The sequence below is a fragment of the Lissotriton vulgaris genome, chromosome 2_1, assembly GCF_964263255.1.
Source record: "Lissotriton vulgaris chromosome 2_1, aLisVul1.2, whole genome shotgun sequence".
Classification (NCBI taxonomy): domain Eukaryota; kingdom Metazoa; phylum Chordata; class Amphibia; order Caudata; family Salamandridae; genus Lissotriton; species Lissotriton vulgaris.
Genome location: NC_141687.1, coordinates 532133906 through 532710621, shown reverse-complemented (window position 1 = coordinate 532710621; position 576716 = coordinate 532133906). Strand labels below are relative to the sequence as shown.

At 44.1% G+C, this 576716-nt stretch overlaps 1 protein-coding gene across 1 annotated transcript; it reads left to right on the top strand.

Annotated features, from left to right (window-relative positions):
* Positions 1 to 136372: 136372 nt before the first annotated feature.
* SATB2 (SATB homeobox 2) lies at positions 136373 to 476580 on the top strand. Its single transcript, XM_086958615.1, has 12 exons — positions 136373 to 136573; positions 138515 to 138757; positions 229138 to 229314; positions 297556 to 297682; positions 299511 to 299634; positions 306585 to 306687; positions 307372 to 307482; positions 336755 to 337218; positions 360187 to 360399; positions 374246 to 374401; positions 410248 to 410445; positions 475620 to 476580. The coding sequence occupies exons 2-12, from the start codon at positions 138577 to 138579 to the stop codon at positions 476079 to 476081; spliced, it is 2316 nt and encodes a 771-aa protein (XP_086814741.1). The 5' UTR covers positions 136373 to 136573; positions 138515 to 138576; the 3' UTR covers positions 476082 to 476580.
* The last annotated feature ends 100136 nt before the right edge of the window (positions 476581 to 576716 follow it).

Below are 576716 nucleotides of genomic sequence, written 5' to 3'. Positions count from 1 at the left end.
TCAGAGACGATACTCAACTTTGATTGACCTCTATTACCTTCGCCTCTACACTAGACTTCAGCCCTGCCAGTAGAAACTACTCAGTTGCAGACTTTCCTGGTCTTGGTGTTGTTGATGGTGATCCTGTCATTGGTTTTGGCTGCTGTGAGCCAACAGCACTGCCCTCAGGCTCTAAACTCCACAGATTTTGTGTTTCTGACCACTGCCTTGCTCAGCTATCCATGTTCTGGTTTTTTTAACATCCCCATCCAAAAAAGGAATGTAAGTGGACAGTAATGGCCTGTGCCCTGAATCAAGGATTGTGGCACAATTGTAACGTTTGGAGGGCACAATGTCTTTTTGTACCCTTGTATTAACAGACAAAAGATTAAGTTCTCCTCCAAGTCATAGGCATCTTTTTTCCTCCACACCTGCGTACATTGCAGACACCTCCTTTAGCTGTTCCTGTAGCATGTATAACAATGGGATAGCTTGGCCCCTGGTACTGTAGTCTCAATGCTGACTTCCTGTGTGAACAACTCAAAAAGAAGCAGAATCTCTGTCCAGTATTTGACTAGGCCCCATTGCTCCATCTCAATCTTGCCTTTTACAGTTGCATCTCATCTTTGTATAACATATTCATTGATAAGTCAGTACTACTCAAGCAGGCATGTAAGCATCTAATAAGTGGCATTCCAGCATGCTGGCACCTCCTATATGAATACCTAAACAGGTATCCTATTATCACGCTGAATGACCATCAGCTGTTTAAGGGCTTTAAATGAATGGCTCTTTCGAAAACAATGGAATACATTCCTGTTCCCCTAGTTCTTTCTGCCTCTCTCGTGTCTGACTTAGCGTTGGGATACTCCTGAGTAGCCATGCCCTTTATAAATGTCTCTTTCATTTCTTTTCATGGCTGAGACAAGACAAGAACCCTGACGATTACTTCAGGTTCCAGGTTGCTCTCGCTACTGCAATTGACCGCAATTTCACTGTGCTTAATGTTTTTTAACCTGTAACACGCTGTGTAGCTATCACAGTGCCTGCTGCTATTATTGCTATTTTGCACTCGCTTTCTAAAAAAGTTGTTGATTACAAACGTACAATTTTAAACATGCACTAGCTTTTAAACTGTAGCTTTCACAGTTCGCTTTTACCTCTGAAACTTGCAGTGCCCCCTGTTCCGCCGCGGCTTGTGCCGTTTGAGCGGAGGGGTCTACACCATCTTGGTAGCGTCACTCTCCCCTGGAACTAGCAGGGTTAGCGCTCCAAGCTCCAAGCCCATTAACGGCCCCGCCCACTGTCCCTACTTAACACAGCACGCAGAGCGGACGCGCGCAGACAAGAACCCTGACGATTACTTCAGGTTCCAGGTTGCTCTCGCTACTGCAATTGACCGCAATTTCAGTGTGCTTAATGTTTTTTAACCTGTAAACCGCTGTGTAGCTATCACAGTGCCTGCTGCTATTATTGCTATTTTGCACTCGCTTTCTAAAAAAGTCGTTGATTACAAACGTACAATTTTAAACATGCACTAGCTTTTAAACTGTAGCTTTCACAGTTCGCTTTTACCTCTGAAACTTGCGGTGCCCCCTGTTCCGCCACGGCTTGTGCCGTTTGAGCGGAGGGGTCTACACCATCTTGGTAGCGTCACTCTCCCCTGGAACTAGCAGGGTTAGCGCTCCAAGCTCCAAGCCCATTAACGGCCCCGCCCACTGGCCCTACTTAACACAGCACGCAGAGCGGACGCGCGCAGCGGCGCGCCGGCGGCGCGCCCGTCTGCGCCCGTCCGCTCCCGGCCGACTCCAGACGCCAGAGACCCTGCCCGTGACTCTGGTGCCTGCCACGACTCCCCTCGCATGCTGTACCGAGGAAATGGGCATTATCAGGTATACAACTACTGAACTTCACAACCTAAACCCAGCCAAATCATCGGTCTCTAACCCCCACCCTCCCAGCTCTCAGTCCAACCCTGACCCTAACAAACCACCTAAACCTCGTAAAACCATTTGCACTCCAAAGACTCCACCTAACCTAGTATGTCTCTACTGCAACGCAAGGTCATTGGCCAAACACGCACTACAAATTTGGGCACTCTTAGACTCTGTGAAACCGGACATATTGTTTGTCACAGAAACTTGGCTCCAGGAATCGTCCGCACCAGACATTGCCATAGCCCTTCCCCCGGCCTATAAAATGCATAGACTTGACCGTCCTGGAAACAAAAAAGGGGGGGGAACGGCAATAATTTATAATGCGGCTATAAAAATCCATATAAATGACTCTCACCTCGAATGCTGGGGAGAGTTGCTCATTGCCACGGTAACTGTGAACAACAAAGAAGCATGGAAGGTGGCCCTTATTTACAGACCTCCCGGCTCTAAGACAAATTTCTCTGAGAAACTAGTAGAAGCCATAGCACCTTATGCTCTAACCACAGAGAATTTCATCCTCCTGGGAGATGTAAATTACCACCTCGAACTCACCACTGATCCTTGCACTATAGACCTAACCACCAGTCTAGAAGCCTTACAACTCTGTCAACTCCCCACAGGTCCAACTCACATAGCTGGACACACTCTCGACCTCATTTGTACTATTTCCCCTAAAGTCACGATCACACAAAGTGACTTAGTCTTTTGGACGGACCATTTCATCATAGAATTCGCTATAAACGGATCTCAGATCCCGGCGACCCGCCCAAATAGGATGAAAAAAAGCAGACCATGGAATGAAATCACCATGCCAGCCTTTAGTAAATCCTTTTCCCCGCCCTCAATCGCCCAAAGCACCAATCTTAGCCTAACCGCCATGGAATTTGAATCAGCCATCACCATTGCGCTCGATGATATAGCACCTATGCGCACCTCCAAGCCTCCAAGAAATAATTCTCCATGGTTTACGCCAGAACTTAAACAAATAAAATGCTCTACTAGGCTGGCAGAGCAAAAATGGAGACAGACAAAAAGCGCCCAAGACAGGTACTTATACAAAGTGGCTCATAGACAGTATATGCAGGACATTGCTGAGGCCAAAAAAGTTTACCTGGTAAACAGGATCGCCCTAGCAGCCAATTCCCAACGAGAATTGTTTAATATTGTGAAGGAGTTCACCACACCCCCGGGTACGCAACAGGCGCCCCCTGACTCTAAAAACTGGGTGGAATCCGTAGCCTCATCCTTCCATGAAAAAATAACCGAAATTCACAAATGGTTTCCCCAACCAACAACTGAGGATGAGGCCAGCACTCCTCCTATTACAAGGCAAAACTCCTACAGCATCCACGACAACACGCTGAAACTGTTCTCACCCCTGACCGAGCAGGATGTTAATCACGCGCTGCTGAAAATGAAATCTGGAGCACCGGGTGACCCTACCTCGCCACAAGTCATACACAAAATCTCCCCAGTTTTGATCCCCACCCTGACCAATATTTTTAACCAATCAATACAACATTGTGTTGTCCCTGACCATTGGAAGGAAGCAATAATTAGGCCCATTCCGAAGAAACCTAATGCTGACCCAGATCAATATGTAAATTATAGGCCCATCTCCCTTTTGCCACTCTTTGGGAAAGTCATGGAGACCCTAATCAATAAACAGCTTGTTGCCCACCTGGAGTCAAATAAACTCCTCGACCCATCCCAATCCGGCTTCAGGGCATTCCAAACAACGAAACGGCCTTGTTGGAGGTTGTGGACAATATAAGGCTATCCCTAGACTCAAAAAAATCAGCCATTCTGATACTACTGGACCTATCTGCGGCATTCGACACTATCTCGCATCGCATTCTGCTAGAGCGCCTTGTTGAGATTGGTGTCGAAGGAAACGCTCTTAAATGGATATCAAGCTACCTTGGAAACAGACGATCAAGGGTCCAAATAGGCAACCACACCTCTATCTCCTATAAAAATGATAAAGGTGTCCCACAGGGATCTATTTTAAGCCCGACCCTTTTTAATATTTATGTTTCCCCTTTGGCCAAAATCATTAGAGAAAGCGGTTTTGGGACAATATCCTATGCTGACGACACACAAATCCTCGTCACCATCAGCCAAAACCATGAGGACGTTAAAAATAGGTTCAAAAACTGTATGACCAATATACAAGAGTGGATGACCAGAAATTACTTAATGATGAACGCAGGGAAGACCGAAGTCATGCTCTTTGGCAAAGCTGACCAAATCTGGTCACCAGACTGGTGGCCTGACGCTCTTGGTGCCTGCCCTGCCCCTAAACCATACGTCAGGAATCTGGGAGTAATCCTAGACAACAAGCTCACCATGTCTGAACATATAAAAAAAACTGTGGGAAGTAGCTACGGCCAGATACGTAGCCTGAGGAAGATCTTTAAATGGATCCCACTCTCAGCACGCATGCCCCTAGTCCAGGGACTGGTTGTAAACAGGATGGACTATGGGAACGCCCTGTTTTTGGCCATCAACCAATCGCTACTTAACCAACTACAGGTCCTTCAAAATACTGCTGCGAGGTTGGTATTAGATCTACCTCCTCGCACCCCGTCAGCAGCATGTCTCAGAACACTGCACTGGCTCCCCGTTAAAAAACGTATAAAGTTCAAGCTCTGCTGCCTGGTCCATAAGGCAGTAAATGGACATGGACCTGCTTATCTGGAACGGAAACTCAAAGCTCATATCCCAAACAGGACCCTACGCTGTTCCAGTAAAGCCTTTCTCTCCGTTCCCAGAGTTCGAACGGTCAGAAACGGGGACAGAGCTTTCAGCAAAACCGCCCCAGAAGCATGGAATTCCCTCCCCACCTTACTGAGAGAAGAGCCAGATCACGCCAAATTCCGGAAACTACTAAAAACCTGCCTTTTTAATCCCTAGCATACTGAACCCTTAACCCCCTGAATCTGTTGAAATTTTAAGGATCCTTGTCTACTCCCAGCGCTCTGAGACCTTCGGGTGATTTATGCGCTTTACAAGTGAAATAAATGTAATGTAAATGTAAATAAAATGAGTGTAGATTCTTCAGTAGGTGGACATTTAGTTGCTTACTTGGTATTCTTTTTTGAGAAAGTTCAGCACAATGATGTTGATGCAGTGTGCCAAACACATGACCCTGAAAAAAACCACCATCGGCCATGGCCTTAACTATAGTACTCACAAAAAGAGAGAATTCCCTCTTCAAAGAGATCAAAATGTAAACGAGATGAAATTACAAGTGGTTGTTCAAACCTACCTTAAACATAGATCATGTGGTATAGGTACTCATAATAACACAAACAGAAAACTCCCAGTATTATAACAATAAGGAAACAATAGAGAGAAAATAGAGAAAGAACACACCAAATTAATCTACACATTTCGAGATGTGTCGCAATAATAGCTCAAACAAACAATAATAAAGTACTCACATTCAAATTATCTATTTAAAACCATTGCACGTCCATGTAAAAAGATACACATCAAATATGAATGTATAAAGTGCAAATTCATATGTTACCAGTATATTTAGAAAGAGTAATTTCCTGATTACATGAATATCATTTATATTCACTTCATTATTACAAAAACAAATGACATATACAAATTTTAAAATATCACATTTGAAAATAGAAAGATTGTTGACGCGGCGTTTCGGCAAAATGTTTCTTCGCCTTCTTCAGGACGGACTTTATTTCAATGTTATCTAAACAGCAATAAAAACACTATGAGTATATCAAAACATTCAATGTAAAAAAAATTTACAGCACAATCTTTATTTCCAGCAACATAAAGTATATTTTTGGCTATCACATATTTTTCAAAACTCATTGTTGAATTAGTCATACATTATGCCCTCCAAATCATATATTAAACATTTTTTTCAGGAAAAAAAATTCTGTTAATATGTCACAAGGTCCTTGTTCTTGTATATTCGCTTGTTTACCCCTGAGTACTCTTGAAGTAGGGAAACTATCAGAGTAGGCCTTACCAGATAAAATAAATATTCAGAGACCCAGGAGAAAGTCGTCTCATGCTAAAATCACAGTTGTGAGTGGAAGGGAACTGTTTACTTCTCCCGTAATCCACTGAACATGGGAATCTACCGGAAAGATAGAAAGCCATCAACATTTTGGCCAAAATGCTTCACATACTGTTACAGAATCATAAACTTACACCTATGTGGTCGTCTCTAGGTTTTATTTAACACATTTTTTTGACGTTGTTGATAAATGTCCCCTGATATAGAGGTGTATGATAGAGCATGGAGAATATCTACGAGGTAAGGTCACAAAATACAAATATTTACCCAACACTAAAGGACATGCTATTCACATATAACGCAAGCTCCTTGTACAAAAATCCAGACTCACCCTGGATAAAGGGGTCGCAGAAACTTGTATTATTGTGGTGTTGCCTGCAATAAGGATGCTGATGTTTTCTTTGAAAATTCCCACCCTATTATGAATAAAAATGGGGTTTTAACCATATAAAAACCTAAACTCATTCAAAATACATATCTGTCTGTCGAAGCGGTTCCTTACCTGGCAATCCATTGGGTATTGCCTAACTGTCACTTTGCTTTTTTGTATTGCTATCAGGATCAGTTATAGTGGCCCAAGTTGAACAATCACTGGATTCTGTTTATTCTGAAGGTAAACATTTCTTTACATTTATACCTATACAGCAATACAGCAACAGCATACTTCAATGTATATGCTGTTAAGGACCTCATTTGATAATAAGATATTATCAGCATTCTAGTTGATTTTATTGCAGAAACAACAAAGATCCCATCCTAAGATGTGTGATGAAGTTATTTTCAGTACAAAATCAATTACACTGTTCAAAGTTGGTTGTTTTGAAAATTAAACAAATACAATATTAAAAATGAAAAAAGCCATTGATCTAGTTGAGAAAAGTCTAAGATTCACGTGGGAGCTAACTGAATATTAGTATATTAGATTAGTTACAACTCACCAAATCCCAGCTCTACCAGCCTTACGTTTCTCTTCTCAATCCCAAGCTTACAAACACAAACTGCTAAAAGCTGCTTCCTTTTATAACTGGAAGACGGCAAGTTGACTGGACATGAACCATTTCCTTCTTCTACAATACATATGAATGGCAAAGTACAGCTACCATTTTGGAAGTATTCCTGGAACCAGATTGGCCATTTTGAGATGGGTTTAGTTATCACTACTCTCCTGTAACTGGAACCCAAAAGTTCACTACTGTTAAAAAATACCAAGTATCGGTGATGGTGATCTATGGGGATATGTTCTTTTAATTTTTCCGATACAAACTTACCAATTATATTGTATATATGTACGATATAAAGAGGACCGAACACAATGCTGCCCATTTTAAAATAGTAATACCTCCTATTATCTCGATAGATCGAATATAGTACTAAAGTTAAACATTTGGTGAATGATTCACAATGTCTATATACCTTTTATAGAACATAAAGCAACAAAGATCGTAAATGCTTGTGTTAAAAACATTTCTTTATGCTAATATCAAAAGGAAGAGAGTCTCCTAAATTGACTGGCAGCCATATTGAAATAGTAATATAACCTGCTGTCTAATTAGACCGAATATGATGTTTAAGTTAAATGCATGTAATTTCTTCATATGGCATCGGCTAACTGATTCATCATGTCTCTACAGCTGTCATATTCCATTGAACAAATACAAATACAAAGATGTTAGTTGCCTATGTTAAAAACATTTAATTGTATTGATGTCAAAAGACAGAGGATCTTCTAAGTAAAATAATTATAAAAGACTGAGATAGGATCCTTAGATGTCAATGTTTTCATATGAGCCTTTTCCATTTTTCTTTACTGTTTAATCCATTCATATAGGTGATAAATCGAGACATGAAATATTGTTCTCTCCTTTTTCTTTTAATGAACAGGATACCCCTCTTGGGTTCTTTTTTACTCGTTCCACAATACACCATTTTAAATCATTAATCGTGTGGCATTTTTCTATCCAGTGTTCCATAATGGGGCCCTTTTCTTTTTTGTACGAATGGCAGATTTGTGCTCATTCAATCTTATTCTTATTTCAAGGGGCGTCTCACCCATATAACATTTGTTGCAGGGGCATACAAATAGGTAAATTGAATTTTTAGTCTGGCAATTCACCAAATTTTTCAAATGGTGTGTAGTACCACTATGTACTATTACTGTCCTTTTTATTATATTTACACAGTTGTTACAGGTACTGCATGGAAAATTACCCTTGAGCACCGTACCATTTGTTATGCTAGGTTGTTTGTTCTCAGTGTTTGTTCTGTATGTATGAACTAAACAATTTCTAACTGTACGGTTTCTTCAATATGAAAAAATAGGATTGTTTAAAGAAGCTACAATGTTACCATTTAGAAGGTGCCAGTTTCTATTTATAAAATTCTTTAATGTGTTGCTTCTGTTGCTAAAATTAGTGACAAATGTAATTTGTGAATTCCTAGTTTCTCTATTTTGTGTTTTAGGTTCAAAAAATGAACCTATATTATGGCATTTGGCTCTTTTTTACGCTCTTTTGACCAATTTGCAGGGGTAGCACCTATCGGCAAAAATTTTTGATCAACTTAGCAGCATTGAACTCATAGTCTCTGAGGCTCGTACAATTACGACAGACTGATTTGTGTTATAAAAATTGTACATTGGAATGTTTTTATGTAGTGTTTAATTGCTGTTAGATAACATTGAAATAATTTCTGTCCTGAAGAAAGCAAATAAACTTTTTGCCGAAACGCCGTTTCGACAATCTTTCTGTTTTCAAACGTGATATTTAAAAAATTGTATTTGCCATTTGTTTTTGTAATAATGAAGTGAATATAAATGATATTCATGTAATCAATCAGGAAATTACTGTTCCTAAATACACTGGTAACATATGAATTTTGCACTTTATACATTCATATTTGATGTGTATGTTGTATATGGATGTACAATGGTTTTACATTAATAATTTGAATGTGAGTACTTTATTATTGTTTTTTTAGCTATTATTGCAACATATCTCAGTAACGTGTAGATTAATTTGGTGTGTTCTTTCTCTAGTTTCTCTCTATTTTTCTTTATTGTTATAATACTGGGAGTTTTTCGTTTGTGTTATTATGAGTACCTATGCCACATGATCTAAGTTTAAGGTAAGTTTGAACAACCACTTGTATTTTCGTTTCATTTATATTTTGATCTCTTTGTAAAGGGAATTCTCTCTTTTTGTGTTTCACTTACCCGTCCATTTTCTAAACATTAGGGTATCTCCCTTATTATGTTGATTTATTTATAGTACTGCCATTGTCCGCGGCAACAAATGCAATCTTATGCCCACTTAGTTGCAGCCATTCAAAGACCTTGTTGTTAAAATCTTCCAAAATGTTTTCAGCTGTATGGGATTTCTCCATTGCGAACATTGCTACTGTCGCATGCTTGTGAGCAGCAATAAAATTCTCAGCTGGTCAACACCTGCAGATATTTTTTCGCTATCTCTCACAAAAGAGATCCAGTGTGCAATGATGCACATGTAATCAGTCACTTGGCAACTGGTCCACGTGTCTGTTGTCAGGTTGATACTGTGGACAGTACTCTGCTGCAAAACTTGTCCAAACAATTCGAGCACAGCATGAGGTAGCACTGGAACAGCAACTCTGGCAAAATAGTATCGGCTGGGACCTTCCATTTAGGGCAGATGGCTACCACAAATTCAAGAAATCCCCCCTTCAACAAAAGAAAAAGGAAGGAGGTCCAGCGCTAACATTTTAGCAAGCTTGTTGTACAAACGTGCCATTGGGAGTGTGCGCTCATACTGCCCCTCTGGCCTAAACATGGCAGGAATAGTAGCTTGAATTTTTTTCTTTCCTGATGCCACTGATGTAGGTGAATTTTTGAAAGCAGGCAGTGGTTGGCTCAATTCTCTTTTCAGTGGGGCAGTCACTGTCCTCTGTTACATGGGTGTCTCGACCTGAGTCTTGTGCCATTGCGATGTTGCTCATTTGGGCAATACTGCTGCACTGCTGGGGAGAGGGCCGCGTTGTGTAATGACAATATCATCCTCTATTTCTACGTCTACCGTGATCGGATTCGGATTCCCTGCTCAGCAGGCTTTCACCCCCTTCTCCATCAACATTTGCATTTTTTTGCGTGCTCAGGTATGCCTCCCAACGTATCTTATGGTGCTTTCTCAAATGGGTTGTTTGGCCCCCGGTACCATAGTTTGAACTAAACTTACCCTGATTAACACTTGCTCCAGGAATGGAGCATATGGCAATGTTCACCTCCTTCTGTCTAACTGAAAAGAAATCCCAAGCGAGGGCGCTCAACTCTCTGATGCCACTTCCAGTCTTGGATGAACTGGCAGCAGGTAGGCGTTTGGACGTTTGACTCTCTGCAATACCTATTTCTACTGAGGTGGTTGGGGATGTAGGTCACTACTGGGACTTTGTAAATATGGCAGCTGTGAGTGGGTGGATCTATGGTGCCAATGCCACACCCCACGGGAAGTTGGGATGGGGTATTGTCAGTCTCCATTGGGGCTGGGATAACATCCATGATGACTGGCTCATCAGCATCCTCTTCTTCTACATCTGCCTCCATAACTCTAAGGCTTTTTGGAACCTCCCTTTTCCCTAGCCTCGTCTGAGTCATCTTGTGGTGTGTCTCATTCTCAGACTGATGCGGGATCCAAGTGATGTCTAGATCATCAGAGGGGGCCTTGAAGAAGAAGATGATGCACCACTAACCCTCCTTTTCTAGCTGGAGATCTGAAACACAATGAATCTTCCTAAGCAGATTGCTCTACTTTCTCAGCATGAAGCTCAATCTCTTGAACTGTGCCTACTGCGGGAGGAACTACTAATTGCAGTTGGGGCTGTTGTTCTTATCCATTTCTCTGAGTTTCCTGCAACGATTGGGTACTACTTTGCGATAGAGATAAGTTGCTGTGATTAGTCTGGCTGCCTCTGTGAGGTGATGGACTTGGGCCTAGATTGGGGTGGGTCCACCTATTTGGGGGTGATGCTCCCAGCTTGCTTCCTAGAGACTAGTGCAGCAGGCACATTTTTTTTGTTCTCCAAAAGACATCTGGGGCGACATACCAGTGGTGGTGGTGGTGGTAAGTTCCTTCCTCCCGCAGGCTACTTTCTTGGTAGCAGTTTAAGCACTTTTCATTGGGGCCACCTTGAAGCTGTCAGTTAGCAGTGGCACATAGCTTTACAGGTTGAAGAGATGTCTAATGATGTGTGAGTCACTCACGCATCACGCTCACGCCATGCACAAACCTTCTTACTGGAAGTGCTGTGGTTGATGTCATGTGTTGTTGTATCTTGTTGTAGTCTTCTTGTGCACCTAAAAAGAAAGAAACAAGAAGGACATCAGTGAAATGTGGCATTGTTGCTTTTGAATTAATAGCATAAACAACCAAAAAAAATATTTAGTGTGGTCAGTCACTGCTGTTACTCCCTTAATTAACAATAATGTGTATATCTACTCATCTGTAAAAAAGGAAAACCACACCAGCATATACTTTCATGGTGACTGACTATTCAGGAAGGATAAGAGAGAGCAAAAACAGCAACAACAACATACAGATTAAACTGTTTGGTTTATGTGCGGCATGTGACATCACGTCACTCATGTGTGATGTGGCACTGAGGGAGGTGCACCTGACAAATGACAATGGAAGGATTAATCCCTAGACAATTAATTCTGTTATGCACCTATAGCAGACATGGGGTTGACTGATGCAAGATGATGTGGGAAACTGTATAAACAAAACTAAAAAGCATTTTAAATTATACCAAAAAAATGAACCTTGAAAAAATAATTTACCAATTACTTACAAAATTGAAAAAATTAAATAATTAAACATAGGTGAAGTTATCCTCAAAGATATAATAATAATAAGTTATTATTTTTTTTAGTCCTCATTTGCCTTAACCCTCTTATAGAAAACCCCGACCACCTTGCGTATCTTTTCTGAACAAGTTCAGAGGTCTTAGTATATCTCGACCCGAGACACGATTGGTTAATTGGCGGCAGGAGCATCCATAGTTAGAGGGTAGACTAATTCACTCCACCAAGGTAGTTTCCAACCTGTCGGACCATGTTGTTTGCCTGGGAGACTGATCCATGGAGCAGAAAAGGCATAATCATAGGACCCAGGAAAAAAAAAACCTGGGCATCCTATTTCCACTGTAGCAATAGATCCCAAAATGCAAGCTTTTTCTTACTGCAGGGTCTAGCCAGGTCCACCCTAGATATTTCATACAGCGAAGTCAGCCATCCTGAGTGTGTTGGGGCGGCAGAGTCTACCCAGAACTTACAAATGTGTCTTCTGGCCATGAGGATTGCATAAAAGAGGTGAGATCTAGCATGACCTAAGATGTTATCATTGAGGCCAAATATGATCAGAGGGAGGCTAAAAGTCAATGAGACCTTCAAAATAGAGTCCAAAGACTTCTTCAATTCATCCCAAAAAGACTGTTTAGAGGGGCAGTCTTTAAACATGTGCACATCAGGTGCTTCTGGAAAGCCACATTTATTGCATACTTTCCCTGGCGGGAATTTCGATAACTTTAAGGAAGAAAGATATGCCAGACGAACTGTAAAAAAGGTGGTTTCGCTTCAGCCAAGCAGGCTTCACAATTTTGTGTAGCAAAGTAAATGAGGCCATCCAAACATAGCATAGCATAGCATCCAAACCTGCGCCCACTGGATATTTAATTGGTCTACCCATAGCTCGTCAGCGAGTTTGAAATCGCCATCTACCTCCTCCTCAATTGCCCAGTACCAGAGTGAGACCTCCTTGCTACCCCCAGGCCTCTCCACTAACAGTTCTTCCAGATTGCTATCCTTCCCCAACGGGGTGCCCTGTCTAGACTGAGCCTGGGCCCAACTATTCAACTGGATGTACTTGAACCTAGATAGGCCAGGGCCTACTTTCCCCCATAGATCTTCCCAGGACAACAAGGAACCCTCTACCAACAAATCTCCCCACTTTGAAAAAACCCGAGTCCCTCAGGGGGATAATCAAATTATCCTAAAAGCAGGGTGGTGTACATGGCAATTCCCACAGTGGTGCAACATTTGAAAAATAGCTAAGTCCGACTTTCCTTCTTATGATTGCCCAACTTCTGGCTAATGATTGAAGAGTTTTTAATTAAATTTTTTTAAAGAATTTTTGGTCCCCAAACTTGAACATAAAACCTTCCACTGACAGGTCAGCTCCCTTTAACATAGCCCGAAACATTTCTCCTCCCGGTGCAGTAGTGGGAGATTTTAGCAGCATTCTCGAGTGCGAGAGCTGAAAAGCCCATGCATAATATTGCAAGTCTGGTAATGTCAACCCTCCTTTTTCCCTCCTCCGCCTAAGCTTTTTCCAGGCCAATCTAGTGGCTTTATATTTCCATCTGAAGGAGTTTAGTTCCCATTGGCATTTGTCTTTTTGCTTAGTGTCGAACGCCAAAGGGATGGAGTTAAAGAGGAATGTGAGTTTGGGCAGGATGGACATCTTTACTAGATTGATCCTCCCTAAGATGGATAGGGGGAGGTGAGCCCAAGACTTCAGGTGCTTTTGGTACTCTTTGAACACCTGGTCTAGATTATATTCAGGGATTCTCCCTACCTCCTGTGTAATTCTAATCTCCAAGTAACGCAGGGTGGAACCAAGATTAAATTGTGAATTACTTTTGTTCCAGTCCATGATTTCGGTCTTGTTGGCATTCATTTCATAGCCCGAAACCTTGCCAAACTCCTCCGCCCTCTTGATAACCGTTGGAAAAGCTAGGTCAAGATCAGCTGTCAATATGAGGATGTCATCTGCATGTAGGGCCACCCGCCTTTCCCATCCTCCAAATTTAAAAGAAGGGATGTTAAGATCTTCTCTTAGACCTGAGCAAAGGGTTCGATATAAAGGTTGAAAAGGAGGGGGGAAAGCGGGCAGCCCTGTCTTGTACCCCTTGTGATCTTGAAAATCTCAGTCAGAGTGGAATTCACTAACAGTCTAGCTGTCGGAGCCTTATATAGGAGTTCTATCGCTCTACAAAATCTGTCTCCTAGATTGAATTTTTTCATTACAGCAGCCAGATATGCCCAATTTACCCTATCAAAGGCTTTGGTGGCGTCAAGGGTTAGGACGGCCAAGGGGAGGGAGAAGGTGGATGCGATGTCGATAGCACCAACCAGATCGTACGTGAGGGCAAAAAATTGGCACCCTTTAACAAAACCCTTTTGATCTGGGTGAATGATGGTATCAACTACACCCCCCAACCTGTTTGACAGGATGGCAGCAAAGATTTTATAATCTATGTTGAGGAGTGAGATTGGGCGGTAGGACCCACACTCAGTCGGATCTTTCCCCGGTTTAAGAATCAGCACTACCGTTGCCTCACTCCATGAGTCTTGTGGGTCATCTCCCTTCAGGAGGATGTTATTAAAGTCTTTCACCAAGAACGCTCACTCAATGAGGTCATCACTCTAATCTTGGTGAAAGTCTTTAATAATAATAAGTTATTATTAAACTGCTATCTCATTACTCAACCATCCATGCAGCATATGCAGATAGGGCTGAATTTGCTTGGATGCACAAAATGGCCGCCAACCAGTGCCACATTGTCATCAACAACAGCAATAAACAGGAAGGCATTCATTGGAAACAAGGAGAAGAAGACCTGCAGACGTACAGAGAAAGCGCGCTAGCTGGATCCACAAAATGATGGACACCCACATGATCACAACAACAAGAGGCCTAGAACAAAGAACGCATGCAGGACTAAGGCAAAAGCGCATTGGCTGCCTACACAAAATGGCTGCCAGTCACATGGTCACACAACAAGAATCAGGAGGCCTAGAACAATGAACTGTTACAGGCCTGTTAAAAAAGCACACTGGCTGCCTACACAAAATGACAACCAACTACATGGTCGCAACAAGAAGCTGGAGGCCTAGAACAAAGAACGCATGCAGGCCTATGGCATAAGCACACTGGCTGTCAACACAAAATGGCCGCCGCCACAAGGTCACAACAAAAAGCCGGAGGCCTAGAACAAAGAACGCTTGCAGGTCTATTGAAAAAGCACACTTGCTGCCTATACAAAATGGCCACCAGCCACATGGTCGCGACAAAAAGCAGTAGGCCTAGAACAAAGAACACATGCAGGCCTATGGCAAAAGCACACTGACTGCCTACATAAAATGACCAACAGCCACATAGTCACAACAAGACATTAGAGACCTAGAATAAAGAACGCATGCAAGCCTATGGCAAAAGCACACTGGCTGCCTACACAAAAAGGCCAACAGTCACTTGGTGACAAGAAGCTGGAGGCCTAGAACAAAGAACACATGCAGGCCTATGGCAAAAGCACACTGGGTGCATACACTAAATGGCCGCCAGTCACATGTTCACTCACAACAAGTCACAAGCAACAAGAGGCAGGAGACCTGTAAAACAAACAGCACATGCAGTCCGAGGGGCAGTTCACTGACTATACAAAATGGTCCCTGGTCAGTGGCCACATGGCATCTGGAGCAAAGGCAAATGTTGGCCTATGGCAAACACACAAAAACACACACTGGCCAGACAATGGAGGCATGGAAAAACAGAGAAAACATCATTAATTCAGCAATGCCAAAAACAAAAAATGATTGGGCTAAAACATGTTTACTACAAGACACATCCTTCAAAGGCATTACTCCACCTAGTCCTAACACTGTTTGCATGACATACCACAAAAAGCACATTTTGTATTTCAATCCAAATCCATTCATGGCTTAAATGCTGTAAACACCACAGAAACTGTTGTTTTTAAGTACCCATGACTAGTGCTGGGTCTGCTGGCTGGAAGGTCAATTGGCAGACTAAGCCACATAGTGAATTCAATCAAAATTTCAAATGTATTAAAAACATGTAGAAAATGTATTCAACAGTGAAAGGTTTTTCCTTTACAAAAGAAGAAAAATGAAATACATAGAAATCACTATGACCCTACTGAAACAACAGGCCACTCACCACAATGCATTTTAATAATCGATTAAAAGTGTTAAAAAATCCAGGTGCTTGGTACTAATCAAAAAAACAACACCAATTTTTCAGCTTACTTGTGAAAACTCAAATTCAAAGTTCCTAAATTCACTGGGATATGCAGCAGACACAAAGAGTGATCCATCCATCTCCAAATCCAAATGAAAGAGACCAGAGATGGACAAAGAACTGGGAATAGCCTGCTGGACAAGAACTGGAAGTTAGAGACTCTGGGGTACTTCCTTCCAGTTGAAAAATATGCTTTAAAAACTGTAAATAAAAAGACTCCTCATATTAAAAAAACCACTGCCAAATGTCAATTTGAGGAGGTTTTTACCTCCAAATCATCAGTTTGGGAAGATTTTGATGCTGCACGAGGAGAGAATCTTCCCCAGATTGCAACCGCTGTAGATCCTGCACATTTGGGATTGCGTACAGCAGAAAACATCTTTCGGAAGTCGCTGGCTCACCCGAATGATGTGTTGGCGACTGCAAAATCTCTCTGGAGCATGCGGCCGACTTGAAAATCTTTTTTACACAACAAATTTTATTCGGTTTCGAAGGTACAAAGTGGGCTATGCCCGTCAAATACATTACAAATGATGCAGAGATTATACAGTACCGGGTTTTATCATTCCATAACAAGTTGGCCTATAGAACACCATTCCGAATTAGCAACAAACAACACCAAACCCATCTAAATATACATAAATGCGTGCTGCTAAAAAACGATTCTGTTGGTAAACCATTTTGTCTTACAACAGTATGAGGAAGGGGCCTGTGAATCATCCGTAGGGATTATGCAAGTCTGAGTGTGGTATAGGAGGGAATGCATGACGTTCCAACGCATAAATTTACAATGCGTGCGTTTACAATGCAGTTTTTACATCACAATATCCTTTCCAATGCATTCTTTTACATAGCATGCCTATACATCGCATTTTCAGAAACTACCTTTACAACGCATTCCATTACATGGCGTTATACCTTTAAAATGCATACCATTACAATGCATACCATTGCATTGCATTTAAGGTAAGTGTTGGATAGTAAAGGGGTAATAAACACTATTCTAACACTAGTGAGTGCAACAGTAGGGTAAGTGTCGGATAGTGTAGGGGTAATAATTACTATTCTAACTCCAGTAAGTGCAACAGTAGGGTAAGTGTCGGATAGTGTAGGGGTAAAAGGTGCTATTCTAACTCCAGTGAGTGCAACAGTAGGGTAAGTGTTGGATAGTGTAGGGGTACTATGCGTTGTAATGGTATGCGTTGTAATGATTTGGGATGTAATGCACGCATTTTAGTGACATGCATTGTAATGACATGTGTTGTAGTGACATGCAATGTAATGAATGGCTGGGTTGTAATGGCATGCGATGTAAAGGATGTTGCGATGTAATATCTGCTATGTAAAGTTAGTGTGATGTAATGACTGCGTTGTAAAGGTTGTTTCCCATAGGAGGTAGGTCGATGCCCCTATATGTCGCCCAGCGAGACCAGATTTTCCTGTGCTTCTGCGGCCATCCCTACGCTTGAAAGATCACTATTTCTGCACACATGCACCTGTCCATTGCCCTCTTCCAACCCCCTACACTTTGTGAAGAACTCACCTTCCAGTTCTGTGCTATGTCTCTCTTAGCTGGGGTTAGGCCCAAAAACAGGAGGGGCTCCTTTTAGCGGTTCCCTCCTATCTCGTCCGTGCTATGAAGAAGAAGCAGCCTAGGGTCGAGGGGAATTGTCCAAGCTAACACTCAGCCCAGACAGGACGTCACCATCTCCTGGAATGGCTGTAACACGACACAACTCCATACTGTGTGGAGAAAAGGGCCCTCTTCTGTGTTGCAATGAAGGCATTGAGGAGACTGAATAATTCTCATCTGCCTCAGCCAGTATTGTGTGTAATATATCCAGTGAAGGTACTTAAACTGAATGAGGCAGTAGCGCAAGGACAGCGCAGCATATCAGGGACTGGCTAGGGCCTCTGCCCAGTCGCCGTCCGTCAGAGTCGGCAAATGGACTTCCCATGCTGCCCTCGTCTTATGTAACGTGTTGCGTGTGTGGGTACTTAACGTCTGATAGATTTTTTAATTTTGTGTGCACAGCTTGCAAATCTTGTGGCGCGTGCCAATGGCCCTGAAAATCTCATCTGTGGTTGCGAGCGCTCAGTAAGCCGCTTCCGCGCGTGTGAAATTACATTTTGAGCGTGCGGACCAAACAAATCCTCAGTTGTGGACTGCGGAGTTTGATGGTAACTTCGCGTTCCACTGAATTCCGCAAACTCCATGAACGCAGCAGAGTTTTATTCCCAGGCTTACTAGTGACTGTAGGAAGCGCTTTCTGATGCCCCCTGAGGTTGATTCAAGATACGGTTGGGCTGTTTTCAACAAGACTGAGCTCTAATTTTGCAGGGAAATTAGAATACATAATTATAAGACACAATAATTATAAGACATAATGGCATCATGAGTATATCTCTATGATATGAGTTGAATATAAGATTAATTATCAGAATTTATGATGCTAAATATGAAGTATATGGTATCTGATTATCCAGCCAGGATTCAATATGCCTGCCATTACTTACTGTATTGTAATACAACTATATGTGTTTTTTGCATTTTCTTCGATGACCAACTCTGTCTTGATCAAAAATAGGGATTGCCTTATTTTTTTCTATTTCAATGTATTTGGTTAAGGGGTGGCCGGCATGGCTCGCAGGTTGCGGAGCGGGTGCAGGGGGATTGATCCGGGGGATCACGTGGTGGCAGGACTATGGGGGGGTCGTGCATGGATCAATTAATAGTTAATAAACTCACCTTGCCACTGGCCAGGTCACGCATCTGTGTTCCTGCTCTCCTCGAGCACATCGAGGAACAGGAAGCAGGTCCCACTAACCACTCACAATGCTGCAATGCAGAGTTGTGATTAGTTAGCACCGAGGCTACCCTTGCCAATCACAACACTGCAATGCAGTGTTGTGAATGGTTTGAGCATCCTGGTTTGATGCTCAACCAGGGAATGGGGGCCTGGGCATGTTCTTCATGTAGACTTTAATGCAGCTTGCATGGAGAACAGGGAAAGTATGCATGCATGACTGGTTTGGGTAGTGTGAGAGGGCCCACCAAACAGTTATTGCGCACTTAGAAATGGCAAACCACTCCTCCCCTTCCCTGCTCCAAGAGCAGAGCAGACCTGCCCACTCCCCCACCCACAAAGCAGCAGGAAGCAGGTTAAAATTATAATAACGCAAAGTTATTATCATTTTAGGTTTCTGCTTCCCACTGATTAAAAGTAGTGGGGTGACACTCTTCCGTCATAGTAGAGGAGCCACCCGCGATTTGGTTGCTCTAAATGGTGCGAGTTACAAAACACAGTAACCCATGATCAAGGTGCATATGCAGAAACATGTTTCCTTTTGGCATGTACGCACTGGATAAAAAATGCTTAAACTGTGAAACTGTGTCAGATTGTTTAATGCACCACAGTCCATATTTCCTAGTTGCCGCTGTAGCTGGGAGTGTCATATATGTATGTGGCATGAGGGGGGATGAGAATGAGGGATGCAGACATTGTCAGTTTGCCTACAATTTAGGAAAGGAGACTGACAGTGAGCACACCAAGCTGTCTTGTGGTCTGCTCAATGTTTGCTCTTTGCGTAGGCATAAACTGGATGTCTATGATCTGATCACTGAGTGGCAGTGGGATCTACTGTTTCTCTCTGAAACTTGGTTGGATGGGGATTCTGCACCAGATGTAATTGAGGCTCTACCTGAAGGATACACTATGGTCAGGCAAGATAGACCTATCGGTAGAGGTGGGGGTATAGCTATTGTATAAGCATGGCCGAATTTTGCGAATTCGCGATTCGAGAATTTGCGTATTCATGAATTCGCAATCTGCAAAATCCGCGAACTCTTGCGAATTTGCGGATTTTTTACTTTTTTTTGTGTTCGCAAGGGTTTCTGCCAGTTTGCAAGGGTTTTGTACCAGTTCGCAATTGTGAACTTACTTGTCGGCTCGCAACGGTCGCGACTATGTTGTTTCTACATCTGGTTCATCATCACAGGTTCACAGCACCCTCTGTTTCACCACTGCCACCCTCTGGTTCACCCATGCCACCCTCTGGTACATCACTGCCACCCTCTGGTTCATCACTGTAGATTATGGGGAGAAAAAGCAAGCACACCTGCCCTGCTTCAACTGACATGAATTAATTTGGGGTTGATTAATGTGTCAACGAATTTAAACTTCCAGTCTGGCACCTGCTTCCTTATCTGTAATTTGCTTTCTGTTGCAGTGCAATTTTTTTTCACAGGACCTTTGTGGCCTACTTGTAGCTGTTCTATGAGCCTGCTGTGAGGGTCAGAGCAGGGTCATAGAATAGTTGCAAGTAGGCAACTGAACTCTGGAGGGGCCCCTCAGGAAGCACTACAGGGAATGGTTACTAATGATGAGTTTGAACTTTTGCACCTGCTGAGTGCTTTCAGTTTTGCAAAACTCGGTTTTCTGCAATTTTGCCGGATTCGCGGGGCGCAAATTTGCGCGAGATCGAATTCGGAAGCTGCGAATTCGTGCGAATATGCGATTTGTTTTTTGCTGCGTGTTAGTTCGCAAGGTTTTGTGCGTTTTAGCGAGCCGCTTGTAGCGCAACGGCGTGAAGTTACCCTCATGGTCGTTCACGGGCGCGGCCATCTTGTTTGCATGACGTATTTCCGTTTCCGGGCATGATGTGTAATCTCGCAAAGTGGGCGGCTCGCTAGTACAAGTTCGCGTGTGATCGCGAGGGAAATCTTACCCACGCGGTCGTGAACGGGAGCGGCCATCTTGTTTCTCATACATTGCTATGGTTCTGGGCATGCTTTCTGTATCCTCTCTGAATCTCTGCCATCCTTTGCTTGTTTGAAGTTTTTTTAAATCTATTTTACTTATTATCTATCCCTCTATTTTTCTAGCTCTATATTTTTGTGTTTTCTGCTACTTTTGGTTAATTTTAAACTACTTTTTTAAACTCTTTTCTTTTCTTCTTCCCTATTCTATTTCTTATTTATTATTTACCTTCCTTTCTGCCCATACCATGGTAAAGGGAGCCGGGAAGCATCCTGAGAAGGGGAAGGGTCCCGCACCCTGTGCCCGGCTCCCGTGCGGGCGTTTGAGGGGGAAGCAGGTCACAGCCCAGGAGATCTTTAGCGCGGAGGAGGTGGCCGCACTAGTTTTTTATGTTCCGCACCGCCTCCCCAGGACCATCATAGCAGGCGGCAAGATCGCTAGCAGGTACGGGATCCGGGAGCGCCAGAAGCGGTGGGAGAAGGTGTGCCGGGCCATGTACCAACACTCTCGGGTCCGGCGCACCTACAACCAGGTCACCCACCGTTGGATGGATCTCCTGGACCGGGAACGCGACTTGATCGACCTGCTCGGCCTCGAGATCCCCGGGCTTGGTGAGTAGTAGTAGCTATTTCTTCACTACTCTGTTTTCTCCTGCTCTGTGTGTTATTATATTGCAAATTTTTGTTTTTTACCAAGAGCAATAATGCTGCTGATTACATTGTAGGTAAATTATATTTTAAAATCTTCTGTGCATTTCAGGTGCACTGCTCTCCTTCTCAGTAGCGTTGCAACTATGCTTATTTGTTTTCGATTTTGTGTTCATTTCATTGGCCTGAGAAATTATGTATGAGTGTAGTTTAAAGAACTGCGTAATGCTAGACACTAAGGATCAGATTTTTAATTACTGGCGCATCCCTGCAAAGTAGCAGGGATGCGCCAGTAATTGTGCGCCACGCCACCACCACCCATGGTGCTCCGTATTTACAATGCGGCGCACCATGGGCCCAAAACGTCACCGAAGCGTTACGCATCTGTGCCATAAAGGCGGCGCATTGCTGGAGTTGCGTCGCAACGATGGCGCAGCTCCAGTAATGCTCTGGGGTGCCCTATCTCCCCAACGCTGCGTCAAGCTGTACGTCTGCTTCAAGCAGGCGCAGGGTTTGAGTCACGCATCATTGTCCTAAAAGTGACTGATTGAAATCTTGTAGATTTCCCTCAGCCACTTTTAGGATGTGTTCCTGCGCAGGAACGCCCTCCCTTGCGCCGGAACACCCCCTGATGGCGCAGGGCTTTACAACGTGATGCATCTCCCATATGCGTCACGTTGTTAATATACTCCACACCATGGCGCCTCTTTTGTTCTGCCGCTGCGTCACAAAAGTCACGCAACAATGGAGCAAAAGAGCCGCAAGGGGCTTCTAAATCTGCCCCTACAGACTCAAGTCCAATCCTTCCTTTGTACACCTGGCAATAAGAAGAAATAGTGGTGGTGGATTGATAGTTTGAGTATTTTAATGACTGGTTAATGTAGTTGGAAACTTTTTAGTGTTATCGCTGATCTGCAATCACGATGGACTTTGTCTGTCACTTCGCGTGCTGCGGACTGCTGCCTGCCAGTCCTAGGCAAACCTTTGGTAGTTTGTTTAGTGAGTTACATAACTTTCCAAGTCGACGGTCCGCAAATCAAGCAATACTAATATTGTAGTAAAACCACATGAGATAGATCAATATATCCCGTGGAATAGTTGTCAATTTGCTATTTGCCAAAATATTTTGTTATTGTTCTTTTGAAATGTTTGATTTGGTTGACAAATATCATCCATGTTTTCTGGTCTTTCTTTCTTTCATGTTGTACATCAGCCCCCCCCAGGGGCAAGAGGACATTGGAGGAGGCTGCTGCTGCTGCTGAACAAGGCCAGGATCGGTCATGCGAGGGCTCATTTGCTGGCCCCGGTAAGTTTTAATTTTATTATAGAGTACCTATTTTTTCCTAGCGTTCCTCATTCGATTTTTTCTGAATCGTCTTTGATCTTCTTGTAGACTGTATCTAAATTCTTATCCTGCCCCGACTATGACTCCCTGTGGTATTACTAGATTATTCTTATTAGTCTGTCTGTGTAGCTAACTAAGATTACACATTTGGCAAAAGGTGTCAAACGAAACTCCCATTCTAGTCAGCAATAGCTCTATGCACTGAGTGTAGTCCTCTGGGATTGTCCATAATGTCTTTTCAAGTCTTCTAAATGTTTATGCTTTGACAATTACCAACAATAAAAAGGTGAATGACCACCAAGAAAGAATTAGATACTACTTTACTTTTGGTTTGGATAGGAGGACAATCCATACTACTACTGTTGCAGGGACAAATCTACACAAACAGAACTATGGACACTAAATAGTGCATTGTTTATCAATTATAATAGGCGCAGGTAGACTTTCCACATACCTCAGTGATATCAGACTTTGAAGAACTCCCAATCTCCTTACTGACTAGATAGTGTGGCAGAGTCATTTAGCTCCTGAATTCATTGATAATTGATCCCCAATAATGATTATCCAACGCAGAACAAGAGTACAGAGTCAGAGTCCAGAAGTGTCAGAGGCACGGACTCATGCTTGCAAATTGCAAAACTTTTTGCTCATTCACTCATGACCAAAAACCACAGAGTCTATTTAAGTTTTAAAGCTTTATTAAAAGTAAAAATATTTATTAAAATCAAGCTTGTCATAAAACATAAACGGTTGATTAAAAATGGAAAAGTGCTTATAGTGATTTATTTCACACATTTATTGTGGGCGAGCCGAGCCCTCACCTGGTTTGAACTTTCATTTTTCTTTATGGTGCTGAATCATTGGTCCCTTTGTCCTACTTATGATGATTTGTTCTTAGAAGTGAAGCTTCTGTCTGTTCTTCATATAGATGCTCCTTCCAAACCAACACCGAAGGAGCTGGCTAGACGAGCCCGGCAACGGAGGCTGGAGGCCACTGTCGCCGAATATCGGCGGCTGGTGGCCCAGGAGGAGGAGGACACGCAGAGTACGTCTACAACATCTACGGCGACACCTGCATCCTCCTCCGCGCTCCCTGGGTCAGCCAGTCAAAGCAGCAGGTCTCCAGCGGCACGGAGCCGGGGTACCGCAGCCACCCGCCACCGCCGAGCAGCAAAGAAATCAGCTGCCCCCCACAGCAATTTCAAAAAAAGGATGCACCGCCTTTCCCTGAGGGTGTCCTACCTCGAGCAGGAGCTCCTCAACACCAAAACCCTGCTCGAGACCCTCCGCAAGGAGCATGCCGACCTGGCCCGGAAAGTCAAGAGCAGCAGCCAGCAGTAGTAGGAGACTGTCCCTTGCCCCTTTTTTAAAGACTTCTGGGGGGTGGGAATTGGGAGTTGGGTTTTTGGGTCTTTTCATGGACATTCGTTGGGGTTAGGGAGTGGGGGTGGGTTGGGTCTTGCGGGAGATTATTTTTGTTAGGGATATAAATATACTTTAAACTTTATCTTAGCATACGTGTTTTTTTTACTGCTTTTGAGGCTGGTGGGTGGACCTTATCCTCCCCAACAAGTGTGTGGAATTATTGCTGTCATTTAGTCACACATCAATCAAAACCACACAGCCCGGGGGAAGAGGGTTAGGGTTTGGAAAATGGATGGGAATGGGGGATTTTGGGAAAGTTTTGTTGAGATAAGAAAAACAAAAGCAGAGCATGGACAAACAATAATTGAAGATAAATAAATCTTTGGGTACAAAGCTAACCATAAATCTTTTAAGTGACATAAAGGAAGTGCATGCACTACTGCATGCATGGTTACTGAAAAGTAAGTAGTACTTTCGACAACCGTGAATGAAAGAATGAGACATTACAGGGCTGCAGTACTAATTATGCGTTTTCACTTGCCTATCTCTGCACTCAGAGAAACAATTCTTACATTAAATTAGGTTTAAAAAATAGCACAAGTAAAACCTATACAATGGCTGTAATGATGAATTTAGAAGCAGAGATCATAGAAATGCAGAGTCACACTCATAGAAGTTCACAGCAATAACATTACTTAAAAGATAATTAGAAAAGAACGGATACTGTATCTGTATGTTGTTGTAGTTGTCCTGTTGAATTTGGTAAGTTGCATGCATCAAACCATTCCTCTTATTAGCAGGACTCCTCCATTCCAGCTGACGCTCCGTCCATCAATGTTGGTGACCAGAAGACACCCTGTCCACTGCTTGCCTGGAGGATGCTGAATTGCGGCTCGCTAATGTGAAGCCTGACTTCATCCTTTTTTTCCCATTGCACAGACTGAAACCCGGCCTGTAATTATTGATGGAAAAACAGGAAGTGATATTAGAACACCACTGACAAATGAATATAAGGTATGTACGCTGTGTAGTGCAAAAAGTCACACTTTGAGTTTCCTAATAGACAGTACAATATTTTTGAAAGTGCGTACTCTGTCTGAGTCTCCTTTTGAAGGATAAATAAGTATGGGTGAATTAATTTAGCGGATCTTTCCCCTCAAGCTAGGTGTACTGTAAACTGTGTTTTAGAACAAAATTAGACCTTCCCAGCAGTGCTCCCAGACCCTTACTAAACCAAATCGCAAAAATGTAGAAGACCCCCAATCAGATCTCAAAAAACGAGGCCTAGTAGAAAAATGGTGACAAATTTGAAAGTAAAGTAGGCCCAAATCCCCCCTTACCTACCGTGGATTGTATTCAAACGACTTGCAAGCGAGCTAAAGTATCCGTACCCAGCATCGCTCCAAGACTCGCAAACCCCCCCCACAAACAGCTCCCCGCCCAAACACATGCAATACAATACTGCTAACCCTAACGAGCCCTAAGTTAAGAATAGTGGCAAACGCTTTCCTTAACTAGGCCAAATCCCCCCTTCCCCACCATGGATTTTCTTCATATCACTTGCAACCAAAATTACACATTCCCACGAGTGCTGTAAGACCCCAGAACCCAGTTGCAAAAATCTAGAACACCCCCAAACACATGGAATACTGCTGCTAGTGCTAACCCTAACGAACCCTAAGTTACAAAAGGTGCCAAAAGGCTTTTCAGCATGGATTTTCTCCAAACCACTTTTATCCGGTATTAGACCTTCCCAGCAATGCCCCAAGACCTGCCAACCCACCCGCAAAAAAGCACAACACCCCCAAACAGGCAAAAAGCAAAAATGGAAAATCTCATACTTACAATATTTTTCGGCCTTCTGTCCAAACGCGCTGTGCAGCTAGGCCCCTAACTCCCCTTTTCCACCATGGATTTCCTGAAAAACAAATGCAATCAAAATTAGACTGTGCCAGCAGTGCTCCCAGACCCCGAAACCCACCCACAAACACCAGGAAGCCCCCCAAACAGGCCCCCGAAAACGCTAAATTGAGCGAAATGTCAGAAAATGTAAAAACTTTTTCCTCTTGGATTTTGTCCAAACCACTTTTATCCGGTATTAGACCTTCCCAGCAATGGCTCAGAGCCGTCAACCCAGGAAGAAACTAGTAGAAGACCCCCAAACAGCCAAAAAGCAAAAGTACAAAAATGGGGACTTAGTAATTTTCAGGCCAATTTCCAAAATCACTCCGCGCGCGCTCTGCAGCTAGGCCCTAACTCCCCTTTGCCACAATGGATTTTCTTCAAACCACGTTCAATCAAAAGTATCCATACCCAGCAGTGCTCCCGGACCCCGAAACCCACCCACAAACACCAGGAAGCCCCCCAAACAGGCCCCCGAAAACATGATAGTGAGCAAAAAGGCAAAAACTTTTTCAAGTCTGATTTTCGCCAAACCACTTTTATCCGGTATTAGACCTTCCCAGCAATGCCCCAAGACCCGCCAACCCTCCCACAAAAAAGCACAACACCCCCAAACAGGCAAAAAGCAAAAATGGAAAATCTCATACTTACAATATTTTTTGGCCTTCTTTCAATTCTGTCCAAACGCGCTGCGCAGCTAGGCCCTAACTCCCCTTTTCCACCATGGATTTCCTGAAAAACAAATGCAATCAAAATTAGACTGTGCCAGTAGTGCTCCCAGACCCCCAAACCCACCCACAAACACCCGGAACCCCCCAAACAGCACCTCAAAGACAAGCAAGTCAGCCAAAACGCAAAAAAAAACGCCTCCGATTTTGTCCAAACCACTTTTATCCGGTATTAGACCTTCCCAGCAATGGCCCCAGAGCCGTCAACCCAGCCGGAAACTAGTAGGAGACCCCCAAACAGCCAAAAAGCAAAACTTCAAAAATGGGCACTTAAAAATTTTCAGGCAAATTTCTAGAATCAATCCGCGTGCGCTCTGCAGCAAAGGCCCTAACTCCACTTTGCCACCATGGATTTGATTCCAACCTCTTGCAATCAAAAGTATCCATACCCAGCAATGCTCCCAGACCCCGAAACCCACCCACAAGCACCAGGAAGCCCTCCAAACAGGCCCCCGAAAACGCTAAATTGAGCGAAATGTCAGAAAATGCAAAAACTTTTTCCTCATGGATTTGGTCCAATCCACTTTTATCCGGTATTAGACCTTCCCAGCAATGGCCCCAGAGCCGTCAACCCAGGCGGAAACTAGTAGAAGACCCCCAAACAGCCAAAAAGCAAAAGTACAAAAATGGGGACTTAGTAATTTTCAGGCCAATTACCAAAATCACTCCGCGCGCGCTCTGCAGCTAGATCCTAACTCCCCTTTGCCACCATGGATTTTCTTCAAACCACTTGCAATCAAAAGTATCCATACCCAGCAGTGCTCCCAGACCCCGAAACCCACCCACAAACACCAGGAAAACCCCCAAACTGGCCCCCCAAAAACATGATAGTGAACAAAAAGGCAAAAACTTTTTCAAGTCTGATTTTCGCCAAACCACTTTTATCCGGTATTAGACCTTCCCAGCAATGGCCCCAGAGCCGTCAACCCAGGCAGAAACTAGTAGAAGACCCCCAAACAGCCAAAAAGCAAAACTTCAAAAATGGACACATAAATTTTCAGGCAAATTTCCAGAATCACTCTGCGCGCGCTCTGCAGCTAGGCCCTAACTCCCCTTTGCCACCATGGAATTGCTTCAATCCTCTTGCAATCAAAAGTACCCATAACCAGCAGTGCTCCCAGACCGTGAAACCCACCCACAAACACCAGGAAGGCCCCCAAACAGGCCCACGAAGACATGATAGTGAGCAAAAAGGCAAAAACTGTTTCAAGTCTGATTTTTGACAAGCCACTTTTATCCGGTATTAGACCTTCCCAGCAATGCCCCAAGACCCGCCAACCCATCCGCAAAAAAAGCACAACACCTCCAAACAGGCAAAAAGCAAAAATGGAAAATCTCATACTTACAATATTTTTCAGCCTTCTGTCCAAACGCGATGTGCAGCTAGGTCAAAACTCCACTTTTCCACCATGGATGTCCTAGAAAACAAATGCAATCAACATTAGACTGTGCCAGCAGTGCTCCCAGACCCCAAACCCACCCCCAAACACCAGGAACCCACCCAAAAAGGCCCCCAAAAACATGATAGTGAGCAAAAAGGCAAAAACTTTTTCAACTCTGATTTTCTCCAAACCACTTTTATCCGGTATTAGACCTTCCCAGCAATGGCCCCAGAGCCGTCAACTCCCCCGTAAATAAGTAGAACACCCCCACAAGTGCAGAGTCTTTTTTCATTGGGCGTAATCCAGCCATCTGCTTTGAGGGAAATAGGAGTCTGGACGAGGAGGATAGAGGAGCATGTTCTTGTGAACTTGTGAACCTGAGGAATGCATACTGCGGCACCTTCAAATCAATAAGCAAATAAGTAAAGACAGTTCTGCAGATGGGCTTGTTTTTGTGATTAGGTGATTAAAGTTTTTATTTATATTGACTTTGCAAAACAAAGTAAGACAGACACACAGGAATAAAAGTGAATAAGGACGAAAAAGAAAGGTATTGATTCATTGGCTCATTTTCAGGGCTCAGTGTCAGGGAAGAAGAGTTCGTCCTCATACTCAGCGAATTCAGGCGGGAGTAGGTCACATAACAGAGAAGAAATTCCCTTATCTAAGTTGGTGTCCTCCTCGTCTTCTTTCGGCGTGTATTCTCGTACTTTGTAATCTGGTGGTATGAGGTGCTGATTCATCGTGATCATTGTTAACCTCTCCACATTTTTGGGCGAGAGGCGGGTCCTTTTGCAAGTTACAATGCCACCAGCAGCACTGAAAACACGTTCAGAAGACACGCTTGCGAGTGGGCAAGACAAGTAGTTTATAGCCAGGTTGGAGATCTCTGGCCACAATTCTTTTTTCCCATGCCAATACGCCAATGGGTCATCATGAACATAGACCTCTGTTGAGTCATTCAGATAGTCCTGCACCATCGACTCAAGGTTCTCCACGGTTACTCCACTTTGCTTACTTTTTGCTGGGACCTTTTTTAGAAGCAAACCCAAGCTGAGTTAGCCAATCCTCTTCTTCACACAATGTTACTCTTGTGTCTGGTGCAGATGATCCGGTTGCTGGTGTCTTTAACGGCTGAGAGGGAAAATCACTCACTTCTGCCACAGCCACAGGTGCCGAAGTGGATTCTTTTGACTCCGGATGGCCTGCTGATGCTGATTTACTGCCTTTTCCTTCAATTTCCTGCCGTTCTCTTTCAAACCTCATGGCTGACAGAGCTAGCCAACGTTTGTACTTTGAAACTTCTGCGTCACCAAAAGGAAAGAATGCTCTGCCTGCCACTGCCTTTTTGTAGCGTGGATCCAGAATAGTAGCACAAATGTAATGCTGTTCTGTGTGGATCTTTTGAAGACGTTCATCGCAAAGTAGGCGCTGTAATAATTTCTCCTCCAAATCAAAACCTTCTTGCTTTTCTTCATCTTTTTGAAACGTAGAAGACACCGCCTTCAGTTGGTGCTCTAGCATGCGCAACAATGGGATAGCTTTTCCCAAATTACAGTCCTCCCTGCTGACTGCATGCGTGAAGACCTCAAAAGGACGAAGCATGTCTGTCATGCTTTTAACTAGCTTCCATTGCTCCGCATGTATCCTCAGGTCCTTCATAGCTGTACCCTGTGTAAAGAAATACTGATCGACTACCGTACACTGCTCATACAGACGCTCAAGCATGTAGAAGGTTGAGTTCCAACGTGTTGCCACCTCCTGCATGAGTGCTTTCACTGGCAGTCGACGTTCATGTAGCAGGCCCCTCAGATGCTTCCGGGCCTTAAAAGAATGGCTGAAATGAGTGCACATTCTTTGGCAGGTGGTCAGTAACTCGCACACTGCACTATCTTCACTCAAGAATTTTTTAACAACCAGGTTTATACTGTGCGCCAAACACGGCACTCTGAAATAGTTACCCATATCCATGGCCTTAACTACATTGGCGCCATTATCCGTGGAAACATAACCAACCTTGATTTTTTTGGGGACAGCCATTGAAAGACCTTTGTGTTAAACTCCTGCAAAATGTTTTCTCCTGTATGACTTGTCTCCATGCCAAACATGGCTAGTGTTGCATGTTTCCGAGCAGCTTTAAAAACGTTGTCTGGGTCAACACCTGCCCTTAGCTTTGCTGTAACTCCTGAAAAAGAGACCCAGTGTGCAGTGATGCACATGTAATCAGTGCCTGCGCCAATGGTCCACATGTCTGTTGTCAGATGTATAGTGTGAACAGCACTCTTCTGCAAAGCTGCCCCAATCACCTCCAGCACATCTTCATGTAGTGCTGGAACCGCAACTCTGGCAAAATAGAACCGGCTAGGAACCTTCCATTTAGGGCAGAGCGTTTCCACTATTTCAAGAAAACCAACCCCTTCCACAAAAGAAAAAGGGAGAAGGTCCAGAGCTAGCATTTTAGCCAGCTTAGTGTTATACAGACGCGACATTGGGTGGTTGCGTTCAAATGGCGCATCTGAACACAACATGCTTCTAATGGTGGGCTGGACCATGATTTTACGGGATGATGATGATGATGACTTCTTTGACCCAGTTACGCTCGGTGATGATGAACTTTTTCGCATTGGTGTCTCACTCTCTCCCACACTCTTAGTGTGGCTCACAGGGGGTGTGCTGCTGACAGGGGTACTGGGTGTAAGTGAAATGTTTGACGCTTCTTCCTCCTTGTCATCATCAGATGAAACATCAACGGATAGAGTTTGTTGACTTACAATTCGGGCTTCCTTGATCTCCTTTAGGTGCGCATGCCATTGGACAGTGTGCTGTCTCTCAAGATGACCTCTCTGGCCTCCGGTACCATAGTTGGTACCAAGCTTGCCACGACTGACTGCAAGCTTACAAATGCTACAAATGGCTATGTTTTCCCTTGTTGTGCAAACACTAAAGAAGTCCCAAACTGCGGACTTCAAATGTCTGTGGGGGGGCAAGGAGGCGATACTGTTCATGCTGCTAATGCCAGATTAAGTGGAGGATGTGTGTTGCCGAACTTTACTACGTTGTGCACTTGCAGCACCACTAGTTGAGGAAATGGAGGTCGAGGTGGATGGAGGTCCCTTCTGGCGAGAAACAAATATGGAAGCGGTAGGTGGTGGTGTACTAGTTAACTCCAATGATGGTGGTCCCATTGCCTCCTCGTCGACAACATCATGCTCAGCAGCTTTTCGGGCTAGGGTAAAAATGTCTGTTTGCTGCATGCCCGCTGAGGCTGGAGTGGCGTGTATGATGACTGCGTCGTCGTCGTGAGAGTCTTCATCAGCAGGAGTAGTATACGCCACTTCTTCAGCGTCATCATCACACCCATAACTATGAGACTTTCGGGGACTTTTGGTATCAAAGGGGAGGAGTGATGGGCTATTACTGCTCTAAAAGAGTAGAAGGTCCAGTCACGACGTGCCCAAATAATATGTCTATACAAAAATTTGTCGTGCTGTTCCTAAGGGAGGAAAGAAAATTATACAGTCTATGATGCAGATGATTGGGTAACCAGGAGGTAACCCTGGGAATCCATTTTGTTGGATTTAATGCCCTCACACACCCTTTCAGGTGTCATGCTTCATCATTTGGGCCTTCTCCTCGTTGGGTCGGCGGTGCAATACCCAACGGGCAACACCTCTTAGAGGGGCTCATTGGCGGAGATCTTTTTCCAACAGCCGTATGGATGAAGTGCGGGTATGGGGCCAGAACTAAAGGGTAGATGTGATGTAGTGAGTTAAAATAAAGCTAGTGGTACCGGGAATACTTTATTCAGGAGGGCCACTGCTTTAGTTAAAAAACGATTTTTCTAGAGGAGAGTGATGGAAAATAATGTTTCCAGCTATCATCTAGAATTTTTTTAGTCCGGTCAACATGTTTCTCGCTACTGTGAACTTTGACTAGCGATTCTTCAGGACCCAGATGACTAATTAGCAAGTGTCTAATGGTGCAAGCAACTGTCCACACTGATACCCTAGAGTGTGGTGTATGTATGCTCATATGGCTACCACACTAATGGGTGAAGGGAAAAGCAATACTATATTACCCTTCTTCTAGTTGTGATTGTCAGTACCTAAAGTTAAAAACAATCAGACAACGACAGTGTCCAGCGGGTAAAGCTTCAGGGAGATCTTCTACCACAAGGTTGGTAATGCCTGAGCTTCGCTGTAAGCACCTACCCTTCGCCGCTGGAACCGGGTGGACCTTCCTTTTACGCTTAGCTACCTTTGTCAGATCAGGGTGTGCCTCACTCTCAGACTACAGTGGTGGTTCCCAAGTTGGATCCATATCATCAGAAGGAAGGGGGCTTGAAGAAGATGTAGACACCATCCTTGATCTTTTCCTTGCTAGGGATGTGGAAGACAATGAATGATCAGGAGGAGGGGCTTCCTCAAATGATACCTCGGCTTGAATGTCGATTTCCTGATGTGCCCTTACTTCGGGAGGAACAACTATTGTGGGCACTTGTGCCCCTCCATGCTTCTCTGTTTGCGCATCTCCTTGCGCTGCCTCTCCTTCCACATGTACTTGGGCTTGTGCTTGCACATGTGGTTGTTGTTGCGGCTGTGGTTGTTGAACACTCGTCAGATGCGTTACAACAATCTGTGTTGATTGAGGGACATTGCTGCTACTTTCTTGCGTTGAGCCAACATCACTGGTCGATGGTGATTGAACAATTAGACTAACTGCCTCTGCAGCACTCAAGGGCTTGAACTTAAGTTGGCGTGGTGGTGGTGGCACTGAGCCCAATGGAGCGGGGGTGCTGCTCCCAGCTTGGTCCCAGCAGATCCCGCTGCTGCTGCCGGCGTACTTTTGTTTTTATTCCCCAAAAATGTGGCGGGTGGCACACCAGTCTCCTTGGTAAGTGGCGCCACTTGCTTCTTCTGCTCCTTACTGGCAACTTTCTTGCTAGAGGAGCTACGGGGAACTTTTTTTGGGGCCATCTTCTTCAGATGTCAGAACAGCAGGCCGCAGTTGCACGACTTGCAATTTTGTCTTGTCTGTGGTCACATGTGATGTCGCGTGACGTTATGCTGCACACACCGCTGCAGGACTTCTTCCTGGCACTGGTGGTTCTCTTGTGCACCTAAAAGCAATGGAAGACAGAGGAACATCAGTTATAGACCCCAAAAAGTCAAAAAACACACACAAATCAGCACAATCCCATGCATCCATGCCCTCAATGATGTTTAAATTCAAGACACCCCACAGAAAGACTAGGCCCATGTACCTTCAAAATGGCCAAAGTTCATAGGTCGCACGCTACTCCACCATTACAGCGTGTGTACCCCTGATAACACTTTGGCAGCCTGCACAGCAACCCCTGAAACTCATCCTACACTCTGCTGATGACGGACAATAATCCAGAAACACCGGTGTCCAGAGTTGGCCTGCAACTGTGCATCACACTTCGGAACTTTTGATAAGCGCACCCGCTTTGAGAAAACTACATCTACCGTGATGCTCCTGGGGTACACGCGCTGGAATGGTGGAGTAGCGTGCGACCTATGAACTTTGTACTTAATTACGGCTCCCTTGAGCCTTCGAGCTGACGAGCTCAGGTAACGCCCTACGCGCCCGGAGAGGTACCATACCTGATAACACTTTGGCAGCCTGCACAGCAACCCCTGAAACTCATCCTACACTCTGCTGATGACGGACAATAATCCAGAAACACCGGTGTCCAGAGTTGGCCTGCAACTGTGCATCACACTTCGGAACTTTTGATAAGCGCACCCGCTTTGAGAAAACTACATCTACCGTGATGCTCCTGGGGTACACACGCTGGAATGGTGGAGTAGCGTGCGACCTATGAACTTTGTACCTTCAAAATGGCCCCTTGCCACCCGGCACGTGGCCAGAGCCTGCCTGTACCAGCACTCAAAATGGCCCCCACCCACATGGCCAGTCTTTAACAGCAGCCAAAAAAATAAAAAAACACACAAACATCAGCACAATCCCATGCCATCCATGCCCTCTATGATGTTTACATTAAAGATACCCCACAGAAAGACTCAGTCCATGCACCACTCACTACCCCTGGGCAAAAGGCCCCAACAGCAGCCAAACAAATCGAAAAACACACACAAATCAGCACAATCCCATGCCACCCATGCCCTCAATGATGTTTAAATTCAAGACACCCCACAGAAAGACTAGGCCCATGCACCACTCACTACCCCTGGGCATAAAGGATGAAAGCTAGGCAAAATGGGTGCAGGCCTGAGAACACTGCCTGCCTTCAAAATGGCCCCTTGCCCCCCAGCACATGGCCGGGCCTGCCTGTACCAGCACTCAAAATGGCCCCCACCCACATGGTGAGTCCCCAACAGCAGCCAAAAAAATCGAAAAAAACACAAAAGTCAGCACAATCCCATGCCATCCATGCCCTCCATGATGTTTACATTAAAGAGACCCCACAGAAAGACTCAGTCCATGCACCACTCACTACCCCTGGGCAAAAGGCCCTAACAGCAGCCCAAAAAATCAAAAAACACACAAAAATCAGCACAATCCCATGCCATCCATGCCCTCCATGATGTTTACATTAAAGAGACCCCACAGAAAGACTCAGTCCATGCACCACTCACTACCCCTGGGCAAAAGGCCCCAACAGCAGCCAAAAAAATAGAAAAACACAAAAATCAGCACAATCCCATGCCATCCATGCCCTCAATGATGTTTAAATTCAAGACACCCCACAGAAAGACTAGGCCCATGCACCACTCACTACCCCTGGGCATAAAGGATGAAAGCTAGGCAAAATGGGTGCAGGCCTGAGAACACTGCCTGCCTTCAAAATGGCCCCTTGCCCCCCAGCACATGGCCGGGCCTGCCTGTACCAGCACTCAAAATGGCCCCCACCCACATGGTGAGTCCCCAACAGCAGCCAACAAAATCGAAAAAAACACAAAAGTCAGCACAATCCCATGCCATCCATGCCCTCCATGATGTTTACATTAAAGAGACCCCACAGAAAGACTCAGTCCATGCACCACTCACTACCCCTGGGCAAAAGGCCCTAACAGCAGCCAAAAAAATCAAAAAACACACAAAAATCAGCACAATCCCATGCCATCCATGCCCTCCATGATGTTTACATTAAAGAGACCCCACAGAAAGACTCAGTCAATGCACCACTCACTACCCCTGGGCAAAAGGCCCCAACAGCAGCCAAAAAAATAGAAAAACACAAAAATCAGCACAATCCCATGCCATCCATGCCCTCAATGATGTTTAAATTCAAGACACCCCACAGAAAGACTAGGCCCATGCACCACTCACTACCCCTGGGCATAAAGGATGAAAGCTAGGCAAAATGGGTGCAGGCCTGAGAACACTGCCTGCCTTCAAAATAGCCCCTTGCCCCCAGCACATGGCCAGGGCCTGCCTGTACCAGCACTCAAAATGGCCCCCACCCACATGGTGAGTCCCCAACAGCAGCCAAAAAAATAAAAAAAAACACAAAAATCAGCACAATCCCATGCCATCCATGCCCTCCATGATGTTTACATTAAAGAGACCCCACGGAAAGACTCAGTCCATGCACCACTTACTACCCCTGGGCAAAAGGCCCTAACAGCAGCCAATAAAATCGAAAAACACTCAAAAATCAGCACAATCCCATGCCATCCATGCCCTCCATGATGTTTACATTAAAGAGACCCAACAGAAAGATGCAGTCCATGCACCACTCACTACCCCTGGGCAAAAGGCCCCAACAGCAAGCAAAAAAATCGAAAAATACACAGAAATCAGCACAATCCCATGCCATCCATGCCCTCAAATGATGTTTACATTAAAGAGACCCCACAGAAAGACTCAGTCCATGCACCACTCACTACCCCTGGGCAACAGGCCCCAACAGCAGCCAATAAATTCGAAAAACACACAAACATCCGCACAATCCCATGCCATCCATGCCCTCCATGATGTTTACATTAAAGAGACTCCACAGAAAGACTCATTCCATGCACCACTCACTACCCCTGGGCAAAAGGCCCCAACAGCAGCCAAAGAAATCAAAAAGCACACAAAAATCAGCACAATCCCATGCCATTTATGCCCTCCATGATGTTTACATTAAAGAGACCCCACAGAAAGATTCAGTCCATGCACCACTCACTACCCCTGCGCAAAGGGCCCCAACAGCAGCCAAAAAAATCGAAAAACACACAAAAATCAGCACAATCCCATGCCACCCATGCCCTCAATGATGTTTAAATTCAAGACACCCCACAGAAAGACTAGGCCCATGCACCACTCACTACCTCTGGGCATAAAGGATGAAAGTTAGGCAAAATGGGTGCAGGCCTGAGAACACTGCCTGCCTTCAAAATGGCCCCTTGCCCCCCAGCACATGGCCTGTCCTGCCTGTACCAGCACTCAAAATGGCCCCCACCCACATGGCGAGTCCTCAACAGCAGCCAAAAAAAATAAAAAAACACAAAAATCAGCACAATCCCATGCCATCCATGCCCTCCATGATGTTTACATAAAGAGACCCCACAGAAAGACTCAGTCCATGCACCACTCACTACCCCTGGGCAAAAGGCCCTAACAGCAGCCAAAAAAATCGAACAACACACAAAAATCAGCACAATCCCATGCCATCCATGCCCTCCATGATGTTTACATTAAAGAGACCCCACAGAAAGACTCAGTCCATGCACCACTCACTACCCCTGGGCAAAAGGCCCTAACAGCAGCCAAAAAAATCGAACAACACACAAAAATCAGCACAATCCCATGCCATCCATGCCCTCCATGATGTTTACATTAAAGAGACCCCACAGAAAGACTCAGTCCATGCACCACTCACTACCCCTGCGCAAAGGGCCCCAACAGCAGCCAAAAAAATCGAAAAACACACAAAAATCAGCACAATCCCATGCCACCCATGCCCTCAATGATGTTTAAATTCAAGACACCCCACAGAAAGACTAGGCCCATGCACCACTCACTACCTCTGGGCATAAAGGATGAAAGTTAGGCAAAATGGGTGCAGGCCTGAGAACACTGCCTGCCTTCAAAATGGCCCCTTGCCCCCCAGCACATGGCCTGTCCTGCCTGTACCAGCACTCAAAATGGCCCCCACCCACATGGCGAGTCCTCAACAGCAGCCAAAAAAAATAAAAAAACACAAAAATCAGCACAATCCCATGCCATCCATGCCCTCCATGATGTTTACATAAAGAGACCCCACAGAAAGACTCAGTCCATGCACCACTCACTACCCCTGGGCGAAAGGCCCTAACAGCAGCCAAAAAAATCGAACAACACACAAAAATCAGCACAATCCCATGCCATCCATGCCCTCAATGATGTTTACATTAAAGAGACCCCACAGAAAGACTCAGTCCATGCACCACTCACTACCCCTGGGCAACAGGCCCCAACAGCAGCCAATAAATTCGAAAAACACACAAACATCCGCACAATCCCATGCCATCCATGTCCTCCATGATGTTTACATTAAAGAGACTCCACAGAAAGACTCATTCCATGCACCACTCACTACCCCTGGGCAAAAGGCCCCAACAGCAGCCAAAGAAATCAAAAAGCACACAAAAATCAGCACAATCCCATGCCATCCATGCCCTCCATGATGTTTACATTAAAGAGACCCCACAGAAAGACTCAGTCCATGCACCACTCACTACCCCTGCGCAAAGGGCCCCAACAGCAGCCAAAAAAATCGAAAAACACACAAAAATCAGCACAATCCCATGCCACCCATGCCCTCAATGATGTTTAAATTCAAGACACCCCACAGAAAGACTAGGCCCATGCACCACTCACTACCTCTGGGCATAAAGGATGAAAGTTAGGCAAAATGGGTGCAGGCCTGAGAACACTGCCTGCCTTCAAAATGGCCCCTTGCCCCCCAGCACATGGCCTGTCCTGCCTGTACCAGCACTCAAAATGGCCCCCACCCACATGGCGAGTCCTCAACAGCAGCCCAAAAAAATAAAAAAACACAAAAATCAGCACAATCCCATGCCATCCATGCCCTCCATGATGTTTACATAAAGAGACCCCACAGAAAGACTCAGTCCATGCACCACTCACTACCCCTGGGCAAAAGGCCCTAACAGCAGCCAAAAAAATCGAACAACACACAAAAATCAGCACAATCCCATGCCATCCATGCCCTCCATGATGTTTACATTAAAGAGACCCCACAGAAAGACTCAGTCCATGCACCACTCACTACCCCTGGGCAAAAGGCCCCAACAGCAGCCAAAAAATAGAAATACACACAAAAATCAGCACAATCCCATGCCATCCATGCCCTCAATGATATTTAAATTCAAGACACCCCACAGAAAGACTAGGCCCATGCACCACTCACTATCCCTGGGCATAAAAAATGAAAGCTAGGCAAAATGGGTGCAGGCCTGTGAATACTGCCTGCCTTCAAAATGGCCCCTTGCCCCCCAGCACATGGCCAGGGCCTGCCTGTACCAGCACTCAAAATGGCCCCCATCCACATGGCCAGTCCCCAACAGCAGCCAAAAAAATCGAAAAACACACAAAAATCAGTACAATCCCATGCCATCCATGCCCTCCATGATGTTTACATTAAAGAGACCCCACAGAAAGACTCAGTCCATGCACCACTTACTACCCCTGGGCAAAAGGCCCTAACAGCAGCCAATAAAATCGAAAAACACTCAAAGATCAGCACAATCCCATGCCATCCATGCCCTTCATGATGTTTCCATTAAAGAGACCCCACAGAAAGACTCAGTCCATGCACCACTCACTACCCCTGGGCAAAAGACCCTAACAGCAGCCACAAAATCGAAAAACACACAAAAATCAGCACAATCCCATGCCATCTATGCCCTCCATGATGTTTACATTAAAGAGACCCCACAGAAAGACTCAGTCCATGCACCACTCACTACCCCTGGGCAAAAGGCCCCAACAGCAGCCAAAAAAATCGAAAAACACACAAAAATCAGCACAATCCCATGCCATCCATGCCCTCAATGATGTTTAAATTCAGGCCACTCCACAGAAAGACTAGGCCTATGCACCACTCACTGCCCCTGGACATAAAGGATGAAAGCTAGGCAAAATGGGTGCAGGCATGAGAACACTGCATGCCTTCAAAATGGCCCCTTGCCCCCCAGCCCATGGCCAGGGCCTGCCTGTACCAGCACTCAAAATGGCCCCCACCCACATGGCCAGTCCCCAACAGGAGCCAAAAAAATCGAAAAACACACACAAATCAGCACAATCCCATGCCATCCATGCCCTCCATGATGTTTACATTAAAGAGACCCCACAGAAAGTCTCAGTCCATGCACCACTCACTACCCCTGGGCAAAAGGCCCCAACAGCAGCCAAAAAAATCGAAAAACACAAAAATCAGCACAATCCCATGCCATCCATGCCCTCTATGATGTTTACATTAAAGAAACCCCACAGAAAGTCTCAGTCCATGCACCACTCACTACCCCTGGGCAAAAGGCCCCAACAGCCAACAGCAGCCCAAAAATTGAAAATTCCAAAATTGTAGTTGCAGCAACTGTAATGCCCCAAACAAACTTACTTGTGAAATTTCTAATCCAAAAGTGATCCAAAGAAAGTCAAAAAGGCCTCAAATCCAAATATCCAGCAGCATCCACAAAAAGTAATCCTTCCAGGTCAATATCCAAATGAAAGTGACCAGCACATGAAGAAAGCACTGGGAGGAGCACTGGGAGGAGCCTGCTGGACAGGAACAGGAAGTTGGAGACTGTGGGGCACTTCCTTCCTCCCCCCCACCCCCAAAATGGACTCCTTGCAAAAAAAAGTGCTGGCAAATTCAGATAAAAATCATCATTTTCAGAAGGTTTATGCTGCTTGCTGGTGGATTTCTTGTGCAGAATTGCAAATTTTGCAATTTCGATAGTGCAAGATTGTTGCTGCCCGCCGCATCTACGTGTTCGCAATTGCGAACTCTCGCGATGCGTGCTGTGCAAGGTGGCAAGCCGCGATGACGTAATCGCGGTTGCCAAACTCCCGCGGGATCCCGCAGCAAGATCCAAAATGGCGCAGCTCACGCAAAATATGGAGAAAAACAACTCTGAAAACGCTGAATGACGGTAAGTGACCGCCGCGCGCCGCAATATTGTATCACCAAGCAAAAAAATCTGCTGCGTGCGAATTTGTGGATTTTCGGCAAATTTGCGAGAGTTCGCGGATTGCAAATTTGCTGAAAATCCGCAAATTCCGCGAACGGAACGGATTTTACGTCCATGCTTACTATTGTAGTTAAGCAATGGCTGTGCTGCCATTTAGAGCAAACAGTAATCATGGATAGTGAGGCAGGTGCTTTTACCATCAAGGTGAATGGAGGGTGCACATTGAAGGGCTTTCTTATCTATAGACCACCTGGCCCTCATGCCAGGTTTGGGGATAGCCTGGTAGAGGGTATTACAGAGGCGGCTTTGCGCAGAGATAAGTTCCTGGTACTAGGGGATCTAAATCTGCATCTGGAGGATCCTACGGATACAGCAGCCATGGATCTCTGTCAAGAGCTGCATGCCCTTCAGTTGGATCGAAAAGTAAAAGATCCTACCCACCAGCGAGGCCACTTATTGGACTCCATATTTGCCAACTTGGGGGGAGTGGATGCCCTAACTCCGATCCCAGTCCCCTGGTTGGACCATCACCTAGTGCCCTTCTTGGTGCGGATTCCAGGCGTTAGACGGCCGGAACAGGCACCACTTAACTACCCTAGCTGGAAATGGGCCACCTTTTCTCAAGCAAACTTTAGTGAAGCACTTATCAGAGGGGGGGATCCAGGGGGGGCTGATGTGGACACAGCTAACATGAATCTGGACAAGCGCATTACTGAGGCGCTAGATTGTACCGCCCCACTCTCTCCGATAAAAGCGTGCCGTTGTATTCAGAAAACGGCCCGTGGTATAGCGATGTACTCCGGGCAGCAAAGGCAGATTGTAAACGCTCAGAAAGGCAGTGGCGGGTGACTTTCAGCAATCAGGCTAAACAGGCATATGTAGTAAGGAGACGGTTTTACCATGGACTAATTAGGAAGGCTAAGGCAGCTTACTATGCCAATAGGATCAGGGAGGCGGAGAACTCCACAAAGGCATTGTTTTCTATCTACAAAACTCTTTCAGTTGGGAAGTCCTCTGCGGTACCAGTTGATTGCTCGGTGCACTTTTGCAATCGTATTGCGGACTTCTTCGCAAAAAAAGTAGAAAAAATCTACTCTTCCTTCCCAAGCCAACCTATAACGGGGCCTGTGTTTAGGGAGAATTTGAGGGGAAGGGGGGAGCAACATATGCTGACTAATTTTGTCATCCCACCCCCTGAGGAGCTCATAAAGATCTGTGGCTCAGTAAAATCAGGCTCCCCCAAGGATCCTACAATGCCTAAACGGCTATTTGGCAGCCTGGCGGCTTTGGAGCCCTATATTAGGCATGTTCTGGAAGTTTCCTTTAGGTCCAATACGGTACCAAGAGATTGGAAACAGGCTGTGGTTCTCCCCCTCCAAAAGAAGCCGAACATCAGCTTCGAGAAATTAGAGAACCTCCGGCCTATCTCTTTGTTACCGTACATGGCTAAGGTGGCGGAGAAAACCGTGAACATCCAGCTGATGGATTTCGTGGAGGAGACCAGCCTCCTACACTATTGCCAGTTTGGATTCCGGCCACGCCACTCTACCGAGTCGGTGCTACTCATGGCGGTTAAGACCATCCGCTAGGGAATGGCGAGGGCCAGACCATGGCCTTGATCCTCCTGGGCCTTAGCGCAGCATTCGACACTGTAGCTCATACCACCTTGCTGCAGTGTCTGAATGATGGTGGGATCTCAGGGGCTGCGCTAAAATGGATCCAGTCCTTTCTGACAGGTAGAGGCTTTCAGGTCAGACTGGGAGACTGCTACTCAAGGGAGATTAGTTTGGCTCAGGGCGTACCACAGGGCTCGTCCCTAAGCACAACCTTATTCAATCTGTATGTCTCCACGGTGACAGCCATTGTCCAAAGCTATGGGTTGCACATAGTGTCTTTTGTCTCCCTCTCACGCGCGCCTAGTCCTGCTGCGGACAGCTTCAGAGCCTGCATGCAGGAGTTGGCTACCTGGATGTCTTCCAACTGCCTGAGGTTGATCAGCAGCAAGACGGGGGTGCTCGTGGTGGGGGGGGCTCGTCGCTGTTGTCATCGGCATGGTGGCCATCCTGCCTGGGGGAGACTCCCACACCCTGCCAGGAAGCTAGAAACCTTGGAGTATGGCTGGATGCGGACCTAGCATTCGGACCTCAGATAGGCCGGGTGGTGGGGGTATGCTTCGGTGTCCTGAAAAGCCTTCCGAAAGTTCTCGATCTACTTCCTACGGCAGCTCGGAAGACGCTGGTACATGCCCTTGTAACATCACGTTTAGATTATGGCAACCTGCTCTATCTGGGGGCAACGGGCAAGGTCATCAGCCGTCTTCAAGTGCTGCAAAATGCAGTGGCTTATCTGGTCTTGAGGCTTCCGAAGAGATCGCCTTCAAAGACAGCCCTCCAAGCACTCCACTGGCTTCCAGTAAAAAGTTGGGTTGACTTTAAGGCTCTTTGCACATGCAACCGCATTTTGTGCGGGAAGGCACCTGCACCGCTACAGGACCTGGTTACTCGGTATGAGCCTGCGCCGCCCTGCGATCTTCTGGCTCAGTGCTACTGAAGGTCCCCAAAGTAAAAAAAGCGCGTATGGGGGTAGGTCCTTCAGGTACTTGGTTGCCAAGAGCTGGAATGCTCTGCCAAAGGAACTACGCCTGGAGCTCTCTGAGCTCAGATTCAGGAAGAAACTTAAAACATATCTGTACACCCGGTAGGAAGCGTCCGCTGCCGGTTGGGGTAACTCTGCCACCACCACTCACCATAGCGCAGGGACACGCCGGTGCGCGTAACCAGGCGCTTTATCAATTTGCCTTATTATGTAACATATATATTAAGTATATATATTAATATGTATGTAATATGTGAGGTCATAAGCAATGCATTGCAGATGAGGCAACAAAATGCCTGACGCATTTTGGAGATCTAGTCTCCTTGATCACTTGTGGTTGGAGTCTCCGTCACCATGCCTAAATAAATATATATATATATATATATATACATACATACATACACTGCATTGCGGGGGCACAAGTTAAAGTTAGCTCAACTAACTATAACGGCCACATTTCTCTGGTATTGAATGAGTGAAATGTCCAACTAACTGTAACGTTCCTGAAACCTATGTTTTTTTCAGTGAATTTCTAAGGTTTTTTAAATACTGACTATAACCTCCCTGAAGCCTATGGTTTTTCCAGCAAATTTCGAAGGTTTTTTAAATGCTAATTTCTAACTATGCCTCCAAAGGTAGGACATGTGAAGAAAGAGGAAGAAAAGTGCAGAAAGAAGCAAGACAGATGCAGACAGAGGCAACAGAAGTCCAGAAAGACAAAGAAAAGTGCAGGAAGAATTAGAGATGTGCAGACAGAACCAACAGAGGAGCAGAAAGTCCTCCTGTGCCCCCAACTTTTTGCTGATGGGTACGGGTGGTAACTGACTCTGACTAACCAGGCCTAGAGCCAGTGCTATGCTAAAAGACACTTAGAATAAAGTGAAAACACCTACATGCACTAGGGAACACTATGCATTGGGGTACCCCTGTGATTAGCATGAGCTTCTCTGTATTTGCCATGAGTTAATGCCTGGGTCATTGCATGAGTACATAAGTAGTAACTGGATGATTAGAATGTTAGAAGGAAGGTGCATGGTGATTTGATATGTGCTTGGGTTTTGGTGCAGTGATTGGATAAGCACATATGATTGACTGGGAGATTGGAGGACAGCTTAGGTAGTCCTCAAGGTATTGCAGCTGTGCATGTGTTAGTGACTGGGTCATTGCATAAGTACTCCGCTATCCTTTTCAATCGAAATTAACAGACTAACATCTTCACATCTCAAATTCCATATTAAACTATACTATTATACTACCCAAATAACTGAATAACATATCCACTACTCAAATAGCTTCATATTTTTTTACTATACTAATTTTCAATAGTAATCCTTTATGGGTTCCGGAGTGGTGTGCTACTTGCCAGAAAAGCGCTTAAACACCCATCAGGGGTAACAAGTGCTATATGAATGCAAATCTTTCTTCCCCTTTTATCCCTCCGCTATCCTTCTAACTCCAAGTAACTGACTAATATCCACCACTGAAATTACTTCACATTTCACCATATTAATTCACCACTAATCCTTTGTAGGCTTCCTGAATAGCGTGCTTCAACAAGCGCTATATAAATGCAAACTTTTTGTCCTCCTCTATCCTTCTGCTATCATTCCAAATCCAAATAACTGACTAACCTATCCACCACTTAAAATGTACTTGCATGTTTCACTATACTAATTCAACACTAATCCTCTATGGGTCCCGTAGTAGCATGCTACTCGCCGAAAAAGCACTTTGACGCCTAGTCAGGGGTAGGGAGCGCAATACAAATGCAATTACAATACAATACAAGACATGGGTAGTGAGTGGATACTGAGAGTACTGCAGGGAGAGTGTGTGGTGAATTTATAAGTGCTTGGGTATTAGAGGAGTGTTTGGATTAGTGCATGGTAGTGGCTGGGTGACTGGAGGAGTGCACAGGGAGTGACAGTGTGATTGTTAGACTGCATGGGTACTACCTGGTGAATTGAAGGAGCAAATGAGAAGTGTGTAAGTGGGTACAGGACTGTATGGGTAGGGCATATGGGATTGTAACAGTGATCAGTTAGTGCCTGAATCATTGCATGAGTACATAGCTACTGACTGAAAGATTAGAATACTGCAAGGAGAGTGCCTGAGTGAATTTATAAGTGCTTGGGTATTGGCAGAGTGTTTGGATTGGTACATGGTTGTGGCTAGGTGGTCGAAGGCCATGCCCCTTTTTGCACCTCTCTGCAACATAGCTCTGTGACGCTTACTGGAGGTACCTGGTGGGCTAGTTGGACCCAAGGGACCCTTAGGATTCAAGGGTACTTAATCACCCAACTTACAATGTGCCAGAGGACCTGTTTGCACAGTGGTGAAGGGAAGGGATGGGGCCTGATGTGACAAGTGTGCAAACGCACCCCGTGGCGTGTTTTAAGTTGAGTGGGTGTGTAAGTATGGGTATGGGTCTGTGAATGGATTTGTGAATGGTTGTGTGAGAATGGGTGTATGAGAGGTTCTATGGGGTGTGAGTGGGTGTGTCAGTGATTCTGTGGATGATATCATGAGTGAGCTCATCAGTAATATCATTTGAGTTGACATCAGTGATGTCACTGACAATGTCATGAGTGTTTTAATATGTGAGGTCATCAGCAATGCATTTGGGGAGTGCGAGTTATAGTTAGCTCACCTAACTATAGCTGCTGAATTTCATTAGTTTTGAATGAGGAAAACCTGAGCCTATCTATAATATCCCTGTAACGTTCTTTCTCAGGTTTGTTTAATTCAATTTCTTAACTATAGCATCCCCGTAACCTTTGTTTTTTTCAGTGAATTTCTAAGATAGTTTAAATGCTAATTCCTAACTATAAAGTCCCTGTGTGAATTTCTATGCTTTCTTAAGTAGTGGTCGCGTTTTCAGAGTGGTGGAGAAAGGGGGCGGGCCTCTGACCACTTCTCAGGAATCCCACTGTGTAGGATATACTGGAGGTACCAGGACAGCGTCTTGGCCACCAAGGTTCCTCAGCCTCCAAGAGGACTCCATCCCCCAACCAGTAGTGTGCCAGGAGGTGAGTTTGCAGAGTGGTGGAGAAATGGGGTGAGGCCTCTGAAGACCTCTTAGCAATCCTGCTGTGTGGGACTTAATGGAGGTAACAGAAGAGGTTCTTGGCCACTAAGGACCCTCAGCATCCAAGGGCACTTCATTTTGCAACCAATAGGGCACCAGGAGGCGCATTCGCAGAGTGGTGGAGAAAGGGTGTGTGGCTTCTGACAACCTCTCAGTACTCCATTTGTGTAGAATTTACTGGAGGTAACAGGAGGGGTATTTGGCCCCCGAGGACCATATGGAGTAAAGTGGAGTTCATCCCCCAACTAGTAGTGCACCATGAGGTGCTTTGCACAGTGATAGAGAAAGGGGGAGTGGCCTCTTACAACCTCTCAGCAGTCCCACTGTGCCGTCCTTATTGGAGGTAATAGAAGGGGTTTCCTGGCCTTAAAGGATCCTCAGCATCCAAGAGCACTTCATCCCCCAAAAAGCAGTGCACCCGGAATCCATTATTCCTTTTCACCTTTCCCGCTGCCTCTTGGTGATAGGCACAATGGAATGCTGGCCTATTCCTAGAGCCCTTGCAAACTGCCTGCATACGGCTGCCGCATAGTGTTTGCTATGGTCACTACCAATTCATCTTGGCACCACAAACCTAGAAATACAATATCTGAGTAACTGCTGAGCTACAGTAATGACATCTGTATACACAGGTGTGCTTCCACCAAAACACTTGCGCCATTACAAGTTATTTGCACTTTTAGGTAGCTGCAAAAAGTCAAATTGGATGTGCACAAAGGGTTCCCAAAGGGGATGGTGAGTAGTGCTGGTGGCCTTAAAACCTTTTCTGGTATTGAATGAAAGGCATGTGGTACAGAATTGGCAATAACATTGGGCTGTGGAAGAAAGGAATTCTGCATAGCAGTGTATTACAGCAGCATGTATCATGCCATGTCAGCCAACTTAGACTGTTCCATTATACAACCTGGTGGGATTAGGGAGTATGAATATTGTTGCAACCACGCGCCCAATGCTGTCTCCCCTCCCCTCTTAGGGTCTCTTCCATATTGTTGTTTGCTTCAGGACTGTTTTTCGTTTTGGGAGATTTTCTCCTGCAAATAAGAAAAATCTTTATTCTAAGTACAGAAAATAGACTGGTTCTCTCAACATACATGGCAAGACAGACAAAGCAGCATTTTAGCAACTGAATTGGGTAGGTCATTGATTCTTGTAACATCATCACGAAGGTACTGATGAACAGAGCATATACCACTCCCAAGTAGTTTGGCAACTGCAAGGCATTTAAAAGATGCAGAATATATTGCCCATTTTTGGCAGGTGTACCTGCTAGGGACGGTAAACCTCTTTGCATCTAAAGGAGCACAAAGTCATATATCAATCCAAATGAATAATAGCAGTATGTTTAAACAGTAACAGTGTTTTCTTTGGCTACGCCGTAAACCCTAATGAGAGGAATGGGCTCTACAACCTTAGCTAATTTCACTTTGGGTAAATTACAGCTTTCCACAACTTGGCCTCAACAAGATTTGTGGCAGCACCACAAATCATAAACAAGTTGAGAGTCCAGCCACGACTGGTCCAAAACTAAGGAGTAACATGCTATGTGTTTTTTCTGATTCCCGTGGCTCTGTACCAACACTCCAGTGATAATCCATTTTGTTCTTGACACTGTAGTGTTAAAGGTTTGGCATAATCAGGAGCCCTATGGCAGGCATGGAAATAAATACCTGCTTTATCCTTCTAAATGCATTTTCTACTTCATTAGACTACTGCAAGGGGTCACAAGCATCGTTTTCAATAAATTCTTGTAAACGCTTTGCCATTGCGGCAGAACTCAAAATCCATTGTGAGCAGTACCCCACCATTCTTAAAGAGGTGTGCACCTGGGAAACAGTTATAAGGTGGGGCAACTTACTGATGGTTGCAACTGTTTCAGAGGGCAGGTGGCACTTGCCTGAAAATATCTAGAGGCCAAGGTGTCACACTTGGGGGCAGCAAAACTGCAATTTTGGCTTGATAGCCTAACGCCCCTGCTTATCCTAATCAGCAAGGAGACAGACTGAATCCTTTTTGTACTGATCTAGAGAAACAGATGTCAATTGTGAATCATCAAGATATTGGATTAGAGGAGACACCTGGGGGAAAACGATGGTGTCCAAAGTTTTCTTGCGAAAAATTTGAAGGAGAGTCTGTTGTTCTTTGAGTGAGACTAGTCCATGAATGTGGGGATTCTGGGAATCTGTACAAGAGGAGATGTTGACTTTACTTATTTACGGGAATGGAAAAGAAAGTATAAAAAGGTGAACCTTAGTGATACAGTGGGCATTGGCATGAATGCAGGAGAGATAGTGGTGGGGTTAGGAACCACAGGAAAATTTATGATCATCATACTATTACTGGCCCTGAGGACTTGTACGAACCTATACACTTGGGCTTTCCCCATCTTGCATCTCTGGAGACTGTAGGCACTACAATGCCTTGCCTATCCAAATAAACTATTAAAGGATGTATTCCTTTCTCTGTCTTATATTTTAATGGTACTTGATGAATTAGGGTAACTTTTCTGTGGATCAACATACAACCTTACTGGGCCCATCGAGAAGATAAATCCCACATCCTTGTCCGCTGTTGACCACAATGTGGGCGGGACTCTCGCATACAGAGAGCGAGAGACTACAAACCCAGTTGTATTCTCCCAAATAATCACTATTCTCACAGTAGAACAGCTGGGTGGAAAGAAAGGAAAAGAAGACGGATGAAATCCAAAGGGGGTGTTACTTCTCAGGCCTGCCAAAGTATCTAAAGATATTGAAATAGACACCTCACTCACTTTTTCGTGACATGCTTCATCATTGGATCCTACTCACACCCTGATAGGATGATACCACTAGGGAGGACTCAACCAAAAAGACAGGAATTCTTAGATAATGGCCTGCTGGATAAGCAGGGATCCAGATAAAGAAAGAACGTTTAAAATACCTCGAGGTATACCCAAACAAATTCTTTATTTGCAGGGTACTTGGGGGTATAGATAAAAAGTGTTGTAGGGCTTTTAGTTTTCTAAGTTAACCCTAATATGTCAAAGCCATCATGTTTTGGCCCACACCAAGAACCCAACCAGGTCTGGGGCCTTTGTGAGGGCTAAGTTATGTATCCCTGCCTTACTATGCATGCATTCCATGCACATTCATGAGGCCTAAGGGTCACACCTGAATAAATATTCCATCAATGGAGGATACCTAAGAAACAAAAAAAGGCATGTCAACAAGGAAGAAGATGGATTCATTTACAATGCTTGAATATGCATGTGTCCCACTCTAAATTCAGGGGAAATATTGATACTCCAATTTCCCTAAGGGTTTTAAGGAGTTGGGTAGTACCTGTCCTGGTTGTGGACACATTCCCTAACCTTATTTGTGCAAATGATCAAAATACTAGGTGAGATTGCCATCCCATATGAATCTCTCTAGTCTTTATCAATTATCTATCACTCTGTGTGTGGGTGGTAGGCCAGAATACTGTGTCAATAATTAATAAAACAGATTCAATGTTGTAAAAATGAAATCCTCTCATGTGTAATCCATGCATGGTGGTTATATGTTCAGTAGACCATTCACACACACAGAGTTTGTACTCTGTTTATGGGTTTGTCATGGGTCATGCATGCTTGTCATGTGGTACCGTCCTGTAGTCACACTCTTACTGGGGGGACAAACCATATAAGTCATATCATTACGTTTTAAAAGGTACATATTTCTACTTGGTTCATATTTGTGGAGCTCCTTTATTTCCAAATCCTATTGTATTAATTCAGAAGTCACCTGGAGGGATTCATCTGGAGTGTTTGATTTGGGTTCATCATTCTGGAGAAGGCTAAGAGTTGAAAAATAGGTCTGAGCATTCCGTATAGCTTGCTGGCTTTGGGACTACACAGAATTTCACTTACTGTGGATATTTCTTATGAGTAGCTCGTATTTTATGTCAAGCTGCATGCTCATAAATCACTGCATGCGATTCACTGCATGAATTTATTGAAGCCCCGCTGGAGGATTCATTGTGCATTCCTATGCTTGATCTGTGCATGTTGTGACCATCCACACCATTCAAATGTAGTGATAGTTGAAGCTCCCACCAAGGGTAGACACAACATACACATACAAGGTTTTCCAGTTATTTCCATCATCACATCCATTTTACTGTGTTCTCAGTGTGGTTCACAGCTCCCGTCAAGGGCCCATTCACACATTATGGTGTTAGGTTACCCCAATGTTACCCGATATTGGAAAGAGCCCATTTCTTGGTGTCTCTCTGCCTAGGTTGCCGAGCTGAGGCCTCAGGCGGTTTGTGCTGCAGCCCGTTTAGTTCTTACTACATAACAGATCACCTTCACTCCCATGTTCGTTGTGAGCTTTGTATAGTTAAAGGCTTCCGTCATTGATACACTCATACCTTTATACATATTATAAGGATAAGGCACCTGACAGTTTGCATGCTACAACACGTGTAGTGTAGTTCCTATATTCCCAATAGGCTCTGTGCATTGGAATAATATATCCTATAGATGTGACATAGGACTAAGATCAGTATGTCTCTATCGAATATACTAAACTTAATTGTGAGTGCCAGCTAGCTCAGAGGTCACTAGAAACTTTCTTGAATACACAAGAAGGGATTAGTTTCTGACAATCGCATAAACATGACAACTTTGTTTCCCTAGAACTGGAACAAACATCTTCAGAGTCATGGAAACAATAGATAACTATTTTACTCAGTCAATAGTGCATGCTTCGTTTCTACAGAGTTGCAGAGAAAATAGAGAGATGGTGTTTCAATAAAAGGGGTTTATTGAACAGTCTTCTTTCTCATGCAAGAGAGGTGAACTGCTACAATTGTTAGCCAGAATGCAAACTATAATGCATACAGCGTAAACAGTAGTATAAAATAATACTGTAATAGCATTGTCTAGTGCTATGACATATAAAAATACATACATAAATAACACAGGCTAAAATACTCAACTGGTGCTTGTAAAAAACACCTACCCCAATGTACCTAACCTAGGTCTAGTACGAGAGAAGAAGTAAGTGTGGTCTTTAGCATAGGATTAGTTTTTGCCAGGAATTGCCAAAGGTTTCTCTAGGTTCTAATCTGCTCCATACCTTAGAATGAGAGAGATTGGTATCTCTTTTCACTGACTCGATTTCCCAACACCCCACAAAGGGAGTCAGAAACACTGGAGCTGGATTCTCGGCAGAGGAGGACAGCTTCTGATCTGTGCATCAGCTGGAGAGTTGGTTTCCTTCGGCACTTGCTGTAGCGAGCTGCGTCGTGCAAGTAGGTAGTCGAACTGTACCGAACCACACCATGCTTTGCCGTAGCAAGTGAAGGTATACTTATACCTTGAAGGTGTTTAGGAATCCCAGCTTTCTTGTAAAGTAGGGCATATGAACATCAGGGATGAACCCCTAAGGAATAGTTGTTAATGCATAATAATGAGTTTCTTGGAGAAATCAATATTCAGTCTAGGGGAAGTCCCTTCTGCTTAAGAGACTGGTTTTCCAAGAAACCTTTGTTACGTTTGATGAATGGATGGAAGTAGCCATGCCTGTATTTGGGCTGTATGGACTATGCCTAAATAAGGACAGGAGTTTTATGCCTATATAAGGGCAATGTTAATTGTACTTATATAAGGGCATGAACTGGGAAAATGCATAGGGAATCTAAATCACCACACAACACCCACTCCACGTTCTTATGTATGACATTACTAAGTTCTAACCATGTTAAACATATCTAATCTTGAAGTTTTAAAACCCACCCAAAATACAAAAAAAAATTTAAAACAATGTTTCATTCTAAGCATATAGTTGACATTCGTAAATGCTGTCTGAATGAATCAAGAAAAATATATATTTATAAAATGGCTCGTAAATACAGAAGAAAAAAGCCGAAACCATTTCATGTCAGAATACATAAAATTGTTTGTATATGTGGACAAGGTCAAATATTGTCTTTAGAAATTTTTTCAAAGAATTCTTGTTCTTTATGAATAGTTCTACTTTAAGCAGATTACTTGTGACAAAAGGGAAAAAATACAAATTTGGAGAAAAAAAATTAATCATAGGAAAAACAGTCTCAAAGTTAGAACTTTTTTAAAAAAATGAAGGTCGAATTCAAAGTCTATCAGAACACTGTGTGCCAAATCAAAAGTCAGTGTTAGTGTTTGGAGAAAACATTAAATCTTCTAAATCTGTAAAGAAGTTGTCTACCATTGGAAGTGAAAGTTGGATTACCTCGTTTAGAAGATTAACCACACATAGATGTGAAGCATCACCGTCAGCATTGGTTGCATTAGCAATGTACGTAATGGATGGTACCTGTGTGCCTGAAGTTTCCTCTCTTACCTCACCATCAGCAATTTGCATCTGTGAGATCTCAATAAATGCCGTCATCAGAATTGGTAGCCGCTGGGGACAACACAGTGCATGGGCCATTACTGGTTCAAGCAAAGTATCAACATCCTTTGGCATGACTGATGGGAGTGTGAGACATGAGTCTAACACGCATTCTTCTCCGCATAGCAGGCAGCGTAGAACAGTAAAGATGCAATCATGCCAGATTGGTCTGAATGACAGAAACCATGTGGTATTTAATTCTCGTAGATGAGGTAGTCCCAAAAATTTGGACGATGCGCTCTCAACACTTCATCGCCAGTAGAGTTGTCTCCATGGAGAACTGGGTGTCGCTGGTGTATTGGCTTGTCATATTGCAGCAGTAGGAGCAAAAATAGAATCGCTTCAGCGAGTCCCAAAATGAGAGGCAGTCCGCCAAACACAAAGTGCACGACGTTTGGAAATATTCCTAGGACTGCTTCAAAAGTTGCTAACAGTCCAGAAAATACGGTCTTAAATACATGTACAATACTGCTCGTATCAGACATGTTGAAGATACGACTTAACATTTCTCAGAAATGTACATGGCAGTTTGTAGTTAAGAGGGCATGTATCTCGGCAGAAGTTCTTGCGACTTGCAGATAATAGGCCTCTTTGGCCGAGGTCAGTGGCACGGTTTTTTGCAAAAGAATGGCTTTCATTCTACTTAAAGTATCAATTCATATAGCAGAGATGTACAGTGAAGGCCATAAAGGTGACTCCTTGTCTGTCTTGGTTTTTGGAAAAAATACTTGCTGACAGCAAGTGACCCTAGCTGACACAGTTACTAGATATGGTATACCTGGCAACATGCCACAGCAGCTGTGATCGTTCAACATGAGGTAACTTCCATTTGAAAGTTGTCCAAAAATTGGATCAATCCCTACCGCCAGAGAACCTTGCTGGTGGCAGGATAAGTTGTTAGAGGAACCATCGCAGGCCCTGTGTAAATTAATAACCTGACAAAGGAGAGAACCGCTTAGTGCGTTTTCACAGTTATTTCCTCTAAGAAACACTTCACGTCCCCCACTCCAACATCTTTGTGTGTACGGTAATTCACTGGATGTCTTGATGTATTCTCTACCCAACCTTTCATATGTACCTCCTGGTATGTGTTTTAGGCAATACTGAAAATGGAAAATTGTAATAGGCAGAGTGATTGTTCCATGTATAATCCATTCAGTAGCCGGCTTTTCTGCTACCGTAAATGGCAATCTTTCCAGTTTTTCAATGCTCTGCACCGTATAGTCAACTCCCCTTTGTTCCAATTTGATCTGTTTATCAGTGATATTGAATTCTGAAAGCAGTGACGTAGTATTGATTTAACGCCAAGGCACATAGCCTGAATGTAGGTTTTGTAATGTCCAGCCTAATAGCATGATAGAACGTAATTGCGACTGACCATATTGCAACATGACCAAGTCCTGTTCCATAATTGTCTATGGCAAAAGACACTATGCTGTCCAATGAATATATTCTGGACGACAGAGTCGTTAACCCATTTTCAACCACATAGAGAGTTTTCTCTAGATTAATACGATCAATTTATTGTATTTGTTCTGCAGTCTCTGCTAGCGTAATCTTCCATGCTTCATTATAAGCAGCATAGATACCGGTATATATAAAACGTTTTTGACACGGTTTTCTTTGTCCTAACAAAAATTCCCTAAGATCAGTGCCATCTTTAAGTAAAGATAAGTGTTGCTTTACATCCTTGAGTGTAGATCTATGTAACCATTCAAGGCACATTTTCCCTACACTGTATTTTGTTACTATTCCTGGATGCTGTCTTTGAACATATCTTGGATCTGGCCTTGTGAATGTGAAACCCTTTGTTTAGTTCAGGAATCTATCTTGACAGTTGTTTGTGTCTGTGGGCCAGATCAACCATTTTTTTCCAATCTGTATCTGTTCTGTTATGATGCAAAATAATAGGATGTACATCGACCTCCCCCTCTGAAGTGTTATTCCTCTCAGGTGTAGGTGCAGGTGTGGACGGATGGTTCAGGTCCTTTATTTTGGCTAACCCAAGACAAGACGTCTGTTGGACAGTGTTATTCAAAAACATAATTTTCTCAGGCTCTAAACATAGCTTCTATCCCCTGTATCTGCCAATCTTTTGTGCCCCAGACAGTTTTCGTCTTTATGTTGTCTCTTACAAAAGTCGAAACCTAGTTCAGACATTTGAGCATAAAAGGCTGCAGAAAAAATTTGTTTGGTATTTGTTAACATACTTTTTATGCCTGTTTTGTTTACATTTCTAAAGTAAAATGATTCAGCATTGGATACATTGAACCCTGAAAAGTACGGAAATTTTCTTGCAAATGTTTTGAGCTAAATTTTGGCGGCATAGGATAATGTTCCCATTGGTTATATATTAATAAATTTCTAGGATTTGCAGATTTGTGCATGAAATGATGACCATAGTGATTATAACAGTACATTTGTTCATAGTCTGCTGAACCTTCTAAATATTCATGATTTGTGAATACTGCAGACATTTCTAAGTCTGACATCATATTATTAACAGTCTCGAAGTCCTAATCATCAGAAAAGGTACTAGATGAAACAAAGTCACTTAATGAAATCTTGAATAAGTGTGGAATCTTCAACAGCTCCGACGGACCAAAAATGTCACAGTCAGTTCTGTCCCAAGCTACACCACCAGGTATAGGAACGGCTGTGATGTTCACTGATGACAAGTCTCTTTGTTCACGATGGGAAGATTTGTGTGGCTTGAGGAGTAAGTTGATGTTCTTACTTGCTGTGTCTATTTTGGCATATCTTCCATTTATCAGCATTCCCAAAGTTATTACCAGAGTCAACCAACACAATCCAAAGTTTAATCCATGGTGAAACCAGATAAGTCTTTTCAAGGTGATGAAAAAGGTCTGTTGCTTGATCTTTCAAAGTTCTTTTTACTGGTGTGGTTTCAGGTTCACTGGGATCCTTGGGGAACGTATCAAAGTTAATGAAATAGGCAGTTCTGTCAATTGTTGAAATTGCATCAGGATTCGTTAAAATCGCTGGAACCACTTGATCACTTGTTACATTCGTGTAGTCAGATGCTACTTCATTTTAGAAAGTACAAAGTGGCAAAGTACATACAAAAGAGGTTTTCCCGATACCATCCATCACGCACCCTTAGATCCTCCAATGCCAATCTGTTGGCCATTCCGACTTTTAGACTAATTTCAAGGGGTGCAAAATCCCTGCCAGTCCTAGGATCCAAAGCATGGAATAAACTCCCCCCACATCTCCGTGCTATGGAACGGGAATCTGAGTTCAGAAAAGCACTGAAGACCTGGATTTTCAGCCTCCCTGACACGTGCGCTAGAACCCTAATATGAGTACCCTGGGCATACTACTGAAAGCAGCCGGACCAGACTCCACATCAGCTCTGGTCTGTGCAGGCACCAAGATATGACAGTCGTGCGGTATAAAAACCAACTTACATTACATTACATTACATTGTAGACAGGCGTTTCTTGACGAACTGTTATTTGGGTCTCAAGAGGCACGAGTTCCATAGCTTTGTTGCTTAGTCCTTTATTTATCACTGCAGATTCTTCAAAGGTGTTGAGTCTCGCAGTTTGAACCTCTTGGATAGGAGCTAGATTAGGGTGTCTGCTATATTGGCGGAGTTCACTTGGCCTATTGCTTATTATCAAACACATGATGTGGTTTAACCAGGTCGATTGACACAAACCTGTACTCCTTTTTACCAGCAAGGGGCGGCAGTAATACTGTTCCTGATCCGTGGATTGCTAGGACAGTTACTGGTTGTCTATAAGAAGGCCCAAATTCCTTCTTGTCCGCAATCTTCTCTCTGACTAGATGTTATGTTATGTTAAGGTGAGCTTATAAAGCGCTCTGTCACCGTGGGTTTCCTGGCGCTGATCTGGTGCTGGGGGTGGGCGGGGGGGAGTTAGCCAGATTGTGGGAAGAGCCATGTTTTCAGAGATCTGCGGAATTGGAAGAGCGAATTGGAGGATTTAAGTGAGGGTGGGAGAGAATTCCAGAATTTGGGGGCCAAATGTGCAAATCTCCGACCTCCGATTCTGCAGAGTTTGAAAGAGGGGACAACCAGGAGGCGGAGGTGAGAGGATCTGAGGTTGCGTGAGGGACAATAGGGACTGATGAGGGATTTCAGGAATGCGGGGCAGGGACCAGTTAGAGATGTAAATGCAAGGCAGCCGATCTTAAAGGCTACCCTCGAAATGACAGGAAGCCAATGCAAGTTGGTAAGAAGAGGTTAAGCGGATTGCCATTTCGGGATCCCGAAGGCCAATCTCGCCGCTTGGTTCTGGACGATCTGCAGCCTAGAAAGAAGGGCCTTGGGCAGACCGTGATAGAGGGAATTCGAGAAATCCAAGCGGGAGAGGACAAGAGCCATGATGACTTGAATCAGAACTTCGGGAGTCAGGAGATAGGCCACCTTCCTGATCTTGCGCAGTTGGTACATGCAGGAGGAAACCACCGCCCCTATCTGGGGCTTAAGGGATAGCTCGAAGTCAATAATGACCCCAAGACTCTTCACCGAGGCCACGGGGGTGGGAGGAGGGCCTAGCTCTACCGGCCAGAAGTGCGGGCCCCAGTGTATAGAGCTCTTACCAGGGAGAAGGAGCTCCGTCTTCCCGGGATTCAATTTGAGTTGATTCTGGCTCATCCACTGGAGAGTGTGGGACATAACCGCCTGAAAATTAGTGATAGCAGAAGAAGAATTGAGAGGAAAGATGAGTTGCAGGTCGTCAGCGTAGTTAAAGACGGTGACGTCCCACTGCCTCAGAGAAAAGAGAAGAGGTCGAAGATACAAGTTAAAAAGAAGGGGAGATAAAGAGGAGCCCTGGGGAACCCCGCAATGTGATCGTTCCTTAGGTGCCCTGAAGGTGCCCAGACTAACTGTCTGAGACCTCCCGGTCAGGAAGGATTCGACCCATGCCAACGCCAGGCCCTGGATGCCGGCCTGCTCGACACGATGGAGAAGGATGTCATGGTCCACCGTGTCGAAAGCGGCCGACAGATCTAAGAGAACCAGGGCCTGGGGGGTACCCCTGTCAGGGCCGCCTCTCAGAGCATCCAACACGGCCAAGATCACTGCCTCCGTGGAGTGGCCGGGTCTGAAGCCAGCCTGGTTGGCTTCAAGAAAGTTGGAGCTCTCGATGAACTGTGAGAGGCAAGCGGTGACGTGGGTTTCCAGAATTTTAGAGAGATAGGGCAGAAGAGAGATAGGCTGGTAGTTCGCCAAAACTGCGAGGTCAGCTCCTGGCTTCTTCAGTAGAGGCCTCAAAACGGCCTCCTTGAAGGAGCTGGGCACCGTGCCAGAAGAAAGAGAAGAATTCAACAGAGGGAGAATGCACTCAGGTAAGGTAAGGCAGATGTCCCGTAGTATAGATGGTGGACAACAGTCGTCAGGTGAGCCAGACTTGACACGAGCGGCCAGTCTGGCCAAAGATTCTGGATCAAGAGGAGGGAAATGTGTGAAAGAGAGTGCATTATGAGGGGGACAGAGAGTGTCAGTGCCAGGAAAGGTGACCGGAATAGTATCCTTAATCATAACAATTTTTTCTAGGAAGAACGTACTGAGAGCATTGCATGATTCCTGAGTAGGAGCCTGGTTCGGGAGCGTCCTAGAGTCAGAGGTAAATTAATCGAGGACTTTAAAAATCTCCTTCGACTTACAAGGGGCTGACAGAATTCTCTTGGAGACATATGCTGTTTTGGCCGCAATGATGGCTTTTTTATATTTATTACGAGCGGCCACGTAAATGTCTCTGCCTGTGGTGCAGTAATCTCTCCTCCACTTACGCTCCAGTTGGCGTAGCTCCAGATGTTGGGTTTTTAATTGGGAGTCACACCACTTATGGGAGTTGCTATGCCGAGAGCGGGGAAACTTGGTTAGAGGGGCAAAAATATTGCTAGCTGACGTAAGCCAGTGAGAGATGTTAGCGTCTAGCTCGTTGATGCAGATGTCGTTGGAGAGGGAGGGGCGGGTCTCTGACAGATGGGAGAGCAAGTTATGAGAGTCGGCAGCCCTCCACTTGCGGGCGGCACCGCCCTCTAGTGGCGGGGCCCTGATATGACCATCGACAGAGATTACAGTCTCGATCAGAGAATGGTCAGACCACACACAGGGAGTGATCAGCGGGCAAGAGGCCTTAACCCCGTGAGTCCAAATGTGGTCGAGAATATGGCCTCCGCTGTGGGTGGGGGACTTGACAAGTTGTGTGAGATTTAAACAGGAGAGGGATTCAAATAGCTCAGTGGCATGAGGCCCGGCATCCAATAGTTAAAATCGCCGAAAGTGGCGACACGAGAGGAGGATGTAGTAAGATTGGCAAGCTGCTCAGTAAAGGAAGAGGGGAATGAAGGAATAGGGTGGGGGGGCGGTAGAGTATTATAAAAGTGACTGCACCCACCTCAGTTCCCAGGCTGAGAACCAAGTTATCAACTTCAGGAAGAGTCATGGATGAGGTAGCTATAGTTTTTAATTCCTTGCGTATTACCGCTGCCACCCCACCACCAGGACGGCCCCCGGGGCGATTAGCATTCAACAGATAGTAGTCTGGGGGTAATGCCGCCAGGATATCAGGAAGGGAGTCGTCAGTGAGCCATGTTTCCGATAGCAAAAGAATGTCAGGGCTCTCAGCCATGAGTAAGAGAAAGATGTCAGTTTGATGTCTAATAAGAGAGCGGGTGTTTAGGTATAATATTCGGATGTGTGACTCAGTAGGAGTTGGTGGAGCATGTGACGCATCCGGCCCCGAATGGAGGGGGATATTCCCTGCGATTACAAGTGCAGAGATGCGAGCCCTGGTGGCAGGGGTAAGGGAACAGGGGAAGGGCTGTAGGCTCTTAAGAACAGAGGGAGTATAGGAGATAACAGAGACGGCGTCGCTGGCCCCTGGACCCGTCCGGCCGCGGACGGGCGCAGACGGGCTGGACTTAGGCGCGACTTTGGCGCGAAGACGGCACGCCCGCTGCGCTCCCTGAAAGGGGGAACCATTTTATAGGGCCGAGGGCGGGAGGGGCCGAGCGCTAGTCCGCTCGCCTGCTCCCTCACCCAAGATGGAGGCACACTAGGTCACGACCCAGGCAGAACCTATCTCGTCTGCGATGGGCGGGCCAGGAGGCGGGGCAGAGAAGTCCCGAGCTGGAGTGCAGCGCGACCAGGAAGGGTCCCAGCGCGCACTCAGAAGCGAGGTGGGGACGAGCAGGGTAAGTAAGTAAAATAAAATCAAGTGTCAACAGCTCCGGGACCTGCACAACAAAAAAGTTAAAAGCATACACAAAATACAAATACAGGCGGGTGAGCGCAACAATGCTGCCGGCTGTATAAATGAGAAGCAAAGTAGCGTGCCCCAGTCCAGCTAGCGCCTGAGACCACCCGCTAGCACCTAATCACCGGTGAAGTGACTGGCTCGGGTTTTTGTAGGGCCGAGGGCGGGAGGGGCCGAGCGCTAGTCCGCTCGCCTGCTCCCTCACCCAAGATGGAGGCACACTAGGTCACGACCCAGGCAGAACCTATCTCGTCTGCGATGGGCGGGCCAGGAGGCGGGGCAGAAAAGTCCCGAACTGGAGTGCAGCGCGACCAGGAAGGGTCCCAGCGCGCACTCAGAAGCGAGGTGGGGACGAGCATGGTAAGTAAGTAAAATAAAATCAAGATCCCCAAGCTTAGGATTCCAGACAGGCCTTGCTGGGGTGGTCTGTTTTTCTTCAGTGGTGGTTGGCTTCAGGAACACGTTGCTTTGTTTCGTTCTTATTTCATTTAAGTCCTGTAAAACGGCCAAACAGTCTTTGATATCAAAAGGTTTTTGGTCTACCACTGAAGTCTGATAATCGAGGTCCGCAATCAGCATCCTAGTCCCAAAAAAGGACCTCATATGGAGTGATTTCCCCTAGAGAACTTCTTGACAAAAATAATAAGACCACGTTGGACACTTATTAGATGTTTGACCCACCCGTCACCCTAACCTAATACCCTAGCTGTTATAGATTGCTTTATGTAACGTTTTTTTCTCTCCACAACCGAATTTCCTTCAGGATGTAATGGACTAGAGTACCGCAATGCAACGGACAATTTAGCCATGGCCTCCTTGTAAGCTCGAGAGCTAAACGCAGCACCCTGGTCAGAATTTAGCGTGCCGACTGCGTATGTGCCGATAAAGATTCCGCCCATGATATATTTGTAGTTACCATCCCTTTGTAAGGGACCGCAGTGATCCAGGTAAACACAAGCTAATGGTTTATCTGAAATTAACAGGGGTGTCTGCGCAGCACGTTTCACAGTAGAGACTTTGATCTTTTGGCATATTTCACATTCCAAAACATAGTTTCTGGTTTGTTTACTCTTGTGTGGCCACCAGTATTGCTGTTTTAATAATGACACTGTGGGGGAAACACCTGCATGTGCAGAGGCAAGCCCTTCAGGTGCTACTAGGATTAGTCCTAATGTATGTTCTATGTTTGGAATTACCCTATCCCCCACTCCAGGGATTTGAGCAAACGGAACATTGTTCGCATCAGTTACATACAAGTATTTGAGTGGAAACCCTTTCGATAATGTTTTACCACTGTCTTTGCTTGAAGGATTGACAGCTAGCATTATTTTGCCATCTTTTTTCACTTTTGAACAAGTGATTGCAGCTACGGAAGCCGTTTGCACAGCTGCCTTTGCGGCTTCATCAGCCAATGAATTCCCTTCAACGTGAACGCCATCACGTTGATGACTCGGTGTATGTATCTCGTGAGTCTTTTGTGGTCCTTGACGTAACTGAAATACTTGTTCCCAAAGCAGTTTATGTTTGATTGTGCCACCTTTTGCATCTTTGTAACCGTTTTGAATCCAGTTTTGCAAGTATTCATTGTAAGATTGAATATAATAATATGGATCGCACACTATGAGTGTGGGGAATTTGCGGTCCGTATTCTTTAGTGCCATCTTGAATGCCTGTAGTTCAGCTCGCTGAGCTGTAAAATCTCCTAAGGATTGAGTTTTAGTGACCATTGGTCGGAATTTGCCATTGCACCAACGACCTTTAACGATCGCGCGCACTGCACTATAAGCTTGTTTACCCCACTTAGCAGGTTGAGCTGAACCATCAGTATAAATGATACATTCATACTGCTCTAGAGGCAGAATTTCAGTAGGCAGAGGACATTCTTGTTCGTATTGTAGAAATGCTTGTGTTTTCAAGTATGGGTCAAAAACGTATTCAACGTCTGTTGCAGCAAGAGAATTAACCCATTGTATCCATCTCAGATGTAAAGCTTTTGCATTTGGAATGCTCGCTTTTGTCACTGCCTCTAAGGCAGGTACAGGTGTAACGACCATAATGCGCTTACCCTGTGCGAGGGCTCTATCTTTTGCTACAGCAGTCTGAACAGCTGTCAAAAGATTTTCTGTTGAAGTGAATTTCATTTCTGCTTGTGTGTACAAGTGTGATTTGTAAGCTATAGATACTTTTTCACCTTCTTTAAAAGTTAAGTACCTGAATCCGCATGGTCCTGGAATGATTCGGATCACTAAGTTGGGTACGTTTTACGCGTGTTTGCAAATGGTTAGTTGCTAACATGTCTGTTTGCAAAGAACGCAAAATTTCTGTGTGTTTTCGTGTCCAATTAACTGATTTGAAATCAGGTTTGATTAATTCGTAGAGAAGTTTAACCCTTTCTGCTTCATCTAGTATGTAAGTTTGCGTTTTGGAGGTTGGAGCAGCGCACATTTCTCTAGAAAGTTTGCTGCCAGGCTTTTGCTTTCACTTGATAATTGATAATCTAGAAAAGAACGTTGAGATGGGCAATTCTGGATTTTTTGTAAAATGAATTTGTACCGTTTAATGGTGTTCACCCTGTTCAAGTGCCTATCCAAGTCATAGTCTGTCAGATAGATGTCATTGACATATGAGAATGCTTCGTCATCATAAGTTTGTAGTAACTCTGTTACTCTTGCTGAAAATAACCCAGGACTGTTCTTGAATCCCTGTGGGAGATGACAGAAGTGACGCTGTGTCCCCATAATTAGAAAGCGGTCAAATACCTGCTTTCAGGTGCCATATTTTGACAAAAGAAACCGCTAGAAATATTTAATGTGGTTTTATATTTTTTACACACAATGTTATTCATTAGTGCTGTTCTGTGTGCATTTTGCACTGCAAATGTTTTGCAACAAGAGTTTAGATGTCTGTAATGCAATACTAGACGATATGTATTATCTGGTTTGGATACAGGAAACAAAGGATTGTTCATTGACGAGGTGCATGTTTCAATCACTCTCTGGTATTCAAGTTGATCTAATATCTCCGTAAACTGTTTTCTAGCTTCTTGCTTAACTGGATACTGCCTTTGTGCAGTTGGTTGATTTTTTAACTGGATTTTATAGTGAGGAAAATCCTCATCCCATCCTAAATGATTTTTGTATAACTGGGGTGGCAGAGTGGGCTAAAGAACGTGATGGATTAAACCCAGATCTTTTGACTGGGTGTGAGTGTTTGATTGATTCAGATGCTCCGTCCATCACCACCCCCTTTTGTACCGCTTTTGGCCGCCATAAGTGTGGCAGGGTGTGCTCAGACGTGAGTCCCTTGCTCACTTTGCCACTCCGGATCACCGACCGACCCCTGCCCTCACCACATCTTCAACAAGGCCGACGCTGTCATCGCACCCCACCTGCGAGACATCATCAACACATCCTTCAACACCGCCACCTTCCCTGAGAGCTGGAAGCACGCCGAACTCAGCGCTCTTCTCAAGAAACCCACAGCGGACCCCACCGAACTCAAGAACTACCGCCCCATCTCGCTCCTCCCGTTTCCAGCCAAAGTCATCGAGAAGACCGTCAACAAGCAGATGGCCGCCTTCCTCGAGACGAGTGGATCCCTCGACCCCTCACAGTCCGGCTTCCGAGCCAATCACAGCACCGAGACCGCCCTCATCGCCGCCACCGATGACATCCGAGCCCTGATGGACAACGGAGAAACAGCGGCCCTCATCCTCCTAGACCTCTCCGCGGCTTTCGACACTGTCTGCCACCGCACCCTAGTACAGCGCCTCAGCAATATCGGAATCCAGGACAAGGCACTGGAATGGATCATCTCCTTCCTCGACGGAAGAACACAGAGAGTCCGTCTATCACCGTACAAGTCAGAGGCCACCGAAGTCATCTGCGGCGTCCCTCAAGGATCCTCGCTGAGCCCCACCCTCTTCAACGTCTACATGAGCCCCCTCGCGGCCATCGCACGCCAGCACAACCTCAACATAATCTCCTACGCCGACGACACCCAGCTGATCCTTTCCCTGACCAACGACCCCGCCGCCGCCAGAGCCAACCTGCACGAAGGGATGAAAGAGGTAGCCGAGTGGATGACGACCAGCCGCCTGAAACTGAACTCGGACAAGACGGAGGTCCTCATCCTGGGCTCCTCACCCTCCGCCTGGGACGACTCCTGGTGGCCTCCCGCCCTGGGCACCGCACCCAAACCGACAGACCATGCACGCAACCTGGGCTTCATCCTAGACTCCTCCCTCTCCATGACCAGGCAAGTCAACAACGTCTCATCGGCATGCTTCAACATCCTCCGCATGCTACGGAAGATCTTCTGGTGGATCCCCACCGAGACCAGGAAGACCGTCACCCAGGCCCTCGTCACCAGCCGACTGGACTACGGCAACGCCCTCTACGCCGGTACCACCGCCAAGCTCCAAAAGAGACTCCAGCGGATCCAGAACGCCTCAGCCAGACTCATCCTCGACATCCCACGAACCAGCCACATCTCCGGACATCTGAGAGACCTCCACTGGCTCCCCGTCAACAAAAGAATCACCTTCCGCCTCCTCACCCACGCACACAAAGCCCTACACGACCAAGGCCCGAGCTACCTCAACAGCCGAGTCAACTTCTATGCTCCCAAACGCCTCCTCCGATCAGCCAACCACGTCCTCGCCGACGTCCCCAGCATCCGAAGAGCGACTACAGGAGGAAGGTCCTTCTCCTACCTGGCCGCCAAGACCTGGAACTCCCTCCCTCCCGACCTGCGCCTGACACAAGACCACCTCTTCTTCAGGAAGAAGCTGAAGACCTGGCTGTTCGAGCAGTAGCGGCACCCCCCCCACCCCCCAGCGCCTTGAGACCCCACGGGTATGTAGCGCGCTCTATAAATGTCTTTGATTGATTGATTGATTGGATTCAAGCAAGCCGGGCTGTGGACGGCTGGAATGCCAGAAACCGGTCCTCGGAAGCTTGTTTCCGGTCCAGGGAAGACATGACATGGCTTGGCAGTTCGGGCTGGACTGTTCCCACGAGGCACAGGGTCAGACTGATTTGCATATAGCCATGTCTGAACTGGGGTGGCAGAGTGGGCTAAAGAACGGTGATGGATTAAACCCAGATCTTTTGACTGGGTGTGAGTGTTTGATTGATTCAGATACTCGGTCCATCACCACACCCTTTTGTACCGCTTTTGGCCGCCATAAGTGTGGCAGGGTATGCTCAGACGTGAGTCCCTTGCTCACTTTGCCACTGGATTCAAGCAAGCCGGGCTGTAGACGGCTGGAATGCCAGAAACCGGTCCTCGGAGGCTTGTTTCCGGTCCAGGGAAGACATGGCTTGGCAGTTCGGGCTGGACTGTTCCCATGAGGCACAGGGTCAGACTGATTTGCATATAGCCATGTCTGAACTGGGGTGGCAGAGTGGGCTAAAGAACGGTGATGGATTAAACCCAGATCTTTTGACTGGGTTTGAGTGTTTGATTGATTCAGATGCTCTGTCCATCACCACCCCCTTTTGTACCGCTTTTGGCCACCATAAGTGTGGCAGGGTATGCTCAGACGTGAGTCCCTTGCTCACTTTGCCACTGGATTCAAGCAAGCCGGGCTGAAGACGGCTGGAATGCCAGAAACCGGTTCTCTGAAGCTTGTTTCCGGTCCAGGGAAGACATGGCTTGGCAGTTCGGGCTGGACTGTTCCCATGAGGCACAGGGTCAGACTGATTTGCATATAGCCATGTCTGAACTGGGGTGGCAGAGTGGGCTAAAGAACGGTGATGGATTAAACCCAGATCTTTTGACTGGGTTTGAGTGTTTGATTGATTCAGATGCTCTGTCCATCACCACCCCCTTTTGTACCGCTTTTGGCCGCCATAAGTGTGTCAGGGTATACTCAGACGTGAGTCCCTTGCTCACTTTGCCACTGGATTCAAGCAAGCCGGGCTGAAGAGGGCTGGAATGCCAGAAACCGGTTCTTGGAAGCTTGTTTCCGGTCCAGGGAAGACATGGCTTGGCAGTTCGGGCTGGACTGTTCCCATGAGGCACAGGGTCAGACTGATTTGCATATGGCCATGTCTGAACTGGGGTGGCAGAATGGGCTAAAGAACGGTGATGGATTAAACCCAGATCTTTTGACTGGGTGTGAATGTTTGATTTATTCAGATGCTCCGTCCATCACCACCCCCTTCTGTACCACCTGGCAACTGCCCATTTCCTGGCATACGTATATTTTAAATAAATTGGAATGTGGTTGGAGAAGGCTGGCATAATGATGTCTTCGCCATGTGGGCACTCCCTGATAAATTGTGGTGGCCAGTCTTGTTCAACTAGAAGAATGTCATAACCCTTAGAGAGTCGCTCCCAAATGAGTGTTCTTATCTTTCTTGGTATGTCTCCCTCCATCCGGAGTGTTATTTCATATAACCTATGTGGGGAACTAACCCTGGTATCTGCAGTTTCAACTTGAATAAATGTATTCAAACCCACTGTCTCCAGATGATCCTTCAAGTTCTTGCGAGCTATGGTGACTTCTGCTGCGCTGTCCAACATTGTCTGAGCCCATTCTCCGCTCTTGAATTGTGTCCTCAAGATCCTCTGCATGTCTGATGTTTAGAACTGCTACCTTCCTTTTGGTAAATTGAGGTTTCTTGTTTTTCTGGACGTGTTGATCGTCTTTGGACTTCACGCGTACTTGTTTTCTACCCATCCTCTTCTTTCCTATTTCTGCGACAAAGTCTGAAAGGTACAAGAGGAACATGTATCGGTGTCTTGATATCTATCAAGTTTTCTCAAATTATCCCTATTCCTGAGTTTATACCTCCTTTCAGAGGGCTCCTTTTGAGGAGAACTACCTCTGGATTGAGAACGCTTCTCTTTAGAAGTTTGTTTGCTATTTTCCCACTTCTTTTTAGAAGAGGTAGGAGTGTTTTTAGAAAATACCTTTTCAGGACTTTCAGACAGTTGTGGTTTCACTGGTTTCCCACCCAGACTGTGTCTGCCTAATTCTTCATAGGATTTTCGATTATTCTGGCCAGTTCTTGTGGTTGCTCAGTTACATCAAATTCCCTTAATTTATGGCTGATCACCACTGATGCTGCTTCTCCTTTAATATTAGCTAATATTATTGCTGAGACCTGTTTGAAATCTTTCAGTAGTTTCATGCCTAAATTTAAAGCAGGCTCTGCCCCATATTCATTTTGAATCTGTTTCAGGACATCAGGTATTGACGCCATAGACGGAACACCGTGTGTTTTAGTGTAGATTGCAGCGAAGACTGTACCCCAAGTGTTGCAGTCCTCCAGATGTGGTGTGATCCCCATTGGTAGACAGATTGTTAGAATTCTGTGTTTCTCATGAGGGTTAGTATTGGGAAATACTGCTTTGATTTGAGTAATTTTTGGAGCTATCCAGAATGGAATTTGCTCCCGTTTTGCAGGTAATTTACCAATGACTGAGTGTAAAGTCTGTGGTGTCATTTTTAGTGTATTCCCCTGGTGAGGGGTATATTGTGGAATCATTATTGCAGGTTGAACTGTAAGAGTCTGCATGATATATTGAACCAAATGTCTGTTTATTTTGAATAACTCTTTAAGTTGACTTTGTAATTCCGCATCTGACATTTCTTCAATGCCAGGATGTGGTGTATAGCTGGCTAAGACCGGCCATTTTGCTCCTGGTCTACTTAGTGGACCGAGCCTGGTGATGTGATTAAAATGTTTTAGGGCGCCTTTAAACAGAGCTCATGCTCCTGGTAAGTTAGTGGAATTTCTGTATCCTCGAAAGGAATATATACCTCTGGTGGTTCATCTTCTTTGTAGAAGTGAAATATCTGTGTTACTGGATTTGCTTCGGGGAAGACTACCCACAAATAGAATACCTCTGTCTGGTGATATTCATGTGCCTCTATCACAAAAACTAACCTTCCACCTCTCGATGTTAGGCCATTTTTAATAAGTTTTATAGTGATGGCTTTCCTTAAATTCATAGGAATGCATATAGCATCCTCGTCGGTTTCGTTAAACCCTGTTTGAATAAAAGCTAGTACGGCGTTGTCTCCTATAGCTCCGCTGGCCACAGGATTATCTTTGTCAGCTATTTTGTTGACTGAAAGTTTGCAGAGCAAATTTCAAGGAAACAAAGGAAAGTTGCACAATTTTTTGGAACACTGTATCGTTCAACATTGAACAAACCAAAAAGCTAACACATGGGATTTTTCGTCCTACTCAGCTTCGGCGGATATTATCCCTTTACCCCCTCCAGATGTCTATTGGAGTATTTATGGAAAAAAGGGTCTCTGAGAAAAGCTCAACTGAGTTACTTTAGTATCTAGTGTTAAATTAGTGCCTTACCAAACGTTGGGCGCCATGTAGTGTAGTTCCTATATTCCCAATAGGTTCTGCGCATTGGAATAATATATCCTATAGATGTGACATAGGACTGAGGTCAGTATGTCTCTATCGAATATACTAAACTTAATTGTGTGTGCCAGCTAGCTCAGAGGTCACTAGAAACTTTCTTGAATACACAAGAAGGGATACGTTCTGAAAACCGCATAAACATGACAACTTTGTTTCCCTAGAACAGGAACAAATATCTTCAGAGTCGTGGAAACAATAGGTAACTATTTTACTCATTCAATCATGCATACTTTGTTTCCACAGAGTTGATGAGAAAATAAAGAGAGATGGGTGTTTCAATAAAAGGGGCTTATTGAAGAGTCTTCTTTCTCATGCAAGAGGGGTAAACTGCTACAGCCGTTAGACAGAATGCAAAGTATAATACGTACAGTGTAAACAGTAGTATAAATAATATTGCAATAGCATTGTCTAGTGCTATGACATATAAAAATACATACATAAATTACACAGGCTAAAATGCTCAACTGGTCCTTCTAAAAAATGCCTATCCCAATGTACCTAACCTAGGTCTAGTATGAGGGAAGACGTAAGTGTGGTCTTTAGCATAGGTTTAGTTTTTGCCAAGAATTGCCAAAGGTTTCTCTAGGTTCTAATCAGATCCATACCTTAGAATTCGAGAGGTTGGAATCTCTTTTCAGGGACTCTATTTCCCAACACCCCGCATGGGGAGTCAGAAACACTGAAACTGGATTCTCGGCAGAGGAGGACAGCTTCTGATCAATGTGTCAGCTGGAGAGTTGGCTTCCTTCAGCACTTGCTGTAGCGAGCTGCGTCATGAAAGTAGGTAGTAGAACTGCACCGAACCACACCGTGCTTTGCCATAGCAAGTGAAGGTATATTTATACCTTGAAGGTGTTTAGGAATGGCCAGCATTGACATAAAGTCGGGCATATGAACGTCATGGATGAACTCCTAAGGAATAGTTGTTCATGCATAATAATGAGTTTCTTGGAGAAATCAATATCCAGGCTAGAGGAAGTCCCTTCTGCTTAAGAGTCTGGTCTTCCAAGAAATCGTTGTTACGTTTGATGAATGGATGGAAGTAGCCATGCCTGTATTTGGGCTGTATGGACTATGCCTAAATAAGGACTGGAGTTCCATGCCTATATAAGGGCAATGTGAATTGTACCTATATAAGGGCATGAATCGGGAAAATGCATACGGAATCTAAATCGCCGCACAACACATGTTTAGATTTCACTGCATGATAAGCCACCTTCACCCCAAGTTTAAAGTTCCCACCCAGGATACATGCGTACATTCAACCCTTAATCAGTCTCTGGACCACTCATGTTTTGCAGCATGCTTTTTATACTCACTGCGTCAAGGATGAAGCACCGCCTGTGCATCTATGTGTCACCACATTCTCAGACTGCCGCCGAACACCGCTGTGATCAATCAGGGTGTTGTTTTGAAGATGTCTGAGTCGCTCAAGGGTGGCACTCCTCATGATGAGCCGACTATGCAGCCTTTGGGATTATGGGAGTTGGAGTTCCAACTCACTTCCATGTAACACTTTATAGATTACTCAAGTGTTTTTCTTTGCTTTACTCGTCCAGAGTGTGTCTACTGAACTACTTCTATTTCTTCCTCATCAAGACAGTTTTTTTGTTTTGATGCACTCTTCCTGCTCCTATTATTCTCAGATTTCCAAGGTTTTTCTACTGTCGATCATAAGTCACAGTTTAACCTGTTACATGCAATACAATATGTATAAAGGTTGCTTCTCTTGTGGGCAGCTTTCCCAAGCCGATTTGGGTATTTTCTTGGTTTAGTGATGTATTTTATTTTGATTTATTGTGTTACCTATAATATAATGGGCAGTGAGACCGTGGTTTTGATAGAAGCTGTATGAGACGTGTTAAATCTGCTGCTGCTGTTTTCTTTTTAATAAATTAATATTTAACCATTTGGACTGCTGCATATGGCCTGCACAGGGATTGTTTTAGCTAGTGGCAGTTTCTAGTTGTTATTACCATGCCTCAGTTTTGGGGAGATCTCCCTGAACCGGCTGAATGCATGTCCTTTAGTGTATGGCACATGATAAGGCATGGATGCATTACTATGAACTGCCCTATCGTTGTGTTTGTTCTGTCCATGGGATAGCTTCGTTTCGTCCCATTGATGTACTTGACAACCTGCAAACCAATCTCTGCTCATATCGCAGTAGCTGTTGCTCTGAGGCAGTTTTTCAATGACAAACCAAGTGAAGTCATTTTTAGAGTGATTCGTGGACAAAAAGTGTTGCATCAATTTCACGAATGTTCCCTTGCACCGGAAGGTGCTTCTTTGCACATTGATTCATGTCTTAACTTTTCTGGTAGTCATACCTACTTATTTTAGGCCACATTTGCATATCAATATCTATATCATAACGGAGTGGATTATTGACACTTGTTGGTTCATAATATACCTCAGTTTTGAGATGATTAGTTTCTGGCCAAATTCTGGGATTCAGGAAAGTGATTCTGTGCTGGTTGTCATTGTGAATCTCAGGAAGGTGTCTCTGAAATTTAGCCACTCTGCGAAGTTGAGAGTTTCTCTTACTGCCCCTCTTTAGATGACCAGAACATCATCAATGAATCATTTCCATAATTTGATGTTGATGATGAAGGGATTTGTGTTCTTATAGATGTATTTTTGTTTAAAATCATAGACATAGAGGCAGGCTATACTTGGGGCAAATGTGTTGCCCACTGATGTTCCACGTGTCTGCAAATCAAAACCCTCTTCAAACTGGAAATAGTTTCTAGTAAGTGCTATGTGTGCACAGTCTAGGACGAAACTCTTAGATGTTATGAAGTTCCATTCTGTTTCACCTAGTAAAGTCTCCTAAACCTTAAGTGAGGCCTCTTGAGGTATACTTGTGCACAGGGCCTCTACGTCCAAAGTGACAAACAATCTATTCAAGGAACGTTGCAACTGGGCTTCCTTTCTCTGAGCAACTCAAACATTCAGATAATAATGTAAGTACCTTCTTTATGTCTTTGAAATGTATTCCAGAATCTGAGAAACGAGACAAAATACAATGGGGCATATTATCAAGAAAGGGCCTTACATTATCGCTGCTTTTATCGGCAGGAAACTGCCGATAAAGCGGCGATAATGGGCTTGATAATATGCTCTATGAATTCCAATCGAAGCCAATGTTAGATGTGAAGACATGTAACATGGGCTTCGATTGGAATTCCATAGAGCATATTATCAAGCCCATTATCGCCGCTTTATCAGCAGTTTCCTGCCGATAAAAGCGGCGATAATGTAACGCCCTATCTTTATAATATGCCCCAATGTTATTTGCAGAAGAACTCCTTAACCAGCAAGTTTGTCAGAGAAGTGGGACAAAGCAAAAATAAGTCTTGAACAATAACACTGTATGTGTGAAATTTGCTGAATTAGTGCTTCCGTAATTAGGTAACATTTCAATAAAGTCTGTATAATAACATTTTATTATCTGAAATGCATCGCCAGTGCCTTGCATTAAACAATGATACCAGAGAAATATTTTACGTTAAAAAATAGCAGAAAATGGCAAATTATTTTGTGTAAGCTCGTTGCCAATTTGTTTACTCCAGCCTACTCTTGCTCAGCTATACCTCATGTTTCCCTGTTTCCCTTATAACTAGCCCATAAACTTCAATTGACCCATTCCTATCCAACTCCACCCTTTTTTCAACTTTATTCTCACTTTTTGTTACTTTTTGACTGCCCTTTTGTGTTTATTTTTCATGTTTTGTTCTTTTTGTATATTTTAGTTATTATCTTCCCTTTTCATTTACTTATTCTTCTTCCCAGCTATGCCAGACTCAAGCAGCACTGCCTGCCCTCCTGCACACCCTGTGGTCGACAATGGCATGAGGGGCAATATTGGCAATTATAATGTTTTTATGCAGGGCCAACTTCCATTAGTGCTGGCAGTAGGCAGCAGGCCCGGAAAAGGGTACAAACTGGCAGAGCGCAAGCTATGTATATGTGTGGATATATAACTAACATTTTCACCTGACAATAGCATCACACACAATTTCCCTTTGCAATTTCCATATGGAATTTTAGATATTATGCCCAAAATGTCTGAGCAGAATTACCCCAAATTTGGCAGAAAACTATCTTTACCCAGAAAGCATGCTTTTTATGATTTGGTGTAAATCAGTGCAGTACTTTTTTAGAAATTAAGGCTCTAGGGGGTAGATGCATCAACGTTGCCATTTGCGATTCCTTATTTGCGAAAAATAAGGAATAGCAAATAAGGAATCGCAAATGGCAATGCATCATTTGTTTCGCAATTTTATTGAGATTCGGTAAAAATCGCAATTTTTACCGAATCGCCATAAAATTGCGAGTTTCAAATAGCGAATTCGCAAATCCCATTCATTCCGATGGGCTGAAATGCCCATAGGAATGAATGGGAATTGCGAATTCGCAATTTGAAAATCGGAATTCAACAAAGCATTTCAAGGGTGGAGAGGGGGGTCCAAAGGACCCCCCCCCCCTGCACCCATGAAATGCACTTTTACATGTAAGTTACATACACACATGTCCTAAGGACATGTGTGTCTGTAACTTAACAGTTTAAAAAATGCATTTTTGTGCTTTTTTAAACAATTGTGCAAATTACCACGAGGTTCAAACTCGTGGTAATTTGCACTTGCAATTTTAAAATTCGCTAATTTTTTAACAATGATGCATTCCATTTAAGGAATCGCACAATTGCGATTCCTTAAATGCAATCGCATTTAAGAAATTCGCAAAATTAGCGAATTTTAACAAAAACTAATGATGCATATCAAAAAGCATTTTTGGAGTCGCAAACGGCCGATTTTAAGGAATCGCACCGTTTGCGACTCCAAAAATGCTTGATGCATCTGGGCAAAAGTGTATTAGTTTCTGGACTGCCTGCATAAGTGAGAATCTCAAAGGATTCCTATGTTTCCTAAGTGCACACAACTTCAAATTATGGAGCAATCTGATCGGCTATGAGTGCATTTTTTCCTGACACTCATATCACTCTCGTGGGAGCAAGATTCTCCTGTGACTCCTGCATGAGTACTCACTCTGACTTGCTTACCACAATACAAACAGAAATGTTGTGGCTGCCATTACAAAACTGAGGAACTCAATGCGCCTATCCTGAAAATTTAAAATAATTAATGTATATTCAGGGCTGTATAGGGATACCCTGACTCCCTAGCCCTTGTAGGGAAGGTCCATCAGGGATGCCCGCAGGGGTCACATTTTGAAAAATTCACTTTTTTGAGTGTTGCAATCTCACAGGAGTCTTTTGGGAGCCAGCATGGACTCACTGCTCCCGAGAGAGTCTTTCAATCGGGTGCGCTGCGTTCTGAGAGACTCTTGAGAGAGTCACACAGGTTTGAAAAAATTGTTTAAACAAAAGAACCATGTACTGTGGGGGGGGAGCCCATGGGGGAGTTGGGCAAAGGCATAGCCAAAAGTTGGCCAAATGTAGGGGGGTTAGGTGCAGGGCCAGCCTGCATGTCACGATCTATGGTCAACTCCACACCACATGCAGGGGCAAAGGCCGTCTGCGACTGGGTGGTTGGCATAGTTACGTATCGTAATAAAATCTGACTATATATATATATATATATATATATATATATATATATATATATATATATATATATATATATATAAATTACCTACTGGCGGTCGCCAGTAGGTATATATAGTTAGGATTTTTTCTCTATGGGATTTTTGAAAATTCTATGTCTAATAACTTTGGCGTTTGTGGACGGAAGTGGCTGAAATCTTCAGGAAAATGGAACATATTGTTTCTGAGCAGCCCCTGACAATTTGGGGGGGTTTCATCAAGGGGGGGCCGAGAAAAAAGGGGGGTCCCAAAACGCGTTTTTCCCATGTTAATTTCCATAGGGCGGTTGGCCTCACTTTTAGCTCGAACGGCTGAATGGATTTGCACGAAACTTGGCAAAATTGTAGGGACGGTTAGCCCGATGTGCCTTTGCTAGGTCTCAATATATGTGCTCCAGTGAATTTTGAGTAATTTAGGTTAAAAAAAAGATATATATCTGGGCGGAGCCTAACCACACATCTGATCTGATTGGCTGTCAGCACTTCATCCAAGAAGTGTTGGCAGCCATCTTGGGACCAATATACATGATAGCACCTCATTAAAAAGCATTGTAGTTAATAGAGGGTTTTAGGACTTTAGTTACATTATAAATCATTTGTTGATGGTACCATACTCGTTTTAGGAATTGTGGTGGGTTCTAAGGTGATTTTACCATGTGAAAAAACCTTCTGCTGTGATATCATGAATATTGTTTGAAAGAAAACTAATATCTCATGATTTTCCCACAGTGGTTTGGAAGGGGATCTATAAGCTAAACTGAAAGCATATTTTCTGTAAATTCACATTATCTTTCTCAGTCATGTGAAAATGAAGTCTGACATTCTCAGTAAAACATGTACATCCAACAAGGACAGAGACTGTCAGTTGATTCCTTTGTGTTCTACTGCAGCCTCCTAGAGTGTTCTAAAGAACAACTAGAGCGCTAACAGTCCTACTTATTACAAAGGTATGGCACACCTGAAGCCATCTTGATTGGAATAAAGTGGTAACTCTTAAAACATTTAATTTAAAAAGAAACAACATGAGGGGGTATATTTTGCCATAGAAAGTATGATTAGTGCTGCAGAATGAAAAATTAGGGCACATTTTGAGTAACTTCTCAAATCCTTTTCTATTTCATTAAAACATTCTGACATGCAGTCTCCCAAAATGGCCACCAGAGACAAAAGAGCCCAAATGTAGCCCAAATATCACCCAGATGTAGCCCAAGTATAGCCCAATGACAGAATGTCCCAGAGTGTTCTAGAGAACAACTAGAGCGCTAACAGTCCTACTTATTACAAAGGTATGGCACACCTGAAGCCATCTTGATTGGAATAAAGTGGTAACTCTTAAAACATTTAATTTAAAAAGAAACAACATGAGGGGGTATATTTTGCCATAGAAAGTATGATTAGTGCTGCAGAATGAAAAATTAGGGCACATTTTGAGTGACTTCTCAAATCCTTTTCTATTTCATTAAGACATTCTGACATGCAGTCTCCCAAAATGGCCACCAGAGACAAAAGAGCACAAATGTAGCCCAAATATCACCCAGATGTAGCCCAAGTATAGCCCAATGACAGAATGTCCCAGAGTGTTCTAAAGAACAACTAGAGCGCTAACAGTCCTACTTATTACAAAGGTATAGCACACCTGGAGCCATCGTGATGGGAATAAAGTGGTAACTCTTAAAACATTTAATTTAAAAAGGAACAAAATGAGGGGGTATATTATGCAATAGAAGGTATTATTAGTGCTGCAGAAAGAAAAATTAGGGCACATTTTGAGTGACTTTTCAAATCCTCTTCTATTTCATTAAAAAAGTCTGACATGCAGTCTCCCAAAATGGCCACCAGAGACAAAAGAGCCCAAATGTAGCCCTAATATCACCCAGATGTAGCCCAAGTATAGCCCAATGACAGAATGTCCCAGAGTGTTCTAAAGAACAACTAGAGCGCTAACAGTCCTACTTATTACAAAGGTATGGCACACCTGAAGCCATCTTGATTGGAATAAAGTGGTAACTCTTAAAACATTTAATTTAAAAAGGAACAAAATGAGGGGGTATATTTTGCCATATGAATTATGATTAGTGCTGCAGAAAGAAAAATTAGGGCACATTTTGAGTGACTTCTCAAACCCTCTTCAATTTCATTAAAAAATTCTGACATACAGTCTCCCAAGATGGCCACCAGAGACAAAAGAGCCTAAATGTAGCCCAAATATCACCCAGATGTACCCCAAGTATAGCCCAATGACAGAATGTCCCAGAGTGTTCTAAAGAACAACTAGAGCGCTAACAGTCTTACTTATGACAAAAGTATGGCACACCAGAAGCCATCTTGATTGGAATGAAGTGGTAAGTCTGAAAACACTCAATTTAAAAAGGAACAACATGAGGGGGTTAATTTTGCCATAGAAAGTATGATTAGTGCTTCAGAAAGAAAAATTAGGGATCATTTTGAGTGACTTCTCAAATCCTCTTCTATTTCATTAAAAAAATTCTGACATGCAGACTGAAACATGCACTTTGAATACCAGCAGCAGACGTCCCTGGTGAGCAGTAGCTTTACTACAGTGATCTAATGTGCAACTAGAGTGCTAACATTCAGAATTTATGGCAAATGTGTGACACATCTGAATGCCTTCTTGATGGAACCAAAGTAAACAAGCATTGAAAATGCAATAGATCTCGCCCTCGTTTAAGTTAAAGCCATTCTGTTTGTAATGAGGTGGCTTTTTAGCTTTGCTTTTATTAGTGTTTTTTCAACTTTCATGTAAATAACATGCATCTGTATGCATATAAGTATATGTATGCATGCATTTATGTTTGTATTTATATAGATATACAGATGATATATGTTTATATATGTATGTAGATATATATATTCACTGAAAAAACCATAGGTTATAGACCATATATAGTTAGGAATTAGCATTTACAAAACCTTGAAAATTCACTGAAAAAACCATAGGTTATAGACCATATATAGTTAGGAATTAGCATTTACAAAACCTTGAAAATTCACTGAAAAAACCATAGGTTATAGACCATATATAGTTAGGAATTCGCATTTACAAAACCTTATTTTACTCACACAAAACCATTGAAATTCCATATATAGTTAGTTGTTAGTTGCACTAACTATATATCGCGCACCCGCAATCCACTGCTGATGATGTCACATATTACATCATTCATGACATGGTCAGTGACATCACTGATGACATCACTGATGACATCTCAAATGACATCACTGATGACAACATCCAGTGACTGTATGTTTCTGTAAAGTTAAAATATGTCTTACATATTAAAGAATGAGTGGATGTATAAGTGTCTGGATGAAGGATTTAGTAGGTGCATGACTGACTGTATGAGTGAGTGATTAAATGTGTCTCACTGAGTGCATGGGTTAGTGACTAAACTGTCTTGATTTGTGCATCATTATGTCTGTTGTTCTGTAAACTGTTGCATGTGTTGATAAGTAGCTATATGAGTAACTATATGGGTTATTGATTGGTTGCCCAAGTATTTGTATGGGAGACTGAGTGTGTGTGTGGGTGGCTGGGAGGTGTATGACTCTGTGCATAGATGTGTGAGCAGTTGATTCACTAGATGTATGGTTTCATACATAAGAGCCAGTGAATGTGTGAGTGGCTGTATGGATCATTGTGAACTTGTAACAGGGATTGTATAAGAGAGTAAATATGTGTTAGTATATGTTTGAATAAGTAAAGTTTGTATAACTGTATAGTTGAGGAAATGGAGGTGTGATTGATTCTTTGCATGACTGACTAGGTGTGTGAGTAACTCCATTGATGAGTGACAGTCTGTGAGTGTCTGTTTACACTGATTGTATCTAAGGTTATATTAGAGTCTGAAGAGGTTCATCGTATTATCACATGAATGATATCATCAGTGATGTGATCAGTAATGTCAAATGAGATGTCATCAGTGATGTCATTTGAGATGTCATCAGTGATGTCATTTGAGATGTCATCAGTGATGTCATCAGTGATGTCACTGACCATGTCATGAATGATGTAATATGTGACATCATCAGCAGTGGATTGCGGGTGCGCGATATATAGTTAGTGCAACTAACTATATATGGAATTTCAATGGTTTTGTGTGAGTAAAATAAGGTTTTGTAAATGCGAATTCCTAACTATATATGGCCTATAACCTATGGTTTTTTCAGTGAATATATATATATATATATATATATTGCCAGTAGTTAGCTATAATTAGAACCTACTTTCCATAGGAAAAGCATTTTTGTTTCGCTAATAACTATGGCGGCGTTTGATGAATCTTCACAAACTTCCTAAAATCAGTCTGCCAGTCACTTTCGCTGCTGCCTAGAAAGTTTCCGGTGTTTTTTTGAGCAGGGGTAAAGAAAAACGGGAGTTTCCAAAATACATTTTCCTCAAGCAATTGGGATTTTAGACATGACTACAGCCCAAACTGCTGAATGGAATTAAACCAAATGTGTCAGAAAGCTAGATCTTGTTCCAGAAAGATCTCTTTTTGTAATTTGGTGTAAATCTATTCAGTAGTTTTGGAATTCATAAAGAAAAAAGATGTATGTATATCATGAGATGGTGGTTTACTGCATATCCACCATAGAGGATCCGCGGATCAAAACACCAACAGCAATGCTGTGATTGGCTGGCTGTAACCTGACAGAAAAGTTGTGGCTGCCTTTTTTATGAATTAGGATATGGTTCTCAGTCTGGGAATATAAAGTAGAAATATAATATAAGGGGTCAGGATAGTGGTATCCTGACCCCATGGGACTGGTGGAGGGGCCCGTAAGGGACCACTCATGGGGCAGTAATTGTTGAAATATTTTTTGGGGCATGCGAGGATCTGCGGGTCCACCGTGGCACTCAACATGGCCCACCTGTGTGAATCCACATGGATCTGACAATCCACACCAAGAAAAAACACATACACCGACTCATACACTCTCTCACACACCCACCCAACCACTCATTCACCCACTCATGCATCCATACACCTCCTCACACACCCATACAGTAACTCACACATCCACTCACAGACCCAGAGAAACACTCACACACTCACTCATAGACCCACACAGGCATTCACACACCTACTCACACAGCCATGTACATACTAATACAGCCACTTACAAACCAATTCACAGACTCACACAGCCACATACACACCCACTCACACATCCATATAGCAAAACCACTGTGTGAGAAAGTGGCTTTATATATACTGGACTAGAATGAAGTACGGTGTGTATAGAGTCCACCAACCCCAGAGGTATAACAGTGGTTAAAGTCAGAACTGACCTTACTCTCCAAAGTGGTAGCTTGGTCGAGCAGTAAGGCAGCACCAGAGGACAGTGTAAAGCACTTGTTGTACAGACTCAGTCAGCAAAAGGTTTCACACACTCAAGAACTGAACTCCAGGCCAATTGGAAATATATCCTCAGATATAGTTGTTTTATTTTTAGAACCAACAGTTATAAAAATATACTTTTCAAGTTATGAGTACTCTCATATAAATACTTTGCAGAGAAGCAATGAAGTTTGTGCACACAAAAATTACAGGACAGATAGTAAGCCACACAGTCCTGAAACACACTCTAGCATTGAGCTCAATGGGTTTTTCACAGGTAAATACAGTAGATTACTTTACGGATTACTTTGGTAGTTCCAGGACTAGATCAAAGATTCAGTCCTGGGGTCTAAGCTGAAACCAGATTAGCAAAAAAGTTTTAGTTACTGTGATGAATTTTCATGAATATAATACTGTTTTAAAAGTTCACACTTAGAAACTTTTCAAGGTAAATCTGACAATGTTATTCAATGGGAGGAAATTCAGGTTGCAGGTAAAGTACGATCGCGTTACTTTTGTAAGCCAGCACTAGTCTCATAGGGACAGCACTGGGGGTTTAACTCAAAACAGGTAGGTAATTACGTTTCAGTATTTCGTACGATTTTTAAAGAATATTTGCAGTTTTTGAAAGTAGACAGAAGAAATTTCATAGAAAAGACAATGGATTCCTATGGAGAAAATACAGATTACTAGTAAACCAGCTAGGGATTACTTTTGCGGTTCAGTAATGGGCTGAAAGGTACAGTACTGGCTTCTCCCCTGTTCACATGTGAGTACTTTCGAATTCTGACTTTGGCTGATTTTATAGGCATATTTTCAGTATTCAAATCTTCACACTGAAAATTTTCGAGTCAAAATGGGCCAATGTTATCCAATGGCAGGTAAGTGAATTACCGGTTTCCAGGTGTGTATTTGGTTGGTGAAGGTATGGCTCTGGGTATAGACTCAGGGGTCCTCCAGGGTCAGGTGAGTACAGTTAGTTCAATTCCAGCGGCACAGGGGCGGCCAGTAACAGAGGTAGTTAGGCCCAATGATATCCAATGAGGGAAAGGGGGCCTTCGGTTGGTAGCGACTGGCTAGCAGGCCACGCGGCTCTGGGAGCTGGGCTCCTGGTCACTTGCTCAGGGCAAGGGGGAAGTAGGATAGGACAAAGAGGTCACAGCCAGCGGCACTCGAGCGGCTGGGTGCAGGGTGCTTTTTAGCCGTCGGGCGCTCAATGTTATCCAACGAGGATATTGAAAAGGGAACAAAGGCTGCAGGCTCGGGGACGGAGACTCTCCAGGGGCGACCAGCACTTCGAGAGGTAAGTTGGGATCTTGGAGCACAGGTAGGTACCCCAAAGGGATGCACAGGGGGCTGTAGTGCGCCGGTTGCAGGGGTGTCTTTGGGTGTCGGACAAGCTTACCCTCAGCTGGTCGCGATTGGGGGTGCCCCTTGTTCTGAGTCTGCACGCGTCGGCTGGTTCGTCGAGGAGGGTCTTTGGGCACTGGACTTCAGGTCCCAGTCACCGGGGGGACATCCTCATGGTCGTGGTTCGGGTTGGCACGGTCTGGGCACGGCTGATGCAGAGTGGGCTGGTCCAGAGCTTCCTGGTGGCCACAAGGTGGGTTGTTGCAGCAGAGCCTCAGTTGATGGGAGTCCCAATCTTCGAGAGGGTCAAGGCAGGCAGGTCTTCTGGGTGTCCCAAGGTTGCTGTCCGTGGAGGTCGCCGGGATTAGGCAGGAGCAGGTTCCAGGATCAACAGGCCGGTAGGGCTGGGGCCAAGTCAGTTGTTGCTGTCCTGTTGTTATCAGCTGCACAGCGGGTCTTCTTCTTCTTGATCTTCTTTCTTTTGGATATCAGGATCTGAGGAAGGAAGGTTCAGGGAGACCCTAAATACTAAATTTAGGGGCGTTACAGGTAGGGCAAGGGCAGGGACCAATGGGTCCCTGTCCTGGGGTGAGTACACCCCCTAGCCTGCTCCTCTCCTGTGGGAGGAGGGCAGCAGCCTAGCTGGGATTGGGCAGGGCTCCCCATCTTTCAGGGGCCGTGCTTCACCTCGCCTCCTCCACCTGAGGGGTGGAGTTGGCACAGGTTGGGACACACCCCTTCCTGAAATAGTTTTTCCTGCCAGTCTTCCCACCAGAGTGGGGGTAGGACTGGTGGGGGGCTGGTTGCTGGGTACAGCAAATGGTCTGGAGAAGCTCTCAGAGGCGGTATGCCTTTGAAGCTTCCCCCTGTCCATCCTGGGGGAGGAGAAATAGCACCTCGCCCAGGATGTGCTTTGTTGCAGACCCAGGAGAGTGAGGGGCTCTCCACCCAGGGGTCCAGCAACATGTCTGCTGTGTGGCAGCTTTTGCAGCCAATCCTCCAAGATGTGGATTGCAGGTTCGGGTTTTGGAGGGCATCTCTAAGATGTCCTCTCGTGCATGTTACATTAAATCCCACACTGGCATCAGTGCGGGTTTAATGTGCTGAGAAGTTTGGTACCAAACTTGTCAGTCTTCAGTGTAGCCATTATGGTGCTGTGGAGTTCGTAATGACAACCTCCCAGCACCATATACTCTTAAATGGCATCACTGTACTTACAGTGCCCAGGAATGGCCCTGGGAACTGTAGGGGCATTGGGCTCATACACCCGTGCCCTCACCTCTGGCATAGGGCACCCAGCTAGAGGGGTGACTGAGGTATGCCAGGGCAGTGGGTTCTGTTGGCATGGCACACAGGGATGTGTGCCATGTCGACTCTCGTTTTAATTCTGTACTTGGGCACTTAGCCTGCAAAGGCAGTGTGTGGGTGCCAGGGTACAGTGCCCCTGAGGGTGGCACAATCAGTGCTGCAGCCCTCAGGGGTCTTCTCTGGTCACCATGCCCCGGGTACCTAGGGTACCATTTACTAGGGGCTGACAGGTGACCAGAGATGCCAATTGGGTATTTTGTTTCAGCTTTAGTTTCTTGGGAAGGAACACGGGCCCTGGGTACCTGATTTGCAGGGACCCAGGGCACACTCAGTCAAAGCACATCAGCAGTTCAGAAAAACGTGGGGGCATACCAAGGCTAGAAAGATGGCACTTTCTCACACACTGACACTCACTTACACGCCCATACCACCACTCACACAGCCACTTACACAACCAGTCGTATGCCTACCACATACTCACATACCCACTTACACAGCCACACAACCACTTATACACCAACTCACACACCCACACAGATGCTCACACTCCGAGTTACACAATAATAGAGTAACTCACACACCCATACAGTCACTGATACCGCCACTCATAGATCCAGAGAATAACTCACACACCCACACAGGCATTCACACACCCAGAGACCCAGAACACCACTCACACCTATTTACACATTCATACAGCCACTCAAACACCCAGTGACACATCCATACAGCCATTCTCGCAACCATACAGTCACTGGTACATCCACTCTGAGACCCAAAGAATCAATCACACACACACATACACACCCATACAATCACTCACAAAGCCCACTCAGAGACCAAAACAATAACTCACACGTCCACTCTGTTACCCATACATTCCCTTACAGGCCCAGTTAGAGACCCAGAAACCACTCACACATCCTTTTACACGGTCATACAGCCACTTACTGACCCAGAGAACCACTCATACATCTACTCACAGACCCACAAAGGCACTCACACATTCACTCAAACACTCACACACCCATGTTCACACACATACAGCTAGTCACACACCCATTCACAGACCCACACACACATCTACCCATCCAGTGGCCGAGGGGTGGCTGCCTTTGGGGTGATGGCCACAGGAAAGCCCTTGTGGCCAACTCCCTACTCTATACAGCCAAAACCTGTGTGCAGTGTGGGGTTGGTTGCACGAGGGGGTTGGTCACAGGGCCTGACCAAATGCCAGGCTTTGTAGATAGCTCCTCATTGCACACAGCCAAAGGCTGTGCACAGAAGGGGGTTGGCTGCATGTGGGGGTTGCTTGCAAGAACTGGTCATAGTTGCAGCCAACCCCAAGCCATAGCGGCAGTTGGATTAATGTATAGTAATTAAATATTACTTTACTTTAAAAAATCCATAGAAATTCGGGTTAGGATTATTACTTTCATGGATAAGCTTCAGCCAGAATTGATCCGAGGCCGCTAGTTTTTCCTTTTGTGTGGCGATTCTAAAAGCTGCTTGGGCTTGCGTGTAGTTATTAAAATAGATTTTATTGCTGGGGATCTTTCTTGATTGACGGAGTGCTCGGTTCCTCTCGGTTCTTAATTTCCTTGTGGCTTTTGAGATGTGAAATTGAGAAATTTGATTTCTCGGGCCCCTCCTAATAGGAAGTTCATTGAGAAGAAGATTTGTAAGAGAGGTCCAGCCACTTAGCTTAGCTCTAGAGATTGATGTAATAGGGCTCTGCTTTTTTCCGTCAGGAATAGGGCCGTGGAATCTGACCACTTTATCCGCTTTAGGTCCTTTGTATGGCTGCCTTAGTGGGTGTGGGTCAGGTCTTGATGGTGTTGAGTGCCGGTGGATAGTGTTATTATTTGTGCCGGGTAATCACTCTCTCCTTGCAGAGCAATTTGATAGCTCTTGATCCAGGGCAGTATTTCTCTACTCCTTAGAGTAAAGTCCAAAAACAAGAGGGATCTGCCATCTGACTGGGTCCATGCGTGCGGGATGTCGGTGGGGGAGCGCCCATTCAATAAGGTATATCCTAAGCTTCTAAACTGCATTACTACATATTCACCCAATGTTGAAAATTTGTTCCCAACAGGAATTGACTGGGATACAAAATGTGGAGGGATTCTTGGGGGGTCCGGGCCTGTGTCATCAGCAAGATTGCAGTAAAGATTAGTATTGAAGTCACCTGAAATGATTCTTGGTGTACTGCCATACTTGCTAATTAGGTCACAAATTGAGTTAATCAGGCTGTCCATTTTGTATTTTTTCTTGGTAGTGCAGGGGGAGATATAGGCATTAAGTATGAGCAGCTGAGGGTCTGTAAGCGAACTTCCCAGAATTATTTCGGAGAGCCAATCCTCCTCAAATTTAATCTGTTTGATGCATTTGGATAATTTTGTCGATACATAGATCGTGAGACCGCCACTTGGTCTGCCGAACTTGGACTGCCTGGTGGCAGGTGTCATAAACTCCAGGAAGCCCACTATTGGGATACTTTCTCCTGCCCATGTCTCCTGTAAAAGGAAGATGTCATATTCTCTTAAAAAGTCCAGGATGGCGGGAGATTTTTTTTCCGTGCCAAATCCATTGATATTCCAGGAGCATATTGTCAGACTGTGGTTAATGGTGGTTCAATCCGTCTGGTTTCTGGATAGAACCCCCGGCAGCCATAACCAATCTGTTTTACCAAGGTTTCTCTGGTCAGTTGCGGGCTCTGGGATTGCAGTTGGTGAGCTGCCTCTTGGGGACCTCAGTACTGAATAGGGGGCTAAGGAGTAGCTAGAAGTACGCGCCTGGTTGTTTTCCAGTATTGAGTGGTAACAAGGGGCACTTGGTATTATTGCTGTTATGCCCCAGGTTTTAAATTGGTCGGTGTTCATCAAGACCAAATCCCGGGTTGCGGGTATTACCAGTGTTACTTGCATAGCTTCGCCCATATTAGATCTGGTAGATGGAATACATTTGACAGCGATTATGTCTCTTGATTGTAGGTGGTTTAGATCTGGTAATAATTTGAAAAGTTTTAGTATATTCCCTCGTTGAGAATGTCGTAAGGGCCCCTCGAAGTAAATTTTGGGATGAGCAGCAGTTTGGTATTTTGGGGGCTGCTTCGGGACTCACAGGGCTCGTTGGCCATTACTGGCTGTTTTTGTTTTGGTTTTTCTTCGGAGGGCTTTCTTGATAATGGAGATATAGTGAATGCTAAAAGGGGCAATTCCTTATGGTTCGTATTTGAGAATTGTGGAAGATGATTTTTATTTGTGAGCGCCAGCTTGCGACAGCTTACTGAGTTTGTATGATTCTTACGACCAGGTTCTATAGCAACACTCTGTGTACATGATTTGTTGTCCTCGACGGTAAGAAGACGAGGGAAACTAGTTTCCTGAGCTGGCGTTTGAAGAGTTACAGGACACTGTTGCTCTACTTCCAATGCTGGGTGCTTGGATGGTGGTCGTTTAGAACCAGGTTTTGCTTGTATTGATGGCTGGAGGGGATGTCCCAGAACTTGAGGTAGCCCTGACTGCTGACTGGTCCGGATTGAAGGTTTTGTCTGTGGGGGCAACTGGTTCGATAATAGTTGCGGGCTTGTCAGTTCTCCTTTCGAAAGTAATGCCGATAGGGCCGATGGGGCATTTCCTGGAGGTGCTGCGTCGCTCCTAGGGGAGTTACTCATATTAGAAGTTGTTGTGCCAATTTTTTGTTTATTCCAGCTTTTTCGTTGTCTTTTCTTTTCCCTTTTCAACAACTGGTGTAAATTATGGCTTTTAGATGGTTCGATGGAGAATAGTTTAATGACTGCTGTCTCTGTAAGGTTCGGGACAGTTGAACTGGTATGTACTTTCGGGCGAGGTGGATCCTGTGCCTGGCTTAGAGCTTGGATTGAGGGGTGTGGGGACTCGGACTCCGAGGGTTTTTTTATTTCCGTTAGGACGGCTGAAAGGAATTGAGGCAGAGATGATAGGGAGTCGATTATAGGGGAGCAGGAGTACACTGATTGCACCAGTTGCGTTTGGGCTTGGGCTTTTTTGATAAGAGCGTTGAGGGCCTACAATTTTTGGTTGATCCCGGCAGTGTACACCGCGAGTGTGTTTAGCAGGTGCACCTGCATATCCATCTTCTCTGAATGATTTGTTAGTGCAGCTGACGTTGTTTGAAAGGTTTGTAATAATTGGGACCATAGGTTATTATGGTCGGCCGAATGAAAACTGTCCTGCCCTTCAGGTTCTTTGGGTTCAGTATTAAAGAACGATAGGTCCAGAGAATTGTTAATTACGTTATTATTTGCCCCTTCTCGGATAACCGTTTGGTCGGCTTCTTCCCCTAGATTCACCTTGACCAGAAATTGATCCGATTCTGGTTGGACTGGGATGCTAAAAAACGCTTGTGGATCGGCCCAGGCCTGTAATATTGAGGCTTTTGGACTCTTTTGTAGCTTGTCAGATATAGGATTGGTTGAGGAGTAAAATACAGATGGAGAAAACGGGCTTAAATTTAAAAATGGTTGAAAAGTTGGCTGGTCAACATCGCTATAGGTTGTTAACTGGGTGAAGATTGTTCTAGATGAGTTGTATATTGGGCTGAGGGTTGGAGGGGAGCCTGTTGTAGTTGACTGACGTCCAGGCCTTCTAGGATGCTTTTGCAGGGAGATTCAATTGTTGATAAAGCGCTTGATTGCATCAAGTTGATGGTCCCTCCATCAACCCTGTGGATCAGTGGCAGAACCGTAATTTGATGTGGCAATAGCTCAGAGACTACCGAGGCGAGTACCTGCGGGCGGGGGTACCTGTTGTTTGTCCTGGGTGCTTGTAGTTTTCTTCTGTGCTATAGCTGGGACTGTGGTCCTAAAGTAGTCCCTTAGTGAGGGTTTGATTTTTGTTGGTTTAGATTGTTCTTTAGAGCCAGGTGTTTGTTCCTCGGCGGTTGGATGGGCATGTACAGGCCCTAGATCAGAAGCTGTCCTTAGGTTTGCTGATGTTTGGTGAGGCGGGGATGTCATTGAGGGCTGTTGGACCGGGCCCTTTTGGCAGGTTCACCACAAAACGTTTTGCTTTTTCCTAGCCTGTTTCTGTGACCTGGTGTTGGTGATTTTAGGCCTCTGCGCACTTTTTCACTGTGGTACAGTGTAAAGTGTGTGAGCTCTCTGTGTATGTGTGGTGAGTGACCTGCCCTCCCATAGGAATGAATGGGGAATATGTGTGACCATGGTAGTTGCTGATGTGTGGGGAGTGCAGGGCCGAGTTTGGTATGTGCGAACTTGTGAGATTGAATGCTGCGCAATGATATATGCAGCATGATTGAGTCTAGTGTAGAAGTGCCACTTTTAGAAGTTGGCATATTTGTGTAATTTGTGTCTGGTGTGTGATTGGCTGGTGAGCCTGGCTCCAAGAGTCTGAGAGGGTCTGCCCCAGTGGTGAATGGAGTGTTTAGAATGCTGATGTGAGGGGAGGGGTGCACCTGGGCCTGAATAGGGCTGGGCTTTCCCCCCACAATGCTGGCTCCACCCCCTGTGGTGCGTCTGATGTCCCTAGCCTGGCCTGTGAAAGGAGTTCCCTGTAACCAGTTGTAGCTGGTTCTCACATTGCCTGTACCCTGCTAGACAAAGGATTTTATGGTATAAAAAGGGGCTGTGTCCCCTTACAAAATGTTCTTGTTTCTGACTTGAATCCTGCCAGGGGCGTGCTGCTGCTTGGGCCCAGGGGAAGGCTTGTCTCCCTGGGCCCTGCCCAGCCCCTGGATACCTAATGGACTTGTCCTGGACCCCTGAAGGACTTTTTGCTGGACCTTTGTTGCCCTAAGGGGTCTGCCTGATGTCACAGCGCTTGGAAGCGCTTTATTTATACTTCTAGTGCTTGGGAGCGCTTCATGTGCTGCCTGTGCCCCTATAGCGCTTGAGAGCACTGTATTTTACTTATAGAGCTGAGAGCGTATTATTTTGCCCCAAGCGCTTAGTATAGCTTTTATTTTTATTCTCGAGGGTGCCCACCCCTCGTTTTGCACCTCGAAGAGTCACCGCCATCGGCCCGGGCCGCGATCAGCCTCGGAGCAGCCGCGCTGTGATTGGTTCGCTCTGGGGGCTCGACGAAGAAGCAGCACAGTCATTGGCTGACTGTGGGAGGCTTGCGCTAGGATTGGCCCAGCCGGGAGCAGTGCTGCGTCAGGAGGGGCTCGTCCAGAGAGCCGCGCTGAGATTGGCTCAGCGCTCACACCTTTCTGGAGATGACGCTGCCGCATGGTGGAAGAGCGGAGGCATTGCGGGGCTCCCGTGTGCTGGAAGGAGCCCCGGCAGAGAAATCCCTCGATGAGGAGAAGCCGCCACCCGAGGTCCGGTGAGTGAGGGCTGGGCAGGGTAATGCCGGGGAAGTTCTGTTCCCGCTCCACGAGGGAGCCACTGGATTATTGTGGTGCCGGTGCGAGGCACTATGCCAGAGCAGCCCCGTGTGTCAAAGGGCCGCTGCAACGTGGAGAATTGTGTCCTGGGCTAGAAGGCCCGTGATGTGTTCAGTTAGGGGCCTGGTCCTGGTGGTGCATTTAGGCCGGCCCCGGTTGGCAGTGGGTTGCCCCAACGTTGTCTAGAGCCCACAAGGCTCCATTTTAGAGCCTGTGTGGCTCCAATGTGGCACAGTTTCAGAGCCTGTGTGGCTCCAACGTTTGGGGGCATGTGTTATGTCAGAGCCTGTGTGGCTCCAACTTGTGCAGAGTGTCAGAGCCTGTGGGGCTCCAACAGATGGCGCAGATTTGTTCTAGGGGCTAGAGAGAGCCCCTGTCGCCGTTTGTCTCAGCTGCCCAGCAATTAGTGGGCAGCTGCACCGTTTAGGCGCAAGAGAGAGAGTTCCTGTGTGGGACAAAGATAGCACAGAGGTGCCAGGCCTTCTACAGCTGTGCAGCACTTAGTGCCAACTGCAACGTTTAGGTCCTGTTTTTGGGGGGTGTCTCACCAACGTTCTAGCGTTCACCGAGGCCGGGCTTTGCTCCGCCGCAGCACCAGCAGCAGAGGGCCGGGCTTTGCTCCACCTGCTCCCCGGTTGGGCTTGGCTCCGCCGGGTCCCTCCCACCACCAGTGACGCCCTGAGCAGTGCCAGGAGGTGCAGAAAGGCAACACCGGTGCAGAGTGCAGTGGGGTTGTCTCACCAACGTTCCAGCGTTCACTGAGGCCGGGCTTTGCTCCGCCGCAGCACCAGCAGCAGAGGGCCGGGCTTTGCTCCGCCTGCTACCCGGCCGGGCTTGGCTCCGCCGGGTCCCTCCCACCACCAGTGTCGCCCTGAGCAGTGCCAAGAGGCGCATAAAGGCAACGCCGGTGCAGAGTGCAGTGGGGTTGTCTCACCAACGTTCCAGCGTTCACCGAGGCCGGGCTTTGCTCCGCCACAGCACCAGCAGCAGAGGGCCGGGCTTTGCTCCGCCTGCTCCCCGGCCGGGCTTGGCTCCGCCGGGTCAGACCCACCACCAGTGACGCCCTGAGCAGCGCCAGGAGGCCAATAAAGGCAACGTCGGTCCCTCAGCCCGCGGGATGAGCGCGGGTGCGTGCCGGGAGAAGCCCAGGACAAGGGCGGGCTGTCAGAGGCTAGAAGAGGCCGGGCTGGGCCACAGACTTTGGCTCCTTTTCCCCTGGACCCTTCCAAACTGTGAGATTTATACCTTAAAAAATTTTGGGGCATATTATCAAGGGGGTTTATCTCTGCTTTTTTTGCTTTAAAAGCCAAGGAAGCGGAGATAAAATGATCTCCCTATTACCTAGCTGTCGCTAACACCAGTCAGCGACAGCTAGTAGGAGATAGTGACTATCTTGGGCCCCACTTTGCATGTCAGTGATATTTATCACTAATGACATGCAAAGTGAACGTGCCAAGATGTTAGCGACTGGAAACAGTCGTTAACATCGCTATCTCCTATTACCAACTTTTGGAGATATTTGCGCGAATATCTCCAAAAGCTAACACCTGCCCTGAGCAGTTCTTAGCCATGTTATCCAATGGGAGGTGGATAACATGGCTAAGAGCATTAGCTCGGTAATGCATGAATATCGCGGACTTTTCAGCGATATTCATGCATTGCGGACGATTTTTATCGCCATTGCGATAAACCTTGGTAATACCAAGGTTTATCTGCGATAAAAATCGCCACAGCTCAGCTGTAAATTTTTGTCTCTAACCAAGCAATAGCGATAATTATTGCTATTGCTTGGTAATATGCCCCTATATCTTTATGCATTGTGGACCTTTTATGATGCACTTGAACTAGAAATAGATTCGGGGTGACCTTTTCTTGTTACAACAGTACTCGTGTTATAAATCTTGAAGTGCCCCAGGCTCCTTAAAATGTCGAAACTTAGATCGGCAAAAACATCGACTGAGACCAGGACAATGGATAACTACTTAGTTAAGGTGGTTAGTAATGTCTATGGACTTATTTTCCATGAAAACTGTGACCTAAACGTGACCGTTAAAGATAAAGGACGTGGGCTAAAATGGACAAATATAGTCCCTGAAACCTTTCTGCTAGAGGTAATGAATAAAGTCGAGGATGAGGTGGCCGTATGCTTAGCAAATCGGGTGCAAAATAAAGAAGTGGTTCTTGCCTTTGATAAAATCTGTAGTGAAATTAACCATAGCTTACTTGCCGGTCCAAGACAGAAGCCGCTTCATGGCAAGAGATGGTTTAATAAAATATGCTTCAAGGCACACGGAGAACTACTTAGAGCCCTAAAGGCCACTCCAAAAGACCGAGCCCAAATAGCTAGTTTAAGAATTGCGTATAAAAAAGCCATCTTAGAAAGAAAAAAAGAGTTGAAAGATGATGTTTGGGCCCAATTACTTGACCCAGATACCCTAAAAAATAGTGGATTATTCTGGAAAATTGTAAACCAACCATTATTCTTGGGTGAGGAGAATTCCCCACTTGAGGCTAATATTCCAGATGAGGGTTGGATAAAACACTTTGGTAAAATATATTCTGACCCTAGTAATGAATTTCAAATGGGGGACACCACTTTCATCATCGAGGGTTCTGCTGTATCCTTCGAGGTCGCAGAAGTGGAAAGGGCAATAGACTTGACCCTGAAAAACAAGGCTCCAGGACCTGATGGGGTCCCTGCAGATGTTTTTAAATGTGCTCCAAAATTTTGGTCAAAGATCTTGTTTAACGTTTTTTTAATGTTCTAACCCATGTCAACATACCGGCCTCATGGAAACAATCAATTATCATTCCAGTTTACAAGAAGGGTAACAGGCAGGACCCCTCCTGTTACAGACCCATCTCTCTAATTGACTCTTCTGTCAAAATACTGGGACGGGTCATTTTATTTAAATTGAATGAATGGGTGAACAAGAGAGGGGTCCTATCAAACGTGCAATATGGGTTTAGACCAAAGAGGAGCACACTAGATCAAGGTCTTAACTTGCATCTGCTAGTGGATAAATATACCAAGGCCAAGGAGGGGTCCATGTACTTGGGGTTCATGGACCTCTCGTCAGCTTTTGACCTTGTAAACCGGTCAAAGTTGTGGAAAATCCTACTCAATATGGGTCTTGACAGGGCTTTAGTCAATCTTCTGGCGAACTTACATTCTGGGCTATTAGCTTCCGTCAGGGTCACTTCGGAGGGCCGCTGTACCAGTTATTTTAACTCAGAAAGGGGGGTAAGGCAAGGGTGCATCCTGGCTCCCCTTCTATTTACGATTTACATAAATGCCCTAGAACCTGCACTAAAGGAGGCCTCCATTGACATTCCGCGTGTAGGAGAACTTGGTATTCCAGTTCTCCTATACGCGGATGATGCTGTCCTTCTTTTGCGGACTGGGGTTGGTCTACAACGCCTCCTGGACGTTTTTGAGAACTTTATGGGTTCCCTGGACCTTAAAATAAATGTTAAGAAGTCCCAAATTATAATAATGGGTAGGTGCTCTGAGAAGAAGTATTCTAAGACCTTTACCTGTGGAAAAGAAGAACTTTGTAGAGTACCCACTTTACCATATCTGGGAATTACTTTCGATGAGAGAGGGAACTGGGGACAGCAGTTAAAAAACAGAAACATTTCCCTGGCAAGAACCTCCTCTACGCTCCAGGGTTTCTCGAAAAAACTGGGGGCCAGGCCAATAGTAGCACTAATGAAAATTTATAAAGCAAAATGCCTCGCTGTGGCTACTTACGGTAGTTCAATCTGGGGATATAGCTCCCCGGATTGTTTACAGATTACCGAAAACAAATTCTTGAGATCTGTTCTTTCTGTGCCACAGTCTACCCCGTCATGTACAATTCATACTGAACTTGGGGTAGGTTTTATCTCAGATATGATAAAAATGGCCCCTCTATTAGCATGGATAAAGACCTGGTTAAATCAGGAAATTCCCCTAAACCACATCATTTTGAAAGACTGTTTACAGTTAGATAGAAATAATAAAATTCAGTGGTTGACATATATCAATAATAGCTTTGTCAAGTTAGGGAGACCAGAGCTTTTTTCCTCACCAGAGTCGATAACATCAAAGGACATTGCACTAATCAAGGGTGCAATGGGAGAAATGCTAAGTCTGGAGAGAGAACAAATGGAATAAAAAAACTACTGTGAGGGCTAACCTCATTATATCCACCCAAGAAGGACCTGAAATGTATTTAAATATTGTGAATTGACCGTATCACAGGTTCCTCCTAACTCGATTCGGGTTTAATTTGATTCATTTGAACCTTGGATATTTCCCCAATTGGAGTACCCCTGAAAATGCAATGACGTGTTTTTGTGATAATTTTTCCACTCAGAACACAATGCAGTTTTTGATGTTCTGTGGTCATTACACGGCATTAAGGGCAAAATTCCTGATCCCCATTTTAAAGGAGGCTGGGTTTATTCAAGTTAAGCCAGCTCTTTTGTATTTGCAATTATTGCAGACCCCTAGGATCATGATTCATGTTCCACGTTGCCAGTTTCTTAGTGGGTGCTGTTAGGATTAAGAATATGAATATGAATGATAACTCCTAAATGTTGAATTGAATTGGGATGAAATCGAGTATTATGTTTACACAATGAAAATAAAATGAGGGTATTTATAATGTATGATGTTTTGTATCCTTTTTAGCATGACCTCATTTTTATGAATTATTAAAGACAATTTTTTAAAACTTTTGATATATTTTTTACTGTGTATAATTAATTCTGATTTTAACATGTATATTAAATGTATTGAAGCATATGTAAATTTTGTATAGTACTATTGTCTTTTTATGATATCGATTTATCGAAATAAAGTATTTGGACTGACTGACTGTTTAGGTCCTGTTACTGTTCTCAGCTGCCCAGCAATTAGTGGGCAGCTGCAACGTTTAGGTTAGCGCCGGTGGCGCACCCCTGACTGGCTCTGCATTGGCAGCGCGCCCTGACATTCTGGACACAGGGCTTTTTGAGCCCCCTTGTTGGATGGCCAGTTGGCCATGGGGCTGGTATGTGATTTTACTATATTTTGATAGTAATTGCCTAAGGTGATGTTTGCGCAATGTGATTATGAGGTTATTTGACCTATGTAGGTTTGTGCTAGTGAGAGTTTATTTCACTATGTGAGTTACGCCCCTAAATGTGAGTTATGCTTAGGGGGAGAGTCCAATGTGTTTAGACTAGTGAGAGATTGCCTACTCTAGTTTTTACTGGTTAGGCCCAAATGTGAGTTATGCGTAATGTGCTATGCCATTATGCCTGTGACACCTCTGAATCTGTTTTATGCATTATGTGTCTTACCTACACCTCTGAATGTTTTTATGCATCATGTGTTTTCCTGTGCTGCACCTCTGAATGTGTTTGGATGCGCCATGTGCCTTGTTCTTACACCGCTGAATGTATGTTTATACATCATGTGTCTTTCCTATACCTCTGAATGTTCTTTGCATCATATGTGAAACTTCTGATTGTTATATGTTCAAAAGTGCTATTTCTAACAGTATTTCTAGTTCTAAAAGTGTTGATTCTGACAGTGGCCCATGTGGCCCTGTCCTGTAAATAATCCCTTGTCAATATTGCCCGTGCCAGTTGGCACAATGTATATTGTGTGATTACTATCTTATGTGTTTTGACAATACAAAAGTTATTTTTATATAACCTTGTGTGGAGTTCCTTTTGTGGTGTGCCTAGGATGTTGTTGCTGTTCTGCACGTGCGCAAATGCTTTACACATTGCCTCTGGGATAAGCCTATCTGCTCATGCCAAGCTACCAAGGGGTGAGCAGGGGTTATCTTGGCGTGTGACTCCCTTGCCCTGACTAGAATTGTTGTTTCTGCCTAGCTTTGGCGTCAGCCTTAGCCAACCAGAAATAGCCAGTTCTAACAAGTGCTATACCAGAAGATCGCAGAGGTCCATTTTCTTTGCACCTTTTTTGGAGAGTTTTGATGGAGCTTTCCTTACTTGTCCTGACCTCATCCGGGGAACCTTTTTGCTTTTTTCATTTGTTTATTTATTTATTTTTTGTTTAAGGGTCTGCAGGGCTTCCAGATCGATCCTAGAGATTCCTGTCGGTTGGTTTGGGTAATGGTCCAGGTTGGTTGATTAAAGAGGTCAGGTGAATGGAATTAATTAGGCGATTACTTAATCGATTGGTTGGCTTAATATGGGCCCTTGATTTTTTGCTGTAGTTTTATTGTGTTGTAATCAGATGTTATTGATTATTTGCTTGTTTTTACAGCTTATTATTTTTTTTTCCTCTTGTGAAGTTATTGGTTGCTGAGTTGTTGGTTTGATGGTCGGGATGACTAATATTTCCTGTTTTTTCCTAGTTTTTACTTGACCTTTCCTTGCACTTGTCCTTTTATTGTTTTTGTCCTTCCAGCGCCTCCTGTGTATTTGTGCAGTGTTAAAACTGGTGCTGATGTAGCTGAAAACCGTTAATATTGATTTTGATTTGCAAGAGGTGTTGTTTTTTTCTCCAATCTTTATTTAAGTGATTTATGAAAGGTGGTAGACGGTGGTAGAAGAGCTGGAGTGGGCATGGGGGGCTAGCTAGACGCTCTGGCAGAGTTGCCGGCAATGCTTATTCTGGGCGGACCGCCTCTGCGGGAACTCATACTGGACTGCCGACAGCCGGACTCGCTCCACCAAATTTCACTGGCTCTCACTTAATATTTCGTCATTGTTGTTTCCCCAATGTCTTGAATCTGCCGCTCCTCTGTATGTCTGCACGTCTGCACGTCTGCAGCCTCTGCAGTCTCTGATGTCTCTGAGATCCAGAGGTCCCGCAGTCTCTCCCCTCATCTGCCGGATCTTGAATTCCGGGACACAACTGCAGCACCTCGGCCCACCACACCTCACTGTCACCTTGCCCCTCCTCGCCCCACCTGCCCTCCTCTGCCACCGCCCTGCTCACAGCCTTGCAGTGGCTGCTACTGGGAGCATGGGGTGAGAGACTGGGGTGGTGAATAAAGGGCAGAGGGCTGGGGTCGAGAAGAGATGGTGATGGACGGCCACCGTGCCCCCACAGGCCACAGGAGGGGCTCAGGAGTCACAAGGGGGGTCAAAAAGGGGGCCCAAGAAAGGACTGTGGCACGGACCACCGCAACCCCGCAGTCTGCTTTGCAGTCCCCTGCAGTCTCTGCAGTCCTGGACCACGGCAGCCGCTAATGAAGGTGGGAATAAGGACAGTGGGAGCAGGTTAAGGAGCGGGTTCAAGAGCGAGAGCAGGAGTGGCAGAAGCAAAGCGTCTCCTCGCCGTGGCCGGAGCAGAGCAGCGCAGATGGTACTGCCGGCTGCGAGGAGGGACTGGGTGGGGGTTCAGGATCAAGACCGAGACCACTGCAGCCACTCACTGGCCCCCTGCAGTCTTCTGCGACTTCCCGCAGCTCCACAACACCCTCTATGCGCCTCTATGCGACTCCATGCGCCTCCTGCTGTGATCCCGCTGCAATTCGCGGATTACGCGACTCCTGGCTTCTCGCAGCACAACTGCAGAGCTGCGATTCAATTCAATTCAAACACTGCTTCAGCTGCTCTCGCTGCGGTTCATTACTTCTAACGCGGCTCTTGGTGGGAGGCTCGAGGCTCTTAGCTCGCATTATCAAAGGTAGCCCTCCCACTGCCCGCTACCTCTTCACCGCCGCTGCTGCTCAGCTCGGGAAGTGGGGCTGGGGAGGGCTGCAGCCGGGACAGCACCTCGCTTCACCTGCCGCCGCCTCTCTGCCTCGGCTCGACTCAACTGCTAAATGCTGAATGCACAGGACACAGGATGCAGGCGAAAACACAGACTGGATGCAGCCCGACAGCTTGATTACTCCTATTCTACCAATTAAGAGTTAAGTGTGTGAAAAAATCCTACTGCAAGAGCACTTTTAGCGAGCACCTCCTTGTGCTTACTAAAGATGTTCTGCTGCAGATAGTGGTATTTCTTAGGTCAAAATGCATTCCTGCATCCATTTTAGGTACAAAGGTGCATTTTGTGTGAGAAAATATGCACTAAATGCTGGGAGTAATTTGGAGGAAAATCCTACTCCAAGAGCACATTTAGCGAGCGAGCTGTTCATTTGCTATTTATGTTCTGTTGCATTTTGCGCTATATCTTAGTGAAAAATGAATCCTTGTGTCCATTTTGGACATTAGGGAGCTTTGTTGCTCTAAGAAATAGTACTTAAACGCAGAATTAATCTTCTTTTGGACATCTTGCAACACGGCTTTAGTAGTGCACATAGCACAGAATCCGCCCCCACTGTCGTTGCTAATAACATTCGGACTAAAGTTGACATGGGCCATACCACTCTTCTGGTCCTTCTCGACCTCATGGCGGCCTTTGACACCCTGTCCCCTTCGGTCTTGGTTTCCAGGCTGGCAGAGATAGGAGTTGGAGGCTCGGCACTCAGTCTCCTGACTTCCTTTCCCTATCAAAGGGAGCAACGATTCAAGTTGGGCGAATTTTTGTCCCTTCCAATGCCTGTGCAATGTGGGGTACCTCAGGGGTCTGCTTTAAGTCCCCTATTGTTTAACATTTATGTGACCCCCCTTTCCTCGGTTGTGAGATCATTTGGCTTTGAGGTGTTGTCATACGCTAACGACACCCAAATACTGGTCTCTCTCACCCAATCGGTGGCTGAGTCTGCCTCTACGTTTAGACCATGTATGGAAGCAGTCTCCCAGTGGATGATCCGGAATTTTCTCAAACTTAATGGAGATAAAACAGAGGTCCTGATCTACGGGGGGGAGTCAGGACATCTGGTCTAGCGACTGGTGGCTGCCTTCCTTCGGGGACTGTCCTGTCCCCTCTCATTCTGCCAGAAATCTGGGGGTCCTGATAGATGCCACTCTCTCCTTTGACCTTCAAGTCAGTAGGACTGTGTCTAATTGCTGTGGTATCATCAGGATCCTCAGACAGATTGCCTCCTATCTTTCTCCGGATGCCCGGAAGCAAGCTGCGGTGGCTCTGGTTTCTTCGAGACTATACTATTGTAACGCGCTTTATGGGGGTATGAACAAATCCGCTGTGCATCGCCTTCAAATGGTACAGAACGCTGCGGCTAGGATGGTCTTGGATCTCCCTCGGCTTGCTTCAATATCTCAGGCCCGGAAAGATCTCCACTGGCTTCCTGTCCAGGCTAGGATATCCTTTAAACTTCTTTTTCTTGCCCATGGGGCCTTCTTTGGCTCTGGCTCTGAAGGTATCAGCTCCCTGCTTCAGCCTTACCGTCCTAACAGAGTGCTTCGCTCCTCCTCTAAAAACCTCCTTATTGCTCCGAGATTTGCAAAAGCTAGATGAGGAGGCAGAGCCTTATCCACTCTGGCACCCAAACTCTGGAATTCTCTTCCTCCAGAACTGGCCTCCCAACCTCTGCCTGGGCTTTTCTGCAAACAACTGAAAACCTGGCTTTTCCGGGCGGCCTATCCGTAGATCCTGGACTTGGTGCTGAAAGACTTCTGTGTCTGTCTGTTTTGTCCACTTTGTTGTGGCTGGCGCCTTGATGCCCTTGGGCTAAGTTGCGCCTTATAAGATCCACTTCATTCATTCATTCATAGCATAATTCTGCATAATTTTGTGAAATTCTTAGGTAATTCCATGTGATTATGCTACCCTGAATTATGGAAGTTATGCTCAGCCCTACTAACAGCATATCCCAGTATCCATCAGTCCAACATAGTGTAAGGTGTCCATCTTTCCTTTATCCAAGCTGATTTATTCTTTTGTACTTTACACAGTTATCCTATGCTGATGGCCCTCAGATTCTCATTAACACCCCAGAAAAATCTAATATTGCCTCAGTGCTGTGGCAAGATTAATGAGAACCAACTGCCTCCAACTCAAAAATGCAAATACTGAAACTAGGTACCCCTTTTGCACCACTGACGTGCACCATCTCTAGATATAACGATTAACCACGAGTTATCTTTTGAGAGCCAAATTAATCAGGTAGCCAAAGTTTGTTGCATCCTCTTAAAGATGCAATGGAAATAAATTGCATTTTCTCCCATGAAGGTCACGCAACACTATTGAGTATATCATGATCATCCCCCGGATCTGGATTTTGGCAACTCAATCTATCTTGGCCTCCAGGAATACCTGTTGAAATGACTACAGGTAGCTTAAAACAGAACTGCAGTTTAATCTGAGGCATGAGGCATCCTAGCCGGGCCCTCCAGATCGACTGCCCTCAGAACTCTTCAATGGAGGTCAGTGGGGAAAAAAAGTGTTCAGTTTAAGGGCACTTATCTGGTCTGCAGCACAGTGAATAACCCTGCTCGACTTATTGGTGATTCAAAATGAACCCTTGCGCTCCAAGTTGGAGCCTGTGCTCGTTGAGTATATGCTAGCTGAGACTTCCTGCATGGACAAGATCCAGTGAAGGGGGTGAACATTTACACACTGTGGGGTGAGGGTCTGCTGAACTCAAGGCCATCTCATCTGCCTCCCTGTTCAGAAAAAAACTCTAAACCTATATATTATGAGGGATGGTTTACATTCACTGATGTCTCCCGGGGCGTTTTAGCATCAGGACACCTCTTTGTTTAGGGCATTTGTCCCACTCCTTACAATCCCAATAAATTACATTGGTTTTGCCAAAACGCATTTATCCAAAACCAAGATTCAAGGGGGTTGCATTTGTGAAATGAGGTAAAATCACATTGCAGAGGCCATGAGCAGAGTTGTTTTACTGGGAATCAGTTGCATGCAAGCTGTGAGGCAGCAATCTGGGGTTTTATAATGCCAGTGTTGCTGTGCGCGTGTGCGCCTGCGCGTCTTCATGCTTCCTGGTGTATTGCTACATTTATTAACATTATTGAGTGTGGCTGGGGCATCGCTTACAAGAGGTGGAGTCCAGATCATGCCACCCTCCCCCTCCTTCAATTATGGTATTAATCAGCATATTACACTCGTCATATCTGTATACGCCATGTATGCCGTGCAGTTTCGCCAAGTGTGGCAGGTATAAACAGAGAGATGTTAACCAGATACAGCGAACATACGTGTATATATTTTTTTTTATTTTTTTTTTGCTGCCTCTCCGACAATGAGCAGTATTTGCCATGTCAGTTGTGTTGCTGTGCTGCAATGAAAAGTTGCATTGCAGTTGTCTTAGTACCTTCATGAACATATCTTATTGGAGCGCGCGTGTCTGTGTGTGAGTACCGTGTGTGCGTGTGTGAGTGACGCGCAGGTTTCTATGTGCACTATTTATTGACACACTGAGCACAGGAAGGGCGCCCTTTTCTTTGTCACATCACAGTGTGTCAGCACGTACACACCTAGTCTTGTCACATAAATCTGACATGGGTTTGACGCTGTCACGCTAGCAGTGAATCAAAGCCTGGCACTGGAAGGCACGGTGTTGCACTTTTGCCGGGTTCCAGAACAAGCACTTCTCCTTGCACTGCTCAGGCGGGTCCTTCGGAAACACGCGCACTGGCACTTTGTGACTTTCCGAGGCTTAAATTCACGGGCAGCGCGAGGCTTCCCTAGGAGACACAGCGGCGCTGCTTTTCCCACAGCGAACACGGGCACACGAAAGGGGCACGGCTCAGGCACCCGAAGAAAGATCTTTAAAAAGGGAGTGCAGGGAGAAGATGGTCAGGGCATTGAAAACTGAAGGGCAGCTAGAGATGCCCAGACCTGAGGCAGGCCACCGTGTGCACAGAATAACAATGCAACACATTTAAAATACAAATAATACTGTAGCACGACGCACATTAATTACACGAGACTTATGTTAAAGTTATTTACAAATACAGCTACCGCTGAATATATATCATATAGGTGTATGTAATATATATATATATATATATATATATATATATATATATATATATATATATATATATATATATATATATATATATATATGTGTGTGTGTGTGTGTGTGTGTGTATGAGTGTGTGTGCGTGTGTTTGTGCATAGATAGATAGATAGATAGATAGATAGATAGATAGATAGATAGATAGATAGATTGCGTTTGATACCCGAGCATGTCATACTGTTCTTTAACTTTAATGCATATCGCCTCATCTTGGAACGCATCGAATTTAACCCTTCGTTTCACAAGTGAGTCATTTGGCAACGTTCACGTTTTCGTCACGTGGTGGAGAGGAAACATGTGTGGACGTGTAATGTACCATCAGGCTGCTTACGTATATTATTATTTGCCACGTACATGTGCTAATGACTGTTTTGATCACCATGGCGACAAATATTGACGACCCTCGCATGGAAACTCTCCATACCTGTATGCACGAGTCTTTGTTTATTTTAAAAGTGAGGAAAATGACAGAGATTGACTCATTGCAAAATGCCGTCGTTTCTTCCAAAATTAAGACACACAACTACATAGTCGAGGAGGTAATTAAGGAAAGCGTGTGTTTTGCAGACATGTAGTATAGACAAAGTTACGCGCGCTTGCATATCTACAAACGCGCACATTCAATCACCCAAACTGACATATATATATGGGTGTAAATCCCCCGCAGACACACAAAACAACTCAAAAACACGCTTAGGAAAACAGGCGCATATTGATAAACGTATTCTCTCCCTTCACACACGTACACAGACACACACTGGTATACAATTATTGCACGTGAAGTATTGCATGCAAGACTTACCATAAATAGCGCCAAGAATTACAAAAATGTTACAAAACATTGTTCAGAAAAAATAGTTCCTCGAAAGGGCTACCCATGAGCTCTGTTTTGGAATTAACATACACTTTTCTCTAGGGATTCAGGTAATATGTTTCCTCAAGTATAGGAGACTAGTAGATGTCAGCTTTAAATTACTTTTTCACAAACTCGTGAAATTAAACTGGAGCGCGTTAGTTTCTGGCATAGCCCTGTGTTTGAGGTGTTTGTCATCGGTATGACCCGGATCACAGTTTGTATTTTTTGTGTGAATTCGTTTGCAAGATGTAAAGTGAATTTCCCTAAAAGGCCCGCGCGTGCCTGCAGGGAAAGCCGTGGTGTGAATGTGGTCTGGGCCGGTCTGCACGGACTTGTCACCCTCTCCCTGCGGGGTGAAGCCGCCGGCATTGAACGCGCACAAGGACTTGGTGGCAAACCCCGACCTGCGGCACGAGCTGATGCCGGTTTCATGGCATGGGGGACAAGTCCTGATCAGTTTATTTGTGACTGCTGCGTTTACACCCATTACCCCAGTGTTCTGTGTGCGTGAGGGCTGCTTGTGTTTTTTTTTGGTTTTGTTTTTTGCATATTTATATAGCGCGAACTCGACCCTAAGGTATTGGAGCGCCTTACGAGAGCACCGTATTTAAATTACACATTCAGGCACGGGGAGAATAAGAGATTTGCCCAGAATCACATGTTGTTGACGCGACCTCAAGTCTCGAACCCTGATTTCCTGCACCAAAGTCGGCAGTCTATGTCTGCATGTGTGTGTGCCAATGATCGTGTGTGTCTAGTTGTGGAATATGTCTGTGTCCCTCTTCAGCTGGGTGTAAGGGTGTACCGTTGTATCTGAATCGGTGCGTGTCTGTGTAGGTGTCTGTGTATGGGTCTGTGTTTGGTGCTGTGCGCTGTATGTGTCCATCTGTCCCGCTCTGGGATGTTGGAACCGTGACAGTCCACACAGCCCCGGACCCACAGACTCCCCAGGGCCCGGCCCTTCCACGGCGGGTTCCTTCTTCTCCAGCACCAATCATTTGACGCTACTGTGATGCCCCAAATTATTGGTTCTGGGATGCAAGAAATATGTGGGGCGCGCGCCCTTCACAGAGCACGCTACAGTGTAAATCGATCATCCCGCGCATTTATATGAGCTATTTCAAATTAAACACCTACTAATTACAGTCATAATAATAGTAATAATTTTAGTGTTCGTATTATCACTATCAATAATAATATTTTAGAGTCCTTGTTATTCCTATTATTATTATTGCGAAAAATGTTCTTGTTAATATTATTCGATAGGTAGTTCTCGCTCGGTGCCGTTTTATTAATCCTGTTGCTTTGCGTCTCGGCCCTTCCAGTAATGCCCGCGTCCCCTCCCTCCGCGCAGACGGTGCTTCTCGCCCCCTCTGGCTGCCCGGGGCCTGCGCTTCCGCGGTCCCCCCGGCCTCGCTTCAGTTCTGCGGCGCTCGCTGTGGGCGCAGTAGAGTCACCTCCGGCCCGGAGAGCGGACCCTGTTTCCCGGTCGCTGCCGAGGCCGCTGCTCGGAGCTGCGCACTGCGGAGCAGGCGACCCCACTCTGAGGGGAACACGGCGCAGTCCGCGAGACAGCCACACGCCAGAGGAAGCGGCCAGCAAAAATGTGTGGAGCCGGGGAATACAGCCCAAGAACACCTGCTGCGCACAGCGCCTCGAAGCCCCACTCGAGTCATACTGAGAGCTGTGGAAACAGAGTGTCTGTCTCCACCAACCTTATTTATTATTGTTAATTATATTATTATCCCCAGAAACCCATCTATGCCACTAGAAGTCGTCTGCGGCTGCTTAAAAAGTCGCTCGCGGTCTCCGGACTGATGTTCTTGGCCCCGGGTCCTGTGGGTGAAGCCACGGACCCCGTGGGGCGCAGCGCACGGGCAGGGTTCAACTGTCACTTCAGTTCCGAGTGGTGACGCAGAAAAGACAGCTGAAGAGTGGGCGCTTGTAAGGCCCGATGTTTACATTATCCTAAAGCGTGGGGTTCGCCTGTTTCTGAGCTATACCTTTGTTGACGGATAAGGTAACCCCGGCAAGGAGAAATGTGTCCAGGATCACACAGTGAGCATTGCAAGGGTACAGTTCTCAATTAGAACTCAGCCTGCTTGTTCATTTCTCAATGTGTGAGAAGTTTGAAAGGTGTGCAGTGATTGGCCCGGTGCAGTCGGTTAATCAAGATAAACCATTACCTGAATTCAATAAACGAGCCCCCTCCCCCCCAACCCCCCTTACCACGGTGCAGATTCCGGTGCAAACTTGTCAGGACAGATATTTGCGCAGTGGGCTTTGTGCTCGATTTACCCCTGTGCGTGCACAAATGGTATGATTATGCGAAAGCCAATTTTCTTCCGTTGTACAGTTTTAATATTTAAGCGGACAGCTTCCAAGAAAGTGCCCGCGCTACACTGGATCTAACACAGTTTCCATTCAGCCCCTGGCTGTCACTAGTGCAAACATGGACACAATCACCATCCCACTGACCCCAGAAGGGTTCTTCCCAGGATGCATTTCTCATGGGTATTCCTCGGAAACTGAGGCATGATTACGGCTCTTTTTATATTTAGGACTACCTGACTTCTGAATGTCAGTGTTGCTAGACAGCGCATCGGTGGGGGCTGAGGGGACGAGGCCCCTCCCTCTCGCATCCTGTCCAGGGAGCACAGCTTTTATTGTTCATCAGAAGGACCCAAGAGCCGGTTCGTTTTACTGACTTGCACTGTTGGCATTTGACAACAATTGACTTTATTTTTTATTGTGTTGACAGTCGCAGGGGTTCACAGGAGGGGGTGGGCACGAGTGCACATTTCAAGGTTGTTTCTAGCTCAATAACCCTGTCTCGGCCCCCGAGACAATGAGTGCCTCGAGGAAGAGCCTTCTTGACCCGGAAGCAATCTCTGCGCAGGTTGTCTTAAGTATCTACTGACAGTCTTTTTTTCTGTATACTCTGCAGACTTACAGCCTTATCAACGTCCTACTTCCTGCCTGAAACACACGCCCCTTTCCTAATCAATGTATGACATTTTATATATAGCGCCCTGTTGCCTCGAGGCATCAATGGGCCGAACGGGCCACACAGGCACCTCATAACAGGACTGCTATACAGGGAAGCGATAGTTACGTTTCTAACACTGCACCTCCGGGAGTGGCCTTCGAGTCAGGGGGCCCGTGGATGTTTTACTCAAAAGCCGTGTTTTTCTGTTTTCCTGAGCACCAGCAGAGTGGGGGTAGTTGTAGTTTCTCCCAGAGGGAATTCCGGAAGCAAGCAGCGGCACCACCAAATATGTGGTTCATCGTTTGACCGTATTTTAATTTAGGGGTTAAAGGTTAAAAGATGCCTCCTCGGGTAGTGTGGTTCTATCCCAAGTTAATTCTCTTTTTTTTGTCCACGCTGATTTTCAGTTTTCAATTTCCTCTTCCCTTCTAATTTAAATTCTTGCACCCCTTAAGCAACACTATTCTCCCGAGAGGATTCCATTTTATTATCGACTTTGACCTTTGAACTCTGCAACAGTATTGTTGTTCAGCTGCCATGTCATGGCTGCCTCTAACAGGAAAGGCATTGTACAGAAGTCCTTCACAGGAACAATGTATTATTAACAATTGTCATCCGTACTGTAATACCAGATGATGAAGGCGTTTTGTTCGTTATTTTACTTCTTGCAAGTTGGGCCTGCGGGCCTGTGTGTTTTTGAGACACTGCACGTGCACGCAGGGCGCGCTGCACACAGTTTGCAAGGCTGTAAAAAAAAATAGGGTGTGAAAGTAGCAAGTAGCTAAGCCCTGTGTACATAGCCCCTCCCCTCATGATCATATGTGCATTGCAAAGCCCCCAATGAGGTGCACGTCGAAACGTCACATCTGGAGGTTCACAAACACTGCCTAAAGGCAACAGGCCTGGTCCCTGCTTGTTCAGCACACCTGCGTGTAATTTTGCTGTGCAGAAAAGCCATTTTCCATGTAAAATTCCACATTCTGATTCTCAAAATGAGCTTAAGGGGAATTTCGAACTTGTAAAGTGTGCTCAGGGGGGTGGACATTGCAGCATTAATGGAGATGTTCCACTGCTGCAAATTAAGACCCAAGGTGGGAATAGGAATGCTGTCAGGAAGAGGAGCAACACGGTCGACCTTAAAAACTTACTCGCTGAAATGCAATACATTTGGCATTGGCTTCAGAGTTACTTTCTCCTACTGTAAATCCTATCTACCCTTTTCACAAATGCCGAAAAACTGGGGGGCATATTACTAACAAGTAGCAATATTTATCGCTAAATAGGCTTAGTGACACATTTTTTATCGCTGCCTATCACTGGATATGTTAGCGGAGAAAACATTCTATTAGCAACGTTTTTCTCCATTGTGCTAAAATATCGGCGGCGAAATGCGTAAATATCGCTGAGAATACAGCGATATTCACGCATTAGTGACGAAATGCTCTGAGGCATGTTATCCACCTCCCATTGGATAACATGGCTAAGAACTGGTCTGGGCAGGTGTTAGTATTTGGAGATATTTGCGCTTAGCGCAAATATTTCCAATGCTACGCCTGCCTTGCTAATAGTCGATAGCGATGTTAGCGACTGCTTTCAGTCGCTAACTGGTTGGGTACGCCCACTTTGCATGTCATTAGCGACATGCAAAGTGGGCACCAAACCGCTCGCTATCGCCTAAAAGCTGTCGCTAACATCAGTTAGAGACAGCTTGCTAATAGGGCCGAAAACGGCAGCTAAATCGTCAATAATTGCCTATCGACCCCCCCTTGGTAATATGCCCCTGGGTTCGGTAATTCCATCAAAGTGAAAACATTGACAAATTAGAAAGAATGCCTTAAATCGCCATGTAAATGAGTATTTACACTGCCACAGAGTAAAAACAATGAACTGTTTGTATGTTTTTATGAAGCGTTAGTGGCCTGGTGTGTTAAGGGGGTGTGGGGTTGACAACAAACAGTAATAACAGGGTTTCAGCCCCCTTAACTTTTGCAGCCCTGGGCAAATTGACGAGAATGCCTGGTTGTAGGGTCACATTTAATTCTGTGGGAATGGTTCTCAGACACCCCCACTTTTTGAGCTTCTGTGCTGCCTATAAAAGAAAACAAACTAGTCTAAGGTCCAAATCACATTTCTGCCTGCCTTACTGATGGTGATTTTTCACTTAGTTGAATCAGACCTCATGGATTTTCCCACCTAGATAGTTAATATTGGTCAGCAGGGATCCTCCTGTGAACTTACAGATGTCCCTGATTTATGGAGATGCCGGTGAATCCCTAGAAAGCAACAAGCATTTGCAATGCAATAGGTCTCGCATTAGGAAAGTTTGAGCTATTGGTCTTGTAAATGACACATTTTTTATTTATGTGTTGGTTTTGAAAATAGCTAAATTAATAGCTTTGTCATTTACAATGCCAATAGTTATAACTTTCGCAAATGTGACACCTATAGCATTTGTAATGCAACATGTTTTGTATTTACGTGACTTAGATGTATTGATATTACAAATTCCAATAGCTTTTAATTTTTTAAAATAATTAATACTTAAATAAAAGTGATTGTAATTTATAATGGCAATATCTTAAACTTTTGTAAATAACTTTTGTGAAGATTATGTTCAGTGTATTTTATTGTGACGAAAATCCAAGAACAGAAGTGAAATATTAACATCTTTTTGTGACATTTGTAATAAAGCTTGAAACATTGAGAGAACAAATTTGAAGTTGTTGAATGGTGGGCCTGACTGATGCTGTGGTGGCGCTGAGTGATGCTGTGGTGGTGCTGAGTGGTAATGTGGTGGTGCTAAGTGGTACTGTGGTGGTGCAGAGTGGTGCTGTGGTGATGCATAGTGGTGCTGTGGTGGTGCTGAGTGATGCTGGGGTGGTGCTGAGTGGTGCTGAGGTGGTGCTGAGTGATAATGTGGTGGTGCTTAGTGGTGCTGTGGTGGTGCTGAGGGATAATGTGGTGGTGCTGAGTGATGCTGTGGTGGTGCTGAGTGAGGCTGTGGTGGCGCGGAGTGATGCTGTGGTGGTGCTGAGTGATGCTGTGGTTGATGTGGCATGTAATTGTGTGGCACTCAATGGTATTTGGAGTGTATGTTGCATTGAGGGCAGTGTAATTATGTGGTGTGTAATTATGTGGCACTGAGTGGTATTTGGAGTGTATGTTGCATTGAGTGCAGTGTAATTATGTGGCGTGTAAATATGTGACACTGAGAGGTGCAAGATGTATGAAGCTATTTTGTGGCAGAGCTTGCGATCTACAAAATCACATACATAATGGCGCAAAACAGTGCATTGCAATGCACCCAGATACTTTGAGAGTCATAAATGTCTTTATGACTTGAAAAATATTCTTTGGACCCAGACCGAATCACAATGGGGGCTGTTTTGCTTCCTTTGTGAGCCAATACACAATGTATCAATGTTTAAATTGAGATCACAAACCACTGATCTGTTACTGAGACCCAAAAGGGACTGGTAACAGATTTGCAAAGTGGGAGCTCTCCCTTATGAACATCTTTTACCATCTAAATCACAGCTGCAAGTATCGGCGCGCAAACAGTGGTCTACGGAGCACGGAGTATAGGGTATATTTTGAAAGCAGCCCCAGTAACTTTAAATCACGTGGGGTGCTTTTTTAAAAAAAAAGTTGATGTGCACTGAATTTGAATGCAGGGATGGAGGTCTGGTTTGGCGTGCAGGCTTCATTGCCTGCATTCACAGACATTCAGAGGGACTCGTAAAAGAGCTCCAGCCTCATAAATATTAACAAAACTGGAGTTTTTGAGCTTAATGCAAATGGGCATTTTGTGATTCGACCCATTAGTACATCAGTCGCACTGAAAAAGAAAGGTGGGTTTGCAAAATTGTTGTGTACAAAAAACACTGCCTGGTTTGTGGCCCTACCTTTGTAGAAGAAGTCCCTGGTGTCTTGAATTTTGTTTGTTAGCAGGGCGGTGCAAAAGATAGTGACTCACAATCTCTACTTCTACTAGGTCACTCTGTTGTGGTCTATTTAATCAGGGTCTGTTTTCTGCAGTTCCTCACTCTGCATGTGGTCACAGCAAACAATAACATGTAACATCTGACATTAGACAGCAGTTCGTAGATTATGGACTTCAGTGGATAGTGAGTTAAATGACCACCGTGGACAGGGAGAGGGTGGCAAATGATGAGAAATTTCGCGGCTGCTTTGATGTCCTCAGTGGCCCGCGGCTCACTTAGAACATCAAAGCGGCTGCGAAATTGCTCCCAAAGACTGCAGGCGGACAAATGGTGCGCGTGCATTGCGGACACACTGTGCCCGATCCGCCTGCAGACTTTGGGAGCATTTTTAAAAGCCTCTTTACTTAAGTCTCGCAGACAACGCATGCGCGTTTGCTCACACGACCTAAAAACATAACTAAGATTCAGTGTCAGTTGCAACGCCAATAACTAACTTTCACTAATGCAAGACCAATTGCATTGCAAATGCTTGTTTAATTGGTATTTACCTGTGGGAATACTACAATTAAAGTGTTTACTGTATAGCTCTTTGTACCACGCTCCTACCGTTTTATAACAGCTCCTCCGTTGGACCTGCTTGGAGGGAGCAGAAGGCTGTAAACTGAGTTTATGAGCTGCAGAACAACTCATAGCTCTGCAGCAATCACTTAACTCCGAGCTATCTTGCCAGCTGTGTTCATTAGCCCCTGTGTGCAGCCGCCTCCAGACTTAGGGGTTATTTAAGAAGTATTTTGTAGGCGCTCGAGTGTAGTAAAGCTACAAAAATCATTGTTTCAATTTACTTACCATTGAAATGGTGAACCGCTAGAGGGCAATGTTGCAAAAAGCCACATGCTCAACCGTGCAACCCATAGTAAATCAAGGCACTAGCCTTTGATGCATGTGTGATCCTGATCCCCCTTAATAAAATTATCATTCATCCTTCAAATTTATGCGCACAGAAAAAAAATCAATCATGTTGTTTTCAGGCAAATTTATGCAGCTTGCCAGCATGCTTTAAAAGTTGCAATAACACATTTTTGCATTAAGTAATTGTAGGTTAAAGAAATAAATGTAGTCGTGCGTGCAATAAATTAAATGTCATAACATGTGAATTATAAACAACACAAAGATTTTTTAAAGGAAGCAGAGGCCCAAAACAGTTTAAAGGTATATACCTTAGAAGCACATTACAAACAGTAAAAAAATAATACAACTATAAATGTGGCTTCAAAATTATGCGCACAGAATGGCATGTGATAGACAAAATTATGCAGCTTGCCACGACGCTTCAAATGTAATGTAATGTAAGACTGAGGGCGTCTTGGCACTGCTGAAAACTGACACAAGTGGGGCAGAGGGAAACTGCTGCTATAGACCGAACTAAAAAAACAAGCTCTTGGCATTGCTGTGGGGAGGGGAAGGAGAAATGCGAGTCACGGCTGCCAGGCCGTGAAGTGTGAAGCAGTGGGCGGGGAAGCAGATCCCTTTGAAGCTGCTGCCTGCTTGTGGGGACTGGGAGGAAGGGTGACGAGATGCAGGCCCTGCAGTGAATAATTATAGGAGGAGAGATGCTGGCCTGAGGCAGAGCGCACCATATGGAGAGGGAGGGGGGTGGGCCGAGTGCAGGAGAAATGCTGCTGGCAGGGGGAAGGCTCGGGCAAGCTCGTGCATGAGGAGCTTGTCACGTGATTCTATTCTCGTGAACTGTTTAAATCCGCCTGTTAGGAATAGTCTGGTTTAGCAGTAATAGGTTCGAGTAAACTCGACCTAAAAAGGCACCCTACGGTGAGAAGAAACTAGTGGAAGTAGATTATTCACTTTTATAAAGGAGGCCTTTGTGAATCAGGCCATACAAAATGGGTGCCTTCTTGCTTAGAGCCGGTTTGGATGTTTTGCGCCAAAAATAAAATACTTTAAATGCACAGCCTTTGCTTGTACCTTGATTATGGGTATTATAGAAGGTGAATGGCAGGGGAAATTCACCACAAAGTGTTATTTTAATTATATATTAAACAAAAATATCACGTTATGGAGAAAGAGGGAAACGGAAATGACACTGAGGCCTTGTCTGAGTGACACCTGAGGTAGGTAGAATGTCATGGACCTGGGACCTCCTGCACGTGGCCACGTGTTACTGGCCCTCCTCCCCCAGCCCCCTCACTTGTCTCTGCTCAGAGCAGCCAGTGGGTAGTTGCTGATGAGTTTAAGTTAGTCTCACACTCCAAGGGACAGAGACACATAGAGTTTTCCTGGTCCTAGTGTGACTGACACTTTGAAGAATATGTAACACATATATGCGTAAAGTATGCATGATGAAGAAATGTACAATGCACAGGCAGAAGGTCAGCCTATAGCTGCGTATTGTGCACTACTCATGCACATATGGCTAACATGTCACCAGTGGGGTGTCAGAGGAGTGGCCTGGAAATGCAATGCATATGAAGAGATTAGCAGTCATTACTTTATGGCAATCATATTTTGAAAAAAATTTGCCACGCACATCTACTTTACATCTGAATGGTTCAGGTAAAGCCTGTGTAGAAAGTATTCGAAAGACTACCGCAGAGGAAACCTAAAACGAAACATATTTCTATGATTTGGAAAAATACAGTTTCAAAAAGACAAACTCAGCAATATACATATATGCAAAATATATTTCCATGTAAATTCAACTATTTTCGCTATTCCATAAGGCTGTAAACTGGTCAGACAATCATTCATTTCAAAGAGACATTGACAATTCTCTGTCAAACAAAGTAGGGACTGGGGGCTAGTTTACCGAGGTCCAGCGTACATGCCCCAGCGAGGCTGTGTTCAAAGAGAGTACGGAGTACCTTGTGATGGTCGGTAGGGAAGTCTGAGGACGGTAGAGGCAGGTGGCTCACTGGGGACCACTATTGTGTATGTGTAGGAGAGGGAATTGTCCTTGTGGGAACTAGGGCTCTCAAACACACAGCAGCTAGGTGTCATGCTTTATCATTTGAGCCTGCCCCTCGTCAGGTCCGCGCTGCAATACCTGACCAACATTTTATTCTGAAGGTAAACTGCCTAATGTAAAAGAAGAGAGGGGCAAAAAACTAGTCATGTTGTGTCTAGTGGTGTATGCCCTGCTCTCAGTTGATCACCATGTTTCGTGTCTCTAATGTCATTACGATCAGGACACTTCCTCAGGATCAAGGAACACTATCTAGTCTAAAAAGGTAAGTGGAATCTACATACCCAGTTCTCTGGTTATTGACCTATACTGTCAGCAAGTCATTGCTTGCAACAGTAGCCAGCGGTACTAAAGGGCACCGATTGGGTCCGGCGTGTGTAACGCTGATGGCGTTCGACCAACCCTGCAGCCGAAACCGGGATGATGACATTAGGCAGTTTACCTTCAGAATAAAATGTTGGTCAGGTATTGCAGCGCCAACCTGACAATGGGCAGGCTCAAATGATAAAGCATGACACCTAGCTGCTGTGTGTTTGAGAGCCCTAGTTCCTACATATACACAATAGTGGTCCCCAGTGATCCACTTGCCTCTACCATCCTCAGCCTTCCCTATCGACCACCACAGAGGAACTCTGTACTCTCTTTGTACACATTGACAATTCTACCTCTTGTTTACTTTTCTACTTGATCTTCAATCGGACGTTTTTAAACGCTCTTAGGACTTGCTCTTTTTCTGAGAATTTTTGGTGGGAAGGGCTCATGCTATGGATCTTACTTGGCAGTATAACGTTGGCAGTCACTACTGCTAATGCTGTAGTCCCCAGACATTTCTTTGGGTTTTTCTAACTTTAATATTTGAAGATGTTTTGTGATAATTTCAGGAGAGCCAAGAAAATCCAGCAATCGTAAATCTGTCTCGGCCAATGCATGGTCCATATTGAAGCATATTTAAATTACATGTGAAATCCACATAATTTTGGACATTTTGTGTTACGCTTGTAAAGCAAAATTGTTGAAATTACGCCATTGTGCCGCTTTGTGTGATTATATGCCATTTACTGTGAATGTGCAATTCACAGCAAAAATGTACTGCAAACAGACAGGAGCACCAAAACGCGAGTGGCTGTTTTTGTGATGCTTTTGTTTAAATGGGGTTGCTAATTCAAAAATTGACAAAAAGAGACACATTTCATGCTAAAATATAGCTAAGAAATGCGTATGTCGCATAATTGTGTGTAATTCTGCTGTAATTTGGCCTAATAATGTGAAAGCAAATTGCAAGGACACTTACACAAAATGCCTTCTGTCTTCCCGCACAGCTTTAACAGTGGCACCTGGGCATCTTCTGTGGCACTTAGCTGGGTTGGTCATCTCTTCTACAGAAAGCCTTTTTCCAGTAGATTCTAGTTCGTTTTACCAGTTTCTAGAATCCATAAAGGGAAGTGCGACTAAGACAATTATTATGAGCTTCTAGGCACTAATCACTGGTTCACATTTCTGCTGTGTCAACGAACAGGACTAGAAAGAAACAGATGAAAAACAAGTAGGAAAACACTCCTGATGGCTGTTATATAACATTTTCAACGTGGTCTTAAACAAAGAGACATGTGAAGTGGAGAAGAGGAAGGGAGTGTTGATGACTAAACGCTTTTATAAAGTGCACTAAACATGAGAGGCTTATTGGCACCAATTGCTAAGAAAGAGGTGGGATTCTGACCCTCGTGGTCCAGTAAGAAAACTTTTGCCCACAAAATGCAAGCAAGGTCTGGAAACCCACACACAAACTAGTCTTCATCTAATACCAAATAAATAAGAAAATTGATGTATCTTTTGATCTGTGAGACAGAGCCTGAGGGAACTCACAACATCTGCATTAATAAGATGAACCAAAACAGCTTATGAAATTCTCCGTTTTCGCCATCCAGATTTAGCAAGGAGGCATAAGATGACCTAAAAAGGGGATCATTGTATTTCATCAGTCATCAATGAGCCACCCACTCTCTCCCTCGCTCTCTTTTCTCCCTCTCTTGTTGCATCCTCTCTACCTTCCTCTTCCCTCCCTCTCTTTTTTTCTCTTGTGTAGCCTCTCATGGCTGCAATTAACCTCGAGGAGCTAGGGAAAGTGACAGAGGCCTTCAAGGGCTCCAGCCACTTGGAAAATGCCTGGTGGGATAAAAGGTCAGTCCCACTGCTCATCTGTCAACAAATAAGGCTACGTTTCACAGTTATGCTCCTTTTATTCCCTTGAGCCATCACGCACCTAAGTCACCAGTGTCTGGAAGAGGGTGGGACAGGCATCCTTGGGTCCAAAGGCACTGCCTTTAAACTGGAAGTGCCCCTCTTGATGGAGCAAAGGTGAGAGTCGAAGTCCACTCCACTGCATCTGACAGGGCAATCTGCCAATACCTGCAAGTGTGGCCAAAGGTTCCCAAGGAATTGTCAGTTCATTCTTTGTAACTGAATGCTTATCCTTGGAAAGTTTGTTCTCAATTCTCCTTGCGATGCAGTTCAATCCCCAAAATTCAGTGCTTTGAGTAGACATATAGAAATGCAGGTGCTTACTAGAGCAGAGTACCTGTTTGCTGCTGAGAAGTGGCAGTATCCACCATTAGAAGTACTGCACCAGTAATGGAAGTGCTGAAACTCACCTTTCACGTTAAAGGAGTGCTAGAGCCCAGTAGCTGATAGTACCTGCCTATTTAAAGCACTGACAAAAGCCAAAGAGAAGTTAAGCTATGGCTTTCATTTTGTGAGCACCAGCGGCATTGGGTACTCCTGGGGCATGAGGCTGTGCCCTACCACCCATAACTTGCATCCTCTCAACCTCAAATCTGGTACCCTCCCCCACACCCGCCCCCGACTCACCCTCTCTGACATCAAATGTCACTTGGGCCTCACTGGCGCTATCTCCAGCGTCTCCAGGATAGGCCAGGCCTCGAGTACCGATTCAGTAAATCTAAGTACCCATTCTGCTGTCAAGATATTAGAGAGGGAACAAGGCCAGCAACACCCACTGGGACATCTCTTTATTCACCTCTCAGCAGATCACTGCAGCTGAACCACACTTAACTTTAGAATATTAGGTACCATTTTGGTATTTGAGTTAAAACCTTTTCAGTTACATTTCTTTTGAAATTAAAGTCTAAAGTGGCTGATAACGTGTTTCCTTGATAATCGTGTAAGTCTCTCCACCTGTTATCCAGGACTCTGGGCTTTAGTGCGTAATGTACACTACTTGTCGTGGGTTGCCCTCTGTCAAGGGCATGCTAGTTTTGTCATTGTGTCAGCAGCCTGAAGATTCTGTTGTGGCTTCCTCGTGCACTCGGACATCTAGTTTCTAAGACCAAAACATCGCCTCATGGGAAAACAGAAGGAAACTTGACCGGATGCCCAAGCAGTCGCCTACTAGCGATAAAGCCACCTCTTTAGTGGCACTTACCTGTAAACAACCAGATGACCTGGCAGAAGCATACGTCACTTCCTCCTGCCGGAAGATGACTACCTCGGCCAAGTCACATCCTCTCTCATCTCCCTCCCTCCCTCCCGATTGTGCGCTGCTGTTCCAAGCTCTTTCACAACAGAAAAGTGAGTTCCATTAAAAGTGATGCATTGCCTTTGGGTAAGGGGCTGCAAGCAGTGTGTGTTTGTGGCAATACTGCCACGTGCTCTTCACATCCGTTCACAACGTAACAAACCATTGCCTTAGCCAGATGACCCTTTTACATGGACCCTCCGCCAAAAGGTGAGGCCGGTCTTCTTTTTCATGGCAATAAAGAAAGAAAACGTAAAATACCATAGGCAGCAGAGTGGGTGACATTCTCACTGCGTGTGGGTGGCTGTCCAACACACACAGTGTTACCCCCACACCGGCGTATGAAGCCCACCCTACAGGAAGAGGGCCCCGTTCCGTCTCTGGGCAGGGTATGGGCCTGTTATTCATCTATAACATCTTGTGTTTAGTTGTTCTTGGGTTTGATTGATTTGAAGGGTAAAGATGGCGGGCGGCCAGCTCACTCGTTCGCACCATAGGAGCGGTCCCGTGGCTTCATCGTTTTCATGGGTGTTCGTCGTGTTTAATAAACAATGGGCTTCTCGCTCAGACCTTCGGGTGTCAGATCAGAAGTCGCCGCTTTGCTTGCACCAGATGTTGTCTCAAACTGCATTTTGTGTTTATATATTTCAGTTTATGATTAATTTCTAGTATTTGAGGGCGTTATAAAGAGATTATCTGCACTGTGCGCGCGCACACACTCAAATACAATACACGGATGAAGGTAAACAGTAAGCACAAATTAGGCAGGCAACAAAAAAATGTTTGCAATATTGTATGACTGACTTGTGAGCGAGCGCTGATTGTTAATGAGACTGTGACCGAGTGGAATATCGAAAGAGTGACAGGCGAGGGTAGATAGAGGGGTGAGGGTGAGGGGAGAGGAGGAAATAGTTCTACAGATGGAAAGAAAACGAAAGGAAGGGAGCGCGAAAGAGACAGGTGAGTGTGTGGAAGGTGGGTAAGTGATTGGAAAAAATGTGGACTTACTGCACGAGGGAGACAGAATGAATGGGGCAACATGAACACCTATTCTTTGCAATCCTACACTTCGAGTGAGACTTCAGCGCTGCATTGTATTATTCTCGTCAGTAGCGGTATTACAGCCGCAGTAGAGTTAGCTGTCGCCGTAATAGGCCATCGCCTTCCTCCATATCCCCATTATTTCGGGGGCGTCGCTCAAGTGGTGACCGGGTGTCTTCTGCCCCAGTGACCAGGGCACCAGTGCTGGGAAGGGGGGCGGGGGGTGGGGCTCTCCGAGCTACGAGGTGGGCCTTCCCGCAACAGGGGGGCCTGCGGCAGTGTGGGTCTTACCACAAACACCCCACGTCTAAATCAGCCTGCGGCACACGGCTCTGTGGAGGCATAGCGAGCTCCGAGGGTGCTACAGCGCCCCCTGTGTCAAAGGCGCCCAACCTACGGTGCGACGGAGCCGCGTCTTACTTACAAAATGCGTCAGCATATTTAATGAAACTTACAATTCCATTTTTCCATAAAGTATACCTCTAAGTGGTTTTACACCGCTACGTCAATCCGCCGCCCTACGTTTTCTGGTGAATTAAAAGCATGAATGGGCTCCCGTGCTTGTGCCCCCCCCCCCCCCCCCCCCCCCAATGCGTAAGGGTTTCCATGTGTTCTGAACTTACAACCATTACAATGTGCTGTTGCTGAGTGACGTAGCAGTGTTCAGGCTTGACGTCCTTGTGGAGGAGAGCAGCCCCTCCCCCACCCTTCTAGTCTGGGCGAGGTTTACTGCTGCATGTGCTTGAGTTCGTGGCAAAAGCACATTCTTGGCACTGCCTGCAGTTCCGATTGACACCGCACGATCGCGCCCTTTGAATTCAAACGCTGAAAATGTATGGGTTGTGCAGCTTTAAAACACGAGCCGTCGTCACAGGCCACACATCCAGACACGGGGCACCGAGGCTGCTAGAGGGAACCCCTGCACCCCCCCCCCCCCCCTTACTCGGAGGGACTGGTGGTGGTGTGCTGTAAAACATGCCCCGTCCGGCCCTGCTCCGTCAGCGAGTGTTAAGGGGCACCGTGCGGATTTCAAGGCACCCTCTGAACTGCACCGTCACAGGAAGCCTCGAGGAATCCATTCGACGGGACACCCCCTTTTCACCGCGGTCCGGGGGTCACCACAGCCGTCTCTGCTTAACTGTGTCTTCTTTCAGACACACACTGAGAAAAACGAGATACCCGCGATCACGCCTGTTTCGGATAATGGCTTATTCGTCAATGTTTTTGGTAGTCTATTCAAGTGGGGTTGGGAGCGGAAAACCAAGTATTATTGCGAAAGCACTTTAATATGTTAATTTGTATATTTCGCATTAAAAATATGTTCACCTATGCAACGCTGAGTGTCGCCCCCTCATCCATTCACTACAATACAACTCCGACAACCGGGTCTCGAAGTTAGAGCGACTGGTGTGAAGAGACCGAAAGCGGGCCGCGTGAATGCATATTCGTATATGTGTGTGGTGTGGTATGAGCGCTCGTTCGTGCGCGTTCTTTCTAAGTTTTTTTCCGATTGCACTCAGGGGGCACCCGCGAATACCTTGTCAATTTCGACTAATGCGATTTTGTTCTCTTTTGTTTTATAAACAAGGAAAGCATCTGTTAAAAGGCAAAGAGCAGGAGTAATTAAACGAAAAGCGTGCCTCCCTTTGAGGCAGAGTAAACATTGATGCAATGCACATTCAATTGTGTCGCAGATAAATTTAATACAAATTATCTCGCTACCACAGTTTCGTCTTTCAAACTCTAGCACCCCCACTCTCTACACATGCTTTAAAAATAGTGTGTCTGATTCATATTTATATACAGCACACATTTAATAATTATAAAGGGTCTTTGTTTTTATCTGACTATTTTTGAAACACGTGTAAACAAGAAACGCCATTTTAAATTCGTTGTAATGTAACAATAAATAAACGGTACTAACCATTCTTTTGTATAACTGTGCCTTATTTGTCTAAAAGGAACATACAACTAAAAGAATAACTTTGGAAAAGCCGAGCCACTTCATGTCCGCTAAAGACCCGATTTAATACACGCGCTTTTTAAAATTTAAACACGGCTCGGCGAGGCGTCAGGCGCGCGATTTATAGGATATTTAATAACACTAGGAATGGTGAAAAAACAATCGTAGATTCTCGATGAGGTGACTTCCAACCCGTGCATTTAAAGAGCAGGAAAGCCGCTCTCGTGGGTCTGTGAGTGCCTGGCCTGTGCTCGGAAGGTCTGTGGATGTGTGGAGTGAGCCCAGATTCAAACCCTTCAACAGTACAATGTATTGACCAAGATAATTAAGTAATTATAAATTCTAAAACTGCAGTGCCTGCGGTGTGATTTGTTGTACAAAACAATAACCTGCAATGTCACTATTTCAAGGAGGGCAGAGAAAGCAACTAAACAAAAATATGGACACGGGACAATGAAATGAGAGTAAAAATCTAAAAATGCACAAACTACAAAATAATGATAAAAGAGGAAAAAAACAACGCTGAAGCTGTTCCTACGTAATGACAATGTACACAAAAAAGAAATACGTTTACCTAAACATGTGGAAGCTCACCTTGAGACGTGGAGTCCAATTAGACAACTTTTTTTTCTAGTCAAATCCATTTACCAAGCAAGGATACTAGTGAGTCGGGCGAAAGAACAACGAGCGCTCTCTCAAATGGAACAATTCTCAGAGATGAAAAATGACAAACGCTTTGAAAACGCAAGATTCATTCTGATTAAATACGTTTATTTTAAAGTGATATTTACAAATATTTAGGTCCATTTCTTGTCACATGTATAGGCATTCAGTGTTCATTTGGGCACATCACGGTGCAGGGAAAGAAAGGAGTATATATAGAGAAAAAGAAGTCTCCCTCAATATAAATGCAGATATATATATATATATATATATATATATATATATATATATATATATATATATATATATATATATATATATATATATATATATATATATAGCGGACTATTGAGAAAATAAACGCTACTGCTTGCACTTACTCTGGGCTCGTGTCTGCTTCTTCGGTGCATGCTGGAAACCTCTTGTTGCACCTGATTCCTTCAAGCGGCCTCTGTGATATATATATCTATATATATATATATATATATATATATATATATATATATATATATATATATATATATATATATATATATATATATATATATATATAAAAAAATATATATATGCATATATATATATACACACACAATACGAAATTGTGCGTGTGTACATATATGCGCATATATATATATATCATTTCGCATTCAGTACATCACAACGAATTGTAGAAGTTGTAAAAATATATATATATGTGCATATATATGTACACACGCACAATTTCGTATATATATATATATATACACACACACACACTCATTTCGGCGAATAAAGCCTTCGTCGGATTCCCAGAACCTTTTCATAAACCTTTCTATTTCCACGTAGGAAATATGAAAATACGAAATGATAAAATGTAACTTTTCTTACTCTCGATGGTATATTAATAAATAACTATTAAACAGTTTGCGCAAAATGCACTTTCCTTGGGGGATGTCATATTTTTCCTACTGAATATTGTTGTATTTTAATGAATTAGTTGTCACCGCCACGTTACGTGCTTTCGTTCACATGGGGCAGAAGGTTTGCCAGAAGCATTCTTCTGGGAAGATCGTGTGTTCTCTGTTTCCGATCGGACAGTTTGATAGGTCTGGGTAATTGTCCACAAAACGAATACCTAGGTGTGTAGTTGCATGTGGCGTTCGCATCCGGACAGTGTGCCTACCCCCTGTGTATAGCATTCGGACTCAGTACCAGGACAGTGTATGTGCCATACACTTCCTTGTTGTCACGGCACGTCAAAACTCGTGTGCATTTTCAGTGTGGCCTCTGTACACGGCCGGTTTGTGCACACACTGTCCCTGAACTGTGTGTGGCTTTCGAACCAGGACAATGCGCGTCACCAGTGGGTGATTTCCTACCCTGGATAGTTTGTGTGACTTGCAGGAACGATAGCGGGAACTGTGTGTGTGTGTGACATCCGAACCAGAGCGGGTTGTGTGTTCAGTGTTTGCCACCCGAACTTAGACTGTGTGTGCGCTGTAGCACAACCAGCGCTGTCTGTGTGTCCTCCGTGTGTAACATTCAAACTCAAAGCAATTCATGCACTCTTTGTGTATGGCATCTGAACTTAGATGGTGTGCGTGCCCTCCGTGTGGGGCATCCAAGCTTCAGGAAGTTAGCGTGCGTTGTGTGTGGCCTAGAGAGTTTACACGCTCTTGCCGTGGCACCCGAACCAGAAAAGTATGTGCACTGTCTGTGCGTGGCATCCGAGCTGGTACAGAGTGCGTGCCCACTCTTTGTGGCACCGACCCTAGAGACTGTGTGTGCTTCTCTGTGCCACCCGACCTGGGCACTGTGTATGCTTTCTGTGTGTGGCAGGGGCATTCGAATAGCAGGCAGCTTGTGTGTTCTGTGTGTGGCATGCGAGCGCCAGGTAGTATGTGTGTTCTGTGTGCGTGTGGCACCCGACCCTGTATAGTTTGTGAGTTGTGAACCTGGAGAGCGTTTGTACTCTGTGTTTAGTATTGGAGTTTAGACCGTTTTTTGTGCAGTGTGTTTGTCGCATCCGACCTTAGACTAGGTGTGTGCTTTGTATGCGGTACCGAAGCTGAACTGTGTGTGGGAGTGTTTTATGTGTGGCATTCAGACCTCTGGAAGTGGTGTGCTTTCTATGTGTGGCATTCAGACCTCAGAGAGTCGGTGTACTTTCTATGTGTGGCATTCAAAACCCAGAGAGTGGTGTGATTTCTATGTGTGGCATTCAAAACCCAGAGAGTCGTGTGCTTTCGGTGTGTGGCATTCAAACCTCAGAGAGGCGTTTGCTTTCTATGTGTGGCATTCAAACCTCAGAGAGTCGTGTGCTTTCGGTGTGAGGCATTCAAACCCAAGAGAGTCGTGTGCTTTCGGTGTGTGGCATTCAAACCTCAGAGAGTCGTGTGCTTTCGATGTGTGGCATTCAAACCCCAGAGAGTGGTGTGCTTTCTATGTGTGGCATTCAAACCCCAGAGAGTGGTGTGATTTCTGTGTGTGGCATTCAAACTTCAGAGAGGCGTGTGCTTTCTATGTGTGGCATTCAAACCTCAGAGAGTCGTGTGCTTTCGGTGTGTGGCATTCAAACCTCAGAGAGGCGTGTGCTTTCTATGTGTGGCATTCAAACCTCAGAGAGTCGTGTGCTTTCGGTGTGTGGCATTCAAACCTCAGAGAGGCGTGTGCTTTCGGTGTGTGGCATTCAAACCCCAGAGAGTGGTGTGCTTTCTGTGTGTGGCATTCAAACCCCAGAGAATGGTGTTATTTCTGTGTGTGGCATTCAAACCCTAGAGAGTGGTGTGATTTCCGTGTGTGGCACTCAAACCTCGGAGAGTGGTGTGCTTTCTGTGTGGCATTCAAACCCCAGAGAGTGGTGTTATTTCTGTGTGTGGCATTCAAACCCTAGAGAGTGGTGTGATTTCCGTGTGTGGCATTCAAACCCCAGAGAGTGGTGTGCTTTCTGTGTGGCATTCAAACCCCAGAGAGTGGTGTGCTTTCTGTGTGTAGCATTCAAACCCCAGAGAGTGGTGTGCTTTCAGTGTGTGGCATTCATAACTCAGAGAGTGGTGTGCTTTCAGTGTGTGGCATTCAAACCCCAGAGAGTGGTGTTATTTCTGTGTGTGGCATTCAAACCCTAGAGAGTGGTGTGATTTCCGTGTGTGGCACTCAAACCTCGGAGAGTGGTGTGCTTTCTGTGTGGCATTCAAACCCCAGATAGTGGTGTGCTTTCCGTGTGTGGCATTCAAACCCCAGAGAGTGGTGTGCTTTCTGTGTGGCATTCAAACCCCAGAGAGTGGTGTGCTTTCTGTGTGTAGCATTCAAACCCCAGAGAGTGGTGTGCTTTCAGTGTGTGGCATTCATAACTCAGAGAGTGGTGTGCTTTCGGTGTGTGGCATTCAAACCCCAGAGAGTGGTGTGCTTTCCGTATTTGTGGCATTCAAACCTCGGGGAGTCGCTATCCTTTCTGTGTGTGGCATCTGCCCTCAGACCGTCTCTGAGCTCTCCGGTTAGGGCACCTGCACCCATACAGTGTGTCTGCTCTGTGTTTGTAGCCGTCCAGCTTGGGCAGTTTAAGTCCGCTCTGTTTGTGGCTCCTGACGCCGACTGTTCTCGAGCGTCGTCTTGCTTCGTGTCCCGAACACGGTGAGTAGTTCTGGGCTCCCCATGTGTAGCCGCTGAACTCAACTCGGTTGTGTGTTTTGTTTGTGGTCCCCTCCACTGCACAAGCCCAGGCTTGCTTCCTGACGCCCCTACGCGCGTTCAATGGCAGACAGTCCCAGTGCTCTGTATCCGACGCCCTACTGGCGCCAGTTCGCGACCTCACTGTTTCTCCCCCGAACTTTACTGTTTCTGTGCTGCCTGAGGTCCGCGAACCCCCGCGGTCCGCGTGCAGTCAGCTTCAGGACACTTTTAGCAGCTCGGTGTGCCTTGCACGTTTCTAGCGCTCGGCGTGAATTAAACACCAGGCTGGGTCGAACTAGCCACAGCCTGGCAGTCTGTACCCGCGGGAAGGAAGCTGAGCAGCTACCGGTGACTGTTCGCACACAGAAGGCTTGAGCACGAGCATACAACAGGCGTGTGCGGGGGAAACATATAACCTGTGCGGTTCACAAGAAGACAGTAACGTGTTCAAAAAAAAAAAAAAAAAACACACACAGAGAGCGCTGGATAAATCCGGGGTAACATGCTCTGTGGGTAGTCGCGGTTTCCTCTAAACCGCGCTTCTCTGTCACCAGCGGGCTGGCGGGAGCCTGATGAGGGCATGATGACATTCTTCCACAGATGTGAATAATATATGGAATTAAACACATCTGGGCGGCCCCCGCAGAGCGGCCTCAATAATTTACAGCCAATTGTTTCCTTTAAGAAGCCTATCAAATATTGATGTGGATAAAATATTAAATGGATTAACAGTTTGCGTCTGTGTTTTCTTTATTGGTCAGGCTGTTGACACACGTTTGTGTTCCTGATGTTCTAAGAAGTACAGAGAAAAAAACGAGTTACATTTTAGAAGCTGCTCTATAAAGAGAAGGCACAGTTATCTATCTATCTATCTATCTATCTATCTATCTATCTATCTATCTATCTATCTATCTATCTATCTGTCTGTCTGTCTGTCTGTCTGTCTGTCTGTCTGTCTGTCTGTCTGTCTATCCCCTCCCACCCTCCCCTTCTTCCCTCTCTCCTCACATCCTCCCTTTCCCTCCTTCCCCTGCTAGGCCCATCATCGCCTGAAGTAAGACGTCAGAGTCCAAACAGGAAGTCCTGCCCCACGGACGGACACGTTCGGCGTCAGAAGCTCGAGCTCTGAGCCGGTGGGTGCAGTTTCTGGACTTTGGCCTCGGGGAGGAAGGCGCAGATCACACGCCGAGGCGAGAGGACGTTTCCACAACAGCTAGTTGCTCAGGACGCCGACATTTTAAGGTGCGCAGGGCGCGAAGGCCGACCTCACTGGACATCACTCTGTTCTTTCTGTCACGCGTGTGAGGCCTGCTGCTCCACGGTGACATGCCTGCCTACAGCCGGTCCTTCACCCGAGGACGCCAGGCCTCCGGTGTGTGCAGCACACCTGCTCTGACTGCAGGCCGGTGCAGTGTGTGTGACGCAAGTCAAGGCGCCGTGCTCTGCGTGGTTTACTTTCAGACCTCTGCACTCCAGGAATAACACGCAGTGAGAGCCAGGGCTGCTTCACAACCCTGCCCCACGTGTAGGGTTAAAGGTCATGCACGGGGGGGGGGGGGGGGGGTAGGGGAGGGGCATGGTGCACACTCCGGGCTCAGGCGCGTGCACTCACGTGCCAGTAGTTCGGATTATACTGGGCAACAATGAGTCTGCAGCCTGGAGTTTAATGCGATGAAATTACCTCCGAGTTGACCCCGGCCCCTCCCCCGCCAGGGCCGCCCTGGGGGGGTTACACCGGGACCGTTCCTTGGCGGCCTCCTCCAGGGCCACGCGCCAGGGGTGAAGGAGGGAGGAAACAACCGACCACTGACAAGCGCGCAGCACCTCAGAGCGAAGCAAATACGGGCTTACACGACGAAGGTTCTTCCATTCCTGTCACGAATGACACGAAGTTTACAAATCTATGTGATGAATGGCACTTGATTAAACGTATTATAACCATTGTTGTTATTATTTTTTATAATTATTATTATTATTTTTATTATCATTATTATTATTATTTGGTAATTGAGAAATTTAATAATTACAAATTATAAGGCTGATAAAAACGATAATAATATGTTTAGCAATAACAGTAACACGAAGAAAGTGATACTGCTAGCAATAGAATTGTAAGAGCGCTCTCACAACAGACTTGGGGCCCTTTCCATTTCCTGTCTGCTAGCTCTGGCAGTGACGCTCCTTCCGCCGCCCTGGAGTGGGCCTTTGGGGGGGGGGGGTCTGCAGCTGAAGCTCCGCCGGGGCACTGGAAGCGCGCGCTCCCACTCTCACCTTCCTCCTCCTGTAATCGAGGCTGTGAGCGCTGACCACGCCCATTCCGACGTTATCAGGGTTTGGGTGGAAGCTAATTGGGGGAGGTCACCGTCTGACAGGCGAGGCCCAGGCTAAGACCCCCTGGATGTCTTCACAGCGCTGTCCTCCCTGCAGCCCAAGCTCGCCGCTGCTGTCGGGGGTAAGCAGCACAACCCCTTCTAGCAGCTCAGCAACGGAAAGAAACGCAGCTTTATACAAGTTTGTTGACAAGGTGCCACCCAGTGCCGCAGAGAACACGGCTCGGCAGGGAGAAGGCCGGGCCCGCGCATGAAATATTCAAGACAACAGCTTTCCCTGGCCGCGTTCAAGCGGCCCATGCATTATTGAACGCCAAGGCAGCTGCCTGGCAGGCGGCTCTGTACAGAGGAGATGCTCTGAGCATACCTGGGATAGCGCCCCCTTTCAGCCCCGGGGTGAACCCCCTCCTTGGGAAGCACACGATCAAACAACCGAGAGAGCGGGTGAAGGCGCGCCGAGAGCAGCAAGGATCAATGACACAGCAGGGCCGAAAATCTGCAAAAACCTGACGTGTCGACAGTGTTTCCCCCGGCTTCAGAGAAAATGAACGACCTATCCCCACCTACCGCACCAGCAGGAAGAAACGAGGCTCTACAGTGCTGTCTAAACACCCACAACATATCCCATACTTTAAAACAGGAAGCAGTAGCGTCCTCGTCGGAGAAGAACCGCCGAAGGTAGAAGAGCACGAGCAACACAGCTCCCGCGTGCAGTACCCAGGGCCGTGCAGTGGATGCGAGGCAGACACCGGGCTCAAGCAGTGAGCTGAACTGAGATGAAACCCTCGAAGTAAGAGAGGCGTGGGGTGGACAGAAACTGACAGGAGGCAGACTTCGAAAAGACAGGGTGGTCCCATTAATAGGCAGACGGATAGATGGATGGATCGACAGACACACACAGGTTGAAACGAAGATAGTTAAATGGACACAAAGGTTGAGGTATAGATAGACAGGAAGACAGACAGATAGTGCCAGACCGGTTTAAACATTTTAAGTCATATATTAAATAACCGTTGACTAAGGCACGGGCAGACGAGAGAAGGGGAGAGGGGTAGGAAGGGGCGCAGTTATCAGAAAACATATGGATGGAGTAGTCTCAGTCAGAGGTAAACACAGGGGCTCTCAGGGTGACAAGCGTCCCAGAGTTTTCGTGACAGTGCCACCAACAGTCTCACACCGACGTGTAAAGGAATTGACATAGAGTGAAGGTCCCTGTGACCCGCGCGCAGCCGGAAGTGTCAGTAAAGGACGTGTTACCTGTGGACGGGGTCCTGTCAGCTGCTCCTGGAAGGCAGTGGGTGCAGGGCGCCTGTCACCAAGGATGGATGAACGTCAAGTCAGGGAGCCCCCACCCAGCCGCCTCCGCGGGGCTCCCTGCTCCTCTGTTATATTTACCGCTTCTTCTACGTCTCTTTCAAACCCCCCACCCCTAAAACAGACGCCCTCCTCCCGGTCCCAACCATTAAACATGTCCTCCAAGCAATGGCGCGGGTTCCTTCGGCTGCTTCCAGGGGTGAACCCCCATGTTCCGGTGCTCCCGCAGGCCCATGTGGCATTTCCCGGCACCCGGGCGTGTGCTGCATTTCATTTATCTAAGGGAAAAAACAAAATATTCGCTGTTAAGGAGGGGAAGACCGCTGGGGCGCCATGAGCTACTGCTGCCCGGGCGCCGAGCTCCAGGACTGGACACTCGTTTTCACTCAAAAATCCCTGACTTCTTCCCACTCTCATTCGCTCACACCCTGTCTCACTCTGCACCTCTCCGAACACGTCCCACTCCCCATCTCGCTCTTTACCTCCTTGCCACTGTCTGTCTCTGCTTCGCTCTAAACCTTTCTCCTTCTGCAACTCACCCTCCATCTTTCTAATCCTGTCTCGCCCATCATCTCTCTGGTTCCATTTCAGTCTACAACTATCTAACCCTGTCTGTCTCTGCATCTCTCTGATTCCATCTCAGTCTGCAATTCTCTATCACTGTCTCACTCTGCCACTCTCTGACCCTACCTCACCGTGCATCTCCCTGACAATGTCTCAATCTGCAACTCCCTGGCCATGTCTCACTCTGCAACGCCCCGACCCGTCTCACTATGCAGCACTCTAACCCAGCCCTACTCTTCCTCTCCCTGACCATTTCTTACTCTGCAACTCTCCAGCCCTGTCTCACTCTGCAGTACTCTAACCCTACCTTAATGTAGATCTCCCTGGCCACGTCTCACTCTGCAACTTTCGAATCTTGTGTCACTCTACAATACTCTAACTCTGCCTTACTCTGCACCCCCTGACCACGTCGTACTCTATAACTCTCTAACCCTGTCTCACTCTGCAGCACTCTAACCCTACCATACTTTTACTTTGCCTTTATCTGACCATGTTTTACTATGCCACTCTCCAGCCCTGTCTCACTCTCCAGCCCTGTCTCACTCTCCAGCACTCTAACCCTACCCTACTCTGCATCTCCCTGACCATGTTACATTCTCCAACTCTCTAAGCACTCCAACACCGCCTCACTCTGCAGCACTCTAAACCTGCCTTACTCTGGATCTCTCTGATACCATCTCACTCTGCAACTCCCTAACACTGTCTCACTCTCTAGCTCACTAACCCTGTCTCACTCAGCAACCTCCTAACCCCATCTCACTCTACAAATTCCTTTAACTGTCTCACTCTGATACCCTCTCACTCTGCAATTCCCTGGCCCTGCCTCACTCTGCCACTCCCTGGCCGTGTCTTTCTCTGTCACTCCCTATCCTTGTCTCACTCAGCCACTCTCTGTCCCTGTCTCACTCTGCAGCTGGTTGGTGTTGTTTCTTACTGAAGCTCTCTGATCTTGTCTCCATCGACAGTCGACCTATTGGACAGAGAGCCCCTCCGCCCTTTGGTGGGGGGAGCACGGCGCTTCCACCAGCTGCCGCCCCGATGGCCATGAGGGTATAAGGATTGATTTCCCCTTGCAGCTATGGCCCATGCAGGAAAGAGCAGTGGGGTGGTGGGGGCAATTTCGATGGACGATGATGAGGAAAAATTAAAAATAACTAAATTTCCATCATCATCGTCCGTCGAAATCCCCCCCCCCCCCCCCGCCCACCCGGTCCCTCTGCTCTTACCTGCACGGGCCGCGGCTGGCCCCTTGCCTCTGCCTCTATTTGGAACTGACCAGTGCGATGGCAGTGTGCGGACATGTGACACTTTGTCACCTCTATCAGCAGCATTTTTCTAACGTGCCTTTCCACAGGATCAGGCTTTGGCCGCACGTACAGGGTGTCATGCCCTTGGTGGACTATTGAACCCACTCTCTGCTCCTTCGCCCCTGCAACTCCAATCGGGTGTCCGAGGCATGGCCCCCTTTGTATTTCCCGAGGGGGCAGTTCGGACCTTCTCCATTCCTTTCGCCTCCCAAAACCCTGATCGGGAGCACGAGGCACTGGCTTTATTGTATTTCCTGGACAGCTGCAGGCTGTGCAGGTAAGAGAGGTGGACAGGTGGGCCAGTGGGGGGGGCATTTTGACAGACGACCACAAGGGAAAATCAGTTATTCATTTAATTTTTCTCCCCGGTCGTCTGTCGAATCCCCCCCACCCCGGCCCCACGACTCTTACCGGCACAGGCCTTGGTTGTTCCCGGATGCAGTCATTAGCCGACTGGAAGCCAGAGGTGCCCCCCCCATCTCTTCCGCATCAGCGTCGCTGGGCGGTCCTTGGCGGCATTCGTAGCCCCCTCTTAATCAGTAGGGGTGGGCGGAATTTGCATAGTCGTGCTATGCAAAGCTCAGCAAAATGGTAAAAAATCTCTGTGAACAGGCAAAAGTTCTGCGAACACGCAGAATTGCTTATTCTGCACGTTGGGGATGCTTTTTTCCTGTTCGCGAACACTGTTTGCATGCTCGGGGAGAAATATCTTGCGAACACGCATTTTGAAACCGAGAACAAGCAAAAAATTCTGCAAAAGCGCGGATCGTGGTATTTTTGGCAATTCTGCGTTCTCCACAGAACGCAAAATTACCCAATTTCGCAAATTCCGCAAGTGGAATAGAATTTACCACCCAGGCCTATTAATCAGGGCTACTGCATCAGCGCAGTTTAGAGCATCCACCCATGTCTGCCTTGCCCCGCTTCCCTGACCCAGTGTGGCTGAACCGTCCCTGTCCTGTGTTGCCTTCATAAGTGAAATGCCCAGCCTTGGGGGCCAGGAATGCGGACCAGGTGCACTGACCCTGGTGTTGATGGTGCTGCACATAATCCAATTTTGTGTGATGTATCTCACCTGCCCTTAACACTTTGATTTATGTATGTTGTTTTACATGAGTGTAGTTTGACAATTTTTAAGCCTGTTTGTTACCTAATAAAATCTGCTCCACCAAATCCACATTTCTCTCTGTAAGTTCTGTTGGTACCTCGTTTGGGTTGGTCCTATGTTAATTCAAAGGCAGTACCTCAGTCTCCTCTCCCTTGGACTAGCTACTCTGCAGATCCATGCCACTGTCTCACTCTCTATATATTTGGTCATGTCTCACTCTGCATCCTGCTAATGCTGTCTTACTCAGCACCTCTTCACACCTGTCTCAATTTGCATCTCATTGGACAGTCTCTAGTCTCACGGCCACTATGTGGTTCTGTCTCACGCTGCCCCCCACCTGTCTTAGTCAGTGCCATTTTGCAAATCTGTATTTCTGCACCTCTCAGATAGGCTTCATGCTTGGCCTCTAACTGACCACTAGAATCTCACTCTGCACCACTTTGGTCCTGCCCACTACACACCTTCCTCAACCAGTCTCACTCTACACCTCTATCCCACTTTCCTCACTTTTCACATATCTATTCCTGTCCCGCACTGCACTTGTCTGGTCCTCCTGCCTCTCTCTGCACCCCTCTGGTCCTGCCTCACTCTGCACCCCTCTGGTCCTGCCTCACTCTGCACTCTTCTGCTCCTGCCTCACTCTGCACTCAAATGGGTCTGTCTCATACTATACTCCTCTAGTCCTCCCTCACTCTACACCCCTCTGGTCCTACCCAATTCTGCACCCATATGGCCCTGTCTCACTCTGTAGCCCAGTTATCCTGCCTCACTCTGCACCCCTGTGTCACTCTACACCTCTTTAGTTCCATCATCTCACTCTGTGCCTTCATAACTCTGACTCCCTCTGGTCCTGTCTTACTTTGAACACTCTTGTCTTGCCTTCCCCTGCAGCCCTCTGGCCCTGTCTACACCCATCTGGTCCCCTCTCACTCTGCACCCATCTTGCTGTGCTTCACACTGTACCCCACTTATCCTGCCTCACTCTGCACCCCTCTGGTCCTGTCTCTCTATGCACCCCTCTAGTCCTGTCTCACTCTGCACCCCTCTGGTCCTCTCTCACTCTTCACCTCTATGGTCCTCCTGCCTCACTTTGCACCCATCTGCTCCTGCCTCACCCTGAACCCCTCTGATCCCCCCTCACTCTGCACCCTTCTGGCCATGCCTCACTCTGCACCCCTCTGCTCCTGCCTCACTCTACAGTCCTCTGGCCCTATTTCACTCTGCACCCCTGTGGTCCTGCCTCACTGGGCACACCTCTGGCTGAGTTTCACTTTGCACCCCTCTGGTCCTGCCTCACTCTGCACACCTCTGGCTAGGTTTAACTCTGCACCCCTCTGATTGTGTTTCATGATGTACCCCACTTATCCTGCCTCACTTTGCACCCCTCTGGTCCTGTTTCTCTCTGCACTTCATTGTTCCTCCCTCACTCTTCGTCCCTTCGGTCCTGTCTCACTCTGCACCCCTCTGGTCCTTCCTCACTCTGCAGCCCTTTGTTCCTGTCTCACTCTGCACCCTTTGTTCCTGCCTCATTCTGCACCCCTCTGGTCTGGCCTCACATTGGAACCCTGTGTTCCTGTGTCGCTCAGCACCCTTTGTTCCTGCCTCACTCTGCACCCCTCTGGCCCTGCCTCACTCTGCACCCCTCTGGCCCTGCCTCACTCTGCACCCCTCTGGTCCGTCCTCACTCTCCAACCCTCTGGTCCTGTCTCATAATGCACCCGTCCCCTTCTGTTTCATTCTGTACCTCCCCGGTCCAGTCTCTTTCTGCATCTCTCTGGTTCTGTCTCACTCTGCATCTCCTGGGTCCTCACTCACCCTGTACCTCACTGATCCTCTCTCGCTTTGCACCCCACTGGTCCCGTCTCATGTGCACCCCTCAGATCATGTCTCATTTTGTATTTCTCTGGTTCTGACTCACTCTGTACTTCACTGTTCCTCTCTCACTCTGCACCCCTCTGGTTCTGTCCCATTCTGCACTCCTCTGGTCCTGTCTCATTTGCATCTCTCTCGTTCTGTCTCACCCTGCACTTCACAGGTCTTTTCTCACTCTGCACCTCTGGTCCTATCTCATTCTGCACGTCTCTGGGTCTGTCTCACGCCACGCCTCTCTTATCCAGTGTCACACCCTCTTTCCTGTTGCTCTCTGCAACTCTCTGGTCTTGTCTGACTCTACAGCTGTATCCTTGTGCCTCACACTCCACTCCGGTTCTACCCCCCCGCGGATCTGCTCTCATTCTGTGTCACTTTCTCACCCCGCAGCTGTAATTCTGCCCCTCTCGGGTTCTGTCTCTCCATGCATGTCTGCCACTTACCCTGTCTCGTGTTCAGCTCTCTTGCACCGTATTGGTCCATTCTCACTGTACTCTCCAACGGCCCCGTCAGATTCTACTCCACGTTCCCATTGTAACTCCCCGAGCCCCGCATCTGCCTGGCCTTTTCTCCCCACAGGCTTTGTGGTAGTGTCTCAAACGCCACCCTCAGTCTCGGCGTCACTCTGCTTCTATCTGATCCTCGGCACTTCTCCCCTGTTTGATCCCTACTCTGAACCTCAGGGTCTGTCTCTCTCAGCATCGACAGTCCTCTGTCTCAATCTGCACATCTCCTCTGCCTCAGTCTGCAGCTCTAGTCTTGTGTGAATCTGTCTCTTTCTGGTCGTGGGCCACGTGCCAGCCCAGTCTCTTCTGCTCCAGGCCGTCTCACACCGCATTCCTTTGCTGGTTTTTACCCTGCACAACTCGTTGTCTCAATCACTCATCTTGTTTCACTCAGCCTGTAAACCTGGTGCTGCCTGTCCGTGCACCAGTCTCACCAGTGTGCACCAGTGCTCTGCATCTCTCTGACCCCGTCTCACTCTGCTCTCCCCTGAGCCTCTCTCATTCTCATCTCCCACTCCGCAGCTCTAGGACCATGTCTCACTCCGCTGCCGCTGTGCAGTCGACCCTGTGCAAGTAAAGAGCCCTTTCCTTTCCTCTCCCCTCCCCATCATTACGTTGTTGCAGTCTCTTCCTATCAGACTCAGCCCTCTCTTCATTGCTAAAGTTGCTACAATGTCAGTCTCAGGCCTGTCAACATCGTTACCGTCTCTGCAGTGTGAGTCTAAGACTCCCCTCTCCTCAGTGCTACAGTCTCTGCAGTGTAAGTCTCTGCCCCCTCCTCAGTACTACAGTCTCTTCAGTATCGGACTCAGCCCCCCTCCTCAGTGCTACAGTCTCTATGGTGTCAGTCTCAGCCCTCTCCTCAGTGATACAGTCTCTGCAGTGTCAGTCTCAGCCCCCTCCTCAGTACTACTGTCTCTTCAGTATCAGACTCAGCCCCCCTCCTCAGTGCTACAGTCTCTACGGTGTCAGTCTCAGTCCTCTCCTCAGTGATACAGTCTCTGCAGTGTCAGTCCTCTCCTCAGTGCTACAGTCTCTGCAGTGTCAGTCTCAGCCCCTTCCTCAGCACTACAGTCTCTTCAGTATCAGACTCAGCCCCCCTCCTCAGTGCTACAGTCTCTACAGTGTCAGTCTCAGTCCTCTCCTCAGTGATACAGTCTCTGCAGTGTAAGTCTCAGCCCCCCTCCTCAGTACTACAGTCTCTTCAGTATCAGACTCAGCCCCCCTCCTCAGTGCTACATTCTCTAGGGTGTCAGTCTCAGACCTCTCCTCAGTGCATCAGTCTCTGCAGTGTCAGTCTCAGCCCCCCTCCTCAGTACTACAGTTTCTTCAGTATCAGACTCAGCCCCCCTCCTCAGTGCTACAGTCTCTACGGTGTCAGTCTCAGTCCTCTCCTCAGTGCTACAGTCTCTGCAGTGTCAGTCTCAGACCTCTCCTCAGTGCTACAGTCTCTGCAGTGTAAGTCTCAGCCCCCCTCCTCAGTAATACAGTCTCTTCAGTATCAGGCTCAGCCCCCCTCCTCAGTGCTACATTCTCTACGGTGTCAGTCTCAGTCCTCTCCTCAGTGATACAGTCTCTGCAGTGTAAGTCTCAGCCCCCCTCCTCAGTACTACAGTCTCTTCAGTATCAGACTCAGCCCCCCTCCTCAGTGCTACAGTCTCTAGGGTGTCAGTCTCAGCCCTCTCCTCCGTGCATCAGTCTCTGCAGTGTCAGTCTCAGCCCCCCTCCTCAGTACTACAGTTTCTTCAGTATCAGACTCAGCCCCCCTCCTCAGTGCTACAGTCTCTACGGTGTCAGTCTCAGTCCTCTCCTCAATGCTACAGTCTCTGCAGTGTCAGTCTCAGACCTCTCCTCAGTGCTACAGTCTCTGCAGTGTAAGTCTCAGCCCCCCTCCTCAGTAATACAGTCTCTTCAGTATCAGACTCAGCCCCCCTCCTCAGTGCTACAGTCTCTACGGTGTCAGTCTCAGTCCTCTCCTCAGTGCTACAGTCTCTGCAGTGTCAGTCTCAGCCCCCTCCTCAGTACTACAGTCTCTTCAGTATCAGACTCAGCCCCCCTCCTCAGTGCTACAGTCTCTACGGTGTCAGTCTCAGTCCTCTCCTCAGTGCTACAGTCTCTGCAGTGTCAGTCTCAGCCCCCTCCTCAGTACTACTGTCTCTGCAGTGACAGTCTCAGCCCCCCTCCTCGGTGCTACTGTCTCTGCAGTGTAAGTCTCAGCCCCCCTCCTCAGAACTACAGTCTCTTCAGTATCAGTCTCAGCCCCCCTCCTCAGTACTACAGTCTCTTCAGTATCAGACTCAGCCCCCCTCCTCAGTGCTACAGTCTCTACGGTGTCAGTCGCAGTCCTCTCCTCAGTGCTACAGTCTCTGCGTTGTCAGTCTCAGCCCCCTCCTCAGTGCTACAGTCTCTGCAGTGTCAGTCTCAGCCCCCTCCTCAGTACTACTGTCTCTGCAGTGACAGTCTCAGCCCCCCTCCTCGGTGCTACTGTCTCTGCAGTGTAAGTCTCAGCCCCCCTCCTCAGTACTACAGTCTCTTCAGTATCAGACTCAGCCCCCCTCCTCAGTGCTACAGTCTCTACGGTGTCACTCGCAGTCCTCTCCTCAGTGCTACAGTCTCTGCGTTGTCAGTCTCAGCCCCCTCCTCAGTGCTACAGTCTCTGCAGTGTCAGTCTCAGCTACCCTCCTAAGGGCTACAGTCTCTGCGTTGTCAGTCTCAGCCCTCTCCTCGGTACTACTGTCTCCACAGTGTCAGTCTCAGTCCCCCTCCTCAGTGCTACAGTCTCTGCATTTTCCCTCTCAGCCCCCCTCCTCAGTGCTACAGTCTCTGCAGTGTAAGTCTCAGCACCCCTCCTCAGTTCTACAGTCCCTGTATTGTCAGTCTCAGCCCCCTCCTCAGTTCTACAGTCTCTGCGTTGTCAGTCTCAGCCCCCCTCCTCAGTGCTACAGTCTCTGCAGTGTAAGTCTCAGCCCCCCTCCTCAGTTCTACAGTCTCTGCAGTGTAAGTCTCAGCCCCCTCCTCAGTGCTACAGTCTCTAGGGTGTCAGTCTCAGCCCCCCTCCTCAGTGCTACAGTCTCTGCAGGGTAAGTCTCAGCCCCCCTCCTCAGTTCTACAGTCCCTGTATTGTCAGTCTCAGCCCCCTCCTCAGTTCTACAGCCTCTGCGTTGTCAGTCTCAGCCCCCTCCTCAGTTCTACAGTCTCTGCGTTGTCAGTCTCAGCCCCCCTCCTCAGTGCTACAGTCTCTGCAGTGTCAGTCTCAGCCCTCTCCTCAGTGCTACAGTCTCTAGGGTGTCAGTCTCAGCCCCCCTCCTCGGTGCTACAGTCTCTGCAGTGTAAGTCTCAGCCCCCCTCCTCAGTTCTACAGTCCCTGTATTGTCAGTCTCAGCCCCCTCCTCAGTTCTACAGTCTCTGCGTTGTCAGTCTCAGCCCCCTCCTCAGTTCTACAGTCTCTGCGTTGTCAGTCTCAGCCCCCCTCCTCAGTGCTACAGTCTCTGCAGTGTCAGTCTCAGCCCTCTCCTCGGTGCTACAGTCTCTGCAGTGTCAGTCTCAGCCCTCTCCTCAGTACTACAGTCTCTGCAGTGTCAGTCTCAGCCCTCTCCTCAGTGCTACTGTCTCTGCAGTGTCAGTCTCTGCTACCCTTCTCAGTGCTACAGTCTCTTCAGTATCAGACTCAGCCCCGATCCTCAGTGCTACAGTCTCTGCAGTGTCATTCTAAGCCCCCCTCTCCTCAGTGCTACAGTCTCTGCATTTTCCCTCTCAGCCCCCCTCCCCAGTGCTACAGTCTCTGCAGTGTAAGTCTCAGCCCCCCTCCTCAGTTCTACAGTCCCTGTATTGTCAGTCTCAGCCCCCTCCTCAGTGCTACAGTCTCTGCAGTGTCAGTCTCAGCCCCCCTCCTCAGTTCTACAGTCCCTGTATTGTCACTCTCAGCCCCCTCCTCAGTGCTACAGTCTCTGCAGTGTCAGTCTCAGCCCCCCTCTTCAGTGCTACAGTCTCTGCAGTGTCAGTCTCAGCCCCCCTCCTCAGTGCTACAGTCTCTGCAGTGTCAGTCTCAGCCCCCCTCCTCAGTTCTACAGTCCCTGTATTGTCAGTCTCAGCCCCCCTCCTCAGTTCTACAGTCTCTGCAGTGTCAGTCTCAGCCCCCCTCCTCAGTGCTACAGTCTCTACGGTGTCAGTTTCAGCCTCTCTTCGTTGCAACAGTCTCTACAGTGTCAGCTCTCTTCTACACACTCCAGTCTCCCCTCTATCAGTCTCAGATGCCCTCTGTGTTGAAGTCTCACCTGGGTCATTGGCATGTCTCTCCTCTTTTTTGTGGTCTCTCCTCTTTTTTGTGGTCTCTCCTACGGCAGCCTCGGCTCTCGCCTCTCTGTTGCTGGCTCGCCTTTGTCAGTCGCTGTTCTCTCCCGTGTGAAGCAGTTTTTCTGCCCGAACTTAGATGAATGACACTCTGCGGCAGTCTCTCACAAGTCAGTCTCGGCCTCGCTCTTGCTCCTGCGCCATGTCCCGCCTTGTCAGAGTATTCGAGCGGCTGCACTCTCTTTCAGCCTGTCCCTGTGGGTCTTCTCGTGCTTCCAGCAGATAGCTAGCTACTCTTGCAAGGCCCTTGTCGGCAGCGGCGCCTCTGCTCTCAGAGTCAGCTGCACTCTCTCCTCAGTGCTGCCTCTCTCCGGTCTGCGCCTCTTCATGTGGAGTGAACCCCGCCTGGCGGTCCTCTCTCTCTCACCCACTCTCAAATGTTTCTCTGTTTTTACTCTGTGTCTCCTTGCCTATTGCTGCACTCTAATGGCCACCCTTTCCTTCTCATACCTGTCTCCTGTGGAGCACGCCAACTCTCCTCGTGCTGCCTCGTCGCTTCCGGTCAGCCCCATTTTCCCCCTGAGTGTAAGCCTTCACTCAGGTATGTATTTCTTCTGCCAACCAGTCCCCGTAGGAGCCCAACACGCCCCCCCCTCCCCTTCCAAACCATCTCCATCGAGTCCATCCTCTGTCGCCCCCTCGATCTTTTGACCACACTCTCTTCCCAGTCTTGCCCCTTTCTGTTTCGCTTTCGCTCTCTCCCCTCCTGCCTATTCCCTCCTATCTCCTGTCACCGCCGTTCTCACCCTTCTGGTCTCCCCCGCCCCTTTCCCTCTGCCTGACCCCCGTCTGCTTCCCTTTCTTTCTTCGACTCTATGTCCCATCCCTCTCTTCTGCCCCGTCAGCCTGTCCTCCCCAAGTCCTTTCTCTCTTCCCGTTCGCCTTCTGCCCCCCCCCCCCTGCCTAAAACATCCTTCTGCGCCCCCCCCCCCCGCCCCTTTCTCTCCACCCCTTTCTGGCCCCTCCCTTTCTGCTCCTTTCTCTCACCTCTCTCACTCCTTGCCTCTCACCCTCCCGTACTCCCCCCCCCTCCCCTCCTGTGCTTCTACCCTCCCTCCTCCCCGGTCCCTCTGTTTCTATCTCTCTGCCTGTCTTCGCCTCTTCTCTCTCTCTCTCCTCTCGCTCCCTCCCTCCCTCCGCCCGCTCTCCCCGGCTCCCTCTCAGCCGCGGATCCTCCTGCTGGCACACACAGAGCGGCATTGCGAGGGACTGACACATGCATACCGCTCCCAGCGCTCGTGGGCACCGCACCATCCCGCACTGCCCTCTGTGCCACCCTGTCCAGTGTCCTGCCCTCTTGCTCTCGGCGTGTCTCGCTGTGGTGTCCCTGTGAGGTGTGAGGGAACCCCCGCCCCCTCAGTAGGTGCTGCTGACCTGGATCCCTCCTGACGCCTCCCTCTTTTCTGCCAGTTTGGCCAGCTGAAGCCCTCCATCATCTTCGCCATCTCCGTGCCAGTAGTCAAAGCACCAGCTTGCAGGGGCAGGGCGAGCTCGGCGGGCATCCTTGGAGAGGCGAGCGCGGAGCCTGGAGCCGGAGCCGAGGAGGAAGGAGCCGGCCAGCCTCGGAGAGGGACAGCGGGCGGGGGCCGATAAAGTTCTAGCCCTGGATTCAATACTCGTGACCCATGGACAGAGCCTCGCGCCCTCGCAGCCAGTCTTCAGACAGACCGTGAGAAGTAAGTGGCTCCCGCACCTTCTCGTTGCAGGCGCTGTGCTCTCAGCCTGTCCACCCAGAAAGCCGACGCTTTCCTTTTAGTTACGACTTCCCATCAGATTCACCTTGACACAAGTTCTATGTAGTCATCTATCCATTTATGCATGCACTGAAAATGTGTCCGACAGCGCCTGCAGGCAACCCTGAGCTATTCAGGGCGCTTCAGACGCTGTTAACCTACAATAGCAAAGTACTATTCTTTTGTTGGGAGAGAACGCGTATTGCCCCATCGTTACTCGGGTGTGAGGGTGAGCTGCCTGTGAAACGGTAGATGGTCTTATGCGTGGATCTGCAGAGCACCCAAAAGTGCTTTTAGACTGCATGTGAGCGCTTCGCTTTCAGCAAATAAGGGAACCGTGTCAACGTGTGATATGGCAATGTGCCCAAGATCACAGTGTGTGCAAATATGCCTCCACCTCATGTGTTCGACATTAGGTATCCCACCCGCAGGCCCACCTCTGTGGAGTCTGACGCGTCGGTGCAGTGCACACAGCCAAGTGCACTGGAAGTTCGGGTCGGCGCGGAACACGTGCTCGGAGCAGGGCTGTGTTCAGGTGAATGAAACCGGACGCCCTGGTGGACTCCGCGTCCAGTGCAGCCAGTGACAGCGCGACGCCTCTTTTTGTAACAACAAACACTTGCACCAAGGCCAAGGAAGGGGCTTCTGAGAGCCCCGGGAGTCGGCTGGGTTATTGGTGCTTATCTGTCGGGGTGCAGGCAGCTATGGCCGGTGAGGGGTTATTGAGAAACCGGGCTGTCTGCCCATCTCTTCTCTATGGCTTTGAGGGGACTTCGCACATATGTCTCTTGTCTATGACTTTGAGGGGACTTCGCACATAAAGCCCGGCAGGTTTCTGCTCTTCGGCAGCTGGCGGGCGGCGTTTCATGCCCCCCCCCCCCCCCCCCCCGGTCTATATCCAATGAAAACAAGAGCCCACGCTGCGCCTCAGCCGGCTCTGAAGGTGGTTGTGACGCAGACCTGGGAAGTGTCACCTAACCTCCCTGGGGGGCCATGAGACTGCGGGAGAGCTTTCTCTGTGCAGCCGGCATCTCCACCTGCGCAGAGATTGTGGTGATTCACATGAGGTAGTGTGTAGTTCCCCAGCAGTCCCGCACACATCCTTTCTATGTATCCGGGCTTCTTGTCCTAAACATTCACCCGTTGAACTGCTTCCGAGGTCGACTTCTATTTAGCGTACTCAGACTAGAGTACGTTTTCTATTTCTAGTTCTTTGAGTTTCGCACCAGTGCTTAAACCAAACTCACGTTACCAAGCGCTAGACCCGCCTCTGGCGTTTTCTCAGGTGCCTCTGCTCGCTCGTGCACGGGGCCGGCGCTGTGCGGGTCTAGGTGGAACGGCAGCTCAGTGGGTTAATGATCCTTGGTGCTGCTGCAGAAATCTGCGTGCAACCTCCAGGTCGTAGGCTTCATCTTCTGCAAAATCTGCTGTTCATGACCCCGAAGACAGGTCATCAATTCCCACATACACAATCTCTCGCACGTACGCACACACACACATATGTTTATTTCACTGAAAACAAAGTTCAAGGTTATTGTTCAGTAAATTTAGACCCCACCCCCTCCCACTAAATTCGCCAGTTATAGTTTGTAGTGCACTCCATAACTCATACCATCCGCCGTGCTTTATTTATGTTTACATCAGGCAAAGTGATGAAGCGGTATAAACAACACACGCATTAATATTGTAATAGTAATTACCAAAATTACTACTAATATATTTATCAACATTAGTATTATTACGGCTACTGATTTAATTAAAAAAATTGGTCCAAGTATTAATGATGGCGCTGCTGAAGTTATTTTATTATTAATATTATTATTCTGCTGCTGGCTGGCTGGGCGAGCGTGCGTGCGCTGACTTCCTCCTCCTCTTCCTCACTAGGCCCCTGCTCCTTCTACTGTGACCTGCCGGGGGCGAAGGTGCCGCCTCTGAGGAGCCCCACCATGGAGCGGAGAAGCGACAGCCAGAGCCCCTGCCTGAGGGAGAGCCCGGAGCGGCGGAGCAGCAGCAGCCCCGAGGGCCGCGGGGGCCCGCCCCCGCTCAAGGCGCCCCGGCTGGAGCAGAACGGCAGCCCCACCGGGGCCCGGGGCCGGCCCAACGGCTCCATCAACAAGTCCCTGGCAGGTAAGTCTCTCGAGGCGCCTTGAGGCCCAGCGAAGAGTGTTCCTTGCAAAGCGCCACCCAAAAAAAACAAAGAGCAGCCGGCTCTGCCGGGCGGACTGAGGTGCCAAGGTCCAGGTTTGTGTGTCTGCAGGGCTGCACTACAGGAAGTGCGACGCAGGCTGGTACTCTCCCCACCCCCAGCCTCCGGCGCCCAGCGGAGTGGGTGGCATTGTGTGGGCACCTGTCACTGCCCCAAGCACGGGGTTGGCAGGTCCAGGCTGTTTCTATAGACTGTGCCTCTCTTTAACTGCTTCCCTGTCTCAAATACGATGCGAGGTGGTTTGTTTTCTTTCGGTTTGTCTTATCCTCTGATGTTCTGTTAATTGTCTACTCGCATAGGGCTTGGTTAGACCCGAGGCCCTGCCAAGCGCTCAGAGTGCCCAGAGCTCTCATGCTTGTAACAACCATTGCGTTTTTTGAGAACTGCTATACAAACAACGCGCTGCTTGTGTGATGTGTGAATTAATCTGCATGCTTGTTTTTAACCGAGCAGCTATGGGCGTTCGCCTGATTCTAAGCGCTTGCTTCTAAGCGCTATTAAATTTGTCTTCTTCGCTAATGGAGACACAGGGAGATTGCAATGGCCAGAAGTCAGTCAATAGAGTCAAGTGGGAAATCCAGTGCTAGATTTCAGATGTGTTTGTCTCACAGCCGCGACCCCCCTTCGGATGGTCTGGGAGACGAGCCGAGTATTATCAACGGTGTCCGAGAGTCTACGAAAACCGAGATCCCGGTTTCCGTAGACTCTCGAGAGGGGAGCGTCACTCTTCCCTTAACCCCTGTTAAAGACATTCTGTCGGCGGTGACTCGGGTGTCGGCGAGTGCTGTTCGAAACATACACGCAAGCAGACAAACTATATGTATTTTAAAAGTTCAAAACTCCACCAAACAAATACAATTTTCATTTAGGGAACATCATTTTAAAGGACGCGTTCATATCAGCGCATAAACTTTAATATTACTTCGGTGCTTTTTTTCGCAGTCACAGTAACGGGAGCTCTGTGATTAAAGTTATTATTAGCAGTGGTGAGTAACTTCAATTCTGAGTTCTCGCTATACGTTTGTACAAAGCTTAAAATAAGTCCGCAGCTGGTTTTTTATACCACAATCAGCTGCAATCTGCGCCGAATATAAAACTGTACAACATGTCCAAAACCTGCATTTTTTTTCTGGCGTGCACAATGGTTTTGCGAAGTTAATACATAAAATAAACTGTGCATCGCATTGTGTTTTTTAGAATAGTTGGGTCCTTTTCTGGTAAAGGCTGTTAATTAGGCGCGATAGAGAGATTTGGCAAAAAAAAGACCCTCTGCGTTGTGCAGTAGCGGGCCGGCCCGTCTCCAGAAGCTGTTATTCCGCACGCGCACCACTCTTGGCCTGGATGGCTCAACAAGGGCAGGCCGACAGGGTCCGCCGAGATTCTGTAGCACCGCCAGGACGGCGTCCTGCTACCTTAACCATCAAGGGAACGGTGATCCAGACGCGGAGCCGCCAGGACTCCCATGTGTCTGGCTTATACCACAGAAGAGGGGGGGGGGGGGCTATTGTATCAAACCCTCAATAGGGGGGTCTCACATATGTTCATGATTGTTGAGCTTAAGTCAGGGTTCTACGAGCTCCTCATAAATTACATTTACACGCCCAGTCACTGGTTACTTAACAGGGGTTCCTCCCTCCAGGACCTATGTTGGTCACCATTACATGAAGCTACCAGGTCTGCCGGGGGGTCATAACACTGCTCTATGCCGCACTTTGAAATGATTAGTTTGAGCCAGTGGCACTAAGGCTCATTACAGGGTTAACATGTCCGCCACAGAGGTCTGTGTGCATCCTGCAGCTCACAGGTTCAATGCTGGCCAGTTCAAGCTGTTCTAAACCCGAGGTAGAGGAAATACACCGCAATGAAGGATCACCGCTTCTTTACAGCTCCCAGAAGCTGCCAGGCCCCGGCGCTAAGACGATTGGTATTCGTAGCATCTAGCGTGTTCGGAGCTTTATACGTGTCAAATGGGAGCGCTCTGTTAGAAAGCGCAGGTAGGCATATTTTTAGATTACAACGGACACTTTTTCCACTTTCGTCAGTCAGATTTTTTCTATCAATTAACTGCTGTGGTTTGTTTTTTCCTTTTGAAAAGTTATCGACGGAGCATTTTGTTTTTTTATTCAGAATTTAAATATTATAGCTCACTCCTGGTTTTCGAATTCTATGTCAAACACACCTCGATCATCCGTAAAGGCAAAGACAGGAATCCAGGGGTAGAAAGAGCGGGTGTGTATGTGTCTGTTGGGTGCGTGTTTATGTGTATGTTATTGTGTATGTGTGTGTGTATATGTGTCTGTTTGAGTGTGTGTGTTTGCGTGTACATGCGTGTGCTATTGTGCGTGTGTTTATTTGTGTGTGTTTGAGTGCGTGTGTGTGTGTCTGAGAAAGAGAGACAGAGAAAGAGAGAGCGAGGGGGCCTAGACAATGATTTAATTCTTGCAGTCTAGGGTCATTCACCCCTAAGAAGATTTTTTGCTCCCTTGAGTGTATTAATGAAAGCTGGAGGATCATAATAAAAATAATAAAATCATATGGTATACAGAAACCTGCACAAATGCATAATTAAACACACCGCTAAAAGCAGGATCATGTAAGATACCATACTCTAGACAAAATTAACATTTGAACTAAAACTCCAGACAGAAGATCAGGCTAACTGAACAGAAGTCGTCCCCTATCGGACGATTGCTGCCTGAACTGCAAATAAACACATCGCTCTCTCCACTGAAATGCTAGTAAATCGCAGCACGACGTTGGGTGATTTTATACAGGGCACTTGTAAATGCCTAATAGTTTACTCAAGTTTTTAATATTGGGGGGTAGCCTTCTTATAAGAGGTGTCCGTTTTTACAAAGAAGGTACTAAAACATATGGATGCCAAGAGATTTTCTTGGAATCATTCAGTGGGCTATCGTTAATTCCAGGGTTACAATGAGTGTCTGTGGAATCCATAATACACAGCTTAGCCAGTGGGCCACATGCTATTGGTGAGGCTGATTTGCAGTGTTTCCAACTCATCAAGGCTTTTCTGTAAGTTATTTTATCTTAATAACTTAGGGGTGATTTACTCAGTTTTCAGTAGTAGGATAAACTTAGTTATGGAAAAATGACCTGCACTCAATTTAGTTTATCTGAATGTGAAAGACTGTAGGTCATAATTGTTATGAAGACATACTCCTATAGATGATACATAAAGCCTCAAAATATATCCCAATATAATCCTTAAGGCAACTAACTTCCAGAGTAAAAAAAAAAACACATGCAGTATGACTTATCATCAAAACAAGCTGTCTGTTTGTCATTGTGAGTCCCAGATTATGGAACTCTCTTTGGATATCACCTGCTTGGAGATCAAGTACTCAAAGTTTCAAAGTTTCAAAATGCTTTATTCGGTTTGTACAGGTACAACCATATAGCAACATTCATAGATACGATTGAAGTCACTTTTGAAAAGGATTAAAGAATGATGAAACATGCTAAAACAAATTACATTAATACATTAGTACAGCCAATCAAGATAAAACCTAAGGAAGAAAGTAATCACTGAGTATAACGTCAATAAAAACATTTGGTGCAGGGCATGCCAAGTGGGACAGTACTAGACAAGAGGCCTATACAGGACATAAAGTGCGGTAAATTTAATACTAACCAAGAGAATCAATGTTTTAAAATTATGAACCAGGGAGTCTGCCTTGAGAAAAGAAGGCAGCGGTCTAATAGTCTGATGAGTTTTACTCTTCAATTGATGATACTAAGAAATCTGAGGAAATGCAATTAACAATTTTTGTGTCACACTTTTTTCTTTGTCATTAATATGTACTTCATCTTGTTATGAAAGTTGAGAGTCATTAAATATTCTCCATTTAATATTCAATAAAGAGTAAATTAAAGGCATGTTTTATAAAAAAAAACATGATCATGGTAAATAAAGAAATATTTCCATCTGTTGTTTTACTCTGTGTCTCTGTGGTCACAAAACTTCAGCCACCAGAGATGGGACATTTCATTTATTTTATTTTTTTATATGAAAAAGTGTGTGCACAGCTTTGTGTGTCTGACTTACATCTTCGAGACCTAGATATGTTACGTCAGAAAATATGCCCGGGTCTCTGTTACTAGTAATGTATTAAGAACAGGACTCATGTTTGTCAATCTCAGTGCTAGATTTTTAAATAGTGTGGCAGTATTAAAAACATGTACTATAACAGACGTACGCAGAACCGCCAAAATCTTAATTCTAGATTTTGTCCCAAAACTTAAAATTGCACAAACACATGGAGACATTACATTTCATTTAATCTTATTGCATTTATTATGTATTTTTATGTTTATGATTAAACCATTTTTGTTGGGTTTTATCAACTTTAGACATTAACAGTTGTAGCAGGATGAGAACAAAAAGAGGTAGCAATCTTCGGATACATTTCAATTTATACATTTTCCTGTTTTTTACCACACATACATTTTCATTTATATATGAATGGAGACATGATATGTTTAAAATCGCAGAAGAATTCAGTCACTTTGTCGTCTGCTTGCCCTCCCGGGGAAAATAAGACATTCATATGAATTGGAAATCCACTTGAGAGGCAAAGATTACTTCTTTGGTCACTTTGACCAAAATAGTTATTGACAGTAGCAAAGGCATACGATAGCTGCAGGTTATGCGATTGAATGCATTGTGTTGAAAAAACTAGGCCTACATTGTAATTCAACTTTCATAAAGTATATGAATGATTTACATATTGCTATTACAAATAAAGTACTTGCAACTACATTGCAATATAATTATGTTTAGTCCATATGAGCCAGAAACATAATTTGTTTGATGAATATTACATTTAATGACATCATTGTCAAATCAAGATTCATATGTTCATATTAGACTTAAGCGAATAATTTTCAAATAAATATTTTATCTTATTAGAGGTCACACTCCCAGCACCATACACTTGCTTATAAAATACATAGATCTAGAGAATAGCATGAAAGTATGATATGTAATGGAAATACACATGAATAAACCATGTGCATAAACTGTAAGTAAAGACAGCCAAGACAATGCAGTTGCTTAGTGGCTACTATATTTCTGGGAGAGCAGTCAAGATTTTAACTATTTGATTAAGTATTGAAAACATGAAACATTGGGCTTCTGGGGTTCTCTGAGGGTATAGAGCTATGTTGGAATTTTGCACAAATGAATGTAGATTGTTGATTCTTTGTAGGGCACCCCTTCCAACCTAATAAATATGTCAAACCCAGTAGTCTCCAAAGCACAGCATGTGTTATAAAATATAAAAATGTGATGGTGGAGGAGAACTGTAATGCCCTCTGGGTTTGGTTTCGCCAATGTGTATAGCTCAAAGTGGTTATTCTGTTCCCTATGCAGAGGAACTACATTGGTGGTCTCATAGCAGTTTCCATTAGGCAGGTGACGGGTTTACCCTAAACGTAATGCTGCCATCGTGGTGGGCAGATCTCCTTTAGCAGAGATGGCAACGATCATACAAAACATGCTATATTTTAATCACACTACGGAGGTTCAATAGGGCTTTAATTTCAAGAGGAGTTCTCTACTGCATGGGATGGATAAGGTATAATGGGTTTGATGTTTCTGGAGAATAGTCACTAAAAGAGCCTACAACAAGATTCTGCCAGAGCGCGCAAGAACTTTATTCAAGCCCAGATCATAATTTAGGGCTCCACTTTCCTTGACCTGGTCATGTGTGATCCATTCTCACAAGAGAAGCAACAGCTTTAACAACATGAAAATTATCTCCTAAAATGTCCATAAGTTTGACATTGGGTGCCCACGTCCAGCTCTGGGGCAAGCCTCACAAGACCATCTTTTGCATTATACGTGTCACAGGCGTGTTCATTAGACACCAAGAGTGAGCAGTCCGAGCTCTTGCTATGCTATCAACATGTAAAGTCATTACCACACTCCCACTTCCTACCGCATTCTCCTCTTGTGGGATGTTTGTCAAACTCTAACACAAGCTCGAATTTTCGGAATGATTTTTTTAGGATTTAGAAAAGTCACTTTGTTCACAGATCCACTCATTGCCACTTAAAGCAGAAGAGTTGCATTTGGGAAAAAATAATCAGATATTTTATATTTCTTCACCGCAGGAGAAATTAAATAAACTGCATTATTTTGGCTTACCACATACACATTTTAAGGCTTTTTAGAATGAGTTTCACCCCATAATCATGGAAAACACAGTTTTTCTTTTCTACACAAAATAAAATGCAGACTCTTGGTTACAAGGAAAAAAAGTTTTTTTTTCTGGTGGAAAGTAGTGCATTATTATAATTCTAGAAAGAATACAGAACAAATGTGGTAGCCTCCCCGTCCTATTGATACTGATTTTATTTCTGTTATTTTTGGGTTGTTTTGTCATCTGTTTTTGGACAGCATGTTTATAGGGTCTGGTTCTAGTGCAAGAGCTGAAGTGTTGCATAGAAGTCTTCCCTCAATGTTTAACAACATCAACTGTAAGCATGGATTTTTTAACATATAAAAACAGGCAAACATATTTAACCTCCCATTTCCAGTTGACCATTTTGGTATGTGTAGGCAAAACATGAATTACTCTATGGAGCAAACATTTGTGATTGTGAAATTCTGCAATGATCTTGCATTGCAAATACGTGTGTGAGAAGTTTCTTTTGTAGTTCATGAGTGTTTTGGCATCCTAAATGGAATTTTAGTAGTCTGTAAATTTACAAAGCAGTCAACGGCTTGATTTAGGAAGCCTTACCAAAGAGTGAACATTTGTAGCTACATTCTTGTGTTTTAAAAGGGACGTGCATTTGGGGCTGAGAAACAATTAATAAATTGATTCCACTGCAAGAGTTTTAAAAAAAGCAAAAATGTTTCCTGAGAAAAATGAAAAGAATCTCATATTCTCACCAATGTGTGAATCAATTGTTCATAAACTCTTGGAAAGTGTTGGATTGAGGAAACTTTCGGCGGCAGTCTGTGTGGGAGAGAAAAACGCCTATGTTTGCAAGGATCCAAATGTAAACAATAAACTCTTTAGTCTCGATGGACTGTTGTGGTTTTTTTAAACTAAAAACCCTGTTGTCCTTGTTTGACAATTTAGTGAGTAAATTGAAACCATAAATGTGTGTTCCTTGAAGGTTAGCAGCTTCTATGCAATTATGTTCAAGGGGATCAGTCTCTGTTGAGGGTCTGAGGACATATGAGGTCACTGCCCATATTAAACATTTCCTTTTCAACATTTTGATTCATTTTGATCCAGTTATAAGTAATCGGTGATTGGGACACCACAATGCTGTGTATGTTAACATGTAAAGTTATTGATATTGGAGCTCTGAATTAAAAAAAAACAATCCACTGTAGACCATCAATTCCCAGAACAAACGTTTCTTATTCCTTTTCAAACGAGAGGTGTCTGCATGTTTGGTAGGAGGTTTCGGACCAGTGTTTCTTTGATGTAGACCGGGAATCTATGGATTAGGTGCTCACCTTTCCCCTTCCTTTCACAGTCCCTAATCAAGTGGGGTTATTTCTTTTTTGTTTCATCCTGTTCTTTTTTGTTCATTGCTTCCTGTTGGTTGTTTTAAACATGAAATTTGACTATTGACTGGAAAGTGGCAATTCTCTGTCCTCTATGTGCATGTTAATGTCAGAAGACCTAATAAACACGTGTTAGAAACAGCCACATAGTTCAGAAAAGGCTTACAGATTTTCAAACCATTAAAAAGTAAATATCTACTTTATTTCATATGGGTGGGTCTTATGTGGGTCTTTCAAATATATTTAAGCTCTCCAAATTCAGACAGGAGGGGAATCTGAGGAACGGGGAGACCCTGTCTTTGCAGGATCACATAATATGGTCAAACAGGAATTCTGATATAGGGACCCACTTCTGTTCCTTTCACGGACACTAAATCCTGAAAAATTGAGGAGCAAGGGAAATGTTTTATGCAACAGTCACTATATCGCTGGAGTGCACAGAACATGGCGTTGAGATAAAACATGTAATCATATTTTTCTGCTGTATATAGTAAACACAAATGATATTCTCTTATTGGTGGTGTAAGGATCATTAGAAATGTTTTGCTAACATTTCCAATCAAGCTGGAAACACAGCCAGAACTATTAATGTATTTTTCCAAATGAAGAGGGCTCTGTATATGCTCAATACTAAAGCTGTTAAAGAAGATTCTGTTGAATGGCTTAATGACATTATTTTAGATTGATTTTCATTTTTTATATGTAAAATGAAAGCTTTCTGTGGAACGAGCCCAAATTCATTATTACACAAGAAAATTGCTTCGCATTAAGGTTTTGATTTTTAGTGTTTGCCAAGTTTGCACAGCACGGCGGCTCGTGTCCAGCACAGGGTCGCTTCTTCTGAGTTCGGCTTGCATGGTCATTTAGCAATGCATTCCAATACTAAGTCTACAGTAGGTGAACACTGTTCTGTGGCAGAGCCACAGGCCCCCCTCAAAACAAAATCTACTTAGAGTGAAAGAGGAACTGAAAGGCCTTTAATACCATGCACAGATGCCAAACACACACTTTGTCATACCCAGACAACTCCACTTTGGGTAAGTGACTACAGAGCGACCATGATTGAAAGAAATCACTGCCTTATTTACCAAATGAATTCATCCCAGAGTTATCGCCAGCTAAATGTAATTTCATTATATGCTTGGGTAAGATCTCAGTGGGTTGTGGCCTGCTGCTCAGATAAGTGTGCAGCTTTCATATCACAGGTCTAAATTCCTGCATCCCCGCTTAGCCTGGCAACCTTTTGAAGGCTTGCTGAGCTAGGCTGCTAAAGTTATCTGTAGTTTGAAAGGTTTCAAGGCTGCATGGATATGTCTGTAAGTAGGAGCTTTCTATAAATGCTGTTTTTGAGGACACTTTCTGCATTGTACATTTTTTGGGCATTATGGGTAATAGTATCACCTCGTTGAGGTGGGTCTAAAATGTCAAGATGGGTAAAAAGGTTGGGCAACCAACGATCTCACCCAAGGCCATGGAGACTGGAGCACTTATGTTGTTCTTGGCATATGATACACAAAACAGTGATTAGAGGGAAAACAGGATGGCATTTCATTAACACACATCACAGTTTGTCTTGTCTGCACCAGAATTACTCTGTCTTACTATTTTTGGAGAGAGGCTTCTGTCATTCCCACTCTTCTGGAATTTGACCCAATTGGAAACAAACAACCTTGTATTACAGGAGCACTTCAGAAATCTCACATATTTTTTATGTTTGCATTTCAAATTTCTTGCACATCGCAAAATTGCATGCCTCAGCACACTCAGTACAGAGGGACAGTGTGGACACCACCCTACCAAGATGTCTGCAAACTTCTGCAATATATCCAAGGGATGTACATATTTTATCCTGTCCCAAAAAGCATAGCAGACATTAAAGGGTGAATTGGCTACTGTGATAGCTCAATGGGTTGAGAGGTTGCTGCAGACGTCTGCAGGCAACCTCAGGTCAGATTCCAATCCCCTTGCCCAACAACACGAATATGGCCGAGGAGCGGTTAAATATGGTTGTGGGTGTAAATCAGTTTATGGGGTTCTGGACATACATGCCTGAAGTTATTTGTGAGATCTGGTGTTCTGCACCAGTTTACTTGCAAGTCTAGGACGCCAACTCTCTGTTGTCATTGCCAAAACCACAAATAAGTGCTATTACACTTTTTCAGGTTGCCAGGCGCATTGCAATCTAAAATGGGAGACAATAACAGCTATTTGCACCCAGGCGTGGCCCTTGCATCTAGCATGCAATACCTTCTGAATTCAAGCTCCTGCTGTGATGTGACTGTGCTGTCAGGTCACAGTGATGACGACATACACGATATATTAGCAAGCAGTTATAATACTAATAGTCAAACGCGTACATATCTGAGAATGATGGTTACGGATTATTTTGGAGAGGGGAGGTTTGTCCAAGTTCATGATCTCACCCCACGACAGAGCTCGGTTTACACCCGCAGATAGAATTTAGCAGGTCCCGGAGACACATTTTATGACATGAGGCTCCATGCACTGCACACAGCAGGCTGTGGAGAAGCAGCGGCTCACGCGCCTCTGCCCTGGTGTCACCCCTTGACTTCATTCAGTGTAACTGAAGACCTTTGGGCACTGAAAGCAACACACCTCATAAGAGCGTCCACGAGCAAACGTGCGCGCTTGCATAAGCATGTCGAAATACTGGTCACTGAAGGCCACGGGAATCTGCTGCGTGGGGCTGGCCCCGGCTCGGTTGTCGCCGTGCTGGGCTGTGAGGTGGACCGAATGTGGGTGGTTTTCCCGCGTGAATGATAAAACCGCGCCTTGGCTCTGCTACCTGCACCAAAAGGCAGCGTTCTCACGCATGCTCTCCGCCTGCCCTCGAGGAGAGAGGGCTCCGCAGCTGACAGCCATACCTGCAAGGATCCGTTTCTCTTTAAGCCGCAGGAGCCAGACGCAGTTTTTTTTTCTTCTCCGCCTGAGAAGGCGCTATGGCGTTGACAGGTTTATATCCCTGTTGGGTAACATTCACTTACTAGAATTGGCGTAGACTCGGCAGTAATGCACTCCAGAAGAACTCCGGAATAAAAACTTGAAAAAGAGCTGATTAATGGCGAGGAAACTCATATTTGTGAGACGGCTGTTAAATCTTTCGAAGGCTGTGTGAAGCCTTATGCACAGGCTGCAGATTGTGGCACGGGCATGGGCCCCGAGAAAGCAATGCAGTGTAGCGGTGCGAGTGTTACATAAGGCGCGGATTGTAAAGTGCGTGTGCACCGATATTGGGACAGTTTGTATTGGTAGCATTTAACATCGGATCTTCCAACTACGGCAATCTGTTGCGAAATATATAACTTATACCGAGAGAAAAGCACAAAATGTAGTTTTTGCCACTTAGCATTTTGCACTCATGCTTTTGAAGCAGGAGGTTGGTGCAAGTGACAAAGCCGGGCCAGGGAGTGCACTCTGTCCCGAGAAGGCCAGTTGCTTCTTTGTGGGAATAAGATCACCAGTTCTAATTTCAGGCGCGTGCGTTTTAGCTGAGAAAAGCAAAGCGAAATATATTCTCAACACCCCTTATGCCATCTCATGGGTTGAAATCCAACCACTCCATGTGCCCAGGGTTCTAGTCCCATACACAGCTTCCAGACTATTTGAATTTGTCAATGGTATTGCATATGTCACACACACCAGTTTGTGTTTGTGGTGTGGGAATTTGTAGGTGGTAAAAGCTGCCGGCACATATTTAATTTTTCAAACTGTTATTTGTCTTATTTTTAGGCAAACTGTTGATGTTTGACCTGTATGGGCACACATCTCATATATACAGTGACCTGTACCTGTGTCAATAAGGACGGGAGGGTGGGTCGTCAGAAGAATGATGTCATCGCTTTGAGTACGAGTGCATAGGGTACATATGAGTAGATGTCACGTTTTCCCTAGAGAAGACAAGTATAACCGGGGATTCTGCTACCGCAGCATTTTATGCACAATTATGGATTTGATAGATTCACCACAAAATCCACCATCTGCTGCATAAGCTGCAGATTTGAACCACAATGTTGTTTCTGACTCAAGCAGATCAAAAGTTACTAAAAACATGGCCATGCATATTCCCGCACAGTATGTGCCCTTCTTAAAGGTTAACTAGTCTTCTTTCATTTGCTTATTGCTGTATTTGGGTGTTAAATTGGCATTAATAAGGTGATCTATTTTCCCTGACAGTGTCAAATGTGCAAAAATGACAAAATAATGAAGTAATAATATCACAAAATGTGCTGTATTATGCAGCATAAGTTAAATTTTCTTCCTGCGTAATTTTATCAACTCTCCTCCATAATGTGGTCCCACCCTGCCCCATAATTCTAATGGCACTGATTATAAGTTAGTAGATCCAATTACCTTTGAGTAAAAGGAGTCGTAGTATCATTAGCGTCTTTATTATATGTCTGAATTGGAAATGTGAGACCACACCGTTGTCAGAATGGGTGGCATTTAAATTCATCTAACATAAAAAAATGAACCCCTCCTTATCATATCGAACTGTCCCAATTTGTCATCCACAATTGCCAACTGCTTCTCCATAGCATAAATAGTCCACACCTTGGTCCAGCAATCACTCAATGATGTGGAGTCAAAACTCGTCAATGTTTGTGCCTTGGAGAGTCATGTCACCAGCAGGCAGCCGCGGTCCCTGCAGGTAAGAGTGTTTGGGGCCGGGTGGGGGCGATTTCAACAGACAAGGGCAAATAAATAAATAATTCATTTTCCCTTGTCGTCGTCTGTTAAAATCCCCCCCCCCCCCTACCCGGCACCACAGCTCCACCTCTCTTACCTGCTCGGGCCGCGACGGCCAGCAGGAGAGCTTACGGGCCTCATTACGATCTTGACGGACAGGGTGACAGATATCCCGTCTGCCAAATTACAATTCCCTTATATCCTATGGAACTTGCAGTACGGCGGACAGGTTAGCGGTTACGCTTGTGATGGAGTATCCTATCTGCCAAGATCGTAATCAAGCCCTTGACCATCTTTCCCATTGACAACATCGGCATCTTTGCCTCGTAGACTGTCCAATGGTAACTCTGCAGAGAATCAGTGCTCCAGCCAAATATTTCATGTAGCTCAGTATTTCGTTCCAAAACATGACTAACGCCAGGGCCAGACTGCCCTACCAGGCACCATGCGTTTCGGTAGGCTGGTAGGGTTGAGGCCAGTTTGTTGCTGGTCATGTTCCTACTTGCAGCACTCCTAAATAAACAATGCAAACATAAATGGTTAAAATCTAAAGCACGTTTCAAGCACGCTTTAAAACCACTTGTTTTCGCACTGTTTATTTACAAGCGCTGCATGTAGTAATTTGGCCGGCAGGTCCACAGCAGCAAAACTGACCTCCATAGCAATGTTGCCAAACCCCACCCTGCCAGACCACTGAAACACCCGAGAGCCAGTCCGGACCTGGCTGTAACCTCAGATGAACACCACATGTGGACCATGGTACTTGATTTCCAGCAACACTTTCAAAAGAGGGTTTGGACCCTCATAGGAGATGCCAAGATGCCTGGCACAACCACATTATATAAGGATTCTCTTATAGGGATCATCATGATGCAGTTGGTGCTTTTGCGAATGTACTGCTCCATGCAGACATGTAGTTGTTTACAGTGGGAAGCTGATCGGTGTTGAAAGTTGTTTTTAGGGTGGTGATTGATATTACCACTAGCATTAGGGCAAAATATATAACTTGGTGCAACATGATGGTAGTAACAAGCATTGCACATTTACTGTGGACAAAGTATCTCACCATCAACACTTTTTACGTCCAACAAATTCGAATACCATTGACACAAAACTGTTTAAATGAAGTGGCCATTAAAGCTGACAAAATCAAATAGCGCAGGGAGAAATCTGCTTTAAGATTACTACTCTAGGCTGTTTACTGACTTGACTAAAACTTGACCACTGCCCTGAGATGCTTGAAGATTTGTAGAGCAGGAAACATGTGAGAATAGATCTACCTATTCATATCATGCACACCACAATTGATTTTGGACACTTATCTTTGTGTTATTTAGAACAGTGGTGTCGCTAGTGCATCATGGGACCTAGAGCACAGAAGGAAATTGTCCTGCTAGCCGTTGTTTGAACTGTAAAATACAGCAATCTGGTCTTAGTTGGTTTCTCAGGCATCAGGGCTCCGGTGCCACTGCACCTTCTGACCAATGGGAGCTATAGGTTGTAGGGCGTTTAACCTGACCATTCTAAACAAGATGATGGCGTGAAGTAGAAGAAGGGTGAATTAATCGTCAAGAGAGTGAAAGTGATGGGGTTTCAGTAATTCCTTGGAACTTTTAAAGTTGTGGTCCTCCAGGCTTTTGTGGGAGTATTTTATGAGGTCCACATTGGTAACACATGTCCCGCTGACTGGTCCATAAATCAGTTTCAGAAGGATGAAAGTATGAGTTGGCCTAATAGGATCTAATGCTGTGATTCCGTACCAATGTCTGCTACCTCTTGCCTGCACATCCCTCGACTTGGAAACCTGAGAACCTTCACAGCTGCGCTCTCTCAATAAATGGAGTCAGTGCTCCGTGAAGACTGCTTCGGGTATTTTTTTTCACATTTTATTCTTTTTTTTAAACTGTAAATTCATTTGGGTAAAAACATAAAGAAGAGTCTTATATTTAAATTAATACCCAGCTGTGTTGGCGAGTTTATACTTTGCATTAATAGATCTGTTACAAGGCCACACTGTTCTATGTTGTTATCAGCAATCTGACCAGATCTCAGAAGAGAGGCCCTATATTCAGAGTATATGGAGACCTCTTTCAGAAAACATTAGAAGAAAAGGCCATTCCATCTGGGGATCTCAGTCGCGTGGCCTTTAATTGAGAGAGCATGGAGACCTCTTTCAGGAAACACCAGAAGAGACAGCCATTCCATTTGCAATAAAGCTTTTGGTAGCTCTAAGTACAGCTGCGGTCGGTAATAGGTGTACCTGCAGGGCCGTGACGTGGAGAGGGGGAGGGGCAGGATGGGGGGTAGTAATCTATGGATTACGGAGCTTTACAGGTAAGTAAACATATAAATAAATAAAACGAATTTTGTTGTGCGCACTGCATCGCATTTGGGGATGCAGTGCGCGGCGGTGCACGGTAAAGGATGTATGACGTTACAACGCATACCATTACAACTACCTACCATTACAACGCGACCATTACAACGCATACCATTACAACGCATAGCGCTTAGAGGTGCTGGATAGTGGTAAGTATAATTTACTATTCCAACTCCAGTCCCCGTGGACACTAGGGAAGGTGTTGGATAGTAAATTAAACTTATTCCCTATCCTAGAGCGCCCCCCAGCGCAATGCGTTGTAATGGTATGCGTTGTAAAAGTTGCGTTGTAATGGTAGGTAGTTGTAAAAGTTGCGTTGTAACAGGTGTATACCACGGTAAAACATGGCGTGGTCTGTGGCGGTACACGGTGAAACATGGCGTGGTCAGTAATCTTCAGCAACATTAAACACAAGTGCAGTGAAGCTGCCAACTTTCACAAGCGCCAAATACACCCCCTTCAGAGAAAGAGGTTTTACAAACCAAGGATAAATTCAGCAAAACCTTGAAAGGAAGAAATCTTGTGTTGTAAAACGTAACTGACAGGTAATATCTGAAACTTCCAAAGGTTTTATAGCACCAGACGAAAAGGGTGCTTCATGTACATGACCTTTCTTCAGCAAATCCTTGTACCTCTTCTTTCATTATTGTTCATTATGGGCGATCTTTGTGTGGCGGATGCAAGATGGCCGCCTAAGCCTGAAATAACGTGCCTCTTCATTAATTTACACCAATTTCAACCAACTCAACAGCTATTTAGGGATCGTGCAGCAGTAGACTTGAAATAAAAAGCACAGACCGCCTAATGTGAGATGGCATCAAGCAGCTGCTCACACCCCATGAGCTGTACTTTTAGGGACAGATTTATGGCACTTTATGTCACTGATTCTTTAAAGTGGCACAGATGTCTCACAGTTCTCATACATAGAAATGTGCAGAAATATGGATCGACATAGGTAGAATAAGGGGGGAGTTTTACCCAACGCTGCCATGTAAATTAGCAGTTTAATTAGTGATGCTCATTACTTCTGAGGACAGTGTCGTGGTTTACGCCCTCTGTAACAAACGCGCACGCGCGCGTACTGACACGTACACACGCACGCACACCTGCCCCCCAAAAGATCGCTTGATCATGCTCACCCAAAAAGTATTTTTCTAAAAACTCACAAGACGAATATGATGTACACCTCATTAGAACACATATTTACCAAGGAGGGATTGGTGTGTACACAGAAACACATAGGAAGGCACAAGCACGAACACAGAGGCATACATAAACACTCCTACAAACATGCCCACCTACTCAAGCAGACATCATATGAAATGTTCTCCACCAGCATCATAAATATATAATTCTGTGTTGGTAAAGAAGCCTGTGATAACGGCGTAGATATCCTCGGTGATCTGTGAAGTAGCAGGGTGTGTGTGATATACGCATAATTTGCTTTCGTGCAATTAGGCAAGGATTGAAATCCGTCATGGTGTGCAATTTTTAGCACAAAAGTGCGTCCTCACCTCAGTTTTTGGGGCGAGGACACTTTTAAACAAAATCCCCAGGAGTAATAGCAATTCACAATCTGTTGTTCTGGTGCACTGACAGTAAACTTTTTTTTTTTATAAAGGTGAGTTAGCACTCATATTTTTTACCGCCTATGGGCTGTAGTTAGCCCAAGTGGTATAATGGCAGAAATGCAGGAATTTCGCTTACCAAGCTTAATGCGAAATCCCCTAATTTGCGCGAATCGCGCCGGCATGGTTTGGATTTAGCCCAGCCCAGCCCCAACGTGAATGTGCGACTTTCATTCAGTTCTCAGAGTCATGCAACATGCACTAAACTTCTTAGCTACATGTAAGCATTGTAAAGAACGGCAGACAAAGCGGATTAAAATGTCAATCATCATGTACCATGGAAGTATATTTTATTTCCTTAACTGGGTATTCACCATAAATTAGGACTGGGCGATATTCTACATTACAATATTAAAATTCTCAACCATTTTGAAATACGCAAATTGCCTAATTTTTCACCAATGGGCAATTGGTTCACGCATAAAATTACTTAATGTTGTTAATTAACAATTTTTACTCGAAACAGTCTCTTATTGGTATCTGGTGTGACTTTCTTATTAAAGAGTAGCACTTGTGTGTAAAAAATCCCACGTGATAATTACAAACCACATTTCAAATTAAGAGCTTAACTTTGTGTAATTTGTGAAGTTTGCATTAAATTTTACAAACATAATATGCACTTTCACATACCTACATGAAAACTTGGCATCTGTATTTTTGAAGACAAGTGCATTACTTTGCATTCTGGAAAACTCCTGTGCACTCATCTGCCCAGTGTACCAGGAAAGGGCATCACATTTTGGGAGATTGTTGTGACGTCTTTGTTCCTAAAATCGAGCTGTGTTTCATGTGTGATGGAGCAGTTGAGTGAAATTCACCCATATGTATCTTGAATCCAACACATCATCACCACACTGTAACGACGGCTCGATTGTGGGACCAAGAACGCCACAACAATACCCCAAAATATGGGTTTTGACGCACTGGGCAGACGAGTACAAAAGAGAGTTTCCCATAAAGCAAGGTGATGCTCCTGTCTTCAACAATAAAAAGGGAGAGTCCATTTGTGGGTAGGTGTGTGACCAATGTTGTTGGTCTACATGACACAAAACAGGGGCTTCAGCTCTGGTCTAAATGAAACAAGATGGATGACACAGCTCAGGCCTACCTGACATAAGATGACAGCCCTAGCTCTGCCCTACATTACAGAAAATGGAGACTTAAGCGCTGGCCTATGTGAGTCAAGATGGAGGCCTGAGCTCTAGCAAACTACTGCTCCTTTCTCAAGTGTATCTCTCTGATTTAAGACTTGTTGCAAACCATTTAGGCAGTTCTAGAAAAAAGGAAGCACAGTGAATGTGCACCGTTCCTAGTCCCCTTTGGAGGAGAGTTCATATTAGTATTAATACAACTACACCAGGACTGACAGCGGCAGAAAGCTGCAAGCCGTCCACGGCCATGATGTCAAGTCATTCAAATAGTGGACTAGCACACTGAAATTCACTCAAGTGTTTAGAACCGGTGTGTTGTGAAAGAATATTAAACCTCAAGACCTCCTCCTTGATGGACTGGAACCTGCAACCCCTCCCCTCCATCCCCCTCCCCCCCGACGCCTTGAGACCCTTACGGGTGAGTAGTCGTGCTTAACAAACACCTGATTGATTGATTGAACTTTAAACGCCTGTAACTCCTGCAAGTGCCCTGTAGTGACAGTGCTAACGTGATGCACACATTATGTACACTCTAGAGGATTATTGAGTGCGCTCGAGGATCACAGATACCAAACTTTAGACAGAGCCCTCTAATATCTGGACTAAAATGAGATCTGAATTCCGCCCAGGGTGGTCCAGGCCGGTGGGCCTTTACATTGGAAGCGACAGGGATCCAAACTCTTTAATGACCACAGGTGATTTCATTTGCCACAGCAGTGTTTTCATGCACTGTAAGAACAATGCACCAAAAAATGCACTTGTAAAAATGTACACAGTTTCACCTGCATTCATTTTCTTTTAGCTAAAATCTACTTTCAGACTTCCCCACTAACAACTTTATGCTGTATAATTGCAATGACCATTTCCGTCACATAGAGAACAATTTTGTGTTCTTTTACGTTGTACTAAAATTGATATAAATAAAAAACTAGAGCGAGAAATTTGCCTAAAGTACATATTTGCAGAGTTCAATCACCTCAATGTTGTCGTGGGGGGACAGAGGAGCTGGGGAGGTGTGGTGGGGGCTGGGTATATAAAAACAATGCTTCCACCAGCTAGGGATCTGGCCCCACATTGCACCAAGAGTGCAAATACAAGGTTATCATTTCATTTTTGGTGGCAAGAGGTCCCCAGTAAAACAATGCTTTGTTTTCCAATCAGCACAGCTAATTTTTTGTGAAAGGTATGATACATTCAAGCACTATATTTCCCAAAAGGAAAGTGATTTTTTTATTTTTTTCTAATTTGGGTCCATATTTTGCATTAACATAAATGTAGATGTAAATATAAATTGCAGGTAATATTCATCATAAACTCATCCTACAAGTTATAAATAAATATAGATATACATACATATTTCATATTATGTAGCTTCATAAATATGTGAGATATAACAACTTACAATGAGCAGTTATTAAACAGAGCGCATGTGCTATAAATACCATAAATGCAGTTGACTTAAAAGCAGATAAAAAAAATAACTCATGAAGTGCTTAGCAACGAGTTGAGAGAGAAGCGCTCAGATCATCTAATCGAACCCTTTAAACTAATCCTAGTTCTTCAGATAGGAAATACTGCCCCCAGAGTTTTTCAAATGTCTTCACTCCCCCAGCTCGTATTGCATATAGTTGTTCGCTGGTTCTGACTTGCCTCATTTTCTATAGCCAGTCCTTCATTGAGGGGATCACCTGATTCCGCCAATTTTGAAGCAAAAGGGACTGAGCTACCGCTGTTGCTATATATACTAATCTTACCAATCTGGTGGGAAGGCCCACTAGCGGATCAAAAGGCAAGTGATCTTTGATGTTCAGCTACTGGAACCACAGCTAGATAAAAATCAAGGCGTATCTATCCACCAAATTAGAATCCTCCGCTTTAATGCAGCCTTAATTTTGTTTGCGTACAAAAGCTACTGTCACAGCCTTGTGGCTTTGTAGTACTGTAAAAAACAATGGTGTACATTTTATTTAGCTCATAAAGATGAAAAGCGAAGTCAGTCCCGTCAAGATTCCTGCCCGAGACTTAAAGGTTGCATACATCTCTGCAGTAGACGCATGAACCCGCTGAGCTCTCCATTTCAAAACTAGCTGCTGTTTCATGAACCACAGTGACAAGACTTTACAACTAAATAGGTAATTTTGTTGAGTATGAGTTTCCGTGCTTGTCACCATCTACTTGTTACTTTACATAGCGTTGACTACCTTCTGTTAGCATCTAGGCACTCATACAGTACAATACTAGGAGAAGTTGATGACAGAAGTACATTTGTGTTTATCTCTTAAACTGTTTTCATACCTCTGAACAAAGAGGTGCTAGATGAAGCACCCTTTTTAAGAGTGCCATTGAATGATTTGCGTCACGTGTACACTATTGCGCAAACGAGATATGTGACATCAGTTGCTGGGTTTATCACTGTATTACAATAGTCACATATATACAGTGATGGATAACTCGGCAATCTAGCATACTTCTGTAGCTAATATAATTTACCACCACTTGACGCTCTTTTGTGTAACAGGCCATGGGACAATCTGTAGCCTGCCAGAAAATTTGAGTGCCTGCATTATTCATCAACAATCATTCAAGGGGTTGACCAACAGAGACAGGTTCCTTGGAGCGCTACCTTAAGATTGAAGTCTAACTCCAAGTAATTCCAAGAACTCCTGAAAACTGAACTACATACACTTGCTTTCTAAGTAAACTCCAGACAGAAATGAGGTCAGGCTACAAGAATTAGGCCTGGGCAATTTTTTTCATTATGCCAGAAAAATGCCAGTTTTTCACGCTGCTAAAAATTCCTGATATTTCTAGAAAAATTGGATCACACAATTGTGCATATTTTTTTTAAGTGAGCACACACCTAGAGTAAAAAAGTCTATTAAATATAAAAGCAAGAAACTGGTTCACACAGAAAATGCTTCGCTAAAAGATAGTTTCTGCTCAAACCAGACTCCTTATACCATCTATCAAGGCTTTGCTATGCACAAAAAAAAGTCATATAAAATACCAGAAACACACAATTCTCTATGAAAATAGTGCTTAATTTGAGACAGTGGTTTCCGGTGCCCAGGACCAGCAATTAATTGGCAACACTGGCACTTATAACAGTCTGCCACTTGGTGGCACTGTCTATCCAATTTTAGAGATGAGCAGCACAACAGATGCTTATTAATTCAATATACATCAAAAATGACCATTACCTGCCGCCTAAGTCATTCTTATAGATTCAGGGTCCTGGTATGGCCTGACTTGTCACACGTTTAGGAGTGTGATGGGTAATAGTTGTGTTGGTATTGTCATTGGCAGTGATGACAGGGGCAATTGGTGGTGCAAGTTGCAGTGGCCTCCTGACGAGGGCACTGGCACTTATTTTTTTTTACAAACTAAGCACTGCTTGAAAGCATGATTTTATGCCATTTTCATGGGACTTCACGACAAATGTGGACAATTTGCATATCCCCTCAAAAGAATGTCAGAAAGGAGCCCTTGCTCTATCTCATTAGACTAAGACTTCCCCTGCCCTTTTAATCTAACCCTGCATCATTATCTTCTGAAGTAATCGAATGGTAACACGTAAACCTTTATAATACTCATAAATATTTAAATACTGTTCCAGCAGGGCAACGGTTTGTAATATTAATTGGAAAACAGAGTAAATTATACATACCAAAGATCAGCCTGAGCCCCATAATGTAGCCCCTTTTCAAAAGAAGTTTAGTAAACATATGGTTAAGAGAGTTATTATAAAATGAAACAGAAATAAAATAAAAGCATCAGTTGCATAATTACAGAGCTACACTTACACCAGCCACCAGCATTAAAAACACGTTGCACTGTGAAGCCTGTACTATTCTGAAGCCAAAGCACAGGTTTACTCTAAAGCGTACCACAAGCCTGCCACTAAACCTAAAAGGGACTCCGCCCCCTTTCCACTCCGAGGGCATAATCACTGGCCATAATTTGCACTTTTGGGATAGAATCATCCCAGAGGCCTCTCGTTCTGGGGTCAGTCAGTGTGCTAACTGGGTTTCTGCTGAGGCAGAAAAATATCCCTTTTCCGTTGGTCTGTTATTAAGCTAAAGACATACTTAGTAGGAAAAGTATAAAAATATAGGTAATTGAACATATGCATTAAGCGGAATACAGGGTATCCGCCCAAACTTTGACCGAGGCATGGAATACTGTAATGTGTAATTTTGAACTTCTCAGTTTCTAGGCATTGAACGCCCCTTGCCAGTGTGGGATTGAAAAAGTAAGCCCAGTGTTTCCTCTGTTGCTCAGGAGCTCTTTAGGGAGTGATAGCTGCAAAGGTCAAAAGTGCAGGTTTACGTGGCCACTTTTTAACATGTTTGTCTCTAGAGGTTGTCTCGGTGTTGCCATTTTTAGTCGACTTTACAAGTATTAAAGGAAAAGCCATGGTTGCACAATTAGACTGGATATGGGATCTCGAGTCCAACTTAATTTGTGTTGTGGCAGGAGATGTCCCCTGTTGGCTAAGCTGTCAAGTATGGCTTCGGCAGAATGATCTGCAATGGTTACTTCTCCGTGTCTACTCACTGTGATTCTAGGCTTTTTGCATTGTGCATCTTTCCCTTCAGTGTCAACAGTGGGAGCGCTTAGAAGCAGGTTCATTTCCAGCTTGAGCACTATACAGAAACTGAGAATTATCAATTGTGTTTGGGGTAATGCTAATAGAACATACCGTACAGTATGCCTTAAAATCCTATCTACTGTTGCCCCTCAATTTCAATGTCTTTTGAAATCAGTTCCAGTCTTTTTTCAAACCCCCTTTGGAAACGATGTATGATGGAAAAACGCAGGGAAATACTCTGCATGCATTTTTACCCTGCATTTTGTTAAGGAACACATATGCTTTTACTACCTATGTCTTTGCTATGCATTTTAATGGAGCAGGACGTTATTTGAGCATTTGCCTTGGATTTGGAATCCTGCATATTCACCACTTGGATTAATGAATGTGAACCACTTTGCATGCATCAGAGTGCCGAACAGTGTGTTACACTATCAGCAAACATAACGAACTTTCCATCACTTACTCGTATGTTATGGTGCATTCTGGGACTTTGATGTTTTACCTATCAGGTGACCACGGAAACGCCAATAAAATGCAGGCACTAACACTATGTATGTCATTTCCTGCCCGTGACCAAGGCTACCCGACCGAAACTAGTTGGGATACAGGACTTTTGTGCCTTTCGTTTCATTAAATGCTGTTTGAAATCTGAAGAGGGCCTCTGCTCTGGTGCTTCACTGTGTGGAATTTAGCCGGGGCTCTCCGTGCCCGGTTTCAGAGGCCGCCCTGAAGGGTCGGGGGCTCCCCAAATGGAGTTGTTGTTGGAAAAAATATATATATATATATATATAATATATATGTATATATATATATATATATATATATATATATATATATATATATATATATATATATATACATATAAATATCCAAAACAAGCGCTCCTTCTGACCTTCTGTAGCCCCGAGGGAATTGGCGTGCATCACCGGCGGAGCACACCGGTAATTAATTCGTAATAAATCCAAAGCTCAGTACACTCTCAGTGACAAGTCGGCACACCAACTCAGTTTCCAAGGGTTTTTAATCCAAAAAACAGCATGTTTCTGCTTCCCTGAAGCCTTGTTCACGTTCAGTGGAAAGTGCCCACCATTGTGTTTAATAAAGCATTCAGCAGTCAGTCGATCACGTGTACATAGTAAACATAATGAAAGGACTACACAGGTATCATATCTAAAACTGAAAGCGAGCCGCCATGATGGACTGGGGCAATGCGTATCTAATTAGCATGAATTTCATTGTCACCAACAAAAATAAGCGAGTTAATGGCCATAAGATATGTACCAAAAATTAAATTCATGTTAATACGTGCACACTCGGCAAAACCGCTGCCGTGAGAAGGAACTTTTGTTCGAAACGCGTAGGCGATCACAGTGTGCTAAAATAAATTAATTCCATCTACCAAGCGGAGTGCCGGATTATTGTTTTGCTTGTGAGTATTTATATATATATATGTATATATATATATATATATGTATATATATATATATATATCTATATATATATATATATATATATATATATATCTATATATATATTATACATATATATTGGAGGGCACTAGTCGTGATTTTATGCCGAAATGAAGAATACATTTTTCACTGCTTACCACGACTATTGGTGTGGAGGTCATTGACTGTGCAGAGGAGCCAGCACGAGGTCCGTGCCTGTTTGTTGCCGTTCCAGGGATTGGGGCGGACAGGACTCTGTGCATGCCGAAACGTTATGCTGGCGAGGTGTGCTGAAAATTAAAAAACTCACCTGCACTCTGGGTCTTCTGTTTCTTCCTTTTGCTGTGGCTCCGGATGGTGGGCGCATTATTGAGAGGAAACAAGTGAAATGTATGTGTATATATATATATATATATATATATATATATACATATATATATATATATATATATATATAAATATATATATATATATATCATGTATTTGTGGTGGGAGACCCCTCAAACCCCTGAACTTACCTTAAATGCGTGATGAGGGCAAACGTTTAAAAGCATATGTGTTCTAAAAACATGAGTGTTAAAAATGTGTTGTAAATGCACAGCGTCGTAAAAACCTAGTTGTAAAGGCTAGTACCCCTTTGGAAATATATGTTTAATCTTTTCTAGATTGAGTGCTACAGGTAGGATTACAATGTCCCCTTTTGCAACAGATCTAATGTGTATTAGGATCACACAGTTGGACATGAATCAGAAATCTCTGGACCTGTTTTTGAGCAGTCCCTTCGATCGCCAGCTCAGAGCTTTCTAAAAGTTTTCTCCAACAAGCACAACATTTTCTGAAGATTTTTGTAGTGGGAACATAAAATTACAACAGCAATAACAATAGGGCTACCCAGGGACATAGCTTGGTCAGTAAGATTGGGGGGATGTGAGCTTCAGATTTTTCAACAATCACGCTGGCACATAGGGTTAGAATAAATTATAAGACAAGCAGGGTGCATGAGAGGGGCCTCATGAGCAGTGGAAAGGGAGTGGAATGCAGGCTGGTAGGAGTACTAAGTGAGAGAAAACACTATATTTTGTAAAATAACCAACATATTCTAGGACTTTCAAAACACGAAGAGAATTTTTTTCTGTGTGAATATAAGAAATCCTGGTGAAATCCGACACACAGCTCTCCATATCCGACTGAAAGCACCTGTATCCAACTATTTATCAGAACATACATTTATAGGGGGTGTGGGTGTAACACCCAATAGACCCCACATGAAGCTACACCCTTGGGGCTACCAAAAACTGATCAACTGCAGCTTTGACTGTAAATCACATGGGAAATGCTGGCATTTTTGGAGATGCATTCCATGACATTGATGATAAGCTACAAAGCACATGCCTTGTTGATATATGTGTCTCTCCTCCACAAAGATCTCTCTCGTGGCTCTTGGTTCCAGTCTGTTGTCTCTGTGTTAGCTTCAAAAGGATCCCACTCGCACACACTCCCTAAAGCCAGACAATGTAATATTGTAGTAGTGTAAAATGAATGACTAGTGCAAACATGACATTTTCACTGTCGGGTGGGTGAAAAAAATCTTTTTTGCACCACTCTGTCAGCACAAATTTAAATTTTGCTTATTGACAGTATGTGAAATATTACCTTTTCTACTGATAGGGTGGTGAAAATGCCACTGCAAGCTTGCACGGCTTCGGTAGGCAATTTATTATTTGCTTTTGAAAGTGATGAGTTAGTGAAGGCTGTAGCAGACTAAAAGTGGAATTAGGCCTTTGTTATTTCCTTCTTTTGTTCTTTTAATATACAGGTTATCACATCTTTGGGCGTTTGCAAATGAGTGCAGTTGCAAGCCTTTTGGCAAGGTTTCTTTTCTTACACGACTAGGGCATTAGAGAAGCGAATTCGGAGCGCCTGCTGGTTGAAAAATCAAAGAAACTCAAAAAGCATGCCTAGTATTAAAGAAAAATAAAAAGCGAATGCATCTCCAAGTCAAGACATATTCATTTGCAGCAAGCGCTCACAGACCCTATTGATTGTAAACAGTTTATTGACGAAGCCAGCCTATACTCTAACCTAACCCTTTCAAGAGACGGGTCGCAAATTAAATTAACATCTATATCAATAATAATTTTATAGATTTCACAAAATACACTGGAGCATTGACAAACTTGCATCGTTAAAATTCAGTGAGTAGTATTGGGACTTTTGAAACAGATTTTAAAAACATGCACAGGTGCTGGGAATGTGAACTTGTCTGATCATATAATGCATGGCTTGTATAAATAAAATCAGGATTAGTTTACATGCCAGTTTTTGCAATTCACATTTCTTACCCTGGGTTGGCAGCCATACCTCGCTTCATGTTACAATGACCACTCTATTCTGACACGCAGAAGGCTAACATATTGACATCTTTAAATAATAAAGGATCACTTTGGCTGTAGTAGAGACCGTTTCACTAAAATATTTGAAGGAAACCCCTTACCTCCCATTACCTGGAAATTATATTTTCCTGTGTTTTAACTTCGAACTGGACCTTTGAAAAAACATAAACAATGCAGAACCAGTGTAATATTCGAATTTTACATTCGCCTTCAGTTCTAACGTCTAGCATATTGATAACCCCTTGCAACATTGCCAACAATAGGGAAAAAAGGATATGAGGTCCAAGGAGCTAAATCAATGTGTCTAGAGTCACACTTTTTGGATTCCTTTCTTTCTTTTTTCCTTCTTTCCTGCTTTCCTTTTTTCTTTCATTCTTTCTGTTCCCCCTCTTTCTTCTTTCCACATATTGTTCTTTTTCTTTTGCATTCATTTATGTTTTCTTTCCTTCTTTCTCTCTTGTTTGCCTCCTTTTCTTTTTCTTTCCTTCTTTTCTTTTTTTGCATCTTTATTTCTTGCCTGCTTTACTTGTTCCTTCTTTCTTTCTTTGATACATTCTTTCCCTTTGACTTTTTCCTTCTTTCTTTCTTTTTTGCCTTCTTTCCTTTTTCTTTCTTTTTTGCATTTTTTCCTTTTTTGCATTACTTCTTTCCATTTTTGCTTTTTGCATTTTTACTTTTATCTTTAATCCTTTCTGTCTTTTTGCCTTCTTTTTTTCTTTATTTTCCTTCTTTATTGTGTTTACCTTCTTTTCTTTCTTCTTTGCCCTTCTTCCTTCCTTCTTACTCTGACTTCCTTCCTTTTTGTCTGCCTTCCTTCCTTTTTCCCTCCCTTATTCCCTTCGGTCTACCCTTCTTTCTTAAAGGCAAGGCTAGCAGCCACTGCTAGACAAATAGTTTTTTTTGCGTCTGTGTTAGCCAAAACACTTTGATGTAAAAAAAATTATGAATAGCACAATTAATTATAGCGGTTTTCAGTCACACTTCATCCATTCGTCTGTGACTGTGTCAATCACATGTTTATTCCACCTACTTCAGCATGCATCAAGGGACAATGTTAACCCACTACAGCCATTGGCTGATTTCACTATGATTTACTGCATCCTGCCTTTTTACAAGGAGCACATCCATTCACAAGGTATTTCTCTTCAGTGCTGGGTGTACCATTGTAATCTGTACTTTTTTGAGACCAGAAAGATACTTTTGCCATTATATAATGCTTTTTTTTATTTAATGAGGGTCCAGCAGTTTCCCAAACAATAAAGGTTCACAAAAAACATGATAAAAGAATTGTCAAAAGGCTGGTGGCCAACACCAGACCAATTGGCTTTGCCAATGCTTGTTTCTTTTATTATTCATTAAGCATAAACAGCCAGCATTAAAGTACTGTTTGCGTCTTCTCTATTTTCAACATATTCCTGCAATTTCCATTTGTTTTTAAGGAAGGATGATTATTACGATATACTGAAGGAGGTATTTATTTAAGATGGTCTCATTTTATATTTCTATGTGACAGACCAATTTTTATCCACAAACATGTATGAATATTACTTTTCCCAAAAGCCATATATGAATTGCTATGCAAAAACTCTCAACACAGTTTCATCCATTGTTGAAATATTAAAATTATATATTTATGTACATTCTTGAGCTTTAAAGTTAGTCCTGGGTTAAAATTGACTGAAAGACAACTTATAATCAAAATTTGTTGATTCCTGAATACAAATAGGCAAGGACTAATTGAGGTTAGTAGATTGTAATCTATAACTCACATGATTGAACTGTAAGTCAGAGCTTGCACACAAAGCACAATGTTATGGTCCCACAATTTTTTCCCAATAAGTAGGAACAACTAAAAGCACAATGTAGTAAAAATTAACACAAACTCAAACCGGTAAGTCATCCTACAAATATAGCACCCTCTTAGGTTTAAAGGTAGTATGATAAGTAATCTCATCTGCAAGATTATTTACATTTGTAAATGCATGTGTCACATAAAGAGTGAGATCAAAAACATTGTGTCTTATGTTTGAGTTATGGTATGCATGTGTTTTGTGAAATTTATGGATTGCGGTCCTACCTATAACTTGTAAATTTCAATAGTTTTTCAATTTTAATTACCAACCTTGACTTTACTTTAAATGCAATTCTTTCGGTGTATTTATACATTTTATTTTAAACAAATGTTAATGTACTGTAACCAAAGCTAGCCATAACGTCACTTCAACCTTTGTTGCTAAGTTAATGTAAGTAATTGTGGGAGTGTTTGATTTGGTGTCTCTTTTGGAGATTTCGGAAGTCTTTTGCATTTGTGACATTGTAAAATGGCCACGGCTAGACAGCTGTTTCGTTTACATTTGATAATTCCAGTTATGATCTTACGAAGGTCATTTCAATAAGCAAGTTAAAAATATCAACTTTTGCGCATGAAAGATGTTCCACATGTGCAGTATGTAATCTCCCACACTTAGTTGGCCTTTCAATAATTGGTTCAAAAGTTCCTGAATTGTACTTGTACAAAATTCCTTTAAATAACCTCGGAAAATTTAAGAAGAAGACATCTTGCAATATCTTTACATCATAGTGTCCAGTGAATGCGAAACGCAGGGCTCATGATCACCAGCATTGAAAATATGGATGGCATTGCATTAGAAATTCAGAAGGAGCCTCATACAGGTCAATAACATGGACAAGAAGAAATATTGTGGTCAACATACTGACAACCAGAATAGCATGACTACATGAATGTAAATATATATAAGAAATTTTTTTTTTGTTTTGTTATTTTGTTACTTTATCTCTCTCTCTCTCTCTCTCTCTCTCTCTCTCTCTATATATATATATATATATAAATAGAAGGTTGCCCCAGTGAGTCGGCCACCACGGAGAACCTTCTGCAACGAGGGCTCCGGTCTGATCAGCTTCCCGCTGTCCCTTCAATAGATAACGCGGTTCTACGCGTTTAGGGCTTGCACCCTTGATCACGAGTCTAAGGACACTGCACAAAGGGCCACTGTTTTCTGCCTCTGCTTTATTCAAATTAGTCCGGCCCTTGTGGGCGTGTCTTCGCGCCAGTTCCGACGTATGCAGGTAGTCCATTATGGTATTAGCAGGCAAAAAACTTTCAATAATACCACAGTGCTAATCCCAAAATGCATCACCTGCATACGTCAGAACTCGCGCGAAAACACGCCCACAAGGGCGGGACTAATTTGAATAAAGCAAAGGCGGAAAATAGTGGGCCGTTTGTGCAGTGTCCTTAGGCTTGTGATCAAGGGCGCAAGCCAGAAACGAGTAGAGCCGTGTTATCTATTGAAGGGACAGCAGGAAGCTGATCAGACCGAAGCCCTCGTTGCAGAAGGTTCTCAATGGTGGCTGACTCACTGGGGCAACCTTCTTGTTTTTGTATTTAGCGGCCTTGCCCGGTTGCAAGGAGGCAACAGAGACTAAGATATGGCCAGAGTCAACATGAAGCGGAGATATTCCAAACGAGAGGGAAGGCTTAATCCGGATGTCCAGCAACTCACTCTCCTCTTACCCACTGGGGATTTTATCAACATTTTATGTGTACAAATGGCTCAAACCCACTGTGGTATTATTCAACGTTTTTTGCCTGCTAATACCAAAATGCATTACCTGCATACGTCGGAATTGGCGTGAAGACACGCCGGGGGACTAATTTGAATAAAACTGATGCGGATTTACCTTAGCTGCTTCCTCGAAACTTTTGGGGTAAGCCGTCAAGTGGGGGCTGAGAAATTGGGGAGTCCCAAAATGCATTTCCCCCATTCATTTTTCCATGGGACAATTAAGCACCGCTACAGGCAAAACGTCTGAACAGAATTACACCACATTTGGCAGAAAGCAAATTGAGGGCATAGGGGTACATGGCTCCCCTCCCTGAGCCATGCTTTGCCTTGGAGAGCCAATACCTGGGACCGTCTCACTGACGGTGTCCCAGGGGACTCATCCCCTGTGACACTGCGGTTTCCCTGCTCGCAAGAGTTGAGTCAGGGAAGTCTAATGTGCTCCCACCTGGTGAGAGCAGATGCCACTCCCATCGGGTGAAAGCACACAAGTTTCTCCATACGCGTGCGCTTGCATGCAAGAAGACACAGAATTGCTCCAGCCCAGCAGGAGCCAAAGAACACCTGCTCCCTCCTGCTGGCATGCGGGATGGGTGATGGCAGGGAAACTAATAGGTCTGCTGGACCTTGGGACTCACCCCGCAGCCTTCAATGTGCTGTGGGGTGCTCGGGTGAGCACCTGGGTGCCCCAGTATTAAAAAAAAATACTGACTACAGTGCTTGTATTTAGGCACCGGGGCAGTGGGGTCCATGAGGCTTCCACCATGGCCCCAACATGCAAGTGATATGGAGTGCCTTGGGTGGGCACCAGGGTACCCAGTTAAAATAAATATTTAAAAAAAGGGGTTCTGGCTCCTGTGTGGCCTATGGGGCACCTGCAAGGAGCGGGCAGAACCTTGGGGCCCCAGGGGATCCCTCTGGGGTTCCCAGCAAAAATGAAACATGTGAGTTTCTTGGGTGGGCACTGAGACATCCAAATAATAAGTGAAAAAAATGAATAAGAAATGAGTGACGGAAGCGAGGAGCTCACCATAATGCCCTGTGAGGGCTTCCTATTTACATTTTGTAGATCCTGGTGGTGTTCCTAGAGGTAGCAGAAGCACCACCGAGCATTTTTTTTATGTTGTGGGGGGAGCAGGCAGTGCAACAGCAACCCAGCAACATAAAAAAAAAACCTATGAAACTCCTTGGTCATTAACTCCATATCCCCAGGAGAGCTCACCATATTTCTTAAAGCACTGCTAGCTGGAGGTGTATGCTGTTCGGCTGAAGTGCAGAGCCTCCTTGTAGTTAATTCTATGGCTATACTTTGTAACTTGAAACTGTTTAAAAAAATCTCAAAGAATTGTTGAGTTTTTTAAAATAAAATGTTAATACATTGTTTTAAGACAATCACTTTTATTAAACATTGCACTGTGTGAATTAATAAAATATATTTATTGATGATTCTTTTAGAAAGACAATAGGTCTGCTTTATATATGTTGATATATTGATCCCTTCATAAAGCCAGTAGGCCAACTTTTTATATTTTGTGTTCTGAGCCTTTAACAAAGTCAGTAGCTCTGTATCACTTAAAGTGACACCCTGTGGCCAACGCCATAGCAGGCCATGCATGGCCTGGGTTTGGCTGTCTGTGAGAGGTTGGATGTAGCCCGTACCCTGTGGCAAACCCCCACACTGAACATGGTTGAAGGTCCTAAAATAAATATATCTCTTGTCCTCACCTGAGTAAAGGGTACTATAGAGGGAGGAAGCCCATGTTTACACCAGAACATGGGCTTCTATGGGAATTCACAAGGACGTATTATCAAGTCCATTATCACAGTTTTAGCGGCAGTTTTCTGTTAACGCCATTTCTTGATAATATGCCACAATATTTTTATACTGTCTGTTATATTCACTTTTGGAGAGGAACAGTCCCTTTAAGGCTTTTACATCTCCCACTATTGTGCACTTGTTGTTTTTTATATTATATGTTGTATCTATTTTGCAATGGTTTTAAATAATCATACAATAAACTTTGAATTGAAAGGAATTGCTTCCAAAAATTTCCAGAGATCTAGCAGTTCTTAAAACAAAATGTGCAGTTCGGAAATCATTTTTTTAAATAGAGTGTTAAAAGCAAATATATTGAAAAGCCATTTTACACATCTTTGCGAATATTTATCATAACAAACTTTTAAAAAAATCACAAAAAATATCACATTAACATCTTATGTGTAAATTATTTTATAAAAAGAAAAAAATCTAAAATGTGCTCTTTATTATTATTGTCATTAATATCACCAAAAGATACATTTTTCAACATGAATTAGTGTATATGTTTCCTACTCACTGCTCTCAGATGTTAGATGTAGGCGCCATTTTACATAATTTCAGATGTATACTAAGAAGGTGAGTTCAGCAGCAGTGTCACTAGTCCATAATCGAGAATGCGATAGACAGTTTTATTTGCTTGTGGTCCTTTGTTCAACAAGGCATATCTTGCAAGGATTAGGGTTTCTTCAGTTTTTTGTACCTTTCTCTGTGACAAAGTCATTCTCAGATGTCTGTTTCCACTCTGGCACTGGAATGCAGACACTAGAATTCTTTTTAGCTGGCATGTTTTTCACACATTTGACAGACTCTCTTCACATACTTTGATTTTGTATAAGTATTCTCCCGCAAAAGCAGTGTTTCACAATCAAATTCGTTCCTAAAAAAAGGTTTTATTTGCTTCTTCTCTTGCAGACTGTGTGAAAACTAAGGGGACAAGTACAAGGAAGTGGAGGAGAGAGGCATTAGCCTTCCTGGCCTAACGCCTGCTCCTCCACTTCTGAAACGCAAGGCTGCACCATATTTACAAGAATGTGGTGCAGCCTTGCATTTCTCCCTGTGATGGCATTAAGTTTAGCAACTTAGCGCCAACGCAGGCACCCTTGCACCAGAATGCAAGGGTATCTGTGTTCACATAAACAATACTAGAAATGCCATCCTGTCACATTCATGCAGCACATATGAAAGTGACCAATTGGCACTTAAAAAAATGTTTGCCTATGTGCAGGAAGGGACACCTTGTTTGTTAAACAAACAATGGCATTTTGCTGTTTCTGTGTGTGCTGCACAAAGCAGCACACATGGAAAAAAGCAAAAATGAGGAAAAATAATGCATTTCTCCTTCAGGGCCAGACTGGCCATAGCGGGCACCGGGCGTTTCCCCGGTAGGCTACTATGGTGGGGGCCCGTTTTGGGCCCTTGGGGGACGTTTTTGTTACGGGGGGGGGGTCAGCAATATCGGCCCCCGGTAACAAAATCAGCTGAAACCGGCCCTCGCAAACTGCTCGGCTGCACTCCCCTCACCCCGGGGGGGGGGGGGGAGGGGGGGGGGCTGTCAGCTGAGCAGTTTTCCAAGGCCGGTTTCTTTTCCCAGTCTGGCCCTGTTCTCCTCGTTTCGCCATCTTAAGACCAGTTTTTATCTGGTCTTAATTTTGGCACTGCCTCCTATGTACGCCACCCTTGTACATAGGGGGAAGCATCAAAATGAATGGGTGTTGGGGTGGAATGCCCACCACCCACCCCCCACCCTTTTCATGTTACGCATAGCGTGAGGGGGCCTTATGTACAAGGCACATCCCCTATCACCACCACACCGTCTATATAGGTGGCATGGTGGTGGCGATAGGGGCTTGTACATATGCCCCTAAGTTACCAACTATGTGTATTTTTTCCGAGATAAGGGTCCGGTGAGCAGAGTAATTGGTCACTATTATGGAATTCCTATCTTTTGTCACTCACTGCTGACAAAGGCAGGCTTCCTGAGGTCATGAGATCAAATTCCTAGAAGGCAGACTCCGCCTTCCATCCTTTCAAAGTGGGTAAATTAAGTAATATAAATCAAGCATTTAAGCATCTCTTATTTGAAACAATTCGAAAAGGCAGAATTGTGTGGAATTCTATTAAAAAAGTTATTAATATTCGCACACTAATAACTCTTGGTTCTAGCTGCATATTATCACACAAGAGTCCATCATATCTTAACCGCTTCGCCGCGGCGGCTTTTCCCGCTGTGCGCGGCATTTTTAAAAATCCCGCGTAACGTGACAAAGCCAGCTCGTCATCCGCGCAGCGCAGGTAACGCCCATGACGAGCTGGCTTTGTCATCCGCGTCGAAGGGGTTAATACGAGAGACAGGTTCATCAATTGCCATGCATCCCACAAGGGCAGCCCTTTCACTGAGTGGGTTTGGACAGTAGGTCGTATGACCCACCACGTCCTGTAGGAACACAACCACACTGAAAACCCAAAACATAACATGTCACACTTTACAAAGAAGTCTGCCCTCGCGCATCCCAGTGGAGGATCTGACTCGGGCAAACACCAGCTACAGGCACACAGTCTGCAGCCTATTAATTAGCTAAAGTTTTATACAAATAATCATGTAACAGAAACATCACAACCCACTGTTGAGGCTTCAGGGTTGCTGCTTTAGCCTTGCAGTTTGTGGTTCTCCATCTATTAAACAGAGGCCTAGCGATCATTAGTGCAGGTGTAAACACGTTGCAAAAGTGGATTTGTACTTTTGAGCTTCATTTTTTCTCCATGAGAACATTTTCTATGAGACAGACAACCCTCTTCAGCCACACCACTTTGGGGGTTGTTCCCTCCCCATTATTATTTACTCCTGTTATGACTAGGGGAAAATATCTGACTTTAATTGGTCACTATTATGTAAACCCATCCTTTTGTCAACAAGGAAGAGTTTTAGCACTATGTGTCATTCATCAAGTGCATGGTTCATGTGTAAGCTTTTCAGTGGAGAGAGTGACTGGTTTTACAAGCCTACCTGAAAGATTGTCATCCAGACTGGATGGTCAAGATGTCATCTTAGACCCTTTCAGAGATGCACTTCTAATCCCCAGCGACTGGCAGCCATCTTGCCCTTGCTAACAACACATACACAAAACAAGCACACTATATGTTTGTGTATTCATAAGTATATGATTTTATACAAGCATTGATCTGACCTAAAAGAGCTAGTTGAACTTGGTGCTTTCATACATACAGCAAATTATACACTATTTAAATCCTTAGTTGATTTTGAGATCTTTTCAAAATTTTGACAATTGAGCATAAAACACACCAAGCAAATGCCCCAACCATCTAGTTCTTGTTTTTCTTCTTAAAAGATTTACATTGCAGTACAATATTGATTATTTATTTACCTAATATTTAGTCATTTCTGGAGCTCTGGAACATACCAGCATGCAATCTTCCTGTCATCTCAAGTGCTTGTTATACATGGTGCATTTTCCACTGTTTGTGCAAACTCCTTTCAGAAATGTTCCCCTAGGACTCTTCTATGTGCCTGCCGGCTTGTTGGGACTGGGAAGAAGCAGTAAGGGAAGTGTTAATACAGGTAGAAAAGTGTGTAGCTTGGTTAAAATTGACCTTTGCTGCCAGTTAAAGACTGATGTAAATAAGATACAGATGCTCTGATTGGCTTTCTTCATTCGCTTTGTGTCGGTTAGTTTTATGCACTTGTCATTTAAGTTTGTGGGCATTGACTACTCATGGTTTGAATGGGTTATCCCCATTTCTGATTGGGTAGCTAAAATACATGTTCAAGTATCAAAAAGAGAGAGAGGACTAGAAGGCTAGTCCATATCCTGAGGATTATTATGTGTCATCAAAGAGGAGTAGTCTATTTATGTGTGATACAGGACTCAGGACTGTATGGGAGGGGAAGAAAGGAAAACACTTTTGATTTCCTTATAAATCCCTTACCCATCAACCTAGTTGGTTGCATGCTTCATCATTGGGCCCACCCAGTGACACCGAATGTATCCCAGGTGTGCTACAACACCTATGTTCAGCGGAGCGGGTATTTTGCTGAGTGTTCAGTGATAGTGGAATTTAAAAACTATCCAGTGGTCCTAATACCTAGGGGGTTTACTTTTAATATATGGGCCTCTGGTAGTGATAAAAACAAGGCGGTGGATGTGGGTGGAGCGATAGTTAGGAACTCCTACATCCAGCAGGCGGTCTACATGTTTCAGCAGGCCTTTCATTAATAACTGGCTTTCCTCAGGGCCTTGATTATGTGAATGTGAGATCTACACTAGAGGTGAGTGTATGGCCTTAAGTGTGTTGCACGCGCTAAGATTCCCTATGTGTGGGAGGGGGGTTCCCTCTCCAAGCATTACTGTACATAAAACGTACAGGACAAAGATACAGTAAAGAGTTTTAGCATGGTTTAGCATAATCGCGTGAATTCATAATTGCCGTTAGATTTGTGCGAATTAGCGGAAAAATGCAGCAAACGTGAGACCGTGGCAGTGGTACAGTTTGGTGATTACCGGTATATGCGCTATTGAATGTGGTTGTCTATATCGTAAAATCACACATACAAAAAAGAAAAAGAAACTCTGGACTATTCTCACCATAGCGATTTGCAGCCAATGACCCTTGAGATTCCGGCAGGGGTTCTGATTCTGTGGTGAGAGAAACAGTGGCACGGGGGCCCTGTAAAGGCTGAAAAGGAAAGTCTTACCCGGTTACTGGGTCAGTGGTTCTTCTCCGTCTACTCACTACTTCGTTTATCAGGACCCTCGTGAAATCTGTTGTGCTGCAGCAGATCTCCGTTGGTAATGGATCCGGTTTTATGCAGTGTTTAAATACCCAAAACTGCACATTCAGGTTTTCCCAATGGCTCGGGTGCTGTGAGTAGCGTTTTTAAGAAAAAGACATAGAAAAAGACCTTGTGCGCGCAGTGACGTCGAGGCTTGTTTAAGCCGGTCGTCATTGGAAGCAATAGTGTAGCGTCACAGGGAACTAGTGTCATGGGGGACACACATATATTGACGTACTGGCGTAAACATGTCGGTCATCATTGTGACTATGTGTGCAATTAACCCCGAAGTGCTAGTAAGTGCAAACTGACTCGTTTATGATAAAAAACGTCATATTGCTTATGATCCCTGATACCAGACAGTTTGGGGGGCATTCTTCTTGATAGATGTGCGCATGTATATTTGAGATAGTGGGAGGTGGCAACAGTGATGGACGGTCATGCGTATTTTTGAGTCATCAATATGTAGCTAAAGAGTAGCTCTCAGAGCGCTGAGTCACTATCTTCGGAGGAAAACATTGTGTCCTCTGGGATCAGGCCAGGGTACAAGTGTTGGGTGCGGACTAGGTGCATAGGAATTCAGGCCTTCAGACTGAACTACGGGATGGAATTATTTAACCCGTGATGTTGGGTTGATAGATGGTAGATCCATTGTTGTTCCTTAGTAAGTAGGATTTTTTCATTGTTCTGGTGATGGTATTCGAACTGTTCAATCATCGTCCAAGACATGTCATTAGGTGTATGTCCTATTTGCAAATAGTGATCCGTAGGGTGACTGATAGTTTTCTTGCACCTTATTGTGCTGCAGTGCTTGAATATTCTGTTCCAGACCTTGCCTGTGATTAGGTAAACAACATTGGTGGAATTACAGTTTGTATGTTGTAGTTGTTTCCAGATTTTGGCGGGTTCCAGGTCAAGTGTTTTAGATTGATGTGTCAAATGGCATATGCTGCAATCGTTACAGGGGTAGTGTCCGGTTACTTTGGGCAGACCCCATGTATTCAGGATTGTGTTCGTGGTTGGTCTGTGGGGTGCCCTAGGTCGTGTAGGCACTAATTGTTCCTTTAGGTTACTTGCACGTTTATATGCGAAGAGGGGTTCCTCCCATTGTCTCGTACCAGAGTTTATGATGCACCAGTGCTTCAAATGATACTGGACACTTTATTCGAGGTCACATTGTACGTTGTGACGCATGTCATGGGTGGGCTGGATGCTTCCCATGAGACGGTATCTAGTAGAGCCTCCTGGCTCTTTTCTTGGTTTTCTGAATAATTTTCTGAGGGTAGCCACGGTCCTGCAATTTGGAAACAAGTACAGCTTATTGTTTTTTGTAATCTGTGAGTTGGCTACAATTCCTGCGTATGCGCAGGAATTGGCCAAAAGGGAGATTTTCCCTCAAAGCTCTGGGGTGGAAGCTGTTAAAATTTAGGAGGGAATTCCTGGCTGTAGGTTTCTAGTAGGTGTTTGTGGTGAGGGTTTCCGACTCAGCTGTTATATTGAGTTCCAGGAATGCCAGGGTGGTGGAGCTGAATGTGGTTGTGAACCGTAGGTAAGGGTCTCTCTCATGAAGCCTTGTCAGGAAAGTCATCAGGGTGGCTGGTGTGCCATCCCAGATCATGAAGATGTCGTCGATGTAGCGTCGCCATACTTTGATTTCAGCTAAGTGTGGGTTGGTGGATGGGACACGTGTGTTTGTTCAAAGTGGTAGACGTAGTGCCCTGCTACGCTGGTGGCGAAAACGTTCCCCATGGATGTCCCATTGGTCTGCAGATAGAACTCGCCTTCATACTCGAAATAATTTTCTTTGAGAGCAAGTGTAGCACATTTAAGGATAAAGTCCCTGGGGGTGTGGTATTCCCAGGGTATGGTAATAGGGTCCGTCCAGCACTCTTCTAATTCACTTATTCAAAATTAAATCTTTTTCGTTGTTGTGCACTGCTACCTTTGGTGATTTAGTCTGAAACCACTTCTTCAATGTCTTGCGAAAAGTGAGACACCGGGGGGTCCCGATGCCTATGGTAACATCCTGCACACTTTCACGTGAACCAATGGGTTCTCCTCAGGTGTATGTATATACCAAAATAATGATAATTCAAACTGTTTTCATTTGTATCAATATTCTTTGTTTATTCCTTCTTTTTCATTCACTTAAATCCTTTTGTTTTCAAAACAATCTTAGGTCTCATCTCCCATTTACCCAATGCATTTCGGGTCTATGGTGACCCTTCTTCGGGGGTCTCTAGTAAAGAAAATCAAGAAAAGGTCGCAATCAGCCCTTAAACTTAGGTTACATTAATACATTAATACATAGATTACTACGTTATATAATGTGAACAAACAACTGTGATTCACCAAATGACCTATTTATACCATCATAGTCGCTATTTACATCACACATCCTTATTTGTATCAGCGCTAATAATTTCAAACACCAAAAGCCGTATTCGACCTAAAATAATAAAGCCCCATGCTCGAAAATTGTGATAGCAACCATTTCGCTGTACCGCTAAATTAAACGAAGTTTACTTAGACAAACATTCTTAAACGCGCATTCTGTGCCTCTCTCGCTTGTGTACTTACTGGGAAATGAAAAAATGGAAAGCGTCCCTCGCTTGCGTGTTCTCAACGAATCCGCTGTTACCTGACATTCTGTGTATCGCCATTTAAAGCTCTCTGTGCGCTGATTGGCTTAATTAACGATCACATGATCGCGACCTCGGACTGTGTAGCAGTCCTTATTCTATTTTATTTAAATCTGTGTAAATGAGAATCCTCGTTCAAAAACTCTGCGCAGCTATAAAATTTATCTATTTTAAAGGGAAACTATCTTATCTGGCACAATTAAATCATACATGATTTCCCAATCATTTTCGTTCGAAATTTTTAACACATTATTTTTTAACAGTGCGGTATTATTCAACATTTTCTATATGTTACGTGACTGGGCTAACACATGGTGAAAACGATGTAAAACAAATGTTAAAACAAATCAAATCAACTTTGGTGTCGGCCATTTTGGATAGGGAAAAACTCATTGTCATGCAGGAAAAATAAACTCGGCTTCATACAGTCTCATTATAAAAAGCAGGATAATTCTATCCTGTCATTGAGTCCATTAGGTTGTAGGCTGCCCATTTTCTTTATCCAGAAGTATTCTGATCTTAGTCTTGATGTATGCATGTCTCTTTCAGGGTGATGTTTGATGACTTCCAGTATTGTGAAACGAAGTTGTGCTATATTGTGCCCAGCTTCTAGCCAATGTGTTGCCAGTGTGGATTTCATATTTTTCAACCGAATATTGCTTTTATGTTCAGTTATTCTTATTTTAATTTTTCTCTCTGTCTGTCCTATATACAATTTTCCACAAGGACACTTGATTCCATAAATAACATTCTTCGTATCACACGTTCCTGAGTGTAATAAAGTTACCTTTTTGCCTGTCATAGGATGAGTGAATAACTGTCCTGTCATTACATTATTACAATGAATGCAATTTTCGCACCTCTGCATGCCTTTGTGGTTGATTTCTTTTAGTGCATTCTTCTTTTTTAGCAGTTCTTTTAGATTCTTGGATCTATTGTATGCAAAAGTTATGTTATCAGCAAACAGTGGTTCCAGATCCGGTTCTTTAGTAATAAGTACCCAATACTTTTTCATGATGTTAACTATTTTTGCTGATTGTAAAGAATGTTTTAGGACACATACTGTTTTCTTTATATCTCTTTTTTCTTTGGTGACTAGTAGAGACTCTCTTTGCATATTCATAACTTTGGTTTTGGATTCTTCCAGTAGAGGTGTGGGATAGCCTCTTAGTTTGTATTTTTGGATCTGTTTGTCGATGGTGGAGAGCAAGTCTTGTGGGTCAGATGTGATTCTTTTTTGCCGAATAAATTGGGATATTGGAAGGTGTTTCTTTAATGAAAAATGATGGAAACTTTCATAATGTAAACCACTGTTTCTGTCCGTTTCTTTAGTATGTACACTAGTTCTCAACTTATTCTGTTCAAGATGAATTTTTACATCTAAGAATGCCAATTCTTTCTGATCCATTTGGTGAGTGAATTTGATCCGGTCGTGTACACAGTTTAGTCTCTGGATGTTCTTGATCAATGTTTCTTTTTCACCCTTCCATATTAGGAAAATATCATCGATGTATCTTTTAAAGACCATAAGTCCCGTTGACCAGTTTGTGTCTTGAATAATGTGATCATGCTCAAATTTTGCCATAAAGGTGTTTGCGTAGGACGGTGCCCCCGCAAAGCCCATAGATGTTCCACTGCATTGTTCATAGAAGTCACCTTCCCAGTTAAAATAACTATGTAGTAGGGCAAACTGTAACAGTTCAAGCATTAGAGTTTTTTCTCCTCCACGTATTTCATTGTTGAGTAAGCACCATTCCATAGCTTCAATGCCCTCCCTGTGAGGGATTGAGGTGTATAGAGCTGTCACATCTATAGAACATAACCATATTTCTTCATCAATTGGAATGTTTATTGTAGATAGCATGTTCAAAAATGCAGTGGTATCCTTTATATGTGTGCTCCATTTCTGGATTAGAGGCTGTAGGAACCAGTCTAGGTATTGGCCCAGTGGTTCTGATAGTGATCCAGAAGACCTCAATTTTACATGCTCCCGAAGGTGCATAAGGACCCAATAAAACCTCCTTTTAGGCCTATAGTTTCAGCTTGTGGATCACTATCAGAACCACTGGGCCAATACCTAGACTGGTTGATGAAGAAATATGGTTATGTTCTATAGATGTGACAGCTCTATACACCTCAATCCCTCACAGGGAGGGCATTGAAGCTATGGAATGGTGCTTACTCAACAATGAAATACGTGGAGGAGAAAAAACTCTAATGCTTGAACTGTTACAGTTTGCCCTACTACATAGTTATTTTAACTGGGAAGGTGACTTCTATGAACAATGCAGTGGAACATCTATGGGCTTTGCGGGGGCACCGTCCTACGCAAACACCTTTATGGCCAAATTTGAGCATGATCACATTATTCAAGACACAAACTGGTCAACGGGACTTATGGTCTTTAAAAGATACATCGATGATATTTTCCTAATATGGAAGGGTGAAAAAGAAACATTGATCAAGAACATCCAGAGACTAAACTGTGTACACGACCGGATCAAATTCACTCACCAAATGGATCAGAAAGAATTGGCATTCTTAGATGTAAAAATTCATCTTGAACAGAATAAGTTGAGAACTAGTGTACATACTAAAGAAACGGACAGAAACAGTGGTTTACATTATGAAAGTTTCCATCATTTTTCATTAAAGAAACACCTTCCAATATCCCAATTTATTCGGCAAAAAAGAATCACATCTGACCCACAAGACTTGCTCTCCACCATCGACAAACAGATCCAAAAATACAAACTAAGAGGCTATCCCACACCTCTACTGGAAGAATCCAAAACCAAAGTTATGAATATGCAAAGAGAGTCTCTACTAGTCACCAAAGAAAAAAGAGATATAAAGAAAACAGTATGTGTCCTAAAACATTCTTTACAATCAGCAAAAATAGTTAACATCATGAAAAAGTATTGGGTACTTATTACTAAAGAACCGGATCTGGAACCACTGTTTGCTGATAACATAACTTTTGCATACAATAGATCCAAGAATCTAAAAGAACTGCTAAAAAAGAAGAATGCACTAAAAGAAATCAACCACAAAGGCATGCAGAGGTGCGAAAATTGCATTCATTGTAATAATGTAATGACAGGACAGTTATTCACTCATCCTATGACAGGCAAAAAGGTGACTTTATTACACTCAGGAACGTGTGATACGAAGAATGTTATTTATGGAATCAAGTGTCCTTGTGGAAAATTGTATATAGGACAGACAGAGAGAAAAATTAAAATAAGAATAACTGAACATAAAAGCAATATTCGGTTGAAAAATATGAAATCCACACTGGCAACACATTGGCTAGAAGCTGGGCACAATATAGCACAACTTCGTTTCACAATACTGGAAGTCATCAAACATCACCCTGAAAGAGACATGCATACATCAAGACTAAAATCAGAATACTTCTGGATAAAGAAAATGGGCAGCCTACAACCTAATGGACTCAATGACAGGATAGAATTATCCTGCTTTTTATAATGAGACTGTATGAAGCCGAGTTTATTTTTCCTGCATGACAATGAGTTTTTCCCTATCCAAAATGGCCGACACCAAAGTTGATTTGATTTGTTTTAACATTTGTTTTACATCGTTTTCACCATGTGTTAGCCCAGTCACGTAACATATAGAAAATGTTGAATAATACCGCACTGTTAAAAAATAATGTGTTAAAAATTTCGAACGAATATGATTGGGAAATCATGTATGATTTAATTGTGCCAGATAAGATAGTTTCCCTTTAAAATAGATAAATTTTATAGCTGCGCAGAGTTTTTGAACGAGGATTCTCATTTACACAGATTTAAATAAAATAGAATAAGGACTGCTACACAGTCCGAGGTCGCGATCATGTGATCGTTAATTAAGCCAATCAGCGCACAGAGAGCTTTAAATGGCGATACACAGAATGTCAGGTAACAGCGGATTCGTTGAGAACACGCAAGCGAGGGACGCTTTCCATTTTTTCATTTCCCAGTAAGTACACAAGCGAGAGAGGCACAGAATGCGCGTTTAAGAATGTTTGTCTAAGTAAACTTCGTTTAATTTAGCGGTACAGCGAAATGGTTGCTATCACAATTTTCGAGTATGGGGCTTTATTATTTTAGGTCGAATACGGCTTTTGGTGTTTGAAATTATTAGCGCTGATACAAATAAGGATGTGTGATGTAAATAGCGACTATGATGGTATAAATAGGTCATTTGGTGAATCACAGTTGTTTGTTCACATTATATAACGTAGTAATCTATGTATTAATGTATTAATGTAACCTAAGTTTAAGGGCTGATTGCGACCTTTTCTTGATTTTCTTTACTAGAGACCCCCGAAGAAGGGTCACCATAGACCCGAAATGCATTGGGTAAATGGGAGATGAGACCTAAGATTGTTTTGAAAACAAAAGGATTTAAGTGAATGAAAAAGAAGGAATAAACAAAGAATATTGATACAAATGAAAACAGTTTGAATTATCATTATTTTGGTATATACATACACCTGAGGAGAACCCATTGGTTCACGTGAAAGTGTGCAGGATGTTACCATAGGCATCGGGACCCCCCGGTGTCTCACTTTTCGCAATTCCCAGGGTATGTTCATTAGTATGTTGTGTAGGACTTGTAATGTGGCATCCTGTGGGAGGCTCGTATAGAGACTTTAAATGTCTAGTCCCACCATTATTGGATCGTGGGGTCAAAACTCAGATCTTTGATAATGTTGAGCAGGTGTTTGGTGTATTTTATGTAGGTAAGTGTCCGCTGAAACAGAGGGTTTAGAAAATAGTCACTGCATCTGGACAGGGGTTCCAGCTGATTCCTGAGACGATGGGTTGTTCTGGTGGAGGTCTTGTTCCTTTATGGACTTTGGGTACTGTGTAGAAGTATGGCACCCTGATGTTTTTGGTACACAGGTAGTCAGCTTGTTTTGATATGTGGTGCGCTTCGCTTGCTTCATCCACCAGGGTCTTGATGGTGACCTGTAATGTCATGGTGGGATCATTTCTGAGGCATTTGTAGTTTCTTTGGTCACTGAGTAGCCTGCGGCACTCCCTGTCTTATTCCGTTTTGTCTGGTAGCACGATGCTGCCGCCCTTGTCAGCTGGTTTTACGATGAGAGCGGGGTTATCTTGACGGGTTTTTCACGGTCTCTCTGTGTTCTTTGTAGAGGTTATTGTAGGTTTCGGAGGGGTTTATTTCTTCTATGTCATGATAGAGAGCTTGTCGAAAGTGGCGATTTCTGCCAGGACACTGGCGGGTGGGTATGAAAGACTATTTTAATTTCAGACCTGTCTCGTTGATGTTGTCTTTAGTATCTTCACTGGCCGTCCTGGGTTTCTCTAAGAAGGTCTTGAGTTTGAGTTTCCTGAAAAAATCAGCGAGTTCCACATGTAGTTGGAATTTGTCCAGTCTAGTGGTGGGGATGAACGATAGGCCTTTATTCAGTACTGTTTCTTCCTTTAATGATAATGGTGTGCTTGATAGGTTGAATACCAGTGGAGTCTGTGGTTCCTTGTTCATAGTTTCTGATGCCCGCTCAGTCCAGGTTGTTGTTCTTGTGTTCTGTTCCGGGTATTCGCACTCACAGGTTCTTCTTCTTCTGTCCAGTGTGCTTGTTGGTTGTTTCTTCTTCTGCAGCGTTTATTGCGGCCCTGCCCTAAAAAAGGCATTCTTTGATTGCCTTGGAAGAATAAAGGTGGCCCAACTGGTACATGTGGGGCCAGCCAAAGTAAGGTTCTGTGAGGATGTGAAAGGCGTTGGGCCATAATTATGTCCTTGTGGTGGTCCCTGCCAGGGTTGTTGCCAGGGTTGTTGGTGCCCTCTTCCTCGTGACTCTGACGAACCTGCGCTGGAGTGACTGGATATTGAGCTGCTGTCTCCAGATGCTTCACTGGACTTGACCGATTAGTTTGGAACTACGTAATTATCATCTGTGTAAGGATATGTTTTCACATAAGAATTTTATTTTAGGTCTTTTTGGAATTTTGTTATCTTGGTTTGGGTCAGGTATTCTTTGTAATCGGCCATTTCCTTGTTCTGTTCATCCAATTTTTTCTTGTATGAGGTGATGGTTGTTTTGAAGTGACTCTCTGTGGCTTGAATGTCTATTCTCATGGCATCGGACAAGGATTTCACTGACATCATTGAAGGTTAAGCCCGGATTTTCTCCCATGGCTGTTTTAAAGGTATGCAAAACTCTCACAGCTCTGCGCTGCCTATAATGTGTCATGCGTAAAGTAGGTTTAAGGTAATGTAAATTCGAGTTAGTGTGAAAAGCATCTCAGAGAAGATCTGTGGTGAGATACTATGAGGTCATGAGGAAACTAGAGCCATGCTTCACTGGAAGGGCGCTGGTGTAGACATGGGCGCTGGTGAGGATAAACTCAGCTCATCAATATGTACTATTGTAGTTATTTGTGGAGAGTACGCCTCTGACATTATTCTAATTATGGTTCTAATTACATACTATATGACAGAATGATTGTGTCTCTATCAGTCCTCACAATGCCTCTTTTAATAAAGAATAGTACTGTATTTGCCTTCTTGTTAATGACTTACAAATGCAAATTATAACATACAACCATTTACCTCCCAAAGGCACGGATACTTCGGGTTCCTATATGTTAATGCATAACTTTATTGTGCGAGGATATGCTATAGGGGTTACTGTTTGGAGTGATCTGGTATTCTAATATCCAAAAATCTTTTTGTAATTTGTATCCGTTTTCAAAGTTATTTCATCACAAAACTGCAAAGCAGTGCTTAGGTCTCAATTCTCTTAAACAACAATAAATATTGTAAATGTTATTGTTTAGGATATCAACTGCTGACGTACCTTCCCCTCCCCTCCGCCCTCCCTCCACCCTAATATAACCACCTCTAAGTGCCTGATTGCTAGTTGCACTCGACTGGAGTGGTGGTAAAGAATTAGCAAAACTGGAACATTTTCATCTACACAACATCCCACACGATGTAAAAGTATCTAGTAATCTCCCAAATTTAACTTCCATGACTTATTTTCTCTGTTCATCAAGTTTTCTTCAGCTGAAGCATTGGTGGGCTCAAGAGATGAATATTTTCATATGTTATTACAGATGGATTCTTAACATGTCAGTTGGGACCCTTACATGGCATACAGCTTAGAGAGGTGCCTGCCATGACCTCCGAGGGCTCCACAATGCCTTCCTAGGGCCTCATCAAAAGGCACACTGATATGCCTTAAATACTTTCCCAGTGTGTACTGACTATCTTGTGCAAAGTTAAATATTGAATATCAGGGTTTTGTCAGGTAATGGGGAATATGTGTAGTTCTGTTTTGATTATGTTAATGTGTTTACTTTATGCAGCTAGTTATCGGTCAAATGGACATTGCATTTCCCCAACAGAATCATCCTGACTTCAACCTCCAATGAAAGATGCGCATTTTACAGGGCCGACTGTCACTGTGCTTCCCATGGGCCCTTGTGGTCCCTCGCTGAATGGGCATGATTGCTCAGGGATAGGCAGATAAGTGGAGGTGATGGAACCCTTCCGGGTTACAGGCAGCCCCAGGCAGCCAACCGCACCTTTGCTGCAGGTCCTGATCCTCATGGGGCTTTGCTAAAAGTAGCCCTCTGAAATTTGCAACACTTTTGTATTTTAATTGTCAGCTTTGGTACGGAGCAGCAGGAAGAAATACTGATATTATCTAAGGCTCATACAAAGGTATTTCTTTTCAGATCTGACTTACCAAGAAACAGGTAGTAAGAAATCGGGAATGCAGTACTACTTTCTTGGGTTTACAGCAGAGAACCAGAAAGGAGACAGTGAAAACCTTGGAGTAAAATCCATAACAACAGTGGCTAGTACTGTGCTCTATCATACAGCCATGTCTTTTAGCCATGCATTTGTTCGATATTTCATGCCATTTCCTCTCCAGCTTGCTCTTTGTAATTGCTCATTCGAAGAGGTTTGAGGAAGAAAAATGTGAATGACACTTGAACTCACCAATGGATGAAGAGGTCTGACCAAAAGCTCCTATATGAATGTTTATATTTATTATTATTTATCAAAATATTTTTGGAAAGCATGAATGGCAAGACCAGTAAAGCTACCTCTAAGCCAGACCATAACAGAATGCTATCCCGCTGCATAATCTTAAATTATGATACAAAAAAATTACATTATTTGGACCAATGCACTCATTTAGGAAATTAGAGCAATCGTTTCCATAGAACGGGCTAGAGCTTTCACCAATTCTAAAGTAAAACTCTGTGTTATACCTCGGAGGCCACCATCTCAAGTGAAACACTTATTAATGAAATCTCACAGACCAGCATTCAGTAACAAGACTTTATAGAAGGGCGAAGACATTGCTGGAGGTGGAACAACTTAGTATCCTTACTAGGACTATTGATTAACAGATTATTGGCCTGTTAAAAAGAGTCAAAAAGATTCAGTATCGTGGCATCAAAATTGTCCTCGAAGAAAGTACGTGACCCATCAACGTCTAGCTTGGAAATGCTCCAATGGCTGGCAGTAGTTCCAAAGTTGGGAATTCAAATTCTTAGTACAAGAATCTACACCAGTCTTAAACTCAACATCTTGCTACTTAAAAACTGGTGCAGAGCTGCGCTCCTTCAACCACCCAACTATCGGTTAAAAACACAAATCGTAATTAAGAAGATTGAAACAAGACACTTGAGGCCATTTGCAGTTGTTGCTAAACCACAATACAGCATTATGCTCCTGTATGTTTTTTAAACATAAAATAGAGTGTTAGACTTGATGTACCACTGGGAAGGTAGTGTGGAAGTGGGAGAAACCTTTGAAGGGTGAGATATTATTGGAATTTAGCTGAGGGGCGTGAAAAGTTTTTGCTGTTAAAGCCTTGGTTCAAAATCAGATTTTAGTTCTGTTAAATTCCCAGAAGCCCCCCGTTATTCAGAAAATTCCATGGATGGAACAGTCCACTTTTTGTAGATTTCCAGGGTTAGTCTGTTAATTGAAAATTGTCTTTTGGTTTTCATTTTCTAAATTCACAGTTGCACTTATTGAAGTGCAGGCTGGGAACTTGGAATTTTCAGGCCAGAAAATGGAAAAGTAATGGCATGAGTTAGCCAACTGAATCTGCGTACCACTGTCATGCGAACCTATGGACCTTACATTTTCGTAAATTTTTCCATGTCATCTTATCCAACGTATATCGAAATTTAGTAAACGTGAAATAGATATTTTAGAGAACAATTAATTTAACCAGTGGACATTATTTTGTAAACAAAAAACAAACATGTACAAATAAAAAACAAGTCCTATCTTTTGGGATCTTCATTGAGAAAAGACTGTGAACTCTTTTATTATATTTGTAGAACATGTGTATGTTTTACAGCTTTTACAACTGTATAGTGCAACCCAGATTGCCTCTCTGTTAGCAACACGTGCACTCATTGCCCAACTGAATGGCACTCAATACCCGTAAAAGAAGAAGAAATGAACATATATACTAGAAGCCTCATCTTGAAGTGTTGCGCCAATTGGCAAAAGTTTTCCCCACAGCCTTCAGAAGGTCTGTGTAAATGGTTAGATAGTTTTACACTTTTCACACACCTGCAGGAAAATATACAATTTTGTAACAATTATAGGGGCGTATTCACAAGGAACTATCGACGATTTAACGGCACTTTTGCGCAGCCAAAGTCATGATAAATTTACCCCACCATTCACAAGCAGAAGCTAACAGCCCACAGCAGCAGTTTTCCCGCGATAGCAGCCTCAAAAAACATCCCCACAGAGGACCCCACGCAACTATCGCTAATGAGATGCAGAGTAGGCGTTCCCGTGACAAAACCCGTGACAACACCACACCTCAACATTCACAACGACCAAACAGAAGGTGATAAGAACACAAGGTGTTAACAGCAAGAATTTTACACCTGTTCTGACCTGGTGTAAAGTTGGACGGCAGCCTGCACCACAATACGGAGCCTAGCCCAGGGCGTCTTCGGAAGGACAACAGATGCCATGGAGCAACTGAACATGCAGCATGGACACCCACCCAGCACTTCCCCCGGACCACCACAGAGGTAGCGCAGTTAAATACAGTGGCTCCCCAGGAAACACACCTGCCTCACAGGCACAAAATCTGACAATGTCACTGTCCACTACAGGATGAAAGGGACAACCATCCTACGCATCCTGGCCATCATCGCCCAAAAGGCCAACGTCACCAACACAGCGGACAACCAACATCCCACCCCACACCAAGCTGCTGGCCGTGCTGCACCTGTTGGCCCCTGGCACACCCCAACTAACACCGCCATAGACGGTGGAGTCTCACAGACAGCCACATCCAAGTCCCCCACACCTGTCCTGGACATCACCATCAACCTGGCACCCCAGGCCCCGTAAGGCCAAACACAATTTGCAGGAACTGCTGGAGACCAAGCAAGGACCATATGCTGTAGACGGATGCACGCACGAATTGGGGGCAATCCACTGCACACATGTTCCACCTGTGCCCCCTAGTGACACAGCACACAATCAGCGCAACAGGAAGCACATGTCACACATCTATATGCAGGCACCATCACAACACCGTGGGACCTTCACCAATGTCGCCTCAAAATACACAGCCAGTGTGCATGATCCCTTCGCCCTCCAACAGTCCATCATCAACCAGCCTTCCCAGGATGGCACCCAGGGAAATGCACAGCTCCTTGGCAAGTTCCCAATTAACACCCCATGCGCCTCAACTCCACAACCATGCAATCCACAACTCTTGCAATGCACAAATCACAAATTCACAACCAACATGCCCAACAACATGCCCACTCACCAGACACAATTGAACAACTTACAATGTTAACCTGGGCAAGCTGTGAACATGACCAACCAATGGCATGGCACCTTGGCCACACAATAGGTGAATGTGGGGAGAGGATGCAAGCAGGCATGTGTGAAGGATGCAGTAGAACCATGATTGGGAATGTACACGATGCCAAGAGTGGCGGCGAAGTGCTGGACAGACCACAGTATGCAGAACACACCCATATCCACGGTGACATACACCACTGGTGTATGGAGTGTAGTGGACAGTGGACTCAACAATGTCATCCCAGCCAGTGGGGGTCCTTGCGGAAATGTTGCCTGTTATGCCCCCCATAAGCATGAGCAGAGTGGGAAGGGCCGGCGTACGTCGGCATAGGGGAGTGAATAAAAAGCACGTAGCGCCGGGCGTGGTCCTCTTCCGGAAAGCCCAACTTCTCTGCCAAGGCGGCGCCTCACACCCCACCACGAGGCCAATGCCGTCCTCGTTAGCAGAGTTGCCTGAGATCCTGTGCGCCTGCTGTACCCCGGCCCGCTGGAGCACAAATCCTTCAGGGCCGACCCTGCGTAGCCAGGCCATGCTGATCAGCATCATACACTGGCATGTGTCATGGAGGGCCCACCACGTGCCAGTGTAACCTCCAAGGCTGAGGCCCGCGATCTGGACAGCCTTTCAGACCATCGCTGTCCCCCGACGTTGGCCCACGTCACTCCTTTCTCATTTACATATTCTACAGGCGTCCTCTGCGGCTCAGTGGGTCCCATCTGTTAAACCTTGTCCTGGCTAATGAATAGCAGTGACCCCAAATCCGGGCCATGGCCAAAGCCCCAGACTCCATCCGATCCATGAGGCATAATCCATATGCGCATCTTGCACCACGTGCTGCCACAAACCCTGTTCAACGCCATCCTGCGACACATGCTGCCACAAACCCTGTTTAACGCCATCTGGCGACACTTGGATGAGGGACCAGGACTACCCTGCGGACCAGTAGGTCTCACATCCAGCACCTAGTCACTATTCATGAATGGCTGAGTCCTCACGGAGAGGAGTAAGAGGAAGGTGCGGCTCAGTCCGGACGAAAGCCGGGTCACAGTCACGGAGGTGATCGAACAAGTGGGTCCACTGAACCTGAACTATGCAGGCTGGTGGGGCCACCAACCTATGCCAGCAACACTAGATGAATGGCCCGTACTGACCACTGCCTCCGGCCTACACTGCTCTCGGCCTACACTGTGCTCGAGTAGGTCACAGACTGGGAACTGAACATCGAGTATGCAAAGGCAGATTACAGATCGTTGCACGCAAGGAGAGGCCTAAGAGGATGTCCCCTTGCATCTTGGCGGAGAGAAAAGGATCATTGTAACGGAAGTGTTCGTACACTACCGACAACTGCCCTGGTGTGACTAGTGCCGTGCATTGGGAGCCAAAGACACATGGCTGTGGGCCACCGCTGATCGCTGCCTATGGCCTACACTGCAATCCATTAGGTCATAGAGTCATGATTCAGCAATAGCTGAGTCCATATCAGTGTACCGCATCATCGCAGTCTGCATCCCCACTCAGCCCCGGTACCACTAAGTCTGTTCCCCGACATTCATTGACACTCTCTGGTCGAACAGTGGTGGCGTCTGAGCCTATCGACTAGGGGGCTGTTTTCACCCCCATGTAGGTGATACAGAATTGGTGGTGGCAACGGACTGTTGCATTCCAATCCTCCATTTGCTGCTTCTGGATAAAATCAAACCTTTCGGCGTCTCTGCCTGGAGAACACCTTCCTCTGCGCCATGAAGCACTCCGGTACATACACCTCGGACAATGATGGTTACACGCTCAGGTCGCATGGCCCATCTGACTGCACTGCAAGTCACCGTTCAGTGGCTGGGTGCCTGTGCCGGCCGCACTGCATCCTGGGCCACTAACTCTGTGCTGGTCCTGTCCGGGACCCCTTCTCAGGAGACATAGGCTGGCCCCGAGGCGTAGGACTTAGGATCATCAACACCATTACTCTGTGGCCTTGCGCTGTATGCAGCCTCCGGGCCCAAATGTGTCCCACCAGGGCTCCTACACCAAAGTGAGTGCACACCGGCCCGGACAACGCATCACCGCAGGATGCACACGCCATCCCTACAAGGAGCACCTCAAAAAGCCATCTGCCAGAGTTGAAGCAGTGGTCCTGACAGACTACAAATTTGCTCAGGCCTGTCGTGGATGATATCATCGGCCTGATTCCCTGCTCAGCCCTCCAGGTACCAGTGACTCAGTGCACCACAGGCCATTCTCCGTAGCTAATTGTGTTTTGTGCTGTGGAGCGGTTGCGCAGGTATGTCACCTCAAACAGTGTGGGGGCCCTGAGACGTTGATGGTGAAGATGATGCAGGTCTGACACACCCTACTGCATCTGCACCAGGAATGTATCGAAGGGACACAATCCGAGACTTTTTCTGCACATGAGCTCGCTCATCTCTAGTGTCCACAGCTCAGTGCACTGCGACTAAAGAAAAGTTCTGTTTGCATGTTGACTGTCCTCTGGACTTTGTCCTGCTCATCCCATGTTGCTCAGCAGTTGACTATGTATTGCATGTGTTTTCTGTTTCCGTTGCACTGGTGTTCAATGTCCAAGTGTTTACCAACACCAGACATTCCGTGCGGGTTGGCTTACACTCACCCCACACACATCCAGCACAGGTGTCACTGTACATGTGGCCCTGCCAATAAAGGGGCCGGGTGCATGTGCCCGTAGCCAGTTCAACATGATCTCTGCATGTGTCCCTGTGGTCTTTTAGTATGCATGTGGTCCCTGGGCCCTACGACTTTACATTGCACAGTGTACAACGGATGCAGACATGTCACCGGAGGCAGCGGGTTGGGGCATGGACATGTAGCTTTGTCGTCACCCACTCAATTTGTGAGGGGAGTGGCCAGGGCCATCGTAAGCACAGTCAACATGGGTGTGTGACTGCTAATTGCGCACCTCTGGGCATGGTTCTGTGCTTTGAATGTGCATCTGCATGTGTCTCTATGGCAGCATGGGTCTCCTTAGTGGGGTGTGGGTGGGCCCTGATGGGTAATAGACCCCTACATATGTGTCCTGATTCACATTCCATGGGTTCAGCCCCCAACCACACCTGTTGGGCCACCTCCTTTTGGCGTGCTGTTGCATGGCATCGGGGTGTCATGTGTGGGTGGGAGAAGTGTTGTGAGCCAGCTGTGCTTGTGGGTGCTTCCTGATGTGTGGTCGGTTGCAGGCTTGGTATTCTGCTCTGCGTCGGTTGGCTGTCTGGGTCCTGGTGGGGGTTTGCGTGGGATATCCATGTGCTGTTATAGGGCATCGGTTTAGACAGTGTAGTGGTCCTCTCCTGGATCACTGATGTGTTGTATTATGTGCTCTGCTGCAGGTGTTGTCTGCCCCTCTGCGATGTGAAGGGGAGGTGCATGTTGCCTTTGAGTTGACATATATGTTGGCGCATTGTGCTAGTTTGCATGCAGACTGTATGGCAGTGTACATTGTCACTGTTTGGGGGGTGCTGGATTCTTCTGCTTGTGTGCTAGTTGCTGGTAGTTTTCTGTCACCTCCTTGACGCTGGTCATGTTATCCTGCGGTCTGCACCCTGTCTTCCTCTCCCTCTTCTCTTTGGCCTTCCTTGACCCCGTTGTTCCTTGCTGGTAGTCTGCAAGGGTTGTGGGGTTTGAGTGGGCCTCTGCGCTGGGTCAGGGTGCATTTATGTTGCTACATGCTTTGGCTTGTTTCTGGTGTATTTTTTTTGGTGGTTTTTATCGTGCATTGTTCCGCCAGACGCATGGGCTTTGCAGGCCTGTGGCTGGTTTTTGCTAGTTTTTGGACCGCGGTTGGCCTCATCGTATGTTTTTTCCGTTTGCGTATTGCATTTTGCGGCGTGTTGTTGATTTTCATGCAGACATTTGCCGCGTTATCTTGTGTCTATCACATGCTACATCCTTGTTGTGAAGTCCACGTTGACACAGGGTTATTTATAACTTATTTTCCCGCGATAGTCTGCGATGTTCAAAGTTGCGTTACGCTACTCTTGCGGTAGTTATCACACATTCTTGTGAATATACTCCATAGTCTTGAAAGTTAACCTCACTCAGAAAAGTTCTCCCTCTACTTGCCATTGTGCAAACACTCGGAAAAGATTCCATTCATTTTCAATTTTGGCTGGGTTTTATTAGGAAGTAAATTGTCTCCCAATGAGCAGGAAAACATTCCACATGCGCAGTAGAACTTAAAGTGGTAAACCTCGCACATTTGATGTATTGCAAAAAATCTGGAACTTCATAAAACTTTACAGGAGTTAGAAAAACAGCACTCTTCTAAATCACGTTCTGTGCCCGTGCACAGGCGCAGAAGGGGACAATGTCCATTTAAATGTTTTTTTATACTGCACACAACAAGGCAATAAGTATAAAGGTTGTGTTTGATTGTTTGTGAGTTTGTGGCTTATGCTGCGCTAACGCACTACCGCACTGAGGTACCAATTTAAGGGTGGGCATGCATCTAGGGTAGAGAAAAACACACTCCTGCAGCCCAAACATCTCTAACAATCACCAGCAACAGGCATTCTGGAAAGTTGTTTTGTTGATGATGTCTGTTTGGGGTTTGAGATGCACTAGATTGCGACTTTAATGCATACAATATAGACAAAGTGAATTTTATTGAAAAGTAGTGCATGTCAAAGTTCCGATTCTATGCACAGCTTCACCCTGTCTCCTTATGCTGATGTTTGATCATATCGTATTAAAACTATTAAATATCAAAAGGCAGCTTGATGGTGAAGCAAAAAGTAAAGGTGTTTGATATGATCTTGAGAGAATGACAGGAAAAAGCACTACATTGTTTCACAACAGTCATGAAGTGTTTAATATTTGATATATTGCATTGCAAAACATTGCAGACTCCCTCGATGCAAGCTACTTGGTAACTTGTAAAGAATCTTATGGCTTGATAAAGTCTTCAAATTCTGACCATTCGGATGATGGATTCTGCTCATGTAGACCTCCAGAGTCAATCGGAGTCCAGGGCGGTAGCTGGATTCAGTGCTCCAGAATGGAATTCCCACCCGCAAGAAGTCCTTCGTGGTGACTTAAATTCGCCTAATTTCTCACTGCAATTGTAATGGAAAAGTTTAAATTTCTGCCTAGGTTTGTCTATTATGAACAAATACAGATTTTTGGTTATTGTTCTAATCAAGAAACATTTGGCCTGATTTGCATTAATTTAGGAGTCTGTTGAGAGTACATTCTTCCTTCTTGGTACAAAATCAATCTTTCCTAACCTCTCCTGTACATTCTCGACCATGACTGAACTCCAGAAGGTAATTTCTCATGATAAGAATTCCTGCAGGGAAACGTACATTTTGTGTCCATTTTCCCTAGGTAGGGAAATATTTTGCCTGATTTGTGGTAATAACATACCCCATAACAAAGGGAAAGGAATATTTATTTCACTTTTTAATTTAAGGTCAATTTTACTTAGATTACAGATGCTCGAGGGTGTTTACCCTGCTTCTGCAGTTCTCAACATCTGCAAAGTGCCTCTTTAGATGCAATGACAACAGCAAACCAATATAGGCCCAGAAGGGCTGGGTCCATGTCTGATTCCATGTCTGATCTTCAGGACATCCACATAAAAAAATGTGGTGACAAAGAATTTAATTGAAAATCGTGCACCTATTCATTTATCATCCGGACAATCCACCTCACCTAGGGGGTCATTAGGATGACGGGCGGACTTAGTCCGCCTGCCATCCTATCGGATAATGGGACCGCCCGCCATAAGGGCGGGGTCCCGTTGGGGGCATTAGGATGCGCCCGCCACAGTGCTAAAAATGCATGTATGCCTTTGTATACACAAAGCGGCAGGCACCGCGCGGTGCCTGGCGCATTGTGTATGCAAATGCAGGGGGGTACCACAGGTACCCCCCATGTGCACCCCCTACCTCGCCTTCACCATGGGGGCCCGGAGGGGGCCCCGAAGTGAAGACGGCCTACCTTTCTGTGGCGACATTGCCACCACGGAAAGGCATCTGTTTTGGGCCATGCTAATATGGCTGGCGGTGTCTGATAGACACCGCCACCATATTAAACATTTTCCGCCCCGGTCGCAAGGTGAACGGGGCGGAAAAACGGCGTAGGTGTTTCTGTCCACCGCGGTCCCCCCACCATAGAAACAGTAATCTCCGGCTGTAAAGGACCTGGATGGATGCTGGTCACTCAAGCGCATGGGTTTCACAATAGACCAGGGTCAAACTTATAGTCAAATGAATCAAAATTCCAGGATGGTGCTAGAAGGAAGCGGGATTTCTCTTGCTCTCAGTTCAGAACTTAACTTTTTTCCACCCGTCACCAGTCCTGCTTGGAAACTTAATTTGAGCCGATGATTTCCGGTTCCCAGCACCAACACTCAATTGTCAATACCAGCACATTTGACAGTCTGACACATGGTGGTGGTGTCTATCTAATTTAGAGATGATAATAACAGTTATTCATTAGCTCAATATAAAAATTACTAATACCTGCTACCCAAGCCATTCTTATAGCTTTCTGGAATAGTCAAAATTATCACACTTGTAAGAGTGTGATGGCTTGTGCTTGTGTTGGTACTGTCATTGACAGCCCTGACAGGGGATATGGGTGTTACAAGCCCCAGCGGCCTGCTGAAAAGGGAACTGGCACTTTTTCTTTTTACAAATTAGGCACTGCTGGCCGTCTCCTTGTAAATTAATGCCACTGCTCTTCGAAATTCTGTGCACTTCCCTTTTGGATTTTCAGCCACTGAGGGCGTTAACATTCAGTAATGTATCACAGTGGAACGTTGAGCAGCACAACTCAGCAGGTTAATGAGCTCCTTGAGCCAATCTGGTTGCCGCCCGAGGGTCGTGGCTTCCAATTACTACAGAATAAAACCAACTTTCCGTCCTTTCAAATTTATGAACCCCATTTACAAATTTCATTACACACCTAGAAATCAAAAGCACCGCCACCAATAAGCACACGCTTATGTACCGCTGTAGTCCTCCAAATTTCAAGCATGGCTCTTTAAAGAACCAATATTATTCAACAAAATATGCAAAAGATTAAAGAGTTGCTAGAATGAGCTTTTAAATAATCCACACGTTTTAGTTTTCCTTAAGCTTCTTGTTTAAAAAATGAGCTAACAATTTGTCTGAAGTGTTTGCCTCAAACTAGAGGTGTGTGAGCTGCCATGTCACAAGACCTCTAGCAATCACAATATTTTATACTTAAACGTCTCCATATTCACACTTTCCGAATCTGCCCAACTAAAAACACACTGGGGAAAAAGAGGGGCCTTGCTCGGCTGCAGGAATGCCTTTGTGGTCCTGAAGCTTCACTACACACACCCCAACCATTAACGTTTAAGAAAGACAGAAAAGGTTTTATACACGTTAAAATTTGGAGACTCCTATCAGTGAGCATGTGCAATCCTCTCTCCTTCCTTTGTCCACAGCCTTAGCAGGGTAGCATTGTATTGTATTGTAATTGTATTTATATAGAGCTTATTACCCCTGAAGAGGCTTTAAAGCGCTTTTTATTACGAATGGCAAGCTACTCCAGAACCCAAAAAAGGATTTGTGGTGAATTAGCATGGTGAAATATGAAATTAATTTGAGTGGTGGATATGTTAGTCTGTTATTTGGATTGAAAAGGCACAGAAGAGGAAAAGGTTTGCATTTGTATAGCACTAGCTACCCCTGATGAGGTGTTGAAGCGCCTTTCGGCTAGTAGCACGCTACACTCTACGCGTAATATTTCACACATATGTATGTATGTATGTATGCATGTAGGTAATAGGATAGCAAAAATCTGGGCCAGGTCAATGAAGTGCCTGACTGCCGGACCAGTGCCCTCTTTCATGATCCATGACGAATTGGGGAAAGGCTTCTGTAGCCAGCGAGAGACCCAAGATTAACCCTGGGTCGGAGCAGGCGGAGTTGCTCTACGTCATGGGTACTCACAAACTTTCTCTCAGGGGCCAAACTTACTATGTGGTTTGTGTCCGAGGGCTGCACCGGTGGGGGCAAGGTCAGTGGGGGAGGGGCAGGACTAGAGCAACCAAAAAAACAGTGACATGAGGTTGAACACAGGTCCCTGCAGCAGACGCCTTCGTCCACTGAGCTACCAGACCCGGCATACACACCCCTCTCTCTCTCTCTCTCTCTCTCTCTCTCTCTCTCTCTCTCTCTCTCTGTCTCCCGCCCTCCATCCCTCTCTCTACCTCTCTCCCTCCCTCCCCGGTCTCCCTCTGTTTCACTCACTCTGACTGTCTCACTCCCTCTCTCTCCCTATCTCTCCCTCATTTTGACTGTCTCACTCCCTCTCCATCTCCTCCCCTCTCTCTTCCCTCTCATTTCTCTCCTTCCCTCCCTCACCCTCACTCCCCTTCCCTTCCCCCAATTCCCTCTCTCCCTCCCTCACTCCCCTTCCTTCACTCCCCTTCCCTCACTCCCCTTCCCTCACTCCCTTTCCTCACTCTCCTTCCCCCAATCCCTCTCCCCTTCCCTCACTCCCCTTTCCTCACTCTCTTACTCCCTCACTCCCCTTCTCTCACCCCCTCCCTCACTACACTTCCCTCACTCCCTCTCTCCCTCCCTCACTCCCCTTCCCTCACCCCCTCCTTCACCCCCCCTCACTCCCTCCCCTTCCCTCATTCCCTTCCCTTACTCCCCTTCCATCACTCCCCTTCCCTCACTCCCTCACTCCCCTTCCCTCACTCCCTCCCTCCCCTTCCCTCACTCCCTCCCTCACTCCCCTTCCCTCCCTCCTTCCCTCACCCCCTCCCTCACCCTTCCCTCACTCCCTCCCCTTCCCTTCCCTCACTCCCCTCACTCCCTCCCTTCCCTCACTTCCTTCCCTTACTCCCTCACACCCCTTCCCTCACTCCCCTTCCCTCACTCCCCCTTCCCTCCCTCCCCTTCCCTCACTCCCTTCCCTCACTCCCTTCCCTCACTCACTCCCCATCCCTCACTCCCTTCCCTCACTCCCTTCCCTCACTCTCCTTCCCTCTCTCCCTTCCCTCACTCCCCTTCCTTCCCTTCCTCACTCCCCTTCCCTCATCCCCTCCATCACTCCCTTCCCTTCCCTCACTCCCTCCCTCCCCTTACCTCCCTCCCCTTTCCTCACTACCTCCCTCCCCTTCCCTCAACCCCTCCCTCAACCCCTCCTTCACTCCCTCCCCTTTCCTCACTCCCTTCCCTCACACCCCTTCCCTCACTCCTCTTTCCGCACTCCCTTTCCCTCACTCCCTCACTCCCCTTTCCTCACTCCCTCTCTCTCTCCCCTTACTCCCCTTCCAGCACTCCCCTTCCCTCACTCCCTCACTCCCCTTCCCTCACTCCCTCCCTCCCCTTCCCTCACTCTCTCCCTCACTCCCCTTCCCTCCCTCCCTCCCTCCCTCACCTTCCTTCCTCACCCTTCCCTCACTCCCTCCCCTTCCCTTCCCTCACTCCCCTCACTCCCTCCCTTCCCTCACTTCCTTCCCTCACTCCCACACAGCCCTTCCCTCACTCCCCCTTCCCTCCCTCCCCTTCCCTCACTCCCTTCCCTCACTCCCTTCCTCACTCCCCTTCCCTCACTCCCTTCCCTCACTCCCCTTCCCTCACTCCCCTTCATTCCCTTCCTCACTCCCCCTCCCTCATCCCCTCCCTCACTCCCTTCCCTTCCCTCACTCCCTCCCTCCCCTTGCCTCCCTCCCCTTTCCTCACTCCCTCCCTCCCTCCCCTTCCCTCACCCCCTCCTTCACTCCCTCCCCTTCCCTCACTCCCTTCCCTCACACCCCTTCCCTCACTCCCCTTTCCACACTCCCTTTCCCTCACTCCCTCACTCCCCTTCCCTCACTCCCTCCCTCTCTCCCCTCACTCTCCTTCCCTCACTCCCCTTCCCTCCCTCACTCCCTCCCTCACTCCCGCGCCTCACTCCCCTTCCCCAATCCCTCACTCCCCTTCCCACACTCCCTCCCTCACTCCCTCCCCTCACTCCCCTTCCCCAATCCCTCACTCCCCTTCCTTCACTCCCTCCCCTCACTCCCTTCCCTCACTCCCCTTCCCTCACTCCCTCACTCCCCCTCCCTCCCTCACCCCCTCCCTCACTCTCTGCCTCACCCCCTCCCTCACTCCCTTCCCCCTCACTCCCCTTCCCTCACTCCCTTCCCTCACTTACTTTCCTCACTCCCTTCCCTCACTCCGTCTCCCTCACTCCGTCTCCTTCCCTCTGTCGCCCTCCTCCCTCTGTCGCCCCCCTCCCTCTGTCTCCCTTTCTCTGTCTCCATTTCTCAGTCTCCCTTTCCCTCCCTCCCTCTGTCTCTGTCCCTCTACTTCCCTCTGTCACCCTCTGTCATCTCACCCTGACTGTGTGCAGGCGCGCAACACCCATTGGCCTCAAAGGGCTTCAGCCCCCCCCCCCGTCGTGTTTGGCGGCCCGCTCACAGCCGTACCCGAGCACTTCACAGGTCTTTTAAAGACCTTGTACATGTTAATGGGGCCTTTTTTGTCGTTTCACCCCTTCTAAGAGCCCCTGCAGCTCGACTCTGCTGATTGCCTAAAGATTCAGCCCCCCCCCCAATTTTTTCTTAGCCCCCCCGAAATTAGACTCTAGTTGCGCCTCTGCCTGTGTGTCAGCTGGGCTGAGACAGCTTCCCCAGCGCGCACAGACACACAACCCCACCCAAGCACTTCACAGGTCTTTAAAAAGACCATTTGCATGTGAATGCGGCTTTGCTGTATTTCACCTCCTCCTAGCGCCCCTGCAGCTCCACTCTGGCCTCGCTGGAATTAATCGCCAGGCCCCCACAGAGCAGCAGAGTGTTTGCAAACACTCTTATAAAACACGGGTACGATGATGTCTCATGGTCCGCAGGCCGCCACAGAAGGCTTGCCGGGCCACTGCCGGCCCGCGGGCCGTACTATGAGTACCCGTGCTCTACATGGAGCTCCACGGAGTCTGCCAAAAAACTCAGTGGCGCTTCACTCCGCTCCGTGCCTCCACCCCCCTAAATAAGTACTAATAAAATAAAAATAAAGGTTAAGGTAAATAAAACACACTTACCTTTATCGCGGCGTCTCGGGACTGCCCTCCTCCTCCTCATCGTGGTCCTGCAGAATCCCCTACGTCAGACATACGTCGTGTAGGACTGCGCACGCATGTGCAGTCCTACCATGACGTATGTCTGACGGCGAGGAAGAGGAGGGCAACCAGGAGTCGCCGCGATAAAGGTAAGTGTGTTTTATTTACCTTAATTTTCATTTTTATTTCGAAAATTATTTATTGAGGTGGGATGGAGGCAGGAGGTTCCGGGGCTGACCTCCGCTCCGCTGAGTATTCAGAAGTTTTGCATGAACTTTGCGTTCTACGCGGAACATGCCAAATTCGCAAGCTCTGACAGTGGAGTGGAGTTCCTGCCCAGGGTTGGCCAAGATCTGGGCACCTAAATGTTGTCTCAGAGCCCTTGAACCATTGACCTCTCCGCAAGCGCCGCCCACTTCCCCAGTGGCTGACACTGTTCCTAGCCGAAAGCCCCAGGACGGCAAGAGTAAGCCTGCAACAGGCACATGGGGCCTACAGGGGATTATCTCCCCCATGTATGATTAGCAGACTGCAGTCAATGTGTGATTATGGGCTTAGAATAGTGCTGTTTTGAAGTCGTCGCCGTATAATCACAGCACATTGATGCCACGGTTCCAAGATAGTATGTAATTGTTCACTTCAAAGACCCCACAGCTTTTTGCGCACCGAGGAAACGAAGACAAACGTGCTCGAGTCTTCGCTTCCGGAACACAGTAAAGCCAGCAGCGCCCTTGCAGCTGCCGGTGGGGAATCCACACACGTGGAAGTGTTGTGCATAAAGCAATGGCTGTGGCATTCTCCTCCCGCCCCCTCTCACGCGCCCTCTCCCGTCTGCTGTGACGTCTTGGCGCACAGGAAGGGATGCTTTGTTTTACAGACTACAGACTTTCAAAGTCATCATGGTTATTCTCATTGACTGTTCCGTACAAAGCGAGTTATAAATTGGTAAACTTGAACGTCACAATGATTAGTTTACAAAATGGGAGCAAAAGCTCCCGAAACAGCGTTATCATAAACACTGTTAGTAGTTATAAGAATTAAATATGAGTTTACACATGAGATGGACCTTACTGCATAATTTATTTTTATTTACATATGTATTTTCACACTAACGCCAAACACACTGTAAATATACTTTAAAACAATGAATGCAATTCAGGTATTACATTTCATACATTAATAACTTTAGGGCATTTGTTCAGAGAAGGTAGTCAGTTATTCGGGAAATGGGATGGAACGAAACTTAAAGGAACTTGAATGAGAGCCCTCCCATGTTGAAGAATTATATTTTTACTTAAAACAGGAAACCATTGCTATGATTTATTTTAAATAAATAACACATTATTTAAAGAAACAAGGGGGCATATTATCAAGGTGGTTTATCTCTGCTTTTTTGGCTTTAAAAGCCAAGAAAGCGGAGATAAAATTATCTCCCTATTACCTAGCTGTCGCTAACACCAGTTAGCGACAGCTGGTAGGAGATAGCGACCATCTTGGGCCCCGCTTTGCATGTCAGTGATATTTAGCACTAATGACATGCAAAGTGGGCGTGCCAAGATGCTAGTAACTGGAAACAGTCGCTAATATCACTATGTCCTATTACCAACTTTTGGAGATATTCGCGCTAAGCGCGAATATCTCCAAAAGCTAACACCTGCCCTGAGCAGTTCTTAGCCATGTTATCCAATGGGAGGTGGATAACATGGCTAAGAGCATTAGCTCGGTAATGCATAAATATCGCTGACTTTTCAGCGATATTCATGCATTTCGGCCGATTTTTATCGCTTAGGAGATATACCTTGATAATAGCAAGGTTCCTAAGCAATAAAAATCGCCGCAGCTCGGCGATAAAAATATCCCCGCTAAACCAACATAGCGATAATTATCGCTAGTTGTTGGTAATATGCCCCAAGGTTTTTGAGAGCACAATACTTTTCTTTATATCTATCTCACCAGATAATTCAGAAATGACAAAATACATATCTTTTGCGCATGCAACGGTTTATAAACCAATACTGAACACTGCTGTGAATTTGTAATTTGCATTTTCAGCATGTGCACACTAAGAGCCAAGCACAATCGATGCAGTGAATTGCAAGTGTCTTACAACCCATTTCTCGTCACAATTTCTGCAGGGGTGCGCAGGGAATGTACAAAGCTGACAGCTGTTAGAATACCCCTATCAACAGTGAAGACTCCAAGGGGCATATTTACAATAAGTGGCGCATCCTTGCATATCAGCAGGGATGCGCCACTTATTGTGCGCCATGCCTACGCCAACATGGTTGCACTGCATTTACAATGCGGCGCACCATGGGGCAAAAATGGTACAGATGCGTCACGCATCTGTGCCGTAAAAGTGTCTCATTGCTGGAGTTGCGTCGCAAGCACGACGCAGCTCCAGCAATGCTTGGTGGGCCCTATTCTTCCAATGATGCGTCAATCCTTACACCTGCTTCAAGCAGGCATAGTGTTTTGACGCAGCATGGGCCCCAAAATGACTGAGTGAAATCTTGTAGATTTCACTCAGCCACTTTCAGGAGGCGTTCTTGCGCCAGAACGTCCCCCCACCCCCACCCCCCCTGCGCAGTAACACCTCTTCTGGCACAGAACTTTACAACGTGACGCATCTCCCAGATGCGTCCTGTTGTAAATACCCTGCACCATGGTGCATCTTTTGCACCACCGCTGCGTCACAAAAGTGACGCAAAGGTGGCACAAAAGCAGAGCAAGGGGCTTGTAAATATGCCCCCAAGTGAAATGGTGCTCATTTAAGTCATGAGTCATAATTATGTAGGGTGACCAGATGTCCCGGTTTTACCCGGACAGTATCGTTTTTTCACCAGCTGTCCCAGCATATTTTAGCAATTTTGGCTCATGTCCCGGTTTTTAGAGGGGGTTGACTGAAAACAGTGAGAGGCACTTTTTGGGGTATTCTAAAGCTTTGCTAGTTTAAGTAAGCAATGTAATTAATAGGTATGATTTTTGTTATAGAAATGACATTTTATTTACTTTCCTAATGCATCTTCTGTGATCCTATGTTGATGATAGCTGTCATTTTGCTCCATTTCGCGGATGAAAAATTGTAGTCCTTCTACTATTTTTCCCAAATATCCCAGTTTTTTGGTTCTCAAGAGCTGGTCACCCTATAATTACCACTCATTCAATTCATTGACAAGTTCAAGTCTTTCAAGGCCCAATGAGATTGAAGCTCTCATGAGTCACATGGCTGAAGAGGAGGGATCATATTGGAATAAGCAGATCTGTGTCTACATCACCGTGGCTTATTAGAACTGATTTATGTTCAAGCAGTGGAAGAGGCCGGGCCTGAATCTGCATTGTGGGACTTGTCCCCTGGCTTTCCTTCCAAACCCTAACTCTCAGCCTACATACACTGACAAGGGGATTTTCTCACTTGCAGACAGGCTTTCATAATTCAGCTCCTTAGCTTCCTGTATGTACTGCCCCAAACATAAACCTGGCTTGCTGCCTATCGCCCGCAAGAGATGTTGCTACATGGCACAACCAGTGTTTAATTTGTGATGGTGGCTGCAGGTGGTGGACCGTGCCCAACTTGGCGATTAGTATCTCCCTTAGTGTTTATTTGTTTCCTTTCAGTCTTTGTTTCTTGCTTCTTTACTTTTTACTTCATTTCCTCATCATTTGGCAATTCTGAATATGTAACTTAGACACTAACAGATTTGTGAATCGAGCTTAAATTACTAATGAAAATTATGATTTTCTAATAGGATTAGGCCAAACCTACACTATAGCTGATATAGTGTTTAGTGACGACTGTATGTGAAGAGAATTTGGTGAATTGTGTACTTCATGAAGAAATATGAAGTTCCCCAGATTTCCTTGAGGGGATGTAGTCAAAATTATTCCGAACCCTACCCAAAAATCAGCCAATCCCTAACCGCATAACACGGAAGGAGAATCAGCCTGCAGGGGTTTCATTCTCTGCTGTCTCCTGAGTGGCAGCAGGTAAACATGATGCCAGCTGTTCAATCACATTATCTCATTTCCCTGATCCAGAAAGTCCCACTCTGGGACTTCTAAGATCACAGAACAGAGGAGGAGAATGTTGCTGCTGAAAGAAAGGTAAGAGCATGCCTCTCCCACCCTCACTTTGCAGCGTTAAAGACACTGCTGAAGTGCAGGGAACACTTTGCTCTTATATGTTTTTTAAACAATGTCACCCTGGTAATTAGAATATCTGATTATCAGCTTCTTAGAAAACCTGTGCAGATTGAAGAGCCTTCATGTGTCAGAAATTCTTTCTTGTTGTTTTAATATAAACATTAAAGAACATTTATTTCGTCACAGAACTTCTACTTTTCAAGAAAATAGTGGCTATTGTCAAGAGTGTGCAAATTTCAATTCGACCAGTCTTGGAATTTTCTGAACTTCAGCCATCTGCCTCAGACATTTGTTTTGTTCAATACAAGTCATCATAAATAAATCCAAAATTTAAGAGAAATTGTCTCCAAATGTTTTTTTGTTGTGACTCAATTTTGGATTCTGCAAACTACAGGTTTTGCCCTGTCAAAAGTAAAGAGTGCTATAACTGGTTCGTTTTGCCAGCATATGTAATTACCCCGCCAAAAAGAATAGTCTTGTTAAAAAATAAGACAAAGTTCCAGTCAAAACTAAATGTAATCTTGGACTAAAGATTCTTCAAAGTTTGATTATTTATAATAATAATAATTACTATTTGTAAAGCGCGATCATATCACTCCCTTAAGGGTTTCAAGGTGCTGGAGGCCGTCGTTGACATTGAGTGGGCTATTGCCCAGAGCCACATGATGCTGAGCTGAGTTGCTGCCAGAGATCGAACCATGAACTCCGCGTTCCAGATTCAGCTGCTCGGGGCACTGCGCCACACCTCTACCTTGTTTGGAAAATTAAAAAATGTGTAGTTTGCGGATAGTACCATGGTATTGATGAAAAACCCCATGTTCCTCACATTTGTCGTATTTCAGTAGACAATGTTTATTATCCCCAATGATACATTTTGTTTCAGTCACTTACCTTTTAGTTTGACCTCACCTGCGTCTGTGTTCCAGAAACTATTGGATTCATTGTTCAGGGAAATGCATGGGTTTGAGGAATGTCAAGGCAATATTTTGGTTTTTGTTGATTCTTTTCATGATCACAACAATAGATTGAGCAACATTTTAATCATTTCACAAATTAAAGGTATGACTTTCTGTAAGGATAAGTTCACATTTCTGAGAAAAGAGGTTTCATATTTGGGCATTGCACATTTTAATTCTTTTTAGGAATGGTACTGGAAATACATCCTCTCGATTGGTTTGGATTTTGTCAAACTTATTTTAATTCAAAGTTGATATTGAGTATGCTTCTGGTACAAACAATTACAAAACAGATTTTTGAGGTTGTCTGGCAACTCCAATAAGTGTGATGCTTCATGTTCTGATGACAGTGTGGTGGCTACCGTCAATGATGCTGTGCAGACTTTGCTGGAAATCTGAGGGACAACAGTACTTGGATGAATGTTACAACTGAAGATCTTAGTTTACTCTAGTCACAAGATTATTATTAATTAATGGACCAGGGAATTATATTTTTCTTCAGTGAGATTTTTTTTCAATTAAAGATTTAACCATGACCATGGAGTTGTGACGAGGGGTGACACATATGTGGCACCTGATAATGTGTAGCACAAGGTCACAGAGCACACACACAGGGTCATATGGGCTGCAATGCATGGATAGCATGGTTACTAGTTATATTAAGAAATGTTCTGAGTGTGCAGTAGCTGAGAAATATTTTTTTATGTTGCAATCTTCCACTGAATTCCAAGGCTTTTCCAGAGGGTAATTCATCGCATTTAGGTTTAGATCTTTTAGCTCCATTTTATATCTTCAATAGTGACAAGAAATACATCATCACTTTGGTGGATTACTACTCGAAGTGGGCTGAATGGAAATTTATAAAATCAACTGAAACTGGCACTGTTACTAGTTTTCTTATATACTATTTCTGTCGAGAATGATTTCCCTTTTCTTTCACTACAGACAATAGTGTGCAGTTTACCTTGCATAAGTGAAGAATTTTCTTTATTGGTTTGGAGTAACGTACAAATGCTCACTATTATATTCTCCATGTAGTAATGGATTAGTTGAAAGGACCAACAGAATTATGACTAAGAGAATTCAACTTGCAATAGCTAATAGACTAGATGTAAATATACGTTTATAGGAAATGTTGTGAGCTTATCACTGCACACCACACAGTATCAAAGGGTGTTCTCCTTTTGATATGTCACATAAGTGCAAACCATGTTCTGAGTTGTGTCCTTCATGGTTGATAAGAATCAATGAATAAGATGTTAGTACTGATACAGACAATATTCCATTCAAGAATTTTCAAAGGAGACAGAAAATCTTGAAGGATTGATATGACAAAAAGGCTGGGTAAAGGAAAAGAAATATCGTAGTGGGAGATGTGCTCAAATAAAAAAAAATGCAGATGTGCACCAAAGATTTATAAAAATGTTTATACCCTAAAAAAGTTGTATGTAAAACACCTTCTTCCTTCAAGTTGGATGATAAGTGTAGGTGGAATGTTGGTAGGGTTCCAAAGTGGCCAAAATTGAGCTTCATTGGACTATAAAGATTTCTGTCCTGATGATTTGTTGTGTGATTTCCATGTTCACAAAGGGATTGGTTATGATTCGAGTTTCAGTGCTGGTATTTCCGCAAACATCTTGATGACAGTTTGATAAGCCAGAATAATTCTTGTCATAACGAATTTATGGGGTTAATTGTACTGCAGTTGCATTGGTGCCTGTGAGTCACAGTTGTAGACAATGTAAGAGACAGGCACATCTCATGTGCTGGATAACTATATACACTGCCTTCTCATAAATACGTTTCATTAGATTTATTTAATTTCCATAATGTTATTACTATTATACTAATTTATTATCTTGCTTATTTTTCCAGTTTCATTAGAGTATTTCGGCATTTAACCTTTGTGACTGTCATTCCTCATGAAATCCAACACAACTAATTTATACCTGGAAAAATCCATGTAAATCTTCGATGTTGTCCTACCTACCTACCTTATTTAATGTTATCTGTCACAACATCTTCCTGTCACTAAATTTAGCTTTCCTTCTCCATATAACCCCAACATCACAGTGTTGGTATTGCCTATCTTCGTACATCTTTCTGTCTTTGGTTCCACTCAGGCTCGCTCTCTTTTTTTCTACCTACCCTTCCTCTTCACCTATGCTGGCGCATACCACTGACATCAGCAATCATGATGGGCCACTTCAGCTTCCGGTCTTCAGAGGTCCGTTAATTTAGTACCATTAAGTTCGGTAACAAAACCATCTATTATTACCAGAGCTTTTAAACAGCAGAAGTGCAACATAAACACCTAGTTAAAAAAAAATTGTTATCTCATCCTTTGCCAGTTAGAACAATTGGCACACCCAAAACTATACTTAAAACGAATGCAAGTATCTGTGCTAACCTGTAATTTTCGGCAGCGTTGCCACGCATGAAAAAAGTATCTGGAATACATAATATGAACAGTGTTCTACAACACAAAAACTAGCACTTTTACACCCGTAGAAAAGTAGGTGTGGAAACTTTGTCCAAGCTTCAGTGTACTGTTTCATAAGCACTCCCTACTCGAGTGTCAGCCTGGCACCAGCGTGTCCTGACCTCCCCTCTGCCTCTCTGGTTTTGCAATGATTTTCCCATGCAGGCAGTGTTATTTTGGGTAGGCCCGCAGGCGTCCGGTGGCCTATCATTTCTCTGGGTTGACCCACAGTATTGTAACGAGCATCGTCCACAGCTCTCCTCACTGCGCCTCACCCTGTTCCAAGAGCCTCTGTGGTAAAGGGCCTGCTGAGTGGATCCCCAGGTCACTTGTAAAACGCCTTATAGCCACGTCATCTCTGGGTTGCAATGGAGTCCGTCTCCAGTGACAAACACTGCCTCAGTGCCCCATCCAAGAGTCCACTGCCAAGAAGACGCTGCCAGTAGCACCATATCTGGCAGCCTTGTTTGATTCATAATTCTGTAGCGATGACTCCCTCACATAGGACGTCAGAGCGCTGAAGTGCAAAAGATAGAATATGATCTAGAAGACGATTTGTGCAGTAGAACAAGAGTATTACATACAGTAAATACAGACTGCTAAATAAGCGAGAATATAGGTACATGACAAAACACACAAGGGGCAATGTACCAACAAAGAGACGTTTCACAATATAGTGCTAAAAGGCTCGGAGAGAAAGGCACAGCTCATCGTTCACCTCATTGATACCTTACACTCATATGTTAGATAAGAGGACACTCTTGTTTTCGGTGGTGCACCTGTAGTTAGGGTGACCGGATTCTCAAAACAAACAAGCATTTACAATGCAATGGCCTCAACATTATTAAAGGTAGAGCTATTGGCATTGCTCATGACTTTTTTTCTTTTTTAAATTATAAATAAATGGCATTGTCATTTACATTGCCAATTGCTTAATCGTTAAATAAATGGCATTGTCATTTACAATGCCAATAGCTTAATCGCTCGCAAATGCATGACCGATTGCATTATACTCTGCTCATACATCAGAACTGTACCTGAATACAGTGTGCAGACTGCTGACTACTTTATCTGAAGACGGTTGAATTCCACCCTTCTTCACCAGCCTAGCATGTGTCTAACTGCTGACTGTCATACCCAGACATGTTGCATCTCAGATCATTGGCGCTCCTCCTGTACCTAATGATGGCTTCAAAGCATTGTATGTGTCTAAGAAAGAGATATGAGCGGGGGAAAGAGAGCAACTAAGGTTCTATCATGAACAATGCGAGCCTGCAACACATTAGTTTTCTGCTGGTGCATGTCCGTGATGTATGCCCCTCATCACAATCCCTTTCCCATGCTCAGCGCTGATGCGCAGATTACCTTTGTATCAGTTAACGGACATTTTAAAAATGGGTTCTCCCTGAGCCTATACTTAACATATTAGCAATACCTGTTTTCTGCCACATTCTTACTAAGGGATCATCTGCATTAACGGACAATATTGCCGGGCCATAAATCACTGAAAATCTGCAGGAATCATGCTTTGTCGCACGAAGGAAACCTCAAGTAAGTGATAGGAAGGATGTGCGAAAAGAAAGCTGCACCAGTGAGGGGCGGCGTCTGCCGTCATGACCGAAAGAATAGGAACAGACGCTTTGAATTTTAGCCCAACCCCCAAAGGCGGCAGAATCACCCACATACCACACACATATGCACAGCTAATCACTTAAAAACGCTGCATGCCCAGTGCGCGCCCCTTGCCAATTGGTGTACATACCCAGCTGATCGCAACACCCAAGATGCCACGAAACCCTTTCATATGGCGGGCTGCGAGTTTCGGTGGGTGAGAGAGCAGTGGTGGATAAGAAACTTGGTGAAATCCCATCTAGTTCAAACGATACTGGTTATACATAAAGATTTGATAACTGTGTGCAGAATAGTGTACGAGGCGCCACGGTTCTTAGGTCACATGCAGGGCTCGCTGAATTGTTTGTTTCGCCGGATCTGGCTGCGTTTCCGTTCTGCTTCTGCATTTCAACGTGACATCTCCACAACAGGTATCGTGAAAGTTTCCTTGGAGCCAGCGCCTCTGAAGGCGGGAGCTGCCTTCACGCAACGCCTACCTTGACCGTAGGCTTCGGGTCCTCCTTGGGCCACGGGCTGCTACAAGCAGCGAGCCTCCCGGAAGCGCAGGCCGAAAAGAAACTCGAAGGTGCCTGGCAGAATTTCTCCTCACAGCTCACACCTCCACGGGGAGTCGCATCCTCTCCTCCAACCATCCCACCCAAGCAAGCAAAGAGCAGGTGACGAAGCAGCACTGCGTCCCTTCTCCTCCTCACATCTGCATGCAAGCTTTATTGCAGCAGGACCAACGCTCTAGCGATTCAATTAAGCACGATTTTATGTGTGTGCAAACATGAGGAATATCACGTTTCCCTAAATTGTATGGATTATGGCCACGCGGGCAGAGCGCAGAAGTCCTGTGTAATTAGCAGGCACATTATCATTCCGTGCACGCTCCCCTCACAAGATATAGTGCAGAGATAGCCTGTAATGAGCTCACCCTCTGCCCCTCTAAGATAAATTATATCTCTCCCACCCGACCCTCCAAGCAGTGCTAATGGACAGCCCTGGCAGCGGTATGCCAATAACCTGCTTCACATGGGCAGCCCTTTTCACAGGTCGCCCCCGCCGACCATGGCTATCACACTACAAACTGCACGGCTCTAGGTGTGGGAGCCAGGCTCACTATCAGGGGATTAATATTGTCTAGCAGACACCCGACAACAGCCTCCGCGCGAGACGGGTCCCTCCTCAGAATGTAATCACTGCCAAGCCCCTGGGGTGGCCCCGGCACGTATTTAAGAGGGATGTTTAGATTGCAGGTATGCACCGGTGTGACGTGCCCAGACCCGCGCGATCACCCCCTCCCCACGGGCCCAGTCAGATAAAGGGTCGCTGCCCCCGCTGCCGTCAGTCATCGGGGAAGTGTCATTTATGCACAAATGAATGCAGCCTTGAAGGGTAAGCGCGCGCCTCCACGGCCTTAATCACCGCAGCTTAGCAGGAAGGCACCCACACCTCCATATGTGTGCGATCTGCCATGCCTGCGGCGTGCCTCCCAGGCTCACATGTGGCACTCCCATCACCAGGGCACGGCAGTGGTTCCTCCGCTCGTTTATACACCTGACGCCGTTTCAACATGAAAGCATCATGAAAAAGACAAGGTTTCAACATGTAAATCCACTTGTAAGCCCCCAGCAGAGCAGCAGAGGTGACGGCAGTGGCGGAGAGAGAGAGGCAGAGGCAGCAAGCGGCAGACTCCGAGCAGAGACCCTCCTCTCTCTCCCCCCTCAGCCGAGACGATCCACTTGTAAGCCCCCAGCAGAGCAGCATAGGAGACGGCAGCGACGGAGAGAGAGGCAGAGGCAGCAAGCGGCAGACTCCGAGCAGAGACCCTCCTCTCTCTCCCCCTCAGCCGAGACGATCCACTTGTAAGCCCCCAGCAGAGCAGCAGAGGAGATGGCAGCAGCGGAGAGAGAGAGGCACAGGCAGCAAGCGGCAGACCCCGAGCAGAGACCCTCCTCTCTCTCCCCCCTCAGCCAAGACGCAAGCACCAGTGCTGCTGCCGCCAGAGAGGTGCAAGGGGAAGATCATTAATGCGAGGCAGCCGTGTGCAGAGCGTGCTGGACGCACAGAGTGGCCAGGTGGATGGATAGGAGCTAAAAAATACAGTTATCTTCGAGTATTCGGAAACAAGCCCTTCCTGAAATTATACCGATACTTGTAAACACCACCAAACGGCTCTTGCTCAAAAGCAAAACAAGCTGTTCCTTACTTAAAAAAAAAAAAATGGCGGCCGCAAGCATCTGAAAATTTCGGATTCGGGGGCGTGTTTAGGCGTTCTGAGTGACGGGTGATGTCACAGGGCGAAAGAACGCCAAAAACACGACCCCAAATCCGCAAGAGACGGGGCTTGTTTGGAGTGTCTCCCTTCTCCTCCAATGGCTGGCCTCCGTTTAGGAAGCCAGCCAATGGAGGAGAGGTGGAGGAGAGAGGCGGGTTCAAAGCCCCATCTAAAAATCATTAAATCTTCGAACAAAGAATGCGCAAGCGCAGCCTTTAGGTCCTCGACCTAAAACTGGGACAAGTGTCTTTGACATAGAAGTAGGACTGACAGAAGTACCCATGGCTTTAAGTGGGATGAAAAAAACAGGGGAGGGGGGGTTTCTCTTAAGGGGCATGGCCGATGTAATTAAGGACGTGGCTTAAACCACAAAACCTAAAATAATCTGTACTTAGCATAGTGTTCCCCCCGAAAAATGTGCTGCTTCTGTCACTGTATCCAGATAAATAATATAACGAGTAACATCACACCTAGAACAAGTCTGGACTATTGGCTTTGTCAACGGTTGTTAGCTGCATAAGAGAAATAAGCAACAACTTTGACTTCCCCGTACATAACATTGAAAATGCCTCAGTTCTGGAATGAAGAGACAGACTATGAAAGAACTATAACGGGTCTCTTTAAAAGCAGTGAAGGGTGGTACTGCTGCAGCAGTAAGCTTTTTTTTTCTCTGTGAGTGCATAAATGGAGAGCCCAATAGAGACCCGTCTCAGCACCTGTGAGAAGTAAAGCAGGCGCACCGAGCGAGACATTATTTAAAAACCGGGACATTTATCTGTTTAACACCGGCACTACACAAAAACTAGGACATTTCTTTAATTTTAACAAAGTGTCGGGACACTGGCACACTACTCTAAAAACTGGGACTGTCTGTGGAAAACCGGGACATCTGGCCACCCTACCTGTAGTCCAGCCTAGGGTGAACATGTACCGGCTGCTGGAATATTTCTTGGGCGCGATATGGGGAAGTGCAGGGTCTTTTTAGGCTGATTTCAGCTCAGAACATTTCCATTCAGTCTCCCTCTTTGAGAGGTGCATTTTGTTATGTTCTCGAGATGTGTGTTATTGAGTGAATGTGCCAACAGTATAAATACTACATTTCAAAAGACAAGGAAACCCTATATTGCTTGTGGAAAATGGTTATAAGTAATAAGAGAGACTGTATTCTACATACTGGGCATTCAACAACTTTTTTGGAGAACCACTGAGAATCACTCTGTAAAACAGCATGGAGAGTCATTAACAAAAGGCACACTTTTCTGTATTTTTCCACTTTTAAAAATAAATACAGACAGGAAATACATTGTTTTCTGTCTGTATTGATCTGTAAAAATCAGTAAAAAGGAAAGCTGGGAGCCTTAATCATATGTGACAGTCATGAACCACAATTTAGAGTCAATACCTCCCCATACTTGAAGGCTCCAGAGAGGGAGCTGATTGAACATAATATGCTTCTTTTTCCTGCATACCATTACCCTGCATATTGTTACAATGCGGTTGTTACAAAGACCGCATTGTAACAACGCATACCATTACCCCGCAAGGCGTAACAACGACTTATGGAGGTGGGCGCTGGATGTTGGAATTGTAAAATGTACTATTCCAACTCCATTCTGTGCGGACTGTAGGGAAGGTGTTGGATTTTAAATCCAACATCTTCTTCCCCCTATACAAGTTGTTGAAATGACTTGCGAGGTAATGGTATGCATTGTCACAACGCGGTTGTTGTTACGATCGTATTGTAACAACATGCAGCGTTAAAGATGCAGGGTGATGGTTGTTTACTGATTGAACACACTGCATCTTCCTCCCCATAAATCTATCATTCATGGCTATTTACCTTAATGTACCTCGTGGCATGGTCTTTATGTGAAACTGGTAGCTGGAGACTTCCAGCCACAGCGGCCCCAGGAGGAACATTTATCTTTCCCTATGATGGATTTACGTACAAATGCTGACATGGTTTTCATAAGCGGGGAAATCAGCTGATCCCATGCCAAATCAATTATCACCCATGGTGTTGTGTATGGTCCTTAATTATATGCCTTGTGGCAGAACCAGTGAAGGAGCCAAACCTGCAGCAGGCTATACCTTTGGGGGATTTCCAGATACAGCAAAACCTGTGAGGTCCTTATTCTGAGACACCCACTGAAAACCCGGAATCTCCACCCCTTCAAGTTAACAATACTCAGGCACTGGTAAATCCGAGGGGGTGGAGTTATGGGATTTACAAGTGGTACCTTGAGGTTGCCCTCATAAATGATAAATTGCCGCTGGAATTGTCCATTTTAGTTCTGATTCTTCTTCACCACGGATCTTGTAATTCTGATGAAGTGCAAAAATATAATGACAAGTGGCAGTCAGTCTGTTTGACTCAACCTGCCTTTCAGAGACATTGAGCCTCTGGGGAATCTGGTGACATCTCATTGGAGGAATCCAGTTCAGACTCACACAGTCAGAGGTACATTGATTAACTCCACTATGGATTGTCAGCGGTCTAAGTGCATAAAGAAAAATATGGGAATATGATCCTGAGCAAAATAGGGGCTTGTCCAGCAATGTGTTGGTGTGGTAGATATGTGGCTAGAAGAGCAAAATATTCCGTAAATATTTTGTTAGCCTTTGACCTACAGGTAACTGCATATAAAATATAATGCCTACATCTCAAATGAAAAATAAATGCCACTTAAATTCATCTGTGGAAAATGCATGTTTCTGGTAGGACAGCTTGGTTGGTTAATGCAATCCCTTCAGATATCTGTGGGAGTACCTGGAAAGCCACTGATTTTAATCCTTACCGGTGCCCTGGGGAAACAATAGTGCTAAGACGTCCAAGCCAGTGACAGAAAGCACAGTGAACTAAGTAAGCCATTAGTTTAAAACATGTATTACACAGTATATGATCGGTTGCACACAGGCTGTCCCGAACGTGAAAAAGATTTTGTTTAAATGTTTACAGTAATTTCAAAAGTTATGTGATTTTAGTAGTGCACTGATTATAGCTAGTGAAAACCTTATTTGTAGGTTTCCTTCAAAAGGACAAATTCTACATTCTGCCAATCAATTAAAAAATGTACTGGCTCCCAAGCAGCCTCCTGATTTGCCAATTAACCAGTCGTACACATTTACATTTCTTTCAGGTTGCAGGCCCCCTAGAGAGAAGGCTGTTTTTCTAGCTGTCTCTTCTGTCTCTCACTTTATGGTAAAAGAGACCCTTCTTCTCCCCTTTCAAGCAGGGGCAATTGAACAGTTTGGGAACTCTTTTTTCAAAAGATAATAAGGGTGGGAACTGTTTTGCTCAGAATGATAAAGCTTGGGAGCATCGTTCCCTGTCCCCTGTCCACTTCGACCTCGGGGATTATCATAATGCAGTCTATGCAGGTCATCTCAACCATCGATTTCAACATTGGCAAATGACAAAATGCTCCTGGTAGACTCATTTTCATCTATAAATTTCACCTGAGCAGTATTCAATGGCTGCATTGGCTCGATTCCAGTTGTTCTATTTATTCGGGTGGGAAGTGTTAACATTTTACAAGAGTCCTGCAAGAACACCACAGGTCTGGGGCATTTTACCCAAATACTCCACCTGCTGGAAGAAGGTAGAGTCTCTGGGTAAAGAACTGTGGAAATGAGGAATAACCAGGTGATTTAAGACTAAGTTTACAGATTGCTATGGAAATGGGTGCACACCACTTGTAAATGGCTCATAAATCCCCAATCTCTGGTTTACAGGCCCCTAATTATTGCTAACTCTGGATGGTGGCTTCCTTATAGGGACACTTAGAATGAGGACCTGTATGAACTGCAGAGTCCCTTTCAATATTATCTGAATTTGCACTAGTCATTTGCTGAGACCCATGTAAACGCCTCATTCTGAAATGTAAATTTGAAGCTCATGTGAGATTTATTTTTACATCCTGGCACCTTTCTATATGCCATTGCAGAGATCACCATGAGCACTGGAGTTTTGCTCTGGTCTTCCCATGTATATACCTTTACTATTTTTTTATTCTGCAATCAACACTTTGAGTCACGTGACATTGCAGTTCATGCTTTAGAAAACTATTGCCCATAAATAGGTAGACCATGGATGTCAAACAGAGGCCCAGAGATCTGGTTCAGATTTTCATAAGAACAACTGGATCTTTAAATAGGTTGTATTAAGATCTATTTTATGGAAATGTGACTGTTGTGGATATATCACAAATCTGGCAAGGATTTGATCATTCTTAACCTAGAGTATAGTATCCATTCTACCTCTGCAGCTAGACGCGTCAAGCACCACACGGGCCCCTGGTATGGGTCCGCTTCATACATTCAGCCACAACCTGTTAGTCTAAAGTGTTAGCCTGTTTTATATTTAATCCATCTGATGCTTGGTCTTGGTTTTGACCAACTGCGTCTACTATTCCCCAGTCTCATCTGTTCTGAAAACACCTACCCTTGCTCTCCACTTGATAAAAAAGGGAAATAAAAAAAATGCCAGTGCAGCACATGATTTCCTGAGAGGATTTTGGCAAGCTTGTTGATTAAAGTTTTTAATAATTTTGGTCGAGTGGTCTCCTAGTGGGAAAGCTGCCCGGCGTGTCCAGGTATTCCTGCTGGAAATCGAAGGCACAGCAAAACTTTATCAGAATACTAGCTAAGAGCTGCCCTGTTTTATTAGCACACACGTGAAAATCTTTCGAGTTGTTGTGTTATTGCCTTTTACTCTATAACACAACAACCAATTCAAGGTGGCGACCCAGTGAGAGAAAACAAGACAGGCAAGAAGATGTGGTGAGAAGTGAGAACTTGCTTTACTAAACTAAATATTTAAACATTTACAAACAAAATTTAAAACAAAAAAATAAAGATTACATATAAAGATTAATATATACATAATTGTGAAAACATTTTTGGATTCATTCCCTTTGAGCGATATTAAGGATTGAAATGTTGCATCCGCAAGGGGAAAATATAATTACATTCTTAAAGTCTCATCATGAGATCCCCGATATCCAGGTGGAAACACTGGGCCCGATTTATTTATTGGCGGCAAGAATACTCCAGTGGAGTTTCCTCACCACCAAAATGCTGTCCCCACCAAGGGTCATTGGAGAAATGCCTACTTGTCCTCCTACTCAATTTGGATGGGCAAAAATGAAGTATTTTGATCCAACCCAGTGGTGAGGAACACTAAAAACATTTAAATGCTCACCCCGCCATGGAAGAAACCTCCCACCGTGGGGAGGAGAGGACGAGGGGAGCATTACTTTTTTTCTATAGAAAAAGAAAATTCCATCTTGGATTTTTGGTTTTGAAAAGAAAACAAGATTACTGTTTGTTACAGGGTTTGGGCCCTTCCAATATAGTCCTGCAACAAACAGTAAAATGCAATGACAGGAACTTCTGTGATGGCGGTTTATGCCAATGCCTTTAAAAATGACAGTCTGCTAGTAAATTTGGAGGGCGGATTAGTTTCGGCCTGGAAAACTGAAAGTGCTTCACAGGGCTAATAGTGACTACTCTCTACACCAATAATTAAATTAGGGTTATCTGTCTCCAAAGAGTTACCAACACTAGGGATTACATGTGGAATCCTCAGGGTCCCATTAGAAAGACGGAATTACTTGGCATATCTATAGTTCTGGTCCAGGTTCCCCAGGTAATTTCTAATTCTCCTGGTATTTAAAGGGAGACTCTCACCAGGTGGAGAATCCGGGGGAAATACCACAGTTCCACAAAGTTACCACAGATATTGTAATGTCAGTGTTAATGGAGATCTCATAATGAGGTCCTCAATATTTTATCCTTTTACTTTCAAACAATGTGCAAGTAGTGCAACCCAAATAATTTTGGCTGAAGCAGCTTGGGTTTTAAAAGTTGCTCTTTGGCAGCCTGTCATGTCTAGTAACTAGGTTTGGAAAATACTTGTTGTTGTGTCGGGAGCCACAGGAGGAGCAGACAGTGAACCAGAGGACCACTGTCTGCTCTTGTCCTTATGTCTTTCCCAAACAAGGGGCCCAGGCTGCTGTAAAAAATGGGGGTAAACATTAGTAAACTCTACAGAGTTTATAACTACAAGAGGTTTCACTCAAAACTGCAAATACCTGTTTTTAGTGTTACTTAGCCCTTCCTTTTTTTCAGTTTAACATAGCTGTTAGACGTGGCGTTTTCAGCAGGTTTAGCCACAGACTTATTGCCTTTTGGCCTCCTGTTTGTGACCTATTTTTAATTGGTTTTAGGACTCTGGGCACTTTACCACTGCTACTCACTGCTAAAGTAAATATGCTCTCCATGTAAATTGTGTTATGATTGATTTTTAATGATTGGGATATTTGATTTACTAGTGTGTGAGGAAGATCGGAGGCAGGCAGGAGGTTGATGGGGTGCTAACTATTACTCTGAGGTACATTAAGGGGTGATTACAAAGTCTTTAACAAGACACAATTGAGACCAAATAGGATGGATGAGCCGCAGTTTGCACAATGTTAAGTCAGGCAGCTCCCTGCTGCGCACCTTGGAATTATTGGCTCCTCCTCGGCCCAGTGCCCAGCTCGCCCATGCCCAAGGTGGGCCCTGCCAGGAGATGTCTGATGTGGAAAGATCAGGATAGAACCACAACCTTGGACAAGAGGCTAGAGATAGTCTAAGCAGAGTATCTCGAGCTGTATGGCTTGTCCTAGTGTGTTGCTTATATGTGTAACATTCTTTCTAATTGTATCCTTGTGTTTGTAATGAGGATGATTACTTACTAGTTAGTTCGGTTGCTATGTGGGTGGCGTGAAGTGAATAGATGTTTGTAGGAGGTTGTGTCCAGTGTGGTCTTTGTATTTGTAATCAGGATGGTTTCTTACTGACTAGTTCTCTTGCAATGTTGGTGGTGTGCAGTGAATTGATGTTTGTAGGATGCTGTGCCCCATGTTTTTGTTGTGTTGGCTTTAGGCATCTCATAATGGTTTGTGCCATAAGCTGTGAAGTGATAGCTCTCCTACTGGCATAGCTGTGGTGTGTTAGACGCATGTGCAACGTGATGTAGAAAGCGTTCTCTAGAATAACTTAGTGAGATTTTTACTTTGTTGTTTTGTAGCCGAGGGTGCCACATGTAGTAGTTGTGCTCTTGGAAATGATCCAAAAGCCACCAGTGCTGCACTGGGTTGTGGGAGTTAAGTATGTGTAACAAGTTCTGTTTAATGTCTGTATGTGGCGTTTCTTAACTGCAAGAACCTTTCAGAGAAACGTGATAAATGCTTTGTGTTGAATTGAGAGGGCTGCTCTTTCTAATAGTTCAGTTTGATTGTGCTTGATAGCACATTTCTTGGCGCTAACTGTTGGAAGCAATATGATGTTGTACTATTGGGACTGTTTATGCTGTTTGGAATCTGAACGATGTTGTCTTTGTAATATGTTCTGTTATGTTTAGTGCATATAGTTGATAGTGCTGTCCAAAGTAGTTAACCCTGTCTATCTCTAATAAGTAAAAAATGATGGAATGGAATGCACACATAACAATTTTCAGGAAATTTAGCTATTACTTTCACTATGTTTTCTTTTTCTAATTGAATTTGCCTAAGTGGCACCGGTATTCTCATGTTCACAGCTGAGGTAACACCTGTCCCATTGTGACCGGTGATACATCAACATTTTGAAAAGGTTTTGAACAAATTTGAGGTTGCTACAGGCTGGTCAAGGACAAAGGAATATTTTAAATCTGGAGAACGTTTTGCTCAATTTAGAGGACTGTACCTTTGCAATAGAGAACTGTGGATAGATTAGGTTGAAAAAGCGGTAATTTGGGACTTTTACCAGATTTATGTGTGGAAAAGGTTTTGCTAAGTTGAGAGGGGAGGTATGTATGTATGTATGTATGTATGTATGTTCTTATATAGCGCTCAACTTACCCTAGGGCATCTCGGCGCTTGAATTGGGAACCCGTCCTGGCTTTTTCCCTGTGAGATAACCCATACTGGGCATCTCCAAGGTGAAAGCCAGGCATCCCGCCGCAGGGGGGGGGGGGCTGTAGTAGAGATTAAGCAAGCTATTGCCCAGAGTTGCAGAGTGTGAACCCGTGATTCAAGTAGGCACCGAAGTGAGAATTATCGAGTCTGTGGACACTTGGGCTCAGACCCTGCCGCGTCAGGAATTGAACCCTGGTCTCGGGTCTGACCTCTGCTTCAGGGTATGCCTCCTCTAACCAGTGAGCCACACTTCTCCACTATCCCATACTGCTGTTGCATATATTATATTGCATTCTGGAGGCATCCTTGCTGAGAAAGGAGGGCACAAGCTCCTCTCATAGGTCTCTAGTACTTCAGTAGGAAAACTCAATGCATCATATTGTTTATGACACAGCCCATCTTCCTAACCATCGGAGCATTTTATACCTATATTATGGAGAGCCAATTGAGCATATTGGAGCATGTATTTACTATACTAGCTCCAAACATGCCTTCATACTGGGGTAGGTTGTAAAGCAGACTGAAGAAAACACTCACTCAAAATTATAAGCAAACACATTGTGGTTCTCATAACACGATAGTTCTCACAGAGTTGTTGTTTGGTTTTGTCAGAGTGTACAAACACTCTGAGGACCAGCCCAGTACTCATAGTATGGTTAAATATGACACCCTCCCACACACACTCTCTCTACCGGAGATCTTTTGCTCTGAGTGACAACTGCAGCATTCACTTGTTATGATGCGGTTTTGCAGAGATAGACTGTACTGTATTGCTTTGAAGCCTAAGAAATCCTCTCGCAGTCACTCTCCAATTAGTGCCTCCAAGTTGGCAGTGTTGCCGCGGCTGGTACCACACGAGGTGAGCCAAGTCCCTCCCAGGGACCTACCACTCCTGTGTGATTGGTGTATGTAGATAGTCTTCAAATTCTTTTTAGTGTTGAAAACAATCAGCACAGGATAAATGTAAATGTAAAATTCCTGCTCACTTTTTCCAGATATACTTGGGAGTTGAGGCATTAGGATCGAACCAGGCAGTCCTCAGTGTCCAGGCACCTAGGGAGCTGAGCTTCATTCCAACTCCCGGTGGTGCAACAGAGTCTAACATCGAGTCAGCTCTGCAAGTAGTTCTCAGTATTTTGGATTCTGAAATTCCAAGTGCTAAGGATCAGATTATACCCAATAAAGCCCCTGAGTTAGACAAAGTACCTGGGGATCTTTCCAAATCTTACATGTTTTGAGTCCATATTTCTCAGTGTAATTTAGTGCCATTATGAATGGTGCACCTATGCCTCCCACGTGGGCAGGGTCTGAGATTATCCCAATTTTTAATACGTGTTCTAGGTCCCTGCCTTCAAATTATAGGCTGATCAGCCTCATTGACAGTGCCCAGAAGCTGTTCAGTCGGGTCATTCTTAAGCAGCTGAGCGAATGGATATCTGACTGTACCCGCCTAACTCCCTTGCAGGCTGATTTTAGGGACAGTGTAGGAACCATGGATTCGGTGTTTCACTTGCATCTTTTATATTGGAAATATGTGTTCCTGGAATGTCATTTTGTGGATCTTTGGTCTGCCTTCGACCTTGTCCCTAGAGATTTGTTGTGGAAGACTTTGAAGGAGATGGGGTGCCGGGATACCTTTTTGATATTATTAATAGATTGCACCTGAATAATTATGCTCAGGTTAGATGTGGACAGCAAGGCGAGCTGACAGACCCCATTCTGGTTTGTCGAGGAGTTAGGCAGGGATGTGTGTTAGCTCCAACTCTTTTTCATTTATATAGTAATGATTTGGTATTGCAATTGGAGCAATGTGAGGGAGATGCTCCCGAGCTTGCTGCGGTCAAGATCCCGGCCCTCCTGTTTGCAGATGATACCCTTTTGCTATCAAAATTCCCTATGGGGATACAGAATCTTTTAGATTGCTTTGAGTCCTTCTGCAGGCAGCGAGGGCTTGAGATCAACTTTGGCAGACCAAGTTTGTGGTTTTTAACCCTTGTCAAACCACTCGTCCTAATCCAACACTTAATAGAGCAACCCTGGAAAGAGTCCAGGTGTTTGAAAACGTAAGGCTTACGCTCACAGAGAGTTTTGATTGGATGTCCCATATTCGGATGCTTGGCCTTAAGCTAGAGCAGCTTTGCTGGGGTATTTTGAGGGTGCACTGAGTTTCCTGTTTATGCCCAGTGACTCCCACTCCTGAGATTCACAAAACTCTCGCTTCTGGGGCTACTCTATATGGAGGAGAACTTTGGTGGTTTTAGGATTCCTGTCCACAGAAAATATGACATCAATTGACCTATAGACCAATGAATTGAACTATGGTTTATATTATTTGAATATATTGTCATCCATACCGAGTGTTACTTTGTCAAATTTAGACAAGGATCTGAGTACATTAATCGGAATAAGAACATTTGTACAGTTTGTATATATATGTGACGAATGTTTTGTATTTTTGTGTAAATGTTTTAAATGTCTTGTATTCTTTTTGCACATAAAATCTTTGTTTGAAAAGTAAAAATAGTAAGTAAAAGGGTAAGAAACACCCAACAGACCTAAGAGCAATATTGGATTGTTTTTTCCTTCAGTAAGAGGAGTGAAAAAGAGTGTGGTTGGTACTTGTTTGTTTTTCCCAGAAATTCAATACATTAGGTCACTTTGTTATTACTGCAAGTTAAATTGACGATTAGTCTCCAATTCTTATAAATAGCTGAGAAGCACTTTAAGTTACCAGTTCTGGAAACATGCAGTACAATGGCTGCATGGAAAATATCCTCTCACAGGATTTTAGCCCCAGTTTTTAGTAACTGGCAAATTTTGATAGGTTTCACATATGCACTCACAGCCTGTCCCGTATATTAGATGCTCTCCTACATGCAAACAATGGCTCCTCCATAGAACAATGGCTCCCCCCAAAAAAAATTAGTTTTCATTTATTAATTACATTCTCAAAGGGATTAACAGAATATTGTGACATTTATGGAAATATAATCAAAGATTAGCACTATGAAATAAGGAATAAAAGAAGGACAATTGTATTGGAAACAACTAAGATTAAAACTATTGATGCTCTCTTGTGGGAAATCGGGTTACTAGTTGACAGGGGTGTGAGCCCTGGTCAAGTAGCCACCACAATTCTTGTCAGGGTAAGGCAAAAGCAAACCCCAAAGTAACCTGTGCTCAACCATCTGGTAGCTTGGCACACAGCAGTCAGGCTTCACTTAAAGGCAATATGTAAAGTATTTGTGCAAAACTTCAAACAGTAAAACTGTGAAAATCCCACGCAAAAAGATTCCACACCAGGTTAGAAATATAAAACAAAATGTAATAAATAAAACAAGACTAAAACAACAGAAATCCAATCAGTTCTGATCTTTTAAAGAATAAAGTGTAAAATAGCACATAAAGCACAAAGCGCCAACTGTGGCTATCTGGTTGCGCTGGACCAGGTCAAAATCAAAAGTTCAGGCTGACCCCGATGGATTGCAGGTCAGATACAGTCCCAGATTAGTCCAACTGAAGTTTTACCTTCTCAAGTTTTGTGTCAAGAGTCCCGTACGTGTTGGAGAGGGGCTAATTCACGAAGAGCTCAAAAGCTCAAGTTCAGTGGCCATGAGCCCCATCAAGGGCCCAGAACCTGTGAGGAGCCACATGGGGGTCAGGAACATATTGCAGCCAGGTCCAGGAGCTGTTTGGAGAGCCTTTTATTTTCCTGAGGCACAGATCAAGAGGCTAGCAGACTAGTCCTTGGAGTCCCTCTGGGGACCTGGGTTTTAAGATGAAGTTGCAGGTACAGTTCTTCTTCCCACGGCAAGAAGGCAGCAGGCAGCAGATCAGCAGAGAAGGGCAGCAGTTCCTTTAAAGCAGCAGTCCAGCAGAGTGACAGTCCTTGTAGCAGTACAGCAGTCCTTCTTCCCGGCAGAGTATCCATAACTCTGGAAGTATACGGAAGAGTTCATGTCTTAGGTCCAGTATTTATAGAAAGCGGTGCCTTAGAAGTGAGGAGAAACTTCTAGAGGCATTCCTTTAAAGTGCAGAAATGAACTGCCTCCCCTACATTGGTTCCAGACCAACTGCAGGGGTTATGCAGCCCTTTATGTGGAGACAGTTCACATCCTATTAAAGTGTAAGTGGTGTTAGGCGTAGCTCATCACTCCCATCCTGCCAGTGATGTCCATTAGTCACACCTAAGCTCTTTATTGTGGCATTTTTCAAAACTGTAATTTGAAACTTGACTCCACTGTAAGTTAGATTTTAAATTTCAATTACAGGGACACCAAACATACACGGGTCTCATTTCCCAATTGAAAATTACTCTTATCAAAAGTAATAAGGTAACTCCAATGTTATCCTATGGGAAAGGTGGGCCTTGCAGTGATGAAAAACGATTTTTTTTTCTTCACTATGAAGACATGTAAAACCCAAAAGTACAAGTCCTATTTTTTAAATACATTTCACCCTGCCCTCTGGCCTGTTCCGAGGCTACCCTAGGGAGGACTTATATGTATTGAAAAGGAAGGTTTGAGCCTGACAGTAGGCTTACTTTCCCAGGCCGAAGTGGCAGATTGAAAACTTCAAACACTATCTGCAATTGGGGCCTGTGACATGTTTAAAGCACTACTTAAGTGGGTGGCACAATCAATGCTGCAGACCCACTAGTAATATTTAATTTACAGGCCCTGGGCACATGTAGTGCCACTTTACTATGGACTTATAAGTAAATTAAATAGGCCAATTGGGTATAACCAAATCTAACATGGGTTGAGGAGACAGCACGAGCACTTTAGTGCTGGTTAGGAGAGGTAAAGTGCACAGAGTCCTAAGGCTAACAAAAAAAATATTCATGAAAAAAAATGGAGGCGTGAAGGCAAAAAGTGTGGGGTAACTCTGAAGAAAAGGCCAAGTCCAACACCTCTTATTTATGCTAAATGTAAAGAAGACCCAGTTGTATGTCACAATATCGATAACAAATATATAATTTGACATAAGTATATTTTAGCCTAAATATTGTTTACAAAAATATTGCTCCTCCTGGGGTATTTTTCCTATTATTAACTCTATTTAGGGGACATTTTTGTAAACCGAATTTAGCAATTTATGTTTTTGTCCAACGTTATTTACATCACTATTTTAGTACCATACTGAAAATATGGCAAAAAAAGACACTATCTTTGGCATGGTTGAGGTACAAGATCACTTACAAGGGTACCTGCAAATATCTAATGTAGAACGTATACCAAATAGATCCTGATTAAATATCGTGGACGTCCCAGAATTTGCAATTGTTCTCTGATGTTCTCCCATGTAGAAATAATAAAGCTATAGTGAGGATATGGAATCGAAAAGTGGCTAGTCCAGGATGAACATTACTTATGCGTGGAGTATTTTACCAGAGGAAAATTGAGAGAAATACCCATTTGTATCTTCATTTGAGTTTATTTAGAGACTTGTTCAGCCATATATTGGCAGAGGCAGGTTCCTCCTCAGAGAAACAGGCTGTCAGACTGTAAATCGCATCCAATCTAATCATTTGACGACAAGCTAATAATTCTCAGGTTTCAACCCTTATTTTTTAAACATTTGTAGATCAACATCAGAATCCAGGGTACAAAGAGGACACAAGTGTTTACAGGATGCATATCGCCCTGTTGATGATTAGTGATTTTTGCCACCAATATTTGTATTTCATATTATACCACTTTGATGAGATCTGTTTGGAATCAATTATTTTATCTAGTGATACCTCAAGCAGTCACGCTCCACACTGTTCCCTAGTCTTAATGATGGCCCATACATGTTTACCATTGAGGGCAAAAATGTCTATAGAAGATAAAAAAAACGTGCAAATCATACTGAAGGCCCTTTATTGCTGGGACTTTGTTAAAAGAATATTTTCGTCATTGTTTTTAATTGTGTCATTGACCGCCTCCTGTTTTTTTTATTCTTTATTTTACAAATATTGCAAAACATTTCCTGTTTGTTCCTTGTAAACATGAACATAGGACAAGTGCATATGTGTTAAAAGTGGTGCCATATTGGAACAGGAATCCTTAACAGAAGTATATACATGCTGTGTCTTTCTCTGAGGAGTGAAGGAGACGAGGAGTGTGATATAGGCGGGAGCACCCCCCGCATGACAGCACCCATTCGGGAGTGCATGAGTTGGTGGAGGAGGAGCGAAAATATATATATATATATGTCTGTGAGCAAGGGCGGATGCCCGAAACGCATCAGATTGCTTGGTTCAGCTTATAAATAAAATCTGTGCTTTATAAGTTACTGGATCCGCGTGATTTCCTGGGTCGCTGTGGTCGGAGCCTGGGAGGTTGCACTTGTTCGATATATATATATATATATATATATATATATATATATATATATATATATATATATATATATATATATATATATATATATATATATATATATATATATATATATATATATATATATATATATATATATAGTACAAAACGCAATGGTTTATTCATTCATTGATTTTCATGCTTGAGTTAAGATGCATGAAGTGTTACTGATCCAGAGGATCCAATGTTGTTGATATTAAATGATCTGCCTAGGTACGACTCTATTGGTGGGTACCCTAGTGCTTCATTAATTTTTAATAATTTAGAGGCAGCTAAAATGAGTGCCATTGTATCAGATTTAAGTAACAGCTGTTATTCACAGTATTGGTTAACACCACAACTGTGATAGCAAGGTCTACACATAACCTAGTTATTATCTACTGCCTGACTTGTCTTAAACTATAATTATTATGATTATCACTATTATTATTTCTATTGTAGGAATCCCATCTGCCCTGGAGTGATCATTAAACCTTTTGTTTATTCTGCACTTTGTTTATGTCCTCCACCAAGGACTGATGACTGAGGCCTGTAGAATTTTCTCATTCTTTGGGTTACTTTAAACAAATGACTACCTCTTTCCACTTGAAAATACTACCACTGTAACATGAATATGGTCCGATATTACCCTAGAGGCAATCCTGTTTATGATCATTTTTGAACGAGCGTTTGATAAAAATCAGCCAGAAGCTTGTCCTAGTCTAACTTAGACCTGGGGGTATCCAAATATATACAAGTCTACTTGTGAAACTCTTTCTGGTACCAGATCCTAATAAAAGAAATAATTTCATCATGGAAGTTAGCATAAGCAGTAGGAATATTGGTCTCATACTTACATATAATATCATTGTGAAATGCTAATTTATGATATACATGATGTCAAATGATCCCCTTCACACCAATTGACGCACACTTCTCCTTGCACTCCAGCAAGGTCTGCACTTCTTACACATTACTCCATGCAAACGTAGAACCTGGGATCACGCTCCAGGTAGACACACTTAAATACTATAAATAAATATTGATTACCTTATCCAAAAAATCAACATTTTTTTACTGTATTTTTCCATTAACTGCTTCTACAAAAGAAGCTGTTAATACATGCGCTACTATCCAGGACAGAATATGTCTACCGAGATGGGTGAAGTGAGAGAATTGATGACCTACCACAAACGTCTTACCTACTACCAAAAGGCTGCATGGTCAATATCTACTGAGTTCATGACATACAAAAGTAGCTTATGAGCCGCAGTGAGGCGTCTTAGCAGCTGAGAACCTGGCTGCTCAAAGCACTGTATTTTGCTGTGTATAAGAGAGTGATGAAGGCAGTAGCCTATAGATACCAAACCTCAACTACAAGCGTCCAGCAATCTGTAATTATTGCTAATGAGAGCTGGTGAAAGAAAAGCTCTTGTAACTCAGCAAAAGAAGAAATGACATAGGGACATTGCGGAGTGTAACCAACAACCTCACATCCGCAGAACCACTTGTATGAACTTCCCCCAACTGCAGGTCTATTGTTGTACTTCAACTTTCTACAATGTGGTCACTCTACCAGCAGGAAGCATGACTCTTGAAGCATCAAATCGCTCTCTACTGCTGAATTTTGACCAACATAAAAACATAACATTTGAGGCCTCCATTATGACTAATAGAAATTGCACCTGAGAAACACTGATATGATTTTGGAATTTAAGAAGTGCCTAGCTATCCTCTATTCCGAGTTTAGCCCTCAAACATAGAGCACACCATGCTTGCTTGCCTGCCTAAACCATAAAAATCAGCATGTCCCTATATTTAGGAGGTATTTTCCTGACTTTAGATTCCTGCAGGTTTGACTGGCGAAATTGTATGGGGGAATAATTTAATGGTGTGATCTTCATCACACCCAGTCATTGCAGGGCGCGTTAAATATTTTGCCACATGTAATTGCCATTACTGCACAAACAAGTGTTTGAGCAGAGATCCATATTTAACAGGGCGCTTGTAATTGAGGCCAGTTTCTGGATAAAGCTACCAGAACACTTCCAAGCACGTGCACTCACATTTCAATTTATCAATGGCCTTGGCAGCTGGAAATGCCCACACCAATACCTAGTCATGGTTTTAAGGTCTTCCGCCTTTGGGACATCAGTCAGAGAACCTGTCATCATATGTCCTACAAAAAAGTGACGACTAAAAACATAAATATTCATGTGTTTTAATGGTTTAAGGGAATGGATACAATGTTAGACATAAATAGCCTTATGAATAGACAACCATATATAACTACATGAAATATCCTTGTATGCATATTTTGGAGGAGTCAGAATGAACAGAATGACCACTTTTGAGTGTATGAGATTGGATTTACCTGGGGAAAATGATCATCAGTAAATTGTCGTCTGTCTTTTCTAGTTTGTGTACAAAGGGTGTATTCATGTCCTGCTCCTTCCAAGGAATGATGCTAGAAATCGTTTACCTCTCTTCAATTGCCGCCCATGAGGGATATCATTATTTTTTTGCTCCTTTCAGTTAATAAGTTACAGAAACCTCGGACTCACATTGAGGACTTTTCTTGGGGATTTTTAGGGTTCCTTAAGAGTATCATTGTCAACCCCCATTTCCATTTCTCAGCTTAGCTTGCTATGCCTTTCCCTTGTCCTATGGCCCATCTTCGTTCTCTGAATGTGGTTCTCTGCAATGGGCTCCTGGTACTGCAGATGATTTCATTTGTGGGACACCAGGAATATGTGAAATGTTTCCGCTGTGTCTGTTGCTACCAATACTTCTCCGAGGCTAATATCTGAGAGGAGATGTGTTGATCTCATTTAACCCCTTCAGCGCGGTGCGAATTTTCACGCTGTGCTGAAGGTTCTAATGAGCCTATCGGCTCATGACGGAACGGTTCCGTCATGAGCACAGCTCAACCGACGCTCATGACGGAACCGTTCCGTCATGAGCATGGAAGGGGTTAACATCTAAATACATTTCAACTGGCCCCTTTTTTCGGGCAGCGATTCCTTAAGTTATAGGTTGTCTAAGCATGCTGGGTGCAACAGTGCACCTTTTATTTGCCCCTGTGCCTTTTATTGGGTAGAATTAGACCCAAATGAATAGATTGAATCACAGGATTCTCACCTAGTAAACCTAACTCGATCTGCTGTGGCAGGAAATGGAGTGCACTGGGTCCATCCTGCATGTTGATGAGTATTTAGTTCACACAATAGGAGGGGTGAATGCTATGTACCTGTGTGCCATATATATTGTGCTTTCACAGCTCAGACAGACCATACAAAGTTAACTTGCATATAACATGGGCTCAACGATCTCCACACAGGGGTTTCCACTAAGTGCCTGTCTTACGGCTTGCATAGTAATGAGGAGTTTTTAGTTATCCACTTGACCTTTCTTCCCTCCTTTGCAGCCTCTATTGACCCAAACCTTCATTTCATAAGCTAGTGGAGTAGCGAGTAGAGGTTTTAGTTCACAGCATGCAAGTCATGGCAGTGCCTTTGACATCAACGGACTTTTAAAATGGCGGACGCAGCTGCTGCCTCTTTTTGGCAGATTTCCTGCCTTTGCAAACTCTAGATGAAGCTTCCAGTTTCTTCTTTGGGCCTTACACACTTGCATTGCTTTAATGTATGGTAATGAGTGTACCAATACATTGCATGACCAGCACTGCACCTTTCTAAGGATGCGTCTTTTGACCATGAAGTGACCTTTCTATGGTGCACACCAGAAACTGATTCTTATTTTGGAACCATTCGTGTTGAAAGATGAGTCTGTTTGTAGCGTGCACCATATACAGCGTCAATATTTTAAACTGGTGTGAAATGCTTTGGCTCATTGACTGTGTCCTGCCTCTCAGAGGCTCATTGTTTCTGTCTCATCCCACATTCGATTCTTTATGGGAATTTTTTGTTTCTATTATTTTGATCTGGAACCAGGTTTGATGATCCCAATCTTCTGCGTGGTGGAGCAGATGGACACGTCGCTGGATTACGATGGCCGGGAGGAGCATGCAGAGTTTGTTCTTGTGAGGCGAGACGTTCTCTTCAACCAGCTGGTGGAGACAGCGCTGCTGGCCCTTGGGTACTCACACAGTTCAGCAGCTCAAGCGCAAGGTAGGCGGACCGACTCGTTGACCTGATTCAGAGGCCATGTTCAGCTTTAGTTCCTTTTAGGCTTCACAAACCAGCCCAGAAAGGCAAAGTAAGATGCGTATTGTCCTGCATGGTCCTGCCCACTGCGTATTTATTGATAACATGTTGCTCGCTTATAATGATGCTTTTCCAACCTTGCACAAGATCTATTACCACTCACAATAATCTCTATTCAGGGATCACTTTTAATTAATTTGTAAAATATGTCTACATTTCTACGTCTTCCTTTCTTGAGCAATTTGTATTATGGCTGCACACCAAGAAGTTCAATTTTTTCCACGAAATTTGCAAATGTAATCTACTTTTACAATTGTATATGTTTCAACGCCCCTCTGATCCGTTCTCTTATGATTACAGCACAGTTTTAGAAGGTTTGTCCGCTCCAAGTAGTGTTCGTGTTTTGAAAATGTCGTTAAAGATGTTATTTTCCTTGGGTTGTAATACAATTTTACAATGTGCAAAGTCAAAAACCACCGCTATATGTTGCGAATATAGTACATATTTGGTATAATATTTGTCATTTTATGTGTTGGCATTATGCAACCTCTCATGTGCAGTAAAAAGAGGCATATGCACCATGATCGTTTGCATACCACATCTTTTTGGCCTCTACTTATAGATTTAATCCCAGAATAAAGGCGTAATGAGAAGCTTTGAACATGCTAATGGACACCCATTGTTTGTTTTTATGTTATTTCAAGTACACGTTCAGAATAATGTCTCTGTCCTTGGTTAGTGTCCCCTAGTACGTCACTTTTCAGTCAAAGGCCGACACATCCCAAACCTGATTAGCAATCCTACATGCATGTCAAGTACTTACAATAATTACAAAGCAATAAAACTCAAAGATGGACTATTGGTGAATTCAGGATCTTCTCACTTGTGGTACCTATGAGAACGCGCGAGCCGGTGTGGTGAATGACGCTGAAGTACGGGTTGGACACGTTTATAATTCTGGAGAGATGTGTGTGAGTAACACTGACAGGAGTGGCTGAATTTCTTTCTCCTGTGCCATAGTATGGAGAAATGATTTTGGCAAAGGGACTCTCCACTAGATTTAGCATTGTTTCTGCTATTGAAGGATTTTCCATTAACACCAAGCTCTGTCTCAGTTCTTAGTCACCTGCCCGCACCTCTGCATTCCTTATTTGGAGAACCAAGTAGACCAGACGGGGGCTTGCTGGCACTGGCCCCCAGCCTAAAATGAGCGCTGGGTTAATCTGCTCCCACCAATCCTGGAGCTACTCTCACGCTGATGAGAGCAGCTCCAGGATTGGTTGGATTTGAGATCCACCGAGCAGTAAGGAAGTCCTTCCATTCCTGCTCGTGGAACACCTGGTAGAAGTGGTGCATGTATGGTGAGTTTGATGTGATCGCGCTTCACCACATTTTTTTTAATGGTTGCCGCCTCTGTCTAGAAGGTCTGCGTATGTCAAGACTTGTAGGATCAAGAAGAGGCCAGCAGGACCCATAGAGTCCTATAGGATGAAAGACACAAGGCAGTTTTATGAGTGCGCGGGACATCATGTGCAGTGGTGCCACAGTGCCCAGTCTGTGGTCCCCCCTGCCCTATGTTCCAGAAGAGACTAATGCCCCCTTTGCAGGGGTATCTTAGGCACCAGAGCCCGCTGGTCCTGGAAGGCTTGCAAACAGTGAAAAACACACACTGATCTGGAGTTTTTTTCCATATTTCCTTTGTTTGTGTTTTTTGATGGAGCATCTCTGCCTTTGGGGCTTCAACCCAAAGTAGGACTTAGTTTTCCCAAAATCACATCCACATGCTGCCTGCATCCGTTCCGCTGGACATTGCTGACTACTATTAACCAAAGAGCTTCATTATAAAGCAACATTTTCCTTTCATTTGCAGCGTGTCATATGAACATGGTTAGCAGTTTATATTAGCAGTGAGTCACTAGTTCGTGGCTCCAATGGCTCCATTGTATTATTGAATTGCGCAGGAATATAAATCTAATTGTGTTTACGGTGGCTCTTCCCAGTCCCTGCCGTTTAATCTGGTAATAACACGGCGTCGTCGTGTTGCTGCCTGCCTTGCAAAATGCACTTAGTTAAGTTTCATGGTGGGTTTTCAGGCAATTTTTCTGTGCGGCTGGAAGCGGAAAATAAAAGAGCTTTGTCTGAATAATGTTGTTTCCAGCTGCACTAATGATTGCGCTGTGTGGTGGTTCCAGCAGGGTTGTGGAGAGGAGATAAAAAGATACCCACCCTGATAAATAAATTGGGTGTGTGGGCCAACCATTGTTGTGGAAGGAGTTACAGCACGGCGCCCTCTCCATGTAAAACTGTGTGGGGTAGACTTATCTAAGAATGTCATTACATTTACAGCAAATAGATTCAGGGACATCTTAAGGGTTTTGGGGCCCTAGGCCAAACGTATTTTGGGAGCATCTTTTGGGAAGAGGTTTGGATTTATGATCCACTTTCAACTCTTTCATGCCAGCTTTAGCACAGTTGTCTAAATTCTAAGGGGCAGATTTATGAGGCCCTTGCGCCTCTTTGCACCGCAATTGCATCACTTTATTTGACGCAACGGCGGCGCAAACAATGCGCCTTATTTACAACTTGATGCATCTAGGAGATGTGTCACGTTGTAAAGCCCTGCGCCATAAGGAGGCGTTCCTGCGCAGGGGGGGGGGGGGGGGGCGTTCCTGCGCAGGAACACCTCCTAAAAGTGGCTGAGTGAAATCTATAAGATTTCACTCAGGCACTTTCAGGCCAATGCTGCGTCAAAACCCTGCGCCTGCTTGAAGCAGGCGTAGGTCTTGATGCAGCATTGTGAAGATGGGGCACCCCGAGCCTTGCTGGAGCTGCGTCGCGCTTGCGAGGCAACTCCAGCAATGCGCCACCTTCACGGCACAGATGCGTCACTCATCTGTGCTGTTTTTGCCCCATGGTGCGCCGCATTGTAAATGCGGCGCACCATGGGTGGCGGAGCTGTGGCGCACTGTGGCGCACATTAACTGGCGCATCCCTGGGGATGCGCCAGTTAACATAAATCTGCCCCTTAATGTGTTTACATCTAATATTCAGGGACAATGATGTGTATTTTCAGTACTGTAGCACAGCAGCGGCTCACTAGTACTACTGCAAATAATCTCGGTGACACTCTCCCATTTCCCATATATATGGTCCTGTTTTGATCTAAAAGAATATTTTTTGAATGGATGTTGCATGAAACATAAACAACATTTCTCTGCAAAATGTTTGTGATAGACTCTCTCATATCGCCCACAATAAAAATAACTTAAAGGAAAAAGGTATTTAAAACAATCTGTTTAAGGATTACTAAAAGGTATCAAGGCAAGAATCTCTGCAAAACAGAGCTGGCTCCATTGGGCCCCCTGAAAGGCTGGGGCCTGGGCCAGATCCCACTTTGCCTATGCCTTAAAACGTCTCTGCCTAGTTCTCTTTGTTACAAAGATTGTACAATTGTTTTCTTTCTCGATCACTTTTGCAGGGGAAGGGAGTCTTGATATGCGTCTATAGTTGAGAGTCTCCTATGCCTCCAGAATAACATAAGTATAGATGCCTTCTTCCATTCCTTTGGGAAGTACCCTGTTGTGAATATGGCTTTAAAATCGCTGTGAGTTGAATCGCTATAATTTCAGGAGAAATATGCAGGATTTTTGGGGGGCATGGATCTGATGGGGAGCCAGATTTAATTGCACCAATGATTTTTGAAGTTTGTTCGATTGTCATGACAAAGAAAGAGGAGAGGGTTGGAGTAGATGACTCTAGTGAACCTTGTAACTTGTCATAAGTTATAAATTCAATCTTATTGAGTTGGGCAGGCGTCTGGGCTAGGCTGTTGTCCTGAATCACAAAAGTGTCAAAAACAGACTTGACCTTATGCTGAAAGGATTCTGCTAAGGAGGTGGAGAACTCCTGAGTGATGTCACTATCTGGTGCAGCTGGCAGCTTTGCCAGATTCTTTACCGTAGTAAACAAGGCTTTAGGATATCTATCGGCTGCTATGATTTTTTCAGAGAAGTAAGAAGCCTGCAGCAGTGGGCCTGACTGTTTATGCTCCAGAGAGTTGTGTGGGCAGAGGGATTGCTTCAAATCATAGCATATCTCATGGACTTTCTCCAACAGCGTTATCAATGGCTTGCAACTCTCCCTGTATTTATCCAACAACTCATTAACTTGCGCAGTAGACTGTCATCCCGCCACTATCGCACACACAGGGCCTCAGAAGAAGAGCTGGCATGAAAGTGTGAGTGTGATGTGGACACTTGTGAACCTGGCTGTGTCTGACCTCATCACCCCGCCCCACTTGCTTTCACTATACTAGAGTGAATTGTTACAGGGAGAAGTAACAGTGGTACTGTGTTTGTTGTGCTTCATACTTACCTCTTCCAGGCACCTCAACTGTACCTCTAATGGTGTAGGATCTGGATAACCATACATACAAGAAAGGTAACAGGAGTATCCAGTCCATGCCTATTCATGGGGATACAGTAAAACAACAGCAGACAATGAGAGAAAAGCCATTTAAAGCCTTTGGATTTTCTCATGATAAGCTACATTTGCCCTGTAAAATGGCTTTGCATAGCGAGGGTTGTCTGCAGGGCCTGCACTTAGGCAGCACCTATCCCATCATTGGTGGCAGCTCCAACTGTTCTTGGCTTTTGGATATGCCAGACACAGGTTGTCTTCAGGGTGCAGTGTCCATGCGTCTATTGGTGACCAACATCTCCTTGGCAGTGCACTGCAGGGTTGGGCCTGGTATCCACCCAGAGACCTCCTCCTCTGGATCTCAGGCCTTGATTGCTTCCTCATATTACCAAATGTGAAACACCAAAGCATTGCATACTGGATGAAGAACAGCCGTTTAAAGCGTTTAAAGCAGAACTCGGACAAAACGGAAGTCCTCATCTTAGGATCATCCCCCTCCGCCTGGGACGACGCATGGTGGCCACCGGCCCTGGGAAACGCACCCATACCAACGGACCACGCACGTAACCTGGGCTTCATCCTGGACTCCTCCCACTCGATGACCAGACAAGTCAACACCGTCTCATCATCATGCTTCAACATCCTACGTATGCTCAAACAAATCTTCTGTTGGATCCCCACCGTAACAAGAAAGATGGTCACTCATGCACAGGTCACAAGTCGACTGGATACGGAAACACATTTTACGCCGGAAGCACAGCCAAACTACAGAAAAAACTCCAACGCATCCAAAACGCCTCAGCCTGACTCATCCTAGACATCCCCCACCAAGACCACATTTCCGGTCACCTGAAAGACCTCCACTGGCTCCCCGTCAACAAGAGAATAACGTTCCGTCTCCTCACCCACGCACACAAAGCACTCTACAACCTAGGACCCGAATTCCTCAACACGCGCCTGTCCTTTTACACCCCCACCCGCCAACTACGATCGTCCAATCAAGCCCTCGCCGTAATCCCACGCATCCAAAGATCCACCATGGGGGGAAGATCATTCTCCTACTTAGCGGCCAAGACCTGGAATTCTCTTCCCACCCACCTCCGCCTTACACAGAACCACCTCTCCTTCAGAAAACAACTAAAAACTTGGATATTTGATAAGTAAAGTACCCCCCACCCCCTCCCTCAAGCGCCTTGAGACCCTCTGGGTGAGTAGTGCGCTATACAAATTTTAAACTTGAACTTGAACTTGAATGTATGCATTCCTAGTACCAGTCTTTCGCCTGGGTTAATCAAGAGCAAGAAACACATGTGGCTCTCATTTCTCTACCTAGACCTGGTACAATGACCCTCCCTTTCTTGTGTCAGCACTTTAGCCAGCAGACAACCCTTCCTCCTCCAGGCAGACCTGAAGGATGCTAACAGACCTAATTGTGCAGATAACTGACAGCAAATTACTAGAGGTTAACAGTTGCGAGTTATTTCTGTCCACCACAGTGCTGCCAGGGGTCAGGGAGCATGGACATTTAGATCTAAATCATTTTTCAAATGGTGATAGAGCAACAGAAATAAGGCACTGGGCAGACACCTTGACTGCAGCTCTCCATTTTAGTCCATTATGCCCCTGTAGAACTTTCTTAGATGTCCAACTTGTGAAGTAGCACCAGTCATTCCAGTTTCCTGGGCTTCGTGTTTGCGAAAGTATACACAATGGATTTATTCTCACTCTTATTTTCAGAGCCCTTTGACAGCGCAAAAAAACTTGCAGAAACACAATAGAAGCTCCATGGGCCTCATTTATGAAATCCTTGCACCACCGGTGCGTCACTTTTTCCCATGTTAAAAGTGACGCACCTGCGGCGCAAGGCCTTCATAAATAAGGACCCATGTTTCCAAGCTTCCAGAGAGGCCTGCGCCAGCTGATTCATTATTTTTGTGACAGCCCTATCCATCTCATTTAATAAATTTTCTCGGTTGCTTAGGAAGCTACATGTGAAATGCAGCCCAAGTCAGTAGCCAACGGCTGGTTTTGGCTCTCGTGGAGAAAAAGAGGCCTCCTCACTTGTTGCTGGTTCGGCTGGAAAAACAAATGAGCCTTCCCTAAGCCACAGCAAATAATCTTGAGAATTAGTTTTTTTGTTTTGTGGCAAGGTGTATGTCGTTTGCAGACCCTAACTGGCATTCTGGACGAATCATAGGTCAGTCAGTCAGTCACTTAGCTTTATTTGATTTTGATTCAAAAATTATAAAAGCATACAGATAAAAAAGACAATTTAAGAACAAAAACAGGGGAATATACATACAGTAATATATCTACAAGTTGTAAAAGGACGTGTGCCCAACCTGTTAAAACATTCCTTAATTATATCTCACTGTACATAAGATTAGAGTTTATAGTCTGAGTTGAAACGTAAGCTTGTCTCTCTATAATGGAGTCTTCAAAAATTACAATTTTTATACTGTAAATCAAATCTATTGAACGCAGGAGAGCTTCTACCAGTAGAAGCACGGGGTTCCCTTCCCATCGAATATTTGTGTACTGCCTTTGATCTTGGTAGGGGGATATGTGGGGTACATGGGTAAAAATCGTGCAAGTCCCAAATGGAAATGGGGCCATCTCCTTCTTGGGGCTGGGAGGAACGTAGATAGGGGACAATATTCCGATTTCTGAATTTAACTAGAATTAAGTCCCCAGGGATGTCTTTAGGTAGTGACCCTAACCAGTCCACCCTTCTAACGCTCTGGATTCCGCCATCTTGATTGGGTAACAGGGGTCTATTTTTTTAGCCAAAATATGACCTTAATTAATAGGTCATGATGTCTTTCAGGTTTCCCAAAAGTAGGTGCAGGTATTCCTGAGAGAACAAGAACAAAGGGGGCTGCTTCCGGAGGTAAATGTATACATGCTACTCTATTTTGTTCCGCTCTGGCAAAAGTGTGGTTGGTTAACACAGATTTGGTTGGTGGTTTTATATTTGGAGTTTGACCATCTGCTGGGACAATTTTTCTGGTATTAGTTTGCATAGGCACAGGCACTTCGGGTGTGGTGGGTGGGTTGGAACAATTGGATTTTGCCTTCTTCATAGAAGGTGAAGAGTTTACTTTAATGATTCTCTCTATGGTTGTCAACCTATCCCCCAGGTTATTAATTTTTTTCTACCAAGGGAGCTATTATAGTTCTTAACATTTGCTCAAAGTGAAACAGTAATCGCAACTGGGATGATGATGCTTGGTCAACCAGACTTTCAGCGTTCCCCTTAGATAAGACAGAGTTAATAGCGGGCGATGAGGGACCAGCACACCGATTTTGTACTTTGGGTTGATTTCCATAGTCATCAACCCTGTCAGGCTTCCTTTCAGCGTTTGGCCTCTGGGGCAGTACAGTAGCTTGGATGTTGGCCCCCTTAGATGATAGCGATTGTTCAGGCAGGTTGTCAACGGGGGTGTCGATACTGGAGCATTTAGCGAGGGGAGGGGTTACAACTGGAATAAACTTCGTGCCACACAGAGCATTAAGGGGCATATTATCAAGTGGGTTTATCTCCGCTTTTTTGGCTTTAAAAGCCAATAAACCGGAGATAAAATTATCTCCCTATTACCTAGCTGTTGCTAACACCGGTTAGCGACAGCTAGTAGGAGATAGCGACCATCTTGGGCCCCACTTTGCATGTCAGTGATATGTATCACTAATGACATGCAAAGTGGGCATGCCAAGATGTTAGCGACTGAAAACAGTCGCTAACATCGCTATCTCCTATTACCAACTTTTGGAGATATTTGCTCTAAGCGCGAATATCTCCAAAAACTAATACCTGCGCTGAGCAGTTCTTAGCCATGTTATCCAATGGGAGGTGGATAACATGGCTAAGAGCATTAGCTTGGTAATGCATGAATATAGCAGACTTTTCAGCGATACTCATGCATTGCGGCGATTTTTATCGCATTTGCGATAAACCTTGGTAATACCAAGGTTTATTTGCGGTAAAAATCGCCGCAGCTCAGCGGTAAATTTTTGTCTCTAACCAAGCAATAGCGATAATTAGTGACTAAGTCACCTTAAAGTTGATGTATTCATCTGTCAACTGGGAGGTGAAAGTCAACAACATATAAACAAGGGTCTATGTTAGTGATCAAGACAGTGTGGTGGCCTCAATTCAAGTGTGTTAACCATATTCATTATTGAGCTAGCCTGTTCAATAGTTCCCATAACCCAAGGCTCATGGTGGATAGATAGATGCCCTGCTACATGCAGATAATTTGGTTATTCTGCTCACCTTCAGAAAGGCTTACAAAGCATTTGCTGGAGACCAGCGAGAAGACCAAGGACCTGGCAGGTCAATACGAGAAGTAAAAACAATGCTTAAAACAACTACAGTAACTTCTAATTATCGTAAATGACAAACAACAGAACACCCTTTAAAGTGTGCAGACAACTAACTGCCTCACACTAGGTAGATCTAGGAGCTTTAAACTAGCTGTGAAATCACAGCATGCATGCATTGTAAGTAACCCTGGGTATAGTTTACGTAGCAGCACTATACGTGGCTTCAAATAGCATACTTTGAACCACACCTAGAGCTGCATAGCGTAGCTGATGGCACTGTGTACTCGTCTGCATTGTGATATAATTGCAAATGGTATCCTGCACTGTGCCAGTTATGATAAAATAAGTATCTCTATCTTTGTATGCTTAAAAGCATATAGTACTCTCACAAAAGTGAAGCTGAAAATTTAGCAAGCAGTGAGAGAGTTAATGATTTTGGGGTCCTCCCTAACCTAGGGAGAGTACCAAGCAGATGCCTTGAAAACAAAAAAGCACATCTTATGGAACGATTCAGTGGTGGTCCCACCCCAAGCACAGTTATTGGCAAAAAAAATCTCAACCAAAGGCCAAAGCATTATGGGATGAGATTAGCAGTGGGCAGTGAATATTATATAGTATCCATTATCAAAATAATTCTACAAAGAGCTGCAGTTCAACTGGTGGTTACTAGATGTCCCTCACGAGTCAAATGCAAATGCTTGATAAAAGGGTTTCAAGGGTTTTTCATTTGACTCGTGAGGGACATCTAGTAAAGCCTAGTAGAACTGCAGCTTGATGTAAGAATAATTTCAATGCTTTGCATTTGATTCATGAGGGACATCTAGTAACGACTAGTTGAACTGCAGCTCTATGTAGAATTATTTAGATATTGGATACTATAATATTCACTGCCCACTGCTAATCTCGTCCCATAATGCTTTGCAGGGTCTTTGGTTGAGATTTTTTTTTGCCAATAACTGTGCTTGGGGTGGTCCTAAGAGGATGGGACCACCACCAAAGTTCAACAAGATGTGCTTTTTGTTTATGCTCTTTGTGTTCAAGGTATCTGCTTGGTCCTCCCCCTAGGTTAGGGGTGACCCCAAAATCATCACCTCTCTCTTTGACTAATGTTTTCAATGAAAAAGTTCTCTTTTGCGAATTGGTTCTATGCTTTTTAGCATGTGAAATTGCTTTATCAAAGTAGCTGAGAATGTTCTGTGCAATTTGCGGAAGGCGAGCGTTGTACTGTACCCATGGTAATTTGTAAGGCACAACATGAACAATGAACAAATCAAAGCCTCAAATAAAACTAGTTGACAGTATAATTCTATAGTCTCTATTGTATGGGAGTTAAGTTTGGGGACCAACAATGACAGAACTACCCAGATTTCTGCAGGAAAAACTGTATAAATCCTTCAGCTGCAGTTCTGCAAAAGCATTAGATGCGTGCACAGATGCTCCTATATACTGTGGCTGCAAAGTTTTAAAAGAAATAGGGGCATATTACCAAGGGGGGCGATAGGCAAATATCGCCGATTTAGCAGCTGTTTTCGGCTGCTAAGCGGCAATTATTCTATCGCCCTATCAGCAAGCTGTCGCTAACTGATGTTAGCGACAGCTTTTAGGTGATAGCGAGCGGTTTGGGGCCTGCTTTGCATGTCAGCGATGTTTATCGCTAATGACATGCAAAGGGGGCGTACGCAACCAGTTAGCGATTAAAAGCCGTCGCTAACGTCGCTATCACCTATTAGCAAGGCAGGTGTAGCGTTGGAAATATTCGCGCTAAGTGTGAATATCTCCAAATACTAACACCTGCCCAGACCAGTTCTTAGCCATGTTATCCAATGGGAGGGGGATAACATGGCTAAGAGCATTTTGTCGCTAATGCGTGAATATCGCTGTATTCTCAGCGATATTCACTCATTTCGCCGCTATCGCTGGATATTTTAGCACAATGGAGAAAAACGTTGCTAATAGCATGTTTTCTTCGCTAACATACACAGCGATAGGCAGCGAAAAAAAAATTGTCGCTAAGCCTATTTAGCGATAAATATGGCTACTTGTTGGTAATATGCCTCATGGTTTCCCTGCATTCATAAACAGGTGGTTAAATTGTTGCTCATTCTCAGTTACAGTTGAATACAACTTCCCTATCACCAGACAAAGAACAAAACTAGAAACCAAGCACATGCAGTCCACAGCTTTACCCAGCAATATTAATGAGGTCTGGTGTAGCTGAATGGTACAGGACAACGACGTAAGGACAGGTAAGTCTCTTTATTGATGGACACCTGCTGAGAGTGGACCGATTTCCTGCTGGCCAGTCGTCAACTGCCCACCCAGGAATGCTCCCCATTCAAACAATGCTGTGGAATCTCACTGCTGTGAGATTCCACCATAAGGTAATGAAAACAAGCAGGGAAAACTTTACAACACATTCCATTTCCTTCTAATGTAAAACAGCAAACAGAATCTCAAGAGAAAACAAGAAAAGACAGAGTAAGGAGGAGTAAGAAGAAAGAGAATATAAGAAGAGCAATATATTGTATGAATACAAATCATGTGGCACAAAAGATTAAACGAAAATTATAAATAATACAGTAAGATAATACATGTACCAAATCAATAACCACAATCTTTTAAGCAGTCAGGAGTCCTACGTTCTCTGACCCTTTTTTCTGCACCAAACCCCATCACTGCCATATTTTCTTTCTCAACAACATCAGGGCCTGTAACCATCTCCTGAGTAATCTTCTTTCCTCCATCATCCCGAGTATACGATGAAATCTCATTGTACCTAAAATCTCCCTCTCTCATCAAGATATACCTATTTTTCTCATTTGTGTTTCTGAACACAAACCACCCTTTTGGTATAAGGCAATTATGCTCCGGTTCCAACATTCACTATTCTCCAAAATCTCATGAAACTCATAGAAACACCTCACCAATTTTGTCAAGCTTCTTGTCCCTCTGCCCATCTTGATTTTCACCCAATGACCAGCTACAGCCGCTTCCCTTGAAACCACCATTCCTTCCTCCACACCACTGCCTTTTAACACCCAATCCTTCAACTATGACGGTCCCAATTTGTTACCCGGGACTTCCCCTTCTCCCCTTTCATCACTTCAAACGGAGATTTCTAGGTAGCTTTATGGTTGGTGGTACAGTACGCCCACACTGTATCTTCGACTGCCCCTTCAACACTCTGACCGGAAACACTCGACATCTGAATGACCCTTTTAACCAATCTATTAGCCTTTTTCACTATGCTGTTACTCTATGGATTGCACAATTAGGTGGAATGGTGTCTGATACCATGCTCTCATAAAAACGCTTCCATGTCATGGGAAACCAATTGTGTACCATTGTCCACAATGAGAACAGAGGAGACCCCTTCCTAAAATGTTTCCTCACAATGCGAATAGTAACACTAGAGGTGATTTCACTCATGAATTTTACACGCAACTACTTTGAGAAAACATCCACACCCAGCAAAGCAAATCTCCTATCATTACATTTTTCATATACTAGTCCAATGAAATCAAAACACACTGTATGCCAGGGTTGTCCCAGATTACTAATGTGTCCCATGACAGCCTGCATACCAACTCAAAACCGTTTTCACCTTCCTTAAACACACTACAGCTCACTACCCACTCCACAACCTGAGTATCTATGTCTGCCCACCAAAAGTGTGCTTCACCATTTATTTGTATCAACCTCTGCCCCAAGTGACCTTCATGGCCATAGCTACAAGTTTGGACCTCAAGTTAAAGGGTGGCAAAAAGCTCTCACCCTTCATCAATATGCTGTTTCCACACATGGTTAGCTTATCCAACAACTTGACAAATGGTCATATGGAAATGGGAACACAACTTTCCCTCTTTTTCCCGGAAATAACCATGTGCATGACCTCTTTGAGAGTTTTGTCCACACCCATTGCCTGACACCAAACTTCTTTTGTGAAAGCACAAGCACCCTCTAATACAACATCCTGTATAGAGGAAACTACCCCTTCAATTTCACAGTTATCCACAACAGGACCATTCATTAAATACCAATCCACAGACAATCTGGATAAGCAATCATCTTGCACATTTCTCCAACCTTGATTGTGTTCCATCACATAACCATACACTTGGAGCCTGGCATGAAGCTTTGCCAACCTCGCAGAGCCTTTACCAGCCCCAACAGGGAGAAGTATTTTAACCAGGGGTTTATGGTCCGACTTCAAAACGAAGTGCTTGCCCCACAAATATGTTTGAAAATACTCCACACCACATGCGGCTGCCAATGCTTCTCTCTCAATGACTGAATAATTTCTCTCAGCATTTGGTCAATGTGTGGGAAGCAAAGGACACCGTTCTCTCACCATCCTTGTGTATATAGCTTCTATCTTGACATCACCAAGCTTTCCTCTCTTGCAAAACTAACTTTCAATCTACGTTTTGCTTCCTCAAAAAGATCCAAAAAAGGTTGACCACCCTGTTCAGTAGCTTGAGGATAAAACCGGAAGACTCTCTGGCCCTCATTTCCCAAAGCACTCAACAATAATGCTTTTTTTCCGGGATGCACGGAAATCCTGTCAATCCAGGGCTTCTAAGTAGTTGTTGAACATCAAAATCCAATCATCCCATGGGACTGGTGGAAATCCTGGATGCACTAAGAAACACAGTGGCGGATTCACTGAAACACGAGAAAGAGGTGTATTAGGTACGCTTACACTAAGTGGACTCTCTGAAGCTTCATCCCATAACAGTAACAATGCCAATTAAAGAATTATATATGAATATATATATGAAAATAAATATGAAAACAGCTCTTTCTGTATAGCTGACAACAGCAAATATTGACAAGTGTGTACAAAAGTCATGTACACAACCAAAATCTGTAGAAAACAAGCACAGTGACTGCACACAGAAGATGTGCTGACAAACTACCAGCTGTGCGCATCACTGAAAGTTCACTGCTAAGCAGAAGGTGTGCACTTTCAAACAACAAGTTGTGCACATCACCGAAGATGCAATAAATAACCGAAAGTCTCTTTGCATATGGGATGCGAGAGGCTGCTGCTCCAAGATGGATTGCTGGAATGTAGTGATGGATCACTCTGCGACAGATAAACAGAGTTGCACTGTCCCCGCTTCACTATTTCTCAACAAACACTATCAAAATGGAGGTCACGTTGCGATGAATGGTACAGGACAACGAAGTAAGGACAGGTAAGTCTCTTTATTGATAGATAACTGCTGAGAGCGGACAGATTTCCTACTGGCCAGTCCTCAACTGCCCACCCAGGAACTCTTCAAATTCAAACAATGCCGTGGAATCTTACAGATGTGAGATTCCATCATATGTTAAGCAAAACAAGCAGGGAGATCTTTACAACAAGGTCATAAAAAGTTAGGCCAATCACCTGGTGGACGGAAATCATGGAGAGAACTGTCTCAATGAATTAGAAGAAACTCTAGAAAATCTGGGACTCACTGAAAAAAACATGAATTAATACTAAACTGGAATGTTACTTATGCCAGCTACAAACTAAAGTCTAGCTGTGTATTAGAAAAACCAACACAGATGGGTGTTTACCAGGTACATGCTTGGTGTCAATAACTTGATGTTTGAAAAGGCCTGGACAAACAGAATTGCTAAATTTGTCTTTTATTTATTTATAACATGTTATAAAGCGTGAACAAGGTCCCGAGGGATATCAGAGCCCTTTACAATAGGATAGGAGGAAGGACATAAATGCAAAATTGACATCAAGTAGGAGTAAAAAAACAGTAATGATCGCAGTTTCAGGGACAGTTGCACAAAAAAAAGAGCAATAAAAAATGATAGTACAATGAAAGTAAGTACAATGTCTTGGAGCAGGTGAGCCTAGCCCAATAAGGGTAAGAATGTATTCATAAAGAATTTTTTGGCTTCCAATTTGAACGCAGTTGTTGAATAGATTCAGCGTACTTCCAGTGGACGAGAGTTCCATATCTTTGGGGCAGCGCCGGAGAAGGCTCTGTGACAAGTTCTCTTTTTCCTAAGGATTTGTGGATTTTGTTTAGTTTAGACTGCATTGGGTTGAAATGAATGACAAGGAGTTTAACCAAAGTAGAAGTTCTTCACTCGTACTACTGAGGTGGTCCGACAAAGCCCAGCAGGGTTCAGGAGCTGGTTCCACTGGCACAGACTGACTGTCTCTTGCTGCAGCCTAGTGTCTCATGGATTGATGTGAAAGTCTTGTTGTGAGTGGAACTGTAGAATCCTGGAATATGAGGTGATGCCGGCTAGCAGCATGAGTTGCTCTTAGAGATCTTTGATGTCTGAATGATGTTTACAATCTGGAATAAGGTAAACATTTAAAATGGAAATAAACTATCAATGATAATTGTTCCAACATAACAGTGATTATTATGATGCTTATAATAATACAGTAATCTTCTTCTTCCTATTATTATTATTGTTGTTAGGATTATTCTTCGGAATATTAGCATTATAATTAAAAAAAACTCAGCAGAAGAAAGTGTATATAATGTACCAATTCAATGGCACTTCCGGCTCAGATAAATGCCACAGCCTTCATGAAATGTAAAACCTTGCCAATGTTGATACTTATTTCTCAATTTCGTGAATTTGGTAGAGGAAAATCTTGTCATTTTAAAACAATGACTGGTTACTGGAGCTCTCAGTTTTGAATTGTCTTTCCAGGTGGAATCCTTCTTGAAGCCATGGTGTAGTTACAATCATCTGTGTGCACTCGCACTCACAACAAATGTCAACCATCTTAGACCAGAGGTCTTCAAACTGGGGGGCAGGCGCCCCCTGGGGGGACCTTAAGTGATCTCGAGGGAAAGGGGGTGTCATCTCTGGCCAAGAGAAGCATCATGCTTTGTTTTGAGTGTTAAAAACATGAGCGACAGTAAGCCACTTTGTAATGGGCCATCACTGTGTATATCCTGACTGGGAGTATGTGTAAAAAGGGGTAAAAGAGATAAGCTGCAATGTTTAGACATTGCCAATTTAGCAGCATAAATGTGAAAAAAATTGAGGGGGCAGAGGATTTTTTTTTAACGGGGTGGGGCACAGGATTTAAAGGTTTGGAGACCACCGCCTTAGAAGTAGCTTCACAGTGGCACAGTGTTTTGTTTGGATATACAAGGCTAAAACTGTGATTGTGAATCGGGTTATGTTTCATTTCACATACCAACGTCAGATATTATGGAATTTCATGAAAATACATGCCACAGCCCACCCTCCTTCTCTGTCCCTGGATTTTCACTCAGCTAATATTTGCAGGTCTCATCCATTACGTCACTGACAGTAAAAGCCAAATCTGCTTTAAGCCATGTTTCTGTGAGGTACAAATGACATGAATTCACCAATTCATGAACTTTCAGGAAATGTTTAACAGCTGAGTGGTGTTAATAGCAGCACTTTTTAAGGAAGAGATTTGTGAGGATTTCTGCACTTGAATGTTTGAGCCTGACAATTTACTGCAAAGAAAGTTCGCTTTTGGGTGTAAACCTGTGCAACAGTGGCCCTTTGTTTTGCTGTGCCGAATGCATTAAGTGCTTTATATATGTGGTTTCGTCTCCAGCCTTCCACATTTACTGAGATTTTAGGAAAGGCTGAAAAACATCCAGTGCTAGAATGGAAAAAATTACTTCGGGATTCCATACACTGGAGGTAGAGGAGCGACAGCAGAAAGGGGGCGGAGTCATGAGAACCAAGTTCGAAAGTCGAGGTATACTTTTAGTTTTTAAAACCTCTGCCCGAAAGATATTGACAGCTAGGAGAAACAAGATAGTAAATCTCTTGTGGCTTACTTAATTGGTCATAAACACACAGAATTTTAAAATATCTTATCGGGTTAAGGCTCATGCAGCAGAGCTGTTTGTGGACCCCTCAAGTTCCAGGTTATAATGACAATAAGTTAACTACAGTGGAAACTGCACTTGCTGAAAAGATCTGTGTTCAGTCTAATCACAGGTTTTGGTCATCATGAAAAACATAGGTTTATTGTGCCTGCTGCAAAGCCCAGGTTATAATATGCACATCAAAGATCTGTATTTTATTTAGGTAGCTCACTGGGTTCCTTCTTTTATTGCAGAGATTATTGAGTTTCAGTTACAAATATACAATTGTTTGTTGTGTAACATATTAATGTTAGAGAATTATGCACTGACCCCAAAGAGCTGAATTCAAACAGCAAAGTTTAAGTTTCAAACCTTACTGCTTTGTTTTCTCAACTGTTTGGTATTCTAAGGTTGATAAAAAAACGTTCCTCTTGATACTTATAAACATTTATTAGAGAGTGCAATATAAATGATTGTTAGTGTAGCCACTCATACAGACAGATACTTTTGTCATTCTCACAGTGCACGCATATCACTTAATTATGCAGCCTGAAAAATGCAGAGAGCAGTCCAACTAGGTTCCAACCAAGATGAAAGATACTGAAACATAAAGGGAGCTGATGGCCCTTTAAGTGAGCCATTTGTGCTGGGCTTACCTTTAACTGGAAGTGATAGGCCTGCTCCCACTGCAGGTTGCTGCTCTAGATGTAACACTTGCGCAAAGTGTGAGGTTGCTGAGGGTGTCTAAGCATCAGCTAAGTGCACCGGGCCCACTCAGCACGTTTCACTTGGGCCGGTGCTGTTTCTGGTTAAAGCTCAGTAATAGGCGCCGGATCCGGGAGCACTGAGTATATGAGAAACTTGATATTCTGCCCACACCAAGGGAGATCATCAATGGAAGTAGTACGGTGTTGAGCGAAAAGAAAGGCGCACAACCAAGTTTGGATGGCGGTTCGTGGAAGCCCACCATGCCTGTAGATGGGATTCGGGTTTAAGCTAAGGTTGGGTTGGGATAGAGACAAAAGGTGTGGATCCAAAGAGGTGTGACTGAGGTTGATATTGATGGCTGGGGTTCAGGGCTGATATAACAATTAGGTCTGAGTTGGGGACAGTGTAAGGGTTACAGTTGCAATTAGCGTTGTAATTGTAGATCAGAGATGCACGATTTTCTTTTAAGTGACCATTATAATGATCCAGACTAATTCTTCTGCCCAATCAGAAGATCACAGAAACAACACCAGGCATAAGAAATGAATACTACTTATTGTAAGCAAAGCTACTCTCGCCCAATCTTAACTCAATATTTTTGAATATGATGAGAAAGTGGAATAGCCTGTCATACTTAATTATCTTTGAAACAGACCTGGGTGGTCATTATCATCCTTCTAATTATACAGCAGATTGGTAAGAATGTCCAACAAACACATTAGTGCATATTTCTCCCATTTCATTGCATTAAATAATGTGCAGACGTACTAGAAGGTAATTCAACATCAAAATATTCCCTGCAAAGGTTTTCAAAAGTCCTTTGGCGGTCAAGTAAGACTGCTAAAATGAGCGTTAGTGATGATATTACTACAGCTATGCCCTAAAAACAATGACCACTGGCTAATCACAGATTTGATTGGCAGCTGTAAGTGCTCTGACGACCACAGCTAAAACTGCCGTACATAATAGTAATGTCATAGGTGGGGCCCCTGTCCCCATCATGTACAAGAGCACGTCTAAATAATGTCAAAGTTATTCCTTATGTTATCACTGTACCCTCACACGCTCATCTGGAGGAGTTCTACTCTCCCCTAGAAAGTACCCACTCTTGTAGTAGAGTACACCTTGTCCATTTCATATCACACCTATTATTATTGAACCACACAAGCTCTTCAGGGAACATACCTTTTACTTTTAAAACATTTCCCTATAAGGCACATTTTTCTTCTCCAAGACTATGCCTCTTCCCAAACAGAGCCCCATTTTGATGAGATTGAGGTATGCATTTGAGGACTGGCATTGCTGTCAGCCTGGTGCATGGCAGCTGGGCTGGCAGGCCGTGAGCAAGATACAGAATAGACTACCAGGTGTCTGTGGGCAAAGCTTATGCTTCCGGGTCATGGACTGTCATACTAGGACAGAAAATAAGCCCAGGAACCAAAATAAAAGTATCCAACACTAGTCAAAATACATAGCTAAAAAAGTGGCCCATGTTTGAAAATCAGGGCATTTTTTAATTTGTACAGCCACGGTGTATAGGTATTTTGCAAGCAATGGAAGACTTCATGGATGTGAGCTTGCTGCAGACAATGCTTGTTATAATATCAAGGAAATTAAGAGTAACATTGGTCCAGTTAACCATAAAACAGGACCATAAACATCCAAAAAACGGCCCACACACTGACCTTTGAGCGCTACCTGTCGGGCACTGCCTATTCACTTATCGGCAAGTCTGACCCTGGATAAGACGCAGTTGCAAAGTAAAGGATGCAGAGCAATATAGTGTGCTGCTTTGGCGTATTCTCTTTCATTCCGTGTTTATTCACCACTTTAGCATTATATATATATATATGTGTGCATATATATATATATATATATATATATATATATATATATATATGAATTACTCCTTGCAAAACCAGGAATGACGACGCCAAGTGTGGTGCTTAAAATCTCTTTATTTGGCCCCAATCTACCGCGTTTTGGAGCTCTGTGCTCCTTGCTCACTGACAAAAGAGTTTAGAAAAGCTGCCATTTTTCAATGTGCTCTTTGCGTGTCACGTGAAACTACAAACCCATAAAGAGTCAAAACAGATCTGTAGTTTTTACATAGTTTCCCTTTAGCATAGTTTCATGCCGAATTTAGAATACATTGTATATTTCATTTGCAAAATGTATAAAAGTTTTAAAAACATTTCAACTTTACAAAACTTTACAAAACCTTTACAAAATGTATACTTATATTATATACAGTTTGCAACTTTAATGCCTCATTTAAAAACGTAGAATTGTTCACATTTTCAACTTTCCAACTAATTTCAACATGTTCAGCCAAAGTGGGTATTTGGGGACCAAAGTTAATTTCATGCATCTTTTATTCTACCCATGTGGGCTACCTTACCTAAAATAAAAGGGAAACAATTTTTTCCGCATCACACCCTAGTGGGTATAAAAATATAATTTTTTTATTTAGGTCTGTTCGTAAATACTCCTATTACCCCATACATCCACAGTGAATTTTAAAGCTTCTTTACATTCTATAGCCTATATTTCAAAATGTATATACTGTTCTAATATCGACAAATGTTTAAACCCTTTGGGTATCTCGAATTTAATTCAATTACAAAACGAGACTCAAGTTTTCTCAACGTTTTCTCCCTGTTTCCGCCTCGTTTGTCTTCTACCTCCACATCTATCACATAATATGTGAGGCCTTTGCTGTCTTTGTTGTGAAATTTCTCAAAATGGCGCGTAACTGGATACGTGCGAACCCCCTTCTTTATTTCCGATAAGTGCTGCAAGATTCTTTTATGGACCTCTAGGATAGTGCTACCCATGTAGTATTAATTGCTATGTTATATGTTATGTCATAAGTGTTTTGTATCGCGCACAATTACTCAAGAGTATCCTGGCGCGCAAAGTTACCAAATCCTGGCAAGACAAAAGAAGTTTAAGCTGGAAGGTTAAAGAAGAAGGTTTTGAGTTGTTTTTCGAATAAATTAAAATCGTGAATGTTACGTAAATCCAGGGGAAGGGAATTCCATGCTTTTGCAGTTTTCACAGAAAGGGACTGACCACCAAGCCACATTCTTCGAAATCGAGGAGTCCCCATACGGAATTGTGAGGCTGAGCGCAGCGCCCTGCTTGGAGTATAGAATGCAAAACGCTTCGTCAGGTACAGTGAACCCAGGCCGTGCAGGACTCTGTGGGCCAGAGTAAGAGCTTTGAATTGCACTCTATATGTCACAGGGAGCCAGTGCAGATCGCGAAGGTGCTGTCTTAAGCTTGATCTTCTGGAGATGTTGAACAGAAGTCTGGCTGCGTCATTCTGTATGGTCTGCAGTTTTTTTACCAGATAGCCAGGGATGCTAAGGTATAGAGCATTAGCGTAGTCAATGCGGGAGAGGATAAGCGCTCGGGCGACCGTCTCCTTAGCAGGCCTAGGGAGCAGAGGAAAGAACAGTCTTAGAGCTTTAAGGGTGCTAAAACACACTCCAGTGAGTTTCTTAATTTGTGTCGAAAAGCGAAGGTCTTCTCCAAACCATATCCCCAAGTTCTTAACTGGGGTACCCGCAGAGTTTGGTTGGGTAAAGTCAGGATGCCACAAAGATTTTCTAAATGCATGGGGGAACTGACCATACAAGAGGACCTCCGACTTATCCTCATTTCACTTCAGTTGGGCTCGTGCAAGCCATTTAAACACCGATGAAAGACAACTCTGGGCCCCTTCGGTCGACAAATCAGAGTCTTTCCAGGTGAAAAGCAGCTGAGTGTCATCGGCGTAGGCTATTGTCTTTGCTCCTAGCGGTATACAACCTTTACAACGGATCTTTTACCACGCACTACCATTAAAACGCAGTCATTACAACGCAAACCATTACAACACATTGCGCTGGGGGGCGCTCTAGGATAAGGAATAAGTTTAATTTACTATCCAACACCTTCCCTAGTGTCCACGGGGACTGGAGTTGGAATAGTAAATTAAACTATTCACTATCCAGCACCCCAAAGCGCTATGCTTTGTAATGGTATGCGTTGTAAATACCGCGTTGTAATGGTATGCGTGGTAAAAGTATGCGTTGTAACGTCATACATCCCTCCTAGCGCCTCCGCCAGAAAGATCCTGGAAGTCAGATAAATATTAAAGAGCAGAGGGCTCAGAGTGGAGCCCTGGGGAACTCCCGCAGCTACTTTCCTGGCAGCCGATGAAAAGGGTGGCATCCAGACCAACTGGGAGTGTTCTTCCAGAAAAGATTTGCCAATGTCAAAGAGCCGTGTGAGGAGTAGTGGGTGGGGCACGGTATCGAAGGCGGCAGAGAGATCGAGAAGCACCAACACTGCTCTGCCGCCCACTTCCAGACATTCCCTAATCACCTCAGCCATTTCCACCAGATTCCATAAAGACATGCCTTACACTTAGGACATTTAATGAACCCGTTTTTTCTGGCTAACCAGGTGTTTTTGGGTTGCTGTTGTTTCAAGGTGTTTCTTACCAAAATTAGTTTAAATGATTTCACACGCCTAAAAGTCATTTGCTGCCTTTGTGGCACTACTTTACCCAGTATAGGATCGTTCTTGATTACGTGCCAATGTTTATTGAGAATCCGTCTTAATCTATCTTGTTGGACACTGTATTTAGTTAGTAGGCGACACTGATTCCCAGACATTTCTGATTTTTTCTTTTGTCTATTTTCAGTTTCATCAAAAAGAATTTCCTCTCTTTTCTTCCTCTCCACTTTTCTCATTGCCTCATTTATCCAATTGTTCGGGTACCGTCTATTTAAATATTTGTTTAAATATCTGTTTTTGAGACATGCAAATTCTCTTTTGGTTTCCTCCACATCATTTGCCAATTTGGGGCTGTGGTACTGTGCCTGGAGTGGTAAATGGCTTTTGACATTTTACAGCTCAGCAGGGACAGCACCGTGCCAGTCCTACGCTTAAAGACTTTGCTGTAGAAATATGTATATATATATATATATATATATATATATATATATATATATATATATATATATATATATATATATATATATATATATATATATATATATATATATATATATATATATATATATATATATATAATGAGTTTGGCAGTCCAACCCACCATAGGCCTGCATCCACCCTACCAGCAGCCCAATGTGCTGGCAGTCCAAACACTGCCGTGTTACGAGTTGACCGGGGATCTTGCAGAGGTGGTGAGTAGTATTCACAAATATATTGAGGCCTGTGTGTGCATTTCAGGTGTAGATGTGTCAGATGCCCACATATGCGTGATACATGTAAGAAAATAACATATTCCCATTACCGGGGTTCAGCCCATATGTGGGCAGTCCTGGCAATTTCGTATATGGCTTGAAACAGACTCACCTGATGATTGCCGCAAAAAGGGTTGTAATCTTTGGGTTGAAGATCCTGCTGCGAAGGGGGGACCTGGAGAAAAGGATCCCTGTTGGAATGTACTGGATGAAGAAGTTAAGGGTAAGTATGCACCCCAAATCCTTCATCACTGCCACCTTGAAGTAGGCGGTCGGATTGCCGCAGTCTGCTCGTGGAACAGGCAAATTGTAATATGGATGGTGGTGCAGCTCCCCTGTACTGCCCTATGGTGGCTGCCTTTCCTTGACCGCGATCCCGGCGGTCGGTGGTTTGCTGACTGTCTGGTGGGCCAGCTGTTGTCCTCCAAAAGACGATCTGCCAAACTTGTAAGAAGGTGATCAGCCCACCGAACTCACCTCGCTCGCACCTCCACTGTCGTAACGGCAGCACAAGGGACTTCCAAACTCATAATAAGGCCCTTAGTAAAAAGAGAAACTTTCCAGTATGGGTTTTTCACCACCATATTTTGTGCACTAAATGTCCCCAAACATTTTTTAAGAACCGTCCTACAATTCTTCCCAATTTACTGTTGCTGCCAGTAAAACTATACATGGTCGCCTGGTTTGTGTACAGAGCTGTCACTTCTGGGCCTCAGTTTCTGCAAACCCTACTTGTCCCTTGTCCAAATCAGTGGTGTGAGAGCGTGCAACCCATTGAGTGCATCTCAATGTAGCAGCGAGGCCATGTATACTTTCACTTGAAGCAATTGCAAATTGTGGACAATGGCAGCAATGTTCTTGAAGCGATAGACACATCTGTGTGTGCGAGCAACCACGTTCTACAAATAGCACAGGCCTCTTGCTTACTCAGTGCATGTTTGCACTTCAGGTGTATTCATCCCCAACTCTGGTGAATTCTAACAGCTGAGAATGTGCGCTCAAATCACATGTCCAAGATTCCAGGTTATTTTTGGAGAAATATATAAACCTGAAAATGTGAAGCAAGAAAATATTTATAAACGTATTTTAAGTTTTGTGTTGTTGGTGTAATTCATACAGGTTTTTGTGTTGTCACTGATGGCTCCTAGCGTAGGTAAAAGAGGACCAAGGTTCAGCTTGGAAAGCTCCAAAATATATTGTTGTGTCTGTGTTCCCTAATAAATTGGTAAAGCAGCCACGTATTGTGTAAAAGATCTGAAAAATAACAACGAGAAATAAGGGGTGATAAAGAGGGACTGTGTAAAATACGTAGTGGTTCGGTAAACTAGGGTGGCTGTAATTTATAAAAAGCACACATTAAGCTAAGAAAATATGTTTCCATACTGTCTAAGTAAGCTTATATCTTTAGGGACGTGGATGACATCTCAAATTTTATGGGTTTTTCTCTGCAAACATTGTGAAGGCTTTTTTTTAATCTTTGTAATTTTGACAAAGTACGTAAATTGTTGTAAAAATGTAAAGGGAGAAATAACTGCAACAGCAGATTGTTGTTCCCCGACTGAAAATCACACTTTTATTGGAAGAAAATTTTAGCGAAACAATAGATTGAGTAACGATTTTAAGTCCAAAGTAGTGTGGAAACTTTTGTTTTGGCAAAACAAACTAAGTTTCCCGCCTTCATGGGGGGCATGAGGCGTGTGTTACAGTGAATTCCACCAGCCACTGGACCTGCAGGGTTGGATTGTTTTGTGGGTGGAACATACTATGCCTCGAAATCAAATGCAGCCTTTGTAGAGCCTTCTCGTGCAAGTGAAAGGATACTGTGAGGTTCAGCTTTGGGCAGAAAACAGGGAACAACTTGGATGGGGGTCATCAAGGAGCACAAGGGGGCACTGCCAAGGCTTGCAAGAGATAGTGCACGGGTTAGAGGCAGGGCCACTGGATTTATGTGATTCTGAGGCTGATGCGTTGTCTGCATATTAATTAATTTGCTGCTTTTGCAGAACAAACCATCATCTGCTGCACAATATGCAGATTTTAACCAAACAAGTTTCTAGCTCAAACAGATTAAAAGTTACTAAGAATGTGGCAAAAGTTGTTGCCGTGCTATGGAAAGCCCTTTACAAAATCTGACTGGTCACCTTTCATTTGCTTAGTGCTGAATGTGGGTGTTAAACTCAATCAATCAATCAATCACTGCATTTATATAGCGCACTACTCACCCGGAGGGTCTCAAGGCGCTGGGGGAAGGGGGTCCGCTACTGCTTGAACAGCCAGGTCTTGAGCTGCTTCCTGAAGGCAAGGTGGTCCTGGGTCAGGCGGAGGTGGGTCGGGAGGGAGTTCCAAGTCTTGGCGGCCAGGTAGGAGAAGGACCTTCCTCCTGTGGTGGCTCTTCGGATACGGGGGACGGCGGCAAGGGCGCGGCCGGTCGATCGAAGCTGGCGTGTGGGAGCGTAGAAGTTGAGGCGGCTGTTGAGGTATCCTGGGCCTTGGTTGTGTAGGGCTTTGTGTGCGTGGGTGAGGAGACAGAAGGTGATTCTCTTGTTGACCGGGAGCCAGTGCAGATCTCTCAGGTGTCCGGAGATGTGGTTGCGACGCGGGATGTCCAGGATGAGTCGTGCTGAGGCGTTCTGAATCCGCTGGAGTCTCTTCTGGAGTTTGGCGGTGGTTCCGGCGTAGAGGGAGTTGCCGTAGTCCAGACAGCTGGTGACGAGGGCCTTGGTGACCGTCTTCCTGGTCTCGGTGGGGATCCATCGGAAGATCTTACGTAGCATGCGCAGGATGTTAAAGCACGACGAGGAGACGGCGTTGACTTGTCTGGTCATGGAGAGGGAGGAGTCCAGGATGAAGCCCAGGTTGCGTGCGTGGTCTGTTGGTTTGGTTGCGCTGCCCAGGGCGGGGGGCCACCAGGAGTCGTCCCAGGCGGAGGGTGCAGGTCCCAAGATGAGGACTTCCGTCTTGTCCGAGTTCAGTTTCAGGCGGCTGTTCATCATCCACTTGGCTACTTCTGTTATCCCTTCGTGTAGGTTGGCTCTGGCGGTGGCGGGGTCGTTGGTGAGGGAGAGGATCAGCTGGGTGTCGTCGGTGTAGGAGATGATGTTGAGGTTGTGCTGGCGTGCGATGTCTGCGAGGGGGCTCATGTAGACGTTGAAGAGGGTTGGGCTGAGCGAGGAGCCTTGAGGAACACCGCAGGTGACTTCGTTGGCTTCTGATCTGAACGGGGGGAGGCGGACTCTCTGTGTCCTTCCGGCGAGGAACGAAGTGATCCATTCCAGTGCCTTCTCCTGGATTCCAACGTTGCTGAGGCGCTGCACTAGGGTGCGGTGGCAGACAGTGTCGAAGGCCGCGGAGAGGTCTAGGAGGATGAAGGCCGCTGTTTCTCCTTTGTCGAGCAGGGCTTGGATGTCATCGGTGGCTGCGATCAGGGCGGTCTCGGTGGTGTGGTTGGCCCGGAAGCCGGATTGCGAGGGGTCGAGGGATCCGTTCGACTCGAGGAAGGCGGCCATCTGCTTGTTGACGGTCTTCTCGATGACTTTTGCATGAAACGGGAGCAGCGAGATGGGGCGGTAGTTCTTGAGGTCGGTGGGGTCGGCTGATGGCTTCTTTAATAGAGCGCTGAGTTCGGCGTGCTTCCAGCTCTCTGGGAAGGTAGCGGTGTCGAAGGAGGTGTTGATGATGTCCCACAGGTGGGGTGCGATGACAGCGTCGGCCTTGTTGAAGACGTGGTGAGGGCAGGGGTCGGTCGGAGATCCGGAGTGGATGGAGTTCATCGTGCGGATGGTGTCTTCGGTGCTGATCGGGATCCAGGCGTGGAGGGTGGTGGTGGGGGCCAGTGGTTCAGTCGTGGCGTGCGTCGGTTGAGTGCTGAAGCTGTTGTGTACGTCCGCGATCTTGTTGTGGAAGTAGGAGGCGAGGGAGTTGCAGAGGTCTTGCGAAGGGGTGCTGTCGTTGGTTCCGGCGTTGGGGTTGGAAAGCTCTCTAACGATGTTGAAGAGTTCCTTGCTGTTGTGTGCGTTGTTGTCCAGTCGTTCCTTTAATGCGGTTTTCTTAGTGGCGCCGATCAGTTGGTGGTGTTTTCGGGTGGCGAGCTTGAGGGCAGTCATGTTGTTCGGTGTTGGGTCTCTGCGCCAGGCTTTCTCGAGTGCTCGGCAGTTCTTCTTGGAGCTCTTGAGTTCGTCGGTGAACCATGGGGCTTTCTTGCTGCCGGGTCTGCTAGGTGGGGTCTTCAGAGGGGCGAGGTCGTCGGCGCAGTTGCTGATCCACTTCGCGAGGTTGGTGGCCGCCTGGCTTGGGTTCGTTGTGCTGGTGGGGGGTTCATGCTCAGGGAGGTCGCGAGCTGGTCGGCTGTGATCTTGTTCCAGCTTCTGCGTGCAACCGGTAGCTGGTGGTGGTGGATCGTGGTCCTTCTGAAGCTGAAGTGGATGCAGCTGTGGTCCGTCCAGTGGAGTCCGGTGGCGTGGCTGAAGGTGATGTCCTCGCTGGATGAGAACACGGGGTCGAGTGTTTGTCCGGCGTAGTGGGTGGGGGTGGTCACCAGCTGCTTGAGACCGAGGTTGGTGAGGTTGTCCAGCAGGGTGGTGGTGTTGCGGTCGTTGTTGTTCTCCAGGTGGAAGTTGAGGTCCCCGAGGAGGATGTAGTCAGCGGAGAGGAGGGCGTGCGGGCTGATGAAGTTGGCGATGTCTTCGCTGAATTGTGTGCGTGGTCCCGGGGGTCTGTAGATGAGAGTGCCTCTGAGGGTGGTCTTGGGGTTGCTGTGGATCGGGAAGTGCAGGTGTTCGGCGGGTGCGAGGGTGTCGCCGGTGTTGGTCGTGATGCGGATGGTGTTCCTGTGGATGATGGCGATGCCTCCTCCTGTCTGGTTGACGCGGTCCCTCCGGCTGATCTTGTAGCCGTCCGGGATGGCGATGGCGATGTCGGGCGCTTAGGAAGCATTCATCCAGGTTTCCGTGAGGAAGGCGACGTCTGGGGCTGTGGTGTCGAGCAGGTTCCAGAGCTCGATGGCGTGTCTGTGGATGGATCGGGTGTTGAGCAGGATGCACTTGAGGTGGTTGCTGCTGGTGTTCGGCTTGGTCGGAGCTGGTGTAGTGCAGGTCTGGATGCAGGTGAACTTGCAGGAGTGGCAGCAGAAGGGTCCGTGGGTGCGTCTCGGGGTGGCTTGGTAGCAGCCCGGGATTCGACCGGCGTTGAGTGCGTAGAGGTCGGCGGCGTCGTAGGTCCGGCAGGTGGGCTGGGGTCTGCTAGAGCCAGGGGTCCTGGCACTGGGCGCAGTCCAGGTGCGGACGGGCGTAGACGGGCTTACCTTTGGCGCGCCTTCGGCGCACAAACGGCGTGCCCGCTGCGCGTGAACGCTGCGCGTACGCGCGGTCGCCATATATGGCGAAGTGGGAGGGAGGGAGGAGCAGCTGGGAGGCGGGAGCGGGGAGGGCACAGAGGGGAAAGGGGGCGTGGCCGCAAGCACGGCAGCGGGAAGCGGGGCGGGCAAATGCAGAACAACACGGCACTGGGGGTACAGAAGGTAAATGGGAAACAAGAAGGGGATGAACTAAGACTAATGAGGTGAAGCCTTTGCCCAGAGAGCGCTAACATGTGTAAACATTTTAAAATAATTACATAATGCTATAACAGAATGTTTTGCATCACACCCCTTCAAATTGCCTTTGCTTGCTGCATAATTGATTCAAACAGCCTCATAATTGGTCCTCTCATGTAGCATACTTCCAATGGCCCTGTTTACAGGCACTACCATAGGTGGAGGCCCATACAGTGTGTCATATCTAGAAAAGATTTTTTTCAGAGGGCACACAAAGTCCCCACATAAAACTGGTGAGGCCACTTATAATGCAAACAAGAAAAGTGTCCACACACTCGTATACCCTTGTCCTCTTTCTACCGTATTAATTCTCCCCTCCTATTTATCTGTTTCACTTTTCCTCAATTAGTTCCCCCTGTATTTTCTTTTTCAAGTGCTACCAGGAGTGGTTGTAAGTAGTTACAATGGACAACTGAAACAGACATCTTATAAAAGAAAATGTGCGCATTGCACTTTGCGAATCTCATAAACTTTGAATATTTTGCAAAATTGCCAGTCTATGGGTTTCACAACCTCACACGCCCCTAAAGAAAGTTACTGCCGGAAATGTATTAAACAAAAGCGTTTTTTTGCAGACATTTTGACCGGCAGATAATGTGGCAGGTAATGTGTTGTGAAGATAAACTTCACAACCTAATGTTGTTGAAAGTTTGTCACTTTTGTAAAACTTTGCTGTGAAATCGAAATAGTTGAGCAGAGACCGATTCTCAAATTCAAGACCTACATTACACTATTCTTTTTTTTGCTTTTGTCACTGTTGATATTCTGCTCTTTTCATTGGTGGGTTATGGAACATAAAGAAGAATTTGAGACTTCTTTAGGACCCCTCAAAATAATGATTTTTTAATGGCAATTCTGTGCAGCAGAAAAATGCCAGTTCTGCTTTTGGTTTAAATTTGTCAACAACTCTTTTCTTAGACTTACATCTGGCACAAATCAGTGAAAATCTCACCATACATTTAACCAGGTAATTTATTTATTTAAAAAGTTGCGTATTGCGCTGGCTACACCTGGAGGTATCAGAGCGCTTTACATGAGGATCCACAGGTTACTGGTTACAAAAGTTACAGCAGTTACAGTAGCAGTTAAAAGTATAGGCTGAGAAGAAAAAACATGAGATTACACAATAATAAAAAGTTATTAATACGTAGTCTAAACCAAGACTTGCGTCATATGTAATAAAAGAAAACAACATACATTTTGTCAGACTTGACTTAATGAAATACTGTTAGAAAACCACACCTTCCATAGTCAAAGAGATAAGGAGCGCTGTACAAAGCATATCAAATACATGTGTTAAAGAGACAGTGAGGTCTTTGGAAAATGATAGGGAAATTTGATCTATTCACTTCTGCCTCCTGATTCTCCTGGGACCTAGACTGCTGGCCTCTGAAATGCCTGTGCTTTGACATGCACTCAAGGAGGGTTACGGCAGCCCAGGGTCGAACATAAAACCTGTCTGGAACTTGTATGACTAATTTGGTGGAGCACCTTGTCTCGTGCATCTATCAACTTCTCTGCATACAGGCAGAGCTGTGTCACTTCAAGGCTTTGCAAGTTTTAGTGACCAGCTTGCACTTACTGGGGTTCCTTGCAGCTATCCGCCTCACATTGAGTGTAATGAGGTGAAAGTCGCCACCTCACTCCATCAGCAAGACAGACACATTCTGCACTAGTGGCATCTCCAGTGAGCTCCTACGCCCCAAAAGCATCACCACAAAAGTTTAGACCAACAATAACCGGGCCACTGTGGACAAGTGAAACTCTGACATAATCACGGTGGGACAGTGAATGCCAGTTCACAACATCACCACAATTTGCTGTCAGTCTTCAAACACATTTCCTTGAATGGTCACCTTGATTACAGGAAGGACACACTCCCATAAATTAATTGGTGAAGTGCCCACTCTCCTTTCCTCAACCTCCCGGCTCCGTCTGCATTCTCTTACAGGCCTTCCAATTATTATATGAGTTGTATCTGGGCCAGTACATGCAGGGCACAAGCCTTATAAAAAAGAAGTAAGGGGACGCTCCAAGTTAGGTGGTGTCACAGGAAGTGACGTCATGACAGGAGTTGATGTCACAACAGGAAGTGATGTCAAGAAAGGTAGTCCCCTCTTATTACAGTCCTGCTTCACTTGGGGGGCCATCTTAACCCACTGTGGAATGCAGCATCATTCGCAACTCTAACGACATCACCCCCTCTCAAGCCCTCTGCGACTCCCTAGCCTCATTCTTCCACAACAAAATTGCAGACATCCACAACAGCTTCGACAACCAACCCGGAGATCAACCCACCCAACCATCTGCTGGACCTTCACCCCCCTCAAACATCCTTCATAACTGGAACACAATCTCCACTGAGGACACCATCCGCCTGATGAACTCCATCCACTCAGGATCCCCCACAGACCCATGCCCTCACCACATCTTGAACAAAGCAGACTCCATCATAGCACCACACCTCCGAGACATCATCAACTGCTCCTTCATATCCGCCACCTTCCCGGAAAGCTGGAAACACGCCAAACTCAGCGCCCTTCTGAAAAAACCCACAGCGGACCCCACCGAACTCAAAAATTACCGCCCCATCTCGCTACTTCCATTCCCGGCCAAAGTCATCGAGAAAGCTGTCAACAACCAGCTCGCCGCCTTCCTCGAAGCCAACAAATCCCTCGACTCCTCACAGTCCGGCTTCCAAGCAAAACACAGCACTGAGACCGCCCTCATCGCAGCAACAGACGACATTCGAACTCTACTGGACAATGGAGACACAGTCGCCCTCATCCTCCTCGACCTCTCCGCAGCCTTCGACACAGTCTGTCACAGCACCCTTCTACAGCGCCTCAGAAACATCGGAATCCAAGGAAAAGCACTGGAATGGATCACCTCGTTCCTCACCGGAAGAACCCAGAAAGTCCGCCTCCCACCATTCAAATCGGAGGCCACTGAAGTCATCTGTGGCGTACCACAAGGATCTTCACTCAGCCCCACCCTTTTCAACGTATACATGAGCCCCCTCGCGGCCATCGCCCGCCAACACAACCTCAACATCATCTCCTACGCGGATGACACTCAACTGATCCTATCACTCACCAATGACCCTAGCACCGCCAAAACTAAACTACACGAAGGAATGAAAGAAGTAGCCGAATGGATGAAACACAGCCGTCTGAAACTGAACTCAGATAAAACAGAAGTCCTCATCTTAGGTACCTCCCCCTCCGCATGGGACGACTCTTGGTGGCCAGAAGCCCTTGGAAAAGCACCCATCCCGACAGACCACGCACGGAACCTGGGCGTCATCCTGGATTCCTCCCTTTCTATGAACAGACAAGTCAACGCCGTCTCCTCATCCTGCTTCAACATTCTTCGCATGCTCAAAAAAACATTTCGTTGGATCCCCACCGAAACTAGGAAAACGGTCACCCACGCTCTGGTCACGAGCCGACTGGACTATGGAAACACCCTCTACGTCGGGACCACCGCTAAACTCCAGAAAAAACTCCAACGTATCCAAAACGCCTCAGCCAGGCTCATATTAGACATCCCGCGTAAAGAACATATCTCTGGTCACCTGAAAAACCTCCACTGGCTTCCCGTCAATAAGAGGATCACTTTCCGGCTCCTAACCCACGCACACAAAGCACTTTACGAAATCGGACCAGAATGCCTCAACACACGACTGTCCTTCTACACCCCCTCCCGCCAGCTTCGATCTTCCAACCAAGCCCTTGCCACTGTACCTTGCATCAACAAGACCACCATGGGAGGTAGATCCTTCTCCTACCTGGCAGCTAAAACCTGGAACTCACTTCCCACTTACCTTCGCCTTACCCAGAACCACCTAGCATTCAGAAAGCAACTTAAAACGTGGATATTTGACAAGTAATTCCCCACCCCTCCTTAAGCGCCTTGAGACCCCCTGGGTATGTAGTGCGCTATATAAATTCTCTGACTTGACTTGACTTGTGCGTTTTTAAGAGCGATTCTGTGTTTGTCTCACCCCTACTGAAGTTGATGCTGTACTGCACTTCTTAACCCCTTCGATGCTCATGACGGAACGGTTCCGTCATGAGCCCGTTGGCTCATTAGAACCTTCAGCACAGCGCGAGAATTCGCGCCGCGCTGAAGGTGTTAAGGACCAGCGGTCACATCACTTACAATAGTGGGCATTAAACCCTGTTTCTAAGCACTGCCACCTATTTTATGTTCCTCCATTTACCGACCTCAGGCATTGAAGGTTTTGCACATAACATTCACAACTACGCATTTGTCAACAATGAACGTTCAGCTCACTGAGCTGGGTAATGGAACGTGTCCTGTAGGACATTATAGGACACCCTTGATGAATGTGATGCTAACACGCAAACAGCTGCCAGTCCCAAACTGTATTTTTACAAGTCAATAAAAGATTTTTCACCTGGAGCAGTTTTTTCGTATTGGGAAGGTTTACTCAGTTTAGAAAAGAAGTAACGGCGCTCTTTGCCGATAGACAGGACCTGCCTCGGTCCAGTTCACACTGCTTTTCTCTTTGAGTAGATGTTTGTTAATTACAACTTGGGTGTAACTTAAACCTGAATTTCCAGCAGTCAGTGGCACTTCTGTAAAAAGCTCTGTGAATCGACCCACTCTGGGCGCAGCGCTAGATTCCCCTCCATGGCTCCTTTACTCGTACAGTGAGTGGTTTCAAGCACTTAACCAGGTAGGCGCCCGGCAAGGTTACAAGGCAATGGGGTCAGGTTCAAAGGGCAAAGAAGAATTTTGATAGGTAGCGCATTCGCGCGCTACACAAGATTGACAGCCAGCCCTGTACTTGGGAGATCGACGGGGGGGCTGTGCGGCCAAGTAACGCCATCATTGTGAAGAAGTGTGGCTCACTGGTTAGAGGCGGCAGACCCGTAAGCAGAGGACGGCCCAGGACCAGGGTTCGATTCCCGATGCGGCAGGGTCGTGGACCAGGGTCAGCGGACTCGTTAATTCTCGCCTCAGTGCCTACTCTAGTCAGAGACCACACTCGGCAACTCTGGGCATTAGCTTGCCTCATCTTCACAACGGCCCCCCTAGACCGCCGGGGATGCTTGGTCGCACCTTAGAGATACCCATCAGGGACCATCTCTCAGGGTGAGCCAGGACGGGTTCCCCAGCGGTCGAAGCGCGGAGATACTCCTCTGGGAGTCGATTCTAGCGCTATATAAACCCGCAATTAAATTAAATTAAATTGAAAGTCCAGCTTTTGGGCAGGGGGGACGGTGTCCACCTGGTAAAAAAAGTGGGGGGACGCCGTCCTCCCGTGTGGGACCCCCGACTTGTGCCCTGAGTACATGTCTACAGTATTGTAATGTATAATATCTATGAGTACCCAAATATCAGATTGACAAACTGCAGCGAATCAGAATAAGGCATCCAGATTATGGGCCTGATTTAAAGTTTTGCTCAGAGTTTACTGTCATACACGTGACAGATATCCCGTCCGCACTGTTACAAGTGCCAGGTAATGCAATTTCAATAAGGCAGATGAGATATCTGTTAGGTTTGTGACTGTGTAACCTGTCAGCTAAAATCTAAACCAGGCCCTATGACTTGACCTCCCACGTAGGTCACATGTGGTTACATATCTAAGGTGTCTCAACTGGCTTCCTTTTCAAAAAAGGGTCAAATCTGAATCTTTGTGTATTTGTCATATTGCCACCTATGGCAAGAGTCCCTCTTTTATCTATAGATTGACCCTGAATTATCACCCCTCACTGCATTTGAGATCTGCTACTTTTGGGTTATTGGTTGTGCCCAGAATTCATATATTGTGCGCTGGCCGTTCTTTGGCTTATCATGGACCTAAACTGTGGAATTCCTTGTCGCGTCCGCTGCATACCACCTCTGATCACCTTTCCTTTAGGAAGACCTTGAAAACCTTTTTTCATTTGCTCCTGATTGTTCGCCATTGGAAGGTCTTGCCCAGGATTCTCTCTTGGCTGATGGTGCGCTCTAGAAAACTTTTTAACATAACATAACATAAGGTAGGAGCTCAATAGAGAAGCTGCTCTGGTTCTTTAGCCAGCACCAGGAGTTGCGCACTGTTTATGGTCAAGCCAAGAACGGTACAGATAGAAGACATAAAATACACTTTAAATGGGGGTGGAATGGTGACCACAGTGAAGGAAAACGGGGGTCCTATTAGTAGATAATCATTTTTCTCAATGTTACTATATTTTGAGCTATTGCTGTTACTGTAGGATGGTTCCTGGAGGCCCCTCCCTGCAGCCAGATTGAAGTTGGTAGACACTGGTGTCTGCTGAAAGGCCCGTGCGTGGCCAGCTGTCCTTGTTACAGCACGCAGTTCTCGTTCGTGCTGTTTTATTTTGCATTTATAGAGTGTGTGGTTACGGATGGAAAATCGTCGGTGACTTTTCAGGCCCCTGAACATTTCCACAAGGCACGATGAGGTCAGATGATGTCAGGGTCCTTACAGGCGGCCTTGTAAAACTTCAAGCGAGGGCGTCGAGCCCGGAGCACGTCGATCGCCCCAGGTGAGTGCATAAGACCTCGATTCATGCCGCGCCAGGCCCGCCGTGCTGCATTCGACAGCACAGGCCTGGCGCAGGTGCCGCATACTCGGGAGTCCGTGGCCGGCGGGCCGCTGTGGTCTGCAGGGACGCGGAGCATTCTGGACAAACTGATGAGTTCTGTCAGAAAATGAGTGGTTTTCATTGGAACAGTCCTACAGTTCTTCTAAGTCCAGCTCCTAAACAGTACACAGAGTTCAGCGCTGGCAGCAGGTGAGTTTGGAAATAGGGCCAAGTTACGTTTCTATCACTGACAACAAAAGCCAGCAGCATAGCTCAGTTGGTTAAAGTGCCTGCTAATAGGCACTGTGTGTAACTAACTGCAGGCAGGGCTTTACGTGGGATGCAAAAAGTGGAGTGTTATTAAAAGGGGCGTGGCTTCTATATTTAAGGGTGCAGCTTAAACATGGAAACTCAATTTCTATCCACCCGACGGGTAATTTGGTTCCTCTCCAAACTTTTTGGTAGTGCACCCAGATATATAACACAACCGCTGCCATAGACCTGGAGTCAGCCAAGACTATGAGCTTTGTCAGTGGTTGTTAGCTGTTTAAGATAAACAAGTAACACCAATGATTTTGTTGTAAATACTATCAAAAATGTTTCAGTTCAGAAATTGTGAAACAGTGAATTGAACCTTACTGAGTCCTGTGAAAGGGGTAGTGGTCTTCAGAATGTCTCAGTCACTCCTGTTATGTTCACTGTGTTATACATGTACACCCCTTTTCTCTCCACATTTCATCCATCTGCATATCTTGCACCTCATGTCTTTCCTCCCCAGCATCCTCTTTTCACTCTCTCCTGAATGCACTTCCTCGCATCTTCTGCACTTCACTACGGTCACAACGCACAACGCACAAGTACTCAACTGCAAGCACTGCATCATCTTTTACTTTAGCTTTGTCAATATTTTGACAACTGTGTACCTTCTTCACATACATTTCCCCGCAATAACAATTGCAACTAGAATATGGCCATTGTGCTGTGGCACTCTGCAGAGAGGCCAAGGAGTCTGAATCAGGGAATTTGTAGAGCGCGCTACTCAACCGTAAGGGTCCCAAGGCACGGGGGGGGGGGGGGGGGGGGGTCGGAAGAGCCGCTACTGCTCGAAGAGCCAGGCCTTGAGCTGTTTGCTGAAGGAGAGATGGTCCTGGGTCCTGAAGGAGAGATGGTCTTGAACACTTCTTTGCTCCACTGACAGGCACTGTTAGAAACTCGCTCTGCCCTCAGTCTCACCTCCAGAGCTATCAATCATGGCCCATCAGGGCCGTACTGTGAACTGAAACCAGCCCTGGCAAACTGCTTGGCCGGCCCCCGGGGGCGGGGGGGAGGGGGGGGGGAGTGAGGGGGAAGAGATGTGCTGTCAAGATGTTGCCAGGGCCAGTTTTGGCTGATTTGGTTACAGAAGGCCGATATTGTAGCAATGCTGCAAAACCGGCCCGGACAACAAAAATGGACCCCCAGGCACCCAAAACCGCCCCCCACCCTGGTGGCCCACTGGGGAAATGCCCAGTGCCCGCTACGACCTGCCCTGTGTTCCGTTATAAACACCTGGAGGCGACTCAGTTCAAAGTATGCACTATACAAGTGTAATATGTCGCACGTAAAAAAATACAGAAACACAACATCCAGAGAATAGCTACAATTTCTAGGGAGTTCAAGATTAAATAAAACATGCAAAATATAAAAAGGAACCTAATCACTGACAGGGATTACCTTAACATATTTTATTTTAATTGTTCAGAAATTAATCAGTGTTGTTTTCCAGTAAAGGTAAGGACATGAATATGGGGTCAGATCTGGACCCATTTCAATGTCTGTTTTTGATTACTACCGAGTCTAAGACTGGGAATGACCTGTCCTACTTAAAGCCTTGACTGCAAGTCATACGTTTGAATCATGTCTAGGCATTTTAGGTATTTTAGCCAAGTTAAGTTAACAAAATGAGCTCTATTAAGTGAGGTTGTTATAGCTGGAATACAAATAACTCAAGATCTGTTTCTCACCAGACGTGGGTCTCATGCACACTGTGCCACTGGAACCAAGCTATATATGACTGATGACCACTAATAAGGGCAAAACCGTTTTAGAGTTACTTGTGTTCCAATTCAGGGAGGACCTGGCCTGACCGTTTTGGCAATGGCCCGAAGAGGCGTAAGGCAGCATTTTTAGAGCCAGGCGTGTGGCAACATTCTGTACAATCTGTAATCTGCTCAGAAGGGATTCATTAGCAGACGCCAGTAGAGCATTACAATAATCCAGCTGACCAATGATCAAAGCCTGGATCAGAGTTCCACGAACAGAAAGAGGCAGCCATTGGAACACTCTGCGCAGAAGGCTCAGGGTATGGTAGCAGGTCCATACGGTAGTCATGATTTGATCCCTCATCGACAGCAATACATCCAAACGGACCACTAGATTTTGCGCCATGCAATGCAGTGGTTAAACGCTCAGCTAGGGACTGGGGGCATGGGCATATTCTCCATGCAGGCTGTAATGCATCCTGCATGGATAACAGAGGAGGTGAGCATGACTGATTTGGGCGGCCATAGACGCCCGGACAAACAGTTTCGTCTAAACTGTCTTGGCGCACTTAGGAGAGTTCTACCACTCCTACCCTACTCTGCAGCCCGACCCGCTACGCATAACTGCCACAGCAGAAGGGCAAAATAAAATGATAATAACATTACATTATTATCATTAAAAGTTTTCCTTTTTTTACTGCTTCCAGGCAGTGGGCATCGCTCCTCCGCATTAGCATTGAAAATAACGATGGACTGGGATGCCGGCTGAGAAATTGCCAGTGGTCGAGATTAATTCAGGTATTCCATCCATCATTTTTTTTTATACTTTAGAGGAAACAAATCACAGTGGGGCCAGTTCTGAAACATTTTAAGCTTGTAAATGAAACTTGAAATGTACAAAGAATTATCCTATACCAAAAAACACTCATCCAGAGATTTAGAAGCTAGGGATTTAAACGAGCGCAGATCACATTAAATAATGCAGAAAATATGTCATTTGGCTGTTTTTTTAACCATTTTAAGTGTGGATTGGCAAGAGGGCCAATTGAGCTATCATTGAATGTAGTAAAGCCCTTAAAAGTGATTAGTGTCTGGGTGTTTATAATAATTAGCACTGCCTTTTCACACACTAGCTTCCCTTCTAAATTCAAGCCTCCTTCGAGTAATTCTTGGTGGTGTATTGATTGTGGTAAAGGGCCCGAAACTCTGCCATTATTTCAAGGTTGTAGGGGAAGGAATATCCCTACATGGAAATCTGATTTCTATTTAAAATAGAGAATAAAATGCTTGTCAAATTGCACTTTTATGTTAAACCTTCTATTAATTATTTTCTGCTCTGCAGTCATAGATGTAGGGATGACAGGCATGTGCTCTGAAAACTGTGAAAGTGTACAATCCACAGGCGTTTGCCTGTCAGTTTTGTGAATCACAATTAATTTCTAAACTTTACTTTCTTGTGAATGATCCCCACTTTGAATTCATATAAAAGTTACTCTGTATTTTTTCTGTTTCTAAGCTGCTATGGAGTGCTCTACTGTGACAGCACACATTGGTACGAGCGCTGCACAAACATAAACCTCATTAAATAAATGATCCAGACAGTGCCAGGAAGACATATTCTTCAGTAGTTCCCGGTAGGTCCCCACGGATGAAGCAGACGTTTCCTTTCTGTGTTGGAATGAGGGAGTCTTCATTTTCTTCGTTGTGTGAAAGATGGCTTCTTTATGTATCTGTGTGTGGGAAAAGGCACTTTTCAGTCTCAGCGTCTCTCACGTTGCAGTGTTGGCAGGTTCTGGCCTCCCTGGGTTTCTGATTGGATGTGCATTGGCCAGTCACTATTTCTAGACTGCCTGTGCTCAGTAAGCGTTTGCTTGTGGTTTAGTTTTCAGGCCACAGTGAGGTATTTTAAGTTCCATGAAAATATTCTGTAACTTTCTAGCTTGTTTCTTTGCCCCAGGCGCCTCTGTTCTATATTCGTGCCAGGGGTGGCGTGACACTGTAAAGTCTAAAATAGTGTGCAGAGTGAAATAGGGGAGGGAATCAGGCTGGTCGATGTTGTACTTCCTGCACCCCTCACCCACTCTCCCCCCACTTTTCCTGCTGTCCTCCTTTGCCACGGAGAGTTTCTACTACCATCAGTAGTAGACATGTCTGAAATACATCTCTTCTAGCCCAAATCCAAATAGAAAGAAAGTCATTGGTAACCCCCTGTGCCATAAATGCCCATGCATCCCTCAGTGAGAGGGAGAGAGAGGGAGAGGAAGTGTGTATGTGAGAGAGAAAGAAAGAGAAAGGTAGTGTGTGTGTGTGTGTGTGTGTGAGCGGGAGAGAGAGAGCGAGAGTGTGTGTGTTTTGGAGATAGAGGGAAAGAAACACTGAACGGGAGAAAGAAAAAATAGGGATTTAGAGTTGGGTTACCATATATCTTCGCACAAGGTCACCTCATTTGCTGTCCTAGGTTTTCATTTACATTTGTAGGCATGTGTGCGGTACTCCTCTCGCTGTTTTCCTTGTCCCCTTGAGGGTCCGGACTTAAGCAGCACTTCAAGTACAACAGGGCTACAAAACTCCAGGGGGACAGAAGTATCTGTACCTCTGAGATTAATATAAGTGGTGAAATTGTGAAAAAATTGAACTGCTAACTTTTCGTGATTATTTTCAAAATGTCATTTTTATGCAGTGCAAGATAGGTACAAATGTTTAGATTGTTGCTGATGTGGGTGTACTTGTTTGCATCCCTGTGTGTATCTGTGTGTATGTGCCTGATGGTACGTGTGTATTTGTGAGTGTGAGTGTGATGGTAGGATGTGCCCTTCGATACTTTAATGTGGACTGTGGCAAATTGTTATCCAAGTGTAATCCAATGCTGGCATTTCATAATAGTACTAGTTCTTGGAATATTGTAGCAACCCATGGTACGATGATGGCCACTTCTGGTATAACACTGACTCTAGCATATTGGTGGCAATTCTCAGCATGTTGTAAGTGTCCGTGGCATGGTATGCCCACCTCTGATAACATATACTGTCCCAGCATAATAGTAGTCATTTTTAGGTTGAGCCTAGTGCAGCGTGCATGCGCTGCTCTAGGAAATCGCTCTGGGCTTTCCACGTGCTTGTGTGTGTGTTTTTTTTTCATTGGTCTTTGCATGCGTCTTTTTAAAAAAGACATCACGCAATTGGTCAAAGGCGAATTCATCTATCCGCCCATGAGCAGGGGCGCGCTGTGTGCCATCTGTTCGGTATCAAATTTCAAAGCCTTCGCGTCGCGTTCACTTTGAGGCCGCAGCCGTGCGGCCGAGCGGCCGTGCACTGTTTTCTGTAAACAGCACTTGCTTAACACCGAACCCGCTTTTACTTCAACAACAGGGGCACATACATTTAACAATGGCGCCCATGGCTTGCAGACCCTCATTCCGGCCCCTGGGCCCAGCACGTTAATGTTTCAGCATGGCGCACGCTTTTACTTTCACAACACGAGCGCACACCTCACAGAGACAGAAAGGACCCTTTAAATCTACCATTACAGGGCTCTATCACACCTGCAGCCTTCTCCTAAAAATCATGGTGACTGTGATCCACCCTCAGCCCAGCCGCCATCTTTGGCAGTAGAGAGCTGAGCATTTTGTCCCAAGCCGATAAAGAAGCAATGCTTCAAGTGATACCCGCAGCTTTCTAAAAATCTCGGTGACTGCACTCCACCCTCAGTCCAGCCGCCATCTTTGGCAGTAGAGAGTGAGCTTTCTGTCCTAGGCTGATAAAGAAACATGACTTCAGGTGACACCCATGCAAGGTCTGCGGTGTTAAGCCTCGTAGGGACCTGAGGGGCAGGGGGAGGGTGCACAGAAAGAGAGAAAGGGAGATTTTTGTGTCCTCTAAAAGGTAATGTGTTTGTGTGTATTGCGTAATGTTAGTGTTTGTTCGTGATGTGCATACATTTGTGTGTCTGCGCGCGTGTCTTTGCATATACCATTTATTGCCTTCTCCAGTTTGAGCGTTTGTATTACTGCCTTCAGTCAGTGTGTATTTTCAGGTTATATAAGTGTGCCTCTGTCCGTTTGTGTGTGCACGCATCTATTCCCTACCTCGATTGCTTTTTCGATGTATGCCCAGGCCTTGGTTAACTTTTCCGACCAGGCCACCATAGCTCTTATGCTTTTACCAATGGGTGTTACACTTACACCTTTGGTCACGCCAGTTAGTTCTTCCCTTAGTCACGCTTAGGAACAGTCCAGCAACCCCTCCTTGTTGTTTACCAATCTACTACCATCCTCTGACCTCCGTTTTTTTGCCCATTGGTCCTCGTGTCCTGTAGTTCAAATTTAATTTGCCTGGGGTCAAACCACAGGACTGTAGACTCACCATGGCTTTAATACTCACATTCACGCAGGCCATAGGCTACATTTTGAATTTTTCCAAAACGCTCTCTTGCCCTGCCCCTTCATCTATGTTTAAATATTTGTGTCCTGCTTACCAACAGGATTTTGTCGCAGTCTCAAAGGTTCTGTGTCTTTAACCCCACATGCAATCAGTGCTTTTCTCATTACGCAATCCACAGAACCAACATTAGGAGGTCGTGGTGCACGGCGTGCCTATGTGGGCTTATGATGTTTTTACCTCCTCATGCAATTAATGCCTCTTATTCACAGAAATCCACCTTTACATGGTCGTGTTTCACACTGTTTTTGAAGGATTCCTCTAAATTACCCTATGAAACAGGGTTTCCTAGGTGTTTTTTCACCTTCAGGGGGGTCTGATCTTCGCAAGGCAGGGTTTTGTTAACAATAATATTGCATTTTCCAAACCAGTTACCGAAATCCCCCCTTTATTTTAATGCTTCCGCCCATCCTGGTCATTTCTTCTTCCCACTCACAAGGACCAGTGCATTTGTTCAATCCTCTCCATCTTCTGCACCCATCAGTAGCCGAAACAAACTCCCTTTAATAGGCCTTCAACTACACAACCATAAAACAGTAAACTGCTACAGGTGGGTACTCATATTTCATTTACTGAACACTTTGCAAATTATAACTCATGGACTTCTCATATACAGCAAAACTGCTTAAAACTCCCAAAGGCGAGACCTATTGGCTATGCCAATGCTTGTTGATATATTGTTTGTGTCCATGCCATGATGGTGTCCCCCAGTATAATCCTGGATCTATCATTAATAATGGTAATTTTTGGTATGTTAACAGGTCTTATGATGCCTATCCAAGATATAATACTGGTCCTTGATTTATGGTGCTAATTCTTGACCCAAAAGACCATCCCCTAACAAGATGTTGATAAATGAGCACACATTACATATTAAATCCTAGAGTTCCAGTAGCACATCAAGTTTGCGATGAACGTGGCAGACTGCTATTAGGGAACCAAATAAAAATGTATGTAAAAGTTGGAGTTCTATCTATCTATCTATCTATCTATCTATCTATCTATCTATCTATCTATCTATCTATCTATCTATCTATCTATCTATCTATCTATCTATCTATCTATCTATCTATCTATCTACATATCTGCCTGTCTGCATGTCTGTCGGTCTGTCTTTCCTGCCATTGTCCATCTGTACAGGAACTGACATCACTGGATTTCCCAATATCAATTTGCACTAGAAGTGACATCACTGGTTTCCTGCCAAAACTGACCGAAGGCTAGCTCCCTCATCAGCCCCCATCACCTCCACCTCAATCCTTCTCTAGATACAAGATCAAGGAGAGGATGTGGCATTATGGACAGAGATGCTGACTTTGGAACTTGAAGTTTAAGCTTCCGCGCCTCAGTGAGATGCACAGTAGTACAAATTCATGGGCCTTGCAAATTCTGATGGGTTATGGTTTTGCTTCAGAACCCAGATCGTGTGTATAAAAACTGAATAAGGAGTCAAGGAAAAAACTTAAACGGGACATAAGCAATGTGAGTATGCCTTCCTGGGTCCTTTGAGAAAAGCACTACCCCTATATCAACTGAGCCACTGAAAAGCAGCCTAACTGAAGGTTGGCACAGGATGTTTCCAACGTGTGGCAAAACACACAGTGGTCCCATGGGGCACATTTCATACAAAGTTCTACTACCCCACTGGCTCCTTTTTTTCAGTGACCCTCTTCTTACTTTCCATGATCTGCATACTCTCTATTTCGGAGTACAGCCTCCTCTCACCCGTATGCCTGACTGCCTCAGTCCTTCTTATTGTAATTCTGCAATTTGCCGATACCTCATTTTATAGTTCACAATCTGTCCCATTTAAGACCCTGTCACCTAATCCTCGCCAGCCTATCAAACTCACCAACCATGCCCATGAAACCACATAGCCCCAAGTAATCACCACACCTCACTGGTATTAAAATAATCTGTCACAAAACAACTGGACTAAATACATGCAATGGTTTTTCCTAGAGAGCACATGGATAATCACATTAGCCACTGGATCTAGAAGTGGCTCTCCACTGAAACGAGAAGAACGGTCACCCAGGGCCTCGTCAGCAGCAGTTTGGACTATGGAACTTCCCGCTTCGCAGGAGCCTTGGCCAAACTCCTGAGACAGCTCCAACACATCCAGAACGCCTTGAACGCCTGATCCTCGTCATCCCTCGCCGCAGCCACATCACACCCCACCTGAGAGACCAGCACTGGCTCCCGGTCAACAAGAGGATAACCTTCAAGCTACTCACCCACGCACACAAGGCACTCCACAACACCGGACCAAAGTACCTCAACAGACGACTCAGCTTCTATACCCCCACCTGCCAGCTCCGCTCCGCTCCGCCGACATCGCCCTCGCCACAGTCCCCCGCTTCCGAAGAGCGACCTCCGGCGGCAGATCGTTCTCCCACCTCGCCGCCAAGACCTGGAACCTCCTCCCCATCCACCTACGGCAGACCCAAGACCTGCTGACCTTCAGAAAACTCCTCAATACCTGGCTGTTCGAGCAGTAGCAGCATTCCCCACCCCAGCGCCTTGAGACCCTCACGGGTAAGTAGTGCGCTTTACAAATAATATGATTGATTGATTGACTGGATTAACCACTAACCTGGGGTTCCCGATTAGCATGCTACTCTCCGTAAAGAGCTTCAATGCCTTGTCAGGGTTAGTAAGCACTATATAAATATAATTTACAATTACAATATGTAAATATGTTTCTTGCACTAAGTACTTTATGCACCATGCTCCATCGGCATTGATTTTCCACTTATGAGGTCATAAACCTGTTAAAATAATACATCATGTTGCCATTCATGTTGGGTCTGTTTTTCATGTATTGATACACTTCTACTCCCATAGGGGATCAGGGACCAGCGGGGTGGCTGGTCGTCATGAGAAATTTGACCCACTGGACCACTTTGTGTATTTCTTCGAGAAGGTGTTCCAGACTGGGTTTATGCATCGGTCCTTGTGCTTGATATACCCACTGCATTGCATGCACCAATAAATTCTGCTGTTTGCAGTAGTCTGAAGAGACCCGAATCTTGGGGGGAATGTGGAGTGTCACATAGGGCTGCCACGCACACACAAGGCATGAAAGAGTTGTCTAGAAGGCCTTCCAGTGGCATCATTTGTTTCTTTATTCCAATCGTTAATAACATTACAAAGAGAAACCACATAACCAGCTGAACTTGACATATTGATACATTTGAAAATAATATTAAAACTGCATAGAACTGCAAAAAGTTCCAGATTATGCAGTGAGAATGTGCCTACTCCTCTGGAAGTGTGACCATGTGCAGCCAGCTTTGAAAACACTCCACTGCCGTTGAAAGAGAGAGTCAAGTATGCAGAGTCTTGTTCCCATTATGTTCCAACCAGGCACGCATCATATCAGATCACTCAACAAGCCTTTGACAGGAAAACATATGGCAATAGATGGAGTGGGTTGAACTCAGCCTTGATAAATGAACACAACTATTCAGAAAAGTCTTTGACTAGACTACAGAACTGATGGTAACGAGCGAAGACACCTCATGGAGAGTATGCCCTACAGAAGGTTGCCTAAAGTATAGTACCTTAAACTATGCAGTTCTCTGAAGTCTCAATGAAGACACACAGTGCTATGTGAAACTTTAAAATCAACAAATACATTAAATGTGCTTAAACTTGTCAGTGAGATGTTCTATCAGCTGATCTGAGTATGATATATGCTTTAACAGCCCTCCCCACTCTCAAATAATTAAATTCATTCCTCTACTGTGTGCTTGTTTGCTGGTTTATTGGGCGGAAGTGTCCGCTGCTTATCACTGTGGGGCATTTCATAGCAGGAATGTTATCTGTCTCCAAGTCTGAAAACAAGGATGCGAAGTTTCTTGGTTAGTACAACTTACTTTACATGTTTTATAAACCCCTAGATTCTCCTTGGTGGGTCTGTGTGCCATACAAGTACAGCTGTTAACATTTTGTCCCAGGGATCAAAAAATACTTTTTCAACAGAGCAGTCAGTTGCAGTCAAGCTGTTCTTTATGAACATTTTCTTTGATTTTCTTTGCTTGTTTTTGAGTGAATTTGGAATTTTTTTTTTTAGATGTGCCCGATTCTTTTATACTAGGTTGCTAATGATAGACTTAACCCAGAAGCGGCCATTTTATTTTCACATATATTTTTTTTTCACATTTGAAAGACATAATTAAAGGTTTCTAAAACATTCAGTCAAAAAAAAGTTTTATTAAATTAGCAGAATGATTTCAGTTTTGTGTTCTTGGTTTCAATTGAGCTCTTAGTAATTGAGACTGTTTACTTAATGCCTTTATTAAATAATCTAATTAGTGCTGAAACATAACGTTTCCCAAATGTGAACCAGCCGCTATTAAATGAAACAGAGTTTCCGTGTCTGTGAATTTCGTGACTGGTGGTCGCACTTTCGAGACACTGATTATTATCTCGCTCCCTACTCTGCTTCCCAGGGTCTGAAGGGGTTGGCACAGCTCACCCCTGCGATTTCCACATTTTGCCAGTATTTTGCTTTTTTTTTATTGGTGTACCAGGTGGTGCCTGGGTGGTCTCTCGCCCTTAGCCTTCTTGATGAGGTGGGTGGTTGAGCCTAAGAACGTGAAAAGCCTGGTCTAGTTTGAGCGGGAATGAGCGGGTTGAGTGTCCGCGCGAGGAATACACCACTCTTCTTCCTCTATTGCTTTTGCATTCACTTTGCCCATTGCATGTGGGGTGAGCTACAAAAAAATCACTAGAGAGTATATATATAGAAATATTGATTCCTGGAGGTTTCTGGGATTTTTTTTCTCCAGAAAACTTCAGGCCACCCTTTTCTTTCAATCCAATCTAACTGTGTTTGCTGCAAGTTTACTATAGTTTCGAAATACAAGGTTAGTAAACAACTTCTCACAGACATCCAGGGTCTGGTTTACACTTGGGTGGTAATGGAAAATTCTTCAATCTCTTGCAGAAACACAACCTCGGAAGGAGAATCCATCTGTTGTATTGACAGTTCCTGAATCTTTTCCAACCAATTGCCAATTTTATTCTACACTTTGAACATTCACAGTGAAACACAAACTAATCATGGTTTCTCATTCACCTAAAGCCTCTTTTGAGCCCAAGATCCTAGCACGGTTTGCAGTGAGTGAAAGTAATGACTACCCCATTGGACCTCGCCCTTCACAAGCACGGGCAGAGGGATACAATCTCCCTTCTTAACTCTTCTGTCCCACTTCTTAACTTTTCTGTAAATGTCTGCCAGGTTATTTGAATTATCCCTCTAGCACAATCTCTTCAACCCTGCTGCATGGGACAGCACCTGGTGATCGACCGCCCTCCGAAGCCCACCTTAACCCTCGAACCACGCCAAGAACCTCGGTATCGTACGTGACTCATCACTCACCATGACCCGACAGGTCAATGCCTTCACCTCTAGCTGCTTCAACACCCTCCACAAGATCTTCAAGTGGTTCCCCCCCGAGTAAAAGGAAGACAGTCACCCACGCACTCATCACCTGACTATAGAAACGCACTCTACGCCAGCATCAAGAAGTCCCTACTCTGAAAACTCCAGACAATTCAGAACACCGCCGCCAGACTCGTCCTCGGCATCCCTCGACATAAACACATCAGCCAACGCCTTCGAAGTCTCTACTGGCTCCCCGTGGAGAAAAAAATCACTTTCATAATACTCACTCACGCCTACAAATGCCTAAACAGCAACGGACCCAAGTACCTCAACGACAGAATCAACTTCCACATACCCAAAAGAAACCTCAGATCTTCCAAGCTCGCACTGGCCAAAACCTCGCGCATCCACAGAGCAGGAGGAAGATCCTTCTCTCACATTGTAGCCAAGACCTGGAACGAGCTACTGGCAGATATCAGACGCGCCACCTTCCCTGAACACATTCAGGAAGACCCTCAAGACCTGGCTCTTCAGCTAAACTGATCTGCGGCCACCCACCCACAGCGCCTTGAGACTCTCACGGGGTGAGTAGCGCTCTTACAATTTCCTGATTGATTGTTTGAGCTCTGAATAACTCAGATGTGGCTCTAATCTGTTTATTTCACCCTCACCCAGTACAGCATTTTCTACTTTCTGAAGGTAGGATCAGGCTTGGTAAATACCAAAAGTAAAATAAAGGAAAGAGCTCTAGATTGGGATCCAAAAGCAGATGTTTGACGTCTGGTAAGCTATCCCCGTAAATGAAAATGTTGTGCATTCCAGAGACCCATGGCAAGACCATACCTTAGTGCTGCGCCAGAGATGGCTAGCTCACCAATGTATCTATGTGGACTCTTATAGCACTGACCTAGTTGCAAAGCAAAACAGTGCTTTTCTGAGGTAGGAAAATACAAGGGAAATGGGAGAGGGTGAGAGGGAAGCAGCGGCGGCTAGCTTAAATAAAAAATGGTAAGGTGCAAAGGTACATAACACACCATAAATTCAGGAGCACAACCGGTGCGGCACTTCTCTTTGCTGACCACAAGCAGGAAAAGGAAGGGCTTCCTTCCTGCTCGTGAAATGCAATTTCAACCAGTCCTGAAGCTGCATGAAAGCAGCTCCTGGATTGATTGGAGCAGGCTCACCCAGCGCTCACTTGGAGGCTGGGGGCGTGTGCCAGCAATCCCCAAGCTGTTTCACAGCCTCTGAAATACTGGGTCTACAGTGTGCATGGTGGGATGGCCGTCGCAAGACGGCCGGCCTATCCGACATCTGCACTTGCAGGATGCAGCCCCGTACCCACCCTCGCCTGTACACAGCACGAGCCGGTGCATTGGCAAATAAATAAAATGGCATTGGCATGCCAATTTATTTATTTGTGTTTGCACCTCTGCATCTTAGAAGGAGCCACCCTGGAAGGAAGTCCAATGCACGGGGGAAGATCACGGCAAGATCGCTAGGGACTTCTCAGTAGAACTTAATGTAAAGGGTGGTAGTCAAAAGGACAGAATCAAAGTTGAATACAGAAATCGTGAGCCACACCTATTCAGAATTTGAAAGGCCTAGATTAGTTTGTTGTGCGGTGGCTCATCTTACAGCATGGTGAAATACCTTGTGGAGGACTTCTCTGCGCCTTCTTCTGATTCTCACCAGGTTTTAACTATTAATTACACTTCCAGCATGTTGCTGGTGATGGACTTCCTTCCATGTTAGCTAGCACAGCCCAGTTCCTTTCTACTGAGTAACTGTCCCACTTGACTCATTTATCCCCCCTCCTCTCAGCTGGGGACGTAGAATAGTCCCCCAAATTAATATTCATAGACTGCCTCCATCTAAATATTGAACATCCCAGTTCCTTGCTATTCAGGGCCCACCTCGCACGCATACAAGGAGCTACTTCCATCAGATTTTTCTAGGCATGGGCAAAGTGGGCAACTACCCAGGGCCCCCATCTTCAAAGGCCCCCCTGGGAAAATTAGCTTTCTCTCTCTTTCTCCTCTGCCTACTTCTGTTTGCCAACCTCTCACCTTTCTGCCTACCTCTGCCCCCCTATGTGGCCTCTAAAGGGCTGTGTGACCCCCGGCATGGCACGAGTCAACTGGTTTTGATTCCCATATCTCACAGATATGCATTGACCATGGGCTGAGTGTGAGCCCCCTGAAGATATGGGCGCCCGTTCGAGCTGAGGGACCCCCGCACAGCAGGGGTGGCTTTGTGTTCCTCCCAGAAGGCTCAGCGGTCCGGTCCTTCATACTAGGCCTTGTCCGGTCACCCTCCTGCAGGCTACCTGTTCTCCCACGCGCCGCGCCTACAAGAGCCGAGAAACCCCAGCACTCGAAAAATGAAAACACTGCCACTCACAGCCATATATCACGGCAGAGCTCATTCCAGAAAGTGCTGCAAAGTCTCTAATTTAGCTTTATTTATATCATTAATGACCTTTCCCTTTGACCACCCCATTAGACAGATATATAACATCGGCATTTCAAAGTTATTGCTGATAAAAACAAACAAGCAAACGCGCATTAAATCAAAGAGAGTGAAAGAGAAAAATGGCTGATGAAGTCCTGAATTCTCGGAAAAAGAAGAGAACAGCGGGCTCTTGTAGCTATTATTTATTTATTGCACATAACGCGTGCTTTACATACGGCGCTTGAGACATTGTTTTTAAGAAATACGCCTTGGTGCTGGAGGCTGGCGGTACATTCAGAGCTGTGTACGGGGGCTACATTGAGAGCAAGAACTGTCCTTCAGTGAGAATGCAGGGTTGGTTCAAGTGAAATAAACCCAGACGCTGTCTTTTGTCAGTAAGTGACGTCAGTGATGGAGAATGTCATTCAATAGGATCCACGGCATGGGCTCAGCGGCGGTGCAAAGATCTTTGGAGCATGAGGCAAAATGACATTTTGCGTGTTGGCGCCATTCCTTCACCTTCCAGAAACAAACAAATCCCTCCTTCAGACCTCAAGTTGCCAACTTGCTCTCCCTTGGGGGGCTCCTTAAGTCATTGTCTTAATGTGTAGCGACAGGCCTCATACTTTCGCCTTCGGGCTATCCCCAAGAGAGAGCGATATCCCCAATTCTCTGTGGAGCCCCCTGCACTTGGGGGGATCCAAACTTTACTCACTAACACAACACACAGGAGCCTTATTACTAAATTGTACAGTGCACCGCAGGGGGACAGGCATTAGAAAAGTGGACGCAATACTTGACACCCACTGGAGCTGGCGGACTGGAGTTTCTGTTGTACACTAACAGGTACGCTAACACCCAGTTGTAATTTGTGAATTATGCATTGTAAATATTTGCAACAGATGTATTATACCCCTGTTAACTTGTTTAAATATGGTCTGAGAGGAGATGCGACCTGTTAACGATGTAGGGCGCTGGAGGCGGACTTCATGCGCCAAGCTTGGCAATGCGCTCCCACTCGGCAATTCTGGGCACAGGTGGTGAAGGCCCTATCAGACATTTTTTTTTATACATAGTTTTAAATAGCGCCAACTTGACCCGAAGGTATCAGGTATCAGATCGCTTTACATAGCACCAGTTGCGTTACATGAGGACACATTCATTTTGTTAGGCTCGGAGAGATTAAGTGATTTGCCCAGAAGCACAGGATGTTCGCCGTGATTGCAGAGACTCAAACCCAGTTCCCCAGATTCAAGGTCGACCGCCTTAGCCGTGAGGGGTTGGCCGTGAGGCCAACCCCTCATGGTGATGGAACTGGTGGAATGCACCCTCTCAAATTTACTTGCTTGGACTAGTTAAAAATTTGCAACCGGCCCATCGCAAACTGGTGGCAGTGGCGCGACTATTGGCAAAAAGAAGAATGGCTATACACTGGGGCAAAAGGGGCGTACCAAAAATCAAACAGTCGCTTCACGCCATGGCATACTGCCAAGAACAGCTGTAACTGTTTGCCGAGGAACTGCCTAAGGATTTGTGGAGCCCATTTACAGCCTACCTACTGACAGTTCCAAATATGTCCTAGCGGGCTGGGTTACACAGGCGTTACATGCCATGATGTTTGGGGGTTTGAGCTTGCGATAGTGACACTGTATGGCATACGTGGTTTGTAATGTTGCATATAGCACATGTTGGCATTGTGTTCATGTTATTTGTATCAGTGAAAAACATCCATTAAAAAAAAGTACTGCACAGACCTGAAAAAAAAGTGCAGCAACAGCCCTGCTTCAAGGCTCTCTTTACATGGAGTAGTAAGGCGGCCTGCTGAGTACCACTGTGTCGTTGAACCCTTGGCTTTGGAATATCTCGAGGGAGATTATGTTGAGTGGAGTGATGAATGCTGGTGTGTAAACGTCATTATGGTATCTGTCAGTACCTCTGGAGGGAAGGAAGAACCCAACCTTTGTGTTGGAGAACAAATGCTACTGCATGGAACTATAACTACTTTGAATGTTTCATGCGATTGGGAAGGTGGGGGGCTCTGGCGCTTACCTGTGGAAGATGTGAACATAGATTGCAATGCTTCAGAGAGGAGTGGGGGCTTGCACATTAGTAAGACCACATCTGGTGCTACCGCTGGTGGAGATTGGCCTACTGCATCAAGGCTTCCAATGTTTCTAAAAGAGTGCATGGGCATGGCACTGTGAGAACATAACTTCTGGTGCCTCTGACAGGCACCATAGATGTTTCAGTGTTACTTGTAATGCTTTGGCGATGTTGGTGGCTGTACTGCAGCGTGTGTGAAAGAGAGTCATCTACTGCATTACCCACTGGGACAGAGACTACTGAGCTGTCTTTTTGTGGTGACAGCTGAGACTCAAACATTAATGTTGTAATAGTGATTCAGTGTTGTACCTTGTTCCTGCTGGCCAAAGGGCCTGGAATATCCTTCTTGTCAGTTTTAGGTGTATGTGTAGGAGTGAGAGTATACATGTGTGCTAACTGTAATGACAAAGGTTGGCAGACTCTGTGTACCTACCCTTTACCCACCCTCTTGTTCTAGGGAATGTAGATCATGCAACAGTAATGATGTCAGTGGGCTATAACTTCCATATACCCTCTCCAGTGGCTACTCTCCCCCCATTCTTGAGTGTCTTGCAGCCAGGGCCCTGGGCTGAGAGAGGAGAATGCCAGCTATCACCTTAGGGGTCATAATTACCCCCCTCCTGTAAGTGGAAATCACCTCTCTTTTTCCCTGTATGAGCAATGATGGACCTGGGATCCTCTGGCCACCGAATTTACCAGGTTCCTACCTTATTGACTTCCACTTTATCAAGCTCTTGATTAGGAAACCAATAAAGGGTTAAGCCATTTAGAGGATTTCCCTCTGTATGTTGGATTGGGTTTCCCCTGATGTTAGGAGGGAGCTCTGTATGAGTTCAGCCAACTGAATCCACTCTTGGCATTCCTCCTTTCCATCTGGTCGAGAGGAACCTAGCCCCAGAGGAGAGGTAACCCCTTGCTTCTACATTCTGATAAGGGTGAGTATTGTTCCTGTGAGTCCTTGTTTAGTGCATATAATGATATACTCTGGTTGAAGGTGACCTGCTAAGAGATCCGTGTACTGCATGCTGTTCTGAAGCCTCTCTGTGGAGATTCTCCTGGTCAGGACAATGATGTGCCTTAGCTATCCTGGTGGACTGTTTGGCAATACTGACAACTGCTCCTGCCAAGAATGAACAAGCCTGTTTCTGCTGACTGGTGAGGCTGAGTGACTTTGCCAGCTGGTGTGCTGGCAATAAAGACTTTCATATCTGGCATGAGTTTTGGGGCCTTGAGAGCTGATTAAGTCTGTTGAATAAGATGTAGTCTAGCTCATTCAGTGTGTTGTTTTCAACATCAATGGCGCCTGGGTTTCTGGGCATATCCACAGACTATACAGGGGTCTTCATCGGGTAGTTCGGGAGCTAATGGTAGCTGCCGAAGTGCAGCCCAGCACAGTACATATTTGAGAGGGTCTACCAATTTTGAAGATGATAGTGCTACTCATCTCCATTCTTAGAATGGATGACAATCAAATGAATGTCAGGGCCTTATGCTTACACACAAACAGTGTGACAGCCTTCAGTACCTGCAACATAAGCAACTGTCACCACTCTCAGTTCATCAAAATCACAAAAAGATTGGTCGCTTTACAAGCCCCATTGTATTGATCATACAGTAACTGTGAAAACTGAGTCAGAGTTAATAGAGTGTGGAACTGCCAGAGAAAGAGTGGAAGTATGTAATGACCGTCCATTAGCAGCCCTTTATTCAAAGCAAGCAGAGGATTGATTGAGAGACAGGTTAAAGCCTTCTTTGTCTCAGACAGTGGGACTGCACATATGTATGTGTACTTGTTTAAATTTTTCTCTATGCATATGTATTTATATACATATGTACATGTTGTGGGTGTGCCTGGTGTTGTATCGCTTCTTGAAAGACAGTGTTTCCCCCTACAATCTATTCTGGTGTCAGGGAACACCAAGTGTATATCGTGCTCTCAATATAAGGGGCTCATATATGACATAATTATGGCTGTTCCTAACATAATATTGGCACTAGAATTAAATGGTACAACTTGGCATTTGTTGGGCATCCTTGGACTAATGATGGCATCATGACAGCTACTCCTGACATATTATGAGCATGCCTGGCCTATTTGTGGCCATCTATCACATAATTGTGGCCATCCTTAGAATAGTAATGTGCATGACTGACAAGATGAAGTGGTTCTTCTTAGCATTATGGTGGACAGCCATGGCACAATTGTGGCCATGACCTAAAGGAGGATATTCTTGACATAATTTAGGCATATTTGGCATTATGGTGGGCAACCCTGGCATGTGACAGCAATACCTGCAGATGAGGACTAGAATCTGTCCATGTGACACATTTGTAATCAGGAAATCCCAAGCAGCATTTGGGAACCATACATAAAAAAATAATTTTTGAAGCAAAAATAGTTTCCCCCAGTTAAATACAATGGTTTCTTTGAGTGTGTTAATCCAATATACAAATGGCATATTAGATTAAAAAAATATATATATTTGGAGAAACTGATAATATTTAATGGTTCCTTTGGGCACCTTCTGATGTGGCTGTAATTTCATTAGTCATGTGCAGGTATTGTATATTGATAACACTATTTTTAACATTTCTGTTAGTAACCCTGTCTTAGGCGTTTGGGTGGTTAGGGTTCTACTACAAAGTTGCGTTTTAAATATCGACCAGTCAAAATATTGTGTCCAGAACATCAACCGCCACAATACAATGAAGCTAAGTATTTATAGTATTTAACTGTATGTATGTATTTACCTTGAAGATATATGTATCTTCAAGGTATGTAGTTGTGAAGTTAAGAACAGTATATCCATACTTACCTAAGTATATTTACTTTCATGATATTGCATTAGTCAATATTCTGGATTTGAAATTTTGGAATTACAACATTTTGTCACACGATATTATGACATAGATTTGGGTGGTCACTTCTAGTAATCCTTCAAGGTGTGATCACTATTGTAATTATATTTGAGGTGGTCGCTACTGCAACAATGGTCAAAATCATTAGTAGCTCCAGATTATTTTCACTGAGCTACTTCTAGAGTACTGGAAAGCTACCAGTAGTTCCCGAGCTACTTGTTGGAGACCCCTGGTTCATGCAATTGTCCCAGTTCTATTTGCTTGTGTTTGGCACTTCCTGGTTTAGGTTCATACTGTATTATTTTGCAATTGCCTTTTTATAGTGTTATACCCCTGATGAGACAAATCACTTTAGTCCAGACAGCACGTGCTCCAGAACCCAAGGTTATTAGTTTTGTTTGCTTACTGTTGGTTATTGGGAATTGGCTTGCGCTCTCAAGGAAATCATTCGATGCATTTACTTCAGTTTCTTTGTGGTAGGATTAAATTCATAGGAGTTAGATGTGATCATTAGTGGGAGGTTTGTGTGCTCATGCAGGTGTTTAGTGGGACTAATAGATGAACTAGATGAGATTAGGTATTGTTAGATATGAAGTTGTTCATTTATGTTCCTGGTAACATGCCATGCATGTCAATATTGATGCCAGGCTGTTTATCATGTACTTATTTGCTGTAGTTATGTTGTTCCATGTATGTGGTTTAAAAAGGGCAGCAACATAGACATATTTTGGGCCAGTATTTTTAAATTGTATCCATAAAATAAGGTAAAGTCTTATAAAGAGGCGCTGTGTTATCAGTCATCTGTCAAATACCTCTTTGTACTGGACTAGTAGCAGGTCCATGGAACCCTCTCATTTACCATCGACGACTTTAGAAACATCTGAGCAGGGGTGCAGCTATCAATATTGCTGCAGGTGCAGTAGCACCAGTGTACAGGGTTGTGAGGGGCCTCATATTTGACTGTATTTTACTCAGAAAATAGGAGGCACATTTTCCTTTCTTGCATTAAGGCCAAGGCATCCCTGCTAGGCCACTGGGCATGACAGCTTCTCCTGCATTCGACGAAAACGAAGCTTGTACACACCACAGTGTGGGCCTAAGCACAGCAGCATTTGTGGAGCACCAGAAGTGAACATCCATAGAACAACCGGTGGTGCATGATGCTTAGATTTGTCGACTGTGAAGATATCTTTTTTAACTCACATAGGATAAGACGTACCCTCCCCCTCTTGGTATGAAAAGGGACACTAATTGTCAGCTGTTGTCAGTGCCAGTAGCAGAGGGCAACCACAGCTTCACCCTTAAACTTCAGCAACAGATACTCTATGTCCATCCTACTCTAAAGCATTGCCTGTTGAGACAGACAATCAAACTCTGGGTACTCCCTGTCATAAGATCAATCATTCAGTCAATCAGTAAGTCTTGTATGGTGCAGCTCCTCACCTCGAGGGTATCCGGGCACTGACGTATAGGTGTCTAATTAGAAAAGCCAGGTCTTGAGTTCTCTTTTGAATTCCGCCAAGGAGGGAGATGCTCCGAGGTGGAAGGGCAGGTCGGTACAGGCTTTTGTGGTGAGGTAGGAAAAGGTGCGGCCTCTGCTGCAGCAGATGCGGGGGTACGCGCAAGGTCCCGGGAGGTGGAGCTCAGGTATCTGGCGGGTTGGTGGAAGTTCATGCGATGGTTGTAGTAGGCTGGTGTTAGGAGCTTGAAAAGGCATCTCTTCTTGACGGGGAGCCTGTGGAGGTTGCTGAAATGGGGGGTGATGTGGGTGCATTTGGAGAGGTTGAGGATGAGTCTAGATGCTACGTTCTATATGGTCTGGAGTCATTTGAAGAGCTCGGTGGTGATTCTGACATAGAGAGCATTCCCGTAGTAGAGGCGGCTGGTGATGAGGGCTTGGGCGATGGTTTTCCTGGAGTTGATAGGGATCCATTTGAAGATTTTCTGTAGCATGTGAATGGTGTGGAAATATGATGTGGCGACTGCATTGATTTAGGACTTCATGGAGAGTTCAGTGTTGAGGATTATGCTGAGGTTGCAGGAATGTCTGTGGGTGTGTACAGTGCTCAGAGGGCCACCAGCTGCTGTCCCACGGGAAAGTGTTCTTCCTGAAGGTCAGCATTTCTGTCTTGTCCGTGTTGAGCTTCAGTCAGTTTTTCCTCAATTAGTCAGAGACGCTGGTCATGGTGTTGCGAAAGTTAGTTCTGGTGGCGGAGAGGTTGCCGGTGAGAGAGAGGATGAGTTGTATCGTCTGCATAGCATATGATGCTGAGCCCATGGGATATTACGATGTCTGCAAGTGGTGTCATGCAGGTTTTGTCTGAGTGGGGCTGAGGGACGATCCTTGGGGGATGCCGCAGGTAATGGTCTTAGGTTCTGATTCTCTGAGTTTGTCCTGTGAAGAAGGATGAGATCCATTTTAGTGTGTTTCCCTGGATGCTGATGTGGTTGAGTCTGTTGAGGAGGGTCTGATGGGATCAAGATTGTCACCATCTATCCATGCAAAAAAATCCGCTTCCCCTTAAAATGAATAACCAATCTTCTAACCCTATTCCGCTCTTCTACCTGTATTCAGTCCTATTACCAGTAGCTGGTTCCTTATTCTCGTATCCTACCCCTAAATAAACACTACTATCCCACCTCCTATTATTACCAGCTAATGATGCTTACCCATTGACAATACTCAACATAGCCATCGAAGTAGAACGTAAGGCTGGTTTAACCTTACCGGGGTTCGAACTGATGACTTACAGGTCCCAGCAATTGTCAGCAACAAATGTTCAGCTCACAGTCCAATCCTTCGAGTCAGTAGTAGCCCATGGAGGGAGTTCAGTGGGGCGGTGAATTAATGCCGCGTGGGCAGAGTGGCAGCCGCATTACGGAACCACACCATCATGAGCACACGCCGCCCGTGGCTCATGACGGCGTGCCTCCGTCATGCGCACGCAAGGGGTTAAGGCGATGCTGGCAGGGAAAGAGTTGTTTACAAAGCCTACACTGTCGACTGGATTGTCTCTATACTTGTGGAAATGTAAAGGATATGGGTAGGTGAAACATCAGAATGACAGCCCAGTGCCACAAGGCCGCCACAAAAGGGCGAGCTTCTCACACAGCCGACCATAGTGTTCTAAGCCTGTTTACACGGGTGCCAGGGAGCTCGGATTCCATGAGCACTCATTTCTTGGTCTCTCTCCTGAAAGTACCAAAGGCTTTATGTTATGTTCTGGTAGTGTGAGTTTATATAGAGTTGCATGCTGCCAGGTAGGTTGCTTCAAATCATATTTGAGATGTGGCTGACTCCTTCGTCTGTACTGCCCTCCAATATATCTTCAGACTTCTGCATATATTTCTGGCCCCCACCTCCCCACAGATTCTGTTGGTTGCCCAGGCAGACTGGGACACTACAAGCTTTTGTTCCCCTTGCAAGGACGCAAGCTTTATCAAAAGGTAAGCAATGATCAAGTGTTTAACTTTAAAGCTCGCTTTGAAGTTGGGGCTCAGACCCTTTGAAACCCCTTTCTTAGTCCCCTGTCGAGCCAACCCTCAGCTGCAATGGAAGCCCCCTGGGGAGGGCGTTCTGCTGTTCTTGGTCTCTGAGTGAGAGCATATCCCACCTTGTCTTTTGAAAAAGTGTCCTTGGTCTGTTTGCTTGTTTGTTGCTTGCCATAAAATATAGCATCAATAAATTACCAATGCGATGGTGCCAGGTCTGAAGATGCTTTTATTGTCTGACACGTGAGACATGATAACAGACGTGCCAGGACCTCCTTTCGCGCGCGCACATGCTCACGGGCCCTACAGCAGAAACAGCTGGAAATAATGTATATATTAAAATGCATAGTTTGCACTAAAGTGGTATACTTACCCTTTCCCTATAATTCCACTCCTCTTATTTAATATATTTGTAACTTTTTATAGAACCCTGTCTTGGCGAGAGATGAAAAGCGATGTATTGGTTAATGTGTGGTTAGTGGGACAATCATGTCTGAATTGCAAGTCCTGTTTCCACATATAACCAAATTATGTGATCTGGGAGGGCAACATTCTTTTATTGCGCTGCACAGTATTTCCTTTTTTGACCAACAGGTTTGGAAGTGCCCTGGAAGAGGATGAAGTTGGTTGTATGCCCTGCATAACAGCTCTCCATTGTTAGTGCGGCAAAGGGCAATAATTCGTTTTTTTGCAAACGGACTACTGAGTGTGACATCTATCCAGGAGTGACTACCTGTGACGGCACGATGCAACAGATAACTGACTGTGGGACAATGAGACTGATTTGGAAGTTCAGCCCAGGTAACAGGGGCCTGCCTACCAGTGCTTTAAATGTAAAAATAGAAGTGCAGATACTCTGTATCAGAGTACCTGCATGTTTCCGAGAAGTGTCTGTCCTCTCCAGTTAAAAGTATTACTTCTCTTGTTAGAAGTGCCGGTACTGTCCGCTCAAAATAAAAAAGTGCTGGTACTCAGTACCGGGCAGTACCGGCCCATTTAAAGCACTAGACCCTACAGTGTATCTGTGGTGACGTTGATGCGCAGAACAAGAGCTGAGCACGTGCACCATCAGCCTCCCAGGTAACAGGATGCTATGGCGACACAGCACCCCGGGACATTTCGGCACGATGGGCACGGGACAGCGCGAGGGAGTCAAACGGAGTAGGGAAGGAATAGCATGCAGCTGACACAGTGGAGGTAAATACCTTTACGCTCCAAAGGTAGGTACCCAGGGTGCAGATGGTAGGCCAGAGATGGTGGTGCGGTTGAGACTGCCATTTGCTGAGGCATCCCTCCCCACCTCGTGTGCTTACAGAAAATGGGTTTCGAACTCGAGTGCTTGATAATGTTGAGTGTCCCAGTCAATGCCCCACATGAGCAACAGTGCTGGGAGAGGGGCTGTGTAGATAGTGCAGCTCCACAAGGGTTCACCAGATTTGAATCACATTCTCGAGTTCTGCTAAGATGGCCGGGCCTCCTATCCGTCCAATAGCATTAACCCTGAGCGGAAAACTACACTACGCACACGGAGTGTGCGTAGTTTGTGTAACTACACGCTACGTGAATCGCACGTAGCACAGTGCAAAAACGCATAGCGTAGTGGGCATTTTTTGCAAAATTAACATCCCGGCGAGACTTTTTTCCTCGCTCGCGATCTGCAACATCAAGTTGGCAATCGCGAGCGTGGAAAATAAACCTCCCGGTGAGATTCTCAACACGAGGAGGTCAGTTTTCTCATTGCGAGTGGTCGCGTATGCTTGCAGCCACTCGCAATGAGAAACTGCCAGTCCGCGTTGAGAAAGCTGCCGCTCGAGTACAAATTTACTCGAGCTGCAGAAAACCACCTCTTGTACTGTGCACGATGCAGTTCACAATGATTGCACAGTTCGGACAAGCATCTGGCACTGTTCAATCATTGCAAACAGCATTTCCCTACCGCGATATGCAGTTTGCGTAGTTACGCATAGTGCAAAGTGCACTTCGCGTAGCTTCGCGTAGCTACGCGTAGCGGGACTACGCGAACTACGCCCATTGTTAAATGGTATGTGAGTAGAGCACTTCTTTCTTGTGAAGTTCTAGAAGGGGTGAAATCTAAAAGGAGACCCAAAGTTTACACAGCATACTGCTGATGCACATGGAACACTCTCGACTTACCTGAAGATATGACGTACTTTGCCTTCTCTACAGAGGTCAATTCCCTAACATTCCCATACCATCTTGTCAGGAAGCACAGCAAATTGCCGAACCTTTTTTAATTATGGTTTAGCGAAGCAATCCTTCATTCCTAATTTCTTTTAAGTGGACCTCACGTATTTTCCAACTATTCTGAACTCTGCTTCTCCCGATCAGTGCACACATTTCCTGAATGTTGCTAAAGTTCTTGCCCTCTCCCGCTCTCTGATACCAAAAGGCTGCTCAACAGTTTACCCAAAAAACTACAAAAAAGTTAGGGACATGGTAAGGGGTAGGCATTGTCCGCAGACAGCGTGCATGGTTCCTAACACGCCAGCCTTGGTTCCTTCTGCTGTGTCAGGGCGATTCTCAGTGTGATAGGTCTAGGACAGATGTTGGTGTTACTCACAGCTGGCAAGAGTTTACTTGTGATAGCTTGGATGGCAAATGTTGGAAGAGTGCTCCAGGCCTTCCTCAGCCTTCTCTCAATTCGGTTGAGGGCATTATGGATCTAAAACACACCACCACACAAGTGAAGAAGGAACCAATACATGTTTTTTCAAAACGTAATTGAAGAACTGTGCCTGAGCGGCCCTGGATATTTTACGTGGACTAATACACTCCTAAAAACCTTGCTATGAATTAAAGATCCTGGGCCTTGAGGTAGTGAACACTCAGGGCCTGATTCACAAAGGAAACTGACACTTTTGTGTAAGCTCACTACGTTTTTTGAATTCACAAACTATAAGTTTCATTTTACTGATAGCTATTTTTTGACTGCTGAGTCTCCGCAGTCAGGGCGGATAACTCTGCACTTAAAAGAATAGGATAGACCTATAGTTTTATGTGTGGAGTTTCTACAACGAGAGTGGAGTCAAAGTAGTTGTAGAATTACTATTAGTAAAATTAAACTCTCATAGTTTATGAATACCAAAAATATAGTAATCCCACTTATTCTCCTGAAGGGACAGAAGACCTAATGTAACTAATATCTATCCCCTCATTCTTGCAGGTCAGACTGTATGTGTTGAAGGAATTCAATTCCTTGGTTTCAAGATTATAAGGCTTATCTGGACACACCTTCATATCTGTGCACAGCTGCTCATGCAATTATGCACTGTAGTTTGCTGCGGCTACGATTGGGTATTTTCCAGATCAAATGTCTGGGAGGAAGAACAGATCACAGAGAACATGTCATCTAGGAATGTCGAAACTATGTATCATGTTCTTATTTGTCAAATGTATATCTTGGGGCTAGACAATTGTGTTTGAAACTCTTGTCAGGAAGACAGTCTGTATGGTGTTGGAGGCAGTGAGCCTCTTCTTCAGGATAACTTTAACTGAGATGCCAAGACAACCAGCAGTTGTGACATGTGCTGGTCTGTGTAGCCAGCCATAGAATGCATTGCTTCAGTGGGCCAAGGTCAGGTTTCTCATTGCGAGTGGTCGCGTATGCTCGCGACCACTCGCAATGCGAAACTACCAGTCCGCGTTGAGAAAGCTACCGCTCGAGTACAAATCTACTCAAGCGGCAGAAAACCACCGCTTGTATTGTGCACGATGCAGTTCGCAATGATTGCACAGTTTGGACAAGCATCTGGCCCTGTTCAATCAGTGCAAACAGCAACCTCAAAGGCCTTATGTAGGAAGACCAGTTGAGACTGCTTGTGAGCGCTTTTGTTCATTTTAAAGTGTGTCTCAGAACATGACCCTCTGCATTAATTCCGTCCTCTGCAGTCCTTCTCTCTCTAAGAGTATCATACTATAAGCCACATGACTGTCTGCCTTATTCTCTATTATTGTATTGCTGCAAACTGCCCACATCTCAATCCATAGATCACCACTTCTCCTCGTTTTAAATCGCATCCCTGCAACCTAACAATACTTAATTTCATCTTGTCTGTCTATTGACCCCAACAGCCAGCCACATGAACTCAGGTACCCTCCCACTAATTGTATCACCTACTTCCTGTTCTTTCCATCTGACACAAAACCTAGAGTAAACACAGGCAATGGTTTCTTGAAAGCACATGCCTGATTCCAATAGCCATCAATAGCATATACCTACTGGATTAACCAGTAACCTTGACTTCCATCAAACCGTTTTGAACCAGAGGGTTATTTCACGCAGAAATAGTATATTATATAGTATATATATATATAGTATAGAAATAGTATGCTCTTCAAGTCTCAGCTGTTGTCATCCCCTTTTTAATTTTTTTATTTGGGGCCACATCTTGCATGCATGAGACCCCACACCTCGCACCAGACCGCGATCAGATCAGTGGCATAACATTAGCCCCTGGAGCCCAGACGGTGCGAGTGAACCCCAGAGCTACAGGCGGCCCCTTTTGGCACTGTGCATGGGCCCCTAACCAGAGAGCTCCTGACTGGGTGCGGAGCATGGGGCCTTCATGCACTTTGTAGGGGGGGCCTCAAGTTACGTCACTGTATTGGATGTGGCTAGTCAGATAGTTCTACGAGTGTTTGTTGAGATCTGTGTCTGATCTGCAGGCTGCAGGTTTGAATATCATAAAAGCTCACCTCAGCCCTTCATTCTTCTGAGGTTGGCAAAAGGAGTACCTGTTTTGATTGTGCAATAATAATTCTAAAGATGAAAATGTTCTATGTAAGCGCTTTGGATAAAAGCATCTTATAAGCAATGGAATATTCAACAGAGACTTTTGGAGGCAAAAAGCCATGAGCTAAGGTCCTTGCTTCTCCTTGTGACCTTGGGACTACTAATTTATCCACAGTACCTCGGTTGAAGTTCCATAATTTACCAAGAACACAGACCCCGTGTTCAGTTGGCTTTCAAGTGCTAAGTCTTGCCTTTGCATTTGCTTTATAGCTGGTTTCAAGCCGGAAACATATCAGCTGTGCTATGCGCTATCTGTGACTAACTCTTGCTCACCCACACATGAAATCGCTGTTCGTGCACCCCAGCTAACAGCTGGCAGAGAAACGGCGTCCTTCTGTTGCGTCCTATGGTAAACCTCAGAGGTGAAGCTGCAAAGCCTTCTTGCCAAGACCGGTGCGAAGGAACAGTTATACTCTGGCTGATTAAATCCTGCTCAACATATCAGTGCTTTTGGACTCCCTGCTGGAAAATGCGGCTAAACATGTCTGATGATCTGTAAGCAAGAAGATGTCTACTTTTATGAGGACATACCAGAAGTGGAGTTTAAAGCACAGGCAGTCTAGGTGTTTGAAGAGGTTGTCTGACCTGCAAGGAAATCAACAGTACTTTTGGTATGTCGGCGACCCCGAGAGGTTGTTAGGTCTACCACTCAAATGATGAACATGAGTGAAAGCATGGCGCACCAATGTGGTGAGGGAGCAGCTAAAATGTGATGCACCCACCAGGAACAAATGATTCACAATAAGGACAGAGAAGGCCTGAACCTAAGCGGGGAAAACGCAAGGGCATTGAAGGGCCACCTCACTAGAGGGTGCAATAAAACTTTTCCGGAGCACTTGGATCACTCGATTTACTCAAATGAAACCATGGGCACCCATGGGTGCAGAAAATAAATTGATTGGCCTCATTGAAAAACTGTGGGCCTAATGAATACGTTTTTGCTGCATGGCAGCACCGCAGACCTTCCTCCTGTGCTGCCCTACGGCAAATTAAAAGGGCAGGAATGTGCCATATCAATCATTCCTGTCCTTTTACCCTGCGCTGACGTGCAACTGGCTGACGTGCGCCAACGCAGATACCTTTGCACCAAGGATGAAAGGGTGCCTGCATAGAGCAACAATTGTTTTTGTGCAGGCAGGGTAACCTTCCTGCACAAAAATAAACACAAGATGCTGACTCCTCTTTCTATGTGTGCAGCAGAATGCAGCACACATAGAAAAAGGAAAAACAAGGAGAAATAAAGATGTTTATCCTTGGTGTGCTTCTCTTATGCCTCCCCTGCGGCGGCATACGTTTTTGGTGCTGCCTCAGAGTTACGATTATATGTAAATCTGGGGCAGTGTCAAAAAGCCATTGATACTGCTGGGAATGCCCCCAGCAACATCCATTCTACACCCCTTTAATGCAGAAAACTGTGTTCAATAGAACAATATGTACAAGGCAGCATTAAACCAAAAAAGTGGCTTAGTGCTGCCTGGTAAATATGAAGCAGGCTCCTGTGCCACCGGAGCATCACAAAATTTGACGCACCGGCAGTGCATGGGGCTAAGTGAGCCTCTGTATTTAGAAACAGTGGCAGTGATGCTGAAGGTCCATCGTGATTGGCTGGAGTGCAGTGTCCATGTAGTTTCTGCACTTCCACCTCTTGATCAAATCCACATGTATTTTGAAGTAACAGATTTAGTCAGTAAAAAGTATTGCAAAGGTTTTCCTATCTTTTGTTTATATTATTTTTCTTTGATTTGATTTGTTTAGTAATGGTTTGACCTTTTACTTCATTTTTGTTATTTGGTCATAATTGATTATGTCTTATTATTGCTATGCTAGCAATGTTTTCCCCGTGTTGTACATTGTCTAGTTTTATTCTGCATAATTTAACTGGATTAGATTTGCTTGATATTTCTGCTAGTGTTTTTTGTTTATTTTTACATGTTGTTTAGTGTTATTTTTCTCAATGTTGCATTTAGTTTTGTTTTGTTTGTAACTATGTTTCTTGTTGGTCATGCCCTGTTAAGTAATGTTTTATTGTTATTAAATCCAGCGATGTTTTGATTGCAAAGTTAACAAAATTATCGTTAAAGTTAGTGAAATTCGCAATGGGCAAAGCTCATAAACCTAACAAAACGCAAAAATGGAAGCTCGAGTGGCCCTTTGTGGCAGCAGGAAACATTTTCCCCACTGTAAGGGGCTGCTCAGGGTGGTGGGGTGACGGGTGTTACTTGCATCCTTTCCCTGCCTTGAGAGCCCCTCCCTCCCTTCACCAAAGTCCCAAACTCCTTCCCCTCCATCACCTATTAAATGCTCCTTTCCCTGGACCCCGGACCGGCAGTCAGCCATACCCCACCACCCCAGTTGAATAGTCCTCGGCAAAACCACCACAACTTCCCTTTCAGCACTCCCCCCTCAGCCCATCTTACCTGGTGACAGATAGATGACTGCAGACTGCTACACTTTCCAGTTCCAGGATGTCTAGGCCACAAACCATCCAGGAGCAGAAAATGCTTATAAGGGATGCATGCCAAGGGTTTGAACTGCTTATGATAGATGAAGACAAAGTTGAAAATATTCTTCACCCAATTTCTCCAAGGGTGAAGTTCCTCAACTTCTTACATTTCTAGTTTGTGATGTTCAGATAGGTTTTTTAGCGATATGTTTCATTTATTTATGGATAGCTAAGTTTGATTTAGTGGTTGCTTCGTGAAGTGTCATGGAAGAAAGGATGGAAGAGGGAAGAAAGTTAAGAAGGATTAAGTTGTGTTAAACCTGTCATCCTTAGGGCGGTCTTCCTCCAAACATTTTGCCTTCCTCATCCATTTTTGCTGATCTTATTTTTGTTGGCCTTAGTATTCTGTTCACTTCACCAACACTAACCAGTGCTAAAGTGCATGTGCTCTCTCCATTAAATGTCGTGAAATTGACTTACACCCAATTTACACATTTAATTTACTTGTAAGTCCCTAGTAATGTGGTACAACATGTACTCACGGCCTGCATATAAATGCTACTAGTGGTTCTGCAGCACTGATTTCGCCCCCCACTTAAGTAGCAGTTTTAAACATGTATTTGGACTGCAGCCTGTGTGTGCAGTTTAAATTGCCATTTTGACCTGGCAAAAAAACTTTTGCCTGGTCCAATCCTTCCTTTTTAATACATATAACTCACCCCTAGAGTAGGCCTTGAACAGTCCAGAGGCCAGAGCGCAGTGTTCCTAAAAACTTGGAAATGTACTTTTATGTTTAACATGTCCTGGTAGTGAAAAACCCTTATGTGCATATTTCTCTACTGCAAGCCCTACCACTCCCATAAAATAACATTCTGTTGCCATAAGTGATAACTTCAATTAGGAGCAGGTAGGAATGTTTAGTTTGGTGTCTAAAGATCTAGAATTAAAAGCCCTCTTTATTGGTAAGTGAGACAAAGGGCCATAGGTGTTGGCAGGATGAGCTATCTCTGACTTGATGAGGGGGAGGAGCTTTACCAACCACACTTGCACATCACAAAGGACCTGCCTGAACACTCACGCACAGGGTTTGTCAATAGTCTTTTGTGTTCCCAGAAAAGCTGGAGCCAGGGCAGGGAGCAAGGGGATGCCTGACACCCCAGGGGGTAGTAGCCTCTAGAAACTTCTCTCACTTCAAATTGAGTACCACATATTAATATTGGGCCTCAGACCCCAGCTCTTCAGATAACTTCTGGACCTGTGGTTTCTGCCAGGAAGAAGGACTGCCCAGCTGTGAAGCCTAGCCTGTTGATCTGCTTTGCTGCCCAAGTAACTACTGTTGCTGCACCAGGACTCTTCTGATGTGAGCTGCCCTGCGGAAATCAGCCTGCCTGTGTCCAAGGACTCCAAGATCTCCAATTGTCATTTGGCTGATCTCCTGTTCTCAAAGCCACAGGGACTCAACAGGTTTCTATGCGCCATGCTTCTCTGACTCTTGGCAGTGCAGCGTAGTACCTCTTGATGCTGACAATCAACCCAGTGTCACGCAGCTCTGACGCAGGACCACGCATCACCTCGAGAGTCGAAAACTCTGACAACCGACCAAGCTAGATGCAGTGTGACTCAGCTCCATGCAGGCCCTTACAAGGCCCAGTGGCTTAACCAGCACCGGCCCAGTGTGATGGACCTCGGTGCATCGCTATGCAAGTCTTCACAAGCCTCTGCAGCAGCTTCAACGACAATGCAGGACCTTGCAAAGAAAGCTCTCATTGACAGCTGCTAACTTCGCTGCTCCACACAACTTGGCATAAGACCTCAAATCACTACCTCCACATTGACAGTTTTTCAACGCCGGCCAGCGCAACTCAAAGCAAAGACGTTGCATCGATCCTCAACCAGGATTTAAGGTATTCTGTTCAGCTGGCCTACCTAGGTCCTTGTTGCTGGTCATTGTGGTCAGCATGAACTTGTCATTTTTTTCCCGGTTCAGTGTGACCAGAAAAACACAGTTGCCGTTTTTGTGCTTTTTGGCACTATTTTCACTTAAATGTTTAACATTGCATATCTCCTTTTTTATTGATAGGATCTTTGGTGTTATAGTGTCAAATAATTTATTACATTTTACTCTATTTTTCTAAATTATTGTGGATTTTTCTTGTGTTGTGTTTTCACTATATTATTGATTGTAGTGCTGCATAAATACTTTACACATTGCCTTTAAGTTAAACCTGACTGCTTTTGTGCCAAACTACCAGTGGGTTAAGCACAGGTTAATTTGAGGTTTGATTGTCTTTCACCCTGACATAGATTGTGGTTTCTGCTTCAGCAGGGTTTCAACTCTCTCAACCAGTAATCAGTTTCCAACAATTAGTAAGAGAGGATGTGGAAGAAAGGACAGAGCAAGAAAGGGAAGTCCGGAGAAGGAAAAAAAGAAGAGATCAAGGAAGAAAGAACCTGATGAAGTAAGAAAGGAAAAATGAAGGAAGGAAGGACAAATAGCACGGAAATGAAAATGGTATTGAGGAATGGAACAAAGGAAGAAACTATAGGAAATAAGTCAGCTGGAGTAGAGATGAAGGACAAGTGGGAAGAAAATGCGAAAAAAAGGTGGAAAGCATGCAGAAAGGTGGAAGAGTGCGAGCAAGGATGGGAGGAAGGTAGAAAAGACAAGGGATGACAGAAATAAGTACTATATGAGAAAAAAGATGGGATAAGGAAGATGCAAGGAATGAGGAAAGGCGAAAGCAAATGGTAGTCAAAGAGTAAAGGTTGATGTATGAGAGGGAAGACGGTAGCTGGAAATCTCTAAAACACTGCAGAATGGAGTGTTACTGGTTCATAAATTATCTCATTAATTTAACCTCTACTGTCCTTCATACGTCTAATAGACATTCTAACTCAACTCCAACTCACATTTTGTTGCTTCTGCTTCTCCATATTATACTGGACCGATCCCACCAGTCAAAACACGAAGGAAGACATCACTAAAGCGCTGATCGATGTAGCTATCTATTCTAACCTCTTTCTACCAGTAGTGTAGCTAGACCTTTAGCCGCCTGTGGCGGTCCCTGCATTTGCCACCCATGGTAGGTGCAGGTAAAAGGGTTGGTGCTGGTGATTCCTGCCTGTGCCACCCTGCGATGGCCGCATGTAAGAGCAGGGGGCGCCGCCTCCAATACTTGTGCCGCCCGGGGCGGATGGCGCCCCAAGCCCTCCTTGCTACGCCACTGGTTTCTACACTCCTTCACAGTATCCATGCTGTCAATGCTGCAGTGTGTGTTCTGCTCTAACTCATGTTGTTGTGCAGATGCTCGGGCTCCCCACATCACATATTCCTAAAATGTATATGAAAGTCAGTTTAAAACTTCAACCAAGGAAAGGATGAAGAGGTGCGCTCTATTCAAAGTTGAGCCTTCCCAAAACTCTTACAACAGCATTCTTCATGCACTAGTTTACTCATTCTTGACATAGTTCACACCCTTTTTTCCTCTTCTTACAGGAATCATCAAGGTGGGCAGATGGAACCCCATGCCTCTCAGTTATGTGACGGATGCCCCAGATGCCACTGTTGCTGACATGCTTCAGGATGTGTACCATGTGGTTACTCTCAAAATCCAGTTACAGAGGTTAGTGGCCCCCAACATTTATCTTGTGACCTGGCATCAAAAAACTATTTAGCTACTACGGAAACTGACATCCATTCTTGCTCGCGCCAAACAAATTACCATCTGCTCCTGCACATGAGAAAAATTCCGCCACACAGCGATTTCCACAATTTGTCCAGTATGCTATTTTACAAAAGTAACTTAGAGTCGCCAAAATGTGTCCAATTCTGCAGGCAGAACACAATATTTTAACCAGCCCTGGTTAAAAATTACAAAAAATTAATTGTGTGCTTATGTCTTACTCAGAACTTGGTTCTGGAATGAAATCAGGTAATGGTACCTGATTACTATTTTATTCTTTTTTGTATATGTTCTTTGTATAGTTAATGTTTGTATGCCTGATATTTTTTTCATGAAACGGGATCTGATATGGCATTGTGTTTTAATAAATTAATATACTACGATTAGTTACTAGACTCAATGATGCAAATGCCATAATAAAGGCGGCTCTATCAACATCCAGGCCGCTACTTAGATGTCATTACAATGGCACTAGTAATGTAGCCACTAACTATCATAATGCTCTAAAATGGTCAGAGGAAATTAATTACCAGGATGAATTTCTATCACTGAATAGAAACCTTCTGAAAGCAAACCAGAGAGCCCCAAGAAGATGCCTGGAAACGTCTGTCAGGTTGCTACAGGACATATTTTCTAAGGCCTGTGAAGCAAAGGGTGACAGTGGACCGAGTGCTGGTCTGCAATAAGATTTGCAGTAGAAACGGAATTTGAAAAGTTAAGGTTTGATGCAGGTCGTCTAAATTCTGCAAACAAAATGTGTATTTTAATCCCAACATTTTCACTTGACCAAATTCTGTGGCTCAGGCAGAGTCACGTTCTACTCTCTGACGTCAGCTACCTTTTCAGCCACAGTTCAATCCACAGTGGTTCCAGGGAAACTGAGGAGTGGAGAAGATGGAAAGCGGTTATGTAATGAACTCTGCTGAGGTTTGCACTGCAATAGGATTGGGAGTAGGTCTACACGGGGCAGTTTGGGGGATGACCTATTCTTAAATTAATGAAAGCAGATCTTGAGTAATGTGGCACAATTGCCCTTAACAGAGGAGGTTTGGCCTGTAAAGAAATCTTGAGACTTTCCCTCTTCTGAATGGTTGTTGGACTGGAACAGCATCAATTACATTGTCAGCCATTTTCTCCTTAATTACATTGTTGTTGTTCTCTCTTTTTTCGCTCTGAGTTGCACTGTTTTCCCTTCATGTCCTTCTTCACCAAGATCGTGGTTCCCTTGCTCTGTTTCCCCTTCTCTCTGAAGCCATCCTTTTTCTCTTTGTCCCATCTCTGCTTCTGACTGTGTCCTACCTCCTATTTTCTCCTTGCCCCATCTCTGCCTCTAACTTAGCCCAAGCGCACTAGGCATGCTCTCTTCAGTAATCCTGCCCGCTCCGCGCTCTCAGCGCCCCCTGCCTCTGCACCTCTACCCCTGTCCTGCCCTTTCATTTCCAGGCCTATTGCTGCTCTCTCTAGTTGGCTTTTCACCGACTAGTCTTAGTCAGATGAGCCTTCTGCATGTGCATGTACAACATCCCTCAGACTGACTGGGGTCCATGGGGAGCTCTCGACACCTACAATGCACAGCGTCTCAAAAGGCTGAGGATGAAGAATGGTTTGGGGTGGAGAGGTGAGCCCTGGAGTTGGAGAACGAAGGAGGGTGGACAGTGGAGTTGGGAAACCAAGGAGGATTGGCTAAAAGTACGAGAGAGCTAGAGGAGAGGAAATTAACATTTTTCACAGGAGGAAGGTCCAATGGTCTATTCTTGTCTTTGTGCAGCTGTTCCAAACTCGAGGATCTGCCTGCAGAACAGTGGAACCACGCCACGGTGCGCAACGCCTTACGGGAGCTGCTCAAAGAGATGAACCAGAGCACACTCGCCAAAGAATGCCCTCTGTCGCAGGTCAGTATGGCACCTCCATCGCTCCTAGTGTCATTGTATGTCACACTATATCAGCTCCCTTCACACGGCCTCCTGTTGAGGACTCAGTATCACCTGGTGAAAGGCCGGGTGAGCTGGAAACTCCTACACCGAGTGGATTTCCAGCTTGCATGTGGACGCTCTGCATTTCTGATGTCCATCAGGGGTCTTGATAGCTCCACAGAAGGTCGCAGTGTAGCCCCACAAGCTTCCGTAAGTGTTTTTGAGAGGGCTCAGGAGGGTCTAGTCAAGCCCTACCACTCTCCTTGCGCCCAATTTCTGCATTGGTGGAAGGACAGTGATGTGCTCACAGCCCCACCCCCTCACAGCCTCCAAACTCACTCTCACACAGCTAAGATATTTGGAAATTTGGAAGGTCTGTCTCAGTGTTAAAGCCCCTCACAAGTTAACGCCCACCGACTGAGTGCCACAGATGGAGCTAACACAGAAAGGAGTGCGCCTGTAACAATGTAGCCTGTGAAACCTCTCGCGGAGTACGGCTGTAAAGTACTAAACAACCACGCGAGAGTCCCAGTATTTCCATTCATGTATAGCACTCAGCATTAAAATGAAAAAGTAACGCTATGAAACCTAAAATTAAATATGATTATTGATTTGTATTATTGTAAATAAAGGGATCGCTGCATAAAGACCGAGAACAAAACAACACATCTGTCCGATAGGCATCGCGGTACCAGCAGGCACCAGATTTGATGCAAACATGGCACCGATGGGGCAGCTGGGTGGTCTGCCCATCTTTAAACATGGCTATGTCAAATTCACTAAAATAAATGCAAAATCCACAAATGTGGTAAATCCAAAAATGTTATCGGGTGAATGTAAAGGGAGTTACCATTCAGTTTTAAGTCGCCCTGTGAGTGGGACCTGTGCACCAACCTTTTAGGGTGGCACCAGGTTAAGAGAAGGACAACTGCCCTCAGAGTATATTATGTAGGCATGCTCGTGTTTAGCAACTTTTTTTTGTCTCAGATCTACCGCCTTCGCACAGCAAAAAATAAAGCAAAAAGAGTTCGGCATTGTGAAGAGTAAAGTAAATAAATGTACAGGCTCTGTAATCTTTGCAGGAAGACTGTTCTAGGGGGCTGCCTACTAACAGCCTCGAGTTTGACTCTAATACAATTCCTCGCTCACAAATCCGTTTTAAAAATACCCTGCCATATGCGAAATGTCATTACAACCCTCAAGTGGTTAATATATTATTGACAGACGCAAATTGCAGCACCGTCTCCGAGGACGCAAAGCGCCGGGTAACGTCGGCCTGTTTATTAATGCGCTGGCAACGCAGCCTGTTCCAGCCCCGTTACCACCTGCACCCCACTACCTCCTTCCTTCCCCGAGGAGCCCCCCACCTCTCCCCGCCACCCCGGTGGCAAGTGGGGATTCTGATTGCTTCTAATGGGACCGTGCAATCAATCCGCCATTAGCTCTGAAATTGTTCTGTTTTCCTGGCAAGGTGTGTTGGGTGCGTGAGTTCTCGCTATGCGATGCCCCACAGCGCCAGGACCGAAACATACAAACATATCAGCCAGGCGCGCGGGAGAAATAATGACGGCTCTCCACTTTCCACCTTTGGCTTTTCACCAAAGAGGCCAAGGTCTCTAATACATAAGATGTCAACACTACTAACGGAAACAAGCACTGGCAAAGCCAATAGGTCTCGCCTTTGGGACCTCGTGTAATTGGGTTTGCCAATGTTTTTTAGCCATGCTGCACAGCATCCGTGATGGTGTGCAGTGTGTGGCTAATGTAAAAACACATAAAAGCAAAAGCTTTTCATGTAGCCACTCACATCACTTTGTAGGCACGTGCAACTAGGCATGCACAGGCGGCTATAAAATGACACATGCGCTTTAGAAAAAAACTTGTTAGTGTCTGTTGTGAGCTGCATCGGTAAATGAAAATAAAACGTGCAAAAGCTTTTTTTTCAATGGGCAGATTGAGGAGCAGAAACACGCGGGAAAGTGTGGAGGGCACCGTGAAGCAACCTTGAGAGTGGGGCAAACCTGAAGACCTTTGGAAGGGGATCCGAAAGCACAGGGGGGAAAGGTGGAGGCGGAAGAAACACAAGGGGCAAAAGTAACACAGGGGTTGGGGAAACCAACCCAGAAGTTGCAGGGAGGGGGGTGGGACAATAGAGAGAAACACAAAAGAGGGGGTGGGGAAATGCAGTTAGTCAACAGAGAGCAACAGGGAGTGCATGGAGAGAGATGGTGAATGCCTTGCAGTGATGATTTCCACAATGGCAGAGGTGGTGGGAGACGCACCATCAGGAAAACTGGGATCACCAACCTCTGCACGAAGTGGGTGTTGGCACAGGTTGTCCACCAATTTTTGGTGCACAGGCTGAAACCACTCCCTTCCAAATGGCCTCTCTTTTTCTGTCATCTGACCTGTTCCTCATGTACGTGCACCTCCTTGTCCAGGCGATTATTATGTATCTTCCGCAGTCCAAGCATTTACAGAAAATACCCAGATCTACTTCCAATGGGAGAACAAGCAGAGAACCTAAATGAACATCAGTAAAATATTTTGACAAGAAAAATAATGTTTCATCTAACTAAAACAGAGGTGCAGTTTACTGGTGGGTGGCAAAATGTTCTAATCATGCAATCTGATAATCTGGAAGTAGCCTATGCACAAAAAATCAATGTCCAATTCAGACCTGACTTTCTACACATTAATAATTACAGTGTTCAAAAGCCTACATTTTTAAATAACTATTGTACGAACTGTTTCAGAATTTCTAAACCTACGGTAGGGTAGGACAGGGCCTGATTATCCATTTGTGGTATTGGGCATTTCCCTGGGGTCCTGGAACCATTTGAGGGCAGATTTTAAAGGTCCATGGCTGTTATGTCATTTTTTATTGCTCCCCAGGGTTTACTTCAGAAGAAACAGTAGGGGTACTGGAGAGAGCGAGCGAGACAGAGAGATAGAGAGAGAGAACGAGAATGACTTGATAGAAAGAGAAAAGGGAGTTAATGGAGAATGGGTTGCATAAAAATAAATTTCAGGTCTGGTTTTGGTTCCCAGTCGGACTTGGTCATCGGGTGGAATACGACGGATTCTTAATCATGGCACATTTAACCTACTGCACCAATACCCATATTGGCATGCCACCTTCAGGAGAGAACTAAGCGAGAGAGCGGTGCACCACTGACAAAAAACTAACTAAACCAAAAAAAACTAGCAAAGAATTGGAATTTAATGCAGCCTGATACTATGAGTCTGAAAAATGTGGTGTACTTTTTTTTGGGTTATGAGTAATTTATTCAAAAATTTGTCTACTGTGAATTTCATGTAATTTGCATTGAGTGGATGTGGGTCTCCTTTATAACTTTGGACCCTTTTCAATAATCTCCACCAAAATTGGCATTCTGAAAGGTTCGCTTATGGTGTATGGTTAAAATTGGGGCAAAATGTGACTTTATATGGAGGGCGGAGCCAACCTTAACTACAGAGGTGTGACGGGACATCTTTAATAAATGAATATTAAATGCATATAAATATGTTCATGTTGATGAAGCCCAAAAAGAGGATTTTTCAGATGGCTGATATGCGAAGGAGCATGTATATTATAAAGCGTAGTAGCATATGAAGATGCCAAAGTCTTAGTCGCACAAGGAATGTTTTGCACAAATGATGTTGAGCACAGGAGGCACATTTCTATCTTGGGACAGCATACACTTTTATTGCACAAAATAGAGTGGTAAAGGACCCAACTTCCACCGGCTGATGATTTCATCCAATTTGAGGCCTGGATTCCGTCTTATATTATTTCCCTATATGTTATTAGTCACTAAAAATAGCAGTGCATTTACCTAATGACTGCTTCAAAGCACTATACAGAGCTTCATGTTGACATGTCTGTAACAAGTAGCCCCTTTGTGAAAGCTAAGCAAAATCTGAGCATTCTAAGGGCCAGATTATGAGTTTGGCGGTGCGTGGCGGGCAGCCCCACCCCCAAACCAGTGTTCAAACCCCCGCAGATTAAGAGTTTTCTTGTGCAGGTCCAGGGGTGCATGTATACTGGGGGGGGGGGGAACCACAGGCCCCACCCCTTGCATGCACCCCATGGCCCTGAGGCAGCAGGAGGCCCTGCAGAGTTAGCAATTGATACATAGGAGTTCATAAGAACACAACATTCACAAAAGGTGCCTCCTGCTTGGGTGAGTGTGCACAAGCAAGACCAGAACCAGGTGCTGGTTGAGGGGGAAATGTCTGCTCTCTCGTGAGTCTTTTGGAAAGGCGAACAGTTGTAAAATAAGCCCTTCACCGCTAATCCTGGAATAAGGAGTCGCCTGGCAGTACTACATTCCCACTGGACAGTCCTCCTGACAATAGAATATGAGGCACCTTCCCTGGAGATCCTGAGGGTTACATAGATGAACGAGACATACTTCCACTGGCCCAACATGGGAATGAGAGTGGATGCATTTTGCTGAAACTCCAAAACTTATCAGCTGCCTGATAACAGTGGAGGTAAATCAATGGCTCCTCCGGTACCAGTGCCCATTGCTGAGGTTTCATTTAAGAAAGTAGGGCTTTACATTTCTGGTCTCTTTGATACTCATACCAGATCAGAAAACACACATATTTGTTGTGGTGACCAATGATCGCTGTTACTGGCAGGTGGTGCATCTTAAGTGCATGAGTGCCTGTGTGTTCACCAACTGCCTAAGAGGGATTTGTTTAGAGGCCACATTTCCATAAAGAAAGTTGGAAGCAACTTCTTGTCCATGTGCCTGAAGGAAATATGTGACAATGCTGAGTTACTTACATTCCTCCCTCTCAGACCCGTCTCAGGTTATAGTTTTGACACTTTAACAAAATGATAACTATGCTTATGCAAAGATTTCAATAGAAAGATGGGCATTTGAAAAGCTTCAGTGGGATAGCCTCCTACTTTGGTTGAACATTGCCCAGTGGCAGCTCACAGTGGGAGTGCTTCAGGGCGGTGTGGTGGTGCAGAGGAAGGGGAGGGTGAGGGGTAGTGGAGTCGGACATACAAGTGAAGTAAGTAAATAAATAAATAAAACTATTTACCTTGCACTCTCTGCATCGCCAAGTTGAACGTCGTATGTCCGACTCCACTACCCCCCACCCTGCCCGTTTACTGCCCGACTCACCGCCTGCCTCACTCCGGCTGCGAGCCGCCACTACTGTTGCCTACAAGGCAGCGCCACAGAAAGCAGTGTGGTTCATCCTCTTTGAACTGCACTTCATCCATCCTGTCTGGTGAAGATATGAGTCGATTGATGCAAAAAGGTGTGCACACCCTACAGGGGTATCCAGATATAGTTACAAAATTGATACAAGTGAAGTTCCACCCTTGAGTTAGTAACAGGAGATTCAAGTTTCTGGCCATCACATTTCTAAAGTGTCAAACTTAGAGGGCAAGTAAATAGGACCTTTTGTTATTCTACAACATCAGAAGCTCCAATTATCTAACTGAGATTGGGTGAACTGGAAAGCTAAACCAGTCTTTCCCATGTAAATAAACGTATGCCCTACCACCAGTGGATAGAATTAGCTGAACACATTACATTCATAGACAAGTATTGGGAAAATACCAAGCTTCTTCCTGAAAAACTGAGAAAGAGGGTAGTGTGGATGAAATCTATCTTTCCTCCCTACTAAAAACTCAACAAGAAAAGGAATGGAAGTTTATTCCTAGGCTTTTCTTTGAACAGGTGAACTATCAAACTACCGACATGGTTGATTTATGTCTTCACCGAAAAAGCTTCATTGACCAGGACCGAGAAGTTTTATCTTACCCATGCAAAGCTGGCCAGTCCACCATGCCTTTGCGACATGACTGATCAGCCAACATTTGTTTTATTTTCAAAGGTAAAGCTGCATAGTAGGGGTGTGCATGGGAAATAGTAAGGGCAAAGTACGCGATCTTTGGTATTTGTATTTTTTATTCCACCTTACGGGAGACATTGATAGTTTTTTCCACCCAGGAACACCAATGTTGGGCATGACAGGAAAACTAGGCAGACGCCTCACCCAAAATAAGCTGAGCCTTCTAATGCAATGTTTACCACTGAAGGCCCTTTGGTGGCAGGTTAGGAGCGTTCTTTCTCTGGTGGGGCTAGTGGTAGCTGACCATCAGAAGAATGGCCATTCAGGGCCTCTCAGTGAGGCAGGGGATGAGAGCTGTTGGTGGATGGGCGATTTCCCAAGATTTGACTGATCTCCATAATTGTCAGCTTCTAAATGAGGCCCCAAGTGTCCTACATAGGATGTGTCCCTTCACTGAACAGTGCTATTGGCCACTGTGGACCCTGTATTGCACCTTGCATATATGACGCCTCTTTAATTAGGTCCTGTGTTCAGTTAGCCATCTGTAGAAAGTGCATAAGCCAGGCAACACTTTTTGCACAAGAGAAAGCTGCAGAGCAAATAAGCCTATGTACTGCTGCACCTTCAAGAGATACGGTAAACTGTACTGAAAGGATAGTCCAGCCTAGGCCATTACATGAAGATGCCCCCAGTCAATTAGGAAGTTGCTTGACATGGACAAATAATTTGTTTTTCCTTCTAAGTGGGGCAATGGTGAACTTTTGAAACAGCTCAGCCTCACAAAACCTCCGTCCCCCAACTGGCTCTTGGCTGGGCTGGAGGACCACCTCGTTGATTGCACTAGGAAACCATTCACTATGCACAAGACATAATTTATATGTTTCTAAAGCCATTAATACATTTGATTTTAAAGAACTGGGGAAAGATGTCCACTGTCCCAAAAATCATGCCACATTGTAAAAAATTATAACCTTTCCAGGAATGGAATTTATGTGCCTTCCTGGATGGATTATGTTCATGGGATTGATATATTTGGTTCTTGTCACCTATGTAGTCTGGAACAGAAAACTTCTAACATCTACCCCCACTTTTCTGTCCCACAGAGTATGATCTCATCCATTGTAAATAGCACGTACTACGCGAATGTGTCAGCGACAAAATGCCAGGAGTTTGGACGATGGTATAAAAAGTACAAGAAAATGAAAGGTAAACAGATCTTACTTCGCTTTCAATTCTTTATTACCAATGATGAATGTAAGGACTATATCTGCACATAGTTATACTGACTACCTAGAAGGGGTTGGATGTAGAAAGAGAAGCAGACCACTGCTTTATAGAAACATTTAGAAGAGCACTGATATGCAGGAGGCCTAGTTTTATATTTCCTGTTGGCCAAACTCTGAAATTATGTGAGGGTGAAGCAAAAAGAAGCTCAAAAGGGGCATGGAAGGACAGTACACATAAATTGGTCATGTGGCTACCCTGCAGTGCTAAGTGAAACTTCTCTAACTGGGAATGACCACTCTAGCCTCATCTCAGGACTCTATGGTTCTTGGAATAGAAGGAGGGTAGCGCACAAGATGAGAGGGAGTATACTTAGCGAGCACAACATCTCACATCCTTTCAGTCTTTCCATCTGCCCATGTAGCATTTATTTCTTTGGGTGATGAGGCATTTGTATAATGTGTTTGGATGTTATCTTTATAGAGAAATAGGAGATGGAGTAGGGTGACCTATGAATAACACAAATAGTGTAAACAAGGAAATGGGATGCAATGTACTCTGAAGGTGGTTTTTGACCCCTAGCTAACAGTGTTGGACTCCATTGCTCCCCTCTACCATCATTCTCTGTCCCACTGCTAAACTGCCTCTTCCCCCCAACGCGCACAGGATTCTGGGTCACTTTTGCATCGGAGGAGGGGGAGTGGCCTCGCTCTGGAACCCAGAATGACGATCGGGAGTGGGTGGGAGTACGGCGGAGCCCCAAACAGGAGTCGACAGGTACGTTCATTCTGAATTTGTATTGACATAAGAATATGCTACCACAAAAATAAGAGACAGCACATTGTTGAAATGCTGGCTCTCTGCTGGGTCCTATTAGTTAAAACGTGCGTGTGTATTTTTTTATATTTGTAGTTTGTATGGGAGTGTAAGGTAGGATGCCTGGACCCTGAATGAAAAAACTTTTGACAACAAACAAAGGGTATACACCTGTTACAACGCATTTGTTACAACGCACTACTGTTACAACGCGACTTTTACAACGCATACCATTACAACGCATTGCGCTGGGGGGCGCTCTAGGATAGGGAATAAGTATAATTTACTATCCAACACCTTCCCTAGGGTCCACGGGGACTGGAGTTAGAATAGTAAATTATACTTACCACTATCCAGCACCCCAAAGCGCTATGCGTTGTAATGGTATGCGTTGTAATGGTCGCGTTGTAACGGTAGGTAGTTGTAATGGTATGCGTTGTAACATGGTACATCCCAAACAAAGAGCACTTTTGGAGAGAGAGAGAAAGAGAGATCATGATGACGATGATTTTATATTTGTAAAACGCGAACTAATGCCCGAGGACATCTAGGGGCTGATATCCACATTGGAGGAGAGTTGGCAAAAGGAGAAAAAGAACCTGGTCTATGAAGAGGGAAAGAATAAGGTCTTATTGATTAAAAAGCCAAGTTTCAAGAGCCTTCTTGAATGGGAAGTACGTAGGAGTTTTGGAGATGCAAAGGAAGGGTGTTTCACAGTTTAGGCGTATAATGACAAAACTTCTACCTCCGCAGTTGGCCTACCTAAAGCTATGGACCACTGTGAAGGTCATGGTAGAGGAGCGAAGAGCCATGAGTATGAGGACATACCAGCAGAATCTGTGTTTTAAGTATCGGAACCAAAGACGTGCAAGGCCCTAAAGGCGATGCATAAAGCTTTAAAATCAATCCGCGTCCTTTTCAGAGGCCGGTGAAGCGAAGCAAGTGCCTGTTTTGCCAGACTGTTTTGTTGGGATCCTACCAGGAGTCGGGCTGCATTTTTCTGGGGGATCTGTAGTTTTCACAGATGTCCTTTTGAAGATCAGCCAACAAAGTTTTGCAATAATCGAATTTGGACAGAATGAGGGCAGAGATCATTGTTATTTAAAGCTCGTGAGGTAAAAATGGAAACACTTTCCTAAACAGGTTTAGAATTATGCAGGTGGAGGAAGTGGTGGCGTTAATCTGATTCTTGAAAGATAGAGTGGTATCAAAAATGATTCCCACGTGTTTTGCGTTGGTGGCGGGTGTTGGAAGCACACCTAATTCTTATGGCCACCAACTGGGTAACCAGAAGGATGTATTCTTACCAAAACGCTTCTAGGGTTCCTATTAGAGTTTAGTACTAGGGGCTCGTAGGTACAAAAGGTTCAAGAGTATCTGCTTCAAAGAGTTGTCTTCAGTGCAGAAGGTTTGAGCAAAAGTGCAGTAGTAGTTCTTAATCAGCAGGATTATGGACACATTAGTGGCAAACCCGAATAATAATGGTAATTCGTTGTAGGCAGTTATAAAACAGTTTGTTTATGTAAGGAGAGTCGTAGAGTTGTTCTATTTCCGACCAACTCATAGCTGATTTTTATGAAACAGATTTATAAAAGCAATTCATGCTAATAACAAATATTAAAGTAATCATTTCACAATGTGCAGAACTATGGAGTATTTTCATAATAAGGAGGATTGTGGAGTTAATGTGTAACGAGCAGAATAATTGAGATAACTTAAGATGGGAATAATAAGAAACAATTTTATTTCTAGCCAGAAATATTCTGGATGCAGTTAATTATGTAAAGAATTAGGAATACATTTCAAAGCAAACAAAGTTTTGGCTGTTATACTTCGTGAGCAGTAGTAAAAAAGTGACTAATAATAACAAAACATAGGGAGCAACCCACAAAGAACAGAGTTTTAGTGGCAATTAAGTATGCACAAAACGATGCATGTAAATTATGATGTACGGAGTGGTGAGAGAAATTCACAAACAGGCCCTTGTGCTAGCTCTTTTCTTGAAATGCTGTAAAAGATTGCTGTGTAACTCTTATGCTAAGAAATATTCATGATGTCTCTCTAAAAGTATAAAGTTTCTTACTTTAACCAAAGTACTCTGTAAAATGTGATTTGAAATTACGCCATTTTGTTGTACCACAAAGACTCGTGTTCGTCATAAGGGTTCCTAATAGTTTCAGTGTTTCACTTTATTTTGGCTCTCTTTCACTTGAATATATTAAGGTCGAAACCCTAAATTATGATCTTTAAAGTACATAAGGTCCTCTGACCTCACCATACTAGGTAGAGGCCTAGCAACTGGATGGCTGCTTCACCCCAGAACCTCAACTCTAGAACACACACACTCACTCCCTACCATGACTGCGGCCAATTTGAGCTGGAATTACAAAGTCCGTTGTTCAGGATTGGAGCAACTCAAGAAGAACTCCCCATGAATCTGGGTTTGTATCAGGTTTCCAAAGTCTATACTGTTCCTGTCCTTAACAAGAAGACAGGTCCCCTACAACACATCCCCGTTTGACTTTTTCAGCTGCACCCATTGGTTCAAACGTTGCACTTCGTGTAAGTTGTGGGGGTCAGCTAACCCTACTGGGTTGTTAGACTGGTGTCTCAGTTTACCATGGAACTAGAATGGTTCAATTATGGCTGATACTAGGAGGCCCTGGTACCCAGAGACATCTTAATATATGTATCTCATCAAGTTAAAAACTTGAAGAACTGGAGGTTTCTTTAACTTTGATTGACTTGGATTTTACCTACTAATAAGTTGAAACTCTCTGGAGAGGATTTTTTTGAGTATGTCTCCTGTACCTTTTGGCTTTAACGCCTGGGTCCTCTTTCCATAGTAACCCAGGGGCACATTAAACTATCGTTCATTAAATGTGTTGCATAGTTCTAGGTTTAATGGAATCAGGCAGCACTAGTCGACCAAATTATGCAGCACGTTTGGGCAAATTATGCTGCAAGAAAAGGCCAATTATGCAGTGTGATGCCGAACATTCTGAGGCAACATTATTTAATTATTTTGAAATTGTAATATACTGTCTGGTAAATAGTTCTCCTCATTAGCACCAGTTTTAAACCTGACTACAGCGACCAGTAAACCTTTTTTTTGGTGGTGAAACTGTAAATTAAGCAGCAGATGAGGGATATATGGAAATATGGTGTATCCACAATAATGCGGAAAACACTTTGAAGGTAGAATCGCGTATATCCAGTGGTTCTCAGTATTTCCCAGTTATTATGGAGTTTAAGGTCATTTGATTATATTATTAACAGCATTTGGTGTCTGTGGTGTATTTTAAGTGGGGGGTTTGATGTCAGTGACTTGATTTCAGGTTTGAGGGTTGGCGGTATGTTCAGCACTTGAGAGGCTTCCTCTGTGAATGGGAAGCATGCATTTTGTGCCTTTCTGGCAATGCATTGGTTTCTGATAGTGGGTAGTAGAAGAACTATACAAAGTCTCCCTAAGACACCACCTTGCTTGTGCCTCGTTTATGTGCATACTCTGCTTTGGGTTACTTTTCGACTCCCGTTTTAGAGCAAATTGTTGTACCGTTTCTTTACATTTATTTGTTGCTAGCCACCCCCTTAAGCTTCTTTATACTTAAAGAGTGGCACTCTTATCTCATCAATGAGCCTCTAACAGTATAGCACACACCAACGATTGTTGAACATCTTTGAGAAGTCTTAATTTTTAGTTTGTAAACTTGCCCCTAAAGAGACACTGCTTTTAATTAAAAAAAATTACAATACACTTGCCAGCTTGTATTTTGAAAATTAGTGGTTTGGGAAACTCGGTGGCTTCACTTCTACGTGTGTGTATTTAAGTGAGGTGGGCATCCCCAATAGACTTTAGCTTACTTTCTTTTTCTTGTCACAACATTGAAGTTGTTTAGCAAAATAGACCACATAATCTTCCCTTCTTTGTCGGAGCGGCGAGGCCTTGGGGCTCAGAATGCCGTCTTTGTGTACAGGTGCACTATGGCGCATAAGTGCCCTAAACACAGACCCTGGGGCCTTGGATCCAGCCAGACTCTGTGCACACACGGCATAAAACGCAGGGATTGAACCTCGGCGTAGGGTCTGTCTGAAGGAGGCGCACATGGCAGCTTATCTGGCCTTTGGCAGACAACAAAGGCCGGCCGCGGTTGGAGCTGGTGTTAATTTGTTCATCAGGTGAGTGGGAGGGAAGGTCACTAGGTATGTTTGCTAGGAAACTGGACCCCTCTGAAGTTTTATCGACGCTATACTCCAAATAAATACGTCTGGGCCTGTTCGGAGGCAGACGACACCATAAAGCGCATTATGTGGCCAAGTGATAGGGCAGGCACTGTTTGTTGTTTTGCATCGTGGACGCTACGTCTGTTGTTGTCCTTCTTTTTATTTTATTACAAGTAAGTGTCATTGGTCTGGCCAATGCCTAGGTTTAGGGACCGCCTCTGGCAGTATGGCGCCACCTGGCGTTGGCACGTTTGACATCACAAACCAAATACCCTATTGGATGAAAACCTGCAGGATGCGCCAATGACGTATATTCGTTCATATACACGTCCTGTTGGGATTCCGCACAGCTGCATGCATTCAGTTTGGTCATCTCTTTTGAAAGTCCACACGTTTGTACAAAGTGTAGTTAGCCACATACTTTAAAACAAAAGCGAAACAATCTGAAACGTGCTAAGATTATTTAGTACAATATGCGAACGTATTTAGCATAGAATGTATGAACCTTCCAGTTGAGCCATTTAGAATGTGTGAATTGTTTTGAAAGTTAGAAAACATTGTAAGATTAGTTATACAGTTCAGAATTTCTTAATGTAGGTAACAAAGGTGCAGAACTATTCACTAGGCCCATTAGACAATGTACACATAATTCTCCAGAACAGGACATACGCCCTAGAGATTTAACATGACAGAGTTATGATTATTTATCTTGTGTGCTTTAAAAGCATGCAGTACAACCAGTCAGGCACATCGCCTATTTGAAAAGAGCCACACACTTTGACCCAAAACAATGCACAGAAAATGCAGAGAATGAAATGACGCAGCACATTAGGTTCCCTTGGAAGTAAGAGGGACAACACTCCGGCAGGAGAATGATGGACAGCGAGGCAGGACAACCCGGAACAGAAAACACTCAATAGTTGCCAATCAAGCTGGGGCCGGGTGGGACAACAGTGAGTGGCAGATGGACTCTGGTGGGAGTGAAGGAGGAGAGCATTGAAAGGTTTAGAGCAGTGTTGGCAGTGTGGTGTAGAGCACCACTGTGGGCTGTTGGGCACTGATGGGGAGCAAAAAATAAGAACACCGGAACGAGGAGCAAGCAGTGTGCTAATAAAAAGTGTGAAGGACAATGCTGAGGGTTGGGGAATCCTGGCTGATATGTGGTTTGCGGCAGTAGCGGCCTGTCCCCAGCGAAAGTGGAGGGTAGGGCAGAGGATGGAGGTGGGGGTTTGGGGACAAAAAAATAAACAAATTAATAAAAACAATAATTTACATTGACCGCCGCCGCCACCGTTGCTGCCCGCCACATTGCTCTCTTTTTTCTTCTGGGCACAGACTCCCAGACAGCACTGAGGCCAATCCTGACGCTGCATGAAAGCAGCGTCGGGATGGTCCTGAGCGCTGTCAATTTGTGCTCCCAGGTAAATGGTTAGCCTGTGCCTGCTCTGTCCAGCACCGCCTATGCAGCTGGGGCTGGAGAGGGATTCACTGCGCATGAGGGTTTTGGCCAGCCTAAGACGGCCGGCCAAACCCTCATGCGCAGTGAAGGGAGTGCACTACCACTAACCCACCAGCAGTGTCATCCCCTGGACCAGCCCCTTAGACTTAACAGAGTCCTGGGGGTGAGTCCGAGAGGATTAAAATAAAAGGATAATAAAAACAGTTTAAAACCCGTTTTATTATCATTTCATTTAATTTAATTTAATTTTATTTTATTTAATGGTGGTGGCGTGGTAGGGGTTGTCACTCCTCTGTCTTAATGGAGGGGCTGCCACTGGGTTGCAGTAAGAATGAGGAAGGCTGAGCCTATGGTGAAAGCCAAGGAAAACCATGGGTCCAGATTTACTAGTATTTCACTAAACAAGGCAGGTTGCAGCACTGTGTTGCCTGAAGAGGATAGAGCTGAAGTGTACCATATTTACCAAGATATAATGCTGTTCAGCTCTCTCACTGCCCTGGTGCGCTTGCGACTGCCTTGCGCCAACGCAGGCATTCTTGCGCCAGGACGAAGGAGGGACTGCATTGTGGGCAGGATTGTTTTTGTGCAAGAAGAAATACCTCCCTCACACACAAAAACCATCCTTAGAGGCCTATTACGCTTGGTATGTGTCCTTCAGAATGCAGCACAGCACACATGCAAAGAAGAGGCAACATGGATAAATAAAGACATTTCTCCTCGGTATGCCAAGGTCGGGTAGGCTCACCATTTTGGGGCAATCCCAGGTTTACTGACGTTAGTAAATCTTGGTTTGCATCAAAATACATAGTTAGATGCATGGGAACACCCATGCTCCATCCATATAACACCTCTTTGATGCAGGATAGAGCAAGGCAGCAAAAGCCATTGCCTTGTGTTATTTTGCAGGTGAAAAGTGACTCAAGGCCATTCAAATATCAATTTGCGTTGCGTTCTAAACGTAACTTAAGCCCTTGCGTTGCCTGGTGTCGACTTGCATGATACAGGGACAATGCAAGTGCCTAGTAAATATGGCCCTCTGTATTGGATAGGGCCAGTAATGGGAAGTGGGGCAAGGACAGTGAAAGAGGCCAGGAGGTAGAAAAGAGGGTTTGTGTGTGGTTTTGTGTCCCTTGCGCTACAAGGACTGTACATCGCAGCTGCATGGACAAAACTCACTACGCCTCAACACCTGTGGCCGAATATATGTACAAACGATAGTAAAGTAAGAAATCAGAGAATAATCCACCTAACATTTTGAGAATTAAGCTTTTAAACACCTAAGACCTATCAAACCTAGCAGCGCCCATAAATATAACCCACATCCAAAAATATGCTGTTTTTCACAAGAAAAAACGTGTCTTTATTCGGAAAAGTAGTCCATTCACTGCTAAAAGCATTTACTCACATGAAGATTTTTGTGAGAGCATGGACTGAGGTGGGTACAGGGTTTACCTTAAGAGCCTGGAATGCCCTCTACGTTTGTGGCACCTTTGCATTGTACAAAACTTAATCTACGACAGAATTCATCAATTTAAAATGGTGGAGTTTTGCCTTGTCAAGAGCAGAAGTAAATCACGTAACAGGTTTGGGAGGAAACAAACCCGCCCTAAAAAGCTTCTTCGTGGAATAAATAATTTTCCTTGTGGAGAAAAAAAAGAGGTTAGCACATTTTCCCATTTTATTTTCATTTTCATAAATTGTATTTATTGATTTTTAAATACTTTAGCAATTCATCCAGTGCACAAATTCCCAATTAGATATCCGTCAATCAGTACGACCCTTGAGCATGCAAGAGTCCAGGCCACAGTTCATCCTTTCCTTGTTGCCTAGCCCAGGCAGTGTAGTGTCATATGACCTGTGGGGGAAAGGAGCTGGCTAGACATGCATTCTGCACATATAAGGCTACACAGGAACATTAACGTATGCAAACCTATAACAAAAATAAACAAATAGAACTCTCACTCGGTCCACCTCTGACATGAGACATACATTCACTTTTACTGCAGGTTGTGTGCACCAACTGCTCCCCCAATTCAACAGCCCACTTATCACATGTGTTCTTATGAAGTAGTTGTATCAACACTCATCCCTCCATTTGTATGGAGTACAACTGGTCAGGGACATCTGTACACAAATGGACAAGGTCATCCCAGAGATCTACAATAGGGTACTTGCATTGCCCTATTTCTTTCTCTGTGTATACCGCTGTACCCTCTGCGGCCGCCCACTTCTTGACTTCTTCTTTCCATTTGACCAGGGGGGATGCCCAGGATCACCAGAGCATTGCTAAAGCTTTCTTGGTGAGAACGAAGGCCAGGTCACGAAATTTGGAGCTCACCCTCCATTTTTTGGTTGTGGGTAAAGCCCGAGTAGGCATATTTCAATTGTGTGGAGGTCCATCCGACCAACCACTCTCTCCAGTCTCGCAATCACCTCCTACCAGAAGGTGGTATTCATCGGTCAGGCCTACGTGATGCGTGGAAAGTCCAGAGTACAGCGGGGATAGCGAATGCCGTCAATTCCAGTGATTATGTTGAGTCTATTTGGTGTACTTTCTTTGGTATGTAAGTTATTGAACTGCATGAATTAAATCCTGGTGCTCCTAGACACCTGGTGAGGTTGCCCCAGCACAGTAGCCCATTCGTTATACACTGGGGGCTCTCCCCGCTGTTCTGTCCCAGTAGGTTCTCAGTTTGTCAGTGCAGTCAGAGACATTGACTGCAATGAACTATAAAGTCAGGGTTTTACTTTGCAGCCTTCCCAAAATGTACGTAATATTTGCAAGGTTTTAGGGTGTGGGGGCTCAGTGTGGTGCTCTGCCGATATGGTCCTCAGGGAGCACCACAGAGCGGCGTATACCAGAACTCCCCACTGATGAAGCTCTCGATTCCCAGACTATCCCATCCTAGTAACAATCACTCACCATCTGAATCCCAGCGTCTGTCCATTCTTTCAGGCACCTAGCTGTAAAAAACCCTCCATGTGGCTTTGAATACCCACAAATGGAAGTGCTGGTGTGTACAGATGGCGATGTGCAGTGTTGCGGAGAACACTCCTCTAGCAGCACAGCAAAACTTTAAGTAGTTTGGATGCTCACACTCCTGAGGTTTGGTGCCTATTTGCTGTGCTACCAAGGCTCTCTCTTGGGCTCCTCACCCGTTACCTAGCTCTGCCAGCCCTCAGCTAGCTAGCCATCTAGCAATCCATTGTAATTGTGCAGATAGGAATATACTTTGTAATTATTGGCACCACAGCTACCCATCTTGTGGCAGACGCCTCAGAATGCCTAAAGATACACTATGTTGCCCACTGATCCATATCAGCTCCCTCAGTAATGTGTCTAGGGCTAAGGGATCCAAATTGGTAGGTTTGCGAAGTATTATGGGAGTTGTGGTAACATCACCATTTTAGATAGCGCTATTTGTGCCATTATCGGCTACTGGAGGGAGCACCAGAATTCAGTGTTGCCATTAAGGGATTGTAGGGTTTCCTCTAGATTTCCCTTCTGGAGATCATTGTAACTGTGATAAATTTCACCACAAGATATCAAAAGGTTTGAGGTACCTGGAGGACATTCGTGGCTCAGAGTCCCTTGCTTTCTCTATCGCTTTGGCTCCGCATCAATCAGTCAAGGGATTATTGGCCTGTAGACCGCCCGGTCCACCCGGAACGTTCTTTGAAGACCTTGACTCCGTCTTGTTGGGACTGGCCCTGAAAGCAGAACACTGCATCGTAGCCGGGGATTTCAACTTTCGGATGGATGATCCATCTGACGCGGCCACTATTAAAATCTCTGAGGCCATGGCACCGCTGGAATTGCTCCCCTATCTGCAGGGGCCGACGCATGACAAGGGGCACACTCTCGACCAGGTTTTCTCGACATCTCCCCTTGAGGCGCTAGAGATTATTCCGGTACTATGGTCAGACCATCTGCTTGCTAAATTTTCCATCAAAGGCACAGTTAAACCGGCTGTTGCCGCCCCACAGCAGCAGGGTCGAACCCATAGGGCTTACCATCGAGTGACCCCTGAGACGCTGGCTCAGGCTGCCCTGGATCATCCCTGCCCCCTCTCAGGCGACCTGTCGAAGGATCTGGAGTCCTTGCAGGCGTGGCTCTCAGACAGGCTTAACGATCTTGCCCCGGAACTGGCCCCCCGCCGTACTCCAAAGCGGGTTTCCGCCCCCTGGTTCACCGCTGCACTGTCGGCTAAGCGGCAGCAGTGGAAGGTGGCCGAAAGAGCTTGGCGGGTAAAATATGACCCGGAGGCTAAGCTGACTTATAAGAGTGCGGTTAAAGACTATCACCGGGATATTCGCCTGGGCAAGAAGGCCTACCTAGCAGGGAGGATAGAAGCTGCCTCCAACTCCTGCAAGGAGATTTTCTCTATAGTTAGAGAATTTATATCTCCACGGTCCAACATCTCTGAGGAGAGGCCCTCTGATTCCTGGGCCTCTGATCTGGCTAGTTTTTTTACTAGCAAGATCCAACTCATACAGGATTCTTTTCCATCGGCTGTACCCGCGGGGCTGATTAATTCTGAGGCCAACCGATCGCCCCCGGCCTCGCCAGGTGTGACGCTGGGCGAGTTCCCACCTATATCTGCGCCCGCTTCTTTAGCACTTATGGGCAACTTGAAATCGGGCTCGCCCTTGGACCCGTGCCCTGCTAAAATTCTGGCTAAATTGGCCGAGGTGATTAATCCGCTGGCTAACCCGCTACTGAATCTCTCGCTGAGCCAGGGAGTGGTTCCGCAGGCTTGGAAGCAGACAATGGTCATCCCGCTGCTCAAGAAGCCTGGTCTGGATCCAAAGGCCCCAGTCAACTACCGGCCTATCTCCCTGCTGCCTGCTCTTACGAAAATTGTAGAAAAGCACGTGCAGACGGTGCTGTCCAATTTTCTAGAGACGAATGAGATTCTGCATGCCACCCAGTCGGGCTTTCGCCCAAATCTCAGCACTGAGACTGCGCTCCTCGAGGTCTCAGAAACCATCAAAGGGGTTCTGGACACTGGGGGTAAAGCCATGCTGGTGATGCTGGATTTGTCGGCGGCCTTCGACACCGTCCCCCATGATGGCCTGCTCACAAGACTCAGTGAGATTGGACTACGGGGGACGGTGCTCAGCTGGTTTTCGTCCTTTCTAGCCGGCCGCCGGCAAACGGTCTGGGCCTCGCCAGATTCCGCTGTGATGCCGCCTCTGGGAGTGGGGGTCCCTCAGGGCTCTATTTTGAGTCCGACCCTCTTTAATATCTTCATGACCCCTTTGGCGGCGTTGGCGGAGTCGTTTGGGGCCCGGATCGTATCTTATGCAGACGACACCCAGCTCCTCTTCTCGTGCAAGAGAGGAGGAGACTTTGATGGGGAGAGTATCTGGGATTGCCTTGGGGCTGTGTTCCAATGGTTCCAACTGAACAGCCTCAAGTGCAATTCCGATAAGTCCGAGGTACTCTTCTTTGGGTGTGACACGGAGCCAGACTGGCAGGCATGGTGGCCTACTGGTATGTTCCCCCCCACTTGTTCATCCCAAATGGCTAAGAACTTGGGGGTCAAGATGGACAAGGGGTTGACTATGAAGTCCCAGATCCTGGGGTTGTCGGGCACCTGCTTCGGCCTCCTTAGGATGCTGCGGAGGTTTCTTCCCCTCTTGTCGGAGGAGCACAGGAAGCTGACTGTGCAGGCCCTGATAGGCTCTAGGTTAGATTATTCAAACGTTCTGTACCTGGGTCTGCCAGAGTACCTGCTACAGCGGCTCCAAGTTGTGCAGAATGCGGTGGCAGGAGCGATTTTTGGCCTGAATAGACGTGCTAGTGCAGCGGGCTTACTGCAGACCCTGCATTGGCTCCCAATCCGCAAGCGGATTGCCTTAAAGGCTTTGACCTTGACATACAAGGCCCTTCATGCGACGGGAGCTAAGTACCTCCAAAAGAGACTTGCCTTCTACCGGCCGGCTCGTTCTCTGAGGTCAGAATCCCTGTTTTTAGCGACTGTCCCACGAGTGAAGAGAGCGCGCCGAGGAGGTCGCTTCTTTGGACTACTGGCGCCACAGCTTTGGAATTCTCTGCCTCTTATACTTCGGGGAGCTACCAGCTTACTAGCTTTTAGAAAAGGCCTCAAAACCTGGCTGTTCACCCAGTAGGCCTTTTTGCTTGTTCTGTTCTTTTTTATCTGTGATATTTTCTCTTTTATTGTGTTATGTTAGTAGACCGCAGCCCTCCTTTTTAAAAAGCGCCGGGACACTCTTTTTGAGTAGCCGTGCGCTCTACAAAAGCCATTATAACATAACATAACATAACATAACATCTGCGACCCCTCAGCGTGGGCCTGCTTCATGGCCGGGCAGATTGGAAAAGCGCAGGTTTTAGACCAATTGTTATGTAACCCAGAGAATCTACCCAGGTTGCTGAGAAGCTGGATACCCAGCGCTAAGCCTGCCTCTGCTTGCGCAAGTACAGGAGCATGCCGTGTGCATACAGTGAAATAATATGTTTGCCATCATGCAGCGTTATGCAGCCCCTTGGCCTTCTGACTGTACTATGCTGACGAGCGGTCCGACCGCCAGTGCAAACAGAATAGGAGACGATGGTCGGCCTTGGCTTCTCCCCCTGCACATGGTAAATGCTCCAGAAAAACAGGAGCCTGAGCAGAATCTCACTTGCGGACGCGTATAGAAGTGTCACCCATTCAATCCACCTCTCTTCCAGGGCTATATGCCTATTACCACATGAGGTAATTCCATTGGACTGTATCATTGCAGGTCTATGGATAAGATTACTACTTCTGCCTAATGCTCCTTAAGTATCTCCACAAATATCCTAAAAAATCTCCTAATATTCAAGGATGGGCTGTGCTAGGTATGAAGCTGTTCGGTCACACAACATCTATAGATGCGGGTATACGCGTTCCACCAGCATCTTACAGATGATTTTATAATCTAGGTGAAGCATAGAGAGGGATCTCTACAAGGACGCCTCAAAGACTTCCTTTCGTACCTTCGGATAGCGATAATAAGCACTTCCTTAGTGGTGGCAGCTGGTACACCTCTGTCCAACACTATTTTACATAGTTCCTCCAAATGTGGCATGAGTACTGTTATGTACCTTTGATCAAATTCTTCATGGAGTCAATCAGTACTTGGGGTTTTGTTCCTCACCAGGTCCTTGATGGCCATTTTGATCTCTGCCGCAGTTATCGACCCTCCCAGCACCTCCCTCGCTTCGGCCGGCCACATTCGCCCTTTTTATATGTGAAAATATGTGCATGAATAATCACAAGCAAAATTAGAATTAAAAAAAATTCCATGGTCACATTGTGAAAGAACTGTGTAGAAGTCGTATTTGACGCTGAGTGTAGTAAATAATGTAGCTTTTAGATGGTAACATGATGCATTGAAAGGTTCTGCGATTCGCCCAGGATCGCACCAGTGATTATTGTGTGGAAGCTGTGATTTGAATTCAGATATCGCTGTTCAACAACTAACAACATAAACTCTGGACCTCACCCGTCCCAAAAGAGGTCCTTGTCCACATGACAGATGGACCATTTTGTTCAGAAATCCAAATGTCGCAGATCACAACAGAGTAACTAAACAATCCCCCAGTCCTACCAGCCTTTTTGAAAAAAAATCCAAATTTGTTATAAGTTGGTCTCTCTGGAAAGTTGCAGACCCATCGCAGCCCAGAGTGCTTAATATGGTCTTTATTTTCTGCTAATGTCTCCTTTAATAAAACAGAGGGAACTAAATGCCTTATTCCTAATCAAAACCAGGACTTCTCAAACATAAGCGACGGGATAAAGTTACAGATTGGGCTTATAGAGATCTTCCCCGGTCAAGCTTTTTTCCTCTTTCTCATGGAAATAAATAAACAGTAAAATAATTATACACTCTGCAAGATCAAAGCAAAGGCGCCCTTAAACCATCACAAATAAAAACCCGCTTGGAAAAAAGAAAGAAAGAGGGCATCATATTGCAAAACGCGGGGGTTAATGTTTAAATAAATAGCGGAGAGTGAATAATCAATAATTTGATATCATTAGCAACAGATGTCAGAACTGTATACAAAGGGGCAAGCTGGAGACTGGAAGTAAACATTCTCAGGGCTGCCCTTTGCCAATCACGCCCGAGATATGGGAACACAGACACTGCAGTCTGAAAACTGTGTAGGATATTTTGGGATCTGATCCCCACCACCCTAATATCAATTAACTCATTTACTCCGCCCGCCTTTCACAGCCCGCGGCTCCTTTTTCCGGCTGAATGTTCCACATGAGAATGATCCTGACAGGATTTAGGGCTCGCGGCCCGTTCTCGTTTGCCGCTCGTCTGGCCTGGTTCAACGCCAAGGACTCCGTGGGACACTCACGCGCATCTAGGGACTGTCCTCGCGCTTTTAAAGGCGAATGTTACCCAGGCCCCTGCAGTCTAGGGAGGCCGGGGGTCTGGGGTTGTCTGTAGCCGCCCCTTAAGCCCCCAATGGTTGCTTCACATTGTGCAGAGTGGCTCCATCATTTTATGTGACCACACTAGGTCCATTTTCACCATTTTGTATCCAAGAGTGTTTTTTTCGTACTTTTCCTTTGCAAGTGTAGAATCACTCGGAAGAGAATCGGCTGTACATCGGCCTCATACGGGTCATAATAAAAATGTACGGCAGCCAAAGGTGAGGAAAATGCCCTCACGTTCTGTGTCAGCAGGGCGCAGTTTTAACTCCTCTCTGTGTAGATTATCCAGACGCTACACTGGTAAATTGGAGAGAAACGATGGGCGTTATTCCTACTAAGGGTTTGTGTCTACTGCTGCATGGCGCAGAGCAATGCAAAACATAATTCTGATTTATCAACCATTATAAAAGCATGCAGGCCCAGCACAAGATTGTACAGCGCCCAGTGAATGCTTGCGCTCCACTTAGTAAGTTTCACCCTATATTTGGTGGAAGAGGAGGGTAAAGTAGGACAATCAGCGGGCCACATGAAGACCATTATCATGAGGACTCTCGGAAACTAAACCCGGGTAATAAAAAAATGACACAACTTTAATCTTCACTGCCCCGTGTCTTTCCTACACCACCCGCTTTTGTGTTGCTGTTGCTCATAATTGGAAGCCACTTCCATGTCTAGCACCAAGACCATTTCTTTACACTTCTCACTTCCCCATCAACGTGTAGTTCAGGATCCCTTATTCTCGAATTTTACTATGCTAAAGTATGCCCACTGCTCTGTTTATCCCCTTTATGTTTTGCAATGTCTCTTTTAGATTTATACTAGACCGAGCTTTGGAGGTAGGGGAGGCAACGAATTAGCATAGAGAGCCAAGACCGGGAGCCGGCTCGGCTCTAAGAACCCTTGTTCGAGCCAAGCCCTGGAAATCGATGGCAGTGAAATCACATCGAATCAGTCAAACCAAAATGGATTTATAGAGCGCTGCTTATCACCCGATAGTGTATCAAGGCACTAGGTTTTGTTTTCTGCTACTAGGAGGAGTTAGTTGAAAAGCCTAGTCTTTAGGCTCTTTCTGAATTGCTGCAGGGAGGATAATATCCTGAGGTTGAGTGGGAGGTTGTGACACAATCAACAAAAGAAAATTCCCCTGCCACTGATGGCTAGAAAATGGAATGTCTCACTATTCACTGGGATAAACGTTCCAACAAAAATACCAAGCCACCCTAATAAATAAGCTAATATGCATAATTTGATACATAAAGTTACACTTATTTAATACAAAATTCTGTCCGACATCCTTTCAATAAATACAGCATGGCACAAAGTAATATCTGATTAACAATGTAAAGAGAAAACCTTTTTTGTCCCTCACTTAAGCAACATTCCCACCTCCTCATCTATACCTACTCACATATTATATCACTCAAACCATACACAGGCAACTCTAATCAATCACACACTGTATTAAGTTATTATAAGTGTCCACAATGTAAATACAAAGAAACAAGTTGCATACAACTGGAGCAGAAGGAAGCAGATACATCGAAATATGATAGTGTAATGTAGACTACGTTAATTAATATGTATTCAAATATATCTGCTCATAATAATGCAAGTGTCTTCTTCAATCCCTGTTACATCCATTGTAATAATAATTGGCCTAGGCTTCTAAATACATCAATGACATCCTGATCATCCTGATGCTCCTGTTGTAACCTACACCAACGCGAGTTTCGGTGATCACCCAAATCAGGGTTACACCTTCAACAGGGTGCTCATATAGGATATTCCAATAATAAATGGTGGAATGGAGAGGCGGGGCAAAGCAGAAAATACGTATCTATCCACTAGATGGAGAACAGCAAATTTATAAATGGATTGGCGGACACGACCCCCTGGGTCCGTCTGGAAAAGGCTGCCCAATCTCTCAGGACTGGTCTGCATGGTGAGCTGGTCCCATGTTGGGATCTTTATGTTCATGTGTGAGTCAGGGAGGTTAAGGAAGCTGAGGGTGCTGGTGCCAGTGGGTTGAGGGTCAAAGTGTTTGTAAATGGTGGTGATCTTGTTGTGACATAAGTTTGCTAGGGTGTCGCAGAGAGTTTGGAAGGGGATAATGATGTTTTCGGATGCTGAGGGGTTGGAGAACTCCTTGATGATGTTAAAGAGTTCTTTGATGTGGTTGGAGAAGGCCTCAATGCTGGCGGCCAGGGTGTCTCTTTTCGTGTCTTTCAGGCACTGGTGGTAGTTGTTCAGTGCTAGCTTGAAGGAGGCACAGTTAATTTGGCTCTTTGCTAGAGTGCCAGATTCTTTCTAGGTGCTTGCAGTTGCGTTTAGATGTTTTTAGTTCTGTAGTGTACCAGCTGGTGTGCTTGGTGGGTTTCCCTGGTTTGGTAGGGGAAATTTTGATGGCCCAGTCTTTGAGCCAGGCGTTGACGTTGTTGATGGCTCCTTGAGGTTGGTGGTATCTGGGGTGGAGGAGCTGAGTGTGGTGATCCATTGGTTTTTGGTTATTTTGCTCTAGCCCCTGTGAGTGGTTCTGGGCTGGTTCGTGGAGGCAGCGGGGGTTGCTGGGATGGTGAACTAGATGATAGAGTGGTTCGACCAAAGAAGTTCAGTAACATGGCTGTACTGTTGCTGGCTGTGAAAATTAGGTTGAACATGTGCCCGGGGGTGATGGTGGGTTGGTTACCAGTTGGGAGAAGCTGAGATTGTTCATGATCTCAGAGAGGTTGGCTGTTGGCACCATTGTGGTTGTCGAGGTGAAAGTTGAGGTCTCAGAGGAAGATGAAGCTCTCTGAGTTGATGGCATTTGGGGCAGTAAAGAAGAAGGGACGTGGTCCTGGAGGTCTGTTGACAATGGTGCCTCGGACGGTTGTCTTTCCGTCTGTGTTGTTTTGGAAGTTGAGGTGTTGCATGATAGGGGTGGTGCCGTCTGAGGCAGCTGTGCAGTGGAGGGATTCTTTGTGGATGATGGCTGTTCCAGCCTTGTGCATGTAGTCCCGGTGAATTATCTTTTATCCATTGGGCGTGGCGGCAACGATGTCGCGTGCGGATGCCGGGTTGAACAGTGTCTCTATGAGGAAGATGATGTCGAGGGAGAGGGAGGTGATGATGTCTCAGACCTTGGTGTCATGTTTGCAGATAGATCAGGTGTTTATCAGGATGCAGTGGAGTTGTTCTGGGTCAGTGGTGACGGCTCGTATGTGTGCGGGTTCTGACATCACAGGAGAAGATACAGTGTGGGCAGAAAAATGGCCCTTCTGTTGAACATGGAGTTGCAAGGCGGCAGTGATTTTTGTTGGGTTTGGGGTTCAGTCCCGTCAGCTCGGCTCTGGTGTAGCTGGGTGGTCCGAGATCCAGAGTTCCTGGTGCTGGGTACAGTTCAGGTGCGGACAAACACAGCTGGGCTTGCCTTTGGCACATTGGCTGCACACCTGCTGCATGCGACCGCTTCGCAGCTTTGCTGCGATCTCCATTAAGTAAGTCCTGGGAGGGGCGCTGATCAGGGTGAGATAACGAGTGGGTTGGAAAGAGCAAGGAAGAAAAATTAGTCAATGGGGAAAACCAACAGTTAAGCAATGAGGAAAAGCGAGTCAATGGGGAAAACACGAGTGAAGCAATGAGGAAAAACTATTCAGTGGGAAAAAACAGGAGTTAAGCAGCGAGGAAGAACTATTCAGTGGGGATAAAGCACGAGTTAGACGAGTTAGTGGAGGAAAATGGAGGGGAAATGAGTCAGTGGGGAAAAGGCAAGAGTCAATGGGAAAAAAAGCATGAGTTAGGGGGAGGAAAAAAAGAGAATAACAAGAAAATGGGGGAACAAGTGTTAGACAGGGAGGAAGAGCGAATGAACTGGGAAAAAGCATGCTTTGAGTGGAGAAAGAAGGAGAACAAGGGTGCGAGTTAGGTGGTCAAGCGGGGAAAAACAGAAAAGCATAGTAGTTGGATGCAGCTGAGCACTGGTGAGGGGTTTGGCTGGCAGCAGCAGAGGGGAGCTGGCCATGGACCTGCTCAATGAGTTTGTGCTGCACCTGCATTGAGTCATTAAGTAATCCTTGGAGGGGCAGGGGTGCAGAGCGGGCTTATTGGCAGTTGCAAAGCGGTGTTGAGATAACGAGAAAGTTGGAAAGAGCAAGGAGGAAAAATGAGTAGAGTGGGCTTATTGGCAGGTGCAAAGCGGTGTCGAGATAACAAGAAAGTTGGAAAGAGCAGGAAGGAAAAACGGGTAAATGGGGAAAACAAGTGTTAAGCTCAGTGGTGGCCGCCACATACAAAGAGTGAAAGGGGTGGGCCTGTGGAGGGAGGGGGTAGTTTCATAATAAACACAAAAGGAAAAATTACCATATGCTGCCAGCCACCTCCAGCTTTGAGCCTGGTCGCGTTATTCTTCCTTTTCCCAGCAGGCACTGGGGCTGCTCCAGACTCACTGCCTAATACCTGCACTGTTCTCATTTAAAGAGAGCAGTGCAGGTTTTGGCCTGAGTGGGCTGAAAAGACTCGCTTGGGCACAGGTAGTCTGTGCTGTTTCTCCAACATGGCTGTTCAATACAGCAAGAGCCAATGGGGGAAAGGCACAAGTTAGGTGCAGGAAAGATGGAGGAAAGAGAGTCAGTGGGGAAAAAGGATGAGTTAATTTGAGGAAAAAGGAAGGAAAATGAATCAATGGGGGAAAAGCACTAGTCAATGGGGAAAACATTCGAGTTAAGTAGAGGAAAAAGGGAGAAAAATGAATCAATGGGTTAAAACACTAGAGCTTGACACAGAGAAAGAGCGAGGCAATTGGGGCAATGCATGCTTTGAGTGCAGAAAGAAGAAGGGCAATAGTGCAAGTTTGGTGGTCAAGCAGGGGATAAAACAGCAAAACACCGTAGTTGGCGGATCAATGTGGCCGAGCACTGGTGTGGAGCTCTGCTGCCGGCACTGGTGTGGAGCTGGCTCGTGGACAGTGCTCATGCAACAAACAGCATTTGAAGATATGATACTCTCATTAAAATTAAAAAACAGTATTTCATCAACATGCAGGCGATTTGATCCCTAATACCTCAGATTATTTTTGTATAGCACACCCTGAACTCACGTTTTGGAAGACGTTTCCATATGTCATAAGGAAGAAAGAGGAGGCTCTATAAAGTAAAATACTTGCCAAGGAGAACCAACAATGTGGTCATGCAGGGCAGCCAGGACTGGCCCCAGGCATTCAAGTTTCACATTATGCAATTTACCAACTAGATGGCTACCTCCTTCTCTACTTTATAACACAAGCATTTATGCTTTATTTTTTATTCTCAGTGCATGACGAAAGAGCGTGAATGGCAGAGAGAAGCCACATTAAAGCTTGGTTTGTTGAAGGCTCGAGATTCCAAGAAGACTTGCCCTGAGCCAGAGCGAAATCCTTCGGCTTGAGCCTGGCTCGAGCTTTGAGGCGCTCGCCCACTTCTACTTCGCTTCCATGGCAGTCAGGGCTCTTCTTTAAAACCGTTAAATTGTGAATCTCTCAGTCGAGCAACCTGGAAGAAGCTGAAAAAGATACATTATACCTGGAGAAAGCTTAGTGAATTGGTCAAATAGGTCCTTTTTTAAAGTTTGGCAGATGGGATACTGTGTCACAAACTAGCAGATATCCTGTCCACCTTAATAAGTGCCATAGACTACATTGCATTTATACTACAGGGAAAGAATAACCACCAAATATCTGATGGAGTAGCCTGCCTGCCAATTGTAAACTAAGGCCCTAAGTAACAAACTCATAAAGCTTTTCTCAGGCATAAGGAGTGCATTTTAAAAGTTTTGAAGACTTCCCATATTGGTAAACTGTTGATGGCTGCTGTCCTTGCACCAAATTCGAAAGTTGGAGTCTCTCTTGTCCTGGCAAATCAATAAGCATCGTATGTATTACTTTCTATAGTGTAAGTAATGTTTTCCTTCTTTGGTTCAAGTTTTCTTTGCTTTTTTAGTTTGAAGGCTTTGTTCAGGTGTTGTAATACATTCAGAGGGCTTGTGAAAACACTTATTCATAATTCTATAGGTAGTATGATTTTTTAGTGAGTTGCATCAGCACTCGCGCCATGGCGACGCCGCTGCTCACTTTATTGGGTACGGGGTTCCCACATTTTAGCCTCCTTAATGTTTCTCCTCTCTGCACAGTTCCCATGGATGGTTCCTAAACTACTGCAGAAACATATTTGGTAATGCCGGTCAGAGATTGAAATCCCAGCAGAGCTCACTTCCACTTTGTCCTAACAGAGGTTGATAAAACAAGTCCCATTTAGTAAGCCAATTGTACCATCAGTCAATTAAGAGCAAACATTCAAGTCAGTTTGTGGAATTCCGTGTAATAATGATTAATAACATTACTGTTATCATTATTGTTATTAATATAATTCTTATTAAACATACATTTCTTTCTGAAACTTCTTAGGCACTCACAGATTTTCTTGTTCTCCTTCTGAGCTATACTGTAGTAAAAATCAAAACACAAGAAACTCTGTGGGTATTTGGTCAGAATGAAATAAAGCTTTGGCAAAGCCAAGTGGTCACACCAACTAAAGCTATTGTCTTTGTTAATGCTTTCCAGCCATCTTGTACAGCAGTGCATCTGCTGTGCAGCAGGGCTAAAAGTAATTTTTAAAAAGTGTTATGATTGGCACCAGCACTAGCTACATCATAGCAGTTTTTTATTGCTTCCTCGAGGCAACACAGAGAGAGGGAGGCAACACTAAAGGCGGGAGGCAAGGCCGTTGGTGGGGGGCACACAGGCAATGGAGTGTGTGCCGGAGTGGCTCCGGGCAAGCTGATGGGCAATGGAGGGAGCACACACAACAAAGGTTGAGATAGCAGGCTAGTGGTAGGTAGATGGTAGGTGGCAGGGAGGGACAGTGGGCAAGCAGATGGACAACGGAGAATGGGAGGGAGAGTCTGGGGGAAAGTAGATGGACAATGGAAGTTGGGAGAGAGGAGCAGGGGCAAGCAGATGGGCAAAGGCGGGTCAGCAGGAAAGAGGAACATGGGGGGAGAAGTACAAAAAGGAGATATCTGAAAAAAACAGTCTTGTAGAGTGTTTGACAAAATTATAAAATTAGCACCTGAGAAAATATGCAGTGGAAGGTTACAAGCAATGCATCAATGCTCCAGGGGAGGGACAAAGACGAAGAGGAAGAGGAAGAGGAAGGAAGCCTACGGAAGCTGACCAATAAGAAAATAAAAAAAATGAGAGTAACAATAAAACTAGCCCCCGGTAAGCAATGGCAGACTCTAAGCCCCCGGTAAGATGACAAAACGTCTTGCAAGAGACAGAGCATTCACTGTCTTAGGCGAGACCTATATAGGGCTATTCTTGCATCATTAGTGGACGCCTGCCAGCTACATGGAAACAGATTCCTAAGAGGCTAAATCTCTCCTAACCCACGTCTACATCACCCACAATGTCCAACAGTAAAGGTTCTGAAATGTCTTTGTTTGATGAAGCTCGTTTGGGGTGTAAGACTTATTGGGACATCATTCACTAAATGCCCTCTTTAAAGAAATAGAGTAATGCTAAAGAAAAGCTTATACATCCCAAGAAAAAGCCAAAGAGCTTCAGGAAGATTTTAATTCCGATATGTTTTCTGTTAAAGCGACAACATATTTCTTTTCCATGAACTTACCATAATAACTAACTTAAATTTGCTGCTTCTGATACTATGTTTAGCGACTTCTCAGTGGAGTGCGCATCCATACAAATAAAATGAAACAGATAGCATAACCGTAAATATATAAAGCTGTTTAGAGAAGCCTTTTCTTGAAAGCAGAACAGCCAGTGTCCTGGCGAGGGCTCCCTCCCACACACAACAGGCAGTGTGTGTGGAGGAAACAGAGCGGAGCCAGCGCGCGGAGGGAGGTGCACGAGACCGTATCTCTGTTGACAGGCATAGCACTAGTAGACATAACTGCTTATCTAAGGCTTGGGAGCTCCAAACGGGACAGGGGGGTCTGCAGACACCGAGCTCAGATGGCAGACTCGTCGGTAAGAAAGTGTGAACGCTTCCGGATTGCCCGAGATGAAGAACAGCGGGGTTTGAGAAGAGCCAGTCAGCTATCAGCCTTATCTTGCATAACACCCATTGGATGGGTAGAGTATACACCTGGGACAAGATAAAACAAGTTTGCATTGGCGACGGTCATTTTTACTCTGACCTTCGAACTGACAAACTAATGCAAAAAGGCGATGTACACAATCCGAGAAAATGCATTGTTGCAACATGTGGTCTATTCAAGATTTTTTTTCATGAGTCCTTTGATGGAATCGCATTGCAAAAATGTCCGACAATGGTGCAAAATTATGTCATCTGGCCTTCGTCCTTTGACGAGAGAATCATTTCTCTCACAAAGGTAAAAGATGATAGCGTACAGGGTTCATGCACATGCTAATGGAGAAAAAATGAATGGAATGTCACTGCCGAGACTGCAAACAATCCGCAGAAATATTCAACTGGCGACGTAGATTAATGGTTTTGTTGCTATGGTTCAAATGGGGTTTGTAGGTATATGACTCCAGGAGGATGTGGTTGAATGCGAGAGGACTGTAGTTTATCCTTACAGGGTTGATACAAAGAGGACCGCGGTTAGTTGTTATTGTGCTTCAGTTGTTTGCAAAACATACGTGGCTTGATTGTCAAAGTGCGTTTACATTAAAAGTTTACTTCGACTTAAAATTATGTTTTTTTAGACAATTCACAAAAAATCTCAGGATTATTGCAGGGAAGTTGCAGTAGTTACCTAGAGTACTTGCATATCTGAGGCTTTGAGGACACATGCATGCAGCTCTAGTTGTGCATTTATGCCTAGGTAAAAGCAAAGCAACAGTGCATTTGTACTTTAACCCCTTTTGCAACACCCCACCAATTTTAGAGTTGTTTTCTCCCTGGACCCTCCCGGGTAGAGGCTTGAAGCTGCTCTTGATAACACTGAATGTTAATATGGAGGCCTAATATGTGTCTTATAAAACCATATTATTTCCCACAAACATACACGTTAGTAGGGGTCACATACTTAAGCGGGCAAGGCCACTCTGGAAGACCCACAGCTCCCTACTCCTAGTAGGAAATGTTCTCCCATTATATTGATGTAATCTGGTGCATGAGATCATCCATTATCTAGGGTAAATTTTATTTATTTTATGAATAAATAAAAAACGTGTATTCACACTTGGAGGAGGGTCTATTCACAAACTATACTCACTATTCACTAACCTAGGGGGAGAGTCCTCTGCCTCCGCCTCTCCCGTCTTTTCTATGTAAAGATCTCCACCAACATGGCAGTGATATCCGCGCAAATAAGTGTACGATTTATGTGCAAATGTGGGATGGACCGGGGTAATGGTAAGAAAACTGGGACTATCCACACCTAAACGAGAGGGGTTTAAGAACATGTAAAAAGGGTTTAGGGAGGGACATGCTACACACCCCAAAAAAAGTAAAATCATTGCTGTTCACAAACTAATCTTCTAAAGTTACTAAATGCCACAAATACAAAATAGATGTAAATGTACTGCAGCCCAGCCCTGAACTAAGTCAAGTACCATACCAAGCTACTCGTATACTGCAACATCCCCAAGGAGAATAATTGAAGCAGAAAATTAAAGTAGCACTCCATGGGAAATACTGTTAACATAATTAGTGTATATGTGTTTTTGAATTAAATGTAAATATATTTGATTAGTGAGCAAATATATTTAACATTAATCATTATTAACTTTCTTTTAAAAACCTAATAGTTAACCTATTTAATTAAAAGTATTACATTATACTTTTAAATGTCAATAAAAGTTAGAAATAATTTTGTTTAATGAATAATATTTATAAAATAAGTTAAGCTGCTTAAATTATTTAATTATGATCATTTCATGAGCATTAATTTTGAAGAGTTAATGCTCTGTAACATTTTGTTTTATTACTTGTATTTTAAATTATTTTACATTTCTGTCCTACATTAAAATGTTTAAAATATTTTTCCCACAGCGAGAACTCTACCAAATTGGCACAGATTTCCAAAGATATGTGAAAAGGCTACTAGTATTAACTTTATATTTGGTAAATTTAATCTTAGATGTTTCAAATCCCTGAAGAAAAGGTGTGGAGATCGTCACTTAGGTGCAGATTTAAACTTAAAAATGGTGAATAGCAAAAATGTCTAGATTTACACTAATGCATAGTAGTAAATATTCATGGGTGACCAGGCCCCATATAGAGTCATTTGAGTATCTAATTTCAACTTAGATGTGCAAATACCTTTCAAAGTTGGGGAAATAGATAACATTAAAGAGGTACTCTGTATTATATAAGTCCAATTTAGATTTCTGGCTAATGAAGAAAAGTGTTGCATTTAAATTCTTGTGCAAAAGGAAGGTATCGGTGGTATAACACGGTCCACTAGTTTAGCCTTCTTTTTTGCAGCATGTCAATGTAAAACCATTAAGGCCAGGGACACCTTAAGGATTTTGGGGGCCCTGGGCCAAATGTTTTTTGGGGCCCCCCATTCTGAACAGCTTTGATTTTTTGATCAAATTTCAGGTCTTTCATGCTCTGTTTGTCCAGATCACTGACAGTGCACAGGCACACTCCTCAAAATCGAAATGTGTTTACATCTAATATTCAGGGACAGTGATGTGTGTTTTCAATATTGTAACACAGCAGCAGCTTACTGCAAATAATCTCTGTGACCCCTCTCTCCCATTTCTCATATGAAAGGTCCTACTTTGATCTTAAGTAACTTTTTTTATGGATGTTGCATGAAACAAGCACAATGTTTCTCTGCAAATTCTCTTTAATAGACTCTCACACATCACCCACATTAAAAATGCATTTAAGGAAAACGATGTTTAAAGCAATCTCTTTAAGAATTATTCAAGGTCATCAGGGCAAGGCTCAAACAGAGCTGGCTCTGTCAGGGGGACCTTGGGAAGGCTGGGGCCCTGGGGCAGGGCCCACTTTGGCCATGCCTTAAAACATCTCTGATTACAGCACAAATTGCACAAATGGTATTTTCCTATAAACATTTCATGGCTTAGGTGAAATTCCCAGAGTGTTGAATATCATTATGAAGTATCTACTTCTGTATTTGGCTATGCCCCTTGAAACCCACCTGGAGCTGCATAAAGCAGCACTGAGCGCAGTCATGCAGCGTTAGAACATGGCTGAAATTCCTCTAACATATAACACACAAGGAGAGGGGAGGAAGAATCATAGAGTACACCCTCCACAGGTGGCATGCTTCATCATAGTGGTCTGCCTCATATTAGACAGATATAAGTACCAACTTGGGTTGCATTCCTAATATTAGGTGAGCTATTTAATCCCTATATGTTTGGATTTTAGGTTTTCCTATTTATAATGACGGGGGGGAAGAGAGCAATAATTAGTAACTATAAATGTATATTACCAGAAATCCAGTGGTGGGTACGTCCTCCACTACGTTGCCTGCATGGAAGTTCATGAAAATACAATTATGTTATCAAATGTTTTTAGATGTTGGTAGTCTTCTGTGTAGGAACAATTGGTGGTGCATCAGTGTCTTAAAACTCAAAAGCAGTCTAAACGGCCCATGATAACATATGCAATGATAGCCAACAGCGTGTTTCCAAGGAATAGTTTTAGGTATCTTGATAAAATGATCAAGGTATACACACATTCCAGCACAGCTTTCACAGCATCTCAATATAGTATTTTAGATAGCATTATGTTGATAGACATACGCCACACCTTCACAGACTCCCGCCATCCACTCAGACAGTGATGAAAGCGGAGAAGAATTCTCTTTCATAAAGCTAAGTGAGTAAGGGTCCCGGGAGAATATGTACAAGCCCCTATCGCCACGGGAACGTCACTATTTGTGATGATCCCACGGCGATAGGGGCCTTGCCTCATGTGCAAGGCAGCTTTAAGCCACTTAACCTGGCTTAATGCTGCCTTGTACATAAGACACCCTTTCGTGCTATGATTAGCGTGAAAGGGGCGTGCTGTGGGTGTTGTGGTTTTTGATTCTTGCAAGTGTGAATGTGGTAAAACAGTTAATGATGACCGAAGAGGTGATTGACTTTCACCAGACCCTTCACCCCCATATCCTGCTTGGTCACTATGCATTAGTTTCTCTGTTTCATTGTCACAAGCTCAATTTAAGTGTGTTTATTTTAGTCTTGAATATTTTCCACCTGTCCTTTCAATCATTTTAAGAACGCCTTGGTAATCACAGATTACCGAGATTACCACGGGGAGGATACAGGCCTGACCTCAGAAACTGAGGCACCAGGTTCAAGTCCTGGCCTCGGCTTTAAAATTCTGTGAGTCTGAGAAAATCATTTAAACAACTTTTGACTAAAAGAAAATGTGTAATGTAATCTGGTGCTCAGGTGTAGCGTGCATGGCCTTGGACCAAGTTTGTCCTATATAAACCTGCAAAGAAAACCTCTGCTTGATGCGGATGGTCATAAGGGTCTCTATACGTTTGGCCACAGCTTGCCCACAATATGTAGACTTCTGCAATGAGTTTAGTACTGTCCAGGAATTTCTAGTGCATTCTATTTGTCATGGATGGTTGTTTAAAACTTGATCAGATGATAGCATTTTCGTTTTGTGCAGAGCTAAAAAGTTAGGACTTTGCCTATTTTTATGTACCTTGTCTTCTCAGCATAAATGAGCATAAACCACCTATAATTCTGGAATGGACCACTATCTCACCATAATGCCTCCCTGCTCTGCATTTAATAAGCAGATCGCGGTCAACCCAAAATAGAATATCGAACCTTCATACGCGTCAGTCGTTTTTTTCAGCCTTGAATAAATGCATCACACTAGCCGCAGACCATCTCTTCTTTTCCTGAGGAGGGGATTGCTGTAATAATTAGAGGTGTGCTACCCCACTGCAGGCTTGCCATCATAAGAGAGAGGGGATCCAGTGATTGACTTGTTGGATATATATATAAATATATATATATATATATATATATATATATATATATATATATATATATATATATATATATATATATATATATATATATATATGTATATATTTGCTCCACAGCAATTTTCTTCACAGAAAAGACTTGCGCTCAGGATAAACCACAGTTTATTAAGCAAAGGTATATATATATATATATATATATATATATATATATAATGAAATGAATACAATAATACAATGAAAACAATCCACCACTTCGGCAAAATTTACGAGCCCCCTCCAGAATCCAAGTTGCAAGAGTATTTATTACGGCAGAAAAACAAGACTCATTTCGCCTCACACAGGGTCTTGGTCACAATTTCTTCATTATTAGGCTATTTAATAACTTATGTAGTCATTGTTTTGTCTTGAACTTATACTATTTCAGTCTGCTACCTAGTAAGCATTTTACAATCCCCGTGCCTGCTTTCTCTTCCTTCCTCGACATTCATAACATCTTCCTTTCAAAGAAGATATTTCTTTCTTTACAGAAACTTTGAAATTCTTTCAGAGCTCAAAACCCATGTAGACCTAGATGACTTTGCCATCTTCCTAATTTTACCTCCCTCCCCTTTATTGTTATAGTTTTAGAAAGAGCAGTGGTAGTGCATCCGCAAGACTTCATTTATTGCATACTGCAGGCCCAGATTAACAACATCAATGCAAGTTATTGATGATGCCCTGACAATCTTTGACATGAGTGGCTACTCTCACCTCACCCTGACCACCATGACACCATTGATCATCAGTTCCTAGTTAACACCCTGACTGCCTGCTGGCACATTGAAGAATGTCATAATTGAGGACTATTTTGTAGTTGCTCAGTGGGTGGAGGTTGTTCTATGGAAAGGTCAATTCATTATTGAGGCATCAGGGAAAACATATACCTGAATGTGGATAGTGCAAGGGTGACAGGTGATTGGCACTGGTGTTTTTGTGATCAAAGAGACCTTTTGAGGTATAGAAAAATATCCTTTGTTTAAAGTTAATAAAAATGGTGCAGCAGGGAAATTCCAGGCCTTTGCAAGAGGAAAGAAATAAGAGGAAGCTATAGGCAAGGAATAAGAGGAAGCTATTGTAGTTCTTCAGCTTGTTCAAGAAGCAAGAATTGATCACATTGTTTGAAGAATGGATGGTAAGGTGGGGCCTGATTCCATATATGGTAAGCCAGTCCTAGTGAGCAGAGGTGGTGGTTGAGATGATAACGTTGGAAAGATTCATTGAGCTATTGATTGTTGTAACTGGTTTTACATAAACCTCTCTAATAGCACAATTCCCAAACATTAGTATGTTCTGAATACAATGGTACGGTTGGCTACTATCCACAGTGACCGACACCATTTCACTCCAGCCCCGAAATTCCCTAACTGTGTTGTGAATTATTTGCATACTCCATGGGAGGATTGCCTTCATTGTCCACCAATCTGTCCATTGGTCACTATAAGCCAAAATAAATGTACTAATAAACAATCCTTCTGGAAACCTGTCATGTTCCCTGTATGTAGTCTTCATGAGAGGTTGACACTTCATGAGATAAGCTCAGTCTCTAGACAGGGACTTGGCACATAGACCAGGCTCAAGAGCATCTGTGTAACATCCTTCTGAGAATGTAAAGAACCATTCTCTTGAGTAGTTTATGTTTGTATTATTAAGAATTAACCATCAACCAATCTGCACGGTTGTAAGCCGAGGTCACCACGGTAACAAGAGAAGAGACATGTAGCCACTATCTTCCAATCCAACACCAAGAGATACCTTCAGGAAGAGAAATCAGGATTTTCTCCAGATTGGTACATGATATTTGGGTTTGCTTGTTTGGAAAGGATGTTAACTAAGTTGTAAATAGAAGTTATAGATGGAAAGAAGTCATGCTATATGGAGCCTCGAACGCATTGAGTAGAACACTTTTGAAGACGGTCCAGAGGGATTCATGTGTATTATTAGTAGGAGATTAAAAGAGAAGAGAAAGTAATGGTAACGCTGGAGACTATATAAGTTTGAGGTGCTGTGTTGGAATGTACATGGGAAAACATAATGCAGCTGTTGTTGGTATGTATCAGTATATTGTCTGTGTGTATTTTTTTTAAATAAATTTTGAGCTGCTGACTCTTGGTCCTAAAGCATCTCTTCTGTCCAACAGTTGAAAGGGAAAGTATTGCAGACTACTGTGTTCTGGGTCAACGGCCTGCACACTTGCCAAATATGACACAGATGGGAAATCTGAAGACAAGTGAGCCATCACCTCACAGCCCACTGCACCACAGCGCACCCATCCGAAGTCAAGTGCCAACCCTGCAGCCGCTAATGAGCCCTGGACTACTGTCTCCGCAGCTCAACCCTCAGCTGGTCAGGCAGCAGATCGCCATGGCCCACCTCATCAACCAACAGATTGCTGTCAGCCGGCTCCTGGCGCACCAGCATCCGCAGTCCCTCAACCAGCAGTTCCTGAACCACCCACCCATCCCCCGAGCAGTCAAGCCATCCGAGCCCACAAATTCATCTGTGGAGGTCTCCCCAGACATCTACCAGCAAGTGAGGGATGAGCTGAAGCGAGCCAGTGTATCACAGGCTGTCTTTGCACGGGTGGCATTCAATCGAACGCAGGTAATACTAATATTCTTCACCTTCTGAATTATTTCCAGAATCCTGTAGCGCCTAAACGAGAGAGTGGAACACCAACAACCCAGTCCAACAGTCTCTAATCATGGTTGTCAAGGCCCACTTGCTAGTCACTTGCAGATCATAAACAAAGGGCTTGACAAGTTGTGGCCTATTTCAAGATATAAGGATTCTTCTCCACTTTTAGTGTTCCCCTTCCCACTAATAACTCAGGATAGACCAGATAAGTTTTCCCTAGACTCTTTACCTACAGCAAGTGATTTTTGGACTGAGTGGTTGGTGTTTTTTAACCTCGGGACTCTTGTATCAGTGTGTATATTTTGGGGAACTGTCCACGGCTGTATCTTCCTCCCTCTCTACAAATGGTATAATCTTCAATTATTGATCCGCTCATACACTGGTGGTGTCTTCAAGAGGCCATCCACTGGTAGTATCTTTCCTCCGCTGAATCACTCTGAGCCTAAAATGGTCTTTAAATCATACCATGCACAAGCAGTAAGTACCCTTCCCTTAATTAACTCAATCAAATGGTGCCAGAATGAGGAAATAAACAAGCAAAACCATCCACCAATGGGATTGTTCACACCTTCCTAGGCTCACCTGTGAGAATGCGCACAGCTAATACTAGGATTGACTAGTTCACGACTTATAATGGTACGTTTGAAGAAGAGGTGGTATCTAAGGACCTCTAGGCCCTTCCTCTTCATAACATGCATGATCCTGTGCAAAATCGGAGATCATATTTAACTTTACTTTCTCTGTTATAGCCAGGTACCTCCTTCATTGTGCTTCACAGCCTCCTCATGCCCCCTGCATACATCACCTATTCTTTTGTATTCGTTAATAATCGTATCGTATTGAGAAGAGCACTTCTGGAGAGTAAACTCGTGCCAATATTTGCTCAGCCTGCAGTTGGTCTTCTTTTCCTCAACTGTTTGAGGGTTTATTGACGCTTCCGCCAAAATGTGAGATTCGACCAGAGGTACCCAGGTGTGGTATTATCTCACTGTCAAGGGTGGATGTTTGTTTTAAAAAAGATTTTCATCCTCGAGTGTAGGTAATTTATTGACACAGTCAGAACTGCAGGGCAGAGCATTGGGTAGAACTAGAAACCCAATAAAAATGAATATTAATTAAGCCTTGGGTACAGTTGAGGTATATCATTGGAGAAGGAGATCTTTAAATTGTGTGCCTGCATGAAAAGTAAAAAGCAGTGATCTCTTTATCGCTCCCCTGGATCCCACCAATGAAAGCTTACATTTCATTTGAAAAACATTCAAAAAGGAACAATGCATAGTGAGAGGAGATTTAAAAAAGGAAATAGCCAGTTTGGATCGGTAATAGCTTTCTGGGTAGCACTGCCATTTTCACAATACAAAGCAGATACATTATTCGTTGAACCTCCTGTTGCTCTCTGCACACAGATACAGAGTCATGGCAGGCCATAAATAAGCATATAACTTGATTTCAGCAACTAGTTCATACCCTGAAAAGTCACACAAACATTGGCAAAGCAAATCAGATTTGCTTTATGAATGCTCGTAGTTGCTGCTGTTGTCTTTGCCAATGGTGAATTCTTTGAAAATTCACCAGCATTGGAAAAGCCAATAACGGTTACTGGCCAGCTGAAATTTATAGAAACAATGTTTGTATACTTTCAAGATGGCCACCATGATGTGTGATGCAACGTAACAAGGCAACATGGTGGCCACCTTGACAGAACTGCAAAACAATGTTTTCATACTTTAAAGGCGGCTGCCAGGGTGCGTTGTCACCTTTCGTGATGCAATGTGGCAGCCATCTTGAAAGCATAATAACATTGTTTCTTATACTTTGAAGACAGCTGATCACCACCAGTATTTTTGCCATCGGCATTGCCCAAGTAATTCGTGGAGGCCAGCTTAGAGCAGGAGAATGGCATGAGTGGAGGGAGTTAATATCGGGCGTGGGAAATGGAAGCCAAGAAGCACAGTAAAGTGCAGCAGAACCACATTCAGGCCATCACCCAGCATGCCCTCTGGTGCTTGGCTCTGTGCAGAGAAGTCAATAGCATCTCTGACTAGTACTGGTATGGGGGTTAGGGGAGTGGAGAGAAGGGATAGGTGAGGTTCAGGGAACAAAGGAAAGAATGATGACAAATAGAAATTGAAGCGTAAGAAAGAACATTAGGTCTGTGATATCAGCAGGGTAAGGAAACATCTCCTCAGATCAAAAGCAGTGGTAAAAAGAAATTCTCTAGATGTTGGACAAACACAGGAATATTGGAGGGAGATCATCCAAAAAGAGCAGGGAAGTGAGGTTGATAAGAAAGCCACACAATCATGATCAAGGGGCTGACCCATAGCCCACTCAATGTAGTATTGTATACGATGGTGTCTGTGACAGGCCGCTCAAGCTGCCTGCAGCAAGAACACCAAATTGATGTTTCAGAGTCTATCACCACTGCTAAAGGCATACATGTACAAAGACAAAGTTGATCCTATACATACTTTCCCCCCTTCATGCATGCATGCCAATATTTTGGCAGTGGGAGATTTGAAAAAAATAATCGGGTGAATGTATTTCTCCTATTGACTTCAATTGTGGCCTGCATTGGATCTATTGGCATGTATGGGACTTGCAAGTGTGCTGCTGCAGGATTTTCTCAATACCTGTCCAGAGCAAAGAGAAATCACTATGTCGGGCAGAGAAAGTGTGACAAAATGTTTTGCACTTGCTTGCAGGAGTAGGTTACTGTCAGTGAGTGCATAATCCGAGTCACATAAGCTTGGCCCCTGCCATCGGAAGTTCCCCAAGGAATCAGGTTCTTGCATGCAGGATTCGGGAGATGGGAGACTAGCTTTGAAACCGGTAGTCTCCTGTCTGAATCGGGAGGGTCGGCATGTATGTTCAAGCCAATATAGTATTCCTCTTCCTTTATTGGTCACCATGATTGCAAATTGTTATTGTCATTGCATTTATTTAGCGCTTACTACCCATGACGAGGCATCAAAGCATTTTTTTGGCGAGTAGAATGCTACTCCGGAACCCATATAGGATTAGTGTTAAATTAGTATAGTGAAATATAAAAGTAATTTGAGTAGCTAGGTTAGTCAGTTATTTGGATTCAGAATGATAGCGGAGGGATAGAAGAGGGAAAAAGGTGTGCATTTATATAGTGCTTGTTACCCCTGATGGGGTGTTGAAGCGCTTTTTTCAGCAAGTAGCACACTACTCCGGAACCCATAAGGATTAGTGGTGAATTCGTATATTGAAATATGAAAGTAATTTTAGTGGTGGATATTAATCAGTTATTTTGATCCAGAAGGATAGGGGAGGGAAAAAGGTTTGCATTTATATAGTGCTTGTTGCCCCTGATGGGGTGTTGAAGCGTTTTGTTCAGCAAGTAGTGCGCTACTCCAAAACCCATAAAGGATTAGTGGTGAATCAGTATAGTGAAATATGAAAGTAATTTGAGTGGAGGATATTAGTCAGTTATTTGGATTGAGAAGGATAGCCGAGGAAAAAACTGTTTTGCATTTATACATTGCTTGTTACCCCTAATGGGGTGTGGAAGCATTTTCTTGGCAAGTAGCAACCTACTCCTGAACCCATGAGGATTAGTGGTGATTTAGTATGCAAGCATTAGCTTCAGCTGAATGCACACTGATACATAGCTACACTAACTTCGAAACACTGTTTTAACTTGACCGCATAGCAAGCACCTTCCATGTTGAGTTAAAACATGAGCCTCTTGATCTTCTTTGATTCAAACCTGGTCAGCTTTTCAACTCTGAACTTAGTTGAATGCCAGTAACTGACTGGTAATTTTGTATTGATCTCTCTTCACGGTTGAACACATCTTTTCTTTCTGCATTATAATGTTTACCTCAACTATTTTATGTATGTATGTGTGTGTGTGTTTATATATATATATATATATATATATATATATATATATATATATATATATATATATATATACATGCATACATGCTCCACTCCGTCTCGCTACTCTGACGAGAACACACTGCACTGCAGACTCCGGTACAGTATGATTTGTTTTTTATTTGATTTTAAACACCATCAGTGGAAAAACGGACGTTATATATATATAAATATATATATATACACTTTTTGGAATTTTGAATGCATTGATTCTCTAAATAGCATTGCGTATGGTTCAATCTAGTAGCCTGAACAGCTCCCTGGCGCCCTCTAGGGTCTGGTTCTTTCTGATAGAGAACTACATAGATTGACTAAGTGGAAACATAACTAGTATAATAAAGGAAAGATTACAAAGGGATGTTGTGTGATGCTTGGTCCCGTGTGATTGTAAAGTACAGATCTGTGAGTGGACAGAGGTGTTTCATGCATCTATGTACATATATCAGTAGGTGAAATTAACCAAGACTCGGCAAGAAATAAAACCAGAGCTGCTGAGGACAATTTCCTTTACAATAGCCAAGATATCAAACCCGTGGTTTAGACATCAATAGTGCAGTAGGTGAAGTAGAACAGTGTCCCAGGGGCTCGAGGGGCTCTCTGAGCTCCGATTATAGATGTATTCGTCCATCCAACGTAGGGTAGGTAGAAGGCCATTTTCTTTGTTTGCATGAGTGCACTTTACACTCTTGCTAAGCCACTGTCTTAACCCCTTTCTAAAAAGAATTAGTGGGCCTTTTTAACGTTGCAGTACATAAATAAGAAAGTAAACCACTATCAGCCAGATTCATCAAGCAAAATGAGCTCGCAAAAGGGCCAGATTCTGAGAATCTGGCCCTTTGCGAGTGTAATTTTTGCATTTGGGATTCATCATCCCAAATGCCAAAATCGCTAATACAGAATTCGCAAATTTGCGAGGATTAGCATTTAAGGAATCTCTACTAGAGATTCCTTAAATGCTATTCATGAAACATTTAATAATTGCGAATTCGCAATTTAGGAGCGCTATTTACCACGAAGTCAAACCTCGTGGTAAATAGCGAAAATTTTGAAAAATGCATTTAAATGCATTTTTTTAAGTTGCATGTTACACACACACACATGTCCTTTGGACATGTGTGTGCGCAACACCAATGTAGATTACATTTCAGGGGTGCTACAGGGTGTCCTTTGGACACCCCTGGCACCCTTGAAATCGCATCCTTATTTGCGATTAGCAATTTGCTAATCGCAAATAAGGACTGTGGAGGAATCGCAATTTATTTAACGATTCCTACATGAATCCCGATTTGCAAGTCCTTAATAGCGATTCCTTAATAATCGCTATTAAGGACTCGCAAATCGGGACTTTGATGAATCTAGCTGTATCTTCTGTAGCCTACAATTCACAGCACATTACTATGCCAATAAGGCCCGTTCCCGGGGGTGATGTTGTCTAGTAGGAGAATTGCAGGTTTCCGCCCAAAATACATAAATTCAAATATTGACTTTACTAGATTGTCAAATTGTGTGGTCCTACATAAATCACTTCATCTCTTGCTGTGCCTCATCGCCAAAACGTAAGAGTGCCACTAGGCGATTTAATTTGCTGTGTGTGGTACAAGAAAAGCATTCATCACCACGAAGCAAAGCCAGCGGAATTGCAGATATGCACATGTTGGAGTCTTAGACCTGCTTATGCCTGGCCCCTTCCAGCTCATCTTGGCCTCCTTGAGATGAGGATGTAGAACTTGTGTTGGATGACAACATCCTAGGGGCCAAATCACAGAATGCTAGATAAAATATCAGTAAATAATTCTGTAGCTAATAGTTATTAAAGAAGATGCTACTGTTAAGTAGCAGCATTCATTCTGGTGCTACGGGTGGTAATGTTGTACCTTCCAGTCACTTTAGGTCGAGAAATGTATAATATTAACTCCTTGCTTGTCTCCAAAATGATAACACTTCGGATCAGTTTCTGCAGTGTGAAAGGATTGGTATGTCGGGTGAATAATCCCTCAGGTAGCAATGAAGAGTTTTTTCTCTTGAACAGGCTTGTCTCATCGACTGTTGTTAAAATGTGTTTGTCTTGCTGTATTTTTACTTTCTGGTGGCAACTGTTAACCCTGTTGGTATTTATTTAGCTGTTAAATGCATTGATGTATTTATTCTCCTCACTATATGTTTACTAGCTGGAAGTAATTACCCTGGCGGTAATTTCAAACCACTGGAGTCAATGTATAGTTGCAATGCTGCCAGGCAGCAGCAATCCCAACAGACAAGTGTTCTAGCACAGAAATTAGGCAAGCCTATTTACCTTGAAATTCTGCCTGTAAGTGAATTTCGGATCAAAATTTCAGGAAAAATGGCTTAGAATTTCCACTCATTCCAACTGCATTTTAGGTGAGAAAAAAAGGCTTGGTTCACTCACAAAATATGAAGAAGTTAGGAAATGACTGGAAAATGCTGCAGAGTCACTTCCTGTGAGGCCAGATTAATATTCAGCTAACAAATGGAGATCTGGTAAAGGTGGACCAGGAAAGGTTTAAATAGAGGTTCTAGAGTCATCTGTTCCATAAATGGCTGGTCGGCATCCAATGACCATGAAGTGGCCGGCCTATGAAGTAAAAGTCTTTTGCGAAAGTAATCAGGTGCCATCAGACACTACTGTGCCCCTGAAAATGCACCTTTCATGGACTCAACAAAGATGTGTAATCAGCCTGTATGCAGATACAGTCCTTCGACCAGTTTGTGATTGTGAGGATGAAAGGCCTGATTGCAGGTAGACTAGATATCAATATGCCGCAAGTTGCCTGATGCTCACAGTTATTCTTGAGGCTTTGCAGTATTATAAAGGACATTTGTTTTTATTAGCCAACTTAAAGGAATACATTTTCCAAAGTATGAAAGGCTGGAATAACAAGGGCAATTAATTCGCTGAGTTATCTTGAATAAAAGTCAGGATATGTTCTACTGAAATATTGTCTGTTAAGAAAATTGCAGCTATAATATTACATAATATTACATATATTATTACATAAACATATAATATTACATAACAGTAAGAACATGTTGTTAAGTACAGAAATACCATACAGTACAGAAATACCATTCTTAACTCCATATCTACATATCTTGTAGATGTATGTACCTATCATCTAGACACATTCAATACACAAAGTAAACCTATGCTTACCTATATGTACGTCCCTTGTCAATATTGTAGTCATTGACATATTTGATATTTTTGTAGCACTTACAGGGGCGGCTCCTCCGCTAACGCGGAGGAACGTCTCCCCACTGCTCTCTGAGCAGGACAAATAAAACCATACTAATGCCGTTACTATCATTTTATTTTTCGTCGGTTCGGGATTGAGTTAGGGAGGGGCTGGTGGCACAGGGGGAGGAGTGGTTTGCGCACTCTAAGTGCGCATGGCGGTTTGGCTGGCCGTCCTGGGCCGTCCAAACAGTCATGCACACTTTGCATGTTCCCCACCAGGCTGTAATACACCGCCTGGTGGGGAACATGCACAGGTTCATTGTCCCCGTCTGAGCACCAAACCAATCACAACGCTGCATTGCAGTGCTGTGATTGGCTTAGGGAGCCTGTCTGTGCTTCTGGCTTCCGAGACTCGCCAGACAAGCCAAGAGACAACGGTGGAGAGACAGCGGCTCAGCTGTGAGGAGGTGTTTTTTTATTTTGGATTTTGTCTCACCCCCCTGCCAACGGCCCCACCCCTCCACCCCAGTTCCCTGCAAGCTGCTTCTGGCCCAATATTTAAAACTTGATCTTCCCTTACTATAACACTGTCATGCCAGCTGATGTACTTAGCCTAGAAACCCCTCAAAATGACTTTGAGGGATCTCCTGTTCTATTTCTCTCAGATGACTATTATTCCATTCTCTGGTGTGAACCGCATAGGCATCTGGCTATCGATGAGCAGTGGATTAACCACAGATGACAGTTATGGTAGCGCAGGGCAGCAGATGCTACCTGCAGCTTGCACTTTGTTACCCCTATCACTGCCCTTGCTACCTCTGGTGTCCGAGGTCAGAATGCTGAAGAAGAAGAGGTAAGTATGCAGAGCCGGATTCTTAAGTTTACAGATCCAGCGCTTCATCTAGACACTCAGCAGCAAATAGGAGGCTGCTGAGAGCAAGGGGTGGGACAAGGGGTGAATGCTGTGATTTTTGTGGGTGAAGGGGTGCGTGATATCACTTAAGCCCCCCCTGGGTCTTTGCTGAATGTATGTCCATGTGATTAATAATGTTGCCCCTGAGTCTCCCATATCTCAAGCTATTCGTTGGCTTTGGGCTCAATGGGGGCCTGGTTCATGGGCTGAGAAGCCGTTAAAGGGCTCTGTAGGAGCTGGAAGGGCTTATATTACGCCCCTGCAGTTAGGGGTTATCAATAGTGCCTTCATCCCCTCCTTGGCTTGTCCTTTGGTGCCTCCTGGCACTGTATCTGGGACCGTTGGTGTCAAGGGTCATGAAGCCATCAGTTTCCTTTCTGTATCTTCCAGGCAATGCCCCTCTTCGAGCTCTAAGTGCAGCAGAAATCTGTTAAACAGCTACGGGTGGCACAAGGGGTCAAGGTCAACCTAGTGATGTTATCGGTGGTTAAAGATCAGGTGATGTCACTTCCTCTACCAATAGGATGTTATTGATTCGAGGTCAATGAATGCCTGATCTGATGTCATTAATCGGTTAAGAGCACCACGTTGTTGTGTGAGAGCGACATTTTCAGTTTTGTTTCAGACATTTTTGGTTAAACGTATTTGTTGGCTGTAGATACACATGGCGTGTTGAGGGATGGCGACTGAAGTACGCCTCGGAAGAAGCCGCTGGAATCCAGAGGTGGCGCGTGTGTGTCAGGCTCCATCTCACGCATGACTCGGCCGCGAGGGGGGCGGCCTCGGCGGGCTGCGGCAGGCACAGCTTGTCTCTGCAGCTGACGAATCCTTCATTTAGAAATATTCTCCGAAGAAGGAGGCGGAACAACATGCACTTCGCGGACACACTGTGCTAATTACTGCATGCAAGCATCACTCCCGAGGACCAGTTGCAGCTGGGATAAAGTTCCGATCCCCACCTTGCCCGCAATCCAACTAGAAACTCAGTTCAAATAGATCTATTCTAAGAAAATATTCGCTGAATTAAGTCCAATTTCTATTTTTATGTATTTCTATTTATGACATTACTGTGCATTGTCTAGATACACCAAGAGTCTGAAATCAAGAAGAATTGAAGGTATTAATGTCTTCTACGTGATGGGTGGGTAGAATCAGCTGAGTAGCCCACGATGGAGGCTTGTCCAGACCACAGGAAAAGGGGCTTCATTTGGCCCCATATGTCGGGCCGGGAGATAGGGTCTAGAAGAACTGGGCCACCTGGCCAGGCCTGGCTCATTCATTTTGTTAGATTCATTTTTAGATCTTTAGCTGACATCCAGCTTATAATGGCAGACAGGTCTGAGCAGATATTTGGAGTGAAGCTCAAGTTCGTGCAAGTATTTCTGGACTCCGGGCAAAGTTAGCCTTTGCTTTCAATGCAAAATCGTTGATGGGGAATGTCTCACTAAAGGTCTCACCCGCTTCATATACCAAAGATAAAGAAGGCCTGCATGTTTGGCCGGGGGTATAATGTGGCTCCACCGCTAGCTGGTGGTGTAATGTTGCTGCCTTCCATCACCTTGCCGACTTACTGCCAGATGTATTCTTCAGACAGAGGATGGTCCACCGTGTCAAATGCAGCCGATAGATATAATAAAACCTCTACTTTTCCAATTCCATCCTATGGCTGTTGATCACAGGCAGTAAAAACATCTAGAGGACTAGTCTCTCATCGTTTTGGAGCGTTTCCAAGATATTTTTCCTCTCACCAATAGATTATAACAGTGTTGCAATTGCTTATTCTGCAAAAATCAAAGCATGTGCGGAAAAACGAACCGCTTATTGTATTCCTAAAACAAGTTCTCTTAAAATGGCCTAACCACTGCAGGCGTGGGTGCTGCCTTAGAGACCGATGATTGAGTTCAAGGTGCCTCAGAGCATTACCTCTCACATGTCTTTAAAATGGGTTTAGGGACTGTCCTAAGCAGAAATTATTTTAGAACTCGAGGGGCAGATAACAAGAAACTGACGCATCTATAGAGATGCGTCAGTTTCCTTATGCCTCCTTACAAAACCCTTACTCCACCATGGATGCGTCGTATTTACAATATTGCACACCATGGCACAAGGATTGACAGATGCGTCAGAAGTTCTGATGCGTCTGTTGACTCAAAACTGATGTATTGCGGGAGTTGTTCATGAAAGTGACTCAACTCCAGCAACGCGCCACAACAGATAGGTGAGTCTCATTTAAAAAGCCTTGCATCATTCCTTACGCAGGCATAGGGATTCTGACGTAGTGAAGGCGTAGAACAACGAAGAGAACTGTAAATTTCAGTGCGTCAGTTCTTCAAGGCTTTTTGCATGGGAACACACACCCTGCATACATTATACCTGATGGAGGTATAATGTGACGCTGGGCTTTACAAAGTGACGCATCTCCCTAGATGCGTCACATTATAAATGGGTTGCTGTGTGGCTCATTGTTTACCCACTGCTGCATCATGTAGCGCAACGGCGGTGCAAAGGTGTCGCAAGCGGCTTGTAAATCTGCCCCCGAGTTTTTAGAGGGTTTTGAAATGACAGAAACACTGAGCAAGAGAGTCAAAAGACAACACCCAACAGTTATTTAGGGCTTGGAAACGTATGCTTTAGTGAACATTGTGAGACTTGTTAAGAATTACTTTTAACAAAACTGTGTATTAATTTTAAAATGAAAAGTATCAACCTTTTTCTTTTTGTTCTTATGTTCAAAGGTATAATTTAGCTTCACAAAATAGATGCCCTCACACTCTTAATTGTAAAAGGTTCATCAATAATGCAACAGCAAGTGTATTATCCTGCTTTCAATTTTACACCTATGCAACAGGTTGTATCCATTCAACAAGCAATGACAAAACCAATAGGCCTCACCTATCAGACAGCTATTGGCTTTGCCAACATAATTTGGCCATGCTCTACAGCAGTGTGACTGCGCAGCATGGCTAAAAGTAAAAATAGAAAAAAAGTGTTATGACACATCCAGCGCATGCTGCATCACACCGCTTTTTGTTCTTACAGCAGGAGGTGGTGGTCAGCATGGATAACGGGAGGTTCGAAGGGAACAGGAAAAAAGCGCTATGAAGTGACCAGCGCTGGCCACGTTACAGCACGTTTTTTTCTTATGACGGGTGGTGAGAGACAACAAAGACATCGGTAGGGTGGGCAGTGAGGGAGAAGAAGCAACAAGGACAACAGGAGGGTAGGGGGAAAGAAGCAAAACATGCAAGTGTGGAGGGTGACAATAGGGTGAGAAGCAACACGAACAAGGATGAGAGGTAAAGAAGCAAAATGCCCCACCAGTGAGGGTGGGAGTTGAAGAAGCAAAGTGGAGTGGGAGGGAAGGAAGCAATGCAACCGGGAAGGATAAAGAAAATAGTACCTGAATCACAGCGATCAACGGATGGACAGCAGAAGGACACTAATCAAGTAAATCAATTAATCCTCTGTCCATGCTGCAAACGAGCAGACAAAAAGTGACATCTGCAAGTGCTGCTCAATTGGGAAGCAGCAAACAACAGTGACAATGAAGCCAACGAGTGGGAAGGAAGGGGCGGGCTCCAAGCCCCATATAGTAAACAATACGTCTCGCATGCGCTGCTGGCAAGCAAGACCTAAACACTTCTATTCTAAGAGGTTGACCACTGAGAGTCAGCACTTCAATATCTTCTTCAAGGCATCTATAAATGCTGATAAGGATATTATGAACATTGGCTTTTAGTGAGTGCATAACATAAATAAGGGCCCTTATGAGTTTGCTGTATATCGGCTTGTTTGTATTTCTTTAAGAATTACCCATACTGGGGATATCAGCTACTCTCGGGACAGCGGCATGAATTGCAGGAGCAGAAGTTGAACCTTGAGGGTCTCCTGAGTCATTATTCGGATGAAGTGGGAATGATGCATTGATGCTTCTTGTAATTCCTGATTTTCCCCTCGTTTGAATTCAGCAGATGAAATGATCAAGTGAATAAGAATGGATCCGCAATGCTCCTATTACCTTTTACCTAGGAGTAATAGGGGCCCTATGGTGATGTACCCTCTAGCCCATTTAATACTGTTAGCACGCATGTTTTGATGTTGGCTTAAGTGCATGTTTTAATTTTACACTGATAGACACACACTTAATCAATACATACATCACTACAGAAGCACGTGGTTCCAGTGTGCATTTTCGGTCAAATGTTTTGGTTTCCTGCCAGCCAACAAATTCAGTGGTGTGTTAGGGTTTTTACAGTGTGTGTTTTGCATTTATATGTAGGCCTGCAGCTTCCGTCCCACAAGCCTGAAAATGAAAACTAAAATCAGGCAGTGTTACTAGGTGGAAACATCTCGCATATTTCTGTGCATTTAACAGTTGCACAAGGACTTGGTTTGTTTTTGCAACCAAATGAGATGTGTGCACTAATAAATGGGGAATAACACCCTCGAGCGGTAATTGAATGTGTAGTCACCCTTTGTCCAGCGGTTTGCGGTAGTCTTGCAAGTCTGTTGGTAAGTCATATGACAGACCCGTGCAGCAGAAGCTGAACAGGAGGACTCGACCTTGGTAGCAACGAAACGGCAGGTGAGAGGTTCTCCTCATACAAACACCTTGGAGACACGTGAGGACCTTCCCGGTGAGTGGTGACGCTGTGTTCAGGTCAACAGATGTAGCAAACACAGGTCAGAAAAACATCTTCTGCCTTTTCTCTCTGGAATTGCCCTTTTATTAGCTGCATATGGAGAAGCAGGACGGCTGCAGGTGGCCGTGCGCGGCCCGCGCGCTCACCTCACACCTGGCGCACTCCGCGCTGCTTTAAGAAACTACCTCATGCCTCATTAAATCACAATTAAATGCAATCCCGATCATTTGTCTTCCTGGTAGGAAGATATTTTTGATGGTTGGAGGCCTAATTTACTGCAGGTGACGGGGCCGAATGGATTCAGCTGCATCGTTTTACTTTCCGGTTGGTTTTCCGAGGTGGATTTGTATCTGCAGTAACATCCGAGATGCAGCGCAGCCGATAAGGGTTCTTCTGTAGCGCTGAAGTGGGCAGGTAACAGCTTGGGCAGTATAGGGTAGGAGGCCAAAGGAGAGTGAGATGACAGCCGGTTTCTTGACAATGAGCCTGGAGCACATTCTAACAAAGACCTCGATTGGAAATGAGGTGTAATAACGGGTGCATGTTTTACACCCTCTCATTATTGCATAGCACATCAAAGAGTGCTATGCACTGTGGAGAAGTGTGGCTCAGGGGTTAGAGGCGGCCGACCCGGAAGCTGAGATCGGCCCTGGACCAGGGTTCAATTCCCCGCCTTGACGGGGGTTGGGCTCAATAATTCCACAGACTCGATAATTCTCGCTCCAGTGCCTACTCGACTCACGGGTTCACACTCTGCGACTCTGGGCAATAGCTTGCTTAATCTCCACAATAGCCCCTCGCGGCGGGATGCCTGGCTTTCACCTTGTGGATACCCAGCCGGGGTATTTCACAGGGGAATACCAGGACGGGTTCCCTAAGCAAGCACATAGATGCCTGCGATGTGGGCGATTTGCGCTATATAAATACATGTACATTTACATAATATGCACCCAACTCCGGGTTTCATCACCCAGCATGAAAATTATTTGGACTTTGTATCTGGTTGAAAGGGTCGGCAGTGCGTGCACCAGCCCTTTGGGGGCGATTTTAACTGCCGTAAATACTGGGGCAATCACTTGTGTCAATGTGTGCGTGATTATATTCTTGTTTCAGGCATAAACCTAACCTTACACCCAAAAATTGATTACTCCCGCCCTCACCTCCCCCCCCCCCCCCCACCCCCCTCCCCTGCCACAGAGTACCTGTTGGTTACAGAGACTTGCAGGTAATCTTCCATTATAACTATCACTCATGCTGAGAAGTGCTGATGAACTCCGTCTCAAATTAAAGAAGTGCAGGTACCCGGTGGCTTGCAGCACCTGCCCACTAGGATACATTCACCTGCACAGAAACTAGCAGGAGTACCTAGTGTGTAGGGCAGAGAACACTTCCCAAACCGGCCTTACATGTGTTACTGTCTTCAAACTCTTTGTCACTACAATTAAAAGCCAGCCTCACAGGTCTGCTCACTCATCAATCTTACAAACGCCACCACTTACCCATGCTTGCTACGTGCTCCCACTAATCTTCATCTCACCATTACTCACTGTCACCTCTGCTCACACTAATTCCTCCCCCTTACATCTGTCTCACTTATCTCCATTTAATGGAAGTACAGAATTCTACTCAGAGTAACTGGTTTCTCCTGAGAAGTGCTGGTATTCTCCCATTAAAAGTATTGTACCCATGCCGACAAGTGCTCTTACACATTCCTAACAAAAGTATTGAACTTCTCCACTCCCTTTAAAAGTATTGTGCCAGTGCCCCGAAGTGTGGGTACACTTCCGTTAAAAGCATTGTACCAGTGCTGAGAAGTGCCAGTACACTCCCATTAAACAATTGTGTTACTCCAATCCCATTAAAACCTCAGTCTAGATCAAACTTGTCAGGCAATTCTGGCTGTTAAATCTGGGTCACCTTTTGACCCCTGCCCCCCTCTGATTTTACATGCCTTGATAGATACTGGCAATCCAGTCATTCAAAACATAATAAATACTCCCCTATCTACAGGGGAAGTTCCTGATGAGTGGAAACTTGCAGGAGTCAAACCTCTGCAAAAGAAACAGATTGCTGACCCTACCACCCTTCCGAAATTCCATCCTATTTCCTTCCTTCCGTGCCTAAGAAAGATCACAGAAAAATGGGTCAATTCACAACTTATGACCTACCTGGAAGGAGCAAACATCAGACACCCAAATCAATCGGGTTTCTGACCACAGCATTCTACGGAATCAGTCCTTCTTAACACAGCTGAATCCCTAAAAGCCTCCCTTGACCAGGGAAAGAGCACTGTGATGGTTCTATTGGACCTATCAGCCACTTTCGATACGGTCTCGTATGACATTCTACTTGACCTCCTCGAAACCTGTGGCATTTCCCACCTTGCCTTGGCATGGTTAAAATCTTTCCTTCAAAACGGAAGGCATGTTACCACCCTCGGGAAATATCAGTCAGCAGAAAAGCCTCTGCTCTCCGGGGTCCCACAAGGATCCAATCCTCAGTCCTGTGCTTTTTAATACCTATAAGGCCCCACTGATCAGGCTAATATCATCCTTAAACATTGAAACCGTCTCATACGTGGAGTATACATAGCTGGTGTTGGCCTAGGACATAAATAACACACTGGCTGAGGAAAACCTATGCCAATGCTTCACAGCGGGTTTTCACTGGATGAAGACCAACTACCTGAGATGCAACTCAGAAAAAACGGAAATCATGGCGTTAGGGAAGGGGTATCATTTCTGCCCTAGTCGTTGGTGGCTGGCTGGCACTCTCCCTCCCCTGAATACTGTAACGACAGCCAGAAACCTGGTGGTCAGATTTGTTTCAGCCCTCTCCTTCCACCCTTCCACCAACAAGCTCTATCTGCTCTACTTTCACCTAATCAAATCATTGAAAAAAAATGTCAATCTACTCCCCATCACGACGAGGCAGATCGTTGCAACAGCTTTAATTACATCTAGAGTTGACTATTGCAACTACCTCTATGCAGGAACTAATACATTTATTCTTCATAAACTTCAGATGGTTCAACATGCTGCAGCCAGATTATTATTAAAATGGCCTGGGAAATCATCTGCATCAGTCGCTCTTAAAACTCTGCACTGGTTACCTGTCCACAAAAGAATGTTGTTTAAAATCCTGATAGTTACTTTCAGAAGCTTTCATTTCTCTGGCCCCCGGGATCTTTGTTCCAGGTTTACACACTATGTACCTAGCCGCACACTTAGATCTCCAATTCAAATGTATTAAAACCCCCAGCTTTCAGATGTACCTCAAAAGGGGGCAAATCCATTGCAGTTTTAGGCACAAAGACATAGTGCCAACTCCCTAGCAGCCTCCGTCATATTCAATCCGAATCCCTATTTAGGAAGACCCTGAAAACATGGATTTTCACTGCCCCAGAAGTATTATGTAGATCACTCATTTAACCTCTTTCATTCCAGTCCTCAACTATTTTTCTGCCCGCTACTCAATCTACTATAGCGCCATGATACTCCTCGGAGCGACAGTTGCGCTCTGTAAATACTCTCTAACATAACATTTCCCATACCCAGATATGCACAGCCCATTACCAGCTTGATTCATTAAACAAATGTAGGGACAGTACCAAACACCTTAACTAGAATGTTACAATTGTCCTTCTGGGAACCTGAATTCCTAAGAGCAACAATTTACTTACTGCGTCTTCATAACGGAAGATGAGGCTTCATGAAAGGGTACAATAGTTCTCAGCAGAACTTTCATTTACTACTGAGGTTATAAGGGTTTCTGTTTACTTCTTTTAGTCATAAATCCAATTATTTTACTTTCTTACTGAACATCATCTTACACATTCACTTATTCCGGCTCAATAATCATCTGACATAGATTATCCCAAAGTGAGATTAAGTCAGCTAGTCACTACCTGACAAGTGAAACTTTGGTAGACTTCCTGGATCTCTGTCACCATCCATTTTATGAGATCTGCTGCTTGGTTATTTTCGCTCCTACGCTGCTTTGCTGCCCCTCATCAGGACTGGCTTTAACGCTGGTGGCACCCTGTGTGACAACCTTTTTTAGCGCCCCACACCCTCCAGTGACCTCCTCCATAGATTCCCTCAATACCAGCCTCCAAAAGTGCCCCGCATCTCTCCATAGCCCCTCTCTCTCATACATTTGATTTTTTTTTATAGCGCTACTCATAGTTCACTCAAACTCAGTCCTTTGATCTGCATGGTATACGTTATTTGCAGCAGCCACATTATCCTTCTGCTCTATCTTATGATGAGTGTTGCGTATCAATGGGGGGGGGGGGGGGGCAGAAGCCTACCAGACCTAGGTTGATAATTCAGTACAATGGAAGGTGGTCAGGTAGCATGAAACAATAGTAAATAAACATAGTAAATCACATCCAAAGCGAAATTATTTCCGAAGATATCAGATTTATCATGCAATTCATTGCATCAATTTTCATGAGATACTAATCAGTATGCACAGATATTTACAATGTGGTGCTCAGGATAGAGGAATGGGAGGGAAGGGTGTGGGTGGTCTTTAAGGGTTTGTGAGGGTAGTGGACACGGAGAAAGGGGTGTGACATGTGTTCATCAAATACCATTGTGATCTCAACCTGCCCTAGACAATAGGACACATGTTCCAAATGTACATAGCTCGACATGGACACTGAACATTTTTTATACAATTGTCCCTGCTTGTACTGGTGTGGGTGTATGTCGACGTTTCGACCACAGATGATTAGACTAGGTGAGTCCAGCCTTAGGAGGGGTCTTCATCAGGTCTGTAGCGGAGCACCTAAACTTGTCAGCTAATTACTTGACCACTTGGGGACCATTTTAGGGTCCTCTGGTATTGACGTTGACAATCTCAGGTTCGACCCTGTATTCTGTCTGACCACTATACAACTACATTCTCTGTCCTTCTTCCGCACAAAAATGTTAGTAATAAAAAAAAGACTATAAGTTTATCCAACATTGGAATAAAGGCAATCACAATGATCTGTATTAATACCATAGTAACACCTCATACCCTGCATATACTTCAGCCCAAGAGCAAAGTATAGGCTCTGACAGCTGGTTGTTAAAGGCGGCTCATACTTTTGCTTCTGCTAGCCCTAAATTAATTCTCATAGAAACAATCCTCGACTTAATGAGCAACTCAAAGATACAAAAACAAAACTGCACCAACTTGAACGAAAATGGAGGAAAAGTATGACCCACTGTTAAACAATAATTTAAAGTAACGCGGGAAACTTTTAAACATGACTTTAAATAGGTCAAACAGCTCTACTTTTCCGATAAAATTATCACAGGTGAGAACCCTCAAAAAGAAGTCTTTCAGATTATGAAAGATATAACAGATGATTAAAAACCTTTGGAGGTCCAATTCCTTCTGTCGATCTATTCCCAATGGAATCGTTACTTCATCATTATAGCTGCGCTTATTGGAGTTGAGATTGAGTAAGACCGCTTCCTTCCTGCTTTCTCAGAAAACAGACCGAAAACCTAAACTTTAAAAAAATATATATTTTATTGAGCAGAGCTTATGGGGCATGACAATAATAATCAATAACAGGGAATTTAAAAACATCAATTGATCAAAACACACAAATCATGTATAAAACCAACATAGATTAAGTACAGAGAAACATATTGCAACAATAGTCTGGCTGCATCCCCGATTCTCAGACGTGCTTTAGTCAATATACCGACTTATTACATATGTGCAATTCTGACATTCTAAAGTGCTGAAGTGCTAAAGTACACGAAAAAAACCAGAACAGACTATTTTTTACCAAGCAAGGTAGCTCCACGGGATAAGCAAAAATTCAAGTATGTGTGCTTTTTTTTATTTATTTATTTATTTTTTGACATATTAACCCCAGCCTTAAAACTCGTTAATCCTCCTTATAATGTCTACAGGACTTCTATTCCTACCGTAGTTTCAAGATTCACTAAATATTTCCAAACCACAGTGAACTTTCCTAAACTTTAAAGTCTTTGACAGCATTCTTACACCATGAGCTTGCCGTGCTTCTATCCAGGTTTATATCTGAGGCCCCAAGAGGCCCATGCACAATTCCCCAAAGAACTGAAAAATAATCTTAAAACCACTGACAATAGTACTAGGTTCATCTCTGGAACGGGGAGGTGTTCCATAGTGGCTTAAAACAGCTATCCTTTTTCCTGGTTAGAAAAAAACGTGACTCTAATACTAACAGTTGGGAAAATGTCCAACCAGTCTCGTTACTGTCTGCTGGGACTACACTCCAGGAAGACCATAGTCTCAAACAACTATGCTCCCATCTGCAAAATAGCAATTTCTTTGGGAATACCCGGGTTCCTGACCTCAGCACGGAAAATGTCTTCCTTTCCACAATCTAAGAATTTAATCCCACCGGGGACTTGCTGGTGCTCTGATTTTGGTGCAACGGTTGGCAGCTTTTGATACAGTCAATTATTCTATTTCACTTGATTGCATCTAGTGAAGGGACACCACTAGAGTGATTCAAGTTCTCCCTTATAGACCACACTCAGTCAGTAAGCTTAACCTCCCTATTTTGGTGAACAACTCCCATTTAAATATGGGGTCCCACAGGGTCGCAACTAGACCCGAACTTATGCCCCTAGCACTGGTCGCACATGGAGCAACAGTCTTTTTTGGGTCCCCTCCCCCATTTCCTCCTCACTACAACTCAACAACAACACACCTTATCTCTCTATAGCACCTTTCTGACAAACATTTCATTTTTTTATAGCACTACTTATAGTGTACTCATACTCAGTTCTGTGATCTGAATGGTACATGTTCTTTGCAGCAGGCACATTAACCCTCTGCGCTGTGTGGGTGGCACGAGTGCCCATGTTAGTGCACGGTGAGCGATGCAACAGTGTGATAGTAGTGTAAGAGGAGTTACTGCAGGGTGAGTGAGGTGAACATAGGAATTTGGGTGTGGATGTAATTGCAGAGTGGGCCGAATGAATGCATGGACTTTGCACTTTAGAATCTTAAGAAAAATGCTACCATTCTGAATTGAAGATGGTAAAAAATTGTCTGCCTCTGATTCAGTTCACCTTAAGACTATGCTAACTCACTCTGTCTTGGACTACCTGATTACTTACTAAAAAAATTGCAAGCATTAAGAATGTAGGCACACGTCTGATACTGCACACTCCTGGATTTGCTCATACCACCCTCCATCCTAAATCTACTGGCTCCTCCTGAAACCGAGTATAAAGTTCTCCACAGACACGCATTGGCCAGATTCTCACATCTTTTAGTAATCGACTTATAAGACATATTCTTGGCAGACGGTTATGCTCAACCTCTGCAAGCTTATTGATTAATCTTAAATACCATAAAACTTAAACTGGTTGGCGTTGCTTCTTGGTTCTCAGACGGACGTTGGAATACTCCCCAGCTGATTTTTTACCATATACCTGCATTTACTACTTCTAGATGTAACCTTATAACATGGCTATTTCATGAAGCGTTTGTGTCTATACTCTCGCTTTGTTCTCTTAACATCGAGCACTAAGAGACCTGTGGAGAATGTGTTCTTTCTAGATGGCAATACATACATGGCACATGTACTCTGCCATAACCTGGATGATACAATCCTTCTCTCGTAACATGTATGGTATATTCTCTCCGCCCTTACATGAATGGTGCATTCCCTCTGCCCTTACATGAATGGTGCATTCCCTCTGCCGTAACATGGATGGTACATGCCCATAACTTACCGACATTCCATTATATTACACAGCCATTCTTTCTAGGGTGCAGTCTGCATGGAACTGACTTGTCCGTCTAGCCGTATTTGGCCCCAATATTTGGGTCTGATGGTCTTAATACCTACAATGCTGAAATCATTGATCAGTCTCAGCGTGGGATGTTTTCACCTGAAAATAAAATCTAATTCAATCATTGCCCAAGCAGTGACCCATCCAGTGGTGTCAGTGCACTAGATATCAGTCTTCTCTGTCCTGGGTGCCCAAGGCTAAATTAGAGCTATGGTGTCAGCAACATAGTTTGAGGCTGCATGGAGAGTTCTAGCTTCCCACTGCTGCTGGTGGTATTCCTGTCACCCATGCTAATGTAGGCCTCTCAGAGTTTTTTGAAGTACTCTCCTCCAGGACACTTTCAAGATGCACAATATATTATGGACCATGTTAAGGTGAAATAACTTTTCTAGACTTTGAACTTGCTGCTCTTGTGTCTGCACAAGCTCTACTGTTAGCACTGGTGGTGGTCTTTAAGGGAGGTCTTCTGTTTCTTTTGGATTTTCAGGAGGATGGGAGCCATTCTGAGGTTGATGGGATATTTTCCAGATCCTGGGTATTTAGCTGTGTCATCTGTTAAAAAAATTATTCTGAAGGTTAGATTTACATTGTCAGTTTATCTGGGTCTCCTGAGCGATCCTACTCCAGGTTTGAGGAAGTTATCAAAGAACAATATTCCATATGCCTCTCATGTTTGATGTTGGTGTTTATTTTATTCCCCATTACCTTTTTCTCAGATAAACTTACTGAATCCTATTCACCCAAACCTGTCACTCTTTTTACCACATGGACAGATTTCAGGTTCGTGACGAGACAACACTTTAGAAAGGCTTCAAAATGCTATTTCAAATGTGCATCTTAAACAATTACATATCATGGCCAAAGTCAATGCCAAAAAGAGTACTGAAGGATGCTTTGAATATTGGCTACCAGCCCATGTGTAAATATACAGTTTCTGCAGGGCCCTTTTATCAAAGGGGCCTGGCAGCGAAGGAGGTTTTAGCTGTTGCTGTTTGCCCTCTGGCATTGCAAAAGGGCTCGTCGATGCTCATGCACCTGTTCAATCCAAAAGGTGTGTCTACCCCCTGAGACCTGTACGAGGTCCTTCTTCCACATGGGATCATGTAGTTACAGGAGTGTTCCTCTCCCGTCTTTAGAATGGTTGGGAGGCAGCTGCAATTAAGGTGCGAGGCAGCGGGGTCCCCAGATCTCTGCATTCCCATCCTGTGTTCTGGCCTCTGAATGGAGCACTGAAAATACATCCCCAGCCAGGGAGGTGCAATTCATGACTGCACTCAACCCCATGGCTGTCCTAATGGGCTCTCTTCATTCGATGTAGGGCGGCCGTTTGAATGCCACTTTGGTTTTTCCTCCTTTTTTTGTAATCACCTGCAGTGTTTTAGTCTGCACCAGGAGCTCTCAGTAGGGTTGCACACCAGTGCAAATTGGAATACCGTGTCCCATAAGTTATAAGCCTCCTGTTTTAATTGTTTAAAACTGAATTTTATGGTGTACATTACTATTTCTTTTATATTGGAGTATTCAAGGTCTTCATTAGTAAGACTAGTAAGACCAGCATTAGCAAAACCAATAGGATCTGGGTGGATTCTGTGTCCTGACTAAATATTTTCAAAAAGTCAACTGCAGGGAAAAACAAAAGAAATAAGGATTGCATTGTGCATATATATAAGATAAAAAAGTTAAAGTGTGATGCTTCAGTGTACTTTTAAGATGTAAAATTATCCACCATTCAATGCAATGCAGGAAGTCCATAGGAGGTGGAATCATACTCTAAACAGTCAGCAGTAAGTAAGAGGTTAGAGAATAATACTCATGTGGTACAGAGCCGAAGCCTACTTTAGGAATATGTTAAAGAACTGTTAACAATAGGTCTTGCAGACCGGTGAGCTGCCATGACAGAGCTTAAAGAAATGAAGAAAGTGCATTACCTGTAATGTACTCTAAAAAGTTATCAAGCACACCATACTCCTATCATACAGGTCTTTTCAAGACATGATCACAAGAAACATTTATTTTCTAAAGTGCATTACAATGGATTATTTTACTCAACATTATATTAAATATACGGACTATTAAATTAAGCTTGGATTTACTAAAGTTTCGCTCAGGCACTCGCATGGCACGCAAAATGTAGTGTCAAGATACTATACATTAAAAAGGCCTGCAAGCGCAATGAAAAACTGCATTGTGCTGCACGAGTGTCCATACTAAGCGTTAGTAAATCTACAGCGAAGAGTTTTAAAGAGATATATATTTCACTTCTCTCTGTCACTCCCTCCTCTATCTCCCTAATTAATTGCTCTAAATTTGCTTTCACTGTCCCATGCAGTGCAAGTGTCTTCCTTCCCCTAAACTTTCTATCTCCTCTCCTTAAAAAAACCAAAAATGACAGCCGATCTGGTTCCAGCGCCCCAACAAATTAAAAAAAAAAAAATTGACTTGGCTTTTTTTTTTTTTAATTTCTTGAACCAGGGGCTGCTGTCGGAAATTCTGCGTAAGGAAGAAGACCCGCGCACTGCCTCCCAGTCCCTCCTGGTAAACCTCAGGGCCATGCAGAATTTCCTGAATCTGCCCGAGGCAGAGAGGGATCGCATTTACCAAGACGAAAGGGAGAGGAGCATGAACCCCAATGTCAGCCTGGTGTCCTCGGCCTCCAACAGCCCTTGTTCCTCCAGAGCCCCTCAGGTAGGTGGTAAGAGCCACTTATTATATTTTATTTCATTATTTAAATTTTTATGTGCTTTTCCATCCACGTCTCCCAACCCACTCTATCCCTAAAGCACTAGCCTTGGCACAAATATTAAAAGACACTGCTTGAGGACAGGCCTTTGGCGTGATCAGATTTCCAACACCGTTTTATATGGTGTTAAAGAAGCCTGGCATTGGAGCAAATCTAGAATTTCCAGGTTTTTTTCGAAATGCATTTGAGCAATTCCATTTGCACACAGGCATCCCAGGGTTACACCATACAATTCCAACTTTTAACACTTGACTGGTGTGAGAGGTATATGAACAAGTCTTTTCAGATCAGAATGTGAGTAATTTGCAATTCACAACATTGCAATTCTTTATTCATACTCTGATTCTCTTGATTTCACAGAGCTCTCTTGAACCCCCCAATTTTCACTACTTTTAATTCCATCGAATTGGTGATATTATTGCAGCAGTTTAATGTGAAATGGCACGTAAGCAGCTTTAGAACGTTCCTGATTGCTTGACCTTTTAGTTGATTTAATCACTGGTAGAGGTTGAGAAAAACAATATGTTGGTTCTTCTCATTCATTTTGAATATGAGAAAGTGCGGAAGCCATGTTGGGTATTCGGGGCTCCTGCTTGATCACCACGCACCTGCATTGCTTGAAGCATTGCACAAGAGTGTTCCCTAACTGGTTGCTTAGGATTCTGGAGAAGTTTTCTCGGTCATGGACGCCATCCTAATTATCACATAGATACCGGATTGTATGAGCTTAAATGAAAAGGGATTGGATGGCTCAGCAGGGTTGTGGTGTCTTTTGTGCAAGTAACAAACCAAAGTACTTTCTGCCTTAAAAAGGGCCATCTGTTGAATTATGTCACACTAGATCTCAAAAACCCAGCAGACATCTTCAAACAAAGCAACATTGCTGACGATTGTTAGTGATGCAGGACTGCGTAAAGAGAATTGTGTTTTTTTGTCCTCACTGGATGACACCTTAAAGGTTGATCAATGGATTGCGATCGAAACATTTCCCAGAGGGCACTCTGTCTACTTCCACACACAAAGTTATATTCATACACAGTCCCTCCCCACCTCAGCCCCAAATGTCACGCTTCATCTAGCAGTCTCATTTAATGACCTACTGAATATATAATCTGTATTAAAATCACTCATTTGTATAGTAGAAAGTACCCTTTGCCGTAGATTATAAGGACTCTGCAAATCACAAAGGAGTTCCATGGCCATTGCATTGCAAAATGCAAATGATTGGACCCCATGCAGAATGTGAAGAGGGGCCCGGGTCTCCCATATCTCGCATATATCCATTGTCATTTAACTGAATGGGGCCCCTTGAAGACTTGGGAGGCCTCTATAGGCTTGGGGCCACCCTCTGCTGTAGGGACTGCAGGGGCCTATGTTAAGCACCTGCCATTTAGAGAAACAAGGCAGAAAGCTGAGTTCCTATATAGGGTTATGGAACTCCGAGGTGACTTGTAAAATCCTTATTATGTACAGCAGGGAGTACTACTTTATTTCTTATAATCCATGGTCACACCATCACGTTTCCCAAAAACCACTGCTATCCTTGGTGCGTAGCTCTTTCATAAGAAAGAGAAAGCATTTTTGCAATCATGAAGAATAAAAATAGAATATCTAGTGCAAAATTAAACACATCAAAAAAACTGGATGATATTTGTTCCAAAACAATATTGGAAATAGTTTAATAAAAGTAATTTCTATTAAAAAAGCACAGTACTTTGGAATGTGTGGAAACATGCAGAAATTATAACTTTTCTATAATTACCTTAGAAGTGCAAAAAAAATCCATGTCTGTATTAAGTCCTACCATACGGGAATCCCTGTGGAATTCTGTCAAGTAATTCCATGTCTACAAAGTTATTTCCCAAATCCAAGGAATTTAGCTTGTACATCTATGAGATCTTGAAGGAAATTCCAGCCTATATTGGAAAATATGGTAAGATGTAATGTTGGTGTTGGGTATTTTTATGCCGTGTGGCACAGTGTGATTTAAAGCTTTATGTGTGGTATGATGTTTAAACTGATGGGGTAGTGTGCTATGGTAAGGGGTGGAATTATATGGTAAAGAGCAGTGTAATGTGATTAAGTGTGATTTTAGGTAATATTTATTTTATTTAGTTATTTAAATTTATATTGCGCAGCAGCTACCTAAAAAGGGTTTCCCGGCGCAGACCGCAGATCCAAGGAGAGGCTGGAGACATGGTAACGGGCTAATTGTTAAAAAGCCATGTCTTCAAGAATTTGCGAAATTGAATGTAATCAGTCTCGTTGCGTAGTGCTGTGTGTAGTGTATTCCACAGGGAAGGACCTAGATAGGCGAAAGACCTTCCACTCATCCAGGAAAGTTTGATTTTGGGAACAATGAATTTCCCTTGCTTGGAGGAGCAGAGATTTCGAAAGGGAAAATAGGGGCAGACCAGGGATTGAAGGTATTTCAGAGCATTACCTGCTTTGATTTTGTGCATGAAACTAAGTGCTTTGAATTTGACTTGTTTCACAACCCTGAGCCAGTGCAGGTTTTGTAGGTGTTGGGAGGTGGAAGTGGCTCTTGGGACCTTACATAACAGCCTGCCTGCAGAATTCTGGACCATCTGCAGTCTGTGTGTTATGGCTTTGTTAGAGCCCAGGTAAAGCATGTTACCATAGTCAAACCTTGATGTAACGATTCAGTCGTTCTGGACGCGGAAGTGAAGACGCGCTCAGGATATGTGAGACAAACTACTCTACAGAAGATTGATCACCCGCGGCCAGTAAAAGAAAAAGACCCGCCAATTCGTTGGCTCAGAAGCAATTTTGTGGTTGATAGTCCGCTTGTCTTTAAGCAATTCCGTTGTTTCAACAAACGTGGCAAAATAGACGGGTACCTCAATTTGATACTTATTTACCAATCTGGTGTCATGTTGAAAAAGACAGCATAGAGCTGTGTGGTCCTGATGAGAACTCTAAACTTAGTCAAAGTTCGAAACGCGTAGACCAGTTTCTCCAGCTATAGAAACTATTTAAAAAAACGGAGTTCAAATGTATTGAATTTGTTTATTCATGTATTTTGATTTAATGTACTATGGCTGGTTCTTTTCCAAGAATAACAAAAACGTTTTTGGTTAAAAAAAGTTGTAATTTATGGAATGTGTGAGTGTGTTGAATGTTGAATGAAAGAAAATGGAAAGTATGAAGTGAGTATGGGAATGTAGAATGTAGTCTAGTAGGATTTTTGTATGAAAAAGAGTTTGCTATGAGGTACAATGTAAATAATGCGATGGTATTTTTGCAAAAAAAAGGTTTAATTTTGTCATGTGAATAACAAAAATAAAAAATAAAAGATTTATTCGAGGCAGAAAAGGAAGCCTAAAAGTACATATTATTGCAGTTTCAATATGATGTCTTATAAATGAGCATTCAAGTGAGTTAGCGGTACTGGTAATTGTTCAGTTGTGTTGTTAGATGTAATCAAGGCATTGACCATGGTTTTCTGGGTGGACTCTGGCAATATCAAACAGATCTTTTTAGCCATTGGAGGATGGTGAAACACATAGCTGTAATTTTAACTGCGTGCAAGTGCATGCTAAGAGATGGTGTTAGTTGGTGCGCTGTATTGTGGAATAGGGTGAGGTACTGAATGGTGTGGTGTTATGTTATGCTGTATTTATGAGGAGAAATGCTGTTGGATGATTTGATTGTGTATTTTGTAGTGATGTGGAGAAAGCTGGTGTAATGTGAAGATATGTGCTTGGTGCTGTGTTGTGATCTAGCTTGACATTCCTTGGATGAATTATGGTGTGGTGAGGTAGACTATCGTTATGTGGTATAGAAAGGTTTTATGTAACATTGTTACTTCCCTTTTGGACACCAATGGTATATCAGACCGAGTGCTATACAAATGACAATAATACAATGTTACAAAGCAACACAACTTAAGTGGCATTTTATTGAGTTGTCCTGCATGGCTTGGTTCAGAGTGCTAGAGGTCATAGCACAGTGTGGTGTGCTATTGTGCGGTGTGTTTTATATAATGTTGTGTAGCATGTTGTTTTCTGGAAGGGAACAGTTTGATGTGGTGTGAAGTTGACTTGAATGGTGATATGTTGTGGTGTTGTATTGTACAGAGTCACTTGTTGGGGTATGGTGTGATGAGGTGTGATGGTGTGATGTATTGGACAGTGCGGTGGTGAGTGAGGATACATGAAGTGGTGTGAACAATGTGAGTGATGATGTGATCTGATGTGGTCCTGGATGATGTGATCTTGCTTGCTGTTATATGGAGTGGTGTAGTGTGATTGAACGTGGTATAGTGATGTGTGCAGAGGTGTCGCATGATGTGCTGTTGTTTGTGTATTGTAGCACAGTTTATAGTAAGGTATGTTGAAAGTAGTTTTTTGTTCTGGTGTAGTGTGGAATGGAATGATGTGATATAGTGTGTGCAACAATGCTGGCTGTGATATAGCATGATGTGGTGCTGGATGAGTACGATGTGGTGCAGGACTCTGTATGGGTTGGAGTATCACATGATGTGATGTTGTTTAGCGCTGAATGCAATAATTTAGTGCTGGATATAGTGTGGCATGCTTTTATGCTGCTTTTAATAGTGCAATAACCACAATTACCAAGAGGTCCCTCGAACAGATTCCAGCTCCCTGGACAAAATACAGCCATACAAGAAGAAGACAATGCACATTCAGCTTATGGTGCCAAAAATACAATTTACCAAATGTTAATGATAAGACCATGCATTGACACATGTGCATTGCTTTATCGGTTCTGATCTTTCTATCTTCCAGGGTCTTTATTTTTGTTTCCTAATGGTGTATTATGTGGTGTGTCTGTTCATGAAATGAATAATTTATAGGTACTGTCCTTTCCATTCAACCTTAATATTAAAATATTATTTATTAAAAAGGATGGTAAAGCCCCATAGGCCTGAGAACACGGAAATACTATATGACATGGATTACGGAAATAAAGCACTTACAAATAGGCTGTAGTTCATTCCATGTGGTATTCTAAGGTTCGATATAGTTTCACGTGCTGTGATACATTGAGTGGGCTAGATAAGGTGTGATGATTGATGTTGTTTTGGTTAATTCTTAGTGATTTTATATGGTTGTGTGGTACCAAGTGATCTGGTGTCGTGTAGGGTGATGGAGAATTGTGTGGAACAATGTGTTATAGTATGATGCATCACTAGATGTGGTGTTGTAAAGTGGTTGTGGTCGTCTGGCTCCCAAGTAGCATGTCATGCCTTTGTTGCCTCCCTTTTTCTGTGTGTGTGTGCGGGGGGAGGGGGGGGGTGAGGGGGTGGGTGGTCTGATCTATGTAGCAAAGGTATACCACATGACCATGCTGGCCAGTAGGTGACTTCTGGGGTCCTCCTATTGTCACCAATAGATTGTGTATGATGCAAAAAGAGAGTAAGGAAGAAGTGTAGGATTCTATCGGTGCAGTAAACATTTTTTGCATTTACAAATACAATAACACCAATAGAGCATCAGATGTACTTATTTATTTTATTTCATAAGCCCACACAGCAAACATAATTCCTGTTCAGATAAATGCTTTATGTGTTCAGACACAAAATGCCACCAGATAAGGCCTCAAAAGTACTTTAAAAACCTTACATTCACATGCAGTCATTGTCCAAAGTCAGCAAAACAATAATAGCTCATTTGCAGTAAAGTTCTTTACACTTAAACAACGAAAGCCACACCAAAATGTCCTAAAAAAACTTGAATGTCTATAACGGACATAAGGACAGTGTATGTTTACAAGTATGGAGCAGAGCTCGGAACTAGCACCTTTCCACTTCACACAATAAATTAATGATGCAAAGAAATAAAAATGAAGTAACTTATTAAGAATCTATTCATACAGATATACGAAAAATATGTGAGCTCGCCACCCAGTTGCACCTTACATGCGCCTTGATCCACACCTGAAACGCTTCTAGTGCATTAGATCAGTGACAGGCACTTCAACTTGTCATGGCTGCTGTGCGACAGCATCATCACTTCTATGGATGCTTTGTACCTCCCAGCACTGGCATTCCATGCGCTCTGGCTCGCGCTAGGGAGTCTTTAGAAGAGTGCTTGCAGGAAGTCACTTTTCGACAAAGGGTTTCGGTCCACATACCAATGCACTGCTTGTGTTGTGACATTCCCCCCACCTTGTGATCGCCGAGCTCAGGCTCCCTAATTTGCAGCATTTACCTGGCTTATTATCCGAAGCGTTGCGCGCGATGAGAAAAGACAGGTTGATGTGTACGACACCTTGGCAAACACATGTTCGTTATCGTTGTAGACAGGGATGCTCTGCGCGCTAATGATCTGCGGCTGCCAGAGCGGCATCTCATTCACGCTCAAGTGATGGCATGTGGATAGTAGAAAGCTCTGTATTTGAAGGAATGTGTAAGGCATAAAGGGTGGATTTCAAGAAGACCCCTAACAACAGATTCTGGAAGAAGAGTTTGTGACTTGACCAAAACCTATGACCGTGAGCACAGTTTCTGCGTGGTTCTGTGGAATTGATGCACCGGGTTCTGGTGGAGGTCCCTCCAAGTAGATCGAAGCTTACTTTGGTCAAGGGATTCTGGTGAGAACTGGAAAGTAGCGTAATGCAGATTTCTCCGTAAAACCTTCAGATCACAGGTTCCATTTTCTCTGCTTGTGACTCATCCTTTGGCAATGGTGAGACTGCCAGTGAGTGTCCTTGAATTGGGTAACAGTAACACGTACTGTTCATGTAATTCAGGTTGTGTGGAATAGTAAGAGTTATATTTGTACGGTTCTGATGGATGTACGGAATGGAGTGGTCTTAAGGTTTTGCAGATTTCAAGATTCATGTGCCCTTTGGGCTGCTTTGAAGTGAGCACAACTCCAGATCAGACTGGACTATTCTGAGTGTAAAGAACTGACCCGTCCTAGAATCATGCTCTTGAAAAGATAGAACGGAGCCTGTTCCCGCTGAAACACCGAAGATATTGAAAGTCTAGAACTGTCCTCTGCCTGAATATCTCCTTCGAAATTATTTGCAACAGAACATGAAAAGAATTTCAAAAGGGGGATTGCTATTGCATTTCATGTTCAAATCCCTATCATAAATTACTGAAATTTCCTCATATTCGTAACATTTTAGGTATTTAACTATACTGAGTGCCTACAAAATCACACCCGTGTAATATCCTGCATGTAAGAGGGAGCCAGTCTATTGTATAGTCAAATTTGAGATGCAATCCTTGCTATATAAGTAATTGCATAGATGCATGCATTGTATATCTAAAGCAAACATACATATATCTACATCAACTTGTTGTCTATGAACGCAAAGGGATGAATGTTTTCTACAATAAGTGGGTTTACCTTTAAAGAATAATCCTTTTTCAACATTTATTTATTTGCATAGTATGATATAATGGGCAAATGTATGCACTTGATGTACAAAAAATTTGAAACTTGCTGACGACAGATATTGATTAAGAAGATGCGGACTCTTAAAGTGGTCATGTATATTTGGCAGTAATGAAGCTGAAATTCACCAGTTATTGCAGAATGCACACAATAACTTGCACTACCTGCATAATCTTTTCATGAATACTGTTTTTGTGTTTCTGTTCATTAGCAAATTGGTCTTTTGAGCATGTGTTGTGTGCGTTGATAACCATAATTGACAAATTGCAGTGGTTTTACCAGTTTGACCCACGACCAAAATTCCGTTTTTTATTGTGGCTTTTTCAGAGAATTTCATGGGGTGTTTTATGATATACTTAATTTACAACCCTCTACTCACACCGGGGGTTGGATGCACAGCCGTCGCTATGCACAGCTCCAGAACCAGCCCAAATAATATATCAAAGGCTGATAAGCACAGTGTTTGTCTCATATGCCCTACATGATGACTGTCCTCTGTTAATGCATGCCTCTCTAGCTCAGATGGAATACATAGATCATTACCAGAATATGGGAGGGTGAGAGATATTGGGATACCCCAAGGTGTCTATCTTTGGATAACTGAGAGACCATCACACCTCTGTCCAAAGTTTCTTCTCCTCAGGATGACCGAGTGCCATAGGACTTCAATTTCATCAACGATAGAATAAAATTGGTATATATTTTGTAACATAGTTTAGAATGATCTTATCATAAATTCCTAGTGTCCCTTTATCAACGTGCTTATTTATGTACAGTAACAATAACAATATACTTTCTCCCTGCCTGGGATTTCTAGGCCTGCGCTGGTCCCAGCACCAATAAGCACTATATTCTCAGAGTGGCTTTGCAATGTCGGCACCGGAAGCTGGGCATAGACTTTGTTTGACTAGCAGTTTGAGACCTGGGTGCATTATGCATAGACTTTGACAATGATCTACTTTACACCCAGGAGACTATTAAAAAACGAACCCAAATTACAGGTGACCTGCAAATATTTGGGCATCTCTTTTACCATGATAAATAGTTGCCTTCAGCCCACATTGATATTATTTGTCAGGCCCCCAAAATGGTTAGGCTAAAGCACCCCTCTTCACCTTCCCCACGTATTACCGCCTCATACCCAGTCACAAACTTTGCACTCACAAACAAAACACAATGTTTGTACATGTCCTCAGGATGGTAGAATAAAAGGATGACTGCAGTTTGCATTGCAGAAGCTAGCCTTTCTACGATATTTACAGCACTATGAGCATAATGTAAATTATATAGTAGTGTAAGAGAAAGTACTAAGGTATTTCAATAATTTCTATAGCAATATAGAGAAAATAGTTTCCATATTTACTCCTACATTTTAAAAACGAAAATATGACTGATCCCTTTCAACCTTGACTTTCTATCTATTCATCACAAAATAGAAAGGTATGTCATCCCCAGTTCTAAAAATTCTGAGGTTTAAAACATCCACATTGAGATTTCATAAATGAAATAAAGACTGAAGTAGTCGATGCACACCAACTCATCTAAAGGCCAAACTGACCTGAATTGAAGCATATGGACATGCAATCCACAAGAGTCAATCAAATATATTCTTAGGACAACAGGTCTTATGTATGTACAATTATACAAGTCCTACCAGAGTTCAAAGTGCAGGTTATTACTACAGTCCAGCGTGACTAACCTTAAACATTCCTGCACATTGCCTCACAGATTCAATGTTATAATCACAACCACGACTGTTAAGTATTAATATTACTCTTGTGTTCATTGAGTTTTCATCTGTCACCTGGCAACATGTAACTTGATGTTATAATACCATGGAGGGGTTCTGGTGGCATAAACAGAAGGGCAAGTGTCAAATGGAAGCCAAGATTTGAACATAGCACAGTAGTACATCTGTTACTCATTGTTGTTTAAAAAAAAATATTATATACATTTAAAAAGATCTGGTGACATGATAACACATAAAGCATGTGTACATTATTATTATAACATCCATAGGAGCTGGGTGTTGCAGCTAATAAACTCGGCATTGAAAGCCATCTTCCATAAGCCTTCTTTAGAGAAGCCATTGTTTTATTCTCTGGGTGTTCTCGTTCTTTCTTGAAACAATTGCTGAAGAGCCCACACACCACATCTCGTCTCCATTATGCAGAGCTAGAGATCCCGGTCACCTTGCACACACAGCACCTCTCTTTCATCCATAACATCCTTGAATGCAGGCTCACTGCATTCAGTGCTTCCCTGGCCGTTTATTCCTGTATTCTTTCTGTGTGTTTTTGTATTATCATTATCTGCTTTGTACAAGTCCACGCTGTTTCAGGGTGACCCATTGGGTGCCTGTGGGCGGGTTTCTCTGAATTCAGGGCTGTTGGGGCATATGCTCAGTAGATAAAATAAGTAACTTGATTGGGAGTTTGTGAATTCTTAATGGAGGCAAAGCAGACAAAATGCACTAGGTCACAGACAATTCTTGTGCTTCGAAACAGGGCTGGTTGTGTGGTGTGTACTGGAGCCCCCAGAAGTGAACAATAATACTTACAAAATGATGTGAAATTAAATGCAAGCAGTGGATATTGAAGGACAGGTGAGCAAATTGGCTGAGAAGACTTTACCTTTAAACATTCTCAAGGACAAGACTTTAATGATTCTCAAGGGCCCATGTTTTAGGGACCGAGTTTCTTTGCAGCACCTTTTGAATAGGCAATTCTTTCCTTGGCACCCCAGACTCCTGAACTCCTGGTGTGTCCCTGGGTGACCAGCAAAATTTCTGCTCTTGACATTATTTGATTGCATTTTAGATGCTTCATATAGCGCCAACATGCTACCTCTAGGCTGCTTCATAGCTATAAAGAACATGGTAAACACGCAGTAGTGCAACAAACAATAATGGAATTTGAAAAATACTGGCAGTTATAAGAAGTATAGGGAGAATCCAGCATAAAAGGATCAACGGTTGTGAGTAGGAATTTGATATGAGAACATACGTCCTTTGGTAATCAGAAGCCATCGCAGCTTTCCCGAGAATCACAAAAAGGGTTGGGATGTAAAGCCCACCCACGACCAGTTTCACAAATATTTTCCAGGTATTTGCACTAACACAGCTTGAGATAATGTGTATTTTTGCAGATGCTCAGAATCACAAACGAAATCTGCGTAACTATAAACAAAACGTGCTGGATGTCTGTCATTGGCTTTTCTCATATGCATGTTGCGCACAATCAAAGCCTGCACTTGGACAAGGCAGAAAATGTAAGGATCAGCTTTGTTCACAGACCCTTATTCTCGGTAGCCCATGTAATGCATGAGCGGTGGAGGGCCTGTCTATACTCCTTCCGTAATTTAGGGAGGAAAGTTTAAGAGTAAGCACTGATGTGTACTGTTACTTAAGGCCTATGCATGTCAGTGAGGTTTCATTAGTGGGTGGGAGTGTGGTGATATCAGCTGGCCTCCTTCACCATGTTCATGTGGTGCACGGGGTCAAGTGCATCGCAGCGCCTATTGGCATAGCAAGGATGTCACGGGTCCCAAAGCAAGCAAGTAGAATGTGTCTGTGTGTCCCCAGTAACATATTTAAATACATCCACAATTGAGGCGTAGGAGGTTTCTCACACCCTTGGGCCCTGGTGACACTGCGCCCGCTGCCTTATCTATAGCTACACTCCTGATTGAGTCTCAGACATGTACCTACCGTTTTGTTGTGCTTAGTTGGGTGGAAAAGAGTTGAATCTGCACTCAGTTCGCAGTCCTCGCCTGCCAGGCTTTATCCTGTCCCAAAATCCAAGTCTGGACTCTAAATCTGTGGCCAAAAAAAGCTGCTGGTTTCCAATAGGCATTTTACTTGCAAATGTTCAGCCTCATATTTGTGAGTGGTTCAGAATAATGTAGGTTTGTTGCAAGCCTCACTGCCCGAAATTGGTGGATTTTCTGCAGAAATGTTTGGTAACACCACTTTCGCCCATAATTCCCATTTCAATGGCGCATCCAATGATGGTAAATTGCATGCTCAGGATTACATAACTTGATCAAATCTGAAATATGAGTTCAGAAATGTGGTTTCCTGATACTACAATTTCGGTGGTAACCACTAGACCTCTGTCCAGCAGGATGTGTAAGATTTCACCCCGAGATATTCACTAACAGTGCCCCGAACATCAGGTTGGTCTTTCCCTGCTTCCTGGGCAGAGGGGGTGTTTTCGTCACGCTTACAGTGGGGTTAGGAGTATTGGAACGAAAAGGCTGCCTTTTGTCCTTCATTTGTCATGGAGGCTGACGTGAGGAAATCATTCAATTAACAGGAGCCTGGCAGAATACTTAAAATAACAATATGCGTTTAGGAAAATCAAAGCTGCGAGCGAGGGGGCTCCCGGAGCCGCTCTATCGAATGAAGCGGTGCCTTTTCATTTTCACTGATTTCCTCGGTGGGATGCGGTGACCGGCGCTTCCGGATCATGGCAATAACCGCTGCCGCCCGTGCGTACTCGGGTGACACGCGCCACGCGTTAATAGACATCGAGGAAAGCTCGAGGGACTGCATTAAAGTCAGTAATAATTTATTATTCAGGGACCTCCACCCATTTACTAGACTTATTTCATTCAAAATTGATTATTTCCGTTCAGCTTTACCTTTTGTGCGTGTGAAGATGATTTTAATAATATGGCGAGTAAAAGCAAATGTGAAAATTATCCAACGCAATGCGCTGTGGAAAAGTAATGCTCCCGATGATCGATCACTTATCACTCACATCTACCTTAATATAGGGTGGATGTGTTCTAGCCTCGTAATTAATTTAGAAGGCGTGGAATTGCAAAATATTGTACAGATTATTTTCTTCAAATATTCTATACCCAAAAAGAGGGATGATGTCACGGTTAAACCAACATTCAGAACGAAATTATGAATATTAGTCAAAGCTCCTGAACGAAGGCCCAGAGCTGAGGGGAAGGGGCCCGATGGTCAAAGTTTTGACTTGTTTCTTCCAGAAATAAATGCCCTGGTTTAATTCAAGCAAGTTGGTTTTCGTCAAGGTCACATGACCTACAGAGACAGAGTGAAAGAGGAAGGTGAAAGAATAGGTCATGGACACCTGAAGGTTGACAAGCCACTGTACGAATTGTATATAAGTAGTTTTGCTATATGCCAAGACATGTTTCCATGTTATGGAAGATAAGCGTGCACTCCAGTGGTGCGTGAAGTCTTTATTAGCAAATATAAAAAAATTGACAATTACGACCACCTCCATACATATTGACTATTAAGAGTTTTTTCACAAGACAAGTGCTTGCCTGCAGTACTTCAGAGGCTGCGCATGAGGCAAGGAAAGATGATCCCGGTTGAGATTGGAGTAGAGCTCAATTTTCAGATTATGTCATTGTACCAAATCAGAGACTGGAGGATCTACCGGGATCCTTTATAGATAACTGATGAGGTGCTGCCTCTTTTTAGTATTGTTGGCAGAGATATAGAAAGAAAGAATAAACACTCCTAAAGATAGCATATGATAGTATAGAAAGGACAAACAATATTAGCAAAAGTGATGATCATCAGTGACTTCTCAATTCATTAGTTTAGGTTTGATATGAACAGGATAAGGAACCCTGGTAGTGCCTTGTGTAAAACGAAGGAAGACAACACTGTCTGGTACCACCAAACCAACCCGGTTGTAGATGGCTTGAAAGGCATTAATTGTCAATAATGTCAAATGCTTTAGAAAATCTGATGAGTGCACAACACAAACCCTGCTAATGTCTGTTGTCTATCACCAGTTTTCTAAAAGTATCAATAACAGGATAGACTAGATCAGAGTAATCCAAGCAGAGCAGCAGTTTTCAGTGATGTAATGTAGGGCAAGAGAATAACTGCATAACTAAGAGGCCTAAAATGGGCAGCAGTTCATTGGCCAGTTTGTGGGTACATCTCAAGAATGACTAATTTGCTTCCGGTGAACGAGTTGAGTTGTCAGATTGATCCAGAGGTAGTGGCTGGAAAGATCACCCTGCAGTCTTGAAAGCTTTAAAGAATGCTTGGAAGATGAATGCATCTTTCTACTGTTAAATTTGTAGGTTGTATAAGCAAATAAATCCAGACTATGAGAGGTCCACATTGTAATCCCATCTCTTTCAGTAAACATACTCAGGAACATAAGCAAAATAGGTGAACCAGACCTGATTGGATCACCTCCTATTGCTTGTACGGTGGAAGTCCTACAACTTTGGCATCTTCTGACACCTATTATATAATGAGCAAGAAGTTCCCCACGTTGGTGACCATAGTTTCATTTTGGCTCTGGGCAACGGGGAATTCTATAGTATTTTCTGTGGATACGTCTGTGATGGACATCAACACTATTTTTTACATTTGCCTTTTTTTCCTTTGTAGCCTAAAACCTCAACGCCAACAGCTGAACTGCCCATCAAGGTGGAAGGGGGCAATCTGAACATCACATCTGCTATTTATGATGAGATACAGCAGGAGATGAAGCGGGCCAAGGTGTCCCAAGCACTGTTTGCCAAAGTGGCTGCTAACAAAAGCCAGGTGAGTGTGATTCAGTAGCTAACATCAATCCTTTGGCAAGAAAAGTTGTGATGTCATCACATGGAAGAAGGGGCTGGTACCTAAGAAGGCACAATCTGTAATGACAGTCAAATCTATTATCTGAACTTTTGTTGAGGAAAGACAGGAGTGGATTGGAGGCTGTCCCAGCGATTAATTCTCTTCTATCACAAGGGAGCGGTGAACGTGTAAACCCATGAAAATCAGCAGGATGACGTTTTTTGGGGCCATGTGTATCATGAGGGTTGGGTGTTGCAGACCCAGATGAGATGTGGTTTGCAGCTTAAAAGTAGAATGTTGAGGGTTGTTTATCTTAAGGCTCGTCTGAAGGGAGTGCGTGTAGCTGAGTGTTCTGCACATAGTGTTTGAAGATCACTCTCTGCTCAGCCATAAAATCTATCTCTTATGTAGTGTTCCTGGCTGGAGTCTTCCAGTCCAGAGAAGAGTAATGCCATCAATTTCTTACATTGTATCAAGGGTGCAGTACCTTGAATGGACCGGAGAAAGGTCAGCTGTCTGAGTGGTGGAATTTATTCCGACATTTTGGGAAGTGACCATCAGCTGCACAAGCTGGGCATTGGGACTGTGTTTAATTGTCTTGTTTGTTGAATTGAATTCAACATGTGAGGAGCAATGAATCTATAATCTGCCTAAAGAGAGGATTTTTATGCCTGTTTATGGACTAATATCCTCCCAGGGTATATCAGCTTGCACTCCGGAAGGAGGATTTGATGTATCCAACTCTTTGAAGAAAAAGCATGGGCACTTAAGGGGAATGCAGTGTTGAAGTGTCAGGGAGTTCTAGGACGGCCAATAATGAGCGAGTTTCGGTAGAGCAGTCAGAAGGGAACAGAGGCCTCCGCGACAGTTGGAAATCCCAGTCCTTTTCAGTTTTTTCAGTTTCTTAAGTGTGCCACAAAACGACCAGTCACTTTTGTGTTGTGGCGCCAAAGTTAAGCCACTCACCAGCCAAAGAATAGTATCACGAGCCAAAGAAGGGTACCTTAAACTCTTCAGCATACACATACAACCAAACACCATGTGGCACTGGGCACAACCTAGAGGGACGTATACCTGCTAAATACACGAAGTCTTTGCATGCATACTCTCAGTTTGGCGACTCAGAACATCGAAAGACTTTCCACTCTGTAATTGATGACATATGTGGAAAATCTAGCATAAATCTAAGATGAAAAAAACACTGCAAATAATATCATAAAAGTATCCTATTTTCGTCCTCCTAAAACAGGTAAAAACCTCAAAACTTTAATGGACGCGTTAATTAGGAGTTTAGCAAAGGTTGCTATTGACACTTTCGGCACCAAGAGGCCTTAGTACCTAGCTGGCTAGTAAAATGTGTATTCTGAATAAGGAATTTCCTACTAATGATGTTATATGAGCCTATGCCATTTCAAGCCTCGTAACAAAATAGGTACTGTGATGCACTGCCTAGAAACGTCAAGCCCTCGAGGATGCTCACTTTATTGCTGCTCTTTTTGTGTTCTGGCAGGTGGTCTGTTACCTTCATTCCCTTCACTCACTGGTTGTTTGAAGTGTACTTCACACTTGTATCAACCCGCTGGTGTATTGCAGTTTTAAATGTTGAGCAAGTGATTGGCAAAACTAAGTAGTCCATCTCCAGGATAACAGCTGGGAAATCCATGGCTCCTAAATATGGTGCAGTCGCTGTCAGTAGTTGTCAAGCACCTCCAGATATGTGCTGTGCCACTGCCGTGTTTTTCCAAGAAGCAGAAAGTGACACCGGTGATAAGCCACCTGTCACTATACACCCTGACAATGCCAGCTATATACAGTTTTATGGACAAATGGCAGCCAGCTTAGAATGGAGTTTTTGAAGGAAGATATTGAAAGCCTCATTCTAAGATAGCTGCCAAGTATCCATACATTGTAGCGAGCTCTCAGTGACAGGGCGCCAGGGTGCCTGGGTGCACTGAGGAAACTTGCCCGGGCGTGGAGAGGCTTCTGCCTTCCTCTGAATCCAATGCTTGCAGACCAGTGCATGCTTTCTTATGCTTGATGTGATCCCAGTTCCATTTGACGTTGCTTGCATTACATAAGCAAAATGTGGCAGAAGGTGGGAGCAGGAGGTTCTGGGAGCTTGGCCATGTGTATCTGCTCACTCCACCTCTGAAGCTTTGCGACCCACTTTGACTCCCCCAAACACAGAACTGCATGGATTTTGATGGTGCACACATTGCCTTTGCACATGGTGGGGGCATAGACCTATACCACATTCATACACACTGGCTCACTCGGTGGGTTGCTGACAAGTGTAAAGACAATAGCTCTGGCTTTCTGGGGCTAAAACATGAAAACATACTGTCACTTGCTATTTGCATGTGTTATTACATGTTAACTTTGCCATTTGCACAAGTTCCATCACATGGCTCTCTGCACTGGCTTTCTGTCGAGAGGAAAGGCATTGGGTTTCATGCACAAGTCCTTTGGCGAACAAGATGATTAATTTCTAGCCAACAATTTCACATGCTGATCACTGTAGCATCTGCGCAGGTCGCGCTGCTGGCGTGCTGCGTTATTTACATTTTTAAGCTCACCTTTTGTGTATTTTGGTTATTTTCAGTTCGATTCTTCCCTGATTTTAATTCGCTCTCTGTGTCTGGGCTGCCCCCTTACTCCCACTTAATTCTGGAATTTGCACCGCCATTTGGCGGGTCCGGGTCCCTGGGGCTGGAATCGTGGGCGCCATCTTGGCTTGGGGTAAGTGTTTGGAGCGCGGGCGCCATTTTGGAGCGTCCTGACGCTCGAGGTGTCTAGGGAGGCGCCTATTTAAGGCGTTATTCGTGCGCTCTCTGCCCTGATCACTGTAGCATCTGCGCAGGTCGCGCTGCTGGCGTGCTGCGTTATTTACATTTTTAAGCTCACCTTTTGTGTATTTTGGTTATTTTCAGTTCGATTCTTCCCTGATTTTAATTCGCTCTCTGTGTCTGGGCTGCCCCCTTACTCCCACTTAATTCTGGAATTTGCACCGCCATTTGGCGGGTCCGGGTCCCTGGGGCTGGAATCGTGGGCGCCATCTTGGCTTGGGGTAAGTGTTTGGAGCGCGGGCGCCATTTTGGAGCGTCCTGACGCTCGAGGTGTCTAGGGAGGCGCCTATTTAAGGCGTTATTCGTGCGCTCTCTGCCCTGATCACTGTAGCATCTGCGCAGGTCGCGCTGCTGGCGTGCTGCGTTATTTACATTTTTAAGCTCACCTTTTGTGTATTTTGGTTATTTTCAGTTCGATTCTTCCCTGATTTTAATTCGCTCTCTGTGTCTGGGCTGCCCCCTTACTCCCACTTAATGCTGGAATTTGCACCGCCATTTGGCGGGTCCGGGTCCCTGGGGCTGGAATCGTGGGCGCCATCTTGGCTTGGGGTAAGTGTTTGGAGCGCGGGCGCCATTTTGGAGCGTCCTGACGCTCGAGGTGTCTAGGGAGGCGCCTATTTAAGGGGTTATTCGTGCGCTCTCTGCCCTGATCACTGTAGCATCTGCGCAGGTCGCGCTGCTGGCGTGCTGCGTTATTTACATTTTTAAGCTCACCTTTTGTGTATTTTGGTTATTTTCAGTTCGATTCTTCCCTGATTTTAATTCGCTCTCTGTGTCTGGGCTGCCCCCTTACTCCCACTTAATTCTGGAATTTGCACCGCCATTTGGCGGGTCCGGGTCCCTGGGGCTGGAATCGTGGGCGCCATCTTGGCTTGGGGTAAGTGTTTGGAGCGCGGGCGCCATTTTGGAGCGTCCTGACGCTCGAGGTGTCTAGGGAGGCGCCTATTTAAGGCGTTATTCGTGCGCTCTCTGCCCTGATCACTGTAGCATCTGCGCAGGTCGCGCTGCTTGCGTGCTGCGTTATTTACATTTTTAAGCTCACCTTTTGTGTATTTTGGTTATTTTCAGTTCGATTCTTCCCTGATTTTAATTCGCTCTCTGTGTCTGGGCTGCCCCCTTACTCCCACTTAATTCTGGAATTTGCACCGCCATTTGGCGGGTCCGGGTCCCTGGGGCTGGAATCGTGGGCGTCATCTTGGCTTGGGGTAAGTGTTTGGAGCGCGGGCGCCATTTTGGAGCGTCCTGACGCTCGAGGTGTCTAGGGAGGCGCCTATTTAAGGCGTTATTCGTGCGCTCTCTGCCCTGATCACTGTAGCATCTGCGCAGGTCGCGCTGCTGGCGTGCTGCGTTATTTACATTTTTAAGCTCACCTTTTGTGTATTTTGGTTATTTTCTGTTCGATTCTTCCCTGATTTTAATTCGCTCTCTGTGTCTGGGCTGCCCCCTTACTCCCACTTAATTCTGGAATTTGCACCGCCATTTGGCGGGTCCGGGTCCCTGGGGCTGGAATCGTGGGCGCCATCTTGGCTTGGGGTAAGTGTTTGGAGCGCGGGCGCCATTTTGGAGCGTCCTGACGCTCGAGGTGTCTAGGGAGGCGCCTATTTAAGGCATTATTCGTGCGCTCTCTGCCCTGATCACTGTAGCATCTGCGCAGGTCGCGCTGCTGGCGTGCTGCGTTATTTACATTTTTAAGCTCACCTTTTGTGTATTTTGGTTATTTTCAGTTCGATTCTTCCCTGATTTTAATTTGCTCTCTGTGTCTGGGCTGCCCCCTTACTCCCACTTAATTCTGGAATTTGCACCGCCATTTGGCGGGTCCGGGTCCCTGGGGCTGGAATCGTGGGCGCCATCTTGGCTTGGGGTAAGTGTTTGGAGCGCGGGCGCCATTTTGGAGCGTCCTGACGCTCGAGGTGTCTAGGGAGGCGCCTATTTAAAGCTGCCCTCTCCCGCGCAGCGGGAACGCGCAGTGGGACGCCGTCGCTTAGCCGGAGTCGTGCCAGAGTCCTGCCCGTCTGCGCTCGTCCGCGTCGAGGTAGCGGGTGCGGGCTATGGACTCTGGATCCCTCCCTTATTAGCAGCCTGTGTACCATGGCGGCGCTCAGGTACGATCGCGCGGCTCTCTTCTCCATAAGAGATAGTCTTCGGGTTTGTAATCATGACCCTCTACCCCCTCTTTCAGGACCTTATGAGTGTACCTGCGGTTATTTCTCTCTGACCTCTCCCATTGGAGTCCGTCCAGTTATCAGGACTGTTCGTGGTACCCATACGGAATGGTCCGGACAAGCTCTTAACATATGGAGTTTGAATGTTAGATCTTTGGTCAAACACCATCAGTCACTACGGGATATGATTGACGTGGACCTTCCCGATATCATCTTCCTGACCGAAACTTGGTTACAGGATGCGGACACTGCCATCATTAACCTGGCTTTCCCCTCTACCTATACGGTGTCTATCTTAAACCGCTCGACGAGGGGAGGTGGCATAGCCATGGCGACGAAATCTTGTTTCCCGGTTGAGTGGAAGGCCTTGGACCTCCCTATGTGTGAAAGCGCATCGTTTAAGGTAAAGGTCAGTCATCAATTCACCTTCAGCGGTGTGCTTATCTATCGTCCACCTGGGAATGACACCGCCTTCAAGGCTGCCCTTGTGGATGTAGTCAGTTCTTTGACCGCAACATGCTCTAATTTCAATATAGTAGGTGACCTAAATATACATCTGGATCAGTCGTCATCTCCTTCCATCAGCTCCTTGCTGGCGGACTTAGAAGCGTTGCAACTTGACCAACTGGTCACCTCCCCCACCCACACAGGAGGACACATATTGGACCCTTTTTTTACCACCTTAGCTCGGGCTAGATCAGCTGACCCGATGGTGGTGGGCTGGACTGACCATCTACTGGTTAAAGTGTCATGTCCCCTTGACACCCCACAATTGAAACCTGCAGGTAAACAGAGTTTAAAGCGAAATTGGCGTAAACTTAAGCTGGAGGAGTTTGTCAGGTTATTGGAGGCACAACCCCTAGGCAAACTGCAGAATGTAGAACAGGGCTATGAACAATTCTGCAACTGGGTTCTTACTGCCCTCGACTCTCTCATACCGTTGCGTTGGGCAAAATGTCATGCGAAAAATCGCAGCCCTTGGTATAATGAGACTCTTGCTGAGCTTAAGAGAACCTGCCGGCAAGCTGAGAGGGCCTGGAGAAAAGCTTTTGATCCCACGTTAAAATCGCTGTACTTTGCCCAGCTTAAGTCCTACCACAGAGCTATTTGCCAAACCCGGGCCGCATATTACGCAGCTGAGTTTTCCAACAGCCCCAACCCCTCTAAGTTGATCTTCAAGGTACTTAAAGACCTGATGGGGAAACGGGCTACCTCGCAAGAAATCTGAACGGACTCGCACTGTGAAAGCCTGGCATCCTTTTTCGTGGAGAAAGTACAGAAAATCTACCGAGGATTCGCACCAGCTGCCCCCGGGGATGCTCCTAGCGAAGTAGAGGTCCTGGTGTCTGAAACCCTGTCAACCCTGCCGACTATGTCCAATGAGGTATTCGACACTTTGAGCCTCAAAATTAAATCCGGCTCTCCCTCAGACCCTCTGAAGCCGGAGTTTTTCGCCTCTCTCCCGCCTCTCTGTCGTGAGCCCATTCTGGAGCTGATCAATCTCTCCCTCATTGAGGGCGTGGTTCCGTTATCCTGGAAGCAGGCTGTGGTCAAGCCCATCTTGAAGAAACCTAATGCTGACCCCTTGCTCCCGGAGAATTATCGGCCCATCTCCCTCCTGCCTTGGACTGCCAAGGTCACGGAGGCACACGTGAATACCATTCTGTCTGCCCACCTCTCGCGTAACAACATCTTAGACGAGAGTCAAAATGGGTTTCGTGCTCAACATAGCACTGAAACGGCTCTGCTCTTTATGATCGAGCATTTGCGGTCAGTGCTAGATGCGGGGCAGACCGCGGCGCTCCTATTGTTAGACCTGAGCGCCGCGTTTGACACGGTGTCTCATGACATTTTGCTGCGGCGTCTGGAGGAAGTGGGGATTGTCGGGAAGGCTCTTAAGTGGTTCCGCTCATTCCTCTCGGACCGGTTTTTTAAAGTAGCCATTCCACCTGGCCAGTCCTCGTACCATTCTCTGGAACTGGGAGTCCCTCAGGGCTCTGCTCTCAGCCCCACATTATTCAACTTGTATGTGAAACCGCTGGCTGCCGTCGTCAGGCAATATGGCCTTACGATGACATCGTATGCCGATGACACGCAGCTGGCGGTGACACTCAGTGGGGACCCTGAGGTGACTGCGCCCAGATTCCGGGCAGGACTGATAGCTGTGGCTAGCTGGATGCGTAACAACTGCTTACAGCTTAATGCCAAGAAAACCGAGGTCCTGATTGTGGGGAAGCAGGCGGAACTCTGGGGAGACCAGTGGTGGCCTCTCGAACTGGGGGCGATGCCCATTCCAGTGGACGAAGTCAAAAATCTGGGGGTAAGGCTGGATTCTAACCTTTCCTTTACCAGCCATACAAAGAAGACAGCAGCCACTTGCTATGGCATTCTGCGAGGGCTCAGACCAGTCCTCAAATTTTTCGACCCTCCCACACGTCAACTGGTGGTTCAGGCCTCTATCCTTTCACGGATAGACTACGGGAGTGCCTTGCTCCTTGGAGTCAACCAGGCTGAGGCGACTAGGCTTCAGAGGGTGCAGAACGCTGCTGCACGGGCCATTGTAGGCCTCCCGAGACGATGTTCTATCTCTCCTGTCTTGGCCTCTCTGCACTGGCTTCCGGTCAGACAGAGAATCAAATTCAAGGCTCTCTGTCTGACATTCAAGATCTTAAAGCTTTCTTCTCCCCCGGCCTTGACAGGCCTTATTTCATCTTATGTCCCCACGCGATCCCTCAGATCCGAAGCCCAGTATCTGGCGAACAAGCCTAGGTTCAGGCTTAGCAGGATGGGAGGACGTTCCTTCCGTGTGCTGGCGGCGGATCTATGGAATTCCCTTCCTGTTCACATTCGCGCCCTCAACAGCCTGACCCTCTTCAGAAGGGCCATCAAAACCCACCTGTTCATCTCTGTTAGCTAATATCCCCTTTTTTTCAGCTCTGATGTGTTGTGTTGTTGCATATGATCAGGCGCCAGGATGCCCCTTCGCTGGGGCAGCTGTTGCGCCTAATAAATGTTATTAACATAACATAACATAACATGCTACTTTCCACTCAGCTTTCATTGACTAAGAAATGAGTGGCTCCATCCAGATAATGCCAGGGTATGCGACAATACACAAATGTGGCTGTTTTGTATGCAGTACCAGATGCTACACGTTTTACAATACACAAAGGTGTCTGTTCCTTATTCAGTACTAGCTGCTATACTTTCCAGAATCCACAAAGGTGGCTGCTCTGTATTCAGTCCTAGATGCTAAGCTTTCCAGAATAAACACATTTGGCTGCTCTGTGTTCAGTACTCAATGCTACACTTTAATGCAGCTATTTATGAGACATTTGCGTACATTTGAACCTTCTAAAATCCTCTGGCTGTCTAGCCAGTAAGCAGTCCGAACAAGACGTTTTGCTATGTATTTTCATTGTAACATTGTTTTTCACATGCACAAACTACTTATCCCTTATAGCTGATCTCTGATTTCAACAGCAGCAAGAGGCAAATTTCTGGAAACTGTGGCCTTTAATCAGTAATGTAATATAACAAAAAAATATTTAAATCTCAAAGAGATGTATAGATCCTTGTCTCACTAGAAGTGGCCTCTTCGATTGCCTTTCATTTTTCTTGAAATGAAGAAAACAAAACAGCCCCTATGTTATTAAAGTTCAGTGAAACAAAATATGTCACAGCAAGGGGATAAACTATACCAGCGTACACTAAACCGTCTAAACATGATGGAAAGTCCAACCCTCTGGGATAAAACCCTTCACTGTAATGTAAAACTGAAAAGAAACATTCTCTGTGATCATCTGAATACTACACCGTCTCCTGCATTCGTGTAACAAGGGATTTCCCTTTATAATGAAGCCTGAAAATATTTACTGAGAAACCCCAACGATTTAGTGTTGGTTATTCTGAACAGAAGCTGAAAATAAGATCATAATTGAAAGACTTTGGTCCACTACACTCTCTCTGTTTGCAAACCACTATGTACAAATTGCACAACAACTGGTTTGTAAACGGGGATGCAATGTTGTGATGTGAACAATGTACTTAGAGTCCACATCGCAGTTGAATCAATCACATGGGGGTTGTGAAATGACCTGTCAAATGGTCAAATGGATATTAACTAGGCAGGTTACTATTTGTGGGCCACTTTGATTGGCTTCAAATGCAAGGGTGGTAGTCTGCAAGAAACCATACACCGCCATGCCTGCATTTGCCTTCCCAATCGGGAAACGTGTTCAAGCCGGACTCCATTCAAGGAACACAGTTATTTAAAAATATTTCTCATTTGGAAAGATATCGGGGATCAGGCAGTGTCTGCTTCTCCAGTGCCACCCCAAACGATGCTTGAAGGGGAAGATGACCTCAAGGGACAACATGCAGACGCCACCCACATTGAGGTGTTGCTGTCTCATCAGTGGTTTGTGACTGCAATTGTGGTTGCCAATCATTGATGTCTGTGACTTAGTAGGAGATGCTTAGTTCATGCTCCTCCTAATTATGATTTATTATTTCGGGCAAACCCTTTTTGTGAGTCATTTTGCACCATACAGAAGTAGTTGTATTGATTTAAAACACTTTTGTGGTCCCAAAACCTGCGATGCAGGGTTTGTGATATCAAAAGGGTTTAGTACATCAGGGCTATTGCCTCATCAAGCATTACATTGTTAAGCACGATTTCAGACACTTGTTGAGGCATAATGTGCCATTTTTCTGACTAAACGTATATACTTTTACATTTTTATTATATTGTTAATGCCCAGTGATATTTGAAGTGTTCTATAATTGATCTTAATGCTACTATCTTTGCAACAAACAGGCTGGTCAGTGGTTTTGTTTTTAAAGTTCTCAGTGTTTTAATAATTTGTAAACCAAGGTGGACCAGTCATCACACGGTTTATAATCTATGGCATAAAGCAGCCACTTGTCACATATTATGAGAATATTGTCATATTATAAGTATATTGCAAGTCACCAAAGTCTTCCATGACCTGAAGGAGCAAGGCTTAAAGCAGATATCCTTTACAAAGCTACTGTAGTCCAAAGTGGTTTGCAATGTCTTTATCCTGGTGATCGAGGAAATGTATTCCTTTTAGTACCTGGTACCTGGTAACATAAGCATCTTTCCTTAAGCTCTCTTTTGAAATCTTGTTCTTAAGCAGCTTATGAAACAGATAGTATTTTGTAGGTGTATCGAATATGTGTGAATCTGTTTTGTAAAAATAAACATGCAGAAATAAAACTTGCTACTGTCTGAAAAATATATTTGAAGTAACTAAACATATCACATTTAAAAGTAGCCCAGACAGAAGATTTGGAAAAATGCAGATAGAATCCTGCTTTCATGTAATGAACTCCAGCAGTTAAATGAAAAACAAAACATAGTGCACGAATCTCTCATCAGCCAATGATCGTAATCTCTAAGGGTAAAGTTGTCTAAAGGAAATAGTGGGACATCTACTTCCCTCTTTTGCTGCTTTAACTTGCAATTCTAAATCGGCTCAGTGACCTACCGTTCACACTGCCTGCTGGCTCTAACAGGGCACATGCAACATCACTCAACTGTAATAATTTATTACAACAGAGTAGCTATCTCACTATCTTATCACCGTTGAGTAGTAATGTCACGACTAGACTTTAATAAGAGCATATGATAGGACTTCATACCGTTATTATACGTTTAATTGTATTATATTTCCATTCCTGAATCACACACGCACAATGTCCTGAGTGGAAAGAGTGTGGTTAAGATCAACGTTTTGAAATGAGTCAAGGGTCTTTCAATGTGATATGGTGAACTTGGCTCGCTCAAATCGTTAACACAAATGACACACAGAGTGCATATGTTCTCACTTTCTCAGAATGAGATGTGAAAGACTAATGGTTTCTCTTGCTGACACTCATGATCTTTCTTTTAAGCGTTAGTTACCCAACTGAGGTTTACGATTTTCATTGAAATTACACTGACTTCCCTTGACTTCTTTATTTGAGATACACCTTCCATTTTTTTCTTGGAGGTGGCGCATGTCGCGCCATATAAGTCCAGTTACTCAGGAACATTTCATCCCTTTTTCCAGATGGGAAGCATATTTTCTTGTTCCTGAACAGTGATAGACTCTGATGTAGTTTGTGAACGTTACTCTTCCTTGCTCTTAAATGAAATATGATCAATTCATCATATTCCATGGCACAGAATTGCCTTTTCAGTCAATACTGTGTGTTTCCTATTCTCTCCTGACTCAGAATTGACTTCTTACTTCACATTTCCTTCTTTCCTTTGGGTCAGAATTAAGAGACACCTTCTGCTGTCCTTAGACCCCATTCCTAAAATTGAATGCGAGTTACTCTCCCATTTTTTTATTTCTGACTTCTTTTCCTGATGTCATGTAAAAGGCATACTTTATAGTGGTAGTGATCCCTACAATGGTGGGGAGCACATAGTGTTGTATAAATACCCCTCACACACCAACAGGCCCTTTGGTGTCAAGCTTCGTCATCGGGGTCTTCGCACCCCTCTACGGGATGCGGCGTGCTACGACTCATGGCTACGTAGGAGCACTGAAAGTGGACTATGTGTTGATGTGTGTGAAGGAAATAAATGTGAGTGGTGAGGTGAAAGACAGTGATAGTTAAAAGATACCTGGCTCGTAGGAGAAAAAATAATAAAAACTTTTTATTAAGCCCTCGGCTGGTATCGTTAAAAAAGTGCAGGGTGAGGTTGTTTGTACTAATTAGGGTACATCAACCTCTAAAGGGAAAGAGTATTTCCTAAACTATATTTCAGCTATTGCAGATGAGGGCTCTAAAGATTTTCCTTTGGCTAGTAAGAAGAAGAATATTCTCTTACATAATCTGGGACCAGAAAGGTTACAGGTTTTCAACCAACTGGTAAACCCTCAGATCTGTTATTAGTCAAGATGTGTTTTTAGAACCATAAAAAGACCTTGAAGACGATTACAAGCCTGCTGTTAGTGCTGCGATAAATAGGTTTAATTTTTTTCAGAGGAAGCAGAGCAAATCAGAACCAATTGAAGACTATGTGTCAGCACTCAAAAGTTAGCAATTTCTGGTAGGTTTGGTGTGCTGCACGTTGAGTTGTTCCATGATCAGATCATCATTTACACCAATAATTAAAACTTACAGCAAAGATTATGGGTAAATGGTGATTCTGCTTTAAAAGAGATAATTGCTTTTGCAAAAAAAAGCACTTTACAAGAGATGTGCCAAAGCTGCCACCAATGCATCCTCGGCATTCAACTGTAAAGAGAAAGATAGTGCGTCTGTTTGTAAAATATCCAATCCGTGATTTAATAACGGGTAGGAAGTTGATAGTGCTAAAAGGAAGATATGGGGAACTTTTTGTGATAAGAATTTGAGTTGTTTCAGGTGTGGCAGCAAAGACCATCTCGCAAAAGATAAGAGTTGTCCTACATTCAGGTCAAAATGTTTGTTCGGTGGGATTGTGGGACAATATGCAAAGGTGTGCAGGAAGAATAGCAGGATAGTGCATAGTGTAAGACTGATCTCAGAAAGGTCAGACTCTGATCACTCCGATGAAGACAATGACATTGAGGCTGAGGATGTATTGTGTGTGGGTTGTCCTGTACTAAATTTGGATATGTTTGCAAATGACTATGGGGGTGTCAACATTGCTATTGTGGCTTATTCGGGGTTGCCCTATACTATTGTGAACAAGAGGGTGTGGAAGGAAAAATGTGTCCCAGCTTTGCCTGACCAGTTGATAGAAACTGATATGCATCTTGTTACATTCATTGGAAGGAGGATTCCTTTGTTGATGTACAGAATATTGACTTCTAAATTTAAAGGCAGGCATACTTTGAGCAAATTGTATGTCGCTAATGTTGGACCCTCCACTCTGGGATGGCCTTGAATATCATGTTGAATCTGCATGGTGCTAAGCAAGTACTCTTTTTAGAGGAGTCTGAGAAAGTACTCTTACGGAAGTTGAATGAAGATTTCCCTGAAGTGTTCTCAAGTAGGGTTGGCAAATCAAGGAATTTTGTACCCAAAATTGTGTTAAAACAGGGTGCGGTTCCAGAGTGTCGTAAAGTGAGGAACATACAGTTAAGTATTAGGGATGTGGTTGCTGGTGAATTGGAAACGTTGCAAAGTAGAGGTATTATTGAACTGATTGAAAGTGCTGAGTGGCTTGCACCCTTAGTGTTAGCCAGGAAAGTGAATGGTAAGATTAGGCTGCATATAGATCTTAGAGATCTTATCAAAAATATTGTTGTGGACTAATTTCCAGTGCACAGCACAATGTGGATTCTAGATTACATTTAAAGAGGCAGTAACTACTAGTTTAGGAATAATTGTTGTGCTTCCAGCAAAGTTAAAACGTTTTGTGGTAAGTTAATAGTGGTCTTCATTTATTTTACAACTTTATCATAGCTACGTAATGTAATACCAAGGCAGCAGTGAGACATTTTGTAATAATTTTACAATGTTATACATAACTATGCTGTTTATTGCACTACTTAAGAGTTATGTCCTTCTTTAAGATATGAGTTGACATTTTACGTACTGATCCTTATATTTGTCTTTTTTGTTGTGTAAAGGGGAGGGGTGTGGTGTTGGGTATCCTATGGTTACAAAGTGTTTACTGTGACACAATGTAACATAGTTATAGTTCCCCTAGGTGGGGGCAGTTGGTGGGGGACTCCATGCTGTAATGGCCTGTACTTTTTCTTCTCCTTACTACCAAATAAACATTATCTTTACCTGTTACTTGGAGTCTTATTTCCAACAGTAGTGAAAGACTCCAAAAGATTTCTGGGATGACATGGGGTGGGCAGTAAGGAGGTTAAAATAGTTTGTCTCACTTGCATTCTTCCATTGTTCAGCTGCACCGTGAAACGGTGGTAGATAATGTGTCAGTTCTCAGTCATGAATCTGGGAACACAGCTTCTACGATTCCAACTGACGTCCACTAAAAAAAAATAGGCCTTCCTACAGTTTGCCAAAGCCAAGTTATGAGAGGAAGAAAGCAGTGCCAACCTGTCCAGGGGCAAGGCAGCCCTATAAGGGAGGTCAGGACGATGAATGTGTTCAGAGCAGGTTTTAAACGTTAGATCCATCATTTCAATGCAATATCTCCCTTCACTTTCTGCAGACTGTAAATGTAGTTGTAGGCATATAGAAGTCATATAAGGACCAGTAAATCAGCCAGAGAGCTAATTTTCTACCTACTGCTGACACACAGCACTATGTGATCTCCACTGCATGCTTGGTACTATTGACCTCTGTTTGTCTTAAAGGTGTTTTTATTACTTTTAATGTTTTCACTAGAAATGTTTGCTTGATAAACAGTGTTGCCAAGTCTGACCTTTACATGTCCTAGCTGTACTCTTGCAAGCAGAGTGTTGTCAGCCATTTGGCTGTCCAACTTTTCCTAATACTCCTGCACTGTGTTTGCTGACAGCGAGTCAGTGGCTCAGTAGTTGTGCATTAAAGTGGGGATTTTTGCCACCTACTGACTTTTGTGTATCATTCTGACACTTTTTCAAGAAGTCTATAATGTCATTAATGTGTCAGTTGAATAATGTAGGAGCCACCAAGTACCCCTGCCTTTCACCTCTTGCTGTAGGGATTCGTTCAGTGAGCTCCCCATGTGTCCCCACCTTACTTGTACTTAAATCCCACAATGAAGGTGTATTAAGATATTTAAGAGCAATTTGGTCAAGCCTAGGTTCTCAGGACATCCAGAAAATAATTTTCTAGGTACATGTCTACTAAGACAGTATAGAGATTGTCTTTCCTGAAAGAGATATACTTCCAGCACAAGGTGTGGAAGCTGAGTACCTGAACAATTGTCCTTTTTTTTCTAAATCCAACTTGTAGATTAGTATGGATGTGATTGTCATCCATCCATTCCTGCATTTTCAGTAAGAATACTTGACATGTAGAGCTCCACATAAGCAATATACTATAGTGGGGATTTGGGTCATTTCCTCCCTGAAATGAAAACAAAAACGCCAAATGACATTGATGTATGTATGAAAAAATGAAGATATCTGCAGGAATCCTGCATGACCAGAAACTTTAGACCATTAATTTGGCCTCAAAGTCTCACTGTGCTAAAGTGCTAAATGGTGTTCCATCCTATCTGCGCTTCAGTGTTTGTGAGAAATGTGATGTTTTCTGTGGCCTTTAGAAAACCAGTGTCTAGTTACAGCAGAAAACCTGATGGTACCTGAAACAATGCTTAACTTAAACGATTTGCTAACTATTCTAAATGATGTATATTTGTGGGTCTTGTCGGAAAGAAAAGCTGTTTGTTGTTGATGGACTGCTGTGGACAATGCCAATACTTACAGTGGGTTTTGGAGCAACCCATTGCTTAACATCGTTTGGCTTTGTTGTCAATCTCGTTTGCTTGCTTCTTATTGAATTGATTTCCATCCTCTGCTTACGTTTATTCCTCACTTGGACCATACCTGCTTTGTCATCATTTTGATTGGACAAATACTTACATCCAAGGAACACATGTTTTCTTTTCTATTCAGCACTCCATACAAACGCATTTGTCTTCTTGCTATCTCACTTATGCGCTGCCTCCCCACAGAAATAGCTACGCACGCTCCGTGTTGCTCCCCATGCCCTTCTTAGCTCTTCTACTGCTTCCCATTCCATCCCCATCCTGCTTGAATTTCTTGCATTTTTTATTTATTTATGATTTTTCAACCCACCCAGTTACTTTGTTGCTCCCCCTCACTGCTGCTCACTGCACCAATCCCCCAGTAACTCACCCAACTCTCCCATCTCATTGAAAAAAGGTTTGTGTAGGGAGCGAAAGCTGCTGGGCCACTCCTTTGTATAAAAAATACTGTTTGCCACACTTTCTATGTTATTTATGTACTGTTCCAAGATGGACTTCCACCGTCTTGGCCTGGGGAATAAAAACAAAATAGGCACTGCGTCATGACACAGGTGCACAAGTGTGGTTATACTGGAACTGCTGAGTATCATGACGCATACGTATTCATGCTTGATGACGCATTTTCGTGTATGCATTATCACACTGTATGTTCTCCTTTTTTTGCCATTGCTGTTCGACATCAGCAATAACTATTTTTTTGCCAGCACTGAATAGCAACAACAAAAAAGAATTTAAAAAAATCAAAATGTCTGCATCTACAAATCGGAAAGGCAAGACGTATATGATTTGCCAGTGCTTATTCTTAACTGAGCCCCAGCAGCGTGTTTTCTTCATTTGTTGTGTGTGAATGAGAAAGAGTTTTGTTGGCCATAGTTAAGTTTACCTTATTACCCATAGTCTCTTCTGGGGAGATCGTGTGTTATATTCGAATGGTACCTGCACTGCAGTGGCTTAATACAGTTTCTACTTAGCTTCTGACCATTTTGTAACTACTGGAGCTAAGCCTAGCAAAACAAAAACAAAAAAGATCCCTGTTCTTTGCACCTGAATGGTAGCTTTACCTTGACCATAAAGGGATTTCCTCTTTCTTTACAATATGAAGGAGAAAGTTAAAGTAAGCCTTATATCTCCAAGCTCCCATCACAATGCCCCACATGTGACAAGTAGAAGATTCCAACATCCTAAGATAGTCTTATCTGTTTCAGTGAGTTACCTGGTGATACCACTCAAAGCATTGAAATGATTGCTAATTCTGTGGGTGCTCTGCCCTTTACATGCATATACTTGTTGCATACAAAGTACTTTTAATATTTAAACCCCTCTCTGTGTCACAGGATTTCAAGACCTGCTGACAGAGTTAGGGATATTTTTTGATGAGAATAGGGCATCTTTTGAAGAGGCTCAGGTGTCAGATGATCCAGAGCCTTGTGTGCCTGATTCCTGGGCCTGCTTTATAGAGACTAGGGGGATTACCCTCTTCTAGTGCCCCCGCGAGAGACAATACTGGGCCCACAGAAATGTTGAGTACATTGTTAACAAGCGCTGAACAAAAGTAAGTTACACAAACCTTTATGCCAGCGTTGTTTCTTTATGGCAACCTCCTTACTTTGTCATTTTGGCAAAAGAGTCTGGGATCCTTGAGTATCTGAGGTGGATAGAGGCAGTTAGCGTGTGACAGTGTGTTGTGAAAAGTTGAAGTGAATATTTCAGTTTTTGTAATATTCCACTAGCACCAGCTCCCTCTCATTGAACCTCATATTGAAACACTCTAACTGGAAGCACCCACTGTGCCAGTCTGAGGACATTTCACACTCAACAGATGCCATTAACCACCACTTCCAACCTATAGGAAATATAACAATTAAAACCGTCAATAGATTTGCCTTACAAAATGTTAGATGGCCCATTTCGGTATGCATCTTTCATTCACAGTCTCAGGATCCTATTACGAGTGTCCTGGTAACAACGATGTATTAATACAGCAGGTAGTATTATTGATACCAGGCACTATTATCACACCATTATCAGACCCTTCTCAGGTTTACATCTGGGATGTGAAATAATATGAAAAAACAGTACTAAGGCACCATTTTCCACACCTTTTCCCAAATTCCAAAGTCTATTCTGTACACATATTCTTTCATGGATGAAAAGCCAACTGTCTCAAGCTCAACAACGACAAGACAGAAGCGATGATCTTTGGCAACAAAATCTCACCATGGAATTCCGACTGGCGGCCGGATGTACTCGGACCCATACCTAGCACCCAGGCCAGAAACCTCAGAATAATCATCAACAGCTAACCGGACTTGACCACACAACCCAAGGCCAACACTGCATCCAGCTTCCACACCCTGAAGATGCTGAGGAATATCTTCAACTGGCTCCTAAGGAACACTGAAGAAAACCGTCCCTTGTTCCCTACTCACCAGCAAGTTGAACTATGGGCGCACCCTCTAGGCTGGTATCACCAAGCAACTCACTAGAAAAATACAAATCATTCAGAACTCGGCAGCCAGACTCAACCTCAACATCCCACACAGAACTCACATCGCTCATTACCTCAGGTATCTCCACTGGCTCCCGATACAAAAATGAACTCATTGCAAACTTCTCACACACATTCAAGGCAAATGCAACTTAGGCCCCACCTATCTCAACAGTTGCATCTCCTTCAACCAACCACTCAGACTTCTCTGCTCTACAGGATTCTAACTTGCACATATCCCATGCATACGCAGAACCAGATCAGGAGGACGGGATTTCTCTTACATCACTCCTAGGGTGTGGAACGGCCTCTCACTTCACATCAGAGCCTTCTCCTTTTTTCTTGAATTCCACAAGAAGTTGATGACCTGGCTCTTTGAGTAAGCCTCCTGCCCCCACTTCATGGCTAGCCTCACACACATCTGCTCAATGCCAGGATACCCTTGCGGGTGATACTGCGCTTTACAAATCCACATAACGTAACTTAACAGATTGGGCCCAAGTTAAAGCTCCTCTAAAGTTTCAGACTAATAACATGCCAGAGGTTTTACATACATGTGGTTTACTGGTGGATCATTTTTCTGGCTATCTCTCCGACTACTACGACTTGATTTCTTAACAATTGTGTGCAAAGGAGATGCTTTAGCCTTTTTTTGTCAGTCAAATTTGCTTTATTCGATATAAAAACTCATAAAAGCACAACAGATTTGTTCTATGTACAATACATTTGCAAACTACAATAGATATGGCACAATTAAAGGTTATTTTCTAAAAAAAGATGTACAAAGCATTTTGACGGACTATTAAAAAACAGCAATAAAACAAGCAAGACACATAAAATCGCAAAATGACTCTCATAACAACACAAATAAAGTTGGTCACAGCTCAGGATACAAATTTCCTTCTAATTGCCCATGCCCACCCCAAGAATTTGGCTGCTGCCACTGAAATGACCGGCAAAGTGCTAGTGCAAATTGATCTTTGGGCCACCATACTGTTCAAAGTGCCTAGCCTTTTTTATATTCCATTGTTTCAGTTACTTTTTTATATTGGCATCCTAGCCTGTGTAATTCGGGGCCATTGTATACAATGTGGTGTTCACTCCACGATCAAGGAGATTTTGAATGTAATTGTAGAGATGGTGGTAGCCCTAATGTATTATATATTTCCAGCGTTTTGACTACATCAGCCTTTAAACAAATAACACATTTCACATTTTTAGCTTGTTGTTAGAGCTCATCCTCAACCTTGGAGAAGAGGCAGACGCTTCCGTCAGGTGCCAGAAAGAGACTGTTTAGATTTATACATATAAAAATGCAAAGATGTGAGCACAGAGTAAACACAGCTCTCCATCTCAATTAGCGTGCAAATTCCAGCTAATATTAGGCTCATGAAAATGTTTCTGCTCCGTGGGTTGGCTTTTATTTGTGAAAATCACAGGACCAGCTGATACATTCATAAGCTAATTATTACGGCAGCTGTGTGCGCGCGGAGCAGTGAGGCTGGGGCCCTGGAGGGGCGCACATTTGCACAGGGCGACTGCACTTCTGGGGGAGGGAGGGGGCGTGCTGCTGAAATAGAGCCCCCCTAATCACATCAGCCAGGAGAAAGTTCCAAGGTGGGATGGATTATTAATGCTGGAGGAGCCGAAGAGGAGGGAAAGACGGGTATGAACTTAGGCCACGGACTTTGAGTCAACAGGCAGGAGTTAGCCTTTCATGCATGCTGACTTACTGCTTTATCCTGGACACAACCAATATTGACCGCGTTTACTATCATTCTCTAACAACAAAATAAAAAAATCTCACTATACATCCATACATCACTCTGTCCATCCATCTATCTTACAGATGCCCACTACCCAACAGACATCTCTGTCTTTAGCTCACTATCCGACATGATTATACATTTGTTGTCAGTATCCGTTTGTCACCATTCAGCCACCCACATCTATCTATCTATCTATCTATCTATCTATCTATCTATCTATCTATCTATCTATCTATCTATCTATCTATCTATCTATCTATCTATCTATCTATCTATCTATCTATCTATCTAGCTAGCTATCTATCTAGCTATCTATCTATCTATCTATCTATCTATCTATCTATCTATCTATCTATCTATCTATCTATCTATCTATCTATCTAGCTAGCTATCTATCTAGCTATCTATCTATCTATCTATCTATCTATCTATCTATCTCGTTCTCCATTTCACCCTCTCCTTTTATCTCAGTCTGTCATCTGTTTCTCTGTGCCTTTATTGCCATCTGCCTCTGTTGTTCTATATTTCTGAGTTAATCTACCTTTATGTCGCTCTGTCAGTCTTCCTGTGTATTAATGTATGGCACTACTAACTATCTATGTGTATATCTCTCTATGCCTAGGAGTATGTTTGTATACCTGTCCATTTGGCCTCATGTCTTATTATTCTATCTGTTTGTCTATGAAATACATAAGTAAGTGGCCCGCGTTTGCAAATCGGGGGTAGGTTTTGAACTTGTAGGGATACATTGCATCCAAGTGTTGTCAGGTATGGGAGACAGCGTGCAGTCTGTGCTTGCTTAGGCAAATGTTTTTGGTAATATCAAGGAAATCAACAGTAAAAAACAGCTGATGCAGACCATGCAATAGGTCAACAAACGGTCAAACAAAGGCCCACAGACTAACCTGTCAGACCAGTCCTTCTGGCACTGCCAGACTGCACTAAGGGGCAGTGCGAGCCTAGTCAGGTTCAGAAGGGTAGAGCCATGGTTTAGTTGGTAGAGCTGTTTTACATGGGTAAGGCAAGTTGGATATTTAAAGGCTGGCTTAAGTTGAGTCAGACAGAAACCGATTTGGATGGTTAGAGTCAATCTTGATTTTTGTTTGGAATGGATCTGTTGAACCACCTGTGATTCGGTATGACCTCTTTTGATTGGTAGAGGCAAATTTTATAGTCAGAATAAACAAAAGAGGTCGAAGGCTGACTGGATAGAGTCAAGGTATATGAATACAGGCTTCTGACATCACAAAATGGCTATATGACATTAAAAGATTGTCCCTAGCTGAAATTATAGTGTTAACCACACATGTGAGAAAAACTGTAAAGAGAATAGACTCAGATGTGGGGACACTATATTAGTGGAACTTAAAGCAAAGTCAGCAGTAGGTCACCATGAACGGAATTAGAAATGTATGTATGTTCTGGCAATCTGGTGTAGGAGCGCCCTGGCAATCTCGCAGGGCGAGACATGGCTTCTTGCTGTGGTGGTCATGTCTATTCAATATATATTTAGCAGAAGGGCTTTGCTCGTGCCTTCTCTCTGTTGCTGAGTTTTGTTTGGTGTGGCCTGTCTTATTAAGGAGCAGCTCTCCTCTGGCTCGGGAGCCCTCCTTCCTACAATCCTATTCTGTGGCCTTACGTAAACATAATTTTAGAGTTTTTTTCCTCTCTACATTTACCAACACAACCACTTCCTCAAGATGGTGGCTGTTCCTCAACTACTGACACTGACCTAGGACTGGTAGCATGTTTCCACAGACAGTAAAGAAGGACTCCGTGTGTCTAACCTATTTGATTGAAATAGAAGGACTCCTTTGCCTTATTGTCTTGGAATGGCCATCTTTAAAGTGTTCTTGGGCTGTTCCAGTCACCTCCGTTTATGATAGAAAATTACAATTCTTGGTGACTAGACCCTACCATAATAATAATGAGGAAGGATTATGTGCTTTCGGAGCCTCAAACAATTGGTTGTATTGTAATGGCTCTGTGTGCTGTGTTTGTGATCTCTCTCTCTCTGTACAGTGACTCACCTCATTACAGGCAGCTTTTTTTTACAAACACATCACCCCCACTGTCATCACTCTTTTCTGAGGCCGGTCAGTAGACTATCAGTAGAAGTTTCTGCTTGTTGCAAGTCAGGAATTCACTGATAACCTGGAACCTAAGGCCTAAGGAAAGTTTGATGACACTGGTGGTCTGTATTGCATGTAGGATTATCTACCCCCCTCCCTCAATCTATCAAAGAGCACGGCCAAGCATTTCAAACGTAATATTCTTAAACGGAACTCTGAAAAACTCATATCTGATGCCTGAGGACAAGACAGAAGTCCTCATCTTCGACAAGCATACCGCCCTATGTAACGACTCCAGGTGGCTGTCGGAAGTCAGTCCCTCCCCCACTTCTAAGACCACGCCTGCAACTTCGGCATCTTCCTTGAAACGTAAAGTCAATGCTGTCTCCTCAGCCTACTTCCGCACACTATTCATGCTCCCCAAAATCTTCAAGTGGCTCCCTACCAACACCAGGAAAATGGTAACACAGGTCCTCGTCACCAGTTGAATGGACTGGGGCAACACACTTTATGCCAGACAACCACTGTACTCATGCAGAGATTACAGCTGATACAGAACACAGAGGCCAGACTGATCCTCCACTGGCTCCCAGTCCAGAAGAGATGCCTCTTCAAGACCTTGACCCATGTCTACAAAGCCTCCATTACCAGGGACCCACCTACAAGAACCACTACCTGCACATCTCACACTTGCAGAGATACCACGGATATGACACAGCCGCACAGGGGGACGCTCCTACTCCCACCTAGCCGCAATGGCCTGGAACGACCTACCTCTTCACCTCTGCATGGCACCATCATTGATTACCTTCAGGAAGGGACTCAAAACCTAGCTGTTTGAGTTACACCAGCAGTAAGTTCCTGGATACCTCCAGGGGTCCCAAGTTGTGCTCTACAAATATGTGATTGATTGATTGATAGTATAGCGCTAATAAAGGAGAGGTTGTTACAGATTTCATCTTCTTCACCAACAGAAGAGCACAATGGAGGGGCACGATTGCTGCAGTGCTCCAGATTAACACATCAAGGAAAATTCTACATGGGACTATCATCACTATAGCATGTCAGCAGATTTCAGGGCTGAGGCAACCATCACCTTATACAACAATGATAATGTTCTCATCCAATGCTCTGAGCACAATCTAGAGAGGTTTGACAACATTTTCATGAAGTTCAAAAACACAATGTCCAACTATGCCCCCATCTCCTCTCAAACTCAAGGTCCCTCCCCCCACTCAGAGACTGAAAGACAGGCAACATCCCATCCCTCCTCTATTTTATCTCGTATGCTACCTCATGCCCCCTTCCCTGCTCTTGGTAAGCCAGGAACCATCTCTGGTGGACCCAGATCACTTTCTCCTGAGGATAATTCCTGCCTTTCTCCCATTATCCACTTATTGGAGCAGTGCAAGCCCTCGGCTCATAGAAGGTCAAGAAATGATAACCACTGCCTGAGTTTGGTCAACAGCCTCATCCCAGAGACTATACGTGCAATTACCTTTCCGACCACTCTGACCTCCAGCTTACTAGAATGGGCCTCCATACAGCAGAGCATGACCATTGAGGTTGCACCTGTTAGCCCTCTTCCTATCAATCATCCTTGCATCACTCCAAACAGTTCCTCTCATAGTCCTCCACTTCCAGCCTTTTCTTCCCCCACCACTGGTTGAACCTCTGGGTTGCAGACTTTACCTGACACTTCAGTGAGTACCCTGTCCCCCTCCGCCCCTAGGCCACATTACATTCCCATCCACAATGATGAACAATTTTATCTTGATGATAAACTCACAAACCTTAGTCAAGACCTTCAATTAGTTAACATCAATCTCTAGAACTTTGTATACATCATCTCGAAGCACGAGAAGAACTGAACTACACCTCTAGGGATAAAAGAACCCCTCACTCTAATCAATTCGCTCCAATCGCTATGGTATGAACAAGCTTCTTCCATCATGTCTCAACGATCAATAAGAATTAAAGGAACCAGCTATTCCACTCCAATATTACCTCCAGGGCCAAGGGGGTACACCTATCTGATGCTGACATACACTCCCTTCTACTATCTAATACCAATACACACAAGGACTCAACACCCTCATAGAGCATCATCCAGGCTAATCCTCCCAACTGCATGGAGAATGCAGTCTCAATAATAGATCCATGAACAAGCATAATCAGCTTTAAATCCACACAACACACCATGAGACATTAGCTACCATATCTCATCTCAGATCTTTGCTCCTTAATTGCAGATCGGCGGTAAAGCATGCCGCTGACATTGCTGATCTCATTCTTGCTCAAGAACTAGACCTCCTAATTGTAGCAGACACATGGTTCATTGATTGATCCCCTTTCATTTTGGATATACTAGTAACACCCAACTACAACATCGTCAGAATAGACGGATCAGGAAGAGCTGCGGGTGGCATAGCATGCATTTACCATTCCACGCTCACACTAAAACATTCACAAACTGTTACAATAATGTTGTAAGAATACCTAGCTATAGAAACATGGAGCAATAACAAACTTGCTGTAAACTGCACATAGTTTACCACCCATAGGCAACAACCATCTCTGCTAACTCCGACCAACACACCAATCAGATCTTCCTTGGGGACTTCACCTTCCATTGGAATGACTTAGATGATCCCATTCTTAACACTTTCAACACCTTTCTTACGGGCCTCAACATAACCCAATCTTGTAATGGCCCAACACACAATAGAGGCTCCACCCTCGATTTAATAATTGCCAAGGATAACTTGATACAACTTCAATCCATAGCACCCTGCGACTTGTCTGATCACTACTTAATATCCTTCCTTGTCCTGGAAAAGGTGTTGTTGGGAAAGGGTAAGCTACTTAAACCAAAACAATAGTCAAGAGACATAAGAATTAATAGTATTACTGAGCTAACTGCTTTTAGCAACAATACCCTGCCTCCTTCCACAAACATGATGAATGCAAATGAGCTTATCGATCACTACACCCAATGTGTGACAGACATATTGGGCACGATTGCTCCAAAGCGCTTAAAAGAACACCTAGCAGGCAGTCAAAACCATGGTTCAATGGCAGTTCAAGTGAGGAAAGGTGCATTCTAAGGCTTGCTGAGAGATCTTGGATAAGTTCTACCTCTGGTCCTCACCTCAAGAAATTGAGGGCACAAAGCCTACAACAAACACATCGGGGGCCATATTATGTATTATGTCAGGCTTTCTCTGTTTGCACCTGGTATACCGTAAAATAGGTGCTCCAGGCGCAAACAGAGTAAGTCCACCCTATCGCAGTCGCAAACACGTGCTGCCCTGGGGGCAGTGAATTCAAGAAAAATGCAGAATGGCTTTGAATGAGCCGCTTCGTGTTTCACTGTGCAGGCAGCAACCCACCTGCACTTTAAAGGGGCGTTAATGATCCCTTTGCAGGTCGGTGCAGTCACTCACTGCACTCACCTGCAAGGGGATGTCTGGGGGGTTCCATAGGACCCCAATAACCCCCTGCAGAGAGCTGCTCTCAGGGGGAATACTGACAGTGCGCCTCATGACAGCTTCTTTGCCTCTGCGACCACTTCTCTAATACAGGTAAGGCTCGGATGCAAAGGGAATGCCTCTGCTTTATGTGCGCTAGCGGTACTACAGAAGGGGCCGCACAAGTATCTGCTGACCCTTATGTAATACCTAAGTGCCCCGGGGTGCATAAAGCAGGCAAAAACAATTGTTGCGCCCCCAGGGAACTCTCTGTCATACGGCCCCAGAAAGTCAAAAGCAAAATACTTCAGATCGCCTCTAGAAAATGACGAAAACAGACCCAAAAATCATCAAACAACAGCAACTTGCCATTCTAAACATCACACGGTTGAAAAGAAGACACTCCCTAATGTTATGAGTTCTACGCACATTTCATTTTCACAAGGAAGATTGAACTAGAATTGCAACTCGCCTATCAGCATTTGCTTAACCTAGACTAGCTCCTCCCAGTATAGCTCCTGGACAGTTCTCTTTGTACTGGGTATACCTAAAACACATATTGCAACTTGGTCTTCCTTCAAAATCCGTGACAAAAACGACATACTCACAATAATCACATCTATAACAGCTTCTAACCATTTTATTGATCTGCTGCCCACTAAGCTTGTCAAAGAATTTACATCTTCCTTATTCCCTTTATGGGTGTAGATTATCAAAGCATCTCTTTCTTAGGGCATGGTCCCTAATAGTCTAAAGATAGGACAGGTCACCCCTATTTAAAAAAAAAAAACAACGCAGACCATTCTGACCCCAACAATTTTTGCCCAATCTCCAACATCCCGACTCTAGCAAACCCTCTGGAGAAATGTGTACACCTGCAACTCTGCAACCCTATTGAACAATTACAAATTCTAGATCAGTACCAATCTGAGTTCAGAACTGGTCACAGCACTGAAACAGCTCTGACACATATTGTTGATGATGCCCTAAGACTGCTTGATCAGAGTGAATCCTGTCTACTTATACTTCTTGATCTCTCCTCTGTGTTTGATATAGACAAACATGACAGCTTGATAGACCTCCTCGAAAATAGGATGGGGTTATCTGGTCCTGTTTTAAATGGGTTTGCTTCATTCCTTCACAATAGAATTCAGAGAATGAAAATTTACCGGACCCTATCAGACATTACACCTGTAACAACTGGAGTACCTCAAGGCTCCAAACACTCACCCACGCTATTCAACGTGATCATGTAACCTATTACAGGTAGTTTAAAGATCTCAAACATTCATTACCATATGTACGCTGATGATACACAATCGTATTTGAAAATCTCCTCACCTAAAGATATCAAAACACGCAGTTGCATTCACAATCACCTCATGCTTAACACCCTCAAAACTGAATTATTTTTCCTCACTCCCCACAATCTCTCAACCACCCCATAGAAGATTGGATCAAACAACTCACAGCTCTCAACTGCTTCCCCCACATTATTGACTTTACTCAATCTCTAGGCATAACTTTGGACAAACATCTTAATATGCAAGATCATATGAGTGCAAATATCAGGGAGCCAATCACCTACTTAACATTCTAAGGAAAATCAAACCTTTTTTGCCCTCATTTGATTTTCAGTTAGCAGTACAATTTCTAGTCATCTCCTGATTCGATTTACAGGAGTGCCACTCTTGCTGGCCTTCCCAAAGTAAAGTTGGCACCATTAAAGGCCATACTGAACTCAGCTGCTAGGCTCATAACAGGTTCCAAGAGAATTCACCACATCCTTCTAGACCTAAATATCTAAAATTGCTCCTATTTGAAGCTAGAATCCAATTGAAGATTGCATGCATGGCACACAAGGCCCTCCACAACAATACTTCTGTCTACTTGGCCCAAAAACTCGAGCTATCGGTGGTAGTAATTCCTTAAGAAGCACTGACTCCCTACTGTTGAAACCCCAGAAAAAAAGAAAACCTACAACGCCTCCTACTCCGGCCTTGCCCCAAGAATTTGGACCTCTATACCACCGGAATTCAGGACAAACCCATCGACTACCTCCTTCAAAAAAGAAGCTAAAATGCTCTTGATGCACAGTTTCTTTTTCTAGGAGCCCTGATCCTTCTACAGCTTGGCTAGCATTGGTGGACTCCAAAGAATCTTGGAAATGATATGCCTAATGATATACGGTGTATATGTAATTTCACGATATTCCTTCTCTCATTGTCATTTATTTTTCTCTTTTTCTGTTATGTATGACTCGATTGCTCTATGTACAGTGCTCTGATACCCAGACGGGTCATGCACCCTCTTTATAAAACTCCATAAATAAATCATTTCTAGGTCCATTTTTGTTGTAAGATACACACTAAATAATGCTAAACACTATGCTGAAATGGGGGTTTAGAAGAATCACAGATAGTTGGGCTGACATACGGAGCTTACAACATGATTTGCGTATCGATACAGGTATGGCAGCAGATGTTATCATGGAACTGAGAGATGATAGTGAGGGTTTACAGGGTATAGCACGTGGATTTGGATGGTAGGGTAGAGGGTTGGTGAAGAAAAATGTTATTGTTATATTTGTATTTCATTGAAAGTATAGAATGCTGCAGAAGTTTGTAAATCGTATGCAATATGGGGGTTTGATCCTGTGTTGGACCAAAAATACAGAAAAAGAATGGCGTTCACTGCTCATAATATTCAAAAGCAATGTTGTCTCATGCACAAAGGCGTTAGTCAATGTGTATGTCCACATTAGTTGCATATGTCCATATTTTTGCATACGTTTTCAGCACTACATCGACATTTACATCCATGTAACAAGGACCTACATATAATATTTATCACACATAGAAAGCACAAGAACAAAAAGAAAAGGTAGTGTCCACCAAACTTTACAAAACTTTCATACTTGTTTAAAGACATTCCATGTGGTCCAGATAAGGCTTCATTCTATATAGATAGATCCGAAAGTTCATAGGGCGTGATTGCTTGCTTTAGGGAATAGTGGAATATCCCCTTCCTAATATGACATTCCTCAGTAAATAGCATGTGCCCACACGTTTCTACCTCCTTCATGTGGGACATAATATTAGTGTGAAATCTATGTCAGGGCAATATCCTTTTTACTGTGGGACACTGAATAAAAAATAAACAATAATCATTACTCCATTTAAACTAAGCTTTTGTGTAATGTATAGGCGAATGTTCCAATAGGCACATCCCCTTGAACGTCGTTCGGGCTTGTGTTTGCTAGCTAAAAGGCAATGCAGTGTTTTCGATTAGGGATAAGTCATGCATGGGGCCCCCACCACACCTTCAGGGGTGATAAAATAAAGATTTTAATATCACCTAGGTTGTTTATTGCATGTTGAACGAGCTGGAAAGAAAGAATCCATATCTCTTCAATGTAAATATAGTTCAACAGATGAGGCTATTTTCTCGCATGTTGGCGAACTGAATTCTTCAATGGCGATGAGTCTCAACAGAGATTTGTAACCAGAAAACTGTGCATTTAAAAATAATAAAGAGCAATATCAAAGAAGGTTGATGGATTCGCCAGTGGACCTATTGTGATGCTGTTATCTGTGCTGTGCCAATACAAAGGAGGACTGTGCCCTTATTTCGGCCAATTGAACGCATGCACTGAGTCGAAATATCTATGAGTTAATGTATGTTTTTGTGACAACAAAGTTTGGAAACAAAAAGAGACAATTGCTGCCCTGTATGTCCATGCTGTGCTGTCGGCAAAACATGCATACATTAGAAGTATTTTAAGTTAATGTATGTGCTTAAGATGCTAGAAAGAAGCACACAGACCCATTCTGTTCTGATAGCCTCAAGATACACCTCCAGGTATGGATCACTAAAGATAGGTGTGGATTAGGCCAGGAGTGGTTCTACTTTAGACACAACAGTCCCGGGCTGTCTAGTCTCAGTAAAGTGTAAGGTCAACACCTCTGGGCATGTTAAAGAAAGTAGTGTGTTACTTCATTATCTTGAATCACTGATTACATTGCATGGTGGTGTCGTTTCACCAAAATTAAGCATTATAGTGGTAGTGGAGATGACATCACATGCTTTTTGGATCTTGCCTACAGACAGCCGTAGCTATGTTTTTTATAAAGACCTATGGGCTTTAATACAATGTATGAAATACAGAATACACAGAAATTACCACCTACTAGAACTGATGAAATATAGACAATATTTCCATTTAAAAGATCAGTAATCCCATTGATTAAATCACAGTGCTTGCAAAGAAGACCACAGGAGTTAAAAGCAGACGCATGGTGTAGCGGTTGTTTCGACTAGATGCGCTTGCATAACCTCTGGAATAAATTCCTTCTGACTGTTGGGTTTGAGTAGACATGCTGTGACACTAAGAACCATGGCAGCTTTGGAGACTGCAGTTGTTGGCCGTGCATGTGCCTAGCTGGTAACAGTGCAAGATTTTCAGCACATTAAGGCAAAATACATTATTGCAATTGGCACCCCCCCCCCCCCCCCCCAAGCCCAGAGTAGACTCCATTTACATTCACCTCCCAACTGCAAAGTGACACTCCTTTCTGCCCCGTGCTGGTGGCACCACTCCTTAATTATTATTGTCACACCTGTTCTGCATCTTGCTCATCTGAGGTTGAGAACACTGACTTACTTAACGATGACCAGTACAAATTCTTCCACGCTCAAGGCTGCCATCTGAAACAGAACAATCCCTTTCCTGGGAGAATGGGATCACTCGCAGGCTGGGAGGTTTACTCAGAGAGTTCATGCTCTGTCTGAAAAGTTCCGGTTGTTAATTGGTTTTTATAGGTTGAAATTCCAGAGAGTGTCTCTCCGTATTTCTTCTTTCTGAGGTCCATGAATTGAGTAGCATGCCTGTTTCAGGGCTGGACTGGTAACAGCAACCAGCCCTGGCAGATTGCTGCTCGGCTGGAGCTGGGATCGTGGGTGCTAGTAAATAGCACTGCTCCATCTTTTGTTACTGGGGGCTATTATTGCAGCACTGCTGCAAAACCTACCCCCATGGCCGGAAAGCTGGCCCCCATCTCTCCAGCCCACTGGGTAAATACCAGGTGCCTGCTACAGACAATCCGGCCCTTGCCTGTATGGTAACATCAGCAGTGGCGGTTGGTTGTGGGAGTAGCTGCCGGGCGGTGACGGGGGAAGGGGAAGGGCAGGGTGGGGGATAGTAATCTATGGATTGCGGAGGATTACTGATAAGTAAACATATCAATAAATAAAACAAATTTTGTTGCGTGCACTGCACGCATTTGGGAATGCAGTGCGCGCAACAAAATTCTTTTTATTTATTTATATGTTTACTTACCTGTAATTCTCAATAATCCATAGATTACTACCCCCCACCCTGCCTCTCCCCTCCCCACGTCACCACCCGGCAGCTACTCCCACCACCGACCGCTACTGAACATCAGTTCAGCTATACAACTTTGTAAGACTCCTAGCAGGGGCGGCCTTAGGCATGTGCAAGCTGTGCACCTGCACAGGGCCACCAAACTCCAGGGGGCACCACGCCAATATATATCCTTAATATAATAATCCTCTGAGGATGGATACATGTTTGCGTGGCGGCCCCTGGCAGGGATTTGGCGGCCTCCGGCTCTGTTCCACTTCCAATCACCCTGACCCCCCGCCGCCCCGCCCGGACCCCCTCTTCCGGGGCCCCCTCCCTACGCTTCCTGCCCAGGGCCACCATGAGCCTAGAGCCGCCCCTGCTCCTAGATTTGCCACTTGGTGCCCAGTTATAAGTTTTGAGGACTGGTATTCTGGGACAGTACAAGTCGACCCTGTGCAGACTTTCAGTAGGTAACTCTGCTTGTGTTTCCAGTCATAAATTCCAAATGGAAACAAGGCCATATTTCAGGAACTGCTTGCAGGAAAAAGCCAGATAATTCCAGGACCTGGATACTGTTTCCCTCTCCGGCCACAAAGTTCGTAACTAACTGTAAGGTCCAGGGGCAGGAATACTGTCTGGGATGGCAAATGTTGACGTGCTATTGCAGCGCACCCATACCATAAAACTTATAATGAGGCCCTTGGAGCAGTGGCGTAAGGCAAAATGGCGTCCTCCCCCTTACAGAATGCGATGAGCGACCCCCGAGTCTCCCATATCTCACAGATATTCATTCACCTGGGGCTGAATGGGGGTGTCCTGAAGACCCTCTACATCGCAGGAGGTGCAGGGGTCTTTGTTACACCCCTGCCTTGGAACCTATAGATATATACCAATGCACACAGTTAGTTTATGGATTTTCACTTCATCTTTCATAAAAATAGCAGAGCCCATTTTCACCTGTTAAGCAATTCATTTTTTATTTTTTTTCCATGTGTAGTGGCGTGTATATTATTTTATTGTTTTCATCTCAAGACGGGTCTCCTGTCTGAGCACAAAGGGACGTTAACCATGCCGCATGCCTCGTCTGACACGGCTTCCGTAGCAGCCTTTATTTCAGATAACTGTCAAGAAAAAAACAGTGGAGTGGCTGGATGAAGAAATCCGAGCCTATTGCCTCATACAGACGGTTTGCTTTTCATTTCAAGAAATGATTTCCTTTGTGCAAAGTGAACCCCCGAGAGTGCGCACTTGGTCCAGGAGAGTCTGTACGAACTGAAACATAAAAACACACTGACACGGGGAAGAAGTCGAAACAGGGGAAGACTATGGTGGCCGCCCGTTGCTACCAACGAACATCATTATTGATGCAGAAATTTGAAATTCCAAGTAAACAATTAGATTATCGTCATTTTATGTTTTTTCCTCCACCCGACTATTGCAAGAAAAGAGCAGGTCTTTGCAACTGTGGCCCCTCACTTGTAAAAACAAGGCAGTGTTGTGTTACAAATTAGTTTATAAATCCCCTGGCGGCCTCACAGTTCAGTGCCCGCAGCTGCTGCAGATGGGCCCAGGCAGTTGCGCGCGCCTTCCCTCCGCTGCAGCCGGCGGTCTGACGGAGAGCGCGCGATGATCGGGTTATTAGCAGCGAAGGCCGCGAGCCGCACAATGCCAACAGCTGGTGTTGCCTTCTTGGCTGGTGCAGCGGAGATAATCAAATCATGCCTCGTTTAAAAAAATATATATATATTTATCATTTATTTCTTTTGGGGCCCTGGAAGGAGACGCAAGGATGTTGATATTGAACATTTTTGCAGCACACACCACAAACCGAATAGCGACTAGATGCGTAAATAATGGATGTTATTAACGCCCAACAGAATGGCACGAGTCTTATCGACTTAGGAAGAAGGAAAAGCAGGGTGTGCACTAGAGGTCTTAGAGACACACAGTCCTGTACCTTGAGCAAGGTATTTCAAAGCCACAGACAAAAGGACAGTTTGCTACTTAGGCGCTCCCCTACCCTAGGACATTTTAGGTCATTTGTAGGAATCTGGAGGAGGCATCAGCCTTTTTTTGTGATGTCCCCTAGTGCAGCTGCTTACAATTGCTTCAATGTGAGCGCCTCTCCCACCGGCTGCCTTTGTCACTGTGGCAGCTACTTGCAAAGAAGGTGAAAGGGCCTCCAAGGAGGGCCAGAATCAAAATTTACAATAAGGTAGAAAAGCAGTTTTTCTTTTAATAAAAGGCCCTTTAATTCAAACTTTGCTCCAAGGTTCTGTATCTGGGCAATAGAACAGGTTTGACGAACCATGGTTGTCCAATGAAGATGTAAGGTGTGCGCATAAAGCAGCATGGGGTTTCAGGAGGTCCACTTATATGTGTTGCTAATATTGGTAGTTCTTGCTGTTGTTTATAAGTTTCAGGCCAACCATCACTTTTATATTTGACATGTATTGGGCCACTACCATTCATGGCGAACATGTTGTATTCTATACTTAATTTAAAAGTGTTAGGATCAGCCTCAATCAGCCACTGGCTTCTTTAACTCCGAAACATTCAGCCATTGTCTTGAGACTGAGAATCACATGTTGCGTCAGCCAACAGGAGTATTTTGGTCTCACTGCTTTTCTGCTGTTTTTCTGTTGCCTGCTTGGATGTGTCCTTCCACCTCCAATGGAATGCAAGAGGTACTCATTTGTATCTGAAATCAAATGGGGAGTGACCCGTTAGCACTATGATGTAATCACTGATAAAAGCATCCGAAAAATGGATGCTGCAGAAAAAACGGTTGGAGCAGTTTATGCTCATTTATCAAAAAAATACTAAAGAGAAATCCGTGCTCAAGTTTCTCTTATAGTTGCAGATGTATGAACATACTTACCTTTTCCACTGGACTTCGTATGTAGTGCAGTTAACAGGACAGCATCTTCACACTAGATTAGGGAGTGAGCCCAAGAGAGTTTACAAGTATTTGCTATTGCAAAAACATTGACCTCTCTATGCCTGGTAATTAGATTGATACAGCATGAATGATTGTCAAGGAGTGTACATTTTTTTTCTTCAAAAGAGGCCAAATTAACTTAACACAAGCCCCCCGAAATATTTATGTTTGTGCCTTTAATTTGGACATAGTAGGCACTTTTTAAAGTATTGCAGTTTTTTTTAAAGTGCCAGTGTTTTCACTGTTTCCATAACAAAGGACACCAATCTGCTTGGGGTCCGGGTCTAGTCTCTATGTAGAAATATTTCACCACAGGTGTATCATATTGTAAAATATTACTGCAGAGAATTCTCATAAATGTGATAATTAATAATTCAGTGTATTTACGGTAAGTAGAACCCTCAATTCGGCTAAGCGTGTGCATTGTAACGTTTACGTTTGATAGTGTTGCAGGCACAACTGTTTTTTAAAGAGCTTAGTTACTATGAAAAAGGATAGAGAAAAGAGTCACCCCTTGACACACTAGGTCTGCTACTGAGATTTCTCCCATTTTCAGGTATTTGGAGTAATTTATAAAATGCTGATGTTCGAGGATCCCATGTATTAAGATAACATTATTCCTTTGAACTGATCCAACTTTCCTATAAGGATTGGTAGTTATGGCCTGATGGTGCCTTTCAGATTATAAATAGCGTTGTCATAGATGGACTCATCTTTTCTAGATCATGAAGTGCTTTAAATTCATTTGGTGGCATATTGTGTCTGAAATACTTCTTTATCGAATGTACACACACGTGATCCTGCTAAAATCTGCGTTTCATGTATCAAGTTCCTTGATGAAATGAATATTGAGAAAGACTTAATGGTCTATTTCGGATGTAATGCTCTGGTGCCACTTGTCACATTGTGGTCAAGTTTAGACAAATATTATCTCAGTCTATTTTGTGTAGAGCTTGAAAAGAATTGCAATTTTAGTTATAAGCCTGGATTTCCAGCAGAGAGATCCCCTGGTGCATTTTTTCAGTAGTCATCCCAACCACCCACCTCCAGGGTTCAAGGCCTTTGAAGCTTTCATGTTCACGGTTGTTTGAAGAACCACCAGTCCCCATAAGACAAAAGCTACAAGTCCAAATAACAAGGTGGACCAGGTTATGAAAGTAGCTCTGGTAACATCACAAAATCTTGGATTACGACATTTACTGTTTGTAATTCTTGTATCTGTAAACATCTAAAAATAGGTAAAATATGAGAAAAATATTGGCAGGTTCTAAAATAACGATAGAGATCTACTGGAAAATAAACATAACAAATCGTATAGTTCTGACTGGGAAAATCTGCTTTTCTAGTTTATTAGGGTTAGATTAAAATGTATATATTGTGCGACCTCAGCGGTCTAGTGACTGTGGGTCGGGGTGGTGATGCTCAGGGTGGAGATGGGCAGACTGTTGTCTGAAACATGGAAACAAAAGCTATACTCAGGAAATGATGATGTCCTTTACGGGGTCTTCTTGGTGTATCTAGTCCAAAGGCAATACTTGTGATGGAACTCTGCTCAAGAGAGAGGGTAACAAAATACAAAAGAAAGCCAAAACAACAATATGTTGTTCAGACAGGTAGGAGACTCATCAGGCTCTTTGGTGGTGCTATGTCTTTTAGGCGCTATGTCTTCTTGGTGTTATGTCTGTGATTGTGGAGTGGCTGCGCAGCAGCTCCATGGCAGACTTGCAAAACTTCATTAGAGTTTCAGGCTTTTCTCTATTGAAGATGAAGTAGGCGCTACACAATTCCGCGTTCTGGAACCACCATAGCAATAGCAGCACAAGCCTGTTCATTGTCTCTGTTCTTCCCTACACTGAAATGGAACTCTAGCTGAGAAGTCTAGTCTTTCGTGATTAGTCTCCAGCTATTTTTTAATGTCTACCAGCGCATCTCTCCAGTTCGAACTTCCATCCAACCAGTTTCAGGCAATCTTTCCTTCCTCTGTGGGATTTCAAAGAAGGGCACCTTCTCTGGTGACCTATTGACCTTTTCTCAAAATTAATTTTGTTACCAGAGTCTGCATGCCAATGACCATGTGCGATCTGAAGGGCCATGTTCTGGGGAGAAATTAAGTGCTGCAGAGGATAACACCAACTTTGACGTTAACACAATCTATTTATTCTCCATTTTCAACGGAAATAAAAAAAATATTGTCTAGTGCATAAATGATGAACTTGTGTTTAATATTCTATGCTCAACTCACTACAGTATTTACTCATTCAGATCAACAGCATTCGTGAATTTTGAATGTTAACTGATATCTCATATGTGTTCCAGGGTTGGCTGTGCGAGCTGCTGCGCTGGAAGGAGAACCCAAGCCCAGAGAACCGTACCCTCTGGGAAAACTTGTGCACCATCCGGCGGTTCCTGGGCTTGCCTCAGCACAAGCGGGATGTCATCTACGAGGAGGAGTCGCGGCACCACCACAGTGAGCGCATGCAGCACGTCATCCAGTTGACGCCCGAACCTGTACAGGTAAGTGATGCTGCAAGATTGCCGTCTCTTGGCACTTGTCTCTGCTGCCATCTTAGAGTCTGAGATAGTGGGAGAAGTGTCCCCCCAACAGGACTCTGTAGGCTTCAGGGGCGTTCACCACACAAAGAATCACTACTCAACAAATATAGCATTGAAAGAGGAGTCAAAAAAACATGAAATATATGTTTTCAGCAGTAATCTGCTTGTGATCCTGCTTGCCGGGATAAGAGTCTCTTTCAGAGGTTAGTGTATCTGCCCCAAAACTAGTGTCATTCCGACTTTGTTTACATGCTAGTGCTTGTAACACTAGGTTTACAGTCTAGTGCTTGTACAGTCTAGACATGTCCCGGTACCACTATGTTCAGAGTCTTGTGATTGTAACATTATGTTTACAGTCTAGTGATGGTACCACTATGTTTACAGTCTAGTTATTGTACCATTATGTTTGCAGGCATGTGCCTGTACCACTATGTTTACAGTATTATGTGGTACCACTATGTTTAAAGTCTAGAGCTGGTACCACTATGTTTACAGTCTAATGATTGTACCACTTTGTTTACAGGCTACTGCCAATACCACTATGTTTAGAGCCTTGCAATCGTACTACTATGCTTCAGTCTAGTGATGGAACCACTATGTTTACAGGCTAGTGATTGTACCACTATGTGTACAGGCAGGTGCCTGTACCACTATGTATAGAGTCTTGTAATTGCACCACTATGTGTACAACCTAGTGCATTTACCACTATGTTTACAGTGTAATGATTGTACTACTATATTTTCAGGCATGTGCCTGTACCACTAGGTTTACAGTCTTGTAGTTTACCACTATGTTTACAGTCTAGTTCTTGTACCACTATGTTTACAGTCTAATGATTGCACCACTTGGTTTAGAGGCTCCTGCCTGTTTCACTATGTTTACAATCTTGTGATTGTACCTCTATGCTTCAATCTACTGGAAGTACTGCTATGTGTGCAGGGTAGTGTTTGTACCACTATTTTTATTATAGACTTGTTCTGGTACTGCTACTTTAATAGACTAATGCTCTTACTACACTCTTACAGTATAGACTACTACCTCATACTACTAATACAAAATTAGTTTCACAACCTTGAACTTGTACCACTACTCACTACTTTAATCAACTAGTGCTTTATTTTTACAGAGGGGTGCTTGTGTGACTATTACCTACTTTTACAGACTAGTGCTTCAACGCTATTTTGATAGGCTAATGCATGCATCTCTATTTTATAGAATGCTCCATTTACCATTACCAATAAGGATCAGTGCTCATTATAATACAACTTTCATACTCTAGTACTTGAAGCAACACAGGAGGCTCCAGGAGGCCTCCACTGACTGTGGCACAATACCTAAAGTGAAACGAAATAGAAAGCATCCCCATGTAAACATCAGGATCCAACCATCGTCCAAGCCAGTGTTTAATTTGTGCAGGTGCTTTCCGGTGCTTAGCACTGACACTTAAGTATCAGGGCCGGGTCTATGAGTCTGCTGCACGCAGTATGTGTTAGTCATATATATATTATATATAATAATATAACTCACATATATAATAAAGCTAAACTCACTTCAGTACTGACTCGGCGCAGAGTGTGGTTTTTGATTGCTCCCCAGTCCCGACTCTGCTCTGGGTGCTCCCGAGTCCCGTTGAAGAAAAGTGTTGCGGCTTCGAGAGCCAGAGACCTGAGCCATTGATTCGGCCAAATGACAGTCAGAACAGAAGATAAAAAAATCAATTATGATGTCATTGTTGCCCGCCGCCGTGCCGCAGCCCTTAGTTTAATGTACTGTTGTGCCGGTGGGCGGGGAATTGAGATTGGGGCATTGGGCTGTATTTGGTTGTTCGGGGGTAGGGGCTGTGCGGCAGCGTGCACAGGTTTTATACAGATTGCCCCGCCCCGGCACACCCGCCCCTAGTCATCGTCATTGAAGACCGGGGCCGCAGCACAACGACGTTGATGGCACCAAGTCAGTGTAGCACGAGGCCCAGGCCAGCCTAAATCAGTTAATAAAGGCTCCAAGGCAGTGTGCCCCAGCCCAGCCCACCACGTAACCGTAAGTAGTACTAAATTTAGCAGTATTACAGTAAATTAAATTAAATAAACAGTAGTAGTAGCCACGCGTTGTCTTTTCTGTCCGCCCCCATCCTGTGGCATAGGTTGGGCTGCCAAATGAGCCTCTTGCTGTGGCTCTGCACCAGCCTTTGTGTACAGGGCTTGGGGGGTGTTGAGCTTCAAGACTCCTGTATAATGATTTTCTTGCTCAGGTGAATACCACAAAGTCAAACATTTGTTGGCTCTAGTTCATGTTGTACTGTCCACCCCACTGAGAATGTGTTATTTATCGCCCTAGCGCACAAAACTAGGCATGGGCGGATTTTGCGGATTCGCAATCCGCGGATTTGCGAATTTGCGGATTGTGAAAATCCACAAAATCCGCAAAATCCGCGAATTCTCATGGATTTTGCGGAATTTTTTTTGTGTGTTCGCACGGGTTTCTGCAAGTTCGCGCGGGTTTTGTACAATTTCACAAATTGCGAACTTACTTGTCGGGTCGCCTGTTCTGCGAACTTGTTGTTTCTATGTGCCCAGCCTACTCATGTAACTATTTTACAATGGCGCCAGCAAGCTGCCAGCGCCGTTGTAAAATAGTTACAAAGTTAGCTTGCACAGGAAGCACTTAGATAAAATAAAGCAGCACCTGCTTCGTTTTATCTAGTGGTTCCTGTGCAAGCTAACTTTGTCACTATTTTACAACGGCGCTGGCAGCTTGCTGGCGCCATTGTAAAATAGTTATAGAATATTGTAATAAATCATCCCATGTTACCTCCTCCATCCATAATTGGTAAAGTATATTCCATTGTAAAGAATTCTTTTTTTTGAACAGCAAATATATTATGCATTTTTTTGCTACTTTCATAATGCATAAAAAAAAGTAACCATACTAATTCCACTTCGTAATATGCACTTAGATAAAATAAAGCAGCACCTGCTTCGTTTTATCTAGTGGTTCCTGTGCAAGCTAACTTTGTAACTATTTTACAACGGCGCTGGCAGCTTGCTGGCGCCATTGTAAAATAGTTACATGAGTGGGGGTTCAACTTTTGAACCCGTTACGACCGCGGATTTTTTTTTTCGGATTTTGCGGGAAATCCGCAAAATTCGCGGATTGCGGATTTCCCAAAAATCCGCAAAATCCGCGGGCGTAACGGATTTCCCGCTCATGCCTACACAAAACGGACCTAAATGATTAAAGCAATTCTTGTGGGTGCAATGGCAGTTCCAATTTTGGTGCTGCAATGGCCTAGTCAGAATGGCTAATCCGATGCGGGCATAAATAGCCCATTGCCATTGCAACACTGGGAGTCAAGCGCAGGCAGCTTGCGCAGTCACATTCCTGCCATCCGCAGCCTGCTCTCAGCCCCGCACTTGTGAGACAAGGAGCTGCCGATCTGGAAGCCCAACCCTTGAAAGCATGATTTGAGGCTTTGTTTGTGGAGTGAGGGGGGCAATAGAGCAGTAGTAGTTTAATGACAGCTTGAACCTGCTTCCCCAGTGCCGAAATTGGCAGCTCTGGCCATTACGTCATATCCTCTCCTCACTTTCAAGGTTAGTTGTTGGTTCCGTTTTAGGCGGCGTTGCGGCGCTAACAGGAGCTGCAGGAGGGCTGGTGCAAGCTACCTCCTACCTAAAGAGAGCACCGGCACTTATTTCTTTACAAATTAACCAATGGTCACAGCGCTTCCATCCCTGGGCGTGCATTCATGGTAGCAATGAACCAACCGCTGACATCTCTGGACATGGGAAGTGATCTCAAAGCTTGAGCTTAAGACTCTGTGCTGCTCTAATCGGTGTTTTCCTTCTTGGGAGCCCCCTGTGAAGGGCAACAGCCACCTTTATAATGTCTTCCACTGCTGGAAACTGAAGTTATTGTCACTCAGTCTCTCAAGCCATCACAGAGGTTATTTGCAATGTGCTGCTGAGAAGCAGATGTCAGTGCCCTGGTGTACACTGCTACTGAACCAGTTGTGTTAAAATATGCTAGTTACCCATGAACCTACCAAGCTCTGTCACTGCCCTTAAAATAATAATGTATGCTAGTTAAGTGTTAGTGCAATAAATTAAATGTAATCGGCGTATGCCAGAGTATCGAGGACAGAAAGTTCGCCTGCAAAAAAATGTGGCAAAAATATCAACAACCAAAGCGTTTTGAAGGAAAATATATATAGGTAAGTATATATTTATTATTCCTAGCTCCACTTTCCTGTGCCTTGAAAATATATATATATTCAAGGCACATATGTGTTCAGTTAATCATAGAAATTTCCGAACCACTTGGTTTATTTTTGTTAGTTGCCTCAATCTTTACCAGTGCATCAATAACATGCTCAAAATAACTATCACAATCACAGACGTATCTAGGGGGTAATACCATTTTAACCAGAACAAGACCTTAAAGATGAAGTTCAAGCTATGACCCTCCCTAGAGTAAACTATAGAAATTATTTTTTCACTGACATTCAAAAATACAAATGTCCTATCTTACATTACACCCCGTGCTGTAGTCCAATTTATATTTGGGTAGATGGCTTACATTACAGTAATGGTGTATTGATTACCCTGAACTGGCTGATCATTACTGGCAAATCTCTCTACAAACTTGTATACATAGTGCACAGTCCTCCACATTTTGATCACTCCTAGTATCTGACTAAGACAATAAAAATACCCGGAACATCTTGTCATTTGTGATTCTATTCTCCTTAAGATTTCTGTTTTAATCAAGAAATGCACATGAAACCAATACTTCTCTGATTGTGTACCTACAGTTGTGAATGCCAATGAGGCCTCTGTCCACACTGTTCAATTCTGAAAGAACTGCTTATCAACAGCACATTCTTTAGTCCTCTCTCTAGGCAGTTGCCCTCAATATTAAATTTGTAGCCTGGCATTGAAGATGTCTAGATATCAACCTAGATGCAAGATTGTTTCATCATCTCATATCACCATGTCATTTCTTTTCGGGTATGTTTGCCTGCAGGTATTTTGTCCCCATGATGAGACCCTTCCGTAGATGTCTGATCTTCAGATATTAGCATGCACAGTAATGAAGGTGTCATGTTAATATGGCTTACACAGACAATACCAAAGACCTGCCATCCTTGCCAGTTAACAAATGGAAAGTACATGGGATGCTGATCTTGAGAAAAAATTCCTTTACCCTCTGTTGTAGGGAAAATATTGGCCCAGCCGCCTCTGGGGAAAGGAGAAGGGTCATTGGTATTGCTTAAACTGACCACCACACAGACACTGTTGTAACTGGTAATAAAGTGGTAATGGTTGGCATAACAGTTTCTAGGCCTACTGGCTTCATTAAAACATGTTCCCAAAGACCTTCTTCACGGAGTTCTGTACTTTGTGTAGTCAGAAACGCCTTGACCTATATACCCAGCGATAGATCAAAGATAGGGTCAACATTGGCATGTCGAATAATGGACACTAGTTCTATGTTACTCCTTTCTTTAGGGACTGTGGTGATGGACATATTTTGTCTTTTTGACCAGTCAGGACCAAGCAGAACATATTGGAATTAGCCCACTTTCATTATCTAAATCACTGGCATCATAATGATCAGAATCCTACTTTTGTGCCTTCTCCACAAAATTAGGAAATGTCTTTCTCTTGCATTCTACCTCCAGGCATGAGGGCCAAAGGACTGGGCAAGTGTTTTTAACTTTGGCAATTAAGAACCACTAATCACAATACAGAAAGCACTGGATTCATCCTAGTAATGGTTGTCAGAATCAATGGTAGCAGGACTGTCGTTTTCATCATTTTGTGCATTCTCCAAAACATAACATAATTTTGTTAACTTTCATTCCTCGAGATGTGAGGGTCAAAGGATTGATTTCTGTGGGTGGTTGAAAACCATTCAGCACAATACCAAAAGAGTGGGAAACCCATTCTATGGAAGGCTTGTGGACCTTATGAGAATGCACGTCTTTAGATTTAAAGAGCATATATCTTGGAGAGAGGGTTTGGCCTAATGGCTAGGGCGGTCGACCTCGAATCTGGGGACTTGGTTTCGAGTCTCGGCAATGACGCTGAACATACTGTGATTCCAAGCAATTCACTTAATCTCCCATTGCCAAAAGAAATGATTTGGTCCTCATGTAATGCAACTGGTGCTATGTAAAGCGCTCTGATACCCGATTTGGGTCAAGTTCACGCTATATAAAACTCTATAAAAAAAATTAAATATATCTGCTTTAGTTGAAATCTGAATTTCTCTGGCTACCAAGACTGACTCACCAAAACAGTGCATATTTTCAGAAAGGGATGTGCGCAGGCTTCAACTACCAACAGGTGATGGTCAGGTTTTCAGTAAAGATCTGAAGTCATGAGCTTTAAAACAAATAGTGAGGGACGAAAATAGGCTATATTTTATATAGTCTTCCTCTTCAAATTCAGAAACACATGAAAAATGCCAGGCCTTTTATAACTATTGTCATCATAATCTCAAATTTACAAGAAAACCAGTGTTCGCAAACCTTGGCTTTCAATATACATTTCGACAGCCAAGGCTTAGTAATCAGAAGGGGGACACTCGTGTAAGCTGTACTTTTCATTTGACTGTTTATGCAAGGCACCAAACAATATGACTTAACATGCACAAAACCCACCCACCAATGCGTCCCAAGAAAGCCAGAAACAGGTATCACAGGTGCAAACCATAAATGCTTGTGGGCAGTCATGCTGCCAATAATTAGTAAATTGCTTCGGTGCTGACTCTATTCTGCAGTAGCAATGCATGTTGATCATTGTAGTGTCATCTTTTAAAAAAGAGTCAGTGTGTGAAATATAGCCTGCCAGTAGCAGCAAACGAAGTAGCAGGAAAGTGGAACACAGCCCAGTTAAGCCCAACACACTATCAGATATACAATAACTACACATTTCCAAGAACTTTCTAACAATCGAATACAGGAAGGAGTGATGTGTAGTATTTCCCTTGTGACTGAGCGGCACGAAAATAGGCTGTTACTTCCTTGTGACTGCTATATATAGACTAGGCTCATGGCTGGTGGTTTCATTTCCCCTCAGACTGTGGTTTATGACTGAGGGATTACTGGGAAGTAGGGGATGTTTCTGATTCGTGGCTGCTGTGAGAAAAGTAGCATGTCCACAAAGCGTAATATGAGCCTCCAATCTTGTAATACATTGTGGACTTTTCTGGACTGACCACACTTGAAGACTCTACACGACTTACACCAGAAACATTTGTTGAAAAACGATATGCCCAGCTATGTTACAGAAATACACTTCTAAGGGGTTTCAAAGCACATACAGTCAACAAAATCGTGCATGGTATGGAGACGGATTCCTATCCACGGTCTCGCTTCTCCTGACGTCTCTCCTCGTCTCATCTCTTCTCACACTTCCTCGTGCACACCCATTAGATAAGTAATTATACACAATGAATGCATTTGTTGGTTTTGCTACAGAAACAGAGGATACAATTGCTTAGGATAACTGTATGTGTGTGAACTGTGTTTATTACGCAGTCCTGGAATTTTCTTTTTTACATGTTTGAGAGGAAAACAACCTTATATTTGTGAGGTCTGAAAGGGGTTTTCCGGTGCCCGGTCGGATTTAGTTTGAATAACCCTTTGCTTTCAATCCCTCTTACATGTTTGTAACAAATCACTCTTGCACAGTAGTGTTAACCTGAATAACCTTACGCCCCATGTACAATGGGATCCTTATCCAGAGGGGAAAGGCACTTGGTTGCGCCTTCCTGACAGAGCTACTTTGTTTGCTGTCGAGAGCCTTCCATATTTTTTTGCTGTAACCATCCTTAACACTGTCTTTCCAGCTGTTTCTCTTTAGCGTGGAAATCGAATTTAGCTGGAAACTACATCTGATTTCTATCACATTTAGGTCAGGGATGCCTCTTTATGGTCAGGAAGGAGCTCATGTGCGAGCTGCATGCGTTTTGAGACAATCCCTCACGTTTTCAGTTCTGTCACCAAAGCAAAGCATGCCATTCCATTACAGAAGGGGCTCCAAACAAGCTACAATTCGCGGGGCTTTCAGACGAGTCAGTTCCTTTTCTGTTCCCACAAGAGCTGCCTGTAGCGTGCGCCTGGGCTGGCACTCTCCCGAGGCCTGGCAGAGAGCACAGGTGCAGTGAATGGATTTCCACGGGGCAAGGCCGTGCAAGGTAAATTGGAGACGGGGATGCAGCCAGTTTGATCAGCTTTCTGCTCCATGCAAGGCGCACAAAACCTTTCCACCGTAGCGGAGGAGGCCAAAAATCCATTCTCCCCACTCTGCTTTGGGCAGACTCTGAGCCTGAAAGGCCTACGCCGAGTCTAGGGAATTGGGTAAACCGATTGGTCCAAAGATTACATGAGTTACCCTTTCCTAGGAACGCCTCACTATTGTGTTTTGTCTCATTGTGGATTTAGAGAATCACATCTTTTTTCACATTTATTTTGCTAAAAAGAATATTTAAATGAGAATATGATAAACACATGAAAATGAAGTAAAGAAAAAAACATGTCTGGAGGGTCTGACCCATGACTCGAACTTAAAGTATGTATTTAACTTATTTTCCAATTCGTTTTTCCCACTGGTTTGGCTCTTACAAAATTTTTGTTCAGAATATTTTGGTGGTGAAGAACGGAAATGCAAATATGCTAAAAAGTCATGAGATTAATTTGTGTACCATAACTGCCAACTTCTACAAACCATTCTCTAGGAGGGAGGAGGGGGTGGGGTTTTCTGTACTAAGACAAAAGGTCATTTTCAATCTGTGCATATTTCATTCTTGCACAGACAAGTCAGAGTAAATATCATTTTGCACGAGTCAGCTTTTTTTCAAATCCCAGTGCACAATTTTGTAAGGTTACTCAGTTGACAAATTTTGCCCTAAGTGCCTTGTAAACAAGATTGACTCTATACTTCAATCAAAACTTTTAGGTGTGACTTGACTGTGCAGCTATCCCGATGATCTGTTGTTAGCAATGCTTTAAACTATACACATGGTGTGCTTTGGCTCTCCCCAAACGAGAATTTCTTCCTTACCTCACCCTATAGACTGATTGGTGTATCATTCCACCATATATGGAGTGGAAGCATTGCAATGCACGAGGAACTACTTTACATTTCAAATGTAGTTTGAATGACCACACAATATTTTTTTTCTCCCACGGGTGCATTGCATTCTGAAAGCGATCTTTGTTTGCTTTTCATTGCAGCGGTCTTAATATTTTAGTCAAGGCTCAAATTGTAAGCCAGAGTTGTTGGTTTTACCAGTGCTTGTTTGTTACTACTAAATCTAAACTGTTTTTCCAGCCCTTAATGCAACAGGCACAGAGTGAAATGCTCTTTGAGAGGGGATAAAAATTGAGTGCTGAACCCACCACCAAAGAGCTCCTGATCACTTTAATGGACCAATTCACCCCAACAGACTGTTGGGCGATGGAGACCTCTGATGTAGCAGGACACCTAGGTTGTTGTGTGAGGGTTTGTCTTAGGTTTGTATTAGAGATCTGGAAGTGCTCATTGAACCCTAAGTTACTGGTAGCCCTTGTGCCTGATAACTGGAGAGGCTGCTCTTTTGTACGAGAGGCAGTGAATATCTTCTCTGAAAGGAGCAAGGTGGACCTCAAGCAGAGACCTCACTATGGCCAAACATTAAGGGATTGATAGTGCAGAACAATTTCAGGGAGCATCTTGCAATTTTTGTCCTTTTAGTAACATGTAGGTCAAGATATAGTGCAGACCCTTGCAGAATAGTTAATGGACAAGTAATAACCAGGTATTGTTCAATCTGAGTTCTAGGAACTGGAAACAGATATAATAAATAATTGATTTTGCTCTAGAAGATCAGTTTCAGAACAGTTTGCTATTTATTAAAATACAGGCGTGGCTAGTACAGTTACGAGCTTCAGGTGCAGGCAGGGAGGGGCGGGGGGAAAGTCAACAGGTGATGGGACAGGGAAAATAAAATAAATAAAACCACTTACTCAACTCGGTGATGCAGCAAGCACACGGTAAGTGGTTTTATATATATATATATATTTTCCCTATCCCATCGTCTGTCGACTTCCCCCCCCCCCCCCCCCCCCCCCCAGCCTGCCTCACCACTCTTACATGGACCAGCCGCACCTGGTAAAATACTTTCATTTTGAAAACATAATACAATAATATAGGCAGGACAAAGTCATAGGAAACTGTGATTCCACCCCACTACCCCCTTTTAAAAAAACACCATATATTGCTGTTTGCTGCGGTCATGACACAATTGAACAAATGCCTTTGCTGATTAGTTTGAAATGAGAAGTTTTCAGACCTCAGAACTCTTAATACTGATTGGGAATTCCTGTACAAACCGCCCAGCAGAGATGCTCACCCAACTCACTAACCAGGAGACATATGTGATAAAGATCTATACTTTTCGTGACTTTCCCGATGCACACATCTTTTTCCTAACCTTGTATGTTCGGAGTATTCCTCTAGCAGAAAATCTGCGTGCACTGGGTTACTTGAGTATAAAACAAAAAATAATATCTTTTCATTTTGCTATGTGAAATGTTCTCTAGTCCCTACCTTCTCAAAACAGGTGTCTATTACATACAGGTTGCCTACTTATGTCTTGTCAAAAGACATACCTCTTAGGTCAAAATCGTCAAATGTCTAGGCATAAACATAAATTCACAAATGTGTGATGTTCACCTCATCTACAAAGACCCCTCTTCAAACCCCACTAGGTGTAATTTAGGGAAAATTCTGTACACTTGAGAGGAATTCCACGCCAGTAATGGCACCCCCACACTAAAAAATTAGACGATATTGCATTGATGGCATTTTAAGGTGCCCCAGAAATGCTTGTTGTGACCCAGACCAAGAGTCCTTGCTCGAGTCTTGCAATTCAGGGGCACAAGAAGCTCACAGCTGCAAAGGCCACTTAGACAAAATGCATTGCTGACTTCCTAGAAACCAGCTGGGCTGGTGGCATGATTTTTGCTGGCTTTGTGTGCATCCATATCTATCTCTTCGCATTATTTGGAACTGTGTGATGCTGATTCCTGCCCCTTCTTTTTTCCCTGCTGGGATCAGTGCTGGAATTATGGCTGTTTTTCTGGGAGTTTCTGTCAGCACTTGGAGGATGTGGATTTCTCTGCTCCTCAGGATAAATGTAATAGGTGTGCCTCTTCATCTGTGTGTGCTGCCTGCTAGATTTGGGACCTGTGGTATACTTGTGTTTTTTGAGGTGCTGGAGTCCCCATCACTGGATAAAAAGTGAGTCACTGCTCTTCTCTGCCTGGACTGCAAGCTAGGCATGGCCTTCCTGCTTTTCTCCCTGCTGGGCTTGGGGCTTATGGGCTGTTGGCTTGTCGGATGTTACGTGTCTTGTACGGCTATGCTGTGCGGTGCGGTGCCCCAACCTACCTACTGAGCTTATCGGTGGTTGCATTGTGTTGTCTATTGTGGTTAGCTTCTGATTATATGGCTCCTTGATGTTGAATTGAGCCTCTGTAGTTAGAAGTGATTCCCTCCTGTCACACCACAGACTCAAGCAGGGAGCACACACAGGTGATAGCCAGAACAAGCACCAATATCAACCAATAGCAAGGTAAAATGGCTAGGTTAAAGTAATTTGAATAGACATATACTAAAAGGAATAATCAGTTGAGGAGTTTCAAATAGCAATGGTGATTTTCCCCTGCTAAATGGGGTATATTTAGTTAGCTATTGATCCTGCCAAGACCTCTTCCCCTTTTGTCTCACTGCCCGGGTGCAAAACACAAAGATCAAGTGCCAGCTACACCTAGTCATGTGACCCATGATACTGGCACCAAATGATTGGGACAAGAAAATGCCAACTTTCTAGAAGTGGCGTTTAAGAATTGTGACTTAAAATCCGACGTTACCATTTAAGATGGTTTTAAAGTACAGTTCTTTAGACAACAAACTCAACTTTCCCACTGACTCCCAATTGAAAGCTAGCACTTATTAAATGTAATAAAGTAACCCAATGCTATCCTATGTGAGAGGTAGGCCTTGCAATAGTGGAAAATGAATGTAAGAGTTTTTCACTACCAGGACTTCAAACCTTTAAAATATATGCCCAACCTTTTAAATACTTTGCACCCTGCCCTCTGTGATTTTTATGGCTTCTTTGTATTAAAAAGGAAGGTTTAGGCCTGGCAAAGGATTTATCTTGTCAGGTAGAAATGGCAGTATAATACTACACACACAGGCTGAAATGGTAGGCCTGAGACATATTTAAAAGGCTACTTGGGTGGGTGGCACAATCAGTGCTATAGGTCTACTAGTGACATTTAATTTATAGAACCTGGGTACATGCAGTACAACCTTACTATGGACTTACAAGCAAATTAAATGTGTGTTGATTGGGTGTAAGCCATTTTACCGTGTTTAAGGGAGAGAGCACAATCACTCTAACACTGGCTAACAGTGGTGAAATGCCTAAAAAACAGGTTCAGAACACATGATGTTGAAGTCCCAAATTTTGGGGATGACCCTGCAGAAAGCCCAACACTCTTCCCCAAATTCTGCTTCCTTTCCTTAGACCATACAACTTACAACTCTCTGCTTTGTGCCTGGTGTGGACTGTCATGTACAGGCTACTTTGGTAGTCAACCCTGAAGGTGTCTGGGGAGAAGTGCTGTTTTATTGGCATATCTTGAGAGCGGGAGTTTATATTTTTTCTTTTACTTAAGCAGCTGCATTTCTGACTCCAAGGTGTGATCTCACCTCATGATTGAAGGGCTGGGAGGTGGAAATATAATTTGAGTTGTGGAACTACTGATAAGTAATTGCAGTATTACCATTGGTCTCCCAGCAGAAACATTGATATGTACTGGTGAGCCTGAAGAAAGAATGGACAATAATGAGGTTTCAGGGCTAATGTAGTTTTTGAATTCAAGGCAATGTGCCCACATTCCAAAGCGCTTTGTTTGCAAAGAGTTACTTGCTGTTATGGTGACAGCAATAAAGAGGTTAGACATAATACTAGACCCTCGGCCTTACCTTAAAAATATCTGTCACCTTTTAAAACAATGAAAAACATTGTTTATTTCACTTAAAGTGCATGGTTATTTACATAAAACATGTTACTGGACAGTCTCCACTTGGGTTATAAAAACATTGACCATATCTGTAGATACTTGAGCTGACTTTACTTGCTCTTTACCCACTCCATCCCTTCAATCTCTTACACTGAATGTGTACACTTTTGGATGTTCTAACCTTTCTAAAAGAAACATTGACCAGGATCTTACCATCCTTACATCTTCAAAACTGCTCTTAGAATGACTGAACTTCAGTCTAGTCGGCGCCTATTTCTCCACTATCAATAGCTTTCAAAGGATTTTAACTCTTTTTTACAGCAATGACCATTAGGCATGCCTTACGTTTTCTGATCACTGCTCATCAGATTTACCTTCATTCCATTATTTTTTACATAAATGTTTCATCAGCATTGACACAGTGATCCGGACTATATAATTTGTGACTATTGCTTACCAAGGTATCAAGAGGTTAGTATTAGAATTTAAGATGGTTGTTGAGTACAAGTTTTTTAGGGATAGGAAGAGAGCTGTATTTATGTGTGTGTGTGTCTGTCTGTCTGTGTGTATATATACTTTTTAAGTGAAATGTTTGGAATTCAATTCACCATGCACAATGCAACATGATAAGCAATGGGATTCAACTTGGAGCCAAAAATCTTTGGAAGGTCAAACCCACAACACTTAGAAAATTATTGAAGGGTGTGTATATTAAAAGAAAATAAATTGTGATAGAATGGACACTTGCATTGTATTCCAAGTGACTGGTTTGGATTCTCTAATCAAGGTGTCCATTTTTAGTCACTTACGCCACACAGTCCTGGATGGGAATGCAGGCTTCTGATACATGCTGTAGCTAATTAGAGTGAGTTAGTAAAAGGCACTGTGGCAGTGAGTTGAGCAGACATGGGGGATGTAATTAAGTTAACTATGGAGTTATAGTCATTTGTGGGCAGGATATCAACACTGCATTTGTTGCCATCTTTGAGCGAGTTATTTCGGGATTGCTATACAGAAGATGTGCTTATATTACCAAAGTGGATTCTGTTACCACCACAATAGTGGCATTAACCCGAGAGAAACTTGCTTTCTGTAAGGCTCTTAATATATATTTTTATTTGGCAGACTTGTGTATGTTGAATTTTACCTTTACTTCATTCAATGTACAATCAGATGAGAAAGCAATATTTGTTTCAATCACTGGGGGATACTTCTCTCAATTGGTTTACACATTTCATAACTTCTATTCTGTGGCTGCTGCGGGCTGTGTTTTCACAATGAGCTCAATGTGTCAGATAAAGCTTTTGTTTGGTGTTTGGGTGTGTATATGTTGTAAAGCATCCACATGTCATCCTGGTGTCCTTAGGGCATTAATACTTTGAGACTCTTTATTGTCAAACAGATTTGATGCCAAGTTCAGAAAAATGTTTGCCTATTTCACACAATGTATACAAGTGTGCAACTCAGCATTCAGACTTGGTGGACCTGAGGGTTAAACAGCAGATGTAGTTATCATATTTAAATATGAGAAGGACTCGGGAGAGGGGTCAGACATGAAACATTAAGTATGTCAGTCACTGGCGACCAAGTGGGAGGGTAATGTGCACACCTCAATCAATTTCTTTCTGGAAATTGGTTTCTCTGCTTTGATGTAATGGGGTCATTTCATTAATAAAAACATAACTGCAAATCCCAATTTGTTAGTCCAGGGAAGTTGGCAGAACTTCAATATCCCCATTTTTCAAATGGAAAAAGCAATAAAGGAAACCCCTATTCAGACTTAAAGGGTGAAAGTTACATGAACTAATGACATCTTTGTTTAGAGAGGCCAGACAAACTAACTTGTTTCACACATATCTCCCTGAGAGTGGATTTGGTTGCAGGGCAGATCCCAGTGAAGATACCTTTAATGTGCTGGCTTGCAGGTCTAGGTAATCACCCAAAAATACCACAACCATTTTTGCGAATTTAGCATAAACCTTTTTGGGTGCATGTCTTGTGACTGCCAGTATAATAACGTTTTTTGATGCATTTCTTTTGACTGCCATTATAATGTGATCGTGGACACTGATAGCCATTGGATTTTTTAGTTTTACAGAGTAAAAGTTAAAATCAAAGTTGTGATTGATGGTGGTAAAGCTGTTTACTGAAAAAGTATTGTGTGAGAGTGTTGTGGCATCCCAAAGTTAAGCAATCAAGATTGTGAATTTAAGATTGGAAGGGAAATAGATTGATTCTTTACTATTAATAGGCATTGGCAAAGCCAATAGGTTTCTGTAGTGTCTTAGGCTTGTTGTAGAATGCTTGTAATGAGAACACTATGCTCGAAGTGTTATGTATTGGGGGTTCTAAGACAGATACATTGGGGAATTTCCAATTTTCCAAGCTAACTTAACATTGAATATTTTGAATTTATTTATAATTATCATTATTTTCATCAACTAAAAAGATGCAAAGTGTAGCACCTCCTGCACCTTTTTTTAGAGACACCAGGTGATCCACCCATCAAATGGAAGCAATGGTATGATGGGTTTGAAACCTATCTTGGTGCAATTGACGCAACAAGGTTCAGGCCTGAACGAAGGAAATATCTTCTCTTGTACTCATTAGGTTATGAAGGCAGAGAAATATTAAAACACCTTGCCGCTATTCCTGTTGATAAAGGAAATCCAATTGATGAGTACCAGGAAACATAACAAAAAGTACAAACTAGGTTTGATGTTCAACTTAGTCTTGTCATGCTCTGTCATAAAAAAATGTTTACGAAAACAAAACTCAGGTGAAGACGTGGATACATATATCACTGCACTTAGAAGACTAATAGCAGAATGTCAGTTCGAAAACTTTGCTGAACAGCTAGTTAGAGATCAGTTCATATGTCATTGCACTGATAAAAATATCAAACAAAAACTTCTTTCATTAGGTAACCCTACCTTCGAAGATTCTATCAAGTATTGACACATCTCAATTGTCAGCAAAGGAATTAGAAGAAAAGAAAAATGAACCTGTTTCTGCAATTAAAATGGAAGATAATAAGACTGTTGAAAACAAAATGTTTGATCGACATAATTCATGGAACAACCAAAACCCATTTTTTTCAAGAAGTAATATTTGTTTTAGGTGTGGTTTTAAACCCCATTTTGGAGGAGCTAAGTGTCCAGAAAAGTTTGTAACATGTAAAAATTGTAATAAAATTGGGTATTTTGCCAAAGTATGTCAAACTAGTAGAACCAACACACGGTCCAAACCTATACAAGTAAAATGTGTCACTGAACATATTGTTCATGATGAAGAGGAGGAGAATGTTACCAAAGACTTGAGCAACATGGTAGTTGTAGTAAGGGACGATGGAGTGATTGTAGGACATCCTGAATTGTGTGTTGATCCTTATGATGATATCCTTGTTGGAGATCGAGCACTACGTCTCTTAGTTGATTCTGGTGCTCGCATATCTATAATCACTTTGGAGTTGTATCAAGCAACTTGGCCTGACAGGTCCTTGCCACCTCCTGATCGCAAAGCTGTATCATATGAAGGACGTGAAATGGATCTGTCTGGTTACATTGAAGACATCCTTGAGTACAAGGGTAGGAGGATTGCTGGAAAAATGTATGTAGCACACAAAGGGTTAAACATTTTGGGGTGGTTCCACCAAGGTTTATTTGGCATGGTGCTCAGGCCAGGAACCAAAGAACAAGTTCTTGCCATAAGAGATCAACCTGATCTTGAATGTCTTGTGAATGAGTTTCCCCATGTGTTCTCAGGAGATCGAGGGAAAATAAAAGGTTTCCAACATGAAATCATTGTGAAAGAAGGTGCATGTCCGGCCAAACACAAATTGAGGAATGTTCCTTTTAGCATCAGACAGGATCTTGAGAAGGAATTAGACTCTTTGTGGGCCAAAGGAATAATTGAACCTGTGGAGTCATCTTTGTGGTTATCCTCTTTAGTAGTAGCACGTAAACAAAATGGTGAATTGAGAGTCTGTGTTGACCTTTCTTGCCTGAACAAGGAGATATGGGTAGACTCTCATCCCCTCCCCAACATAAATGAAATGTTGGCCACTCTTGAAGATGCAAAAAATGTCACGAAGCTAGATTTTGCGTCAGCTTATCATCAGGTTGAGCTTGCTTCTCAATCAAGAAGCCTTACTGCTTTTGTTTCAACTTTTGGCACGTTCCAATATGTACGCATGCCCTTTGGGCTTGCCTCAGCGGCATCAGTGTTTCAACGGGTGATGTCAAATATACTGAAGGGAATTAACGAACTGTCTGTGTTTAAAGATGATGTTCTTATCGTTGCTCCCAACAATGTCACACATGATAGGATTTTAAAAGAAGTATTGTCCAGATTTCAAACTAATGGTGTTGTTTTACGCAGAGACTAGTGTGTTTCCAGAACAAAAGAGGTTGAATACTTGGGGCATTTAGTGAATGAAAATGGCATTTTTCCTAAAGCAAGTCTTGTTGATTCAATTGTTAAATCAAGGGCTCCTTCTGATAAAGCTACACTAAAGTCTTTTCTTGGGATATGTGAATTTTATTCACGCTTCATTCCTGATATTACATGCAAGTTAAGACCTCTATCTCAAATGTAAATGAAAGAAGTGGTTTTTGAATGGAACAAAGAGTGTCAAGGGGTCTTTGATTGGGTTAAGCAATAGTTGTTTTCTCCAAAGGTTCTCAATCATTATGACCCGTCTCTTACCTGTACTCTTACAGTTGATGCAAGCAATGTTGGCCTGGGAGCGGTCCTTTCTCAAAAAAAATGGAGGTGAAGTTAGGACCATTGGATTTGCATCCAGAGTATTATCTACCTCAGAAGTAAAGTACTCTGTTATCAAGAAGGAATTGTTGGCTTGTTGGTGGGCTGTTATGAAATTTAGAAATGTTATTTGGGGGAGAAAGTTCTGTCTCCAAACAGATCACAAACCTTTAGTTTTTATTCTCAGTGGTAAGAATGTCAGGAGTTCTACTCCCAGAATTGCAAGATTGTCATCTAAACTTCTTCAGTTCGATTTTTTTCCTGAATATATTCCTGGATCAAAAAATGTATACGCAGATTTCCTGTTTCGCTCTTCTGACTCTGTGGAAGTAGAGCCAGATATTAGACAAGAAAACAAAGAAGATGTTATTGTAGCGGCTGTGGATGTGCCTCATTTGTGTGCAGTGTCAGAGGAAAAATGGCGCAAAGCGCTTAAAGATGATGTTTCATTAGTTCAGGTAATGAATTATGTTGAGAAGGGTTGGCCTAAAGAGAGGAATTTGTCGTTTGACTTCAAAACCTTTTTACAAGTTGCAGATAAATTAACAATTGAAGATGGTCTGTTGCTTACGGGTGATAAACTAGTACCTCTGCTTACTTTAAGAGCAGGCTTAGTTAAAAATACACATGAAGGCCATCTTGGTACTACACTGACAACAAAAAGGGTGCGTTTGTCGTTTTGGTGGCCTTCCATGGATAACCTCATAGATGAGTATGTCAAATCCTGTACAATTTGTTCAAGCTGTGACAAAGCTGTTAAATTGCGCACTCCTCCACTTACTCCTATAGAGATGCCTTCTGCACCATTGGTAAAGTTGGGATTGGATGTTGTAGGTCCTTTTCATGCTCTTGATTCATCTTCAAGATTTTGCTTAGTTCTCATGGATTATTATTCTAAATGGCCTGAGATCAAGTTTGTAAAAGAAGTAACTACAAAGACAGTGATAGAGTTTCTTAATGATGTTTTCTTGAAGGAGGGGTATCCAGAGTTTCTGTTAACAGACAATGGCACACAATTTGTTAGTTCAGAATTTGAAAATGTTCTTCAAAATTGTAGTATTAAACATCTCAAGAGTTCACTTTACCACCCCCAGACCAGCGGCTTAGTTGAGCGCATGAATAGGGTGTTAGGTGAATGTATTCAATGGGCTCTTTCCAATAAATGTCTTGTTGCCAATTCTGTGGGGAGCATGTTGTGGTTTTACCACACTACCCCTCACTCAACTACGGGAGTTTCACCTTTTGAGTTGTTACGTGGAAGATGGGCTGCTACAATCTTTTGTCCTGCGTGGATGAGCAAATGAGATCTGTTGTCTTTGTTAATGTTTTTTTTCAATGTTGCACAGTGGTACGAGCTATTGTGCTACATACCTTAAATTAAGAAAATGCAACATGACACGGCTAGACAGCATCATAACATTTTTTTTTACTTTAAGCTGTGCACATACAAACATGCTAAAATGTTTATTTGTCCTACACTTAATATAGAGTTTACATTACAGTTAGCAGTGTGTCAAAGTGTTGCTAGCTGGAACACTGAGCATGGAGACGCTGTGTCTTACAGCCAGAGTTGCTGACTTTGAAGATGGAGAACCAGTTCCACATCTCAGCTCTCTTTTTGGACATGGCCTAAGATCCATATTGCCAGCCTGTTCTCCCTGACTGTGTACATGGTCTGTCCATCCCTCACTGTGTATCTGCTTTGACAACCAGATCACAGGAGAGGGGTTGACTTTTCCAAAGGGGAAAGTGTGATCAAAAGAGGTCAGGCCAGATTTTGAGAGGGCAGAATGAGATAAACCAAAGTGCATCGAATATTTGTTGCCCCATAAGTTAAGCTCATCCTAGATACTCTCAGCAAGATGGGGACAATTCAGGCTGTCATTCAGCTACACATGGAAGCCTATGTTTTATGCACACTGGGAGATGGGAGACTTTAGTTCTGTAGTCTTGCAACCCATATGAGCGCTCCAAAAAGGACCCGCTAGTTGATAACACTAGCACTTAATACAGTTCATGACGTGTGTAGTATGGGTATAGTGTTGTATATATCCATACCTGTGTTGGAATCATAAAGGCCTTACTGAATGTTTCATTTATGCTTGGAATTTGCTTGCTACATATATGGCGGGTGTTCTAAATTGTTGGGATGGTTTTGCCTCATTGGCTGTGCTGCTGTGTTGGTGAGCATCGTTGGCCGTTTACTAGAATAAACCTACTTTGGAAAATACTTTACGTTGCCAAGGATCTACTTATTTCGTCATGGGATGCTCTTGCGAGGGCCTGGAGTCTCAGTACTGAGGTGAGTGGAGAAATTGTGCCTGCCTCCTGACATAGGCTATAGGCTCCTGGCCACCATTTAAGGGTTCAGGGGATGCTATCTTAGCATTCTATGGTTGCCATAGTGCCTTTGGTGATGCTTGCCTTTGAGCTAAGCCGACTTCTAATTCTCCAATACCCTCAGTAGCAGAGACGGTGCACCACCACCCACAGAAACAAGCACAAAATACATTGGTAGCCATATTTGGGCACAGTAACATGGAAGTCATCTAGGTTCACAAAGAACTGCAACTACAACCCCAAGGTTGCTCCTTGTGACTCCGGTACCTGCCTGTTGTATGATTCTGTGAGGTTGTGAAGTTAAGTGTTGTTTCCATTTACTGAATCTTCATGGAGGCCAAACATTGCGAGATTTTAAGTGGTTTCTAGGATGCCACATTTGTGTTATATGCTCATAATGGATATTCCGTCTCTTCCACCACCACATGTTTAGGACAAACAACACTAGTGCTTTCTTAGGTTCCTTTGACACCCACCCTACCACAATGAAACCAGTAATAATACAGTGATCTGAAGCTACACACAGCTCTGTGAAAATGCCTCATGAGTACCAATGCCGGCTTGAATAATCATACAAAATCATGTGACCTTTGACAAGTATTTTATCAATATAATGTTTTATTCAGTCCTCAGTACCTCAGTGTTTCAGTATGCAGCCCTGTAAATAACAGGTTCAAAGTAATTGATTTACAGATCAGGGGTGGGTGAAAAGCTGTGCTGACGTTGCCAAGGCATGAGTACATGAACGCAGAGCAGACCACATGTCAGCAGTGGGTGATTAACTGTCTTAGCCATCTTTCTACTTTAAGTCCCTGTACCTCAATGTCCTTTTCTGACAAAATCAGAAACGTTGATACTCAACTTTAACCTAGCAGGAAACACTCCATGCGCGATAATGGAGCCCGACGCCTTACACGGTGGTGCTAAGCAAATCATTCCGACGCTACTTCCGTGGCCTGGAAAGCACAGGTGACGTAATGCAGCCTGCTCCCCGACAGATGCCAGTCATTCGGCAATACTCCGACCCCCCCCCGCACCGCCACTCTCGGAATGGACTGTTTCATTTTGGAAGTGCAGTGAATTCTTTTCCCCATTGACTTTAGAAACGTTAATAAATCCACAATAAATAAAAGCCTCGTCTAATACCATAACGGCTTTTCCTTGGCACGCTGGCCTTTCGAGCAGGCTGTGGCTCGAGGCACACATAAATAGTGGAAGGTCCAGTTTCTATTTCCTAAATAAACTTGGCCGGCTGGAAATCCCAGTGTGCAGGGCCATCAATACAGCCTCCGCTGACAGCATGTGATTGGAGTGCCTCTCTAATGCAGGCAGTCACGAGACGGGGTGTTTTAGCCATGAGCTCCGGGCACTCAGCAGCGCCATTTTGGACATATTCCTGCGTCCATCCATTCAAAAAGCGCCCAGAAGTCGCTGCTCCACCATCATGTGAAATGGTACAAATCTCATCCGAACACCATAGAGAGGGGCTCTTCTAGAACATCGCAAATGCTTGCTCACAGTTTGCCTGCAAAATGGCCTGTCCACTAAAGTGCCCCAAAAGTTTATAGCGTAATCCCTGAATGTGCCTAGGAAACAAGAACTACTGCAATTAATTGTTATTATTATTACTGACACAGATTTTCAGCGGCTCTATAGCATGAGCAAAGCATGCCTCTTTACCCTGCGTGCTTTGGTATTGCTATAGGGCTGCCAAAACATGCTAATTCGGTGGACCAATGAAGGATGAAAAGCCGTGTCAGCTCTCCACGAGTCAGCCCGGTGATATGCAGGTTGCAAAGCTACCTCAGCAGCTGATGCCACAGGCCACTGAGCTAAGCCTGTGCACAAGAAACCATTTATTTCTTCAAAGGGATATTTGTATTTCAATTTTTTTTTACCCTAGCAACAGGTAGCAAAACATGTACCACAGACCAATGTAAGCACTCAGTCACACATGGTGCAGGAAAGAGCCTGTAAAAGTAGGGGAACCGGAGGTGGAATCTGTACAGTGACAATTGATGAGGAGATCCCACTCAAAGCAAAAAGGAGGAAAGAACATGATCACACGCAGATAATCTAGAGTGGCTCATACCTTCCATTTCCACACTTAATGGTTTCCTTATTCTGACTGTTCTGTAACCAGGGCACAAGTCCTAAAAAAAGAAGTGGGGGGACGCTGACACCGGAAGTGACGTCACGACAGTAAGTGACATCACGAAAGGTGACTTGCACCATCGGGCTCATTGCCTCTCCTCGCTCACCCCCTAGATGCGACTGCATCTGAGAAGCCAGCGCGAGAGCAATGCGCTGTGAGCTACGATCCCATCCCAGAGAGGCCAAAGAGTGAAGTCCAGCTGTTTGACGGGGGGATGGCATCAACCCGGTAAAATAAGTGGGGGGACGCCATCCACCCGCGTGGTACCCCGACTCGAGCCTTGTCTGTAACACATCACACATAGATTGAGGTCGGAAGAAAGGATGCAAACTATAGGAAAGGGATTTCCCTCTGAATATTCACCCCTACATGATTTACTCTGCTGCATGTCTGATACATCATACAGTCATTGCATCACCCTCTCAGTAAGGGGGAGCAACAGCCTAGATGTACTTCTACAACCCGTGTTGAATTACTAAGCGTGTAAAGGGATAGCATTCCCTCTCAGTGCCCCCCTCTCATTACACGCTTCAAAGGACAACAAGATGGTGGCTGACCGAAGCTAAGTAAAAAAACTGCCCCATATCTCTGAGTTGGGTTAATTAACCATTCAGACCATATATCAAGTTTTCCAAAGTCCCTACTTTGCTCATGTCCCTCCACTATGCGTGCAGAGTCGGGCCATTGATTTTTTTCCACAGGATGCCCATTTTTGCCACTGCCAAAGCCGTACAAAGCCATCTGGTCATGTGGACAGACAGCAGAGTAAGGTCTGAGTGATCATGTAAAAGAGCCAGTCACAGCGTAGGAATGCCTTTTGCGGCTGATGCTTAGACTGTATGTTTGATTTTTTGTGCATTTTTAACAGTTCAATTTGCACTTTTGAAAAGATAGTGAGTGGGGTAAATTGGAATGGGAGTGGCAGAGAAAGAGTGCCCGCCGTGTTGGTCTGAATCCAAAGTCTGGGCGCTTCCTCTCTGTTTGAAGTGAGATAATGTGCATAGGATTGAAAAAATGGCAATAGCAGGATGAAATACAGCTAACATTGCAAAGGTTTTCAAGGGACATAATTCAGTTAAGGAATGCGATCCTTGTACTGTGGTTGGGTTGTAAAAGATAGCCTTGATTGGAGTGTAGTTGCACCTCACACTTCTGGACTGCAGTGTTACTGGCCCTGCTGCACTGGTGATAGCTACCTTCCTGGACATGTCCATTACACCTCCGGGCTGCAAGTGATATTTCAAGATGGAAGGACACGGTTTGTGCATCTTTAGGCAATAACGCCAGAGTAATTGTCACTGCTTCTCCTGCTCCTAATTGTGTTATTTTATATCATCAAGGTATAAGTTAATAGTTATTGTTTTAAAAGACATTCTAATTAGCCCACACCTGTTTCGTCGTGGACCTAGTTATAAAGGCTGATTGCCTCATAGTGAAGTCTTCTTTGAGTGGGTTAACTAAAACTTTTCCCCTTTGTGAAAAAATGGTCAAAGCCTTTTCATCCATTGTCTCTACTAGTGATGGTTTTATACACTAATGCTCCTAAATAGTGAAATTATCAAATGTTTAAGCTACACTCGCACTTCTATCATTGTTTCACATTTGCACAATTACCAGGACCAGATACAAAGCATACAGAATTCATAGAGTTCGGTTATGCATCCACTTAAAAAAGGAAGTCTCAAAAAGTTCTTAACGTCTATACATTTACATTAAAGTATTAAGAGCAACTTCATTACATATGCAGATTTTTCAAATATTGTGTTGTCTCTAAAATATAAAATGAAGAAGTCTAGTATATTAGAAGTCAAAAATGAAATATGTATTTCTATTTAATTTGAATGGTGTAAATAACTACATACAACCATTGTGGATTTCTATAAATACTTTTTTCTATAGTATATTTTTGATTGGTGGTTTACATTGTGGATTAAAAAAAATCAATGAGATTGTGTGCTTCTTTTCTATTATTTCTATATATTAATACAGTTACCTGTGCTTTGCTAAAAAGTTAGACTAAGCTGCGAATTCTTCTAGGATAGCATCAAGATTTTTAAAGTACAGTTCAGAAAGTTGTAATCTTTAGTTCAGATTTCTAAATTCAATTGTCAACTGTGTGACGATGTAAGCTACATTCAATACATAGTTTATTTCAGTTTAACTTTATCGTAAATTCAGCACTTAACATGTAATGATTTGGCTAAGTACTATCAAGATGATAAAGCATATATGTTCATGGAAACCTTTTTTAGTTATAATTTAAATACAGGACGTACGATGTAACCGAAATCACTCTGATTGAAAAAAAAAATTCTTATTTTCTTTTGCTGCCACATAATTTCTATCAATCTTGTGAAGATGGTTTTGTGTAATTTTCTGTGATTGATCAGGGTTTCTTAAGTTTGTGTTGGTATTTTGTTCTTGTTAACAGCAGGATTTTGAATAGTTTCAAAGGCTACCTCAAAGATTTGTAGTATCTTTACCAGCTATTTTAGGGACCCAATGTCTTGCGGTATAGTCTCTTTTGAATAATTTGAAGAGATCCGTTTCTGTCGATTCTTTGAGAACTGTTGTGTTTTTATGGATAACTAACTCATTTTCAGTGCTTTGTAGTTCTAATTCTAGGATGATGCAACTATTTAATGACATATTGAATTCAGAATATATGCCTTTTCTCTGGATATGCCAATAGTTATGTACACTTATTCTTGCAATAATTTTATTCTCTACATTTTCTTCTAATTTATGGATTAGCTATCTTCCTGTTATAAATGTTTAAAATTATGTGTGTCTTTTAAATGTATAATGCTGAACATTTGTAAACCATTGAAATAAAAACAGAGAGGCAGTAAATGGTCTTGGCCTTTAAAAGTTGGGTGGTTTCCCAGGTGGCCAGGTTTTTCTGTATGGCTAGTAGCAGAGTTGCTTCTGATCTATCACTGATAACTCAATTGTGTACATTCTGTAGCAATTATAATTATTGGGATTATTTTGCCTAATCAGCTCATTTTGCAATATCACTCACAATATCCAAGGTGATTTTAAACTTGAGAATACAGTTTCACAACACTATGTTTCCTCTTGCCTAATGTTTTCTACTTTATTTCTGCTGCCTTTTCCTTTTTACATCATTCTGCTGCAAAACGCAGCATTTCTTGTTAAAATTTTGCATTTTTCACCTCCCATAACCCCACTAAAAACCCTCTTCTTGAAATCTATCAATGTCTCTGAGCCATTTCCGGAATTGCTGAAAAGCTGAAGAAAGCAAAAGCAATCCAACATGGTACAGCAATAACTAAACCATGTTTTAGGTCTTGGAAGAGGCCTTCTGCTGAAATAAGTGGTTTTCAAAGACTTCAAAAATTACACATCATACACCTAGATTTGTCTTGACCAAGGGGACCTAATATTTGGTTATATATGAACGCTGACAATTTCTCTACTGCATACCGCTGACAATTTCTCTACTGCATACCGTAAACAGGCTTGCTTTTGGTTGTATTCCCTCTGCTGAAATTCACCTCTTTGGCACATATTTTAGAAGAAAACATCTACAGCATTCCTGTTACCCACTTAGCAGTCTTAACAATATATAAACTGGTCAGTCCCTTTATAGTGAGGTCATGATTAACTGTGACGAGGTATAATAAATACTGAAAAAGTCATTAATGGAGACGAAAGCCCTGTCGGCAAGCATACAGAACAACAAGTAACAGTTTAATGCTTAAATTAAAACTCATTCATGTATTAGCTGTACATTAAACATAAATCTAAAATACCCAAAAAAGACTAAAAATAAGGTGAACAAAACCATCATAATGAGTACATTCTTAACTGGAAAAATCACCAGAAGCATCTGACCCATCCCACGGTGAAAAAACTACAAAAGTCTCACATTTTGTTATAGATTGTAGCTGTTGAATAAATTCTTTCTTACTGTAGCTAGCTTTAGGACAATGTGTCAGTTTTAACATCACTTTGACCTTATGCTAGTTTCATGCATCATGAGTATTCCTGGTAAACATGCTTTTCTGCACAACCCAGGCACACCTCCCTCAACTTCTGTATTGCTTTGTGTGATAGCTGGCCAGCAGTGGACAGGTTTTCCTTTCAGAGCTGATTGCTGTCTATGTTGTTGTGTGTTGTTGGCTGCTCTTTTTCCCTGGGACATTTGTATGTCTGGAGGTCTTGTAGGGAGAGAAGTGGGGGCATAGATTATTGGCAGTTTAATGTCTTGGCACCTACTCAACATTTGCAGCATAATAAACAAAGACCTGGCTGATGTGAGAACAGTCAATAACATTTTCAATCAGAACCTTTCAGTTAATTGGTGCCTGGCCTCAGTGATTTCCTTGGTGGCCGTCTGATAGCTCACCTTTAGAGCCCTGTACTATGACTGTACATTTAGACAAATATTTAAAAAACACAATGCACATGGCGTTTGCATGACTTCTTCAATTAAAACGTAGTATATTAGAACTCCTGGGGGAAGCTACATATTATAATCAATAAACCTCAGCCGCCCTCCACCCCATCCTCCTTCATTGCAGACTAAGTACCTCACTCAGGGCACAAACCAAACAAGTGGATTGTAAAGTGTGCTATGTTGCAAACTCATGCCCTTGTATGTTGTGTAAGATATGGAGGCGACGTCAAATGTGGAAAAGCATTGCCAAAGACAAAAATGATTGGCATTGGTGTATGGCGTTTTACTTTGTTGATGCTTTTTTTTTTTGCAAAACTTTATTGTTGGTGAAGTTTCTGGACTACAATTCAAAAATAGTGGCTAACTTCAAAAATGCTTTTCTCAGAAAGCACATATAGCCGTAATAGTCCCTGGCACAGAAAGGAGCTACTTTTTGTGTGGATAATATCCTCATGAGAAGAGAATGCCGTCACTTACTTTGTGGTTAAGCAAGCCTGAAGAGGGCTGACTCTTTGGAGCATACTACTGTAGGGAGTGGTGGGAGGAAGAAAAGTGTAAATGACTCAATAACTGATCAATGGATGAAGATTACTGACTGAAAGCCACTATATGTAAGTATATGACTTGTGCGCTCTACAAATCCCTGATTGATTGAGTAAAATTAATAGGTCTTCCCTAATGCCGGACTTGAAAAATTAGAAGTTCATCACTTGTATTTTTTCCAGAAGTAGCACTAGTCTTCATCTAATGATGCTGAAATAGGAAAGTAATGGTAGTGTTAGATTTGTTGTATTTTACAGCATCATTTGAGCTCACTTGCTAAAAGTGGCAAGCAGCCATGAACAATTGTGGCATAAGCATCTGGCCATCATAGAGGTGATTGAAAAGAAGGAAATGCCAAAAACACAATGGGGCTAACAGTGGTGTAGCTAGACCTACTGTTTGCCATCTGGTGCAAGTAAGAGTGGGGAGTGGCAGCCATCTTGTTCCAGGGGGAGGGGGCGATGTCTGGCGGCATACGGACAACTTTTTCTCAGGGGCGGGGAATGGTGATAGTCGACAGACACTACTTGCTCACCTCCGCTGCCCCCAAAAACAGAGCTTGTCGGGGGAAGAATGCCCCTGACTAGCTATGCCACTGGGGACTAAAGGTGAAGAACAAATGTTTATTTGTAGTGGACGATGATGCATTACTATTATTCAGAGAGTGTAATAATCTTTCATACCAAATTGAGGGCAAATTAGATTTGCGTTTAGGATTGGGTTACTAGGTATCCATTATAGGGTCTATGGATATATACTGAAATGCACATTTGGTGCTTGCGTAACATTATTGACCCAGTATCCCTAATCTGTTTATTAAGTTAAGATGTAGGGTTCACAAGGGTCACAGGTCCTCAATTTGTAATCATGGACTCCACTAATGGGGACATGCAGTGATTGCTGCTCGTAGAATAGAACATAACCAAACGACACATTTTACAGCCACGGAGTAGAACCTGTTGCACTAATCATGACTTGGGGTAATGTAAGTCTACAGGAGATGTCTACAGGAGTTGGGAGTAGTGAGTGCAGTCATTATCTACACTATACAGAATTGTATGATTACACATATCTCAAGAGAGGTTACATTGACTTGTGAATTTTAAAATGAACATTATGATGATTAGTGATTTTAAATTAGGAAACCTTCAATAATGAGGATACTAGATACTAGTATGGAAACCTCGTGAAACATGCTAATCTGACCTTTGATTAATTTGTGTATTTCAGATTTAACGCCAATTGCATTTTATATGCGATAAGTTAAAAAGAAAATTTCCAAGACTCCATTTTTTACATTTATTGTGAGGATGATGAAAAACATGATTTTAATATCTATAATTGTTTTAGACATTGCATTGTATTAGATATTTTTAACAACCCAATGCAAGAAGTTGCAATTGAAAGATATGGTGGTCAAAATCAAAGATCGAAACAGAGTAAATTGATTGGTTGATTTGTAAGTCAGTTTTGAATCATGAACACACCCAGACAAAAGCATCATGGGAAGTCTGTGTAATGAACAAAGCGTAAACAGCTATTGCTCACCAGCCAGTTAGCAGCCAGTTAGCACATGGCCTCAGTTACTTTCAATTCTCCATGCGCAGTCACTGTGCATGACATGTTCAGCTCTCCAATACCGGGTGCTTCTGCGCCGTGTAAAGAATATCACAGTTTCTTAGAAAATATAAACGTGCAACATGTGCTTAATTCTGGGAAATGCAACCTTCCATGAGTGAAGCAGGGCCCTGTTGAATAGGACGCGGAGAGCTATGTGGAAAGAAATGGATTTCATGTTTTGAAATCACTGTTGCTACGCTGCTCCCTGCAAATGGAGCAGCTGTTTTCGGGTTACTGAAACAAAAAGCGCCCCTGTGGCTTCCTGCCTGCTGCCTCTGGAGCGCATCGAGATCTTATCGCGATACATCACAAGGAAATTAGAGAAACTGCATGCTGGAATTAGAGTCTGTGAATACAACCCGCGCCTCGGTTGGATCTGCCAAAGACCAGTAGACGCATGGATTCGGAGCCCAGTGGAGCTGGAAGTGTGAGAGGGTATCGTGATAGTGCTGCCACTGTGAGAGAGTATCGTGATAGTGCTGCCACTGCTTGTGTGTAACCAGCAGGGCACAAGTCCCAATCACCTCTCAGCTTTTCAACCCCTAAACCTATACATCTGCTGAGAAATCATTATTACTATTGTGGAAACTACAATACACAATGACGTTTGCCGTATGCAGTGTGTATACGGTTAGTAGTAATAACTGTTTTATTACACAGTCTTCATAATGCACTCGGTCAAGCCAACTTATCACCGACAGGTCCCCGTGTATTTTAATAGCAAATGTGCAGCTCTCTGGGGCGTCCTCCCACCGCAGTGATCCATACATCTATCAACGATTTGTGGAGCGCTGCTTACCACCTATGAGGGTATCCAGGCGCTGGGGGTGCGGCGGGGCTGCTGCTGGGAGTTGTCAGTAGAACATCCAGGTTTTTAGGCCATCTCTAAACTTCTGTAGGGTGGATACAATCCAGAGGTGGAGTGGCCCGCTATCCCCCACCGCTCATCCATTACTTTCCTCACCACTACATATCTGCCTTTTTTTTGCATTTTATTTTAAACCCCTCCAGCTTCTGTGTTGTTACCCGACGCACCCTGGTACCTACTCCAGTGTTGACTGCTCCTTCACAAACCCCCATCCGCTCCTCCATCGTTCCTTTATCCTCACCACTGCATTCCTTTAAGTATTTTTTTTCTTTTTTGGAGAGCTCACAAACTTAATTTCACTGCTGTACCACTCTTTTCTAAATATGCTCTTTGATGCACATTTTATGTTTTTAATGTAGTGCTGTAAGATATGTGTCCGCCATTCTGTATTGGTAACTTAAAATGAAATGCAATGAATGGCCAACACATCAATATGCATGCGTGCATATCTAGTGATATTTTTTTATTTGTATTTCAAAGTATTTTATTGAAGGTGTTATATATATATATATATATATATATATATATATATATATATATATATATATATATATATATATATATGTACAGTACGGTTGGGCTGATTTTGTCTACTCGGATCTAGTTTCCTCTTTATTAACTTGTCTAGTTTTCACGGAGTCTTGCAGTCTAATGTGTACCGACCAATCTAGTCGTGCGTGTAGCTGCAGGATTGGTCTTCTTTGCCCGGCTGACTTAGTTTACGTGGCATAGGCTTTTTATGTGCTTTGAAGCCTCGTGTACTCCAAGGCACACGTGCCATTATGATGACAGCCCCCTCTCTCTCTCAGGGTACAGGCATGTCCTGTGTGGGTAGTGTCACTGTTTATTCTGGACCCTCTTTGGCTATGGTCGTTGTTACTTGAATGGATTTTTCATGCATTCATTCATTCACTCACCCAATCGTGCTTCTTTTGCTCACAGCCATTCTTAAAAGAAAGAAAAAAGGCGACCGTATATGCTTTTCTTCGATCCACATCTATGAACCATGGTTTAAAAAAGGATTTGACAGGAGTATGGTCTAGAGAGGCATTTGTGAATCACCGTGGGTATTGAGCATAATGCCAGTGTTTCGGGAGCGGAGCGAGTGCCGTGGTCGGGTTCGAGACTTTGCTCCGGTACATTGTGAGCCTGTTAATACTGCAGCAGTCACCACACAGTTCCGCTTCACTCCCTGCACCTGTGCGCGCCCCCCAGGCAGCGCGCTCGCGCTTTGGGGTGCGTTTATTGTACGTGCATTGGGATTCTAGCAGCGTGCGGTATTGTGGTGCTATATATTGGGACTGTTTCAGGGCACCAGGCCAGTCTGGCGCGCCACATCAAAGTCACTCCCATTCAAGATAAAAGTGCTATTTTTACTCCCCTCCGTTCGGTTCCTACTCTGCAGTCTCCCGCAGCCTGTTATTACTCACCCAGTGGTTAGGTCGCAGACGCTACAACATGCTGAGTAGGGGAAACACACAGTGCATCACCAGCACAAGTTAACCCTTTGAACTGCAAGGGGGGATAGCTCTGCAGGCTAATGCGTGCTTCCACGCTGGACACTTTCACCTACAGTCCACCACCAGCGCTTCGCTGTCTTTAGCAACAGCAGCTGAAGAGTCTGTGCACAAAAACCCATTTCATGCACTGTCTTCCCGCAAACAAAGCATGCCGTTACTGAATTATTTACTGGACGTATTGCTATTATTTTTTCATTAGTGTATATTGAACAATAAACAATGCATATCAAGTGAGCACAACATCCTGAGCACTAGGTCAGGTACTGCAAACAACTGCACCAAAAACCAATCCCAATTACAACGCTTAGCACCATGAGAAAACATTAAATGTATACATATTGCAGGTGCTGAGCCAGGTCGAGCGGGGGGAGGTGGGGCAGCCAACAATCAGTGGGGCCAGTCCAGTACAATCCACAATAAATACATGCAAGACAAGAGACATGAACAACAATAGCAACAACATCCACCCCAAGTCCTCTGGCGCAGTCAGCCACAGTCAATGGGAAAAGCAGTTGTCACCTACTTGTTGGGGGAGGTTTCAGCAGTGGGGGCCACCATGCCTGCGCCACTAAGTGCTCTACCCGTGTATAAGTTGGTCATGCAAGGTGTGCCAAATATCCGTGGGCCTGCTCACCGGGGAAGGAGCAGGCAGTATGCGTGTACCTGCTCCCAACAGTACGGCTGAATGCTTACCCAGTCAGACAGCACTGGCGGAGTCCTCCTGCCCCAGTGTTGTCTGACTTGTCCTGCTTTGGTATCACAAGAGCAATCAACACATATTTATGCGCAGTTTGTAGCAGAGTTTGAGAGCAGTCCAACAGGGCCATCCTAGGGGACAACGATAGAGTCAGATCAGTCATAAGTGAGAGGGCCTGGAACACCAGTAAGCTGCTCCAGGAGGACAAAACCAAGCACCCTGGATAAAATCCACCTCCAATGCTCCACAGCTGGCACACTCAGAGGAGGGGTGGAGCCCCAAGGTAAGTAATTGGAGCAGGGTGTATTAAACGTGGTGTAGGACCTTAAACTGTATTAAAGGCAACCAGCCTTTTGGGATTGATGCGCCAATGTGTATAACAATAAAACCATTCTGTAGAAGTAATGTTGTCAGTCAACTCCCCTTCCCATGCAGCCTGGGTATCCGGTGAGGTGAGGGGACCACGGCCTGGACAGTATTGTAAAGACGCGTGACCATGTGGCGGCCAGAATCTGCCTTCAGCTTAATGGACAGAGCTTGGCATTCAGAGGGCATTTTCAGGAAAATCCGGTTAGTGTTACCTGCTCTTTGCCCAAGTAAAGAAAGGAGTGGAGTGCACTAGCGTCAGCTCTTTCCATCACCATTGATGCCTGGATGAACTCGCCATCGAGGAACAAGTCTCCCATGGACCGCACTCCCCACGAGGCCAGCCTAACCTGTGTATTAGATCCTAATGCACTAAAAAGCAGGGAGTAATGAGTTAGGGACTGATGAGTTGAGTAGAATTTGTCTCTACCGTATTGGCGACAAATCCCGTCCCAAGTGAGCTGTGTTTATTCTACGGTATGAGCTGCAGCTTGCCCGCGTCGGGGTATCTAACCTATTGAGGAAAGAAGTGGGGTGTGGAAGGAAACATCATCTTCGATGGCCAAATGTGCAGGGTGCAGCCAGTAGTATGCATAGCCACATCGACGCTAATGACGAGCTCAGCACGTCATGAGGCACAGTGGAGCTGCACTAATGACGAGCTGAGCTCGTCATGTATAATGGATATGAAGACCCTTCAGCACAGCAGGGGAATTGCTGTGGCATCGATGTGCATATTCTGCTTGCACACACAGATAATACAATTCAAAATTGGGCGCAGACAGGCCTCCCTGGCTAAAAAGAGGGAGTGAGGAACCCCAATCTGACTCTAGGTTGTCTACCCGCCCATGTGAGCCTGATCATTAGGGATTTAAGCATGTTAAGAAAAAGTTTAGTAAGAGGGATCAGTATGGTCCTTTTCCAGTGAGGTGTCAGGTGAATTGGGGGAGGGCGAGCTGTGCATTTCACCCTCATTCTATCCCCTCATTCTACTCTGGGAGGTACATTGCTGTACCGCCCACCTGGCCCGCCCAGTGCTTTTTTGAAAGCTCTGGATGATGTCATCATACCGCACGCCCTCCGCTTCTCCAAGTTCATACTTTTGGGGATTTTAATATACACCTGGACACTCATGAAGCCCTGGATTCTAGAGTCCTCCTGAATTCACGTAACCTGGCTCACTTGACCCAGTGGGTCAAGATGCCGTCGCATTCAGGGAAAATCTATAGTTTGAAGAGCATAATAAAAAACTTACAGGAGTTTGCTTCAGCACCCTCAAGGCCCTATGAAGGTTCTTTCCCCTGCTTCCAAGGGAGGCTAAAGAAATGGTAGCGTGTGCCCTTATCCTCTCCCGCCTCGATTTGCCAATGCTTTGTTCATTGGCATTCCGGGCTATCGGGTTAAGAAACTCCAGATCATACAGAATGACGGGGCTAAACTCCTGTTCAACATCTTTCGGAGATCTAGTGTCCGGCAACATTTGTATGATCTGCATTGACTACCAGTGGCCCTGCGGGTGCAATTTAAGGCCCTCATTCTGTCTCATAGGGCCATTCATGGCCAAGGGCCAGCGTATCTTAAGATACGTTTTGTTCTGTATACTCTGAACCACCCTCTACGATCTGCCACTTAGCGCCGGCTGGTCATCCCACGGTTTCGTAGGGCGCGCTTGGGTGACCAGTCCATCTCTGTTAATGCAGCTTCTGCCTGGAATGCCCTCCCCGTGGAGTTACAACATATACAGGACTTCTGTCATTTTTTTAAAAACTCTAAAAACCTATTTGTATAAAATGGTTATTAAATGTTTCTGCCCGTTCTCCCACAGTCTGCACACGTACCAGGACACTAGAGTATTTAAACGCGATACAAATTCCTATATAACATAACATGTAATTGAAGTGGTATAACAGCTATCATAAGATAATCATCTTCATCAAGCCATTCCTACCATGTGGAGATAAAGGAAGGCTGATCCCGCGGCTCACCTGATCCTCTATTTTAGAGATGGCAGCGTCATCAATTTCTGTGATAATATTTTCAATGGTCTTGCTCTCCTCGATTCCAAGATATTTCACAGATGAGGCACACCAAGAAATGAGATAAGCAAGCTGTGGCTCTCTCGTCACCTCAGTAAGGGGAAATATGGCAGACTTGTTCCAATTGGTCGTCATCCCGGAAAAGATTTGGAAGAGGTTAAATTCCTGTATAACTGGTGTAAGATTGTGGGCCGGGTTACATACATTTAGTGTACAGAGAGATGATTAGATTCAGCGGTGCAAATGCTATGCCTCTAAACCCGTGGCTTTGCCAGATATCACAAGCCAGGTGTTCCGTCACAAGGGCAAATAATAATGGTGACAGGGGCATCCCCGCCTCGTGCCACTTTCTATGTTCAAGGGGTCAGATGTCAACCCATTAACCTGTACTCTGGCACGTGGGTTAGTGTAGAACAGCCGGATTAAGTGGGTGAAACAGGTGGGTTACCCCATCCGATGAATAACTGCGAAGAGGTGTCCCACAACACCGAATCGAACGCTTTAGTGGCTTCAGGCAGGACCACCACCACCGCCTCCTATTTACTGGTATTACTGAATCAAAATGTGATATTTTTTCAGTTAAAAAGCTCAAACCCCCAACGTCTTCTTGTAGCTTACGGCGTAATCAAGAGTTTGGCAACAGTTTACGCCTCACAAACGTGGCAGATATCTGCTTTATTACACGTGTGCATATCCGCCTAATTACACATGCGCTAGGATATAATAAGTCCGGCAGCATATCTGTCACGTTTGTGCTGGAGCACCAGTCCGTCACATTTTAAATCGGGCACTTTATTCTGATGCGAAAGTCCCAGCCTGCGAGATGGGTGGCTGTAGGGTGTTTGGTGAATATATTTCGTAACGTATATTAAAAGTGGGGGATTTCAGCTCATGCTTACATTGACATTCTTTGGTAGCAACCTTCATCGAACTTCATAGCTGTAAACGGCTATCAACTACGTATAAAAGCCCTAAATAGGACGACGTATGTCTGTCACTTTTGGAACTTTTTGAGAGTTGCTTGTATTAGGCAGACAGAGCTGTGTTTATGCTGCCTGGACATTTATTTCCCTGCCCATGTTTTGCCATCTCGTGTGGGAGGCCTACACAAGATCAACATTCTTGCAAGGGCATGCGAGTGGTGTTTGCCACAGATTCCAGCACATATTTTTGTGATCCTGAGTGTAAAATCTGCAACAACAAAAAAATGATAGATAGATAGATAGATAGATAGATAGATAGATAGATAGATAGATAGATAGACAGACAGACAGACAGACAGACAGACAGACAGACAGACAGACAGACAGACAGACAGACAGACAGACAGACAGACAGACAGACAGACAGACAGACAGATAGATAGATAGATAGATAGATAGATAGATAGATAGATAGATAGATAGATAGATAGATAGATAGATAGATAGATAGATAGATAGATAGATATTCGCTTCTAGTTGCAGGCTTTTGAAAGCGTCGTTTCCGGTTCACTGGGTAGGCACTCCCCATGACTAGCACAGCTGCTTCTCATGTTCTTGCTCATGGTGAAAGGAGAAGGAAGGTTACACGCTGCCCATCGCCGGCTCCTCTCCCATATTCCCTTGGTTGCGCTGGGTGCCAGCCCAGACTGATATTAAACCGTATTAATACAATACAGATGTGCCACGAGCAATCCGGTTAGGATATTAAAGGCAGCTAGGTTCGGGCTTGGAAGCGATTGAACACGCACTTGCTTGTTAGATGCGCTTCCCGTTTTGTGCGCGTCTATTGATTTTTGTTTTTTTTAACACGGTATTTTTTTTTTTTTTATTGAGCACCATATATTTCCTCTTTACCAACCCGGAGCACTTACCTGCGAGGTGAAATTGAGAAAAGGCGAAACAAAGTATATTAAACCTGCCTGAAGTGAAAATGTAATCGGAACAGTGGTACCCTGCAATTTGTCTTTGCTTCGTACATGGTTTATTTTATTTTATTTTTAATAACGGTTGGATGTTTCCAGGTTTTTGACCCTCGGGGCACTGTATCATCCGAAGAGAAGCTCACAAACGCAGAAGCTTCAACTCGCAGGGTGATGTAGGCCAGGGTGCTGTCTCAGGCAGGCTGGAAGGTTTGTGGGGCAGCATTTCGAGTGCTGCACCCTGGCTGGAAAGGCCCACGTCTACTGGAAGTCTCTGTGGTTCTTCACCAGGGAGAGATGTGCTCTGCAGGCTGAAGAAGAGGTGTGTTTGTTTCTACACAGCGACTGATACTGTGGTACTTACCTAAGGAATGAAACTGTAGGTTGTGTGCATTGCTTCCAAAGTCAGTCATGAATGCATATCCATGTACAGAGACTTATGTTATAGCTGTCCTTAGGTCATGACGTGAGGATTTGGCCGCCTCACCTAAGCTTGGTAGTTGCTCTTACGGGCTTTGAAAAGGATTTTGTGGACTGGCTGTTAAGCAAAACCGATGACAAAGGGAGAGAACATTGACTTTCTCTCTACCTCTAGTTAGGATAAGTCAGGACTGGGAGTGTGTGATAGGACTCTGAGGGTTTTGTGGCCGCTGGTTTGAAATGTGTGTGTCAGCATCTTGCGTGCATGTGGAGGAAACATCTAACTCTACCACATGGGTGCTTAACTAACAGGGCTTCTCCATACCCAATCTTCACCTAGCATAGGGTATCATGAAGAAGTACTGTGATGATTGCTGAATTAATAATTCATTGCCATAGATGGCTGGTGACATCACTAGGAGTCAAGCAGAACCATAGCCCCTAGACCAGCATCATTAGGCAAGCACTGAATCGTTTGGGGCTAACACTGCACCGTGAGGCAAAGGCCCTTACTGCATAATTTTGTACACGCCATAGTCATCTCGAAAATTCCACGGATGAAGAATCTTTGAAACACAGGAATTCAGTTTATCCTAAAATGTGTAAAGCAAAAGTCTTTCTGTAACCTAGATCCCCAAGCTCTACCTCATTCACCTACATTTGGTGATGCAAGGTAAAAGCACCCGACGCACAGCACCGGCTGGCACAGATCGGGGAAGGGGTGCGGGGGGGGGGGGTGCGCAGGGGGGAGGGCAGGGTTCCGGGAGAGGAGGTAAAGAATAAAAAACGTCCCTCCTTTCCAGTCGTCCACTCTCTCTATTATTGTCTCCAGAACAAAACACCCAGCAAGCACACAGGCTCCCCTGACCCAATTACAATGCTGCATTGCAGCGTTGTGATTGGTAAGCACCCAGGCTCCCCATAGCCAATAACAGCGCTGTAATGCAGCTGTAGTTTGGGGCTCAGCCAGGGAATGGGAGTCTGGGCATGTTCTCCACCCAGGCGGTAATGCAGCCGGTGTGGAGAACATGCAAAGTGCACATGAATGTTTGGCCGGCCCCAAACATTAATGCACACTTTAGGGAGTGCAAACCACTCCTCCCCGCCCGTCCGACCCGCAAATCTTTCCTTTAGTAACACTGCTTAAAAGCAGGGGGGCGTCGCTCCTCCACCTTAGCTGAGGAGCCACATTATAGCTGTTATGGTTTTCTGCCATGTTTACTGATATAACCACATTTTAGCACTCAGCAGTATATATTTGTAGGGTAACTAAATAGTATACATATATGAAGATATATATATGTGTGTGTGTGTGTGTATATATATACATACTTAGTATTTTCTGGGGTAGAACACGACTGTGCTTAGGAGACAGGTGTACTAAGGTAATTTTTTATTTCGTTATTGCTTCAGGTATTGTAAGGGCAAGTGCCTGTGATCAGCCTACCACCAACATGAAAAAATGTTTTTTTGTATATAAACATGTATGAATGTTCAACATATTCATGTTGTGATGTATTTATATGTGGTTTAGACTGTTTAGCTTGCCATTACGCTAGCTTTAATACCGATTTCACCTTCAGTATTTTTTGATCTGTCTATGGTAGAGTAGATGAAGCATAAGTTGTGAGCCCAACAGTATTTAAACTTGTTGGTTTTTGGCCATGTCATGTGGTCAAGACCGGGTTTACCCGGTCGAAACGCGTCATGCTGCTGTTCTTGGAGGAATAAAGCACTGCATTCCCAAGTGTTCGGGGACAGAGGGATGTTCGTTTGGCCTGTCTAGGTTGGTGATCGATTTGACAATGCGCACTGCTAGGGATCCAGTAGGCAAGTGAGGAGATTCCAAAACATCAGTCAACAAAAAGAGAGAAAGGGATTCGGGCACTCTTGGTCCCCAGTCAATTAGTAAATAAACAAAGGAAGAGTGTCCGTAGAATAAGCGTTCAGAATGATTATAGCACGTGAGATTGAGGCCAGTTGTAAGTGGTCGTATGGAAAGACCAATTTCAAGAAAAAATGCAAGATTTTTTCAGGAAACCCTCACTCACCCTAGTGGTGACATGCTTCATCATCGGGTCCACCGGGAGAGATCGAATACCTCCCCGGTGTGCTGCGACGCCAGGAGACTGCGGAGCAGGTTTTCGTGAGGGTAGGGAGTGAAAAAAGTAGTGAATTTAAAAATGTCCAAGGTTGTACCAAAAAATCATTTATTGGTTGGTCAACCTGACATATTAAAAGCTTTCTATGTGTGGGGAAAAACTAACCAAATAAAGTATACTGGTGTTTCCCTTTTAAAGAGAGGTCAACATGTTTCTGCCCGTGTTATGTGAGACTTTACAGGGCTTTCTTCAGGACCAGTTTGCGAGTGTCACCTTGACAGGTCTGGGCACGCTAAGGCCCACCCTGCCAAAGGCAGTGAAAGTTAAAAATAGCACTATGTGTGAAAAGGTGCATGAAAATAAAATCATACAAACTTGTAAGTATGGGGTTTTACCTCTATTACGAGGAACCTAGAAGTTTGTAAACAAATGAACCACGCCCCATAGAACTCAGGAGGGGGGTGGGAGCGAAAATGGCACACCGCCCGCAACGCTCTGCACCCTCTCGGTACCTAGCTGCTCCCTCACTGGATACGACCACTTACAACTGGCCTCAATCTCACGTGCTATAATCATTCTGAACGTTATTCTACGGACACTGAGATTCCAAAACAGCCCACTTTCTGTGGGAGGGCTGCTGGCCATTGGCTGTGTGAACCACACGTCCGGCATAAAACCTGAAACATGGAGGAGACTTGTGGAGCCCTCTTGGACTTTCAGGGGTACAACATGTCGGTAGGTCACCTCCTTACATAAAAGAATACTTCGTTGCTAGATACATATCGTAGAGATGTAATGGAATATTCAAGCTTGTACCACTGGCAGTGAGACTCCCATGCCAGGCTTCAGTGCCGCAGCACACCGCTGCATCCCCTCGTCTGTTCCCGGTGTGCTTCTGAAGAGAGGCAGCGGGCAGACATTCCATCAGACGCCATCAGTTAAAAGAGGCACGAATCTGTAGACAATTCGACGAGTAGCTGGTGACACAGTGGGTGAAAAGGAGGACACGACTGAGGGTGCTTAATCTACAAGCATGGGTCTGGCATCAAGTTGTACTGTAATGCAAAAGCTTCCTTGTAAAACAGCAAGACCAGGCTGTTCCATGCCGGAAAACAGGAATTGTGGTTAGGAGTGACACGAAACACTCCCATGAGCTACAAGTTCTGTTTCCAATCAGTAACTATTACAGCAGCAGCCAAGCCTATGCCACGCAGGGCCTGTTTTATGGACCGTTGGAACTTGCAGAAATTTGGCAAATAGTATGTGTGGGACATATTTGTGGTTCTCTTTGATGAACCATGCCATGCTGACTGCTTCCACCTGTGCCATTCTGTTGCCACAGAAGAAAAAAGCTGGCTTAATATTAAACCTTAAATCATGGGTGGGTCATTCCCCTAGTCTTGTGAAGCATTTGTGTAGGGTTGTAGAAGCCAGCACTATCATTTCAGTGAAACACCATGTGTAGTGTCCTAAGACGAATACACCCCAGTCCTGTGGTGCATTATGTGTAATGTAGACACCCTTTTTCCTGTGACTAATTGTGTGCAGTGCCATAGCTGCGAGGACACTCATTCCCAGTGAAATGCAGTGTGTGTCCTTAAGTTAAGACCCCCTTCTCCTGGAATGTATTGTGTGTGGTGTCATAGCACCGAGGGCACACATTCCCAGAGAAATACATCGTGTAGTGCCCTAAGTGATGACACCTTTGTCCTGTGACATATTGTGTAGTGTCATAAAAGTGAGGCACTTATTCTCAGTGTGGGTAGTGCCTTAAAGTAAATATAGTTATGTCCTAGGGTAGATGGACGCAATGTTCTGAATCTAATATGTCAGTGTCCTGAAACACAGGTTGAGCAGTGTGCTACACTAAAGGGCATTGTTGATTTAAAGTTAAGATTACCTAGAGCTCTAAAGGTAAGGACACCCAACAACTATGTCCTCTTCTCTCCTCAGGATTGGAAGACAAACATGACAAGGGTGGGAGGTGTCTCAAGAGAGGCTGAAGAGGCAGCAACACAGTATCCCACTTGTATTTGGAATCGACATATAGATGAGCTGAAAGAGGTGGGAAACAATTCACAGTGAAATACCCAAACATAAAGCTCCCACTTGAGACATAACATACTCACTATAACTGCTGGAAGCCAGTGCCCCTCTAAAACCAAGCTTGACCAGAGAGGAAAGTGACTTTCTGCTTTAGACCCAGAAACATGTGCAAAACAGCAGCAAGCACTGAAAAACTCCAGCCGAAGCAAACTTATAGTTCATCAAGAAAGGAAACAAGCATTAGCAAAGGGGTTGATCCGACTATTCTTTTGCAAACATGCAAATACAGGAATTCACAAATGCTGTGTTGGTGGTAATGGTGATGATGGCAATGTTGATGTTGCTAATGGTGATATTGGTGGTAGTGGCAGAGGTAATGATGGTGATTATGTTGGCAGGAGTGGTGACGGTTGTTATGGTGTTGGTAGCAGTAACAGTGGTATTAATGGTGTTAGTAATGACAATGGTGGTAAAGGTAGTGGTGGTGGTAATAGCTCACACTTAAGCACTCACAAAACATTAAATAAAAAACCTGCTGCAGTAAAAAAATACAAAAACAACAATTGCTTTCTGTATACAATGCATGCTTAAGATAATAAGATAAATAATTGAACGTGTAATGATTGAATGTATTTTTCAGACGTAAAATAATCCTGTATGAATTGCAAGCACTCTATAGTAGCTGAAACGATACACCAAACAGCCAAAAGCATAAGTTGATAAATTAATACTCCTCTGGACCCAAAGCCCATGATGTGTATGTTTTAAAGAATTAATAACAGTATGTCCCATACTGTCAAGCTACACATAAAAATAAGGATTTATTTGTTACTACAGTGATAATGGGCATAGCAAGGTGAGGAAATGTATTAGCATCAACAGCTCTAGTGCCAAACAAAGCGTAGTTGAAATGGAAGCACAGCTCCAGGGTAGTTCACAACTAAAAGGCAGTAGTTATGTTGACTGGTGTGGGGATTACTTGGACAATTCTAATAAAAATCCCACGGTGCCCATGTGATAGTGAATCTTTCATAAACAACTAGGAACATGCAAAAGAAAAGAATCTGCAGGCAAAGTTTCACCAAGTTGCTAACCGTTTCACCTTTATGAAAGTGGGAAGCTGGTGAAATTGTCTGTGTTTTTTTTATCTGTGTTTTTTCTGTCAAAAATCTTTTCTGGGGGTGCGAAGCCAAGATGGGAATGAGGCAGGAACAGAGGCGCAACTAGAGCCACATTTCGAGGGGTGGGGGGGGGGGGGGGGGGGGGGGGGCGGGTGCTAAGAAAAAATTTCGGGGGGGGAGCTGAAACATTAAGCAAAAGGTAGAGTGGCGCTGCAGGGGCTTTTAGAAGGGGTGAAACATCAACAAAGCCTCTTTAACATGCACACGGTCTTTTAAAGACCTGAGAAGTGAAGGCTGTGTGTGTGCCTGGGAGCTGTCTGAGCCGGGCTGCCACACACGATGGGGGGGGGTGTTGGCGGGGGGAGTCCTGGAGCCCTTTGATTCCAATGGGTGTTGCGCGCCTGGGTAGGAACGTTTCGTAGCCGAAGCTGCCCCTGCCCACCCAACCAGGGCCTTCAGTGAAAAGTGGTGGATCGTGCTGACATGGCGGAAGAAATCCGTTTGGCTGTGGGAAGAGTTCCTGCACTGCTGTACCGCATCCCCTGCTGTGCCAGGCCAGCGGCCCGCGCAGCCTGACCTCGCCTTGATAGGAGCATGAGCTTCTGCAGGCCAGGCCCCCTTTTTTCTGGGTTGGAGTGGCACCTCTGGCCTTGCCTAGGGTTTGGGGTGCTGTCCTCATTGTCGCGGCATGTCCCTTGCCAGAGTGTGGCCGGTAGACTGCATGGTCTGGTTCCAGCCTGGTGCTGATGTGGGATGCATTCCCGGAGAGACACCCTCTAGTGGCCTGGAGACAAGCACTGCGGCAACAGGGGCCTACTGCCTGATTGAGTGAGCCTGGGAAAAAAAAGGAGTGGGGCCACTGTGAATATCAACAGAGCCGCAAATGCTGAGGCCCCGAGAGGGGCTGAACTGGCACCCCTAGTCTGCTCCCCCATCTAGATGAAACTGCCCCTATTTCATCTGCCCCCCTATGGTCGACCCCCGAACTGTCCCACGGTGCAGCCGGCCCAGGAGGGGAGCACTGAACGGGTGCACACTTCACAGCAACATTTGGGGTATCCCTTGAACTCGGTGAGGAAGGCCTCACCCAGACCGGTATTGGAGCCCTGTCTCTGGGGCGGGGTCAGGGCCTCCCGCATGCTGTGGCTCCAAGGGGTGCACCTGCAGGAGGAATACTGCACACCGGTGAGCCTGCTGTGGAGACGCTTATGAATCCTGAGGGCAGTGGAGTAGGAGGGACGGACCTAGTCGACTTGAGGGCCACACACAGTGACCACAGGCTTGCCCTCTTGTGGACATGGGGACTCAAAGGTCCTGCAAAGACTGAAACATAAAAGACTTACTCAATAAGCCTCCCCTGAGGAAAGCTGACTCCCAGCACAAACAGAGCTCCAAAATGAGAGAGAATAGGCAATCCTCCCCTGATGGAGCTTCTCCGGTAGGGACAGGGCTCCTAGTGATGAGGACCTATATGGAGGAACTTTTCAACAAGATTCGCCAGGACATCACCGTCCTCTACCCAAAAGACTCTAGAGACATCACAAAGAAATGTGGCATGAAATGGGAGACTTGGGGCAGCGGATCAGCATTCTGGAGGAGACCAGCGATGCACAGGAGGAGGAACTGGAGGTCTACAGACAGGAACTGAAAAACCTACAAGATTAAAAGCTTATGCTGCAGGCACACCTAGAGGACCTGGCGAACCGGTCAGTGGACCAGAAAGCCACAGAAGACATCAACAGGGAACCCATCAGAGGAGGAGATCCAGAAATAATGACAAACGTTCCTGAAAAAGTTGCAGATGGATGAAAAGGAGGCTGGACAGTGAGATTATGGCCTCTGGCTTGGTACCCCTGGATGGAGGGTCAGGATCACTGATTATGGCCATCATGTTCTAGCTTATGGGGGCCGGGCTGGAGGGAGGTCAGGCGGCACACTGATGTCTGGCACAATGGACCATGGACAATATGGGATCAGTCTCTCAACTAACTAACCTATAGGACGCCCTTAAGGCAGACATGTGGGAAATATTATAGCTAGCTATACTTTTTCAGATATTAATGGGGTCACTTTACCTACCTGGGCATCAAACTGTGTTCAACAGTCTAACGCAGAGCAAGCCAGAATTACACTGACCTCCTAAGCTTGCCCCAAAAAGCCATGCAAAGCTGGCGGATGGGAAGCTTCCATACTTATGGCACTTGTCAGCGATCAAGATGATCCTCCTGCCGAAAATACTGAAGGTCATGCAGTTGCTTCCTCTGCAGCCACCTCCTGATGTGCTGCTCGTGATGCAATGCTTTCTAGAGGGTTTTATTTGGAAGGGAAAGAAATCCCTCACACCAAGGTGGACACAAATGTGTCCTTCCATCCGATGGTGGACTGGGAGTCCTTAACATCCGCTACTTCTACATGGCCACTCAGATGCAATATATTGTTGATTGTTCTGCATGTCTTCCAAGAAAGGCTGATGCTTTATGGACCAATCAGTGCCAAGCATCCATGTGTGGAAGATCCCCTGGTTGCCCAAAAGGCATAGGCCCTGGGTTGTATATAGCTCTTCCGTCCATGGCCCACCTTCCTAGCGTGGGATGGTGCCACAATCCAACTGACCTTGACATCTATGCCCTCCCTGATGACCCCTATATTAGCAATCCCGATTTCTCACCAGCCAGAGAGTGTAACAAGTGCCCTGCTTGTAAATTGTAAACGTATCAGAGACTTCCATGATCAAGATGGCCTGCAGTCCTTTAAACAACTACAGAGACACTATGGCATTCTAGAGGGAGCATTATCTGTAAATATTCCATTGGGTGACCCGACCTGGCATATGAGAGCTGGCGGCCTGTCCGCTAACCCCTTTTGAGAAATGGCTCGTCACTAAAAGCGAGGATAAGAACTTCATTTCTGTAAACTACTCCTGTAAGTGACCCCACAGCCATAAATGGCTGCCCATAAAAGATGGGAACCCGAGCTGGAACACACACTTACAGACAAGGAATAGAAGGATATATTGCATCCACACAACAGCGTCCTGTGTCACTGAATGGGAATCCATGATTATGTTCACACATTATTGGAATTACACTCCCAACCAGATCCACCCGTAGGACCCAATAAAGCCTCATTGGTGTGGGAGAGGATGTATTTTGCCGGGTACTGTCGCCGCCCACCTCTTGTGGAACTGCCCAAATTTTAGGACATACTGAACAGTAGTCCTTTACAGCATTAACACTATCTTTCAGACAGACAACCCCCATTCCAGCCTACACCCTACTGGGACTGCCGAATGCACTCAAATTTCCACTATGTTCACATCAAGGTAGAGCAATGGCTTTAGCTCTGGAGGCAGCATGGCAGGCCATTGTGGCGCTTTGGGGTAAGGGTGCAGTCCCTAACTATGGGGCATGGTTGTCCCACCTCAGGAACCTGTTGGGAATGGAAGAGATATCTGCAACTCTAGACGCAAAGGAGGCTGTCTTTGAAAATTCTTGGGGACCTTGTCTAACTTTCCTCCAACGGGTCTATAGAGAACTCACATGCCCCAAATATCTAAGGATGCTCCGACTCATGTCTTTGAGTGCTACTGCATAGGTATGCTTTCCGACCCCAGCGAGCTGAATACGGCGATTGGGGTTCATATGATGCTCACTAGAGGGGTACACCGAAGTGGAAATGGGCATTATGATTAAGATCGTGTCGTGAGAGGTATGGCTTTAGGGGTGGGGGAGTGGGACTTGTTTTGTTGGAAAATGGGCCAGTGATTTCTTTTTTTTTCCTTGGAATTGTTTGTTTCTGAAAATACAAATTCCTTTGCTATGTCCACTGGCTTTTGGTTTTAGGTGGTACTGCACTGTATACCAATAAAAAGATTTAAACCTAAAATCTTTTATGACAGTAAAAGCGTCTCCTTTGAGCGTTTGAAGGTCTTGTGTTGTATGCAATTCCCGTAATGTGCTTTCACTATATTATGCAACATTTTGGCTAAATGACAAAAATTTGTGCATAATTAAGTAAAATAAAAACCCATCGTTTGGCACTATATTTTAGACACGTTTTTGACATGTGGATGCATATTGTGATGATGACTATATCGCGTTTACTGTTGTTCATGTGTGTTTGTGGTATATTTTTACAGTGATTGACACATTGATAGATTTTAACGTGAATGGCATGTAATTACGCAACATGGCATGATGGCAGAATTTAGCTTAACAAGCATAATGTGAGATTCCTGAAATTTCGCGCAAGAAGCTGGTATAATTTACATTTTGCCCAGCCCAGGCCTAGTCTTTTGCTCCTTCAATATGTACCTTTACAGAACTTTTGCTTCTGGTGAACTTTGCAAAGTTCAAAAGTAATTCTCCAAAGTTAGCAAAAGCAAACTTTGCAGATATTCTACAACCCTTATAAAATAATTGTTACATATTAACATACTAAGAAAGGCACTGGCAGCCTTAAAGACAAGATGCACACTACAGCATAGTGAGATATGTTTTCGTAAAAGTCCCAGCTCAAATGCAACACAAATTCTAATTAAACTTTAGTCTCATAGTCTGCTGCGTGATCTTAAATGCGAGCATTGAGATGAAATCATATCGCACAAAAAGGTGGATGGGAATGGTTAAATAGGTCCTGATTGGAGCGAGAAATCCCACTATGTGTACACACACACGCACGCACGCACACAAGCGCACATAGGGCTTTAAGTGGGATGAGAAAACTGTGGAGTCTCTCAAGGGGGCGTGGCCAATGCAATTAAGGGCGTGGCTTAAAACACACAAGCTTACAATCTGTGCTTAGCATAGTGCACAGCCCGACTTGTATTTTGCTGTTTCTGTCAATGCATCCAGATATATGATACAAGTAAATCATAATACAACAAGGCAGGACTATTGGCTTTGTCGATGGTTGTTAGTTGCATAAGATAAATAAGCAACAACTATGGCTTGTATATAATATTGAGAAAGCTTCCACTAAAAGCCCTGCTGACACCACGACGATGTTGCTGCTCCTGCGTTTCTAAAACAGAAGGGAAATCTAGAGAGAAAATGACTCTCTTTAAAGGATTTCCCGCCTCTTAAAAGGCTCACCTGGCATGATGTCATGCTATAACTTCTCCACTAGTGAGAAGAGCAGTGTGAGCAGGCGCACATCAATGTGTCTGTTGTCACTGCAGTCCGGAAAAAAACGGACCGTCTGTGCCAGTGCACAAAACAGAGCCCGATAGAGACCCGTTTCGAGGCCCCTTTAAAAAAACAGCCGGCGCTCAGACCCGGTGAGACCCGGCCCACTTATAGCCCTGCGCGCAAGCACGCATGCACACACACAGGCACGCAGATCCTCGCTCAGATACAAAACAGTCTAACCCTGATTTAGAGGCAGCCGCGGCCGGTGGTGGGAGTACCTGCCGGGCGGTGATGTGGGGAGGGGCAGGGTGGGGGGTAGTAATGTATGGATTACAGAGTTTAACAGGTAAGTAAACATATAAATAAATAAAACAAATTTAGTTGCGTGCACTGCATCACCAAATTCGATGCAGTTCGTGCAACGACATTTGTTTTATTTATTTATGTTTACTTACCTGTTAAACTTCGTAATCCATACATTACTACCCCCAACCCTGCCCCTCCCCCTCCCCACATCACCGCCCGGCAGGTACTCCCACCACCGGTCCCGGCTGTTGAGAGGTAGAGGATCCACATCGAAATTGATCCATGACGTTATCAGCAACTAAAATTGGTCCAGATTGAAGTAATCGTACAGTGTGCCACATAACGATGCTGAGTGCACAAAGTGGTTTAGGAAGGAGCCAAAGTCCAGCTACCAGATCCAACACCTCTTTATGCATCAGTTCTGCTGTGTAGTGTAATGCTCAATAGGCTGCTCCAGTACAGCCGATGCCCCCGTTTGATGTCTTGGGCCACTCCCCACTGCTGTGGTCACTTACAAGCGCCACACTGGCTGTTCAACCTGCATTGGAAGGAGACTTCCTACTTTTTGATGTTTTAAGAGATGTTCTCATATATAATAAATCTCATTAGTTGACCAATATGCTTTAAATATACCATTGATTGCTAGAATATTTTAGAAGTGTCTCAGAATGGGGCCCAGTTCCTACAAAGCAAAACGGGGCCACCAGCTTTCCACCTCCTCGAGAAGTACATTTTGTACAATGTGCTGCGCCTCCGCCCATCGCAGGTAATCCGGATCCCTCCGCAATGATACACCACATTATGCACTTTCCTTGAGCTAATCAAGCAATATCTGACTTCCTCGCCTGCAGGCGCCCGCTATGATATTTTGCACATGGTGCCCAGCTGCTTCTTATTGTGGTCTCCAAAGCACAGCTATGCGATTTAGGTCGCCACACGTCCTATCTGTGGTAGTCAGCTTACATCATGTGTTTCAAATATTCTGGTAGGAGCAGCTGAAGTAATAGAGGAGGGACTCACCTTATCAGAGATTAGATTATGATGCAAAGGGTTTGTGGGGGAATAGGGAGGGGCATTATGGGGTTGGGGAGGCTAATAAGCCTATCGTTTTTTGGCCAGAGTTGAGCATGACTCCCAACTCCAGATCAGGAAGAGATTCGGTAGCATAGTTGGCGCGAGCCATGGGGCAACATGTTCTGATTACTGTATGTAGATCTGAAAGACGTGAACGAAAAAGTAACCCTGGCAACACTCAGACATGGTCATTTCATAATGAAAATAAGCCTCACTTAGGCAGAGTGATAGTCCGAAAAAGCTATTAGCATTAGCTGAGATAAATTTGCATTGATTATATTGTTTTAACAAAAGTTTATAAAAACAAATCAGTATTACAGGGGTTAATTTTGAGCAGTAAGGTAAAACCACATTGAAGAGGCCTTTTCATTTGTAGGCGAGTTGTTTCCATTTGTAGTTATTGCAACCTGCAATCTTTGAGCCAGTAAGGAACACTTTTCTCATGTGAATTTCATGGACAAATTAGTTTATTACCACAGTACAGCATCATTGAGATCTGAAAGGCACTTTTTCCTGCCTCGCAGCTTGCATGTAAAAACTACTTAATAGAGGGAAACGAGTCTCTTAATAGTCACACTTTCCTTATGATCTTAAAATTAAGAGAGTTAGAAGCCTTAAAGATTTTTGTTTGCTCGTGATCCTTGCATGGTTTTTGGACATCAATCAAAATACATAATTAGGCTTTAAACAATTGGCCTTTCTCCTGAATAGCAGGACTTTCTCAAGGCTTTTATATTGTTTACTGTCCGTTCTCACCATTTTGTAGGTTGGCAGAACTTCATCTTTTCTGGTTAAGTGTCGAGCTACAGAAGGAAAAGCCATGCAGGGTATGCACCAGCAAACCAAAGGGGGTCTTCAATCTACTATCTACATATTCTGAGAATAGAACACCAGAAGAAGAATAAAAAGAAAGTTGTTTTTTTACTTGGGGCATTTTTGTTGCTGGTTTTAATTTAACTGCTTGAAAAAACAGAGCTTGAGCTTAAGAGCATCTCTAAGCCCCAACATATCAACTGCAGTCACCCAAGGTTTTATACTGTCTGCTGTCATCTTCAACCTCCACATGGAGCCTATTGGTGCTCTGCTCACTGATAATATTATCAACATTCACCAGTATGCCAATGATACACAACTCTACATGAAAGTTTATTCTGCTTCAAACATACAAAGCCTCATGCAATGCATGCACGTTTGTATTCCTAGATGTCCAGCACCTTCCTGAAGTACAACAAGGTCTCATCTTAAAACCTAATAAATACCCTATTTGTTATGTGAGCTAAAGAACTATCTTGCTTCTTAATGCGGATAAGAAGGTGCTTATGAAGGTCATAGCGACTCAACTCAAATAGATTCTCCCAAAATGTATTCACAATACCCAGGTGGGCTTAATGTCAGGCTATTCCTCCCGTAACCACATGCTCCTCTTGGCCAACGTCCTCTGTCATGTCTGTAATAATGGGGACAATAATCTCTTTCTGCCTTTGGACTCTGAGAAGGCGTTCAATAGGGTGGAGTGGGTATATCTATTCCATACACTGGACAAGGCAGGACTGGGCCCCAAGTTCATGGCCAAGGTCAAATGGCTTTACACATCCCCCAAAGTGCAGATTGACTGCAGAGGCCATTTGTCTCGTACTTTCCCCATCCTGCGTGTGATGAGGCAAAGATGCCCGCTCTCCCTTCTGTTTTTGTTGGTTTTAGAGCCCTTGGTGGCTGCCATTAGACAGTCCACTCTTATCCGATGCATTGATACCCTAGCGAGCAAATGCAAGATCCTACTTTATGCTGACGCCATACTGCTGACCTTGGGCGATCCGTGGACTACTGCTCCACATCTTATTTCCTTGATTGACAATTTCTCAGTATTCTTGGAGTACAGGATCGACTGAACCAAGAAGGAGGTGCTTCCATTGTCACAATGTGACAGCCTGCCCCTCCTTGGCGATGTATGGTTTCACATTGAATGCAAAGGACTTGCAATAACTGGGCCTTTTGATCATTTTGGGTTTTCTTGATGTAATGCAGGACAGCATGCAGCCCCTTCTGGTATGAATGGAACAGAACTTTATCCGGTGGTCTGCCCTACAGGCCTCCCAGTGGGGGAGAGTCCAGATTATTAAAATGGTCAAGGCCCCCTGATTGAATTATATTTTTGGCATGCTACCACTTTTGATCCCAGGAAGGAAAACAGGGGAACCCTACTCACTATGGAACCAGGGTAATAGTTATATAAGAAAAACAATGGTTCCTGTGGATTGATACGATACCTTTGTAATAAAGGAGGCAACATTGCAATATTTTAGAGGGTAACTCAATGACCACTTTTGATCCCAGGAAGGAAAACAGGGGAACCCTACTCACTATGGAACCAGGGTAATAGTTATATAAGAAAAACAATGGTTCCTGTGGATTGATACGATACCTTTGTAATAAAGGAGGCAACATTGCAATATTTTAGAGGGTAACTCAATGACAGAGGAGGAAAAAAACACTAACACGGGAAAATTCATGTAACATTTTAATACATTTTTGGACCAAACGCAATATAAACATAATTTGAAACTCAAAAAATATTAGTCCATTGTGTCCCAACTGAGAACGGGAACCCAAAGTTAAGTGACAGTGTGAATTTCATATATACAAGGTTTCCACAATTTTTTTAAGTCGACCATTAACAAGAATCATCCCTATATAGACAGCAGCAATATGCAATGACATGCGTTCTGTAATGGTTCGCTTCTTCTGTGTGTCGACGGCGTTTCGACCCTATAGTCAGTGTAGGGTCTCTTCAGGACTAACGATGAAGGGACATCTAATGAAGAAAATACAAGGCATTAGGCCCATATAACGGCACAAATGCGAGAAATATATGAAAAGGTCATCTAATAAGAAGGTACCTGAGCATGTTACTGGGCAGACTGGTGAATTGTGTGCCACACGTGGAAAAATAGAAGAAAAGAAGTTACTCACATGAGAACCCGTCTGGGTACTGATATGTGAGGAAGGAGAATAATGCGGTTAGAAAACTCACTCAAAATACAAGACTCAATCGGATGTGATGTTTAAAATTAAGGATCTTACCTCAATATGTGGAAATAGAACCAGCCGTCCGCTGACAAGCATCTATACTATGTGACTTTATGATTAACATAGCCTGTACCTATTACAAGCATGGAAGTAACTATATATGTTTTCTATCAGGACTTTCACATATTGCTCGCATTTGTGCCGGTATATGGGCCTAATGCCTTGTATTTTATTTATTAGCTGTCCCTTTATCGATAGTCCTGAAAAGACCCTACACTGACTATAGGGTTGAAACGCCATCGACACACAGAAGAAGCGAACCATTACACAGTGCATGTCATTTCATATTGCTGCAGTCTACATAGAGATTATTCTTGTTAATGGTCGACTTAAAAAATTGTGGAAACCTTGTATATAGAAATTCACACTGTCACTTAACTTTGAGTTCTCGTTCTCAGTTGGGACACAATGCACTAATGTTTTTTGACTTTCAAATTATGTTTATATTGCTTTTTGTACAAAAATGTATAAAAATGTTACATGAATTCTCCTGTGTTAGTGTTTCTTTTGCCCTCTGTCATTGAGGTACCCTCTAAAATATTGCAATTTTGCCTCCTTTTTTACAAAGGTATCTTATCAATCCACAGGAACCGTTGTTTTTCCTTATATAACCACTTCTGATCCCAGCACACTGGCTCTGCGCCTTTAGACAAGCTCATCAAGTTGTTTTTCTAGGTGGGCAGGAAACCTTCGCTCAAGCCCGTGAGACTGCACATAGATACCTGGGTGGGAGGGCTCCATCTACTTGACATGCGCATGCATCATCTTTCCTAGATGGCTTAATTCTTGGCCCCTGCAGACAGGGTTTGGTTCTCTTGTATAATACTCAGGCTTCATGATCACCCCAATGCCCCCTTACCCTGAGGGATACAACATGGGGGAAGTGGAAGGAGGCACATTGACTACGGGGCATTCATCATGCAGTCCATAAGGGGGCATCATTGTGGTTCAATGAGGGTGTGGCTATTGCTGGGCGTCTGTTTACCTGGGCCCCCTGGGAGGATTGGGGATTAGGACGGGTGGGGACCTTTTGGATGGGGACTCCTTTTGTCCATTTGAGGGACTCAAATCAACGTTCCTGCTACCTCAATCACAACTCTGCCAGTGGCAATTGGGACACTGTCTTATGGGTCTTTTGGAGCAGCATCCTATCCATCTCCTCAACTCCTCAAACTTGGACTACCTCAGACTGTGGGGTTTATCAAGGGGGCTTGTCTCTAATCTGTACCAAATCCTCATTGACAGTGTCTATTCCCATGAAACACGTAACTCCTCTCGGTTCCGCTGGCAGGAACGACTGGGCGTGGAATATACAGACGTGGACCGGAAGGAGGTCTTAGACTACCATGACGGATTTCTTTGGGAAGAATGCCTGAAATTCTCCTGTTTCAAGGTTCTGTATAACTGGTGCTGGAGACCGTTCAAACTTTGCAGAGCCCAGCTAATACTGGTGGCTACCTGCTGGCACTGCACCTCTGCTGAGTGTTTCTTGTTTTATGGTCTAGTCCTGCTCTGGTCCCTTATTGGCGTTATGTGTGGCAGACCCTTCACTCCACTAGATACGGCCCCCTCCGGGACTCTTCCAAGATGGCTCTGTTACATGATTTTACAGATTTAGAGGACGACTCCACCCATTTGGCGAAGATGGCTGCCAACAGCCCTCATGGTGGCCAAAATATGTATCCTCTGTCATTGGCATTCTCCCCTCGTACCCACCCCACAGAAATGGTTCACGATTTTATTCTGGTTGTCCACAAATAGAGAGTCTATAAGCTGCATGCTCGTTTACATGTGTTTGAGGAGCTGTGGGAGCCCTTTTTACGTCAGGTAAGCTCACATTTTTGTACCCCTAGGAGGCACTCATCCCATCAGACCACCTAGAATTCTGAGCCACATGATCTCATTCTTCATTCTGTTGAGGAGCAGGGCTAGGCTGCCAGCTATGGGTCATTGGGATGATCCTGTTGGGTGTACTTACTCAGGAAGGTGGTCGGATTCACTGAGGTACTAGGATAGGTACATGGTGGGAGGGAAGGACAGCTATTGGGATCGGAATCTGTTGGGGCACGATTGTTGACAGACTTGATGGTGCTGCGACGATGGGCAGATGGGACGGCACTGGTTGACTGGAACAGGTTGACTGGCAGTCCTCCTTCGCATGACGGGGCGGGCACATTGCATAGTGCAGCACCCGATTTATTTGTTGTTATTTTTTTTGTTTGTTTTATATATCACAAACTCGACTGAGTATTTTACATGAGCACCGGTTGTATTACAGACCGACACAGTCATTCTGTTAGGTACAAGGAGACTAAGTGATTTCCCCAGAATCACTGGATGTTGAGCGTCACTGCTGAGACTCGAACCCGGTTCTACAGCTTTGAGGTCAACCACTCTAGCCATAAGCCACATTCTCTCCAGTCTCTTGCTAATTTGTATGCTCCTGTATATTTCTCTTTGGTTCCATTTTGTACTGTTATGTACTGCTCTTATGTACTGCTGCTCCCTCAATGATTTCTATTATGTATTAGTAGCTCTCAATGCGTTTAATTGAACATAAGTATTCCTCAGTACAGAACGGTTAGAGACCCCTGCATGATTAGGGTTATATTGGACAGGCTCATTTTGGTGGCAGTTCAACCTACACTACTTGTGTGGTCTCCAGTTTTCACAGTGACTTTCATTACTTTCTTCATGGTTTCTCCACTGGTTTACTCATTTGAGGCCTTCAAAATTGAACGATGCTCCAGCGTACCCTCTATTGATGCGTGCAGTGATGACACACTTGATTTCTCTGCTGGTTAAACTGAGTCCTGTGTACCCCAATATTCCTCTTGATCTCACCATGGCCCTATCATATTGTGAAACCCATCTAAGTCCATCTGATAGGATCACCCCAGGGTGTTTCATAGCGCAACAACCAGAATACAGGAAAGGTGTTTTGTTTAAGTTGCCACTTGACATGTGATCTATGTCATCAGGGCTACTATTTTTCAGTCTTGTATTTTCATTTAACAATCATGTTCATTGTGGAAGTTCTTGTCCTGGTTCACCTTGACTTAACTAATTGCTGTTAAGTTCTGGTCTGAAGTGGCTTTCATAAAGAGAAACTATACTGCAATCTGGTGTGCCTGGGGACCTAGAGTCATCTGGTGACCTGGGACGGAACATTAATGTTGGAAATTGCCCTTTTTGCATGGTTGTCCCCAAACTTTTTGCTTCTTCCTCCTTTATTTTTCCTGACCTCTGGTTGTTGGCTATAGGACTCTGGGCACTTTACCACTGCTGATCAGTGCTAGAGTGCATATGCTCTCTGTATATAAATTGTTATTGTGATTGGTTATCCATGATTAGCATATTTGTTTTACCAGTAGGTCCCTAATAAAGATCACTGATTGTGCCAGGGCTGGTGATTCAAATGGTACTAGTTTATTTAGATAAATATTGGCTATTTTTCTAAACTGATGAAAACTCCTTTTATAGTATGTTTACTGTGTTACTGTGTATATATGTACAAAAGCTTTACACATTGCCTCTTACGTTACCCTGACTGTTTGTGCAAAGCTACCAGGGGCGTTAGCAGGGTGACTCCCTTACACTGATTAGGTTAAGGGTCCCTACTTGGACGGGTAAAAAACACTGACAACTAGAGACGCCATTTCTAACAATCTGCCTACACCCAAATGACTGAAATTAACAGATAGATTTGTTTTCATGATGTTTGAGTTATCAGTATCACCTCACTTGTCACACAACCTCATTTCAAACCACACCACAACTGAGAACACATTTCGTATATCAAGAGGTTGCAGCCCTACCAACTTTAAAAAAATGTTTATAGTGTGAGGGGTAGGCGGGCCTTAGATGAGGCAGGACTTCATGCCCAGAACTGCCTGAGAGGCACTTCTACCCCCCACCAAGTGCCACCAAGTGTCTCCCACGCCCAAAAAAAACAAGAGCTTGCTGAGGCTACTGCCAATGTCTTGGGTGTTTTCAAAACCCTTGATGGTCATCGGCAACCTACTAATTGCAGGTGTTTCCAGCTCACGTTTCCTTCTACTGTGTGATATCGGCTCTTGACTGTGTGAACGGAGCCAATACCATGTGACATGTGGTGACACCTTGTTAGTTGGCTGGTCTAGAGCTGGAATAATAATGCTAGAGTCAGTATGTATGCATCATAGATGCCTTGAAAGGGTGTCAGGAAAGACTCCAATGATGCTCCTTGACTTTAAAGGTTCCACCCATACTTCGATGGAAGAGGAAACTGAAATCCCCAGAGGAGGGAAGTTTAAAAAAGAATTTGAAAGGGGAGGAGAGACGAACTCCAGGAGATGCAATATCACAGAACTCAAGTGACTTCAGTCAATAATAGTTAGGAAAAGGTTCTGGGTCAAACTTTAATATGGCAAAGCATTGTAGGAGAAATTGGAAGGACTGCAATGTACTGTGTAGGTGCAGAAGATTCTCATCCATCGGTCATCAAAAATCAAAAGGTATAGTTTAAAATTATGACTGCATAGGATTAACAAGAAATTGTAGTCTAATTAGCGGTTCATTTAATTTGCATGGCATCATGAGCAGGCAAGTTTTACAAAGTGAAGACAAATATCGACCTTGTAACTTGCAGTCAAGCTTCAATTTCAGGCACTTGCAGATAAGACGCAAGATTACTAATTGGACAAGAGCAATTCATTTAGTTTTCACAGAATGAACATCTACACCCGACAATTACTTCTCAAAGCGGCTACTCCCTTTATTGGCAAAGAATTATATGTTGTTCTATTGTAACAATCTATTCTTAGTGCTTAATTTGAGACAGTGGTTTCCGGTGCTCGACACTTGCACTTAATTGTCTATGGCTATTGTGACAGTCTGCCACAAGGTGACGCTGTCTGGGTAATTTAGAGATGACCCCAACAACAGTTAATTATTAATTCAATATATATTTATTTATTTTTATTTATTTGAGTTTTATATAGAGCTGGCTAGACCAAGGGGTATCAGAGCGCTTTACATGCAGATCTACAAAATTACTCCAGTTACAAGTTACATCAGGTAAAAGAAAACATATCAAGAGCATTGGAAGACGGACTATTCTCAGACATTCTCTTTCCCCTCAATTGAGAGGAAATATTGTGTGGGAGTCCAAATTGCCCCAGAGAAAGATAGATAGCTTGGATAGAAGTGGATACCCTTCTGAGCACGTCATTATACCCTTATAGCCTCAACCAGGCCCATTTTCACTAGTCATGCTTTCGCAACTTGCAAAAAAATAGTTGATAATTTGAAACTTTAGAATAATCAACAGGGTTTCTCAATGTGAAAATGCAAAAATCACCTGGATTCACCGTGGCACCTTCCCCTGGTCGCTTAGATAGGGTAAATGCACCTGCTGCAGAGAAAAGTGCTCAATTTACCGGTTCAGAACTAAATGATCCTGACTCAGGTCTTTATATTAAATCTTACCAAGGTTGATAAAATGAGGAGTAGGGAATTGGTCATGGCTAACAGTGTTTTTGCAAATAATTAAACAACAGGGGGTGGTGATGGACAGAGTTTCTGAATTAAGCAGAATACTCTCACCCAGTCAAGAGATCAGGGCTTAATCCAACACCGTTGTTTAGCTCACTGCACCATCCCAGCTACAGAACCTGGCTATATGCAAATTAGTCTGTCCCTGGCCCAGTGCATCATGGGAACAGGGCAAACCAAACTACCAAGCCAATTCTTTCACTGGGAAGGAAACAAGCTACCGGGGACCGGTTTCTGGCATTTCAGCCGTCTTCGGCCCGGCTTGCTTGAATCCTGATGGTGCAATGAGCAAGAGACTCACATCTGAGTATACCCTTCCACGCTTAGGGTGGACAAAATATTTAACAACAAGGGGTGGTGATGGACAGAGTTCTGAGCTGGGATGGTGCAGTGTGCTAAAAAACGGTGTTTGATTAAGCCCTGATCTCTTGACTGGGTGAGAGTATTCTGCTTAATTCAGAAACTCTGTCCATCACCACCCCCTGTTGTTTAATTATTTTGTCCACCATAAGCGTGGAAGGGTATACCCAGACGTGAGTCCCTTGCTCATTGCACCATCAGGATTCAAGCAAGCCGGGCCGAAGATGGCTGAAATGCCAGAAACCGGTCCCCGGTAGCTTGTTTCCTTCCCAGTGAAAGAATTGGCTTGGTAGTTTGGTTTGCCCTGTTCCCATGATACACTGGGCCAGGGACAGACTAATTTGCATATAGCCAGGTTCTGAGCTGGGATGGTGCAGTGAGCTAAAAAACGGTGTTGGATTAAGCCCTGATCTCTTGACTGGGTGAGAGTGTTCTGCTTAATTCAGAAACTCTGTCCATCACCACCCCCTGTTGTTTAATTATTTTGTCCACCATAAGCGTGGAAGGGTATACTCAGACGTGAGTCCCTTGCTCATTGCACCATCAGGATTCAAGCAAGCCGGGCCGAAGACGGCTGAAATGCCAGAAACCGGTCCCCGGTAGCTTGTTTCCTTCCCAGTGAAAGAATTGGCTTGGTAGTTTGGTTTGCCCTGTTCCCATGATACACTGGGCCAGGGACAGACTAATTTGCATATAGCCAGGTTCTGAGCTGGGATGGTGCAGTGAGCTAAAAAACGGTGTTGGATTAAGCCCTGATCTCTTGACTGGGTGAGAGTATTCTGCTTAATTCAGAAACTCTGTCCATCACCACCCCCTGTTGTTTAATTATTTTGTCCACCATAAGCGTGGAAGGGTATACTCAGACGTGAGTCCCTTGCTCATTGCACCATCAGGATTCAAGCAAGCCGGGCCGAAGACGGCTGAAATGCCAGAAACCGGTCCCCGGTAGCTTGTTTCCTTCCCAGTGAAAGAATTGGCTTGGTAGTTTGGTTTGCCCTGTTCCCATGATACACTGGGCCAGGGACAGACTAATTTGCATATAGCCAGGTTCTGAGCTGGGATGGTGCAGTGAGCTAAAAAACGGTGTTGGATTAAGCCCTGATCTCTTGACTGGGTGAGAGTATTCCGCTTAATTCAGAAACTCTGTCCATCACCACCCCCTGTTGTTTAATTATTTTGTCCACCATAAGCGTGGAAGGGTATACTCAGACGTGAGTCCCTTGCTCATTGCACCATCAGGATTCAAGCAAGCCGGGCCGAAGACGGCTGAAATGCCAGAAACCGGTCCCCGGTAGCTTGTTTCCTTCCCAGTGAAAGAATTGGCTTGGTAGTTTGGTTTGCCCTGTTCCCATGATACACTGGGCCAGGGACAGACTAATTTGCATATAGCCAGGTTCTGAGCTGGGATGGTGCAGTGAGCTAAAAAACGGTGTTGGATTAAGCCCTGATCTCTTGACTGGGTGAGAGTATTCTGCTTAATTCAGAAACTCTGTCCATCACCACCCCCTGTTGTTTAATTATTTTGTCCACCATAAGCGTGGAAGGGTATACTCAGACGTGAGTCCCTTGCTCATTGCACCATCAGGATTCAAGCAAGCCGGGCCGAAGACGGCTGAAATGCCAGAAACCGGTCCCCGGTAGCTTGTTTCCTTCCCAGTGAAAGAATTGGCTTGGTAGTTTGGTTTGCCCTGTTCCCATGATACACTGGGCCAGGGACAGACTCATTTGCATATAGCCAGGTTCTGAGCTGGGATGGTGCAGTGAGCTAAAAAACGGTGTTGGATTAAGCCCTGATCTCTTGACTGGGTGAGAGTATTCTGCTTAATTCAGAAACTCTGTCCATCACCACCCCCTGTTGTTTAATTATTTTGTCCACCATAAGCGTGGAAGGGTATACTCAGACGTGAGTCCCTTGCTCATTGCACCATCAGGATTCAAGCAAGCCGGGCCGAAGACGGCTGAAATGCCAGAAACCGGTCCCCGGTAGCTTGTTTCCTTCCCAGTGAAAGAATTGGCTTGGTAGTTTGGTTTGCCCTGTTCCCATGATACACTGGGCCAGGGACAGACTAATTTGCATATAGCCAGGTTCTGAGTTGGGATGGTGCAGTGAGCTAAAAAACGGTGTTGGATTAAGCCCTGATCTCTTGACTGGGTGAGAGTATTCTGCTTAATTCAGAAACTCTGTCCATCACCACCCCCTGTTGTTTAATTAACAGTGTTTTTGCAGCACCATTTATCTTCAAGACTGTGACAGCAGCAGTTATGCATTAAAACATGTTTATCAAACAGAACGGTAACAATCAAAAAGGACAGCAAGTGCAAGTAGTCACTAATGTTTGGAACACATTCCTGCATATTCAGAAATGCCAATGTGTCGCACTGCCAAAATCTAGAACAAGCACCGCAAACTATGGGCCTCACTTATGAGGCTGTGCGTCACTTTTACGCCACCGGTGCGTCACTTTTTGTGACGCACCAGTGGTGTGAAAAATGCGCCTTGTTGCGCCATATTTACAAAGTGACGCATCTAGGTAGATGCGTCACTTTGTAAACATCTGTGCCACATTATACCTGCGCCAGGTATAATGTACGCAGGGGGGGGGGGGCGTTTTGACGTAAGAAAGGGTCATGGAAGTGACGCAGTGAAATCTATAAGTTTTCACTGCGCCACTTCTAGGACACATATACATAAATTTCTTACGTCTACCTCACAGCAGGCGTAAGACTGACGCAGGCCCTTTCACAGTCACTTTTGTGACACACTCCAGCAATGAGTCACTTTTGCGCCATACAGATACGTCAGAAATACTGACGTATCTGTAACTCCTTGCGCCATGATGCGTCATATACTGATACGCGCTGATACTTTAAACCCAAGCCGTGAGGGGAATTCGTCACCATAGGGCGCCGGAGGCATTCAAATCCAGCCTGGCCCTCACGCAGCGCGGGACGCGCTGATACTTTAAACCCAAGCCGTGATGGAACGGCTGCCCACAGCACTTCTTTTTCGGCAGCCCTAGTCTCCCACAGCTCCATCGCCGCCGTGAGGGGAACGGCCAGCCCCTAACCGCGCCCGCAGCCCCGGAGCCTACAACTCCCAGGGGGCTGCACGAGGCGCTTGTGGATTTCGTCACCAGAGGGCGCCGGAGGCATTCAAAGCTGGCCCGGCCCTCACGCAATGCGGGACGCGCGCGGGCGGCGCCGGAAGAAGCACGGGACAAGGGCGGGCCGTCTTAGGCCGTCAGAGGCCGGAGGAGGCCGGGCTGGGCAACAATTGTTCTGTGGGAATTACTATCTGCCCCTGAACACTGTACTATATTACAAAGACTTGTACATTTTGTTTTTGGGGTAAGGTTTATTGGTATTTGTATACTTTTGCTTTTTGGTTGAGTTGAACCCCATACTGTGGAAGGAGTGCTGATAGGTGCCAACTATGGCAAGAAGACGAGCAAAACCACTGTTAGAAAATGCCTGTAACACTATAGATAGCTAGTTGGTAAAAGCTGTTAGTGTCCTCACAGAAAAAATTGATCGTACCAAGAGACGCCTTTCTATGGGGTCAAGCATCATGTTAGGCGATCAGGCTCATATAAGCGAAGTGCCTAGTCCAAATAATGAAGATATTCCGGATACTGGTTTAATTGAGGGTACTATTAATCTTGAAGATGAATACTCTCGCATCTCGAATATACCTAGGTTGTCTGCTGTGGGTATTTCCCCATATATTTCGCCCACTACCCCAAATAAAACCAAGGGACCAAAAAAAAAAATGTTAGGGCAGGGAAACCTGAAAGTAAAATAGGATAAAAGATCTCTTACCCGGGGGAACATGGTCACCACGAGATGCGTCATACTGTAAATATGACGCATCATTGGTGTCGCAAGGAGGGCGCAGTGAAAAGTAACGCATTGCCGTTTTCACGCAGCAATGCGTCACTTTTCATAAATGAGGCCCTATATGTTTAGTGTTAAATGTTGCAAGCCAGAGAAACAAGGTAGCGCTGTAATATGTAACAAAGCTCTAAGTAACCCAGCGGCCGAGCGCCAAAGGCTGAGGGCCTTGTAACACCAAGGACTGCGAAGTTTACATGTTATATGTCATATGTAGTAAAGGTGAAAAACTCCAATTTAAAAAAAAAACTGCTGTGAATTCACTAGCACCCGCATAAAACAAAACATTCTGATACCTTACGCCTCACACTTCTCTATGTCCCTTGACTCCCTCCATCTTCCCCAACTGCCTGCCTAGGCCCTGAACTCTGCCCCTCTGGGGCATTTGCTCCTAGGCCGGGTAAATTGCTTGTGCTGCAAGGCTTAGTTCATGCCACACATTAGGCAGCCCGAGTCAGACTGGGTAAAATTCCCCCAATACGCAATATGCACCGAGAAGCACAGTGCCACTGGGTGTGTTTTGGGCGCGGCACTCATGCCATCAGCGGCAATCGCGGTGGCTTGTGGGGTTTTTCTGCTTGGTAACAAATCTCACCCACTGTAGCAGGCGCGTAAACTCTTGTGACTTCGGCTGCGACAAGTTGCCTTTCGATACGGTGCGGTGGCGGTGAAGTGCTGCCACTAAAGGAATGAAGGGTCAAAAGAAGAAACCCGCTTCCGGTAAAAAGAAAACTGAAGCGCATTCCTCTGTGTGCAGCCTGCTGGCCTGTAAGGCACTGGTCTGTCATTTGTAAGGCGATGAGAATTGTGTTTTTCCTGCTCCCTTCCCCAGCAGTTCTGTGAAGCTTTATTTTCCAGCAGAATGTGTTTTTTCTCAGCCCTCATAAATACTGTATTCAGCCCAAGTTGCGGAGAACGTTTCCAGATATCATTATAACCCGCGCCTTTCTGATCCGGGGATGATTTTAAGTGGCACTTCCAAAGCCTTCAGGGCTTCAAAAGCGACATTCCCAGGTGGTGACAAGCCCAGGATTTTGAAATCAAAAGGTCGACTTCTAAATATGTTCAAAATGTTTTATATCCCTTCCCACAGCGTAGGCACCTTTTGATTTGTTAATAATTCATGCTTGTTTCTCAGATAAATAAGAGTGCGGCAGGCACGGCAAGGAGGTTTTCTAGGTGTGTGCATTTTCTTGGCGACTGAGGGATACAAAGTGCTAATGTCGAAGAAGCAGTACTACCTCATTTCTTCGAAAAAGAAAAACAAATCTTTTCTTGGAAATCATCCTTCCTCACAAGGCCTTGTTTGTATTTATCATACAATTTTTAGGTCAGTCATTATTTGCATAATGTGCTTCTTATCGTGGCTTTAGGCCTCATACATTGGCTTGTTATTGTGTCATTCATGTTTTTCTTATGCCCATTACAGCATGCAGCATGTGGCAGAAAGTCAGTCGACTTCAACTGTTGACTAACTTTACTGTGACTGACAGAAATCAGCCCTTTCACAAGGAGTACATCCACACAAAAAGTAGCTCCCTTAGGTGCCAGGGGTTACAATGTCCATGTGTCCTGTTTGTGAGCAAAATATTTTGCTTTAAACCGATTTCTTATTTTAGTTTGACGTGGGCCAGGCACCTTTTCCAACAATAAAGCTCTACAAAAATCATGTCAAACCGACAAAGCACCGAGAAAAGCAAAAGGGGCTGGTAGCCACCCTCAGGCCTAATGGCTCTGCCATTGCTTGTTAGACCAGGTGTTAGCAAACCCTTAACCTAAATAAAATGATATGCAGGCTATAGCTATAAAGACTTTTAGGCAGGCCTCTCCATCCATTGGTCTGTTATTAGGTCCTTGTCGTTTTTCTTACTCTCACTTTGGCTTACAGAATGGGGCAATGGGTCAGCCCACTTCAGCCATTACCATATCTTCACTGTAACAGATGGAATTATGCGCGCCCCATTTCCATCCGCTATATAAAGTCCTATCTGCCTTTCCGCAAAGCTGTGAAAACATGCCTCTTACCTCCGTTATAAGTTGTCTTATTTGTTATAAGTTGCGCAGTTCTCTGTTTTCAGCACCGGGACGCCCCTTTGATGGGGCAGCCGTGTGCTCTACAAATCATCATAACATGACATAACATTATGTCCTATCACAAGGAGTATACACATGCAAACCAATTCCCTTAAATTGCCAGGAACTACAACAGCAATTTGTGCTGTTTTAAAACTCTCAAAAATATGTTTGCTTTTAGCCAATGTTTTTTTGGGTTGACTAGAGTCTGCATCTTTCTTAGAAATAACGTTTTGCAAAAACCATGACAGAACAAGCACTGGGAGAGCCGAAAGGCTGGGGCCAATGTCAAACCTATTTACTTGTCATCAAACAGGTTTTGCCCTATTAGATACATATTGTTGGCAATTGCCACAGAACATCTTTTATATAGGGGTGACTGCCCTTCAAACCTAAACATAGTTGTCTTGTATTGCCTTAGGTATCTGTTCAGCACTAATACTGATTGAATAGCAAAACTAGACATGAGAGTTCAAAGGGGGGGAGGGAATAATCTGCTGATAATAACACAAATAATATTTTCGCCCAAATTACTTGTTACATAATGAGCACAATAGCAGATTTCAGTGGCCGGGTGTCCAATTTCTTTGCTTATGGTACTCCCTGAAAGCGTTCGCACAGGGGCATTAGATAGAAAATAGTTATTTCCACACACATGCCCTTCTTATGAGTGCCATGGAACATGGGCTGGCTGTTCCCCACCCCCTGAGTTACCAATACCAGTGGTTTTGTTAACTCCAAGATGGGGACATTTCGGCTCATTTTGAGTTGGACCCTCAGAGATCACTAAGAAATGCAGAATAATGGAGGAATCATTAATTGTGGGTCCAAATTCCCATGATAATTCTTCCTCATGTGCCCCTATAATTTCACTGGGAGATTTTGACTGTTTTCATCATCTGAAATCTCAGTGTGAAAGGGAAAACATTATAATTCCGAAGGGGCTGCTAACTGTTGTTACTGGCCACATTGGCATTAAGAGGCTTCTCGTAATGCAGACATACATTGTGTAAATCCTATTGCAAGAATATAGGCCGGTAGCTCTCTTCAGGTTAGATGCACTTTGGCTAATGCCCGTTAGGCTTCTGTACCTGAAGCCTAACCTTTCTTTAGCTGGAGGTTCCCTTTAATGTAATGTGTCTTTAGCAGAAGACTCACTCTCTGAAACTAACATCAAGTGGAGTGCACCTATACCTGTAGGTACCGTACGCTGAAACTGTTCCTATACCTTTAATAAAACTGATATCTATCCGGAGAGCGTTAATCTAACTAGTTGTTAGCTCTATAATCCCTTTAATTACCTTGTATTTATCTGCAGCCTCCGTAAAGAAAATAAGTAATAACTAGGAACCTATGACTTAATTACATCATTTATTATCTGTAGCCTTCCTCTTAATGAAACCCCTCTTTAGCTAGAGCCTATTGCTGATGAACCCCTTGTCTTGTTGGAGCTGGTATTTAGCGGAAATTGCTTCTAGATTCAGCTTTCTGAGCCGAAGCCTGTAGTTGATCATAAAAGTAATCTTTAGTTTTGGACCTCCTACAATAAATACATATATATTTTTTGGTTTAGTGGTAACTGATATTTTATTAAATGTGATGACCATTATTCTTAGGTGGATTAATTTTCCTTTGTTGGTAGACTCAAAATCTTTCCTTTTTTTTCTGAAGGTTCATCATCCACAACAGTCGCAGCCAGCCAAGGAGACCACACCGCCACGGGAAGAGGCACCACCCCAGCCAACGCCTGCCGATGACAGCCTCGCCAAAAAGCCCCGCTCCCGGACCAAGATCTCCCTGGAAGCTCTGGCCATCCTGCAGAGCTTTATCCATGATGTGGGCCTCTACCCAGACCAGGAAGCGATCCACACCCTGTCCGCTCAGTTGGACCTACCCAAGCATACCATCATCAAGTTCTTCCAGAACCAACGCTACCACGTCAAGCATCACGGTAAACTGAAAGAGCACCAAGGCACCGCTGTGGATGTGGCTGAGTACAAGGATGATGAACTGCTGATGGAGTCCGAGGAGAATGAGAGCGAAGAGGGCTCTGAGGAAATGTACTCGGTGGTACCCAGTGAGGAACACCCTGACAAAAGCCAGGCCACACCCTCTGAGGCCGACCAGAGATAACGCGACAGCAGTACTTTTGGGGCCAACCATGATTATTAATATTGTTTTTGTAAAAAAAAAAAGTCATTTTAGGGTAAGAAAGGAAGTCAATGTTTTTTAGGCGCACAAAAAGGCCAGTGGACTGTGGTGATTTATCACGGCTGGGCTGGATAATGCCTTGACAAAGACACAGAAGTGTTACTCTTGCATTTGACTAGGAAAAAACATACCCCCCTCGGGAAAATGCAGTTCTTTATTTTTCATCTTGCACTTACAGAGTGGACATTTAGTGAAAAAAGTCACAGACTGCAGAGACCTCTGGAACCAATGAAGGACGCCATATATATAGTACAATATGTATATATAAACGAGTATATATGACATATACTATATATAAATATGTAATTACACTTGCATGGATCAGAGACCTTTTTTCCGTCTCAAAGTACAGACTGTGAAACGAGTTCATTAAAAAACAAAAGAAATGCGGACTTGTGCAAACGTATTAAAAAACCACTTCAGGGTGAGTTGCTGTTTTGCCTTTTTCCTGATGGGCGGCCTGCACTCTCAGGGTGTGGTGACTTATTTTTGGATTCCTATTTATTTTCTATGTTTAGCCATGGTTATTTTTTTTTTTGTTAAATGGCTTCCTCTGTGGTGGCTGGATGGGTATAATTTTATGAGGTATGTATTTAAAAATGTCAACACTGCCAAAAAATTGACATCAAATTCAAAATTGAAAACTCAAGACGCTGTTAAGCTGTTGGTTTTCTTCAGCCCTGCCTTGGTTATCTTGCAGATTGGTGTAAGTCTGGGGCACTTCTTAAAACAGTCTTGCACAGTCCTGCACATATCTCAAATAAGTAGCACTTGCCATTTTATACCAAATTTTGCATAGAATATTGATACATTTTGCAGCGGCTCGAAGTCTGTATCTTTTTTTGCAGTGGAAATATAAGGCCTGTGCATTTTGAATATATTGTGCTCTTCTGGGGTGTCATTGTTTGACACTGCTGAATTTAGCGTTTTAACTCCACAGGATGCAACAAGCTTCGTGCAAGATACAGATACTGCAAACATTCCACGTGGTGTTCCTCCAGGACAAAAACTCATGTCAGAGCGCTGGACAAGTTGGTCCTTCAGGGCAAGGTCTGTGATTTCATCCCATGTCAAAAATAGAATCCCACCCCCGACAACATTGAAGCAAAAAAGGGGCATTCTTTGGTGGAAATCTGCAATTCTGCATCATTTGCAATAGGAGATGGTGGGGTCTGTGGATAAACACGTGTTGGTGTTTTTCTTTCCCGTGCACATTCTGGTGTTATTTCATTTTCTTTACTCACCATAACATTGTTAGGGGCAGATCTACTAAAAGCGGATCCCAATACTGAGCTTGTATTTTTTCCCCCTCTATTTGTGAAGTTTTTTTTGCCCTTATATTCTACATCCTTCACATGTTCTGTCCATAACTCCTGCAATGGGCGCAATCCAGTCCCCCATGCTAGCTCGAGCTGTTAGCTGCCAGTCGAAACCCTAGATTTGGAGCCAGGAGCCTTAAGTGCTGTCCCAACTCATTCTTCTTCACAATTTTGTCTGACTTTGGGACAATGCACTTGAACTTTCTTAGTCATGCCTGCTTTCTGTCATCTTGTAGATGGTTTAAAGATGGTCTAGCTAGCAATTTACACTGATCCAGAGTCATGGGGCAATTGGTACGATGCTGCCTGTCGATCCCAATGACAGGAGGCGAACACTTTCTCCCCTACCCTAACACCCACAAATCTCTGAACTTGGGACGCTGAATATGATACATCTTTTTAACCAACTCGACATTTATTTAAGCAAACGGAAGTAGGTTTCTATTTAGTGTTTCAAAGTGGGATACCACCTGTTTTTGGGGCTCCTGATTGTGCCAGGCAAAGACAAGGAAACACAGGGAGATTTGCAGAGGATCAAATCAATCTGTGAAAAGAGAAAGCTGAGTATCTAAATGCAGGACTCTTACTTCTGCAATCAGTTTCTGATGTCCCATTCGTAATCTACAGACGGTTGGGAAGATTCTGTTAGGTAATTGACCCGGCAGCCATTTATCCACGCAACAAACCTCTATTTGCCAGATTCAACCCTCTACCGAACTCTGGACCCGGCACTTACTCCGTAAAGAATGAGCTTTGAGCAGCATTCACAGTGATGCATTTCATAAAACATTTTTCTCTCGCACCATTTCAGAGAATGATTATTGCACGTGGCTTAGTTCAGAGAGTATTTACATTAATGACATATTTTTATAGCCACCAAATCGCCATAGGGTTCTTTATGGCTGTTTTGATTATACTAATGCTTTCAAAAGTAGAAGTAAAAGGATAGATCATGTATAAAGACAGTGGAGCTCTCAGTCCCTGGCTGCACCTGTCTCATCTTTATCTCCACTCAGTCACCTAAATAATGATGTGCTGAATGATCCAAAGAAAATTCAAAGTAATGTATGCAGCTCCGAGGAGTCATGGTCTATATTTCCCCTTCCACTCTTGTTTAAAAATGTTTTGTTTCAGTGGCCTCTTGCAAATAAGATGCGCTATACCTGGGAAGGGAATTGCTAATAAAAAAAGCGCAACAAATTAGCTCTCATATCCACATCTGAAATTGCACTAAGCGAAAAGGGGCTTGAAAACGAGCTGCGGCATACGTTTTATTAATAATAATAAAAATACATTTTTATAAGTTTAAAAAACACACAGATACGTTCTAACTTTCAAAAGAACACCAGTCATTTAAGGCCAAATTTGAGCCGGTGATGTCAGTGAAGGTTTCCAGCAAAGGCATAGCCAGAAAATGAAAATACCCCCAAATGAACCAACCTATAATCACACGCACCATGCAATGCAGGAAACCCGACCCTCCTTAGAGGAATCTCTTCTTCTATTTCATCCTCATTCCGTCCATCTATCTATACATCCATCCATCCACTCTTCCATCTAATAATTAATACTTCCATTCCTTCACCTTTCCATCCACTCGTCCAACTAACAACACTTTTTTCCATCCATCCGTTCATTAATTCATGTTTATATAAATCCTTTCACTCATCAATATATTAATTGATCCATCCAACCTTTCACACTTTCATCCATTCTTCTACATCTGTTCATTCTTCTCTTCATCCATTCACATGTTCATCCTTTCACTTTTCCCTCCAACGTTTTACCCTTCAATCTATCCATCCTTTCGCTCTTCCATGCATTTAATATTTTACCCTGCACCATACCTTATTCATTTCCTCCTCCCTTTCTTCTTTCTACCAATCATTTTTCTCCCTACTTTTTCTTTCTCACCATTCTCTCTTACTTATGTTTTTTTTGGTTCCTCTTCTTGTGTTTTACCACTATTTCCATCTCTTATTGTTTCTGTCACTGTGCATGTTGGTCCAAGGCAGCACCCATCAGACATGGCATTCCCCAGCAGCGCTATTTATGTGCATTTTGTCTGCTGAACTACAGACCAAAGAGGCCCATAAGCAACTTATTAGCATTTTAGTGGGAACCAGTCCCCCATCTAATCTTGCCCAGTGGCAGCTCCTGCTTAACCTGCTAGAGTGGGGGACTCCATAGGCACTGCCCACCAGCATTCATTTTTGGGGACCGGCCCTCATTTTTCCTCATCAGACCCTTCCTGAGAGCAAGAGAGGGAAAAACAGGCAGACGGGAAAGGAGCAGGAAGAGGAACAAGGAAAAATCGTAACAAGGGGAGGAAGCAGGGACCTGGCACGAGTGAGATAAAGGAACATGGGTGTCTGGTAGTGGATTACAGCATCACGAGGAGGATTCAAGAGCGTGCAGTCCTGGTATTCGGACTGCTGACATTTGATTGCACCGGTCGCGAGCTTCTGGCGCCAACTTATTCTTTTACACATTAAGCGCTGGCCTGTGAGAGGCCAAAATGTATGTTATTTTAAGTTGAAGACAAGTCGGTGAGGAACGCTAGACTCAAAAGGAAATGACGAAGATTAGAGAGTAGCCTGGGTTCGGATCCATGCTGTGCCCAAGCACTTAAGGTGCTGGATGTTTTACCCCAGTGACGTTCTTTCAGGCCCCTCATAATATGGCAGGAGTCACGGACAGCTGCTCAGCCTTTATCTGTGCTGAATAAAGACAAAGAGGACAGATCCATGCCAAGGGCTGTTTATGCGAAAGTGGCGGGCTCCAGGCACACATACGAACATGAAGGAAGAAGATGGGAATTCCTTCTGTATGTCAAAGGAATAAAACAGTTTTCAACACAGGATCAAAAAAAGTCAGAAGTACTACCATATTGCATGAAACTTTCATGAGTGGGTCAAAGGTTCCATGTCATGCGATAAGGAGATGGCAGAGTCCTTGTGGTGGAAAAATATAAGTGCTTTGGGATTGAGGGGGGCAGGGGTTAATAAAAGTCATACTCTGAATTTGCTCACTTTTTGCAAAAGGAAGCACCTGCACTAGCATTCTCCGCCCACTATCAAAGATTTTGTGTCAAGGCTTTCTTACGAACAAAAGCATGTGTTTACACCACAAGGTGTGAACTAGAGGACATTACCACATATCTCAGCTGCTGAAAAAGTCTCTCATCCAAAAAGGTATGAATCTGTGGAGCGCAGAAACATCCCAGAGGTACCACACTGCCCGGGGTATTGTTCGCGGCTCCTACAATTCTGAATGCGTAGCAATAGTTTAATTTCTACTCTGTACTTGATGGGCGGGTATTTCGGCCAATAACATCCCCCGAAGCCAAGAATTCCAATATTCCGCCATGTTTCTCATGAAGTCGTTGCTTGTTTGAACGCCCATCAACATTGTCTCATCATTCGTTGTACATTTTAGACTGCTGCTTGCAGCACCGACCTTGTAATGTAGAATGTTAAAAGTATGTGTGTATTAAAACGCATACAAAAGAAAAAAAGACGTTGAATATATATATATAAATATATATTTATATATATATATATATACGGTGCTCGAATATTTTTTGAAGGAACCTTTTCAAGCAGCCCTTCGGCTCAGTAACTCTTCAGTTCAGGGTTTATGTGTATGGTCAATATAAGAACCCTACTTCTTGGGTCTTTGAGTTTCCTATTAGTGGTCAGCAGCATTGGCCTTCCAAGGTGCTGCTCTGCAAGCACTGAAGTGAGAGATACTTCAATATAGAAATGAGCTGCATTGCTGCTGTGGTCCCCCAGAGTGATGCTGTCTGAAAACGCCAAGTGACTTCTATTTTAAATGCATTCCTACATGAATTCTCATCAGAAACTGTACAGATCTGTTCAGTAGCTTGTCAAAGTGCTGTGCAACTTTTTTTTTATTTTTTTACAAGACTGCCTATAAGGATGTGCTAAAATTCTGGATGGGATTGCAGTGCTGATATGTTTTTCATCGGGATGTTGAGCAGTTTTGCATATTTTTTGTGAACTGCATCGTGAATTCTCTGAGCTGTTCTTTGAGGTGTGGCACCCACAGACCTTACAGAGCCTCATATCCTATGCGACACATGATGAAGTCCTGGTTCATTAACCCTCAGCAACTTCCTGCTGGGTTTTGAAGGCCAAAACTTGTAATGGAAACAGTTCCAGAACTGCCAAGATCCAGAATGCAGTGGTGTTGGCTGAAAAGGTCAGTCAAGGCCTCCCTGATACCCCTGGAAAGCTCAGTCAATAAATAATCTTGGGCAGAAAAATCAATCATGTTTTTATTCATTAAAAAGGCGATTTTACATTGAGTGATAGACTCTGATGACACATATGTTCGTTTTTGCAGCTGCATTATATCTTAATTGTTATTAGGCTGGAGAAAATGGACTATGCGGGTGCTAGTAAGCAATAGGAACTCATGCCTTTTGGTTAATGATGTTGTTGGCTTTTACACAGTGCACTATCTGCCATGGGATGGGGTCTTGGGGCTCTGAGCTGTCTAGCGGCCTTCACTCGACGATTCGTGGACTTCCATCTCATTAAAAGCAATGACGGTGTATGATGCAGGCATGTGCCCCATGGATCCTACTCTGAGGAGCAGAGCAAGGCCATGCTTATTTCCTGAGGGAGAGCCTGCTCTCTCTGGGGCCAGGAAGCCCAAGCCGCAAGTCTACCTACCCCTCTTGTCAATCAGGGAATTTAATCTGTGCTTTGAGCATGCACAATAGGTCCCTTGCAGGTTAAATTGGCCATCTTCTTGCTATTACTGAACAATATAATTTGCTATCCTTGCTGATATCGTACTTTCTCTCTCCTCGCACCCTTTTTACTCTCTGTCACTCTCCACACCGCATATCATATGTAAAATAACACATGCCTGATTTGAAGGCCACTGCCCTGCCCTCCTCTTGCACCATTTTCATAATATTCAATTGACACTTAGATCTGCTGACGCTTTAATGGTGGTTGTAAGAAATAACAAAGTGATGACAGGAATGCTTGACTTAATCTCAGCTGCTGATGATCTCTTGGCCACATTTTATGTGGCACCACTGGGGCACAGAAGCCCCCACATCAGCAAGTGTCCAAGGAGTTCTCACACCACCACAGAAAGTTTAAATGTCTGCTGTGCCCTTCGCACTTCTTTCTTGGGTAGAAGTGCTCAGCTATGTTCCACACTGACTCTATGCTGTCTTTATCAAGATTGTCCACATGCATTAAATGTGGCTGTCTATAGGGGCGAGCATCAAAATGCTGCAAGCCAATAGCAGTCATGGAAGTGAAACTTTGCAGGCTGCTGTGGTGGCTCGCACACCCAGCCTAAACTAGCCAGCTCCACAGCCTTGACTAGGGGTGGGCGTAATTTACTGTAGCGTAATTACATGAAATTACAGCAAAGTTGTGCATTAGGAGCGTAAGCCTGCATTTAGAACTATTTTTCTTAGCGCTAAATGTACCCCCCTTCTCCAAAACTAACTCGGGACGCAGTTTGTGTTAAGAAAGTAGTGCTAAGTACAAAAGAACTAGGAACGCGCAGTCAGCAGCCGCTCGTGCTGGATTCCTGCACTCTTTCGGTTCACATTTCCCCCCCCAAATTTCTCTAAATTAGACGCACAAGTGTAAATTCTAAATATTTGGTAATTTTGTGTCACAAGAGTAATGCGAAATTACCGAATCTACTCCGATTACTCCGGTGAAATTTAAATGTTGGCCAGACTCAGCCTTAACTTAACACTTAATTCAGATTCTGCATTTAAGGAAACCCACCATTATCATGTAAACATGTTGTTCAGGGTGATCAGACCTGCTTCAGATCCGTGAAGCTAACCTCAAGTGATGAGTGTTTTTTCCTAGAGGGGGCAACTCAGTCGTTCTTTCCATAGTCAGATGATTGAGTACCGTGTCCCGAGGGTGTTATTACTTTTGGGCTAAATATACCAAAACAAAAGAAACTCTGGAGAGTGCAATGGACTACTTTAAAAATAAATATCCTATTTAATGCAATTTCAAATGAGGGAGTTATTCGTATAGATTTAGAAAATTCGCATATAGCATGTGATTGGCACATTAATTTATTTTCCAGGTACATAGAAATGGAAACTATGCCCTTCCTTTTGGAACATGTCTTGCACGCATTTTCGATTCAAGCAGACGTTATTTGTAGTCTGGCGCCCTCCTTTCCTGAATTCCTGAATCAACAGTCAAACTGATGCCAGGTTAAACACATACGACAAACCTGAAATACGTTGCAGATTTATTTTTAAAAAGTAGTGTCCAAATAATGTTTAAACTCCAAGTCCTAAGCACTTCAAAAATGTAATTTATTAAATGTGAGACGCACTTTCAAGCATTCCTCCAAAACTTAAAAGACGAATTGTATTTATTCTATTTGATGAAAAGCATTTTCCTCTTCACATTGGTGCTGTAAAATTGTAAAGTGGGTCTTATAAGTTCAAACATATTATAAAAATCCATCTGCGTTCATCTCTTGACCTCTTCACATAGTTAATGTATAGCTATAACATCATTGCTCTGTTTCCGATCTTGAAGTTGATGCATGTCAAACAAGTGTAATCAGTAGCAGAACAGAGCGCGAGAGTGTCTATTCTAGATTACTTTCAACTGGTAAGATAGCTCCATGGGTTAAGCCTTTCCTGCAGCAATCCTAGGGTCGAACCATAGCAGTCCCACGTCATCCACTCTGCTGTAAACATCACCATCCATTTGACGTGTCGCTTTGTGAAGTGTTTTATACACATTAGGAATATTATTCTCTTTAAGGGATAGAGGAAACACAACTTTGCGTAACCGTGGACAGAACAATTACCAATTATTGGACAAAGGACCACCTAAATCTAAGCAACAATCATTGTTAAGAAGTGAAACATATACATGCTCATCACTATTGTATGTATATTGATGGGCTAGCCAGTTTTCAGTTCAGAATGTGTGCATTGTTCATTTTGTCATGCGGCAGTGCTTTAGTAGAGTTTTGCTCCTGTCGCTTCTATGGGGCATTGCATTATGTTTTCAATATGGAAACCTACTGGCTCCAGCGTTTCATTCAGACAAGCCTCACAAACAGTGTGGAGTGGCAACTTGAGCAACATGCCGAGATGTGGACCAGACTGTGGCATCTCTAAAGGATGAGCATTGTATGGATTTGGTAATATGGTAGTCTGACTCGCAAGTGAATAGGCAAACTGTGATATCACTCAGGCTATAATATCACAATCTGACTCTATATCCAGTATTTATCGATACTGTGATATCAGAGTGTGATCTGCCATTGTCAGGCTCTATTGATATCATTGTCTGACTCTATTTCAAGTGTGTGCGCATACTGTTACATCACTCTGGAATCTACCGTAATATGCGTATAATTATATCACAATCTGACTGTACATCCAGTAAATATCAATGCTGTGATTTCACTGTGGGACCTGCCATTGTCAGGCTCTAATGGTATCATAGTCTGACTCTATTGCATGCGTGTTTGTGCTTACTGTGACGTCACCTAGGAATCTACCATAATCTGGCCCCAATGATATCACAATTAGGTGATGAGCAGAACTCGAGGAGTTGTACTCCATGGAATTCTTTAAAGTTGCATAAAAACTCTGAGAGATTTGCGGAGTTCCGCCCACCCCCTGTTCTGTACTGCATGTCGCATCGCAGCCCCCGCTCCCTCTGTACGGTGCCGAGGGCCATTGGTGGCTGGCGTAAACAGGCCTTCTGTTGCATCAGGCTCGCCAGTCAGCTGAAAGGAGGCTGTGTAGTTAGGGTGGCCAAACTTGACACACTGCGTCTGCACTAATGTATGCACAGGCACCACCATTTTAAAGATCAAGGAAGAGTGAACAAAGTTGAAAAGTTATTTTCAGGGCAACTATGCTTGCTCAAGAAAAGGGTGGGCGGTAAACTCCGCCACACGGTGGTTGGAAGTGGTGTTTTTGCCGAACTCCGCACTGGGGCAAAACTCTGTGCGCTCTGCCACAGACCGGAGTTTACCGCCCACTCCTAATCACAATCTAACTCCATATCCAGTAGATCTCAATACTGTGATATCACTCTGGGACCTGCCATTGTCAGGCTCTAATGATAGCATACTCTGACTCTATTTCAGGTGAGTGTGCTCTTACATAATCTGACTATAATGATATGACCTTGTAACTCCATATTGAGAGTTATCAAGAGTTTATCATCGCCGTTAAAGCTGACATTCTGCATTTGAAGTGATTTCAGGGTGTGACTCTAAGCCAGAAGCAGTGCTTATTTACAAAGGATCAAGTGCCGGTGCCCAAAACTCTGCTTATAAGCTTACAGCCGATGCTATTACATGTCAGCATGCCACAAATCAAGGCGGCATAGTCTTGAATCCACCTTTAATCCACTTCCAGGCACTACTGCTCCTTTATCTCTCTTTTGATGGTTCCTGCTTTCTCTCTTTGTGACAGGTTTCCATTTCTCTCTTTTTTCTTCTTTCCCTTTTATCAATGTTTTCCTTTCTTGTTCTCGGTAAATGTCAAGGTAAAAAAAAATAAGGCCTGATCCCCAAAAATAAGTGCTAGTAACCCACCTTATCTCCCCCCCCACCGGCACCCACCAGCTGAAATGAAGCATTGGCCAGAAGATTTTGAGATTTTAACATCACAATGGGAACAGACATTTCTGACTATAATCATATCATAAGCTGACTCTATATCCAGTGGGTATCCAGACTGTGACATCACTGTAGGAGTTGGCGTTACCCGATACTTCTGTGAATATCTGCATACATTTTTTAAGACTGGGAGACTGGGAGACTGCCCAAGAACATTGTCTGACCTTAGTCAATGAGGATGATGATAAGATACAGCGACCACGTCTTCACTCATAGAACTGCTGACATTGTCTGACCTAACTATATCAAAGTCTGGCTCTATGTGTCCCGAATTCATTAAGACTGTGACATCAATATAAAGGCAGAAACATCATAATGAAAGATGACATAAAGTCCTTGTATCATGAAACGGAATAGTCAGCGGTCATTTGGATTATGACACCGTTGCGCATGTTCAATGTCGCAGTCTGGACTAACGCCCAGACGGTGTCCAGATAGAAAATGCCGGTTGCTTTTGGTTTTCAGACCCCAATTGCGCAATCAGTATTGTATGCTTTGATGAAGTTCAGACTGAAACATCACCAAAGCAATACAATGCAATGTAGGTCACCAGATGGTGTGCCTCCCTGAATACTGATTCAACAATATTGATGGGACACAATATTGAACACAAAATACCGAAAATAAAATATCGACATGTAAGTCTATATTTTCTATACCTAACTCCACATATGTGTCCCTACTCGTACATATATCTTCAAGGTACAGAGATGTGATAGAAAATCTACACTCCCCTTTAAGAACTTACCATTGCTCTGTTTTGTTCTTCGATATTCTGTTCTCGATACTAGTATGCCGCGATATTGCTGATGTCAATATTCAGTAATACAGTCAGTCAGAGGTATCTCAATGTAAGTTTTGTAAAAATATACATATCGCTTTTTAAACAGAAACAAACTTTCCATGATTAACAAGCAAAAATGATAATATTACAAATTGAGAAATGTTACTGGACTGGCCCCTTAAGCAAATTGCGCAATTTTAAGTACTTTTCATGCTGGATGCGCAATTTCATTTGTTGTCTGTTCAACTGAAAGTGGTATGTTTGATTGTCTAACAACAATACAAATCGTGAAACCTCACGTTTAAGCATTTTACCTGAATTTAAACTGAACTCATCCCATGTTATTCCTGGAGCAGTAGCTGCTTCAGTCCTTGCATTCACTGTTGGTCGGTTGCCAAAGAGTCCGCCCCCAGTTGCTGGAGTTTTTATACTTTCTAGAGGAGACAGTGAGAAATATGTTCATTAAAATAAATGCGCCCAGAGTTAGTCCTACATTCGGCTGCTGAAAGCAGATGTAGTCATCAGAATATTGTTAATATTTCTTACACTTAAACCAAAAATTCTTGCCTCTATTACTTCTCAGGGTACTGCCTATTCTGCGGTGCTCTCGAAGTATCTCTGGGGCACTAAAGCCTGAGGTCTTGCCAGAATATTGCAACTTGCAATACATATATAGGTATTTATTCACTTCGTCGTGTATTCCTTTGGGGGAACAAACAGAAACTTCTCTTTCAGTGCCTCTTCATAAAGCACAATTTTCCGCCTTCTCTTTTTATTTGTTTTAGGTTTGTTTCTGGTGGAATTAAATAAAAAATGTGTTTTATTGCAGTATCAACAATGTGAATATGGACTGACATTTTGTAAAATGTTCATTTTCCCCCAATGTAAATCAACACTACCTTTGCTATCACTAAGTGATAATTTAATTTTTAAGTTATGTGTATTTGATAGGCTGTTAGGAAGTTTTTTTCTCGTTTTGTTTGTTGAAATAAACACATTTGATAAACAATGTATGAGTTTATTTGTCACTTTACCTACTCTGGTGCCCGGTGTCTGATTTAAATGTTTGAACATATGCATTTTATTGACATAAAGATTCATTTTTCCTAGGATTTCTTTGAAAACTTATGCCTCCTGCATCATCTGGGCCAAGGTTACAGAAACCTCATTCTCCCTAAAGTAAAACTCTGTAGTTTCGCTAAGAATGTCAAGAATACTAGGGGCATATTTACAAGGACGGAGTTAAAATTAACGCCGCTTAAGCGGCAGAAAACGTCCGCTAAAGGGGCGATAATGGGCTTGATAATAGGCTCTTGAGAATTCCAGAGAATTTCAATAGAAGCCCATGTTCTGGTGTAAACTTGGGCTTCTAATGGAATTCTCTGGAATTCTCAAGAGCTATTATCAAGCCCATTATCGCCGCTTCAAAGGCAGTTTTCTGCTTCTAAATCAGCGATAATTTTAACTCCGTCCTTGTAAGTATGCCCCAAGGTATCTTTATGTTTCAAGGGTCTATCACCAACCATTGATTAGTTCTACCGATTTCTCTCCATAAGTTGCAAGGATTGGGCGGTGATCCGAAAGGTCCCTGGTAGGATTTGACACCTCCCCAAGACAGGGGAGGTGACGGGCTGTGGTTAAGATGTAATCAATGCGTGAAAGGCTCCGGTGGGCCCCAAAGTCGAATGTGTACTGTCGTATTGTTGGATTAAGGGATCACCATGCACCAATAAGTCCTTAAGTCCATGGACCTCCATAAAATCTACTACGGGCCTAAGTTGCGATGTCGACTGGCGAGGAGGCCAGCGATCCTACACCTCATCACAGGCGGTGTTAAAGTCTCCCCCAAGGGAACCCTACCCTCAGGGAGAGTGTGCAATAGTGTACCAAAATCTGAGAAGGCATCACTATGTAGTTGGGGGAACATAGAGGGAAGCAATGTTAATCGTGGTTGCCCTCCCATTATCCCGTCACTACTACGAATCTTCGAGGGGATCAGACCATATCTTCTGTAGGTAAGCGGGAAGGTCTTATGCATTAGAATGCCCACACCCCTCGACCCCATCCTATATCCTGTATATCCTGTGTGAGAAAAAGTATTGCAGCCCCCGTCTGTCTAATGCATTTTAAGTATTCTCTTGTAGGTGTTTCTCCTGCAACTATATCAGGGGAATGTCTCCTAAGATATTGCAGCACTGTTCCCCGTTTAATTTTGTCTCCTATGCCATCGACATACCATGAAAGGATTTCATAGGAGGGTGCTTCGGTGTGTCAACCATATGATTTAACTTCCCAAAAGGCACCATCAGCACCTAAGGTCAATCTCCAAACTATCATAGATGGGGACCCTGCTCGAAAAGCAATCCCTGATGAATCCAATCCGACTCCTTAGGGAGGCCCCCGTCCTGGGTGGATCCAGACATGGCCTCCCTCGAAAATAATATTGTCACAAATGGAAAGGAATCAAGTCTAAATATACGCTACATCAAGTAAGGAGCATCATCTCTTATAAAAAATAATAACAAAGCAGAGAAAACATCGCATCAAAAGCCCCTGCAAACACTTCCTCCCTACTTCCCTGCATGACAGACTTAGAACCTGCCCACCCCCTCAACTGTGCATAGCGCCTGTCGCCCCATAACATTAGACAAACTTAGGGTAACTGAGAGTCCTGCCGTGCCTGCTCACAGCCACTCCCCATATAAACCCAAAACATTACTTTACCTTTGACAAAATCAGTGTTTGAATATCCCAGTGGCCATGTTCAACATAGCACACAAGTAGACCCAATAGATTAGGATTTCCCCAATCCAGACAGCTAACAAAAGGGGTCCACAGGGTGACTTCTGCTTGTAGATCTACTGATCCTATGTCTGACTTTGAGGACAGCATCAGAGCATTGCCTTCCCCTCTGACCACGGGGTTTAAATCCCCCAACCTTTCTCCAGCTCTCCAACCAGTCCCAGGCCTCCTCCAGTGACACGAAGTGGAATGTCTTTCCTTCCACCACTATTCTTATTTTTGCCAGGAACAACAGGGAATATTTCACTTACTTCTCCCTGAGTACTCTTTTGACTACAGAAATGAGCACCGCTGTTGTTGAACCTTTAATGTAAAGTCCGGACAGAAAGGTGATGGTGTGGTTGTCGTAGTTGCCTGGGGGGAGACACTACGAGCGGTCTGAAGGATGACATCCCTGTCCCAATAGTTAAAGATGCACACCATAATTGGGCATGAGTGGTGCTCTTAGTTTTGATGGAGTACCAGGACTCAAGAGAGAGGTAGTTTGAGAGGCCACGGGGCTAGAGTTGTTTAAGGAGGAGATCTTCAACAAATAGGTTGACCGCAGGCCCCTTTGTACATTCAAGCACCCCTATCATTCAGACATTATACTTTCTGGAGGGGCCTTGATAATCCTCCAGGCAGGCCTTCAGTCTGCCCGTAGTAGCAGCCAATTCCATGACTGAGGCTTTCAGCGTCTTCGTCTCCGCCTGCAAGGCCACAATGGAGTTCTCGGTTTCTTTGACATGTGTTCCCATATTTCGGAGTTCTGTCCTCATTAAACCGATATCTGAAGACACAGAGTCTATATTCCTTTCTAGGGTGGTGCAAATCCATTATATCACTGCCATGATATCTGTTACACAGAAGGTTACCACACTCTCTGTGTGTTGTACCATAGATGCTTGCTGGTCCCCCGATAGTGATTTAGGAGCAACTTCTTTAATTAAAGTGAATTTGCCCAACTTAATTTGATGAACAGCCCTTGGTCCCTTACTGCCTGTCATCATTGGAGACCAGGCCTCCACTGCCCGCACCTGTGGTCACTGCTATGTAGTCGAGGAGGGCCAGGTGAGGGGGAGGGGAGGAAGTCAAGAAGGCAATCAGCACCGCCTGCCAAAAGAGAACAGGAGAGTCCCAAGCAGCCTGTTGGTTTTTCGCTCCTGACCACCACATCATCCAAGTAAGTCTGCAATGACTGTGTCTCTAATGAGAGGCCCTGCCCCAGGCTTAGGCTCCTATGCCCACAGCATCCTTCCTGGCCCGAATGTACTCCTCAATGGCACCTTTTTAACAGGAGGTCTCAGAGCACAGGCAATAATTATGTTTGGGGGCAATTGAGTGAGATCGCTGACAACCAATACTCTTTACCGGCTCCTGTTCATTAAGGTATTTTTAGGACAGAGGCGGCTGGCATCTATCGGGAGGAGTGGTGGCGGGCGAATGCACACACAAAATTAAATTAAAAAGAAAGTCTTCCGCTCCGGAGCGCTCTTTCGCCGACGCCCACAGGAACTGGATGCTGCAACTCCCTTAGCTCATTCTGGCACTGCTCCCATACTGTTAGACCAGCACCCTGATTCGAGGGAGTGGATTCACTCAGCACTCCACAGCGCCCTGGAGGCCTGCACTTACTCTAACACAGCTGTCTCAAGACAGCTGATAGCACCTGGTGCAGAGGTTTCAAATTGTGCATGTCTGGCTGGCCGTCTCAAGACGGTTGGCCAAAGGGACATGCTCACATTGAAAAGTGCATACCCCGCCTACCCTCCTCCCTGCTGCTGTCACTCAGGCCCAGTTGAGTCAGGGGTGACAGCGCCTCCAGACTTTCTGGCTCCACTACAGGCCCAGCGGCAGGAGGAAGAATTTCCTCGATCCCTGGCCCAGGTCCCTCACCTGAGGTATGTGCATCTCCTTGTAGGTAGGCCTCGGAGCTCAGCTCCCCACACAATGCCACCGCTTGCTGAGTGCTCCACTATGCGGGAGCGCTATTCACGTTTTCCAGCTGGCGTTTGTTACTCCAAGGTCTGAGGAGCAGGCCGCACTGCCGTTCTTGCTGTGTCGTCATCTCTAAGGCTCCCAAACACCGCTGGGTAGTGGACACTGTGAGGTTGTTTTATATCGCTGTGATCTGCAATATAGCACAGATGTTGGGGAATTAGTGTGGCTGGCTGCAGGAGCTGCTTCAGAAAGCTGCTATCATCCCAGCGGCTGGCCACAGCCCGACCACAGAACCCTTGGCCATCATAGATTAACCAACACATAAATCCAAAAAAGATAAAGAAAAGAGTAACTAAAGGACGACACCCACATTAAACTCAGAAAGATAACATGTACATTCTCTGGAGCACACATGAAGAAAGTGCCCAGCACCCATTTTGACACAAAAAAATATACAAATCCAATTTATTGAACAGAAAGGCCTTTATCATTCAAACCAAAAAACAATCTGCATAAAGTCGATCTAGAAAACTATTCAACATTGTTACATCTCAAACTACTGACGCCTGCCTGTCTGCTAAAGTACCAGATTGACGCAGAATTACATTGACAAATTTCTTTGCCATTAAGATTCATAAAATATGAGACAACTTTTATATAATGTGGTTACACTATAAACTCAGACATACAGTAGCTGCTGGTAACTGGAAAGCGTTGAACCCTTTCACCTCAGACATTATGAAGGACGTTATCTATATCAAGATATTTTGTTTACAGGCATTCAAAAAGAGAGTTCAAATGTCAGGATTTGAATTTCAAGGGAATTTAGTGTTTACTTTTCTTTCACTAAGTTCAAAGTGAGAGAATTTATGTGACAATCCATCCTTCTGAGTACCCATGTAAGAGGACAGGCTGTAGGATATTTTTTCTAGCAGGCAACAGAAATGAACTGTGCTGATATTTCAGAATACATCAGCGTGAGAACAGTAAACACTGTGGTGGAAACAAATATTGTAATTTGATCAAAGCAAATAAAAACACTTGTAATGATATTTTCACACATTATCATTTGTACACAGTAAAACTAGGTCGGTGCAAATGTAGTGGCCATTTTCAAATGGAAATGTCTTGTATTTAATGGCACTCTACACCACTTCACACTACAACACTCTGATCTACTCTATGCCCTTCCACTCTATGCCATGCCTCTCCACTCCATGACAATCCACTGTAAGACACTTTACGACAAGGCTCGCCACTCCATCCACACCCATCCACTCTATACCACTCCACTCCATTCTACCAAATTCCACTACAATGTAATCCAACCCAATCTATCCCACTCCACTCCAATATACCCCCATACATTTCTCTACAGTATACCCCACTCAACTCCATTCTACCATTCTACTCTATCATACTCTAATCCACCCAACCTACTCCACTCCAATACCCCCACTCCATCCTAATCTACCCCATCTCTACTCCCCTCCAATCTACACCACTCTACTCCACTACAATCTACCCCACTCTAACTCTACTGAAATCTCTCATATTCCACTCTACCCCAATCGTCCCCACTCAACTCTACCCTTCTCCAATCCACCCGATCTACCTCAATGTACCCCACTCCACTCTACCCTGCTCCACACCAATCTACCCCACTTCACTCTAACCTACCTCACTCCATTCCAATATACCTTACTCTAATCCACTCGGTCTACCCAACTCCAAGTACCCCATTCCTCACTAATCTGTCCTACTCCACCCCACTCCAGTCCAATCTGATCCAATCCACCCCTCTTTATTCTTCCCCAAGTTAACTACCACATTCCAAGCTACCCCAATATATCTCACTCTAATCAACCCCAGCCTACAATCTGCCCTAATCCACCCCACTCCACTCCACTCCAATGTACACCAATCCACCACATTCTACTCTTCCACAATCTATCTACCCCATTTAAAGCTACCCCAATATACCTCACTCCATGGTACCCCAATCTACCTCACTCCTATCTACTGTAATCTACCCAAATCTAATCCTATCTACCCCAATCCACCCACTTCTACCCACTCCACACAATCTACCCCACCCCATACCAATCCAAACCACCCCACTCAGTCACAATTTACTACACTCTACTTCACTCCAATCTACTCAACTCCAATCTACCCTACTACACTCCAATCTGGCCCACTCTTCTCCACTCAATCTACTGCACTCAACACCACTACAGTCTACCCCAATGTACCCCACACTGGTTTACCTTACTCTACCCCAATATACCCCACTACAATCTACCCTACTGTACCCAACTCCACTCTAAACCACTTTGTCTCACCGTCATGCTCTCCCTCCTACCCATTTACTCCACCCACTTTCCCTTTACGCTCTATGTATCCCTCCTCATTGCTCTCTAATTGTTTTCTCATTGAGATCTAGCCACTTGACTGTTGCCCGGTGGAGCTACCTGATAGTTACAGAGGAGATGGGCTGTGGACTTTCCCCTCGGCCGTCACCTACCCAGCCGGACTTTGGGCAGACTCTCCTTCATCTCTCCATCCATCCTATCTCCATCCTTTCTCCCTCCTACACCTTTTCCCCACCCCTTACCTTGCTAAGCTCCATTTATTTAGTCGTCCGACGCTCTTGAAATGTTTTCCTGTAACTGTCACAACTTGTAACTGTTGTAATTTTGCAATTCTGTGGAACCATATGTAGAGCACTCTGATACCTTTGGGTCTAGCCAGAGCTATATAAAACTCAAACAAACATAAACATAAACATAATAGCAATGCAATACTACTCTATTGCTGGACTATTACTGCCTCTCTCAAAGATCAGTGTATGTTACAAATACCTGCATTTAAAAGATGCAAGATTAGAGGCAGAGCTTTTTCAGGGACTGCTGCTGGTCATTGGAACCAACTTCTTACTGCCCTTTGATCGGATAGCAAACTACCGAATTTATGGCCGTAAAATTGTGGCATTTCCTAATACAATAGTTAAAGAGCGCCTCCTCTTACCTAGACTTCTATGTAGCACCAAGCTGCCCATGGTGAAAGGGCGTTAAACAAAATACAAAATACAAATAAAAATACAAATGATGAAAAGTGTGCAGTTTAACAGCCAACTCAATATATCAATGAAAAATAAGCAAATACTAAATAGCTAAATAATAATCATAAGGCCCCCATTTTGACATTTGCAGCCTCAACTTAGGACCCATGATGGTATGCAATTAGTTTCATTGGGCCCTGTTTTTGGAGACAGTGGGGCTAGCTTGTTATCGGCCCTAATGCAAGTAAGAAAAAAATTAGGCCCGCTTGTAGGAGAGTAGGGTCTGCAATCCTATGATCACCCAGATTTTTTGCTTTTGTTTCACTGGTTTACGACTTTCTCTGGCTGTGGGCCTGCTAATCAGACCCACAGCCTGGCTGTTCTCTTTCTAAATTACGATATGTACCCTAGGTGCATTTACCAATTGGTACTGGGCCACCTTATCAGACCCCGTAACGCAGGGCATAGGTGTACCCAGGGCCGCCAGGGGCTGCAGCATGTATTATGCCACCCCTGGCTGGCCTCCTAAATTTGACACAACTGGCTGCATGACAGCTGGGGCGAAGTCGTGTAATCACACTTTGCTTTAGGTATAGTAGCTCTATATCTAACCGTACAATGGACACCCGAGTTCCTATCAGTCACTCCTATGGCAGGCCTTAACAATCCTGAAGGCAGAGTGCGTGGGCTCGTGTGAGCTAGGTTCAGGCCCGAGCCGAGCCCGGTTGCAGCTTGCGGAATCAAGACCCAATAGCTGTTCCATGATAACGCGTACCATATCGGTAACTCCGGTGTCGCGCTATCAAGGCATGTCGAGTAAGGTGTCATACGAATCGGGGTGCTCCCCTCTCACCAATTCTGGCGATGAGGTTAGCATCCCACCCTTCTAGAGGGACACGACATGTACGTAACTGTGAACCCCGGTTAAAGTTAACTGAAGCCTCAGCTCCACAAAATGGATGCTGCCACCACAGACACGAGTCTGACCTCCTGCTGCTGGGAGTCCTTCCAGCGAGGAGCACTTGGACAAAGGGTTTCCTGTCGAGGGCGGTGTTCGCACCGTCCCAGACAGGGTTTGTGTATTCTGGGTAGGTAGGGCTTTGGCGAGAAGGTGACTGCGGAGTGGCACCCCGGTGCTCACTGCGCATCTGCCGGTTAGAACCAGTTCCAGGGGCGACAGCCCTGGCCTGGGGAAAGCCCGGCAGGGGAGAGGGGTGTAACTACCCCCCTTCCTGGTCCCACCCTTAGGGCAGGACCTAGTCATGTACCCACCCCGTTCTTTAGAATAAAGACCGGAGCGGGGACCCTTCCAAATTAGATCATCTTTGATTCAAGAACTACTTTCTACGAAAGGACATTCAAGACTCTTCTCAAGATTTCTCCCTTGTGACTAAGGAGTAGTCACCCTGCATCAGCGGGCACCAACTAAGAACTCTGCGGTTTGCTGTAAGTCCTTCCTCAAGGAATCCGACGGCCCAGCTCGACGAGAACCGGCTTCCCTGGCACCTCTGACCTCTACCCACGTCATCAGCTCAGCTGTGATCTGTGGGTGCGACGAGACCTCGAGGGACCGGCCATCATCAGAACCTGCACGCTCTTAAAAACCAGCACGACCATCGAGGTAACTCTCTGGTGAGTGCTCTGGGGTCCGAGAAGCCCCGACCCTGAGCCGCTCCAGCACCGAAGTGCAGTCTCCCAGCATCTCCACGATCTGCGTGGGGCCCTTCTGCTCGCTGCTCAGCCTGTTGTCTGGTCACTAGCCGCTGGCTTGTGCCCTTCTGTGACGACATCCGAGAATCATCACTGCAGGTCTGGTTGCTCCAGACTGGCCCTTGCTTCCATCTTTGCGAGAAGCACCCCGGACCCTCCTGGTCCACTCAAGACGCCATCTTAGGCCACCACGTGGCCCTGAGATCTGCCGAGGCTTGTTGCCCCATCCTGGGCCCAGCGACGCCGACCGCATCATCCTTCGTGGGACAGCTCGCACCTCCACCGTGGTCGCCGACAACGCCTCCTGGTCCGTGAGACTGCAGAGCCTAGCGTCGCCCACTCACCTGGTCGAGGTGACGGCCAACCGGTGCCTTCCTGGTACCCTCTGACTACTGGCTAGTAGTACGAACTTGGTCCCCTCTGCTTTCAGGTTTCATCAATCTCCGATCCAGGCTTGGATCTCTACGAACTATTCAGCACTGGTCACCGGCCAGCAACTCCTTTCTTCCGGCTCCTGGCTCGTCAGCGAAGACCCCGACGCCTGTAAGACTTGTGCAGCCGCAGCCCTCGTGGCTAGGTAACTCGGCATTTCGGTGCCTGCATAGCCTCCTTACTCTAGGGTCCCGAGTCCCTCGCTTCCGACTTGCCTTATCGGGTCCGCCCGAGACCTTAACCTTTCCGTGTCCTCGGACACTTGTTTTTATTGTGCACTTGAAGTATTTGCTAAAGAGATTTGGTTTGTGCTTAGTACCCTGTCCTCATAAAGAGTACAGGGCTGTTGTGATTCTTAATAAATATACTGTTTATTTTCATAACACTTGTGTGGTGTCCTTTCACTGGGTGTTCAAGGGGTACATGTGTGGTAAACAGCTGGCTTAACACGCCCTCTCGAGTCTTTAGCCTTAGACTGCTCGTATCCACGCTACTAGGATAGCTGGTCTATAGGTTGACTTACAACCAAACACCATAAGGGACGTTGGAACGATACATAGCGGTCGCTAGAATAGCGAACGTTGCATATCCGGCCAACTTCTCACATTGGTGAGCAGCGGTTGGGATTTGAGCTTGCTGTTGTTTTGCCACACGTATCCTAAGAATATCTTGTTGAAAGATCGCACAAGTACTGTTAGTACATATAACTAAAAGCTTAGAATACTCTGAGTTCTACTGAACCAGCTGTTGTAGCTCCTCAAGGCTTAGCACACCTTGGCTACAACTCTTAGCAAGGGTACAGTAGGTAAACACGTAGTGTAGGTAGGTGCATCACTTACACCACACTAGAAGCAGTATGTCGGACAAAGGAGGAAACTCTGGGTCTCCCCTTGTGTCAGTTGACCCTCCACAGGTCATCCCTTCAGGATATACTGTGCTGAGCTTCAAGGAGTTAAGACGACTGTGTCACTCCAGGAAGATTCAGCAGGGGTCTAACCCCACCACGTCCTTTCTGATTGGTCTCTTGGAGACTTATGATGCCAGAAGAGCTGAGAAACTTCGTAGCTCTTCTAATCCAGAAGGAGACATGCCTCCCCTCGAGGGAACCCGAGACGATCCTGACCTCATCCACCTCGCAACTGAGAACGAAGATGTGGAGGAGGATGAGGATGAGGATCTCTCTGGGGATGAGGCAGATAAGGGACAGGTAGAAGTCGTCAGACTAAGCAGGTCCAACTTAAGCAAACATGATAGCGGTACTGGGGGACCCCTGGGGCCACTATCAGGCCAGCTTAACATTGGGAATGGACGAGCCAGATCTCTGTCAAGAGACTCTGGCAGATCCCTTCAAACCAATGGCTCTCACAACTCTTCACAAAGAGGGATGACGTCCCCTCAGCGGAGAGTGTACGAAGCTAAGGAAAGGGCAGCTAATCTGAGGATCGAAAGGGAAGAACTTGCCCTAGCCAAAGAAAGGCTTGCCTTTGCGAGAGAGCAACAGTTAAGTGGGGTAGTCCCCACTGGTGGCAGCAATGTACCTAGCAATAGGGAAAGGAGTTTTGATACGAAACACCTTGGTAAGATAGTGCCCCCCTTTAAACAAGGGGACGACATCCACAAATGGATTACTGCTTTGGAGAGGGCCTGCACTGTGCAAGGTGTACCCCAGAGTCAGTGGGCAGCTATCTTGTGGCTCTCCTTTGAAGGAAAAGGAAGAGACAAGCTCCTCACCACAAGGGTGGAGGATGCGAACAATTACCAAATCTTGAAAAGTACACTCGTTGAAGGGTTCGGCCTAACCACTGAGCAGTACAGGGTGCTGTTCAGGGATACCCAGAAAACGCAGTCTCAAGATTGGTCTGATTTTGTCGATTGTGCCACTAAGGCTTTTGAGGGCTGGTTGCTGGGCAGTAAGGTTACTGATTACGAAGGATTGTATAATTTGATGATGAGAGAACAAATTTTAAACAATTGTCAGAACCAGTTGTTGCATCAGCATCTCGTCGACTCGGATCTGACCTCTCCCCAAGAATTGGGAAAGAAGGCAGACAGATGGGTTCGTACGAGAGTTAAACAGAACCAGGGCCAGAATCAAGGTGGTCAGAAGAAAGCAGACCAGAAGGGTAAAGATTCTAAGGGGGAACAAAATGACCAGAAGTCTTCGACAGGTCCCCAACAACCCAAAGAGGGTGGGGGTCAGGCTCCCCAAAAGAAGAAAGAAGGCCAATCCAAAAGATGGTGCCAGTACTGCAAAAGTAAATCTCACTGGTTTAGTGAGTGCACCAAGAAAGGAGGAGGGCAGACTCCTGCCACTGCAGCCCCTAAGGCACCTGTGCCCCCTAGTACAGTCAGCAGTGGCAGTGCGCCTCCCAAGGGTTTAGTAGGGTTAACCCTGGGTTCTGAGGGGCGTGACAACTTAGTTGGCACACTCACTCAGGCTGTCCTTGTCAGTACAGGGGACGCGGACGTATCCCCTGACGTAAGCCCCAATACTTTGGGCAAATACCGACAGATGCCTTTCATAAATGGAAAGATGGCTCAGGCCTATAGGGACACTTGTGCCAGTGTCACCATGGTGACGCCTAACTTTGTGGACCCTGGACAGATCATGCCAGGTACAGAATTCCTGGTGACCAATGCAAGCAATGTCACTACCAATCACAGTATGGCAATTGTAGCTTTCTCCTGGGGAGGGGTAACTGGCCAAAAGAAGGTTGTAGTTAGTCCAGACCTCCCAGTGGATTGTTTGTTGGGCAATGATTTGGAGTCGTCACAATGGTCAGAAGTGGAGCACCGGACTCACATGGAAATGTTAGGTTTGCCAGCACATGTGTTCGCTGTGACTAGGTCACAGGTCAGGAAATGCCCCACTGAACAGGTGCTGGATCCTGAAACAACGGACCAGACACCTCCCAAGAAAAAGAGCAGTAGGGTTAAGGCTGCGCCTTCCCCTTTGCCCCAGGTCGAGGATCAAGTCTCAGAGGAGGCTGACCTACAGGAATTGAGGGAAACTGAGCCTAGGGAATTCGAACTTGATCAAGTTGAATTCTTGGGTTCGGGGGGACCCTCAAGGGAAGACCTGGGGAAGGACCAGTTAGACTGCCCTTCTCTTGAACCCCTCAGACAGCAGGCTGCTGCTGAGGCTGCTGGGAACGCCACAGGTACCCACAAGGTATACTGGGAAGATGGACTCCTGTACACTGAATCAAGAGACCCCAAGCCTGGCCTGACCAGGAGGCTGGTCGTACCCTTGTCTCAGCGTGGTTTCCTACTTACCTTGGCCCACGAGATTCCCTTAGCAGGTCACTTAGGCCAGACGAAAACGTGGGACAGGCTTGTCTCACACTTTCACTGGCCTCACATGAACGAAGATACCAAGGAGTTTTGCCGCTCCTGTGTCACTTGCCAAGCCAGTGGTAAGTCAGGTGGCACGACAAAGGCCCCCCTTATACCAATGCCTGTGGTGGGGGTGCCCTTTGAACGGGTGGGGATCGACATCGTCGGTCCCATGGAACCACCTACAGCATCAGGGCACAAGTTTATACTGGTGGTAGTGGATCATGCCACCAGGTATCCTGAAGCTATTCCCCTTAGGACCACTACAGCACCTGTTGTGGCAAGAGCCCTAGTTGGAGTGTTCTCCAGAGTGGGCTTCCCTAAGGAGGTCGTCTCCGACAGAGGTGCAAACTTTATGTCGAGCTACTTAACTGCTATGTGGAAGGAATGTGGTGTTAACTACAAGTTCACTACACCCTATCATCCACAATGCAATGGGCTTGTTGAGAGATTCAACAGGACCCTAAAAGGGATGATTCATGGACTACCGGAAAAGCTTCGGCGTAGATGGGACGTCCTGATCCCCTGCCTCTTGTTCGCCTACAGAGAAGTCCCGCAGAAGGGGGTTGGCTACAGCCCTTTTGAGCTTTTGTACGGACATCCTGTAAGGGGACCCCTGTGTTTGGTGAAGGAAGGATGGGAGAGACCTCTCAAAAAGCCTGCAGCCAACATAGTGGACTATGTGCTCGGCCTCCGCTCGCGGATGGCTGAATACATGGAAAGAGCATCTGAAAACCTTAAGGCCAGCCAAGAACTCCAAAAAGCTTGGCATGACCAAAAGGCTGTCTTGACTGTTTACCAGCCCGGACAGAAGGTGTGGGTGTTGGAGCCAGTGGCCCCAGCAGCACTCAAGGACAAATGGTCCTGGCCCTACACCATCCTGGAGAAAAAGGGAGAGGTCACCTACCTGGTCGACCTGGGAACTCCCCGGAGCCCCCACAGGGTGCTTCATGTCAACAGGCTAAAAGCATATGTCGACAGGAAGGACATGAGTTTGCTCATGGCCCTAGATGAGGGACAGGAAGAGGAGAGTGACCCTCTCCCCGACCTGCTCGCTCAGAATCCTGACGATGGCTCGGTAGATGGTGTTGTCTTTTGTGGCAGCCTCTCCGAACATCAACAGAGCGACTGTAAACAGGTTCTTCAGTCGTTCAGACATATGTTTTCTCTAACACCCGGTCAGACCGATTGGTGCACCCATGAGGTTGACACTGGTGACAGCTTGCCCGTCAAGAGTAAAATCTACAGGCAGCCTGATCACGTTAGAGACTGCATCAAGAGTGAAGTGCAGAAAATGTTGGAGCTGGGAGTCATTGAACCCTCGGATAGCCCTTGGGCTAGTCCCGTAGTTCTAGTGCCGAAACCTCACACCCAGGGTGGTAAGAGAGAGATGAGGTTTTGCGTAGACTACAGGGGTCTCAATGCAGTCACTAAGACTGACGCCCACCCAATACCAAGGGCAGACGAGCTTATCGATAGATTGGCTTCGGCCAACTACTTAAGTACGTTTGACCTGACAGCTGGGTATTGGCAAATCAGGTTAGCTGAGGACGCCAAGCCTAAAACCGCATTTTCAACCCCTGGTGGGCATTATCAGTTCGTGGTGATGCCCTTTGGTCTGAAAAATGCACCTGCCACCTTCCAACGGTTGGTGAATCAAGTCCTTACTGGGCTGGATGACTTCTGTGCGGCGTATCTTGACGATATTGCTGTCTTTAGCTCCACCTGGGAGGATCACCTGGTCCACCTGCGGAAGACGTTAGAGGCACTGCAAGCAGCAGGTCTCACTATCAAGGCCACCAAGTGCCAGATAGGGCAGACACAGGTTGTATACCTGGGCCACCTTGTAGGCGGAGGTCAGGTTCAGCCACTGGAGAGCAAGATACAGTCAATCAGGGACTGGGCTCCTCCAACCACCCAGACTCAGGTTCGAGCTTTCTTGGGCCTGACTGGTTACTATAGGAAGTTTGTCAGGAACTATGGTTCAATTGTGACACCATTAAACGAGCTGACAAGTAAGAAAATGCCAAAAAAAGTTCAGTGGACAGCGAGCTGTCAAAAAGCATTCGATGACCTAAAGCAGGCCATGTGCACGGCGCCTATCCTCAAGAGTCCGGACTACTCCAAACCATTCATTGTCCAAACAGATGCTTCTGAGTTGGGTGTGGGAGCTGTTCTTTCTCAACTGAATTTTGATGGTCAAGACCAGCCCATTACTTTTATAAGCAGAAGGCTGACCCCTAGAGAGAAGAATTGGTCAGCTATTGAGAGGGAGGCCTTTGCTGTGGTTTGGGCCCTGAAGAAGCTGAGGCCATACTTGTTTGGCACTCACTTCAAAATTCAGACCGACCATAAGCCCCTCTTGTGGCTAAATCAGATGAAGGGTGAAAACCCCAAACTGCTTAGGTGGTCCATTTCCCTACAGGGGATGGACTTTACAGTGGAACATAGACCTGGGACTGATCATGGCAATGCCGATGGGCTCTCCAGATATTTCCACTTAGAACAAGAAGACTCACCTGGTCAAGGTTAGCTTATTGTTCCGACGTTTGGGGGGGGGGTCATGTAGGAGAGTAGGGTCTGCAATCCTATGATCACCCAGATTTTTTGCTTTTGTTTCACTGGTTTACGACTTTCTCTGGCTGTGGGCCTGCTAATCAGACCCACAGCCTGGCTGTTCTCTTTCTAAATTACGATATGTACCCTAGGTGCATTTACCAATTGGTACTGGGCCACCTTATCAGACCCCGTAACGCAGGGCATAGGTGTACCCAGGGCCGCCAGGGGCTGCAGCATGTATTATGCCACCCCTGGCTGGCCTCCTAAATTTGACACAACTGGCTGCATGACAGCTGGGGCGAAGTCGTGTAATCACACTTTGCTTTAGGTATAGTAGCTCTATATCTAACCGTACAATGGACACCCGAGTTCCTATCAGTCACTCCTATGGCAGGCCTTAACAATCCTGAAGGCAGAGTGCGTGGGCTCGTGTGAGCTAGGTTCAGGCCCGAGCCGAGCCCGGTTGCAGCTTGCGGAATCAAGACCCAATAGCTGTTCCATGATAACGCGTACCATATCGGTAACTCCGGTGTCGCGCTATCAAGGCATGTCGAGTAAGGTGTCATACGAATCGGGGTGCTCCCCTCTCACCAATTCTGGCGATGAGGTTAGCATCCCACCCTTCTAGAGGGACACGACATGTACGTAACTGTGAACCCCGGTTAAAGTTAACTGAAGCCTCAGCTCCACAAAATGGATGCTGCCACCACAGACACGAGTCTGACCTCCTGCTGCTGGGAGTCCTTCCAGCGAGGAGCACTTGGACAAAGGGTTTCCTGTCGAGGGCGGTGTTCGCACCGTCCCAGACAGGGTTTGTGTATTCTGGGTAGGTAGGGCTTTGGCGAGAAGGTGACTGCGGAGTGGCACCCCGGTGCTCACTGCGCATCTGCCGGTTAGAACCAGTTCCAGGGGCGACAGCCCTGGCCTGGGGAAAGCCCGGCAGGGGAGAGGGGTGTAACTACCCCCCTTCCTGGTCCCACCCTTAGGGCAGGACCTAGTCATGTACCCACCCCTTTCTTTAGAATAAAGACCGGAGCGGGGACCCTTCCAAATTAGATCATCTTTGATTCAAGAACTACTTTCTACGAAAGGACATTCAAGACTCTTCTCAAGATTTCTCCCTTGTGACTAAGGAGTAGTCACCCTGCATCAGCGGGCACCAACTAAGAACTCTGCGGTTTGCTGTAAGTCCTTCCTCAAGGAATCCGACGGCCCAGCTCGACGAGAACCGGCTTCCCTGGCACCTCTGATCTCTACCCACGTCATCAGCTCAGCTGTGATCTGTGGGTGCGACGAGACCTCGAGGGACCGGCCATCATCAGAACCTGCACGCTCTTAAAAACCAGCACGACCATCGAGGTAACTCTCTGGTGAGTGCTCTGGGGTCCGAGAAGCCCCGACCCTGAGCCGCTCCAGCACCGAAGTGCAGTCTCCCAGCATCTCCACGATCTGCGTGGGGCCCTTCTGCTCGCTGCTCAGCCTGTTGTCTGGTCACTAGCCGCTGGCTTGTGCCCTTCTGTGACGACATCCGAGAATCATCACTGCTGGTCTGGTTGCTCCAGACTGGCCCTTGCTTCCATCTTTGCGAGAAGCACCCCGGACCCTCCTGGTCCACTCAAGACGCCATCTTAGGCCACCACGTGGCCCTGAGATCTGCCAAGGCTTGTTGCCCCATCCTGGGCCCAGCGACGCCGACCGCATCATCCTTCGTGGGACAGCTCGCACCTCCACCGTGGTCGCCGACAACGCCTCCTGGTCCGTGAGACTGCAGAGCCTAGCGTCGCCCACTCACCTGGTCGAGGTGACGGCCAACCGGTGCCTTCCTGGTACCCTCTGACTACTGGCTAGTAGTACGAACTTGGTCCCCTCTGCTTTCAGGTTTCATCAATCTCCGATCCAGGCTTGGATCTCTACGAACTATTCAGCACTGGTCACCGGCCAGCAACTCCTTTCTTCCGGCTCCTGGCTCGTCAGCGAAGACCCCGACGCCTGTAAGACTTGTGCAGCCGCAGCCCTCGTGGCTAGGTAACTCGGCATTTCGGTGCCTGCATAGCCTCCTTACTCTAGGGTCCCGAGTCCCTCGCTTCCGACTTGCCTTATCGGGTCCGCCCGAGACCTTAACCTTTCCGTGTCCTCGGACACTTGTTTTTATTGTGCACTTGAAGTATTTGCTAAAGAGATTTGGTTTGTGCTTAGTACCCTGTCCTCATAAAGAGTACAGGGCTGTTGTGATTCTTAATAAATATACTGTTTATTTTCATAACACTTGTGTGGTGTCCTTTCACTGGGTGTTCAAGGGGTACATGTGTGGTAAACAGCTGGCTTAACACGCCCTCTCGAGTCTTTAGCCTTAGACTGCTCGTATCCACGCTACTAGGATAGCTGGTCTATAGGTTGACTTACAACCAAACACCATAAGGGACGTTGGAACGATACATAGCGGTCGCTAGAATAGCGAACGTTGCATATCGGGCCAACTTCTCACACCGCTCATCCCAAGTTGCTATTTTAGAACATCTGGAGTTCATTAGGCTGCTCTAGCCCTCGATCACTATGGCCAATGCACCAACTACACTCACAATAAATACACCTCTACTTACTGGTATCTGAACGTCTTATTCGTCGCTCCTTCTTCCCGTTTCCCTATCTCCAACCCTTTCTTCTCTCATCTCCTACGCTTTGACTCTCTTTCCTCTAAGTCTCCTGGTGTTTTTTTCCTATACCCATCCTCCGAATCATTCTTATCTTCATGCCCTTTTTCTCACCCTTTCGTCTCGTTGCCTCATTCACGCTCCGTTTCCTCTGAGCCCAACTAGAGCGTTCGGACTGGACTCTTCTCATGGGAAACAGGGTAAAGACTGAATTGCATACGGCTGGGTCTAAACTGGAATGATGTGGCGTACAAAAAAAATTGATTTAACCCAGATCTTTGACTAGGGGTGAATGTATGATTTATTCAGCATTCTGTCCATCATCTGTTCTTTTTTCTTTTGGCATATTGTAGGCAGGCAAAGCCTGATGGTGCTAAGACTGGTGGTCTGCTTCACAGAGCTATATGCCCGTATAAGTTTAGCTTTACAAAGATTAAGAACTTCTTTAGACTCACAAAGATGGATTTAGCATTCCTTTTAAGGACTTGCTAATTACACAAAAAGTTTCTTGTGAGGAAATCTAAGAGGAGGGGCGGAAAGCAGATGTTACAATGCTTGAATGCTCTATACATATTTGAGTACCCACAAATTCACAAGGTTTGTGGGTGTTTGCAAACTCATCTCTTACCAATTGCCACTCTGGAAAAAAATCAGAGATTTACTTGTATCAAGGGAATAAGTAAATCCCCTTCCAGGGTGGGAAAAGGAAGGGAATAGCCCCAAAATTAGCGCATTGGTGGGGATGACTTTTTACATTGTGAAACATATTCTAATGGATGATGCTAAAATATGCAATATATGTAGGAATGTCATCCTTTTTGCCAAGATCATCCCCCCATTTTGGACTGATGCTGGTGGTTATTGACTCTGAAAGTGCCCTGGGCTCTTCTAACCAGTCCCAGGGCCAGTGCTCGATCCTCTAAAGGTATATGCAGATTGGTACAATTCGAATAGGTAAGGACAGTGTACCTGTAAGTCCTTAGCAAATAGCAGGGCATGTAGGTTTCAGGTCTTAATATACTTGAGTGTGCACTGCTGGTGGGTCTGATGTATTTTTAAAGCCAGGACTGCCTTGCAGGCAAGTTTTAAAATAAATCTGTGTCCAAATTTGACTTTGCAATTAAAAGCACCTCCAAAGTCCCAAATTACCTCTTCATTACTTATAGGATATTCATATGGTCTGTAATAAGTACCCCAAGGGTAGGGTTTATAGCTATAAAAAGAAGGGACAGTATAAAGAATGCTTTATATGTCCTGGTAGGGAAAAACAGCCAAAGGCGTTTTTCCCTACGGTAGTGCTGCTAGACCCATAGGCTAACATAGAAAGGGATTTATTAAATTTAGCAAAGTCTAACTTTGGATTGGAGCCAGCTAGCCATATTATTCAAAGTATCAAACTAATACTTACATCAAACCAAACAATTTGCCATGGTTGGATTTAGTATAGCTATGGCAGGAATGTAGTTTTAGAACTTATTATCCTGAAGTTACTTAAAGCAGCCCTGTGACAGCTTCTTTTAATTGGTCAGTGTAATAAATTGGGTTACTGGTCGAGGGGGGTGAAACCCTACTCAAGCAGGAACCACAATCCCTGTCAGGTTGAAGTCACAAGCAAATCCCAAATTAACCCATGCTCAACCCTCTGGTAGCTTGGCAAAGAACAGTCAGGCTTATCTTTGAGGAAATATGGTAAGCATTTATGCAACACTTCCAAGAGTAATAAAGTGAGAAGAAAACACAAGAAAACTACCAGACCAATTTAGAAGCGTCATGTAAATTTTAATAAATAAATCAAGACCAAATGACAAAAATCTAATCAGTAGAACCAGAGATATGCAAGTTTAAAGATTTCAGGGAAAACAGCACCAAAAAGCAGAAAGTGACAGCTGTGGTTATCTGGTCATGCAGGACCGGTCAAGTTCACACTGACCCAGATGGGGTGCGGGCCAGCTACAGGGTCCACTTAAGCATGCTGAGCACAGCACCTTAAGCCTGGTTGCAAGGAAATATGGAACCCTATGCCAAAGATGCATCACGCAGCAGAGGCAATGCGAGGTCTGGGCAAGGAGATGTGTTTTGCTGTGGTGGTTCTGATAGGTGAGATGATGTCCCTGCCTGGAGATACATTGTGCAGCGCTAGTTCTGACAGGCTGCACTGGGCGATGCCAGGTCCTTGCACTGGGGAAGTCTCAGCAGCAGAGGCAATGCGTCAGTTCCAAGGGTGATGGGTTCAGCAGTGGAGGCAAGGTACAAATTCTGCAGGAGATTTGCCACTCCGCAGAGGAGATGCATCGGATCTGCTGATTCCACAAATGGGTTAGCACCTTTAAGACCACTTCCAAGGGTCCAGGACTGGGGTAGCATCACTTGGGAGGGAAGAACATACTGATGGCAGACTCCTGGTGCTGGGTTCAAGGTTGTTGGAAGCCTGTTATGCCCCTTAGGCTTCTGGTCAGAAGGCCAGCCAACTAGGCGTTGGAGCCCTGGGGTTCTTAGACATGGACGTCCAGTCCTTCTTACCCAGGTAATAGGGCAGCAGGTCATCCCAGCAGGGCGCCAGTTCTTCTTAGCTGCAGTCCAGCAGATTGGCAGTCCTTTCAGCAGCACACCTATCCTTCTTCTTGCAGAGTTCACAAGTCCAGTAGTGTACTGAAGAGCTGGATCTCAGGGTCCTATGTTTACAACTAAAGCTCACTTTGAAGTGAAGGAAGCTTCTAGAGCTTTCCACCCCCCTGAGGTATAAGGCATCCCCTTCCTTCCTGCAGTGCCCTCTGTTTGTCTGAGGTACCAAAAGACCTTTGTAAACCCCATTATGAGAGTGCTTAGGCGGAGCTTTTGTGATGTGTAAATGTGGTAGGTAACAGCTCCTCCCCATGTTCACTTGGGGTGGCCCATCCTGCTAGCACATATCTTCCCTTTGTCTTACTGTCTGAGAGAAATACACAAAGACCAACTGTCAGCGACACCTAGTCTTGTGACCCAGGAAGAAGTTGCAGGCACCAAATGGTTAGGACAGGAAAAGAGCCAACTTCCCAAAATTGAAAGACGCAAAGATGATGGACGTAATGCTGAGCAAATCAAATATTCACCCAGTCAATAGATCTGGGTTAAATCCATCATTCATGCAAATCAGTCTTGACCCTGTGCCTTATGGGAACAGTCCAGACTGAACTGGTTAGCCAGGACCTCCCTGGACCGGAAACAAGCATCCTAGGACCGGTTTCGGGGCATCATCCCTCATCAGTCAGGCTGGTTTGAATACAGTGGCACAGTGAGCCCGGGACCCATGTCTGGGCATTCCCGGCGCTCTTAGGGCGAGAAAGCAAAAAACACATAGATGATAGACAGAATGAATAGCAAATCAAACATTCACCCCCAGTCAATAGATCTGAGTTAAATCCATTGTTCTATTGCTCACCATGCCATCCCAGTTTAGACCCAGCAATATGCAAATCAGTCTTTACCCTATGCCTCATGGGAACAGTCCAGACCGAACTCCTAAGCCAGGTTATTCCTGAACTGGAAACAAGCAACCTGGGACCGGTTTCAAGGCATATGTCTGGCATACTCTGCGCACTTAGGGAGAGAAAGCAATAAACACACAAATGATGGACGGAATCAAGAAGAAATCAAACATTGGCTTGGCAGTTCGGGATGGACTGTTCCCATGAGACACAGAGTCAGGACTGATTTGCATATGGCTGTATCTGAACTGGGGTGGCATGGTGAGCAAAAGAACAATGGATTAAACCCAGATCTTTTGACTGGGGGTGAATGTTTGATTTGCTCTTCATTCCATCCATCATCTGTGTGTCTTTAGCTTCTAAAATTGAGACACAACAACCTACTGGGGTTTGGGCCCTAGTAAGTAAAGCTGGGCCACAAATCTATATATACTCAGTGCCACACATGCCAATTCTGACTTCTATTTACCAAACCTGGTTGAATCTGTGTTCACACAACAAAATTAATATGATCTCCGTTTATTTTCTGATGTTTCTTCTAGATCACTTTTTTCGAATTACGTTTCTCAATCTATGCATCAAATTCTCATAATCATAAAATCATACACAGCATGTACATACCACAATTTACGTAGACCTCTCACATCAACATGTATCAAAAACTCTTGCTGTCACACATGAAATATAATGAATATCGAAAAGTGGCCTTTTCAGAATTGTGACAAAAAATTCGAAAATTCTTTTGACACCTAATTTGACTTGTCTAACTGCTCCCAATTGTAAGCTAGACCTTATTAAATGTAAAAAGGTAACTCAAATGTTTTCCAATGAGAGAGGTAGGCTTTGCATCAATGAGAAACTAATTTAAGAGTTTTTCACTTCCAGTACATGTAAAATGTAAAAGTACATGTCCTAAGTTTTTAATATATTGCTTCATACCCTCTGCGCTTTTCATGCCCTTCCTTAGAGGTAACTTATATACATATTGGAAAGGAAGGGTTGGGACTGGCAAAAGATGTATTTTGCCAGGTTGAAATGCCAGTTTCAAACTACACACACAGGTTGCAATGGCAGGCCTGAGGAATTTTAAAGGGGCTATTCAAGTGGATGGCACAATCAGTGCTGCAGGTCCACTAGTAGCATTGATTTTACAGGCCCTGGCAGATGGAGCACCAATTGACTAGGGAATTACAGTCAATTAAATACACCAATTGAATGTAAACCAATGTCGCCGTGTTTTAAGGAGACAGTACAGCCATGTAGCACTGATTCGCGGTGGTAACATGTGTAGAGACCTAACGCCAGCCAAACAAGCTCAACAAAACAGAAGGGTCGAAGGCAAAAAGCTAGGGGAGAACCACATCAAGAGTGCCAGGTCTAACAGTCTGTCTTTGTCAGCCTGAGCCAAGCTGCTTACTGATTAGGTGTGAAGAGGCCTAAGCTGCAACAATACAGCCATTTGGAGGGAGGAGATAACCTTCCTGGAGAATCCAGGGAGAGGATGGAGACTGGGTAGATAAGCCTGACTTCAAAGGCAGGGATCTCTGCAGAAAACAGATGCTACAGGACTCAGGTAACCCCCACTTACTAAATCTGTAGCCAGATGGGATCCATCCTAATGAGATTAGTAGAGGGTTGGAATGGGAGTGTAGTCAAAGTTTAGCCACATTTCTGGGTTAGGTTATACCGACACACACTCTAAGGAGAGATTTTGCCCATATTGATTTTTGGGAAAATATTGCATTCTGGACTAGAAGTTGTCATATTTCACAGGAAGTGTTCATACTAGAGAGAGGCAGTGTAGTGCCTATTTGTTAGTGTGCCCTCTTCCTCAAGCCCAGACATGAAGGATAAATAAGGCAGCTCTGCAGATTTCAAGAAATGGAAAGATGCACTTCCGTTTTATAGTGTTAATCAAGCTCTGCAGAGTTCATCAGATAGCTGCCTAGAGAAGAAGACGGAATGCCCTGCTGGACTACACCAAAAAAGGTCTACACTCTGAAAGACTGCATCTGCTGCACCCACAAGGCTTGACAAAGATAATTACTGTCCTTGACTCCAAAAGGAAATGAGTGACTCCCTGATCAGCAACAGGTACAAAAAAGCTGAATAAGTCACCTGCGGAGCCAAAGTAAGGACACCCCAGCTAACCAGTTGTAACTGGACTTGTCCAGGACTGCACAAGTACATTGTAGGAGATTGAACCCTAGCCCCCAAGTGCCAACCTAGAGCGTCTGAACCCTTGCCAGTGCTTGGAGATATTAATCTTCCTAAAGGAACCAAGAAACAGCTGGCAGCCTAGTTGCAAATGACGTGAACTGACATGAGATGATGCATAGCCTCACAAAGCCTTGCAGGTCAGCTGCCATCCTAAACGGAACCAATGCAAGTTGACGTGAAACCTCGCAAACATCAACCACACAGGTTTAACAGTACCAACAAAAAGCTTCGCAAAGCCCTGCTGCATAGCGACATCTGAACTGATGCAGTATGACAGGACTTGACGCAGGACCTCACATCGAAGATCTCGCATCTCCTCGGATTTGACACTGGAAGGTGCTAAGCCTCACAATCCACTGCCATGCAGACTACTCACCAAAGACTCGAGGTATAATACTCAGCAGGCCTAACTTGATCCTGTGCTTGGCTTGTGCTCCATTATGGTTAGCTTGAACATGTGACTTTGGCCCAGTCCAGCGCAATAATATACCCTCAGTTGGCACTTTATGTCTTTTAGCGCTATTTTTACCTTATTCTTGAATATCTTGGATTCCCTACATTCAATTTCTGTTGTTTTGGTATCATTTTAAAGATAAGAATATTTAAATATTTTATAAATTGGTGTTGGGTTTGTATTGTGTTGTGTCTCTTACCTATTTACTATTTGGTGATATTAACCCCTCCCCTGCTCCCGTCGGGAGCACTCCCTCCCCAGTGCTGCCAATGGCCAACGGCCGACTCAGCCCGGCCACTCATTAGAACGCCCACACCGCAGCAGAATTGCTGCTGCGGTTAAGGCGTTAAATGCTTTACACATAACAATCTCCTAAATTAAGCCTGAATGTTCATTTTCCAAGATACCAAGGGTTGAGCAATGGCTAATGTAATTAGACTTGATTGAAATTAAAAGTAATTGTGATATTATTACAAGCTGAGGGTCACTGCCCCACCTACTAATAACCCACTTTTCTACAATATATAAGTTTACAATTTTGCCAGGGAAATGAAAGCCACAAAATTGTTCCAGAAGTACACTTAGATACTTGCTACTGTCACAACTTCCCATGCATACTCCTTTAAAGCTTTGGGAATTCTTGATATTTCTACATTTAAACGTATAGGAGTTGTTGAACCTTCTAGTCCAATTTTTGGGCTTCATTTAAAAATCAGATCCCTGGAATAGTGCTGAACCTGGCACAATGGTAGCTATTGTACACATACTATAGGCATGCATGTAATGATGGTCCCCTGCTATTTTGCTGGTGCTGGCCCAGTGTTGGTAGTGGTGGTAATTATAGGCATAGTTTGGGCATCTATGACATGATGCCCTCAGTATGACATATTTTCTGCCGTGTGTAATCAATTTAATTTTATGGGCATTAAAGGAAAGCCAAGATGATGCCTAGGCATGCAAGCCAGAGTCTATGGCCCACATGCATCATCCCGGGATTTTGCGAGTTCTAAAGTGCGAAAAATAGCGATTCGCATTTTAGAATTCGCAAAACGGGATGCATGTATATTTTCGCAAATTATTTGCGATTCGGTAGAAATCGCAATTTCTACCAAATCGTAAATATTATGCGATTTTCAAAGTGCGAATTCGCAATTCACATTGATCCTATGGGCCAAAAGGCCCATAGGGATCAATGGGAAATGCGAATTCGCTCTTTGAAAATCGCAAATCCTGATTGCATTTCAAGGGTGGTGAGGGGGGTTCAAATGAACCCCCCCTGCACCCATGAAATGTTGTTTTCGCATCATGTTGCACACACACATGTCCTAAGGACATGTGTGTCCGTAACATGAATGTTTAAAAAATGCATTTGCTGCGTTTTTAACACTTTTTGCAAATTTACTGAGTGGTTCAACCACTCGGTAAATTTGACACCCTAATTGCGAATTCGCAATTTTAAAACTAATCATGCATTGCTTTTAAGAAATCGCAAATTTGCGATTTCTTAAAAGCAATCGCATTTTTAGAAATCGCAAAAATGTTGCGATTTCTGAAAATGTATGATGCATTCCAAAAAGGGATTTTGGAATCGCAAACGGACGATTTTAAGGAATCGCACCGTTTGCGACTCCAAAAACCATTGATGCATGTGTGCCTATACGTTCAAGGTAGCAGCACATGTCAATCCTTAATGAAAATCACAAGCAGATATTTTGGCACCAAAAATGCGCTTGTACAAAGCTTGCATTTCAGGATAAAATACAGTTTATTTGCATGAAAAAGATAACATTTTACTTTGGAGAATTGAACATTATTACAAATTATTAAGATTACATTAGATCGCAAAATGTGAGTTTTTTCCATTAAATGTAAAATTGATGTTTGGGGCCAGAATGATTACATTCTCAAATAGTGATGTTGATCATAACTGATGATGAAAACCCACTTTGTATTTTTGGTCTAACTAGTTTGCTGTTTGAATTTGCAAATCTCTGTAATCTGAGCGATATCACTGATGTATGAGCCCGTAAAATCAGAACTGAGAATCTACTTCAAAGGGGCAATATAGAAAGATGAAAGATAGAAATAATCGGCCATGTGAAGTTGCATTTTCAAAATAACCTGCAGCATCATGGTATTTCTATCTTCAATGTTTATAAAATTATGCTGAAAAAAGCAGCATTTTTTTTTTTTTACATTTTATTAATTTATTCCTGTGTCGGGTTTATCCTTTACAGTGCTTAGGGAGAACCTTGTTGCTTGATACATAAATAAAGTCCTTGAATATTTCGGAAGTTCCCCGTCAGAATATATGCCCATAAACCATTTTATCAAATGTTTCGAAAAAATATTAATGTAAGAGACCCTAAGCATGGCCTTTAACAGCCCATGTTTTAAAAAAGAGGTGTGAGATCTATTAACCCAACCAACTAATGGAATTTTATGTATTATGTATAGACTCGTTTTTATATTAGTTGAACTAGATGTATGGCATTTTATTTTGAAGTAATGCAGTTTGGGTTATTTACTGTATATTTTTTTCCGAAAGCAATTTACAGAATGTGATTTATCAACTTTGGGCCTGATTAACGAACTGCACTTTGTAATACGTTACAGTAATACTACAAAGTGCAATTCACAAACTGCATTTTGCAGTAATTTACACTTTTGAGTAAGTTTAGTACTTTTCCGTATTCACAAACTGCATTTTTATAGTAACATACACTTTTGTCCATGGGGATGGTGTTGCAGTACCAGGGTTTCTTTATGTATTGTGCTGGACTTACTACAAAAGTGTTAAGTACTAAAAAGTGCAGTTTGTGAATATTGTGGGTCTAGAGGTTTTCCCATCCTAGAGAAATGCCCATACCACCTAGTTTACAACATGGTCAACTCAAGTTTCTCCATAGGGATTGCAATTACGGATAAACCATTGATAAGACTGGGGACCCACTAGCATCAAATGAGAAAAGGGAGAAAGGGACTTTTTCCACACCTTCTGGAGTTGTGTCATAGTCCAAAGATACTGGGAAAATGTGACCACTGATCTATCATCAGTCCATGGAGTGGATTTAGCCTTTACAGGTCTGGCGTTGCATAGAACTTGGGAGGAAGAGAGGTTGACCAGGTATCAGGAGATTTTGCATGCTCTCTGTACGATGCCACACAAAGGACATATAGCATGTGAATGTGGTAGTACTCATGCACCAAATCTATAAATACTGAGAAAAGGTCTGGATAGGTGTATAACTACAGCGAAATTAGTGCATTAAGACCACAAATGCTGCAAGAAATTGGAAAGGATGTAGAACCCATGGAGGGATGCCTGAAGGAGTAAAAGATATGTATGATCATTTTATTCTTGAGTATCTAGTACAAGAATATTGTGACACAATAATATCTGGACAAAATATCAAAGGTAAATGCACAGAGGTGAGTATAGATTTACTATTCTTACCTCCACATCTATGTACCTCGATTATAAATATAATCAAGGTACATAGATGAGGAGTAAGGTATAGAAAAAACTTACACATAGCATAGAAATTAAACATCTCTGCATACTTATCTTTTTTTAATTTTGGGCCAGATATTAACGGTTGCAAACACTAAATCAGCCCATTTGAGACTGTTATAAAGGGTTGCAGTATGTACAAACCCTATTTTGCGAGTTGGTAGCCTATTTCCGACTCACAAAATAGGGTTTGCAGGTCAGTATTGGGAAAGGGTGTACAGAGGGCTTCCCTTTCTAATAGTGAGTCACACTGACACATACAATTGTTTTGCAACCCCAAATGTGTTGCAACAATCGCAGTAATCACCTTCGTCAAGTAGGTGGTAAGTCAGTCGCAAAAGGGAGGAGGTCCCTAAAGGACCCCTTCATCTTTGGTTAATGTATGCAAAAATATTTTTTAAGAGCAGGCAGTGGTCCCATAGACTACTGCCCGCCCTAAAAAATGAAAAGAAAACTTTACATTTTTTTCTTTTAAACTCATTCAGTTTTCCTTTAAGGTAAATGGGCTGCATTTGAAAAAAAAGCAAACGAAGACATGGTGGTCAGCTGTCCCCAGCAATCACCATCCACGTGATTGTAGCCCATTCACAATAGGTCATAAATAACGACCTGCCTCATGAATATTGGTGAGGCAGGTTCTATGTAACCTCATTGGGAATCGCTAAATGTGTCTGAGACACATTAGAACATTCTGTTTTGCGAGTCGCAAAAAAAACAGAATGGGCTCTTGGTCCCTATGCATTTTGTTTACAATATTAGTATCCTACCTTATCCTGGACTCAATATTGAGGAGCCACACCGTGTATGAATTATTGGGTTTGTGTTGTCAATAGTTATTGAGTGAAGAGTTAGACACCGACAAAAGGAACTACTCTGGGTTGAGAGATAAAGGTAGACTGCAAAGATTCCATTTTGAATATGTATACTGCTTTTTTTGTTGTCATCAAGATCAATTATTTCGTCAACCTCACTGCTCGTTAATATATTGATTATTTTGTATTGTGTTAAATTAGAAAAATGAATAAAACTTGCTTTAGGAAATAAAATGTTGGGTTTCATTGTGACGTTGGGCCTGATGTAGGTAATTGTGAAATACCGATTTCTTAATGCCAAATTTTACCGATTCCGTATTAAGAAATCGGCATTTCCTATGTAGGTAAAGATTCGGTAAAAAATACTGAATCCTAAATATTCCTTATTATCGAATCGGTAATTGAGATTCGGTAATAAGGAATACCTACCCATTCATTCCTATGGTCTTGGAGGCCCATAGGAAAGAATGTGATGACATTCAGTATTAGCAATTCGGTATTACCAAATCGGTAATACCGGGAGGCTTTCCAAGGGTGCCAGGGTCTCCAAAGGACACCCTGTAGCACCCCTGAAATGTGCATGTGTGCACATGTAGCGCACATACATGCCTTACGGCAGAGGTCTTCAAACTTTTTGATGCCGAGACCCCCTTGTAAAACCTTTTTAGGGGTAAGGACCCCCTTCTGACAAAAGTTTCTAGAAACTGGTACTCCTCATCATCATCTTTTGACAACCATAAATGCGCCTGTTAGACCTCATCACATCCATCCATCATTCATCCACCAACACTTTCACACATCCATCCATCCTTTCATCCTTCCATCCATACATCCATCCTTTACCCATCCACCCTTCCATCCATCCACCCATCATTCATCCACCCACCTTTTCACACATCCATCCATCATTCATCCATGTAACCTTTTATCCATCCATACATCCATCTACCCTTTCATCCTCCCATCCATACATGCATCCTTAATTCATCCACCCTTTCATCCATACATACATCCACCCACCCTTTCATCCATCCACCCACCCATCATTCATCCTCCCACCTTTTCACACATCCATCCATGCATCATTCATCCATGCAACCTTTTATCCATCCATACATCCATCCATCGGTCCACCCTTTCATCCTTACATCCATACATCTATCCTTCATCCATCTATTCTTGACCCATCCACCCTTTCATCCTTACATCCATCCATCCATCCTTCATCCATCCACCCTTTCATCCTTCCGTCCATACATCCATCCTTTACCCATCCACCCTTCCATCCATCCACCCATCATTCATCCACCCACCTTTTCACACATCCATCCATCATTCATCCATGCAACCTTTTATCCATCCAAACATCCATCCACCCTTTCATCCTCCCATCCATACATGCATCCTTAATTCATCCACCCTTTCATCCATACATACATACATCCACCCACCCTTTCATCCATCCACCCACCCATCATTCATCCTCCCACCTTTTCACACATCCATCCATGCATCATTCATCCATGCAACCTTTTATCCATCCATACATCCATCCATCGGTCCACCCTTTCATCCTTACATCCATACATCTATCCTTCATCCATCTATTCTTGACCCATCCACCCTTTCATCCTTACATCCATACATCCATCCTTCATCCATCCACCCTTTCATCCTTCCATTCATACATCCATCCTTTACCCATCCACCCTTCCATCCATCCACCAATCATTCATCCACCCACCTTTTCACACATCCATCCATCATTCATCCATGCAACCTTTTATCCATACATACATACATCCATTCATCCTCCCAGCCATACATCGATCCATCATCCATCCACCCTTTCATCTATCCACCCACCCACCCTTTCATCTATCCACCCATCATTCATCCCCCCACCTTTTCACACATCCATCCATGCATCATTCATCCATGCAATCTTTTATCCATCCATACATCCATCGTTCATCCATCCACCCTTTCATCCATCCATTCACCCATCATTCATCCAACCATCTTTTCACACATCCATCCATCCATCATTCATCCATGCAACCTTTTATCCATCCATACATCCTTCATCCAGCTACCCTTTCATCCTTCCTTCCATCCACCCTTTCATCCATCCATCCTTTCATCCATCCACCCTTTCATCCATCCACCCTTTCATCCACCCATTCATCATTCATCCACCCACCTTTTCACACATCCATCCATCCTTCATCCTTACATCCATCCATCCACCCATCATTCATTCACCCACCTTTTCTGTGCTTTTCTCATGGGGGAGGGGGGAGGGGGGGGTCAGTATCTCTCTGCGTGTTTTTCCTTCTTTCCCGATCATGGGAGGGCATCTCTGTGCCTCCCTGCTGGGGGCGGGGGATGTGTCACGGGACCCACAGCTCCAGGCGCGCAATATCCATTGACCTCAAAGGGCAGGCTACACTACAGCCTGCTCCCCCAGCCCCCCTCCCCCACTTCCCCCAGCTCGAAACGGCTTCAGTGACACACACAGCCACACCGAGTACTTGACAAGTCTTTTACTTGTTAATGAGGCTTCGATGTTTTTCACACCTCGTGTGAATTAGGCCTCGCCATGAGCACCCTCATCAGCCCAAGCCAGGGACAGAATCTGCGACCCCCTTCAAAGGACTCCACGACCCCCCTGGGGGTCGCACCCCACAGATTGAAGACCTCTGCCTTACGGGCATGGATGTGTGCCACATGGCACTTCTAAAAAAGCATGGAAGTGCTTTTTTAAAAGAATTCGGTAATGACCACCAACTTGAAGTTGGTGGTAATTACCGATTTCTTAAGGCCCAAAAGCACTCTTTTATGTGCTTCCTACATTGCATTTAAGTAATCGGTATTTCTGATTCCTCGAATGTGAGAGAGCGCAATTTGAATAAAATGTATATCTGAGTCATATTTAGAAGTATATCGTATAAACGTAGGAATGAAATGTATATCGAACGTGAAGTTGACGCTTATAAGCATAAAGTTAATAGATGTGACCAAAGTAATATAGGGAACATAACTGTATTCACTTTAGAATGCATTAGATTTAGAAGGCCCGTATACGTAGTGGGCTAATGTAGAAATGCTCACAAACAGAAGAACGTGCAAAGTAGAATTCATGTACGTGTGTAACTTGAAATGCAGAAACGGCGAAAAATGTAACATGGAGAAATGTGCAGAGAGCATACACATAACGATGTAACAAATGAGAATATAAAATTATATTCTACGTAATTGTATTCTATGTAAAATGTATTCACATATAAGCAAAAGATTTGCTAGATGCAATCATGTATAAATGTATGTTAAAGGTTATACTGTGTAGAAGAAGTTTGTAGGAATGTTAGAAGAGTTTTAGGTCATTTGTGATTATAACCTGACTGACCAAGGGTTCGCAGGAGTGTAGTCCGCTGTTGGTAATTTAGTGGGCTCACAGGAGTCGTGAATAGCCTTCACTTGAATGTGCGAGCCGAAGAGTCTAGTTCTTGTTAGATTTAAGGTGACAAATGTCGGACGAAGTTTATTGCCTAAACATGAGAGGAGACGATTGGAATTTGAGTCTTGTTTTGAAATGATCATTCACAGGACCAAATGAGGTTAAAAGTACAGCCGTAAAGAAAAAGTTCTGATAAGGTGATAGATTTTACTCCGAAAGTGTCAAGGGTAAAGTTGAATGAAGTCACCAGCAAGAAGACGAAGATGGCGTCTAATGAGAAAGGTCAACTTAACGGACGACGAGGAGACGAAGCAATGGAAAAAGCTAGAAGATGACCTCACGGGGAAAGTCCGTGGTGGGCGTCGAAGGGGCGTTCCACCCACACTGTGATTGTGTATTTTAGGGACAGCACCCCGGGGAGAAGATAGCAAGAGCGAAGGCGCAGATGGCCTGAGAGTTAGGAGCAAGCGCTGAGAAAGATCAGAGCGCAAGGGAGCAGTAGGCCGAGGACCCTTAGAGATCGGATGGGTAGGCAGAGAGGGTACTGCTTCTTAAACTTAAGTTACCTTTAGAGGCTAAGAGAGTTGAACTTCTTAGGGAGTCAACTGCTGACACCTTTTTTTTTCTTTTTAGGATACTAGAAACTTGCGAAGTAGGGATGTCACCTAGTATAGAGTAGGGACAGATTTAACTTGATTATTTTTCTCTTTCTGTAGATGACGCAGAAGAACCACTTCATATCGATGCTTTTTAATTTGCTGATTTTGGAACTGACTTTAATTGTATTCGTTTGTAGACTGAGGTTCTTTAGGGAATATATGTTCCTATTAGTTCCTGTATATTTGATGAATTTGATCCTGAGAGGATTGTATATGCAACTTTTCTTAATTTTATATTAAACCTTTTAAACTTTATCAGTTGTAAGTGGTTCTTCAGAGTGGCGTCAGTTAATGGGGTTTATCTAAACTTATGTGGGGTTGTCTTTTACTCAATGACAGATAAAGATCGATCCAAAATTGTCGAATGAGATAAGTTATCAAATTGATCATAAAAGATATTAAAATCTCATTCCCCGCAGTTGGTAGCAGAGGATGGTTTTCTTCTTGAGGAAGACAACCTAGGTCAGGTTTAGTTTACCCCAAGGTCCCTAGTCATCGACGACCAGAAGAAGAATCCCTGCCGAAGAAGGTGCTGACGGTGCGTCGAGAGAAAAGCAGCAGAGTCGGTCGAGAGTGAGTATAAGGGTCATGCGTTGTAAGATTGCGGTGTTTTATGTTGTTCCTGTGTTGTAATGTCAAGCGGAGTTGAATGCCTGTAGTGTGATTGAGGGAAGGTTGTGAGCGCGCGCAACCGGATAAAATCTTATGTCCAGAGAGGGCTTAAGTGGTTCGGGTGTATCGAACACCCAGAGTAATTTGTCTACCATTTAAAGGGGGTCATGAGGTACCATTGATCGCCCGCAGACCGATGATAGGGGGAGCGTTTGAGTGAGTGTATGAGTAAACGCATGCTGGTCGTACGTTTACTGTGTGTAAGTAACCTATCGGTTGAGGTGAGCGTCTGACCGTAAGAGGAAGACGTTTCGCCAGTTGAGGTGACAATTACAGTTAGACTGTGGCCGTACAGTCAGAGAAAAGTGATCGCTTGGACGGAAGTAGTCATTTTTCGGCGTATGAATGAAACGCATGTAAAACCGCGAGACGAGTTGAGAAACGAAGGAAACTGCTGCAGAGGGAACAAGTGACGTCAGCGTAGAGTCGCGCTGAGATTGGTCGGTTAACGTAGAACAGCGTTGGGAGAGGCTGATTAGCGAGAGTCGCACAGGGATTGGTGGTTTGTCATTAGGACGTAAATAAGGAAGAGAATTAATAAGGGAAAAATCGTAGATCAAAAATGAAGTGCTTTAAGGGTTTAAGAAAAATCTTTAGGAGGAATAGAAGAAACTTATATGCTGGAGAAGAAGCTCCACCAGAAGGCACACCAGCGTATCATATGGCAGTAAATGTCGGCTTAAACTCGATATTATGGATTTCCGAGTGGAATAGGCTAACGGAAGGGGAAAAGGAACTGACGTTTCCGAGATTCGGAACATTTAAGCTAGACGTGTTGAACCAACTGAAAGCGGTAATGCTTGCAACAAGACCTCTACCGAGGCCAACACAATTCGAAGCCCTTAGTGCATGGTTTAGAGCGGCACACGAAAAGAGCGTAAAGAGGCGCCAAGAAAGAGTGAGACGATCAGTAAAGGCAGTGCAGGATGCCAAATGGGATGAGGAAGCTAAGAAGTGGAGAGTGCAAAAGATAGAAGCAGACAAACTGTTCACCATGATAGAAGCCACGGGAGAAAAGAAACCTCTCGAGGAGGAAGATGAGGAAAGCGAGACGGAGGAGGATCTGATAGAGAGGCTATTAACAGATAGACCACCTCCGTATAACAGCGAAACCGCAAGTCCCATACTACAGCAAGGGGACGGAGCTAGATGGGGAGAATATAAATCGATCCCAGTGACGGAGTGGGACTCCAATAAGAGTGAGGAAATACCCCAAGCTAGTTCCGAACAGAGAGTAGTGGGAAGATTCGTGGCCCAGAAGGTGCCAGAGACGCAATGTGCAAGGTCGTACCAAATGCCAGATGCTCTACAAGTGCCTGTTACCATAGGCCCTATAGTGTCAATCTACAACCCAGAGGGGGTCCAGCAGGAGGAACAGGCACGATGGGACAGGGAAAGGGCAGAGATGGAGAATAGGAATAACACGATGAATCCTCAAAGACAGATACTAGCACCAGTGAGTCGGAGTACCCCATTAGATTCCGCAACGGGTCCCTGGATAGAACAAGGGGGTCAAAGAGGATCAATGGATTTGAGGGGACCAAAACCGAAATCCTATAAGGAATTAAGGGAATATCTGAAAGAATGGGATACTGCCGAAGAGGCTCGGAATAAAAGTTTAGAAACAGGAGCAGAGTGGAGAGACCAGGATAACAAAATCCTCTCTCATTGTGGAGCTGGCGAAAGCAGCCCGGAGTGGGAGAGAGGGAGTCAAGGAAGCAGGGGAGATACCTGCCCTACTACTAGTGGCAATCGGCAAAAGTGTAACGACAGGAGTGCAGGGTGTGGGGAAGTGCCTCGCGTCACCTTTAGTGAGGGAGAACGAAGGACGCAGGAGTACCGAAACACTTTCAGATGCACACACCATACTCCGGATGAAAATGTGCAACATTGGAATCACGGGAACATGGAGAGTCGTGAAACGTCTCGACATGCCTCCGGTGATTACGGACGGAATCACGGGAACATGGAGAGTCGCGAAGGGTCTCGCCATGCATCCGGTGAACAAGAAAGAAGTCACGAGAATATAGGGAGTCGCGAAACGTCTCGCCATACATCCGGTGATCACGAACGAGATCGCGGGAGCATGGAGAGCCATGAAGGAACTTATCGTTTGTTGAGTGATACCAGACAGCAAGCAAGTTATAGTGGTTTAGAACAGCACGGAGGATCTTATCTCGTATCTGGAGAAACCGAGTCAAAAAGACAGAATGTAGGGTTGAGGGATGGAGCATTGTTCCACCACACCCCAAGGGAAGATGGAAAAGCTTGGGATCTAGAGAGGTGGGAACAAAGAGATGGAAGAAAAATTCCTCATAACTCACCTGTGCTTAGGCGTAGGGCGCATAGTGGAGGTGAGAGGGATGCAAGAGAACAACCTAGGACTGACGTACTGAGAGCTGAAATAAAAGCAAGACGCATAGATGTAATGAGTTTAAAATCAGACTTGGATGAAATAATTGACGGCACAGTGGCAATTGAGAGGTTAGAGCTGTACGCACCAGATGAGATACTGTTTTTATCTAAAGACGTTACTCGGAAAGCGAGAGCAGCTCATGAAAAGTTATCTGAATTGGCAGAAAAGTACATTATAGACATATCGCGAACTAAGGCTTTACAGGCCAACCATAGGCTGAATTGCACGGATCAAGATCTAGATGAGCGCAGAACGATTGGGCTGAGGGTACACATAAGAGAATTGGTCATGTGCATTAGGATATGGAGAGATTTGGATAGATGGGAGGAAAGATGGTCCAAGAAGGGATCTGTTAGACGGAGTACACTTGTGAAGTCTCAGGATACAGAACTAATGCGAATGGAAGCTTTCCCTTTGCGAGAAATCGCGAACGGAAACTACGTGCATGTACCATGGAGTAGGGGGGATTTAGCGGCATTCACTAATTCCTTCCCGAAGCTCAGAGAAAATCCCGTAGAGTGGTACAAGCAGGTAGAGAGATTCGTGAAGATCTCTAAGGTGCTGTGGATTGATTTGAACACATTGTTCGATATCGTAGTACCCGGAGATTTGTGGACGGCATGCAAACTTAGTATTGAATGGCCCACTTGTGAGCCTCCGAGAGATACTCAGACGAACGGTCCATCAGACAGAGTCATGGAAAAATACGAAAGAGTAATAACATGGCTAAAAGAGAAAGTGCCGGTGCAGGATATAGACTGGGTTAAGATAGATCGAACAACTCAGGAGCCTAAAGAGACAGTTCACGAGTTCTATGAAAGATTGCTAAAAGCATTTAAACAGTACAGTGGGTTAGACGTAATGGATCCTAAAGACATAGGACAGTTTGTGTCGAAGTTTGTTCTTGGACTGAGACCAGACATAAGCCTGATGATTCAACAGCATTTAATTTGCTGGCAGAACAAACCTTTAGATGAGATTCTGAGGTATGCAAGATACTGTAGCGATGAGATAGATTCGAAAGCAAAGAAGCTCAAGGAAAAGCTGATGTTGGTACAGATGCAATCAGCTGGAAAGGGTGGACAGCGACAGCAGGGAACAGGAACGCCAGAAAAGAAACAGAATAATCAGAGCAGAGATGAGGAAGAAAGACCGAGACCGAGAATGGATATCGCAACACTGAAAAGGACAACCAGGTGTCATCAGTGTAACGAGGTGGGACATTGGAGACGCGAGTGTCCTTATAATATTGAGACAGGGGAATTAGAACAGGAGGAGGAAGAGGTACAGAACAACATGGTTAAGGGAGCAACAGTCCCAAAGGGAAAGTTTATCAAAGGGGGGACTCAGACTCCTCGAGCCCCGTTTCCTCAACCGCCTCGAATTACGAATGGAGGGAAAACCTATAGACAAATGCCATTATTCATAGGAGGAGAAGAATGCTACTACGTTGATCCTCTTACAGGGCAACGAGTGAATAGGGAAGAAGACTGTACTCTAGGAGCAGCCCTGGAAGTAGATCAGAGAGGACCATACGTAGAGGCTGAAGTAGCTGGATGCCCTACGACCTTTTTGGTGGATACGGGAGCCACTAGATCCACGTTGAGATCAGCGGTAGTCCCAGGTCTGCCGATATCAGGAGAGATGATTCAGGTGGTAGGAGTCGCAAACAAGAGGATGACGAATCCTCTGACGGAACCATTGTCAGTGAAGATAGGGAATTACAGTGACGAACATCAGTTTGTGATCTGTGATTCTAGCCCGGTGTGTTTGCTAGGAAGAGATCTGTTGTGTAAACTGAATTGCACAATACATTGCACACCTGAAGGAGTAGAAGTGCAGACCAACGATGAAGATGCCGATTTTAAAGTTGTAAACTCGCAGGAAAGTGTGGAACTATATCCTACCTTAACAGTGGAGGAACTTCCACAAGACTTGAGGGAGAAAGTGTCGGCTGAGGTGTGGGATTTTACTGGAGAAGAAATAGGACTGATCAAAGGGGTAGAACCAGTAAAGATCATGGTAAGACCCAATGCCGAGTATCCAAGAACACCACAATATAAGTTGACACCGGAGACGATTGCAGGAATAAAGCCTGTGATCGAATCCATGATCAAACAGGGAATACTGAAGGAGATCGTGGGTAGTCCATGTAACTCACCGATTATGGGTTTGCAGAAGCCTAGTGGAAAATACAGAATAGTGCAGGATCTTCGAAAGATTAATAATATTGTTGTCTCATGTTGTCCAGTGGTACCGAATCCATCAGTGATATTATTTCAGATACCGTTCCAAGCTGAATGGTTCACTGTGATAGATTTGTGCCAGGCTTTCTTTTCGATTCCTTTAGATGAAGAGAGCCAGTATCTTTTCGCTTTTAAGCTGGAAGATCGCGTTTTAACATGGTGTCGTATCCCTCAGGGGTATACAGAAAGCCCATCGATTTTTAACCAGCTATTAAAGAGAAATCTTGAGAGTCTAGTACTGCCCAAGAACTCAGTTCTGGTCCAGTACATAGACGACCTCCTAGTTGAGTCAGAAACTGAGGAAGCTTGCAGAGTAGACACCATCACCTTACTAAATCATTTGGCCGAGAACGGGCATAAGGTGTCTCCAAGTAAATTGCAATATTGTCTTACCGAAGTGCAATACTTGGGCCACAGGATTGAAAAGGGGAAACGGAAGGTGTCTCCAGACAGAATAGAGGCAATTATGAAAATGAACGCGCCTACAACACAAAGAGAGGTCAGGATGTTTCTAGGCATGGTTGGTTATTGTCGGCAGTGGATAGCTAACTTTTCACTGAAGGCAAAACCTTTATTACAACTGACGCACAAAGGAGTGAGTGATCCGGTACCATGGGACAAAGATTGTTTGATGGCTTTTTGGAGCTGAGGGAGGACTTATGTCGCGCCCCGGCTTTAGGAATGCCGGATTACACAAAACCATTTTTGCTTTACTGCTGCGAAAGAGAGGGATGCGCTTTAGCAGTTTTGGCCCAGATTCATGGAGATGCGCGTAGGCCAGTAGCGTATTTTTCGGCTACATTAGATCCAGTAGCCGCAGCGTTGCCCGGATGTCTCAAATCCGTAGCTGCAACGGGTGTCAGCATTGAAAGATCTGAAAGTGTGGTAATGGGACATCAGTTAGTGGTGTACGTACCGCATTCTGTGGAATTGTTAATGACCAGGACTAAGACTCAGCATCTGACGAATAGCAGGCTCACACGCTACGAGCAAGTCATACTGGCTGCCGAGAATGTGACCCTAAAAAGATGCTCCGTCTTGAATCCTGCAACTTTGATGCCACTTCCAAATGATGTGGATAATGAAATTTGTACAGATCATGATTGCCTTGATGTGACTGAACTATGCACCAAACCGAGACCAGATATCGTAGATGAGCCATTGACTGACCCCGATGAAATTTTCTTTGTTGATGGTTCATGCGTAAGAGACGATATCGGTCAGCTGAGAGCAGCTTATGCAGTTTGCACGATTACCAGAGTTGTAGAAGCCGCTTGCCTGGAAGGAGTACACTCCGCTCAGGTAGCTGAAATTATTGCTTTGACGCGTGCCTGTTTAGCAGGTAACAAAATTCGAGTCACCATATACACCGATAGCCAGTATGGTTTCGGGGTAGTTCACGATTACGGGCAGTTATGGTCTCAAAGAGGTTACATGACCTCCTCGGGTTCTCCCATTAGGAATGGAGAATTCGTGAGATTATTGTTAGAGGCATTGCAAGGCCCGACAGCTATTGCAGTAGTCAAATGTGCTGCGCATACAAAAAGTATAGATTTTGTGTCACAAGGTAACCGCTATGCGGATGAAGTAGCGCGTTACTGCGCAGAGCAAGGATATTCTCACACTGATGTGAAAGTGGGGGGAATTCAAGAAAGAACTGAATTGACAATGTTGTTAGACACTGTAGATACGTGGGATGAGCTAAGGAGTGTTCAGGAGAATGCACCAGATGATGAGAAAAAGGGCTGGGAAACAGCTGGGTGTGTAAAAAGCGAGATGAACTTTTGGATCTCCGCCGATGGGAGAGCAGTTTTACCAAATGAACTTGTTAGTCCAATGGCAAGGAAATTGCATGGATCAGCACACATAGGTAGAGATGCCATGGTGAGAGTATTCAGACAAACGTGGTTTAACCCTAAGTTTAGAGTAGCGGCAGAAGCAGTATGTCAGCGATGTGCAATCTGTCAGCAACTAAACGTGGGAAAGAGAACACCAGTTACATTGAGTCACATTGGGAGGTCTGGGGGGCCTTTCAATAGAATGCAGCTTGATTTTATAGAAATGCCTAAATGTAACAGACTCAGATACGTTTTAGTGATTGTCGGTATATTTTCTAGATGGGTTGAAGCTTACCCTACACGTAGATGCGATACACTTACAGTAGCAAAACTGTTACTTAGAGAGTTAATACCGAGGTTTGGGGTGCCATCCTCTTTGGAATCGGACAGAGGAACTCATTTCAACAGCGAAATAGTGAAGATGTTGTGCTCAGCTTTGAGTATCGATCAGAAGCTCCATTGCAGTTATCGACCAGAAGCTTCAGGGATTGTAGAGCAAATCAACAGCACAATTAAGTCCAGACTTGCCAAAGTTTGTTCATCAACATCCCTGAGTTGGCCAGACGCACTACCAGTGGTTCTTATGAGCATACGTAGTACACCAGATAGAAAAACAGGTCTCTCTCCACATGAAGTGCTAATGGGGAGAGCTATGAGATTGCCATCGGTTCCGACTGCAGCGTTATTGAACATCACAGGCGACTTGGTCTTGGACTACTGCAAGGGACTATCTGATGCCATTAATTCTGTGTCCCTCCAGGTCCAGGCTGCAGAGGTTCCATCAGCACAAGACTTGTGCCATGACCTGAGTCCGGGGGACTGGGTCTTGGTGAAAAAGCATGTCAGGAAGAACTGTTTAGACGTGCGTTGGCGAGGACCATTTCAAGTCATACTTGTTACGAACACTGCAGTGAAGTGTGGAGGCCTGCCAAATTGGATACATGCTTCACACACTCGAAGAGTGCCAACACCTCTAGAAGAAACAGCTCCTCTCTCGGATGAGAGTCCAGCGGAAAGCGGAGAAGCTATAGAGGGGGAAAGCCAAGCTGTAGAGGTGATCGAAGAGGCTGAGACTGTGTCAGAACAGGTCGACGAAGGTCAGGACACTAGTGAGACCGAAGTTGCCTCAGGAGAAGAAGGTAACTGGGAGATCGAATCAGATACTGAACAAGCTGAGAGTGACCAAGAGACAAGTCCCAGAACAAGGAGCAGGAGGACAAGGAGCGACGAAGCCAGTTGGCCAGAGAGAAGAAGGAGGCCAAGCTTAAAGGCACAACCGGAGAAAACTCTTGTCCCGATCACTGAAGAGTCAGATCAAGAAGAGGAAACTACAGACTCAGGAACTGAGAGTCCAAGAAGATCGAGAAGGGTACGTGTGCCCTGCAGAAGGTACGCCACCCCAGAGTGGACTTATCTAGCAGATGTCTTGGGGACAGAAATCTGGGAGAGTGAAGAACGTGAAAGTAATCGATCTCGATCCATTTGTGGCAGTGGAGATATGGATGTTGACTCCTGGACTCGAGACTGAGGGATTACTGACTTACACACTTCCCATACCCCCATACTTGAGTCAGATTAAAGATTTAGTGCTAAACAGATTACAATTTCCAACATTTGGTCATCAAATTCCGGAAGAAGAAGAAAAAGTCATTTGTTTTGAATTATTGGAACTTGTTGCAAGAGCTGCAGGTACAAGAATAATTGTTGATGTATAAAGACTGTTGTATATAAGTTATAAAGAAGAAGATAACCTAGCGCCGAGTGGAAAGAAGAATAAAATTAGGGATTACATTTAGAGGACGGAGAAGGGTTAGGGTTGTCTGTTGTTAAAAATAAAAGAGACATTGTTGCGAAAAAGAAACTTAGTTGATAAAGAGCACTTTATAAACTGAGAAGAAAACAAAGCAAACTAAAGACTGGAAAGGAAAAGAAAACTTTTTCGCAAAAGAAAGAGTTACGCTGTTTTTGACAACATGGAGGACGGCAACCCAAACCGAAAAGCTAAATGTATAATAGGTACACTTATAGCAGTAGTAATATTTCTCATAATTACAGTAGTGACAATATCATACATAGTAGGACATGAAACTGATAAAGAAATAGCAGATGTTAAGCCTGTAACGACTTTGAAACCTGCTCTTGATGTGAAGAAGGAGGAGAGCAATGTTATCCGTGAAAAGGCGTTACTGGCAGATGAAGCTCGTAGATTACATGTAGATGAGTCACAGGGAAACTTTAGGTCAAACGCATATGCTAAACTGTTATACGAATATATCGATGCCATGGAGGCCAAAGATTGCTACGTTTGTATGCAATTGCCGGCTTCTGTAGATGAGGGCATTAGATATCATCATCTCCCATTGACTTATGGGAAAACATGTAGCTTACTGCTTAGTATATTTTATGGTAGAGAAGGATTTGAGTACTACTTTTCAAATTATGATTCGGTACTGCCTGAAGTTCCGAATTATAAGCAAATGAATAAGTGGGACTATTACAAAAAGGAGGATAGACTAGCTAAATTCTTCCTTCCTTGGGATACATTAGATACATCATACGCACGCAGAAATAATTTGACTTGCAAAGTGTCAGAGATTGAGAAAAAATTCATAGCACAAGTAGATGACCGATACAGGAGGCAGAAGATTCTAAAAATGTCAGGACAGTGGAAAACTGATTGGACCGAAGAAGAGAAGGCACATAAAAAGAAAGGTAGCAATGGTCCAATAGCATTGGATAGAACGCAGAAAGGAAAGTTATGTTTAACTCGAAGCAAGACATATTATGAAAGTGTATTTGTAGGTGAAGTTAATTGCGAACATGCTTTTCGATTAGAGTACTACACGAAGGATTTCATGAAGGAGATGCAGGTGATTCCTAATGTATATTTTGTATGCGGGAGAAATGCCTATGTAAAACTACCTGACAATTGGTATGGTTCGTGTTACTTGGCAATTGTCTTCCCCAAAATATACCATGCAAAGGATTTAGCGATGATAGAAGGAAAGGCTTCGACAAGAATGAAAAGAGAAGTAGGAGATGCAGAAGTAGTAGGAGACGTATTTGGAGCGATGTTTCCTATGTTAGGTTTAATACTTAACGATGTTAAGATCAGGAGACTAGCTACAGTTGTAGATAGATTATCTGCAAGTACTGCAAGGTCATTAATGCTAATAGAAGGTGAGATGCAATCGATTAGAGCAATGGTTCTTCAGAATCGACTTGCTCTTGATGTGCTATTAGCAAAAGAAGGCGGAGTTTGCAAGGCTTTGAAGGTTCAGGAATGTTGTACTTATATTCCTGATAATTCAAAACCACTTGAGAAGGTCATAAGAAACATTACACAGATTCATCAAGAAATCGAAGATATGACAAAAATAAATGTTTGGGAAAAAGTAGGTCATGGAGTAGGAAAGGTTGGAAGTTGGTTTGCCAATCTTGGTAAAAGTATAGTATGGTACATATTAAAACCTGTATTAATAGTATTAATTTGTATAATCACATTGTTAGGATTTGTAAGACTATATAAATGGTATAGGACGAACCGGTTACAAAGATCTATGAGAGAACAAGAAAGGAGATTAGCTGCTTTACAAGATCAACAGTATAAAAGCTTGAGAGCACTTGAAATGATGAAAAGAGGAAATGATGTAACTAGTTCTGTGTAAAGGTACTATTCAAATTGCATTTAGTGATGACTCCTAAAAGTCATCAAAGGGGGGAACTGAGAGAGCGCAATTTGAATAAAATGTATATCCGAGTCATATTTAGAAGTATATCGTATAAACGTAGGAATGAAATGTATATCGAACGTGAAGTTGACGCTTATAAGCATAAAGTTAATAGATGTGACCAAAGTAATATAGGGAACATAACTGTATTCACTTTAGAATGCATTAGATTTAGAAGGCCCGTATACGTAGTGGGCTAATGTAGAAATGCTCACAAACAGAAGAACGTGCAAAGTAGAATTCATGTACGTGTGTAACTTGAAATGCAGAAACGGCGAAAAATGTAACATGGAGAAATGTGCAGAGAGCATACACATAACGATGTAACAAATGAGAATATAAAATTATATTCTACGTAATTGTATTCTATGTAAAATGTATTCACATATAAGCAAAAGATTTGCTAGATGCAATCATGTATAAATGTATGTTAAAGGTTATACTGTGTAGAAGAAGTTTGTAGGAATGTTAGAAGAGTTTTAGGTCATTTGTGATTATAACCTGACTGACCAAGGGTTCGCAGGAGTGTAGTCCGCTGTTGGTAATTTAGTGGGCTCACAGGAGTCGTGAATAGCCTTCACTTGAATGTGCGAGCCGAAGAGTCTAGTTCTTGTTAGATTTAAGGTGACAAATGTCGGACGAAGTTTATTGCCTAAACATGAGAGGAGACGATTGGAATTTGAGTCTTGTTTTGAAATGATCATTCACAGGACCAAATGAGGTTAAAAGTACAGCCGTAAAGAAAAAGTTCTGATAAGGTGATAGATTTTACTCCGAAAGTGTCAAGGGTAAAGTTGAATGAAGTCACCAGCAAGAAGACGAAGATGGCGTCTAATGAGAAAGGTCAACTTAACGGACGACGAGGAGACGAAGCAATGGAAAAAGCTAGAAGATGACCTCACGGGGAAAGTCCGTGGTGGGCGTCGAAGGGGCGTTCCACCCACACTGTGATTGTGTATTTTAGGGACAGCACCCCGGGGAGAAGATAGCAAGAGCGAAGGCACAGATGGCCTGAGAGTTAGGAGCAAGCGCTGAGAAAGATCAGAGCGCAAGGGAGCAGTAGGCCGAGGACCCTTAGAGATCGGATGGGTAGGCAGAGAGGGTACTGCTTCTTAAACTTAAGTTACCTTTAGAGGCTAAGAGAGTTGAACTTCTTAGGGAGTCAACTGCTGACACCTTTTTTTTTCTTTTTAGGATACTAGAAACTTGCGAAGTAGGGATGTCACCTAGTATAGAGTAGGGACAGATTTAACTTGATTATTTTTCTCTTTCTGTAGATGACGCAGAAGAACCACTTCATATCGATGCTTTTTAATTTGCTGATTTTGGAACTGACTTTAATTGTATTCGTTTGTAGACTGAGGTTCTTTAGGGAATATATGTTCCTATTAGTTCCTGTATATTTGATGAATTTGATCCTGAGAGGATTGTATATGCAACTTTTCTTAATTTTATATTAAACCTTTTAAACTTTATCAGTTGTAAGTGGTTCTTCAGAGTGGCGTCAGTTAATGGGGTTTATCTAAACTTATGTGGGGTTGTCTTTTACTCAATGACAGATAAAGATCGATCCAAAATTGTCGAATGAGATAAGTTATCAAATTGATCATAAAAGATATTAAAATCTCATTCCCCGCAAATGCAAGAGAAATAAGGAATCGGTATTAAGGAATCGGTATTATTTACTGATTCCTTACTTACATCAGGAACGGCTAAATACCAGTCGGTAACTGTGAAATGTACCGATTTTCACCGTTACCGACCGGTATTTAGCCACCTACATCGGGTCCGTTATCTCTACAGCCCAATGCTGGTAGATTCTAGTCCACCCGGCTCTGTCTGCCTGTCTCCTTTCTATGCCCCTTGCTTCTAATTCCAACTCTAGTTAATCCGCACTTGGGTTATCCTCCTGATGCCTCTGTGCATTTAGCATCAAATTTGTAACTAATCTTATAACATAATTTGCCTCCCAGCTCCTGCAGGTTTTGATTGCATGCGCGAGGCTGAGGCCAGCAGCAGGTCCTGGTTAGGCAGGCTTGGCTGTGGGGCAGCTCTGTGGTCGGGGCGGGGTCACAGCGACCGGAGCAGCAGATCAGATCAGATCACGTCAAATGATACACAGCTTTTAAGTCATTTCTGAGCCGTTCTCCTTCATTTTCCATGGGACCTTTCTCTGCTTATGATTATAAACCGCAAATGGTGCCTTGTCAGGAAACATTGGGAGCACATATGTCCATGGTTAATGGACATAATAAAATGCTTTCTTTTATTCATGGTGTGTGCATCCAAGCGAGAGTACAGAGGGAAGGAGGCGCTGCCAGAAGGGATGTGTGTGTTGTACGAATGTGTGAAAATGATTTATGGGGAATTCGTGGAGAAATGAAGGAATTGCTGTGGAGCCTGAAGCTAGTGCAGTGGGCTCCGAAGCGCCTGGGACGAAGGCCCGAATATTCAAGGACCTGATAAAGTTACTTCTTTGCTTGGAAACTAAGTACTGCGTTCATTCTGTTGCTGAATTTCTGAAATAGTAAACTACCATTGAACAAAGAGAGCAGAAAACTGGATTAACTCTCACCATAGAAGTAAAGAATCCATGAACTGTATACAATTTACTCGGAAAAGGAAACGGCATTTTATTCAAATATGCTGTTATGAGGCTTTTCTAAAAAGAAAAAAAACAACAAAAAAGTATGCACATTCGACTGTGCGCATCCTTGCCTGTATGAACAGTTCCATATGCTGGGGAGATTTCAAAAGAGAGGGCATGCAGGACTTGACACAGTACAACATGCTTCATAGAAGATGTTTTATTGTACTTATGTTGGTGATTTGTTGGACGCTGCATGCTGCCCTGAGGTAAGGAAATCTTTAGGATACGCTCTGATCAATGTCTGAATATTCCACTGTACACAATTCCCCACAGGAGGATGGGCTTTGATGAAAAGACGCTACGGACAGGTAATCGATTTTGCCGAGATGCCTTATATAGGAAAAACTGTTTTTGGTTTACAGCACAGAGAGAACTGCCGTTATCTGTTCTCAACGAAAAATATCAGACATTTGCTCTTCTTTTAAGAATGATGTTTCAATGAGAATTTTTTAAAGCCTCTGTGCTCTTTTTTTATCAAGTCTATATTTTTTTTCCGTCGGATCTTCAGTTTACTTCAGTCAACCCTAAAACACTTTTGAAAAGATTTCTATGTGGTTGCTGTTTTAAGTATACTTTTTTAGAAGTAAATAACATCAGCTTTTGCCGAATTGCCTGATGCTTTTTAATACCAGTCATGACATGAAAGTGCTGGCCAGGCTGATACACACTGGATGGGTGGCAACTCTACAGGTTAAAGTCAGGGTGGGACTTCCCTATAGGGCAATGAGGCCTGAATGGTTGTTCTGACAGATCAGTGTATAGATTTTGTTTTTCCAAGTTTAAAACGGACCTGATTTGCAAATGTGAATCATATTTTTAGCTATTTGACCTGCTAATCGGGGACTCTTTTAACTTGATGATCAGGCCTGTCTTCTATCCCAGTCAGACCCTGGTTAAAGCATCTCACAGTATCATATGCAGAGTCCAATGAGGTTCATTCTGCCCCCTCACACCGACACCCTCTACACGAAGCCCTTTAAGAGTGTAGCCGCCGATAACATCATTAAAAATCTCCACTACACCAATGACACAACCATATCTGTACGTCTCCTCTACTCCAGAAATCCACTGATTCGAAGATGGCTTGTGCTTCATCCATGCCCGGAGCCTAATCCACAAAAACAACATTTCTCCTATCTGCCAAGAACAACAAGCAAGATCTATTTAAGCCTGGCTCAACGACATAAAAATCAATGGATGTGAACCTTAACTTGCCCCTCTTGTCATATCACTAAGTATCGCCCTGCACATTGACTTCACCCGTAAGTAACACATCACCAAGAAAAATAAGAATTCTTGGTACCAGTTCCGTCTGCTAAAGGAAGGGAAACTGCTCCTCCCAAAAAGCAACTTCAGAACAGCCACTCAAGCTCTTGTACTCTCTCATCCCAAATGTATTGGTAAATTCAGACTAAGATGAAAATCAGGCACAAATGCTGTTTGCAACCAATTTCAGATTCCTAGATGTGCAAATTTGACACACTACTGATGTTTCCCCCAACACAATTTCCTCAAAGTATAATGTGAGAATATGAGCCCAGAAAGCAGGTCAATAATGAGGAAATTGTGCTGTTTTTGGGGTGCTTACCAGCGACCCACGCATTGTTCCTCACTCTGACATGAAAATCTTGGAATGGGGAGGTAAAACTGACCCAGGGTAAAAACGTAACAATAATGGATTTCACAACATGACAATCCCACAAGATATGTTCCACATGTCACATCTAGTAAACCAAAAGTTGTCATATATTAATAAACAATGATGTTATGTCATGGGAAGCAATATGTCATTAATCTAGCCCTGCACACACTGGCATGTTTAGTATGTAAAAAAACGACGTTTCTAAGTATGCAGTCACATGTATGTTAGCGTAATGTAATACATATTTCAGCATACTGTTATGTTATGTTATATTTAATTTCTAGAGCGCACAGCTACTCGAAAGTGTCCCGGCGCTAACTACAGAAAGAGCACAATGTATGTGAAACACACACTAAAACAGCAGTGTTTTCAGCTTTTTCTTAAACCGTAGAGGGTCCTGAATGGCTCGAAGAGCCAAAGTCACAAGTTCCAGGCTATCCTGACTTTGCGCACAAAGGAGCACCCGCCAAGTCTTTGGTGGAAAACTGAGGGGTCTGCATCAGCAGCTGGCCAGATGAGCGCAGCTGTCTTTCTGGTGTATAAAAAGCAAACCTTTTCTGCAAATAGATGGGACCCAGCCCATAAAGAGCTCTATGTGCTATAGTTAGCATTTTAAATTTCAGTCGGGATTCTATTAGTAGCCAGTGTAAGGAGCGCAAATAAGTGCGCACACTGTGCCTAGATGTTAAACTCAAAAGCAATCTGGCCGCTGAATTTTGGACAACTTGTAGTTTCTTAATAAGAGACACTGGGCTGCTGACCAGAAGGACATTTGCGTAGTCCAAACGAGACAAGATGAGGGCACGGACGACGGTTTCTTTGGCACTACCAGGCAAAAGGGGGAGAAACTACCTTAAGGTTTTCAGGATGCCAAAACAGGTGCCTGCCAGTCTCTCTACTTGTGAAGAGGAATTCAGGTTTTTGTCGAACCAGACGCCAAGATTTTTGACAGCACCTTTGTCAGCGATAGGTCGCGGAAACCCAGAGGGCCAAAGCCTATCCTTGAAGTCCGTTGAAAACGAGCAGTAGAGAAGCACTTCAAATTTACCCTCATTACATTTCAGCTGAGCATGCGCCAGCCACTGAAAAAACGAGGTCAAACAATGTTGGGCCTCCACCTCTTAATTATCTTCCTTACTCCAAGAAAACAGAAGCTGGGTGTCATCCGCGTAGGCCATCACTTTAGCCCCTAATGACTCCGCGAGATAAACCAGAAGGGCCACATAGATGTTAAAAAGCAGGGGGCTAAGTGATGACCCCTGCGGCACACCCGTAGACACTGGCATAGGCACTGAGGCACTTGGGGTAGCCATACCTGCTGAGACCGCCCTTCCAAGAAGGACCTGATCCACAGCAGGGCCGAGCTTGAAATGCCTATCTCTGCCAGATGATCAAGTAGGGGAGAATGTGGCACAGTGTCGAGTGCCGCTGAGAGATCCAACATAACCAGAGCTGCTCTCCTGCCGGCATCCAAACACCCCCAGATCACCTCTGATACCTCTAACAGAGCTGCCTGGGTGCTATACGAAGCACGAAAGCCAGATTGTGCCTGATGGAGCAAACCTGAAACCTCAACATAGTTGGTAAGCGGAGAGGGTACTACCTTTTCGCATACCTCAGCCAAACTTGGTAGGAGTGATATAGGGCAGTAGTTCTCAGAAAGGAGGGGATCAAGAGACAGATTTTTAAGGAGAGGCAAGATCAAAGCCTGCTTCCATATCATAAGGACAAGCGCCTCTCAAAGCAACTGATTGACCATTAAGTTCACTTCTGAATTAATGGTCTCTGCCACATCCGACAAAAGCCTGGCAGCACTTGGATCAGTGGGTGAGCCCGACTTAAGTGTCCTAAGGATTCTAAGCGAGCTAGGCAAATCTACTGCTCCAAACATAGAAAACGAGGAGGCAGATACACCCATAGGCACCACCGGCAGCTCATCAACAATGAGTTTCTCAGTGGGGGTAGAAAACATCTCTTGGGTGCTGGATATTTTATCCTTAAAAGATTGTGCCAAAGTTTTGCACCAGGTCTGCGAACTAGGCGCTCCTGCCACTTGGGCGCTAGGGGCTAGGAAATTCTGCACAATGGCAAAAAAAATGTTTGAATTGTTATTGGCTCGCTCAATACGAGCAGAGTAGTAAAGACCCCTGGCCACACCTATGGCTGTATAATAAAGTTTCTGTTTGGATCACAGGGCGAGTTTCTCCAAGGAGCCGTAGCCCCTGGCACGCCATGATCTCTCCAAAGATTTACACGCATGTTTCAACGTCCTCAGCTCAGAGGTGAACCAAGGCTTAGAGGGGGACTCTCTCCTCAGCCTAGATTGACAAGGGGCCGCCAGAGTGGTTACCGAGCCGGAGATCCAGTTAGTAAACTAAACCAGATTATCCTCCAGGTCCCCCCCCCAAAAAAGTTGCTGAGCTGCACGAGGTCCAATTTCCTACTAAATGGGTGGCGATGACAATTGGCCGACCATGGAGAGTGAAAAATGACCCATGAAAAAAATATTGGAAAATGATCCGACCAAGTGACTGGTCTGGGCTTCAGCACCAATAGAGGAAAATTAGAACAGATGGTGTCCAAGGTGTGGCCTCCGTGATGGGTGGGATGTTTAACCCATTGGGAAAGGTTGGCCAAGTGCAGGGAATCCCGAAAAGCTACAGAATTGGCTAAATCAGTCATATCTAGATGGAGATTAACGTCCCCAAGAAGCACATAGTTAGAGAAACGTAGTACACGCTCTGTCAAAGCCTCCCCACAAGTCTCCAATAAGGTGCTAGCTGAGCCCGGTGGCTGATAAATCAAGGATCGCCCCAAGGTGTAGTGAGGCGAAAGCTTCATGCTAAAGTCCAAAGCCTCGCACTCTTCCCAGAGAGTGGGATGTTCACTGTGGAGGGTCCATACGTACCTGCACAAAATAGCCACGCCACCCCCTCTACCCACTGGATGGTCCACCCTGTGGATTTTAAAACCCACTGGTGTAGCCAAGGCCACGATAAGATTAGAAGAAACATCCAGCCAGGTCTCTGTGACAAACAATTAGTCTAAACTGTTGTCAATAACTAAATCGGCAACATCTACATAGTGTTTCTTTAGAGATCTAGCATTAGTAAGGCAAGCCCTTATACACCCAGGCCTGGGTGTGTCTACCACCTCACACTCTGAGGTAATTCTGGTGTAAACCTGAACCCACAGTCTGAACAGACAAAATCCCTCATAGACTCAGCCAGCTTACCAATATGAGACAGGCATGTAAAAGGTCTAAAAGACAGCAATCTCTCGCTCGACATGCAGATGGCCCTGCTGCTTCCTGGAGAACATCGAGCAGAGTGACTCGACCTGAGCGCTGACTTAGCGCTGACGGGCACAGACGGGCTTGCCTTAAGTAGGCCTTCGGCGCCCCATCGGCGCGCCCGCTGCGCTCACCCGCAACGCGTTTGAGGGGGCACCATTTTTAAAGGGAGTGGCTAGAGCCGAAGATCAACGTGTATCAGCTGGAACGCTCACCGCGCTAAGCGCAACTCGCGTCCAGATGGCTGATGTCACGCCGAGCCGCCCGAGAAGGAGCAGCCTGAGGATCAAAGCATATCGCTCAGAGTACGTATTTTAAAAAATGTGAAGTCTGACAAAGTTAAAAGCAGTTCAACGAGTTTAATTTTAAAAGAAGTCTAAGTGAGGCAACAAATATACACAATTTAACCCCCCCAAATTCCCTCAATAAAGCGTACAGAAGGAGCTATGCACAAAATGCACCATTCTTAAGCAGAGAAAGGTCAGCTGAAGTAGTTGTCAGTGAACACAGACCTATTGAAAGACAAGTATCTAAACATACAATGTTATATGCTTTGATATAAATTAGTGTATGATGAAGTTATTTCACATGTTCATACGTAGTAAAGCAACACTTCCTAAAATAGTTGGCGTAATGTTAAATCATGTTGTTGACTACGAACTGTTACAAAAACATGTAATAGTAATATAAATCTATAGCTATATTAATATTATAATAAATGTATTTGTTGATGCTAGTCCATGCAGTTCGATTCTACATAGTTCACACTGTACCAGAAAGACAACCAAAAAGAAGTGGGAGGTGTCAATCTTTCTATGATTGCCAAACACTGCTGAGAGACTAATTCAGAAGCACCGGTAACTGATGACTGGTTCACTGGTGCTTTAAGGATGCTGTTTACGTCCTTAATGCCTCATTAGCCCTCCACAGCTGCAGACTGCAGACCCCTGCCACATAGCACAAAAGGTACACTGCGGGTCTCCGCATTCCTCCACCACCTGCATTTCAAAAGATGTCTGACATTTTCACGAGATTTAAATTTAAAAAGTAAATCTCAACTTTGAAAGCAGGTTAAATTGCCTGCGTGCTACATGCTGGCACATCGCAACCTTACGGTAGTGGACATTTCCGTAGGCAGTATCGTCCTTTCTTCAGTACTGTCTGCAAATGGCACATTTTGACTTGTGCGGTTTTAAAGGGTGCAAAGACACACTGGTGCAGATAAAGCACCAAATATTAGTGTTTTGCACCTGTTTAATACTAGTGCGGTAAATAATGGCTAAACGTATTTTGCGGGCTAACATTAATATCTCTAGTCCACAATCTCCTCCTAGTAATAGGTCACCCAAAAAACAGAAGTGAACTCATGTCCTAATATATGCACGTTGAAAATGGGTGTAAATAGCATTGCGTACGTTTAAAGCCTCCACTAGGTCTAAATGACCAGGCGAGAAAGGTCTGCAGATAAAATGCTAGGGTAGGGTAATATCCACATTATGGATCGTGGAAATACAAAAGGCAAAAAAGGGAACAAGAAATTGTGTACTAGTCCCAGAGAAGTGAACACACATTTGTGGGCCAGCAAATGGACACCAAATGATTATGAATTGGAAAATATAAATTTTCACAAAAACCCAAACATAAAATAGTGCTTAAGAATACTCTGGTCAAAGAATACTTCTTCGCCATTAAAAGCCAACTCATTGCAGAAAACAACTAAACAATGGGTGCAACAATATCAAAGGAGTTAAGAAAGCAGTAGCGGCTGGCAACATTGCAAAGTGGCGGGGTGCGCTAACAGTCAGGAAAGAAACCACCACAAGTATGGAGGCCCTTTGTGAATCAGGCCCATAGACTTCAGGTCTAAACTGAGGGCCTGGTTCACAAAGGGCCTCCCCACTCATAGGGTAGGTCCACAGCTGTGGGGGAGTCTCAGCACTCAGTGCAGAACCTCCACAGTGAGAATTCTCATGGCAGATTCCACTCTAGTGTAGAGACTCCCCCATGCTTGAGGGTCCTATGCCACAAATGTTGAGGCTCTTTGCGAATCAGGCCCTTAGACTTCAGGTCTAAAGTTAGTCTTCAGGTCCAAACTTAGATTCCAGGTCTAAGTTTACCTTTGTGAATTGGGCTCTCAGTGTGTGACCACCAGGCCAGGTATAATTGGATGCGAAGGTGTTTATATCTGGAGATACTACTTCATCTAATTTATAATCTCTGCATATAGAAGGCACAAAATATTGCAAATGGGTGCTGTTGTTTACCAGTCGCACCAAGAACTGAGCAAATCTTGAACTGCAAATGGTTCATAGAGGTACCACCAATTGCACACTTTTTTGCAGGTCTACTAGTCAAAGCTAATCTAAGGAGTTGGTAAAGAGTTTGAAACTTAGATTGTAAATCACACCTTAATAGTCTCAGTGAACTCAATGTCCAGTCAGAGCCATGTGTTACTAAAAGAATAATGGGGTGCTAATTTGCAAAGCAAAGTAGTAAATCTGCACATACTGGTCTATAGCTTTGCATGACTGTTTTGTATTATGGAATTTGCAAAACCTTTTGAGATTACACCTGGAAAAATGCACCCGTTACAGATTTCCAGACACAAACTTGGAAACTTTATGAATTCCTATGTTTCAGGTTGATATAGGCATTTCCTGCAGTGCACAATACTAATGATAGTAATAATAATAATAATGAAAATAATAATAATGATAATAACAATATCAGTAAACACATCAACAACAAACAACAACTATTATTTTTGTTATTATTATAATTATTGCATTTATTATTATTGCTGTTATTAATATTTTAGATTTTATAAGGCACAATGTCCGGGGGAGCCAGAGAGCCTGCAAGCAAGATAGCTGCACTTGTGTGAGGCTACTGCAGTCCAGGGTCACCATCCAACATCATCCTGCCCCCGCTGGCAGCAAATTGACATGGGAGTCCAGGCATGGGCTCATAGGGGATACATGCGTCCCTGGACCCCCAAATAAATTGAGTTGATCCATGCAGAAGGGGGAATACCCACCAAGAGGCCGTGCGTCCCACAGAAGAATATTGTACCTTTAAGATGGTGGCCACCCTCGAGAGGTGGAGGAGCCACTACCATCTTCCTGAGGTGAGCGGGCGGCTGGCTGCCATGTGAAAGACTAGCTGGGCGGTCTCTCCCAGCCCCGTGCGTATACTGCTGCTGGGTGACATCTCTCACTGGGGCCCATGGGACTGTGGCGATGTCAGTGACTACCGGCCTGGGGCACGGTTGGCCTTCTGCTGGGTCTGGTGACAGCCGTCCCTGGGAACGACAGCGGGACACGGATGGTGCTGCTTCATTGTGGGGCTCGATCAGCTCTGTTGTGTGGTCCCAGCTGCTGCTTCTCTGGGTGGTGCTGCTGGTGGAAACCCGGCTGGGGGAACCCATGGCCTGCACCCACCGTTTGTGCAGCTGTAGCCCTGTTGGTGTTATTAAGAGCCCACCTGCTGATTTTTTGGGATGCGGGTGGTGCCTACTTACCTGCCAAGGGGCCTGTCGACTCCTGTGAATCCGGAGCTGCTTTCCCCCTGGTCTGCTCGTGCCCCTCCCGATGATCCCGGGGAGGTGAGGCAGAACTGGGAGGCAAATCTGATCCTCTTCACCTCCTATACGGAAAGAGCTTGGAGGGCACACTCTCTCTGGAGACTTGACTTTGTAGAACATGATTGCGCCAAAAGCACAGGCAACATTTGTGATTTGGGTAGGGCGAAGGGTAAACAGGCAAAACTATCCTTTGACCGTCATAAATCCACCCACGCTCAAAATGGTGTAGAAGGACACACTTTGACTGAAGAATCACAACAGGGACAACAATCTATCACTGACAACATGAAGTCTCTCCTAATAGCATTTTTTTTTACAGAGTCTTACATAGCACGAACTTGACCCGAATCGGGTATCAGAGTGCTTTACATAGCACCAGTTGCATTACATGAGGACTCATTCATTTTCTTTTTGCTAGGCACGGGGAGAATAAGTGATTTGCCCAGAATCACAGCATAGCCTCACCTCTATTGAGACCAAAATGGAATCCATGTGCTCCCGCAAAGATTCCATCACCCAGTAATTGGAGTAGCAAGATAGCCCCATTGAAGAGGCAGAACACAGGATATCTGAGCTGGAGGACACGTCCTCGCAAAAAGGTGAGCAGCTCCTCAACATGGAACGCATTTTTAAAGTTATTTTTGGTAAAAACGAAGATTTAGAGCAGAAACAACCTATGAAATCTAGGATTGCCAGAATCTGCTCACACTGGGAGAATGGATAATTTTGTTGAACGATTGCTCATGACATTATTTGAGGCAACATCATTCTCCAAGCAACTGGTGGTGGAAACAGCTCACATCTTGCTTATGCCTGGGGCTCCTTCCTGAACCACGTCTCAACCTATTATCGCTAGCCTATTAAACTACAAAGAATCCAATACCACTCATCGAATGGCCAGAAAGAAATGCTTGATCAATTTTGAATGATATGCAATATCCACATACCAGATTTTAGTATGGCAGAGCAGGAAGCTTGCAAATAATTCCTACCTGTTAAGGTGAAGTTGCAGCAGGCTAACATCCCATACACCATGTTGTACCCGGCGTGCATCCTGCCTCACCTTTCAGGCCAAGCACATTTTTGTTAACCCGCAACATGCCAACTACTTCCCTTGGTCATACGGCCTGTAGCTCACCCCCGGCCACTGAAGGTCCGCGCAAGTCTAGGCCCTCCACGCCAATGTCAGAGCCAGCTGAGGTGGGGGAGTCAGACCCTGCTGGGACCCACTGATTGACTGGGCTGTTGTCTATCACACCTCACATGCTTGCGCTCCAAATAATGGGCATTTACTAGGTAGACCTCTTTAACTCAGTGACACACATCCTTGCCACACAGGAACAAAGCCAATGAGCCGACAGTGACTTCCTGAAGTACTATGTCTCAAGTCTCTGCATCAACCTGGGAACTCTAGACATTCACCTTGGACACCCTTGTTAACTCGAGGAGGATCTGCTGGGCTCACTGGCGATATCCCGGAATGATCACCTCAAGCAAATAATTTCACTGTCCTACTGCTTCTTTTTCACTTTGTCTTAAGCTAGCTCTGCACTCACATACACTTACCTCTCTTCTCAAATTCTCTTCTTAACTAACTTTAAGCATTCTCTTTTTCTCCTCTCTGCCTTTTCTCCTATCTTCTCTGTCAATCCCCTTCTTGGTTCACTTTTCCTATTATCATAATGAAAATGTTAGGAGGCGCCATGTTTATAATGACCTCATCTTCTCATAGGTGGGAGGGAAGCTATTCTCCGGTGGCTTTGGGCCACTGGTGTGGGTGGGAGAGGACACTGGGCTAGTTATAGATGTTCTTTTAGTACATTTCACTGACACTTACATACCCATATCTGCTCATATTACGGTTATATGGCCACCCTGTCTAATCCATGGCCACTAATTTCATATTGACAAGATGCTATGACCGACTATATAGACGTCCATGAAAGTTCTAACTGACCTAGCTACAACATCCTGACATGAAATTATAGCAGATTGGGGACCCCCGTAAGCGCAGGCACATTTTAGCCTACCTAGACAGGCACAACATTCATATTGCAATTTTGAAGGAGATACACAAGGGCCCTTTGCTTTCCTCATGCCAACTTTGCTGCCAGATGGGCGGCACACAGACGTTTTGCGCCTTATTCTACATATGCCAGGGGCACCGCCATCATCATTCATAAAAGCATGCCATACATCCCGGATATTCCCTCCTGGATCCGCAGGGTCGCTGCTGCCTTATGTGGGGAGGACTAGCTTCACAATCCGTTATGCTGGTGAACTGCTATGGACCCAACATTGATGATGCCCATTTTTTTGATAAATTATGGGGCCTTGCCATGGACGGTCCACTGACAAAATATCCCCTTTAAAAATATTGCCTTAACAAAGGATCTTGAACAAAAAATTGCCATCCTGTATTTATTATGGTAAGTACAAATATATCGAAAAATAAATACCATTGTCATTAATATCATTGTATTTAATATTGTGCTTTAAAATATATATACACATTTGAATATTACATCTTAAATTTATTAAATAGTAACAATAATAATACAAATAAAATAGACTTAATGTATGTTTAAACAAATATAACAATTAAGCTTATTTAAAAAAATAAACACACACATATATATATATAATTACATATATCCAGTAAAAAAAACTATATTTAAACTGATCACTTTAATTTATATAAAAATGTCCACATTTGTAATATCAAGTAATAATATAACAAATAAATATATGTATATATATATATAAAGGCAACTGGTGGTGTGTGTGAATAATCAAAATTGCACCAAACCTGGGTCTACGCTCATTTGTTTGAACAGCAAAAGCAATGTTTGTGGCATATATATATGTATATATGTATATATTATATATATATATATATATACTTGTATATATATATATATATGTATATATATATATATTTATATATATATATATATATACATATATATATATATATATATATATATATATATATATATATACATATATATATATATATATATATATATATATATATATATATATATATATATATATATATATATATATATATATATATATATACATATATATATAATTTTATTTTTTTTGCGAAACAATGGGTTCTTCTGGGATCAGTCCCGTTGTCAGTTGGCGCACTGCAGGCAGAGCCCAAACAGGTCAAATTGTTTTTTAAAGTTCGACAATCCAGAAAAAATGCACGCTCAGAGTTGGAGTTGGTAATCACCAGTTAATTCCATGATACCGCCACGCGTTTCGACACCCGGCGGTGTCTTGATCACACGATACATTGCGTTGCCATGGATGTGCATAAATACATTTCAGTCATAAACATAGAAGAGGTACTGCAGTTCATACTGTTAAGTCTGTAAAACGTAGTCGCCACACTTTTCACCTTTACAAAAGGCTTGATCACGTGATCAAGCCTTTTGTAATGGTGAAACGCGTTGGGTTTTGGTCGCAATAAAGTTGCTGTAATTATTGAAAGAGCAACAAGAGCGAATGCGTTTTATTTTTCCTTTGGGATTTCTGACGTAATAATTGACCGCCTAGGACCTTGTCGGTAAAACGCACCGTGCTGTAAGGAGCGCGCCAGCTTCCACGAGGGGCAAAACCTGTTGTATATATATATATATGTATATAAATAAATGTATATATATATATAATACAAATACTTTACACATTAATAACAGTAATAGTTATAAATAATATAACTTTAAATAAACAAAAACATAATAATATAAATTATAACAACACAAAATAAATTAATACGTATACAATTCCAACTACATATTATACAAAAGTAGACAAACTGTTGGACTAAGGATGAATAAAATTCTCCCCTCCCACTTCGCACATCACAAAAGTAGGAAAACTATTACATCACACAGGGGTAAAATTTACTATTCCCACTTAGCCAGTTTAACAGTAGAGAAAGTGTTGAATAGCGGTCAGGTAAAATTACTTATTCCCACAATATTCCCTGCAGCAGTAGGGAAATGATTGCCTGCCGAGGAGTAAAACGTATTATTCCCACATCATTCACTGCAGCAGTAGGGCAACTGTTGGACTGTGGAGTGGTAAAACTTACTATTCACTGTCCAGTTAGTGCAACAGTAGAGAAAGTGATTTATTGTGGAGGGGTAAAATTTACTATTCCCACTTCAGTAAGTGCAACAGTAGGGAAGGTTCTTGGATTGCGGAGGGGTAAAATTTACTATTCTCACTCTAGGCATTGCAACAATAGGGAAATTATTGGATTGTGCCGGGGTAACATTTTCTATTCACACGCTAATTACCATCAACTTCAAGTTGATGGTAATATGTGCATGCCATGTAGCGCACACATGCCCTTAGGGCATGTGTGTGCTTTACATTAAAACAATTTTTTACTATTAAATCGTTTTACGATTAAAACTAAATGGAGAGAAAACAGAAATGTTGATGGTGGGCAATAACAAGGATTTGTGGGGTCTACAACATTGGCCTGCAGAAATGGGTACAGTACCGCAACCTAAACATCAAGTGCAAAATCTGGGTGTTCTGATCCACAACCAACTGTCCATATGGCAGCAAGCAGGTAGAGTAACCTCTACCTGCTTTATTATCCTTAGATGACTAAAAAAAATATCATGGATGTTACCTTCTTCCGCCCAACGTAAAGTGGTCCAGGCACTTTTTACTTCAAGGCTGGACTATAGAACATCTTGTACTTGGGTGCCTCTAAGGAAGTGCTGCTTAAGCTGTAGTTAGGACAGAACGCCGCAGCACGGCTGCTCTGTAAGATCCCCAAAACTGCGTCTATCTCTGGTTCAATTCGAGAACTTCACTGGCTCAGGATTGAAGTCGCATTAAGTTTAAGGCTTTGAGTCTTATGTTTAAGATAAAATCATGCAAGGCTCCTCCCTACTTGTTGTCTCTTGTCCACCCTTATGTTCCTTCCCGCTCACTTTAATCAGCTGCCCAGGCGAAGTTTGGCATTCCTATGATGCGACTAGTTCGTATGGGCGATCGCTCTTTTTCCTCTCTGGGTCCCTCTTTATGAAACTCCTTTCCGGCAGGCCTTCAAAGTGAATCTTATAACGAGATCTTTAGGAGAGGAATAAAAACATGGTTATTTAATATGTAGCTCTCCTTGTTTCTTTGCACTCTTTCAGGTGGCGCCGGTAAACCCTAGGGTGCTGTGCGCCTTATAAAATTAAAATAACAATAACAATTACATGTGCACATGTACCTTTTTTTTGGAGTGTTTCAGGGGAGCCTTAGGCCCCCATGCACCCTGGAATTCTTGGATTTGCATTCGCTATTTGCGATTATTAATCTCAATTAGCAAATGCAATACCAATCATTCCTGTGGGCCTAATAGCAGTTTGCAATTTCAGAATCACTGTTAGGTAATGTTCAGGAATGCAAATTTTTTTTTGCAATTTCTACATGCATAGCATTTTGCGATTCCCAAATAGTGAATCAGTAACATTTGCTATTTGGGAATAGCAAACTGCGAGCTTGATGCACGTGCCCTTATATTTTGTCTGAATACCGCCATGGACTTTGGCTCAACACATATCATCTGGGGTGGAGATTTGAACACCACGCTTCTATGGATAGATCACACCCCAGGCACACCACTATAGTAACGCCAACCGCCACATTCAGCATTTCATAGTAGACCACCAGCTGTCAGACGCTGGGAGGGCACTTAATCACCAGTAGGTTGAGCATTGACTACTGACTCATATCCCGTGGCCTGGGTGTGCATCTGATGGAAGTGGCCCCCGTGGCACGCACATACTCGGATCATTCTCCCGTTTTGCTGTAATTGAGACCTCCTGCCAGTCTCTACCCTTATACGTCGTGGAGGTTCTCCCTGACTACTTTACTAGATACCCCTTTTCATAAGAAACTGGGACAAGAAATTCATAATTTTTTGAAATGCAGACTTCATCCCGAATTTGTCCACCATTTGGAAGAACTTCAAAGTCACCATAAGTGGGATTTGTATCGCCAAAAGTGGAGTAAAATTGCCCAACATCTGGGGCACCCTTAAGAGACTCAAGGGTGAGATTAAACAGTTGAAGGCTCGGTTGTATCTGCTTCGTGATGCGGGGACAAGAGCTAAGCTTACAGAGGCTCTCACCGATTATCAGGCCACTGCTGAGCGCAAATGCCTGTTCCGTAGTAAATACTTTCAGGCTAGCATATATGGGGAGGGAGAGAGACTGGGGAAGGCATTAGTGGAGATCATATGCAAACCCAGATTCTCCAACTATGTCTTTGAGATCAGGGGTGCTGATGGTTCCCTAAATAGAGACAGAGCTGATACTCACTACCTTTTCAACATTTTACTCAACTCTTTAACCCTCGCGCAGAACCCACCATCTTGATGTTGAGGCCCACCTGGATAATGTGGTGTTGAACTGGCTCAGTTAATTGCAGTGGCTGTTACTCTCTGCCGACATTGAGGAAGATGGGATCAGGGCGGAGATAATGCAATTGCGATCTGGATGTGTTTCAGGTCTGGATGGCCTACTGGCTGATTTTTATAAAAGCTACGTCAGCCCTCTAGTACCTATTCTTAAGGCCATATATGCGAAGACGAAGAAATTGGGCATTCTTCCACCTTAAATGAGGGATACAATAATCATATCTCTTATTAAGCCTGGTAAACTGGAAGAAAATTGTGAATCATATTGACCCCCTATTGCTCACCAATTGCGATGTTAAAATACTCATGAAAATTCTAGCTAATCGACTGAGACTACTGGTCTTGCCCGACCAATCTATTTTTATACCAGGATGCGCAACCTCGCATAATCTACGTACACTCTTCCTGCTGCTCCAGGACAAAGACCCGGACTTGGCTGAGGTGGCGGTCTTTCTTGACGCCACCAAGACGATTGATTCTCTGAAGTGGGACTATCTGCTCGGGGTTCTGAGACGGATGGGCTCCACCCCTTTCTATCATGGATTGCTCTATTATATTGTCATCCAGCGGTGAGGGTGCAAATAAATGGCACTTGTTCTCCTTAATTGTCCATTTTGCGATGCACTAGGCAGGAATGCCCATTGTCACCTCTCTTATTTCTGCTAGCAGTGGAATCACTCGCGACCAAACTCCAACAACACCATCGGGAGTATACTATCCACTACCCTTCCAGAAATCTGCTGCTGTCATTATATGCTGATGATATCACAATCTATGTCCAAAACCCTTGAACTAGTCTCAATACTATTTTGCGTGAAGTCATCTGCTCCGGAGGGCAAACAGGCATTCATAATAATTAGGAAAAGTCTCAGATTTTTCCTCTTACCCCTGCCACCCGGAGACACAGTATTTGAGGGTGATCATTTGCAGAGACAGGGATGAGCTACTGTGTACAAGCTATGGCACAGTACTGGTTGTGGTGACGGACGCTATTACATGCTGGATCTCAATGCCTTTCTCGCTGGCGGGCCGCATCTCCCTGATGAAGATTATCATCTGGCCTAAGCTTCTTGATTTATTCCTCAATGTCCCTTACTAACCAGGTGACTATTTCATTAAGGCATTAAAAGCATGTTTCCTCAAGCTGGCATGAGGAGGGAAACAGTCCAGACTGCCATTTTCAGGGGGTCAATTTGAGGCACCAGTCATGGAGTTTTTTTGTCTGTGTGCACTAGCCAATTTCTAGCCACGCCCCGTTTAAGCTACACTTGGCTATAGAACAAGGATACATGGTCCCTATGCCTACAACCGCATTCTTGTGGGAGCGGACCCATAGTACAGATGAAGCATCTTCAACAGTTGCCTTCACTTCTGCCACCTGGAACAGATTGGCTAAATGGCTAACAAGTCTCTCTTCTATTCTCCACTCCTCCCGTTGCCTTATCACCCCTTACTCCCAGTGATACATGAAACGGCATGTCAGAATATGCTTCAAAAGGTGGGAGTCTCTACCTGGGGGGGCCTGTATGCAGAGGCAGTATTTATCGGCAGAGATAACCTCTTTGCTGAGGAAACACCCACTTCATTGGAGGTATTTAGGTATATCAGGCTTCGCCATAATGTGAGGGCTCGTCACTCCCGATTTCCCTTGGGAACCTCTCATGCTTAATACACTGCATGTCTTACTAAAGACTAAGGGCCCGATTATGAGTATGATGGTGCAGCGACCAAACCCGCGTGAGGACCTCCCTCCCTATAATTACTTGTTTAGTCATTGGCTGGTATTTCCTTTGCCGTTCCCACAGCGTTGACTATAAAATAGGCACCACAATAGGAACGTCAAAGGAAGTTTCAGCATGGCATGGACTGAAAAGTCCATGCCCTGCTGGAACTTCTGTACATGCACACAGGGAGGCTCATGGTGTGCCCCCTGTGTGCATCCACAAGGCGTGAGGCACAAGGGGCCCTCTTTCTTTCCTCACCACCACTGTATTCATGGAGGAAAGCCATCCATGAAATCAGTGGCAGTGAGGAAAGTCGTAATATGCTTTGCGGAAGGGCAGCGGTCCTGCCAAATATATAGATGCCTATGGACTGCCGAACCACTGGCAGGGAACGGCAGTTCTCTGGCACAGTTGGTGGTCCCAGGATGGCACAACCACTAGGGTCATACTTTGGCAGTCACAAGACTGCCACCGCTGCGCCACCACAAGTCTGGCAGTCTGAGGGCCACCAGACTTGTAATCCGGCCCACAGGACTCATAATTGGACACTGAGACTCCTACGAATATAGGGTCTCAGTACGATGTCAGTCAGAAAGGCTCTGAATGGCATTTGGTTCATCCGAATCTGATTTGGACCCGCCTTTCCAACTGACTCGGAAACCCTTCGGACCGACCGATTACGATAATCGGAAAGCGTTCGGTTTTTCCGACTCGGTTCCGACTCTGTTCCTAATGGCATTTGGAGAACCCGAGTTGGTCAGAGCAGATTTGTACAGGTCTAAGGACAGCCTTTCCGAATAAGTTGTTCCTACACGGATTAGCTGTTGGAATCCAACTTTGGGAGGCCGTAGAAGGCCCCCCTTCACCCGGGCCCTTTGGTTGTGGCCCATGGGGGTACTAATAGGTCCCCTCTTTGCAACTATGCACAGTCTGTCAGGCATCATGGGGAACCCGCAACGGGGTGCTTGATATTCCCCACCCACCCCTTTCGTCAATGGGAGCCTTTGTTGTCGGTCGGAGCACAGGCTCCCATTGAAGTCAATTGGAGTCCGACCGAATGGTGTTCAGAAACATCGTAATCGGTCGGTTGGACTCCCTGAATCCGATTCGGTTTAAAACCATTCCGAGACCGAATCGGTCAGAAGGCTTTCTGACCGACATTGTAATGAGGCCCATAGTCTATATACTTTATCACAATGCACACTTAGAACAGGCAGAAATGCAAGGCGGTTCCCACTCCGGCTAGGACAAGGAATTGGGGACACCACTCACAGATGAACAATGGCTCCATTGTTGCCAGCAGACTGGCCAGATTGCTGCTCTTAGCCGATTGTGCATCATACTCTTTAAATTTTTACATCGGTTAAATTATAACCCTGCCAGAATACATAAATATAATTTGCGATCATATGTCATGTGTGACAGATGTGGGATGCCGGGAGCTGACATCCTCCATCTGGCATGGGAGTGCAGAGTAGTTAGAGACTGCTGGAGGGAGGTTTCCGATGCTATTACACAGATGATGGACTCTCCCCTAACTCTTACTCCCCTTTTAGCTCTGCTGGGCTATTCTGAGGATGTTGAAGTGTAAACTAGGAAGTTTATTTCACTTGGGCTACTACTGGCCAAGCATAAAGTTGTGTGCAGATGGGGAAGAAGATCTGCCCCCAAGTTTAAGAAATCGTTGTGAAACTTTATTTATTGTAAAGACCAGATGACCACTTATGCAGAATTAGACTACTAGACATACGGGACCATCTACAGAAGTACCTGATTGAGAACCCCCTGACTCAGCTGAGAAACCTGCCCCCCTGTTAATTCTGGCAAGAGCTCCTTGAGAGTGCTCCCTATCGGCCATGACTCTAACAACAGGAGTGTAACCCATAAACCATGTTGAGATTTGGGTAGGTACGTAAAGTAAATAACAGTATCTCAACTGGTATAGGTAAGGAGGATGGTTATGCATGCATACACAGTACATTACACGAAAGGAGAGGCCAGGAGACTCTAAGTTGATTTTTTAGAAAGTGCATTTAAGCATCATTTATTTAAGAAAGAAATGCACATAAATAAACATACAGTTATATCAGCGCTGTAAGCAAAAAATGCGCGTACAACCCAAACTGGACTTGGTGCTTGTTTGTGTAGGTGACACAATAAGTAGCGATGCAAGTGACAATTGTGTACAGAGGATGAGAACGGCGCAATGTGCTAATGTGAGCAAAAATATACAGTGAATAGGGTAGTTCAAAGTATAGATGAACAAATGGGGAAAGAATTGGTAATGATTCCGGAGAACCACCGAGGCTGCGCCTTTAGTTGCCCTGTAGGGTCAAACCCCAAATTCCCTTTCCACCTGCCTTTTCATGGCAATCGGACTGCCATGAAAGGTCAGGCAGAATGAAAAAATCGTAAACCTGACAGCCGAGGCTGGCTCCGCTGCCATTTGGGGATTACTCTTCCAACCACCACCCGACAGGCCCTGTGATCCCATCGGAAGCAGAGCGCAATTGTACCATGGGTTTCACTCCAACCGCCAGTATCGTAATAATGTGGTCGGACATAAACCTCTGATGTTGGGCAGAAAGCCTCCGACGAGCTGACGGATGGCTTTTCGCCCGACATCATAATGAAGCGATACAAAAGGTGATGATGGACGGAGCGTTTGAACAAATCAAACACTCACCCCCAGTCAACTGATCTGGGTTTAATCCATCACCATTCTTTAGTTCACTCAGCCACCCCAGTTCAGACATGGCTATATGCAGATCAGTCTGACCCTGTGCCTCATGGGAACAGTGCAGCCCGAACTGCCAAGCCATGTCTTCCCTGGACCGGAAACAAGCATCCTGGGACCGGTTTCGGATTCATAATCCTCATCAGCCAGGCTATCTTGAATCCAGTGGCCAAGTGAACAAGGGACTCACGTCTGAGCATACCCTGCCACACTTAGGGCGAACAAAGCGATACAAAAGGGAATGATGGACGGAGCGTTTGAACAAATCAAACACTCACCCCCAGTCAACTGATCTGGGTTTAATCCATCACCATTCTTTAGTTCACTCAGCCACCCCAGTTCAGACATGTCTATATGCAAATCAGTCTGACCCTGTGCCTCTTGGGAACAGTGGAGCCCAAACTGCCAAGCCATGTCTTCCCTGGACCGGAAACAAGCATCCTGGGACCATTTTCGGATTCATAATCCTCATCAGCCAGGCTATCTTGAATCCAGTGGCCAAGTGAACAAGGGACTCACGTCTGAGCATACCCTGCCACACTTAGGGCGAACAAAGCGATACAAAAGGGGATGATGGACGGAGCGTTTGAACAAATCAAACACTCACCCCCAGTCAACTAATCTGGGTTTAATCCATCACCATTCTTTAGTTCACTCAGCCACCCCAGTTCAGACATGGCTATATGCAAATCAGTCTGACACTGTGCCTCATGGGAACAGTGCAGCCCGAACTGCCAAGCCATGTCTTCCCTGGACCGGAAACAAGCATCCTGGGACCGGTTTCGGATTCATAATCCTCATCAGCCAGGCTATCTTGAATACAGTGGCCAAGTGAACAAGGGACTCACGTCTGAGCATACCCTGCCACACTTAGGGCGAACAAAGTGATACAATCATAATGAGGCATTGTTTTGAATGAAATGGTATTGGGCAGGACTCTCATGTTAAGGCCACATGGGTTGTCAGATCTGTTGCAATGTGTAGTAGTGATAATACACGCAGTTTATTTCTTTAAAAGCTTAAAGATGAAACTAGTACATGTTTAGTATGCATTGCAAAAAGCCAATAATGAAATAAATAAAGCACAGTGTCCACCCAAATGTATCTTGGCTCTGAAATTCAAACACAGGCGAACCACTTTGAACAGAATTATGTATTAGCAGTCTAAAAGCAAGATCTTCAATAGTTTCCTGAGATTGGGAAGGTCAGGGTTGTCTCTTTCCAAAGTTGAAGTGGCATCTTGTTCACAGGCATAGTTTTAGGGGGGTGTTTGGGGTATTACACCCAGCATTTTTTTTTATTTTGTAGTAAGTAGTTGGGTACAGGTGGTTTGAGTCCGGTACGGTGAAGTGTTTGTCAAATTTCAACTGGGATTCTAACATGCCCACATTGACAAAAACACACACACCCTGTCGTCTCTGTTTTGAAGGCCTTAAGAAATGTTGGTTGGTCTGAAAAATATTCTGTTTTAAGTGCCCCTAATAATCCACATTCCTCTCACTTTCCACGGCACCTTAAGACCCCTCATGTCCTGTGTCTCATAAAACACATTTCAACAAGATATGTACGGATGATTGATGGAAACTCTGATGATCACTCCACACCAATCTTAATGACCAAGCTACGCTTCTGATAGTATTCTAAAGCTTTAGTGCTGTGATTGAGTAAGCGCTGCCTCCCAAAGAGAACAGGCTAAACTTTGGGATATTAATTAGGATTTGCTTTCCTAATCTTAGTGCCCCTTTTATTTTACAGAAAGAAAGCCTACCAACCAAAAGACCAGGGCGAGGGTCAGAGAGATTTAAGTATAAAGCATAGCAATTTGAACATTAATCTTCTGGTCTCTGGGAGCCAGTTCAATTTGCTCGGAGACAATTTTGAGACATATTACCTTACCTTTTTTATCATTTTGGAAGGGTATTTTGTACCAATTGAAGTTTACTTATGATCTTTACTGGTAAAGCAAAAATAAAGGAAGTCGAAATAGTCAAGTCTTGCCAAGATGAATGAGTGAACTGACCATAATTCTCTGCTGGGTGATTAAAAGAAAGATTCTGCATTTCAGTACTTGTAGTTGAGAAACCTAAGGCTTTATTACTGAATTTACCTGATCTTCCATTGTAAAGTGTTGATCGAAATGAAGGCCAAGATTTTAACTAGGCATATTGTTTCAGGCTTTGGGCCAAGTGAAGGAGGCCAAGAGGGAAAATTCCAACTGTAGTTTGATCAAAAGATGCCACAATTTCAGTTTTACCTCCATTTAATTTTAGTTGTTTTTTTGACATCCATGCTTGAATAATCTCAATGCAATTTTAGAGATTTTCCACTTTTGTAGTAGTGGCCCCATCAACTGCAAAGATGATGGAGTGCCATACACATAAATAAATTGGGCTAAAAAGGAAAGGACAGAGCACTGACCCTTGTGGAACACCACATGATGCATATTTTAAGTTAGATCCACGAGGGAGCATCTTTATCTGTATTAACAAATGTCAGCTCCCCTGTGGAATTTCACACTTTGTGCCTGATTCACAAAAGTAAACTTAATCCTGAAGTCCAAGTTTAGACCTGAAGTCTAAGTTTAGACCTAAAGCCGAACTTTAGACCTGAAGTCTGTCTTTAGACCAGAAGTCAAAGTTTAGTCATGAAGTCTAACTTTAGACCTGAATTCTAACGTTAGACCTACAGTGAAACTCTTATGTACGCCTCGGCAGAGTTCACATAGTTCTGATATAGGGAACTCCTTGAAGTGCAAAAAAACTCTGCTGCTCCACGTGGAGCTCCGCAAGTGGCGGTCTGAGTTAGAAAAAACTGCAGTTTATTGTAATTTTCAGCACCGGGTGTTTGTTTGCACAATTAAAATATTGTGAATGGCACCATGCACAACGCAAGCGGACGCTGCATCCTTTCTGTGGCTCGAGTACATTTTCTACTCGAGCGGCAGCTTTCTCATCATGAACGGACGGTTTCTCAATGCGAGCGATCACAAGCATTCGCGGCCACTCGCATTGAGAAATGCGACCGCCTGCATTAAGTAATCTCGTCGGGAGCTTAATTACCCTCGCTCGTGCTTGCCAACTTGATGTTGACAAGCGTGAATGAGGAACGATCTCACCGGGAAGTCGATTTTCCTTGCTCACGCTCGCCATCGCGGAGTGCAGTAAACTCCGCAAAGTCCACGAGTGGTGCGGAGTTCAGACTTACTCCAATACCTGGTAGATTGGTGCACTTCATCTTTGAAACTAACTCGTTTCTCTCCACAAGATTTAATGAGATTTTTTTGATCAGTAAAAAACACTACAGTGACAATATGTCTTTGATTACATCATCAATTTATTGATATTTTCCATTTCTTAATATTCAATCCTTCTTCATTTGTAACCTGACATCCAAATACTTTAACAAACCCAATGCATTTCAGGTCTAAGTTGACCCTTCTTCTGGGGGTCTCTAGAAATGACAAAAAATAAGAGCCAATTCAGTCCTGACTAAATATGACTGCATCTACAATCGTTAATGAAACGTAAAATAACTTTGCTCAGCACCCTGCGCTGAATTAAAAAGTGATATACAATTTTACAACTAAGTTCATGATAATGATAAACAGAATTGCTAAAGTCGCAAATGTAATCTGTGTAACAGATTTTATGTCACACATGCCTAAGCAAGTTCATAAAATTTATTAAAGTTCCTCAATTTTCATATCGCAAGTGTCTAATTCAGGAAAACTGGTTGCCTATAAATAATGCCCAGTGTCTAACCTTACCGTGCTTTATCTACTAAATGAAAAAACAACAAATGAAAACGAACCATGTGAGAAGCTGCCGAATACCGGAAGACGTCTACACCCCATGCTCAACGTTATTAAGTGTGTTCTGTAATGATTCCCAAACGAAGAACAAATAAAGTCTGGAGCTGAAAACTGTCCAACACAGTGTTTACAACAACTAAAGCATGCATTTAACCTTTCTCACCCGATAATCCAAAGAGGAATACTCAAAAGAGAAGGATCAGTGCTCCATAAAGGCTGCATGCAAATGCTTAATACTTCCTCATACGCGCTCAACGAAACACTAACACGACATATCTGAATACAGCCTAATATTTAAAGGGAAAGTACATGAAATTAGAGTTGTTAACAGTGCGTAAAAGTGTGATAACGTTTGGTAATTCAAAGCATCTTCTTGCTGAGTAACCATTGAACATAAACAGTGAAACATAAAGCGCAATTGTGGTGACATGAACTTGACATTAGCGGGATATATAAGACAAATAAACACAACAAACACAAAATAGAAGAATGCAAATTTACATCTCTCATGATGAATCAATGCTTCATAAGAAGCATGTGAGTTCTATGCTATCATTCAAACCTTGCGGCTGCATCGTATTACATTTTTTGATCCAATAAAATTCACAGCGTAAGAGATGTTTGTGTGGATCAGTGTCAGATCGAATTTTAAGCGCTTCCAGAATGGTAAAGCATACAGGCGAAATGTTATGTCCTGCTTCTTAGGCAGTGCATCGCTACAGTTGATTTCACATTCTTCGGTCGAATGTTAATTTTTTGTTCAGTAATTCAAACTTTAATTTTACACTCTGTTCTGCCTACGTATATCTTCCCGCAAAGGCATTTTAATGCATATACCACTTTGGCTATGTCACATGTACTATAATATTGTAATGAAAAGATTTATCCTTGCATAAGATGTGTGAACTGGTTTACAACAATTTAATTTTTACAATGTTTTCAGTTTTCACACTCTTGCATGCCCCTATGACTTTTTGATCTTCTGCTTGACAACAGTTCTTTGATGTTGCGAGATCGTTGAAATGCAAAGACTAAATTGTTATTGAATAAAGATTGTAGATTTGGTTCTGTTTGGATCATAGTCCAATGCTTTTTAATGATACTTTTAATTTGATTGGCTTTGGTGGAATACTTCAAGAAGCAACTTACTTGTTTAATGAATTCTTCCACAACATGATTGGGATATCCTCTTTGTCTGTACCTCCTGGCATCTTTTTTGATTGTTTCCACCGCTTCCTGCATATCTGATGTAATTCTTTTGAGTCTGATAAATTGAGAAAATGGAAGGTGCCGTTTTAATGACTCTTGATGGAAACTTTTGTAATGTAAACAATTGTTACGATCTATTTCTTTGGTATATACATGGGTTTTGATTCCTTTTCCATCTATCTGTACATTAGACGTCCAAAAATAAAAAAATGTCTTTCTCAATTTGATAAGTGAATTTTATGTGTTCATGACACTGATTCAGCTCCATGATGTTATCCTGAAGTTGTTTTCTGGAGAATATGATCATATTCAAACTTAGACATGAAGATATTTGCATATGAAGGGCCTCCTGCAAAGCCCATCGATGTTCCATTACATTGCGAAAAAAAGGTTTAGTTCCATTTTTGTACCATAGGATGCAAACAGTCTGGCTCACCTCAGCACTGACGAGGGTGCACACTGTCAGTCTGCTTCAGCTCAATGTGGCTCCATCAGCGATATCCCAAGGCTGCCTTCTCTGGGTCTCCACGCTCACTGCAAGTCCATTCAGCGGAGGGGATCACCTGACAGTGCCGATCAGTTCCTTGGGCCAAGGCGGGAACCTACCTTGGGTCCTGCAATTTTCAGCTACTGCAGAGAGCTCTGGCAGGATCTCACTATCAGGCACAGCACCCCGCTCCCCCTAGAGGCCTCATCTCCGGCCCTGCTCCACAGCAATGCAGGCCCAGCCCGATATTCGACCTATGGTGCATCGCAGCTCCGCTCCACTCCCCGTCAGGTACCACCTTCTTTTTTGGCCATATTGGCAATCAGTTAAAACGGCATGTCGGCTGGATTGTGAAGGTTCTTTAACACTATCAATGCTACAGCAATTCATCCTCTATGCTGATGATCTATGAATCCCATTGTTCTTGACGAGCTCAGCTCGTCGTGAGCACACAAGCAGTGTACTGCATGAAGAGCTGAGCTTGGAAGGGGTTAAGGATTATTTGAGCAGGTTGCTCCGGAGCTCACTAAGCTGTGACTGCTCCGGTCTCCATCTTGGCCACAACCCCCCTCATTGTACTTTGATGTAGAGCATAGTGTTCTTGAAACTAAACATGCAAGCAGTGAGTATTTCGAATATTTGTTCTTCAACACTTCTCTCTCAGTAGGATAACTATCTCAAGCTTCATTAGTATGCATTCTCTGCAGAGTTATAGAATCTACCTGACTTATGTGCCACTGTAATGTAATTAGCATACATTAATATAATAACAAGTGCAATAGAATTCTTGACTGAAGAATCCTTCCTGTTCTGTCACTTAATAACCTTTAGGGGCCGATTCCGATGTCGGAGTTAATGGCTTGCTGGGAAATGTAGTTTGTTGCCATAATGCTACATTGTAGGGAGTTCTCCCCTACCCTCAATCCCCTCGCCAGAAAGTGCCAACAATCTGCATGGATGGCCAGCCTTTCCTTCCCTCATATGGCCTCAGCACAAATGGATTTGCAATATATGTCTCCCATGCTTACTAAGTTCTGGATGGAAAACCATGTCTTCAGCCTTGCTTCCAGACAGTGTCCCTTAAACCACTTGCTACATAATACAATGGATGTTGGGTGAGAATACTGTAGCACATGTAACTAGGGTTAAAGTAATGTGACACATGGGCCCACTGTCGCCACACTCTTGAACTATATTCTGTCACTTTTCACAATGGATCTCTATCTTGGTATATGTGGGGAAAAGGTTTTACCTTGATGTTTGATGATTGGAAAATTTGAAAAATGCTAATTTTCCCCACCTGAGTCCTCACTGAAATGGGCTACTACCGAGGCCAGAAATGCTTAGTCTCTAAAATTTTCAATTAAATTCGGACACACCAGTGATAAATAGGTATGGTATTGGAGGGGGCAATTGATTGAAGTGGAGGCTGGGGTTTGGATACAACTGGTCTCCTGCTCCAGAACCAATTGTGGGGGCTGGGTTGGGGTTTGTCACAAAGGGCTATTTTTCATGGAGAGATGGTAGTACAATATGATGGCATGGGACAATGTAGGGGTAAGTATTGAGGCAAGAGATGTTCCAAGCAGGTCTGATGGGGACTGTCGCCAAAAGGTGGCAATTCAACTGCGGTTCATTACTCAGTGGTAATGATCTTCCACTGTTACAAAGTCCTGCTGAAAATATTACCAAAACCTTACTTTGCAAGCTTTACACCTTTCAAAACTCAAAAAGTGAAACAATAATAATTTGCAAACTTATCAGTACATGGTTTTTGGAACTTTGCACCCCCTTTGTATTTTGAAAGCTTCTGCTTTGTAAATAGTTACTAAATACCATGGGCAGTGAATAACTTAAATCCTGTCACTGTATGCCTTGCAGGTTTTCAGTACACAGTATCCTTATGAAACTTATGGACAGAGATATTTTGTCAAGAGAGTTTGTGCATCTGCAGGTTGCTGTGTATTTTCTTATGTTTAATTGTGGACTTCAACATAAAATTAATTGCATGCTGTTTCAAAATTAAATAATCATGATCCCTAAATAATATGAAATTTAACTTGTACTTCTTAAAAAAATTAAAAATGAAAAAGCAATATTGAGTAGAAGGTAAAATATGTAACTTAACTAGTATATAATAATAAGCAATAGGGGAGAAGAGTAGGCATGAGACGAGACTGCAATTTTTTTTTTTAATTTCTACATTTGATATCTGTGTTCTGTGCTCAGTGCAGTACGCTGAAGAAACTGAGGCCCTACGCACTGCTCAGATTACAATCTGAAGCAGCCTATCACTGACCCACTGAACCAGATATAGATCCGAATGGGGTCAGGGTAATCCTGACGGGAAGTCGATCTGGGTCAAGAGCTCGATGAGCAGCTTTTAGGATTATCATTGCTATTCTGTGTCAGTAGTCCACGCATGAGAGGGCGACACCGTGAACTCTACAAACTGGTTTACTTTGTTCTCTTCTGCTTATGGGACAGTGGGGTGATATGACAGAGGTATCTTACTGTCACTGGATGATGAGGCACTGGATTGGTTAGTTAAATCCCAATTCTACCCAGCAAGAAGGCAATATTAATAATAATAATAATAATAATAATAATAATAATAATAATAATAATAATAATAATAATAATAATAGTAGTAATAATAATAATAATAATCAGAAGAAGAATGTTAATTATTATTATTATAACTGCTCTAAACCTTGTAAAACAGGAGTTGTTAATACTTAATTTAATTATGCACAATTTATTGACCTCATGAGGATGGAAGACTGATCGGACCCTGCTGGAGATGGACTGATGATCTGCAGATGAGCCCAGATGTTAGCATCTAGAGCTTAAATGACAAAGCTAACTTGCCACCTCCGTGAGTGAAGATAGGGTGCTCCAGGGCAATGATAAGCTGTAGCTTCACGAGTATTTATGTGTGTGTGTACATATATATGTATATATATATATATATATATATATATATACATGAAGAAGAACTCTTCGGTTTTTGCAATCCCTCTCCCATAGGGCACAAACAAAGAGCACGGACCACGAAGGTGCAAATCCTTAAATTTTATTCCTTTTGCAGTTTACTCCATAGTACAACTAGATGGGGCAGCCATTACGCGTTTCATCCCAAACGTGGGACTTGATCACATGACGCCAACTACCAATCATAGTCACTTAAATACTGACAGCACTTTTTTTCAGGTATTTTTTCTTTTTTTTCCTCGGGTTTAAGACCCACACCTTTTAAAGTGACAACACCATGCATTGGATTTCGTGCTACTGTATACCAACCTATATAAAAACATGTTTTAACAATCTTAAAAACATGATTTTTAAATGCAATGAAAGCATAATGAACCAAGGGACCGTGGTCGTCCTAGCATAAATGCCATGATACTTTTCTGTTTTACACAGATTGTTGGATGTCCTGTGTTGGGTCCACAATCAACCAACCTGTACAAAAATAGATACATATACTTTACAATCTTACATAAATAAGTAAATATAAATGAGTTACAGATCAATATAATAACCATATAAATATGATAAAATCACTGTAGAAAATCTAAATAAATAATCTTCTTACATTGCTGGTTGTGGAAGAATATTGGTTACATCCTGCTTTCACCCTATCAATTATTATGGAATAAAGGTTCAGTGGGAATCCTTTCAATGCATATTGGTGTACATGAATAATACATCTACTGATTTAAAAAACATCCAACAAAGTGCAAATGTGCAAATTACAACTTTCTAACTGGTTAAAAGGAGAGAATTGATTGTAAGGGGGTATTTGGGGCAGCAAATCATGCTGGTAATCAATACCCTATATGTGTCTAAATGTACCTCTAATGTCTAAAATTGTTGTCTAACTATGGATGGAAAGAGGGGACTATGCTATCTTAGTTTGGCCCAAGTGGAAGCAGCTAGTTTGTGTATTAAATCCAGCTCCATCTTATAGCTATTTAGCTTACTATGATGCCACTTTTTTAGGTTTGTGAAGGGATTCAAACTACCATCTACCTGTTTACAAGCTTGCGTGGAGTTCCTCTGAGCTATTGAGGCCGTTGGGATGTTTGCTGTCGAGGCTCAAGATATAGTGCATTTCCAGTAACCAAAGGCTCCTAACTCTGTCACCACCACGTTTATTTCTTGGAACAGAGTCAATCAAAAAGTATTTTAAATCCTTAGGATCGCCCTCATGGTATTTTTGGAAATGCCTATCCACTGGATACGTCTGATCATGATTCTTTATTGCGCGTAGGTGCTGGAGTACCCTTTGGTGCCCTGATAGGGTCGTACTGCCAACATAGCGTAGACCACAAGGGCACTCCAACACGTACACCACATGGTCAGTTTTGCAATCCATATTTGTATTATATATATATTAAGTTGCAAACTGAAATTGATGCCTTGGAAGATGAAATTTCCAAGATAGAAATCACGGACACTATTAATAAAATGAGAACTGACATGATGTCTCGTTTGGCCAAAGAAGAAGAAATAATAAAGAAAAGAAAAGCTTTCAAGTTCGAAAGGGATCGTATTGATTACCAGAACGGACAAGTTTTCACATTTGCAAAGAGATATGATGCAGTGAAGGCAAAAGCGCGCTCTAATTTGACATCGCGACAACAAAAAGAAGACACCTTGCTACCTGCTACCTCTTTCTCCAGTCTAAGCTCAGCTGTGGAGAGCGATCCTGAACTGGAGTCAAATCGTGAAATAGCTTCGGGGTTTACCAAACTTACCCTGGCACAGGAGGTCGACTGTCTGTGCCAGGATCGACGCGAAACCCTGAGGTCATACAAGCCCCGTGCACCAAAAACCAGCGGGCAAACAACAAACGCTGGCAGCGTCGAAAATGCCGTACCCGGAAGCTCAAACGACAACAATCTGGGCAAAACGGGACGCTGGAAACGCAACCAACGGAAGCCACGGAAGCAGAAACAAAATCAGTAGTAAATCTCTCCGATATTAAACTTACTTCTGCTGAGACCGCTGTTTTAAATTTGGGACTTTCTTATTGCCCTCCATGCAATATGAACTACGCTGACACACGCATGGATATTTATAGGTTCACAAGAAAATTAAAACTCAAAAAATTCTTTGAATTACATCCTAAAAAGCATGTTGAACCTATGATTCCATCAATTCCCATGTTTTCCAGCAGTCAAAGCCAGGCCACCTTTGATACGATTTGGGACTTACAAAATGAGTCTTCTTTGGGGAACCTGAGGGATGTTCCTTTGGAATCAATTAAACAGCAAGTCACCCCATTTAAACCAAAATCCACTTTTCAACCGATTATGGTGCATGACAATCTGGATACATTTCAGGAAAGTGTGGTCCGTGACATCAAACACCTGTACACTGCTATCAATATGAAAAAGTTTCACATCTCAAAACAAAATCTGTGTTATAGACAATTGATTGCGAAACTTAAGAAAAACAATGATGTCATCGTGAAGCAGGCCGATAAGGGCGGTAACGTGGTCCTTTGGCCCAGAGCAATGTATTTACAACAGGCGGATTCACAACTCAATGATATATCTTGTTACCGCAGAAGTAACATACAGATTGTTAAAAACACTTGGATTGAACAACACCGCAAGTTACAAGTGTGGAGAAGTGCGGGTTTGATCACACAGGAGGAATTTAAATACCCCAAAAAGGACCATCCTGTCATTCCCTCGTGGTATTTACTCCCCAAAATCCATAAAGACACTTGTGTACCCCCTGGCCGCCCTATTATCTCGGCCATAGACAGTTCCTTAGAACATGTGTCCAAATACATCGACTTTTTTTTGCAAAGCCATGTTAAACAGCTTCCTTCCTATGTTAAAGATTCCTTTGATTTTCTTTCTAAAATCGAACATTTTATCTGGGAGGACAACATGGTGCTTATGACCTTGGATGTCTCATCCCTTTATACCTCTATCAGACATGAGGATGGACTCAGAGCTATGGACTACTACTTAAACAAAGATCTTCCTCTCCCTACGGCACATAACAAAATGTTGATTGACATGACCAGAATGTGCCTAGAGCAAAACTTTTTTATTTTCAATGGCACAATCTATCACCAGGTCAGGGGTGTGGCGGTGGGGGCCTGTTTCTCGCCTAGCTACGCGTGCTTGCACGTCGGGCTATGGGAGGAACAGGTCCTAGTCGGTCAGCACCTTGATGTCTTTCTTCACAACATTGTTTTATATCTACGTTATATTGACGATGTGTTCTTAATTTGGAGGGGGAATGAAGATGATGCCAGAAAGTTTGTTGATTTGATTAACTTCAATACCATCAATCTCAACTTCACGGCAAATCTCAGCACTGAGTCTATATGTTTTCTAGATGTTGAGGTACTTGTGGATGGCACTGGCCTCAACACCAGGTTGTATAGGAAGCCAAGTGCAGGTAACACTATCTTGCATTCCAATAGCCAACACCCTGCACACTTAATTCGGAGCATTCCCTTCGGGGAGATGCTCCGAATAAGAAGGATCTGCAGCACTGATGCCGAATGCGCGGCTGCGCAGGAGGCATGCAGATTACGCTTCCGGGCCAGGGGCTATTCCTCTGAGGTTTTGGCCAAGGCTATCAAACGTTCCAACTCAGTAAGCAGGCAGGAGGCTTTAATCCCTAAAATGAGTAATGCCCAACTGACCAAAGATGTGACGCAGGATGCTCAAACAGGTTCCCCGAGAGCTATATTAACTTTTAACCGACAACATGGGGCTCTTCGTAAGATTATTAACAGGAATTGGAATTTGGTTCGTAGTGACCCTGTGATAGGTCACATGTTAGATACCAAACCGACTCTTACATTCAGGAAATCCCCTTCCATGTCGAAAGCTCTGGTCAGCAACACCCTGGAACCCAAGACCTCCAACACCTGGTCTGCATTGAAGAAGGGTTTTAAGACTTGCCCACAGTGCAAGGCTTGCCGTTTTGGCAACAATAGGACACACTTTAAAAGCCCTTTCTTTGAGCATCCGACTGCCATTTCTAAATGGCTCACATGTAAAACAGAATACGCCGTCTATGTGTTGGAGTGCCCTTGTGGGCTACAATATGTGGGCAGCACCAAGCTGCCCGCCCACAAGCGCATACTCCAACACATACGAGCTATCTCTGGACATGATCAGAGTTACCCGGTTGCCAGGCACTTCGAGGACAAACACCTAGGTGCCCCTGATTCACTCCTCTTCTTTTTAATTGACTGTGTCGAGGCATCTAGGAGAGGAGGTGACCGTGAGGCCAAGCTTCGGCTTTTGGAGACTCGTTACATTTTGGAGTTAAATACTAAACACCCAAACGGTCTCAATGACAGGGAAGACCTCTATACCTGCCTCTAACACCATTCCTTTGCCTGTTTATGCCTGTCCGGATATTTTAATACTCATTCTAGTGTTCCCTGTATACTGTTCTTTAATGTACATATGATGAATTTTTCCTTTTTAACTTCAGTACATTGCTGTCTCTGATTTTATCTTTGGAATTATGTATCATTAACAACTTGCACTTTACTTAACTTTTTGCACTTCACTTTATGCACTTTACTTGCCTATGACTATTATCGTGACTTGCCCACTGGGGCTTAATTTTAAATGCATATTCTTGTGTCATCAGTTTTTGCTGCTATCAGATTTGGTTTATTTGCACTATTTGTAAATACTATACTCTTTTATACCTTTGGAAATACTTGATTTTTAAACACCTTAGCATGTACATAGATGAAAAATCTTTTTATCATGTGCTCGTGTGCAATAGTGTGTGTTTTTCATTGATCTAATTTTGCATTTCTACATGTTTTTAACCTGTACATATTGATTTATGTGCTCAAATTGGCTAAAATAATGTGTTTTGCTTAATTTAGAATCAAGATAGCCCACTTGGGCCGAATCTACTTTTCCATGGTATATGTTTGCAGCAATGACGTTTCTGAAGTATTTTCTTCATTTTCATGACACAATTTTTGCACTGTCACTTTAAAAGTCTAGCTCGACTCTCGCTGTCTGTCATGTGATCAAGCCTCCTCGGAGGCGAAACGCGTCATGGCGGCAGCGCTGGCTATCAAAGAATAAACACTGTTCACCAGCACCTTTTGGGTCGGCTCTTTGTTGCAGAATATTGGAACATCGTAACAAGGTTCGTCATATATATATATATATATATATATATATATATATATATATATATATATATTATATATATATATATATATATATATATATATATATATATATATATTCCAAGGATAATCCGGCTGCAAGGCAGGCTCAGCTCGTCTTGAAAACACGGACCCAAATTTTGTGCAAGGTGGTTTATTCGGTGTTGGTGCTCCCAGCCATCATGACGCGTTTCGCGCTACACAGAGCTCTTGATCACATGACACAGGTAAGTTATTGGCAATGGTTTAAATACATTGCTGACGTTACAGGTCTTGGCCTACAAGTTGCATAAACATAGAAAAAATCCTGGTTTGTGAACTACAAATTCGTTTTGTTTTATCAGTTCATTTTAAGTACCAATGGTGCTATGTATATATGTTTGGCCAATTGAAATCAATTCGAACCTGTGTACTAGCATAAAAACATACAATGCCTGATTTTCGTGAGGGTGAGAAAAAGAAAAGAAACATGAATTAAATAAATAAATTCATTATTGTTAAATCTCAGTGCGGCTTAAATCCTGATGTTTGTACTAAATCAATAGAATCAAAATATAGCAGCATATTTTCCTTAAATCCCTGGGTGTATTTTTGGGTGGATCAGTATGGAGCCCCATACGCTTGAAATGTCCAATGATTACAGGTCCCAAAGGGATGGAGATAAAGTGCAAACGGTCACAAAAGTTAATCGCATAAAGAGCCACTTGTATGGGGAAAGAATGTGATGTCATTGAAATACTATAGTGGTAAAGACTGGCCACGATTTATGTGCAAAACAACACATATCATATATGGATCTAGAAATTCATATCAATAAATAAATTTCAATCTGTAATTTGTCAACCATCAACAGCAAAATAAATATACACAAGCAAATCAATTAATTATTACACCCATAAAAACCTTAAATGGTATATAAAGGCTAAAATTGATTTATAATTTAAGTATATCTAAAAATGACCATCACAGTAAATTTCATTGCTAAAAGATGGCATTACAAAACAGATTTAAAAAATCTTCATCAGAATAAATATGTATCTAAAATCCATAAAACATGCTAATTGATAATGCAAATGAGATAAATCCTATGCCATTAGTGCCTCAGGTTGACCCACTATAAACATGTGTAAAGATCTTCGGTAATGTTAAGACCTGAAGGATGCTTGGTATTAAGCGCAAGTATGTAATGAGTCTCAAGGCGGCGAAGTTTGGCCTCTCGGTTGCCACCTCGTCTACTTGCTGGTACGCAGTCTATTGCATAGTACCTGAGTTTGTTGCTCTTAGAGTCATGCTTGGCTTTAAAATGTCTCGCGACAGGGTAGGTATTGTCTTGATTGTCAATTGCTCTTAAATGTTGAAGGATTCTTTTATGTACGGGATGTTTGGTGCTCCCGACATAGAGCAGTTCGCAAGGACATATCAAGACATAGACGGCGTATTCAGTTTTACATGTTAACACCTTGTCTATTTTGTGTTCCCTCCTGTCAAATGGCGAGAGGTAGCAGGATTTGTTGACTGCTTGTTGGCAGGCCTTGCATACCTTACAATTAAAAAAGCCTGTATATGTTTGATACCATACTGTCGACTCTAAGACTTCTGGGCTGGTTTTTACTAGCTCGTCCCTCATAGACTGCCCCCTGCTGTAAGTGATGGAAGGTCTTTTTTGGGAGATCACCCCCTATCACAGGGTCACTGAGGACTAGTGGCCAATTCTTGCTGATGATAGATTGGATTTGTTTAAATTGTGCGCTGTACTGCACAATTATCCTGAATCCTGAATTCAGGTGGCCTGGTGACTATGGCTTCCCATTGAAGTGGCAACTTAATGTGTCCTGACAACAGTTCGGATCTGTCTCTTTGTGCAGTTTTTTGTATAGCTGCATCTATGATTTTATTAGAGTACCCCCTCTGTAAAAATCTGTTTTTGCTCTCTCTTTGGGCGTCTTTCAGGTCACTCTCCCTACTATGAATCCTCTTGAGCCTTAGCATCTCCCCATACGGGATGCTGTTCACTAGGTGTTTGATATGTGAACTTCTGGCATGTAGGGTAGAGTTCCCTGCGGTGGATTTGCGGTACAATCTGGTCTCTAGTTTGTTGTGTTCAACAAAGACTTCTGTGTCTAGAAATGTAATGGATGTATTGCTTATGGTGGCAGTGAACTGGAGGTTCAAGTTGTTGTTATTGATGTTTGTTATGAATGCTTCTGCTGATATTGCATCACCCCTCCACACAATAAACAGGTCATCAATAAAGCGCAACTAGGTTACCACCCTGTTTTGCATTGTCTCTGCGTGTTCCACCATGAGGACCAGCTCCTCCCAATAGCCCATGTGCAAGCACGCGTAGCTAGGAGAGAAGCTGCCCCCCATGGCAACACCCTGTAGCTGCCTATGCATCATATTCTTGAATATAAAAACATTGCTGTTTAGACAAAACTTCGCCATGTACACCAACATATTGTTATGCTCTGTCATGTTTGGTTGTGCTCTCTGCAGGTAGAAGTTCATTGAATTAAGGCCGTCTGAATGTATGATACTTGTGTATAATGAACACACATCCAGTGCAATTAGTAAGTAGTCTTGTTTCCATGCTAGGTTTTGGATTTTTAACAAAAAATCACTAGTATCACTTATGTATGACGGCAGTTTCTTTACTTCCTCCTGCAGGAAGAAATCCACATATTGTGACATGTGCTCAGTGCAACTGTTTCTGGCTGAAATAATCGGACGCCCAGGAGGGTTTAGAGGGTCCTTATGCAGTTTGGGCAAAAAGTACATTGTCGGCACAATGGGATGGTCATTTTTAAGGAACTTGTGCTCAGATTTGGTGATTAAGCCTTTCAATTTCCATTTGGACAATTTTTTATGACAGTCCGTGTGTACAGCTTTCAGCTCTAATCCTGTGAATTTTGTATAGCAAGTTCTATCATTAAGCTGCAAGGGGGCTTCTTTTATATATATATATATATAAAAATAGTTATAGTTATAGTTATAGTTAGGGCAGAGATTCCATAGGAGTATTTTTTTTGTTTCGCTACGCAGGAAGAAGATTAAAGACTGGATTTGCATAGAGGCAGCCCCAACACCACGGATTTGCTTGGAGTTCCTTTTGGCGGCTCTGCGGCATAACCAAGGCGAGCGGGTAAGACTGACTCTGCAATTACCTGCGGGGGAGAGAGTGAAGCCCTTACGAACTTGTGATTGAACACATTGTATGTGGGGCGGTTGAGATTGCAGCGACATCGCTGTTCATTATTGATTTTGAGTATGGATGCCGCTGCCGCTGAGGTTAACGAGCGCGAGCAAGCAGCGCTACAAGTGTTTACCAATGAGAGCTGTCCCTTGAGTGACGGCAGAGTACCGGGCACAAGTGGGAATGTTCAAAATGAACTCATGACAAAGTTAAGGAGGCTTGAGAAGCTCCAAAGATCCGAAGTTTCAAAATGGTGGGAGTCCAAGTCTCTGCAAAGGTACCTAGAAGTACAGCGCATACCCCGAGGTCTCCGTGTAATGGTAGCGCCGAGCTATGAAGACCCAAACCCTGAAATGCTGAAGGAATGGGCAGCGAACAATAATGATTCTTCACGAAGAATGTTGGGCATTTTGATTAAATATGCCGACATTGATAGGAAGAAGATTTTGGAGGAAATAGAAAAAATCATGAACGATTTAAGTAAAGAGGAAGATCAAACTATTATCTCCAAGTTTAAAGCTGAAAGCAAAGAAAGGATAAAAAAATTGGAACTATCAATCAAAGATCGTAAAACCCACAAATTCCAGCGGGACAAGCAAGATTACGATCGGGGCCAAATATACACCTTTGCAAAAAAGTTCGATGCTATAAGACAACAAAAGCAAGCACAATCGGCAAATCTATCTAAAACGGGGACCGAGCCTGCATCTGATTCAAGCAGTGTCGTGAGTTCTGATTACGACACAGAAGGAGAAACCAATAGAACAGCACCAGGCGCAATACCTTCTGTAGTAGATGAACTGGGTTATTTAAACGTGGAGCGACGCTACAATCTGCGTCAAAGGCCACCAATACAGAATGCAAACCCAGATCCACCAGGAGGAAGAGGCAGAGGGCTAACCGGCGCAAGGGGGCGAAACGCCGGGCGCGGATATCAGAAGCAGAAGAAAAAAACGACGAAACAATAGAGAACTCCACCAAACAAATGACCATCATAAATTTAACAAACATTCAACTGTCGCATGGGAACAGAGGATTTTGGAACTAGGCTTATCCTTTTGTCCTGAGGCGGACATGGACTTTGTGCAAACTCGTATTTATTTTTTTAAGTTTATACGACTTCTTAAACTTAAAAAACATTTCCTTGTTAATACAAACCGCAAGTCAACTGTGACCCCCGTAGCTATGACTGCTGTTGAGGATAACCTGGTGGTGGATGATATGGATTTAATGATGGAGTTAAAAGCAACAAACATGGAAGTTCTAAACGTGGAACCTGAAGACATTGCGGATAGGATTGCCCAAGAAGAAGACATTAATATCTACCAAGATGCCCCAACGCCGTTTAGACCAAAATCGCGTTTTACACCATCACCATCCAAAGACACTGTTGATGTTTACAACGAATTGGTCCTTAATGAACTGAAAAAGTTGGGAAAGGACACGAATCCTAATAAAGCAAATACTAAGCAGCAACAAGAGTATTATGCTTTAATTAGAAAATTGTCTCAGTGTAACAATTGCATAGTGCGCAATGCTGACAAGGGGGGCAATGTAGTCCTTTGGGATAGAGAGAAATACTTATCTGAAGCATACCAGCAACTGAACAACAAAAAATGCTATATGCGCATTGAAGAGAAAATGATGATAGAGAGTCATGAAAAATATAATGTACAGCTTAAGCAATGGTATGATTCTTCACTCTTGACACACGATGAGTACATGTATCTCAAGATTGATTTCCCTACCACCCCTTTATTTTATTTAATCCCAAAGGTGCATAAAGATCCATTAAACCCCCCAGGACGCCCAATAATTTCAGCAATAGACAGCGCACTAGAACATACTTCCAAATTTGTTGACTCGTTTTTGAATCCTTTGGCAAAAACACTTCCTTCGTTTTTGCTGGACACTGGAGACTTTCTGAAAAAAATTTATGATACACCATGGGAGGATGACTATCTGTTGATTACTATCGATGTGGCCAGCCTGTACACCAGTATTAGACACGCAGATGGAATTCGTGCTGTCAAACATTTTTTGGGTACGAGGGCCATCAGCTTGTGGTCACATACACAAATGCTATTGAATATGGTGGACAAATGTTTAACTAGTAATTTCTTCCTATTCTATGGTCAGTTATTCCATCAAATTTGTGGCACTGCCATGGGCACCTGCTTCGCCCCCAGCTATGCTAATTTGCATATGGGCTGGTGGGAGGAGCAGGTGGTCCGGACGCAATACCAAAAAGAGTGGGAAGAGAATATTGTCCACTGGAGTCGTTTTATTGCCGATCTATTTTTGGTCTGGAGGGGTACTGAACTTGAAGCTAGCACATTTATTTCTAATCTTCAAAAAAATGAGCTAAACTTATCCTTTACCAGTACCATTAGCAAACACAGTGTCAACTTCCTAGATCTAACAGTGTACGTTGAAAATGGGAGGATCCAAACTAAACTTTACAGAAAGCCCACCAGTGGCAACACTTTGTTGCATGCTAAGAGTTTTCATCCTAAGGCCCTCAAGAGCAGCATACCCTATGGGGAGAGTCTCAGAGTCATGCAAAATTGTAGCACTATTGAGGAAACTGAAAAAGAACTAGAAATACTTAGTACGAGATTTAAAGAACGGGGTTACCCCGCAACTTGGATAACAGATGGAATCAACAAAGCCTCAAAACTGAAGAGAGAACAAATCCTCTTCGGCAATACAAAAGTCAATAATGATGAAAACCAATGCAGATTTATAACAGGCTTTAATAATCAACATGTTGAGGTGAGGAGAATACTCAACAAGCATTGGCACATCATTAAGAATGACCCTGTGTTAGGGAAAGAAGTCCCCAAGAGACCCCAAATCACTTTCAAAAAAGCGAAATCCTTCAAAGACTGTTTAGTGAGCAACACCTTAAAGAAACCCTAACCGAAAAAGACTTGGCTTGATAAAAACGGCTTCGTAAAATGCACTAAGTGCAAGGCATGTACTCATGGCATAAACTGTAGCAAGTACAGATTAGGCCTTTCCAATAGAATAGAAAAGATAAAGAACAAATATACATGCAAGACCGACTATGCTATCTACATATTGGAGTGCCCTTGCGGGCTCCGATATGTGGGCAGCACAATCAACGAAGCATACAAAAGGATACTACAACACCTGCGAGCAATAAAAAATGCGGACAGAGCTTATCCTGTAGCCAGGCATTTTGAAACAGTACACAATAAAGACACAAAAGGTCTGACATACTGTGTAATCGACTCGATTCCAGCTAGTCAAAGAGGGGGCAATAGACTTAATAAGTTAAGGAAACTTGAATCACGTTATATAATCAAGTTAAACACCAAGCAACCTAACGGTCTAAACATTGAAGAAGATTTACATAGACACCTATGAAATTAGTCAGTCGGTAATAACAAGTAGCAGTTGCTGAAAATATAATTGGTATTTATCTGGATTAGGTATAATCTTGTGGGCAGTACTTCCGAGAATGTGTACGCCACTTGGCAGTCAACAATGGTCCAAAAATGCTTATAATGTTAAGATTATTTATATAAGTCATAACTGGTGTATTTGCTCACTGGAGCTCTATTGTATTCACTTGGAAAGTGGAATTGGTGTTATATGTTTAACTCAATTCAGTGTACAACATCAACGACAAATTCCCTTTGTGCATGCCGATATAGTTATTTGTTAACGGGGATTATTAAACCCTAACTGTTGGAAACATCATGGTCCATGCTATGATGGAGCAACGACCTCAATTGGCAAGCCCACTTGGGCGAAATTTGTTGTTGTTTTTTGTCATGGCTGAATAGAAAGTGTAACAGAAGGGTGTTCACTTTGCAGCTTTATGGTTGCTTGTCCATGTCGATAAAGTTTTGTTGACATTTCGAGTTGACAGCTTTTAACATATAAACCAAAGAATTCAACAAACACACAGTTATGCTGCAAATAATGACTTGACCGATTTCATGCATTTGGTTAAAATGTATTTATTTATGTTGAGTCAAAATGTGTAGAATGACATTTTACGAGTAAATGAATCGGAAAGTCTGTCTTCCCTGTCGATTGACAGGTAGTGTCGATGACGTTGCATGAATTGTTTTTTCTTTAAATAATTGCCGCGCGCTTTCAAACCGTAACTAGTGACCAAGGCTACTGTGTAGTCGAAACGCGTATGGCAGCGGCAGAATAAATATAATTTGAGCAACCTCACACGGCGTGGTCGTTTAATCATGGATTGCAAGCGGAACTCAGTCCAAGGAGTTCCATGGTGACGACGCAACTCTCGTTAAGGCGGAGGCAGTAAATGCTTGGATATTTGCAGCATATATATATATATATATATATATATATATATATATATATATATATAAAAAAAATAGTTATAGTTATAGTTATAGTTAGGTCAGAGATTCCATAGGAGTTTTTTTTTTGTTTCGCTAATAACTTTAGCACCATTTGACAAATCCTTGTGAAATTTTACAAAAAAAAGTTCAGGCACCTGAGCTCCTTTATGGAAAGTGATCCATCGAGCGAGAGCTGAGAAAAAAGGTGTTCCCCAAAAAGTCATTTTCCCATGTTAATTCCCGTAGGAATCTTTGGGAAGTGATACAGATTAAAAGACTAATGGAATTACATCAAATTTAGCAAAAAGTTCAAACTTCACTCAGAAAGTGAGGTTATCATTATTTAGTGTAAATCTGTTCAGCCATTTTTGAGAAATTTGCATTTAAAAAGATGCATAGGGTGGGCTTGAAAGGGTTAAGAAAATGTGTATCTGTTTGGTCGGTCCTGCAGGAATTATGCAGGAGCTCTGCAGTACCGTAAATTAAACATAAAGAGTGAGCTGATTGGCGAGAGTGCTTTTTCAATCATCTGTAATTTGGTCCCATTGGTAATTTACTACCGATCCCAATTTGACAAAAGAAATTGATTTGCTGGCCAAAACTTATATTGAAATGTTGAGCACTGCATTACAGGGCTCTAGGACTATGGATATATAAAAACAAAGGATAGATTTAAAAAACACTTAGAAATTCACAGAAAAAAACAAGAGTTACAGGGACGTTCTAGGTAGGCTCAGATTTCACATGCACAAAACCACAGAAATTCTGCAGTTATAGTTACCTGAGCTGACTATAGTTTATACCCCTGCAATGCACTGCTTATGATCTCACATACTACATCACTGATGACATGTTTCAGTGACATCACTTATGACATTTCAAATGACATTACTGATAACATCACTGATAACAGCATCCAGTGATTGTATGTTTTAACAGTTTCTCAGTGTAAGGTATCACAAAAGTCAAACTAATTTCACTTTGAGTGATTCTATTTTAAATCATAGATTATGTAAGAGTCTGTCTAACTGTGTATCTCCATGTGTGCGTGGGTTTATGTGTGGCTGTATTTCCGAATAAGTGTATGTGTGAGTCTGTATGGGTGAATGAGTGGTTGTGTAAGTGGTGTATGGATGATTGAGTATGTGAGAAACTGTATAAATGAACGATTGAGTATGTTTTTGTAGGGGTGAGTGAGTGGCTGTGACAGTGGCTGTATGAGTAAGTGAGTGGCTGTGTGAATGGCTGTATGGGTGAGTGAATGGGTGTGTAAGTGGTTGTAATTGGCAAATGAGAGGGCGCGTGATTGACTGTATGAGTCAGTGAGTGGGTGTTTGAGTGGCTGTAAATGGTGAATGAAAGAGTGCATAAGCGGCTGAATGGGTGAGTGAGAAGGTGCTGGAGTCTCTGTATGAGTGTGTCAATGGGTATGTTAGTGGGTGTATCTGTGAGTGAGTGGATGTGTGAGTGCCTGTATGGGTGAATAAGTCAGTGTGAGAGACTCTATGGGAGACTATGTGGTTGTCTCAGTGACTGTTTATGTGATGAGTACATGCGTTAGTATCTGTATGATTAAGTGAGTGGATGTGTGTGTGAGTATCTGTATGGGTGAGTGGCTGGCTGTGTGAGTGCCTATATGAGTGAGTGAGTGAGGAAGTGATTGTGTGATTAGTTGTATGCATGAGTGAGTTGGTGCATGAGTATATGTATGGATTTGTGGATAGATATGTGAGTGGTTTTTTGGGTGTGTGAGTGGGTATATTTTTGCGATGTTGCATGGGATATAGGTGGGTGTGTGAGTGGTTCTCTGGATGAAATCATCAGTGATATAAGTGATGTCATTTGAGATGTCATCAGGGATGTCACTGAACATTTAATGAGTAATGTAATATGTGAGGTCATAAGCAGTGCATTGCAGGGTTTAAGTTTTAGTTAGCTCAGGTAACTATAACCGCTGAAATTGTATGGTTTTAAGCATGTAAAATCTGAACCTAATTATAACGTCCCTGTAACCCTTGTTTTTTTCTGTGAATTTCTAAAGGTTTGTTTTAATTCTATATCTTAACTATAATGTTCCTGAAATCTTTGTTTTTTTCAGTGAATTTCAAAGTTTAAAAAAAATATATTTCTTAACTATATCCTGTAACCTTTGAGAGTGAGTGCATGAGTGTCTCAGTGGGTGCATGAGTCTGTGAATGAGTCTGTGAGTGGGTGCCTGAGTGTTTCTGTGGGTGTAAGTGGGTGTGTGAGGGCCTGGACTGTTCTGTGAATGGGTACATGAGTGCCTGAGTACGTTCTGCTTACTTTCTGCTAATTTTCTGCTCACATATGACTTTCATTTTGCCTTTTGCTGCTCGTTGCTGAACTTTATTTCTCCTCTTTCTGCTCTTTTCTGGCCTCTATTTTTTCTCTTTCTGCTCATTTTTGATGCCCGTTTTCCCTCTTTCTGCTCGTTCATGCCTTTATTTTGCCTCTTTTTCCCATTTCTGATCTATATTTTGC

Excerpts from the sequence above, each read along its gene's own strand:
- SATB2 (XM_086958615.1), top strand. The coding sequence starts at position 138,577 with ATGGAGCGGAGAAGCGACAGCCAGAGCCCCTGCCTGAGGGAGAGCCCG. Across the intron at positions 297,683-299,510 it reads CTCAAAATCCAGTTACAGAG|CTGTTCCAAACTCGAGGATC; the intron begins GTTAGTGGCCCC and ends GTCTTTGTGCAG. Across the intron at positions 337,219-360,186 it reads TGGCATTCAATCGAACGCAG|GGGCTGCTGTCGGAAATTCT; the intron begins GTAATACTAATA and ends TTCTTGAACCAG.